Here is a 576,716-nt window from a genome sequence, read left to right on the forward strand (position 1 = left end):
GGGTCCTTGAAAGTCCCTTTTCCTTGCCAGTTTGCCTGCAACTCCCCAAAGCGACCCTTCCTGCACTTTGGGGCTTTTAGAGGAAGGGTGCTGGGCCACAATCCTATCCACACTTTCCTAGGAGTAAGCCTCATTGACTATAATGGGGCTTACTTCTGAGTAGGCATGCATAGGATTGGGCTTTTGGTTGCACTCTTTTTTTCTCAAATACACAAGCAGGCAATTGGCAGGCAATTCTCTCCTCAACATTTTTCAGTGTTTTCAATGACTTCAAAACATTTTTTCCTCCTTTTCAGAAATCACATATTCTTCCCTTTCCTAGCTTCTTGTGAATTTTTTTGTCATGTAATGATTTAATTGTATTAATTTTATTAATTTAAGATTAATTAATGTAGTAATTTAATGTAAGTAAAAAACTATAGTGTGCCTTGACAATTTTAGTGCCTTGTCAGTGTGCCCTGAGCTGAAAAAGGTTGAAAATGGCTGACCTAAACACACAATATTGGTACAGGTTGAGCCTCATTATTCATGTGGGTTCCATTCCAAGTACTCAGCATCCACTTTGTGGATGGCAAAAAACAAACTATAGCAAATCAATTTAAAAAACAAAGTTTCTTTGCTCTGTTGATTTAAAAACAGCCTTGCTGACCTTTGTGGTGTACGATAAGAGTCATTAAGAAGACAATCCATCAGTCCTCCTCCAAGCCCTTACAAAGGTGCTTCACTCAGTCCCTCCCTTCACCAATGCAAAGTTATCGCCTTTCTTTCACGTGCTCAAGGGGAAGTGAGGGGTTGCCTGGAGAGAGAAGGATTGATGGGTTGTCAGCCAGCTGCCACCCCCCCCCATTAAGGAGGCTATTGCTAAAGGACTGTTCAGTTTTTAAAACTGATTTTAAAGAGATGCATTTTTCCCCTTCTCCAGGGATCAGCACATTCCTTCTCATTTGCAGTGGTCATTTGTGTTGAGTCAAATCTGTGTATAAAAAACCCATGTATAACAAGGCTGGACCTGTATTATAATAGTCCAGATCTCCATGGACCTACACATTACCCCTGGCTGCGAGGTTCTCTCGGTTGCAAGTTGCAACCTGGTAACCTCACTTTGTTCTCACCCTTGGAGGTGGCATTTTACTTAGTTTTGTCTAATGTTCTTTTCAAGGATGAGCAAATTGCTCTGTCCCAGCCAGAGTGGCGAGGTAGTTCTTGCTGAACACTGAGAATACAGCACTGTCTAATATCCCATACAGATAACAAAGTTAACTCATCTTCATTTATTAAATATGCAAAGTAGACAAGGCAGCCAGTCTACTGGAAAATGATTAATTGCATGAAGGGCTATGATGAGCCTCGGGAAAATTGACAGTTATCTTCTGAGCTGCGCTGTGCTGTGCTGTTTTTCCCTTCCTGTGTCTGAATTGCATGGAAAACATTTGAACTGCTGTGACTAATAAAGCCTCTTTCTACAAGGACTGTTCTTGACATATTATCCTTTTGAAGGGAGATGTTGTTTTATATCTGCTCCGCTGCAAACTTGCTGGTGGACATTGGTGTAATATCCACTGTGCAGCAAAGCAGGCACCTTCCTGAAGGCTTCAGCCTGGCCTGGAGGCAACCATGTAACTGACCTCCCTACATCTCTTTGTGTTGTCCTGCCTTTACAAGTGGGGGTATCAGCAGCAGCAAGTCCTTTTGCTTCTCTTGCAGTAAAACAAATTGGCTGTGTATTGCCTAAAATAGTCAGATGACACAGAAAGTGATCTTTTATGGACAGTGCAATCCCCCTGTGCCAGGCTATGCCTGCATAAGCATAGCTTCCTTGCATCCTATCCTGCAGAAGAGTACGGAAGGAAATGACAGCAGCACAAAGGTAGCGTTTCTGACAGCCCCCGAATCCATGGCAACACTGCTGACTCCCATCAATCATACAGCAGCATGCCAATGATCTCCCCACTTCAGTCATGCATAGGAGAAGCCAATCTGCGCATGCCATTGGAGATATGCCCACATGATGTCATCCTACCCGCACAACTCACCCCCACTCAGAGCATCCTCAGCCGTGGCAACCTCTGTCATGTAGACTTGAAGACCACAGAATATCTCAGGCTGAGGCCTCCCTACACATGGGGGTTCAGATTCACTCACATTAGCTATCCCCAGGCAACAAATAGACTCCCATTTGACTGCAAGCCACAAGGGACACACAGAGAAAGAACAGCAAGCTATCTGAGATACAACCTAGATAGTTTCACAGCTCACTCCAAGTCTTAGAGTACTTAAAGCTTCCCTGGAGAGCAAACTAAGTGTAGTAGGTACAATAATTGAGTTTTAAAGAGGCATGCTTATTCCCAGAAGAGCTGTCTTTTTAACTGAAAGCAACTGCGATGGTGGGGAACAGGGCCTAGGAGAGGAAATTTGTACCCAGACCCAGGGTCAAAAAGGGGACCCAGGAGCCAAGGAGGGGGCCCAGAAATTTCCTGGGATCTTATGTTTTCCTATCTACTCAGAGTTGTTGCCTGCAGGCAGTGGCGTAGCTGGCGGGGGGCGGTCCACCCCAGGTACCACCCTAGGGGGGAGACACCACAAATGCCCCAACATCGCTAACATTGTGAAGGTTAGGAGTAACCCCATCATGCTATATACTGTTGGATGTGGAATGTCCAGCAGAATGCAATGCAAAAAGCCAGAGTTAAATATCTCCTTTCTATCAAACGTTATGGCCAAAAAAACAGAAACCCAAAAATGCATGGAGCCCTATGGATGGTGAAACCAAGCCATATTGTGTGTTTACTCGCGAGTAGGCAGACTTGCTTTAGTGTGTCAGAAAAGGGCAGGCTGAGAGGAATCCAACAACACCAGAATGGTTCCTGTCCAATGAATGCAGCCCCCAAAAAACACCCAAGAAGGAAGTCCCTCCCTCCAAGCTGAGGAATGTATTGAGCCCTATGGAAAGCGAAAGGAAGCCACATGGTCGCATTTACTCGCGAGTAGGCAAACGTGCCTTAGTTCCTGGTCAAGTTGGGCACAGGGGAGTGCAAGGCTAGCTTCATGGTCCCAATCTGATGAAAGTGGAGCTGAATAAATGTTCCAGAAGGCAGGCTGCCCCCCCCCCCAAATAATAAAACAGAGGCTTCAGCTGTAAGCTGAAAAATTCAGCTGAACTTTTACTTGTTTTTAGACTTGCAAAGCTGGGTGAGTTCTGATAGTGATATGCTTACTTCCCCCCCCCCCTCCAAGCCTGGATGCACCACAATCTCCCTTTCTCCCCCCTTCCAAGCCTGGATCTCCCCCCTCCAAGCCTGGATTCCCCACAATCTCCCTTTCTTCCCCCCTCCAAGCCTGGATTCCCCACAAACTCCCTTTCTCTCCCCTTCAAGCCTGGATCCCCCACAAACTCCCTTTCTCCCCCCCCTTCAAGCCTGGATCCCCCACAATCTTTCCCCCCCCTCCAAGCCTGGATGCCCCACAATCTCCCTTTCTCCCCCCTTTCAAGCCTGGATTCCCCACAATCTCCCTTTCTCCCCCCCCTTCAAGCCTGGATCCCCCACAATCTTTCCCCCCCTCCAAGCCTGGATTCCCCACAATCTCCCTTTCTCCCCCCTTTCAAGCCTGGATCCCCCACAATCCTTCCCCCCCCTCCAAGCCTGGATGCCCCACAATCTCCCTTTCTCCCCCCCTTCAAGCCTGGATCCCCCACAATCTGTCCCCCCCTCCAAGCCTGGATTCCCCACAATCTCCCTTTCTCCTCCCTTCCAAGCCTGGTTCTCCCACAATCTTCCTAGTGACCAAAATTCTGGAAATTGTGGCTTTTTGCAATAATACCATCATGTTATATACCATTTTATGCAGAATTTCATCCATTGCTTGTGGGGAAATATACACTACATTTATTTTCTGGCCATTATTATTATTCATTTCATGTCATGACTATTATTATCTCTGTCTCACCTACCTCACAGGGTTGTTGTGAGGACAAAATAAGGGGAGGAACCATGTACACCACCCTGAGCTGCTTAGAGAAAGGGTGGTATAAAAATGTGAATTAATTAAATAATTAATAAATAATATAATATGATATAATAAAATATAATTAATTACTTGATTACATCATATGGGGTGACAAAATTTTATGGGCCCCGGGTGTCAAATGACTTAGCTAGGTCTCTGCCTGCAGGGGATGCTGGGAACACTGCCACGAGCGTGTGGCTGCATATATTGGCAAGCCATATATGCTGGGCCAAGGAATGCATACATGACACTCCTTAACACAGTACCAAATCTGGGAGGAAACTGGCCTGCTACAGTAGGTCTTTGGCTTGTGGATCTGCTTACCATGAAGGAGTGTATAGGAGCTCAGGGACACAGCTGCAAGACTACAGCTGCTGCAGGAGCAAGTTTTGGCACGCACAGGATACTTTCCATTCTAATGTGAGCCTAAATATGATGCTAATATTCTGCATGATTTCCTATAAAGATGTGTGCCACTTAACAACCGTTTGTTTAACGACAGACTGCACTTATGTTGGTGGTCAAAGCATAACAAAGATGCTCTTAATGAGGCAATCACATCAACCATAGCCTGCAGCAGAGTATATGTTACACAACAGAGAGGCTCTTAATGCAAAGAGGCATCTATCTCTAGTAACCTGCCTGTGTGGCCAGCTAGTGTCTGGCAGGGAGTCTCTGTTTACACAACCAAGGCAATAGATTGACTGAATATTCACTTAATGACCTAATTGCATAACAACGGGAATAGGAGAATGTATCCCCGTCAGTAAGTACAGCACACCTGTATTTAAAAGATTTTAGAGATACTTAGGAGTGTGTTTGCTTTTCCTTATTACTATATCTAGCTGCCAGTGCCACATGGGTGGATAGACTTGGGCTCCAAAGACTTTTCCAGCTGTCTACACCCTCTCCCACCCTGTTTTGCCCCTCCCTGCCCCCATTCTGCTTGCTCGTCACCACCCTTCCCCCGCTCTGTTTCACCCCTCCCCTTTTGCAAAGGGAGGAAAAGAAACTTTGTACCCCCTAATAAAATTCCTCTCAGAGGCCCTGCACCCCACCCCAGGCACAAGCAATCCAAAGTCCAGGAAATTCTGCTGCATGTGCAAATGTGATCAAGTCGAGACTATTTTGCATTTTATTTTAGTCTTGGTTCAAAATTAGTTTTGCCAGAGGGTCAGCTTGACAAAGGAGTGTGGTGGGGGCTGTAGAAGACCAAGGCCTCATTTCTGTTCTGGGGTTGCTGCCCCATATGCTGCTTTTCCATGTCCATATTCTTTTTCATTCTTTATTGTTAATAATAATAATAATAATAAACTTTATTTGTATCCCGCCCTTCTCCCTGAAAGGGACCCAGACTTGTTACAGTCTTGAAAGTCAGAGGAAATCTGACTTTGCCTGATTGGGAGGTGACTGAGGCAGCTTGGAACAGAATTTAGAACCTTTTAACAATTTTTTTAATGTAAAAAAACTGTGAAGCAATATTATTGTCCTGCCAGGTTCCATTCTGCCCTGTCTTATCCCTGGCTCAGTGCAACAGTATTTTTCTGCACTGAGTGGCTGATGACAGACCTGTTTCCGAGGGGGCTCACCCCCCAAAAAGTGTGTGTGGGGGGGAGAATTCAAAATGGCCAACTGAACTGACCCTGTAAAGAAAAAAGAGCTCATCAGCCCCACTGTGCCCTGGAGCCATGCCATGATGTGTATGCGCAACCTCCTGATTTTAGAAATGGGTTATGTCAGAATGCCAGATGCAAGGGAGGGCACCAGGATGAGGTCTCTTGTTATCTGGTGTGCTCCCCGGGGGATTTGGTGGGCCGCTGTGAGATACAGGAAGCTGGACTAGATGGGCCTATGGCCTGATCCAGTGGGGCTGTTCTTATGTTCTTATGAGTGAGGAGCCTCCTTCTAATGGTGGAGAAGCTGGACTGGCTGGCTCTGATTGGTCTGTGCAAATCCTTGCCACAGGATGTAGTGATGATGGCCCCTGAAGGCCTAGATGCCTTTTGAAGGGGGTTGGACAGACAGGGGCTCTGGAAGGGAATGGGTGGACAGGGACTGGCTATTATTAGTCTGTGGAACTCCTTGCCACAGGATGTGGTGATGATGACATCTGAAGGCCTATTTTAAAGTGGGTTGGACAGACAGGGTGCTGAACAGGAAGGCTGGATGGGGTTGTCTGGCTCTGATTGGTCTGTGGAGCACCTTGCCACAGGATGTAGTGATGATGGTTCCTGAAGACCTAGATGCCTTTCAAAGGGGGGGGGGATTGGGAACAGAAAGGGGTGCTGGACAGGAATGGCTGGACACAGGCTGGTTGGTGGACTCTCTCTCTCTTCACCCTTGGAGCTCAGGGCCTGGGCGGGAGGCGGGGGCATTTCAGTGATGTTGCACAGGTTCTGTGAGCAGGTGGGCCTTCTTGTATGTTGAGTTGGGCTGCACTCCAGGTATACACTTTCCTGGGAGTAAGCCCCATTGAACAGAATGGAACTTATTGCAAAGAGTTCAGAGCCCCGCTTGCCCTGCTGGACGCCTCCCTGGGGGCCTACTTACACCAGCAGGCACAGGTCAGACCAGTTCTGCTTGCATGGCAGGCGGGGGTGGGTGGGTTGAGAGAGATGGGCCTCTTGGCTCTCTCCCTCTGGGGCACCCATTTTCCACCACTGTGCTGTGGCACACTGGTGTACTGCGAGTGGTCCACAGGTGTGCCACAGGAATTTGGGGGAAGGTCATTTATTAATAGGGCCAATGGGAGATGTGAGCCCCCCACTGGCAGCATGGTGTGCCTTGTCAATTGTCAAATACCTAGTGGTGTGCCTTGACCATTTTAGTGCCTTGTCAGTGTGTCATGAGATGAAAAAGGTTGAAAATCACTGCTCTGGGGGGCTCCTCTCCCAGGAGCAGGAGAGTCACCCAGCAGGAGAGGGGTCAGGAAGGGGAAAGGGGTCTAGGTGGGGATTCTGCAGCAGCACTCTCGAGGTAGGGGGCAAAGGAGCATCCCCCTCCTCTCCTGTCTGCCTGTGATGAGGGGCTGAATGGAGGGGGGTAGGTGGGGGACCCCTCCACTGATGTCACAGGGCCAGGTCAGGCCAGCCCAGGCAGCTGCACCTGGCGGAGGGTGGGGCTGGAGCTGTGCAGCAGTGACATCAGGAGAACCTTGTGGCGCCACAGCCTGGGGCTCCTCAAGGAGTAGCCTGTCTTTGGGGGTGGCGCATGGCGCAGTGGGTGTGTCTGCAGTGGGGATGTGCACCTCAGTTATATGTGCACCTCAGCTGGGGAGCCAGTGCCACCCAGGTGGGTGCCCAGAGGGAGTGTGCGCTCCTGGGGGTGGGCCGGGCAATTTCAGTAAAACAACCAGAATAAAATACAGTATAGATCAGAAACCAAAAACACAGATTTAAAATGAAATCATGAACATTAAAATTCAATTAAAATTCAATTAAAATTATGGATATTCCTTTGACCCCTAGTTTTAGAGAGTCAAGCCAAAAATAGATATTTAAAATGCATATGGCAAGGCAACCCCCCCCCCTCGGAGTAGCCACAAGGCTTCTGTCAGCCTATGGATTTGATTGAAGTTTGCTTACATATGAGGTTCTATTTTCCCTCTGGAACAAGAGCTGTTACAGGTGGGTTTGTGTTGGAGAAGAACGCCCTGGCTGAGCTAGAAGAATTGGCAAATTTAATCCTATCTATCTGATGCCATAACAAGCTAATAAGGGGAAAGCAGAGCCACAACTAATGAGAATTTTCAGTCTGGTATACAAGCCCAAATACTAGATACCTGCACCTATGAGTGAATGCTAGGGCCCAATCCTATCCAATTTTCCAACTCCGGTGTAGCCATACTGCAGCCCCAAGGCATGGGAACAAATGTTCCCATACCTTGAGGAGGCCTCTGTGACTGCCTTCCCACCATGGGATGCAGTGCAAGCCCCATTGGCTCAGCTGCACCGGCACTGGAAAACTGGATAGGATTTGGGTCATAACATGATACTGACCTTAGAAGCCACCGCCCCATTGTTTGGACTTCCCAACAACCCTGTCCCAGAACTTCAGACAAGGGGCAGCAAAAATCAAGGCAAGATGTTACTTTTATCTGTTTCCTCCAACTTCTAGGGCTGACTATCTTGCCACTGATGCTAAATGTTCTCAGAAATATGAATGCTTTACCTGGACTGCTGTTACGTCTTTCCAGCTGTAGGATCTTGCCAAGATTACCTACATCTCATTCCCTATTTGACTCCATAATATGTAGCGCCTGTTCCAAGTTCAGATTACTTGGACAAATCGGGTAACACTTCTGCTGCTCCATATTCTCTCACGTTATTGAGTAAAGGTAATTACTTAGCTCTGGAGAACCATACTTGCATCTGAATATGTACACCAACAACTTTTCTGAATGAATAATACATGTAACTGCCTCCTGGACAAAGCTGTGAATAGCAGCTGTGCAGATGTGGCTCTGAAGTTCACAGAACAGATTGGGAACCATTGGCAGAAACCGCTTGTGCACGGCCGGAATTTGCATGTGTAGTCCAGTATGAACCATCTAAGTAGGTTGCAGTTTGTTTGCATTGACATAAAATGATAAATGCTCTACTTCAAAATGAGACTGTGAGCCTGTGTGGGAAAATGTGGGGCTGCAATCCTGTGTACAGTTATGTATACTTAACCAGGGCCAGCCCAGTCATGTGGCAGACCAAAGTGGCTGCTTTGAGTGGTGGGCTAGGGGAGGCAGCAAACTGCCAAGGGGTGCCTCCACCCATGCCTGCCATCCACACAGCTGCTTCAATATGTGTTCCAATCCTCTTCTTGCTCACTGAGGGTGAATGAGAGGAGGATCAAGGCCCACCTTTTTCAGCACTGCTGCCACATGGTGATGGTACTAGAGAAAGAAGCAGCAGGGGCTTGCAGCAATCACGCTCTGATCACTCCCCTATCACCTAGGCCAGTGGTTCTCACACATTTAGCACTGTGACCCACTTTTTAGAATGAGAATCTGTCAGGACCCACAGGAAGTGATGTCATGACTGGAGGTAACATCATCAAGCAGGGAAATTTTTCACAATCCTAGGATGCAATCCTACCCACACTTACCCAGGAGTAAGTCCCATTTACTAGCCTTGTGAAAAGAATATACATAGTAGCTTATTAAAAGTACAGGTCTGTAACATTTCCCCAAATGCAACATTTCCCCAAATGCAGTCACATACTATGGTAGCAACAAGTCTAATGTATATTTTTAAATGTATATTAAAAATAAAATATTGAAATGAATGGGGAACTACCTGAAATTGGCTCGCGACCCACATAGTGGGTCCCGACCCACAGTTTGAGAAACACTGACCTAGGCTTAAGTGGGGAAGAGGCAGAGCAGAGGTGGAGCAACCCATCTTACTTTTACTTGTACTGCCTGCTGGTTCTCACCTGGCCCCTTCCTTGTTTAATATGCCAAATCACTGCCTCTCTGCATGTTATAGTTTATTTCTGAGAAGTCAGTCGATCCTTATAGGCAGCTTGATACTCCTGTTCCTCTCTCGTTTTGCACTTCCACTATCTGATATTTGGCCTTTTTGCCAGGGAGACAGGATGGCTCAGTCATTATTAGGCACCAAACAGCCATCCACCTTTTCTCACTTTCCTCTTCTATTTTTCCCTCTTCTTCCTCTTCAATTGTTCCTCTGATTCAGCAGCAAATCTTGTAGAATACACACCACATGACAGATTTAAATGTGGCACACAAAAGCTGGAGAGTCTGGAATGGTTTTGACTTCTTTATGAGAAGATCTATTCTATTGAGCCTGGTGAGCATTTCACAGACAGTAATCGCTCCTGACTCCAGTTAAGACAGAATATTGGATTCAAAATGTTTTCTTTTTGACCTATTGCTTGGGGTAACATTGTGCCATGTTCCATCAATGCACAGTCCATTACATTCTCTATGATATGGTGTACTGTGCTTTGAAACTTACTGTTTTCTTGAACAGAACAGTACTAAGGAAACTAGGGCTGCAATCCTACACTTTCCTTGAGCACAATGGGACTTACTTCTGAGTAGACATGCCTAGGCTTAAACCATTTCTGCCTAAGGTTGCATATACACAACTGAGACCAAATGTGTACAACTGTGGGCAAAAATGGGTTAAACTGTAGATTACTCCTTTTGATGCAACATAAAGGATGAGGAGGCAAATCTTAAATCTTCCTATTCAAGCTCCAGGATTAATCTGGACATGCTGTACATCTGGTAAGACTTGTTTAAATTTACAGGCGCTTTCAGCTGCAGTACCTTTTCCTGCACACACACCCTTGAAAAGGAGGGGGAAAGGAAAAAAACTGCTGTCCACTCAGAGTGGTGTACAACCACTCTGAGTGCCCATAAAGGTACTCTGTTTAATATCCTCAAGGTATGGTACCCGGGGCCTGTACCCTCTCGGCCCCACCTTAGCTCTACTGCTGAAAGAGAGGGCTGGCAATAGGTTTCAAGAGCCTGTAGCAGACCTTGAAATTCCACCATTTTGTCAGCCATTTTATATTAAGAGCCAGGATGAGATTTTAGTAATTAAAATACAGCACCAAGATCTCTTGGAGATGCCCAGACTCATAATGAAATCAGGTAGCTGTGTGTTTAACACCCAGCTCATGAATATGCTGCTTCCATGGTGGCTTGGTTGTTAGAAGATCTTGTTGCATGCAGGGCCAGCCCAAAAGCTCCTGATGCCTAAGGAGGCATGCCAATTGCAGTCCCCATTTACCCGATGGTGTGCCGGCCTCTATTCCTCCCACTCTTCAAAGTTCTAGCTCTGTGTTCTCTTCCCCTCCACATTTCCTCTTCTTCTCTGCCCCCTTTCCTTTTCCAATCCAGGGAGTGGGAGGAGGAGGAGAAGCAGTGAAGGTGAATAGATGAAAAGAGGTGGGTGTCCCCCACCAAGCCACTGCCTGAGGTGACTGCTTCAGTCGGCCTCATGGATGGACCAGCACTAGTTGTATGCTACCTTTCCACCTTGTGGTCTTTGCATAACATGTAGGCAGTATGGAAGGGGAATGGAGAAACTGACTTGCAGCCCAATCCTATCCACACTTTCCTGGGAGTAAGCCACATTGACTCTAATGGGACTTCTGAGTATACATGCATAGGATTGGGCTGTTGGTTAGCACTTGTAGGTCATTAATTTGACAACTGATATAAGAGTGATATGCACAGCAGGGCTACAAGTCATTAGGACTTGTAATGAATGAGCATGAACTACAGTTGAAGGCTGTTTTAAGTAAATCAGATATCTCTGTGTTGTATTAAAATAAATAACCTCTCCTTATAGATCAGCTGATTGTCTAAATAATATATTGTTATAGTGGCTCTAGTTCTGTGTGTGACTTATAGACATACAGAACAAGACAAAAGTGATAAAGAGCACAAAAATCGTAAAACAAAGCAGGAAGCATTATAACTGTGGGTAATTAGCATTTATCTCTAGCCTCCAGAACAAAGCTCAGTATCCTGTGACTTAATTGGGAAGTCAAGTAAAAACATGTTGCACAATATGTCTTGTGGTTTTGTGCAGTTGAGTAAGAATAAGACATTGTGTCATGTGTGCAAGAGATATAGAAACAATGAGATATACAGAGATATCAGAGAGATATGAGAGATATCAGAGATGTACATCAAGAGATGTAGAAACAATGAGAGATATAAGATTAACTACCTCTTAATGCAGGATTAATCTTCATGAAGATTAAGAATGGTTCTGTATTTGCTGGCCTTGCCTTGGTCTGGCAGACAAATGTGACAAAGCAACAAACTACTACAAGATGAAATAACTGATATATGCATCAAAAGTATTGGCTACGCATAGGAAGCACATCAACAAATAACTGATCATAAAGACATGATTTTTTTTTCAAAGAGTGAATTTGTGCCATGTTTGCACAAAGAGGGAAATGTGCTGCATATGTCCCTCTTTGTGCAAGAATGGTGCAAATTTACTCTTTGAAAAATCACATCTTTATTTTCAGTTATTTGTTATAATAATACTAATAATAATAACAACTTTATTTTTACCCCGCCTTTCTCCCCTAAGGGACTCAAGGCGGCTTACAAGAGGTTAAAACAGATTAAAAACATAAATTAAAAGACAGGTAAAAGCATATAACACAGATTATGCAGATTATTAGCTTCTTCTTGTATTTATTCTGGTGCAAGACTTGTGCATTGCCACTTGCATCATATTGCATGGGCATGGAACTAGAAATCTTATGGGGTATTAAATGACAGTGCCTATACAGGTAGTTAAATCCAACTGTCTGCAATGTTTTTGGCACATTGGAGCACAAGGTGTGATAAAGAGGTGGAGAACTGGAAAAGGCATTATAGCAAAGTTACTGTTGTGCACTGTTTGCCATCCTATACACACTATCCTCAGAATAATTTTTCCTTTGAACCATATAACCAATCCCCCTCCTTAATTAAGGCTGCAATCCTAACCACACTTTCCTGAGAGTAAGCCCCATTGAAGAACATAGGACTTACTTCTGAGTAGACTTGGTTAGGCTTGTGCCCTAAGGCTTCAATCCTATACACATTTACTTGTCAGTTAGTCCCATGGAACTCAATGGGCTTACTTTTAAGTAGACATGCATAGGATTATGCTGTAAGAGTCCTGTATCACCTTAGAGCAGCGTTGGCTAACTTTTCAACTTTAGGGCTTCTGGACCTTTAACAATTGTGTAGAAGAGGAAATGTCAGCAGGGTCAGCTTATCACCTCACAGATGACAAGCTGTACCTGCTGAAATTCCCTCCTCTACACAATTGTTAAAGGTCCAGGAGCCTAAAGGTGAAAGGTTGGCCACCCCTACCTTAGAGACTAATTTATTTCAGCATAAGCTTTTGCTACAGCCCACTCCATCAGATTCATGAAGTGAAATTCTTAGAAGGTATGCATGCACACACAGAGAGAGAGAGAAGAGCATGGAAAAATAGGAAAATAATAATAATAATAACTTTATTTTTATCCCGCCTTTCTCCCCAAAGGGACTCAAGGCAGCTTACAACATATAAAAACAGAATTTAAAAACAAATAAAAAACATATTAACACATCATAAAAAACAGCAGTCAGAGTAAAAAATAGGTAAAAAGAGCATAGAGCAGCAGCAAGTCATAAAAGAAACAGGCCTGTAAAAATATTAAAAGATGTTAAAAAGATGCACATTGTGGAAGGTGCATCAAGGAAAAAACATTGTGGAAGGTGGAGTGAAAGTGGAAATGTCATTTGTTGTTATTGTTATTGTTGTTATTATTATGTAAAATACCACAATTCATGGCAGTTTGACGAAATCATCTGGCTGCACCGAGATTGAGTTGGAAGAACAATGATGACTTTTTAGAGCCAAAACCTATGAAGGAAGGTTCAGTCAAAAGCAGTGGGTGCTGAGCTGATTGTTCAATGTGAAGCCAGATGTATCAGATCTGACTTGGCTAAGTTATTTAACCATGTAATGAGACAGGAAGCCTTCTTCATTATTCAAACCAAGTCAAATATGTTCACATTTCCTGAAAAAAATTCAGGTTCAGCAGTTTCTTACTGGAATCTCCTTTAGTAATTTTTTTATTGTAAAATGATGGTCAGCTGTGCAGTCTCCAGGGGGACCAACATGTTCACCCACTGGTTTCTGAATGTTGCCATTTTTTCTATCAGAACTGTGTCTAATTATTGTATTGCGCAGGACCTGTTTGTCCTATGGATATGTAGACAGCAGAGGGGAATTGTTGACAAGTTGACATGTATCACATTGCAGGGTCAGCAAGCAAATGAACCCCTAATGGTATGGTTGATGCTGTTTGGTCATGTGAAGATGTTGCCTGATTGGGTATGGGAACAGATTTGGCATCTAGGTTTGTTGCAGGGTTTGGTCTGTTTATGTCACTGTCATGTGGCCTATTGATTAGTAGTTGTTTCAGGTTGGAAGGCTGGCTGTAAGCATTGATAGGCCTATCAGACTGACTGCACCAAATTGCTAGGCCTTCTTAATTAGAAATTTGCATCAGCTGTGAGTTACCTGATGGGAGGGCTACTCTGGGACAGCTTGCATCATCCTTCTGGACCTTTTGATGAGCTTTGGGCTCTGATTGGTGATAATCTTTGAGAAAATGCCTTTCTACTGATTTGGCTGGGGAGGGATCAAATTCTCTTTTGGTTGTCTGATGGTCTGGTAGTTGGCTATGTTGATGGTAGGTTTTTTATTTGTGCTCTAACAATACCCAGAAATGGTGAGATTAAGTTCTGTATGCTAGGGGTTTGCTTGTTATTTGTTGCCTATTTCTGTTTAGTTCCCAAAAAGTATTCAGGGATCTTGAAACTTTTCTTCTAAGGCTAAATAAATATATAAGTTTTCCATGATGTGTGGTTGCTAAGTGGGGTAACTGGGTTCAACTAAGTCCTGTATTGACTATGAAATTGTTCTATTGTTTTTTGCCAGTGCTCAGGAGGAAAGGAAAATCTTGGGTTTGGAACTTTATCTCCCCACTGAGCTGCTGGTAAGCCTGTAAGCCTCTGGTTTCTCATGAACTGAGGACTGGCAATAAAAGAGAGGTGGTAGCTCCACTGTGTAAGGTTGGTTTCAGCCCTGTTGTGGTCCTTATTTCAAGTTGAACCTGGGTGGTCCTACTGGGCCTTGAAAGGGCCTGGTTTTGGGTTGGAGCCCCCAATTGGTGGTGCAGATAGAGAGCAGATGCTTGTGACATGCTCCAATATTGTTTGTCTTTAGTCAGGCAGTGAAAATGTTTCTGTTTAGTCTGGCTTTTTCTTAAGCTTTATGATAGTCACTTTTTACCTGCTCTGCTGGTTTTATACTTTGTAATTGTATAACTGTTGACTTCAGTTTGTAAGCCACCTTTGATAGTCCCTTGAATGGGACTAAAGGAATACATTCCTTTAGTAAATAAAAGGAATAACAGATGCATGACAACACATGTGAGGTAGATTATGGCAGGTCCAAGGTCACCCAGTGTACCTCATGGCTGAATGGACACTTGAGCTCAGATCTTCTTGATCCTAGTCTGACAATGTAAGCATTATTTTTTTCAGATATTCTGTAAATGTGGATATTGGGTGTTAGCAAGTCTCATTTCTACTGCTGATGTACTCCATAATCCTAGAAAGGGCTTAGCCCATGAGGTTTCAGTGTGTGTCATTGCAACATAATTCGTTTGTAGCCAAATTTGGAATTTTGCCAAGTTCTTGTGTTTCTAAGAAGCATGTAATTAAAAAATAACTTTGGAAACCATCCTAGGTCACACTTAATGGCACTGGCTTGTATAGTAATAATCTTTTGTTGGTTGATGTCTAGAATCAGCATGAGGAAGAAATTGCGTTAGCAACAGAAACAGAGAAAATCAAAAATAGTATTGTTGCTAAAGACAAATGTGTGCATCATGCTAGTCTTTTGGTTGAGAAACAAATTAACTATACAGTATAGCACTCAAATTTAAATGATCCCTCTCCTACCCAGTTCTACTTTTGACCATCTGTTCTCTAAATGCAACATTACCTATGCAAATAAATTAGAAGAAAAGAAAATACTTTTAGACAAAATACTTTTAGGTAGATAAAAATATGAAGCTCAAAAGCCAACAGAGCTGATATTGGTGTCTTATATGTGTATATTGGAAACTGGCAATAAAATAGCTGAAAAAGAGAAAACTCTTAGAGGTAAAAGTGGGAGGCAGGAAAATGATGCACTCTGTGGTAAACACCTAGGCTGTAATCCTAATCACACTTTCCTGAGAGTAAGCCGCATTGAACAAAATAGGACTTCTGAGTAGACCTGGTTAGGATTGTACTCCTAGTCTGTTAACACATTGCTTCATGGCAAGGTTGGTCATGAGTTTGCAGGACAGTATTTGGATAGGCCAATCCTAAATAAGGTGCAATCCTATGCATGTTGTTTGTAACTAGCTGATGCTTGCTGCTCTGATGCCCTTCATGTTGCTACATGGTACCTCTGGACTACTGGGTCATGTGTGCTGGGGAAAAATGGAATAACTGTGCATCTGTTTTGGGCATGTTGTCAGGGCGCATGATGTAAGCAACTTGCATAGATGACAGTGTTTTGGGAAGTGGATTAAGAAGTTTGGTGATTTTTTTTTTGTGAGCAGCAATATGCTTTAAGAACTTAAATCTTGTTAACATACTGTATATCCATTAGTCTATTGTAAAATTGGTTTCGTTTTAAGCTGTTTTGGTTAAAATTGCAGTTTCTGAGAATCTATTGACAACTTAAGTGGGGGCTTGCTGTAGTGCTTCCTCTTTAGGGAATGCACTAGGCATCGTAGTGACTGGCCCTGAAATGGGATGCCCCCTGAGAACCTGGAGATGGGGACTGGACCTAATACCCCATGCAGACAGCCCTGTCACAACCCACATGCTCTAGTCCCCTCCCACACCTGAACCCCCTAATTGCCTCTCCACCTCAGATTGTACCTTGGGTATGATCAGGTCCAGCAGGATGCTACCCAGATGAATATTCTAAATAATGATAGAACTTTAAGTGAAAGCCAAGAGGACCTGTATTTTACTGTAAATGTCGCAATGAAAGGGGATATGCATGGGATAGGCTGATAGTACATTTATTAGGACCGGGGATAAAGCGATAGGGTGTGGGCGATAGGTTCAATGGGTAATTGGTGCTGCCAGCAGGTAGCACATACAGTACCCTTTGAACCATAGGATGTTTGCCAGAGCAGGCTGCAGTGTTGCCTCAAGGTGCCATTCTGCCCAGGCAATGGGGCAACTCCCACGTCCTCCAAGATGTGATACAGGTTGAAGAGAGTCCATCCCAGCCAATGAGGCATTCCTCCACCAGTTAGTGCTACCTGCCATCCTAAGAGTTGAGAGTAAGACTAACCAAATGCAGTGGAGCTCATTGAGAGGGCCACACATAGGACTGAGGTGCACGCACAAGGTCTAATGGGAAAATTTGTGTAGTCTCCTCTTAAAATTTGGGGATAGAAATGATATAGGGCAAGTATTATTGCAGCAACCTTACCCTGCACATGCCCAATCTCGTCTGATCTTGGAAGCTAAGCAGGGTTAGGCCTGGTTAGTACTTAGATGGGAGACCGCCTGGGAATACTGGGTGCTGTAGACTTGCACCATAGTCTTTCGAGACTGAAGGTTGCCAACCAGGGCAAGTATTTCAATGGATATTCCAAATCTGTGCATTAAAAAAGAGGGACCTGAAACAAAATGTTGCATCTCCTCAATGGTAATATCCCAGTTGACTCGGGCAGACCAATTCCCTCTCTCAGCCGCCTCCCCCAGTTCTGTTGCAGGTTTCCCTCCTCCAACTGATGCCTCAATATTCATGGTTCCTGGGAAGTTCACTGAGCATGATCAGTCCACATCAAGTGGGTTTGGGGGCAGGGTGACCTGACATCTTTTTTCAGAACAAGTCCCATTTACTATCATGGTTAAAAGCATATACATAGTAGCCTGTTAAAAGTACAGGTCTGTAACATTTTCCCAAATGCATTTGCACACCATGGTGGCATCAAGTCTGATATATTAAAAATAAAATATTGAAATGAATGGGGACCCACACGAAATTGGCTCATGATCCACCTAGTGGGTCCCCACCCATCGTTTGAGAAACAATGTTTGTATTGTTCCTTGTATGTTACACTTTGAGGATGAGAACACACAGATGCCTGACTAGTGCATGTTCACTGGTGTCCCTGTCCCTCATCATCTGCTTACAGCCCAAGCCTATGCATGTCTACTCAGAAGTAAACCCCATTATAGCCAATGAGGCTTACTCCCAGGTAAGTGTGGGTAAGACTGTAGCTGTAGTCAGTCTTGCACATATGTTGAATGTGTCTTCCTGGTGTGTAAACAAGCGCATCGGTAAAGCAGCTACCACGTTTTCCAGACTCACAAAGAGAGTCTGGTCCAACAAGAAGCTGACGGAACATACCAAGATCCAGGTCTACAGAGCTTGCGTCCTGAGTACACTTCTGTACTGCAGCGAGTCATGGACTCTTCGCTCACAACAGGAGAGGAAATTGAGCGCTTTCCACATGCGCTGCCTCCGACGCATCCTCGGCATCACCTGGCAGGACAAAGTTCCAAACAACACAGTCCTGGAACGTGCTGGAATCCCTAGCATGTATTCACTGCTGAAACAGAGACGCCTGCGTTGGCTTGGTCATGTCGTGAGAATGGATGATGGCCGGATCCCAAAGGATCTCCTCTATGGAGAACTCGTGCAAGGAAAGCGCCCTACAGGTAGACCACAGCTGCGATACAAGGACATCTGCAAGAGGGATCTGAAGGCCTTAGGGATGGACCTCAACAAGTGGGAAACCCTGGCCTCTGAGCGGCCCGCTTGGAGGCAGGCTGTGCAGCATGGCCTTTCCCAGTTTGAAGAGACACTTTGCCAACAGTCTGAGGCTAAGAGGCAAAGAAGGAAGGCCCATAGCCAGGGAGACAGACCAAGGACAGACTGCACTTGCTCCCGGTGTGGAAGGGATTGTCACTCCCGGATTGGCCTTTTCAGCCACACTAGACGCTGTGCCAGAACCACCTTTCAGAGTGCGATACCATAGTCTTTCGAGACTGAAGGTTGCCAATACTATACTAGGTGTGTGAATGTGTCTTCCCTGTGGGGGGGGGCAGGGCACTCCAGCAGTGGGCTTCCACCCTTGTCCCTCCGATGGGGAATGGCATGTGCTTGGGAACCGGAAGTTCTGCTCTGTGTGCCAGCAGCCCCGTGGACAATAACAAACCGCCTTAGCCCTCGCGAGAGCATGCTTCCGATTGGCTTAGAGGGCTGCATGTAAACAGAGCCGCGTGCGTTGATTGGCTGGGCCTCGCCTTGGGGCGGGGGCTGAGGAGGGGGAGGGGACAGGCCGAGGGGTTATAAGAGCCCCAGAGCCCGTTAGTCTCAGAGCACGAGCGTTGCGGGGGGGGCGGGAGGTTGGCGCGAGCAGGGGAGGGTGGTCGGGAAAGCAGCCAGCCAGTGGTGGCGGTACAACCGGGACGCTTCGGGGTGCGCTTTGGCGACGAGGCAGAGGCCATGCTGTGCTATGTGACCAGGCCGGACGCGGTGGTGATGGAGGTGGAGGTGGAGGCCAAAGCCAACGGCGAGGACTGCCTCAACCAGGTGAAGAGACGTGCGCCCCTCCCCCTCCGGCTCCCTCAACTGCCGTTGAGGCGGCTCGCGCCGCGGCCAGGCTGGTGGCGCGCGCTGGCTCGAGAGACTCCACTCGCAGCCAGATGACAGCCTCCCCCTCCTCCTGCTCGCGCGCCGTTCACTCAGGCACCGCAGGGAAGGCTCGTTTGGCGCAGGGTGTGTGTGTGTGTGGGGGGAGCCTTCTCCTCCCCCCGTGTTAAATGGAAGGCGCCCTCGGGGGAGGGGCTGTCACGGCCTCCACCCAAGCCCGCAGCACGGTGGCTGCTCTTCCCGCCTCCCACGCGTGGCTGCTGAGCTCCCCCCCAGCCACCACCCCCGTGGAGACTCCCCCAACCCAGTTCCAGCAGCCTCAGCCTCCTGGCTCTGTACAGCTCGCCCGCAGCCCCTAAGACGTCCGCACCGTGTGGGGATGGGTGCTCAGCCAGGCGCACGGTGGATCCTCTCTGGGCGAGAGTGGCGATGAAACACATTGCTGCACCATATGGTGTCATGTACCTGAGGCGTGTGGAACTATCTGCCTTGGAGCCCAAGCCTGTGCATGTCTACTCAGAAGTGAGTGCTATTGTGACAAGGATTGTTGCCTTGGATCAGAGGTTCCCAGCCTGGGGTACTTGTACCCCCCAGGGGTACTTGTCAGGACCTTTAGGGTGCTTGAAATAGAATTGAATAATGGTGGGAAAGGACAGGTCTGCCTTAGAGTGCCTTGTGGGTCTGGCATTAGAATGTCTTACAGACTTAATATGAGGGGTACAATTTATGGAAATGGGCTGCCAAGGGGTACCCAAGTGAAAAAATGTTGGGAACCACTGCCTTAGATGCTTGGATGGCAAAGCTGCTGTTCTTAAGTTATGGCATAGCTGTATCCGTTGTTTGCACTCATTTATAGCCCAGTGTGCTGGGGCCAAATGCTAAAATCCTGGCCAGTGTGGGTGGGAGGAGACAGGTATCCCATGAATTTTTTTAGTGATGGCAAGATGGGATGAACTTTGTTCAATACCTAGGTTATTCATACCAAGCGGCTGAAGCACTGGAGTACTAGCCACCCTAACAGCAATCTGATCTGCTGTACCTTTTATCATGAGGTGTTTTTCAGGGCTACTTGTTCATTTTTGGGTGCATTTTTAGAATGTTGATGAAAATCATTATGCTTCCCATATCCAGTGAAAAATTAAGTAGGCTTCTTAGTTACTAACTTGTACTCTGATAGTCATATACTAATAAGTTATTATTATTATTTTATATACACTAATTTTTTTTATTGTGCTTCCATTTCTAATCAGGTTTGCAGACGATTGGGGATTATAGAAGTTGATTACTTTGGACTCCAGTTCACAGGCAGCAAAGGAGAAAATTTATGGCTGAATTTGAGAAACAGAATATCCCAGCAGATGGATGGTCTGCCTCCTTACAGACTGAAACTTCGTGTCAAGTTCTTTGTTGAACCTCATCTCATCTTGCAAGAACAGACAAGGTATGGGGGGGAGTGAAACTTGTTTCCTTTGCATAGTACTGTACTTTGAAATGGCACAGTAGAACTTTGGCTTGTGACACCAACTTGCCTATTGAGTTGAATATAAAGTGCCAGTCTCTTTGTGAAATAGTAATTATAGAAAGCAAACAACTGTAATTGACAACTCACAAAGAATCAAAGGCTCATCTAATTAAGGAAGACTTTCTACAAGTAGAAGAAACCTGGGAGTATTGACTGATGCCCGATAGTAACCTCTTAGCAGTGTTACTGCAGGTCATTCTAAAATGTTCATAGCAGGAAACTGCTCCTCCAGTGTTTCAACTTCTTGAACTCCTTTTTTCTGATATCGTATTACAGCAGTGCTTCTAACTGTAGTTCCTATTTCAAGCCACAAAGAGCCTCAACTCTCTTTCCTTCCTTCAATTATGTATTTTCCTAATATACTTACACTGCAATCCTATGCACATCTACTCAAAAGTAAACCCCATTGAGTTTAATCACAGGTATCTGATTGGCCTTGTTTTTCCTACATCCTAAGCTTGAAATCAAGCAGTCTCTTCTCTCCCCCCCCCCCCCAATGAAAAGATAGTTGAAAAATTAAACACTTCTTCATTGCAGTGACTAGGTAGTATTGTAGTGGAATACTTGAAATGAAACTGGCTGAAATCAAGGCTGGTGAGAACTTAAAAGCAGCTTTGCATTTTATGGAAAAATGCTGGTTTCAAAATTGTAGCCTACTTGATAATTGTATTCTGAAGGCATTGCTGCTTTAGTGCTTTGTACTTAATACATTATCATACAGTGCATTAATCAGCCTTGCAGTTAATTTGCCAGGCAAGTTGCTTGTATGACCCACTAGCTGTGTGTTGCCCTGTGGCATGTAGGTTCTTACCATGGAAGGGCTGCTGGCATCTTCTGGAGTGAAAGATGTGGATTCAAATGTGTTTGATGCTACTGTAGTTCTGCAAGATTTTTAATAGCTGGCAGGGCCTGCTAAATCCTTTCATTGATACAACATGTTAATTTTTGTGTTTTGCATTCTATAATTGTACAACGTAGGTTAAGAGTTATGTCTTGCTTAGTGTATTGCTAAACTGTCTGGCCTGCTGTGAATGCTAGGGTAGTCCCAATGCTCCTCCAGGTGAAGAGACATTTCTCTTGCACTTGGATAAGCTGATTGTTTCTCTTTGCAGGCAGAGCAATGATCCAGGATGGTTTGATACTCCTCACCTTTTTGAGGGATCATCACGTTTTTGAGGGATCATCTGCTATGGAAACATGTCTTATAAACAGTGTATATGTGTTAAGATTTCAAGGGCTGGTAGATATGGCGCCAAGGCCCAAGGATGCAAACCTAGGTAGTTCAGCATGTCACTCTATATTTTATTCAATTTTTAAGCAAACTTTTTTGTGATCCCATAATTTCTTTCCCCTTAGATGATATATGGTTAATGGTTTCCTATCTGGAATTGGGGAAAAATGAGCAATTATTTGACACTGGATAATATCCTAGGATTTTGCACTGCTCTGTCAGAAGCTCACACAAGGACCTTGTGGAGGAACTTCTGAAGAGAGAGCAGTGCCCTGTAAAGTGTTAAATTACAAATAATGCATCTTGTCTTTCCTCTAAGGAATTCAGGGCCACATTTGTATTGGATTTTAGATGAATAACCCCAGAATCCCGTAGTTCAGAAATGAGTTGTAACTAGAAAGCTAAATCTCAAAAGTTGTTCTAGTTGTCACTCTTTGAACTAGCTGGCATTCTCTGTCTCCAGTGAAGGATGTCTGGCTGCTGCTCCAGAGAAGCAACAACAATGTAACTATAGGTCATTGACTGAAAGTAACCCTTGTTAATTGCTGCTGCGCTGTTCTACCAAATCAGCAACTGCTGCTTTGGAAGAGAGCCGAGTTTCTGAAGAAATTGAATTGGTCTGCAACAGTTGACTCAGGGGCATAAAATTCTGCTTTTGTGAAGCATGTAACATATTTAAACTTTTGTCTGCTTTGGAATAGTGAGCAGTGTTGACATTGAGTAAACAAGCTCAAACCCTTGTATTTAAACTTTGTCCTGGAAGTAGCATTGAAACTCCATATTAAAATTAAGTATAGATACTTTTGTTTCAGAAGCAAAAGTAATTATCTTTTTGTATATCTGATTTTAGAATTAAGGCTGCAATCCTAACCACACTTTCCTGAGAGTAAGCCCCATTGAACAAAATAGGACTTAATTCTGAGCAGACCTGGTTAGGATTGTGCCCTAAATCTCTACCACGATTAAGATGACAAAAAACTATTACATTCCAATTTTGTATCATACCATTTATTAATAATTTTTTCTTGTTTTTATATTAATATCTGAATTGTGCCATATGAACTGTTCATCTTTAACTAGCAGGCCAGTTTTATCAGCACTGAGAGAGATGACATGTTTTTATCCTACTGTAGGAAAATCTGGTGACTGTTGCTGGGAAAAGTGCTGAATGCATCTGACTGCATGAAGCAAAGTTGAATAGCCAGCAGTAACCTTTCACCTAATTAACAGTGTGCTAGAATTATGACTGGGAATCTTGTATCCTCTGCTGATGTAGTGTTTGCTACGTAGCATTGTATTATAAACCACTATCAGCTCAGAATTTTGCACACTCACCTGGGTAAATCAGGGTTGCTTTTTATTGCTTTTGTACACAATTATTATTTTCTCCTTTTCCTTATACGGCTTATGCAGGCTACTGCTCAAATACAAAGGGCTGAGTTGCTTCACTGCTTAAGTATTAAATGCAGAGTGTCAAAGTACTTTACAGTATGTGCATTTTACTACATGGTAGTTAAGTAGCACTGGAATGTATGTGGGAGAGGAGCATGATTGAATGGAAGTGATCGTGTTCCTCCTCTCTCCAGGTTCAGGCTAAATGCCCGAGCAGGGATTCTTGCTAATGTAACAACTATGGTAAGTATTAGATTAAATCAGCCAATAGCAACTAATAGAAAGGTATAATCCTATAACATTAAGTAAGAAGAGATAAGTGATCATTATATGTAAAAATACAAATTTGTAGGGACCAAGCTGTTTCCTTGGAACTGAGGTTTTGCTAAGCTAACTGGAGATTGACATGTTGCAAGTTTGGCTGGGTCTCAGAGATATAGCAAAATTAGGTAATAAAATAGGTTCCACTTCTGAACTGAATTTATCTCCTCGTCACAGAATGCTCTTCCATATAAAAAGTCCTCTATTGAGTAGAGTGTCACGATGGAAATTCTAACCAGCTGTGCTGTTTTTCTTTTTGCAAGGAGTTTTAACATAGGAGAGGGTTCAAAAATGTGATCATCCACCTATAGTCTAAAAGTGATACAGTTCATTCTGTCACCTCATTCTGCTACATGTGTAGACCAAGTTTGTGCTGGTGGTTGTGTGGCAAAAGAATCATGTGCAGAAGTGGAAAGCACTATTGTGTATACAGTAGGAAACAGGCGACTTATCCCCTTGTCACTGTATCCTCTTACAGGTTACAAGATACTGTGGAGCAGAGGTGATAGAGCATGAGAAGCGTTGCTTGTTTTCACCTATATCCCTGCAGCCTCTCATGCTGCTGGACTGGCTTCCACTCCTAAATTTTACAGTGTCCTTACCTTGTTGCTCTAATACATCTCTATTCTCATCCCTTGGGGTGAATGGTCCCAAATGGATGCCACTTGGTTCCTGTTGGCTTTCTTCCAGGGTCATTGTAAAAGCTGCTTTGCTACTCTTTTAATGTTATGCACCAGCAGTCTGGTTCCTCTCTGTTCAGTGAAGCTTGTTCTCTTGTGCAGGTTTGGCTTGTCCTATAACTAGAGATGGTTTTTTGTTAAACACATAAACACAAAACACCATGTTTTTGTATTTAAGAGATTATTTTTCCAATAAGAAATAATACTGTGGCTGCATCTGATGACACTCTCACCTACTTAGTACACTATTCAAAATTAATAAAACTGAGAACTTGGAATAAAAACACACAACACTGCTTTCTGCCTTTCAAATGACAAAAGCTGCAAAAAAACTTTTTTTTTAAACACCCTGACCTATAGCATTGTTTAGTGCCTAACAGATCTAACCCCAAGCAGGGTGCCTAGATGATCATCACCACCTAAGGCTGCTGTCCCTCTGAACTGCCTTTGGAAAGGTGAGGAGATCTATTGTCCCTTTCCCCTACTTCCAACATTAGTTCTTCTGTTTCATTAGTACCGACTAATATGACACTGCTAGATCATGAGAGAGAGAGAATGTGGGGCGATTCGGTATATGCAAAAGAGCTAAGAACTCTCAATGTAGGTGCTGTTGAAGAAAAATGAAAGCTGCACTGTGATGCAAGTAAAGTTGAAGGCAAAAATTGTCATTTTCCAGTTACCATTACTAGTCACCCTTCCCTTTGTCTTCACTAATCCTTGGGCTCTTAAATCAGAGAAGCCAAATATTGAAGGAATTGGCCTTGTTCAGCTTAACTTGGGTGTAATCCTAGTCTGCGCTGGTAAAGCCTTGACACAGTGGCCTGCACCATTTCCTGCGCAGGTTAGGAGCAGGCTGGAGGTCACCTTGGGGTAAGGGAATATTTTTCCCCTTACCCTGTGCAACACCCCAGCCTGCTCTATGGGACTACTCAGATCTGTGCCAGATATTTAGTTGGCGTAAATCTGAGCTGCCTGTGCAGTGCTCTGAGGCCTAAGAGTGGGGGTTAGGATATGGCATGCACTGCCACCACAATCCTGCCCCCTCCCAGGCCCAATCCTCCCCCATTTGGCCTTCCCCACCCAGAAATGCCCCCTCCACGCTCTAGAACACCCTCCTGCCACTCTATCCCACCCTGTGTGCTTCCCAGTGCAAACTTGCCTTTTCTGGCCAGTGCAGGGTTAGGATCTGGCACTAACGGGCCAGCACACATTGTTGTGCCAGCATGGCAGACCCTCATTGCAAACATGCCTTATGGTGTAAACATGACACTCAAGAGCCAGTGCAGGGGGCCTGTGCCGGCTCACATGGCAGTTTGAATTAGGCTGTTACCTTTCAATGTTGCATTTGATTCATTATGAAAAATTAAGCCATGCATTTTAATTCCCCCTGGTGTTGTGTCATTTTTTAGTTCTTTCAAGTAGGAAAATAGAATAATCTTTAGTAACACAAAAATTAGTAAGTAGAAATGAAACTATTCCTGTCACAGATTAAGCAAGTTCTAAATTTTCCTAATTTCCCTTTTAGGCATATGTTTTTCTTGCACATAGAGGAGGACCTTTTGGCTGGTAATCTTCAGTGTTCCTCTGAGCATGCAATTGAACTTGGTGCACTCCTTGCCCAGTTGAAGTATGGTGATTATAATCAGAATACTGCCAAATATCACTATGAAGAGTTCTGTGCAAAGGAGCCTACCACTGCTGTTTTGGACAGGTAAGGGAGCTTATTTCTTAATATCAAATCAAGGTAGGAACACTTGTTCAAATGCAGTGATTTTGCTACCAATATGCAATTGCAAATTATACTATTTGTATTTGCAGACTATACTAGATAGTCCCAGATCTAATATTTCTTTCTGTCATAGTACTCATTTGAGCTTGTTCTTCTTTGAAGCCATTTGGTTCTGGTGTGTGATTAAATTATTCCAGACTGAACAGTGTGTAAAACTCATTCAAAATGTAGTGGACTTTAATGGGAGAATTAGCATGCACTTTGGGGTAATATCCTGTGTTATCCTTTTGCTTGTGATTGTGGAAGTCAATCACTTAAGTTCTTATGCACAGAAATTTAAATAGAATCTTGACTTGGCTTTGTGCAACATGTTACATTGAAAACTGTTGTTCAGCCACAAGCACAACAATGCAAAATGTCGTTTTTTCCCCTGTGTGCACTCCTTGGGATACATCACAATCTCTCCAGTTGAAATCAGTAGGACTTAGAAGTGCTGAACTTTTACTGAACTGTGCCACACATGTAAGATCGCTTTGTTTCAATTTTCTGAAATGGAATCTAATGATCTGATTAGTGATCAAATCTGATTAATAATCTGATTAGTTTCAGTTATCTGACAGCCTACAAAATTAACTAAATCAATGCATAAAACTGGTTATATTAAAATTAAGGCAAGAAATTATTGAACTCTGCATCATCTGTTTTTAAAAAGCCTAAATAGCTTGTTTCACATATGTTCATGTAATTTTAATGTACCTTTTTAAGATTTCTTAAAAGAACTAGATCTTGCTGCATTGTCTAAATTCTGACCTACTCTCAATGTCTTGCTATCTACAGTATAATTGCAAAGCATAAAGAACTTGAAGGCCTCAACCAAGCTTCAGCAGAGTATCAAGTTTTACAGATTGTGTCCACTCTGGAAAACTATGGAGTGGAGTGGCATTCTGTAAGAGACAGTGAAGGGCAAAAACTTTTTATTGGTGTTGGTCCTGATGGTATTTCCATATGTAAAGATGACCTCATTCCTATCAACAGGTAATTATTAGAAAAATATGCATGTAAAGCATATATGCATGAAAAGCATATATGTACAAGTCAGTTAAAAACTGCCAAAAGGGTTTTGAGTTGCATTTCTGGCCCATGTAAGAATGATGAACAAAGGAATTTTGCACTTAGCTGTAGACTTATGAAGCATGAACTGTAACTTTGGAATGTTAAGGAAATTTTTTTCACTCCAAACTATTAATGGAATTTTATGTTATAGAATTGTCAATGGTGTAGCTAGTTTTGTTTGCTTCTTGTACTGCATCATGTGGCATCAGATCTGTTTCAGTATTAACTTCCATTTTGCAGTAGCATCTAATTTACTAGTTCATTATAGGTATTATTTCTTAGCCTCTTTGCTTTTATTTTAGGATTGCATACCCAGTTGTTCAAATGGCAACACAGTCTGGGAAGAATGTGTACTTGACTGTTACTAAGGAGTCTGGTAACAGTATAGTTCACCTTTTCAAAATGATCAGCACTAGAGCAGCTAGTGGACTGTACAGAGCAATAACAGAAACACATGCATTTTACAGGTTTGTATTGCTGAAATATGAAAAAATGGGAATGGAATGCTTGAGTAATGTTTGTCTTTGTTTCCTACTTGGAATTGTTAGGACTCTGTGATGTATATATTAATGTAGTACAGGGGTGCTCATTATATCGATCGCGAGCTACCAGTTGATTTCGAGGCGAAATGAGTCGATCACAGGCTTCTCTCCTGTCCATGCATCCCTAGGAGTGAGCCCCTGGCAGGCTTGTGAGCCTAGGGAGGGAGCCCAGGGAGCCTAGGGAGGGAGCCCAGGGAGTGAGCACCTGGCAGGCTCCTCCCTGGGAGAGGAGCCGCTGGCAGGCTTTTCTCCTGTCCACGCATCCCTGGGAGTGAGCCCCATTGACTCTACTGGGGCTGACTTACCTTTCCCCTGTTTTTGCACTGGTATGTTTGGAGATCTTCCCCTCCCCCCCACTTCCATCTGTTGGTTCTGTGTGCAAGGGGTTTTGCACTGGTCTTGCTGTGATGTCTATATAGAGATCTTCCCTCCCCCACACCATTCCCCTGTTTTTGCACTGGTCTGTATAGAGATCTGCTCCCCCCCTCCCCACTTGTATTGGAATCGAGGAAGATCTTGTGAGGAGGTAGGTGTGGTGTCAGCAGTGGCCCCTTTAAGGGTAAGGCCTGGGCATCCAGCAGAGTGTGCTGCACAGCTGCAGCCACTTGAAGGCAATAGGGCCCTCAGGGATATAAGAGCACCTGAGGCAGGAAGGGCTCCACTTATTTACGTGAGTCAGCCTTTTCCTACATGAAGATCATTAAGTCCAAGTACCGTTCCACCATGACTGATGAACATTTGGAAGTGTGCTTGAGGCTGGCTGTCAGCAGCTACTGACCAGACTATGCATCCTTGGCTGATTCACTTCAGTGAAAGTCATCAAAGTAAACTCAAGTAATTACAAAAAAATGTTTATAGTTAATTATGTTTTGTTGTGCAGTATTGGCTCATGCGGTTATGCAAGGTACACCAACATACATTGTACACATAAATGTTATATGTTATGATGGCGCAAACATTGTAAAAAAACTGGTAGATCTCCGGGCCTTGCTGGGTTTCAAAGTAGCTCTCCAGCCAAAAAAGTGTGAGCACCCCTGATGCATTACCTTGTAATGTTAAACTTAGTTTTATTCTGCTTCAGTGTCTACCTGGCTGATTCTAATTTTATTTGAGATGGGAAGGAATGCTGAAGGATATTATTGTAGCAAAGCACAGAATGATAATGCTATCTAAAAATATCATTAATTCTGTTTGTCATGCAACTCTGAAAGAATTACTGCTTGAATAAGCCTGAAAACAAGCTTAAAAAGTGAAACTAAGCTGATAGCAATCATCCAGTTGAAGTGATGTTCTTCAAGGGGAAAAATTCCAGTTAAGCAATGGCACGTTTTCAGAATGCTGTATGTTCCCATTGTGGCTATGGTAGTAGAATTCTTTAAGCTTTTTGCTCACTTGACTGAATTTGTACTTTTTCCCCCCCCTGTAGATGCGATACTGTTACTAGTGCTGTTATGATGCAGTACAGTCGAGACCTAAAGGGCCACTTAGCATCCTTGTTTCTAAATGAGAATATAAATCTTGGCAAAAAGTATGTGTTTGATATTAAGCGGACATCAAAGGAGGCTTATGATCATGCAAGGCGGGCTCTTTACAATGCTGGTATTGTGGATCTCGTTTCAAGAAGTGACCAGAGTCCACCCAGTTCTCCCCTAAAGTCTTCAGAAAGTAGTATGAACTGTGACAGCTGTGAAGGTCTCAGCTGCCAGCAAACAAAAGCTCTTCAAGAAAAATTACGGAAGCTTAAAGAGTCTCTGCTGTGTATGGTATGCTGTGAAGAAGAAATAAATTCAACTTTTTGTCCATGTGGTCACACTGTATGCTGTGAGTCTTGTGCTGCCCAGTTACAGGTAAATACAAACTCAATCGGGATAACATAGCAAACACTAATTGAAATATTTATTACCTTTCCAAAAACTAAGGTTCTCCATATGTAAAATTTGCAGAACTATTGACAAAATAGAGTAGCTTCAAGGCTGTAGGGAAAAATAAGTTCATTGTATTTGCACATAGCGCATGCTATGTACTGTTTTAGGGACACTGTGGAGGAAAAGGGGGTCTGTCAACCTAGCCATGATCAACACACTACCTGCTAAAATCATGTGCCCGATGACAATGGCTGGACTCATGCCTAGCTGGATAAATAATCAGTTAGAGAAAATAATGGTACAAAAACACATTTCAGGGAAGTATTAAAACTTCTGTGTAAATTTGAGATTTTGAAATTTTGTATTTGTTTGGAATTTTATATTTCAGGTCGGTTTTATTTTGTGGCATTCCTAAAAGAAAATCCAAATAAAGTACACATACTGTTACACATATTGATTGTGACCCTTAGGTTCTGGAACATAGCAGATGCATAGTTTCATAGATAAGTAATAAATACACTTTATAAAGTTGTCAAGGTTTGAGTATTTTAAAAATAAAGCATACTTTAGTAGCATAAATTGAATATTTTTGGGTTCTGTAAACTCTTTTAACACCTGAGTTTGCTATATGCATTAATGCTGGTAAAGAAGTGTTCCAACCTCTGTCTTTTCCTTTCTAGTGTTGCCCAGTTTGCAGATCTCGAGTAGAGCATGTCCAGCATGTATATTTACCTACCCACACCAGTTTGCTTAATCTGACAGTAATATGACCTCCATGTTGCTGAAAGTTATACACCGTATAAGCTTCTAAACCGTCGTGTACTTCCACAATAATGCACTAATGTTCAGCTCCACTGATGGTGAAGGAAAGCCGTCACTTCAGCATCTGCCAGCAATTTACAGTGAGAATGGCCGCTACAAAACTTTGGGGTGTGTGTGTGTGTGTGTGTGTGTGTGTGCGAGAATGGAAACAGGTATGTTCAGAGTGTTCGAGAATGTTTTAGGGGTGTACTGTGAATGACTTGATTAGACAACCTCATATTACCTGAAATTTTTATAAAATGGCAATATTTTTAAAAATTCTGAAGGGGAGAGGTGGAAAATTACTTGGTATCCAGCAGGGGCAACTTGGCTTGTTATGCATTTTATGATGGTTGTGTTTAAAGTTTATTTTGCACGATCACTCCATTTACCTTTTTAGCAAAACTAGTTTTAATATCTTGTATCTGTTTTTAGTATGACAAGCTAGTTTTTGCTTTTAGTGTAACTGAAGTAAAGAACTTTTTATTTTTGTCAGTATATGTAAGAACCTAAGATTGCAAAGCTTTAAGCAAATATTTGTTTCAGCAAAATAGATATCCAGTAGCTCTCAAAATTGTCTTCAACTTTCGAGTAAACTTGCAACCTATTGGACTGCTTTTAAGAGACTGTTGGACATATGTACATGTTAAAAATTAACTTTGAACATCTGTAGAAACATTTTTTGCTTTTAAGATTTCGCTGTTGGCTTACAGTTATCTGCCTTGTCTTGAGAGAGACTTACCTTAAGACAGTACAATCTTAATATGGTTTTCTAGAATACAGTTGTGTTAAATTATTCTTGAACTGTCTTACTTTCTACCAAATGCCCTGACCTTGGACATTTTGGACTTGAGTTAACTAGCAAATACTCCAGAACATAGAAAACTAGATGACCATGTTTGGGTGCAATACTAGCTAAAATAAAAGCTAGAAAAGTCACTTTACTGAGACTTTCTGAATATACTTTTCATATTGCCTTAATGTAGCAGTAATATGTGTATGCATTTGTTTCTTTGCACAGACATTTTGTCAAAATATTAAAACTCTACTTTTTTATGGCACATTAGCATATAAACCTTACTCCAAGAGGTATTTATTTTTTCACTTTGTAAAAAGTTTTGTTTCCACATGAAGCAAGAACTGTTCTATATGGTAGACAACATTGTCTTTTTTTATATTTGGGTCAATAAAGGACTTTTTCAATACAATTCGACAGTTTCTCTTTATTTGCAAGTAAAGTCCTCCATATTGCCTTCAAAGTTCATTATTGTACAATTAAAGCAACAATTTTTAGGAAACCTTTGTAACTATTGATCAAGGCTAATCAGATCCTGCAAATTGGCAGCATTAAGAATAGTGCTTCCTTGAAGAATGAAAGGGACATTCACTTTTGTGTAAGGCCACTCACAAGAACTCTTACAGAATGAATGCTTAGGTTTGAGGTGTGCTTCACTTCATAGAAATGTAACTCTGGATGCTACTTTAAAGCTTCTGAATCTCAGTGTACAGGTTGACTCTCATCTGTGAGGGTTCCGTTTGTAGATACCGAATTTCGTGTGAAACAAAGTCATGCAAATTTTGAGCACCGCCAAGCTCTGAATGCAACCAGAGCCTTGCTCTGGTCCTGTCCAGAGCTGTTGTGAGGCCCAAGGAGGCCACATGCAGCCTCCATGGGTCTCAGAATGGCCTCTGGAAGTCTTGGAAGGGTACTTTAGGTTTTCAGGCAAAAACTGGAAGTTCCCTTCTAGGACCTTTCTGAGGTCTGTGGAGACTGCCCTCAGAAGAGCCTCCGTAGGCAACCAGAGCACAGCTAGATCTGCAAATGGAAATTCTGCAGATAAACCAACTCCACCTGTATTCCTTTTTTCAGATTACATTTTTGTAGCCTCATCCTGTTTTAGTTTATGCGTGCAGGAGTTCTGCATATTTGATCAAGTTTCTCCATTTATGATGTGTATATCTGTGGATCTGATCTGATATAGAAGGTACTGCAGAAGCCTGCTGTATTCCATATCAGAGATGATTCAGTTAGCCTTTGTAAATGCAAAGTTAAAAATCATGAACTGTAAAGTACTGAGAATTTTTATAGAAAAATCAGTCACAGTTCTGAGAAATGTTAGACCAGCACTTTTGTTAGCTATCTCAAAGACCTGAATAAAGCAACTAATGAACTTGGATCAGTTAACTCTAAATTGGTTTTCTTTTAAGAACTAAATATTTATCTTGCAAAATAACTGGTCTATTCATTAATGTTTAAAATACTGTAAGTGATAAGTTGATCTTTCATACAAAAGGAAACCTATATTCATTGTATAAGTCTGATCATAATCCAGTTTAGAGGGTATACTGATATGTGAATTTTGCCTTTTTACCCTACAGTGTGACTATCAGCCTAAGTCCAAGAATAGCAAGCTGGTTATATGGTGCACTGTATAGTACTAAACAGGGCCTAGGAGTGGGGGGTAAAGGGGGTAATTTGTATCCAGGCCTAGGGTCAAAAGGGGGGGCCCAGGAGCCAAAGGAGGAGGCCCAGAAATTTCCTGAGATCTTGTTTTCCAATCTACTCAGACTTGTTGCCCGCACGGGACGCTGGGGACACTACAATGACTGGGGATACTGGGGGCCCTACTGATGCCACATGGGTTAGTAGACCTGGGCTCCAGACTTTTCTAGCTGTCTTTACCTTCACCTCATCCTGTTTCACCCCTCCCTACCCCTATTCTGTTCACCCCTCAACACCCTCCCCCACTGTTTCACCCCTTCCCCTTCGCAAAGAGGCCCAAAAGAAACTTTGTACCCCCTGATAAAATTCCTCTCAGAGGCCCTGGTACTAAAGGCGAACTTTGTTCTATACTTCCAAAAGTTTGATTAGAATTTGCTGATGACGTTGTTTAACCTTTTGGTATGCATCTTTCTAAGGAACAGAATACTGTACGTCTGCAGAGTAGGGATACTTGACTTTTAATGTGACCACTTACAAAGCATTAATGGCCTTGTTAAGATGTACAAACTGTCCACATTTCTGATAGATGACAAATACAGATTGCAGCAGTTTAAAATATTTGGCTGTTGGAGTAATTTTTTTTTGGTTGGTTAATAGTAGACCAAATTCTCTTTTTGCAGAGTAATGGGATTTCCAAAATTCAAATGTCACTGATGGTGTTCTTGTAGGTTTGAAAATAACCTATGAAGTTAAAATGGTTCCATTCTCTCAATTAAGAGAACTGGGTATAGGTAGCTTATACAGTGCATGCTTCCTTGCACTAATGAAGTTGTCTCTGAACAGAATGAAACCTTCCATAAATGCAGGAGCTGTATTACTTGTCGCTAATTGTTAGAGCCTACTATTTAATATTTATGCTCCCTTTCTCCTACTGCCATGGGCATCAAAGGTGGCTTTCACAAAAACCAACAACATAAAAATAATGCAGCAATAAAGCAGCCAGATGCAGCAATCCAAAAGTCATAACATCAATAGTTAACACAATATAGGAACATAAAAATGTAACAGCACAGGAAAAATAAAAGTAATAAATGATAAAATGGTGAAAGCCATCAAAGATTGCAAAAAAGTCACAAAACATTAAACCAAAAACGATACAAAAAATCTGCACCACAAACCAACACTACATAAATGGTAATCTAAATAAAGTTTTAGCCTCTGTTGGAATGTTCCAAGGGAGGGGTCAGTTTGTAACTCATGAGAAAGTTCCATAACTGATGCCACAGCTGAGAAGGCCCTATCCCTTACTGCCACCCCTTCACTTTTGTTGGAGTGGCACATGCAAAAGAGTTTCCGCTAATTATTTTGGAGCAGGCCAGAATGTATAGGAGAAGGTGTTCTCTAAGGTCCTAGCAACTTGAATTGGGCCCAGAAGTGAACTGGCAGCTAGTAGAGTCACTGGAGTGTGGTCCAACAATCAAGTTGCTGGTTTCTGCACTAAGTGAGGTTCACTTAAAGCGCTGCCTCATGTAGAGTTCATGGCAGGGATCTAAATGTGATGTCACCAAGGTGTGGGCCACTACGGTCAGAACTGACTGCAGGTTCTGTTGCAGCTGATGCACCAGCTAAATCTGAGTAAAAGCCTCCCTGGCCTCAGCTGCCACTTGGCAATTCAGAAGGACTCCTATACTGCATCTGCCCCTACAGAGGGAGTGCTACCCCATTCAGGTTGATGGTCTAGATTCACTAGAACCTGTAGTTTGGATTACCGGACCAAGAGGACTGTGTGTTTTGTCCAGGTTTAATTTCAGTCTACTAAACTGCATCCAGTTCTCCACAGCCTCCAGGTAGGGATCCAATATTAGATATATATGCAACTAGTGTTTAAATAGAAATCAGAACTCGGGATTCTGACATGGTACTCAAAGTCAGAGTAACAAATTCAAAAGTTGCCCCTCTCCACCATAGGTATAAGAAGCACTAAAGTACCAGTTCCAATTTTTGAGAGATTTCCTGGTTACCATTAATAAGAAATGGACATAGCATCAAGGAAGTGATAATGTCAGCTGCTAATAGGGAACAGTTTACTGTGTCTCTCCACAGAGGGAAATTTAGGGGATTTTCTTTTAAAAAAAAAAATTTTTTTTTTAAATTCTAGTATCAAGAACCGGGGGCTTTAGCACATTCTCACTCACCTGCACTAAAAGGCATGGAAAATAAGATGCCTGCCTTATGTTTAATTATACATAAGCAGCAAAGAGCATCATACTGTTTCATGTTGTTCTCTTACAGCTACACTTTGTCTTTCAGCTCTGGTGATCTGCCTCTGCCAAGTTGGAAGTAATACTGAAGCTGAGTTTAATCAACATGAATGGTTAACACGGATATGCTTATACATTTTGAATCTGATAGCCAATTTCCTGCAAATCTTATCTTCAGTTATGCATACTGTATTTAACTGAAAGTCAAACCAGTAAAGCAGTGGTACTCAAACTTTTCCAGCCAGTGGCTCCCTTGACCCCTGTGGCTGTTGGCCATGACTCCCCATCATGTTCCGGAGGGCTGGAAGTGACATCTTTAAACAGGAAGTGGCCAGAAATATTAACTATATTAAATATAATATATTTATTATAATATAATAAATATTAATTATTAAATATATATTAACTATATTAATATTAATTATATTAATCATATCATTAATTAAATGCAGATCTTAAAAATATATTAATACGCAGCAATATACATGCTTTATAAATGATCAGCTGCTGATCACTGTTGGAGACAGGATGTTGGGGTAGGTAGATTTTGTCTGGTCCAGGAGGACTCATTTTTTAAAACTTTGTAAGCACACCAATAGAATTGTTTTATCAAATGAACTTGGTGAACAACCAGTCTGACCAACATTACACATATACACACCCCTGTGGGCCCCAATCCAACTAGTCATTTCTCCCATTCTCCTTGGATAGGATTGAACCCTTTATTAATTTAATGAAATTAAATTTTTCCAGCAGCTGGTGGGGAAAACAAAAATAGACCATGAAAATATATCAGAGCTGATAAGGGTTTGGTTAGGAAGCTGATTTGTCTCCTATACTAGGAGATGCACAGCTCAAGCCGATGCATGTCTACTCAGAAGTAAGTCCCATTACAGTCAACGGGGCTTACTCCCAGGAAAGTGTGGATAGGACTGGGCTGGCAATCACTTCATCAATGGCTGATAAGTATTCCCTTCAAATAGCAAGATTCATCACTTTAAAAATACAGCCTTTCCTCTTCAGTCAAACAACAAGATTAATAAATCACTTTAAAAACAGTACCCTTTTTCTGCTCCTGGCCAAGTAAAGTGTGTGCTTGTCTCTCCCCTCCCCCTTTGCCAACCGCATGGAAGCAACTTTAAGAGTCCTGATGACTGGTAAAATAGGAAGCGTGTTTATTTGGGGAGGGCGAGGAAAGTGGGAAGGTTTGGAGATCGAAAGGGGGCGTGGAAGAGGGTGGGGGTTGAAAAGAGATATTTCACTTTGATGAGAAGCGATCCCAGGCTGGGGACTAGGAACCAACCAGACAAGGATCAGCGAGGGTTAAGGACTGCAAGCTGAGCATGCTTGGTACTTGCCAGATGGGGGTTGGAGTCCAAGAGCTTTGGAAACAACATGCAACTAACACAGAAGGCGGCAGCCTCGGAGTGAAGGGAGAAGAGGGTGGGGTGCCAGCAGCCACTCTCAAAGCTGAGCAACTCCCGTTTCTTCTGCTTTAAAAAAAAGCACAGACAATGGGCAGAAGATGGGCTCGTATTCTGCCCAGGGGTGTGACTATATCTCTGTGAGAGGACATCCCGCACCTCCCCTTTGAGTTCCTGGTGCTGCCCTAAAGAGCCACGCCTCACTGTTTGAATAACACAGCAGTAAAGTAACTATTTGGGCATTATCAGAACATCAGATTTGCTCCATGCTGGTTGTAAATGCTAAAAAAAAACTAATCCCTTACAAAAAGTCCAAATTTAGTCATATTTACTTACAAATGCAGGTCTCCTTTCTTGCTAACCTGTAATCTCATGACCACTGATTATACAGAGGTACTTTCCTAATGACTGACAGTTATGGTCTTGACTTCCCCTTGTATCCTCCAGACAGCCTGATGTTGTTAATGTTGACCTTTCTCTCCAAAACAAGTTGGATACAGGGAAAGCAAGGGCACAACTGCGCAACTAGGCAGTCCACTGTGCTGTCAGTTTCAGTGTTGCCCTCAATTTGCACAGGAAGATGATTGGGGCTAAACAACTAAATTAGAAAGTGGGTCAGGAAACATAAACTGTAAGCAAGTATAAATTGTGAAAGTGTAGAATGTGCTTTTAGTTTACATGGTACAAAAATTAAGGCACAAACATAATTTCCATACTTTTTGGTGCACAAGTAAATTAGTAAGAACTATAATTCATTGCCAGTTTTAAAGAACCTGGCATTCGTGCTCAGTGGCAAACATTATTTACCTTCTATAAATGTTTAAATAAATCAGTGTCAAGAAAATAGAGCAAAGAACGTGAAGAAGTATTTTTAGAAAAAAGTAACTTCCCCAGTTTTTAAAAAAAACCCACCTAAAAACCTTAATTTTTAGTTTTAGTGGCTAAGTTTGCAGATGACACCAAACTTTTCCGAGTGGTAACGACCAGAAGTGATTGTGAGGAGCTCCAGAAGGATCTCTCCAGACTGGCAGAATGGGCAGCAAAATGGCAGATGCACTTCAATGTCAGTAAGTGTAAAGTCATGCACATTGGGGCAAAAAATCAACACTTTAGATATAGGCTGATGGGTTCTGAGCTGTCTGTGACAGATCAGGAGAGAGATCTTGGGGTGGTGGTGGACAGGTCGATGAAAGTGTCGACCCAATGTGCGGCGGCAGTGAAGAAGGCCAATTCTATGCTTGGGATCATTAGGAAGGGTATTGAGAACAAAACGGCTAGTATTATAATGCCGTTGTACAAATCGATGGTAAGGCCACACCTGGAGTATTGTGTCCAGTTCTGGTCGCCGCATCTTAAAAAAGACATAGTGGAAATGGAAAAGGTGCAAAAGAGAGCGACTAAGATGATTACGGGGCTGGGGCACCTTCCTTATGAGGAAAGGCTACTGCGTTTGGGCCTCTTCAGCCTAGAAAAGAGACGCCTGAGGGGGGACATGATTGAGACATACAAAATTATGCAGGGGATGGACAGAGTGGATAGGGAGATGCTCTTTACACTCTCACATAATACCAGAACCAGGGGACATCCACTAAAATTGAGTGTTGGGTAGGTTAGGACAGACAAAAGAAAATATTTCTTTACTCAGCGCGTGGTCGGTCTGTGGAACTCCTTGCCACAGGATGTGGTGCTGGCGTCTAGCCTAGACGCCTTTAAAAGGGGATTGGACAAGTTTCTGGAGGAAAAATCCATTATGGGGTACAAGCCATGATGTGTATGCGCAACCTCCTGATTTTAGGAATGGGTTAAGTCAGAATGCCAGATGTAGGGGAGGGCACCAGGATGAGGTCTCTTGTTATCTGTTGTGCTCCCTGGGGCATTTGGTGGGCCGCTGTGAGATACAGGAAGCTGGACTAGATGGGCCTATGGCCTGATCCAGTGGGGCTGTTCTTATGTTCTTATGTTCTTAACCTTACAAATCTGATATTTCAAATCGTCTTATTTTATGGGGTCATTCGTGTTTTTAATCTCGATGGTTCATCATATTAATGTAGGTAACGCATTGAATTTGCCACAGTTCATTTTCCTGTATTTGGTTCTGTCATGACTATTTTGAATACCTTCAGTTGTCAACAAATCTAGCTAAGATTAGTATAATGCGCCTTTTGATCAAATTCAAGCACCTCTTTTTAACCCATTTTTGCCCAACCCACGGTCCCTGTTGCGTATATGCAGTGTTGGGCAGAAATTGTTTAAACAGGTATTGATCTAAAAGTAGATCGTATAGTCCAACATGTATCTAGCATATGTGTGCAGAGCAGCCATACATGTGACACTGTCGTAAACACCTCACTGATTTCCACGTCTATAGACCTGAAAGAGGGGTGGCACACAGGATAGTGAGGCAGAAGCACAAGGTTGGTAAAGCCAGTGTCAGGTTGCATACCACAGGATGCTAGCTACTTGGTGCTAACACAGTAGGAGACTAGAGTTAGCTTGGTTCAATGTTAAATGTGTGCTAAATGTGTTAAATGTGTGCAGTGTGCTCTTTCTAATTATCCATGCTGTCCAGAAGCATGACTTACCTGTTTCATTAGTTACATAAAAGTGGAAATGCAACAAACATTTGAAATCCCTGAAATCATGCTGTAGTTATGACATTTTTCTACCAAGCACAGAAGCAGGAAGAGAATGCAAAGTGACTCGTGTTTCATGTTCCGCACTTCTGGCAAAGGGGGAACTGATACAGTGAAGCAATGTGTGGGTGCAGCTCTTGCATCTTGCCATGGAAAAGATTTCAATTCTGCATATCTTTAAGTCACTCTACAAAAGATGGCAAACTTGCTTTCCAAGTTACAGTTGGGATGCTGAACTAGAACCATTCCAAGGGAATTTCCTTTTGACACCTCTTCATTAGTCTGTGAACAATGTACTGTTTTCTGCCTGTTGTTCGTAGCATTTTGGGTATTTAACCTATATAGTGGAATAGAAGCTGGACTTTTGTCACTCTTTGTGATGTTGAGTTCCAAAAGTCTCATTTGCTGAAGTTCTTGTAGTATTACTTGACAGTTTAATCTCTTGTAGATAGAAAAGAACCATGTAAGTTAGTAATTACAGTTTTGCTTTCCCTAGTGTTGCATTTAGCAGTGTCAAGAATTAAGAGCATTTTAAAGTGAATAAGCTTCATGATATTTCATAAGATATTTATCCTGAAATAGTGTTGGGTCCTTTGTAAGTGTTTGGTTGAAAAAGCTTTTTTTCCTCAAGAGATCAGTTTTCAGTCATCATAGTTCTGAGCAATGCTTTGAGAAATTTGTTGTCAGCTGAGCCAACTGCACAATGAAGTGTAATGAATGTGCTGATGGTAGCCAAATATGTTCCCTCTACTGTCTTACCACACCCAAGAGAGCAATTCAACTAGAAGCCAAAACATGTAAATGATGGCCAGGAAATTATGAATATCTGAGATGAAACTTTACTGCTGCTCATTCTGAACAAGCAGTAAAAGTATATTCTCTGGAAAAAGAAAGGAAGCATTCCTCACCCTTTGGGAATGCCCCTCCCACCATCAGGAGGCCAAACCAGCTGATCACAAGGTTCTCCAGGGCAACTGGGCAGTGGTGCAAAGCTGAAGCTCAGTCAGTTCCAAGTTCAAACATTCCCTTGTTTTTTTCCCACTTGTGCTGACATTATGTTGAAGTTGACATATTTCTGTGTTAAAAAGGAAGACTGACCTCTGGACAGAAAATAGTCCTGATAGTCTTACAGATTCAGAAAAGGCACGTGCAAAATCCTCCAAAGACTGTACACTTTAGAATGCAGGTGGTACTTCCATGACTGACTGCTCCCCCCTCCCAAGCAAAAATTATCTGCTTGAGAAGAACTAGCGTGTCAGAGAGGAAGAGTCTTGTCAAGTCTTCTCTCAAAGGTGCTATCTTTCTATGTGCAGAGAGTGGGGGGAGGGTGAGGAACCATTCAGAACACAATCTTCTGCAACACAAAGTGCTACAGCTGTAGAATTGCTCCTGCCTGCAAGCTGCTTGTTACCATACATAAGCAAGCAACACAGAGCTAAGGACAGATGGCCTGTTAAACCAGCTGCATGTTTGTTTTTTTAATCTTGAATATTGTCATGTGGTACCATACACTTCATGCACAAATGTGGGAAACTTAAGCTGGCAACACTCACCTTCACATGACAGCAAGTTAAATATTGTTTTGATCTCTCCAGGCAATTAATAGCTGAAACATTGGCAGAGTGCTGACAAATAAGTCTCTATACAAATACGGCAGTTGAGGGACTGTCTGGTTTTTTGGTTGAGTTTTTTGGGGGAACATTCATTTTTTTCTATTGGTTCTTTTGGACTAAAATGGGAACAAAGTTTAGGCATTAAAAGCAAGGAAAGTATTCATTGTAACAAATGTTAATCTCAACCATGCCCACATTCAGACTAATCAGCACTAGCTCTTTTTCATGATCCCTGATCTAGACCTTGATGTCAATGGTTGTTCTTGATGACATCTAGAAAATGGGCAAATTTGTTTATCTCTTGTGTGGGTGATAATTTAAACCACATGTAAAAATGCTACTTTACCACACTATTTAGGAACAGTCTTTCATGATATCTTGAAATATGATCTTCTGGACCTCTGATCAGTCATTCCCAATTGTCTAGTTATCTTAGGATCTCTTCTTTCAACTTAAAATGGAAGGAGTTTAAATATTAGATCCCAGTGGTGGTGAACCCTTTCAGGGAAATTTTTTTTTGGATTTTGGTTATTTGTAACCTCTTGGCATGTCATCTGACTCCAGCACAGCTTGTCTTTGGTTCAGCCAGGTCACCAGGAGTGATCATTAATCTTTGTTTCTTACTGATTCTGGGATTCCTCTCAATCTAGAATTTAAACCTCCTGACCTAGAACAGCCCTGCTGGATCAGGCCATAGGCCCATCTAGTCCAGCTTCCTGTATCTCACAGTGGCCCACCAAATGCTCCAGGGAGCACACAAGACAACAAGAGACCTGCATCCTGGTGCACTCCCTTGCAAGGGAGTAACAGTGTGTGTTGTATTCTGCACATGTGGAAATATGGTGGCATGTTGTACTGCTACACAAGTGCATGCAGAAAGAAATTCTCCAACAATAAGGCACTGACAATGTTATGAGTGACATCTTGTACAAGGTGTTGTAAACTATTGAGCAGGTGTAAAGCCAAGTCACAATTCCATTAGGATTACTGTGTACAAGAACCATGCACTGTCACTTCTCTAAGCCACCTTCTATGGGTAAAAGGATTGTACAGGATAAAGTGCTCTTCTCTTGGCCCTCAATTTAATTCTAGAAGTTCCTGCTCAATTAACATGGTCTCTTTTTTTTCTTTTTTTTGGGGTTCAGACTTGAACCCTACCCCTGCACGTAATTGGCTTCCCCTTACCCAAGTTATGGGAAGTTCCCCATACCCATTTATGTGGTTTACTGGCAGCTGAAGGTCTCTCAACATTGTATTTACCGTATATCCCCAAAATAATTATGCAAGGATCCTAGAACTCTTGAAAAGTAAATACAGACAGATCATGAGCTTCTTAGGTTTCCCCAGGGACCAACAAGTGCCCAATGATATTTTTTGCTTTTGTTGATTAACTGCCTGCTGTACCATATCACAAAGTGCTTTTGAAAGTAGTGTTGAAAGGCATATGTCAAGCAGGATCTTCTTCTCCAGCAAAGAGTCTAACTTGATTTTGAAACAGGTGTAAATCATCTCCTCTGCAGGCAGGAAAACAAACATGGCACATACAATGCAGGTTGCCACCGTGGTTCACATTTTCCATTGTTGCTTGTAATTACAGACACACCAGCAGCAGCAATCTCTGATGTGTGAGACTCTCCCACACACTGCCCTGTGAAACTCCTATGCTTCCTGTCAGATGGCCTTGCTTGCAAGCTTTATTTGCAAGCTCATGACTGTATGACTCCTTATTCTGAAGATTTGAGATTGGCTCTTCTGATATATTTTTCTTATCTTACAAGAAGGAATTTGTAGCAACATAAATATCTATAATTATCCTATAGTTAACTGTTAGGTAGTTCTTTCTGACAATGACTGATCTCATTATTACTATTAAGAATTTTTAATAGTAGTATAATATACTTACCATATTTGGCTTTACAACAAAATAGTCCATGAAGCAATTTACACAGCTAAATAAACACTGTACAGGTAAATGTTTTCCTTCTCCAAAGAGCTCACAATGAAAAAAAAAAAAGTTACGGGGGTGGGGGGGGCAAAACAACCGCTGGCAAAAAGTAACTAGAAAAAATGCTATGCTAGATGAACACCGCCTAGAGCAGTTGTTCCCAAACTGTGGATTGAGACCCATTGGTGGGTCTTGACAAGATTTTTGGTGAGTTGCCAGAGGGCAATGGAAAGTTCAGATAAAAATCTGATACTGTTGCTGCTAATCACCCTGCAAAGACAGGTTGCAGGGTGCTCCTGCAGTTTGCAAGCAGGTGTAAATATAGAGAGATGAATGTGTGAAGGTCCTTTTTCTAGTTGTTTTTAATTATAAATAAATAAAACATTTCTTACTAGATTTCCCTTTTTAAAAGTCTGATAAACCTAGGTGGGTCCCAATAGAGTGTCATTTAAGAAAAGTGGGTCCCTTTGCTAAAAAGTTTGGGAACCACTGGACTAGAGCAGTGATTTTCAAACTTTTTGGTCTCTGGAGCCCTTTACACTCCTAACAGTCATGGGGAGCCCCTTGGACGCAGGCTGCCTCGGGGAGCTCCAGAGCACTGGCATGTATGGAGTGGCACAGTACTGAGCATCTGGTGGCTACTTAGGTTGTGCTCATGGACCCTGAAGGGGTCTTGGGGAGCCCCAGGGCTCCTAAGAGCACACACTGAGAAACACTGGCCTAGACAAAGGATGGATTTGTACATATCTTCTGTAGTTAATGTAGTTTTTGAACATTTAAACCACATATAAACTTCTGAAAATCTACACTGATTAGTCTTTCATAAGGTCTTGAAATACGATCTGTGACCCCTGATCAATCAGGTGCGGCTACGTAGTCTTCTTCTTTCAGTTGAAAATGGAAGGAACTGGGGGCTAGATCCCAGGATGGTGGGTTCCCCTTTCATGAAACATTCATTTAGAGTTGGTTATTTAGGGCCTATTGCCCATCCTTCATTCATCTACATCAGGGGTGCCCAAACCCCGGCCCTGGGGCCACTTGCGGCCCTCGAGGCCTCTCAATGCGGCCCTCAGGGAGCCCCCAGTCTCAAATGAGTCTCTGGCACTCTGGAGATTTGTTGGAGCCCACACTGGCCTGACGCAACTGGTCTCAGTGTGATGGCAACTGTTTGACGTCTCCCGTGAGCTGTGGATGGGGGCTCCCTCCATTGCTTGTTGTTTCTCGTCTGTGATGCAGTAGCGGCAGCAAAGGAAAAGCCAGCCTTGCTTTGTGCACGGCCTTTTATAGGCCTTGAGCAATTCAAGACCTTCAGTCATCCATATAAGTTCCATCTTTAATATATTCATTTATGTAAACTTATGTAAATTTATTCAAATTTTAAATGTAAATTAATTCTTTTTTTTCCCCAGCCCCCGACACAGTGTCAATGTGGCCCTCCTGCCAAAAACTATGGACACCCCTGATCTACATCACCAGCTGTGTCCTTTGGCCTTTATAACCCTCCGCCTTCCGGTTTCTGAGAGGAGAGTATTGTATATGTGGGACAACAGCATACAATAGACTTCGCCTAATAAGTCAAACAATGGTTTGCTTTCAAACAATTGTTAGCAAAATTCAGGGCATGAAACTTAGATTGGCTAAAAAAATAAATTTCAGAAATTATAGTCTAACCTAGGACTGACCCAGCAGGTTCAATCACTTCTGCAAAACTGTACCTGTTTTCCCTGTTCTCTCACATGGTCTGAAATAGCATTCCAAAGCTTTCCAGGGATACCTCTTCAAGAGGCAGTACACAACCGGAAGTTACTTTGTTACAGCTGAATCAGGCAGGCCAGTTAAAAAGGAGAGAGGCTGTGAAGATCCTATCATTTGGAGAGGCTGCTTAAAGGCTTTTACTACTGATATTGAATCAATTGTTAAGTGATCTGGCAGAAGCACCTAGTTTATCTTGTTTTTCTATCTCCAGCAGCACAATCCTTGGCATTTTCTTTCGGAAACAAGGCCAATTTCTTTGAGTTCTGGACAATATGTCACAGACAGTAGATGAGTTCCAAAATGCACTGTAATCCCATCTCCCTGCCCCCCAATTCCCCCTAATAATTCTACCAGTACTTTTGTTTTTATTCTGCAAATACAAAGTTTTAAACATATATGACACATGACCATCTGTCACCTTTCTAGAGCATTAGGGCATTAATGGCTCTTAAATATTAGCACAATGAAGAGGCTTTTATTTTATTTATGCTGGATTTTCTGCAACATTGTCTGCATTAATATTCTCTGGGAGCGCAATCCAAAGATCACGCTGGTCCGATGAAAGTCCCTTATGCCAGCATGGGAGTGTCGCAAATGTGCCATAAGACACATCTGCACCGCCACTCAAATCAGGGAGCCTGGTGCAAATAGGTGCGCTGGCCTCCCTGCACTGGAGCAAGACGCTGTAGAGGTGAATTTACACTGGCAGTAGGTCGACTTGCCTGTTCCAACACAGGTTAGGATTGGATCACCTGTCATTGAAAACATATTTCAAACACGATTAATGTTGCCAACATATCAGAAAGTAAGAATGTCTATATTAGTGCCTGATCCTGGCACTTTAATTGTAATGCCTATTATGCAAGAGAGAAACGGTGTGGTTTTATTCTTTGGAGAATGGCATGGAAGCAGAGTGCTTGTAAAGAAAGAAACTAATAAAAATGCTGGGAAGGGAATCTAATTCTTGTTGTTACTGTTTAGCTTAATTGAATTCTTTCTGACAATGGAATTGGTGCAATCAGTTTATGTGATTCGATTTGCCTGAATGAATCATTTGGACTTTTTCCTAGGCAATATCTTGTTTGCCTGAGGATAATCAAAGTGTGTTGTGATAGCATATTATTCAAACTGTCAGTAAGTAAAACCTTTCCTTACTATAATGTTCAAGAACTACATGTGAGTGTGGCATCTGAGAGGTGGAAGGGGCACACCTTTCCTTTGCTGGGCCTCTGAAAATAGGATTGTTCATGCTTTGCACAAAAAAATATTCTGTGGCCCCAAAACTGAATTCTACATTGCCTCATACTTTAAAGCAGCTATTTTTATACCATTGTGCCGAGGCACACTGGTGTACTGTGAATTGTCTGCAGGTGTGCTGCAGGAGTTTGGGGAAGGGTCAATTATTAGGGCCATTGGGGGATGTGAGCCCCTAGTCAACAGTGTGGTACGCATTCATCATATCCTAGCATGGGCATTGTAGCAACAGAGACATTGTGGAGTGTGTCTCAGGGCCACACAGTATGAGAAAGGGCCACGGTTCAGTGGCAAAACACCTGTTTTGCCTGCATGCCATCTTCAACCCCCAGCATCACCAGGTAGCGCTGAAAAAAGCCTCTTCTGAAATCCTAGAGAGTCTATTGTCTGCTACTGAGTGCAGACAGTACTGAGCTAGGTGGATCCAATGGTTTGACTGGCTCAGGAAAAAGCAGTTTCCTATGTTCTCTTAATTATCGTCTCTTCTCTATCCAGTTTATCACCACCACAATCTCCATATAACAATGCACAATGCTAAAATTTACAAGCCTTAGAATGATATGGGATTTTCAGTAAAGAAATTAACTCATTTCTTTCTTCATGTTTGGTCACAGGTTGCATTTGTAGAAATTAAAACTATTCATCTCTCATAAATGCATATTGAACTGAATGTGTATGTTTTTGATTAGAATCATGACCACATTTTTGCTTGTGGTAATCTCATGTGGTTCAGGGGGCAAGCAACACATAAGCCTTTTCCCCCTAATCTTTGCACCTCCACTCAATAAGGCCCGTTTTTGGTACATCATCTCTTTAAGGCAGCAGTTCCACATACTACTACTTTTTCTTATTTCTCTATTGCTTTTTTAGAATAATGCCCCATGGCAATTAGCAATTCAATATCTTGCAAATAGAACTAACCATGTACTATTCTCTTGCATTCCAAAGGAAACCTTTTGGGGTGTAACAGCAAAACGTGGTTAGTTTGGAAAAATAATGTTCCTCCTCTCTGTGATGTAGGGCTATCAAGCCATTTGCAGCATGGGTGGGCTCGGGGCTCTCAACATTAGTGTTCTTTCATTTTGAAGTTTGTCTCAAACAGTGATTTCTTTTTTTTTTCCTTGGAGAAAGGGGGTGAGCTGCTAAATCCCAGTATGCCTGAAGTGAGTTGAAACTGTGCCGTTTGACTCACTAAAGCCATTCTGTTGAGCTTATTCTCAAGCCCATTCAGCCTTATTTTCAAGAAGCTTTCTCAATGGAACACTTCAGTGAATTGTGTTGTGTATTGGACCCTATCCACAAGCCTCATTAGTAATGGTTTGTGTTCCAGCTTTGGTGTGTTATGAATGGTGTCTTACCTTTCTAGCATCTGGTATCAAATATTCCCTGCTTAGGCAACTGATACTTAGAGTAGCATACTGAATTCAGACAGGCTTTGAGAATTTTTCAGTAGCTCAGTTTGAAGTTTAAGCCTCTATTGTGTGATTAAAAAAACAACTATTCAAATGCTATTTAATATCAGTGCCAGCTTACACATTTCTTGGAAGGCTTCAAATGCAGATGAGCTGTCAAAGAGAGCTCTTTTTTTTGAATAAACAGTGTGACAAAAGGTGTTTTTAAAATACACAGAAAAAGGTTTCCAGTTTATTTCTTAACAGTGTAAGATTTGTCTCCAGTTCTCCAACACTCTTCCAAAAAATGGTACACAATAGTTAAAAGTATCTTTGCCATCAGTTACAGTCTTGACATGGGAAGAATGTGGTCTCGTTTAGTGTGGGGGCTGTTTACCATGCTAGTCACTCAAACCCTTGTTCATGTTATTTCACCTAGTTATTTCCCTGTATTTTGTAGATTTTTATCTTGCATGCCACAGATATTTTTTCCCCCTGGATGGTTGCACAATATATAGGATCCCCTTATAATTGAAGTTTTCAGTTGTGTCCCAGGGAACCCTGGAGTTTTGCAGAATCTTATCAGGGGTTCCTTAGTGCAAAGATCAGTAATAGTAGAGAAACTTCTCTGAAACATAGTGGGTTCCACATTAATCATTTAATGTGCACAGCCACCAAAGTGTATTGGTATGTTCTAGGCCACATGGTGAATTCTCACAGAACAACAGTGAGGCCAAGAGACTTGGACATAGGAACTGAGGATGTGCACTTGGAATACTGGAATCTTCTATAGCTCATAGTTATCTGGGAACTGGATGTGTCTGTTGTCTTGTGTGCTCCCTGGGGCATTTGGTGGGCTGCTGTGAGATACAGGAAGTTGGACTAGATGGGCCTTTGGCCTGATCCAGCAGGGCTCTTCTTATGTTCTTAACTGGAAATATTCAGACTCCATCTTGCTACTGATCTGTGTGAGCAGATTGTTGTAAATTTATTACTCTGCAGTTAGCAAATGCATCTGAAAATGCATTTATATTCACAATATGATTTTTTAGTTTTACCATTTACACTATGGCAAATAACATAGCATAATTATTGCCACTTAACTCTCAAGGCAATTTATTTCAAATAATACAATAACATCACATTAAAATACTTTTAAAACAGATTTTCATCAGGAACTTAAAGTGTACTACCTCATTTGAAGAACTGATGACGATCACTAAAAATATAAAGACCACACTTACTTACTTAGATACTTAGATGACCTGTTCCTTGTGATGTCAGCATTAACTTCCTCTGCGCAGGTTCCAACATTTCTTCCTTTCTTCGCGGCATCATGCTTTTGTCAACCAATGTTGGGTGACCTGATCTCTTGTGTCCCTCTTGTTGTGCTCGAGTGCAAATGTGTCCGCCCATCATGTCGGTGGTCGTCCAAGTGGTCTCTTCCAATGTCTCAGATACCACTCCAGTGTTGTCGTGATGAAGCACTGATGGGCGGGTCACATTGCGAGAAGAACCAATAAAGACCATATCACTCATATATGCATCATAGAACTATTTACTGGATAAGAAATTGGCATATATTAAGATGGGAAGACATGATTAGGCCAGTTAAACTCTCTGCAGTATATTTTTGGAATATATGTTCCTATCTGTTAATATCATGGAACATTATTATGAAGTTTTAACTGATGGTACAACACTAATTTGACATTTGAAGACAAATAATCATCCATGAAGACACACACAAAACTGACAGCCCAATCCTATCCACACTTTCCTGGGAGTAAGCCCCATTGAATCTAATGGATCTTACTTCTGAGTAGACGTGCATAGGATTGGGCTGTTAGACTCTTTGGATAAGAAATGTTCCATAAATGCTGAACAGTGATAATTCTACTATCTTAAATGTGGTTATGCTCAACACAGTGGATTCAACAGCAGATGTAAAACTGCCCTCTGCTGGCATGACTATTGTAATACCACCGGTCTTGTAGAAGAACTCCCAAGAGTGTATTAGGTAAGGGAGAAAAATGACAGTTCTTGTTTATTTGAATTTATATTCTGCATATTCCTAACAGACAGGGAAAAGCCATTATAAATATGAAATATACATAAAAAAACACTGTTTGGCAGTCTAACTACCCACCCAAATGGAAAAATTTCCTATGGTATTCAAAGGTTCCCTGGTTTGGGCTCTGGTGAATGATGTGAGTGAGGGAAGAACTATGAACATTGCTATTGAGAACACTTTTTCACACCCCCTCATTATTTAAAATTGGTACACAGATTAGAGATTGCAACAGTGTTGCATCAAGAAGTCTTCTTCAGGATTTTGTCTGAAGTCACTCAGGATTTTGTAAGAAATATTAGTAACTGGAAGGGTATTGAAAGGGAGCTGAGCACCTGGTATGCTATTATGATAAAGTTTAGTGTGCTATTATGATAAGGATAAGTTGGGCTATTGTCTACTGGCAGTGTAATCCTATGTAGGTCTACTTGGAAATAAGCCTCACCGAGTTTAATGAAACTTGCTCCCAGATGTGTATAAGATTCCAGTTTCAGCATCCAATCTGATGCTGGTTTGCCCTGCCCTGCAAGATACAGCAGTGCCAATGCAGCCTCCGCTGCATCCTGTGGGCCAGTGGTAGCTGAGAGGTAAGTAAAGATTTTTTTTTAACTTATCTACTCTCCTGCTCCCTTATAAACCTGCACAGATCTACATCGGCTCTTTTGCTGGTGTAAATTGGTAGGTCTAAGGGAGCATGTCATGCTGGGCCAAGAGCATAGGATCTTGGTGGCCACTGCTGCCACTGAGATCCTCTCCCTCCTACATTCAAACTGGCCCTGGCCCAGCCTGCTGCCTGCCCTATTCCATCCTTGATCCTCCCTCACCAACTTACCAGTGCAGAGGACAATCTGAGTCCACTGGTACCTAAGCAAGTCCTCTGGGTGTTGGCACTGGCACCAGTTTTCCAGAGTTGCTGCCACACCAGCAGCACACGAGGTATGATAATGGATCATGAGATTGTAATTTCATCCTGCCCATAGAATTGGGCTATGACACTTTCTAAAGACATTCCCCTCTGCCCCCATTAGGCCTTTAAACAGTTCTCATTGCTAAGAGACACAAGCTGCTCTTAAAAATTGGGTGAGATTAAAAAGTTCAACAGTTCTGTGGGGCCATAGCCTGATAATTTCCTACTCAGTAAAATCTGCTGCATGAAGTCCAGGACATTGTATCACTAATTAACACATCCACACTTCATATTGTGCAAAGATGAAGGATGTGTAGGAGGCATATAATTTTGCAACTGAAGGAGGTGTGAAGAGAAGTGATACCAGTCAACAGTACTAATAAATATTGGCAAGGCTTTCTGGTAGGTGGTAAGAATGATGGAACAGGCTAACTTAATATTACCTGCCAAGAGCAGTTCAAAGCCAAAGATGTTGTTTAAATGTCTTTTGTCTGCTATTAGCTGCTTTTTGGCTCAAGAGCACTATAATTTATGTATTTATTTTTATTCCATACTTCCTCCAAGGAGCTTAGGGCAGCATATATGGTTTCTCCCCACCTTGTCTCCAGTCCTGTGAGTTTAGGCCAAGATGTACTGACCACCAGGGATGTGTGTTGCAGGGGTGACAGTTGAGGAGGCTCTCCTTACTCTCAAGAAAGCAGGTGTAAGGAGAGCCTCTTCAGGAGTAAGAGGCAGGGTAGCTGCAGTGCTTTTCCATGGATTACAACAGGGCAGTCCTGCCTCACTTTCCACCCTCACACCACAGTGACCATGGTGACCACTAGCCCTGGTGACCACGAGCCCCGTGAATTTCTCTAGTCTTATGCTTTAACCAGGGCAGGTTCTGAACTGGTTTAAATCAGTCCTGTTTGCCTTGCCTATGACAACAATTTGACTCATATTTCTAATACCTAGCAAGATTAACCGTAATATTTTAACAACAAAGATCTGGGAGCATCTTGTCTAAAGCTACAAAGAATCTTGTGAAACCTTAAAGAATAATATCTTTTTAATGAGATCTACTGGCAGATTCAAGAAGTGGTTTCCTATGCTAGTTGGCATATTTATATATGAGTAGAATTCAAAACATGGTTTTGATGGGACCAGCTCATTCAAACATACCCTTCATTAACTTCTAGGCCTAAACCTAATTGCCCTTCCTTTGCCTGCTTTAAGAGCTCTCAACAGTTCATTTTTCCCCCTGTACACAAAAGGTAGTTAATATACCATATTTATACAATCCCCTCAATTCACATAAAGAGATTTTGAAGAGAGTGTTTGCAATATAAGAATTCAATGCCAATGGAAGCTGAGGAGTGGCGACTACTTTTCTGAGAAAGATTGGAAAAAGAGGAAAAGGCACAACTTCATGAGCTACTTGTTTGACTATTGGTGAAGATCAGAAGCTGTCAGTTCCTGAAATGTACAAAGCCGCCTACTCCTGGATTATAGTTCCAGAGCACATGTATATTGCCTCACTTGTGTGACACAAGAAACTCTTCCAAACTAATAGGTCTGTATCTGATTTACATCAAGCTTGTAAGATTATAAGCTAGGCATGGACTCAAACATAAAGGAATGTGTACGCTTATATTATTATTGTATTGTTACTGAATATAAATTAATTACGCTCTTTTGTACTCCTATAACTCAGCGTCACACTCCATATTCTTTCTTGTAATGCACAATATTTTGGAAGTTGTTACTGATTGGATTAGAATGGCTAGCACTGTATAGTGGAGGATAAAGGGAAGAATTTAGCAAGCTTAGCAATCGGCTTAGCAATCTGAGCAGATGACGTGCTCATTCATTCATTCACTTATACAAGATTTATACCCCACCTTCTCTCCCTACCAGGCACTCAAAGTGGCTTCCAAAAATAAACATATATAAATGTTAAAATACAATAAAAGAATAAACGATCTAAAAAACTCATAAAAGCCCAGAGTAAAATTAAAAAACTAGCAGCAAACGATAAAATGATGAAAAAGCTGCACACTAAACAGCATAAAACAACATAAAACCCTCATATTAAAAGCCCTAAACTCCAGAAGGCAAATGTAAAAAAAAAGAGGTGTCTTTAGGCCCCACCGGAAAGCCTCTAAGGAAGGAGCAGTTTGTAAGCTAAGGGAAAGGGAATTCCATAAAACCAGTGCCACTATGGAGAAGGCCCTACTCCTTGCCACCACCCCTCTCACCTCCATCAGTGGCAGCACCTGTAAAAGGGCCCTTCATGCAAGTCTTGCTCCTCTTTCCAACATGCTTTCCCCCTTTCTCCTGCGTGTGGGAAATGGTTCAGACAAAAGCTATCCCCACTATCCTGCGATTAGGAGAAGGCGAATGTATGCCAGGAGCAGCAGTAGGGTATGATTACACTCCTAATTGTGCAAAGAGGTATCATACCTCAACCTGATTGTGGTTGGAGTATCATAGGAATCCTGACACCTGAAACTCATTTAATTCTTAAAACTGCTAAAGAATTCACTGTTAGGTTGTCTCTTGTCAGGCATATTATCTAGGTCCCAGAGCTTTCTTACACTTTATTTTCTTTTAAAAAGCTGGTTGTGAATTCCTGGCAAGATCTTGGCTAAACCTAATCCTCAGATTGTGACTTAATGCTTTCCAACAGCTCCAAATGTTTTGGAGGCTTTTCAGACATTGAAGGCTCCAAATGAGAACAGGCTTTTCAGACAGTGTGGGTACACAGTTCAGTGTGCATAAAGCATATGTACACAACTCAGTGGGCTTCCCTAGCTCTAAAAAGCAAAACTCCAAAACTGATTTTTAACTGATAACCTTTCTGTCCTTGTTTCTAAAGAAACAAGACTTGCCTTCTCACTTTTTTGTAAGTGGAACAATTCATCCTGGGTCCCTTTAGGCCGCCCTGGGTCCCTTTAGGGAGAAGGCCGGGATATAAATAAAGTTTATTATTATTATTTATCCTGATGTTCATCCTTTCATTTGACCCTGGTTCCATGGGCAGCTGTGCCATACTGAGAAGTTTTCAGGACTGAGTGGGGGCAAGGAGTCAGGGATTACCTCTGAAGGTAATTGTTACCTGGAACATTTAAAGAAATGGGACAGACCCCCTATAGAATGGGGGACTATAGAATGTTGCCCTGTCACGTTTCCTATCCCGATTAGAGCATCCTGTGCACTGTTACACACATTTGACAGGCAATGAAACAACTTCCCCCCCCCCCACATATTATGCATGTGAAACATCAGAAAAGGTCAAGGAAAAGACCTAAACCTTCCCCAACACCCCATCATGGTTCCACCCCCTTTTAGACCCTTGCAGCCAATATTTAAAATAAATACTAAAAAACATCATTTTTGTTTACACAATCTGCAGAAGGTGTTGCTTGCTCTGTAGTGAGCATCTTGCATCAACCTAGGACTTGAGAAAAGTAGCACAACACTATTTTATTGTTCCTTAGTATAGTTGAGATCTTTGCCATGTTTGCTCAAAAGAGAATATTGTACTGCTTTATCTATCATATATCTCTGCAGTGGCTGATTAATCTAGTTCAGGGGTGTCCAAAGTTTTTGGCAAAGTTTTGTCCAAAGTTTTCTTTGCTTTAGAATTAATTTAAGCCCTCCCAATTTTCCCTCTTTTCTTATATTTACTCCTGGCATAGGTCTCAACACTAGCCATATCATCATGCACATTGGATGTATCTTGGGCTGAAATCCTATGTGGAATATTGGGGGTTAGGAAGATTATTACAAGTTATTTGCAATGGAAGGACCTATTATGGAGCAATGGAGTTAAATCCTGCAAAATTAAATAATGTTTTCTTAATTAAGTTCATTTATGGGCAAATGTATTTGCATATGTTTATACACAGCCAGCCAGTTATCTCTTTACGTATGGATTTAACAGATCTATACCCCACTTTTAACCATCTTTATGGCAGCATACCATTACTGAATAAAGAGTTTAGTTTCATCATAAGTGAACTTGCTCATGTAGATCTTCCACCCTACCAGCATACTCCCCTGCATGTCTACTCAGAAGTAAGTTCCATTCCTGGTGTGTATAGCAGGGGTGATCCACCTTTCAATATTAGAGCTCCTGGTCCTTTAACAATTCTATTTCTCAAGTTGAAAGATTGGCCACCCCTGGTACACAGGATTGCAGGCTGAATCAAAACAACACTCACTCCCTTCATGTGTTGATGTTTTACTCTGGAGGTTAATGCTGGATTGCTGACAGAAGTTGTCCTCCTCCTGTGTCACTATCAGTGATGGTGCCAGCTATCATGATCTCACCAATGAGGCAAAGTGAAAGGCCTCCCAGAAAGACCCCTTTCACACCAACCAAATCCAGGGAATGGAGCAGATAAGTGATTCAAGGGGAGTTCATACCTTTTCTCACACACTTGGCACCGGGACCCACTTTTCAGAATGAAAATCTGTCAGGACCTGTTACCAAAAGGGCTGTTGTGTTGAGGGGAATTATTACGCTGCCCTTATTGGAACATTAGGATCGTAGGCTGGATAACAAAACCGCGTAATGCAGAGAAATTCCCTTTTGCTTAAAGAGGAGACTGAGAGAAAGATAACTTTCAATAAAAGATTATGGTTTATTACAAAAGGTCAAAGGTAAAAATAATGCACATGGAGAAATATTTCTTGGTACCTAGTTTTCATGGTGGTTGCGTGTGAATAGTACGTGGTGCAACCGAGGAAAACAGATAAGGAAGGGGGATTGTAGGGAAGGATTTTAGGGGTTCCTGCTCTGCCAACCCCAGCTGCTAACTAAAGATGGGGAGAGAAGGGGAGAAAAAAGGGGGAGGTAGAAGGGAAAGAGTTCCAGGTGCAAGATAGTTACTTTTCCTGTAGAGCCAGTTGGGGGGGGGGAAGAGTCCTGTGGAGAGGACCCTCTGACACAACACAAATGTGTTGGGTCTTGGAGAGAGAGAGAAAGAGAGAGTGTGAAAGGAAGCGTTCTCTTATAAGGGGTTGGGAGACAGACTGAGCTGGGAAGTAGCTTAATTGCTAACACAAAGCTGGCTGCTTGGAGTATGCATACATTTGAATGGGGATCAGGATGTATGTATCAGTTATCAGCAAAATTCAGTGGGGTCAATGGCTGGTTTCCTAGAAGGGGGAGCTTAACAAAGACTGAGTGAAAACAATACAATGAATCAGCAACACAAGGCAGTTCAAGTTTGCATACAGTAATGTAGGACATGCTTAAACAGCAATTAGATTAAAACACAAGACTTCTTCCTATAATGTGTGACTGGGGGGGGGGGGAGTGGTTGGGTAACCATGAGCTTCTGTGTAGGTACAATACAATGAATCAGTAACACCAAAATCATTTGCATGCAGTAATGTAAGAGATGATTAAACAGTGATTGGATTAAGACATAAGACTTCCTCCCATAATGTGTGACTATGGGTGGTGGTGGTGGTTGTGTAACCATGAGCTTGTGGCTTGACCCAAGTCCTGGAAATGTGGCCTGTATGCTGGGAGAACAGTTTAGCTTGCATTATATTATAGTCCATAATAGCATAACCAGATATATAGAGAGAGAAAATCACAACTAAAAGGGGGATTTTCACGTAACAGACCCACCAGAAGTGATGTCATGACCAGAAATGACATCATCAAGCAGGAAAATTTTTAGCAATCCTAGGCTACAATCCTACCCACACTTATCCAGGAGTAAGTCCCATTGACTCTCATTGTTAAAAGAATATACTTGTTAAAAGCACAGGTCTGTCACATTTCCCCAAATGCAGTCACATATCATATTAAGTCTGACATATTAAAAATAAAATATTGAAATGAATGGGAACCCATCTGAAATTGGCTCGCAACCCATCTAGTGGGTCCTGACCCATAGTTTGAGAAACCCTGCTCTACTCTATTAAATTGAATTTTTTTTCACTGAGCTTAATTGGACTTACGTCCTTAATTATTTATTCAGCAGCATGTAACAGATACCTTTGTTCCGTTCTTGGAGAAGGTTGACTATTTCTGCACCAGCTGGAGTCATCACAGTTTCAGAGGTAATGGCAACACTCTGCATTTATTGGTTTCTGTGTACTAATAAAAGCATCTCTACCGTTTCATAAAGCTTACAGCTAACCTTTAAACTTATCTCTTAAGGCAGCCATTTTCAAACACTGTGCCGTGGCACAATGGTGTGCCGCGAGTGGTCCACAGGTGTGCCACAGGAATTTGGGGGAAGGTCATTTATTAATAGGGCCAATGGGAGCCCCCACTGGCAGCATGGTGTGCCTTGTCAATTGTCAAAAACCTGGTGGTGTGCCTTGATCATTTTAAGTGCCTTGTCAGTGTGCCGTGAGATGAAAAAGGCTGAAAATCAGTCTTAAGTTGTGACACTTAATCAGTGTTCCCTAACCACATTTCTGTGTTCTGTTCACACCTTCAGAATGGATCTTCTACATTAGCTTGCCTAGGGGCCCATAAGGCATATGGCTTGCCTCCTTCCCTTCAGCTGTGTTACGGTAAACGGTATTTACAATAAAGTGAGGTTAAGAAAAAGAGACTGAAGGGAAGAAATGAAGTTTCCGTGTTGCCAGCTTAATTATTCTCTTTCTCACAGGATATGGGTCACTGAACAAATTTGCCTTAGCTACTATTGGTTTACAAAGGGAAAGAATCGTTTCCTGGGCAGCCTGAAGAAGACTGTTACTTGCCATTCTTGCTTTTTGCCAATGTATCTTGGTGATTCTAATTCAGGAAAAATGAGATTTCAAATCTCAGGATAAGTGTATTTGCTGGCTGATGCTTTATGCTTGTATTTTAATCACATATACTTCTGTGATTCGTGTTCAAGATTTAGATACAATAGAGTTTAAAACCAACTTTTTGATGTGAAGCTGGAAAATTGGTACAAGCAAGCATTTGTTGTTGTTCTATACATATACAACATACAACAACATACATATAGAACATACAAATGTTCTATACATTTTTGATGTGTGCCATCAGAATCAAGTATCAGCACACAACCCTTGAGCACCTTCATCTATTAACAGATGGTCAATATGGCCAAGCTGTGTTGCTATGTATGTATTTCTTGACTATAATTATCTCTTCTGGGCACAGGCTACTAACATTGTTTGTTATTTAACAATGGACACAAAGTGCATAAACATGCAGAAACAAAGAAAAATGTAATTGTAGGGTCAGAGTTATATGTGCTAGTAATAGACTTTAGGCATCATTAAGGCCCCTCAAAATAATGTAGAACCTTTAAATCAGGGGTGGGCACACATTTTGGCAGGAGGGCCACATAATCTCTCTGACAGTGTGGAGAGGGCCGGGGAAAAAATTACATTTCAAATTTGAATAAATTTGCATAAATGAACATATTAACCAACTTATATGAATGAATGAATTTTACTGAGCTTTTTTATAATGCACATGAGAACTGTAATACAAGCATGTAGAACCACATAAGAACTATGAACTGTTTGCCATGCACCTCTTGCACAGTGAAAACATACCAAGCAAGCCAGAAACACATGGAGACATAAGTTGTTCAGAGGCAATGGGGGGGAGGTTAAAATAAAGCCCAGGGAAAAGCAGAAAGCACATGGAGACTATAAAAGGCCTTGCTCTAACTCGGTTCACAGCTTACATCTGGTGGTCACAAACGGTGGTTGCGGGCCAGTGCAGGTTCCAACAGTCTCCAATGGGCCAGATACTCATTGGTGACTGGGTGCTCCCTGTGGTTCAGTTTGGGGATCCCTAAGGGCTGCAAATGGCTCCTGGGCCATTGTTTGCCCACCCTGATCTATGTCATCCACTTCATCATTATCAGAAAGGTTGGACTAGGAATGCTGAACTACCTATTGAGCAACAGAAAGGCAATATATAAATCCTATAAACAAACAATAACTAAGCTGTGACAAATTATTGAAACAGTGGTTTCTCTTTTTGGTATGAACATGTGCTAAGATGAGGCTTGTGTTGCTGCAAAGACTGTGGGGATTGGTTTGCCAAGTGACAGCAATCTCTGGTTCAAAAGTTGGGGAGAAAGATAGAAAAGGATAAAAATGTTGACAGGATGTCTACTTGCTGTGTTTACTGTTCCAAAATAGCAAATCTGCTGCCTGATCTTGGTATTGGAGAAACTAAAACAATGCAATATTCCAGGGTGTTCTGAATTTTCAGATAAGGTTGTTAAAGAAGTGCTGTTAATTAATGGTGAAATGCTTGAGGTTTTGCTTAAACCTGCATGGTATACAAGTTGTGTACTTCAGCCCAAAGGCAGAGATCCTTTTTTGGACTCTCTTTTCAACTGAAAGTCAATAAAGGTGCTCTGCTTTCTCTGCTGTATCTGAGCATGTGAATAGTGTTTTCTTCAGTCAGACTTGGAAGTGTTGGACTTCCAATTTTATTTAAAGGGACAGAGTGCACACTCTGGAGGGGTAGTGAAAAACTTGGGGTAAAAGCACCCTGAATCTTCTGCCCCCTGGCTATCTGCAGCCGATGTAACCCAGCATCAGCTGGTCTCACCGATAAGCTGGACCTGGTGTCACCTTCTTTGCAAAGCAGAGACTGCACAATACCCATGTGTCAGAAACAGGATGTGCCTTTTTTGATACTCATAATATTAGGCCACAAAAATACTAACTAGGGTAGTGTAGCTGGTTAAGGGCTGCTTAACAAGCACTTGCATATGGCTGTCAACTGCACCTTTCTGGAGGATACTGTCAATATGTCAATTTGACTAGTATGTCCATTCTGTTGCCATCTCCTTATCACTTTTCACATAGTGTAGCTGAAGTCGCTCTCAATAGTTTTTATTTTCTGCATATTCTTCATGATAGCTCCCCTAATGTTCTTAAGAGGACTATGCAGTTGTACTCTCTGAGCAATTAACATGCCACAGCACAACACTACCATCCATAATCAATATTCCAGATTTGTACCTTACAGATGTGGGATTCTCAATTCATTCATTAGCTTGGCTTTGAACAGTACCGATTATGTCACCATATTAATCAAACAAGGTTCATGGTCTAGCTGAGAACACCTGCCCTAAGAGAGATACCCTAAGTCATATGCTAAAAGTATCAATGCCAATGCACAGACCATCTTGATGTTGTACCAGAAGTAATATCATCAAGGAAGAAAATTTTCTAACAATCTTAGACCGTAATCCTACCCATGTTTACCCAGGAATAAGTCCCATTTAATATAATTGTTAAAAGCATGTACATAGTAGTCTGTTAATAGTCCAGATCTGTAACATTTCCCCAAATGCAGTCACATACCATGGTAGCATCAAGTTCAATAGATTAAAAATAAAATATTGAAAAGAATAGGGATCCACCTAGTGGGTCCTGACCCGCAGTTTGAAGAACACTGATAAATTCTGTGTTATGGCCTTGATCAAAAAATTCCCCCAAGCAGCTACTTTCTGAAAAAGATGGGAAGAATTTAAATTATGGCTCCCCCCCTATTCTAATTTGGCCCTCAGACTTCATACATAACATGCGAGGCAAATATTTGCACTTAAGCAACTAAGAGCCCAATCCTGTGCTTGGCACTTCACTAGGGTGCCCTGGGCAGCTCAGGATTGGGCTGCAAGTAAGGATGAGGAGAATAAAGAGGCATTTCATAGAATAAAGAGTTAATTGCATATGCTGAACAGCCTTTCTCTTTATAAGACTGAACTAATATAGCAGTGATTATTAAACTGCCTTGAGCAAAGATTCATTTTATTATGGAGATTTATAATCTGGGGAATGCAAGATGAAAGCAGAGCTTATTAGTACTGTGTGTGCTGAGAAAAGCAAATGACTAATAGCTCAGACTGCTATCATGATTTTCATCCCTAAAAGTCCCAGTGAACTTTCTATATATGGTTTGCACATGTTACTTCAGATTTCATTTAAATGTGGCCACCTGTGGGGTGAGATATGGAACTAGTTTAATGTCAGAATACTTTCGTTTGGAAGAAGTAAACATTCCACAATGGGGGAATACAGGTTGAGTCTCATTATTCAGGAGGGTTCCCTTCCAAGAACTCAGTGGATGGCAAAATGCACCATAGCAAATCAATTTAAAAAACAAAGTTTCTTTGCTCTGGTGATTTAAAAACAGACTTGCTGACCTTTGCAATGCACACAGAGTCAATCAGTCTCTCTTCAGGAGCTTAGGCTTCACTAGAGGCAGTAATCCCTCCCTTCACCAGGAGAACCAGCAAGGGGGAAAGAATGGAGAAGGTGATAATCACTGCCATTTAGCCTTCTTTCAGGTACTCAGGGGAAGGGAGGAGTGAAGCCTGCAGAGAGAATGATTGATGGACTATCAGCTGGCTGCCCTCTCTGGCATTATTAAACAACTGTTTTTCTTTAATTTGAAGGGCCCTTCTCATTAGCTTTGAGATAGAAAAATCTGTAGATACTTAGGTTATACCTGTAACCACTTGCATGACTGTCTCTCTGCAACAGTAAAAAGCAGTTTTTTAAACTGTGATTTTAAAGGGATGCATTTTTCCCCTTCTCCAGGGATCAACACATTCCTTCTCATTTGCAGGGGCCATTCATGTTGAGTCAAATCCATGTATAACAAGGCTGGACCTGTAATCTATTATCAAACAATGGACACTCTGCCTGGAAAAATAAAACTATAAGCTGAATTTCCTAGAGACTTTTAGAAAAGGGGAACTGTATTTCAATGCAGACATCTAGCAGTCTTCCACATGCCCATACTAAGATCTTGGGTGGCGGTGGCAGCTCTCTTGCATGTTTCATTATTATCTGAAGCGTGGCTTCTGGAAATGTGTGAGATAATTTCTCAGTGGTAGGCCCTCTCACAGTGAAACTCTTTCTTGTAAGAGGTTTGTTTTCCTATTCATAATAAAGGAGGCAGGGTAGATAGATAGATACTTTATTAACGGTCATCCGACCAGCTAGTCACAAAACAACACAACAAAATACACAAAATTAAAACCAACATCCCTTTACACATATATAAAATAATAAAATCATCAATTTATACTCTCAATTTTCTTTCTTATCAACTGTGCAGCATGACAGAAACGGGCCACCCTGAGCGATATATCAGGATTTACTTCAGACAGCAGAAAGGCAAGCTGCTCCTCCACCTGCATCCCCGTTACAGCGCCAAAGATTGGGAAAATAAATTTAGATCGCAAATCATCATACTTTGGACACTGCAGAATAATGTGGGCAGTTGTCTCCACCACATTATTATGGCAGGGGCACAGTCTCTCTGAATAAGGATGCTTTGCGTAACGCCCCAAAAGAACTGCTGATAGGAGTGCATTGCACCTGGCTTTAGTAAAAGCAATCCTGAATTTTGGAATAACGATGTTATAAAAATACCTGGCAGGAGAAAGCGTAAGAGCTTGATCCCCAAGAAAAACATATGTAGAAAGTCTGGCTCTCGCAGATCTCATTTCAAGATCCACCAACCTCTGACGCAAAATTTCTTTTGCGTCTCCCAGGCTCATCATCGTTAAAGACTCAGGGGAAAGATTGCAAAAATTAAAGTAATCCAGGCACCTCTTTTCCCAGGAGCCTATAAAGGGATCCAAAAAGATCAAATGAGTAAAATTACCCTGTCTCGAGAGAATCTTCAAAAAATAATGCAAGGCATTTAGCCACATCGACATCTCTATACTTGGGGTACCAGATTCCAGCCTAACCACAGTATTTGGCACACATCGGGGGACATACATCAGTTGACGCAAAAATTTGGTCTGGATCACCTCTAAAGACCTGGTGTTTAAATATGGGGCGATCTCAGAACCATAAAGCAATTGAGCCCTAGTTTTAGCATTATGCAGCCTTAGAGCCGCAGGGAGAAATTTGGCGCCTTTAGATGAATAAAAACGATAAATGGCACCAGATGTTTTCTGTGCTGATTGACCGACATAGTTTTTATGGGCCAAACGGCCACCTTGATAGTGAAAAATCACCCCCAGGTATTTTATTAATTTAACCTGCTCGATGGGTTTCCCATTTAGGAGCCATCGATGGGCCTTATAGCGTCTGGCAAAAACCAACACCTTTGTTTTATCAGAATTAATTATCAATTTCTCCTGTGAGCTAACCAGGGCTAAATGGCGAAGGGCCCTCCTCATGCCGACCTGTGTTCTCGATAATATAAGTACATCGTCAGCATATGCCAGAACAGGGACGTGATGATCAGCAAGCTTTGGAGGATGTAAAGCCAGATCATCAAAGGAGGTAATCAGTGAATTTATATAAAAATTAAATAAAAGGGGGGCAAGAACACAGCCCTGTCTGACCCCTTTATTAACAAAAATTGGTTTCGTTAAATGACCTCTAGATGAACACCTAATCCTTATGCCCGAGTTGCTATATAAGCTAACCATAAGCAACAATAAACGACGATCAATAGATGAAGCTGCAAACTTATCCCATAGCCTTGATCTAGGGATTAGGTCAAAAGCAGCCTTAAAATCAACAAAGGCTGCAAAAAGTCTAGAGACCCTAGTGGCCAGATGTTTCTCGACAAGGAATTGCAGCACCAAAGTCTGATCAAGGGGTGATCTTCCAGGGCAAAAGGCTGCCTGAATATCAGCTATAATGTCTTGAGATTCCATCCAGGCTAATAGCTTATCTCTTAGATGTAAAGCATAGAGTTTGCTAATAACATTTAGCAGGCTAATAGGCCTGTAATTTGAGGGAATTTCATGACCTCCTTTCTTATAAATGGGAACTATAATTGCCCAACCCCAATTTGAAGGCATATTAGCAGTTTCATCGATATATGAAAATAAAGCAGCCAAAGTTGGAGCCCACCAATCCTGGTGTTCTTTAAGCAAATCACTCCTAATAAAATCTTCCCCTGGAGCTTTCCCACTTTTTACTCTCCTAATAAGAGAGACAACCTCCTCACTGGTTACAGGTTCCCAGGATGGAAGATCTTCAGCTAATAATTTTGATCTTAAATCTGGACAGGGGGGTTCCTCCGATGCATAGATCCCCTGAAAGTGTTCCACCCATTCTGATGCTGTAATATGATTAGAAGCTCCCGAGGGAGACACTTTCAGTAGTGGATTAATTGTATGCCAGAAAAGAGAAGTATTTTTCTAAATGGCCGCACTAATTAAAACTTCCCAATTTTTCTTTATGAAGATTTCCTTCTTAAGTTTGATGGTTTCCTTAAATTGCTTTTTTAAATTTTTTAGATGCACATAATGAGCCTCCAATTGAGATTCTCTTGCCATAATCAAAGCAGCAGTAACCTGCTTCTTCAGGATCCTACATTCAAAATCGTACCAATCATAAGATCTGCGTCTCAGACTGATATTGTTGCGCGTGTAACTAATTAAAAAAGGTTTTAAGGCAGCAACAACATTATTATAATGCGATAAAGGGTCACCCTCCTTAGCTATAATCGCATTGCTAAAGCCCATTACCCGCTCACAACTCAGAAGCCCCTGAATTTTAACACTGACATGACTGGTCCATTTCACGCATCTTGTCACAGGACCTGAATGATCAGTAGGGTGATGGATCTCTTTAGACTTAAACTGCCCAGCTGTTGAAAATTTGAGCGATAAAGGGAGGTGATCACTCTCTGGTCTACTAAGTACCCTGAAATCCAGCAAATCTGGGAGCAATGACCTAGAAATGGCCACATAATCTAGAAGTGACGGTTTAGCCCCACTCCAAAAGGAGCACACAGCTGGGTGATCCTCAGGCCATGAGCCATTAAGAATTATTAGATCTTGCTTTATGCAGCATTGGGCCAAAATTAAGCCCTGACGATTACACCTGCAGTCATTTGATACCCGTTTGCACAATGGAGAAGGGTCAGAAAAAGGTGGAGGAAAAGCTCCAAATTTTGTAAAGAGTTCAAAATCATTTCTGCCCATTTTTGCATTAAAATCCCCCCAAATGACCAGCTGAGCAGAAGGATGTACCTCTTGAATCTCTCCAAGATGCTTCTCAAAGTTGGTCCATATTTGCCTTATAGTGACTAAACCCACAAGTGGCGGGAAGTACACATTAACCAAAATTAGGGGACTTGGCTGTAAATTAAGTTTTACCACCAGAGTATAACGGTCAAAAGCAGGCAGGGATTCCACTGCAATAGACAAATTCGTAGAGATCAATGAGAGTAATCCCCCCTTAAGACTACCCCTTCCCAAACCAGGGACCGCTGGAGTTAAAAAGGCTCTAAAGCCATCTACTTGGGGGGGAGAGGAGAGCCAGACTTCCTGAAAACATAAAATATCCCATTTCTTGACAAAATCCAAAAAATCAGACTGCCCTAATTTCCCCGCCCAACCCGCCACGTTCCATGAAACAAGATGAAATACATTAGCTGCACTCGAGTCAAATACCCACTGAAGGGACCTGACTATTTGCAAAAGGAGAGATGGTAAAACTTATATCATCTGCCACACAGGGATTCAGTACAGGGGACTCAGCCCCCACATTTCTGTATGGAACCCCCTTGGAGACTCTTTGAATCCCAACTGGGCTTGAGCCCAACTTCACAGCTGGATACAAATTTGTAGTATTTGGAGAAGAATGAGTACACAGCGCTGGGCAATCCAAAATTGTCTGGTCATTACCAGACGAAGATTCAACAGCCTCCATAATGGTCAGTTCACTAGAAAGATAACTTTGTTGTGAAACATCAGTTACTGTTATTCCAGGGGTTTTACATCCACTTTGTGCAGACAAGAGCGCCCGACCATGGGCAACAGAAGCAGACTTTACTTCTTCCAAAGTACTCTTTCCAACCTGAGAAGGAAGCAGCAGAGAGGTTGAAGAAAGAGAAGGTGCCACTGACTGTTCTTTAAAGTCTATTAGACACTGTAGATCTGGATGAATGATCTTAGAAGCAGGTATTTGTTTCACAGCTACATCCATTTCCATCAAATCTGTAGGGGCAGCCTGCTTCTGGAGTAGAGTAGAAACTGATGTATCTTGTATGTTTTCAAAGTCTTGCACCAGTTCCTTCAAAGCTGAGATCAAACGCTCCTGTTCTAACAGAGCTAGCTCTGAAAATGACTCTTTCAGCTGAAGTTCGAATGTGGGGTCCAAAAGTTGAGAGTCCATATGCTCAGAGGTTCTAGGCCTGGTAAGGGAAGCCTCTGCCCTAACTGTATCGGGATGTCCAACTCCCCAAGATTGGGTAAAATCAATAATGGGAGGTTCATAATAGACTTTCTTAGGTCGTATTCCAAAACGATATAAAAGAGAAGATAACTTAAAAAGCATTTGAGGTATTATATCCTGGCGAAAAGACAGCAGAATATTTTGCCAGTTGGGAGGAGAACTTAACCTAGTCACATTCAGCAGGTCCACTTCATGCAAATCACAGCGTAGAAGACTGCTCAGAGAGGATTTTGCTCTGAATTTTGTATGCCACCTGCCATAATTTAACTGGCTTTGAAAAATGGAGAGGGAGATCTTGCAAGGTTGCAGTCTTCTTCTCATCCTTACTTCAGATGTTGAGGAAACAGCAGGAATGTCACCCCCACAGGGAGACCTGTCCCTCACTGTGAGTGCTTTCATCTGCCTACTCAAAGCCTCTAACTTGCAGGCCATAGACTGCTGGCCTCTAAAGATAGTATGCAGAGTTTGTGAAAAGAGAGCACATTGTTTACCAAACAAGGCTTTCAGTTCCTTGAGACCTATCAGTTCCAAATTGTCTGTATTAGTAGCTGCATTGCACGCTGAATTGGGTTTCACTGCCCCTTTAAGTACACAGGGGGATAATGGCGTCTCACTCCTTTCTCCAGGATGACTCGATGTTTGACTCCCTTCTTCTCTCTCCTCTACCCCCTCTGAAGTTAATTCCACAGTCTTACTCACTTTTACATGATTAAGTGGGCATTCAGATAGCAGCAGCTGTTTAGAAACCTTGAGACTGCGTTTCTTTTTCAGGACGGTTTCCCCGGAGGCAGCTGGGCTGGTTCTCTGTCGCTTGCTTCGTTTCTTCATACCAACATATAAACACTGATTTCTTATCCCCACCAAGGACATTTGCAAACCAAAACACTTGGCTTGCAGACCTACATTCAAAGGTGCCACAGAACAGGATATGTCATAATAAGGCACACATAAACAGGAGAGAATAAATTTTTTAGACGGAGCTCAGGTGAAACATGTCCTCCCTCTCTGAGACCGAAGCTCCTCCAAGGAGGCAGGGTATCTTCCTAGTACCAAAAGCCCAACTGAGTCTTAGACAATTCAGTCAGTATATCCAGGAGAACAGATATAACCATGCAAGGGCAAAGCACTGGCATCTGTGTAGAGAGGCTACTAGGGCCGCTATAAACTGTTGTAGATTAATCCATCATTTGACAGATTTCACCACAAATGAACGTTGATTGCATAGTACCACTGCAGCGCTAGTGTCTCTTGCATTTATCTATATTTACATCTTACAGTGCAATCCTAGGTGTATCTACTCAAAAGTAAGTTTCATTGGGTTCAATAACACTCCCAGGTGTGTATAGAATTTTAGCTCCTTCAGGTGTAGCTACCCTGGCTACGAAGCGGCTCTCCCAGCTTCCTCAACGCCAGCCCCTGTGAAAGGAGGTCAAGACAGCTGAATTGCTCTGCCTGCCTGCCTGGCCCCAGCACCAGAGGGTCACTAAGGCCAGCATTACAACCCAAGATTGAGGGTTTACCTACCTGTGTTCCTGTGCTGGACTGCCCTCGTCTGGATACTGTTACCTCACAACTCTTGCTTGCCTAAGGAGAGAACCATTTCCCTATCTCTCCTTCCTGCCCCTATTATCCCACCAGGCATGGCCTACCTAGCACTACCCTACCCTTCACCAAGACTGACGTAGGCAAGCAAACTGTACTCTTTATGCCAATGTGGAGCAGAGCAAAATAATTCCTACCTGTCCTCTCCCCCCCCCCCCCAAAAAAAAAGGATGACCAGCTAGCAAAGTTGGATTTAGACTTGGTGAAGCCCTAAGCTGTATAAAGCTTGGAGGCCCCTTGTTAAAAAAAATTACACCAAAATGTAAGCCGTTTAAAAAAATTAAGGTATATTCAGCATACATAACATTTTTAAATACTGAGGGGGGAGGGGGAGCTGGGCAAGTTTAAGCCCTGCCTCTGTAGTCATGATCAGTGGTGGGAGTAGTAATCGTGAGAGTAGGAGGTGGCAAGGCCTGCTGAGGCCAGCAGAAGTAGTGGGGTGGCCAGTGGGGCATGTACTGCACCCTGTGGTGGGGAGGCAGCCACAGGGCCCAGGCCTCTCCCATTTTCCAGGCTGGTGCAGCTGTGCCAGTGGGGAGGCCTCCTCAAGATAAGGGAACACTTGTGCCCTTGCCTCAGGGCTGCACTGGTGCTGGCAAGCTGGCTAGGATGGGGCCCTGCATCTCCCCACTGACCGGGAGGCGGAGCAGGAGGGCACGAGGAAAGGGGCCCCTGGAGAGCTCGCACGGGGCAGGCTGTGCGCAAAGGAGGCCTTCCAGGGGGTGACGCAGGCACGGCTGTCCCCTTCCTTTTGCCCTTGGGCTGGCCCAGCAAGGGCTCTGCCAGCTCCTCGCCTCCGCTCCCCAGGCCGGCTCGGCTCGAGCGCAGTCCATCACGCTGGCGCCTCCCGTGCTGCAGTACTGCTGGGCTGGGCTGGATTGCTGTAGCAGGGCGCAGGCAGCCACAGCAGAGGCTGCCCGGCCGGCCCGCTGCAGCCGAGCGCGCGCGTTCCAAAGCCAGCCCCGTTCCTAATAAAGCTCTGGGGCTCCGACACCGAATCCCGCCGCTCCTCTCCCTATAAATACTCGTCCTGCAACGACAGCCAGCTTTGGCCGCGCCTGCCCGGCACGGCACGGCACAGCAGCAGCAGACGGCGAGCGAGCGAGCCGGGAAACGCCACCCGACAGCGCGCCTCTCCTCTCCTCTCCAGCCCAGCGCGATGCCCCGCGTAGATGCGGATCTCAAGCTGGACTTTAAAGATGTCTTGGTTAGACCCAAGCGAAGCAGCCTTAAGAGCAGAGCACAGGTGGGGCCTTTCCAACCCAGCATGCGTCCTCCCCTCCTCCTTCGCCGGGAGTGGGTCACCTCTGTTTCCCCTGCAGCGGACCGACAGCCCAAGCCTGTGCATGTCTACTCAGAAGTCAGTCCCATGACAGTCAATGGTGCTTACTCCCAGGAAAGTGGGGCTAGGATTGCAGCCTTACAGCCCAATCCTGACCCTGTCTACTCAGAGGCAAGTCCCATTCTGGTCAGTGGGGCTTACTCCCAGGAAAGTGGGGCTGGGATTGCAGCCTGACCGATGGGGCTTGGGGAATCCTCTCCTTCCCGCCTCTTGTGTGTTTTCCTTCCTGCCCACAAAGCTTTCCATTGATGGACTCACAGGTGGGACTGGCCCTGGGTGCAGCCCACTGCAAGCCAAATGTGCATGTCTGTGCGCGCGCGCGCCCGCCCGCCCGCTTTCTTTCTGCACCGTGACTTTGCCTCTTTGCCAGGAGAACCCTGCAGAATTCCGGCTCCAAGCTGGCTTGCTCTCTCGCTTCCCTCTGCCTCAAGCGCCTGCTCTCCTGTGCTGGCAGGTGCAGCTGCCGCCTCCTCCTTTCATTGTGCAAGGACCGGGAAGAGATAGGGGGAGAAGGTGACCCGGAGCCGCTCACAGCCATTGTTCGAGGCTGCCCGTGAAGTGAGGAGCGCGCGTCAACACACGGCGTGACGCACCAGTGGCAGGGGGGAGGGGGCCCTGCAGGCGGCCCGCGACTCCCATTACAAACCATGCAGAGCAGGCCTGCTGTGTTCTGGTGCCAGCAGGGAAAGTGATCCCAGAAAGAAGCGGTCTTCTGAGGACAGGGCAGGGCAGGTGGACACACACCAAATAGTCTCCTTTGATTGATTGGCAGGCCACAGAAAATCATGACTGGTGTGTTGCATACACCTTGCAAAACCTTCAGTTCTAGAATGCATGTGGAATCTTTAAAATCCTGACACACACACACAAAATACTGCCTCTGCTCTTAATGACTGGCAAGCCAATGAAGACCAGGACTAGCAGAAAATTATGCCTTGTGTTTTGCGTATATGGTTGCAGAACCTTCATTTTTAGAATTCATGTGGAAGCTTTAAAATCCCCCCCCCTCTCTCTCACACACACACAAATTTTGAGAATTCCATATGAATTATACAAATACCAGCTTTAAAAGGTGCTTCGGGACATTCTGCCAGGCTAGACCTCTTAAGGACTGTTAGCAATGGTAGCTGAATGGAACCTTCATGTTCAGATGTAGTATATCTGAATACTGCTTGCTGCAGAGCAGCAGCAGGGGTGGGCAGTTATCTTCATGTTCTGCTGTGGGCTTCCCAAAAGATTCCCCAAAGCATGGTCCTTCCTCGGTCCACTATGTAAACAGCCAGGATGCTGGACTTCCTTAAGCCTTTGGTCTAATCCATCAGGGCTTTTCTTACATTACACTATATTCTTTCACTAAAGCCTCCTTAGGGCTGGCGGTGCTATGTGGCTCCAAACGGAGAGTCAACAGACAGGAATGGGTCTTATACAGCCGCTTATGATCCTCTTGGTTTCATTTAATCTGGCATCAATCTTGCTAGTATGACAACTGTTAAGCCATACTGGAGCACAGCATTCTGCTACAGAGTAGATCAATCCTAATGCTGATGTTCTGAGAGTAGTGGCTGAAGCTCCCCATTTTGTTCCTATTAATTTCTGAAGTATATTGTTCCTGGTATTGATTTTTGTGGGCATGTTCTTGAGGTGTGACTTATAAGAGAGAGTCAGACCATGGACCAGTATGAGTAAGTTACTCCAAGATCCAAAGAATATAGAAAAATCACCAGTAACCCACTTTTACCAGTACATGCCCATCTTCCTCATCTATCAATTGGTAGGCTTAAATCCAGGACCTTCTCTGGTGCTCGTACAACATCTGCATAACAGTTTTAACATCAGTGCCCAATGGAAAGCTAAATGGGCAGTTGCACCCAGAAACAGGTAGATGTATAGACGATCCTACACTTAAGGTGCCAGGTTTTGACTTGCCAGCACTGGAAAACTTTGAACAGGATCCGTACCCTACATGCTGTTAGTCAGGACTCAATGTTTAAATGGGGGCTAGTATCTACCCCACAGTATGATTGCGGGTTCTCCCGCTAAACTATATACCACACTGTGTCTGGCTGCAAACTGAGGGCATATACTGGCCCATGGTCTGACTTTTTCAATGAAGGTAACTCTGTCTTGAATGGCTGGATGAACTGGACAATGACATTTGATCTAATCTAATGGATATACATGTCCACATATTATATGCCATACGCTAAATAAATAAATAAATAAATAATATTACATTGAGTCAACAATCCTAGCCACATTTACCTGAGAGTAAGTCCTGTTGACTGTAATAGGATGTACTTTTGAGTAGACATGCATAGGATTGGGCTCTTAACTGACATAAGTGTTCCATGCTTGTCACAAGTAGACTCTTTTGGCTGCCAACAGAAATGTCCCTTACTTTTGTAAATTCCTTCAATTCCTTCAGTCTGGCTTGAATGATTTGCATATCATTAATTCTTGCTCAATGATTGCAGGCTATATGGACATTTATCCCCTAATTGGCCAGCCGCTCTGATTACTGGTAAAAACCTCTTACAAGTAAGCACTACAGGATTATGTCACTAACAGGAATACTGTTGTTGGAAATCTTTCTGGAATGTTGTTTTTTAATACCCATTAAGCCAACAGGCTTAGTGTAGCTGCTGGTATGCCAACCTACCACCTTGGGCATAGCATTCTAAAGATAAGGACCATGTTAGAATTTCAGTGCCTGGAGGTGAACTGTAAGGGCTACAGCATTTTTATCATCAGTCAAGTGTTTTATTGTAAGATTTGCTTTAGTTTAAACCTTGATCCTGAAAAGCTTTGTTTGGGCATAATTTACATACATTTCAGTGGCTCTGACAGCTGCCTTGCATGCTTTGTTTTAAGGTGTACCTTAAATGTTTTCCCCATGCCTAAATGCAGTGTGTGCCCATAGTTTCCGCTGGATCTACCATACAAGCTTGTTAGTTTAGAAACCAAGTTTAGCAGAGACTCTCTGTGAAATGATAACAAACACTTGATTGTTGTGGTGCAACAGTGATGACACCCAAGTCAGACAGGCATTTATACCTAGTTAGCTGTTATAAGTGCTCTATACAACTTATTTCTGAGTAATCATGTATGTGTGTTTAGGATCAATTTTAAATCCTTTCTTTTTTTGGTCTTTTCATGTCCTGTTCTGGAATAAGGGAGAATCTTACGAAAACCTGGCTGCCTCCTTTGTGAATACATAGTTAGACACAGATTGCTTTTCTCAAAAGAAAAAAAACACCCCAAAATACCGAGTGAAGTTAAGAAGTGAAGTGAGCATAGGAATTTGGCCAATGTGTCATGGAAAATATTCCATGAGTGTCCTACCTCTCTTAGGGTGAGTGTTCTGCCTCTTTTAGGGGAAAATGAACAGTAGCTATAGAATATTAGTGTGATGCTAGCCTGTCAACAATGCTGACTCTTAGTTGGGATTTAGAGATGTACAGGGTGTGAATTTGTCCTTTAGGTCAAGTTATTTTCAGCTGTGTCCAAGACTGCTACCTGTTTACTTCCTCCTGGTAACGCAATGGAAACTACAGAGAAATACCCTTGCAGCTTGGTTACAGTGGGTCAGTTTTTTATATTTTTGGACTAATCTGGCGTCCATGTGAGGCTGGCAAATTGAAAGTCAGCCTATGAGTATAAAATCCAACACACACAGACCTTAAACATGGGGTCAATTCTGTGTGTGTTTTCCAGGAAATTGATCATATGATTGAGACCCATGAACATTGAATTTTACATATGCAGACCATCTTTGGATATGCTGTCCCCGTAAGGACTTGTGGGGCAATCAGGCTGAACCGGTGGAGACAAGAAGGGCACCCTTGTTCTACTTGACATAATGGAACAGGTGAACCCAAAGATACATTTTAAGGCAGCCCATAGAATACCATGGAACTGAAGAGCCGGCTTTTATATAATTAAATAGCCAGCCTTTTAAGCACACATATTTTGGTATGACTGTTACTTTATTTACCTGAAGAATTTATATCCCATCATTTAGCCAAATGGTCCTCAAAGTGGCTTTCAATATGTGGCTCATATACACAAGGACAACTCTGAAGCCCCTTGGCCAGTGGTAGAGTCCTGAGGGTGTTTCCCTCTTTATTGACAGTTTCTGGGCAGCTGGCTGTTGGGGCAGAGCCTTGGCTACTAATGCTAGGCATACTTGGTGGGTTTCTTTTCTTCCCCTAAATAGTAGCTGCGAGGAGACCCAATTCAGATTGGGAATTATGCCTCAGCTACAGCCCTGATCACACCCCCCCATGGCCTATATTTTTAAAGCCAAAACATTGGTTTTTAACATGCTTTTAGATCAGCCTAGGGCTAGGCCCTAGACCAGTGTTTCTCAAACTGCGGGTCAGGACCCACTAGGTGGGTCGCGAGACAATTTCAGGTGGGTCCCCATTCTTTTCAATATTTTATTTTTAATATATTAGACGATGCTACCATGATATGTGACTGCATTTGGGGAAATGTTATAGACCTGTTCATTGAACAGGCTACTCTGTATAAGCTTTTAACAATGATAGTAAATGGGACTTACTCCTGGGTAAGTGTGGGTAGGATTGCAGCCTAGGATAATTAAAAATTTCCTGCTTGATGATGTCACTTCCAGTCATGACATCACTTCCAGTGTGTCCCAACAGATTCTCATTCTGTCCTGTTGGGTCCTGGTGCTAAATGTATGAGAACCACTGCCCTAGACAGTATAAGAGCTATTTGAAAAAAAAGAGTGGTTGATTTGAAATAGCTGTTTGCTAACACACAGACGCGCGCACACACACACACACACACACACACACACACCTTCCTGCAATCTTAAGGATTTATTTCTTACAGTGTCAGCATAGATTGTTTATGGGATTGGCTATGGAGATCTCTATGTGGAAAGAACAACTAAATTTGTATTACATTCCTTTTTAGCCTCTGCATTTTCCTAACCCTATGACTTCATTTAATGAAATGTTATTTGCCTTTGACTAGAACATTAAAGCTGTTATTCCTTTCTAGTACAAAGTAGCTATTGAAGTATGACTTTGTTTGTTTTGGGCCTTTTGCAGGTAGATCTTATGCGCACCTTCACATTCCGTAACTCTAAGCAAACCTACACAGGGATCCCCATTATAGTAGCAAACATGGACACTGTGGGCACTTTTGAAATGGCAAAGGTTATGACTAAAGTAAGTTTTTTAATTATTCTGTTCCTGCAAAAAAGAAATCATCTGTGTGGTTTAAAGCATAATCCAATTATTCTGAACTGTTCATTGTCTTTGATAAAACAAATCTGGTTTGCAGTTTTCTGGGTTGTCTACAGCTCAAATATATAGGTATAATTCAGTTAAAGTTAATTACCCTGATCTGTGACAGATCTAAACATATTCTTAACCTACACATTGAAATTAGTATGGTTTTAAAATGCTTCTCTTTGCCTGTATTCTTCTCAGATAATACAGAGAAGAGTAGCTCTATGAGGATAAGAATCTGTATGTGATTTCCTTGATAAATATATAGGACTGGATCCCAAGAACCATTGGTGGAAGGAAGTCTGTGCATGGAAACTTCTGTTGATGGTTGTTACAATCCAGCTGATAATTCCCAAGATCTTTTAGTGAAGCTATGCCAGTTAAAACAATTGGCTTAAGTTTCTACTACTTCATCAGAAAAATGGTCACAGATATGTCAAAATGCAGCTAGAAATCTGATTAATATTATAGGCAAATAAAAATTTTACTAAATACAATAGTATTTGTAGTTGAATTTTCTAAGAGCAAAACTCTCTCTTTCTCTCTCTTCCCCCCCCCCAATAACAGTTATCTGTGATTCTTATAAAATGCTAATTTCTACCATTTACTTCAGATATATCTTCTTATTGTGACTTTTTGGAAACAGATTTTTGAAATTGTAGATTATAACATTTGCATATTCCCAAAAGTAGGTTCCTATTCCAATGTGAATAATTTATATTGGTTTATTCGATCTTTGTAAACTGTTTGTGACTTTAAATGAAAAACAGAGTGTAAATTTAGAAAGCATACTATTTTGAATTACATGTTGTGGAGGATTGCAGCCTTACTCCCCAATCTTGAAGGAAAGTAAATTTTATTGAAACTGATGACTTCTTTGTACAGTGCCAAAAATTCAGGGTTCTGGTATCCACATGTGCCAGTCACATCACTTGTGCACAGGATTCATGTTTTTGGTTGGTTCCTTGTTCAGCAGTTCCCTTCAAACCCCTAAAAGTATAGCCTCTGTAGAGGTTTTGCTGAGGGAACTACTGAATTAAAAATTAAAAATCATGTCTGGAAATACAAATAGAATTTGTAAAAATACTATAAATATTTTTTATTGTAATATATTGTACAATATATTGTAAAAAAATAGTAAAAATACAAATAGGGAAAAGGAAATACAAAAATTTCCTTTTCCCTACTGCACTTTCTTGCATGTGTAGTGGAGGACATGTATGTATGGAGACCTGTTCCTATATGCAGATTGCCTCTCACTGAATCTGCATGCTTTGCTTTATTTATTTAAATTATTTACAAGGAACAGTTGTTATTATATTGTTGTAATAGGTCCTTCTTCTGTGCTACAGCATAAAATAATGTTGGTTTATTTGTTTTCTAGCATGCCATGTTCACTGCCATACATAAGCATTACTCTCTGGAAGAGTGGAAGCTGTTTGCAAGCAATCACCCAGAATGCCTTGAGGTATATTTTTGTATAGTTAATTATTAAATGTAATTACTGCTTTCTAAACTGTGCTTTCTTTATAATTTAGGGCAAGTGGTGGAAACCCCCCCCCCCCCAATCTATTGGTTACAAGAGAGAGTTTTGTAAGGGGAAAACGTTTTTGAAAGGATTGTGCTCAGTGGTTTATTCCACCCTGAATAGCGTACCTATGAGGAATGTAATATTTATAATAGAACATTAGCAAGAAAGCTTAGCTGTAGAAGATGTTGATAGAGGTCAGGAAGAAAAGATGAATGTTAACAAAGCATTCTGCAATAAAACACAAATCTCTCCCCCATGGAATATGATAATTCCAAGAAAGAAAAGCTACAGAATCTATTCACAGCCATAAGCGGTTTTTCTAGATTATCTGTTCAGAATCCTCAACATTCCCAAAGGAACAGGTGCAAAAGAAAACTCAACTGCCTGTCTCTTCCTGCACTTCCTCATATTTCTCCCACATCAACACCGTAAAGACTCCCGCTTCAGTGAGCTGGGATGCATCTGAAATCTCAAACTGCAGCATGAGATCCAAAAGCCCAGCTAGCCAGCAGATGTGAGCGAATAGCGACACTGCCACAGTTCCTCTTGCTTTCTTGCTGGAGGTAGCCAGTTAGTGTGTGCTTCTGTGTTGCTCTGCTCCTTCTTTCCTTCCCAGATAGTTGGAAGAAAAGAAGAGGCAAAGAGTGGCATGGCAACAGCATGCAAGAAATTCTGAAAGGAGGAAGTGAGGTGAGGCATGGAGCAGAGGGAGTGTTGTAGCAGTGGAGAGTGGGGGAGGTGGTGGAGATCAAGAAGATTGGGCGACTTGACCAAATTGCAGAGTGAAAGTCTCTGGGATTTACCTAATTTGGGACTGCGAGCCCTGACTCGTGTTCAAACTATGCAGATCTGAGACTCAAATCAAACTGACTGTAGTGGGACTGCTATAACCCACCTGAGGTTAGGCTATGACCCAGTTTTAGGTTCTTACCTAACTCTGGCTATAAACCACATAAGCCATTAAGCTAGTTCCCTTCAAGGAAGTGCCTTGGAGAAGCATGGCTGCCACATTTGTGTTATCTCCCCTCTAGCAGCAGAGATCCATTCCCAGGCATATTCCCCACACCTAACCTGTTTTACAGGAATTAAGGTTCTCTCCCCAGTTCTCTTACAAAAAACTTCATCTTTTTCCTGTCAGCTTTGGGAACCCTCTCTTTCACCCACAAAGTGTTGCTAGCAGGAGGAGATACACAACTGGAACTGCATAACAGATCACCCCTATCACTGAACAGCCCTCCCAGGAAGTGCTGGCAAAGAAGTTAGGGTAGCACTGAGCAAGCCTGATTTCTTGTAAATTCACATATGATGTGCTAAACTCCTGTTAATTTCAGTGAACCTAAGGACTGGCTCTCCAGTAGCCCTGGGTGTGGGGTGCTTGTATGACAGGTCGAAGCTGGTTGAGATGCTGGCTGACTGTTTCTTAACATTCATCACAGTGGCGTTGACAGATAGACCTGTCAGAATTTAAGCTCAGAATTTAAAAGACCACATGTTAGTGACTGACAGCCCATCCAAAGCACTGGAAAGCAGCCAGAGATCTCTTTGGGGGAAGGGGGCTTTCATCCCCTTCCCCTGGGGAAAGCCCCAAGCCCTGGAATGACACTTCTCAAGTCTGTGCTGGTTATTTTGCCAGCGCAGTCTTGAGAGACTCCTTGCTGGACCAGAAGATCTGACATGGAGTTCAGTATTCAGTGGAGCAGAGTGGTGTGTCAAGGGTGGGCTGAGGGTGGATATCAGCAGCAGAAGCACTGCCAATATCCTATGCCCCCAGCCCAGCCTAGACACATCTCCTTGGACCCACTTGGATTTATACTTGCCAAAGAACTAGCTCAGATCCGAGTAGGCCAATTGGGAACCATGGAATAGGTAAGTTAAAAAGTTTAGTGTTGGGGTTCCCCTCCTCCCACAAGTCCCCAACTTACCCAGGGAGAAGGCTTCTGGGCCAGAGGATCAGGAAGGAAGCCGGTGGAACATGGGGCCACCTCCCCATAGGCTGCCTGGGCACTCCTGTGGGCGGCAAGGCACAGCAGAGGAACCCTGCGTGCCAAACCCCCCCGCTTCACCCTCTGCCTTGGAGGAGGGAGGGGGAGACAGGACACAGGCCATTCGGCTGCTGGGCAACCACCCCTCCCCCGCCTTGGGGGGAAGGGTAACACTCCCTCACCCAACCAGCTGGGGCCTGCCTTGCCGGGCAGGGCACCTGCCTGTGACATCAGGAGCCCACAGCTGGACCTCCCTGAGTCGTCTGCAGAGCTACAGGACCCAGAGGGGTAGGGCCAGCCCACGCCCGAAAGGCAGAGACCAGAGCAGAGGCAGCAGCCTTCCCAGCCCTCTCAGGAGCAGGTGGCAGGGAAACAGAGAGAGGAAGGAGAGGAGTTGTGGTAACCCCAGGGGAGGGCAGTCCCAGAGACAGGCCCTTTTTGTACCATCCCTGTGAGGGAAGGGGAGGGGCCTGCCCTGCATAAACCTGGAGGCCAGGGATGACAAGGCAGTTGGGAGCTAGAAGAGCAGGGAGGATCTGCTGCTAGCAGCCCCTGCTCCTGACTGGCAAATGCTGCCAACCCAAAGAGGAGGAACCGGGTGACACAACCCCCTCTTCTTCTGGTGAACTGTTCTGAGGCCTCCACCAGGGGGTCCCCCTCAGAAAGGCTGGGCGGACCCCCCACCCCACAGGGAGGCCTCACATTTAGTTTTTTTCCTTTTCCTTTTTTAGCAAAAAGTAAGCTTTTTCTTTATCTCTCTGTTGTTGTCTGGTCCCCAGCTGGCTCATACTATGTGGCAGCGCAGGATAGGATTGGGCTGACAGAGTTCTAGCATCCTGGATGACTTCACTCAGCAGTTGTATGTGATGTTAAAAAGCATGGGAGACTAGATGGAATCCAGTGGGAATTTTTTTAACATAAAAGCTAATGGGGTCAAGCAGTAATGCCCTTGCATTGCTACTTGAGGTAAGAATGGGAGCAATGAAACACTGTCTCCAATTCCCAGTCAGCAATAGTTGTCAATCATCCTAGGATGAAGAGCACTTTGGCAAAACAGTGCTAAAGAAAACAGTGTTATCAAAGATAGTACCGTACATAAAAGTAAATTAGCATAAGAGCAATTTATAGAAAGTAAGTATATTTGTTATAGACAAAATATTAAAGGCTTGAATAGCTTATAAGATTTTACAAAAGCAGAAATGGAGATGCATAACAGAGCACACAGGATCCAACATTAACCTGTTTATTCAGAAAATAAAAAGAGCCCCGCTGGATCAGGCCAAAAGCCCATCTAACCCAGCTTCCTGTATCTCACAGTGGCCCACCAGATGCCTCGGGGAGCACACAAGACAACAAGAGACCTGCATCCTGGTGCCCTCCCTTGCACCTGGTGCCTTTACACTGTTATGCAACACAGTGCAGGAAAAAAAATGGGAATTTAAATTCTAAACCTGGAAAAGTTTGAAAAGGAATTGTTTCTTTGCAAATATAATTGAAAGAAATGGGAGTACTGTAGTTTATTTTTTAAAGTCCTAAATAGCAGTCGATATGCACTTTTGAATAATTGATTGACAGAGTATTATGTAGACCACCAGTATTATAATTATAATATTTCACTAGGGGAAATAATTCAGGCATAAGTTACCAGACTGCATAGCTGAGAATGGATGAATGTGCACTCATTCTCAAGTCAAAGTTCCAAGACACAGCCACAAGTTCCCAGCTTGTCTCCCACTGTACTTCATCTTCAAATATGGAAAATAGGCTCTATAATTTTTTTTGGGGTGGAGGCATATTCCCACGTTTTCCTGTCTTAGACAACTCCAGTTGGTTTTTTACCTTAACAGATGCCAAGAGTTTGCTTTTGACTTCATTGCAATAAAAATCACAGATCGTTCTCATCCTCTTTCCAGCATGTAGCGGTGAGCTCAGGCAGCGGAATGGCAGACTTTGAGAAGCTGACAAATATCATAGAGGCTATTCCACTTATCAAGTACATCTGTTTGGATGTGGCAAATGGTTATTCAGAACATTTTGTGGCATTTGTGAAAGCAGTTCGTGCCAGATTCCCAAATCACACTATCATGGTAAGTAGAATGACAGGAAATGGAGAGATGGATGGACTTGTAATTTGGTGATATAATTTTTTGACTCTAACAAGTGGGTTTCATGATGCCACATCAGCTGGTTTTTTTTTTATTTCTGCAGTTCTATGAGTTCTTGATTCATCCTTGCATCGAGTTCATTATTGTCATTCCCATTTTATAGATGGCAACCCAGTTTGCCAGTAGTCAGGATCCAGCAAGGTGGATCTTGAGCTGTTTTCTATTTAGCAATCCCCCCCTCTGTTTGTATTGCAAAGACTTTTTAAATGCAAGGGGGTTTGAAAATAGTTTCAAGGTTTGGCAGAAGAAATAATTGAAGAAAAAAATGGCACAGACGCCAAAATATGCACTATGAATCAAGAACAGTGATTTAACCAAGGTCAGCTAACAGTTTTGTGGCCGAGTTTGTGTTTAATTTTGAAAAAAATCTGTCTACTTCAGTGTGATCAGTAATCTCAAACTTCATTGTTTGCAACAGAAGCATTCAAAATCAGGCACAAATGCACACAATTTAATTTTCCTGTATTGGAGGCCATTTGATCTATGCCTGTCTGTAATTGTAGTTCTGCTTTCTTTTGTTTCAGTGTCGTCATATTTAATTCACAAGGGTAGTTCCTGTGCATTTATTTTATTGGAGACAGTGAGAGCTTTTTTCCTATATCAACAAGTGGGGGGGATGACGACGATGACCCAGATCATGACTACGCAGGGGCCAGAGGTTTAACCTCCCTCCCATAGTCCTGATCAGCCCTTCTCCACATGCATTACTTTACATAGGAAAAACAAGCACGTAGCTGCATACTTTGTGGTAGAAGAAAGGGCTGGTTTGATACATGCAGGTGTGTGATACAGAACAAATGAGATCTTTTCTCCTGAGCTGTTGATTCTACAGAAAAAAAAGAGGAAAAAGAAAGATCAATGAGTTCCTTTAATAACAACAGATCATCTTCTGCACTTAGTAGGCTGCCCTGTTGTGGTTTTCCAAACTGACCTTTCTTTCTGTAGTCAGTGGAGATCAGAAACCCAGTGCAAAACTGCAACTTGATCTGGAGCCTTGGGCAGTGTTTACTTCCTTAGATCATGTACTGTCCTCACCTCTGGGTCTGTGGAAAGAAGCTGCAATTTATACACACAACAGCACAGGGCTCCTAGACTGGAGAGGTCAAAGTTCTGGTGCTTAGGTGCCAGTCTGAAGCATAACGCCTAATGAATGTGAATATGATAAATAATTGTTCTTTATGCTTTCAAATGAAAAAAGGAGCTCTGAAAAAAGGAGCCTAGGAACTTCTTATCAGAACCTTCCTAATGAGTAGAGGCTAAAGTATTTTCCACATTTCTCTTTGGAAAAAAGGAAAATGTAGGGGGATGTAATACAACATTATAACTTTGTTGTATGAAGAGAGGGACGTCTTCAACAATCCTAGAACATCCCAGTCCTATTCGTGTTTGTTCAGGAGTCCCACTTATTTAAACTGAAACTACTCCTGGATAACTGCATAGAATTTCAGCCTTATATCACAATCCTGTACATGCTTACTTGGAAGTCATACCCATTTGTGTTCAGTGGGGCTTACTCCAAGATAAGTGTGAATAGGATTGAACCCTATTTTAAGCTTGATTACATTAAAGTCAGTAGGACTTACTTCTGAGTAGGCACGGATTGTGCTGTAAGTCACTCAACTCTCATATTTAAACTCTCTGTTTTTTTCTGCAAATTTTTCCTTTTTATTGCAAAACAGAGAGTGGGTTCCAGTGATACAATAAAATAGTGGTTTGCAAACTTTTTAGCACCGGGACCCACTTTTTAGAATGACAATCTGTTGGGACCCTGGAAGTGATGTCATTAACCTGAAAGTGATAAGTGACATCGTCAAACAGGAAAATTTTTAACACCCGCCCCCCATACAACAAAATCAAATCAACCAATTAAGTAAACTAAAAGTTTACAGTAAGTATAAGTTAAAAAAATATTTAAAATAAAGAAGAACCTTCCTAACCCCTACCAAGCAGCTGATTTGTTAAAAAAGAATTCCCCAAATATCCTAAAGGCAAGCCTATCCACACTTACCTGGAAGTAAGCCCCATTTACTATCATTATTAAAAGTATATACATAGTAGCCTGTTAAAAGTACAGATCTGTAACATTTCCCCATATGCAGTCCTATATCATGGTAGCATCAAGTCTAATACATTAAAAATAGTCTAATACATTAAAAAAAGTCTAATACATTAAAAATAAAATACACATTAAAATGAATGGGGACCCATCTGAAATTGGCTCACAACCCACCTAGTGAATCCCAACCCACAATTTCAGAAACACTGCACTAAAAAAAAAATTGTTCATGTGAGTGGTCCACTTGTATGAGCTGTAACATGCAAAGTTGTGCAAGATTGCGACTCTCTCTGTTCCCATGAAAACAAAAATCACAATTTGTAGTATCTTTTCAGTTTCTGCGCAGCCACCCTGGAAGCAGAACAGTAAGCAGTTATGAATCCCCGTTTACCCTGCTTTCTTCAGGGTACACACAAACACAAAGAGGGCTGAGTCTTGTATAGCAGTTACTATACTTCTTTATTGGCCATACAGTATTTGTTTGCAGCCTTTTAAATATGAATCAGAAGAGCATTTTAGGCTCACAACAAGCATGTGAAATTGGTTTAGCTAGAGATGTAGGCCACAATGCAGCATAGAGATAGGCATGCAAATGTGTGTGCTTCCTTATGATCATTGATTTTTTTTTTATTTAGCACTGTTGTGAAGGGGGAGCTTTTAAAATGTCCAACACTGCAGGCTAGAATAGAAGCTTCTCTTGGTTTTCAATATAATCTTAAAAAAATAAATAATGGGGTGGGTGGGTTAGAATGCAGTTGGGCCAGAATCTATTGCAGGGCTTAGCGCTAAAGCCTCTGTATTCCCTACCACAGTTTAAGGACAATTTGCGTGCCTCCCTTCCATGCTACTTAAGAAAGATCCAGATTCAAGGAAGTTACACTCCCACTTTCAATGAATGTCATAACTTTGGAAACAGATCCTGTTGTTCATACAGTGCTTTGAGAACAATACATCATATATGGAAGAATGTGATGATGATGATGATGATGATGATGATGATAGAAAACAAACCCAGTTATTAACATTTTGGATGTTCTGATCTGTGATGTTCCTGCCTGTGTTTTAGGCAGGTAATGTGGTAACAGGAGAGATGGTAGAAGAACTTCTTCTGTCTGGAGCAGACATTATCAAAGTGGGAATTGGGCCAGGTAAGCTGATTTGGGGTGAATTGTGAGGGTAAGCTCTTAGTTCTATATTTACACCCCTGAAAATGCAATGTTTACATTAGTGTTTAATTGTGTTCAATGAGGCTTACTCCCAGGAAAATAAGTATAAGATTGCAGCTTTGGGCTCAAACTACTGTACTTTAAACATGTACTTTGCAGCTTGTTTCTTCTGTGTAAAACAGTGTATGCATGAGGGCTTGATCTGGACTGAGCCTACTGCAGTGGGGAAGGTGGATTAAACTTGTTGTCCCTGCTGTGAGCCTGATCTGCTTGGTCCCTTGTGGGAGCTTTTCTTCCCAGGTCAATGGAAGAAATGGGAGCTTTTCTTCCCAGGTCAAACAGCACAAGCAGGAGTCCCTAGTCCCCAACCCTCTGCCCCACTATGGTTCCAATCCAGGTCAGGCTAGGGTGGTAAAATATGTTGCATCCTGAACTATAATGTAAGGTGGGGGGGGGGGTTTCTTTTCCAATCAGATATGGGGTGCAAAGCAAAGATGGTGTCTCTGTTAAGTTATCTCTGTTGTCAACCACCAGGATTCAGAAATTTGCTAAATGTCTGTGTCCAAATCACATCCTCTGGTTCAATTCTCCATTCTCTGTATGTGAAATGGGAATAACAGGGTCCTATCCTGCAGGATGAACAGAATCAGTAGTGTCAAGTACTGTGAACACTGAAAGTGCTTTTTGAAGGAATGAATCAACCTGTGTTATAGCTGCTTTCGAATTGTATAGAAAATGCATTATATTAAGAATATTTATATATTGCTTTTCAACAAAGTAGTTCACAAAGTGGTGGTTTACATGGAAAAAAAACTGATAAATGGTTCCCTGTCCCAAAAGGGCTCACACTCTAAAATCATGAAAGGAACTACCCCTCATTTAAAATGAAAACACTTTAAAGATGTACTGAGATTAATCAGTGGAAACAGAATGATAGCTCAGTCTTATTTTAGTTACCTTTCAGGGTTATTTTAACTCAGCCTTTCAACTGTAAAGGGCTTCAAGGCAGCTTACAAAGAAATCACATAGAATGAAATTACTGTCTGACTTCTCCCTCTGCTGCAGTTAGGTGGAATAGCTTTTACAGATAGTTTTTAGAAAGGAGGAGTCTGTTGGCCGTTGAACCCATAGTTAACAGACCCCATGGTCCTCACTAGTCAGTGCAGGTCTTTTTCTTGCTGCCCTTTCATTTTTAGATGGAAATTGGCAGCTCCCACCTTCATGCTCTTTCAGTCAAAAAAGCCGTTGACAAGCTATTATAACGACTTGCCTGCTTGCCTGGCAAAATAATTACAGTAAAAGCTGTATTAACCAGCACTTTAAGAAACCAGAAAACTTACTTAACTGGCAGGTGACATGGATGGCAATACGATTCTTCCTTCATCTAAGCAGAAAATTTCAAATAGCCATCTGACATCATTTTCTGGTGTGTGCGAAAGTTGTTTCGTGTGTTGAGCTTGTTCCTGCCATTCATGCTTTTTCACCGCTTTTTATTTTGTCCTTTTTTCATGTCCTGTGCATTTCTTTTGTGGTGTTCAGTCAATTAACCAGCACATTTGTTTAACCAGCAATCCCCATTCCCTGTGAGTACTGCATAACACAGCTTTTACTGTAATTATCCCAATTCCTTGAGCCAAGAAACAAGCTCTGAAGTCAGTAAAGCAAATACACCTTGGGTTGATGTAGGCTTAGTATTTCTAACCCATTAACTATGATTAAGCTATCAGGAGCAGGTTGATGGATGTGAAATGCAAGCACTGATGTTCAGTGCAGTTCATAGTTCCTCCTCACCCAGATGTGGTGACCCTGGTTTCAAAATCAGGTTAAGAGGTAATTCTGGTTGGCATTAACCACGCTTAGCATTGGTGCTGATGTAATTGCTCAGCTGTGGTAAAGGCTGGCAGGGGAAGGACTGAGGTATTTGTAGTGCTGGCCAAACCATGGGGGTTTGCTTCAGGCAGCGGATTGGTGAGAGGTGCCTCCCTCCCTGCCTCCCCTTCCTGCTCCTTGGATTCAGAAACAAAGAAGGGAAGGGAATGGAAGAGAAAGTGTGGAGGAGAGGGCTGGGCTGGAGCATTGGATGCTTTCTGAATCCAGAGAACAGGATGAAGAGAAGCAGTGGAAGCGGCCACTGGTGCACCACTGGGTAAGGGGGGGTGGTATTTGGCGGGCTGTCTCAGACTGCAGGAGATCTTGGGCCAGTCCTGGGTATTTGGCACAGGAAAAGAGTGGGGAGGGAGCGTGGAACTATTGGAGACTGAAACACTGATCTACTGTAAGGAAAACAAGTGTCAAGCAGAGATCCTGAATTGTTTCCTCAGCAGTTCAGCATGTGGTTGGTCTGTGGAACACCAATCAGTGTGTGGTTGGTCTGTGGAACTCCTTGCCACAGGATGTGGTGATGGCATCTGGCCTAGATGCCTTTAAAAGGGAATTGGACAAATTTCTGGAGGAAAAATCCATTACGGGTTACAAGACATGATGTGTATGTGCAACCTCCTGATTTTAGAAATTGGCTATGTCGGATGCAAGGGAGGGCACCAGGATGCAGGTCTCTTGTTATCAGGTGTGCTTCCTGGGGCTTTTGGTGGGCCACTGTGAGATACAGGAACCTGGACTAGATGGGCCTATAGCCTGATCCAGCGGGGCTGTTCTTATGTTCAGAAAGAAATGATAGTGGAGCATTGGACAGAATTGTTGAAAGGCTCACAGTTTTGCTGCTCATCTCCTCCCATCTTTGTGGGCCATATGAGGTGCCATTTGATGTTGGATGCTTTTCCTGTTGGAGAAAATTTGCCCATAATATCAGAAAGATCTGCACAATCTTTCCCATGAATATGGCTTTAAAATTCACATGCAACCCTCAGGTTTGTGGAATCACAATCTGGAGACGTGCTTTGCATGGAGCTGTTAGTGTGATTCAGTCATCTCACTTGTTTTTATCCACAGATGTGGTCGCTCAAGTTTAATCTTGTTCGCTTTTAATGTCTAGGATCTGTGTGTACCACTCGGATAAAAACTGGTGTGGGCTATCCACAGCTGAGTGCAGTGATTGAGTGTGCAGATTCCGCCCATGGGCTGAAGGGACATATCATTTCAGTAAGTATGTTCTCCTGTAAACTATACAATCGAGCACAGTAACGAAATGAAAATCCCAACAAGCAGAAGTCAAGTAAAACTTCTCTGTGATCATCTCTGGGTTCTGGTTGCAGTTCGTAAAGACTCAGAAGATTTTCATGCATAAATCAAAATCTTCCACCTGACTTTGGTGACTTGGAAATAGCCCCTTGAATTGTACCTGGGAGAAGCTATAGGCAGCTGCCTTAGAATACTGATTTAGAACACCTAGAATATTGGTTTATCCTAGAATACTGGTTTGCAGCAGCTCCTGACTGCTTTAGCACAGTCTGAAGAGCAGTCTCAGGTACATCACATTGCAATAGGCAAGTGCTCACTATATAATCTATTCTTACAATACTGAACTTGGGCCTTGGTGCTGGTAGATCCTTAGCAAAGATAGGACCACTCACAGACAGATGGTTCCTCGATGCTGGTCATTAGTAAGAGCTTTGCAGAATTTCAAAACTTCTCAAAAAATAAAAAATCGGGGACAATCTCCCCAACACAAAACAGTTGCTCATGCATGCCTCACTCTGTTCCATTGGCTGCCTCAGGAACACAAAGGTTAGAGAGAGACCAGCCTGCCTTTTTTGAGAGGTGACAACCTCTGTTATGCTTCTACCACTAGATAATCCCCCTGCATTGTTGGAAAAGCACAATTCCATACTACCTCTGCTGTGGCAAATCCTGTACTCCCACTTCCCTCAAAGTTACTGCCAAGAAAAAGAAGAGAAGAAACTGCAGTAATAGGTTACCTTCACCAGGCCACCCCATCCATGAGGCCAACTGAAGCAGTCACCTCAGGCAGGAGATTGGTGGGGGGGCACCACTCTCTGACCACTGACCTGCCTCCACTGCCTTTCCTTCTCCTCCCAATCCCTGGGTTGGGAAAGGAAGGAGGGGCAGAGAGGAACCGGAAATGTGGGGGGGGGAGGAGAGTGTTGAGTGAGAACATTGGGGGGTGGGACAAGGAGAGGCTGGCACAGCATGGGGCAACATTTAGCATGCCATATCAGGAGGCTTTGGGCTGGCCTTGACCTTAACCTGTCTGCTAGCTTCTTTAAGAATGGCCGGTCAACAAACACACTACAAAAAGGAGGCCAAAATCAACTGCAAATCATGTCAAAGGGAAGCATCTAGCAGGAAGGATGGCTCATGTCATAGAAGGTAAGAAATAGGATGGGAGACGTGGCCAAAGAAGCAGGTGTGAAAAAGGTTTGCATAGAGGAAGGATTGCAGAAGAACATAGAGGGTGAAAAGGGAAATATTGGCAAGATAAATATAAAGTATGAAAGAAGGTGGAGGAAAAAGTGAAAAATACAGAAGAGAGGAAAAATATTGCACAATAAAAGGGAACAAAAACATAGCAAAGCAGGAAACATTTGCCTGCATGTCCTATTAATAAACAGGCGAAATCATTTCAGGGGCTGCTGATACACTGCAACATTTTGTTGCAGGCCCAACTTGTACCTGTCTAATAAGGAAATGTTAATAACTGGACTTAGAGGCCAACAGCTGTCCCTGGGTAAGATATGTCACCTGGACAGGAACAAAGCATTGCCTGTCATTCGTGATTAAACACCAGAGAATCCCTTGCAGTAGGTTCTGCTTGGGGAAAACAGGTGCTTCAAGAGTCTCTTGCCTGACAAAGCACCACCAGAAAACTGCAGTGTTTATTCCAGCAAAGGGACTACTGTACAAGGTTTTCTATGCTAGCAGAATGAAAAACCACAGTTTTTCTCCAAAGTTTCATGGTGTGGAATATAATGTGCTGTGTTTTGACAAGAATGGTTTCAGTGTGGGATGTAAAAGGATTCCAGGGATCCTCTTTAGTAACTCAGGCCATTTAACTAAGCCCTCTTTATTCTTCTTTAGTAACTCAGCCCACTGAACCCTAATAAAGCCAGATTTATACTGTAAGACATAGGACCAAAGTAGATGAGACACCAAAAGCTGAGTGATCACTTTCCTGGTTGCCTTTTTAATGAAATTCAACTGCAGGGTTGACTTATCATTCGACAGAGCATTTGACAGCTGTGTTCATGTGCAGAAATAGGATGCGGATATTCGATCCTGTTGTTATTCTCTGTATATTTGTACCATAAACAATACCTTCAATAACATTTCAGAAATTTATTTATAAATGCTATACTCAAAACAGAAAAAAAACCTGTTTCACTAAAATAACAAGACTGCTTAATTGGCACAGGCTCATAATGCATTGTTATTCTGTATGGGCTTGCCGTGGATATTGAAGTGCTTGTGACGTCTGGATAAAATTTTTAACTGAGGCAGCAACAAATATGAATATAGTCACTGACTTACTTTGTTCTCCTTTGAGTAGGATGGGGGATGTAGCTGCCCAGGAGATGTTGCCAAAGCTTTTGGTGAGTACTGTGTACTGCTTGAATCTGACCAGAACTGGATCTTACAATACACTTACTTACAGTCTTACAATATTGACTTTCTAGCATAAAATGTTGACTCCAAATTAATAAACTTCCAATAAGAAACAGGTCACAAATTAGTTTGCATTAGTTTGTTAAGCAGTTTGTTTCTGGGAAAAGCCTTACTCTAATACCTTTGTTTGGTGGCAACCTTCAGTCTCGAAAGACTATGGTATCGCGCTCTGAAAGGTGGTTCTGGAACAGCGTCTGGTGTGGCTGAAAAGGCCAATTCAGGAGTGACAATCCCTTCCACACTCGGAGCAAGTGCAGTCTGTCCCTGGTCTGTCTCCCTGGCTATGGGCCTTGCTTCTTTGCCTCTTAGCCTCAGACTGTTGGCCAAGTGTCTCTTCAAACTGGGAAAGGCCATGCTGCACAGCCTGCCTCCAAGCGGGCTGCTCAGAGGCCAGGGTTTCCCACTTGTTGAGGTCCACTAATCTAATTAGGTATCTAATACCTAATATTTATTTATTTATTTATTTATTTATATGCCACCTTTCTCTGTTGTTACAAGGCGTTCAAGGCAGTTTACATAAGCAGGCAAAGCTTAAACCACAATTTTTCAATTTGGTTTTTACAATATTTGTTCTGTGAGAGGAACTCACAGAACCCTCTGTCACCAGATGTTTCCGTTGTGGTGTGGTTAACTCTTCTGGGTATGTACCACTGAGCTTCCATAGGCAACTGTAAATCAAACCCAGGCAGGTTCTCAGGGTCTGACCACAACCCACGCACCCACCAAATAAAACGACAGACTAGAGCATTGGGGGATAACTGGGACACTTAATTTGAACTTCAGCATGGAAAATGGAGTAAGCATATAATTAACCCCACCTCCAAACAGGCAGGGACCTATGAAGGGGTAAACAATCCTGGTTGTCTACCTCCTCCTGAGTTTCTGAAGGGCAAACCACCAGACTCGAGGCTGCCTTTAGTTGTCAGACTGAGACAGCCTGTTAGCATTGCCCCAAAGGGTCAAGGCAGCTGAATGGCTCAGCTCACAGGATGTACCTTGTCAAGCCTTATGGGTCCAGCCAGGGGGCTAGCCAGCCTGCCTCTTCAAGCTGGCTAGTAATTGCATGAGCAGTTCTTCTTAACCTCCGGACCTTGCTGCCTTGGATGCATACTGAGATGTACCTACCTAACCATACTCGCGCGCTTCACGCCACAAGGAAGGACAGCCTATTGCTTGTCCTTCCTATCCCCATCAAACACAAAATTACTTAAACTCTGCTGCAGATCAGCCAAAACAGTTTGTAGTCTCTTGGTGAAAGCTGCACGCCATTGTTATGAAACAGGGCAGGGCAACCCCAGCAAATCTCTGGATGAAGGATCACTGCCCTGCCCAAGTTAGCAATGACTCTCCTCAGGTAAGTGTTGACCCTATGCCTGGTGACATCTATCCTGCAGATGCTTCTGGCCCTGTGCCATACCTTGAGGGGAAGAAGATTGGACCATAGGATGTGTATCCCAGAGAACCAATTAGCTAGGATGGAGAAGTCCCTGTGGGCCTGAAGCCTCAAGGATATGGATGTCCTCTGGCCAAGGTTGTTCTCCCCTAGGTTACTATGATTACCTGGGGAAGGGAGTGAGAACTGGTGTATTCCAGACCCATGGGCAGGAATCGTCTCCAGCGCATGCCTTTTTGTGCTTTCCAGCTGGTGCTGGCAATGCCTCCCAGTCCTAGCTGAGAGCTGTAGCTGGTAGACATGGTGTGCTTCCTAGCTCAGTAAACAAATGTATGGTTGCAGATGAGAACCTGGTAAGGCTTCATACCCTATGGACCTTTTGCCACAATAGACTGGCATTTGGATCTCAACTTTGGTAGTACTTGGTTATTACTAGGACTTTTATAGCTCTAAAAGTTGTGGTTCACTTTTCAGCTGCCCAGTCCCTCTCTGAATAATAATTCAGTCAGCAGTGATAAATTTCCCAACTAGTGACCATTTACTAGGTAATATTTTATTCCCTTTGGTTAAAACCTTCTGAGAAAACCTGTCCCCAGTATTGCTTCTTGCAATGGCAGACATATCACAGCACTGAAGGACTGGAAATTTCCATCACCACGGAACAAGGGCCAATTTAGTCTTCATGTCTGTAGTATACTGTTCAGCTCATGTAGTGCAAAATAAGTTCTACATAAGCTGCACACTTTGAGAAAGGAGTCTGAATATTGTTGCTATAACTTGCCAAGAAATACTCCTGTGAAAATCCCATTACAATGAATGGTGTGCACAAGAGCACTGCAATGTGCAGAAGTGCTTGGGGGATGCAGCAGAAGACTGATAAAATAATGACTGTGCCACCATTCAACCCAAACTCTAAGAGACGTTTAGAATCAGGAGCAAAGTGGTTTTCAGGGTAGCAGGTATTCAGTTGACTGGCACAAAGTCAAATACTTTTTTCCTTAAGCAGCATTTGAAACCAAACCATCCTCCCAAGGCTGATGACAATGGATAGAACCTGCATGGATTTTTGTGAAAATGGAATGATGGCACACAGATTGCTCAGCTTTGGATCTCGCGAATGTGGGCCACTGAGTACTGATTTTCTACCCAACCTCACTTGGTTAAAATACTCCACTTTGCATTTCCTTTGTGTTGCCTGTGGCAGTGGTTCTCAAACTTTGAGGGAGCTTTACTCCCTCAGTAAGTTCTTGCGGGGGGGGGGGAAGGGCTAGGGCAGCTAGTTGCTAAGCCAAAGCTAAGCAACTGTTCCAGCCTCCGACTGCATTCTAAGCAAGCGAGGATGATATGTGGCTACTAGGAAAAGGCTTTTTTTTGCAACAGGAGCCTTTTTCCAGGAATTAGACAAACAGGAAACTACTTCAAAGGGTTCCACTGTTGTTCTTTCTAATGCTTTGCTTGCCTGGAGGATCTCTTTAATCTCCTTTGGTCTACATGCAGTGAAATGGTGCAGTCCTCATATCTGTATTTCCACACACTTCAGAGATCTTGGCACCCAACGAGTCAGGATTTGGATATTTTAGAAAAATCTTTCATCTAAGATCAAAGTTTGCCCTTGAAGAAGTCTGGCTGCAAAATATGAGAGGAGAAATGCCAGAATTTAAATGACAGCCAGTGTCTTCCATTGGCAGAAGAACTCTAGTTTAACAAAGGAGCTTTTTTCCTAACCTTAATACCTTCTTTGTGATGATGATATGAAAGTGCTTTCTAAGCAGGAACGCACACCAAATAGCTTGCAAGATAGGAGACACCCCTGATTTATCCTTTGGATCTGGAGAAGCCCAGTTGTCTCCTTTTCTTGCTTTCATGGGGTTATGTGTACTTTCCCATCATGTCACTTCTTCTAGCACTGTGTGTTTTCAGAGTGTGCGGAAGACTTTCCTTAAGACGATGTGGACAGTTGGTAGAGGGCACACAAGTTCTTTCAGACCTCATTTCCACAGGCATCTCTTATGTCTCCTCCTGTCTGTAATGTAACATACTTGCTTAAATTATAGTATGTGTGTTGATATGTAGTGACTAGTGGGGTCAAAAGTGCAGTATCCTATATCTTATTATCATCCTTATCTATTATCTCTCCCTTTCACTTTGATGCACCGCAGACGCTCAGCTATAAGTTGATCTCACAGTTAAGTCGGGCAGGTTTTGAGCCAAAATTGAATTGAATTTCCTATGACCCTCAGATAAGTTGGGGGTTAAACTTAGTGGGGGTATCCGACAATAGTTTTGTCTAATTTTACCTGAGGTCAGATCCTGAAAAATAACCTACCAATAATTGTAACCTAAGAACTGTACAGTCTCTAATGTATTTAAAACATAGAATAAAAATGTATCTTATGATTTTTTACTATTTAAATTCTGGTCTTCACCACCTTTTTGTAAACACTATCAGAGTAAGTGCACTGTAAACAACATACCAGTAAAACAGTGGTTCCCAACCTGGGGTTCATGTACTCCCAGGGACAGTTGACAGGCACTTAAAAAAGAATGGAATAATGGCAGAAAAAGGCAGGTAGTGCTCCAGAATGCCTTACAGGGCCAGCAAGGCAGGAAGAGAGGTAGCTAGTTGGCAGTGAAAGCCCCACCAATAGCTAGTTTTTGGTCATCGATTCATGGTTGAAAACCAGCACAGTACAAAAGCTGAAATGTAATATGGAAAGTGATCAAGCACCCAGAATTTCTCAGGACACTTCTGGTGCAAAACAGTGCAAAGGCAGAGTCTTCTGTTCTTCAAACAGATAAAAAGAGAAAATACTGTGATGAATACACGAAGTATGGGTTTTCATATAAAGGAGATGAGGGCTTGTATTATTAATTACAAATATTTTGCTAATATGAAGGGTACAATTTATGGAAATGGGCTGCCAAGGCATACGCAAGTGAAAAAGGTTGAGAAACCACTGCAGGAGAACCATGAATCAAATTCTTCTTTAAGGTGCCTGGCGTGTTAAGCCTAAAGCTCTACCTATAACACATAACTGGAAGTGTGCAAATCAATTCACAGCAGAGAGATAAGAAAGTGCAGCTGCATATAGTTGCAACCCTTTCGTACTTAGAAGTAGACCCATTGCTTTCCATGTTATCTGGTGGCCATCACTCTTTATAGCCTTCATAGATCTCACGAAGGCTTTCGACCTGGTCAGCAGGGACAGCCTCTTCAAGATTCTCCCCAAGATCAGATGTCCACCCAGGCTCCTCAGCATCATCAGATCCTTCCACAAGGACATGAAGGGCACTGTTGTCTTCGATGGCTCCACATCAGACCCCTTTGACATCCAAAGCGGCGTGAAGCAGGGCTGTGTTCTTGCACCAACCTTGTTTGGGATTTTCTTTGCTGTCCTGCTGAAGCATGCCTTTGGAACTGCAACAGAAGGCATCTATCTCCGGACCAGATCAGACGGAAAGCTCTTCAACCTCTCCAGACTGAGAGCAAAGTCCAAAGTCCAGCTGAAATGTCTGCGTGACTTCCTCTTTGCCGACGATGCAGCTATCACTACCCACTCTGCCAAAGATCTCCAGCAGCTCATGGATCGTTTTAGCAAGGCCTGCCAAGATTTTGGACTGACGATCAGCCTGAAGAAAACACAGGACATGGTTCAGGATGTGGACTCACCTCCCTGCATTACAATCTCTGCGCATGAACTGGAGGTTGTCCATGACCTTGTGTACCTTGGCTCAACTATCTCCGACACTCTTTCTCTTGATACTGAGCTAAACAAATGCATCGGTAAAGCAGCTACCACGTTTTCCAGACTCACAAAAAGAGTCTGGTCCAACAAGAAGCTGACGGAACATACCAAGATCCAGGTCTACAGAGCTTGCGTCCTGAGTACACTTCTGTACTGCAGCAAGTCATGGACTCTCCGCTCACAACAGGAGAGGAAACTGAACGCTTTCCACATGCGCTGCCTCCGACGCATTCTCGGCATCACCTGGCAGGACAAAGTTCCTAACAACACAGTCCTGGAACGTGCTGGAATCCCTAGCATGTATGCACTGCTGAAACAGAGACGCCTGCATTGGCTCGTTCATGTCGTGAGAATGGATGATGGGCGGATCCCAAAGGATCTCCTCTATGGAGAACTTGTGCAAGGAAAGCGCCCTACAGGTAGACTACCGCTGCAATGCAAGGACATCTGCAAGGGATCTGAAGGCCTTAGGAATGGACCTCAACAAGTGGGAAACCCTGGCCTCTGAGTGGCCTGCTTGGAGGCAGGCTGTGCAGCATGGCCTTTCCCAGTTTGAAGAGACACTTTGCCAACAGTCTGAGGCAAAGAAGGAAGGCCCATAGACAGGGAGACAGACTGGGGACAGACTGCACTGCTCCCGGTGTGGAAGGGATTGTCACTCCCGGATTGGCCTTTTCAGCCACACTAGACGCTGTGCCAGAACCACCTTTCAGAGCGCGATACCATAGTCTTTCGAGACTGAAGGTTGACAATACCTAAGGTGGCCATCACCACACTTTGTGGTAGGAAAATTCCTTAATGATGCACTGAGTAAAGAAGACATTCTTTTTTTTGTCGTGACTCACCTGCAAGTTTCATTGGCTAACTCCCTGGTTCTTTGTTCTGAAAGAGGGAGAAAAATTTCTATCCATTTTTCTCCACATTAGGCATAATTTTATAAACCTGACTCCTCTTTCTTCTTAGCTGCCTTTTTTCTAAACTAAAAAGCCCCAAATGTTGCAGTGTTTCCTCATAGGAAGGTCTGCAAGCCCTCATCATTTTGGGTGCCCGTTTCTGCACCCTTTCCCAGCTCTGCAGTATCTTTTAGCAGTTTCATTTTCAATCCCTTTCCTATTGATTCTGAACATGGAAGGCATCTCTGATCCGTAGCACAGAATGTTCCTTAGCATAGGATTCCTTTGCTGCACGCTTACTCTAATATTTTCTGTCTTCCTCTGGGCCAATGATAGGAGCTGGTGCTGATTTTGTGATGCTTGGGGGAATGTTTGCCGGACATGATCAGTGTGCTGGAGAGGTCATAGAAAAAAATGGCAAGAAAGTGAAACTTTTCTATGGGATGAGCTCTGACACAGCTATGAAGAAGCATGCAGGAGGTGTTGCTGAATACAGGTAACAGCTATATTTAGTCTTTGGCATAGAACTCAGTTCCATTCCTCCAAACTTCTTAGTTTTAATGTTGTTGATGGCAGCAAATGGTATAGATATGAGTGCAACCTGTTATTGTCAACGGATGTCATGACTGTCCCTACTTTCCCCAGTAAGTACAAATATCATGGATCCTCATGGATAGTCACTCTGGAATTCAAAACAGAATATCCAGAGTACGAGAATAATTTTTGAGTATAGTACAAGTACGAGTATAGTAGAGTATGAGTATATTAAAGTACAAGTATAAATAAACAGGCATTTGGGAAATATGATGAATGCACAGAGGCCACAATCCAACATAGAACAAGGAGTTCTTAAACCAATTGCTTTCAGGGGGTTTAAATGCACCTTTCTTGAAGTAGGATTGTGGCTCCTGACTTGCTAACTTCTTAGAGGCCAAAGGTATATCCTACTATATGTTGGGACCCTTTCCTCTCTTGTTATATGCAAAGATGTCATTAGCAAAGTAGTAGCATAGTCTTTTCAAATTAACAAGTGCTAATGGGGCCATGAACCCAGATTTGCATCTCATATGGGAAGAGATTTATTAATTTCTGCCCAGCGTTGCCTATACGCAACAGGGATCAAATGTGTACACATGTGAGTTGGTCAGAAATGGGCTGAAGAAGGCAGATCCGTATTCAGGAGTGATTAAAAAAAACAAAGTTAAAACAGTAGATCCCCTTCCCTGGTTTCCAGATGAAAATGGAAAAGTAAGGGCCAACAACTTACGAAGTTCCACTTGGCCTATCAATCTCATCTGAACTATTATCAAAGCCTGTCTTTCAAACACTGAGTCAATAGATGGGTTCCAGCTATGAGTACAGGCAAAATTAACTGAAATTGGAGAGAGGTTGTGCTACTCAGGAGCCACCTTCAATGCATTTTGAGGATGGCATTCTTGATTAAAAGCTAGAGAATATATATTTGAATGTATTGAACAACCTCTAGCAATGCAAATAAATCCATCACATCATTTTCAGAGCTTCAGAGGGCAAAACGGTAGAAGTGCCTTACAGAGGAGATGTTGAAGATACCATCCGTGACATCCTGGGAGGTCTGCGATCCACCTGCACCTACGTGGGAGCTGCCAAACTTAAAGAGCTTAGTAGAAGGACAACATTTATTCGGGTAACTCAGCAACACAGCCAAGTCTTTTCTTAGTCAAAGAGGAAAAATCTTGCAGCTGTGAAATTTGGTTGGTTCCTTCTCCTTTTCTTTGCAATGCAACTTCCTGCTGGCATACTCCAAACCAAGAAAGAAAATTGCCACCCAGTATTTTTTGTACTGGTGGGGTTAAGCCTACGGAGGACAAGCCATAATTTCCATGGTTATTATTATTATTTTGTTCAATATACAATAGCACTGCCTTTTTATTGCCTTGCCTATTTAAATTCAAGTTCCATTTTAATCTTTTAATGATAATGTGTGAGTCACCCAGATTCATAGAACATTAGTCTGTTGAAACCATTGCTGTTACTATTATCATAAGCAAATTCACCCAAACTTTTACAATCAAATGGTCATTTTCCACGGCCCCTGCAACATGGTGTGGAAATCAGGAAAATGGGAGAACAACTTGGAAACATAATTTATTCATTTATTTATACAGGTATTTATATACCACCTTTCTTGGTCATCAGATTTCTCCTCAGACTTTAATCCAAGGTGGTTTACATAGGCAGGCTGTTCTAAACCCCGTAGGGATTTTTACAATTGGATAGTTCTAGTCTTTCATAGAAATCCTCGTTCCAGCTGGATTCCTTCCCGGTCTGGCCTCTCTCTGGCCCTTCGCTTCCCATGCTCCACTTCACGGCAACTCCTCTCTGCCACCGAGGGTCAGCTCATCAGTATATCTGCGTGTTGTCAGTTCTCGGGTACTTCCGGTTGTTTCGAACTGGCAGCCTCAAGGCGGCAGCTCTACCAACTGAGCCAGACCTTGCAGAGGTGTTTCCCCAGCATGCTAGGCATGAACTTCTGAAACAGAAAGCTGGTACTTTATTTTCACTGCAATGTTAAGTGCTCATCCCTGTGATGATATATACTCAAAATTGTTGATTAAATAGTTATATTCCCTTTATTGTAATGCTTTGCTGGGGGAGACATTCCACCATAGCAAATGACCATGCCCTTCATGTTCATACAGAATATTTTCAACAGGAAATATGTAAGAAAATAATGGTTGCTATGTTTCTTGAATCCCTTTTGGTAAGGATAGAAACATGCAGCTGCTTTGTATTTTTTCAGCACCTACTATAAAAGTCCAAATTGACAGCAAATTTGCTCATTACTTTAAATTCAATATTTGCTCTTGTCTTTGTTCATACGTCTTTTAAAATAGCAGGCATGGGGGTCACAGTTGGGACTGTGGTGCATGGAGAAAGAGGGGAGAAACCTTTTGCCCCTGTGCGTGGTTATGACAATAATCCCTCCCCAAGTTTTGTGCTCAGAGTAGGAAGCTGCTGATGGCAGCAAGGATGGCTTCTTCCAGAGACAAAAAGCAGCTTTGAGAGGCAATTTTCATCAGGGCTATGACATGGCATAAATCCTTCCTGCATACCACAGTTACCCTCCTGATTTCTGCCCCTCCTGTCCACAAGCTTTATTTTAAAAACTTGTGTAAGAATCAAAACTCCAGCTTAGCTGCAAAGAAACATGTTGAGCCACAAACCAGGAGCACCAGTTTTGCACTCCAGGGCCTTTACAACCAAGGCCTCCCAGATAAGGAGCTGTTGGCTTTCTGTCTTTAATTTACTGTTACAGGTTTTATGTGTGTGTTTTTTTTGGTTGTTTTTTTGCTGCCACAATCTACTGTAGCGTCTACTGAAAGCATGTGCTGAGACATTCAACTACCATTGTGGCTCCTCCCAAGAAGGAAGGAACAGAACTGTGGCAATAACTTAAAAATATAGTGATGATTTCTTTTTGAGAAATGTTATTAGACTGAACACCAGTCATATAAAAGTCACTTTCTTGGATATTTGTTGGTCATGCAGCCCATCTGATGTTCTGTGAACTGTAATCTGGAGGACACAAGTCTTGAGATGAGTTTATTGTAATGCATTATATGGATACTGAAACCTCTGGCTGATGAAAGCTGTGGGTCTCAGGCCCTCTAATCCTCTGGAGGCAACAGGAGCACAGCACAGCTCTGGAGGGCCCATGTCAGGCTGACTCAATGTGTTCAGGGGCCATGGATATTGACATGTGCTGGTCCTGAATCCACAGATACAGCAAGCCCACTGTATATGAGAACATCTCTGAGAATGTTTCAGGGGCTCTGTGTTAATATGGAACATGATGATGGACACCTTTTGATGTGTGTGGACACCAGAAGCTCACTACTGCTGAGTTCCCAAAGCTAGCGACTGGCCTCCTGTGATGTTTTGGTACAAGGCAAGCTACTTGTCTTTTAAACCACCTGGCACCTACATGTTGAACCACAACTGATTTTACCTAATGTTTGGGCTAAGTAGAAATTAAATAATTTTAAAATGAATAATATATTAAAGAATCATTTTCTTTCGTCGGGTTGAAATATAAAATGTGAACATTTACAAATGTTTTAAAATAGTTTATTTAAAAGTTAAAATGTGTTTAATTTAAATAACACATAATTTAAAATTTGTTGATTGGTTAATAGAAAACCAATTAACAGCCCATTCCTATCCCTTGCCAGCCCATAGCATGAAATGCCACTGTGAGAGTGCACACTGCATGCTATGGGGGATTCAACCAGACAGCCCTAGGGGGGTAAGTAAAACTTTTTCTTATTGGCCTCTCCCCATAGGACACCTGACCTCCAGTGGATCTCCTTGACTCTATGCCAAGGAGACTCAGAGGGTGTTTTGGGGTAGAGAAAAGTGGATAGGATCTCAGCGTACGTGACTGCTGCAGAGATCCTCCTACACCTCCCTGGCCCACTCCCTTCCCCAAACTGACACCACTGCCAACTTACCTGCTCTGGCGGGGAGTCTGGGAGCTGCTGTTGTGTGTGCAGGACCTCTAGCAGTTTGTGCTAACAGCCCTGAAGTGCACGGCAGAGGAACAGCTTTTACATCAACATCACAGACTTTACAGTGTTAGTTTGTGAAATCCACCATTATAAGATCCCTTAGGCCATTCAGAGCTGAATTTTCTGCTTGCTATTGCATGGCCATGCCATTGAACACTTGTGCCATTCTGACTCGTTGTTTATGCCACCTTGCTATAGGCATAAGCCTGAAAGACTGTAGAAGTACCTGATGTAGCAGTGCAAGTTAGGCGCACCCACCCAATAATCCTTCATGGCTGTGGCTGTACAGTTTTAAAACTAGTGTACCTGCTTGAGAATCTCCTATCTTCTGTTTCCACAGAGGGGGAGGCAACAGCAGCAGCATGAATCTGCTTTATTTAAAAACAAAAAAGAAACCCTCTAACTTGATGATGTGTTAATGTCCTGGATGTCCATCCAAGTACAGGATGTGTGAAGGATCTCTGCCTCTGGATCTGATCAAAATACTTATGAATAAAAATACCCATTTTCTGCCCCATGTTGATTTTTATGGCCAATTCATGCGTTACTTGCAGCACTGTGGGAGCCACTTTCCTTAACCGCTTCTCATACCACTCCATGAATATAGATTGGAAGCAGCAGCTGCTATAGGGGTTGGGGATTTAATTTATTTATTTAGCCATTCCTTCTTTCCCTTCCCAGTTCCAAAAGAAGCCAGTGGCCCAATCCTACTTGGGCCAGTGCTAGCCACTGCGGTATAGGAGCCCTGCTGCCACAAACCCAGGCTGTGTCAACCCTATTATAGGTTAGCAGGGTGTGTGTGCTGTGGATAGGGAGGGGAGGATTCAGGTGAAGGAGGGGGTGGATCCCAGCAGCACCAGAATCCTATTGCCTTCCCTTCACCCAGTCCCTCCCCTTTTTTATTGAACTTACACCAGCTGCTGGTGTAGGTCAGGGGAGAACCCTAGGCCATCAGGAAGCCTACAGAGAGGTAAGAGGAGAATATATTTCCTTACTGCTTGCTGGCTTCCTGATCTCTCCCCCATCCCACCACAGCATGTAAGATGCACTTCCATCCTGCAGTGTAGTGGGGGATAAGATTGGGCTGAGACAGCTAAACCTGCAGTTGTCCCTGCACAGGTTATTTGAACCATTGTGTATCTTTTCTATCTGCATTTTCCTTAGGATGACTGTTTGGGAAACAGCAGTTCAGTCACCAGCTAAGTCACCAAAGCATATAAGTGGAGGAGTTGTGTGGATGGGACCAATTATGCACTTTTTTTTTCCCTCCTGAACTCTGTCTGGTTCCTAAGGAGGACCACACACCCTCTCCTTACAGCAGTCCCAATCCTATCCAACTTTTCAGCACCGGTGCAGCTGCAATGCAACCCTGAGGTAAAGGAACAAATGTTACCATACCTTGGGGAGATCTCTGTGACTGCCTCCCCACCACAGGATGCAGTGCATGCCCCACTGGCACTGAAAAATTGCATAGGATTGGGCTCCAAGGGCCCTTGGAGCCCAATCCTAAGCTCTTGCTGCCAGTCCACCACCAGTACTGACTGTCACAAATGTGCCGTAAGGCAAATCTTCAGCCCTTGGTGCCAGCTGGCGATGGGTGGACAGCCGCTGCTCTGCAGCCGCCCAAACCTCCAGGCGGTAGAGAGGTAGGTGGGGGCATAGGGGGAGGTGGCGAGGAGGTGTTCTGAGGGGAGGGTAAGGACAGGGAAGAGGTGGGGAAGAGCTCTGCTCCTCCACTTCTAGAGCCTCCATGTCAGGTCTTGGACCCGACACAGAGGCTCTTGATTCTATGGGAGCCCAAGGGTTGCAGCAGAATTGAATAGCCCCATTGTGGGGGTACTTGCCTTACCCAGTGGAAGGAGATAAAAGTCCCTTTCTCCCAAGGAGCTGCCGGTAGCTGCCCTGTTGTGTGCAGGATGCCGTGGCAGCCGTTCCAGTGCTGTGGCAGTCCCAGCGCAACGGACAGCTCAGGATTGGGCTTCTTGACAGCACAAAATGGGTCAGTTTTTATCCTGCTATGATGCTCCAGGTTCTGGCATTGCCACTATAGCGGTGCTGTCTGAGCTATAAATTCTCAAGGAAATTAAACAATACCTCCTAACAACAATCTTTGTATCTCCTTCCTATTTCTATTCTGATATTCAAACTTCCTTTATTTTATGAAATACCCACGGTAAAGTTTGGTTATAGCAACTAAAGCCACACAGAACATTCAGGTATTATAGCAACTCACTGCAAGGTTTAAAAATGATCTGTACTGAATTATGGAAGTACCACCCTGACTATGGAAAGCAATGAGTTATAAGTAATTTCAAAACACATAGTCATGCATGAATCTTGCAGGGATAATACAACCACCTACATGTCTTCCTTTTAACTGCATGCAGGGGAAGAAGACTGAAACTATATGTACTGTATCAGAGTGGCTAGAGCAACCATTTTCAACCTTTTTCATCTCATGGCACACTGACAAGGCACTAAAATTGTCAAGGCACACTACTGGGTATTTGACAACTGACAAGGCACACCATGCTGTCAGTGGTGGTGGGGGGCTCACATCACCCATTGGCCCTACTAATAAATGATCTTCCCCCAAACTCTTGTGGCACACCTGTGAATCACTCGCAGCACACCAATATGCCACAGCACAGTAGCTGAAAATGGCTGGGCTACAGTTATAAGCCACAAACATGAATACATTGACTTCTGAGTATATTTTTATTACAGAGAAAAATAAAATATTTTAAATTCTGTAAACAATCCCTCCATATCATGAAGACAAACCTTAAAGGGAAACATTCATATGGACAAATACTCTTTCAAAGAAAAACTCCTTCCCATCTCTTCTTTAATTCATACACAACAAAGAACACTGATTTGCAATTGGCACTGTTATTTTATTAGTACGAGTATACTGAAACAATAAACTTGTACTGGTATACAGACAATTTCTTTAAAACAATTTTGTTCAAATTTTGAATCAAACATTGTTTTATTATAATAATGAAATAATTTCTACCTAGAAAACCTGCAAGCACCATCAAAGAAAGGGACCATAAAATTCAATAAACAGACGCGAGTGTATCCTACAAATAGACACACCACGATTAGAAAATAGAATATGAATTCTTCCATTTTTTTTAATATTTGTTTTAAAAAAGCTAGTGCAAGTACAATATTTTACACTGGAATTACAGAGAGTATGCACGCATATGGAAAAAGTTCTCCTGTCACAATAAAAGCTCTTACCTATGTCTGTATGCACTTAAAATTTCTCCGCTTTTCTATAAGGTGCAAAACATTATTCCCTCCCTATTTCTCCTTTGTACTGGCCATGACAGCCTAATTGGCCTCAGCATAAAGCTATAATACCCCTTTTCCTAGGCCAACACCAGGCAAAACATTGAAAGTGTAATTTAAACTGTCTGAATTGGAACAAGGGTGGGGGAGCCCAGTAAAAGCTATTTACTGACTTAGGACCAAATCCTAACCAACTTTCCAGCATGGACATAGCTGTGCCAATGGGGCATGTGTTGCATCCAGCAGTTGGGTGGCAGTCACAGAGGCCTCAAGGTAAGGAAATGTTTGTTCCATTACCTTGGAGCTGCATTGTTCTTAACTCACCGCTGGAAAGAATTCGTTAGGATTGTGCCCTTTGTGAATTTTCTTTCCTCAAGAACTTGCTGTTGACAAAACTGGTACAAACTGGTTGGAAGGTTCCTATTTAAATGCAACATGTATTCTGCAGTGTTATTTTAAAAAATGAATAGACTTTTTTTAGTTCTAGCTGGTAGATTGTCCCAAATTAAGCTTTATATCTTAATGGAGTAATAATGTATATAGCCAAGAGTTCTGAAAGACAAATATAAATGAATTAATACATGAATAGAACTACTGACCTGCATAATAAATGCAGATATTTATAATGCAGACAAAAAATATTCAGAGGCATTTCAAGCACTTAGGGTGCAATCCTAACCACTTATGTGGTTACTTTCCTGTACTGGCATAGCGGTGCCAGTGGGCCGTGTGGTGCATCCCGCAGTTGGGTGTCACTCATGGAGGCCTCCTCAAAGTAAGGGAATGTTTGTTCCCTTACCTCTGTGCTGCATTGTCCTTATGTCAGTGCTGGAAAGCACTGACATAAGGGGTTAGGATTGCATCCTTAAGGACCTATCTCCAAGGGATAGACACATGCCAACTTGCAAGTTAATCCAAACTAGATTCAACAATCCATTCTATTAGTATGTGGGCCCAAATCTTCTAGATTATCCATATCTTCTCATACCCATCATTATTGTCAATTAAGTGCTCAACATGTGGTGGAACTGTATCATTTGTCTGGGCAATAAATCTTTGCACCTACTGTGCTTCTCCTTTGGCTTTAGTTCTGGGAGATGAATTGGCAGCCATTTTGAAATTGAATTGCTCCCTTAATTACAGAGATAACAATCGCAAGAGGAGCTGAAATGTACAATGTACACTGAAAAGCCTCTAATTGCCATAGAACTTTCTTAGTGGACAGCTCCAACTAGTATAAATCTGTCTACCTCAACTCCAATACATCTTTATAACAAAACAAAATCATAATGTATAAAGAATGTTTTTACGCAATCTGGTGTTGAGGAATCCAATCAAGCATTTAATGCGCCAGACTTTTAGTGGCTTTACAACAATTTACTAATCACACCACACACAATTTTGTTGGCAAAGTGGCACTTCAGAAAGTGGCACATGCCTATGATCTGGACTTCTAGTGTCACTAGTGTCACTAGTGTCTTCTAGTGTCACTTCTAGTGTCACTAGTCACAGGCCTCTGTAGAACTAACTCTTACAGCTGTTCCAGCACCAGCCAGTTTATTGCAGATAACACCTCCAATGGTTGCCTATTGTATGGCTAAGAAAAGGGAACAAGAGCTTTAATCAAATGAAAGAAAATGAACAAACAGAAAGAAAAGCAACCTTGGAAAAAACCTCTGATTAATTCTCAGTGGTAGATTCGAGTCCTTTCCAATGAGAAAAACCACAGAATTCTTGCAATCACTACTATAAAAGCATTATGCATTGACCAAATGCACATCATTTTATTGTACGAGATGCCTTCTGTCTGCCCCTGAAAGAGTCATTATAACAGAAATTGCATCCCCTCCATATTAAATACCAGAACTGAAATGTGTATTATTACTATAGGCTGAAGGGGAGAAGGATTCAAACAATAATCACCCAGATCCCCACCCTCACTTTAAAGGCTTCCTATTGCCTAATTGATTTTGGACCCTCAGAAATACGTGTATTCCTAAATTCCCTTCATTTTTGGTGTGCCAGTAATATACATTTCCGAAACAAATGAAAAGTCACTTTCTCAGACTCTATGGACTACCACTAGAAATTATGTTACACATAATACCTCTGCACAAAAATGAGAGGTTTGTGTGTATGTGTTCTGTGAGGGAAGGAAGATGCAGACTGTATGAGACAATCTATATTTTTTCCTTTTTCTCCTTCATTGGTCACTCAGACTGCAATCCTATGCACTGTTACCCAAGTAGACATGCATAGGGCTGGGCCTTGAGATCCCTTGTAACAAACACTTCTTGTTCAGTTTTAAATTCTTTGGGTACTTTTTTTTTTCAAAGAACAGGAAGTGCAGGAAATGTAAAGCATCTTCTCTAGAAGGGGCAAAGACATTCCAATCAAGTTTAGAACCTAAATTAGACAGGGACAAATAGCAGTATCATGGTGAATCATTCTCCCCAACCCATCTGTGGGATTGATGGAATACGAATATAAATGTAAGCATAGTTGTACTTGAAAAACCTGTTCTTTAGCCATTCTTTCCAGCCAGAGCCAATACAATCAGATCATCTAGACATGAGAGTTTTCTATATACAAAAAACATGTAACTTTCACCCTTTCTCAGCTTTTGTACTTTTATTTCATTTTTACAAACAACACTCCATTTCAACATATCCATCTCTTTTCAAACACTGAATGAATCATTCCAACATTCATGTTTCTTTTGTGCAATTTTTTAAAAAACATTACCTGTACTCCTTTCAATGTGAGTGCTTCAAAAAAGTTTTTTTTAAGCTTCTCATCAAATTAGGTTCACATAAAAAAATATTCCCACAAGTTATAGTGCTACAAGTAAAGATCCTATCAGTAAGGTAACACGTCTGAAGCGAGGTCGTCTATGTAAAAGAAATTGAACTCTGGAGTAGAAGTGTGCAACTTGTTTGGAATTTCCCTATCAACAAAAAAAAAAACACAATACTGATTTTGGGAACTACAAAGGAAATCCATAGAGAACGTTCCTGTGCTCTCCACAAACAACAGTCACAATTTGGAACACTACTCAGTTCTCTTATTTTTCAGGTTACAAAACACATAAAAAAAGCAAAGCGCTAACCACATTCTTAAAACATACATTTAGAACTATTTCCCTTTTTTCACACCACCGCAGTTACCTGTCCTTTGGTTGGACAACACTATTATCTGTGGTGATGGGGGAAAGAGAATGTAGGTCACATATTGCCATTAACAGAGTTCATTTCATAGGAGATGTAACACAAAAGGGCCCAACGTTTTTGTGGATAAAAATACAGGGTTGAATCCAAAGAGCAGAAGAAAAACAGCCACTAGTGGTGTTCAGCAAACACTTGGGCCAGCGTTGGCAGAAGAGGATGCATGGGGTTGTAATTAGGAGGTCAAATACTAGTTCTCATGCTTCTGCTTGAAGATTTGTAAGAGAACCCTTCTGTGAGCAGATGACACTGTCCACATGTGGAAGGGCACTTTGGAATTCCAACCCATGAATCAATGCCTCTGAGCCAACAGTGTTCATCCAGATAGATACTAGTGTGGAACTCAAATCTGATAATATAGTGCTGCTTTAATTCTTCTGCTATTGGTGTATTCCTTGCTGCATTTGATATCCTCTGCATGCTGGCACCATAAGTGCTGCTTTGGTTGCACTCTCAGCCACTGGAATACGTGGGGTAGTCTCACATAGCCCATAAGCAACACTTCCCTTGATGTGTTCTGAAACTCCAGCGATGCTGCTGCTGTTCAGAGCATTGCCATTAAAGCTGAAATAATGTGTCCATGAGAATGTTAGAAGCCACAGACACCCAATGCCAACTTTACTGTTCATGGCAACGCCTTAAACAGCAATTGCATGAAAGCACCCCAAGTGATTATAACCCCAATGCTGCAAAGAGAAACACACACTAGATATAAGGCCTTCAACGGCCCTGGTCATATATTTAAGCATAGTTTTTGAAGGGGCTGGTCAATGTGTAGCTCTGATCTGGCAATGCACACATTTTTAAGCACAGCTATACCCCATGATTTCAAAAGGGATAAAGAAATCATGAAGAAAAAATAAATGATCTGGGAAATCATGACTATTCCCCTGTAGGACTGAGCCCTGAGGGTGTAAAGCTTTGCAACACTGTGGCCTGGATGTATATGGCATCTTTAAAAAAATTGTTTAGGAACCCATCTCTGAAAATAAGAAGAAACATGAAAATTTCCTATTCCAACAATATCATGGTTTGGTTTTGTTTTCCATTGCTTGGCAACATATCAAAGAAAAACAAGCCACTGTGCACAGAGCAAATTTCACCACAACCAAAAGCTACTGTTCATGCTGGATCTGCTCTTTTGTATTGCAATCTATCTGATAAATCCGGGAAGTTAATCCATGACCATACAGGAAATCCAAACATCTCCTTGGAATTGAACATCCCTACTCCAGAGCAGTAAAAGTGCTCCTTCTGGTCACATTAGTGTACCACACATACGCCAGCCCCATCCCTGAGTAAGAGGTGTGAAAGGTTTCTAAACGTTCCTTGATTTAGGGAAATAAGAGCAGTGATGTCACGTCCTGGCTCAAATCCACCCCCCACCCCCACAAATTTCAACAGTGACACCAGATTTAAAACAGAGAAAGGAAACATGCAAAGGAAGGAAGGAGAAGGATGCATGGAAGGGAATAAACACAAGAAAATAGTCCAGGTTTAACTTGCAGGATATGAGGTAAGTGACATCACACCCTGAAACCCCTGTGATGTGGCCCAGACAAACTGAAATGATGCCTAAGTTAAACACTATAAGGAACAGTCATTTTATATATATAATATAGATATATAGATATATTTATTTAGAAATTCCTATAAAGAGGTTCTGGTATTTTTTTTCTTTGCCCTGACTAATTTTATTGGTGAGTGTATGAGTTTCATTGTAAACTAAACAGGACTAGTACAAAAACAAAGGAAAAAGAAAAAAAGACTGGTGTCAGTTAATATTGCCATGTGGACACTGTACAGAGGCCTCTAATGAAAATAATCTTAAAATGTTATCTGCATCTGTCTATTACTATTTAATCCATGAGAAAGAAGTGTGGAGGGAGTGATTCTGTGAACCAGAGTTTACAGGAGCAATCCCAGAAACATGAATGGAGTTAAACTACTTTGCTTGAAATTAGGTGCCTTTTTCAAAAGAAATTAACAGTGCAATCAAATGCATGTTTACTTAGAAGCCAGTCCCACTGTACACAGTGGGGCTTACACTCCCAGCTAAGTGTGCATAGAATTGCAGCCTAAGGCACTTAGGAGCCCAAGGATTGAATCCAAATCCAATTGATGAGGACAAAGGACCCACCTCCCACTGAGGCCATCAACAGGACCAGAATTTGCCTTGGGAAATGGAATTTTGGGAAATGGATAATGTGGAAGATTTAAGAGGTCACAGAAGTGGACCACAAGTTGTCAGTACAACTCAGGATGCTCCAGAGGCCAAACAGGACTCACCCCCTGGACAGTACCCAGAAGTGACCTTTCCTTTCATGGAGGGAACCATCCGCCTCTCGAGAAAAGATCAGTCACAGGCAGTTAAGGGACAAAGAGTGTGGGTGCTGTGCTAATCTGCACAGGATTGAACTTAATCCACATTTCCCAAAGAAGTTGAAATTCTGTAACACAGGCATGAGACAATATGATGCTGGACACGCTGCATAAAACCACCTGCACTTATATATGGGTGATCAGCATTGACACAGATTCACAGAATCTCTTCTCCCCAGCAATCCTTTCTACCTTTAAAATTGAACAGAGGAATATTATGTAATCTTTTTTTCTCTGTGTGTGTTGTGTGTGTGGTTTTTGTTATTTAATTGTAGAGGCCAAGGGGGGGGTAGAACAGGAGCTTTATAGAGCCTTCGCTCCCCATGTGCCATAGATGTTGGCATCCAGAGAGGTTTTGCCCCTCCCATGGGCTGAGCGAGATATAAAGCCCTAGATTTAACAAAAAAAGGTGAGGGAGTGGCAAAAGGTCTAGCTTTCACCTTGTGGGCGAGTTCAAATTGGCACATAAAATATTGCACATGCTACAAAGCAAAAGCACAACAGAAGGGAACAATGCTTGGAAGGAAGAAACAATTGCAGGAGTCTACGTCTGCAACACAAGTAGGGAACAAATACATTCCTATTGCTCCAACCTTTTCTATTATTATTATTTTAACATGTTAGTGTTAGTTCTATAGATACGGTCAGTTTTATAATCCCCGCTTCCTTACATGTGTGATGCTCTCTGAGTACATGTGTATGATGAGACTAGTGGTACTAATGAGAACGAAACAAGTCATTCTGCCCCACGTCTTTCTATTCCTCTTGCCTTTAGAGGTTAAAATCAAAACAAAACAAAACAGAAAGCAAAAATAAAACTCCAATAAACAATAAATTGAAAGTGCCCTGAGCAGAGTTTATGGAAGATTAAGCAAGTTCTCCAAGCAGAATTGTTGAAAAAAAATTACAGCACTAAATAAGCAGTGTGATTGTGAGGAGGAACCTGCTCAGCTATTTGGTAAATTACTGAGAGGTTATAATAAAAATTCAAGACAGATTTCAAGCTATTTTAAAACTTAAAACATTTTTGGTGCACCCCAGAAAATGGTACAAAAATGATTAGTTCTGGTGTGAGCTAAGGTTCAAGTAACAAAGGAAGAGACATAAAAGTTGGGGAGGGGAGGATAAGGGTGGGAGTTATTTTTTTCCAAATGTATTGTATTTAGACAAGGGGAGGGGAAAATGAACATTTGGAGGAATTTGTTCATTTTAGGTCCAGTTCAGATTTTAAATGTTTTGATCTGAAAAGGGCCTCACATTCAGAGTCCCAATGCAACCATAGAGAGCCACATTCAGGATCAAAGTCTTGATCAAGAGAGATGAACTCCTGTTGCATAAAAGTCCCTCAGCTGAACATTACTTGAACCAAGACTAAGGTCAGTGTCACAATAGTAGCTCGCCCTTCACTTGAGTAGTAGGGGTGTGCGGATGTGTCCATTTTGGCTTCATTCATTTCCTGGACAAGGCCACTTTGTGGACAGTGGCGACAGTAAGGCATATAGAATGCTCTTGGAACAGAAATCAGGGTACATCACCTCTCCACACAGGCAATATGCCCTGCCCTCTGCCTGACTTGCCCTGTTTGCATCCAAATGCAACTGCATGTGGGGAAAGGAAAGAAACCATCCCCACTCACCCTGATAAGTAGGAGCAAGCACTGTTGTTAACAAGCCTTATGCTATTTTCACATGAGACACCATAAAGCATCTTAGAGCATCTCTTGTGTACTATACGTGAACACTGTTAATGTGGGATAGAACCCATTAACAATTCAGGAGGGGACCTGTATCCAGGGATCCATTATCTGTGGATTCACTTATCTGTGGATCGGGTCCACGGGCCCCCCCGCATGTGCCACCTCCAGAGGCGTCCGTCCATGGCCTCTGCCGGGTTCAGACTGACTCTTAGAGTCAAAGACATGTGACTTCCGTTTTTTTCTAAAAACTGAAGTGACATTTTTAATGCCTTATAAGGCATTGGGAAGCCTGGGGAAGCCAGGGAGGGCGTTCACCTGTATCCAGTTTCACTTAACTGCGGGGGGTTCTGAAATGGAACCTCCGCAGATATGGGGGCACGCCTGTAATTTTAGATTCACATTACAGATCAGTTCAAGGAGAACCCAAATTAAGTCTCAGGTGTGAAAATGTCTGTAGTATTTCACTAGGAGGTTCAAATCTAAAAGGCCATAAAATTATTCAGTATTTTAATTACCTGGGCCCTGAACTAGGCTGTCCATTTATTAACATGAATTTTTCACAGGTTGGCATTCCTAAACCATGCACCTGTGAGTAGCCACTAGGAATTTAATGTGGCTGCTTGTCAGGAACTAGTTTCAAGATGGAAGCCACAGAATCAGTAGGAGTTGGGATCTCTAGATCTGCTCTTAAATTTGTTTCAGATTTCTGGGAACAGTAACAACAACAAGAAGAAAGAGTTCAACAGGGTAAACCTTCTACCCATTGTCCTGTTTTGTACCAAACGTTGACATCTAAATTGTGTAACTAATGGAAAAGAAGTTATTCAAAGTAACAAATAGTAATATTCACAATAATACAATAACAATGGATTAATTTTTTTAAAAAAAGTCTCTTGCCTCTGTGTCAAAATGTCTCTTATGGAAAACTCAGCGAATCTGAAGAGAAATTCTCAGAATCTGTCCTGGTTCAGGGTGACAGATATGGTAGAAAGAAAATAAAAAGGTTGAAAGAAAACCTAACCCTATAAAAATGGCCTAGAGTTTAGGCAGGTTAGTAAGTAATTGCTACATTTGTTTAAGCTTTTTCAATCCCTCTCCCTTCCCCAAAAATTATTAGGTAAAAACTGCAGGAATACCACACAAATGATAAACTCAAGATGTGCAAATTGCAAGATTTTTTAAAGTCCATTTTTTTTCAAAAACACTGGACAAGAATGATTTTTTTTCTTCTCTTTATCCTCACTCTCTTATTCTTTATCTGTCAGCTCACATATGCCTTTAACTCTTTCTCAAGCATTAAAGTTTTGAAAGTGCCTCCTATTAAGTAGTCCTAGTGGACAATGACTGTCACATATCAGTTCATAATTCACATTCATCCCTTTGAAACCACATGAAAAACTTTCAACATCTTACTTGTGAAAAACTCTACATGGTTTGCATGTAGTTAACAGTGTTGAAGAAAATTCTTTTCTTTTTTTTGTTTTGTTTCTTTCTCATCAAAGAGATTAAAGTGAGATACAGTACTTGCTGAGTGTTAGGCCAGGATGCTCGGCAATGAAAATGTGAACAGCATTTTAAGTGCTTAAAGACATTCTATGTTCATTTGCAACATCCACTTCCTTGGGTCACACTGAAATCAGAAAAAGTGGCACTAGTTGTCCATTGTTAGGAACTAAAAACAGTACTAGAGTTAAAGACAAAGGTTTGCAACGTAAATGCAAACAACCTGGCATTCACTCTCCCAAAGGGGCAGTGCTTTTTTACCTCATGGAAGCAAATGTCAGTGGCAAAACTCAATGGATCTCTATATTTCTGCATGGAAGGAATCAAAGAATTCAGGGGCAGGAAGGGACCCCACAGGTCAAGCTTGCTAGGCCTAAAGCAATGGCGGCCTGCTATAAAAGAAATTCCCAGTGTTAGCCAAGCAGGAATCAGATGCTACTCCCTTGCTACATAACAGTACTAGCAAGCGGAAATGAAATCTCTGGGTGGCAGTTTCTAAGAATAACAACAATTTTAAAAAAATAGTGCAGTCAGACCCCCAATGAGGGGCAGGGAGTCAAGGGGAAGTGGAATATCTGGCAAACTCCAGAAAAAAAATCAAGTGGCTATATTGTGCAAAGCCCCAGAGACTGCTCCGTCCTCTGCAACTGCATCTGCTTTGGACTCCCGGCAGATGCTTATTGAGAGAACCATCAGACCACACTACCATGGAGCTTCCATTCCCACCCCCTCTTGCTGCATGAGGCAATAGTGTTAGTCTCTGCTACAGTTTCATTCCCGTCACCTCACCAGAGACAGCCAAGGCTTGTTCTGCTTGAAGTGCTGGGAAACAGTAGCCATGAAACATTTGCTTCCACGAAGGGTGGGGATGAAGCTGATACTGCCCCTTTCTGTAGCACTCAAAAGTAATCTCTGACAAACACCTGGGGGGGAAGTATGCACCAGTCTCCTGCATAATACCAGCTGCAACTATAACAACAAGGTTATAACATAAACCTAAAATAAGATGATAACATGTAAATACTGGGTTATTTTCGCCTACAGTACAGTAATCTGGATAAAAATGACAAGGGATAGCCTAATTTCCTTTCCCTAAACAGACTTCACTTGCCTACATTAGACCGCCCTTCGATGCAAATCTTAACCTCCTGAGGAATAAAAGAAGGTTTGGGAAGAGTCAACGGTGGCTCCTCTTCTGACTTCTCTAGTTTCCGTGTTTCAGGGGCTGACCACCTCCTCTTCCTCGTTGCTGTGGGCTTGCTGGGTTCTGTTTTGGTGAGCAGGGATGCTGCAGGCAATCCTATTTTGTCTGGAAACTTCAGTTCGCCATTCTCAGATGACATCTTTGCGCTTCCCTGATCAATCCCATTTTCCTGCTCTGCATACCTATGTCTACTCCCAGTGAGGCTGTCATTCTTAGAGTGCTTCAGCAAGATGCTAGCTGAATCCATGGGCTGGCCCTTTTTAATTGAGCCATTCTTCAGATTCTTGAGTGTGAGTGATATGCAGACATCCCCGACTGAGAGTTTGGAACATGGCAAATCAAAGAGCTGGCTTGTTCTCTCAGGGCAGCAGGATGACCAACCTTGTCCAAATACAAAAAATGGATACTCTACCAAGACTTCAACACTGACCTGCAAAGGGAGAAGAGACGAGAGAGAGAGAGAGAGAGAGAGGACATAAATTTGAAAATGTCTGTTAGCGTGTCCATTCTATTACAGAATTGCAAAAGCCTGCTGAATACTGTTTACTTCCCAGAGGTCACCCCTCTAGCAAAAGTTTAAATCCGTGGCTCTCAAACCTAAGAGAATATGCTGGTAGCTACTGGGAGAGAGGCAAACTCGCATTTCTCTGACATTGTGAATAACCCTGGACTTCCAAAAAAGTAAAAGGATAGTTTAAATCAGTGGTTCCCAACCTTTAGGAGCTCAGGGACCTCTAAGGTAAAATATGGAGATGCTGAGGACCACATGCAACCCACTACTGTCGCACACAAAAAATATAATTAAATTCATAATATGTAGAGAAGATAATTTAAGAATTAATGGTTGTGCTTGCATTTGCTTCACTAGCTGTGAGATTCTTGCATCTATACTGCTGCTCAAAACTATGTGCATGTTGTCCCTGGTGTCCAACCTATTCCAAGCCATCCCCTCTGCCATTAGTCTGTGTAACCCCTTGCCACAGGATATGGTGATGGTGTCTGCCCTAGATGCCTTTAAAAGGGGATTGGAGAAATTTCTGGAGGAAAAATTCATCACAGGTCCCAAGCTGTGATGAGCATGTGCACCCTCCTGATTTCAAACTAGGCTACCTCAGAAGGCCAGAGGTAAGGAAGGACACCAGGATATAGGTTTCTTGATTGCTCCTGGAAGCATCTGGTGGGCCATTGTGAGATGCAGGAAGCTGGACCAGACGGCCCTTTGGCCTGATCTTGTGGGGCTCTTCTTATGTTCTTAAGAGCAGAAGTGGTGGTGGCGGCAGCAGCAACAGAACAGACCATTGGCAGTCAGGAGGGGTATGGGGTGGAGCGCAGCTGTTGCAGGGGTTGACCAGGCTGCCCACATTCAGTCCTCTCTGGTTGAGCAAGCAGGAAGTTGCTCTGCTTGCCTTCTGTGGCTACTGGCCCTTTAAGAGCCTTTCCGGGAGATAAGCAGCAGACACACCAATTTAGAATGTGGGGAGGGGGCAATTACAGTTTGCCTTCTCAGCCCCCTTCACTGGCTGGGCTGTGAGCCTGGTCTTTCATCAACACATAGGAGCTCCTTTCCCACACCCCTGAATTATTTTCTACCCTTTGCACCCTCAGGATGTACTTTACCTTCCCCCACCCCCCACCCCCAAGCAGGCTGTGCACTCAACAGAGAGGCTGGAGATGAAGGAAGAGGTGGAGCAAGAAGTGGTTTCCCTACTCGTCCCTCTCCTACCCATCCCCATTTGCTCCTCTAAGAATCTGGAGCTGCTTTTTTAATTCTTGGAGTGCCTGCCAGTTTCGAGGAAGGACTCTTTGCAAAGGATCCAAGTCTGGATCCTGCAACTCCCAGGCAGGATGGGAGGTGCATCTCCACAAGCCAAGCAGCCTCTCCACCTCCTCCCTGATGCAGCCTGACCCGTCCCCAGGGGTTGATCGATTTCTCTCCCCCTCCCAGGCTGCAAGTGGCTGATATGGACTGCAGCTCACACCCTCCAGCTCAACCCCCCAGCCCCTGCTGCAGAACAAGGAGTGGAGAGTAGCCAAAGGCTCTCTGTTCCTTGCTAGACCACCTCGCCCCCAGCCTCCAACTATGTAAGCTTCCAAGTACCTCGCCACCTCCAAAACAGCCTCACTTCTGTTTTAATTTCTTTTCCAATATATGCAGGATATGCTGAATACATGTACATGCGTAAGCACCTGGTGTGTTTTCCTGTGCAAGTTCTGCTCTCCCACGTCTCTTCTAAATGTCCAAAGTGTCAATAAACAACTCTCTCTCTCACTCTGTATGGGCTGTGTGACATTTGGCATGTAGAAAGTGCCATGTGAGCATGGCCAGGTTTTTGACTGTTTCATTTTGCTTCTGATGAGACTTGTAAGCTTTCTTTTGGAATCTTAAAACACTTCATCCCTCTCATTTGCCTTAGCAGAACAGGGTCACATCTAACCAAGTGCAGCATCATGAAAACTCAGCCCATTTAAGTTGAAAACCAGCCATCCTCTGGACAAGTGGACCACTTCATCCCACAAGAGATAGTTACACAAGTTATACACATACGGCTGCTTCTGTATTTTTCCAGTGTGCATTCATGAAGAGCTAGACGAGTGACTTCATAAGCCTTTTCTCCCCACAGTGATTAACCCCAAGAATTCTTCTCTATTAGTTAATTAATAATAGCTGGGGTTAGGTTGAAAAGAAAGCCCAATTTTTTGCGTTGTCGTGGAAACTGCAGCATTTTGTCTTGTCTCAAAGTAACTGTGGGGCAATAGTTTTGGGAGCTCTGCAAGACCTCACTAGATTCTGCTCACTTTAATATGATCTTTCTGTTCTATGTGATCTTTATTTTGCCAACCAGTAATCTAGCATGTTCAAACTGTAAAGTGCATTATATTGAAACACACAGGGTGAAAAAAAAATGCCAACAAGGTTATTACTAGACTTGCTTATATGATCATGTGACCTGCTTCAGAAATAATACCCCAAACTGAGAAAACCTTATGGGAGGGGGTCTGCTACAGACTACAGGTACAGAATGGCTGTTTTAGCCACCCATACATAGTTTCTCTCTCTCTCTCTCTCTCTCTCACACACACACACACACACACACACACACACTCACCTGTTTGCCATCTTAGGATGCTGTATATTTATTAAGCTATTTCTACTTCTGCATATGGGATATAAAAGAAGCGTTATTACTTATGCAATAATTTGCGTTGAAGACAAACAGAAGTGACCCAGGAAGCCCTATTTACAGGAATTCTTTTATCATATTAGTTACTTCCTTGATTGTGTAAATAGTTGAGACTACTGCAAATTAAGGGGCTACTGTTTTCCAAGATCAGATCATACCACTAAACGTGTCCCAAACACTCCCATCTCTTTCTCCAGTCTAACTCTACTCGAAAAGCTACTTTCTCTATGATAGTATAATTTCTCTTGATAGTATAATTACTGTTTGTGAAAACAAAATACAGGTGGGGCCTCGGTATCCACAGGGGATCAATTCTCAGACCCCTCCCCCCCACGGATGCTGAACTTAGCGGATAATCAAATATGCAATTTTTGGCCCCTTTCTCCCTCCAAAGTGGACACACGCTGCCTCTGCTGGCTTCAGAAAGTCCTCCAGAGAGGACCAGAGCAGCGCCCTGGGCCCCTTTGGAGGGCTCAAGTGGAGTTGAATCTGGCTCAATGTGAGTCCGGGGGACCTGTGTTGAGCCAGATCAGCAGATGAAAAATCCGTGGATAAACAGATACCACCTATATATCCTGGAAAGACTGCCTAAAATAAAGGGTACTGCTAATGAGATTCATCAGGACTGGCTTTTGTTTGTGTATGAAGCTTCCAAACAGTATACGAGGGATGCCACCCATCCAGGGATTGGTCTAGGAACTAACCATGACCTCCAAGGGAGAGGGTCTCCTATGTTTAATGACATTACATCATTCTGGGAAAAAATCTCCAGGAATAGCTGTAGTAGGAGCTATTGTTTCTCAAACTGTGGGTCGGGACCTACTAGGTGGGTCGTAAGCTAATTTCAAGTGGGTCCCCATTCATTTCAATATTTTATTTTTAATATATTAGACTTGATGCTACTATGCATGTGACTGCGTTTGGGGAAATGTTACAGACCTGTACTTTAAACAAGCTACTATGTATATTCTTTTAACAATGTTAGTCAATGGAACTTACTCCTAGGTAAGTGTGGGTAGGATTGCAGCCTTGGAGTGTGAAAAATTTTCTTGCCTGAAGATATAACTTCCAGTCATGACATCACTTCTGGTGGGTCCTGACAGATTCTCATTCTAAAAAGTGGGTCCTGGTGCTAAATGTGTGAGAACAAGGGCTGTATACTAATGAAAAGGCAGTAGACGACTCCTCTACTTGATATGCAATGTTTGTGTACATAAGTGTGGATTTTATGTTCCGAAATTTGGTAACGTCAAAATTTATATGAAAATGTTGACAGTGCCAGATGAATGCTCTGAACATAAACGCTGACATACAAAGTGAATGTTGACAATCACTTAAATGAGATGTACACCAATGAATGTTAATATTCACAACATTCATCTTTGACTTAATTGATGAATATCAACATTCACAGCATTGTTTAGGCTTCTTGCTCAAAGAGCATGCTTCTATTTATAATTACTAATATAAATACAAATTGATTGCTTCCTGCTAGCTCATGTATGTAATTTTAATATATAACCTACAATTTGACTTGTGAGATACCTAGGATCTATGTCTGTAACAAAGGCGTAAATATTTTCACATTTATCATGAAAACATCTCTTTTTCATCCTCTAGGAATGCTCTGATCAAACTGACCAAAGTCATTTTATCACCTGGAGTTTCTGTCCAAATACTTGCCTTTGTGTGAACATCATTCCATTGTGATCAAATACTGTACCCCATTCCCACCACACACACACAAGGTAAGACTAGGAAAACTGTGCATGGTCATATTAGCACATGAAGGACAGTCAACACCTGAAATGAAAATATCAAAGAGCCAGGTTGCTGGGGAAAAAATTGATCAAAGCAAAGTCAGATGTTCTGCCTCAAGTGGTGCTAAACACCACGACAGTCTACCATATGATTTATTAATCCAGTGGCAGAAAATGTGAATATGTTTATATATACTTTTAAAATTCAGAAGATCAAAATGTTTCCAAACTAAATGAAAACTGGGAAAGGGGATATATCAATGGTTTACTAATGTAGTATTTGCTTCTCTTTAATGGATTCTGTTTATTCTCTTTTATACAGACTGGGCTATTTCTACCTTGTTAATTATTTAGCATACTGGTGGTCAGATACAATAAACTTTTGTCTAAGCACTGCTGTGGATCAGCCTCTATTCATTTCAATTGAGCTCTCATAAAGGTATCACTGAAATGACCTGAGTTTGCACAACATCCTATTTTGGTGGATGGCTGAATCAGAAATGCAGGGATTTAGACATTTAAGTTGTCCTTTCATTTTGCAAGTAGTATGTGATCTGTGAAGAAATTTGAGTGATGCAGGCCAGTGTTTCTAGTCTGTATATTGGTAATAGTCATAGAATTGGCTAAAAGCCCAATCCTATCCAGGCCCCTGCCCTGCAGTACAGCAGCACTGAACTGACTGCTGCTGTATCACAAAATTGAGTGTTGGGAGAGTTAGAACAGACAAAAGAAAATATTTCTTTACTCAGCGTGTGGTCGGTCTGTGGAACTCCTTGCCACAGGATGTGGTGATGCGTCTAGCCTGGATGCCTTTAAAAGGCAATTGGACAAGTTTCTGGAGGAAAAATCCATTACGGGGTACAAGCCATGATGTGTATGCGCAACCTCCTGATTTTAGAAATGGGTTATGTCAGAATGCCAGATGCAAGGGAGGGCACCAGGATGAGGTCTCTTGTTATCTGGTGTGCTCCCTGGGGCATTTGGTGGGCCGCTGTGAGATACAGGAAGCTGGACTAGATGGGCCTATGGCCTGATCCAGTGGGGCTGTTCTTATGTATCCTGTGGGGCCAGGGAAACAGCTAGAAGTCTCCTGAGGGTAAGGGAACTTTGGTTCCCTTACTCCATGTTGAGCCCTGACAACACCATGGGTCTACCTGGAGTTGCACCAGCTATTTAGCTGGCGCAGAATCAAGGAGACCAGAGTGGGTCTCTGAGGCTCAGATGGGTGAGGACAGGATTGGTGGCAGCCATGGCTGCAGTCCCAGGCCTAAGCCACCACTGGTTTGCCCTCCCTCTAGCCAGTTCTGCACCTTCCTGTCTCCTTCCCTCCATCCAGCAACACTCCCCACTGTTCAGCGAGAAATTTACTGCTCCTGGGTGCAGGTGGGCTGCTGAAAAGCTCAGAGGTCCAGTGCCAGCTGGCACTGGCCTGCCCACCAGTGCCCTTCCTCTCCAGGCTGCCACAATGTGATTATGGCATGTTTGTGACAGCCATTGCCAGGGCAGTGTGCAGGCTGCTGGTGCTGCCCAGCAGGAGGATCAAGTTGTAAATTCTTTTTCCAGAGGTGATCCAAGGGCTCTTAGGGAAAAATTACAGCCTCTAATGACAGCCTTTATAATGCCGATGGGATATTTATAAGCCGTCTTTCCCAAACTGCTACAATATTAGCAAGCCTGCTGCTTGATGAATTAAATGTATTGTCTCCTGTACACTGAGAATTTAAAACAAGAGAAGTGCTGAAAAATTATAATGTATTTCACTTCACTGTATAATGAAGTGATTCCCAACATCTATCCGCTGGCTAACTATGACACCAAATGATACTTTGGGTATGTTCAGTCAACAGTTTTTTCTCCTACAAACCATTACAAAACATTTGACAGATGCACTGGTGAATGCAACAAATGCTGATTCAATAGCCTTTCTGTTCTCCCATGCCTTAGGTGGGCTGTGAGAGTTTTTGTTTTGTAAAACTCTGCATGTATGTTTATTACCTTCCATCTTTTTAATTTTTTGAAAAACAAAACTGCACAAAAGTTTTCACTGTCGAAAACGTACTTCAGACAGGGGGTATAAAGGGGGCCAACAACCTCATTGGTTCTCAGCCAATCAGTACAGCATGTTCTACTGAAAAGAGGAAAAATGGGTCTGTTTGAACACACCACCCAGTTTGATCTGGTGAATGTGCTTTCATAATGTGCTCACAGTTAAAATTGTGTATAACAAGACACTCCCTAAAAGCTCGCAATTTCAGACAATGGTATAGTACAATCCATTTGATATGATCCCAGTTCAATGTTATTCACTATAATAGAAAATTACTTTTTGACCAGGAAATAGTGAAGTATGGAACTCAAGTAGGCAGTGGGGAGAGCCCTTTCTGGGTAAAGGAAGTTGATTTTTTTTAAAAATAATTATAAGTAATTTTTGACTCTGCTGCAGAGACAAGTGTCAAATAATGAAGAGCAAAAAGCTAAGCCACTATAAAATGCAAAGTGTTGATATGCTGAGCAAGAGACAGAAAATCAGACTGGATGAACTATTAGAGGGAGCGATACTAAACTGGATAAACTGAAAGATCTTTCCCATCGTTGTCTGATCACGTATTGCTAAAGCTCATGGAGACTAAACCATGACTCTTCTTTTCACTTTTAAAATTGCAGAGTATTATTTCTACTGGAAAAACTAAAACAAAGACATTTAAGAAATTGTTAAACATAGTCCTTTAACAGAGTTATGTTTCTTCTACTATATGTACTGATTTCATTTAAGTGCTGCACAAACAAATTACTTTAATCTTCTTTCTGCTTTTAAGGTTGTTCCAAGCAAGAAAGGCGAAGACAAGTAAAAATCAGAATCCAAATTCCACGATTTGAATTTCTTTTTTTCACCTGGGCTCAGGTAAGTCCTGCATAACTAATGGTCCAATCCTACAGAGTGCCTAAGGCAGCGGAACTCCAAATCCTAATGTCAATCTTCTAATGGCAGCAGAACTGTCACGCACTGTCTTGTGCATAGGGGCCACCAGTGAAAAAAGCCGGAAGACCTGTGTGCCTGCTGCATATGAGCCCAGTTCGTTTCAAAGCAGGTAAGGTGCTGGTGGGGGTGGGTTGAGGGCAATCTGAGGAAGGTTCAGAGGGGGGTGGGCAGGGGAAGTTTGGGGACTGGAGGGGGTGGATGTACTAAGATGCTATCTCTGTTTTTCCAGCTCAACATGCCTCCTGTCTCTCCTTGAGCTTGGTGGTGGCAGCATTACTCCCGTTCCAACCTTGCCCTGGCATGGACAATGCATAATCTAATAGATATCAGATTATTACTCCTACCCCAATGACCTTAAGCAGTTCAGTGCACATGAAGTGGACTTCCTGACCACCTTTATGTGCTCTTCTACTATCTACTTTGTCATCTCTTTCGGTTCATTTTTGAGCTGAATATACCCCAGGGCAGGAAGCCCTCTTATTTTAGGTACATAAAGAGCTACTGTGATATAAATGAGTTCTTATTAATGTGCTTTCCCTTCCCAACTGAAGAGGGAAGATTGTTTTCTAACATACGAGCTTCCAAGGCCTTTCCCCCCCCTCCCAAAACTATGTGAGTTTGAAAAAAAAATCTATGGGAGCAATTAGGACAGAAATTAATAAAAAAGTAAAGCAAGCATGCAAGGTTTTGCAAAACAGAGGCTAAGAGCCCAATCTTACCCAACATTTCACTGCCAATGCAACTGCAATGCAGTCCTGAGGTAAGGGAACAAACAGTCCCGTTCATGACTGCCCCCCCACCTCAGGAGGCAGTGCACACCCTGTTGGCATGGCTGCATCAGCACTGGAAAGTTGGATAGGATTGGACCATAAGATACTTAAAAGCTTCATTGGTAAACAAAACAAAAACAACTTTCTCTTGACTCCAGGAGCTGGTGCTTGAAGGATAACAGTCCGTATCACAGGTGTTGGCTGGAGTGCTAGTTAGTATCATAAACTCTGAGGTGCAAACATATTTGCATTGCCTGTAAGGTCTGTTACTATTCTGCACAGAAGTCTAATTTTAGTTTTCACAGTACAAATACTACCTAATTATCTTAATACTAAGCCCATTTTAAGTGTACAAAGTAATTAAAATACTTTGTCTCAGTAATCCTTACAACAGCCTTATGAAGCTGGTCTGTATTACCTTCCCCAAATTGCAGGTAGTGGGGGAAGACTGAAGCAACAGTGACCTGCCAAAGGCCACTAATGAGTCTGTGGCTGGGAAGAGCAGTAGCTAAGTGGCAGTCCATGTGCTTTGCATATAGAAGATCCTAGGTTCACTCCCCAGCACGTCCAGCTAGAGCAAACATTCCTACCTTAAACCCTGAAGTGGTTGTGTTTGTCCATGAATTCACAGTGCACTTTTTAAGATGTGAGAGACAAAAATAGTCATCTAGCTAGACAAGATTTAAAAAAATCCTTAGCAGCAGAGTAGCTGCTACTACAGGAGAACATGACTGATCTGGGAAGGGACCCAAGTCCTGGAATCTACAGGAAACCTAAATTAAACCCACATTTTAATCATAACTCTATGTGACTCTCTCTCTCTCTCTCTCTCTCTCTCTCTCTGAATTCTGGAAGCGTCCCTTGTGAGAAACACAGCTGGTGGAGTATTTTAAGAGCGATGATGTCAGCTAGATTTTGATAGGCTTCTGCATAAGGTGCTTTTCACCAGACGATGGCACTCTCTACCTCTGCAAGGGAAACTTTCTGACTATGTCACTTTTAGCTATACTACTGGTATCCATGAACAAAACAACAAAACACAAGAGCCACCTGCTTCTATTTAGACCTTTGCTACTGGTGCAGCAGACAATTATGAGGGTAGAAAGCCCCTCCCCCCCAAAGGAAACAGCATGTGAATTTGCAGCAGACTGCTGAGCAGACTTGCCAGGCAGTTCCAACCTATTGGGATGTGCACCCCAGAAGAAGCAGACACAGAAATTGATTCAGCCTAATTTTTTAATTAAATTCTATTTTCCTGTATCTTGGAGTTCATCACCTCTTTCTTTTGCTGATGATGTTAGGAAGGCCACACTGAAAGACAGGGGTGTGTGTGTGTGTACTTTAAAATGAGTTCTACTGTAGCAACTGACAAATAGGATTTCAGTTTTTATATTTTCTCTGCAGATGAAAACATACTTTACATTAAATATTCCCACTCGTAAGAAATAGCCAAAAAATTTAATCTGCTATCCATGTTGAGAGGGGTTGCCCCCCTTCTAGGCATCCCATTATTTTAAAACTGCATGGCCAGAAGAAGTTTTCTATAACTGAATCCTCATGAGCTATCAAGTTCTGTACCTCCTAAAACAGGGGTCGGCAACCCGCGGCTCTGGAGCCGCATGCGGCTCTTTCAGCTGTCTGCTGCGGCTCCTCCGGTGAAAGTGGCAAAGGGGGTGACAGGAGGCACCTGTGTTGGGAGGGCAGGCTGCTTCCATCCGCCCCCTGAGCTCACTGCCCTCCTCTCCCTTCACCCCCACCTGCCCCGCATTGGTTTCCCTTTTCAATTTTGCCCGCTCTGCAGGCTTCAGCTCCCTGTTTTTCCCTTCCCCAACTCTCCAGCAGGACGCCCTCCTCCTCAGCCACTGTGAGCCCTTGCAGCCCGCCTTTCCCTGAGCAGGTCCCCACTCAGTGCAAGGAGAGGCTTTTCCTCCACAGCAGAGACATCCTGTGTGTCTACTCAGTAGTAAGCCCCATTACAGCAGATGAAGCTTACTCCCAGGAAAGGGTGCCTGGGATGGCAGCCTTGGAGCCTGCTCCTATGCGTGTCTACTCAGTTGTAAGCCCCATTACATCGGATGAAGCTTACTCCCAGGAAAGGGTGCCTGGGATGGCAGCCTTGGAGCCTGCGCCTATGCATTTCTACTCAGTTGTAAGCCCCATTACAGCGGATGAAGCTTACCCCCAGGAAAGGGTGCCTGGGATGACAGCCTTGGAGCCTGTCAAGGCCAAGCGCAAGGACGGGTGAGTGGGAGCCCGAGCCCAGCAGGTCTGTTCACAAGCAAGCCCTGCTGTAGTCCCTGGGCTACTCCCAGGAAGGTGTGGAGGGCTGTAGCCTCAGCCCCCTCCTGTGCAGGTCTACTCACAAGTAAGCCCTGCTGTAGTCAGTGGGGCTTCCTCCCAGCAAGGTGTGGAGGGCTGCAGCCTCAGCCCCCTCCTATGCAGGTCTACTCACAAGTAGTCAGTGAGGCTTCCTCCCAGGAAAGTGTGGAGAGGACTGCAACCTGAGAGCTCCAACCAACTTGTCTGCTCAGAAGTCCCATTGTAGTCAATGGGGCTTACTCCCAGGATAGTGTGGAGAGGGTTGCAGCCTGAGGGAGGGCAGGCAGGCAGGCAGGGCAGAAGCTGGCCTGTGGCTGCCCCCCCCCAGCTCTGGCTTCTTCTCTTCCCCACCTCTGGAGTCTGTGTTTTTTCCTTCCAGCAGGGTGCCTCTGGAAGGTGGGGGGAGTTCTTTAGTATCCATGTAAGATAAGCAGATGTCATAACCACCATATGTATTGGAATCCTGGAAGATCTGGTGAGGAGGTAGATGTGGTGTCAGCAGGGGCCCCTTTAAGGGTAATGCCTGGGCATCCAGCACAGTGTGCTGCACAGCTGCAGCCACTTGAAGGCAATAGGGCCCTCAGGGATATAAGGAGCACCTGTAGAAGGAGTGCAGGCTGGAGACTGGGCTTATTGACTTGGATACTCTGATTTGACTGACTTACTTTGGAATCTGACCTTGGACTGTGACTTGGCTTATTAACTTTGGACTCTGCCCTGGATACTCTGACTGACTTTGTGACTAAGGGACTGCTGGAGACACTGGAGTTTGAAGTGTGGCTGCTGTGCCCAAGACCTGCACAGCACCAAGGGGCTGCTGTAGTGGTGGGAGGCTGCTGGCAGGAGAGAGGACCTCTGCAGGTTGAACAGGCGAGCTACCCTGGAGGTGGGGTCCAGCAGGACTACAGGGCAGAACCAGGGTCATTTGTTGGGGGAAAGAAGGGGAGCTAATTTGCTGAAAGTGGGCATAATTCTCCAGGCAGAGAATGGCCTTGGAATCAGGCAAAACACCATAGAGGACCAGGCGTCTGAAAACACAGGACAAGAATGTGTGACAAAACTAACTAAAAGCTACAAGAGGGGGGCTACATTATAAAAATGGGACCTATAAGAGCATAAAGGTAAAAAAAAACACCTATATATGCAGTGTTATCTTCATTTTAGATGTCAAAAGTGTTTTGTGGCTCCCGAGGTTTTTTTCCTCTGGAAAACGGGTCCAAATGGCTCTTTGAGTGTTTAAGGTTGCTGACCCCTGTCCTAAAAGACCAGGGAACCCATCAGGAGGCGGGGGGGGGGAAATCCTGGCAACCCTGGTCTACATTAGACCTTTCAGGCATTTGGGAATCTTGAACCTGGGTCCTTAAGGGAGCTAGGCAGGAGACATACTGACTCAGCAACAACCTCCTCTTTGCAGCATGTGTCCTTACTGGTCAAAGTACTCTCAGAATGATCTCTTCTTTTTGGTCTGTCCTCCCCTGTGTGACTGACCACTCTGCCACTATATATCTTCTTTCTGCTTGCAGTCACTGTCTGGAAACAGCCACACTTTGCATTTGCTTCCTGATCTTGTACCAGCTCATGCCTTACCAAGCCTCCCCTCTTGGACTCAACTGAGTTTCCTCCCCTGTCCTGCTTTTGTGGCTCCCTCAGTTAACCAAACAGACTGAACTCCTTGAACTAACTACTACCTACCTTTGGACTGCAATTATCTTGGCCCCTTAGTAAGTCACCTCAGTTGGTCTTCCAGATGACTCTATTAGGTTGCTACCTTTTTCCTAGCCTTTAACAGTAGCCTGAAACTGCTCTTCAGGAGATGACTTTAACTAACAGAAAAAAGTTTCATGCCAGGAAAAAATTCACAGAGATGTACTATTTTACATTTTATAACTGTTACTGATAGCTTCTTCATTGATCCACTAATAACCAGGAAAAACTATCTGATGGTAACTTGTGAGTTTATTACATCTTTTGAATACTATATTAGTATTCAATACTATATTAGAATATAGTATTAGAAGCTTTTGAATACTATATTAGAGATGCAAACGTATTTCTTTAATAAAACAATGTTGAGGGGGGAAGGTGATCTTACAAATACAGTTTGAAGAATAAATCTTATTCCAAGACCAATTGCACATTTCATTTGTATTCTTAGGACAACTTTGCACAAGGTGATTTTCCTACAAAGAAACATATATGATCTTCATATATGAACACACACAGATCCTTCTGTCTACCATATGCATGCAACATGGATCTGTTTCAACACAGTCAACATAAGGGATTCACACAAGTGACATTACTAATTTAAAAAATGCGATGCATGAAGAATCATTTGTCCATGAAATGTACACAGATGGAACAGGAACTGTATTGTTTAAAAAATGCTGGTTCTTAGTTCTTCAGCATTTCCACTTGTCTTCCTGTTGCAATCTGTTGTACTCAAACAACATGTCAAATTGGATTTGTGAGTGTGGGAACCCTTAAGTAAGCCACAAATCTCAGCCTCAGTGTTCATTGGTACAGTGAAGCTTCTCATAACCTGTTCCCACTGAATATAGGAATAACTGAAACGAAGTATTTCAAGTTTACAGTTAAGAGCTACACAGTATTGATAAGCAAAAAGTTTCTTTGATTAAAGTGGGCTGAGAGTGTTACTAATCCTTTTCTTCATTCTTCTCTTCCCTTTCTATCCTATCACTAGCTGATCTGCTTTAGTGTCTGCAGTGAAAAAGTTTTGTTGAATCAAAGAGTGTTGCAGAGGGCCGGAAGGGACCCTACAGGTCAAGCTTGCTAGGCCTAAAGCAATGGCGGTCTACTATAAAAGAAATTCCCAGTGTACAGGAATCAGATGCTACACCCTTGCTATGTAACAGTACTAACAAGTGGAAATGAGATCTCTGGGTGGCAGTTTCTAAGAATAACAACAATATTTGTTTTAAATACTGTAAGGAATTTATAAATTGAATCTGCATCCAATAAGGGCAAACGGATACAATGCATGCATGCAGTGACTTGTAAATATGTTCTGCTCAATCCTAGGAAATGCAGAAAGTACTATCATAACTCCTCCTTCAGCATGGAAATTACTTGTTTGAGCTGTTAGTCAAATGCAAAGGAACATCCTTTGAGAAAACATTTACACAACCCTTATCTTAATGGCTTATTCATACCACTGAAGTGGCAAACTCTGCAAGTCTAGATTTTAAAACATTATACAGTATACAGAACTTAACTCAAGAATTTCATTGGACTTGTTCATTTGTTTAGTGAATATATCAGCTTTCCTTTACCAAATGTTTCTATGGTGGGGTACAAGTTGAAATAATACAAAACCAAATGCTATAAAATTCAGAACAAAACAATATAATCACAGAAGCACCAGCCATCATTATCTAATAAAATCCAGCTGAACCATAAAACAACAGTCAAAACCAGCTATGTACAACATGCTGGAATGCCTGGCCAAGGCACAAAATCGTAGGTGGCTGTGTCGGTTCCATTAGAAGAAAAATCCACAAGATGTTACACTCTAGTAAATACTGCAATTGCCACTGCAAAAAAGACTTTTGAACTGAAGTGGTGGATGTTGTTACTACCAGACAATGAACTTTTGCTTCTGTGGGCTGAAAAGCCCTCCAGTACTAGGTATACTCCCAATTTGGCTTCAACTTTCAGCCTACTTTCACACCCTAACAACCCAATCCTATTGAAGATTGGGCTGTCATGAGGAGGTCATTATGACAGCAGAAGTGACTTCCACTCTTGTAATATGGCCACCAATGGAGCGCACAGTGCTTTGTCAGTGGCCATTTTTTGCACGCTGCAGCGGTTCTCCAACACAGTAGCCAGAGTCCACTGCGCCTGCCAGACCAAGTGGGGACAGGGAGTGCATAGGGAGGGAGTGAACAGGTGGTGAAACAGGTGGGAAGGGGTGAGGAATGGGGGTGGGGAGGCAGTGGAAGGGTGTGAATCCAATGGCAATGGCACATGCTGGATCCAATCCTCTCCATTTGGGGGCTCCCCACCTCTTTCTTCTCTGACATGCATCAGCTACAGAGACCCACTAACAAGCTGGAGGGGTAAGAGGAAATAATTATAAATAATTTCCTTTTCACCTCCCAAGTCTCCTATTCTCCCCCCCTTCCCCCGCTGGATACAGAGAATGCCTTTTTGGAGTGGTTGTATTGGTGGGGGAGAAGATAGGATTGAGCTGTTGACACCTTATTGCTTCTGGTTGGTCCTAATAAAGGCATTGCTCTACTTGGATTGTTGACGAATAATAAAGCTTCTGTCTGGTGCCAAAAAGACATCAGAGTTGGTGCCAAGCAAGCTTCTCTGCAAAGTACATCCCTAATACAAAGTGCCAAAACTGAGAAAGTTCTACTTACTTAAACTTGAATTATTAGTATAAATAAGTGGATTACAGGGTCAAAGAAGGTACTATCAATGCCCACCTAACTGCAAGAGCCTTGTTAACATTTGCTGATCCTAAACTGGCACATGAAAGTAGACCAGCTCTCAATAGCTGATTTGGTCAGAGCTACAGAAGACAGCCCCAACTTCCCTGGAGAAAAAAAGACAAAAATCTGGATGATAATTGGAGTATTTTGCTAGTGAGGAAGGTCAGACTTTGCCCAGTCCGTTGTGGAACTGCTATCTTCCAACTTACCATTTCCCTTTAGCTGAGAAAACTCTGAAATCTTAGAACCAGTTCAAAATAGTATCACTGTTGTGAAGTTAGAAAAGTAAGCAGAACTTTTTTCCTTGTTGGGACTTTTATAAGTTGATTGTTCTCTTTGATGCTTTTCTATCCTGCCCCTCTCCCTGTCTCCTAATTTCCAAGTGTTCTAGACTGAGTAATACTACAAGTTCAAAACATTCCATGTGCCTGACAGTTCTGAAATGTTATAGACATCAACAAGAGTGGGTATAAAGAAAGTAGGGAGGGTCCATGCATCTAGAGCAGTGGTTCTCAAACTTTTTACAGATCGCACCCAGGCTGCCGATTGATTTATAAATGCAAAAGGGGTATAAAAGACAGTGTCTTTTTAAGTGGTTGTTTAAGTGGTAGAAATTTAAGTGGTAGAAGTGGTTTAAGTGATAGAAGTCTGCCTTCTTTTAGATTGTGAGCCCTTTTAGGACAATGAGCCATTTAGGGCACAATCCTATCTTGCGCTGGAACAGGCAAGCCAGGAGGCTTGCACTGTATCCAGCATGTGATAGGGCACCACAGTGGCTCAGCCAGCGATAAGAGGAAACTCTTCCTCTTACCCCCCCTGGTATGCCACTGCAGCCCCTATGGGTCTCCTTGGACTTGCGCCACCTCCTGAGGTGGCACAAATCTGAGAAAAGTGGAATGGCTTGAAGATGCTCCATGCTGCTTGGGGAACGGGGTTGGGATCCGGGAACAGCCGGGTCTCAGCCCTGCCTGCCTGCCTGCCTTCCTCCGCCCCAGAATGCTTCCCTCCTGCTTCCTCCCTGCCCACCCCAGAGCCTTGTGTTGGCCGAGCTTGACTCAGTCCCTCTGCGGGCCAGCCTAACCAACTCACGAGGAGGCACAAACATGCCCAAGGGCGCCTCAGGATTGCGCACTTATTTAATTTTCTCTGTGAACTGCTTTGTGAACTGTGGCATATAAACATTCTGAAGAGTGGCATATAAGCATACTTAGTATTCACGATGATGATGCTTGTGCAGAAAGAAAGATTTCAGATGGTCAGGTTATTCCACAGTAATTGCACCTGACACCTGTGAAGCATGACTGCTAAATTCATCTTAAGGCATGCAATACAGGCATTAGCAAAGCTGGAATGAAACAGATATTTACCATGTTTCATTGGTGGCCCACATAAAACCGAGCCCAAACGAACAGATAGTGTCAAGCAAAGTGTTTGCAACTCATGTATTTAATATACCAGTCATAAAAAGACAGAAAGGTAATCCCTTCTTCATGTATAATAGGAACAACTAAAAAATTAAGCATGGGCACATTAAAACACAGGAATGATTTTGCTTAAATTTCTTGAAATGCAACTGGGTGCTGCTGTTTTGCTGAAAACTGAAACAAATTCAATGACATGCATACACAAGGAGAAGCATTCTAATTGTATATGGACCAGCATTTTTGTCACAGTTTGCTCAGGTTCAGTTTTGCTTCTGTTTCAGTACTATTTTTCATGTTTCCTGTATACATAGCATCCTTCAGACATGCAGAATTAGGATTTTAATGTTTTATAATCTTCAATTAGAGCTGAATTTGTGAAATTTAATCCAGGTACACTTTAATAGATTTAATGTGATGACCCTGGAAGAGAGTAGAGGGAACCCCAAGGAAGGATCACCAGGTTTCAGAATCATGAAGTGGTTAGTATTTTGCTTCTGCTAAAACAAAATTAGCAGAACAAATTAGCAAGGTGCCCATAATGCACAGGTGCAATAGTACAAATTCAACATTAAAGAACAGAGGGAGAAAAAGCTCAAATGGGGAAAGAGGAAGAATAGTTGGAAAGAAAAACAGCATTACCTGTCTATCGAGACCAACTGTGGCAAGGTCTGTATCTTTTTATAAGGAATCGAAAAATGGAGAGGCTAAACAAAAACAAAGGATGACAAACCACAGAAGACCGCATAGGCCAGCACTTCCCAAACTGTGTGTCGCAATACCCTGGGACATTGCAAGGCACTTGCTGGGATGCTGTGGGGCTCTTGCCAGCTGGCAGGGAGACCAGACTGTGCTGCTCCAAATAGCGGCTGGAGGCTCAGCATGGTGGGAAAATCTCCAGCATGCAGTTTTAGCATGCAGAGTAATGCCCTTACTTCTGTCCTATCCGCCTCACCACTGTCTGAAGCAGCATTTTGGGCCTCCAAACTTGGAAAAAGTGTCATCGCCAGTCACTTCTGGGAACCACGTATGGGTCTCAATGGTTTGGGAACTGCTGGCATTGGCTATTCCACCTCCTAATACTATTATCAATAGGGGATTGGGCAAACCCCGCCCCCACCAGTACATACACATGCATGGATGTCCAATACTGGTCCTTAAGAGCAGCCTAGGAGTTCAAGTCAAGTACAGCTTTATGGGTTTGTCCCTCTCCCTTGGCAGTTCATGTACGACTGGCTTTGCATGGATTCTATAATGGAAAATAGTCCTAACAGGAACTGCATTATTAGGTTTATTAGGGGAAAAAATCGGAAGGTTATACTAGGATAATACTTTTATTAGAATAAACTATAATGTTAGAAAGTACTGAGGAAGTTTTGAGTTCTCCAAACTACACACTGCAGAGGTTTTCCATTGTGCCCAGCAGTTGTTTTTTTTTGCCTAACATTCAGCCTGAAGAAGATTGCTTTGAAGAATGCAAAAGTTTGCTCACTATTTTGTGCCATTTTAGCTGGTGCCAATAAAGATATCACCCTTATGATACTTTTAAATTTTGTCCAAGGTAATACTTGTTAAGCACATTTAAGTCACACACACACACACACACACACACATTTCTGTACCACTGTATATGTTAACCTACCTTTGGCTTATGACGTAAGGATGAGGATTGTAGGAGAGTAATGATTTCATCAAAATAACCTTGCTCTACCACTAAGCTACTGATATACCCACATTCCTTTCTGTCCATTAGCCCTTCTGTGCATCTAAGGTCCCCTTCCCATAAATTCTTACATTCATTACCTGTGCTCGGTGCTCTCCAACTGCAAACTGTATCATGGCAATGCCTGGGTTATGGCTGTCATCAATCCTTTCCACTGTGCTGGAGTCTATTTTTAGGTCGCTGCTAATTTCTGCACTCTGAATAAAGTCTTCTGTTTTTAAATCTTCTACCTTCTTTAGCTCTCCATTGGCCAATTGAATAATCGACCCTTTCATAAAGTAAGGAGGCAGTGTAGGAGGAGCTGCTGCTGAAGAAGGTATGGACTGGACCAGGGGGAGGTGGATCTGGGCCTGCACCACTGCTGCCTGGTAAGCTGGCTGGCTTGCTAGTGACTCTGCATTGAAATTCTCACTCTTCGGAATGGTGGTTGTGACAAACGTATGAGGCACTGCAGCCAACTGGGGAGATGAAGTGGCTATAGCAGGTGGAACCCCTGATGAGTCGATGTCTGCACTACCAACTGGTATTAGTAGGGGTTGAGTGCCAGGGATCACTAGGTGCTGTGGTAGGCTTCCAGGGTAGCCAAATGCTTGCTGTTGACTGCTCAGATAGCCAATGACTGGTGGCTGAGTCCCAGTATAGAAGGCTGCAGCAGACAACCCAACAGAGAGCTGCTCTGAGGCGCTGTGGGTAGTCTGAATGACACTGTGAGGAGACAAAGCGGCAACTGCTTTCACCCCTTCGTGAGCCATAGTCTGTTGCGGAGATAGAGCATAGGATCGGTGAGCTGACTTTCCTAAATGCAAGCTTCCCTTTTCGTTGAGGGCTGAAGGAGGTGTTTCTCTGTGTGTGGTCTGCTGTACTTCCAGATCTGTAGTAGGTGTGTTGCTGTTGGGGACAACCATAACAGAAGACCGGGCACTGGAAGAATCCCGTGCAACATAATCAGCAGGACCCGAGTGGACCACCACATGCCTGGCCTCATAATGATGAGGAGATGGTTTATTGCCTGATTTGACTAAACTCACATCTGAGGATGGTGAGATGCCATACCGCCTGCTCTTCTCTATCTCACCATTCAGTATTTCTTTTGCTTGCATAGCCTGCAGCCTGCTGCTCTCAGACTTCTTGGTGGATTCCCTAGTGACAAAATGGCCTCCAGAATCTGTATATTGCACCACCACTTGGGAGGAGGGACCAAGAGTGAATGTGTGAGGAATCACTGTTTGGTGGGGATGCAAATGGACTGGGATGGCCGGAGGAGAGACATTTCTGACAGCACTCTGAGGAGAGCTAGAAATGTGGACATACTGGTTTTGCTGGTTAGGTGGAGGAGAGCCTGCTGTGATCAATCCAGGTGTCCTGACTAAATGCTGCTCGACTTTGTGCCCCTGCTGGTTTATGTTGCTCATGCTGGCCAGCAAAGTGGAATAAGCCTCCAGCTGGGAACGCTGGGATGGACTGGTTGCAACAGAAGTGGCAGATGCTGCTGTGCCAGTTGCAGAATTGGCTGTTGGGGAAATTAATGGGGAAGGGATGAATCCGGCGTATGGTCCACTATACTGAGGCCCAACGAACTGGAAAGTGTGTTGCAGGTGTGTGTACTGCACTGGGGATACAGGTGTCCCTGCCTGTGAGAGTGCAGGCGGGTACACTGTGGGAAGAGTGGTAGTGGCTGGAGCAGATCTAGGAGCACTAGGTGGGGAATAATCTATTCCTGTAGATAGTGATTTATGTAAACCCATTCCTTGTTGTGAACTAGCCTCCACCGAGGTTCCTCCAGGCCTGTTCCGGCTGCTCTGGTTGCTGGTTGTACTTGAGAGCCATGTTAAATTATCTGCACGGTGATTTTCATTGGCCAGAACTAATGGCTTCACCTCAGAAGGCAGGCTGGTGGCAGGTATCTCTCGTTTTTTGGGTGGCAGGCATTCATTGCTTCTCTCCTGGTTGGATTTCATTTTTCACTGGCTCCTGCCCTCCACTTCTGTGGCTTCACTGCCTGGCTGGCTCTGATTTCAGTCTGCTAAGTGGAAAGTCACATTTGATTTCTGAAGGGGCTCCAGAGACTTCATGAGGAATCATCTCCCTTTGAGCACAATCCTCCACAAGCTGTTCTAGAGAGAGAGAGAGAGAGAGAGAGAGAGAGAAAGAAGGAAAGAAAAAAAGAGAGAAGAGGAAATCAAAATACTAGCAGTGAGGAAAAAGAAAACAACTATAAAATCAAGAACAAACCTTTAGATCAGAATGCCAAGTGTTAGGCCTATAGCTGTGCCATAAACAAGAGGTATATAGGCTAATCAAAAATAATTCTGCCCTCAACAAAGTGCATTCCTCAGGCTACAATTCCATGCACATCACATGAAAACTATAATCTTAATGCACACAGTGGGGCTTTCTTCTAAGTAATCATTTCTTCTAAGTAATCAATACCAGAGTTATCTTTTCCATGTTTACCCACAGGATACTTATATATAGTTCCCAGCAAAGTATATATCCCAGATCTTTGGATTATTATAGCATTACTCATACTACCTAACAGGTACTTCTGGTGAATATGCACACAGTACATCAGCCTCTGTAGCTGTCAGTGGTATAAGACATATAGTCAGGCTGATTTGGCACAACTTTATATTGCGCTAAAGATATGATGAAGACAATATAGTAGTAAGAATAGATCAGGGCAAGAAGATAAATTAATACTTTGTTTTTAATATGAATCAGAACACTCACCCCTAAACTGATGAAAGGGATTCATAACCAACACAGAAAGGTTGCATGCTTTCAAAAGCTAAAACTAAGCCTAGGTCTTAATCAATGATTAAGACTCATTGTGAATTGTGTTTGACTCAGGGCCCAATCCTAACCCACTTTCCAGCACTGGCATAGCTATACCAGTGGGACATGTGCTGCACCCTGCAGTTGGGGGACAGTCATGGAGGCCTCCTCAAGGTAAGACAATGTTTGTTCCCTTACCTCAGAGTTGCATTGCCCTTATGTCAGTGCTGGACAGTGGGTTAGGATTGCGGCCTCAGTGTCAGAACTTGTCTTCTCCCTTTCCTTACATTATGCAGGTAACTGAAAATGTCTTTTAGCTATCAGCTAAGGATCCCCCAAATTTATTCTGGGATTTGGGAGTTCTGAATTCCTATATCTTGTTTGTGGAGTTGTACATTTTACCAACACCTAATAAAGGTTTTTGAAACTGAAAACTGAGTTGTACATTTTGTGTTCCAGACTTTGTTCAGATGCCTGTGTAAGTAAGTACAAGCTGCTGGAGTTTTCAATTTATGTCTCATTTTTCCTAACAAGTTATCAATTCCCTTGATAATCAATTTACCCCTGCTAATTGGGTAAGAGGCACTTTTTCAAGTGGGTGCTCCTTTTTTTAGCAGGGGGAGAGTAACTGGCCCACCTCACCCCAGCACTGTCTGTTCTAGTGGCTGTCTGCTGGTATTCATTTGCACCTTTTTAGATTGTGAGCCCTTTTGGGACAGGGAGCCATTTAGTTATTTGATTTTTCTCTGTAAACCGCTTTGTGAACTTTTAGTTGAAAAGCAGTATATAAATACTGTTAATTAATTAATTAATTAATTCACAGAACTGCATATGTGCATGGATGAAAATACTGAACATGAGGAAACGTAGTGTAATCATTTGACAGAAGCAAAATTCTTTTGTGCATGGTGTACTGAGGCAAATTGCCTACGTACCAATTTCAAACTTAATTTTGTTTTGTTAATTCATTTCACTTATTGCTTGCCTTTCTACCATCATGCAATTCAAGCCAGCATACATGGGTTTTCAGGCTGGGTCCCTTCCAGGCACTGACCAAAACTAGATCTGTTTAGTTACAGCTGGGATGTGTCATATGATTTCAGACCAAAACCTTGGGATAGCCAGGACCAATTTTATACATTCACAAAATTAAATCAGGAGGCAATAACTCTAGGACATAACCAGCCTATAGAACAGCAATTTTCAACCTTTCATCTCACAGCACACTGAGAAGGCATTAAAATTGTCAAGACACACCATTGGTATTCTGACAATGGACAAGGCACACCACACTGTTATCAGGAGGCTCACATTCCAAATGGCCCTACTATAATAAATTACTCTTCCCCAAACACCCATGACACACCTTTAGATCATTCGTAGCACAATAATGTGTTGTGGCTCAGTGGTTGAAATTTGCTGCTATAGAACAAAAACAAAATGGAGAATATTCACTCATCCTTGTTACCGTTTGCAAACATCTTGGCCAGGAGCACAAAGTCACACAAGGCTGTCTCTCAGTTAGGATTTCTAATGCCTTTACAGGTACTGTGAATCTTATACTGTATGCTGTTAAGAATATCTCTTCCCCATTCCCCTCCTCAGCAATGACGATCTATTCACTGTAGAAGTATCCATATAGAATTGACATTCTGATCCGAGCAACCTATATCTGTATGCACAGGTTAAACTCTACCTGCATGGTTAAAATTACAACTGTGATATCCCCATATGTAGCACCAATCATATCATGTTTCCTTGTTTCTTAGTAACCAATGTGAGCTGCAGCTCCTGAATGCTTTCTCCCTGTGCAAGAGCAGAGCACTTACAAATGACTGGAAGCTGTTCAGTATCAGGAACCAGGTTCAAAAAACTTCAGAGGGAAAATTCAGTTTATGACTTGATCAGATCTAAGCAGCACTTGTAAAATTTAGATTAGAATACCCACTGTTATCCTAGCATCCTCCCTTATAGGTGCTGCTTTCTATTATTCTACAGCAGAATACAGATTTCAAGTGCAGACCAGCAGAGAAAGAGCATCCATGACAGCATCAATATCGGTGTGCCTGTGGGAGTGCCCTGGGTCCCACAGTGATATATGGGTCAAAGATTCCAACATGCCACAGCACAAGTACCCCTTTCTTAAAAAGTCTCTCTCTCTGTTTGGAAAGCAAGATTTGTCCCAGACCTCAAAAAGGGGACAAGAGCACACAAAAAGGGGACAACAACACACAAAGGTTGCATTCCAGTAGTAGCTTTGGCAAATGTGAAGAAGCTCTGTCTAGAATCCAGACCAAAAATGAAAATAGGTTAATGTTCTTATAAAAGATAAAAATAATTTTAGATGTACTTTAAAAAATTATTTAGATGATTATGTCTGTGGTATATGCTTTAAGAATACAAGCTTCACTAATTTTCTTTCAGTAAAATATATTCTGGTCCTATGACATCCATATCTAGGGTCAGAAGACAGATTCCACATGGGGGTTGTTCTCATGATAACCTGTACCTGGGTTAGGTACTTCTGTGTACCCAGATACAATCATTGTTACTCTGCATATGCTACAGTTAGTTACATGTGTCATTCAATGAATGTACAATCTATGTAATAGATCAGTGGTTCTCAAAATTTTAGCACCACTTTTTAAATGAGAATCTGTCAGGACCCACTGGAAGTGATGTCATGACCAGAAGTGACATCATCAAGTAGAAATTTTTTTAACAATGCTAGGCTGCAATCCTACCCACACTTACCCAGGAGTAAGTCCCATTGACTGTAATTGTTAAAAGCATATACATAGTAGCCTGTTAAAAGTACAGATCTGTAACATTTCCCCAAATGCAGTCACGTACCATGGCAGCATCAGCTATTAAAAATAAGATATTGAAATGAATGGGGACCCATCTGAAATTGGTTTGCAACCCACCTATTAAATCGATAGCTGGTAAAAATGAACCTACAGCCCAATCTTCTGGGCATGCTGCACCACCAGAACTTGAATTTGGGTAGTGTAGTGTGCTTTAGGGCTGTCACAGATTTCAACACACTATTCTGTGCAGCTGGGCCACCACCACAAGGTGAGTGTGGTCATGTGCCAGTCGTCTTCCAATGAATCCTGGTACTGGTAAACCAGTGCGGGGGGGGGAGGAAGGAGTTGGCAGGAGGGGAGCAGGGAGTAACATGGCAGAGACGGGTGGGGAGGGCTGTGGATCAAGGCTGAGAAGAGAGTAGAATTGGCATAGCATTGTTGTCAATCTTACCCTCCTTATCCTTCTTGGCCTTAAATCACCTCAAGGCCATCTAGTCCAACCCTCCTGCTTGAACAATCTTTAGTTAAATGATCCCAGGTGGTTGGGGTGGAACACTGTTTGAGGCACTGGAGAGTTTCCACCAGTCACATAAGAACATAACATAAGAACAGCCCCACTGGATCAGGCCATAAGCCCATCTAGTCCAGCTTCCTTTATCTCACAGCGGCCCACCAAATGCCCCAGGGAGCACACCAGATAACAAGAGACCTCATTCTGGTGCCCTCCCCTGCATCTGGCATTCTGACATAACCCATTTCTAAAATCAGGAGGTTGCGCATACACATCATGGCTTGTACCCCATAATGGATTTTTCCTCCAGAAACTTGTCCAATCCCCTTTTAAAGGCGTCTAGGCTAGACGCTAGCACCACATCCTGTGGCAAAGAGTTCCACAGACCGACCACACGCTGAGTAAAGAAATATTTTCTTCTGTCTGTCCTAACCCGCCCAACACTCAATTTTAGTGGATGTCCCCTGGTTCTGGTATTCTGTGAGAGTGTAAAGAGCATCTCCCTATCCACTCTGTCCATCCCCTGCATAATTTTGTATGTCTCAATCATGTCCCCCCTCAAGCGTCTCTTTTCTAGGCTGAAGAGGCCCAAACGCCGTAGCCTTTCCTCATAAGGAAGGTGCCCCAGCCCCGTAATCATCTTAGTTGCTCTCTTTTGCACCTTTTCCATTTCCACTATGTCTTTTTTGAGATGCGGCGACCAGAACTGGACACAATACTCCAGGTGTGGCCTTACCATCGATTTGTACAACGGCATTATAATACTAGCCGTTTTGTTCTCAATACCCTTCCTAATGATCCCAAGCATAGAATTGGCCTTCTTCACTGCTGCCGCACATTGGGTCGACACTTTCATCGACCTGTCCACCACCACCCCAAGATCTCTCTCCTGATCTGTCACAGACAGCTCAGAACCCATCAGCCTATATCTAAAGTTTTGATTTTTTGCCCCAATGTGCATGACTTTACACTTACTGACATTGAAGCGCATCTGCCATTTTGCTGCCCATTCTGCCAGTCTGGAGAGATCCTTCTGGAGCTCCTCACAATCACTTCTGGTCTTTACCACTCGGAAAAGTTTGGTGTCATCTGCAAACTTAGCCACTTCACTGCTTAACCCTGTCTCCAGGTCATTTATGAAGAGGTTGAAAAGCACCGGTCCCAGGACAGATCCCTGGGGCACACCACTTTTCACCTCTCTCCATTGTGAAAATTGCCCATTGACACCCACTCTCTGCTTCCTGGCCTCCAACCAGGTTGTCACAATACTGGACAAGGTGCACAAAGGACTTTGTCATCAGATGTTTGAGTTCTGCAGTTATAATGGGACAGGTTTTATTTTACCAGCACAAGGGACCTATGCTATTTTCACACAGCTATGGCCAAAATATATGATAAGGCTTTAAGAGGAATGTTCTACGGGTATGCAGAGGAATGCTTATTACCAAAATCTGTTATTCAAAACTCACAGTTGGGGACACTGCATGACCATAACTGCATCATAAATCTTGGTATTTAAATCTATTTTGCCTCTTAAAATTGAGGTTTTTTTGAATATACTTGTTCATTCCTCTGACAGATCAGACGAGATTATTCATGGCAGTGCAACACCTGGCGTGTAAAAGTCAACTTGTAAAACTTATGCTATTCTGCTGGCTTCATGTGAAAGTACAAGACAGAAAGGCATCTTGCTTTCTGTGCCAAAATCTGATGCTAAGGATACAACGCTTATGGTGGTCTAAAGTTCACTAATTGTACATATTTAGTTCAGTGGCTTTTATTTTTAGCAGAAAACAAAAACAAAAACAATCAAATGCAATTCAAGACTGAATAGTCTAGTCCTGGTGATGATGATACCCAAAAATAGAAACCATGGGGAAGTGCTCTTCTGACACCTCTGTCGTTGTACTTTTTTTAAATAAAATAAAGTTCAACTGAGGAGGCAATCATAATAGATTCCCCTTGCCTACCAAAACTATCTTTTCTAGAGCAGAACACCAACTTGATGAAGTAAGCAAAAAATGGTCTGAAAAGCAAGTTCCAAAATTTATTTTTAGTTTGTTTTCGTCTTCTAACTGTTCACATTCATTTTGTCACCCTATTCCACTTTTATCAACTTTCTATACCGTTGATTACAACTGTTTTTTCTCCTTCCAGTTGTCTCTTTTCTTCCTGGTAGATTATCGTAATCATCTGCAGTTACACTATACAATCTTGTGAATGGTTTTACTGTTGTATAATGCTACAAAAGTCTTATCAGCATTACCCGACTCTTACAGACTGAGACACAATTTTCTGCATCAGCAGATAAGTGGTTCAGATGGAACTGACAATCCCTCACAGTGTTATATCCTATGAGCGGCAGTTCAGAGATTCTATGCGAGTTTTGCAGGCAAATATGCTCTGCAAACCTTTAGGACAAGGGAACTAGGGTTATACGGAATATCCTTCCTCAGATACACAGAATTGAACATTACCACGCCTGGATTATTTATGCCTCCATTTTTTTACTTTTATTAGATATGCTTTATTACAAAGCCCGAGAAGACCTTTCTGATCCCCCCCCCCCCAATACGTGTGCTCCACAGGCATGGTTGAATTGGCGGTGGTGGCTTTTCGGTTAGGATTGGGCTGTAAATTTCATAGTATTTTGGGGTAAGGGAGGTGAGCGAGTGGGTGGTTCAGGCCCAGGAGGGGAGTTGGACTGGTGGATCAGGCCTCCGCCATATTCTAACTTGGCCTGAAAGCCCTACACAGGGCTACTCAGTTGTGCCAGTGATCTAGCTGGCATGGATCCAAGCAGCCCCACTGCACAGACTGGGTTCAACATGGAGTAAGGAAACAAATATTCCCTTGCTCTGAAGAGACCTCCCACCTATACAAATCCAGCACTGGATTTAACTGACTCATGCTCAATGGAACTTACTTGCAAGTGACCGTGCACAGGAGTGCCATGTAGAAGACTTGCATCTTTTCCTACCGAAAGCTAATGAAAATTACACTGCAATTTCAGAGCTGGGCTGGGATAGAAGCAATCACCAGAAGAATTAAACATCTGCAGGTGCTCTTAAACTGGCTTGCACTTGAACCTAGATATGAAAGACTCTACAAATCTTAATGCCAATATTAAGCTTTATAACACATAAAGTTTTATTAAGATATGACCTTGGGAGATGCCGAGTAGTTGATAAAAAGGAATAAGTGTATTTGCTTAAAAAAAAACCTCTGTATCTTCAAGAGTTTGCCAGTTTCTTGCCACCCTTTTAACACGCTGAGTCTGCCAATGACATAGTAATTGTTTTAATTGCTACTGATTACATTAGATTTGCTATGCATGCAATTGAATTCCAGCCAACAATATCTCATAGGCTGTGGTCCAACGCTACCATGATTTCATAGTTTTCTGGCAACCTTCCCAGTAGGGCCAACTACAAGGTCACACGACATAAAAACAAATGCATTTCTGCATGTCTTTCCAGCACTAAAGGATTCCTAATGATCACTATGTGGATGAAACAGATACCCACTGAAGCTTGCCTGTTCTTAGTATACCTCTGAGAGCTTCCTCTTTCCTCTCCTCCAGAACAGACTGATGCAATTTGTTTGCAATGTTTCCAATTTTTAATTTATTTTTTGCCCAGGTGAAGAGCATTAGATCATGTTAGGAAACTTTGGCAGTGTGATTGTTTCTGAAACCTTTGAAGTGTGTGAGAATGTCCACATTTCAAGGCATGAAATAGACATATTTCCTGAAGGTTAAAAATGGGTATTCTGTACAGCCCACTAAGCATGGTTGTTAGCACACATGTCCTACTGGGCTGCCTTGCTGGCAGAACAAGTGTTCTGCCTGTGCCAATTGCCTTACAGCAGTCATAAAAATCACTCCAGCAGTGGAAAGGCTGGAACCTTACTGCACACACTGGACACACTTGGATCCGTTGAGGCAGATGAGTTGGTGGGGGAGGCAGGATGGAGTGAGTGGAAGGCGGAATGAGGTTGCAATGGGGCAGGGATGAGCAGATTGGCTCTAGGAAGGGGGCGAGCTATCCCCTTCCCAGACCTGATCCTGTGGCATGAGCTCACATTCTGCACCACTGAATTTGCTAGTGCAGGTCCAAGTTCTTCTGCCTCCCCCGCAGCAACTCAGAGTGGTTGCACACCATTCTGAGCTCCCACCCACTTCTTTTGCTTTTTTTTTTAAAGTGAAAGAAGCAGGTTGGCGGTTTCACTGGCTGTTCCAAGTGCCCACGAGGGGGCAGATGATGCCGTCCCCGCAGGTGTATTGCCTGGGGCCCTATACCCCTTGGGCCCCCCCAGTGATCCTGGCCCTGATGCTGTCTGGGGCCACGACTGCAAATTGTCACCCCCCCAGCGGGGCTACTGAGGGCATAAAAAATCACTCTCCCTTTCCCAAGAAACTGGAAGTGCCATTTTTCAGGCCTCCCTACAGGAGGACATGGGCGCGAGTGGGGGGTGGCATGGCTGGGGGGCAGCACTCCCAAGATGTGCCACCCAGGATCTTTGATTCCCTGGACCCGTCAAGTATGCCACTGCCCTTCAGGTATGCTAGTGCAGACAACGCCAAAACCCTAGTACAAGGCAGGAGGAAAGAGATGAGAGGATTTCACTGGCTCTAGTAAGACTTGGGGGGAAAAGAAGAAGCAATGCTACTTAAGAGAAGCAGAAGCGCCTGAACCTGGAGTGTAGGAATGTAGTCCTGGAGGGTCAAGGGGAATGTGGCCCCAGTAAGGAGGGATTAAACAGAGGTACGGAAAACAATGGCCTCATGTGTCAATGAGCAGACTGCACAGGTGTTGATGGAGGAGAGGAAGAGCACTGAGCAGGCCAAAGGGGAACATGACAGTTTGGCAAGGAACAGAGAGGTGTCTTGAACACTCAGATATATGTATCTGAAAATACTTCCACCATTAGAGAGTACATTTTCCAGGCTCCACCTAACTATGAAGATGTACTTGAAAATATGACAGCATGCCTAAAGGAATTAAAAATGGAGAATTCAGCTCAAAGTCATTACAGTTCTCTGTTATGCCGATTGCTTAAAAAAACTTATTTAGGGTGAATTCAAATATCATAGAATAAGTGCAATGTGCATGGGTAATTTTTTTTCATGTTGTTGCTCTCTGCTAATGGTAACATAATTCCATAAATTGCATGTAAAAAATGCTCAAAAGAATTATTTCATTAAACATTTTCATGTCTGCGCCAACTCTGATCTTGGTGCACAAACTCTTTTTTTTCTGCACGCAGAAGATGATCCCTCCTCCCTCCCCACACACTTCAAAAAAGCAGACACAAAACAGATGGTCATAGTTCCATTTGAGTGTGTTCTGAAAGTTATCTGTTGGCCTCTCTCAAAATCACGATACTATAGCTTTAGCCTTGACACAACTCTTGTATACAATGACAAATTTCAAATAAAAAAATCACAAGAATCTGCTAATCTGTATAACAAGATATTTATAAGTCCTCCAGTAAAGCCTAGCATAGTTCTGCTTTCACTTCCCTTAGAAATGGAAAACTCCTGTCTGACAGATACGAGAGAGAAGATTGGGGGCGGGGTGGCAAGAGAGACTGAAATAGAGAACGTGGGCTAATGGCACACTACCTCATAGTATGTGTCACTGGAAATTAAATGTTAGTATTGAGATTACCTGGTATATGAGTCACTCTTACCCGGAAAATGCTAATAAATGCATTAACATTCAGTGCACGAAACTGTTTTGAAACACATGACTCAAAATACACAGGCCAAGAGTAATCGTCTGCCAGAATGGCAGCTGCACAGGGTAGAATCAAGTGCACACTCTTGCACCTAAGAAACCTGCTGACTGAGCAGCCACCTGGAAGTGTCTGATACAAACAGCCCAATCCTAAGTGGACCTAATGACAATGAAACAGCAGTTCTGCTATTGTAAATGTTTATACAGTGGCAAGTGAAGTGTGCTTCCATTCCAGAACTGCCACCGCAAACAAATGGCAGTGTCAGAGGCCAGAAGAATGGGGGAGTATCTGGGTGGGGAAGGAGGGCAGGTGGGAGACTGAATGGTGGAGGGAGGGTGGATCCTGGCAGCACTGGTACGTGCCAGAATTCTAACCTTGTTCCTTCTCCCTTACTCTCCATAGTTCAGCAAAATAGCTGGCACAGATTCAAGAATTCCTAATGGGGTAATGCAGCTTTACCCCAAAGTAAGGTAACAAAAGTTTCCTGACCTTGAGGAGACCTTCAGACTGCCCCACCCCTGGATGTAGCACACACACCGTTGGCACGACTACATCAGCATGGGGGGGATTTAATTGGGATTGAGCTGAAAGTTCCACATTAACTTCAGCGTGCACACAGAATTCCTACAGAACAGGCTCCCCCTGCCAGGGACATCAAGACTAGGATTAAACTGATAGAAAGCCATTGTATATCTAGGGGCTCAATGAGCACATCAAAGCTCTTGTATACTACTACTACTACCACCACCACCACCACCACCACCACCACCTCCTCCTCCTCCTCCTCCTCTTGTATACACAGGGACCTCTGGGTGGGGCTGGAAATCTCTTAATACAATTCAAAATACTTAAGTCCTCAGACAAGTTAGTCAGAAATCTTTTTACGTGCAGCAGCACTCTGACCCATGAGCCCTATATCGGCTCAGTCTAATCTACTTCACAGAGTTAGTGTAAAACTAAGATGTGAAAAGGATATAGCGACCTTCTCACGGGGTGTGTGGGAAACAGTAAGCAACCCAGCAAGCATATAATGAAACAATGTATATAAATGTCTTTAACTAGTGGAACCTGCATAACCTGCAAAATACATGAGTGAGTATCCTCTGTCACTATGTGGAATGTTCCTGTTCAGGGCTTGATTCAGCCTGTTGTACAGGCACTAGGGGTATGGGGAAGTCTCAGATGAGGGAGGGAAAAAGAACACCTCTTGATACCATCTTGGAGAACGATCTTGCAAACCTAGTCAAATTGCTTCCAGATATTAATAAAATGGGCAAAGGAATGACTATTCACTTTCAGCTGAATCACTGAATGATTTACTACAGCCTTCACCTCTGGCTCATAAGCAGCACAGTGTGGATTTGTAAAGCATGAGGCAAATCTCATCAGCTGCCAAATCTCCCAGAGCTCTCAGCAGTGAAGTCATTCCTCCCACCAGTGGCCTAGCTTCATTAAATTAATCAGGTGTTCATTCATTCAGTCATTCATTGAAAAAAAAAAGACTTTTAAAAATACTCGTACTGGCTGCTAGCCAGGGAAAATGCACAAGCAGGGAGCATGCCAACCTTACATACACCAACTTGAGGCCAAAAGATGAAGCTGCTGAGCAGAACTTCTGAGGTTCTTGAGTATGAATCCAGATTTGCAAGGAGTTTATTTTGCTTGTGCACTTCCAGTCATGGCCTGTTGTACAGGCTGATGGAAAGGAGGTTTTTCTTTTCTTATTGAAAAGGTCAGCAGACAAGAGTTTGCTATCCAGCTCAATTGCAGCAGCAGGATAGGGACTGAAAGTTGGAACAGAACATTAGCATTAGCATTAGCATTTCATTTTAAAGGATTTATTGATGTAAAAGCCCCACCACTAGTCTGCCACAAGATGGCAATACAAGAAGAAAATGGAGGGAGAGAGAGAGAGAGAGAGAGAGAGAATTATTTTAAGGCTGCAGTACTTCACATATTTGGCAGCAAGCCCAATTGAATTCAGTGGGTCTTGCTTCCATGTAACAATGAATAAGATGAAGATTAAAGCTTGTAATTTTAACTAAACTACTGCTAACTAAAACTTGGTTGGTGGGAACCAATTTTAATTGGTGACTCTGAAAATCAACAACTATTTTTGAGGCTGTCTTGGTTCTGGAATGTCAGTGCAATAGAAATCAAAATAAATGTCAACTTTTGTTTATCAAAGTTCTCTCATTTCCTTCACCTTCTGAAAAAGGCACCTAAATAGAGCTTTTAGCAATGTGCATGTTTAACATATTGGTTATTATTTTTGGGAAGTCCTGACTAAAATTTACAAAGCAAGCACCACTATTTTCCTGAAAGGGGCTGACAGGAAGTCTGGAGCTACTATTTTTCTGCACATCACCAACTATTTAGATTGTTTTCCTTCACTATTCACTCAGCTGTGTTCATTTTGATTTCTGCCAAGGTTTTATCTTCTAAATCTATTTTTTTTAATTGGATGGTTTTAGTTGGTAGAGTTTTTAACCATTAGGGAAAGTAACATCATTGCTCTTCTTTTTTAGATTTGTGCATACCATACTTTTATAGTAAAGCAAGGGATTAACTGGGATGTACAGTATGCTATTTCTTTGGCACAACAGAAACATATAAGGACACCTGCAGTACAGTCATTATGGTACAAGCAGAGTGGATAAAACAACCACTAGGCTTCCTATAGTAGCCTCCATGAGTGCCCCCCAACTGCAGCATATAGCACATGCCCCACTGGTACAGTTATGCCAGTGCTGGAAAGCTGGTTAGGATTGTGCCCTTAGTATAACTACCCAATAATTTTAATTGCAAAAGATGACTTTACATCTAAACAGCATAACCTTAGACCTACAGGTCAAATAAGGCTGTCCATCTGGTTTGTTGAGATGAAACTTTTTTTCCATCTGGTTTTGAGATACAAATGAGTCCAAATGTAGAAAATATCCATGCACGTTATAAGCTCTCTAGTATATATTATACTCCTAATATCTATTGCTTGAACAACAGTCCACTTTTAACTTCCACTTTACACTCTAAAAAATTTAGGTTTTTGTCAGTTAGTCAATAGTTAGTCCATTAGTCAACAACAGTTAGACAATTAATAAGTTTGTCAACAATGCACATGACTGAAGGCCAGTCAGTCAGTCAGCAGGCAGTGGAACACGCATTCTGCTGCTAGATACTGTTGTGAAGTGCCCGTAATGTACACTCTGGCAGCACACCGAGTAGCGTGCTGTCAGGAAGGTTTAAGTCTTTCTGTGTGCTCTAGTGGATCCCTTGCTGCCTGCCAAAGGAGGCAAGGTGGCACAGTAGGTGGGGTAGGGGGCCTTCAGGGCAGGAAGGCTGTGGGAGAGAAGAGATGTGGTGGTGATGACAGGTGAAGATCCTATCCTCCTTTTCTGCAGCCTCCCTGTCCCCTTTCTCTCCTTGAACTTGTGCTAGGTTTGAGAAGACCCATTATGGAGTGGGAGGCTTACGCGAGGGTAAGGGGATTAAAATTCCCTTTCCCTGCTGAAACCTCGTGATCCACCCCTCCCCCACTGGATACAGTGTGTCTGTTTTTGGCACAGCTGGAGGATACAGTCTGTTTTTGGCACAGGGAGGATAGAACTGGGCTCTGGGTCCTGTTTGGGGCTCCTGCCAGGGTAAGATTTTAGAAAACCCTTGATACATACATGGAAAGTGCAGTTCATGGACTGGCAGTGGGCTGTGAGACAATAATGAAGAGAGAGAAATATGATGGAGGTAATTTCTAGAGCAGATACTGATGAATGTTGAATTCTAAGTTTCTTCTGCCCATTGACACAGAGGTAGTGAATATTCAAAGCAAAGGAAAAGGTGAAGCATTATTTAGTAGCAAGTAAGTGTTGTTAGGTTGCCTCATGCTCAATGCCACTGAGAAATCTGTCAGTTAAGACACCACTATTCAGAACTGCACGGCAGTAAAATGTTAGTGAAAGCCCAAACATAGTAAATACTTATAAATGCTTGAGCTGTATTCTGTGTATACATAGAAGATTAAATCTATGAATTGCCTTATTGAAGCTAAATCATTAAAGATTTAGCTCTCAAAGCAAATGGGCTAATCTTTTGCTAAATCAATATAAGAGATGTTTTCAGACAGAGTACCTTTTTATCATAGAAAAGATTTTACTTATTTTAAAAAAACTATGAACTTAATAAACATTCTGAAATCAAGGTAATTAAACAGTACATAATTTCAATCACATGCTTGTCCCCCCAAAACTATGCATTGTTTGTTTAAAGAGGGACCTTTTAAAAACGATATTCTCTTGTATTTAGTAGGGAGAAAACTGTCTCCATTCATGCATAGCATCTTCCCAATGGCTATCTGCTTCTGTCTACTTTCTGCCTTTGTATTAGGATGTTTAAGACTCAGGACTCCTCCTCCCTTAGAGAAATGGAACCACCTTCTTATTTCTTCTTTGTGTAAAGTACTTTCAGCCCAATTCTATCTAATCACCCCCCATGAAGCTCTGCCACCAAAGTGGGCACTGCATGGAAGGGAGGGTCCCTAGAGGTCTCCTTCCTGATAAGGCAACATTTGTTCCTTTGCCCCAGGGTAAGTCTCCACTGCCATAATGGGTTTACTTGAACCTCAACCAGCAATTTTTGTGGCCCAAGTCCAAAAGGACCCAGGAAGGTGGATCAAGGCCAGGAAGGAGGATAGATACCCACAGTCCTGCTGTCACCAACACTGCTCCCTTCCCAGCCTCAACACCCTTGCCTCAGCCTCCACCCCTCCCCCATTCTGCTTCCCACTTCCCTACAAACCAATTTACTGGCACAGAGGCTTTTCTTGAGACCCTAGTGTGCGGCTGCTTGCAGTGATGACCCAGCTGCACAGAACAGAGGTTGCATTTTGTGATTGCCCTAAAGCACTGTGCCACCAGAACATGAGTTTCAGCAGTGCGGTGGGCCCCATATGTAAACCTTTTGTTTAAAAGTGGTATATACATATTTTAATAATAAAAAACAAGCTAGAGAAAAAACTGAAATGTGTGTGGAGGGTTGTTTTACTGGAGGCATTTTGTGTTTTTTTTCTTTATATGTCAAATTTTGTATATTTATTATTGTATTTCTATATTTATTACAAATATTGTTAGCCACCTTGAATGCCACTGGGGAAAGGTGGGGTAGAAATCTTTTAAATACATAAATATATTCAGGAGTATCATCTGAAGAAATTAAAGCTGGCCTGACTCAATGATCTTTTCCCATCTCAGTAGCTTTTCAAAAACTCAACCTCAATTGTTAACACACAAGCTACAATTTTACGTTTACCAGTGAACGTACTGGCAAATGGAGAACAGCAGTGTTCCCCTAACCACCCCAGAATGGCTGCCAACCTTAGTGCATGAACACACTGATTAGAACACGAATGGAGTTTTCAAGAAGGACTGTATATATTTTTAGGAGATCACATCATCTCCTGCCAGAGTTAATCTGATAAAATACTGAGCTCTTTCAACATGCCATTGGAAGATGGAACACTGATGTATTAGCAAAGAGCTAGACCCAGGCTATAATGAGCACTTTACATTAGTATAAAAGCAAGATGATCTAACTGTTTCCTGGGAAACAGCTGAAGGCCTGCTTGATATATACTAGTAAACCTTCTGGGAATAGAACTACAGGTTTTCTTCAAGCGAATAGTTCCAACATTACTTATTCAGCACCACTTCACGCAACATCATTATTCCAGTTGCAATTCTCTCTCTATATATATACAGGGCTTTTTTGTAATAGAACGCACTGGAACAGCGTTCCGGCACCTTTTTTTCCTCCCTTTCACTGAGGGAGGGATTCAAACCTCTGACCTCGTGCTCCACCTTTTTTTTTTTTGGCACCCCTGGCTCTGACCTTGTGCTCCACCTTTTTTTTAAAATTGAGGGCTAGGGAGAGATTCAAACCTCTGACCTCATGCTCCACAGTCCAGCACTCTCTCCATTGGGCTATAGGAAAGCCTATAGTCAAAGTGCTCAGAACTAATATATAAGGTCTTGAGCCCAACTGGTGGCCATCAGCGCCTCAAGTATTAGTTCCAAACACTTTGAGTCTAAGAGTTCCTATGGCTCAATTGTTAAAGTGCTGGTCTGTGGAGCCAGAGGCCAGGGGTTCAAATCCCTATGAGGAATAAATTTTTTATTTTTTTTAAGGAGGGGAGGTGCTCCATGGCTGCAAAATATAAAGGTTGGTTGCCAGTTGCCAAAAGGGGGGCCAGTTGAGGCTGCAAAACTTCTCAAAGTTCAGTTTAAAAATAAATAAATAAATAAAAGATTAACAAGTTGTGAGTTCCTGCACCTTTTTTTTTTTTTTTAAACAAAACAAGCACTCTGTGTGTATAAAAGGTTACTGAGTGTATTCATGACTTTTTGACTCTTGTCGAAGAAGCATGAATTAGCAAGACTAATTGCATTGCCTTTGTGGACAGTCTTGCCAATCTGTAAAAATCTGAACTGAAAAAAATTGATGCGTTTACATAAAAAATGTCAACTCACTGAATGGGAGGAGAACAGACTTGAAAGACTATCTGCTTTAATAGTTTTTTCCAATACTTTAAATTCTAGAAAGCAATATGCTATGTGAAGCACTGAACAATCAAGTAGCCCCACAGGATAGACACGGCATACAGTAATACACAGATACATATGCTAAGCACATTGTCAACAGTACTTAAGCTTTCAACTCTATGCTCTGAACATATTTGGCACACGCCCAAGCATAGTGCTGCTTACTACCCCATCCCTACACAGTAGCTCTCAAGAACTGATGACCCCCAGCATTACCACATATAAAAGATAACAGCAACTCTTCCGTATTCATGTGTATGCAAGGACCTTTTGGTCTGCACTAACTGCTAGAAAAAAAGAAATGGGTTTTCTTCCTTCAGCTGCCCACCTCACTTACCATCTGGCCATGCCCTGTGCTTCAAACCAAGCAAGAACCAGAGCTTCAAACTGACCTGGAATACCAATACTTTGCCTAACTTTTTTTTTTTTAAGTAACTTGCTTAATACAGTAGCAGCTTTTCTCTTCTGAAGCTTGGATTGTCTGCTGGGGTACCCATACATGTATGCATGGGTACACACACTTTCCAAGTTTATAATTGCTCAGAAACAAACAACTCACTACTATAGGTAGAATTGTAGCGGTGGAATTGTAACAGTGCTTCTCAAAGTGTGGTCTGTGGACCAGTGCTGGTCCGTGAGTAATTGGCTGCTGGTCTGCGGTGTAGCTCATGTGGCTTCTGGCTTCACTGGCAGGTTAGCATATGAGAAAACTGGAGGTGTGAAGTCTCCCAAGTCTTGCCACAGGACTTGTATATTGCCTCTTGGGGTTGGAGAACCAAGCCTCGCAAGAAGCTATGAGAGAGTGAGGCTTGAAAAACAGGAAAAGAAGGGGAAGCGGGAGGCTTAAGAGCAACAGGGGTGTAGGGAACAGACAGACAAGAAGGGGAGGACTTACAGGAAGAAGGAGCAGAAGGCAGGAATATGACAAGGCTGGCCAGAACGGGAGAGCTGATATGATATGTGCCCAGGGTTTATGTGGGTTCTGCATCAGTGGATTTGAATACATGCAGATGCTGAGAGTCCAGCCTGGAAGGTCTCAAAAGAGCTCCTGGATATGACCAGAAGTGTCTTCTGAGGCGTGGGAAGGTCACATGCAGTCTCACCACACCTCAGAAGGCCTCTTTGTGCTTCTATTTATTTAATTTTATTTATTTAAGAAATTTATATCCCACCTTTTCCATGCCAAAGCAAATGCCCAAGGCAGCTTACACAGCTTTAAAATCAAGTACGAAGTATCACATCAGGTAAAAACATCAAATAAGGCATTAAAACATTAAATGTTAATATTATATAGTTTAATGTAAACCAAAACAGAGCAAAATCTAAATATATCATTGGGCCAAAATGGAAACAAATATGTACAGGGAGCAGTCACATCACAACAGTATTTCAGAGGCACAGAGGGCCAATATCCACTCAACAACCAAATGCCAGACAAAACAGGTATGTTTTGAGCCCTCGCTGGAAAGCCATGAGAGAAGGAGGGAATTCCAGAGTTGTGGCACAACTACAGAGAAGGCTTGCGCCTGAGCTGCCATCCCTCTCACTTGAGACAAAGGTGGCACTTGCAGAAGAACCCTCTCAGATCATCTAAGAGGGCAGGCTAGAATGTATGGAAGAAGACGATCTTTCAGATACCCTAGATCCATATCATGGAGGGCCTTGAAGGTTAGAAATAGCACCTTGAATTGGGACTGGAAGCGAATGGGAAGGCAGTATAGCTGCTGAAGCAGTGGTCCAGTCAAGTCAAATTGTCTGACCCCCGTAACCACCCGAGCCACTGCATTCTGCACTAATTGCAGTTTCCAAACTGTTTTAAAGGGTAGCCCCATGTAGAGCACATTGCAATAGTCCAGTCTTGAAGTTACTGAAGCATGGGTCAATGTAGCCAGGTCCAAATGGCTTAAGTATGGTCTCAGTGGGCACACCAGCCTAAGATGGGTCTTCTTGCAACTGTTGCCACCTGGCTCTCCAGAAAGAGCTGAGAGTCCAGGAGAATTCCCGACGTGTGCATCTGTTCTTGTAAGGGGAGTGCAAGCCTGTTGAACGTGGGTAGATGTTTCAATACCTGCATTGAAGATTTCTTGACCAGGAAAACCTCTTTTCTGGATTTAGTTTCAGCTTATTGGCTTTCATCCAGTCCCTAATGGCATCCAGACAGTGACCCAGGACTTTCACAGCTTCCACAGCAGGATGGCAAGGAGAGATAGAGTTGGGTGTCATTCGCATATTGGTGGCACCCCACTTCAAATCCCCAGAATATTTACCCTGGAAGTTTCATGTAGATGTTAAAAAGCACGGGGGATAGGATACACCCTTGAGGCACCCCATACTGTAAAGGCCAGGGTGCTGAACATGTGTCTTCCAGCATCACCATCTGGGACCTGTTAGACTGGGAGAAGTGGAACAATTGCAGAATAGTGCCCCCAAGCCCCATTTTGGCCAGTTGATCCAGGAGGATACAGGGATCAATGGTGATGAAAGCTTATGAAAAGTCCAGCAGGGAAGCACTACCGCATCTAATCCTTAGTCAAGGTCATCTATCAGAGTGATAGATGGCTGTCTCTGTTCTTAAACCCAGTCTGAAACTGGATTGGAAGGGGTCCTTCTCACCTAGGAGGCCCTGGAGCTGGATGCCACCACTCGCTCAATCACCTTCCCCAAGAAAGGAAGATTGGAAACTGGTTGATGGTTTTCTAATTGGAGTCCAGAGATGGTTTTTAAGGAGGGGGCACACAGTTGCAGTCTTCAGGATGTTGGGCATCACTCCCTCCCACAAGGATGAATTTCTAGTGGGTTCTATCCAATTGGCTAGCCCTGCCTGTGCATCTTGTATTAGCCAAGCAGGGCAAGGGTCAAGCCGGCAAGAAGGTGGTCGCAAACTCCTGAGGATCCTATCCACATTCTCAGACTGAATAAGTTGAAAAGAGTCCCTAATGGTGGCATTCACAGATGTTGTAGGGGCAGCTGTCGCAATAGCCAAGTCGGAGTCCAATTCGTGACGAATACGATCAAATTTTCTCCGCAAAGTGCTTTACAAATTTGTACCGCTTCTAAAAGGCACTTCTGGGTTGCCAGCGCCCCCACCTATATGGATTTCAGTATCCACAGAATTTGGTATCTGCGAGGCATCCTGGAATGGATCCCCCATGGATACTGAGGGCCCACTGTATATGGGACCAGTTGACAGATACATTGGGGGGAAAAATGCTGATCTGCCAAATCTGATAGCTTGAGAAGCACTGGCGTAGAGGACTAAATTTTACATGCTGAAATAAGTTAATTTTTTTCAGTTCAGTTAACACTGTACATCACGAGGGCACATCATTCAGAATCAATGTTTAATTTGTCACTTTAACTTGATAAAATGAACTTCTTGTGTTCAGGAACGGAAAGCTGACGTTACATCCCCTTTCCCAGTCCGACAAATCTCAGCACAGCTTCCAATACACCCTCAACCCTGAGACAGCTCTCACCTGTCCAACTGCCAAATATGATATAGGGCAGTGGTTCTCAAACATTTTCGAGGCCCTAGGCTGCTGCCTGATTTACAATGACAAGCTATAACGGTGATTGGGCAGCGGTGCTCCCCCTCCAGTAGCAGCTTGTTCAACCCTTGATGCAAATAGCCTAATCTGCCTTGTCAGTTTCGCAAACTATCAAAAATTGGGTCATGACCCACTGGTGGGACCCACTGGTGGGTCTCTCTGCAGAAGCGTGCGTGGCCTCTGGGAAACCAAGTGCCTTGGGAACGAAGTGCCAGGTAAGGCACCGTAAGTTTAGCATCTGTGTGAGAAGGAGAAGGCAAGTGGACTTCTGAGTTTTGGAGAAGGAGAGGGAAGACTCCATGAGTTGTGAAGAGGAGAGGAGGAAGAGAAGGAGAAGGTAAGTTAACTCTTTCTAACTCTTTGTCTTCTAACCTTAAATCAACCTTAGATCAACATTGAAATTTAGCTTTACCTTTAGCTTAGCTTTACCTAAGTTAGCACCTAATCTAACCTGAGGGAGGGATTCTAAGGTCCAGCAAGTTGGGGCACAGGAGCTAGGTGAGGGTAATAAAAATAAATACGTAAGTGCGTACAGAGGTCTACTCTGAGCAGGAGCAGAGTCCTACTTGTGAGTAAGAGCCCAAGGTACAGGCACTTGGAAAAATAAATAAAACAGAGGAGGATAAAGTGGAAAGCAAGTTTTTCTACTTGGTTTAAATTAACCCTATACTTAACCCAATTTAAACTTAATCTAAGTTAGAACATAATCTAAAGGTTCAGTAAATTAGGACACAGGATTTAGGTGAAAGCAATCAATCAATCAAATAAAGGTGCACACAATAAAAGGAGGATTTTAGTAGGGCTAAACAGGATTTAAACCTTAGTGTGTAAGTTCTGCCAAGTCAAAAAACTCTTAAACCAGTGCAGTTTAAACTCAAGTAAAAAACCAGCTTGAGGTTAAAAAACAGTCCAGCCTCAGAAAACTGAAGTAGGAGGGTAAGAACCTAGGAAGGGCCAGTTCCCACCCAGCCAGGGCAATTTAGCATAGTCATTGCCCTTTAGGTCATAGCAATTGACCTTTAGGAGTTGATAAGAGCCCCATTAGGCAAATCCAAGCACCCCATTCAGGTAAATCTCACCTGGGAAGACCAGCCCCTTTTCAATCAGCAAGGACGGAGGGAGGAGGAGCTAGCTAGGAGTATAAAGCTAGTGCCTGCCACCTTGTGAGCCTCTCTGCAGAAGCGCACGTGGCCTCTGGGAACCCAGTGTCTCAGGAACAAAGTGCCAGGTAAGGCACCACGAGTTTAGCATCTGTGCGAGTTCAGCAGCAGGGCGAGGAAGCCAGGGCCCCAGATAACACCATATCTCTTCCCTTGAGAAGAGGGCTGCTAACCAGTGTAGGGTTTTTAAGTACCCCTAAACAAAAACAAACAAAATAAAAAAGCTATGCAGTCAGACAGCCAGCAGCAGGGTGGGGGCTATCCAGTGTTTTGCAACGAGTGCAACATGTATGACTATATGCCTCTGGGGTATTCATGGGTGTGTCCACAGTGCAAGGAGCTCCAGGAACTCGGGAAACGCGTCCGCTCCCTTGAAGCCTTGGTGGCCGACCTGGAGAAGCAGAGGCAGGCAGAGAAGGACCATGGGGAAACCTCCGGGGACGATCAGGCTTCATCCAACCTCAGGTGTGCAGCTCCTCAGCTGCCCGGGTGGGAAGTCTCAGGGCTGGAGGACGTCATCCTGGAGAGGAGGGAAGCAATCCCCTAGGGGGGGGGACCCTTTTTCCAGGGGATGGGCCCACATCCGAACGCACTCAGGATACTCCTTGGTGGGAGGGGGGTCGAGGGCTTCTTGTAGTGGGGGGTTTGATTATTAGAAACATAGAGAGGGGGGATTGCGATGGATGTGAGGACCGCATGGCGACTTGCCTGCTTGGTGCGAAGGTTGCGGACATCACTTCTCATCTAGACAGGCTGGTAGATAGTGCTGGGGAGGAGGTAGTGGTTGTGGTGCATGTCGGCACCAACGACGTGGGCAAGTGCAGCCAGGAGGTCCTGGAGGTCAAATTTAGGCTATTAGGTAGGAAGTTGAAAGCCAGGACCTCAAAGGTAGCGTTCTCCAAAGTGCTACCTGTTCCACACGTAGGGCCAGCTAGGCAGGTGGAGATCAGCGGTCTCAATGCGTGGATGAGACGGTGGTGTAGGGAGGAGGGGTTTAGATTCGTTAGGCACTGGGGAACACTTTGGGAGAAGTGGGGCCTGTACAAGAGGGAGGGGCTTCACTTGAACCAGAATGGAACCAGACTGCTGGCGCATAACATTAAAAAAGTAGCAGAGCAGCTTTTAAACTGATGCTTGGGGGAAGGCCGACAGGAGCCGAGGGGCATCTGGTTCGGGACTCCTCATCCCTATGGGATGAGGATGGGAAGGTTAGAGAACAACAAGGCAAAGACAGAGTAGGAGAAGAAACTGGGAATGGTAGCATGATGGGATGTGACAGACGGTTTGGCACAATGAGAGGATTCAGGGATAAAGGAGCGAAGCAGCCCATCCTGGGGCATTCCATATACAAATGCTTTTATGCAAATGCCCAAAGTCTCCAAGCAAAGATGGGAGAACTGGAATGTCTGGTGACAAGGGAAAACATTGACATAGTGGGCATAACAGAAACCTGATGGAATGCGGAGAATCAGTGGGATACTGCAATCCCGGGCTATAAACTCTACAGGAGGGACAGGGAGGGGCATGTTGGAGGTGGGGTGGCCATTTATGTTAAGGAAGGGATAGAATTCAGCAGAGATTGAAGGTGGGTCCGACTCCATAGAATCTGTATGGGTTAAATTACCAGGCCTGAGGAGTGATGTAATACTAGGGGCATATTATCATCCTCCAGACCAGAAATCGGAAGGGGACCTTGAAATGAGGAAACAGATCAGGGAGGTGACAAGGAGGGACAGGGTTGTAATCATGGGGGACTTCAATTATCCTCATATTGACTGGATCAATTTGTGTTCTGGTAACGAAAAGGAAACCAGATTCCTTGACATGCTCAATGACTGTGCCTTAGAGCAGCTAGTCATGGAGCCCACCAGAGGACAGGTGACTCTGGATTTAATATTGTGCAGTACTCAGGACCTGGTTAGAGATGTCAATGTTACTGAGCCGTTGGGGGACAGTGATCATGCTGCGATCCGTTTCGACATGCACGTTGGGGGAAGAATACTGGGCAAATCTCTCACAAAAATCCTTGACTTTCGACGAGCAGACTTCCCTCAGATGAGGAGGCTGGTTAGAAGGAGGTTGAAAGGGAAGGTAAAAAGACTCCAATCTCTACAGAGTGCATAGAGGTTGCTCAAAGCAACAGTAATAGAGGCCCAGCGGAAGTGTATACCGCAAAGGAAGGAGGGTGCCCGCATGGCTAACCGTTAGAGAGGCCAAAAAGGGCAAGGAAGCTTCCTTCCATAAATGGAAGTCTTGCCCTAATGAGGAGAATAAAAAGGAACATAAACTTTGGCAAAAGAAATGTAAGCCAGTGATACGGGAGGCCAAGAGAGACTATGAGGAACACATGGCCAGCAGCATTAAGGGGAATAATAAAAGCTTCTTCAAATATGTTAGAAGCAGGAAACCCACCAGAGAAGCGGTTGGCCCTCTGGATGGTGAGGGAGGGAAAGGGGAGATAAAAGGAGACTTAGAGATGGCAGAGAAATTGAATGAGTTCTTTGCATCTGTCTTCACGGCAGAAGACCTACCGCTTCCCGAACGGCCCCTCCTGACCAAGGAATTAAGTCAGATAGAGGTTAAAAGAGAAGATGCTTCAGACCTCATTGATAAATGAAAGCTCAATAAGTCACTTGGCCCTGATGGCATCCACCCAAGACTTATTAAGGAATTGAAGAATGAAGTTGCTAATCTCTTGACTAAGGTATGCAACTTGTCCCTCAAAACAGCTGCAGTGCCAGAGGATTGGAGGATAGCAAATGTCACGCCGATCTTTAAAAAGGGAAAGAGGGGGGACCTGGGAAACTATAGGCCGGTCAGCCTAACATCTATACCAGGTAAGATGGTGGAATGCCTCATCAAAGATAGAATCTCAAAACACATAGATGAACAGGCCTTGCTGAGGGAGAATCAGCATGGCTTCTGTAAGGGTAAGTCTTGCCTCACAAACCTTTTAGAATTCTTTGAAAAGGTCAACAGGCATGAGGATGCAGGAGAACCCGTGGACATTACATATCTGGACTTTCAGAAGGCGTTCGACACGGTCACTCACCAAAGGCTACTGAAAAAACTCTGCAGTCAGGGAATGAGAGGGCAGGTTCTCTCCTGGATTGAGACCTGGTTGAAGACCAGGAAACAGAGAGTAGGTGTCAATGGGCAATTTTCACAAGGGTGTGCCCCAAGGATCTGTCCTGGGACCGGTGCTTTTCAACCTCTTCATAAACGACCTGGACACAGGGTTGAGCAGTGAGGTGGTTAGGTTTGCAGACGACACCAAACTTTTCCGAGTGGTGAAGAAGTGATTGTGAGGAGCTCCAGAAGGATCTCTCCAAACTGGCAGAATAGGTAGCAAAATGGCAGATGTGTTTCAATGTAAGTAAGTGTAAAGTCATGCACATTGGGGCACAAAAACCAAAACTTCACATATAGGCTAATGGGTTCTGAGCTGTCTGTGACAGATCAGGAGAGAGATCTTGGGGTGGTGGTGGACAAGTCGATGAAAGTGTCGACCCAGTGTGCGGCGGCAGTAAAGAAGGCCAATTCTGTGCTTGGGATCATTAGAAAAGGTATTGAGAACAAAACAGCTAATATTATAATGCCGTTGTACAAATCTATGGTGAGGCCACACCTGGAGTATTGTGTCCAGTTCTGGTTGCCACATCTCAAAAAAGACATAGTGGAAATGGAAAAGGTGCAAAAGAAAGCGACTAAGATGATTACTGGGCTGGGGCACCTTCCTTATGAGGAAAGGCATTTGGGCCTCTTCAGCCTAGAAAAGAGACGCCTGAGGGGGGGGCATGATTGAGACATACAAAATTATCCAGGGGATGTACAGAGTGGATAGGGAGATGCTCTTTACACTCACATAACACCAGAACCAGGCAACATCCACTAAAATTGAGCAGTGGGAGGGTTAGGACAGACAAAAGAAAATATTTCTTTACTCAGCGTGTGGTCGGTCTGTGGAACTCCTTGCTACAGGATGTGGTGACGGAATCTGGCCTGGATGCCTTTAAAAGGGGATTGGAAAGTTTCTGGAGGAAAAATTCATTATGGGTTACAAGTCATGGTGTGTATGTGCAACCTCCTGATTTTAGAAATGGGCTATGTCAGAATACCAATGCAAGGGAGGGCACTAGGATGCAGGTCTCTTGTTATCAGGTGTGCTCCCTGGGGCATTTGGTGGGCCGCTGTGAGATACAGGAAGCTGGACTAGATCGGCCTATGGCCTGATCCATTGGGACTGTTCTTATGTTTTTAGCTAATATAGGGGACTAAGACCCCCTTCACCTGCTTCCCTCACCCCTGCTCTCACTAGTGCTGTAAGGAGCATGAGGATGCACCCTCACCCACCTCCACAAACTTGCCCAGAGGAAATGCTACTACCCCAGATGTAATTCACTGGGGCAGGTCTCTGCCGCTAGGCAAATGCAAGATCCACCTGCTGCTGCAATTAACCCTATTGTCTGTTGCCAGCAATATTCCACTCCTTTCCTTCCCCCAGCCAGGTGAAGCAAAAGGGGGAGGGGGCTGGTATTATCATGGTATAGTTCAGGGGTCGACAATCTTAAACATTCAAAGAGCCATTTGGACCCATTTTCCAGAGAAAATAAAAACTTGGGAGCCACAAAACGCTTTTGACATCTAAAATGAAGATAACACTACATATATAGTTTTTTTTTTTTTACCTTTATGCTATGTATAAAAAAAAACTATAGTGTGTTGCATTTTTTTAATCCCACCAGACACCCCTCAAGCACCACTGGTGGTACCACTGGGTATACTGGTGGAGAAACCCAGGAAGGCTGCATGTGCTGATCACGACTTGGTGCCTCAGAAAGCACAGCCTTTGGGCCACCCAGGCACACAGACACCCCTGCCAAGGGCACTCACATGCAGTGGCGTAGCTGGAGGAGGGCGCAGCATTCAGCCTGGAGGGGAGGTGGGCGAGCTGTTGCAGGCATACCTCGAACGTCCCTTCGAGGATCCCGCCCGAAGGGGCTTGAGCGCTCAGCGGGTGCCGGGCTGGAAGGAGAGGAGAGGCTCTTCTTGCCCTCGTCCCGCAGCTCTCTGCCTCTCTCCTGCTGCCTCTGGCTGCAACCCGGGTGGGGCAGCATTCCTTGGCCAGTGAAGGGGGCAGCTCTGCTGGACGCGCATCTCTGGTCTGCAGCCCAGTGGAGCGGAGGATGGGGGTCCCGGAGGGAGTCCTGCCACTGCCCCTCTGCCTCCTGGCGCTCCTCACACTGCCCGGCGCCGCCCCATCACAGGTGATGTAAGTTCCATTGATTACAATGGGACTTACTTCTGAGTAGACAGGCATGGGACTGGGCTCTCACAGCCCAATCTTATACGCACTTTCCTGGGAGTAAGCCCCATTGACTCCAATGGAACTTACTTCCATTGGAGTCAATGGGGCTTACTCCCAGGAAAGTCTACACTTCTGTGTAGACAGGCATGGGGCTGGGCGCTCGGTTGCTAGCAAACCCACCAGCAGGGGACAGTGACGTCGCAGCCCCCCCCCGCAGAAGAGGCTCCCCTGCCCCCGCACCCTTGCGTGTGCGGGGGGGGGGATGATCTGAGGAAGGACCCACAGCGGCTGCCCAAGCCCCCCCTTTTAGGCTGCCCCACACAGCTCCAACCTGCTGCACCCCCCAACCCTCCGCCACAGCGATCCGCCTGAGGAGGAGAGGCTGGCCGCGATCCGGGCTGCTGGGGTTGCAATCCTATCTGCATTTTCCTGGGAGTAAGTTCCATTGATTACAATGGGACTTACTTCTGAGTAGACAGGCACGGGACTGGGAGTCAGAAGTATGTCCCGTTGTAATCAATGGAACTTACTCCCAGGAAAATGCAGACAGGATTGCAACCCCAGCAGCCCAGATCACAGCCAGCCTCTCCGCCTCAGGCTGCGATCCTGCACACTTTCCTGGGAGTAGGCCCTTTGGAACACAGTGGGACTTCCTTCTGAGTAGACCCGCACAGGCTTGTGCCCTCCTTCTCCTGAGAGAGGAGTTCTGCTGGACTGGGCAAGTCCTCCTGGGGCGGGGAGTGATGAACCACCCTCCAGCTGGGCTCTCCGCCCGTCCCTCCCCACCTGCAGTCTCTTCTGTTGGGAGGCGCCTTCTCCTTCGCTGCAGGGGCTCTCCGCCTCCAGCAAATGGCCGAGCCCCAGGAACAGCGAGTGCCGCCACTTTCACCCGGACTCTAGAGCCGCAGCAGATGGCTGAAAGAGCCGCTTGCGGCTCTAGAGCCGCAGGTTGCCTACCCCAGGTATAGTTGAAGCTTGCCCTTGGAGAGGAAGCATCCCAAACCACATGGAAACACCTTAAATGTATTTGACTGTGCCTTCTCAACACACGCTCAACAAATATGTTCGGTAGAATTTAGGAGATTAATAATACAATTCCATGTATGTATATTCCATGTTCGTATATTTACTTGGAAGAAAGTTCCACTGTGCTCAATGGGACTTGCTCATGAATAACTGTATTTAGGATTGAAGTGTAATTTTGACATAGCTTTTAAATGACAGCCATGGCTTCATTTAGATATGTAAAGAACAGAAATGAAAACAAATTGGATTTTTAAAATTCTACATCAATCTCTGTTGGTTTGGATATTCCTCAAAAGGTGTTTTAAATTATCGGTATAAAAATGAAGCTTGCAATTGTTAAATGGATTTGTGTCATAGTGTGTACAAGATGTGTGTCGTTTTTCTTCCCAAAAACTCCAATGAAGGATAATTAGTTCTGATAAAAAATGTTTTACTAGATTTATACAGGTATTTCAGGTATACAGGTAGATCAATCTTTGAACTATAAGTTTGCAATTTCCATGACTTGCCATATCCTGATAATCTAATACAGTGGTTCTCAAATTTTTCTTTCTCAGGAGCCCTATAGTAACAGAGTCTTGGGGAGCCCCAATGGCACACAGGTAGAGTCTCAGTGCATGCCCAGACCAGCACAGTGCTGAGCAGATGGTTACCACTTATGATGTACTCAAGGAGCCCTGAAGGGGTTTCAGGGAGCCCCAGGTTTCCTAGGAGCAAACTTTGAGGAACACTGATCTAGTAGATCACTGATATGTTTAACAGATTCAATTTTTATCTATTCCATTTTAGCGGCTATTACAACATGAACAACCAGTTCTAGAGTTATTTCAGAAACCTTCTTCATCAAAAAGCCCATTCATATTTCTTTTAAAAAATGTATTGAATATCCAATTGTAAAAATCATTCATAAACCTTTCATACATAATCAATAATATAGTTGTACTTCAAGAATTACCAACGAAAATATGTCCCACCAGTTTAACACCTTCCCCAACACACCACCTGAGATGAATTTGTCTCATTGCTGGGCCACGCCTGAACACACACAGAAACAAATTAATGAATTTATACACATTTCTACATGTACTATTTAAAATCAAACAAAATAGTAAAAAAAAAACCTGCTAAAAAATCTCAAATCTTGCTTGTTTTGAGAAACAGAACATCACACCAACACCAAACCATCACAATCATCAGCCGTTCTGCTAACCTCAAATGACCTTGACAGGTGGATTACTGCTGTGGAGAACACACACTTCTTTTTCTCTATTAATAAAGTGTAAGTGTGAACAGCATGCATGTGTATGTGTGAGAGAGCATTTGTTTTCAAGGAGCATAAATTACAGAGTTACTAGGTTTACAGCAATCATCCCTTGCAGCTATGACAAAATATTCAGGCAAAACAAGACTCTTTATCAAAGGACAAAAATCTTAAATATTGTGAAAACTTTGGCTCAGAAAGGCAATGGCCCTTATCAAGATGTGATCATTGTTATAGCAATCTCTGTAAATGAAGAGGCTCTCTTCTGAAAGTTTCAAAAGCTAGTGTGGTGCAGTGTTGGACTGGGATACAAGAAACAGAGGTTTAAATCTCTGCTCATTTATGAAGCTTACTAACAGTGACTTGCTTGTTTCACAAGCTAATTTACTCCACAGGTTGATTGTGACTCAGGTTAAACCACTGCACTGAGTTGTTTATTGGTTCTACTAACTTGTGTCTCCAGTATTTATTGTTCAATTTCTCTCTTTACTTCCAGCATTTATACACCACCATTCTATCACAATTATCAAGGCAGAAAACAACATTCTAATAAAAAATGCCAAAATAATCATCTGAGAATGTATCAAAAATTCAAGACCTGCAGCAAATTGATCTTATTTAAGAAACAGCCTGCTGAAACAGAAGACTCTTGAGGCCAGGTACACCTCCCCTTGGAAGTGTATTCCAAATTCTGAGTGCAACAGCAGAAAAGGCCTTGTTTCTTTTGCACCTTCCATACTTCTGACAGCAGGAGGACTTTGAGCAGGACTTTAGATGATGTACAGGGAATGCACTGGGATGGGAGAGGAATGCAATTTAGACTGTAGATCACCCTTCAACTGTATTGTTTGTCACCAGGAAATGTGACATGTTGGCATTACGTATACAGTGGAAAACATGAAAGGTGAACATAGTACTTTGAAAAAGACCAGGGATGGGAAAATTCAGCGGGGTTTGACTCTAGACGAGTCATCGCCCCGCCTCAACTCACAAAAGAGTCATAATGGTGGCACTTTCTGAGTCACTGAAAGCTGCCAGGCTTTCTCTCTCTGTGTGTGTGAGTTCACTTTAGAAACTCCCCTGCTGCCCTGTCCCATCTGAAAAGAGGACAGGAGGGACAGCGTGAGAGCGGGGCAGAAGCAGAAGCAGTAAGAGGAAGGAGGGTCACGTGTAGTAGCTACAAGGCTCACCACGATGACCTGATCCTTTGCAGCTCTACTCAGTAGTCGTCCCACTTTAGCCAGTCATTCAGTGAAGCTTCCTCCACCCAAGCAACAGCCATGCAGAGGCAAGCGTGATTGCTACAAACTGCCTCCCTCCCCCCAACTTCCCTGCCTTCTTTTTCTCCCTCCCTGAGGTTCTGCAGCCAATTGTAAGGCTAGAACCCCCTCGGGCTCCTCCTCCTGTGTCCAATGATCATCCCTTCCTTTCTTCCTATCACAGACAAGCCCGCTCTTGTTCATTGCAAGAGGAAAACATTAACCCATCCCTGCCTCCCAGCTAGAACTTTTCTGCTCCTCATCCAGTCTGAATGATGGCTCCACAAGGTTTTTCACAATGCAAAAACAGTTACTTTCTGAGGTGAAGCAGCTCTACGCTGCTAGGGTATGGGGCTAGGATCTGGCATAATAGCTGTCTCCCCGCCTCCCGCTCCCTGCCTGCCTGCCCCCAGGATCGCCCTCCACCCAACTTGGAACAACTTCCTGCCCTCCATAGAGCCTTACATTGGATGAGCTCAGCCAATGCAAGGCATGCTCCCTCCACTGGTGCGGAGGCTGAATTCAACCTCTGCAGGCTGGTGCACCTCCATGTGCCAGCCCAGTCAATTCTTGAGGAGGTGCAAACGTGACTTACAGCATGTTTGCAACCCTCCTGGGTCTGCACAAGGGACTTGCACCGACCCAAGTGGCAAGTCAGGATTGCGCCCTATGTTGCACATCCAGTGCCAGTGGAAGAGTAGGGAATGGGAAGAGAGTGAGTGCCTGGCGCTAGGTGGTAGTGTCCTAGATCAGTGGATGGTTGCTGGAAGCCCTCCTTCCTCTTTGTGACAAAGACATTACATCATTATTAAATATGAAAAGGCACACATTTCTATCATTTCAATTACTTTAGGAACTTTTCAAACAGTTCTGGTTAGATGGGGAGGAAGACTACAGAGACACACTGCTTTCAGAACTTGAAACAAAGTATTGTTATGTTCAGATAACACTCAGCCATTTTCCATTTAGGAAATGTTGGATATTAACAAAAGACAACGGTATTATTTATTTATTTTCACATTTTTATACCGCCCTTCCTCTACAGAGCTCAGGGAGGTGTAAAATAAGGGTCAAGGGACCCAACATAATAACGGGTCCCTTGGTTATTTATATTACTTGTGAAATATAGGAAGGGGGATTGGATAATCAAAGGAATAATTGACAAGTACTGTTCCTGAAAATGTATTTGAGACAGACTGGCTGGAGGCACAGGACCTCTAGAGTTACAAGGGAATGGGAGAAAGGGCTGGAGGCCCCACCCCTCTTGAGCCTGCCAGGGAGGAAGGAGTGGAGCAGGGTGGGGCAGCCAGGCTTCCTCAAAAGGGAGAGGGCTCATGATGACGGGGAGGAGAGGTGTGCTGGCAAAAGGGGGAAACCACCTGAGAGCTGGAAGCTCTATCCCAACACTGAGGAGGAACAGGGTGATGTGAATCCCCTCCCCCAGTGGCAGTCGGCCCTACTCTGCTGGACCTGCCCCAGGAGGGGAACCACAAAGACAACCCCACTCTGAACCCACCAAGCTCTACAGGTATTTGAATACCCTGCCAGCCGGGGCACTTGCTGCTAGCAGACCGGGGCATGACAGGGAAAAATGGCATTCTTTGCCCTGTGCCCAATGCTGCAGAATCCCTAATTCCTTATTATTAGTTTCAAAAAAGAAAAGGTAATTAATATGTCTCTTTGTATTATAACAGGAAATTATATTGATTAGTTTTTTTTAAATGAGGCATTAGGAATCTAACTGGCATTATCTTAAAACAGAACTAGCACAAGTTTATTTCACAATTCTGTACTGTATCATCCGAGTTGCATGACTTCCTGAAATTTTATTTTCCATTTATTTTATACATAAAATAAAAAGGAAAACAGTCACCAAAACTAAGAAAAGAAACCAAAGAGAAAATAAATGGGGAATACTAGAAACCAGGTAAGAGTAATTTTATTAGAAAGCTAAACACCAAAATACAAAGACAAAATAATTAAATATAGCATCACATAATTATAAGGAAGTGTAGATGTGAAGATTTTCCTGTGCGTGATGCTTCTGTGTGAAGATATCATTTGTTTGCTCTCTTACGGAGAATGCTCTGCATAGCGCATCCAAACGGTACATCTACCTGGTCTTACAAAATTATATACTGTTATTTCAAAAAAATGATAGTGCAGGCCTCCTGGTTCAGTGGACTGGAAAAGCATTAAAATAAATGTTATGTTCAATTCTCTGATCTTCTTTGTTAGCTGTTGAGGTGCCAAAAACAATGAGAATAGCCCAGAGCAGTGTTTCTCGAACTGTGGGTCGGGACCCACTAGGTGGGTCGTGACCCAATTTCAGGTGGGTCCCCATTCATTTCAATATTTTATTTTTAATATAGACTTTGATGCTACCATGGTATGTGACTGCATTTGGGGAAGTGTTACAGACCTGTACTTTTAACAAGCTACTAAAGAAATAAAGTTGCCACGGAGACGGCCCTACATCTTGCCACCACCCTGACTTCTGTCAAGTGTAGCACACTTTAGGGGGCCCCTACTCCAAGCCGCCTGCTGCTGTATGAAGATGTAGGGGAGAAGACTATCCCTTAGTTATCTTGGTCCTTAGCTATATAAAGTTTCAAAGGTCAACACCAGCACCTTGAACTGGGCCTGGAAACAAATTGGCAGCCAGGGCAGTTGCCACAGCAGCAGCCCAATGAAGTCAAACCACCAAGACTCAGTAACCACATGATCTGGCAATTCTCTTCAGTTGGGAACTACCTTAAAAGTGTGGTGGGATCCTTGCACCACTTTTCCTCTTAGAAATCTAGATTCCTGGTGAGTCTGGACTCATTGTTAATGGAAACAGTTTAAATAACGAACCTAACAGAAGACTTTAGTGTGATATTCAGTACACTCAACAAGTCCTTGAGAATTAGTTTGCAGTTTAAACCACAAACACAAAGCCAGCAAGTTTCTAGCCTTGTATATTTGGCGAGCATGGCCCCCCCCTTTTGCCACAGATAACTGGATATAGCTTCATTCCAATACTCTAGTCCAGGGGTGTCCAAAGTTTTTGGCAGAAGGGCCACATTGTCTCTCTGACACTGTGTCGGGGGCCAGGGGAAAAAAAAAAAGAATTAATTTACAGAGTTCTCACCTATCAAATGTTTATGCCAAATAAAGGTTTTGTTGACTGACTGACTGATTAACTGACTGAATTAATTTACATTTAAAATTTGAATAAATTTACATAAGTTTACATAAATGAATATATTAAAGATGAACTTGTATGAATGAATGAAGGTCTTGCAAAAGCTCAAGGCCTATAAAAGGCCTTGCACAAAGCAAGGCTGGCTTTTCCTTTGCTGCCACTACTGCATCAGAGATGTGAAACAACAAGCAGTGGAGGGAGCCTTCATCCCATTGCTCACGCAAGAGCTCAAACAGTTATCCTCATGCTGAGAGCTGTAGCATCAGGCCAGTGTGGGCTCCAGCAAATGTCTGGAGTGCCAGATGCTCATTGGAGACTGGGGGCTCCCTGAGGGCTGCACTGAGAGGCCTCAAGGGCCGCAAGTGGCCCCAGGGCTGGGGTTTGGGCACCCCTGCTCTAGTCTATCCTAAAGCAAAAAAGCTTACCAGGAAAGGTATAGTGAACATAGTCTAGCATTGTTAGGGGTGCTAGATTCTATTTCAATACTGTCGCAACTGCTTTACAGTGGAAGTTGCCAAGATGAGAGAGATAATGACCTGCCTCTTGGTGTTCTCAGCACTTTGTCCAGTGGGAAAAGCCCCCTCCAAGCTGCTCCCAGTCAGAAAATTGCCGAAGTCCATATCCCCAACACTGGAGGCTAAAGAGGAAGCTTCTTCTGCTGTTTATGGAGGTGGAAATGAAGTAAATGAAGACAGCCAGTTCCTCTGTTAATGTGATCACCACTATCCTCACCCTTCTCCCAACCTGAATAGAAGCATATCAACTTTTCTTTCTGATGGCGAAATAAAGCAAAGACTGAAGAGGGGATTATCTTTCCTTCCCCACACAAGGTCTTCAAATTCGCAGGATGCTGAATAAAAGGCTAGGGCAGTGGTACCCAATCTGTGAGGAATGGCTCCCAAGGGCAGAGTGACAAATGTGTAGGAGTGATGCAAGATGCCCACTGCAAGGCAGGGAGACCATGCCACAAAGCTTCAAACAGTGGCAGGAGGCTTGGGGTAGTGGGCAGAGAACCAGCACTCAAAAACTGTACAAAAGGAAAAGCCCTCCTGTCTGCCCTTAATGCTGTTTGAAGCAGTGTGCGATGACATCACCACCAGTCACTTATAAGAACTGCACTCTGATGCTGGAGCGTGCAGGTCTTTGTGGAGCTGGCAAGTTTGGGAAGCATGGGACTAGGTGCTGCCACCTTTCTCAGTTTCTCACTTCACCAATCTTTACTAGCACATCATCTGAGATAGAAACAAAACTGTACCTCTCTCTGTGTTGATGGAAAAGTAGAAGAGGAGATTAGCAGGAAGGCGGGGGAATCACTATCCTATTTATTGTGCAAGATCCTAAGAATCACAGGAGCAGGTAAATGGAAATGTCCTCTACGAGAATTGAAGCAAAGTTTACATAAGCTTACATAAAAAGCTCCTCTCTTCAGAAAAAGAACAATATGGTAATAAGGCCTTCCAATGTCTATTTTTCCCCTCATTGCCTCAAATTTATGTCAAGAATGGGGTGAAGCATGTAATGGGAAGTTAAGCTATTTAGCAAAACTAATGTAGGGAACTGCATTTGCATTTGCAGAAAATGGAGTTTATCTTGCTTTGATACAAGGCAAGTTCAACCCTCACTAAAACAGAAAAGTTCCTTATTGCTAGTGAATGGAGTGAGCCAATGTAAAATGGGCTCTACTGCCCAGCTCACACCAGTGAAGATTTTTGCAAATCAAAGCTATTCCTAGAGAACTGAACAAAGGCAGTCAGTAATGTTGTTCCTTTCAGTGGCTATGAAGCAGAAGAATAGGAAAGAAAGACGGCTCACTTAGCCTAAGATCTTTAGACAAAGGTTACTCAAATAAGTAATGTACTGAAACTCATTGAACAGCATTTCTGCACTGTAATTTGCAATAACATGACACCTCAGCTTGTGCAAAGGCACTGCAGTGTGTACTAATAGCACCCTTATTATTAGATTTTCTGCATGGTTACATAAGCCCGTAAAAAGAAAAAATGTAAATGATTCAAGAAGATACTCTTGCAGTTTTCATGAAATCTTTAATAATCTGAGGGCTGACAAAGATCCCTGCAGGCAATAAACTATCAATTTTAATACTTCATTAAAACAGTACTTTTGAGTATTTTAGAAAGAAAATGCTGACAGGCAAATGAAGCAAATACATTATTTTAAATAAGGTTTTTGGGTTAATTTTTAAGTGGCCTATTTTGCTCCATATAACAACAAATTGTATGTACCCTTGTCCCAACCCCCTCTCTGCCTCCAACATGTCCTCCTGCAATCCCATGCCTCTGTGCTGCCCAGCACAATCTTACCTACTTGGGCCAGCATGGTCTGGGATGTGGTGGTGTCAGGCCAGTACAAGCCTTTGTGCTAGTGCTGCTGGTTCCAGAGTAGCCACAAATGCGCCTTATGGAATGTTTGCGACACTCTGAGTGACAGCTGCGCTAGCTCAAGAAGAACTTAGGATTGTGCTGTTAAATATGTTCAGAAAATGAACTGTAGCCAAACTAACAGAAATGGAAGGAAGCTTGAAGAAATGGAGTGTCCCATTCCCTCCTCTCTACTGCAGACCCTGAAAGGTCACTTGGAGTGTTGGGGGATCCTTTGGACTAAGAATGCCATGCAGTGTGGCACTGACGATGGGAAGAGAGACTCTTCAGAAATTGGGTAGGGAATTGTACAAGAGAAACTACTCATGCACATTATTTCTGTCCAGTTTTCTTGCTTCTATTTATAATCTCATTTAACCTTAGTTTGTTCTCTTGGGGGGGGGGGTGGCAAGGTCAGGAGGGCAGGAGCTAGACAGAAGTCAGAATCTACAATACTGTTAAAAAAAAACGCTGTCACTATGTCCTCACCTTTTTTACTCTACTCCTGCTCAGTTTCTATAAAACCCCACAACTGATTCATTACTGAAACAAGAGTACTTAACACACACATTTAATTTGTGAAGGAACGTCAAGGAAGAGGAGAAAGGCAGTTCTGTGGCTTGATTTATGCAAAATTTCCCAGTATTCAAACTGATAATAAAACGGTGCTCCGGTATCTTATCAAGACTGAGTCAATACCAAGTGAAAATGAATTTAGAAAGACAACTGCTCAGAGTTATTCCTATGATAGGTGCTGAAGTGTATGCAAGCAAAAATAAAATCACTTTGCCAAAAAAAGAACAGTAGTTAAACATTTCAAAATGCTAAACTTGAAAGATTCGCAGAGCTATTTAGTAACAGGCACTAGCTCATTCCATCCTGAATGTAATCTGATGCTCAGTGTAAACAAAGATGAGTATCTTGCACACCCAGTTAATCTGTCTTGCAAGTACTCACAAAGACAGATCCAGTTTGCTTCATTATTATAAGCCTCCAGTGACATTTAATAGTGCTTTAGGCTGGATTCAGTTGGCATTTCTTGCAACCTGCCTACTCATGCTCTCTGGATCTTAGATGTGCAGAGACATTTTCTTTCAACTGCTCAAAACTGCTTCATACATAACTAATTTCCCAGATGTATATAATTTGCATGGCCCCATGTACACTATCATGTGATAGTATACTATACACCATCTAAAGTGGTAAACACAGTGTATACTATCTACAGTGTCCCAAACTTTTTAGAAGCCCTAGAGCAGGGATGTCAAACTTGTTTGACAAACTTTTCCGAATGGTGAAGACCAGAAGAGATTCTGAAGAGCTCCAGAAGGATCTCTCCAAATTGGGAGACTGGGCAGCAAAATTGCAGATGTGTTTCAATGTAAGTAAGCGTAAAGTCATGCACATTGGGGTAAAGACTCAAAACTTTACATATAGGCTAATGGGTTCTGAGCTGTCTGAGACAGATCAGGAGAGAGATCTTGGGGTCCTTGTGGACAGCTTGATGAAAATGTCGACCCAATGTGCGCGGCAGTGAAGAAGGCTAATTCCATGCTTGGGATCATTAGGAAAGGCATGGAGAATAAGACAGCTAATATTGTAATGCTGCTGTACAAATCGATGGGTAGGCCACACCTGGACTACGGAAATGGATGTGGTCTGAGGACTTCACAATGGGCCCTTCTGAAAGCCCTTGGCACCTGCTCAATGTTGCTGTCCCCAACACTCTCCCTAGTCACTACCAGTAAATGCAGAAGAAATTTATGACTTAACCTACAACTATGTATTCAGATACAAAGATAAAAATACATACTTCTTAATTTTGTAATTTGGTGGACTGGCGAAAAAGTGAAGACTTTTACTGCCTCTGCCACTTAAAAAAAAGTTGTGTATACTTTATCTTCCTCTTGTGCTAAAAATAAGTACCTTTGATTTCACAGGGTGTATTGTGAATACACACTTTAAAAAAAGAGATCTAATATCACCTAATAACCAGTTACAAAATATACTGATCCGTATCAGAGGGCACCAGGATGCAGGTGTCTTGCTATCTTGTGTGCTCCCTGGGGCATTTGGTGGGCCACTGTGAGATACTGGCAGTTGGGCTAGATGGCCCTATATCCAGTGGGGCTGTTCTTATGTTCTTATCCTTCAAACCTATTCCCTCTTTCAATTTCCCAGCACCGCTGACTTAAACTACATTAAAAAGAACTTCAAATCAATAGTAGTTATGTTATTTGGGAATATGAACTTATGTACAAATGTCCTACTATACAAAATAGCAAATTATGATATACCTTGACCTCTCTTAAGAACACATGAAGTTACTTGCTGTAAAGCCAAATTGTTCCCAGGAAGCCAATTTGAGAATCCATATAGCTCAGCTTACTCTTTTTATTCATTCAAATTGAAATAGCAGGTGAAGAGATTGGGTTCTTGAGATATTGTATTTGACTGTGGCAAAGAAATGCTTCCACAGAGAGTTCTGCAGCAAAACAGAATTGCTGCCTTTCATCAGACAAGTACACATTTCATACTTGCAGTACATCCAGCAAGATTTTTATGACTAAATCCTGGGAAAAATGTGAAGAATGCTTGTCTAGAAATATGCTTTCCTAGTGAAAACACAACATGGCTTATTAGTTGCAGGATTCAATGGAGGCTGTTCAATGCCAAGTACATTTATTTAAGCTCAAGACTGAGAACCAGTGTTTTGATATAAATTCCCTTTGACTTAACCTCCAAGTTAACAGATTCTGTGCAAGGGCTCCAAGCTCTAAAGCGTATAAGGCACTAGTCTATGAAACACAATTTGGCCTTGCATCTGAAGCTAGTGTTGAAGACCTTCTGACCTTTTATGAAATGTATTAACCAAGAAGATGAAACCACAAAGCTCACTGAGCTACCTTGTTAGGATTTTTGGGTTACCAACAAAACACCTTGATATGGAAACCCAATTCAGTATTCCTGCATCACAAATTAACTGCAGTGGTTGCAAGGTGGGAAAAAACTTATACCAAACAAGGTGATGATTACCATTAGCATTGGTGTAGGGACAGACCATGTAATTTTCGCTCTCTTGGTATCTGTAAGGTGATGTGTTTTATATGGTGTCTGCTTCCTAGCCTATATTTTTGTTTCCTTGGAAAGAACTTCCCTCTCTGACTTAAGCATGCATGTATTTATGTTTTGGAAAGATGAACTTATAATCAGATTTCTAAAATGGCTCACAATGCTATTCATGAAATCTATCTTGATAACTGGATACAGCATTTTTGAAATAAAACACGAATCATTTTAGTTTTGAGCACTGAAAGAACCTGTAGATACATCTCCCTGCTTCTGGATTAAAGGTTCACAATACTGATTCTGTGCCTGACACAATATGCAGAAGAAATACCTTAGATATTTACCTATAAGGCGAGAAATTTCTGCCAACAAATGAAGTGTGAATCACCTCCTTGCCTTATCTGTGAGGTTACTGGGGGATCAGGGCTGTTTCAGGCACATCATGCAGCAGAGATAATGACAGGGCAATCAATCTCCATGGCAACCAGGCTTCAAGGCAGTTCCAGCCAAAGTTAACCTTTCATTATCCTCCTGGGGAAAAAAAGGAAGCCAGGGCTTCCATTTAAGAAAAGCCTCTTTAGCAGACCCTTCTGCACCCTCGTTCCATTTGCAATTGTTTGGCAGAGGACTGGTTTTTTTAAATGTTTGGCAGAGATCAGGACGTAATCCTCATTTTCATCTGAAACGAGTGCCACACTACATTCAGTGTACCATTACTTAACAATGACACCCATGGAAAGCAATGGGTTTACTTCTGAATAAAACAGGTTGCAGCTATGCGTAGCTGCACTTACTTGCTCACAGTCATTCCTTGTTGCTTGTCTCTTCACTGTGCACACTCCCAGTTATGTGTTGTATGTTATATGCAGAGCTTCTGGCTTAACACACCAGGCACCTTAAAGAGGATTTGATTCATGGTTCTACTAGTATGTTGTTTTCAGTGTACTTTCTCTGATAGTGTTTACAAAAAGGTTGTGAATACCAGAAAAAAAGTTAATAAATAAAAACATATCTTATGAACTTTTACCATATTTTTTTAAAAATTAGAGACTATTCAGTTTTTAGGTAACAATCACTGGTAAGTTATTTTTCAGGATCTGGCCTCGGATAAAATCAGACAAAATTATAGTCAGACACTCCCCTAAGTTTAACCTCCTCCCAACTTCTCCGAGGGTCATATAAAATTTCATGATTTTTGGCTCAAAACCTGCCTTTGTCTTATCTGTGAGATTGACTTATAGGCAAGTGTCTATGGTGATTTCAGGCATACTGTGAGTCAGAATGACACCCTCTTCTCAGATTTAAATAGATCCTATGCTGCTGTTTTTCTTTTGCTTCTAATGTGTCAATAGTTCTGTGCTGAGAGAAATAAAATAGGACCCATGTGTACCTTCCTTCCTAACCAGCACATTGGAAAACAAAAGAAAAGCCACTTTGGAAGGACAGAAATTAAAAGTACTGTAAGCATTACTATGGCAATGAGAAGAGCATGCCACACAGGCGGCAAGATGCAGAAACACCTTGCATGGTCTCAGGGCAGGAAGGCACACATTCGAGAGGAGTCCCAAACTGCCTCAATTAACTGAGTGCACTGATAGGGAAGAAAATGAGATTATGCCTTGACAAGTATGAAGTTTTTGAGCAAATGAAGAGCCTTGATAGAGATGTTGGTGAAGACTAGAGCAGTTGTCGTCGATGTAAAAAATTCCATGTTGATGAAAGCAACTGGCCACAACTGCCATATATTCTGAAAAAGTCAAGGTGTTGAGGACAAACCAAAGGGAAGTGTACTGGGATGCATGGCCTGCTATGTAGGGAGGCTTGAGACCAATGGAGCAAAAGCACTTCTCTGTAAGAGTAATAAGGCATGCTCCTAGCCTTTATACTCAAATGAAGGCATTATCAATACATATTCTCTAACATTTGTCTCCAACTGGCCAGCCTTGAAAGATGCTACATAAGGCTGAACAGGGAGATAACGCCTCACAAATCCAGTGCCACCTTGCATTTTATCAGTATGACATTTGCAGTTCAAACCACTACTCACTGCCCTGCTGTCCATATATCACACACATTCTGCTGCTCATTTGCTCTGCTCTGAGCAAAGTCTGCAAGCAGATTCTTATAGTAAGCCCAGGCAACTCCCAGCATTAATTTCATTTCTCTCACACCCAAGTAAATGTGCCAAAGAACTAATTTCACAGCATGGTTTGTAAGGAAGCACTCTAAACACTTTTCCTACAAAACTATGACTTTCTTTGTTCCTCTGGGATGCTGTCATCTTAGCACTGAAAGACAATCGCCTGAATTAAATGCCTTGGTAATCAAAGCCTAAGCCAGCAGCATACTGCCTCGCCATGAATGGTCCACAGGTGTTCCATGGGAGTTTGGAGGAGGGTCATTTATTCATAGCACCATTGGGGGATGTGAGCCCCCCACCAACAGCACTGTCCACTTTGTCAATTGTCAAGAAACTGATGGTGTGCCTTGATAACTTCAGCGCCTTGTCACAGTGTGCCATGAGCTACAGACATCTGGGAACGACTTTCCAAAAAGATGTTTGGTTGTTGTTGTTGTTTTTAATATTGTGACCTCTTCTCACTGCATGGAATTGTCTCTTTGGCAATTATCAAAAGAGAGGGTGGAAGAAGGAAAAAGCCCCTACTCCAAATACAATGATTTTTATGCTTAAGTAAGAGGGAATGGGAAAAAGCGGGGAAAACGTTCAGCGGAGGAAAAAAGAGTACAGCAGGACTATAATTATGCTACTCCCCTGGATATGTCCCTCCAACATTCCCAGCCATCAAGCACTTTAAATAGTTTTCTTGTTCATTTGAAAGACTGTGTGTTTATACCAGGGTTGGAGAGCACTTCTTTTTAAAAAAACCAACAAGACACTCTAGAAGTGAAATTGATAAGAATACTTGGCTTGTATACAAGGCAATTTCTTTGCTTCTGAAGGCAGAGAACTGAATGGGTGGGCAAGCAAGAAGGCAGAAAGGTAGGGCTATACATCATATTATGGGACTATGCCTGAATCTACTCACAAGGTATACTGGGTCATCATTTGGCATAAGCAAGTGAAAGAGGATCATCTATAAAAACCCACTTTGTGGGAGAAGGGGGGACAAGACATTTAAACCAGGAAAAAAATAACCTATCATGATAAAGCAGTTGTGGTTCAATGTGGAGGATTTTCCCTCTAATTCTGAGGTGCTTCAGATTCCAAGGGAGCTAGCCAAGCAGAGAGCCAGTGGATGGTGATAAGGAAAAAGGTCACCCGGTCTGAAGAGATGCTCTCTTTCTCTTTCCTGTGCACTTCTGACTGAGAAAGACAGAGAGAACCTGCTCTCTGGGGATTAGAGTGGAAGACCGCCGGGCAGAGGTCCCAGTCACATAGACAGAGACTAAGTAATAGCCAGAGACCATTAGGTTACATTTATGTTAGTCTGTCCTCCCCTTCCAAATGTTAGGAGCTCTTGGTTACCTCAGCTCAGGCTAGGCTGTGTTGTGATCCAGGTTCTTGGCCTCGAGTTCAGCAGGGCCTGCATGTAGGAGACTTTTCTGCAGGGCCAGCACCTTTTAGTGGACATTTATATGTGAGCAACCAAGCCTGATTATATTGTTTTTTCTCAACTCATCTGTTAATAAAACCTCTTAGCTTAAAACCCTTGCCATGTTCTAGGCTCAGTGGATTTGTCAGCGTCCCTGTTCTGCAGGCACTACTGTCACAGTGGGTGCAATAAAAACCTGGAAAACTATTATTGGGGAGGGGTTTTGCCCAGGAAACCCCTCTGAGAACCAGATATCTTGGGCTGGTGGCAGAGGACTAAAACTACCGAGTCCTGTCTCGCTAAGCTGCACGTCCAAACCCAGTGGAAAAGTGGGGAATGGGAAGGGAGTGCGTGCCTGTTACTGTACTGCCCTAGATCAGCAGGTGGTCACTGGAAGCCACCCTTGCTCTTCATGACACCTGTGAACAGGGTCAGTTCTTTGTCAATAGCTGGAGAAAGATTCTCAAGGGTTCATTACAGTGTTTTACAGCCCAATCCAATGACTGCCCTGTGCTGTCAGAACTAATGATCCAGCAGTGCAGGCACTTTATGAGAGCACAAAACCTGAGCTGCTGTTACATACTGCCAGGCCACTGCCACAAATGAAGAGTGACGAGATGCATGTGGCAATGGCTTTTACAGACTCTGTTCCCTTGGTAAGTTGTCATGTTATGAGGACAGGAGGCAGGGAGTGGGCCAGAGGGGGTGAATCTCAGCAGCAAATGCACATACCAGATCATATCCCCCTTGTTTTGACCCACACTACCTCCTCTTCAGACTCTCTCTGAAGAGACCCATGGGCCATCAAGGGGCCTACCCTCCTGATTGCTTTCCCACCATTGGATGCAGCATGCACCTCAATGACGTGGCTGCATTGGCACCAATGGTGGGGGGATAGCATTGGGGCATTGCTACATGTGCAATTTTTACCAGAATTGTCATAAACTATGGACAAGTGGAATCAATAGTTGAAAATATAAATGGAGATGGGAGAGTCAGTAATATCTATCAAAAACTTCAATGGCCCATATTCTCACTTTCATGGAAATCAAAAGTTAAATTTCTAAGGGATAATAAGTAAAAACACAGGAATTTACCAAAAACAATAGCACAGCAGTTACAGTTCTGTTGAAAAGCAATTATCTTTCCCAGAAAATGCATGAGAAACTATGTTAATTGCTGAACATGCTCACTTGTAACACAGAGCTCTGCTCTACTTCCAGTTGTAAATGCACATATAATTACTTCACAGCAGTATGATTACTTCACAAATGCCATGGCAAGATTAGGGAAATCAAAGATGTGGGGTTTAACCAATCTTAAGAATAAACTATGCTGTTAATTAAGGCTGGAAACTTAATTTGCTTTTCAAAAGTAGGCTCTACAGAAATCAATGGACTCTACTTTCAAAGTCAAACATGACTAAAATAGAAGACTAGCAGCTCTCATTTGTTATTGATGAACTTTATAAAGCACAGTGATATAGGTTTCAGAAGAGGCAAAGACAGACTGCTTGAAATCTATATGTACAGAAAACATAGCAGATGCTTGCTAAAACCTTCCTTGATATGCATAAGGAACACAGCCAGAAAGCTCCCAACACAGATTCATACATAGAGAACTGCAAAATCTGAAATCAGATTACCTATTCCTGCAAATGCTTCCTTTGACTACACAGTTGATCTCTAAAGAGTACTGAATACAGTACTGTATACTTAATAGCACTGGTTACCCTTGCAGTTAATGAAATAAATGTGAAAGTTACAAATTCCCAGAAGAGACTTGTATTATCAGAAAAAAAATCTTTAGAAATGACTCAGTGAGTCTTGAGCAGGCTTCTCCCCCTGCTCTGCTCTGTACTGAATTTACCTGCTGCTGACTTTGTCAATCTACATAAACTATACAAGTGGCTTGTAGGTAGGAGAGGGGAAGTCTTGATAATGAATTTTGTGATCCTGTTCGAAGTGCCTCTGAATATATCAAGAACTAAGGGTACCAAGTGCAACTATTATTAATGTGGGGTAGAATGCAAACAGAAAATAGAGTGTGTGTTACAGGCAGTGTGTATTTTAAATTTGCTTTACATACCAGTTTAAACACAAACTCATGTAAAGTGCTGTGTGAAACCACCAAACAATGAATATTAACAATGCTGTCAATTACGAGCTGCAAACGAGCTACTCCTTCAGTCTCTGGTGAGCGCAATGCTATGCCAAGCAGAGGACAGAATATGCATGTGGCACTGATCAACACTCCTCTACAAAGGTAATTCAGGCAATGTGGTATCACTGCCTTCCTGCCAATACAGCATTTTATAAAACATGTTCTTGATTATGCAGAGCAGAGAAACAACCCTTTCTGCACAGGCTGATGTACCCAAATAGCGTCGTTTTGCATTCCTTGTAACTTTCTTCAAGAATGCAGAACTAAACCTTTTTACAATACTACCACACACATCCTGAACACTACAATAATATTATTATGGTGTTATGACTATGTAATGCTACATTAATACAGTAGATATTAATCTGGATATAGTAAAGTATATTTAATTTCAATACAGCACAACCACAAACATTTTCCTCTACAGTATTAATCTCACTTGTAGTACCTCACACACTTCCTGAGCATTACAGGAAAGCTATTATGACATTATTTATTACCCTGAAGCTTGTCAAGATTTGAACGCACTGCAGCAAGGTCTGTACAGGTCTGGCTGTCAGACCTGAAGAAATTATTAATTAGTTTGAAAGCAGGTGTCACAAGCTGCATGATGGCTTTATATTCCTTGTTGCAAGAGCAACAGGGAAAAAAGTGATCCATAAAAGTGAATTGGCAGGCATGCACTTGAATAAATGAGAATCATTGCAGATTATGTCTGTTTACAGTATTTTAAAATTTAATGCCATGAAAAGGGCAAAATCCTGAACACATGTGACCTCATTCTTTTAAAACAATTTCTATTTCATTTAATTGCCACATATCAAAATGTCTACTTTGGATGCAGCTTTTGCAAAATAGGCTATGCTTGATTGACTAATAATGAGGGAGATGCTTTACAAAATAAGAGCTTGTCCCTTTTGATTCTTACACAAAAACTAAGTGATACATGGCAGGTTTTGAACATTACAGTGGAGAGGACAAATGAACTAAATGTTCAAAATTATCATTATAATAACCATTTTGGACAAGTGTGCCCCCTTACCTACGGGGGTTCTGTTCCGGAACCCCCCATATAGCCAAAACCACGGATATGGGCAAACAATTGTCCCTGTGACCTGGACCCTCCGGAGGAGAGGGAGCCCGGCTTCCTGAGCTCAGCAGAGGCCGCGGATGTCCATTGTGGCCTCTGCTGGGCTCAGACTTAGCTAAGAGGTTGAAAAAACGCAACTTCTGGTTTCACGGAGAAACCAGAAGTGAGATTTTTAATGCCTTATAAGGCATTAGAAGACCCAGGGAAGCGCCCCCAGAGATGATACCTGGATTTGTGGATATGGGATCCACAGCTACGGCCCCTATGTAATAATCTTTGTTGCCAGTAATTCAACATATTCAACCAGTTAGAGTTATTATATCTTCAAATGAATTATTACAAAAGAGTCATTCCTTCAAATGCTGTTCCAGACTCCCCAACAGTTCAGCAGCATCTTGTAAATGCAGCTGGGGTGAACTGAAATGTCTCTTTTTCTTTTCCCTTTTTTAAACCTGAAATTCTTGGGGTGAATTCATTTCATTTTCTGAAATATTCAGCAATTTGATTCAGGTATTTGAAATTTTTTTCTACTTCAAATCTCTCAAAATTTTGAAGCCCTGACATTTTGCTGTAACATTTCACAAGAAGAGGCACAGCACTTGGGGGGGGGGGGCATACTTTTTGCAGTAAGCCAAGTTTTTGTGGTGACCTTTTAATGGGAAAGGTCAAGGCATGATGGGAATTGTTCTACCTGGAGAAATGACCTGGAGACAGGGTTGAGCAGTGAAGTGGCTAAGTTTGCAGACGACACCAAACTTTTCCGAGTGGTAAAGACCAGAAGTGATTGTGAGGAGCTCCAGAAGGATCTCTCCAGACTGGCAGAATGGGCAGCAAAATGGCAGATGCGCTTCAATGTCAGTAAGTATAAAGTCATGCACATTGGGGCAAAAAATCAAAACTTTAGATATAGGCTGATGGGTTCTGAGCTGTCTGTGACAGATCAGGAGAGAGATCTTGGGGTGGTGGTGGACAGGTCGATGAAAGTGTCGACCCAATGTGCGGCGGCAGTGAAGAAGGCCAATTCTATGCTTGGGATCATTAGGAAGGGTATTGAGAACAAAACGGCTAGTATTATAATGCCGTTGTACAAATCGATGGTAAGGCCACACCTGGAGTATTGTGTCCAGTTCTGGTCGCCGCATCTCAAAAAAGACATAGCGGAAATGGAAAAGGTGCAAAAGAGAGCGACTAAGATGATTACGGGGCTGGGGCACCTTCCTTATGAGGAAAGGCTACGGCGTTTGGGCCTCTTCAGCCTAGAAAAGAGACGCTTGAGGGGGGACATGATTGAGACATACAAAATTATGCAGGGGATGGACAGAGTGGATAGGGAGATGCTCTTTACACTCTCACATAATACCAGAACCAGGGGACATCCACTAAAATTGAGTGTTGGGCGGGTTAGGACAGACAAAAGAAAATATTTCTTTACTCAGCGCGTGGTCAGTCTGTGGAACTCCTTGCCACAGGATGTGGTGCTGGCGTCTAGCCTAGACGCCTTTAAAAGGGGATTGGACGAGTTTCTGGAGGAAAAATCCATTATGGGGTACAAGCCATGATGTGTATGCGCAACCTCCTGATTTTAGGAATGGGTTAAGTCAGAATGCCAGATGTAGGGGAGAGCACCAGGATGAGGTCTCTTGTTATCTGGTGTGCTCCCTGGTGCATTTGGTAGGCCGCTGTGAGATACAGGAAGCTGGACTAGATGGGCCTATGGCCTGATCCAGTGGGGCTGTTCTTATGTTCTTATGTTCTTACCTCAAGTAAGAGGGTAAAACTATACCCATTGAATCCCTTCTCAATCACATGAGATTATCCTGTCAATGCACTATGGGAATTGCAGTCAGCTGCTAACACTGAAACCTCAGTAAAGTTCAGGATTAGGAAAACAGTGTGCAACCAAGCCGTTCCCATGAGCCCTTATAACATCAGAAAAATAAGCAAGCGCTCTAAAGAAAAAAGCGTCTTCATCTGAAAGTCCCACAATGTGCTAATCACAAAAGTGACAATATTTGTTTCATGTCAAGAAAATGCAGAAATGCTTAAGGCTGCAATCCTATACAGGCTTACGTGGGAGTACGTTCCATTAAACTCAGAGATACTTACCTCTGAGTAGACATGCATAGGCTTGTGTTATTTCCTTCTTAGTGATTTTTGTTAGGCAGTACTGTTAGGAAGATTTCACAATTCACCCAGACAGTGGGAGGGAAACTATCTCATGAAACATCAGAAAGTACAACAACATACCAAACTAATGTTCCTTCTGTTCCTACTTACCAAAGGCCTTGGTGGTTCTAATGGTACTAAAAGGCATTGCTTACATAATGTGGCTATTTACCATATATAGTAAAGCATATCTCTCACCTGTTCCTGCAGGATCTTTCTCTGTATCCCTACCCCCAAAGCCCTTATCAGATAATGCACATGGTCTTTCAAAGGCACGAAGAGGCTAATATTTGCAGTCCCACTTTTGGTCCTCTTTCATTTTTTACTGTTAAAAAAGTAAAATCCTAGGCATGCCTACTCAGAAATCAGCCCCAATGAGTTTAATGGGACTAAAGGCCGAATCATATAGAACTTTCCAGCACTGACAGGCAACACAACTGCAAAGATACCAGGGAGTGGCAGCGACTTCTCAAGTACATTACATTAACATTTATTTCAGGCTTTATAGCTTTGTGTGATTTTACTGCTGCAGAGACAGCCATGCCCACGGAATGACAGGCCTATTCTATTCCTTACTGGCTGGACAATGTCATGGCATGACTTTTATGCAATGAGGTAGTGAGGTAGTCTGGCCAGCCCAGATTAACCTGTTTATTTTCATTCAACATTCCTAAAAAGCAAACACAATAGCAGGAAGAAATGAAGGAGGCCACTCCTGTGAAAGCAAAGAACGCACCATTGCACCACAGAGGCAACAGCGTTCTAACTAGGCATATGCTGCTGCTGGGGATGCTACTGCTATTTGTATACTATGCACTCATTCTACAAATACTATTCATGATCCAAGGCATCTTGAATACCTTGTGCCTCTATTCTACATTTGCTCTTTGTCTTCGCCAGTAGGTTATCTGACACCTGGGGCCCATTAATTTTTGTCATCCCATACAACATAATTAATTATTCACATTTTTATACCATCTTTCCTCTAAGAAGCTCAGGCTGATGTGCATGGTTCCTACCCTTATTCTGTCTTCACAACAACCCTGTGAGGTAGGTGAGACTGAGATAGTAATAGTCATATCATGAAATGAATAATAATAATGGCCAGAAAACAAATGCAGTGAATATTTCCCAACAAGCAATGGAGGAAATTCTGCATCAAATGGTATATAACATGATGGTATTGATTCTAAAAGTTACAATTACCTGGTCACTAGAGCCCCCCCCCCCACGAGGATGTCTCATTGGTCCATTTTGAGTTAAGGCAGTGGTTCTCAAATTTTTAGCACCAGGACCCACTTTTTAGAATGACAATCTGTCCGGGACCCACCAGAAGTGATGTCATGGCCAAAAGTTACATCATCAAGCAAATTAAAATAATAATCATAAATAATTAAAGAAAAACAAATAAGGGGAAGCCAGTTCTGTTCCACCAAGTGAATTTTCTCTGTAGCCTATAACACCCCCGGCACAAAAAAAATCAGTAAGATTTTCAGCTCTACCCAGTGCCCAGTCCAATTTAAGTTCTTATATTTAAACCAGATTATTGTCAGGACCAACCTGGTTTTACAAGTCTAAAATAGAAAAAATTTACCTTACCAGCTGAAGACTCTGTTTTGTTCTTTTTTGGGGGGGGGGGGGCTGTCTTCTCGAGCATCCACTTTAATCAGATTGGAACTATTCTGGTGGCCTCTTATTCTGACCACCAGCCAAGGCACGTTTGCTTACTCGCAAGTAAACGCAACGTGTAGCTTAGTTTCGATTTCTATAGGGCTCAACACATTCATCAGCTTAGAGGGAGGGACTTCCTTCTTGGGCGTTTTGGGGGGCTGCGTTCATCAGATCGGGACCATTCTGGTGTCATTGGATTCCTCTCAGCTTACCCTTTCCAATGGACTAAGGCTAGTTATGATTCAGACATAATTCTGGATATTTACTTGTTTCATATGTCTGTTGCTCATATAACAATAAACTAAGATCAGTATTTGAACCTCAGCTTTTAGTCCCACAATAATTCTGTGTGGCAGGTGATGTTAGTTTATGCCATGACCAGCTGCTTTTATACAACAGGCAGGCTTCTTGAAAATGTAAGATTCAAGAATGTACATTCTTGAAAATGTAAAATTCCAGGAAATTTCTGGGCCCTCTCCTATGGCCCCCCCCACCTCCCAGAGAGGTGCCCACAAATCCACAGTCCAGTCTGCCAGGCAAGGCCTCTGAGAGGAAATTTATCAGGGGGTACAAAGTTTCTTTTGGGCCCCATCCCAAAGAGGGAGGGGGTGAAACAGAGTGGGGGTGGCAATGAGGGTGGGCAGAATGGGGGCAAAGCAGGTTGGGGGAAAGTGGCAACAGCCGAAATAGTCTTTGGAGCCCAGGTCTACCAAACTTCCCAATGCAGAGCTCAGGTCTACCTGCCTGCCTGGCGTTGGCAGCTAGTTACAGACACATACTCCTAAGTCTCTCTAAAATCTTTCAAATATAGAAAATCATTGCAGGAGAGTAGTATCATTGTATTTAAGCTCACACTAGAACAGGGGTCTCCAAACTTCTCGGCCAGAGGGCCGCATCAAATATCTGGTATGGTGTTGGGGGCCATAAAAAAAATGTAAATATAAAGTTTAAATAAATAAATTAGAGATGAAACTTAGATGAGTGACTGAATGAATGACTAGGCCCTCAGAACACCATCCAGACACAACCAGAGCACAGCACTGGTCATGTTCAGTTGAGTGGGCCAGAGGCTTTCAGGAGACAATAAGCTGACTGCGGACTGAATAGAGGCTTGCCGTGGGCCGCATCTGGCCCCCAGGCCAGGGTTTGGAGACCCCTGCACTAGAATGTACGTGTACACCAAACTGACTGCAGTAGTCCCACAGCTGTGTCGCTGAATTTCTCTACACTCCTTCATAGTAAACAGATCCACAAACCAAAGAGCTATTTTAGGAGGTCAGTTTCTTTCCAGATGTGATACTGTTAAGGAATGTATGCATTCCTGGGCCTGGTATGTATGGCTTGTGGCAGTAGTCATTGCCATGTGTCCATGGTAATTCCCCCAGCATCCCACGTGGGCAGTGAGTATGGGTGAGACTGGAAAATGTATGATTCCGGGAAATTCCTGGGCCCTCTCCTTTGGCTCCTGGGCCCCCTTTCTGACTTTGGACCAGGGTACAAATTACCCCCTTTACCCCCCTCTCCTAGGCCCTGCTGCCAGGAGCAAATCTGCCACTCTCCTGGCTTATGGGTTATGGTTCAGAGAAGATAAGAAACAGGAAAGTCTTTCCTACTCTTTCTTCTCCATAGTGCAGCCAACAAGACAGAAAAACTTCTCCAAGCCTTCTGCATATGTCAGGGGACTTAGGGAAGGGAGGGGTTTCTCAGGCCTTGGGTAGCTCCCCTCCCTCCTTTCCCAAAATCATACAATCCCTTTCATGAAAGTCAGTCATATCATATCATGTGCATGCACATCCAGAGTCAGGACCAAAAGTAGCTCACCAGGACAGGGCAATTAAATTTAGCTCCACTATTGCCATCTGATTCAGGCAAAGATGAGTTTGGGGCAGAAGGGCAGGAGATGGGGTGGGAAGGAGAGCTGATCAGACCAGGGTTCAGTAGCAGTGGTGTCCACTGAATCCTAAACCCTCTTCCCAGGCTTGATTTACTTTCACAGGTCAATGTGGACTTGTGCCAGCTATAGAGCTGATCCATGGCAACAGCTGACACTTATCCCGGTGCAAGAGAATAAATGTTCCCTTGCCCCAAGAAGGTCTCAACATGCCAAAACTTCCCCACAGGATACAGCAGACACCATGCTGGCACCACTGCATCACTGCACGTGGAGTTAGGTAGGATTGGGCTGAAGGCTGCATTTATCAGTAGTGAGGGTGCAGGGCTTGAAAAAAGTGGAATTAAAACATATAGGCACTCTAACTCTAGGCCAAATAATTTTCCTTATCTTTAGTAAACAGGGTGAGGGAAAGGATGGTAGGAAGTCTGCTAAGCCTCCTGGCATGCTTCTGACTGCATTATCAGGAACGTGATGAGACTCAATCTGGAATGAGGGTTGAATTAAAAACAAGTTCTTTAAGAATTATTTCAAAATAATTCATTTAAATTGGACATATTCTGAATTAGAAATGGGGAGGTGCAAAATCAGTCATAACGTCTTATCAGTTACCTGAACGAGTGTGAAAAAGTTACAGAAAGATACAGTTGAGATCTTGGGATTGGGGTGGAGAATATTTTTGGTTCTGTCTCATGAAGCTAGCAGATGCCGCTTTAAGAGATTACTTTGAGAGTAACAAAGCCTTCTTATCCAGTCACTACTGAGATGCTACTCAGCCAACTACAATATTTTTGGTAATGACCCATATGCCCCTGCACAACTCTTAACACCACATCTAAAACAACATCCTTATCTAATTATAAATTTATGGTTACTTCAGAAAGAGAGAGACCCCAAGGAGCACAAAGATGCATGAACAACTGGGAACACAAACTCATAGTAAAGCAACAAGGAGATAACCTAATCAAGTCTCCAAAGTGTATGCCATAAAAATTGCACTAGGAACCAATCAAAACCAGTCAGGAAACCCCCTGCAGAGGACAGCAAAGGATGAGTATGCTGGGGTCTCTCTTCGCCCCCACTGTAGTGCCATTTAAGCAGGACAACCTGGGTGGATACTGGAGATGGTATGTGGCTCAGCACCCTAACCCATTCCCTTTTTCCAGAAGCCAGAAGGTTTGGGGGTTCTGGTTGATGATGCCAATGCAAATCATCAGGCAGTGCACTAGAATCACCATCTGTTCATGTTACTGGGATCTCCTGTGAGAGCAGAAGAGCAGTTGCTGCAGTTGTGCCTGAAGGGGGCACATGATTGAGACGTAGAAAATTATGCAGGGGATGGATAAAGTGAATAGGGGGATGTTCTTTTCCCTCTCAAACACCACAACCAGGGGACATCTGCTAAAATTGAGTGTTGGGAGAGTTAGGACAGACAAAAGAAAATATTTCTTTACCCAGCATGTAATTAGTCTGTGGAACTCCTTGCCACGGGATGCGGTGATGGTATCTGGCCTGGATGCCTATTAAAGGGGATTGGGCAAATTTCTGGAGGAAAAGTCCATCATGGATTACAAGCTGTGATGGATATGTGCAACCTCCTGATTTTAGAATTAGGCTACTTCAGATCGCCAGAAGCAAGGGAGGGCAACAGGGTGCAAGTCTCTTGTTGTCTTGTGTGCTCCCTGAGGCATCTAGTAGGCCACTGTGAGATACAGGAAGTTGGACCAGATGGGCCTTTGGCCTAACCCAGTGGTGCTTTTCTTATGTTCTTATGTAGCTAGAGAGAGAAGGGTTTTATAAGATGCCACAACTGTACCTCAGGAGGAGGAAAGAAAACCTCTGGATAAATTCAAAAACATGGAAGTTCAGAACAAAAGACACACAGTCAATTGGAAGTTTTCTCCACCCATTTCTTTAAAATGTTGCCTCCTGAAGGCCTTAAAGCCGGTTTTAAAGTTGTTGACTGCATGGTCAAAAGGGAGAAGTTCCCAGGCCCTCCTACTGGCTGTTTTGCAAACTTTCCAAATACAGGCACAGAAGCAGCAGTATAAGTGCAATTCCAGAGATTAGCCCCTCTAAATATTCTTGCCTCATATTGCCTACTTCTGGAAAGCATACAGTGGGAACCTGTGTAGACCCAGGAGTGGACAATGCAGTGGACTAGAGTGCAAGGAGACTAGCAGGGGATGGAGTCTTTGCAGATGCAGAAGCCTTGGGGTTCAAGGAGATTGGCGGAGGAGGCAGAGGTCTCCAAAGTGAGAAGATGGCCAAGAAGGTCTCTTGTTACTGAAATACAGGCCTCAGGTACAAGGTTAAGCAATTCTGTTGCTATAGATAGCAAAGCCTCAGGTACAAGGCCCAGCAATTCTCTTGCTCTAGAAATCGTGGCCTTGGGTACAAGGCTCAGCAATTTTATTGCTCTAAGACCAGTAATTTTCAACCCTTTTCATCTCACGGCACACTGACAAGGCACTAAAATGGTCAAGGCACATCACCAGGTTTTTGACAATTGACAAGGCACACCATGCTGCCAGTGGGGGCTCACATCTCCCATTGGCCCTTTTAATAAATGACCTTCCCCCAAATTCCTGTGGCACACCTGTGGACCACTTGCAGCACACCAGTGTGCCACAGCACAGTGGTTGAAAATAGCTGCTCTAGACAACCAAGCCTCAGGTACAAGACTCAACATTTCTCTTGCTCTAGAAACTGCCACCACAGGTGATAGGCCCAGCTGTCTCACTATAGAGATTAAAAAATTGGGTGTGAGCCAGAGGATCGTAGTACTGCAGATATAGAGGATAAAGTAAGGGCAGAAGGCTTTCTGCGGATGCCATGAGCAAAGCTGCTGCTGTTTGGCTGCGTGTCTAGGGACCAGGTTGTGTCCTGGGAGTAGTCAACAACATTGTCAAAATACATTTCACTTTTTGGGGGGGACGGACGGACCAGTTAGTGCAATTTCATGTTAAAAGTGAACAATATACTGATGGGTGACAATATATTACAGAGCCGGAGTCCCTGAGGCAGTTCACGGCTGAACACAGTCATGTTCTGGCAACTCCTGCGAAGCCATTGGAACCAACTGTATTGGCTTCTGCCTTTCCATTGGACCATTTCAGAGATGTGGAGAGGGGGGATTTGCTGCATGGGAAACAGTCTATCCTCCATACCTACTTTACCCAGGCTTCACGCACTGCAGAGGACACTGTTCCAGAACCACCATTCAGAGTGCGATACCATAGTCTTCCAAGACTGAAGGATGCCAACAACATACTGACGGGTTCAACAACATGCTCTCATTCAAACATTTCTATTCTCTGCAGCCCTTTTTATTGTTCTTGAAGTTCTTTCTTTTTAATTTTAATTTTTTTTGAACTTCCAATCTGAGGAAGAATTAGTACAGCTTGGAAGCTCACATAGTGCATTGTGAACACTGCTTAGTTGTAATAAAGGTATTATTTTACTGATCCCATTGAATGTGAAATCAACAGCCATTAGGCGCAATTCAAGCAAAGTATATTTCTAAATACACAAAACATGTCCTTTCTGGGCAGACTTCTGAAACAAGGGTGTTGCCTCATGCCAACAGATTAGCTTGTATAATTACAAGTTGTTAGTAAGAAGCTTGTCTGACAAATGACTAGGCAATAGGAGTATTCATTTCAAGAATGCTGTGATTTTCTGTGTGGGTAATTGTAACAGGGAAACACTTCCAATATCTCACCCAGTGATCCAGTTAAATTAAGAGCATAGTTTTACTCTCAAGATGAATGTAGAGGATCATCACTTAAGTCTGTGGCAACTACATATATATCTTCTCAAACCCATAATCTCACCAAAGCAAATGTATTCCACCCACACTTACAAATGTTAATTAAATTTGACTCAAACATTTTAACCTAGGATTAAAAAGGATAGTTTACCAGAGGATCAAAAAATACTGATGCAAAAACATGCATACAACTAGCTCCATAAACTTTCACACCAGAAAGGAGTGAAGAAAGGAGAATTTTGGAAGTCTCCTTTGGAAGAAAATATTCTGGTTTTTAGAAGGTTTGTACTATCACAGAAGTACAGATAGTAAGATCTTGAATACATACAATATCTGAATCAAATTACATACGTTCTCCCAAGATGCTGCCCTATTGTTTCCAATCCTAACCCACAAAGACTTATGGCAAAGAGGGACTTTGAAGCATCCTTGATGGCCCTTCACGCCTTGGCTGCCAACTCAGTTATGGCCTGTGCCATGTTAGGCTGGGTCAAGGAGCTGCCAAGATCCAAGCACTTCCACCTGGATCCTGCCAACTCCACTGGTGGAACAAATGTGCTGCCAGTGGCACTCAACGCGTAGGATTGGGCTGCCAGATGTGTAACAGAAATGAAACTATGAGAGCAACAACAATTCAACACCCTGCAAGCTATATTGGACTAATGAAATAAAGTAACTGATTGTCTGTTCATATCATCAATAATTTGAAAGCCTAAAAATATAGAGATGGTTGGGATTGCGCCCAAAGTTATTCACCTCTGACAGCATGAGAGATCTGAATAATATTTCCTTGGGTACTGAATATATTTTAGAAATTGATTTCCTCTGTCACTACTTATTGCTGTGTGCTGTGCAGTAATTCTGAGAAGCTGCTTGGAAAATCACAGTATTATACTTGTCAAATTGACCCTGTGAGTTGAGGTTACCAGAAGATAAACAATTTCAAGAGGTAGTTCTGCCAAAACCCATGTTCTCCATATACAGTGGTGCCTCGCATAACGAAATTAATTCGTTCTGCGAGTCCTTTCGTTATGCGAGTTTTTCGTTTTGCGAAGCGCGTTTTCCCATAGGAATGCACTGAAATTTAATTAATGCGTTCCTATGGGCAAGAAAAGTCAGAACAAAGTCAAATTTGGTTTACAAAGTGTTTATTAAGTGCTCTTTAAAGGCATACATACTGTACAGAGGATTTCAAAAAGGGGGGGGTGCTGAGTGGGGAGCTTGAAGGCTGTAATCCTGTGCACACTTTCCTGGGAGCAAGCACAATGGGACTTACTTCTGAGGAGACACGCACAGGATTGTGCTCTAAGCTGGGGAGGAGGACAGAGCAGCTGCACTCAATTGCTTGCTTTTGCCGTGATCATGGAGGAAAACGTGAAGGAAATGGGGCAGTGAGAGGGTGAATGAGCGATGGGGGGGATGCTGAGTGGGGAGTTTGAAGGCTGTAATCCTGTGCACACTTTCCTGGGAGCAAGCACAATGGGACTTACGTACTTACATAAACTGACATGAAGATCCTCCCCTTACTAGGGTGGACGGGATCATAAACTGGCATGAAGATCCCCCCTTAAAACAAACCAAAACCAAAAAAAAAATTCATCTTGCAAAGCACGGGTCATAAAAATTCGTTGTGCGAGTCACCAAAAATCGCAAAACGCTTTCGTTCTGCGAGTTTTTCGGTGCGCGAGGCATTCGTTATGCGAGGCACCACTGTAATCCTAAGCCCACAAACTAACAAAAATTTTGTTGCGCCATATTCTGTACAGTTTTTAGTTCACTGCATGCAGTCCTGTACAAAAAGTGTATTACTTTCCAGGAATCTACCACCACTACAAAATAAGATGGCTCTTTAAATAAAGTGAATTTCATAGTTAAAATCACAGAAGGCATGACTAACTGCTCTCTGAAAATGGGAGCATAGCTTTGCAACATTATTTTAAGTGTGGAACTTCACCTGGTATGTGGTGGGGAACTAAACATGAATAATTCCTTCTGTTTTCATTGTGCATACAGGCACACATACATCCCTTTCCCCAGATTCCATATAACTTGAAAAAGTTGAAGCCTTTGCTTATAAATGCTGCATGCCTTGATTCAAGTCAGTGTGTGTACATTTTACTCACATCGATAGGGGAGTGGAAGGCTGCCAGTTTAGTGTCTTGGCTGGCATTCAAGTATGCTGATTGTTGAGCTCTTTAGTTTCTGAGTTCCCAACCCAAAAAAACCAAAAAAAATTCCTCTCAAAATCACTTCTGTGAGAGGCTGGGTACCTTCTCTGTAAGCTCAGAATCAAAGTAGAAATGTATGCAAATAGTTTGAAGCTATACAAAAAAAAGGAAAGTCCTGGAATTTGTTTTTACCTGCAGATTTTACCTTGGATTTGCCTTTACCTGCAATACAGTGAGAATATTGCATTTTTTTTCAGCCAAGCTGTTTTCCCATGTATGGCTCCAACCAGAAAACGTTTTAACTTGTTACTTTTTTAAAAAGTGTTTTAAATCATAGAACCTGATTCCACTGCTATATAAAGTGAAATAGGGTTGCTGTATCTTTCACATAAAGCTTTCAATCTCAGAATACAGGCTAGTAAAATTCATCCCATTAAACCCAAGCCAAAAGGTCCTTAAAGTTCCACTACCCCCAGCTATCTCATTGCTGACAACATAATTAAAAGAAGCTTGCCATTGTGTGCATAATTTGCACATTTGCCATCAGGAAAAACAGATCTTGCAAGATAAAACTATCTGGAAAGTTAATTCATGTTCTTTTAGAGCCATTTTACAGCATAGTATACAATGTCTTTGTATAATATTTTTAATAAACTATATGCACTCCATAACTATAAATGCTTCATTCTGTCACATATGCAGTCAGCTCTGGCCATAAATGCACTGATTATTCGGACACAATGCTTTGAAAATTATGCATTCCATCCCCAGTCTGAAATTGCTGAGTTCAAGAAAAAAGCGATACTTCTCAATTCTTCTGCTAGTTACATACATTTCTCCTTAAAATTCATTTTATTGAATGGGGAAGAGGGAGGAGATGGAAATTCTCCCATACAACAAACAATACAGTGTACATTTGCTCTGGAAATGGTTCTACAGAAATGGTGAACAATGTTATTAACATACATGAAACCTAAGATACATTTTCTCTGTACTCATTTTTTGGTCCCTTTACTAATAAGAGCCGCTTAATCAAGTTTTAAAATAAATAAAAGGTTAAGTTTCTAACTTCTATAACTTTTAGTTTCTATAAGTTTCTAACTTGCATTCCCATAATTTTAGCCGGTAAAATGAAAACATGGTCTAGAAGTAACCTTAGATGGTCATCTGGAGAAGAATATTTTTCATGCATTCATTGCCATTGTACTGACTAATCACAACTATTCAGCCCAGTGGTTCTCACACATTTAGCACTGGGACCTACTTTTTAGAATGACAATCTGTTGGAACCCACTTCCAGACTGACCCAAATCATCTAGCTTTGTTATTAATCTTAATTAACGTAAGTCAGGAACATTTTTGTTACTTCAGACGAGTGCTTCATCTAGATAGGCATCCAGTACAAAATGCTGAGAAAGAAACATCCAGGAGCAAAAAGGTGTTAAGAGACACATCTCCCTTCTAAACTTCCCCAACATTAGATTAGGGGACAAGTTTAGCATAACGTATACCCTTGGCCAGGTAGCAGCTTAAATGTACTGCTGCATCATGTCTCAACAAGATACTCCTGATGTAGCTATACACGTCTGAGAATTCTGTTGCACATTACATAGAATAATCAATTTGGAAGCCAGTTTAAGAAGAAAGAAAAGCCCTAGAAGAAATAACTGCCAATGCTCTCTGTCAAGAGGCATCTTCTGCAAATAATAGGATTAAAGAGGATGTAAAAGAATAAATTAATAGGTTAGTTTCCCTTTCCGTATGTGACAAGACTCACATATTTAAAAAGCTTTTCAACAAATATACTGCTCTAATGCCCCTCTAGAAGTACTGTAGATAGCATTCCACATTTCAATTTTACAAAGCAAGAGAACTCTCACAGGTCACGCCTATCTTCCAAAATGTCTTGTGATGTTTAACATACATAATTAATGTGGGATAACTACCCAGCCATGTGAGGTCTGATCACACAATCTGTACATTTACACAAGCCCCTATGTTGTTATAATCAACACAAAATATGGACACATAGAGGGGACAGAGCTAGCAATCACAATCATGTCTTTCTCCCTCCCACCCCCCTTCCCTGCCAAGTTTTTCACTGCACAAGCTTATTACAGTGGTATCTTGCATAACGAATGCCTCGCGCACCGAAAAACTCACAGAACAAAAGCGTTTTGCGATTTTTGGTGACTCGCACAACAAATTTTTATGACCCGTGCTTCGCAAGACGAATTTTTTGTTTTGTTTTGTTTTGGTTTGTTTTAAGGGGGGGATCTTCATGTCGGTTTATGATCCCGACCACCCTAGTAAGGGGAGGATCTTCATGTCAGTTTATGATCCCGTCCACCCTAGTAAGGGGAGGATCTTCATGTCAGTTTATGTAAGTACGTAAGTCCCATTGTGCTTGCTCCCAGGAAAGTGTGCACAGGATTACAGCCTTCAAACTCCCCACTCAGCATCCCCCCCATCACTCATTCACCCTCTTACTGCCCCATTTCCTTCACGTTTCCCCCCATGATCACAGCAAAAGCAATCAATTGAGTGCAGCTGCTCTGTCCTCCTCCCCAGCTTAGAGCACAATCCTGTGCGTGTCTCCTCAGAAGTAAGTCCCATTGTGCTTGCTCCCAGGAAAGTGTGCACAGGATTACAGCCTTCAAGCTCCCCACTCAGCATCCCCCCGTTTTTGAAATCCTCTGTACAGTATGTATGTCTTTAAAGAGCACTTAATAAACACTTTGTAAACCAAATTTGATTTTGTTCTGACTTTTCTTGCCCATAGGAACGCATTAATTAAATTTCAGTGCATTCCTATGGGAAAACGCGCTTTGCAAAACAAAAAACTCGCATAACGAAAGGACTCGCGGAACGAATTAATTTCGTTATGCGAGGCACCACTGTATATAGAGCAGCAAACTTACAGAATTTTTGAGATTCACTTGTAACCATGCAGAGTGGCCACTAGATGTCTCTGCATTGTAGTCAGAACTTCAGAAAAGGCATTGATTCTAACTTATAAGACCAAACAAACAAGGAAGTTATTTCCTGGGGGTTTGCTGATGCTCAAAGAACAGTTCTCAAAACATTATGGAAACAGCTACTGTGATAGAGAAATACAAGAGGGGATATTCTTCCCATGGGAACAACTAGATTTGTCAGTTATCTTTAGAGCGAAATTTTTGCAGCAGACTTCAGCCTACAGACTTCTACTTTTAGGCCATATGGCCTAAAAACAAATTGTTGAAGACAAATCCTGTTGAACATTGCCATGAAGCTTGTTCCACCATATATTTTTAACACGAACAGAGGTGGCATCAGGGGACATCTGATTTTCAGGGTGTCAGGAGCTTGGTAGACGGTCCCTGAATTTTCAGCACCTGTGGCAGCACTGAATGCAATACCAGAAGGCAGCTGGTGAGGACTGCATGGGGGAGCCACTGCAGAACTCTGCCACAGGATATCCTCAACAACAGAACTCAACAACAGAAATAAATATGAACATTCCACACACTCTCCTATACTATACTAAGAATAAAGCCCAGTCAGAGCACTATCTCTACCTAATACCTTCACAGCTATAACCTGCTCTGTGTTATTGGTGTTATAACTGCAGCTGCCCAGATGTGCAAGTGTCTTGTGGATGTTGAGCCATCACTGTAATGTCCAAAGAAAAGATTTGCAAGCTGGATGTGCAGCCCAAATCTGAGGATCTTTCACATGCAAGTTCTCCCTCTGGACATTACAGCAACTTCACAACCACTGAAAGCAGAGTGCACTTGCATAGCCGAGGACTATAACACCCAAAGCCACTCTTGGAGACCTATTTCAGTGCTGTCTTATCTAGGATTACTTTATAAAAGCTCGTCATCGAGGTTTTTACATTAAAAGCTAAGAGTCCTGGGTCCTAACAACCAAAGGTATTCTTCTGTCTTCTGCAGAGTTGTCAGTTTCTTGGTCCTGCCAAAGTTGCATGAGCCAAGTAGGGCATTACATGGTTCTCTGGCTAACCTTAACTTTCAGTGCAGTCATTAGCTTTCTGGCTTGTTAGCCATACTTTCACAGTCTTTTCTTCCTGCTCTCAGACTGTATCTCTTGAAATCATTCTTATACTCCCATTCAAAAATCTGGGGATTTTCCACAGTTTTGCTGCTGCTTTTACTTGGCCTGGATATCTTCCATCCTAGCTGCTCCAGGACAAACAAAGTTAGTGAATGCTGGTGTGTCCATTGGTACATCAGGTGGGTCATCCCAGATATCAAAACATTAATATGCTATCTTGCTGCAAGCTTCCTTAAAGGGAAGAATCCAGGAATGCATCTCAGGGCTCACCATTTACTGCCTGGGGTCAGGCAGGGCTTGAGAGGAGGGAGAGTGACTTCAGGAGATTAAAAACATCTGTACTTTTTCTTTGACTGAGCTCACAAGGGATGTGACTGTTTAAATTAAATCAAGAGACAAAGCCCATCCCATTTACAGATTTGTTAGTGATGTGAAGTAAAACTAGAACTGATGAAAAAGATACTCTGGGAGAATACACACTAAATAGCACCATCAAAGATGCCTCATTACTATGTACTGCCCAAAAGACTAGATCTGAATATCTCAGAAATGTGAGAGAGTCTTGCCTGGAGTTTTGACAAGACCAGACCTGCAGGATTGCCTATACTGCAAAGATTTCTGAGGGATCCAAAGTAGAATTTTGTAGCATCTTTAGTTAGAAATAATAATTATCATAGCAACATAACATCTTGGTTTGCAACAATACGTACATATTTACATAAATGCCACTCAGAGCTGAACGCTGAACGTTCACATGACTAACAGGCAACGTAATTTTCAAAACATCCTGTGTGCCTAAGGCTGAGGTGCAGATTGAAAGTAAAGTCAGTGTTTTAGTAAGAAATGACTGAACTCTGAGAAACTGGAAATCCTCCAGGGATAAGATGGCTGATTATTTTATTAGTAGGAAGATTAACTTGTCCAGTCCACAGATTAGAGATTATTGTCAACAAGAAATATAACTCAGGATAGTTATAGCTGCTCAAAAGGGTGGAGCAACATGCAACAAGACAATGTTAAGATAACCAAGGAAAGATGGGGGAGGAGTTCTAGAACAAATATCAAATGCAATACAACAGTGGTTCTCACATATTTAGCACCAGGACCCACTTTTTAGAATGAGAATCTGTCAGGACCCACCAGAAGTGATGTCAAGACTGGAAGTGACATCATCAAGCAGGAAAATTTTTTAACAATCCTAGGCTGCAATCCTACCTGCACTTACCCAGGAGTAAGTCCCATTTACTATCATAGTTAAAAGAATATACATAGTAGCTTGCTAAAAGTACAGGTCTGTAACATTTCCCCAAATGCAGTCACATATTAAAAGTAAAATATTAAACGAATGAGGACCCACCTGAAATTGGCTCACGACCCACCTAGTGGGTCCTGATCCACAGTTTGAGAAACACTGCAATACAAGGTTTCATATATGAAGACATCTTTGAAGTACTATTTCAATTGACAGTGAGCAAAAATACGATAAGCATGAAATGACAATATGTTTTCATGAAGTCTAGCAATTCTTTCATGTTTGATCAAACACCTATGCTACTACATCTCAAGAAAATAGCTTTCGTTGAGATTCCAAATATCATTTCAGTCAAGTCACTAATAATGGACAAATAGGTGGGTTGGCATTGGGTAGCATTCAGTCTCTATTCTCTCATTTGGTTACCGACACAACAAGGTAAAGGATAGAGCACTAGTTTTCAAAATAAAGAGGGATTATTTGAGGGGTTATATCAGATAAAATAGTTGTTAAGATATTCTAAAAGAACTGATAAAAGAAAAGGTAACATGTCAGAATCCAGTTTCCCAATGACAAAACGAATTCTAAACAATTAGCCACTGATAAGGTGGCAGTGATTCATAGTGATTAGGAATCAACAGACTTCAGTTAGACTGAAGACTGGGAGATGGAAAACATAATAGGTCAGCAGTATTTGCAGAACCTCCACTCCCTGCAGACAATGGCAATCAGAACTTTCAGGCCCCTGTTAAAAACTAGAGGCATCCACCAGTGGTGTAGCTAGGTCATTTGACACCCGGGGTCAATAAATTTTTGTCACCCCAGACAACATAATTATTTAATTATTAATTAATTATTAATTCATTCAAATTTTTATACCACCCCTCCTCTAAGCAGCTCAGGGTAGTGTACATGGTTCTTCCTCTTCTTTTGTCCTCACAACAACCCTGTGAGGTAGGTGAGACAGAGATTATAATAGTCATGACATGAAATGAATAATAACAATGGCCAGAAAATAAATGCAGTAAGTATTTCCCCACAAGCAATGGATGAAATTCTGCATCAAATGGTATATAACAGGGGTGCCCAAACCCTAGCCCGGGGGCCACATGCAACCCTTGGGGGCTCCCAATCTGGCCCTCGGGGAGCCCCTAGTCTCCAATGAGCCTCTGATCCTCTGAAGCCTTGCTGCAGCCTGTGCTGGCCTGACGCAACTGCTCTCAGCATGAGGATGACTGTTCTACCTCTCAAAAGAACCATGGGATGAGGGCTCCCTCCACTACTTGCTGTTTCACATCTGTGATGCAGTACTGGCAGCAAAGGAAAGGCTGGTCTTGCTTTGTGCAAGGCCTTTTTAGGCCTTGAGCTACTGCAAGACCTTCACTCATTCATATAAGTTCCATCTCTAATAAATTCATTTATGTAAAGTTATTCAAATTTTAAATGTAAATTAATTTTTTTCCCCCAGCCCCCGACACTGTGTCAGAGAGATGATGTGGCCCTCCTGCCAAAATGTTTGGGCACCTCGATATATAACATGACAGTATTATTCCTAAAAGTCATGATTTCCAGAATTTTGATCACTAGGGTGTCACACCCCCCCCCCCCAGGATGTCTCATTTGCCTTTTGAGTTAAGGCAGTGGTTCTCAAACTTTTAACAGTGGGACCCACTTTTTAGAATGACAATCTGTCCGTGACCCACCAGAAGTGATGTCATGGCTGGAAGTGACATCATTAAGCAAAATAAAATAAGTAATTAAAACAATTAAATTAAAGAAAAACAAATATTTAAATAAGGGGAAGCCAGCCTGTTTCACCAAGTGAATTTCTCTGCAGCCTGCCTGCAATAACACTCCCCCCCCAAAAAAGAATAACAATCAGTGAGATTTTCAGCCCTCCCCAGTGCTCTGTTCAGTGTAAGTTCTTATATTTCAAGTATATCACTGTCAGGACCCACCTGGCTTTGCAAGTCTAAAAACAAATAAAAATTGACCTTACCAGTTGAAGCCTCTGTTTTATTCTTTGGGGGGGGGGGGAGTGCTGCCTTCTGGAGCATTTGCTGAGCTCCACTTTCATCAGATTGGAACCATGCAGCTAGCCTTGCATTCCCTTTTGCCTGACTTGACCAGGAGCCAAGTTACGTTTGCTTACTCACAAGTAAACATGACCATGTGGTTTACTTTCGCTTTCCATAGAGCTCAATACATTTGTCTGCTTGAAGAGGGAGACTTCCTTTTTGGGTGTTTTTTGGGGGCTGCTTTCATTGGATAGGAACCACTCAGGTGTCATTGGATTCCTCTCAGCCTGCCCTTTCTAACGGACTAAGGCAAGTTCACCTACTTGCAAGTAAACATGTGAAATGGCTTGGTTTCACTTTCCATAGGGTTCCATGCATTTTTTGATTTCTGGATTTTTGGCCGTAATGTTTGATGGAAAGGAGATATTTTACTCCGTTTTTTTTGCACTGCATTCAGCTGGAAATTCCACATCCAACGGTATACAGCATGCTGGGATTATTTGTAACCTCTGCAATGTTAGCGATGTTGGGTCATTTGTGGTGTCACCCCCCCAGGCTGGTACCGGGGTGGACCGTCCCCCTGCCCCTCACTAGCTACACCACTGGCATCTACCCTCCTACCTTTGAAACCTGCACATTAACTACATTTCCAAAGAATCTCCAGGAGCCCAGTTGTTTTGAAAAAGAATAAATATGCAATTGGGGGCTGAGCCACAACAGCTCTTCCGGTTGTATTAGTGCTTGAGCTAAGTCAGGCTCTAATCTCTCAGCAATTTATCATCTATAACTACACCTGCTATGTCCAACATACCATTTGCCATCACTCTCTGTTCCAAGACCTATTCTGCTAGCTACCAGCTTCTCTGCTGGGATTTCTTGCTGCAGTTAACAATTCCAGAGTATTGCAGTGAAACATGTGCACCAGCTGTGATTTGGCATCCTGTAAGCTCATGCAAAGGAAACAAAGGTATAGTCATGCCATCTAACTAAAACATGTAAGCTAGTTGCAAAAAGATGTTCCCTTTTACTAACATTTTCTTTTTAGACTACAGCTCAAACTTCACTCTGAATGAGTGCTTTTTTAACCAGTTATTGCATAACTATACTACAGTCTCTCCCATAAAGTAGTCAGAACAAATGCCTAAGAATGAAAGTAATAAGGATTAGTGAGTTCGAGATAAGAAGGACTTGAAAAATCAAGATGCCCCTCACACATGTTTTATGCTAACCAGCTCAATTCAGTGGCAAAGGCTGAAGCACAGTTTTTCTGGCATGAACCATGCTAAGTATTACACTTGACTAATGCTGCCCAGAACAATGTTTGGCTACAAACTTAATCTGAGAACCCGTATTGTAAGTGGACTCTAAATCCAAGAAATGTTCTAATCCAGGTTCAGGTTACCTGGCTGTGCCTCCCCCCCAATCAAGTTAACCCTGGTTAAGGGATTGGAGAAGACAGAGCTATGTGGGGTAGCACCTAGAGACTCTTTGAAAAACAGGTAGAATTAATTACAACATAGTGAGAGACATTGTGGCTCCCTTGTTGGCAAGCATAATAGTAACTTCGTTAAGAAAACATAATTGCATAAAAATTAAGCAAGTTTTTTTCTCTCTCTTTTGAATGAAGTCCTTTTCTTATACCCATCTCATAGCCCAATCCTATCATCAATACAGAAGCGCTACTGGAGTACATGCTGCATCCCTCCGGGTAAGGGAACACTTGTTCCCTTGCCTAGGGATAAGCTTCTGCTGCCTGAATAGGTCTACTTGACCTGTGTCAGTGATTTAGCTGGTACAAATCCAAGTGGACCTGGGAAGGCAGACTGATACTGGCAGCTCCGCAGCTGCTCATATCACCCCCTTCCTGGCCTCGATCCACCCTCTTAACCTCCCTGATCTCCGCCCCATTCTTCCTCCGTCATGTCTCGTTTCATCCACCCACCCCCACACTGACTTACTTGCACCAGGGCTCCTTTCCAGCCTGCTGGTGCATGGCTGCTCACTGTCTGCAGTGTTGCATTTTGCAACAGCCATAAAGAAACCTGGCTGCCGAAAAACTAGTTCTGGCAGAACAAGGCCCTCAAAGAATTGGACCATCAATCTCTTATCACATTACTCTCTTTGTTCATCCAATTTAAGTTGGCTTTCAGTACTACGTAGTTATAGCTTCCAAGGTTCCTTAAACTATATTACAAATCTTGAGATAATACTATTGCCACAAATAGCATTGTTATTGTTCTGTTGTCAACTGAATGTTGCAGCCCTAAAGAGCAGGAAAATTGTGCTAAACCAGTTTATTCTGAACCAAAAGGCTAACGATACAATGGAACAAGCTCACACAGTGCAGAACAATACAGTACAGAAATAGAGTTGTGGGTGGTGGTTATAATTGGAATGCCTCACAATATGTGGATGTAGGAAAGAGAATCAAGCAACTTTAGGTATGTCCATTGAAAGGTTAAATCCTGTGTGCTGGAAGTGTAGGAAGGTAGCTTAAAGACAAAAGTGGGTAGAAGAAATAAGAAAAAATTATTTCTCTGATAAAACACCAAATCCTATCCCACTTTCCAGCACCGATGTAGCTGCAATGCAGTCTTCAGGTAAGGGAACAAACAGTCACTTACCTTGAGGAGGCCTCCATGACTGCCCCCTCCACTGCAGGATACAGCACATGCTCCATTGCCATGGCTATATCAGTGCTGGAAAGTGGGATAGAATTGAGCCCCAAGACTGAGAATGAAAATAGAGACACACATACATGTCATGATGGAAAGAAACTTGAGCCTTGAGAAAAACCAATAGTTATCAATTCCACATGCCCCAATCTTGCACAAATTCCTAAAATTTCAAGTTACACTACTCTAAGTAACATCATTTGTTACAGGAAACCTGAGCTTCTTATAATTTCTAAACTTTGTACTTTTAGATGGAAAAATTCCCACCATTTACCTTCTCAAATCATAAGTAAGAGCAAACTGAAAAAAGGAGATGATTTCAGGTAGCAAAAAATAAAGATTATTTTATTTTGATTTGACTGGACGCTGCTGAGAAGTGGGAGGACAGAACCAAGAAATTTACAGTAATCAACAATGTGACAGAGCACTGAGTTGTGTTTACAACAGCAGAATTACAACAAACTTAATACTCACAGCAAGTAATATTACAGCACAAGCCTATGCATGAAGTCCCATTGTTTTTAAGGCTGCTTACTCCCAGGAAAGTATGTATAGGATTGCAGCCCAATTTATTTAGCGTATGGCTATAATATAAGCGTATGGACTTATATATCAGTTAGACTAGATCAAATGTCAATGTCCAGTTCATGCAGCCATTCAAGGACAGTTACCTTCAAAGAAAAAGTCAGACCATGGGCCAGTATACGCTCCCAGTTTGCAGCCAGACACAATGTGGTACATGGTTTGGTGGGAGAACCCGCAGCCACACTGAGGGGTAAATACTAGCCCCCATTTAAACACTGAGTCCTGACAAACACCATGTAGGGTACGGATCCTATTCAAAGTTTTCCAATGCTGGCGAGGTAAGTCAAAACCTGGCACCTTAAGTGTAGGATCGTCTATATATCTACCCGCTTCTCGGCGTTCATCTGCCCATTTAGCTTTCCAATGGGCATTGATGTTAAAATTGTTGTGCAGATGTTGTGCGAGTGCCAGAGAAGGCTTCCTGGATTTGAGCCTGCCGATTGATAGGTGAGGAAGATCGGTATGCACTGGTAAAAGTGGGTTGTTGGTGATTTTTCTGTGTTGGATGGAGGTGTTGGGTGTGCCTCCAACATGGAGGTGTTGGATGGCCTCCTCTCAGGAAAGATTCTTGGAAAATATTTGCTGACTGGAGGTTAACACCCAGTATCAGCAAAACAGTGACTACATGCTTCCACCTTAATAATAAACTAGCTAATGCAGCCCTGAAGGTCTGTCTAAATAACAACCTACTCCCTTACAATCCCCATCCAAAATATCTTGGAGTAACTTTGGACCGGACTCTCTCTTATAAGCCACACCTTGAGAACACGTCCGCAAAAATCAATACCAGGAACTGTTGGAGTTGATGCAACTCTGTCTGCTGTCCAGAGGGGGCAGGATGCTGTTCAGGAGGGGTCAAGCTATGGCCCAGTGACTCTGACCTTTCTACCTGTTCTCTCTGTGATCTATGTGGTGTGGCCTTTATCCTTCCCTTCTCCTCTGAGCACTTCCTCTTGTCCTCTGACCGCTGACCTGTTAAGATGGTGCACACCAGGGCTCTGATACCCAGGCCATCTTGAGCACAAGGCATGCAGGGCGAGGCAGCTCCAGGGCCTTGCTATCTAAGTGTTAGCTGAACCTCTGATCCTAATCAGATGCTGTAAATATAAATGGAACTGTAAGTAAATAACTTCTTTTTTGCAACTTTAACAAGCCATTGCCTTTTTGTCTTTTATATTGAATAGCAGTCAGCCGGGTGAGGGAGGTTCCCTTGGGTGATACCCAAAGGGGGGGTCCACTGCTTAAGCTACTCTGCTTCCCCCCCAAAGAGGAAACTATTTTTAATTTCCTCCAACAGGAACAACATACTCCAGGAATTAACAGGAACAAGATGAGAAGCTTCAGCCTCCACTCTCAGAACATCAGCATTAGGATTGATCTACTCTGCAGCAGAATACTGTACTCCAGTATGGCTTAACAGCTGTCATATTAGCAAGATTGATGCCAGATTAAACCAAGAGAATCATAAGTGGCTGTTTAAGACCCATTCCTGTCTGTTGGCTCCCCGTTTTGAGACACAGCACCACCAGCCCTACGGAGACAAGAGGCTTCAGTGAAAGAATACAGAAAAAATTGCAGCCCAAGCCTAGGCATGTCTACTCAGAAGTTCCATTGGTTTCAAGCAGGCTTACACCCAGGTAAATATGTATAGGATTGAAACCTTAGGGCCCAATCATATCCAAATTTCCAGCATCTATGCAGTCACAATGTAGCTCCAAAGAAAGGTAACAAAATGTTCCCTTACCTTGAAGAGGGCTACGAGACTGCTCTCACTGTCAAAGGGTGTGACGCATGCCCAATGGGCATGGCTGCATCAGCGCTGGAAAGTTGGATAGGATTGGGCCCTAAGATCCCAAGTAGCATATCATAAAGTATCTATGTTCATGAAACAGAATAAAGTGTTAGAAAAAAACTTTGGAATACCACCTGGTCTGTGCAAGTTTTTTGATATTAAAAACAAAATTTAGTTTGCTAAGAAGCAGAATTGTCAACTGAATACAAAATATGGTTTTAACCCCAGAAACTTGTGAAATATGACTGATTAAAATAAACCTTGCTTGCAATAGGGGAAGAAGTTGCTTTATTACTTAAAAGTAGCTTGAAGAATCGATTCTAGAAAACCAAGGAATAAAGGCATCTCCTTAAATTACTCCAGCTTGTCTCTCTTTTTCTACACATTAACCGAGAAAGGAACCAAGAGCAATCAAGGTTACTGTTTTCCTCCTTCTCTGCCTACCTCCTGACCTCTGTGCAATCAGATCCTTCTGAAACATTATCAGCACCTGTAATTCTGAGCACCATACCTGACACAACCAGAAATATAACCCTCATTCTGAAGAAATACAGAAAGCACCAACACCATCAAATGTGAATGGCATCATCTAACACAGGGGTGTCCAAACTTTTTGGCAGAGGGCCACATCATCTCTCTGACACTGTGTCAGGGGGCAGGGGGAAAAAGAATTAATTTACATATAAAATTTGAATGAATTTACATAAATAAATATATTAGAGATGGAACTTATATGAATTAATGAAGGTTTTGCAATAGCTTAAGGCCTACAGAAGGCCTTGCACAAAGCAAGGCTGGCCTTTCCTTCACTGCCACTGCTGTATCACAGATGTGAAACAGCAAGCAGCAGAGGGAGCCCTTGTCCCATAGCTCATGTGAGAGGTCAAACAGTCACCCTTACGCTGAGAATAGTCACATTGGGCCAGCATGGGCTCCAGCAAGTCTCTGGAGGGCCAGAGGCTCACTGGAGACTGGAGGCTCCCTAAGGGCCAGATTGGGGGTCCCCGAGGGCCACAAGTGGGGTTTGTGCACTCCTGATCTAACTACTTACCCAAAGCATATAGTATGCAGTCAGTTAGTCTAAAGGGAAGAAATAGGCCTGAAATTTATTGTAGCAAGCAAATTATTTGCTACAGACTGGCATTACTACAAGTAGGACTTCATGGACTATAAATCCTTCTCACTAGCACATCAATAGCATTAACCCCTTTTGGATAGATGGTCAGCATAGCAAGCTAAGAAATTAGGGTGTTTAGCTGATGTTGCATTCTACCTGAATATTTTCCTGTTGTTTCCATTTCAAATCCCCTGTGCTAACCCCTACGGCTTCATGGAAATACAGAACTCATGAGCACCCACATTTTCCCTAGCAGATCACCACATATAAATCAGAAGCAGATTAGAGTCCAGTTTCACTTTTATTTCTGCATTTCTTTTAAACGTTTTGTATCCTGCTCTCCTCAAAGCAGTTAACAAGAGAAAAATGTTCTAAAATCCATAAACAATGAAACTATAAAAAATAACCTATCACCTAGCAGCAGAGCAAACAGCAGAAACACCATAAAACAAATATAAAAACTAACAAAACTAAGTGCTGGGCAAATAAAAGGGGTCTTCACCTGGCACCCAAAGGATACTTAATTTGGCACCAAGTTAGCATCCCTAGGGAAAGATTACAGAGCAGGAACACCACAGCTGAAAAGGCTCTATCTCCTGTCACCATTCACATTCCCTCTGACACTGGAAGGAATTCCAGAAAAGAAACTCCAGCAGTTATCTTAGGACACAGCATCTGTGAAAGAAGGCAGTCTTCAAGGTACCCAAGGCTCCCAAGACATTTAGGGCTTTAAATGTTAAAACCAGCACTTTTAATTATGCTTAGGCAAGATCCAGGAGTGTGCAAAGTTGTTTTAAACCTGGTGGGAAGTATCCTATTCATCCAGTCCTCGTCAGGAAACTGGCTTTGAATTCTGAACTAACTGCAGTTTCCAGACATTGCAATATTTCCAATGAGATGCTACCTTAGCCTGGATAACATGGCCAAGCTCCCTCTGTCCCAAAGGCACTCCAGCTGGTGTGCCAGTCTCAATTAGTGAAAGGTATTTTGTGCCACAGAAGCCACTTGGGCCTTCAGAGGCCAAATCTAGTAGTAAGCCCAGAGTGAACACTCCATCCTTTAGGTGGAGGGCAACACCACAACTCAGAGAAGAGAAAGCATCCACCAAGAGAACTTTCATCTTATCTGGACTGAATTTCAACTTACTGGCCCTCATCCAGCCCATCACCGAGACCACTGATTGATTCAACACCCCCTCAGCATAACCCTCTGATGAAAGGATAAGTCGGATACTATCAGGATATTTACTTCCAAGTAATCATTATTATGATCAAACCACAAGTTTCATTACCTTCCATGGCACTTACTGCAAGACAACGACCTTAAGACTGTGGCCTGTTTTACTGATGTTTAGAAAACCAGGAAATTAACCTTGATTCACAGTCTTTTTCTAGTTACTTCTATGGTGGGGTGAACTGTTGCTTGGGGACCCAAAAGTTCCTTCTGCTAATCTCCCTATAAAGTTTACAATTTCATATTGGCCAAGAGGCAAAGTATGTTGCTACCACCTCACTCATATCCCAGATCTGTGTAATATGAACAGCTGTGTGTGTCCCTTCTTGTCTGTTGTGTTGATTGGTGGTGTTGGAGCAAACGGAGCAAAACAAGCAATCTTCTATCCTTCCCTTGTTCGTGCATTCACTTTGCCCCATATCTACACCTGAGAGGAAAAAGAATTCTTTGCAAGCTACATCATCTTTGTTGGGTCTTAGGTTATAGCTTTGGTAAGGCTCAGAACATTATCTTACGGAGACTCACTATCACAAAAACATGAGAATTTCTGCTCTATACTGGAAGCACACAAGAGAAAGCAACAATCAGGAAACAAGACATTCAGAGTAATCATTCATTTGGTGCTAAATACTTATTATTTTGGCAGATATATATTAGTCCCTTGAACCCTGATGTACAGCATGCCTACAGAGTTATGCCTATTTAAAGGAAAGCAGCAGCTGTCTGTGGCTCTTAATCAAAAATAATGCCTGGGAATAAATCATTGCCTTTTCAGAGACTGCGTTTTTCAAATAACTGCAATTCTTGCTCTTTCTGCCCCATCCCTAAAAATAAGAGGTGGTACACAGAAGGAGTTGCTTGCCTGAAGAGACATATGGATGTCTCTCCCTGTCAGCAGCCTGCAGTTTCTGTTTAAAAAAAAGAAAGCCATGAAGGGAGCTGTAAACAGATGCAAACAACTTTAGAAACAGACTAATTCAGAACTTTAAAACTGTGTCAAAACTTTCCATTCATCCTACAGCTTGCTGCTGTAAGGAGTCAACAGATCTCCCAAGAGACCTACAACATGCCACTCTCAAGGACCAAGACAGGAGTGCTGCCTACATTCAGAATGCTTCTGTAAAATGCTAATTAACACATTCTTTTCATGACTTGTTGCTGCATAAAGATTTTTGCCATACTCACTATGGGGATCTATTGTTGTTACACCGTAGCACCAATGAAATGCTGGGCATATGAAGAAGCGGGAATGCGCATGCAGTACTGTACAAGTCAGTCGAGGAAGGAGCAACATACCACAATGAATCACTCAGTGACCTGGTCTGCCAAAGATTAGGTTCATATCTATGCTACCAATTTATACAGGCATGTCCCCATATTTGTGGGGATCAGATCCATGCCCCCCAGCGGATAAGAAAACTGTGGATACAGGGGACGCTATAAAAATAGAAGCCCCTGTGCATTGTTAAAAAGTTTACCGGGTTTAAGTGTTCTTGTTTAACCCTTTTTGCCTGGCCCACAGGTGTACACATTTGGTCCCTGTTGCGTATATGCAACATTGGGCAGAAATGGCTCAAATAGGTTGCTATAAGTATTTAAGCTTATAGCACTATAGAGCAGGCTGCCAAAAGTCTGAATGCTGGAAGTGGTTTCTGTTTAGCATTAAAGTTAATTTCATTTAGCATTCATGCTTTTGGCAGCCTGCTCTGTACAGCTATAAGCTTGAATACTTACAGTGATCTGTTTAAACAAGAACACTAGTCTTTGGTAAGCTTTTTAACAATGTTAATGGGCATGGGCGATTGAGGATAACTGAATCTACAGATGCAGGATCAGTGGATAAACAGGCCCACCTGTATAATTCTATCCCACTTTACATATTATAGCTTCCCCCAAAGAATTCTGGGTATTCTAGATTTCAGCTGAGGTGCTGAAATTTTGTAAGAGATCCCAAGCCCACCTAGACTACCATTTGTGTGGCTCCCTGGGAAGATAACTGTTAAACCACTTTAAATCTACAATGGGGACATGCATCAAACTGAAAACAGTATCAGGCTATAAAGAATAAGCACCAATGAGGAAGAAACAAAGAGCAAGAATGGAAATGCTGAATGTCATTTAAAAAAACAAACTGTCATTAAATTCTTGTCCTGAGAGAGCAACAGATTCAATTTCACACTGTACCTCATTCATTCTAAACCAAATTCTGGAGCGTTAAAAATACCTTTAATCGTAATAGCTATTCTGCCAAACAGAAGGAATTCCTCTCTTTTAGCACACTGTACACTGCTTATGGAAACAATCCCAGAATGTTAAATTTACTGTCCCAAACACAGTAGTGAAATCTATTTTTAATTCCCACATGATGTGTGAAATATTTTCTATACTACTCTATACTACTCACAAAAGAAGCCAGTGGAACAGGCCATGGGGTGTTGGGTTTGGATTTGGGAAACCTGCATTTAAATCCCCATTCAACTGTTCACTGGATAACCTTGGACAAGTCACATTTTTTAGCCGAACTTACATTATGTGGTTGAAACATGGCTCAGCAGAGCCACTTCCAGATTGGCCTGAGGAAAGAGAGGAGTTGGGAACTTGTGCATATGCCCTGGGCATTCTCTCCTAGACTAACTTCTTTCTTTCCACCTCCTTCTTTCTATCCCCTCTCCTCTAATACCTTACAAAATCATAAACTCCCTCCCACTTGTTTTCAAAGGAGGCTACACTAGCCATAGTGGTTTAGTTCTGTAATGTAAATATCTTGCTCATATACGTTACGGACACAGTGACCATACCAGACCATGCAGACAAGGCTCCCATGCCAGCACCACAAAGCAACATCTGAAGCACTTTTACCATAATACAGGATGACGTCCTCTTTTTCCAGGACATGTCCTCATTATTATTCTTATTCTTATTAACAGTATTTATATACCGCTTTTCAACTAAAAGTTCACAAAGCGGTTTACAGAGAAAAATCAAATAACTAATGACTTTTTAGCCTTGTGTCCTGGAAAAGAACTTAAATGTCCTCCTTTACCCTGTGAGTGGACCCTTGAAGGCAGCACATAGCCTTCCTGTAATTAATAAATTATATGTAATATAGTTTTAAATTTAATGGTAAGTAAAAAGGTGTTTAAACACATGAAATCAATACACAAGTATTTTCAGCTTTTATTTTGCCATGCCATACATTTTTCTTGGATGCCCTACATTTTGGGGTACCTTGTCCTCTTTTGTGGTTTTGAAATCTGGTCACCCTGCCTTAATATTTATATATAATGTGTTGGCTTCTGGGTGGATGTTTCTTATTCTTAACCACTTCTGTTATTTCATGCATTATTTTATTTACAGACTAATCCTATTCCCTGCCAGTCCACAACATGGAGCTGTATGCTATGGTGGAGATTAGACAGCCAGTGAAAGGTAAGTAAAAATAACTTTCTTTTGCTTTCCTCCTGATAGCCTGCCTAATCACCAATGGTTCTCCTTGGATCCATGCCATCTATTTTCCTGGCATACGTCCAAGGACAGGAAGGCACTGGATCCAGGATGGGAAAGGGGGATAGGGTCCAGCATTCACAACTGCCACAGAGATTCTCCTCCTTCACAAGTTCCGCCATCATAAATGCCCAATACCTGACAACCCTTGCTAGCTGTTTTTGTAAAGCTTATTCTAGGACAAAGTACCTTATATCTTTGTGCGGATACCTATCTTACATTTGAGAAAAATATTGTATGTTTGTGTGAGACTCCCAGAATTCTCTACGATTTTGCTTTGCAGAGAGAATATAGTCACTCTCATGGTGGTGTATACAGAAAACTAGGGAAGGGATGGATAGTGCCACACTCTTCCAACTTTAGCAAGAACTAATAGCTCATGAGTAGGAATGAATTATTCTGGCCTTGGATTACAATTTCAGCTTTGGAGACAAGTGTCTGGAAAATAGACTACATTACAGTTAAACAAAGTTTTATCTCTTGGTCTAATTCCGACAGAAAACTAGCTTAGGAAGGACGAAAAAAGCTTATACCTTCCTCTTCAAAGCCATGGTACTATACTGGCCATTGGGAAAGTCAGGAGTCACTATCAAAGTATCCCTAAAAGCAACTAGAGACCACTGTCTACTTCAAAATACCTATTTGTTAACAGATAAATAAAAATAAACAATGGACAGCAATTATCCAAACTGCTATGACTTCCCAACATATTTTCCATAAGTTATGTAAAATAATTAAAACTGAATTAAGCATAATATAAACATATATTTCTAAACCAAAAAAGCAGATACTGAATAAATTTCAGCCAATTGTGTTTTCTTTCCCAGTTTTAAATTACTGAGATGCACAATTTGAAACAGGTAGAGTTTGGTCAGCGATAATAACGCTTAAAGCCTGATAACCATGATCCTGAAAAGTGCCATCACCTAACGAAAAAGAAGCTACAGATAAAATCTCTCTCATTCACCTGCATCCCTTCCTTTCACCACCTAACCTTGCTGCCATGCTACAAGTTGCTTGCACTTCTCACTGCAGGCAACTTTTGGGCTGCTCTTCAAGTTTTGGGGCTGCTGCAATACCTGGGGCAGCAGCAGGAGCCAACATCCAACAACAGTCCACAGTGCACTCGGTCTCTGCTGACTTAATGCCAGCCCACCCAAATGCTGGAGCGACATCCATGCACATACACACTTCTGCTGCAGTCCCTTTTCACTGACTTGCCCACAGCAGTAGCAGGACCAATGACCCACAGCTTTCAGAGAAGCTCGGGAGCTTTTCCATTTCCACATATGTGTGGCCTGTCAATCCAGTGATAGAAGGACCTCAACCAATGGCAAAAATAGAAGTAGCTGCTGATCGGAGATAAGGACTCTTTACAGAAGCCTTGGGGAACATCAGCAGGGGCTGTAAGCCTCCAAGACCTTGCAGGAAGTCAGCTCTGCCCCCAAGGTAAGAAATAAGTCCCTTGGCAGCGGCAGCGCTGTGATTGCTGCAACACTGTTGCTAACCCCCCCCCCCCACACACACACACAAATACTTATCTGGTTCCTAACTCCCCTGTAGGAGTTTGGGAACCACTGCACTAAGATATATACAACCAATAAGATAACTATTTGGCCACCACCTTACTCTGCAGTTTTTACCGCTGAAATGTACTGCAGTATTCTTCAACTCAAATGACATATATCATTTGAACAAAGTTTCAGCTGTGCTTCCATTATTCTGTTCTTAAGGGGATCATGAGATGTGAACAGATGAGCAAAAATATAAAGCCACTTCCAGTTACCCATTCTGCAGTTTTTAATTTTTAAAGAGTTCAACCTCTGAGAATTCATTCAGTAATGGGGAAAAAGTGTCCTCTCGCCTCCATAACTTGGTAGTGTCACAACATTGGCCAAACATAGATAGAAAAATCATTTCTATATATAAAATAATGAACACCAAAGGATTTTATCCCTTTACATAGTCAAGTTCTTGGCATTCAATAGGCATCGTGACTACTCTATAAGTAAATGAAATGCAGCACAGAACAAATTTTGCATATCAGTCAACCTTCCTTCTAATTGTGATTACTCAAAGACAAGACATTTTCAGAGAACATATTCAATAAATATGATTGTGTGGTATACTCACAACATTCACTGTCTTCTCTTGGGAGTTTCAGATTATTCTTCACCCTGGAGAATATGCAGATGTTGTTGGATTGCTCACAGACCCTCAGTGGTGTTTTCTTTCGAATAAAACGAAAAAATCTTTTTAAAAAATTAATGAGCGGAATGGTGTAGAAAAAAAATCCACATTATAGTTACCAAAGTGAAAATAGATTTGTGTATCCCAGTGGACCCAACTTAACAATAATTAGGAATTCTAATTCAAAATGTACATTGAGTCCTCTTCCTCAACTTAATTATTGGCTGTGGATACATTCAAACTGAGCCAAACAGATTTCTTTGAATTTACCTTATACCAGGAACACTGGTGAAAATGCTTCAAAAGTCATGTAACTACTATGTAGTTACTTTGATAGATTTCACTGGGTTTACCCAAATTAGCACTACATCATCGCATATAAAGAGATTTTAAATGAGTTCTTTGTAATCTAATACTTTTTAGGGGTATGGCGCGGTAGAGTGGGCAGCTATAGGATAAGGAGACATAGAGTAAAACAGAAAGGAATACTGAGAAAAGGATGATCTTTCAGTGTTCATTCCAACCAGCACCTATCAAAAAAATCTTGCTATGAGTGAAAGTTCTAACAGAATTGCCTATTTGGGAATATTTTGAAGAAATTCCTTCAATGGCAAAAAATGAAAAAAGTGACAAAATATAAACAGTGCAATAAAAGCAATGCTGGTTTCCAGAGTGAATCAACATTAAATTGTTATATTTTTAAGGTTATAGCTACATAAGATTGATATTTTGTATTTAAATCAGTTCTCTTTTTCTAGCTAATTTAAACTGTGACTCAAATCACTTACTGAAATTGTCTTCATTTAAATCAATCCACTCTGTTTAGAAAGGCTTGGAAAAGACATGTGTGCATAAAGGAATCCACAAGGGTGGGGTTTTATACCCTCTCTGTATCAGTTTTTCATTGAGTCCACAGTGGTTAAGGGTCCACCCACACATAAACCTGTGCATAGTCACAGCTGTTATTTGGAATACGTCACAAGATGTATTGTGACATCTTGTACATTTTGAAGCAAAAAGTGTACTGTACAATTTTGCAGTGCTGTGAAAATTTCCACTTGGCTATTATTAAGACCCACCCACTAAGAAAAACACTTACACATAGTATAAAGTGCAACAGCAGTTAAGGAGCATTCAATATGTTCATAAACAGATTCTCAGCTTCAGCCTCTAGTAAAGAGAATCTTCTCTACAGAGCATTTTTATATAAGGTCTGAGATAACACCATGCATGCATGAAACTCCCTTGAATCTAAGACACAGAATGGGAGGTTCAGAAACTTGTGTTAGTAGGTGTGAGGACATGCACCATGTGCAGTTCCAAATGCCACACTAGTTTCACCCTCAGGTAATTCCAAATTCTTTGTGACCTTTGTGACGTATATGATGTGTGAGGAAAGGTGTAAAACAGAAAGCTTTGCATTTGCAAAAGTTTCGGAACACACAAGTTTACAACTGGACATAGCAATTTGCCATAAAGTCAGAGGAACCTCTCCCTTTGTGCTCCCCCACCACAATGGAGTCAGATTGATAAATGATCTTCTACTGTCAGGTCACTGACCAATCAAATTCAATGCAATCTACTCAGATTGGCTCTCTATGGGCTTGCGGCCTGATCCAGAACTGTGCGCGGCAGCTCAGTGCCAGTAAGCAGTGTCGCAAACGTGCCATAAGGCATGCTTATAACACGTTCTGCTGGGCCACTGTGGATCAGCATGAGGCCATGTTGAGTCAGTACTGGGTTGAGGATGGGTGGCCACTGCCCGGAGCACTGGGCACACACTGGGCAGCAGAGAGGTAAATGGGGACATGGGGGGAGGAGTTCCGGGATGGGGGGAGGGTGGAGAGAAGGCAGGGCAGGGAGAATGGAACTAGCAGCTCTGCTGGATCCATAGCCCTGTGTCAGGCCTCCCCACCTGACATGAGTCTGCTTTATTCTGCGCCACAGAGTCGAGTAGCCCCTCTGCGGAACATTTTGCCCAGGGGGATGAATGTCCCCTTCCCCCCAAGGAGCCGCTGGCAGCTGCCTGGTGCATTCAGGATACCGTGGCAGCCATTTTGGCACTGCTGCAGCCCTGTTCGCTGGGCAGCTCAGGACTGAGCTGTCAACAATGGTAGTTCCTAGACCAATTCCCAACATCTTCGCTTAAAACTACAAAACACAGTAAAAGGTCAAAACTAAAGAGAAGCCTGAATTCTTCACATAAGTGGTTCAAGTTCTGAACATGTGATAGGATCAATTAGGTCAACAATGATATAAAGTATCATAAATGAACAATAAAAAAATTAAAAAACAATACGACATTGCATAAAAACATGTACTGAACAGAGAGACAGCAAATAACCAAACAAGCAATTAAAGATCCTAAACATACCTCTGGAAAGCCAAAGAAAGTAAATGAGTTTTCAGTGTATGATGGAACATAAAGAAGGAAAACATACAGTTGACGTACAGCAAGGAAGCGTATTCCACAGGGCAGGGTACGTAAGAGAAAGCCTTCCTAGGTGTCCCTTCTGATCTGACATGCAAGAGGGTGCACCCATGACCTCAGCATGTAAGGTAGATTCATATGGGAGAAGGCATATACTGTAAATGGTCCCAAACCACTTAGGTTTTTAAATATCATAACCAGCACCTTGAATTTCACCTGCAAATAAACTGGCAGCTAATACAGCCAGAATTAGTGTAACATCATCACAATATCTTGCTCCCTGTCAGCAACATAGCTGCTGCATTTTTTGCCAGTAGTAACTTCTATGTAGCCTTCAGTGGCAGTCCCATGTAGAGTTCGCTGCAGTAATCAAGACAGGAGATAACAAAGGCAGGGGTAACCAATATAAGGTTGGACTCTGCCAGGAACGGGCACAGCTGGTGCACTAGCGAAAGCAGGGCATGGCCTCCCTGAGCCACGGTAGACACCTGGGTGAAAGGGCAGGTCCAAGAGAATCCAAAGCTGTGAACCTGAATCTTTAAGAGAAGTGCTAGTCCCTCTACTGCAGGTGTATACACTGTTACCAGACAAGCAGGTTTCCCAGCTAAGAAGCCTTTTGTCTGGATTTAACTGCAACTTATTCATCTACATTCAGCCCCTCACTGACCAAGGTCACTGGGTTCAAGGTATCCACAGCCTCTTCAGCTAGGTGTAGTGCTGAGAGGTACAGCTGGGTGCCATCAGCACAGTGATAGAAAAGCCATTTTAGCCAAGAACAAACTTTGGCTGCAATACACATTTACCTGGAAGTAAGTTCCATAAACTCAATGGGGCTTACTTCTGAGTAGACACACAGAGGATTGGGCTGTAAGATCATAGGTAACCATCAATTCAAAGGACTGGCCATGAACTATGCAAGGACTAATGTGATGCTTCACCCTGGTGTAGGAGCTTTAGTGGCAGGATAAAGATTAAGGAGGCCCATCCAGAAAAGTCTTATTAAAGAAAGTGAAAAACAACAACAGTGATCCTCATCTTGCAGCAGAACAATTGATAGTTATTACAAAATATGCAGTGAAGAGATCAAGCGTACTCCCGATGGTAGATTCTAAAGAAGCAGACACTGAATGTGACAAGACCAAACCACGAAAAACAGCAAACATAAAAAGGACGCATTTTGCAAGGCAAAGAACTGACATAAGAGGTATGCTCTAGTGCTGGAAGAGAGATATTAGTTTACCATCTTTCTACAGGGTGATAAAGTAACGTGAACAGAACCTCTGATGGTGTCGAGATGCAGAAACAGGTTCTATTGCTCCTTTTAGTTGCTAGGTCTTTATGTAAGGGAGGGAACAACACTGTTGGCTTCTTGACTAAAATGCTAAAAAGTTTTGCAAAACCTCTGTGCAGGTGGCAGAACCCAATTTTGGTGCAGCACAGAGAACATAATCAGTGGGTATCTCATATGGGTTTCTCATATGAGAAACATATGGGTTTCTCATAAGAAAATACTCAAAGAAGCACAGCCATGATAATTCCGCAGAGTATTAAGATGACCACTAATGTGGATCCTTTTACTTTACACTGAGAACACATCTTCATGGTCATAGAGAACTATCTGAAAATGTTATGGTAGTTTCTGAAACTAGAAACGATTGACTATAAAGTACCTAAGGTAGAGCAACCGAGGCCAGAGGACCAGTCTATGGAACACTCAACATAAGAACATAAGAACGTAAGAACAGCCCCACTGGATCAGGCCATAGGCCCATCTAGTCCAGCTTCCTGTATCTCACAGCGGCCCACCAAATGCCCCAGGGAGCACACCAGATAACAAGAGACCTCATCCTGGTGCCCTCCCTTGCATCTGGCATTCTGACATAACCCATTTCTAAAATCAGGAGGTTGCGCATACACATCATGGCTTGTACCCCATAATGGATTTTTCCTCCAGAAACTTGTCCAATCCCCTTTTAAAGGCGTCTAGGCTAGACGCCAGCACCACATCCTGTGGCAAGGAGTTCCACAGACCGACCACACACTGAGTAAAGAAATATTTCCTTTTGTCTGTCCTAACCCGCCCAACACTCAATTTTAGTGGATGTCCCCTGGTTCTGGTATTCTGTGAGAGTGTAAAGAGCATCTCTCTATCCACTCTGTCCATCCCCTGCATAATTTTGTATGTCTCAATCATGTCCCCCCTCAGGCATCTCTTTTCTAGGCTGAAGAGGCCCAAACGCCGTAGCCTTTCCTCATAAGGAAGGTGCCCCAGCCCCGTAATCATCTTAGTTGCTCTCTTTTGCACCTTTTCCATTTCCACTATGTCTTTTTTGAGATGCAGCGACCAGAACTGGACACAATACTCCAGGTGTGGCCTTACCATAGATTTGTACAACGGCATTATAATACTAGCCGTTTTGTTCTCAATACCCTTCCTAATGATCCCAAGCATAGAATTGGCCTTCTTCACTGCCACCGCACATTGGGTCGATACTTTCATCAACCTGTCCACCACCACCCCAAGATCTCTCTCCTGATCTGTCACAGACAGCTCAGAACCCATCAGCCTATATCTAAAGTTTTGGTTTTTTGCCCCAATGTGCATGACTTTACACTTACTGACATTGAAGTGCATCTGCCATTTTGCTGCCCATTCTGCCAGTCTGGAGAGATCCTTCTGGAGCTCCTCACAATCACTTCTGGTCTTCACCACTCGGAAAAGTTTGGTGTCGTCTGCAAACTTAGCCACTTCACTGCTCAACCCTGTCTCCAGGTCATTTATGAAGAGGTTGAAAAGCACCGGTCCCAGGAGAGATCCTTGGGGCACACCGCTTTTCACCTCTCTCCATTGTGAAAATTGCCCATTGACACCCACTCTCTGCTTCCTGGCCTCCAACCAGTTCTCAATCCACGAGAGGACCTGTCCTCTAATTCCCTGACTGTGGAGTTTTTTCAGTAGCCTTTGGTGAGGGACCGTGTCAAATGCCTTCTGAAAGTCCAGATATATAATGTCCATGGGTTCTCCCGCATCCACATGCCTGTTGACCTTTTCAAAGAATTCTATAAGGTTTGTGAGGCAAGACTTACCCTTACAGAAGCCATGCTGACTCTCCCTCAGCAAGGCCTGTTCGTCTATGTGTTTTGAGATCCTATCTTTGATGAGGCATTCCACCATCTTACCCGGTATGGATGTTAGGCTGACCGGCCTATAGTTTCCCGGGTCCCCCCTCTTTCCCTTTTTAAAAATAGGCGTGACATTTGCTATCCTCCAATCTTCTGGCACCATGGCCATTTTGAGGGACAAGTTGCATATCTTAGTCAAGAGATCTGCAACTTCATTCTTCAATTCCTTAATAACTCTTGGGTGGATGCCATCAGGGCTCGGTGACTTATTGATCTTTAATCATCAATGGGGTCTGAAACATCTTCTCTTTTAACCTCTATCTGACTTAAGTCCTCGGTCAGGAGGGGCCGTTCGGGCAGCGGTAGCTGCCCGAGGTCTTCTGCCATGAAGACAGATGCAAAGAACTCATTTAATTTCTCTGCCATCTCTAAGTCTCCTTTTATCTCCCCTTTCCCTCCCTCACCATCCAGAGGGCCAACTGCTTCTCTGGCGGGTTTCCTGCTTCTAACATATTTGAAGAAGCTTTTATTATTCCCCTTAATGTTGCTGGCCATGCGTTCCTCATAGTCTCGCTTGGCCTCCCGTATCACCTTCTTACATTTCTTTTGCCACAGTTTATGTTCCTTTTTATTCTCCTCATTAGGGCAAGACTTCCATTTACGGAAGGAAGCTTCCTTGCCCTTCACAGCCTCTCTAACTTGGCTGGTTAGCCATGCGGGCACCCTCCTGGATTTAGTGGATGTAACTAAATCTTACAGTACAACCTACTGTCAAGTATCCCCATTCTCCCATTTTAGGTGCCAACTGGGAAAAATGAACGTTTTATATTCTAACTCAGAATAAATCAACAGTTGTCCAAATGGAAAAATTTGTAAGTTTTCATGCATACGTCTCATTTCAAAATTTGACTATTTTTACATCAGTTGATGTATTTTTTTAACACAGAAGTCAAGAATTTCTAGTAATAGAATCTGTCAACAATATATTATTATAAATCTTTATTGCAAGGAACATGATGGAGTTTTAGCAAACAAGTGAGCAACTAGAGGCCCTTCGGCCAAATTTGTGTCCTTGCAAGGTGCCACCTCTATCCCTCCCCCCAATGTTCGTTTTCATTATAAAGGTAAAAGTATTGCAAAGTAGTTTATGTGAAAACAACTTGCTGACAAACATTTTAGAGATGAGAATTGAAACCAGCCCTATTAGTTGCTGACTATCATGAGCCTTAGCAATTTCCTATATTGCAACAAAAGCAAAGTCATACAACTAAAAATGCAAACAAAATACCAATGGGACTGCAACTTTTGGTTTGTTTTTTAAACATAAATGACAGGTTTTCAGCATAGCTACATAAGTCAGTGGTGCAAATCATAGCATGGGAAACTGATGAGGATGTACCAGGCAGTTAAAAATATACAGTCTGTAGTCCTTTTGCAAGTGATATATTTCACAATAATTCTACCAAAAGAAGAAGGAAGTTCCAAGTTTTATCTGAAAGTCAGACAGTGCTAACAGATGCAGTAAATCCAGATCCAATAGCATACATTAAAGTTGCTACAGTTAATAAATGAGTAGTTGAATCTAGCGTTCAAGTTGGCAGTTCACCTGTCTCATATCCTGCTTCTGGAGCTCCCTTGAAACTCTTAACTGAGTGTCCTTGGGGTCTGGAGCATTTACCTTTACAAAATTAGCACAGTAGCTGTTCAAAACACATTGGGTTTGGACAGATAAATGCATACATCCCTGGAAGTCAGTGTCATGTAATACTCTGTACTCTCTTAGCGTTCAATGTTCACAATATTCCTCTTGCTTTCTTGTCAACTGCTCTGTAATTTGGGTGTTTCAATTCAAAATTAGTCATCACTAATAAAAACGTTATAAATGCCCACAACAATATTCCTTTTTCATTCTTCATTCCATTTTGCTCCTGTTTAAGCAGTAGTTCACTTCCTGTTCTCTGCCACATACAACAGTCTTGAACAGGTTCATTCATGTTCCACTTAAATGGCAAAGAGATGTTGCTAGACTTTTTTTTTTAAGTGCATGCCATTCAATCACTTAACATGCATGCATATTAAGTGCCATTTTAAACAGTTTTCAACAGGTTTATAAAAGAACATGACATAGAAGTTGGGAATTTACTTTTTCATTTAAACATCTTCTGTTTATCACCCATTTCTATTCCACTACAAATGCATACGCTGCTTACCATTAATGTCTTAAGCTGCACTAAACTTGTATAAAAGGCCTAAGTTTCACGCAATAGTCCATTGATGGCAATGGCAAAGTTCCCATGAATTTCAATGGGTTTGGACTTCACCTAAAGATTGTAAACATGTTTGTAGTAAAACACAAATCACTGTTGAAAAGGCAAGGTCACATAAGAGCCACAATTCAATACTGTGTTAAACTCAATTTCATGTACAGGTGTATGCCGCTTAACAACCTTCTGGCCAGCAACAGGATGCACATGCGACGGCCACCACTGGTCAGGAGGTTGCACAACCCAAGCCTCTGAAGCTGAGGGAAGCTGCACTCTCCTAGCCTCCGGAAGCTTTTCTGAGCCTTCCAGAGGCTCAGAATGCCCCAATCGCACAAGAGTTGCGATTTCTAGTTTCCTGGAGAAAAACTGAAGCCGCATCTCTCGTGTGATTACGGCATTCTGAGCCTTGCAGAGGCAGCGCACACATGCATGCTGCCTCTGGGAGACTCAGAAAAGCCTCCAGAGGCAAGGGAAGTGGAGCTTCCCCATGCCTTCAGAGGCTTCACATAGTATCAAGCCCTGCTTGATGACAGGGATGCCAGTCCACATCATTGGTATAGCCAGATCATTTTCCACCCATGGCTCAACAATTTTTGACACCCCCCATTCAACAAAATTAATTAATCTGGGCTTTAAGACCAGGTGGGAGCCCAGGTCTACCCACCCAGCAAACCTCTGTCACAGAGGCCAAAGTTCAACCAGGTGCCCATCTGGAAGAGATGGCTCCAGAGGGCAGTCAGAATGGGAGGCCAGTGTACCTTCCCAGCAAACCTCAGCTACACAGGTCGAAGTTCACCTGGGAGCCCAGGTCCACCTGCCTGGTGGACCTGGGCTCTGGAGTTAAAAGTGCTCATGCTCCCCCCCCCCACACACAGCCACAACACTGGATTCATCCCTGGCTCAGTGACATATTGCCCCTGCATCTGGAGGTTCAATGTAGCAATCATGGTTAATAACCACTGATAGACTATAGTCCACGATGAATGTTTAGAATCCACTTTAAAAGTCATCTAAGCCAGTGACCAACATCCAACCTTCCTACCAGTGGCATCACTAGGGTTGGTGTCATCCCCATTTATTTATTTTACAGGTTATACCTTGTTATCCACCGGGGTTCCAGAACCCCTAGCGAATAAAAAAATGTGGATAAAAAACAGGGGAAGAATAGATTTAAAGACCCAGTTCCAGGTTTCTTGCCCCTCCATTGCTCCTAATGGAATATACTGTGCCTTGACATCACAAGGGTTTAATTTTGGGACTCCCTGCTGATAGCATAAAATGTGTTAAATAAAAGCAGTTTAAAAAAATTAAAAAGTGCATCCCTAAAAGCTGGTTTAAAAACAGCTTTTCTTACTGTTGAGAGAGGAAGGCCGCAATCTTAACCAAATTTCCAGCACTGACATAAGGGCAATGCAATGCCGAGGTAAGGGAACAAACATTGCCTTACCTTGAGGAGGTCTCCATGACTGCCCCCCAACTGCAGGACGCAGCACATGCCCCACTGGCACAGCTATGCCAGTGCTGGAAAATTGGTTAGGATTGCGCCTGAAGTCAGCAATTAGAAACGCAAAGGACTCCCTGCCTTTGCCTGGCTCAGTTGAAGAATGGAATGATCGCTTGCATGAATGTCTCTCTACAACAGTAAGAAAAGCAGTTTTTAAAAACTGTGATTTTAAAGAGATGCATTTTTCCCCTTCTCCAGGGATTTTTACATCCCTTTTCATTTGCAGTGGCAATTCATGTTGAGTCAAATCTGTGTATAAAAAATCAGTATATAACAAGGCAGGACCTGTACTATAGAACAGTACAGGATACCAAACCAATCATAACCAACAAAAAAAGTGGCCAACTTGATGACACTCACACAACTGATCAAGAGTTTGAGTATTAGCTCTGATACATGCAAAAGGGAGCTGACTCATGATAACATCTTATTGGTTCCATGCTGTGTCATAACAACACCTTGTTAGCTCTCATACACTCAAGCTCATTGGTCAGTTTTGAGTTAATAAAATCCTCTTTTTTGACATAAGGAAATTGTGTTTCCTTTTCTGGTTATTTGGTTATAGCTTTTGATAGAACACATATTTCAATGCGGTTTGTTTCATTGCACATCTAATGGTATATAACATGATAGTATTATGGTATTATTCTAAAAACCACAATTTTGGTCACTAGTGGTGTCACCCCTCCCCAGGGTGTCACCTTATTAATAGGGTGTAACCTTATTGGTTCCATTCTGTGTCATAACAACATTTCTTTGGTTCTGATTTGAATAATCAGTCTCATTGGTCAGTTTTGAGTTAAGGAAATCTACATTTGGTTACATAAGACAGTTGTAGTTTTGTTTTCTGGTTTTTTGGTCATAACTTTTGACAGAATGGAGATATTTCACTCCATTTTAAAAATTGCATTCTGCTATAAATTACACACTGAATGGTATATAACATGATGTATTATTCCTAATAACTGCGATTTTGGTCACTAGATGTGTCACCCCCCTGCAGCTTGGTACCTGGGGCCCGTGGCCCCCTCAGCTCCTCTGTTTTGATGCCAATGGTCTGCATCCCTGTCATTAAGAGGCACACGACTGTATTTCAATGGGTTTAAATATCCTGAACATTGTGTTCTGCTGTGCCCAAGCAGTCCTATTCTCCAGCTCTTTGCATTGCCAGACAATGATCACCCAACGCATAGAATCAAAACATTTCCTTCTGTAACACTACAGCAGATGTTTGGCTTTCAACAGTCTGAGAAATAAAGGCTACAATCCTGAAACTCACATGGTGCTGCCTCACATATGAAATCATAGTATTCATATGTAACCTCCCTAACCAGGCTGTCCCTATGCTCAGTGTGTTGCCATCATGTTAAATATATGCATGTTAACAAGTCCATCCTTCCAAATCAAAGACTCGCAGTACTTCATCTTTAGGACATTCAAACCCCCTCCTCCACAAAGCCCTACTACATGGTTATTCCTAACAGAAGGAACAGCTGTATGCAGGAATCTGGACAAGAGCAGGCTGTTGAATACTCTAACCTAGTGTTTCTCAAACTGTGGGCTAGGACCCACTAAGTGGGTTGCGAGAAAATGTCAGGTGGGTCCCTATTCATTTCAATATTTTATTTTTAATATTTTAAAGTTGATACTACCATTGTATGTTGACTGCATTTGGGGAAACGTTACAGACCTGTACTTTTAACAGGCTATGTATATGCTTTTACATATGCTCTTACATTTAACAGCATATGTATATGCTTTTACAATGATAATAAATGGGACTTACTCCTGGGGTAAGTGTGGGTAGGACTGCAGCCTAGGATTGTTAAAAATTTTCCTGCTTGATGATCTAACTTTTGGTCAAGACATCACTTCTGGTGGGTCCTGAGAGATTCGCAATCTAAAAAGTGGTCCCAGTGCTAAGAGTTCAAGAACCATTGCCCTAACCTAATGTAACACACAGAGTGTCTTCTACTTGAAGGAATGGGCTGTGAAAACAGGCACTCAGCATGACAAGCAGCACAGTCAGCACATAAATGGCATGATATGAGAAGGCAAGGTGTGTTGAAATTACCTAGAAAAGGCTGCTCTTCGACACACTGCTCTTCTAATTCAGAGTGTGGGATTGCTACTAAACTAAAAGGAGCACAGCTTTCTAAGCTGTGGCATGGCAGCACTAGAACTTAACATACAAGAGTTCTGATGAGCCCAACATTGCATTCTTTTAAGATGTGCCATGCACGGACCAGAATGCATGAGACACAGAAGTGTGTGTGTGCAAGAAGACTGACAGAATCATGCCCTAAGATTGAAATTCTGCTCACCACTAGGCTGCTTAAATCCACTGAAAAGACTTCTGTGGGATCTTAAGTATGTGAGAAACTACAGCCTTAATGGCTCCTTCTCTGAATGCTGCGGTCAGCTGCTTTGTTGACACAACTAGCTGCTGATATTATAATATGAGAAGTCCCATTTGGGAAAAATTCTAAAATCTGAATTAGAAATAGGCCATTTTTGCATCCTCCTACTCACAGTACTTAGTACCTTTTATAAATGCAGACTTTCTGCTAGGTTAGATAATAGAAGCTGTCACTTTAGTTCCATAATGTGCACATTCCCAAGGGCACGTCATTGTTTTAGCAATATAATTTTTTTAAAGACCTCTTATTTTACCTAAATATGAAAGAAAAATGAACTTTTAAGTGCAAATTCTACAAAAAAAAGTTAGGAAAAGAAAGGCTCTTCCTTTTGAAGTAAATAGGATTAACAGTTTGCTTTCTGAATGACTTGGAGCGTCCACTAGTGCTCTGTGGATAGCATCTGGCCCGTGACAAGATTTTATCAACTGCTGCAACCACAACTGCAGAGAACACACACAGAGTTCACTGGGCTCCGAACAGCAAGGAGGAAGACAGAAGGGGATTGGTAGCCCGGGTCAACTATGCGCAGAAATGTCTCAGTTTCATCTCTCACCCTGATTCATGTTCTCCTCTGCTTCAAGTGTCCCATCAATGTATAGGGAACATTCCCTACTGCTCTGAACCAATTGGCTCATTTGTGTGCTTGTGAACCCACCCGGCCTACATCTGCCAAACCAGGAGAATATTTCACAAATGTCCATGTATAACACAATGCACAGAACACACAAAACACTACAGGTTCCAAAGGGCCCTTGAGCAAGAAGCATTCAGTTTGATCCCTTAGAAACTGAGATACAGGGTAAGAACAAGAGGGTCTCTCATTCTTTCCAGTCTTTTCCAAAATAAAAAGTCCACACCCATACTCAACTTGCTCTGCACTGGGTGGTCTTTTATTTATGTCAAGTTTTGGAAAGGGTGAGAAGGAGAGAACTTCTCTCTCTCATCACAAAAGACTCAGAGTGGAGTCCATTTTTCTCCCCATGCTGAATGCTACACAAAAACCTGGTCGTCTTCCAAAGTCTCTGTAGTGAGGACTTGGGGGAGGGGGGGGGACATCACTTCATACAAGTGCTGTAGTGGAATGTGAAGCCTTACCCTCATTCCTCTGAATCCCCAAACCCTCAATTTTCCCCAACCTTTAACATCAAACAAATTCAATTTGGTTATGTAACTGAGAGATTAAGAATACCAGAGAACTTTAACAACCAAAATTCTTTTTTCCTTAGAGAAACACACACTTCCTCCCCAGTAAGATATAACTTGCATGTTTGATAGGAATTAACTGTCATAATAAAGGTTGCCTAAAACAGGTCATTCCTACTTGTTTAAAAAATAAAATGCAGTTGTAACGATGGCTTTTCCAAATACAGAAAAATAAAAATAATTTTGATTCCAGTTTCTAAACAAATTTACTTGGGAGCAAATCTCATTGTATTTCAACACAATATCAGTATTATTGACCACAATGCCATTTTAATAAGCCCAGGTGGCTTTTGTCATACATCATATGAATCCACTAGAGCAGGGGTGCCCAAACCCCAGCCTGCGGGCCACTTGCAGCCCACTGTGGGTCTCCATCTGGCCCCCAGGGTGTCCCCCCCATCTCCAATGGGCACGCAGCCCTCACCCCAGCCCGTGCTGGCCCGCCGTGCGAGCTCCACGCCTTGCTTTCCCTCACTGCCGCTGAGCTCAGTGGCAGCGAAGGAAAGACAAGCCCAGCATGTGCGCAGGGCCTTTTATAGTGGGAAGGTAACGTGAGACTTGCAGGTCTCAAGTTACTTCCCACTATAAAAGACCCTGCACGCTTGCTGGTTGGTCCCTCCCTGCCTTGTCCATGGGCTGGGCTGGGCTGGGCTCCGCTCAGCTGGGCTCAGCTCCCCTCCCCTCCTGCAACCTGAGCCAGGAGAGTAAGAGAGATCCGGCGCAAGGGAGGGGAGCAGAGCCCAGCCCAGCTAGCACATGCTTCCTAGGGATCTCAGGGAGGGCTGGTTGGCCGGTCGGCCAGCCAGGAAGGCAGGCAGGCAGGCGGCAGCAGCACATGCTGCCCTAGCTAGCGAGGAAGTTAGGTGGGTGGGCAGGCAGGCAGGCAGCCAAGCGGCCAGGCAGGCAGCCAAGCGGGCGACCAGGCAGGAGCACATACCACCCAAGCAAATGAGGGAGGGAAGGAGGGAGGGTGAAGGGGCAGGCAAGCAGGCGGGTGTAAGTGTGTGAAAGTGTGGAAGATGCCCCATTCCGTTTGTGTGTATGAATGAGATCATAAACTGGCATGAAGATCTCCCCCCCATTAGGGTGAACAGAATCATAAACTGGCATGAAGATCTCCCCCCCCCCTTATTAGGGTGAATGATAAACTGGCATGAAGATCCCCCCCCCCAATTAGGGTGAACAGAATCATAAACCGGCATGAAGATCTCCCCCCTTGTTAGGGTGAATGAAATCATAAACTGGCTTGAAGATCCCCCCCCCTTATTAGCATGAATGGAATCATAAACTGGCTTGAATTCATTCATTCATTTTTGGTCTCTAATATATTCATTTATGTGAATTTATTCAAATTTTAAATGTAAATTAATGTTTTTTTTCCAGCCCCTGACACAGTGTCAGAGAGATGATGTGCCCTCCTGCCAAAAACTTTGAGCACCCCTGCACTAGAAACTCGAAAGGCTCTACAGCAGTGGTTCCCAACCTTTAGGAGCTCAGGGACCACTAAGGCAAAATTTTGAGATGGTGGGGACCACATACAAACCCCCCCCCCGCACACAAAAAATACAATTAAATTTGTAATACATAAGAAGATTATTTAATAATTAATGTGATGGTTCTGCTTGCATTTGCTTCATTAGCTGTGAAAGTCTTGGGTATACATGGAACATATAATAATTCCCCCCAACTCAGAGGTTTTCACACCCACCCAATTCAATCCAGTCTCTTTCCCCCCACACCAGACCACATTACGCACAACCCTTGCCTCTTTTAAGTGTGGAAAAACACCTCAAAAAGGGAGAGGGTAAGCACAAGGGGATTATAGACAAGTCATGCAAGGTAGTTAAATAAGCCAACAGAAAGTGCACACATCCCTCCACAGTTCCTTTTGTTACACAGCCCTGGCCCTGCTTCCCACACTTGTGAGTCCAGAGTCCTGAGGAAAGTGTTCAACACAATTTAGACGTGGTGCTTCACACGTCTCTTCTCCTTCAGGACCAACCTGCCTAAATTGTGTTGAACACTTTCCTGAGACCAGCTCAGAGCAAGATCTCAGAATGGCTGCTGCATGTCTCAGGAAAAAAAGTCCTTTTTGGGTGCACTGCAAGGTTTTTAGGGGGAAAAAAGCCTCTGTTCACTTCCTGTTCTAATTGCTGGCATGCTCTAACTGTGGACTACTTTGGTTGGAACTAAGAGAGTGTGAGCAAGCCTATAGGTAGGCTGCAGCCACAAAACAACAGCTGCCTACTCTGCCATTAGTCTGTGGAACTCCTTTCCCCAAGATGTGATGATGGTGTCTAGACCAGACACCTTTAAAAGGGGATTGGAGAAATTTCTGGAGAAGTCCATCACAGCCACAGTGTGACTAACAGTCCCATTCTAGGCAAGTCTACTCAGAAGTAAGTCCCATTATAGTCAATGGGGCTTACTCCAAGGTAAGCACGCATAGGATTGCAATCTGAGGAGATAGGGGAACTGGCCAAGTTGGGATGGGGGAGGGCTCCCCATGGACAAAGCTGCTGCTGCTGCTCTCTGAGGCTGAAAAGTCAAGGGTTGCACCTGCTGTACTTGGCTACGGTGGTGCCTGTTCTGCAACTTCTGGAATTGCTTCTCCCCAGGTGGGCAGCTTGCAGTAAGACAGCAGAGATGCTGCCTGTTTCCCTCTCCAAAAGGGGTGCAAAAACCTGGTTGCCTGGACCCCTTGCTCCACCCCAGGGCGTTAGAAGAGCACATTCAGGTGGCCCAATCCTGCCAACTGGGGAGGGGGTACCAGGGCTGGGGGTTGAGCATACTGTTTCTCCCCTCTCCTGCTGCCACACTGCCTCCAACTCTCTTCCTCTGGGTTCCCTGGCCAGCTGGAGTCTGGACTCCCAGGGAAGTCACATCCAGAGAAACCCACTCCCAGGGAAACCCCCCCCCCAGCCAGGCAGCCATTGATGCCTTTGGGAGCCTGCTCCTCCTCCTCCTTCTCCTGCTCCTCCTCTTCATTCCTCCCCCTTCTCAGGCCCCCCTCCTCCTTCTCCCCCCTCAGGCCCCCCTCCTCCTTCTCCCCCCTCCTCCAGCCCCCCCTCCAATGCCCCCCCGCCCGCCTGTCCGCCCGCAAAAGCGACTTCCCAGGCTGGCTGGAGTCCTGATCTGACTCCTGAGAAACCAGGCTGCCAGGGCTCACCTGAAGGCTCAGGGTCAAGGAATGGAGGCAGCAGGCTGGAGGCAGCGGGTGGCAGGGCACCTCTCCTCTGCATGCAGCTGAGCCACGAGGCTGCACAAATGCGCGCGCTCCTTACAAGGCGCCTGCGCTTCACTTTTTTGCTTGTCTGGGCACTAAAGGACAAGGAGGGAAGGGAGGTGGAGGGGGAGGCAGGAGACAGAGAAGGCTATGCTCTGATTGGCTCTGAGCTGCTCTGATTGGCTGCTGGCGCTGCAGAGGCTTTTTTTCTTCCTGGAAGGACATTTTTTTTCCTTTTTTCACCAGAGACGTCACGGACCACCGGGGGGGGGGGGTGCTGTGAACCACCAGTGGTTCGAGGACCACGGGTTGGGAACCTTAGCTCTACAGGAAATGTAATGCTTAATTCTATTTAATGTAAATCCCAAATGTGACATCATGATCATGTTTGTATCATGGTCAAAACAGTTTACACAGAAAGTGGTGGGATATGTAACAAGTGTTTTAGTTCTACTTCAAAGCAAAATGTAAACTAAAAGATTCTGGTGCCAATTTCCTACATGCAACAACATGAGTCAAACAATTACTCTGTGCAGAGTATTTCCTGCTGAACACCCCACCCAACAGTCAATGTCTCAAATTTAAATAGTAGGTTCACAGAAAAAAGGAAGATGTAATAACTGCACAATTGGCTTCCGTACTTAACAAACCCACATCAAACAGTGTTTGCCTGCAGTGCTTCAACAGGTAATCTTGGGATTTATTGTCAAATGCTGTTTCTGATTCATAGCACTCAGTTTAAAAAAAAACACCCTGACATTTTGGCTGAAAGTAAGAATAGTCAATACAGAGTTCATCAGAAAATGCTGCAATTACTTTACAGGGAACAATTAAGCATGCAAATAAATAAATGCATAGGGTTGTATACTAAATATAGTTATTCATGACTAAGAGCTCAATCCTAAACATGTCTACTCAGAAGTTAGTCCCATTATAATTAAAGGGACTTCCTCCCTCATAAGTGAGGATAGGATTGCAGCCTCAGTCCCACTGACTTCAATGGAACATAATCATGAATAACTAACAGCCCAAACCTGAGCTGCCCGGCGTGCGGGGCTGCAGCGGCGCCAAAAATGGCGACCGCTGCATCCAATACACTCCAGGCAGCCAGCACCTCCTCCTTGGGAGAAGGGGACTTTCATCCCCTTCCCCTGGGTAAAGCGAGTAGCCCTACAATGGGGCTACTCAATTCTATGATAACCCAACCGTCGGTGTAGAATGAAGACCCTCCATGTTGGATTTCCAGCCCGACACAGAGGCTATGGATCCAGTGAAGTGAAGCTCCACTAGTCCCGCCTCCCTCCTGCCCCACTCCCTCCTCCCCGGCATGCCACCTCCCTGTCCTTCCTCCACCTCCCCCGCCCGGAACACCTCCTCCCTGCCTTCCCTCACCTCCCTCTCTGCTGCTTGGCGCTCTGCGCAACCGCCAAGCTTCAGTGCTCCACCAGCACTAGCCCAGCGCTGGGCTAGCACCGGTGCTAGGGCCCACAAACATGCCGCCTTATGGCACATTTGCAACAGTGCATGCCGGCAGTGCGCCAGCATGCGCTGTGTAAGATTGGGCCCTAAATTTCATGTCTACTCAAACAAAATTTGTATTGAATTCAGTGGGACTTACTCCCAGGTAAGTGAGTATAGGATTTCAGCCTTAGGATACAATCTACAGATAACTAAAATGATATTAAAAAAATTAAAATGCAGAGTTATCAAATTATTTTTTGTGTGAGACTTTGATTTAAAAAAAAAGATTGCAAAATCATGCAAAGATTCTTTGGTCAACTGCTGTGGGTAACTTCTGAGAGAGATGACAAAGGCATTCTAGTAATTCATGATTATAATGATTCACTGTTTAATTACATGTTCTAGAATCTATAAATTGTGAAAAAGCTACTGGGGGTAGTAATTTTGAATGGAAAAGGTGAAAGCAAACTCACTCCCTCAGTCTGCCTAGGCTGACTTTGCTCTAAATCACACACACAGAAGAAAAACATGGAACTCCAGGTTTGAGTCTTATAGCCCAATCTAAACTTGAGGGTTCTGCTGACATAAATAGCCATATGGTGCTGCACACAGCTGGACACCATTTTGGAATTGCCACTGCAAATGGCAGCAGCCCACCACAGCTGCCAGCCACCTACAGGTATACTTAGGTAGGCTGGTGTGCGGGTGGATGGTGAGAGGAACAAAGCAGAGAGGGAGAAGAATGGGGGAGTATCTGAGTGGGGGGGGAACAGGGGAAGAAGGGAGTAGATCCTAGAGGAACTGGCGTGTACCAGGATCCTATCCCCTCTCCTTTCCCCCCCCCTTACTATCCTCAGTTCAGTGACAACAAAATGGCTGTTGCAAATCTGAGGAAACCCATTCGAGTGGCGGAGGCTTACCCCAGGTTAAGGGAATGAAAGTTCTTCTCCCATAGGAAACATCCATAACTGCCCCCCCCCCGGCATGGGACAGAGCGCACGCACCACTGGAGCAGCTACATCAGCAGGATGGCTTAGTTAGGATTGGGCTCTTAGTATGTCATTTATGCTAATGAACATTTAAGGCATCATCCCTTGAGAAATTCAAATGTCAAAGACAAGCATTGATTCTGAATTTTTCTTATTAAGATTTTTCTTCTTAAGGAAGCAATTTGCAACATACTCACTCTTGTATGGTGGCATTGAAATCAAGTTATCTGAATATAAATCCAGTGAGCAGCACTTTCACTTGTTAGAATCTGCCTGCAAATTAGGGGAAAGGGCTTGTGTGAGAAAAGAATGAGAAACTAGGAACATCTTGAAAATACATGTTATAGCATGTTGTGTATATTTGTCTCTGAAATGCTCTCATATTCACTCCCTACCCTTATACTGAGATAAAAACAATTGTATTAACACTGGCAGTTGGGTAATTTGGAACCCTGGAGCTTCCTGCCTAATGCCATTCTATATTTTATTTTAAAATACTTTTTAAAAGCAGTAAATGTCTGCAGCATCCATAGTACCATTAATATATGGTAGAAGGGTGGAGATAGAACCAATGTCTGGAGCAACAGAAGAGACAGGGGAAATTCCTAAGGCCCAGCTCCTATTTCGAGAGCTCATTCTACTCCTGTACTTACTGCTAGTTTGCAATCCATTAATAGATGTATCATGTATTTCATTATGCTCCATGCACTTTTATTATTCATTTACTGTTTGACATGATAAAATGCATGATACATCTGAAAGCAGGAAACTCAGTCTAAATTTTGGTCACAATATGGTTAGAATAGACTCCGCAACAGAAAATCCCCTAGTTCCTTGCCAAATTGATTAAAGAATTAATAACAACAACAACAACAACAGGTATTTATATACCGCCTTTCTTGGTCTTTATTCAAGACTTTATTCAAGGCGGTTTACATAGGCAGGCTTTATTTAAATCCCTTATTAAATAGGGATTTTTACAATTTGAAAGAAGGTTCTTTCTTTCAAGAACCACTACATTCAAGGTGTTTCATTCCGATCTGGCTTCACATTCTGGCCTCCATCCTCCCACACTCAGAGTAGATGGAATAGCTCGGCTTCAGCTTGTCAGCTGCTTCAAGGTCGCACAGTGCCGGTGGCCTTGAACTGGCGACCTTGTGGATGTTATCTTCAGGCAGACGGAGGCTCTACCCTCTAGACCAGACCTCCTGCCAAGTGATAAGGCACTTATCATCATTTCAAGGAACCCTAACACAGACGGACTTCAATGACTGGTCCTACCTCACACAGTCTGCTTAGATCTGCTTAGATCTGTCACTTTCCCCACCTATCCCAACTCTATCCATTAGCTCAGTGTTTCCCAAACTGTGGGTCATGTCCAGATGTATGGTGGGTTGCAACACAATGCTTAATGTTGTGCAACACAGCATTCTGGGAAGCCCCCGGAAGCTACTTCCAGGTCATGCCAGGTACTCCTGTGACCTACTCCACTGGCCTCCGCGAATCTCAGAATGCGTTGAGGAAGCAACCGGTAGTGAACTCCAGCTCCCCTCAGCTCTTGAAGTGGTGTGCGCAGTGATGTGCATGCTGGGGTTGGGCACAAACTGATCCATGGATAAGTGAATCCGTGGATACGGGATCCATGGATATGGAGGCCCCCTGTAATCTGGCTGGGCTGTAATTGTTTCAGATGGAAGACCAAATGTTTAAATGCTTCCCCGTATAAAAAAGTTCTCCCTGCACATACACACTGGTATGTCAGAGAGAATGCTCCAGGCTAGGCCTTATCACTAATATGCAGTTTTGAATGTGTAGGTTGTTTACTAAAGGAGGCGAGAGAGTAAGGAAATCAAACACTTAGTCCTGAGCTGAAGCTTAAGGTGGAACAGCCCACACAGTGCGAGTCTGCTCAACTTGTAGCTTGGCATACATTTGATAGGACATATTTGACCTAAAATGAGACTGTTTTCACAAAGGGAGTGAAATTACTCTTTACACTTTAGGTATCTCCACGATGACAAAAAACACACCTGCATTAGGAACCACCACACTTTCCTGCTTCCAATTCCCCACCACTTTTATCTTCAAGACTGGGAGGGACCATGTCCCCAGGGAGAAAGCCAGAAAGCTTCACATGCCCAATCTCGTCTGATCTTGGAAGCTAAGCAGGGTCAGGCCTGGTTAGTACTTGGATGGGAGACCGCCTGGGAATACTGGGTGCTGTAGGCTTATACCATAGTCTCTCGAGACTGAAGGTTGCCAACCATCTCATCTTCAATAATCATGTGCTAATGCATCGGTTCAAACCCACATCCATTCATGGTGATCAAAATAGCATACCAGGAATTATATGTAAATGTAAGCTTAGTTCCAGTTAATGCATCTAGTTAGTATAAAATCTCTAGTTAGTACACCACATACAACATTACAGGTATTCACAGTTCCATGAGAAGTTTAGAAACCTTCTTCACGTTACTTGTAAAAGGGCCTTAAATTTGCTTTTCGTTCAGTTTAGATGTGATGACAAACTCTGAAATTTTCACTCTCAGAATCTACTGGCAGTATGAACTAAATAAGCAGATCAGACAGAAAGCGAGCAGTGGACTTGCCATTAGCAGACATGGTTACCTTTCCAAATAAAATACAAATGGAATCCCAGCACTAAACATCAGTGATCTGCATGAAGAAAGGCACAAGGTCCAATAGATTAGGCCTCTAGTGTTTAAAAAATTGCCATGTTTTACAACTGTAGCATAATGAGACTTGGAGGGATCACTTTATCATGTCACATAAACACTGTGTGGGAAGAAGCAGTGATCCAATAATTTAACATTTCCAAGAAGGTTAATAACTTAAAATATTCTGATCTACAGATTTCAGGCATTTTTAATTAGAAAAGCATACAGGCTTTTAAATGACAGAGTGCTCTTCATTTACCACTCTGCCACCACTGGCAAGAGTTGCAGGCCAAAGCTCTGCAAACAATTGATGGTATTAAACTGTAACAATCCCAGCACAATATGGCAATGTATGGAAAATGTCATCAACCAGGAAGCAATTAGCAGTCTGAACAACACAGTCTGAACAACACAAGCAGAAGGGAGTGGCTTCCTAACAGAACTGGCCTTGAGGAAAAAACCAAGACTTTTTTTCTTTTACAAAATGCAGCTTTCTTTGTAACCTTATATTTTGGGTAATTTCAAAGATCCCCATGAAGGACTACTCTTAAGGAGGCAGACAGATCCCAATCTTGAGCTGCCTGGCATGGGGCTGCCGTGGCTGCAAAAATGGCTGCTGCGGCATCCTGAGCACAATTGGGCAGCCACAGCAGCTTCTCGGGGGAAGAGGACATTCATCCCCTTCTCCTGGATAAAGAAAATAGGTCCACAATGGAGCTACTCGATTCTGCAGCGGCTCTTTAGCTGGCACAGAAACAAGGAGTCCTGTGTGGGGCTGCATGGTCTGCTGGTCATGTCTCCTCCCGCCACACCTTCCCTGTCCTCCACCCACCCCAGAATGCCTCCTCCCCACCTTCCCCCAAGCCCCAACCTACCTTTCTGCCGCTAGGCACTTCGCAAGAAGTGCCTGGTGGCCGATCACCAGCCTCTGACTGGCGCTGTCCCAGTGCGGGCTTGTGCTGGGCCAGCTCCTGCGCTGGACCAGCGCTAATTCCTGCAGCAGTGTGACACACAGTGTGTGTCGGCAGTGAGCCAGGCGCATACAGTTCAGGATTGGACTCCTGTTCACATCTGTTCATACAGGGCATTACAATTATGTAATGTTACCAAGTAATTCCATTCAAAAATTTTCTTACATATCTGCACAAAAGTTGTTGGACAGGAAAGTGTCTGTGCTGTGGTGCGTGCCTGCTATATACTTAAGTATAGTATAGGGAACCTGTCAACTTTCTCTTCACGACTTTTCACTTCAAAATCATTCTCTATGTGCTGTGAACTGATGCACTTTAAAAGCTAACTACTTTTCAAAGCACTGTTTAAAAACTGACATCTTCAACCACATTTCAAGCTCAGAATAAACCCCAACTCTACAAAGTCTCATCAGTCTCTACAAAAGTGCTGCCTCTTTTTCTTATTACACTTGACAGCCAATCTCTCGGAAATGATTTCTGCTGAAATTTAGTTCAAATTACTTGATATCCAGGCATTTATGGGAAAATGCATTTTTCTTTGTTGTAAATGAAAAATCATACTCGTTTATCTCAGTTTTTTAAAAAGTGAAATAAGTTAGGGAACCATCTGCAATATTATAGCAAACCAAAGTCCAGTAACAGGATGGTCTCACAGTATGAATTTCACCTATATTCTCTCTTACATTCAGATTGTTTTCGGACTAGAAAGGACAATGCCATGACCTCTGCTATGCATTTGATGCAGTTTTCAGACATTGTAACAATATTTTCTTTCCCTACTGTGATTCACTAGTATTCTTGCTAAGTATGCAAACTAGTAAGGCAGTAGTTGCCAAACATATCATGGTCATGGTGCCCTGTCAGGGTGGCACCATCATCTGGCTCTCCCAGACACCTGTGTGAACCAATAAGAAGAGGCTGCTGGGGACATAGTGCACTTCTGTGAGTTTGCCACAGCACCCTTGGGCGCTGCTGTACACTATTTGGGAAAGACTGTAGTAAGGAAACAATCTTCATTTCACATTCCATGGCTAACTTTACTGTTGCATTATTATTTTCTTGGTGGATTTGTCTTGCTTCTTTATGCCAAGAAAAAATGGTAAACAAATGATAACAGAGAAAGCTCTTCAATCCCACTTTTTCAGAGGAGATGTTTTGTATTTCAAGAGTATTTGTTTTTCTACTGCTGCTATCAATGAATACAGCTTGTACAGCTAAAAGAGACTAGTACAGTATTAACTTTCCATGACTAAGGGCCCAATCCTATTACCCGCCAGTCCATATCATGCAGTGCCACCAATAGAGCATGTGTTCTGTGCATGCTATGGTGACTGAGTCAGCAAGATGGCCCAGGAGAGGTAAGTGAACATCATTTTTACTTACCTCCCCATAAGCTGCCTGGCTGACAATCGGTTTTCTCAGACCTATGCCAGCTCTTTAGTTGGCATAAGTCCAAGGAGACTCCTGGGGGCAGGTCCACGCTGGGAGAGGGGGGATAGGATCTGGCACACACCTGCTGGAAAGTGCTTAGGAATGCAACCCTAATGTACTAATTAAAAGGAAGCAAATCCTGACATTTTGCTAGCATTTGCATAAGCTCTTTCCAAACGCAAGGCATTCCTATTAACAAGCAACAAAGAGTTAACAGGGAAACAATCTTACTGTAACCTGTTTGATGCAAGAGTAAAGTCAATTGGCGAAGTACCAAAATAAATAAGGCAATGCGAAGTTCATTTTCTCTTTTGCTGTAACAAAAGAAAGTATTTGTCAACATGTAAAACTCTTCACAGTTTTAAAACTGAATTTTAGTTGTGCATAAAATACTTGGCGCTCTTAACTTTTTGTATTCATGCTCTGAAAAAGCTGACTGTCTATGTGACTGTGAGGGCCAATGTGCCCGAGGGAGCCAATGCTAACTGCACATTCAGCAGAGTCAAATGTTAGGATGATTCTTAAGAAACAAAGGTTGTACTCTGTTAGTCAATTCAGCAGATGAACAAAATGAGTCATAGCTGCACTTGGTAAACCTTTGCTGTGCTTTGGACACTGACTCACTAACCAGCCTGTCTGTAGTACATCCATTGTTCTAGTTGCTTAGAAACACACACATACACAGAGTAATTATAGTATATTGCTCTTTTCAGCATCCATTCTCTATACCAGGTATTTCTCTATACCAGTGCCCAATACCATTCTCTATACCATTCTCTATACCAGTGCCCAAACCCCGGCACTGGGGCCACTTGCGGCCCTCGAGGACTCCCAATTCAGCCCTCTGAGAGTCCCCAGTGATCTCTGGCCCTCTGGAGACTTGCTGGAGCTCACGCTGGCCTGATGCAACTGCTCTCAGTGTGACAGCCAACTGTTTGACCTCTCATGTGAGCTGTGGAATGAGGGCTCCCTCCACCGCTTGCTGTTTCAGTCTGTAATGCAGCAGTGGCAGCAAAGGAAAGGCCGATCCTACTTTGTGCAAGGCATTTTATGGGCCATGAGCTATTGTAAGAACCTTCATTCATTCATATAAGTTCCATCTGTAATGTATTCATTTATGTAAATTTATTCAAATTTAAAATGTTAATTAACTTTTTTTTCCTTGGCCCCTGACACAGTGTCAGATAGATGATGTGGCCCTCCTGCCAAAAAGTTAGGACACCCCTGCTCTATACTACAAATCAGAAATGGTGCTTCCAGAGCTTCAACTTCCTACTGTTGCTGTGTTAACAATACCAGCAGTTCTTATAGACCTGGTGATGAATAGTAGTAAAGTATGTGAGCTGAAAAATTCTGGATTCAAATGTCACCTCAGGTCATGAATTTATTACACAGCCTCCCACTCCCACCCTCAACAGCAATATGGGGACCATGATGTTGTTCTAGTTTACAAGATGATTGTACAGTTAAAATATAGTATCTTCATAAGCCTTACAACACCATGCTGCATTCATGGCCAGGCATTAGTTAGAGATGAGTGAATGTCCCCAACTCTGCTCCATTATTCTACTGCAAATTAACTCTACCCCACATTCTCCTAATTTTAGACAAAGGAATTGCATGAAGAATTTCTAATTAATTTTGGACTTTCTGCTGATAATTTTTTTCCAAGTAGTACATGCTCCAGTATTTTTTTTCTCCAGTAGTACAGGAGATTATTACAATTGAAATAGAACAATTTTTTTACTTTTTCGAATATAAAATTGTTTGCATGAATTTGATTTATTTTTGTTTAAAATGTGCCTGAATGCCAAACTAAAAGCCTAACATAGCAAAGAATTATGACACAGATAAGGATATACATTTGATTGCTATCTTCACAAGTATGCCAAATATGCATATATGTATTATGCCCCCACTCCTGAAAGTAAAGGAAAAAAAATTATGCTCCATATCAGTGTTTCTCAAACTATGGGTTGGGACTCACTAGGTGGGTCGCGAGCCAATTTCAGGTGGCACAGGTTTTCTGTTCCGTGCAGCAGCCTCCTATCTTTCTAGTTGATTTTATCAGAAACTCGTGCCAGGCAGCCGCTTCTGCTGCCCATTGCTCCAGCAAGCGCTATACAACAATTTCCAGGTGGAAGTGGCTGCCCAGCATGAGTGTCTGACAAGACTGACTGGAAAGATAGGAGGCTGTGGCACAGACTGGAAAGTGCTGCGCCCAGATTACTTTTTCCTAATGCTGGATTCGGCCTGCAGGCTGTGGTTTGGTGGCTACTGCTCTAGGAGAAAAGTAGCACTTACATACTCAAGGAATATGATTTATCATGTCATCACTATATCAAGAGTAGGAAAGGAAGCGCAAGAAAGATGCAAGACGTCCTGTCAAATTATCTATCCATCATGGTGGCGACTCAGCTTCAGTAGTTCCTGGATGAAACTGATTATCTGGACCTTTCTGAATCTGGCTTCCAACCAGATATAGCCCTGGGACAGAAATAGCCCTGGTTGTTGTGGTGGATGACCTATTCTAGAAACTGGATGGGGGTTCTGATGGATCTCTCAGAGGTTTTTGATATCACAGACTATGGGATCCTTCTGGATTGCTTTGACCAGGATGGGGCTTAGAGGCATTGTTTTGTGGGGTATATTTGGTTTCCTAAAAGAATCGCTCAAATCTGAACTAGCACCTTCCCCTGTCCTCACCCTCCCAAAACCTGGTGGAAATAGTGACCAAAAATACCTGCTTTCAGATTGACTTGTTTTAACTGGGGTGGGTAATAACCAATAGACTGGTTGTCCATGCATTTGGCTAATCCCTTTACAAAGTCATCTTAGCTAGCTAGGTTAAGTGTTACTTTGTATAGTACCAAATCCATAAATTGAGTGAGTACTTCTTTTTCTCTGTCCTGAATCTAAAACTAATCCACTAGATGCCAGGATGGTGTAGTGGTTTGGGAGCTGGGCTTCCAGTTAAAACCTGGAAGAGCAAGATTTAAATCCCCGCTTAGCCATGAAACTTCCAGGTTGACCTCAGGCCAGCCAGTATCAGCCTCACCTACCTCATAGGGTTGTCTTACATACACGCACTATCCATTCATGATGATGTAGTTTCTTTCTCTTTCATAATACTGTATAAGAACTTTGGATCACAATATTAAATTGATTAGCAGTAGAATCAGGAGGATCAAAAGGCAGCACATCTTCACCCATATAATTTACTGCCACAAAATATGGAGCTGATCACTAGCTTAGATGATTTTTCAATAAGGGTTAGACATTCTCAGTGTTGAGACTTATCAACTGCTGTAAGTCACAAACGCTATGTGGAATCTCTTTGTTCAAAGACAGCATACCATTAGGTACCCGTTGCTCGGAACAAACAGCAGAAGACAACTGTTGAATTCATGTCCTGCTTGTGAGCTTTCCAGAGGCATCTGGTTGGCTGCTATTGGAAACAGAGTTCTGGATTTAATGACCTGTTGGGTCAGACGACTATCTTTATGTTCATAACTTCAAAGTTAAGCAATAACAAAGGTTAATACACAATGATAGAAGAAGAATTGCACCAACGTCAATTGCGCTTCAGATTCAAGAGTGCAAGAGACAGGAAAAATTATGTCAATTAATGCTTCAGTGACTGCAGTTTAATACAGAACAAGAAACATTAATTGTTTAGAGATTACTTTACTCAGAAAATAAAGACTGCACTTAACATCCGTCGTGGCTTGCTTAAGAAGATTATTAGGAAGTGTTGATTGCTTTCTGCAAACACAAATATATATTGGGATCAGATGCTTGGTTTTCCATCATGGTCCTGGAACCAAAATTTTATTTGATCCGATTCAGAAAACTGGTAGTTTTGCACAGTGTTATATAATTGCAGAAAAAAAGATCTTTATATATATTCTTAGGGTTGGCTATGGTTTACTGCAGTAGACCTTACATGAAAGCTATGAACTCGTATAGAGGCATGAATAGGTACTTATAAAGTTCAAGCAATACGCCTCTTCAGAAAAACTGTAAACATAGACAAGCGTGTCTAGAGGCTGAAATACCTGAGTTAACTCTACTTCAGCCACTGATGGATTAGGCTTGCCTGTCTCTGTGTTGCTCCTTGCCTGCCTGCCACACCCCAGCGTCTGTCTGCCGCACTCCACTCTGGTCCAGCGCAGGTTAGGATTGGGAAACAGTCATTTTCAACCATTTTTTGCCACTCCCAGTTTACATAATCAAACAGAAGATATGTAAGCCAGCAGTATAAAGGTATACTTTACAGAAATTTCCACAAACACAAAAATGACTGTTGCAATCATGGGAATCACTGCAAGGTGGCCATATGGTACTTTCACAGCATCGTTGGTATAAATATGCCCAAGAATAATTAAGCAAACTGACTGAAAGAAACAAGGTCATTACACTGTGGCAGAGCAGTTACTTTGAATGCAGATGGTCTAGGTTTCAATTCCGAAGCAGGGTTTGGGAAGAGGTATCTTCCCAAGTATCTTGGAGTATCTCCAAGTAGGACTGGGAAGAGGACCCTACCTGATACCCTGGAGAGGTGCTGCCAGTCAGCATCAACAATACTAAGCTAGATCAACCAGCGGTCTCAGTTAGTATCAGGAAACTTCCTAAACATACCAGAAGTTGAGATTTGTTCTAGTGTGGCAGCCTTTTCCAAAATACCATTACTATGATTAATTTTTCTCTGTTTAACTGAATGGCACAACCCATCTTCACATAAAAGAACATGATTGCTAATGGATCTCAAAGAAATAAACTGATAGGTTGTGACACTTTTTTCAGATCTTCACGTCAACCTGTTCAGAACATGACATGGGGGAATGTTGTTAAAATGCTATTATTTCTTTAGTATTAACAGAGAGAGAACTTTTTAAAAATTCCCCGTAGCATACAAATACATTTCTTTGCTAGTAGTAAGTAGTACATTATTCCAATTCACTGAAGGGACCTGTCCTCTAGAATATTCATAGAAAACCTATGCATCTTTTCATTCCAAACCACTGAACTAGTAGAAAGGACTTTTGAAAGCATAGCATTTTGACTATTCCACTTACAGTTAGTTTACACAGATGGATCCTGTTTATTCACAGAATTTCTATCCACGAATCTGGCTCAACGTGGATCCCCAGGACCTATGTGGAGCCAGTCCTGGCCCCACCTGAGCCCTCCACAGGTAACTGGAGCTCTGCTCTGCTCCAGTTGCCTCCGGAAGCCCATGGAGGCCATGCGCAGTCTCCACAAGTCTCAGAAAGGCCTCCTGAGGTCCTAGAAATGCACTTCTGGTTTTCGGGGGAAAACTGGAAGTACCTCTCTAGGACCTGCAGAGGCCATTTTGAGGCCCATGGAGGCTGTGTGTGGCCTCCAAGGGTCTCAGAACAGCTCCAGATGTGACTGGAGGAAGGCTCCAGTCTTGCTTGGAGCTGGGTGGACCCTGAATTTTGTGTGACTTTGTTTCAGATGTAATTCGGTATTCACAAGGGTTCCCTTCCTGGAATAACGCGAATAACATGAGAAGAGCCCTGCTTAATCAGGACAAAGGCCCATCTAGTTCAGCTTTCTGTATATCACTGTGGTCCACCAGATGCCTCAGGGAGCACAGAAGAAAACCAGCTACCAGCATCCAGGTGCCACTCCACTGCACCTGCTTATACCCATCATGGCTTACAACGTGCGATGGACGTTTCCTCCAGAAATGTCAAATCCCCTTTGAAGGCATGTAGTCCAGACACCATTACCATATCCTGTGGCAAGGAGTTCCACATCACATGCTGGATAAAGAAATCTTTTCTTTTGTCTGTCCTAACTCTCCCAACACTCAATTTTAATGGATGTCCCCTGGTTCTGGTGCAGTGTGAGAGGGAAAAGAACATAACTCTAACAACACTATCCACTCCCTATGTAATGTTGTATGTCTCGATCATGTCCCCCTCAGACATCTTTCTTCTAGACTGAAGAGCTCCAAAAACTATAGCCTATCCTCCTAAGGGTGGTGCCCCAGTAAGCATACAATAGCAGCACCTAAAGATAACAAGGATCTAGTCCAGAACATCTTTCTATTGCATCAAGGTGTTGGTTACTGGATTTCTCAGTTTTAAGTCTTGGTCACTTCTTGGTGATGAAAGGAGAAGGAAAGAGCATGTCTACCTCATTCTCCTCCAACCATTTCTATTAAACAGGTGATCAGCACTGCAGCTGTTAACAGCACAATTCATTTAGTAATGCTCCCTCCTACCATATCTTCCCACAGTGCTATTCAGTTTTTGTTTTTCCACGCAGCACCATTTTGTACACACAGGATGTAATGGAAATGGATGTGTGGTGTCAACAGTGGCCCATTGCTCTGGTAGGCAAGCATGGGGATAGCATCAGGGTCTTAGATTACAGCTATGCGCTGCACAGCTGCAACCAGTAGAGGTAACAAGGTCCTCAAGGTTAAAAGCAGCACCTGCAGGAAGGGAAGGGGTGTGGGTAGTAGTAGTAGGAAAACTTGAAGGGAGAAACTGAACTGAGGGATTAATGAACTGAGGAACTAATGGCTGATGAACTCACTGACTAGATGGGTGAATGGACTTTGGAGACTGCTGGAAACACTGGAGATTCATGTGTGGCTGCCATGCTCAAGACCTGCTGAGGATCAAGGTGGCTGGAGAAGCTGCTGGCAGGAGAGGGGAGGAAGGAGGACCTCTGCAGTTTGAACAGGTGAGCTACCCTGGTGGTGCGGGTACAGCAGTGCAGAACTAGGGCCATTGTTGGGGAATGAAGGGGAGCTAATTAGTTTAAAAAGTTCTCTAAGGGAAGCTTGGACCAGGAATCTGGCAAAACACAGAACTGCAGCAGGCAGGGTAATCTGAGCACCCTTAGGATTTAATTGCTGGATTGGGATAAAGAATTTATCTTTGACATGATTTTTAGTATTTTCTCTTTCTGGAATATTTGTAATCTTCTCTACAAGATCTAAACACTTGTCACTCAGAGGAAAAAAAATGAATTTACTCACCATGTCAGCCTGAACAATCTTCTTTAGAATCTTCTACTTGGTTTGCAAGAATACAACATCTGCTTTCCTGACCTGCAGAAAGAAGACAATATTCTTCAAGTTCTCTGTAGGTTATCAGTTACAAAGCAGAACCTCATCTCATCAAGTGTACACTTATGGAATCTCTAGAGCTTCATAAAGCATTTATTTAAACAATGCATATTCCACTTTATAATTCTTTATTGAATTTCCAAGATGGGCCACAGTAGGAAAAATTATAAAATAGTGAAATAAACTCAAACATGACTGCAGCTTTTATTGTTTATGCTGTAAACAGTCAAACAGCAGATAAAATGGCAAGTAAACTTGGCAGCATTAACAGCAGCATAGTTTAAATGCATTAAAAGCATACACACAACCACCTTTGGAAAAAACTGTGACATCAGCTACCCAACCACAATATTTGCCTTTTCTCTTTTTTTCTGAAACAGTTATACTGTGGTGCATGGAAGAGACCATCTCTCTCTCTCTCTCTCTCTCTCTCTTACACACAGAGTGATATGCAGTGATATTTTAATGGATGCTTAAACTTTTAAACCATAGCTGTAAGTGGTGGTATTCCAAAGGACTTCTAAGTTCTGGCAGTAATGTATACATCACTAAGCACTACAGTAGTTAGCTACAGTTGTAAACTACTGTCATGCACAGAAGATGTAGACACAAGCAGTAAGTTATAGCATCAATTACACAATCAAATAGCATTGGTGTTACACCACCCTAAATATGCTCTCCTGCAAAATACAGTGTTCGTCAAAACCAATGCCTCAGAGTTCATTAGTGGTATACTATCAGTGACATATCATCAGATGGAATTATAATTTCCTTGATTCATTCCTTTGATAGCGCATGAACCAAGACAATAGCCTGTTCAGGCATTCATTCTCCCATGAGAAATGAACATCTGAGATAATTCACTGAAATGTATTATAGTGGCTGGTGCTCCATGACGCCCAATATACTGGATAGAGAACCCCTGATCAGCTTCCCCCAGTGGTGGTAAGGAACAGCTGACAAACAGTAAATTGGGGGCAAGAGGTGGGGCTGGCTTCAGGTGCTAAAACTGGGTCCTTCCAAAGTTTCTTGGATGTAGAGCTCCCCAGGGGGATAACAGGGTGGGGGTGGGGGAAATGATACACACATTAACTCCTTCACTCCCAAATCAGTTTTTGTCTGCAGTGACATTTTATGATTTTGGAAATACTAGAAGTACAATCCTGAAGATCTCTCCAAAAACCCAAGTATTCTGTTACATAATTTTCTAATGAAATGCTAATGAATTGCCTGACATTCATTATTCTATTAATTGTTATCACTGCAAGGACATTTCAGCACTGAAGAAGAATGTTTTGTTCCTAGTGATCAGCCATGATGTTCAGTCATCTGATCTCTCTCAAGGTCAACATCTTCAGTAACTTGATAAGGATTATATCATTCCCCTCTATCCATCTGCAGGACAATTACATCATTGATCAATAATAGTGGTCTGTGCCTACTATTACCATGATATTCGTCCATCATTTTTGAAGAAGACCTTGACATCTAACGGGTTGTGGACTGTCCACACGTGACTAATGAGGCCGATACAAGCATGGAATGTTCTGCCACATGTCGGGCAGACATGTGTAGGCACCACTGTTGCAGCATTTGCAGCTCTGGCTTTACGGAGTGCACACTTCTCTTTTACCATTTTCATATCTATTACCATATTCATATTAACAACAGAACACATAAAAACCCAGCTACTTCATCCACTAAAAGCAACATGTCTGGTTCACTAATGAAGCCATTTCTTTCTCTCTTTTTAATTTATTTTATCGCAAGGTAAAATTTATTTTACAATCTGTAAAGATATAGGTGCTAATGCCAAATAGAGTACAGCTCATGCAGAGCATAAATTGCTTAAGGGCTTGCTTAAATGATCCCAAAAATTATGAAGGTTGTTTATTTGGGTCTATTAACCAAACTCAACAACCTTAGAACAGATTTGTTTAAATCTCAGTCTTGTAGTTGCAGCCTCTTATTCTGTTCTTCTGATTACTATCAAAGTTTATTGTGAATTATAGAGCAAGTATCTAACCCAGCGGTTCCCAAGACCCACTTTTTCAAACGACACTCTATCAGGACCTGCCTAGCTTTACAAGACTAAGAAAAAGTTTCACTTTACCAGCCTCTGAGGACTTTGTTTTTATCTTTTTTTACACATTCTGGAGCATTTGTTGAGCTCCGCGTTCATTAGATTAGGACCATTCTGCTGGCCTTGTGTTTCCCTTTGCCTTACTTTCAGTAAGAGTGAAGGCACAGTTGCCTACTCGCAAGTAATGGACATGTGTGGTTCAGGCTCAAATCCCAATCAACTTGCAAGCACTGGCATATCTGTGCCAATGGGACATGTGCTGCATCCTGCAGTTGGGTGGTAGTCACAGAGGCCTCCTCAAAATAAAGGGATTTTTATTCCCTTACTTCGGAGCTGCATTGCTCTTACGTCGGTGCAGGAAAGTGGGTTAGGATTGTGCCCTCAGTCTCACGTTTCTTAGGGCTCAGTACATTTTCCTTGGCAGCTATAAGCCCGGCAGTTTCGCGACCCACCAGAAATTAGGTTGCAACCCACTGGTGGGTACCAACCCACAGTTTGGGAATCACTGATTCTAACCCTATTCGTACAAGAACTGCTACGAAATGATGCTGTGTCTGCAGTATATGTTGTTAGGCAGTCTAACCTAAGTAGGCAACTGTGTGTGAACCAGGCTTAACTATGAGGAATACCAAATGACTAGGCAGTTTATTGGTGTGCTTTTTTGTGTAATCCAGCACTTGCTCAGAACCATGGGTAGTTATCTTCAAACCATTTGCTAGAGCCATTTAAATCAAGCAGCTTGAGAACTGTGACCTTAGCAATTAAGCTATACTTGGACAATGACTAAAATTAGGCTAATTCTTCCCAGACAACATTTTGATTGATTCTTATTGATTCTCTAATGATAGTGTTAGAAAGGTCTTTCTTAATTTTATAAGAAAAATATTTTGGGGGTGGTGTTCTCCCATTCCCAACATAGCATACAGTTCTCAAACTCAACCAGGATTTTCTTCAACCTCTCCCAGACACTGGCCTATAACTCTTATTGGCATCTCTTACATCTTTCCCTACATCTGACCCTTTCTTTACACATGTACAGACACTGCAGACAAATTCTTTTTTCTGGGCTGAATAAATGCAAGTGAAGACTTGTTTTAACACATCAAGGAGAAGGCCAAGTTAAAAAAGATTAGGGGTGACACAAATTGATCGGGGAGTTTGAAATATCAAAATCCTCTAATAATTTCTCAAAAGTAAATGCAAGCAAATGAGCACGAGCAATCTAGGCTTGCTCATAAAGGTCTACCCTTCTTCAAGGTACTCCAAAACTTATGCTGGGACACCAGGAAGATGTCCATGATGGGGTGCTCCAGTATGGGGTGCTCCAGGTCCTGATGAAGCATCTTTGCTGAGGTTGGACAGGAACTATAGCTCCCAGCAGTCCCATAAGGAAAAAAAAACATTCTGTATGCCTATCTCTGCTAGAATTTATCCTTCTAAGGAAAGGTATACAAAACATCTTCCACCTGCAGCAGCAACTGAGACCTGACAGAAAAAAATGAAGCTTCCTGTGTCAGTTTTACCATAGACACACTCCCAAGTTTCAGCTGCCAAACTAAGCTTGGAAATCCCTTGGGACAGGGAGAGATGGAGGCAGTGGACATGGCTTGAAGTAACTGCCCCTTGTTGCCTGCACCACCACCACTGCCTTACCTCTGCCCCAAAGCAAGCCACAGTGACAGTGAAGGCAGCGAGAACTGGGTGCTGTTGGGAACTAGGTGAACAACTGATCCTGATGGCTGTTTCTACGTCTCTACAACAGTTGGTCTTGACACAGCAAATTTCCAAGTACGGGGAATTCCCTCACATGTAGTCTGAAACCATAGGAGTTCAGGAAGGACCAAACCACAAGTTGCTTCTGCATACTAAGATCAGTCCTCAGTAGTGGCTGGTCATGACTGCTATGTATTCCGACAATCTACTCATCCCCTCACATCTTCTCTAGTATTGCCCAAAACAGCCATCATCTGTAGGTCCAGCCTGTGGGTCATATACAAAGAACAAGCTTTTTAACACAAAAAATGGCAAGTTTTAAGAGGAGCCATGGTGGGGTCCTTGACTTTCAGAAGGTGTATCCTGAGAATTTGTCAGAAAACGATCAGAAAATTTCAAGTGGGTGTCCCATGCTCTTGAACTATTAGACCTTCAAGGTGGAAAGCATTTTGTGTGCACTAGTTCTACTGAAATAACAAAAGTGGATTTTAGAAATGAAGATTAATGTTCATACCAGAAAAATTAAATGTGAGATGTCTCCTTCAGAATTTTATTTTTTCCCACTACACTTGTTCTCTTAAGAACTATATCAAAGTGAAAAGCAAATTCCTTATACGTTATAACATATTATAATGCAATTTGCTCCTATCTGTCTGTGCAACATGCCATATATTTCATAAAAGCAGCCAAGTGAAGCTAAATAAGTTAAGTGCTACCTCCATTTCATGCCTACAAACTCTTGATCACTGTCTCAGAACCCAGCAGTAGTCTGTGGAGGAGGAAACATGTCAGCACAGCACATTTTAACTTTCATACAAAGTAATTTATTGTTCCTGCCTCTGAAAAGTAAATTGATATCATCCTCTTAAAGCACTGCCTTTTAAGGTCTAGTTGTATTTTCCCCCCTATATTTATGGAAAGGGAATAGTGTAATAACAATAAGTCAAAATCTGCATCTATATCAGAGAGGTAGTGCTAAAACATCAAGGTGCTAGGACTTAGGACACAAAATAAAGCAACAGGAAAGTTTTTTTGTTTGTTTTTTGTTCTTCCATGCCAAAAAGGCTATTCCCAGAATTTTGCAGGGATGTTTCTGATCTCTATTCCTCTGGAAGACACTTACTTGTCTGTCCTCCGAGCTCATTGTGTTTCATTTTCAAGAGTCTCTCAGAGAATTATACAATTCTGAGCCCATTAAAGAAACTCAATGCCTTGCAGCTGAACACTGAAAAGTATTGTCTGAGGTAATGTCAGATGATCTGAAAGTTGTATCTGTGGTGTTTGGTCTGTAATGGCTATTTCACACATGCAAGTCATCACAAGACATTGCAGTCAAGAAATGATGAATGTGCATGTCTAAACTCATCCAAAGGAACAATGACTCATGTAGGCTTGATGAATATCCCAAGACTTTCTGTGCTCAGCAGACTCGACCAAGGTAGCAGGGAGACAGTAAGGGATATATTTACTCATATTAACATCCTGAACCTATAATAGTCAATCATGGGTTTAATCTGGATTTCAAACTTCTCATATTATTGAACATTATTATGATTTATTTGGGTACCTATAACTCCTCTTCAAAGCAAAGCAATGGTGTATGGTGCCACCTATTCAGATTTCTAATGCATTTCACTACAAATGTTGTAAGTCAGCTGCTTGTGAAATTAATTTCCCTCTCAGACAAACCCATGAAAATAAATAACCAGAATGCTGATTTCTTTATGAAACATTTTATTCCCTATTGCATGGTGTTGCTCAAAGCATACCCCTGGTCATTACAATATATAGTATATGTGAGCCCTATGGCTGCAAGGTATACTGAAAAGTCCCTTTGACTATATTTTGAAGAGCATTTTTTAATGTCCAATCATTTTTCTCTCCCCCCCCCCAAACTACATAGCATTTAACTGAGAATCAAGCATCCACATTTACCATAGAAGGTGTATAACATATAATTCTCAATTTATTGCTGCATGGGTTCTTGTTAAAAACCCAAGAAGCTCAGTGTTACTTTTATCCAAGAGATAAAAGTTTACTGGAGCACCCATTTTAAAACACAAATATTGTAGAATGAATGCAACACACACAAATCATAGAGTTTGCAGTTTGGCATCCACCATGTTCATGAAAATGATATGTAAATTGCATCAATTATGTACAACTACCATTTGAAATACAGTTGTGCCCCCACTCCAACTCATGATATATTCTGAATAATCTGACCAAAACTCATACCACCGTCTAGGTCAGGGGTGCTCAATAGGTAGAATGAGTAGATCGCGGAGTGCCGATCCCCCCCCCTTTCAGGTGCCTCTGGGAGGAAACGCCAGGAGTAAGGCCCATTGTACTCAATGGGGCTTACTCCCAGGTAAGTATGGCTAGGATTGCAGCCTCACAGCCTAATCCTAGGCATGTCTACTCAGGAGTAAGTCCTGTTATACTCAGTGGGGCTCAAGGTACACCAACATACATTGTACACATAAATGTTATATGTTATGATGGCGAGAACATTGTAAAAAAAACTCTGGTAGATCTCCGGGCCTTGCTGGGTTTCAAAGTAGCTCTCGAGCCAAAAAAGTGTGAGCACCCCTGGTCTAGGTCCTTCCCACAAAATTGTACATGCATCCATTCTAGCCTTCAAATTTCCCACCCCCACCTGATTTGCAACCATTTGAGAAAGAACTAGATTTGAAATAGTTCAACCACCACTGGAGGTGAGCTTATCTTTAGTCCCACTTGAATAAGGAGTGCTCAGTATGAGCTATAAAGCATGTTAAAAGTTTGTCAACGGCATTTTTATGTGCATATAATTATGAGTGATTTGAAAGCACTCTTATTTGCACGCCTTTATTCTGCTTCCTAAGACTCAAATTAATGAGAGGCAGGATTCATTCAGAAAGCATTTTATCAGACTTTGAACAAAAAGGTGATTTTAATGTTGCTAATGAAATATTCAGGCCAAGAATTAGCTTTTACATTTTTGAGGGTGACAAGTGTTTCACAGACAAGTGAGATTAATGAAATACATTGTATGTGAGAAGCAGAACTGGTATTGCAAAGAAAAAAAGGGGGCTTTAAAAATGTAACACATACATAGGTTTCATGCTTTCAAATAAGTAGGCCATTACCTGTTTCAGGTATCTCAAGATTTCATGGCTTGGTGAAATCTGAAAATGCTAATCATATGCATATCAAGTCTCCTGGAACCAGCATCAATTCAGGTGACTATTAAAAGCAGTGCTAGAGTTTTTAACATAGCCTCCAGGAATACCCAACATTTTTATCATAGAGGAAAAAAAATTCCAGGAATCTCTAGGAATCACCAGGAAGAAGTCTTTATCTTAAGCAAAAGTTGGTAACCCAAACATCATGGAGAAAAGAACTGTTTGATTTGCTACCAAAAGTTGTTTTACAATTCCAAACAGGTTCACATTCCACAGACACTAATTACACATAGGGCCCAATCCTACCCAATTTTCCAGTGATGATGCAGCCATGCCAATGGAGCATACGCTGCATTCTGAGGTGGGGGAGCACTCACAGAGGCCTCTTCAAGGTAAGGAAACATTTATTCCCTTACTTCGGGATTGCATTGCAGCTGCATTGGTGCTGGAAAGTTGGATAGGATTAGGCCTTTCAAAAAAAAGTGGGTTTGCTTGGCACATTCTGATATACTACAAGTGAAACTTACAGAGCAGTCACATTGTGACTTTATCTATTTTGCTAAAGAACTGGTTTGAATTGGCTTTTGCTTCAAAACCAATACATTTAGGATTAAACCATTAGGCTTTGCTCAGTTATCAATCCAGATGCACTCTGATAATTATCTGTGGCCTATGTTTCTAAGGTTGCAATCCTATACATACTTTCCTGGGAACAACCCACAATGAGACTTACTTCTGAACAGATAAGCATATGATTACACCATGAAGCATATGCTATTTTCCATGTATAGAACACAATTCTAAGATATTTTCTTCTGCTGGAGATTTATCTTCAGAGGAGATTTATAAGAACCAGCTTTCAGATAACCATTTCATGCAGGGTTTACTATGGCTTAACCTTGATGCTTTTAGCCCAGGAGGATGCAGAGTAATAAAGAAGTGTGTCTTTTGCGTATGAACAGTTCACCTCTCATCAATATGGAATAAGCTTTGAACAATTTCCTCAAGGAAATGAAGTGCTTCTCATGAAAACAGTCCATAGGAAGAAGTTTTGAAATACTTAAAACCTGCTTTTCTGCATAACTCCTCCAACATGCTACATGCCTAGTGATCCTGAAACATATGCTCACATACTTGCACATCAAAGAACAGAAGAAGCTGCCTTATTAGACCACTGGTCCAGCTAGGTCCGTATTGCCAACACAGACTGGCAGCAACTTTCCAGAGTTTTAGACAGGCAATTTTCTTCACCCAACCTGCAAGTGCTAAGAACTGAACCTAGGATCTTCCACATGCAAAACAGATGCTCTACTACTGACACATGGACCATCCCCTGGCAACAAACACTAACAGAAGCTGCTAACAGACTTGCAGCCATCCTACCCTACCCCATCTTGTTTAATGTATAGTGAGCCCATCTACAATTAATAAAACTATATAGATACACTGAGCTAGTACAACACACACACTGTGTTGGTGTCTGCCCAGCACGCTCAGGATCCCACAACAGCCATTTTGGCACCACGGGAGCCCCGCACACTGGGAAGATCAGGATTGGGCTGACCCTTACTTACTTGACTGTATTTTTGGTCAGATTATTGTTTCTAAACATGATGCTGTTGGTTGCTTTGAACACTTCCCTAATGGGAGAGGAAAATGTAGATATAATTTCTTTTAAAAAATGAAATAAAATAAAGGAAGGTCAGAGCACTACAGCATTACAAATAGGTTTCAGAACTCTCAGCACCTAGGAGAAGTTATTCTCACAACAGAAGTTACTGGAGAAATAAGGAGAAGTTATTCTCACAACAATAAATAAACTCTCAGCACACAAATAAGGAGAAGTTATTCTCACAACAATAAATATAGGTTGAGTCTCGGTATGCACAAGGTTTCTGTTCCCAGAACCCATGTGGATGCCAAAAATCGTGTTAAAGGAAATCCATTTAAAAAACAATGTCACTTTGCTCAGTGATTTAAAAACAGCCTTGCTGACCTTTGTAATGCAGGACAGAGGAATCAGGCAGACAATCAATCATTCTCTCTCCAGATGCTTAGAAAGGCTTCACTCCGAAGAACCCCTCCCTCCACCAGGAATGCAAACATGAGGTGATGATCACTTCCTTTGCATTCTTTCATGCGCTCAGGGCGAAGGGAGAGGTCACTTGGACTGAAGCTGTTTTAAGTGCCTGGAGACAGAATGATTGATGGATCGTCTGCCAGCTGCCCTCTCCCGCATTAACAAGGCTACTGTTAAACAATCTTTCTCCCTTAATTTAAACGGCCTTTCTCATCGTGCTGAGATAAAACTGTGGGTGAAAAATCCATGGATAATTAGGTTACTCCTTTACTGTGTACCTAATGCAGAAGATAATAAGGACAACTTCCCCATTCCTTAGCATGTGTATATGCAAGCAAAACTGCCTAAAAAAACTGAAATTATATTATATTTTTCCTATATTTTTTCTTGCTAGCAGGTCCATCATATGCCCCCTTCCCCCCCCCCCGTTGATGCAGCTGCACCAAAACAGTTTGCACTGCATCCTGCTGAGGGTAGTCCTGGAGGACCCCTCTGGTTAAGGGAACATTTGTTTCCTTACCTGGGGGTTAGTCTGTGTGGCACAGAGGGATCTACTCATCCCTGTACCAGTTAAACTGCTGTTGCAGGTCCACATGATCTACCCAGGAAGGACACTTGGATTCAGCAGTCACTGCTGCAAGTTTACACTGGAATCTTCCTACTGGATTCCTAAACTAGGCTAAGATATTCTCTTCACTAAGGGACCAGCACGCATAGTTATTAATCATGAAATTTCTATGGATGGTTCCGCCATCATACCAAACTACAAATTAACTCTGGCTTCATGTGATGTTCCTTAGCCTAAGAAAATTGTGCTCCTCCCTCCCTCCCTCCTGAGCACAAGGAAGGAATAATTCTACTTCTGATCACTGTTTAGAAAATGCCAGGATCAGTCATGAATTCCAAACATATCAATCCTAGCACCTTACCCATGCCTGTCATGATACCTAGTGTAAGCCATGTAAGCCTAGTGTAAGCCATGGGGCCATGGAAAAAAATTTTTATAGAAGGGCTGATATTACCCAACACCATGAGCTGATCTGCAACATCCTCTTCTCCATCTACAACAGCATGAAGGGAACATGCCCTTTTGGTTTCTGATTTCACATACTATAAATCTCACATACATTTACCTTCCAGAGCCTATTACATTTACTAAATAAACATAAAAATGTCATCAGTTATTGAGTCTTCAAAAAATCCCACTTATGAAACATTTTCAGAGCTATTAGCTATGCAGACAGATTTTTAATGGCTGTGCAACAGAGTTAATTTGGTCAACCTGCCAAACTTATGCACATACATCACTTACCCACTGATGCAGCAAGTTACATAAATTCTGCCAAAAACCTCAGCTACCGGATATTTCCACCTGAGCTGAAAGCACTTATACTTTTACCTACGTAGGAAATGTCACATTCCAACCATTATGCCCAAACTAATAGCAGGTTTGGGATTTAGCTTATAATGTTCTTACTTTGCTCAACTTCAAATTTACAAAGAAAAGACCACCGAACAATTTCAGAATTCAAAAGTTAACTATTGCTACGAGCTCTTAAGGTTCATTTTGCGAAGGAACCACACTGAATAAGGATGAAGTAGAGATGGATGACTAGCCTGGTTCAGTACATAACAGATGCTTCTAGCTGCTTAGAGAGAAAGCAATGCTGAAATATAAAACCTGGAAAGAAGAAATAAGAACAGCTTCTGAAAGATGTTTTAAATCTTTATTAAACTGGTAACAAAGGTATGTAACAATATATTATGCTAATGACTATCGGTAGAGAACAAAAATTTGCCACTAGGAAAATTGTGTACATTGTTTAGCTGCTCACTCTCATCAATAGATGGGTAAGTTGGAGAGTTAAACTTATTGGGATGTCTGACTATAGTTTTGTCTGATTTTACCCAAGACCATATCCAGAAAAATAACTTACCAGTAATTGTTACCTAAGAACTATACAGTGTCTAATTTATTAAAAATATAATAGAAGATACATTTTATTAACTTTTTAAAATATAATAGAAAATACATTTTTATTAACTTTGTAAATTCTGGTCTTCACACCTTTTTTTGTAAACATTTTCAGAGTAAGTGCACTGTATACAACATACCAGTAGAACCATTAAACAAATCCTTCTTTAAGGTGCTTGGTGTGTTATGCCAAAGGTTCTACATATAACAAACACCATATAATGCATAACTGGGCATGTGCAATTCATAGTGGAGAGACAAGCAACAAGGACTAAGCATGAGCAAGCACAGTTACAAATAAGTGCAACTCTACTTACTCAAGAAATAGACCCCATTGCTTTCCATGAATTTTATTCTTAAGTAATGGTGCACTGAATTGTAGCCTTGGACTTTGTTTCAAAAGGAAATGAGGATTACATCCTGATGTTTAAAAAAACCAGACCTCTGCCAAACATTTGCAAAATGGAACAAGGTGCAGAAGGGTCTGCTAAAGAAAATGAGGCTTGCTTGATTTATATGGAAGACTTGAGCCCCGGCTTACTTTTTTTTCTCAGGAGACGAATAAAAGGTTAACTTTGGCTACAGCTTGCTCTGGAGGGGTTGCCGTGGAGACAAATACTCTCCAATTATCTCTGCCTTGTCCTCTTGCTTCTCCAGATGGGACAACTTGCCTGAACAGCCCTGACTGAGTGACCTCGAAGAAAAGGTGAGGAGATTATCTAAGCTTGATTTATTGGCATAAATGTCTCACCTTATAGTTGAGTATCTACAGTAATTGTTTGAGCTTTGGGAGTGGACACCAGCATGCATGGAATTCCTTATTCCATGACCCTTGGAAGTCTAGAACAAAACATCCTCAGATAAAGAGGGTCCACTCTACTTACAAGAAGTAGTGATAAAGCTATCACTTTATGAGTAGACAAGTGAGTAGTATGTGTGAGATTACTCACATAACTGTGAGTAAAGATTTTAATGTCTAATACAGTGATTTTCAACCTTTTTCTTCACATGGCACACTGGCAAGGCACTAAAATGGTCAAGGCACACCATCCGTTTTTTGACAATTGACTAGGCACACTGTGCTGTCAATGGGGGGCAAACATCTCCCAATGACCCTACTAATAAATGACCCACTCCCAAATTCCTGTAGCACACCTGGGGACCATTCACGGCACACCAGTGTGCCACGGCACAGTGGTTGAAAATGGTTGGTCTAATACGTAGCTTGGTCACAGGTAAAACTGCAAAACATAACCAAGATAATAAACCTAGAAGTAAGTGAAGAGAATCCCAAGCTAGCAACATATGGCTATAAGGTTCATTGGATGTACCTTTTAGCCGAAGACTTCAGTGCTCCAAAAATAAAGGCTACTGTTGAAATTGCAGTACTTCAACCACACGCGTGGCAGCAGCTACTCTGAAGTGGGAGGAAACAATTTAACTCTCCCACAATATGTGCAATGGAACTTAGTAGTGAATTGCTCTGAGCCCTACATCAGAATTTGGCGTAATTTGATGATAGTTTGTGGAAAAAAAAAATCATGAAAAAATACAAGGCACTATCACAGCCAAATGTCTCAGTACAATTGGGCTCAGGAGAAATGTGGAACACTGACTGACTATCCTAAAGCCTTTCCATAGCCTCGAACGAAGTGCACAAAAATGCCATTTTTATTGCCGATGCTGTTCAAATTTGGAAGGATCTGAATGAGATCATAAAAAAAGAAATACACAATGATAGAATTAAATTTCAGGTATTAAAATAATTCAGTGGAACAAGCATTATTCCCAGCAGATTCCCTTACAAATATTAATAAGTACCAGTGTCAGTACCCATTTCTGCCCACTTGTCCACAGGTGTACACATTTGAACCCTGTTGCATATATGCAATATTGGGCAGAAATGGCTTAACTGCTGAGGAAGAAGAGTTGGTTATGACATGGACATTCATAACTATCCCTCCATAATGACTACTATGTCTACTACAATAAATTTCAAAGTTAAAGGTGAACCATTCAAGAAATATGTTTGATGACAAAGTTTTAAAGTTGACAAGAAAGGTGGGGTTAAAATGTTTCAAAATAAACAGAATAAAACAAATTGTGAAAAGTTTTTTGTATTGCTAAAACTCTGGAAAGTAGAAGTTTTGTGAGAGACACGTAAGAAGCTCTCAGCAGAAGCAGAACAAAAATTGGGTTTTGACGAAGATTGACAGTTTGGAGGTTACCTCTATTATGAAAAACAATACAGACTATATGTACAAAGCACATATAGGTAAGCAAATATGTCATAATCTTGGCATTCATCCCCCACCTGTGTGTATTCCCTGTTACTTTTGCTTCCCATATCTTGCTTTTCATTCAATTGAAGCAGAAGACCTGTGTGATAGACACGCTAGAGGGGGGCGGCACACTAAGTTTTGCAGACAGCCTCCCTGAAGCGTGCAAGCGGCTCTACCCCCTCCCCTCGGGAGCCATTCGCCTCCGTTCTCCCCACCCAGATGGCTCCAAGGGAGGGGAGGAGCCACTTGCACACTTTGGTGAGGCTAAACGGAGGCAAATGGCTCCCCAGGGGAGAAGCCACTTGCACAGTGCAGCCAACTCACAAGGAGGCACAAACGCGCCTTACAGCATGTTTGCAACACTTCTGGGCCAGCGCAAGGGACTTGCAGCAGCTCAAAAAGCACCTAGGATTGCACTCTAAACAGTACAGAATTAACTAAATGCGCCTCATTTCCAAGGTTAGAAAAAGTGAATTTCAGCTATCACAGTTTCTCATTGGCCAATTAACCTGTTTCAGTTAATGTATTATATTGATCAAAATTTGCAAATAAACTTTGTCCTTTCTTCTAATAATAGGCCTGAAATTACTGGTAAATGCATAGTGCTCCAAATAGTTGTCCTGTCACCTACTGAATTCTGAAGAATTTTTTCAGCCACACAGTACACCTGCATTTAAAAGAAGGAGCAATGAAGGAGGGGCCATAATTCAGTGGCTGAGGACCTGGTTTGCATGAAGAGGTTTCAGGCACAATTTCTGGCATCCCCAGGTAGCAGGCCTCTGTGAGGAGTTTTATCAGGGGGTGCAAAGTTTCTTTTGGGTCCTTTTTCCAAAAAGTGAGGGGGGTGAAACAGAAGTGGGGGGTGGCAATGCGGGAGGGGGGGCAGAATGGAGGCAAAACAGACAGGGGTAAAGTGGCAACAGCCAGAACAGTCTTTGGAGCCCAGGTCTACCAGTCTTCCCAATGCTAAGCTCAGGTCTACCTGACTGCCCGGCAATGTCAGTAAGATATAGTGATATGGAAAACCAAACACACTCCTAAGTCTCTCTAAAATCTTTCAAATATAGAAAATCATTGCAGGAGATTAGTATCATTGTATTTAGGCTCACACCGGAATGAAGAGTGTCCTGTGTACACCAGAACTGACTTCTGCAGCAGCTGCATGCAGTCCCACAGTTTTGTCACTGAGCTCTCTATACTCCTTCATGATAAGCTGATCCACAAGCCAAAGAACTACTGTAGTAGGTCAGTTTCCTTCCAAATGTGTTAAGGAATGAAAGCAATCCTGTGCCTGGTGTGTACGGCTTGTGGCAGTAGTTGCTGCCATGTGCCCAAGGTAACACTCCCAGCATTCCGCATGGGCAGCGAATCTCTGGGTGAGATTGGAAAATGTAAGATCCCAAGAAATTTGTGGGCCTCCTCCTGTGGCTCCTGGGCCCCCTTTCTGACCCTGGGCCCTGGTCTGGTTCTGCTTGGCAACCTTCAGTCTTGAAAGACTATGGAATAAGCCTACAGCACCCAGTATTCCCAGGCAGTCTCCCATCCAAGTACTAACCAAGCCCGACCCTGCTTAGCTTCCAAGATCAGAAGAGATCGGGCAAAGTTACTTTATTCCCCTCTCCCTGGCCCTGCCAAGTAGGGCTAGGAAAGACCTGGCTGAAATCTTGGAGAACGTTGTCAGTGAAGGCAACACTGAGCCGAAAGAGCCAATGCTGACTCAGTAAAAGGCAGTTTCATACATTCAACAATTTTATAGTGAGCTGTTTCTCAAAAGAACTTGCATTCCTGCATTTATATGATTAAAGAAGTTACATAAATACCTGATACCTTTTCAAAATCGAAAGGCACACACTTTTCTTCACATACATATTCACATACCGCACTGAGCATTCCATTCCTAATAGTACTGTAGAGAAAAATTTTATTTTTATACTCTCATGCCACCCACTTCTAATTAACATCAATCTGTCTTCTGTGAACAGTACATGTTGCAAATATGTGTGGCCTTGTCTACACTAGGGTATTTTGGCAAAATGTTCCATAGTGTTGCTAAAAATTGAAGCTGTTTTACCCACTGCTGTACATACTAAATTAGGAAATGCATGAATCCTCATTCATTTTATGGCTTTTTGGAGGAATAATGATATGATTTTACCTTTCTGAGACTGCTTACACTTACTCATATAATCCTGTAGTAACATTTTTTGGTCAGCCCACTCAGCACAGCTGAATCTCTGCACTAGCCATCCAACTTTGGAAAAGGGCAAAAGCTACATTGCAACTGCTGTGCAGGAGACAGTAGCTATAAGTATCAAGAAGACCCTGACCTATAGGGCCTTCATAGAAGGGAAAAAGCAACAGTTAGATACTGGCACTGAATACTACTACGTTTGGTAACATTTCTTCTGTGAACTCTAAAACTATAATGTAAGAATTTACAACAGTGCTTCCCAAACAGTAGGTTGCGAGCTGATTTTTGGTGGGTTGTGAAATGTTTCTGAAATATATTTTTAAAAAAACTTTGCAAGCACCCTTGCCCAGTTTGCAGAAGAAAATTGCAGCAGCAGGCAATCTGGATGGAAACACTGCTCTCGTGGCTAGAATGCTAAACTGTGATATGAGGTCATCTTCATACACCCTCCCCCAATTAAAATGTCACATTTTTCAATTTTCTCTAGTAATTGGCATGCCACAGATCACCTGTGAACCCAGTTTCAGCCTTTTGTCTGAAGTCCCTAACTGCACATTTTGCTTTCCTTCTGGGTAACATTCAGAAGGCACATTCAGCCTTCTGGGTAACCTGGAATGACTGTAAAGGTTTGGGGGAACAGCACCTGAACTCCATTTTGACAGACAGTCTAGCAAATGCCTACACACACATACTATATGAAAGGTCTCCAGCAATCTTGAGAGCACAAGGCCCCGATTATTATTATTAATAAATACAAATAATTTTCTCTAGATCCTTGTCTAATAAAGCTATGTGGGTCACTGTAGATTGTTGTTTTAAAAAGTGGATTCTGGTGCTAAAAAGTTTGGAAGCACTGGTTTACAAATTTTGCCTAAGTTTTGCACGCCTTTGGGAAACACCATGGATGCTTACGGATGCTGATGAAATGTTGGTGCTGCTTTTTATTTTGATGCAATTTGCCAGGCATGCAGCGCCTTAATAATAATAATAATAAAACTTTATTTTTATCCCGCCCTTCTCCCTAACGGGACCCAGGGCGGCTAACAACATATTAAAAACAATAGAATTTAAAAAACATTAATACAAACAGATAAAAACATTTAAAAACACACTACAGGGCCATAAAAACAGTAGTCAGATTAAAAGAGTAAAAGAGCAGATCACCGAGGAATCAAGCCTGTAAAACTAAAAGATGTATAAAAAGTTAAGAAGGCCAGAAATCAGAAGGCTTGTTTAAACAACAGTGTTTTCAGGCCTCGCCGAAAGCTCTCAAGAGAGGGAGCCATTCTCAAGTCAAGGGGAAGGGAGTTCCATAATGTTGGTGCCACTACCGAGAAGGCCCTATTTCTTGCAGCCACCCCCCGGACCTCCTTGGGTGGCGGCACTTGCAAAAAGGCCTTCTCTGATGACCTGAGATGGCGAGCCGGATTGTGCGGGAGTAGGTGGTCTCTAAGATATCCTGGCCCAGAGCAGTATAGGGCTTTAAAGGTCAAAACCAGCACCTTGAATTGGGCCCGGAAACGAATGGGCAGCCAATGCAGCCCCCGGAGAAGCGGGCTGACAGAGTCAAACCGCCTGGCTCCGGTGACCACACGGGCCGCCGCATTCTGTACTAATTGTAGTTTCCGAACCGTCTTCAGGGGCAGCCCCACATAGAGCGCGTTACAGTAATCTAACCTCGATGTCACCGTGGCATGGATCACCGTGGCCAGGTCTGCACGATCCAAGTACGGTCGCAGCTGGTGCACCAGCCGAAGCTGAGCAAAGGCCCCCCTAGCCACAGCCGCCACCTGGGAATCCAGGAGCAGCTGCGAATCCAGGAGGACCCCCAAGCTGCGAACCTGCTCCTTCAGAGGGAGTGCAACCCCATTCAGAGCAAGTTGATAATCCAGCACCTGCATCGAGGATTTCCGAACCAGGAGAGCCTCTGTCTTATCCGGATTTAATTTCAGCTTGTTAGCCCCCATCCAGATCCTCACTGCTTCCAGACAGCGCTCCAGGCCCTCAACCGCCACCTTGGAGTCTGGAGGAAAGGAGAGATAGAGCTGGGTGTCATCAGCATATTGATGACACCTCACTCCAAACCCCCGGATGACCTCTCCCAGCGGTTTCATGTAGATATTAAATAGCATGGGGGACAGAATTGAACCCTGCGGCACCCCGCACCTCAAGGGCCAGGGTGTCGAACAGGCATCCCCCAGCACCACCATCTGGGACCGACCCTCCAAGTAGGAGCGGAACCACCGCAAAACAGTGCCTCCAACTCCCAACTCGGCCAATCGGCCCAGAAGGATACCATGGTCGATGGTATCGAAAGCCGCCGAGAGGTCCAGCAGGACCAACAGGGACGCACTCCCCCTGTCCAGTCCCCGGCGTAGGTCATCCACCAAGGCAACCAAGGCAGTTTCCGTCCCAAAGCCCGGCCTGAAACCAGATTGAAAAGGATCCAGATAATCCGCTTCATCCAAGACCCTCTGGAGTTGGGACGCCACTACCCGCTCAATTACCTTGCCCAGAAACGGAATGTTGGAGACTGGCCGATAGTTATCCAACACAGTGGAATCCAGGGAGGGCTTCTTCAGGAGGGGGCGAACCACCGCCTGCTTCAAGGCGAGCGGCAATGTCCCCTCCATCAAAGAAGAGTTGACCACCCTCCCCGTCCACTCAGCCAGTCCCCCCCGGGCCGCTCTAATCAGCCAAGCTGGGCAAGGGTCAAGCAGGCAGGCAGACGGCCTCACACTCCAAAGGAGTCTGTCCACATCCTCAGGCTGCACAAGCTGAAAAGAATCCCACAATACTGGACAAGCAGTTGCCAAGGGGACATCAACAGACATTGTCAATGTGGCATCCAAGTCGCGACGAATACGATCAATTTTATCTGCAAAGTGTTGGGCAAGCACGTCACAGCGGCTGACCGTGTATTCCTCCTGGTCCACTGGCGGGGCCTGATGGAGGAGGCCCCGCACCACACGGAACAGCTCTGCCGGACGGCTATCAGCAGACGCAATGGTAGCAGAGAAGAACGATCTCTTCGCTGCTACCACCGCCACGGAGTAGGCTCTATAATGAGCTCTACTCCGTGTCCGATCGGATTCATCATGAGTTTTCTGCCACCGTCGCTCTAGACGCCTGCCCTGCCGCTTCATCGTTCGCAGCTCCTCAGTGAACCAAGGAGCTGCTCTGAGTCTGCGGCGTGGCAGAGGTCGCTCCGGAGCAATCTCATCCACAGCCCTGGACATTTCCCCATTCCAGAGGTCGACCAGGGACACAGATGAGGCACCAGTCTTGGCAGTGGGAAAATCCCCCAGGGCCCTCAGGAAGCCTTCAGGATCCATTAGCCTCCGGGGGCGGACCATAGAAAACGGTCCCCCGCCTCTGCGGAGGTAGGAAGTCGCAACAAGCCTAAACCCTACCAGGAAATGATCTGTCCATGACAACGGAGTGATGTTGATCTCCTCTACCTCCAGATCATTGCCCCCATGCCCAGCTGTAAACACCAGGTCCAACACGTGTCCTGCTGTATGTGTCGGGGCCCAGATCTTCTGGGACAGGCCCATGGTTGTCATGGCAGCCATGAAATCCTGAGCTGCACCTGCCACAGGGGCCTCGGCATGAACATTGAAGTCCCCCAGCACTAACAGGCGGGGGGCCTTCAATGCCACCCCTGAGATCACTCCAGTCAGCTCAGGCAGGGAGACTGTTGGGCAGCAGGGCGGGCGGTACACCAACAGAATCCCAATCCTGTCCGGTCCTCTCAACACAAGCCTTGGCCAGTAATCTAGGAATAAATTATGCTGGGAAGGGCTGGTCTTAAAAAAACTGTTTAGCTCCTCTTCTGAATGTTCCCTCTTCTCCTTGAGAGACTCCAGGAATGCATCTGACATGGGAGAAGACTAGGTTCATGACAAATCCATCCACTTTCTGTTTACCCTCTCCCACCAAGGGCTGGAATCTTGGGGTTGGAAGGACTCCAGACTACTGTCTCCCCACCCAGCTGTCATGGAAATTCGGACAATGCCTAAAGAAAACACTAGGGGCTGGAACCTGCATGCTAGAATTAATATGGCCATCAGATCTCGATTCATTAGCCTGTTTGTGGAACACAGAAGCATAAGTAACTGTTTTGAGAGAAAAAGTAGGAATTTCTTACCTGAGAATTCCAGTTCTGGGAAAGGAAGGATGGCATTCCTACTGCTGGGATGCCCCTCCTCCTGGAAGGTAGGATTGGAATCTCTATGAACAAATACTCCTCCCATGTTGGGGGCGTCCCATGGTATTCCCCAGTCGACAAGCAGGAAAAGACCCGATGCTCCCCTGCTCCTCCACAGTGGCCTGGCCCTTGATTTGTGGCATGTCTGCCACGAGGGTTGACTATGGCGATACCTAGCCAACTGTAGGAGTAACTACAAACAAACCACAACATCCAACCAACCCCAACAACCGCACAAAGAATACCCGCTAGGGTTTCCTGCCCCCCTTGGGGAGGCCCGAAGTAGCAGTGCACCCTGCGAGCTAGAGAAGCGGCGGGTGGAATGCCGTCCTTCCTTTCCCAGAACTGGAATTCTCAGGTAAGAAATTCCTATTTTCTCTGGGAAGGAAGGCTGGCATTCCTACTGCTGGGATATACCAGAGCCAACCAGAAGGGTGGACCAGCGAGGGGTCGCTCATGGCCTCACCACCTGTTGCAACACCTTATGCCCCATAGCGGCGTCTGATGAAGCAGTTGTGGTTATCCAGTAGTGCTTGGCGAAAGTGTGGACCGAAGACCACGTCGCCGCCCTACAGATTTCAATGAGGGATGCATACCTGTCGAACGCCGCCAAGGTGGCAGCGCTCCTGAGGGAGTGGGCCGTGATCCCTTCTGGGGAAACTTCCCCTCTGGCCTCCAGTCGTATGTGCGCCTTTAACCAGCATGCTAGTGAGCTGGCTGAGGCCTTGTGGTCTTGGTTGGAGCCCTTGTAGGTTACAAACAGGGACTCTGACTTCCTAAAGTCTCTAGTGCGCCTGGTGTAATGACGTAAGGCCCTACGCATGTCCAGAGTGTGCCATGCCTTCTCCCTGGGGTGCACCAGCTTGGGGCAGAAGGATGGGAGAATCAGTTCCTGGGCCCTGTGAAATAGGGAGTTGACCTTTGGGACAGAAGTCGGATCCAGGCGGAGTACCACCTGGTCCTTATGAAAAATGCGCAGCTTGGTGTTGATGGACAAGGCCCCAAGCTCCGAGATCCTCCTGGCTGAGGTAATCGCCACCAGGAAGAGAACCTTGAACATGAGGCCAGAGGCTCAAAGGGTGCCTGAGTGAGGGCCTCCAGAACCTTGTTCAGGTCCCAGCTAGGGAACCTGCGTACCGTCAGAAGGTTCAGCAGTGCCACCCCCCTCAGGAACCTGCGGACGTGAGGATGGGATGACAGGAAATCCCTGAGCCCGCTCCCAGCATGCTGCCGAGGGCCGTCACCTGCCTCTTGAGTGTGTTGGTAGACAGACCCTTGTCCAGGCCCTCCTGCAGGAAGGCCAAGACGTGCTTTACCCTAGCCATGACTGCCCTGAACCCCCTAGCCTCTGCCCACCTAATAAAGGTGCGCCAGGTGGACTGGCACCTTCCTAGTGGAGGACTTACGTGAGGCCAGCAAGGTAGCTGTGACCCTGTCAGAACACCCCAGCCTGACTAGCATGCTCCGCTCAACCTCCATGCTGTCAGATTGAAGAAGTGTGGCTGAGGATGTGCCATCGGGCCCTGGAGCAGGAGGTCCTGCTGTAGCGGGAATGTCCAATGGTTCTGTGTTGACAGGCGTAGGAACTCTGGGAACCACGCACGTCTGGGCCACTTGGGAGCGATCAGAATGACTTCGGCCCGGAGCTGCTTGATTCTGTTGAGAAGACACTGGAGTAGCGGAACTGGTGGAAAGGCGTACAGAAGACCCTGAGGCCAGGGGTTGCTTAGAGCGTCTATGGCCTCCGCCCCCTCTTGTGGGACCCTTGTGAAGAATCTTTGGATTTGCGTGTTCTCTCGTGGCAAAGAGGTCTATGAGTGGGGTCCCAAACCTCTCACCAGGCTGAAGACCCGTGGGTTTAGCTGCCACTCTGTCTCCAGGACCCGCCGCCTGCTTAGCCAATCCACTGCGGTATTATCCACTCTGGCCACATGCTCCGCCTTTATGGCTACGAGATGGGCTTTGGCCCAAGTGATGATGGCTGCCGTCTCTTTGTGGAGGGCCGTGGTTCATAGGTCTCCTTGTTTGTTCACGTAAGCCTTGGCGGTTACGTTGTCTGCCCTCACTAGAACTTGCTGGTCTTGGATCAGGTGGGTGAATTTGCCCAGCGCTAGATGGATGGTTCTGAGTTCCAGCAGGTTGATGTGCATGCTGGACTCCTCTCTGAACCAGGTTCCCTGGGCGACCGCCCCCCCTTGTGTGGGTTCCCCACCCCAGAAGGCCGACGTCCGTGGTGATAACTGTCCACTTCGGGTTGCAGAGCAGTAAACCCTCTGCCAGTTTGGAGCGGCTCCTTCACCACGCCAGCTCCTTCCTGACCTTGGGAGGGACGGAGGTCTTGTAGTGGATGTTGTTCTCTATCTCTTGCTGAAAGCGCAGGAGGAATCTCTGAAACCCCCTGGCATGGAAGCGTGCCAGGCATGGTATAACGTCCTGGCAAGACACCATCATGCCCAACAACCTGACTAGCATCAACACATCCTGTTGCTGTGTCGCGAGCAGTGTCTCCAGAAGTTGCCACATCTTCTCTCGCCTCTCCGGGAACAGAGACCCTGTACTCGGTAGTGTCCAGGAGCAGGCCCACGTGCCCTCTTGCACGTACCCTCTTGCACGCTGCGAAGTGCAGGAGGCATTCTCCGATTTGGGGGCCCTCCGTCCGTGGTCTGGCATCGTGTGGAGTGGGTGGGCTTGGCGGCCCTGTGGGAAGAGGAAGAAAAATCTCCTCCCACAGGAGGGCAAGACTTAGGGAAAAATTTAGACTTGGCCCATCGGGATTTGTGGGGGGCGGAGTCCCTGAATGAGCCTCTAGGTCTGAATGTGGGGCGTTGTGAACAAAAGGGCCGGCCTGGCCTTGTTAACTTGCCTGCCTCCTTGTGTGCCAAGGTCAGCACCTCACGCTTGTCCCTGCTTTCTTGACCAGCAAGGGGTCAAGGGCCTGACCAAACAGTTTGGACCCTGTGAAGGGGAAAGCTACCAGATGTGCCTGGGAGGCCTGGTCTGCATCCCAGTGTCAGAGCCAGATGTTCCTCCTAGCCACTACATTTGCAGCCACCGCTCCAGCGCTGAACTACATGGCCTCCAGGGATGCATCTGCTGAGAAGGCTGCTGCTAGCAACAACTTCTTGAGGGTGTTACGTGTGGGCCTAGACAGGGACTTGTCTGAGGCCATCAGGTCCTCCACCCAGACAATAAGAGCCCTTGTCATAATGGAGGTGGCGGCTGATGCCCTTAAGGCTAAAGCAGAGTCCTCAAAGGTATCCCCCAAAGCAAGGATACCTGGGGCCCCTCTCCCCCTCTGAGGGCAGCATGGCTGAGAAAGATAGTGCTGCAACAGGGGAGTCTATGCCCGGGACCTTCAGCTGCTCCATAATATCAGCTGGCAGACAATAGAGTTTATCGCAGAGCGTGGGGTACGTCTCGACCTGGTGGGTGCCCCCCATTCAGCCTCTAGGGCCTGCCTGAAGGGGTCTGGGAAGGGAACCACAGCCTTGGTGGTGGCCTTCTGGGGACGGAGGAACTTGGAGCTGGGTCTGCGAGGTTCTGAAGCTTCACTTGCTTCAATTTCCCCTTCGTTACCTAAGTCCAGGATGCCTGCTGCCTTGGCCAGTAGGCATGGGTACAAGTCCAAAGGGAAAAGCTTGCCCCCACTTTCCTCTGGAGGCCCTTTGTTGTCCCTTACTGGTGACAGTAAGCTCCCCCTCCTTCCTGGAATCCTCAGACAGGTCAGGGGTGACTGACTCCCAGAGGTCTGAGGAGGCTGCCCTACTGGGTTCCTTGGTCCGCTTGTGGCAGTTGGGCTTGTCTGACTCGCCCTTTGCACCCTTGGCCTTATGCCGCTTGTGTGGGGGGGCTCCCTCTCGGGGCAGCTGGAATCAGAGCTGGATGATGATGGGGGGGTAAAACTTCCTCTTGCCCCCCGTGGGCCCAGGGCTGCTGGCTTCCCCCAGGATCCGTCACACCATGGCCTCAATTTGGACCTGGGGCAACACAGACATCCCCCCCTTGGACTGGCCCATACTGGTTTATGGTAGGCCCATGTCCCCCTGGGGTAACTGAGGTGCCAGGTGGGTCCTGGAACTCTTTCTGTCCACCTTGCGGCTGTGGCCCCAGGCGCTGCAGGTTCCCGTCCTCCAAGGGCGGGCCTGAGAAGCTGTAAAACTGGAAAAGGTGTGGGGGGATCAGCTCAGCCTGCCTGGGTGCTCACCCTTCCCTCCGCTGTACTTACCCCCTTTGCATAGCGGGCCTGTCCTGTGGGGTAGGGCAGGTAGCCTGCGTGGGAGGTGCTGCCTGGGGGGGCCTTCGCCATGACCCACCTGGGAGGGGTGCCTGCCCTGTGGTAATCGTACTGTGAGGGGTACGGTAGTGCCGCCCACCTGGCGCACTACCCGTTGGTATTCCTGCTCCCCCCCCCCGCGCTCGCCCACCGCTTCAGAGAAGGGGTGGCCGCGCTGTCTGGGGGCTTACTGGGTCCGCCACTGCTGCTGCCGTTGCCGGAGGTCTGCGGGAGGCCACGCCGGTTGAGGGGAGGACCCTGCCACCTGCCGCCTCCTCGCCACCACTGCCACACCGCTGCCGCTTGGGGGGGAGTGGCGACCGATGGGTGCTTTGCAGCCCCAGTGGGCCTCCTGCAGGGCACAGCGACGCTGGGGCCTGCAGAGCTGCCATTACCGGAGGTCTGCGGGGGGCGCACACCGGTTAAGGGGGGACCCTGCCGCCTCCTTGCCACTGCTCCCACTTGGGGGGGAGCAGCGACCAGTGGGTGCTTCGCCGTCCCGGCAAGCCTCTGTGGAGCGCACCACCACTGGGCTGCCACCGGCCTGAGTCCCTCCCGCAGGGAAGGGGGGGCCAAGATGGTGCCCACCACGTGGCTCCGGTGCTCCTTGCTGCTGGAGTTGGCGTGGGTCCGCTGCCAGCTCTGCGCCGGGGAGCGGGTCAGAAACCTCCCACACTGCCTCAACCCGCCGTTCCTGCCCGCTTGCAGTGAGGCAGCACTAAGTCCCACCAGCAGACAGGCTCTGGTTGCTGTTCAGAGCCTGGGAGGTGGGGGGGAGTTCATCCCCCCCCTTCCAAGGAAGAAAAAATTTAAAAAATAAAAGGAAAAAGGAAAAAATACTGATGTCGTACCAGAGCATGACAGAGGTCCGTACTCATTCCTAGAAGTTAGAACCGGAACTGGGGAATACCATGGGACGCCCCCAACGTGGGAGGAGTATTTGTTCATAGAGGTTCCAATCCTACCTCCCAGGAGGAGGGGCATCCCAGCAGTAGGAAAGCCAGCCTTCCTTCCCAGATAACAAAGAAAATCCTACTATACTTGCAGTAATGAACTTGGGCTTAATTCTATTATCCACGATACTCCTGCTGTGTGTCCTCCTCAGAAAGGTGAGCACAGTTTTATTTGGAATGGGGGAATGTACAAATTTAGTCATTAGGTCTGAGAAATTAATGACCTGGCAGAAGACGACTATTGGCAGGAATTCCCTAAAGTTGACTCATTCATTTTCCTTCCACCTGGGCAATGCTTTCTCAGTTTTACTCCTCAAAAACTGTTTCCAAGATGCCAACTGGGAGACGTGTTGATAATGATTTGTAGAGCCCATTGTGGATAACTTAATTTTTTTTTGCTTTGCAATTTTAAAAATGGACAAATGAAAGCACTCCTTATTTGAGATGAAGGTACACTTATTCAAAATGTTTGAACAAAATGCTTCAAGTACATCTGCAGACATAAGTGAACTGCTTGGCAAGTGGCAAGAGATTCTTAAACTCTTGCACATGCTTCCAAAAGTGCACTATAATGATAAAAAAAAACCCTGGGAAACATAAAGGCAGTCATGGGCGATTGAGTTAGCACTGTGACCATCTGCAGATGCACATCAACAGCTAATGTGTTACTGTACACTACTACACTAATTATTACAACACTAAGGTACACATCAAGAAAGTTAATTTCTTTTGGTACTTCCAAAATCTTTGACACTGCATATTCAGAAACCTCTGGATAGTAAAATAAGCATAACATACTGTGTATGATGTTTCTCTCCATGAACACCGTATACAAAGGCTCTATGTATACAATATAATATACAATACAATACCTTACTAAACTGCAAGGCACGAACAATGCAGCAACTTCCATCTTAGCATTCAAATCTTTCAAAAAACTATTGGGCAGAAGGAAAGGGACATGAATTATGAGTGGACATTTAGAACCTTTCTGTGGTCTTTTAAAGATTACAGTACCATTACATCTTTTTTATGTTCCTTCTCATTCCTAAGCCTTGGACTCATTCATATTTGTGCAGTAATTTTCTCAACAATGATTAAGGTTAGTACCTTTATTTGCATTATTATTTTTATTTCAAAAAGGGCACTAAACTGCAATAGGTTATATGTTTAACCTGTTATATATGTTATAAACTGCATCTGGGTTATATGTTTCACTTCCTTGGCAAAGAACACTTAACAGACAATATAAACCATTATCACTTTCCATCTACAGAGTATCAGCTTGAAATATCTGCAGTCATATAAAATCATGCTTTGGCCACAATCCTAACCAATTTTCCAGCACGGACATAAGGACAATGCAACTCCGAGGTAAGGGAACAAACATTGCCTTATCTTGAGGCGGACTCCATGAACAGCATGATGCAGCACATGTCCCATTGGCACAGCTACACCAGTGCTGTGCCCTTTGTTAGAAGAGAAATTGGATTAGGAGATATGTAATGATTTATTATTTAGTGACATATGATATCCTGCACCCCCAAATGTATGTGTAATGTTTGTAATGTCGATTGTATTATATTTTGTTTGTTGTGTTTTGTTCTTATATATTTGTTTTTGGAAGAAAAAAAAGGATTGTGCCCTTTGTTAAGTGGACATCAGTTGCAACTGAAAACTAAAAGCAAAACCAAGAGTCTCTCCCTCCAGCTCGTTTCATTCTTCACAATTTCTGTCTTTTCACAATTAATCAAGATTGCTTAATTTCAGAGCTAACTATAGAAGAATCCCTTATGAGGTTATTTCTGTCTGCCATCCAGTTGCAAATTAAGCAGTGGCACCCAAGAGTAATCAAGAACTGACATGTAATTGACTCAATCGCTCCTTTCTCTTTTCAGTCCAGATGAAAAATTCAGGGCAATATTCAACTATGCAAAAATATACAAATATGTTGAGCTAAGGATCACAGTAACAAATTCACTGAAAATGGAAACATGGACACATTTTTTCATTTTAATAGGAGTAAATGATATACAGATGAACATCCAAGAACATTCCTTGCACCTTGTCAAATTCTGAGATATTTTAGCTTCCATTGTTCCCAACCCTCACTGTTGAAGGAATAAGATTTGAAACTATGGGCCCAATTCTAAACAGTGCGTGCCAGCTTACCACCAGCGCATACTGTTGCAAACATGTCATAAGGCACATCTGCAGCCCTCAGTGCCGGTGCTAGCTCAGTGCCAGCCAGTGCTGGGCTAACGTCGATGGATCGCTGCTGCTCTGCCACTCGGCGGTCGCCCAAACCAATGGGCAGCAAAGAGGTAAATGGGGGTGTGGGGGAGGCAGGGAGGAGGTGTTCTGGGGTGAGGGAGGGCGGTGAAAGGTCGGGGAGGAAGCATGCTGGGGAGGGAGTGGAGCGGGAGGAATGCAGGACCGGTAGAGCTACACTCCACTGGATCCTGAGCCTCCATGACAGGCAACTGGCCCTTGGGTCACCACAGAATCAAGTAGCCCCACTGCGCAGCTACTTGCCTTACCCGGGAGAAGAGAACAAAAGTCCCCTCCTCCCGAGGAGCTGCCAGTGCTGCCCGGGTAGTGCTCAGGGTGCAGTGGCAGCCATTTTTTGTGCCACTGCAGTCCCACGTACTGGGAGCTCAGGATTTGGCTGCCTGACAGCAAAAATATTCAATAATTTTAGAAATGACAAATGAAAACAAAACCCCACTTCATTCTGAAGTCACATTTCAGAACTTCCACCAAACTAAGAATTTTCCTTCTGAGATAATTTCTCAATGAAAACTTTGCAGTGTTAGAGTAACTTATGATCCACTGTAGTTTTGTACTTGTCAATCTATCCAATTTAAACAATATGCAATTATGAATTTTGCTCATGATATACTTTTCATGCAAACTTCAGGGTGAAATAAATTGCACATACCTGAATTAAAAAGAATCTAAGTACAGATCAACAATTTTTAAGAGAAGGGAAATTTGATGGAGTATTTGAGGGGTTCAGGAATAAAGGATACATATTTTGAGCAAAAGAAATGCCGCATGACTAACAGAAAGAAGTGCTGGCAAGCTGCAGTATCCCTCCTCCCAATAATTTATCGATGATAATCCTCTCTTTTCCTGGATGCCACCTTCATGGAACAGATATGGATTTACGTCAATACAGGGAGGGGGGAAGGCAGTGTGAGAATAATTCTTTCATACTCAATCAGTAGATGATGAAACAGCCAACTCCCTAGCTTCATTTCCCAGACAAAATGGATGAGTCAGATGGAACCACAAGACAACTTATCAGCCAGATTCTCATACCATAAAACAACATATAAAGAAGATCGCCCTGGCAAACTACTCACCAGTTCAAGGCCAGACACATTGAGTAACACTGACAAAGCTTTTGAATATTTTAAACATTGTTACCAAGTTCTTCAAATATAAATCAAAGGAATGTGAGAGTTCGTTGGCAACCTTCAGTCTCGAAAGACTATGGTATCACTCTCTGAAAGGTGGTTCTGGAACAGCGTCTAGTGTGGCTGAAAAGGCCAATTCGGGAGTGACAATCCCTTCCACACTGGGAGCAAGTGCAGTCTGTCCCTGGTCTGTCTCCCTGGCTATGGGCCTTCCTTCTTTGCCTCTTAGCCTCAGACTATTGGCCAAGTGTCTCTTCAAACTGGGAAAGGCCATGCTGCACAGCCTGCCTCCAAGCGGGCCGCTCAGAGGCCAGGGTTTCCCACTTGTTGAGGTCCACTCCTAAGGTCATCAGATCCCTCTTGCAGATGAGAGTATACGCACACATTACAACTTCGTAAATAGGTAGTGCAGTGATTTCAATCTTTTTGTCTCATGGCACACTGATGAGGTACTAAATTGTCAAGGCACACCACCAGGTTTTTTTTTACAATTTACATCCCCCAATGGCACTACTAATAAATGACCCTTCCCCAAACGCCTGTGGCACACCTGTAGACCACTCGCAGCATGCCAGTGTGCCATGGCACAGTGGTTGAATATGGCTGAGCTAGTGGCTGGATTTTTGACAGTTCATGCGAACACGTAACTAGCACACACACTAATTTAACACATGCTACCATCTCCTTGCAGAAGGATGACAAATGTTGAAATGATCATTTCCTATTCTTAATGAGCACGCATATACCCAATGTAATACACACATAGATGAGAATAAGCCTTCTACATATTTTCCCCAATCCGGAAATCCAAACAGGTTCCACGCACTCAAAAGTCTCTTTCTTCAGGAATCAGCCACCCAACAACACACCCACAAAACCAAAGGTAACCCCAGTAGTGTGACTTTCAATTCACAGTAAGAAACGACTTGCGTGGGGGAAAGAAAGGGAGAAACCCTGGTGCAAATGACTAAAAAAAGTCTTTTTGGATTCCAGCCATATTCCTGTAACATCATAACCTAGTTTCTTTTTTATACATATTGAATGTTTCACCTTCCCAAAGCTTCCTTGGTTAAAATAGATAGCTAAAGCAATTCCTTAACTGAGTTTTAAATCAGTTAAGGGCCAGAACCTGCAGGAAGGAGTTTAATCCCTCTTCCATTGAAACTCTAACACAGCTCACTGTAGGCTCATGGCCAAAGCCAGTAAAGCTCTTTGTGGCTCTTTAGAATGAAAATAGCTACAGTTTAAGTCTATGCAAGGTATCCTGGCATTAGCTCTATCAGAGTACCAAATGAAAAGATATCAAGTGCATCTTTTCACAACCATCACCCCAAGGGTGATGGCTGTGACACATCTAAGTTTAATCACTGAGGAAAAACAAATAACTGAACCAAAACCTATTGCAAGGTTACCAATTTGTAAATTCACCTTGAGAAAAATATTTTTTAAACCTATCCTTCTGCTTTTCAGACTGTAGATAGAACACTGAGAACAACAGTTCAAAAAGGCATGGATTCTTGTCATGGATAATAATATAATGTCTTAGTAAGAGTTATGTGAATGAAATGTAGCCTATCAACATTTCCATTTTCTAGAACATGCTATACAAGAATACGGCCCGACCTTTGCAAATAAGTCTACAAACATTACTAGACCACAAAAATTCTCACTAGCCTGTATGAGCCTGTCATTTGTGGCCTAAAAGAAAATAATGACCACATTTTGAAAAGTTTTCCTACCTGGTTATTTGTAGACAATTTTCACTTGCCACAATCATTTCAGCAAACCTGTTATAAATGCATACCTTTGAAAACATTACTGAGCTAACAGAAACTTGTTGGCCAAAATTTCTCCTGTTACTACTACTGGAAGAAACTAAATCTGAAGGGAATAAATGTAAAAAGAAATGAGATGTAGGCAAAAGGTATGTACTACAGGTTTAGCTTTATATTCTCCTATATGGCAGCTTCTGAAAATATGGATCACATAAGCAGATTCCATTGCTTCTGGGCCTTTTAACACAGTAGGAATGCATTTTAAATCAGTACTGAAATATATGTTCTACCTGTTCAATAGCTGGTCATGCTGCTTGGTTGTCAGAAGGAGTACCATAAGAAATAAAATTTAGTACATATTAATGACTGCTAAAGAACACGGAACTACTCTTTAAGTGTATGTTTGTGTCAGTTATTTTTTCTAGCTTATGACCAGGGAATGGCTGGTGCAGTCCACACTCACTTCTGTAGTGTCCCTAATTAGGGTTCTACTTCCATTTTCTTTTCCGTTTGTAAAGTGAACACCTCCTTCCTTCCAGGAAGAAGCATTTTTAAACACCTCTCCCCCTCCTGCTCTCTGTACTTGCTATAACTTTTCCTTTTGCGGGGGGGGGGGGGTTTACATCAAGACACCTTATCAAATCACAGTGAGTTCAGTTACAGATTAAAATCAGTCACTGACTGAGTTTGGCTTGTACTTTTTAAATATACCAATGAATCAACTACAATACTGCCCCACGTGTTTGCAAGTTTGCCTGCCTTTTCTTCCTGAATCTTTTTGCAGAATGAATGCGAGTTGCCATCAAAGAGCTGAGGGAGACAGGTAACTGATACTGCTAGGTAAACTTGCAACCTTTAACCTGAGAAGGAGCCTATCATCACCCTCCCATCTCTTCCCTCTATGAATTGCATATGGGACTATCAGTGCTTTCTTCCATTTTAAGGAACCACATCAGAATTGTGACATCTATAGCTGTTACACCAATTTCCACACTCATCCCAGATCTTTGAATGCCTAGCAACCAATACACTTTGCAATCAGGAAACGGGCCAAGACGATCATCCAGGCCTGGTAGCAAAGCGTCAAGAATGTAGACATACAGGACTTGATTTAAGAGGCAGCAGAGTTAATGTCTGGAAAGATAGTGAAGTCTGCACACCTATACACTCTTACGTGGACATAAGTATCATTGGACTGTGTGGGGCTTATTTCAAAAGGAAACTGCACAGGGCTGCTCTGCAAGAGAGTGTGTAGAAATTAAAGAAGGGCATATCCTCCAAGATGTGTTCCAAATGAAAAACTAACTCATTATGCAATGAGTCACCCATCTTGAGGTCTTTTTTCTGTATATATATTTCCACCATTCAATGGACATTTCACTAAGATACAGAATAAAATATCAAAATTATGTAAAACAGCAGGTTTGTGGTATTGCTGATATTTTCCTTCTGTTGAAATGCCAAACTGACAGATTCTGTATATGTGAGAAACCCAAATCACACATCCTAATTAAGCAATATAAATTAAAAACTCAGAACTAAAACTGAGACAAATTTCCAAGTTCCAGTTTTGCATGTTCGATGAAGGACCACCTTCTGAACAGCTAACTGATCTAAGCAACTGGCAAGAAAATTAAACATGTTCCTCAACATTTTGTCCAAGTTATGGTCACTAAGTACAGATCATACCTGCATGACTGTGGCTTTGGGACTCACAGTTTTACTTCACTGTGGGTTTGGAACCCATGGATTTGCCCAACCTGTAATCCTCCAAAGGTGTCTGTAATCCTCCAAAGGTGTGCTCTGGTCATGTTCAGATGCCCTTCCGATGGCTGGGGAGGCAGTGCCTCCAAAAGGCCACACACATCCTCCCCAGCCCTCAGAAGGCCCTCCAAACATGACTGGAGCACAGCTCCATTCAGAGAGTTAGCATGCCCTGATTTGATTTTCCGCAGGTTTTAGCACCTATGGGGTTCCTGGAATAAAATCCCCATGGATGCTGAGGCATGACTGTACAGCCCAGAGAAAACTGTGCTAAAGGCCCCTCAGACTAATGTTTAAGGTTTCAAAGAACTGTGCATTCAGCCAGTTCACAGGACACAGCTCGGATAACCTCCATGTCTTGGAAACTATGCAGTCTTTGATTTCATAGATCCAACTGAAGTAAAGCATAGACAATCATTTTATAGACAGAGGTCTTCAACAGGTGAGATAGGACCGAGATATAGATTTCAAACCAACCTCAGGTGTTAGCAGCAATGCCTTCACCACCTCTTTGGGAATCTAAGGTTCATGTCTGCACAGTTTCAACATTAGCCAGGCCTGGATTCCTAGATGAATTGGAGACTTTAAAGGAGCTGTTTGGGGCAAATCCTCAAATCCTTAGTAAAACCCTTCCGTCTTTTACCCACTTATTTCCTCTGTCCATTGCAGTACTCCTCTGCATAACCTCTCTCTCCCTCTGTCTTTCAATACTCAGTGGACATGGTTGTCATGCCACTCTCTGTTCACCTCTCTTTCAATTGTCCTTGAAGGAAAGAAGGGGCAAAGCAATACAGAACAACACTGCAAGTCGATTCTACCAGGTGGAATAGAAACAACAACTGTGGCCACTCACCTGCCCACCCCTCACCTTCTGGGCTCTTAAAACTGGGTTCCTTATTTCAGGTTGAGTTTTGAAGTAAGTTCCACCACTTGGCAAGCTGAAGACCACCGCTCTATGCAATGTCTCTCCTCATTCCATGTGAGAAAAGCAGGGCTGAAGGGGAGGCTGAGGGTATAGCTCTTCTTATCACATGAGACCAGTTAGAAGTCTTATAGGGAGTTTAGAAAAGGGGACTGTCTAACCTATGTTTTAGTTTATTTCAGCCATTTTCAACCTTTTTCAGCTCACGGCATGAAAATTGTCAAGGCACACTACCAGTTTTTTATTTACATTAAATTACTACATTACAGTTAATCTGGAATTAATAAAATTAATACAATTAAACCATTACATGACAAAAAAAATTGACAAGAAGCATGGAGAGGGAAGTATATGTGGTTTCTGAAAAGGAAGAAAAATCCTATGTTCAAATTCTTATCAAAAGTGCCAGAAAGTGTTGGCAAGGGCAAGGCAAGTTGATCACATAGTGGGTGAGGGGTAGTGAGGAGAAATGATTGAAACAAGTGCAGGATTAAACTGGGGGTGGGGGAGAGAGAGAGAATGTGAGGCAATGATTCTGTATCTTTGGAAGGTGTGGACAAGTGAGGGGAGGGACAGTAAGAGAGTTGCTAACTGTGATTGTGAGATTTGGGGGGGGGGGAATATGCCTGGAGAAGGGGGTGGGGGAGAAGAGAAGAGAGAAGTGCCAATTGCCTGCTTGTGTATTTGAGAAAAAAAAGTGCAACCAAAAGCCCAATTCTATGCATGCCTGCTCAGAAGTAAGCCCCATTATAGTCTGCTAATTGGGTAACCCCTGCTAATTGGGTAAGAACGCCTGCTAATTGGGTAAGAGGCACTTTTTCAAGTGGGTGCTCCTTTTTTTAGCAGGGGGAGAGTAATTGGCCCACCTCACCCTAGCACTGTCTGTTCTAGTGGCTGTCTGCTGGTATTCCCTGGCATCTTTTTAGATTGTGAGCCCTTTTGGGACAGGGAGCCATTAGTTATTTGATTTTTTTCTGTAAACCGCTTTGTGAACTTTTAGTTGAAAAGCAGTATATAAATACTGTTAATAATAATAATAATAATAATAATAATAATAGTAGTAGTAGTAGTAGTAGTAGTAGTAGTAGTAGTAGTAGTAGTAGTAGTCAATGGGGCTTACTCCCAGGAAAGTGTGGATGGGATAGCACCCCAGAGCCCAATCATATCCATGCCTGCTCAGAAGAAAGTACCATTATAGTCAATGGGGCTTACTCCCAGGTAAGTGTGGATAGGATTGTGGCCCAGCACCCTTCCTCTAAAAGCCCCAAAGTGCAGGGAGGGTCGCTTTGGGGAATTGCAGGCAAACTGGCAAGGAAAAGGGACTTTCAGGAACCCTTTTCACTGCCAGCCTAAGGCAGCCTGACTGCCAGCTAGTCCTTAGGTTGGGGGCCTCAGCAGACTCGCTCACTATGTACCTTCGTGCCCACTTCTGGTTCCCTCTTCTCACTCACTCCACAGCTCCCACCTCCTGGCTCCTCCAGGTTTCTCTGGTTGGGCAATCAGCATGCAGGCAGGCAACAACCACCTTCATGCCCAACCCTATTCATGTCTACTCAGAAGTGAGCCCATAGTAGCCAAAGGGGCTTACTCCCAGGAAAGTGAGGATCAGGTTGCAGCTTGAGTCGTGCTCAGTAGCAGGAGCAAGCTCCAAGCAGACTATTCAGCTGCTATGTGGGATGCAAAGCAGCCGCGACCACCCCTTTCCCTGGCTGCTCCCTTGCTTGTTCTCCCTGCCGAGGGAGGCTCAAAGCAGCCACTTCTCCTGCAAGTGGGCGCGCAGCTGCTGCCTGCCTCCTCTGATCCTGCGGCACACCTGAGACAGCCTCGTGTCACAGCGGTTGAAAACCGCTGGTTTATTTGATTAGGGAACTTCCAGAAGCTTGTTCGGACAAAGGTTGCATAGCTTCCTTATTCCCAAGACATGAAAGCTTCGCTTTGCTGTGGTCTAGCTCAGGGAATTCATCCTGTAATAAAAGCATTCACTCATTCCATAGCTACATCATTTAGCTACTATTCTGTTTCACTTAGAGAACTATGCAACTCTAAAACTTGCAGTATCCCTCCCAAACATAAAATTATAAACATAAAAATAAAAATTTTATTCATTTTCTGCCTCTCATTCTCTTGGCCAACACAGCCATAATGCTAAACCAAGATTATTCTTTTGCCAAACTAAACCAGGCTTCCTTCCTAGGCTACCTCCCCCATCTTCTTATTATCAATCTCCATAAAGTAAGAGAGAGGACAGAGAGAAGAAAGTGAGTGTGGTTAGAGTCAGACTATGAGGGCACAACTTTTCAGAGTTGGGAGATGTACGCATTAGAACAGTGGTTCTCACACATTTAGCACCAGGACCCACTTTTTAGAATGAGAATCTGTCAGGGCCCACCAGAAGTGATGTCATTGCCAGATGTGACCTCATCAAGCAGGGAGAGTTTAACAATCCTAGGCTGCAATCCTACCCACACTTACCCAGGAGTAAGTTCCATTTACTATCATTGTTGAAAGAACATACATAGCAGTCTGTTAAAAGGACAGATCTGTAACATTTCCCCAAATGCAGGCACATACCATGGGAGCATCAAGTCTAATATATTAAAAATAAAATATTGCAATGAATGGGGACCCACCTGAAATTGGCTCACGACCCACCTAGTGAGTCCTGACCCACAGTTTGAGAAACACTGCATTAGAATATTTAAACATATATTGTAATGATAGCTAAGTGGAATGTTCATCCACTGAGTTTTCCAGGGCAAAAAGTGAGTTTGCAAGGGGCCAAAATGATTTATGAATACCCTTCCCACCCTCCATTGACTACCTGTCTTACTGCTCCTTTGGCACTTTATTTTTTAATTTGGTTGTCTTCTTCTTGGGATAATAATCCCAGTCATTGTAGTGAAAGCAATGATGTCACAATGTTATGTAATCAATCAGTAACACTGTCAACATAGCTAGATCTGAGGGTAACTGAAGTCAGTTCTGAGTGATACCAACGAGCTAATTCCTCATGGGTGAACTCTTGCACTTTGTTTCAAAGAAGTTCTCAAATATCAACAACAACAACAAGGTATTTCTATACTGCCTTGAGCTATAGAATGAGGGGGAACTTTTCTGCTTTTCTGTAGCTGCTAAACATTTTTTTTATAAAGTGCTTCCCTTTTAGTTCCATCATAATTGTAATCAGCATTAAAAAGGAATGTGGAAGTACTATGAATACACACACACACACACACACACACACACACACACACAATATTACTCTTTGAATAGTAAATCAGATAAATAACCATTCTGCATTTTTCATTTTACAGAACCATTGCTTTTTCTTTTAAATCAGATGTCTAGAACTTACAGTTGCAAAGAAAAGCTCTGAAACCAGAGAGCAAATTGTTGAGGTGTTCAGTAATCAAAGGCTCCTGACCTAAATGAATAAGCATTCCTATAACACTTTAAAATTCTCACATGGTTATGGTAACGCAGTCCTCTCAACACTTCTAGCTGCCCTCATTCTCCAAGCACTTTTCTCCTTCCCTTAACTTTTGTCAGAATAGTCTTTGACAAACATGTACCAAATGCTTTGAAAAAAACTAGATTTTGGATGCAGGTGTCATTTCTACCATTTCTTTTACCCACAGATTTAAATTAGATTCAAAAAATTTTTTTATTTTAATTTTTTGGTGCCGACTACCACAAGCCTAGATATACTACATCAGACCAATGACTCATCTAGTCTGGGATCTTGTTTCTGTCTAGGTACCAGATGCCTTAAATGTTATAGAAGAGTTAACCACATGATTTATTAACCACATTTTAAACACAGAGATTTCTCAACAAAGGAGTTTCAGGGACACAAGTTATTGGTACAACAACCACAAAGTTTGGGACCTCAGCCAATCTTTCAGCTGCCAGCTTCAGCTCAGTTTTGCTCTTATGATGGGCTGGAGTGGGTCAACCTAAAAATATATATCTTTTGTACAAAACTAAGGGCCCATTCCTTTTCTGGGGTAGCACTGGCAGCTGGCATGTTGCCCTGGCAACCAACACTGTGCCATGAGGCACACTGCTGTCAGCAAGGCCGCAGCAATAGTGGAGAGACCAGAGCCAGTCAGGGCTGGGCCTCAGCACTGGAAAGACACTGAACCAGAGCAGCTAGCGGTTAGTGCTCCCACAGGCTGGCAGCAAGGCTTTTGGGGGAAGGTGGAGAGAGGGCAGGGCAGACCAAGGGGAGGATCGGGCCCAGGTGGGAGATGGGGATGGCAGCAGTGTCTGCCACCAAATCCTATGCCCTCTTGTGAGCTGAGCCATCTGACACAGGCCTCCTTGGTTCTACACCCACTAAAAAACAGGCGCAGCTCCAAGGAGACCCATTGGCAGCAGTGAACTTTTACTTGGGGAGAAAGAACAAATGTTCCCTTTCCCCAAGACGACTTGGTGGCTGCTCTGGCCTCACAGGATACAGCAGCAGCCAATTCAGCACTGCTGGACCTCATGACACCAGAGCAACATAGAACTGGGCTGTTCAAATGTTTATAATAGTAGACAAGTATCAAAATATTTGCAGTTGTAGGCCCAATTTTTGTCTGTTTGCCTTTCTCAGCTACAAGAGCAACCCAGTCCAGAAGGTACTTCATCCAACAGGAGGAAGAAGGTGTGCGGTAATGGGGGGGGGGAGAGGAGTGGGGGTTGCATAGAAGTATAATGCAAAGGGCTCAGTCAGCTCAGCAAGACCAGTTAGTGGGCTGAATGTACCCTGACAACTTTTGTTTCGGACTCCTGACCTAAGCAGTGGTTGTCCTATGAACTTATCAAATTCTTTTTTTAAAAATCTGCATTTATACTAACAGTCTTTGGAAACAGCCAAATGCAATAAGTTTGAAAACTTAATTTTATGTCATTTCATTTATTAAGACCAACAGCGAATGAGGCAAAGGAGAAAAAGAAGGCAGCAGGCTAAGGCCCAACCTTACCACCTCCAGTTATTGTTGGCTCCCTCAGAGAGGACTGTGCCCCATCATAGTGGCTCTATTAACACCAATTGGCTTTAAAAAAAAAGATTGTGAGCCCCTTGGGGACAAGACTACTAACATGTAGAAAAATTACATACCACAGGCTGCATCCTAATATAGAAGGGAAAGGAAGGACATAAATATTTTTAAAATAAATATAAAAATAGCTGCCTGGAAATCATTTTGTGAAAAAGCAAACATCTCTCTCTCCCCTTCCCTGGTTGTGATTTTAATATTTCTGCCCCAAAATGCTAATTCTCAAGATGAACAGAACACTTTCAAGCTCTTCAACATAATTGGATCCTCCTAGCTTTTGTCTGTTTTTCTTTAATCACTGCAGGTAACGGAGGTGAAGTTTTCTGAAGTTGCAAGCTGTGTGCTACTGGGTGCAACACATGGAAGTTTCAGTTGGTACAGAATATAGTAGACAGCTTCTTAATTTTGGGGTAGGAAGGTGATTTTCCCAGACACACACTGCATTACAGATCTCCAGCATCTGCCTTTCAGGGTCAATTTAAGCTGCTTTTTTAAACCTGTGAGTCAAACAAACTACCTCTTTCTCTGCATCCACCATGAATTATATGGTCAACCAAATAGTGCTTCTATCCAGAAATAACAGTGATAGCATACAGAGAAGAATTCTCACTGTCTGCTCTCTGACTGTGGAATTCCCTTTGTTCAGAGATATGAAACTGTTTAAACCTATCATTATTTTGAAACAAAGTGCCCAATCCTATTCAACTTTCCATCGCTGATTAAACCAGGCCAACAAGGAATGGGGGGGCTGTCACTGAGGCCTCCTCAAGGTAAAAGAATGCTTGCTCCTTTACCTTGGGGGTGCATTGGAGCAGCATTGGCGCTGGAAAGTTGGGTAGGATTGCGTCCACAGACGTAAACAACAAAAAAAATCCAAAACGGACCATCTCTGCAACAACCCATCATCATAATCCTCAAGCCCCACCCTACCCACACTGTGCAAAAAGCCAGATTTTAACCAATCTCCTGAAGGAATGCAGGGGAGGGGCCAACCAAACAAGTGCTACCACTGAAAAACCTTTACTCCAAGTGGATATCCCTCGTGCCTCTGAGGACAAGGGAATATGAAGCAAGAACTGAATTAACAACTAGAGCAGGGTGGTCCAACACACAGCTGGTGGGCCACATGTGAACTGCAAGGCCCTTTTTGGTGGCCTTCAAAAGTCCCACCCACAGCCACCACCCACTGCCTCCTCCTGCTTCAGTAGCTTTTCAATCTCCCTGCCAAGCCGTTCCAGCTTCAGCTTTGAGCAGCTAGAGGCTGATTTGGTTTCTGCCTTTAGATTCCCTCCCCCCCCCCCCCGAGCAGGCCCAGGTCTACCTGGCATTCGAATGCTGGTTAGATAAGGCCTCCCCCTCAAGATTCCCAACAGAAGAGGCCAGGTCTACCTTGCATTCGAAGGGTCAGGCGTGCTTATAGGCACCCCCTTATAGTGTGCACACAGGGTATAGACTCCCCCCAACCTTGGTATGCAACTGGAAGGAGCAGCCCAGAGCCTTCCATGCACTTAACAAATCTCACTCTGGAAGCTCCTCTCAGGTTGAGAGGATGTGGAGAAGTTCATTTCCACACACACACACCCACACACACCCACCCACACACACACCCTTTAGGATACAACCCAGAAATTTCCTCCTGTAAGGGAGTGTGCTTTCTATCTAGTAAGCTAGGGAATAATTATTTAGAATGATTTTGCCAAATGTTATGGAGAAAGTGTTTTATTTTATTCTGTGAGAACCTGCAAATGGGTTGGTTACATTATTTAAGACTCTTATAATGAAATACCTTGCCCTAACTTCTAGCATTTTTATCTCCACATAAATCATAGTTTATTTATTTTCTTGTATGCCTGAATTCATATGTTCTATTTTGTTTTTCCTAAAACTGTTTTTCAAGAATTATTCAGGATGCTTTGGGTTCTTCCAAAAATATTTATCAACTAGTGATCCTTATTACTACATCCATATTGTCTGAGGAAGACGAACAGTGAGACTGCTAAGAACCTTGCTTTAAATTAAAAAAGAAGTGAATAGCTCTTATATCAATTATACTCCTGTTTGCCCTTACTATAACTCTTGAGCTACTGGGAGATAAATGTCTAAGGACACCTAGAGAAAATTCATGGCCGAGAGGAAATTCAAAGTAGAGAAGTCCTATGATCTCAGTCTCTCAGTCACTACGTGAACATCATGCCACACCACACTTCTCACAAACCACTGCTGACAAACACACATCAAATCACAGTCTCTGATTCTGGTTAGCCTAACTTACCTCAAGTCAGGTTTTATCCATTCCAACATTGCATCACACCATAGGTAAACTTCCTTACCTTAGTTTGGTGTGATGTCTGAACTGAGGCAATATTTCTTTGTTAATTCTTTTTGCCATTTAGGTACAAGGTTGTAGTTTGTTCTATTTCCTTTGTCTACTCTGTTCTAGATCCCCCTTTTTGAAGCTTTATCAGTGAAGACAAGAGGGAGGGATATCCAGCTGGGTACCCTATAGAACAACAGAAGGCTGACCCTGGTTTGTTCACTGTTACTGTGAAAGATATTTTAGTGCAGGAAATAAAAAGCCTCACTCAACAAAGAGCATGACCTAAAATGACTTTATCAGAATATGAAATGGCTTTCTATTCTACAGTATGATCCTACTCAGTTACCACAATTATCCCCCAGTTTACACACTGCTCTGCACAACAAGAGCATTTTTTAAAAAGAGAACTTGCCAGTTTGAGTTCATCAGATACTGTGTTAGAACACCCCTCCAAATTCCCTTATAATCTGTGCAAGTTTAAATTTAGTGTTTATTTTTCAAAAAGAATGCTTTTCTCTGATTCAATTAAACAGTAAACGTGGTAAGAGCTTACTGGTTTCATATGTCAGCACTAAGCTGGGAATGCAGGGAATAGCACATACAAAAATGAAGGGAAAAAGCAGGTACTATTGTGCATGATGCATAGCCTGAGTTGGACTATACCAGCTGTGCTGTTATCCCACCTGCTATTTGGACTGCTAGAGACCATGACACAGGGAATGGCACAGATCCACTATGAACATGAATAGGACATGAATCCTAAGCAAGTCTAATCAAAAGTCCCACTATAGTCAATGGGGCTTACTCCTAGGTAAGTGTGGATAGGTAAATATAGTTAGGATTACAGTTTATGTTTCAGATATAATGGAACCAATACACATACACAACCCCCCCCCCAAATCTTGATAATGTATCCACAATCAAAGGGTTTAAAACCATTATTACAATAAAGACAAGGCCTTGCCTGGACTTGCCACAGACAATTGCCTATAAGGCCATCTCATAGATAAGTCAAGGATAGTTTGAGTCAAAAATCAGAGAATTTGCCATGACCCATGGATAAGCTAGTGTAAAACATAGGGATTTATCATATTTACAGTGGTAGTTGCTGTTGGCTCATTGCTTCAGCTTCAGTTTCTTTTTACTGTTCACTTAACTCCCCAATGGAAGAATGCAACTTTCCCGCAACGGCTGCGCCTCACCACACCCAGAAGTGGCAGCTGCAGCACCTGCCAGATAGCACCCCAGAAAGCCTCATGCCAGGTCAGCTGCCAAGTGGCCCTCCTGGTTCTGCCCGCAGCATCTCTGCACACCCAGAAGCGGCAGCTGCAATGGTGGCTGGGTAGCACCACAGAAGACCCTGCACCAGGCCAGTTCAGTGCTGACTCAACAGCAGCAGTCTCTGTGTTCTGCCAAGGCTCCAACGTGATGTTGGGGGCCAGAATGCTTCTGGGAGGGGCTGTGAGATCCAACACTTTGCTCCGAAAGTCAGGACTCTGACATCCTTATCCCTAAATCCCACTGAAGTGAATGGGACTTAATTTCTGTAGATACTCATGGATAAGCTGACCCAGGTTTCCAGGATCAAATTTAAGCTCTAATATTTTGACTTACAGATGGGTACAAGATAGATGGGAATGTACAGTGACTGGCAATAACTAGTGAAACTAACCTGAAGCAACTGCATTGCCCAAAGGGTTTTTGCCACCATAATTACATTTCAATAAAGAAAACATGACAAAATTCACAATTGCCCACAATAGTTATTCCTCATGATCCAACAGATAAAGCCTCTGTCCATCTAGAACTGCTTGAGAATCAGTGTGATGAAGTGACTAAAGAGGAAAATTGAGTCATAAAGTTCATTGGGTGGGCTTGGACACTTTCACCACACCTACCTCACAGGTTCCTGCAAAGATGTCTCGTATAAATGAGACAGGCCTACATACAGTCCTGAGTTCTTTGGATATAGGGTGGAACACAAATATAAAAGTAAAGTAACTGGCAATGCCCAGGATTAACTGCACAAAACATTTACAGTTGTGCATCTGCCATTAAGATGTACAGAGAAAATAGTACACAGCGCATATACTTACGTTGTCTACTTTTTAAAAAGCTATTTAGAAGTTTGTATCATGCAGTCTCCATACCGGTTGCAGTGCCGAGCACTTCTACTCTCATAAGGACTGAAGTGCTCCATTCTCAACAGTGTGTAAATCTATAGTACTGCAGAAAACATGGGATCAGCATTCAGAATAAGCAACTGAACCCCTAGACTCATTTGCTTCCTATCAGATAAATGAAAATATAGACAGATTGGAAGTGTTGTTCTAAATTAAGTTTGTACTGCTATAATCGTATTAACTGGGTTTTTTTTTTAAAAAAAGCACCTCTATGGTTAAAAAAGAGTTTGCATTCAGTATTTAATGGAGTGCACTTTTATTCACTGACTGCATTATCCTTTCAAGAAAATTACCATACTTGACTAAAAGTATTTAATGAGGCACTAATTAGTACTTCTATTTTTCCCCCATTTAAAATTCCTTTGAGAAATAAGGTCAGGTACCTGTGATGCACCCCTCTGAGGTTTTGGGGGAAAGGTATTCAAGTGTTGTGTGTACTATTAATTCTGTTTGAAAAAGGAAAGTTTATGAGAAGTAATGCATGGCCCATGCAAGAATAAATCTGAAGGTGCCATTCCATGCTGGCAGGTGAAAAGGAAGTGAAGTGAATGCTGCAATTAACACACTGCAGAGCAGAAACTGAAGGCTCAGGTCCTAAGTGGTTCCCATCTAGACAGCCTGTGAATATCTCCTTTCCTTTCAAAGACTTCCATTTTGATGAGACTTTGGGGCTTGTTGACAAGTCTGCTTTTCAGAGTACTACTTGAAAGGATGCCTGTAAAGTGCACGACTTACTCGCAAAACAACTTACTCCCTGTCTTATTTCCATCAAATGCAGCAAGACAGGGGAGGCAACGCTTGACATTCTCCGGCAACAAAGTGCCTGACAGTTCTGTGGCTTCTCGCCATCTGCTTGAGTTCTTGCTGTTCTTTGAAAAAGGTGTGGCAAGCAAATTAGAGGTTATGAACACCTCCAACAGCAGGAAAAATTCCTTAATAGCTAACTCACTAAAAGAATTCTGCCAGGCAAAAAGAAAGAAAGCAAAATCAGTAGAGCGCAACTTTGTAAATGTCCCACAAGATAAAAGGACAGTTATGCAAAGTTACCCATGTTTCATTGTTGTACTTGCCCCCAGCACAAGGATGGTAATTATTTAGAAACTGCTCTGTAAAGAGATCAGAAGCAGGGAGGTGGTTTCTTTTTCTACACACTCTCTTAGGTTCAAAGGACACATATGACCTGCAGACACAGTTCAGGGAGTAATGTGGCATTACAGGGAGGGGAAACAGCTGACATTATTTAGGAGTCATTTATTTAGGAGTGTGGGTAATTTATTTCAGAGACAGACCATTTCAAGTCCATTTCTTAGGCTTAGTTTCCACTCAGGCAACAATCTTATGTTTGGCTATACCACTTCAGACCGAAGGGGAGGACTGACATGATTGAACGCTCTTCCATATTCAAAATTTCCTACAAGCAGAAAACTAGCATATCCGAGAGAGACATTCCCCTTCTCCCTGACCACCTAGTTTTCTACGTGGAAGAAATGTTGTAAATGAAGGAAGTTTCAGTTATATGAGCCCTCACTTGCAATCTTAAATGGTACAGTCCAGACATAGGTGCAGCATTTCAACAAGTACTAGACCAAAAGGGCATTTTAGTTCCAGGCAGAGGTGTAACTGGGGCACCTAAGGGGTACCTGCCCTTCACGTTACATCAAAGAGGGAACACAATTTCACACTTTAAAAATGTTTAAAAAGTAAAGAAAAAAAGCCAGGCACTTGTAGCTGCCAAGCCCAGAGCTACCTCAGTGCACTGGATTCCAAACTCCACTCCCTCCAGAGCTTCATGCCAGCATACAGGCCACAGCAACCAGGTTGGACTGCTGGTGAATGTGAGCCTTCCCACTTACTTAAAGGCACAGACTCGCAACAGTGTGGCACCCCCTCACAGAGGAGGAACAGGAAGGACCCCAGCAGCTGGCTCCCTGTTGAGGGTCCAGCTAGAAGGATTGGTCTCTTCTCACTACCATGTGAACCAAGCTGGGTAGTGCCCGAAGGCACAAGCTCAACTCTTGCCACAGCCAATGAGTTCCAGTGCAGCAGACAGGAAGCACAGCCCTGAAGAGACCCACATTCTCCCTGCCTACTCCAAATCAGCTGGCGACTGCATCAAGTGGCCCACGAATGCACAGGTGATTTAAAAAGAAAATGAGAGTATGAGAGTGTGGCTGGAGAAGGTGAAACTATGAGACAAAACTGGTATGCGCGGACAGGGTCATTATGGGTGCAGAGGCCAAGGGAAGGCATGCCATCTGGCAGGTGAAAGGTGGTGTGCTCTCCTCACTGTTCTTGGCAGCCTAAGCACTTCTACCATAAAGTGGTGTCAAAATAAAACACTGAAAATAGAAACATTGTTCTCAAATTGTTTGCTTGAAGGAAGTTTCTTAACACAAGGGAAGTATTCAAAAAAAGAATTCCCCCGTAAGCTCAAAGTGATGCAGCCTATTCTGTCACCTCCTTCTGCTGCATGTGTGGCACCCAACCTCCTCCAGGAGAACCCGGAAGTGATGTCACGACATTGTATGATGTCACTGGCCCAAGCACACCTCTGGTTCCAGACTAAATACAAGGAACAAGAAGCAAAATAGAAATATTTTGAGCTATAAGGCTGGAGAACAAAACCTGAATGGATAGAGAGGCACCCCAAAGATTAAGTAGCAGGTATAGAAGAAGCATTCATAAGATGAGCAGCTTTCTGATCCCTCACCTATAGATAACAGGTGATTGCTTAGTCATTCATTCTTTTGGTGAAAAAAGTGGAAAAAGCCACTAGCCACTTAGCCTAGTGCCCACGAAGGGGGCGGTGAAGACACTGCGGCAGCGAGGAGGCCTCCCCTTGCTATTGACCATTTGCAGTAGTTGTGAGCAGCAGCCAGTTTTTTTCCACTTTTTTCCACTGGGGGGAAAAAGGTAAAACAAGACTCACTGAGAGCAGCTCACAACCAAGCGAGCCATAAACCCAGAAGTAATTGGTGATGATGTCATCACGTAATCGCAATTACTTTCAAGTGAAACAGGAGGGTTGCATTCAACATCGCTGCTCCCAGGTATACCGCTAACTGGGCTATGACTGTAGAAGTTTCAGATGCTTTCTATTTTGTGTAGGAACAGCCATGACACCTGGTGTGGGGGAAACCCCATGCAGCTCTCCCTCTACAAGGATACAGATGATCAGCCATTTTGGCACTGTTGCTGGTATACAAAATATTAAACATTCAGTAGCAGATGCCTGAAATGTATTTGAATGCAACTTACAGCCCAGTCCACACACCCCCCCCCCACATGCTGGTGCAACCACATCCTTTCAGGCATGCACTGCATTGGGGAGGGAAGACACTGAGAGGCTTCCAAGGTATAAGGGGATTTAAATCCCCTTTCCCCTCTGTAAGCCTCCCATCCTGCAATGCATCTCCTGCTGCCCGTGATCTCACTTGTGCAAGTCCAAGGGACAGACACGGCTGCCGCTAGAGGAGATAACCTCTGGATCCACTCACTCTTACAACCTCCCTGCTCCCATTCTGCTTTCCGCACCCCCACTGGCTTATCTGTTCTGGTTGGTGGCCAGTGGTCCAGCAATGCATGGGGGAAAAAACACTTGCCTTCGCCACTGGTGTTCAGGCAGCATACCATTCAGCATGCTGCCAGAGCGTGCTATATGGTTACTTTTCAGTAGCCAGCACTGGCGGAACACACGTTCTGCCCAAATGGATTGGGCTGCCCATGTACATAATAAATGAATGAAAGATACAAAAAAAGTAAATACTTGACCCATGTGTGACACTAGTCTGTTGGCAACCTTCAGTCTCGGAAGACTATGGTATCGCTCTCTGGATGGTGGTTCTGGCACAGCGTCTAGTGTGGCTGAAAAGGCCGATTCGGAAGTGACAATCCCTTCCACACTGGGAGCAAGTGCAGTCTGTCCCTGGCCTGTCTCCCTGGCTATGGGCCTTCCTTCTTTGCCTCTTTGCCTCAGACTGTTGGCCAAGTGTCTCTTCAAACTGGGAAAGGCCATGTTGCACAGCCTGCCTCCAAGCGGGCTGCGCAGAGGCCAGGGTTTCCCACTTGTTGAGGTCCACTCCTAAGGCCTTCAGATCCCTCTTGCAGATGTCCTTGTATTGCAGCTGTGGTCTACCTGTAGAGCGCTTTCCTTGCACGAGTTCTCCATAGAGGAGATCCTTTGGGATCCGCCCATAATCCATTCTCACAACATGACCAAGCCAACGCAGGTGTCTCTGTTTCAGCAGTGCATACATGCTAGGGATTCCAGCTCGTTCCAGGACTGTTGTTTGGAACTTTGTCCTGCCAGGTGATGCCGAGAATACGTCGGAGGCAGCGCATGTGGAAAGCATTCAGTTTCTTCTCCTGCTATGAGTGAAGAGTCCATGACTCGCTGCAGTACAGAAGTGTACTCAGGACGCAAGCTCTGTAGACCTGGATCTTGGTATGTTCCGTCAGCTTCTTGTTGGACCAGACTCTCTTTGTGAGTCTGGAAAACGTGGTAGCTGCTTTACCGATGTGTTTGTTTAGCTCGGTATCGAGAGAAAGAGTGTCGGAGATTGTTGAGCCAAAGTACACAAAGTCATGGACAAACTCCAGTTCATGCGAAGAGATTGTAATGCAGGGAGGTGAGTCCACATATGAGTATACATATATAACAACCATTGAGTGTTTCCCAAACCACTATATATAACAACCATTATAACCACTGGTTTGGGAAACACTGGTTGACTCAGGACAACCACGAGGTTTTAAAGAGGACTATTGTAATTACTCATGCATCCCTATCATTTCTTGGTTCTCAAATGGTTATAATTCTTGGTTCTCAAAATATGATAAAGGAAATTTTATTGGATTGTTTAGTGTTCACCCATGTCCTAATAACTCTTTCATTCCTGGGACAGGCCTTCTGCCAATGGAACAGTGCATATAAGAGAGAAGGGGGATGGCTTGCGGTTCCAGAGTTCTCCATAGGCCACATTTGCGGCCTTCCTTGAACTCTATTTGGCTTAGAAGTCACCAATTCCTGGTCTCTTAACTATGACACTGATAGGCTGCACTTCACGTATCATGAAGAATTATATTTCATGTTACAATGCTTTATATGTTGTTGCTATATACTGAATGTGAACCACAGAATGGTTCCTGTGAACCATTCCGATTGCCAATCAGGATAACATAAGGACATCTCTCCACAAACATTTGAGTATTCTTATTCCACAAGACACCTCTACTTGAATGATTTTGGGTATAAGCCAAAGACTTCTTAAAGCTGGTTGTAAAATCAGCTTGAGTTATAATGGAAGTAAGTCATTCAAGATTCAGAAATAAGGACGTCCAAATAAGCAGCTAAAGTTCCAGCCCTCATACTACTCTGTTGGCACTAGCATCCAGCAGTTGGTCACCTCTGGCTTAGTCACACTTGCGAAAATTGCTTATAACAATGAGGTTTCAGAACTGACATCCTAGCCTTAAATATTTGCTCCCACGTATCTGCCTACAACATGAATGGAAACTGCTGTTGCTGAAAAAACCAATGAAATCTGGCTGTTTGCTTCACTGCAGTGTCAGTCAGTACTCCTCTCTCTCACCCAGGCATCTAATATTTGCTACCACAACAGGGTTAGCACTTGATAAACATCCTCTGAAATCATTTGTTGCTTTGAGAAATTGTTCCCTACATCCAAACACACACCCTTAGAATACATGCCTCTTTTATTTGTTTGTTTATTTAAATAAATTTGTCTCCCACCTTTTCCATGACAGAACAAATGCCCAAATGCTCTTCACCAATATTACAGCAAAATCAGCTTCATCTTTCGAAAATGTAAAAGGGAAAATATAAAGCAGAAGCATCCCAGGCATCCACAATATTTGTTATTTTTGTTGTCTATGACATTTATGTAAATTCAGTAGCCTATAAAATGACAAATGAATTCAGATGACAAAGCAGAGAATGTACAGAGCACAAGGTCATTAGATACCATTAGGAATGGCATCATGACACGTGCACCTAAGATAACCTAGAGGACTGTGTATAAATCATTTTCAGTCATCAGTCTATTGCCTTCACAGTTGCAAGCTTGTTGCACTGTTGCTCTTATGCTTATGCTGTCTGAGGGTAAGACAAGGATATTACATGAAAAAAATTGTTGCTTATTATAGTGTGAAGCATTATCATTTTTTCAGCTACAACTGAAAAATAGGGGGAGAAAAATTCAAACCTGAAACTATGTGGCAGTAATGGCTTATTCTGCTGCTTGTAAGGAAAGTGCATTCTAGTATCTTAAAATATAAATTTCCTGTGTGGGAAGAATGATGGGAGGGGAAATGTGACTAAAGGTATTAATGGACTATATCTAAAAATATTGAAAAGAGCAAAAACAAAAAAGGAAAAAAGAAGAGAGTGGAGAAATGTGTTGGCTAATAAACGACAAGCTTAAGAAAGCATGCATCTGACACCCACCGTAGTAGTTTATTAATACTTGTGGTCAACTGCGTTCTTATTTATTTGCCTTTTTCCATTGATACATTTCATGACTTAACTGTTTCTTTTCTTCTCAGAAAAAATGACCGCAGAGCCAAAAGCCAACTTAAACTCCACTTACTTAAGATATATAACACACACACACAAACCCACCTACTTACCTCATCTTAACTGGTATAAAGTAATCTTAGTTGTCACTAGTTGTATCAAATAAGCATTTCCATTCAGTAACGTCCAGTATAACCTGCTACCTATTGTAAGCGTGGACGCTGCAAAAATAAATGTGCATATACTGTGGGCCCAATCGTAACCTCTACCCCCCAAACCAAGGCAGCTGTGCCAAAAAGGTTTGTGCTGCATCCTGCAGGGGGTGGGGGCAGATAGGGAAAGGTAAGAGAACATATTTCTCCTTATCTCCCTGTAATCTTTCTGCAAACTAATGGGTCTCCTCTGATCTGTGCCAGTCCTTTTGCTGGTGCAAGTCTGAGGAAAGGGGTAGGAAGCCTCAAAAAGAAGGGGATAAAATCCCAGCATACACCATAGCAACCAGATCCGCCCCCTCCTCATCTGCCCCACCCCAAGAGAATCATAATGATATAATGACATAATTAACCCCTGCTAATTGGGTAAGAGGCACTTTTTCAAGTGGGTGCTCCTTTTTTTAGCAGGGGGAGAGTAACTGGCCCACCTCACCCCAGCACTGTCTGTTCTAGTGGCTGTCTGCTGGTATTCATTTGCATCTTTTAGATTGTGAGCCCTTTTGGGACAGGGAGCCATTTAGTTATTTGATTTTTCTCTGTAAACCGCTTTGTGAACTTTTAGTTGAAAAGCGGTATATAAATACTGTTAATAATAATAATAAATAATAAGTTATTAGAAGTCTATTTTCTTCCCAATAGTCTTCTATGTCACAAAATCACCTACCATAGATATTCACCTCTAGGGTGAGAAATTTCTGCCAATAAATCAAGCTTAGATCGTCACCTCACCTTACCTCTGAAGTTGCTCAGGGATCAGGGCTTTTCAAGCAACTGGCAGTAGAAGCAATGCAGATATAAAGGGCTATTAATCTCCAAAGCATCCCCTCTAGGGCAAAGCTCCAGAAAAAGTTAACCTTTTCTTCTTCTCCTGAGAAAAGGGCTAAAGGCTTCTATTGAAATCAAGCCTTGTTCAATTTTGCAAATACTTTTTGTATTTTTATCAATTCTTTTTCAAGAACCCTTAAAAATCCTGTCAAGTGCCCCTGAGGGTACATGTACTCCAGGTTGGGAACCACTGTTCTACTGGTATGTTGTTTACAATGCACTTATTCTGAAAGTGTTTACCAAAAGGTTGTGAAGATCAGAATTTTAAAAGTTAAAGAATAAAAATGCATCTTATGATCTTTTACTATATTTCTAATTAGAGTTGTACATTTCTTAGATAACAATTACTGGTAGGTTATTTTTCCAGATCTGGCTTTGGGTAAAATCAGATAAAAATATAGCCAGACACCCTCCTAAGTTTAACCCCCAACTTACTGAGGGTCATAGAAAATTCCATGATTTTTGGCTCAAAATCTGCCCTTGAATTATCTGTGAGATTGACATAGGTGATTACCTACAGTATTTTTCAAGGCTTAAAGGCTGTATCCTATGGTCTTCTTCCCTGAGCCCAAGGACTGCCCTTGCAACCATAAGGAAAAAAAGTTCAGGGATGCAGGGGGATGCAAAGGGAAGGAAAGTTCAATAAAAATCATTCCAACCCCCCCCCCCCATAGAGGTTTTCCAGTTTACAAAATATATGACTTTAGGATACAGTGTTGTTGTGGGGCTCAGCAACCTGAAGATTGTCGATAACTAAAGGGGGCTGCGGGTAGGGGGGTGCGAACCGCACTGGCTAATGTATAGAGTGGGGAGGGAGTTACACCACTACTGGCCAAAATTGTGAAATCTTGTAATTTTGAAGAATACCATCATGTTATATATCATTCGATAAGTAATTTAATGCAGAATGCAATGAAACAAACCATACTGAAAACGGTTGGGCCCAAGGGAGCATGTTTAGCCCAAGATGGAATCTCTGGATCTCATGGAGGCCATTCCCACTGAGTTCTGCCCCCAATCTGGCCTGACCTACCTGGCTGTGACCTCATCTGCCTGATATACCTGCTGCCCACCACAGCCATGATGGGACTTACTAGCTTCTGTTCTGTTGGCAGTGATTTGGACAATAGCAGTCTGCACATTACAATGGAACATTGCGAGATCCACTATCATATCGCAAGGACAGACTTGAGCTGTAAATAATGCAAACCAAAACCAGGCTATAGCTTGCAAAGTATAACAAGGTTTTATTAATATAAAAAAGATAATGTGCAGTTAGAACTTTCCTTCCTTTGCAAAGAATCTTGCCATGCACAGTATTCAATAGCAAATGACAGTTTAAGAGGTTTTCTAATTTTTTTTTTTTTATGGCTGTAGAACTGAATTAAAATGGACACAATTCAATCAAGGTCCCACTGATATCAACTGGAGTGTTTTCACCACATGCTCAACCCATCCATGAAAATCTATGGGATTTAAATATGCTTAGCTATGTCTGGATGGTGACCTGTTTCAGTGTTCAACATATTTCATTCTCCCCAATGCTCATGGGATATTCAAAACATTGGAATACCAGAGGCTCAGATAAATCAGGATTATATTCACCTGCAAGTGTGTGCTCATGCAATATGCTTTCAGATAATCAGACCTCAGCTAATGCAGAGACTGATATATCATACATAAATATTTGTAATTTCTCATTAAAGGCCATATCACATCCAATTTTCCAGTGCCGGTGTAGCTGTGCAAAAGAAGCATGCCCTGCATCCTGTGGTGGGGAGGCAGTCACAGAGGCCTCCTCCAGGTGCGGGAACATTTGTTCCCTTACCTCAGGGGCTGCACTGTGGCTGCACTGGTGCTGGAAAGTTGGATGGGATTGGGCCCCAAGACATCGTGGCTACAATGCTATACACACATTCCTGGAAGTAAGTCTCATTCAACATATTGGCACTTACTTCTCAGTAGACATGCATAAGAGTGGGCTGTGCATTAACTCCTCAAGTAAAGGTAGGGAAAAGCTTTTACTATGCAAATTAAATGCTGCTAGGTATAAAAAAAATCATATTCATTTGTCAAAGAACTGCATACTATTATTCTGAAATCACTACACATTCTGTCCACATGCTCTTAAAATGGCATTCAGCACTACTGCTATGCAATTATGCCATAGCATGACAGCCTCAATTATAACTTTAAGCAGCATAATTCAGATGAGTACTGAGAATTCCATGCAAAGCCCTCATTTTAGTATAAATGCAATTTGCTGCCAATTCACACACAATTTTGAATTGAGATGCCAAAGAGCCACTGAGAAGAAAAACTGTGTCTAGGAACAAGATTAAATGGAATCCAAATCATAAGGAAGATAACTTTCACATGCAATACTATCACACTGATCAATTAAAAATCAACTGTGTATATTAACCAAAGGAGTAATGCACATCTTTTAAAAAAGTGGATAGATGTAATATATGCAATTGTGAAATTATACATTTCATAAAAAACAGCAATCCACAAATAATGGGCAGCCCAATCCTGAGTTGCCCATTGTGCTGGGACTGCCAAGGCACCGAAATGGCTGCTGCACCCTATGTGCAAAAGGGCAGCCGGCGGCGGCTCCTCAGGAGAAGGGAGGTAGCCCTGCAATAGAGCTCCCATGGTCCAATATGGAGGCTCTGGAAGTGGCGGAGCAGGGTTCCGCCGGTCGCACCTCCCTCCTGCCTCACTCTCTCCCCCATCGCATCTTCTCCCCACCCTCCCCCTGACCGGGAACGCCTCCTTCCCGTCTCCCTTCACGCCACACTTCTCTGCCACCTAGTGGTCCACCTAACTATTGGGTGGCGCTGAGCTACCTCCTGCGCTGGGCTGGCATTGAGGGCCATAAACATGCTTTACAGCACATCTGCAACGCGCACTAGCAGTGGTATGAACTCAGGATTGGGCTCCTAGTCAGTTATCATCAAGATAATATAACTACAGGTTGAGTATCCTTTATCCGGACCACTTGGGATGGGAAGGTGTCTGCATTTCAGAATAATTGTGTAAATATTGATTGTGAAAGGGAATATTTATTCCTTTACCCAGAGGTAAACCTCTGGCACCAGAACAAGTCTAGCAGGACCTGCACTAGCAATTTAGCTGGGGGAAGTCCAAGTGGACCCAGGAAGGATATTGGTGGCACTGCTGCTTTCAATACCACAGATCTGGTGACCTATGGCCCCTACAAGATTGGGTTGTAATTCTATCTTTTAGTGGTCTGACTTGAAATGCTTTTGGGAATGTTTTAAAATTTATAAACCCTACAGTCGCATCCAAATATTACAAAAAAATAAATGCCTTTGACAGGACTAAAAAATATTTGATCCTGGCAGCTGGTTATTTTAATCTTTATACAAACATTATAAAAAAATAAAATAAAACCCTACTAAGCATATAGACAGCTGAACAATTATTTAAATTCCTCATTTTCCTAGCCACGTTTTTGGTGGGGATGGACGGACAACAAAGCACTTGGGAATTTTTCCAATCCTTGTCTTTAGCCATTTCCTGGCCCTCTACCTCCATACAATTTCCAAATGCACAAAGGAAAATGCAATACTTTCCAGGCAGGGATTTACTTGCACTTCTTATTCCACGTGACTAATGCAGAAACAGTCTGTAATCTCTGCTCCACCCTTGCTTTTTGAATTACAGAATACTAGGCAGTCGTGCCTGCTCACTTAGCTGCAAAAACCTACAAAAGGAAAACTGGATGATTGTGATGGGCTGTAGAAGACACAAATATATCAAGGGAATATACGTTAGAGCCTGGCAATTTAGACTATATTTACTGCTTTCTAGCCTTCTAAAACTTGGTGAAGCAGAACTGTAGTAAATTACAATTGTTTGATTACCTGCCAGCAAAAGGAAAAACATCAAAGTAAAGAGACTGGAAGGTTCAGAGCAGCCACTTACAAAAGCAATGTAGCAAAACAAGGAAAGCGACTGCTCCTCAGAGATTCTAGGGCACTTGAGAGCAACACATCCCAAGAAATCTGCAGGGAAAAGTCAGGGCCTCAGGTTAATGAAAACTCAGGAGAATTTCAGCTGACATCACCATCCATGGAAGCAAAGCTCACTATAAAGCACTTTGTTTAATTATGATCAAATCAAATTCTTGTCTTAAAAGTTAAGCTAATTTTTTCAATTCATATATGAGCCATTAAACATAATTCAAAGATATCACAGCAATTTGATAATAAAGATGAATTTTAAGATCTGAAAACACACTGCTGTATAAGTTCACACTTTTGACCCCATAGCAGTGGGTACAACTAAACCAGTACATCAGTGCACAAGTTCTGTACTCACAAACTTTAATGCAGATTAGAACCCCCACTCCATAATTCAGAAAATCTATCATATCACAGTTCTTTAATCACTGGCTCATTTCAGAGAAGACAAAACATGATCTCCAAATCATGGACTTAATTCCCCCTTCCATGGCCAGATTCCCCCTTACAATAACCAGAATTTGCCATGGCTTTCAAATTGGACAAGCTGCGATTAGCACCAGTGGGGTAGTGAAGCCATGCTGGGTTGGCCACCTCTAGTGCTGGTGGGGCAATGATAATGTCATCAAGCAAGGAACCCTTGACAGCAGAATCCATGCCTCTCCTCCCCATGACTGACTCACTACTGCCATTCCTTGCTCCTCCCTCCTATTGGGCCACTTGGTGTCTCTCTCCCCTACCACAGACACACACAATCTAATAAAACTACAAAGTGGCCTAAAATTTCTCCCTCAATCAACAGATTGCAGTAATGTCTCCTACAAATCAGACACAGGATAAGAAACATTTGGCATTAAGGCCGTGGCGTAGCCAGGTCATTTGACACCCGGGACCCAAAAATTTTTGCCACCCCATACAACAATTAATTCACATTTTTATACCACCTTTCTCTAAGCAGCTTCAGGTGGTATACATGGTTCCACCCCTTATTTTGTCCTCACAACAATCCTGTGAGGTAGGTGAGACAGATAGTAATAGTCATGACATGAAACGAATAATAATAATGGCCAGAAAATAAATGCAGTGAATATTTCCCCACAAGCATTGGATGAAATTCTGCATCAAATGGTACATAACATTATGGTATTATTCCTAAAAGCCATGATTTCCAGAAGTTTGGTCACTAGGGTGTCATCCCCCCACCAAGGATATCTCATTGGCCTGTTTTGAGTTAAGGCAGTGGTTCTCAAACTTTTAGCACTGGAACCCAAAAGAATGACAATCTGTCTGGGACACACTAGAAGTGATGCCACAGCTGGAAGAGACATCATTAAGCAAATTAAAATAAATAATTATAAATAATTAAATTTAAAAAAACAAATAAATAAGGGGAAGCCAGGCCTGTTTCACCAAGTGTATTTTTTCTGTAGCCTGCCTGCAATAATACCCCCTCCCCACAAAAAAATCAATGAGATTTTCAGCCCTCCCCAGTGCCCAGTTCAATGTAAGTTCTTATATTTCAAGCATATCACTATCAGGACTCAACTAGCTTGCCTCACTAAGGCAAGTCTAAAAACCAATAAAAATTCATCTTACCAGTTCAAGCTTTATTCTTTGGGGGGGAAGGACGTGCTGCCTTCTGGAGCATTTGTTGAGCTCCAGTTCCATCAGACTGGGACCATGCAGCTAGCTTTGCATTCCCCTTTGCCTGACTTGACCAGGAACCAAGGCACGTTTGCTTACTCGTGAGTAAATGCGACCATGTGGCATAGTTTCACTTTCCATAGAGTTCATCTTGGAGGGAAGGACTTCTTTCTTGGGTGTTTTTTGGGGGCTGCTTTCACTGGATAGGAACCATTCTGATGTCACTGGATTCCTCTTGGCCCGCCCTTTCCAACGGACTAAGGCACGTTCGCCTACTCACGAGTAGACATGTAACATGGCTCAGTTTCACTTTCCATAGGGCTCCGTGCATTTTTTGTTTCCCAGTGTTTTGGCCATAACTTTTGATGGAAAGGAGATTATTTCATTCTGTTTTTTCCCATTGCATTCCACTGGAAATTCTGCATCCAACGATATATAGCATGATGGTGTTATTCCTATAAATCGTGGTGTTAGGTTGCTTGTGGTGTCACCCCCGAAGGCTGGTACCTGGGATGAACCGCCCCCGCCCCTCACTAGTTACGCTACTGCATTAAGGGATACTCTGTCAGCTACAAATCCTGCACCCAAATAAGTTGTCACTATAACCTAAGGTAGATAATGGAGTAAATAACCCAACTAATTGTTCTTTCTAGGATTAGAATCAGGGCAATAGAACAAATAACAACTGAAGACAGAATTCCAATGTAGCTCCTTGCAGTGGATAGATAAATACTGCCTAATTAACCAAATTATTGTCTCCAACAGGTGAATTCCCAAATGCAGACAGCCAGGAAGACTATTAAGTTAGAGCACAGCCACTGAGGAGCCTGGCTGATACACAGAGAAGGGAAAATTCACTGCTGGCGCAGTTCCCAGCAGCTGGAAGGAACCAGTTGCAGGGGACGTGGATTGCACTGCTGTCTCCCAAGCGCCTAAATGCACAATGCCCAGGGCATTTGCATCCCTTGCCTCCCCTGGGTATGCCACTGGAGTGGGTCCTCAGTCACTCACCCTCAGTCACTCACTCTCAAGAAACACCTAATCAGAGATCACATCTGTTGCAGATGCTACCCGTTATACATCTCTATTTGTATCTTGATGTTTCAGTTGTCTCTCAACAAGCCAAGCAACAGACACACAGAACACCCTTGTTTAACTTAAAACCATGCAGGCCACAAATGAGGTCTAAAACAGCAACAGTGGGCTGTGGGAAATCAGCTGTTCATCTGTGGGGTTGGCACCATTTCTCTTCCAAGGCTCCTGTGCCATTCAAAAGTGCATGACAGCCAAAAGCATTACAGATGCAGCAGTGCTCAGCAGAGATCCAGCTTTAGGGGAAAATGTACCTACTACTCCTCTGTCTGATATACCTTCAAAGCTACAGGAGCCCTGCAAGAATAAAAAGGAATGTTTTGCATTTATGTGATGCTGTCAGAAATCACTCCACAACTGATACAGTTCAAAAAAGGCCATGAATATTGCAACTGTGCATCTGTTCTTACAATCGATAAAGACACCAACCCTTCCCCTACTGCAAGAGATGCAAGTACCTATCCTTCCTTGTGTTGCTGGCCTGTGTTTCAACTGTGGCTTACTGCAGCAGGTTTCAGTCACTACCTGCTCCCCCAGTAGCTATGGGTGGTTACTTCTCGGAGAATCACTTGTGTGGGTGAAGTGTGGATCAAGTTCCATGAAGGCTTCCTGATCATACTGCATATTGGTTTGTGCCACGGCTAATGGTGGGGCAGTACTAGTGAAGGACATTGTGACTGACAAAGTAACAGAGTCATCAGGGACCTTGTGGAAACATCCATGTAACTATGCTCACCTTTCTTTCTGGTGCTAAGCTTGTGCTTTCAACACTGCTGGAAGAGCATAGGGGCATGTCTTTGGTATACTGCCACACAAGTACGGGCACAGCAGGACCAGTCTGTCAATATTCTCCTGCTCAGCCCCCTTTAAAGTTATTCAAAAGGCTTATAGCATATGCATAAAAGGCTTCTAAATACTCCATAAATCATAGCCGAGCAATACACCACAGTTAGTAGGTTTGAAACAGACTTTGTGGCAGCAGAATAACGAACATATAACAAAACACAAAGGCTGTATACATACAAGTCATTAATCTCATCATAAAACGGCACAACCTAGAAGTGACAGATGATCTTATCAGTAAGATACAAGGTAGCCTGGCTTGAACAATTCTTAAATCCCTTTCTCAAACCTCACCTAAACAAAGTTTTAAAAAAAGGGTACAAAATCCTAAATGGCCCAGAAAATACAGTCTCATGAAAACATCTTTCTTGCCCTTAGCACGGTTAGTAAATGAAAGTTAAAATTGTGTTTTTAGATTTCTGTTAAGTGAGAAAAGCTTTTTTTTTCAGGAAAGGGGTCTTTCTCTTGCAGCACTCAAGCTCAAGGTTTTGTTTTTCTGCTGCCATCACTTATCATGATATGCACCCAAAATAATAAATGGATCTCAACAGCTTTTTGTAGCCCTTTAGGTATTTGTCATATTATCAAAGCTAGAAAAGGATACATAACACTTTGGCAGAGAGTCAGCTAAAGGAATAGTTTAACAATATTTTGCTTTCAAACATATTTGTCTGCAGGGCTTCCTAATTTTTTTCAGATGTATATAGTTAGTGAATTATGATTATGAGCCAAAATTAAAAACAAGAAAAGGTTGTATTCATTTTTCTCATGACATTCTCAAAAGTAAATCAATGTTTAAGTCTCATGACATTCTCAAAAGTAAACCAATGTTTAAACCCATGCTTATACTATGTAGACTAGTCTTCCAATAGTATAAGCTCTATCTGTAGTAGTTCTTAATGCTAGAACTAATTCCAAACAATGAATAAAGACTGTGTTATGCAGCAGAACACTGTCTCCAAGTTTTACTGGAAGCAGTTCTCCCACCAAGTCACTGGGAAGAGTTTTCTCTTTTGCCAAACTCAACCATTGCCCTTTTAAAGTTTTCTTTTTAAATTCCCAGAGAAAAATGCACTTACAAATCCCCACATTCTCAAGTTTTTAAACTGAGGCAAACAACGAAGAGTTTTTTGGCACCAAAAAGACGAACAAATTTACCAAAGCATAACTTTTCATGGACTACAATCTATGTCACCAGATGCATGAAGCATAATTCTCAGTGGGAAGGTGCATACACAGGTATAAAAATGCAGAAGGCCTAGTTTTGACACCAAGTATGCATAAGTATGGTGACAATTTGCAATAGATGAAATTGGTAGAAAGAACAATCTCCTACTAATGCTAAGTTAACTAATTCTACAACACCATTTTTTTAAAGCTCTATCTTGATGCAGGTCTAAGGTAATTTTAAATTGCACAATCTGGTGCTGCAGCTCTGTGACATTAAGTATTGAACAACAGAGGGGAAAACACTTGGATGTTAAGTAATCAAACTAGAGAAGCCACTGTCACTCACTTATGTTGGGTAGCAATTACCTCTTGGTGAGCTGCCAAGTGGCAAAGTGCACCCATTATCTCCCACCCACCCCCCATGGCTGCACTCTAGAAATATACTCTAGAAATACATTATATATCTGGACTTTCAGCAGGCGTTCAACACGGTTCCTCACCAAAGGCTACTGAAAAAACTCCACAGTCAGGGAATTAGAGGGCAGGTCCTCTCATGGATTGAGAACTGGTTGAAGATCAGAAAACAGAGAGCGGGTGTCAATGGGCAATTTTCACAGTTGAGAGAAGTGAAAAGTGGTGTGCCCCAAGGACCTATCCTGGGACCGGTGCTCTTCAACCTCTTCATAAATGACCTGGAGACAGGGTTGAGCAGTGAGGTGACTAAGTTTGCAGATGACACCAAACTTCTCCAAGTGGTGAAGACCAGAAGTGATTGTGAGAAGCTCCAGAAGAATCTCTCCAGACTGGCAGAATGGGCAGCAAAATGGCAGATGCATTTCAATGTAAGTAAGTGTAAAGTCATGCACATTGGGGCAAAAAATCAAAACTTCACATAGGCTAATGGGTTCTGAGCTGTCTGTGACAGATCAGGAGAGAGATCTTGGGGTGGTGGTAGACAGGTCGATGAAAGTGTCGACCCAATGTGCGGCGGGAGTGAAGAAGGTCAATTCTATGCATGGGATCATTAGAAAAGCTATTGAGAACAAAACGGCTAATATTATAATGCCGTTGTACAAATCTATGGTAAGGCCACACCTGGAGTATTGTGTCCAGTTCTGGTAGCCGCATCTCAAAAAGGACATAGTGGAAATGGAAAAGGTGCAAAAGAGGGCAACTAAGATGATTGCTGGGCTGGGGCACCTTCCTTATGAGTAAAGGCTATGGTGTTTAGGTCTCTTCAGCCTAGAAAAGAGGTGCCTGAGGGGGGACATGATTGAGACATGCAAAATTATGCATGGGAAGGATAAAGTGGATAAAGAGATGCTCTTTACACTCTCACATAACACCAGAACCAGGGGACATACACAAAAATTGAGTATTGGGAGAATCAGGACAGACAAAAGAAAATATTTCTTTACTCAGCATGTGGTCGGTCTGTGGAACTCCTTGCCACAGGATGTGGTGACGGCATCTGGCCTGAATGCCTTTAAAAGGGATTGAACAAGTTTCTGGAGTAAAAATCCATTACGGGTTACAAGACATGATGTGTATGTGCAACCTCCTGATTTTCGAAATGGGCTATGTCAAATGCAAGGGAGGGCATGAGGATGCAGGTCTCTTGTTATCTGGTGTGCTCCCTAGGGCATTTGGTGGGCCGCTGTGAGATACAGGAAACTGGACTAGATGGGCCTATGGCCTGATCCAGTGGAGCTGTTCTTATGTTCTTAACACTGTTTTGTGCTCATGTGCGCTCTCTCTCTCTCTCTCACACACACACACACACACACACACACACACTTTTTCAACTGGCAGCTCCTTTAACTACTGGCCATTGGCTGCGGCTCCCCATTAGGGCGACAATACATTAGGGCTCTATAAATTGTATAGAGCGGAGGATTTTCTGCAAGGATCCCATGGCTCCCAGGCTGCTTTCTACGGCTCCCCAGGGGACCATGGCTCACAGTTTGAGAACCAATGCTTTAGCCCCTTAAGGTCAGCAAACAGGAAAATATTCAGCAATGATGGGCGGCAGTATGCCCCCTCCTTCCCTCTTTGAAGAGCAAAAAAAAAATTGGGGATAAGTGCAGGAAGATCAGCAACAACAACAACATAGTGTTGTTTGTCCCAAGTTGGCTTGTTCTGCCCACACTGAGGAATTCTTAGGGATTTTTCTACTGAAATGAATGCTTTAGGAAAATGCAAGCTACCATCATCTAATGGCAAAAGCCAGTACTGCACCAATGCGGTAAGGGAAACCATGATGCCTTCGTGGAAAAGGAATATTATTTGCATATGGGATAGAGATGCATTACATATCTAGGATTACAATTCTACACACACTTAATCTGGAAGTAAGTCCTACTGAAACTCAATGGCATGTGCTTCCCAGTAAAAATGAATAGCATTTCACTGCAAATGTACAAATCTACAATCCATGATTAAACAACAAATGGGTGCTTGAGTTTTTTATAGCTATTTCTTCATCAGTTACTTTGCTCAGCTTCTGGGTTTGGGTCACTTGGCTTTGAAAGGGCCTCTCCAGTTAAGGGATCCAGGTCTTGGGGCAAGAAGTTGGCAATTGATTTTCCTACAGTTAATTGAATAATTGGTAGCTTTGGAAACTTGTTACAATGTCTACCAGAGCTGAACTACTGAACTAGGGTTTTAAAGTTTTGTTGCTCGAATCCAATCTGTAATTTTGTTTGGCTGAAGTGGTGGGTAGACCATTTCGTCTTCCTCACTGGCATCACTGTAGAGAAAGGAAGGTCCAGACCAACCTTAGGAACTGAGCTCCTGATACATAGTTCACCCTTATTAGCCAACTCAACAAAGAACAGAAACTACTGGGATTTGCTTGCTGTTGAACTTGTCTTCTGTTGCAACACTCTTAATTGCTTTGTTGTAGCTGAGCAAGCACAGAGAAACTGACCAACAGATTGCACCTCAGATCACCTGTGTCAGTAAGAGCCAGAGCACACAGACTTGCTTTAACATACCTAGACCTTGGAAGGGAAGACTTTTGAATTTAGATGATATCTTTGTGGGTTTTTTTATAGCACTGTTATCTTTGAATAAATATGGTTTTACCTGATCTCATGTGTGGTACTCAAGCCAAAAAAGAGTAACGGAAGGAAGGTAACCTCCGGACACTGAACTCAGCTCACAGACTCAACTCAAGGGTTACACTACACACTATCAGTTTTTAACACAATGAAATTTCAATTATCTATTTGTCATATGCAGTTTAGATTTGCTCCATCAATATTACATTTCTGTTGTAGGAATGTCACATTTTCATTGTTACATAATTTAGAGTTAGGAAAATGCCAACACTTCCTCTATACAGCTGATCCATTGCTACTCTACTTGCTAGCATCAAAGATACCCAAAGGATACTACCTGTGACACACGTGCTGACAATCAACACACTTTCCATGTCATTGGTGTCCGTCATTTTAAGAAACCTAACGATTTTACATCTTCAATATGGCAATTTTTTAAAAAATGCTTTAGAGGCTAAGTTTTTCTCTGCTTGTTTTGTTTTGTTTGTTTGGCTAAGTGGAGAGCAACGGTAATGCCTCAACATTGTACACACCTTTTGCTTTCAAGTTCTTTTGTTTTCTGTGGACTGCATTAGACATAATGGCAAACCACGGTTTGAGAGAGCCTCTGGCTTGCGTGTTTCCTTCCTCCTCCTCCAACACACATTGTCATTTTGTTTAACTAACAAATTATGGCTAACCTCAAACCAGGAAAAGCGAGAGGTAGTCACTGTGCTAGGAAAGAGGGAACACATAACCCTGAGGCTTCCTTGAGGGCTTGTTAAAATCTAAAACAACCTTACAAGAGCAGAATGCACACCTATGCAGATTTTATTCTGAAAGTGACAAAGAACTGTATCACAATCTTCCTCATAGCAAGATTATTTACTGTATGTGTAGACTGCTAATATACCTGTCTTTGAATACAGCAGCGGTTCCCAAACTGGTGGATAGCGACTCACCAAGGGAACCAGAAAAATGTCATTTTCCTAAGGGGAATGGCCCAAAAATCAGTAGCAACACAATCAGGACGATTGTGCTGCTGCCAGGGAGGGAAGGATTTTTTAAACTTATGGCTCTCCGGAGGGTCTGGGGAGCCTGTGATCTTCTCTGCAGACCTCCTGGCAACTCCAAACTGCCGTAAAACGGGGGGGGGGAACACTTTCTGTTTTGCAACGAAAACAGAAAGTTTTTTTTCCTTTTTCACAGTAGTTTGGAGCTACCAGGATGGGCTGCAGAAGAGGTTGCCCCCTCCCCTTCCCTGCCCCATCCCCTGCAAACATTTACAGGGTCCCCAAAGCTCAAACAGGAGTCATGTGAGCAGCAAGGGTCTTTGTACAAGTGGAACTCTCCTTCCATTCATGAAGGAAGCTGGTGGCCGCAGAGGGAACCTGTGCCAATGGTTAAGGTACAACTTAAGGCGCAGAATGTAGTCAGAATACAAATCTAACAGAAGGCTTAAATTGCACATATGTTATTAAGAGAGCACAGAGCTCCATTTTGGCTAGTACTATTGCTTGCGCCTCCACTAGAGTATCTTGAGTAGGTGCCTGCCTGACAGAAAAACTCCATCCAGTAGAAGCTCTACCTATTTTGTTTCCAATGCTGTAAAAGAAAGATTCAGTTCCAAAAGACTGCACCTGTCCTACAGTGACACTGAGCCACTCTTGCCCAAGTTCCCTACTATAATCAGTAGCCTTTACTAAGAGAAAGAAAGGTATCTGTTGACTTTGGTCTCATACACACCATTCTCTCTGATGAACTATACATGCAGTTTGAATAAATGTTTGGAAACCTTCCAGAGTTTTTGGAAGAACGTATGTCAAAACACTTCACGTTTTGCAGTTTCAAGTAAAGCAGACAAACGTTACTTCAAATTCCAAGTCAACTACAATGTAAGCTGAATACTAAGTAAAACACAGAGTTACGCCTTATTCAATGACATATCCTAAGCAAAAAAATACAGGCAGCTTTTGTGACCTCTGTTGCACATAATCAAATACAGACCGACACATAATCAGATACAGACAAACAAAAACAAAAACTATGTTTATGCTAGTGGTTTGCAGAACAGTTATTTCCCAACTTCAAGGGTAACAAGAGCAACCTTGCAGCTGCAGGAACTATACAACATCACATCATAATTATGTGACAACACACACGTAACTGAGCTTACTTTATAGTCAGTGTACTTGATGTATCAATGATGACATGGAATATAGTAAATGAAAATATGAGTAGATGCACTTGTAGACTTTGAAAATTCTCAGAGGAGTCCAGAGAATGAGACACAAAGAGCAAGCTGTTTTGGGGAGGGGACGTACCATGCTCGATAAAGAATGCATGTTTGACTTCCACATACACATTTCCCCACCACCTAGGAGTCATACATGTACACTGGAGACACTACTAACACCACTGCAGCATATTCAAAGAAGTTATAACTACAGTTGGCTGGTGTTATCCGTGGGGATCCGTTCCCGGATCTGTTTGGTATCTGCAGATACCAAAACTTGCAGATAAGCTAATCTTATGCCCAGAAGTGTTCTGAGGTGTGGGGGGAGGGCCCTGCACATGGCCTACCCGCTCCTCAAAAGGCCTGCCAGAGCAATCCGAGGTGCAGGGAGGTCACACGTGGCTTCCCTGCACTTCAGAACACCTCCTTTCCAAGGCAACGGGAAAACTCTTCCAGTTGCATCTGTAGGTACAGCGAGGCCCTCCTGACCCATGTTGGTTCAAATCTGCAGGTCCCAAAACACATGGATACATAGAGTCAACCTGTACTTTCCAAAGTGACTGTAAATATGAAACTTAGCTCACTGGAGCAACATGCTGCAACACCAAGTCCCTATTCCGTTTCCTCACCAACCAGATTCTTTTTAAGCAGCAGCTCAACACACACAGTTATGTAAACAAATGAACAATTATTACATGTTTGGAAGTCTGGTTATTCTCTTATTCACAAAACTGGCATCATGAGCATACAACAAAACTAGCATAGTTTTGCACACAACAAATCTCTTCTGCCTATTATCAAGGCCTCATTTCCCCTTACATTTATTTGGGAACCAGAATGCTTATGGAGACATGGCCTCCAGAAGGATCTCTCCAGACTGGCAGAATGGGCAGCAAAATGACAGATACGCTTCAATGTCAGTAAGTGTAAAGTCATGCACATTGGGGCAAAAAAACAAAACTTTAGATTTAGGCTGATGGGTTCTGAGCTGTCTGTGACAGATCAGGAGAGAGATCTTGGGGTGGTGGTGGACAGGTCGATGAAAGTGTCGACCCAATGTGCGGCGGCAGTGAAGAAGGCCAATTCTATGCTTGGGATCATTAGGAAGGGTATTGAGAACAAAACGGCTAGTATTATAATGCCGTTGTACAAATCGATGGTAAGGCCACACCTGGAGTATTGTGTCCAGTTCTGGTCGCCGCATCTCAAAAAAGACATAGTGGAAATGGAAAAGGTGCAAAAGAGAGCGACTAAGATGATTACGGGGCTGGGGCACCTTCCTTATGAGGACAGGCTACGGCGTTTGGGCCTCTTCAGCCTAGAAAAGAGACGCTTGAGGGGGGACATGATTGAGACATACAAAATTATGCAGGGAATGGACAGAGTGGATAGGGAGATGCTCTTTACACTCTCACATAATACCAGAACCAGGGGACATCCACTAAAATTGAGTGTTGGGCGGGTTAGGACAGACAAAAGAAAATATTTATTTACTCAGCGTGTGGTCGGTCTGTGGAACTCCTTGCCACAGGATGTGGTGCTGGCGTCTACCCTAGACGCCTTTAAAAGGGGATTGGACAAGTTTCTGGAGGAAAAATCCATTACGGGGTACAAGCCATGATGTGTATGCGCAACCTCCTGATTTTAGAAATGGGTTATGTCAGAATGCCAGATGCAAGGGAGGGCACCAGGATGAGGTCTCTTGTTATCTGGTATGCTCCCTGGGGCATTTGGTGGGTCGCTGTGAGATACAGGAAGCTGGACTAGATGGGCCTATGGCCTGATCCAGTGGGGCTGTTCTTATGTTCTTATGGCCTCCTTTGCCAATTGTTGAGAAAAATCAGGCTCCTCCACGAGCTATATGAAATAGTTTAGAAGAACTAGGAACTACGAGGTGGAAGTGCATTATGACGTCTTGGAAGAACAAGAAACCGATTATTAATTCTCAAAAGGTCAAAAATTTTCCCCTCATCTTGTCATGTAGAAAATTACACATAACAGAAACACAACTTGTGTGATCTTCAAATATTCATTCATCCAGAATATTTCTCACACACAAGAATTAAAAAACAAACAAACCAAAACCCTGTAATGAGAATCTAGAAATACTGCCCAATGTTACGAAGGCAGTATTTTGTTATCCTTTGCTGCCACAGTTTTTTCTTCTTGTTTTTCATACTACTCCCAAAGCATTTTGCCCTATTTGCATTAGAGAAGGTTAAAAAGGATATATTTCCCAAAACTGAAAAATGCTATTCAAATTAATAGTCTCTTAAATGTAGCAGTTATCTGGTACAATCAATTCATTTGTACACACCCTAGTTTGCAAGACAGAAACAAAAAGGGTAGTAGAGAAGGAAACTCTACAGAGGTCTTTTATTGATTCATTAGGCCTTACAAAGCACACAAAAGAGAGAGATCAGACTGACCTGAATTATGAAATCCAATAAATACTTAAGAACCCCCCCACTGGATCAGACCAAAGAATCCACTATATTGATTCCTACAATGGCCAACCAAATGCCTCTAGGAAGCACACAAACAGGCAAAAAGCCCTATCTTGCCATTGTTACTCAGACTCCTTGTCCTATATTTAGGGGAAAAGGCTGGATATAAGTCTTTACCAGTGTTTCTCAAACTGTAGGTTGGGACTCACTAGGTGGGTCATGGGCCAATTTCAGGTGGGTCCCCATTCATTTCAATATTTTGTTTTTAATATATTAGACTTGATGTTACCATGGTATGTGACTGCACTAGGGGAAACAAGACAGATTTGTACTTTCAGCAGGCTACTATGTATATTCCTTTAACGATGATAGTAAATGGGACTTACTCCTGGGTATGTGTGGGTAGGATTGCAGCCTAGGATTGTGAAAAATTTCCAGCTTGATGATGTCACTTTCGGTCATTACATCACTTCTGGTGGGTCTTGATAGATTCTCATTCTAAAAAGTGGGTCACGGTGCTAAATGTGTGAGAACCACTGCTTTATACAAATGAACAAGTCTTTAGAGGGATATTGCCTCTGATCTTGGAGGTAAAATAACAACATCACTACAATGGAATGATGGAAAACACAAGTGCCTTCATCTGAATGCAAAGGGTTCTCATCAAACATAATTTTATCAATTAGAATAACTTTAAGGCATTCACAACATAACCTAGCAGTAAAAGTGGTCTGATTAAACAGAATCACTTCTAGACAATTTTTAAAAAGCCAGGAAAACACTGATTGGGAACTACTGTATACCCGTTGATTTGAAATGATCTACAACATTTCTTCATTTTTAAAGACCGTTTTCATATGCCCACTATACCTTTTCCGCTATGATACAAATTAGATATTTTTATGTAATTGTAAAAATATGACAAGTAGGAAGGCTGTCGGTGGCCGCTGCCAAGGCCGAGTGTCAAGTTAGGGGTAAGAGTGAGTTCTGCAGGAGTCCTGGTGCGGGAAGGGGTAAGAGTCCCGCAGTAGCACCCACCTGTCCTGCAAGCCCCAGTGTGAGGCTGTGGGAGGCCATCACCAAGGCAGGGCAGTGATAAGGCAAGAGAGGGAGCGAGAGAGAGAGAAAACACTCTCCTGCACAGAGGGGTGAAGGGGCCCAGGGATGCTCAGTGGTGACTCTGCAGAACTTGATAGGGCAAGTTTTGTTCCCATTCTAAAATTGGATAGCAAATAATCCTGCTTCTCTCTCAAATACATGGGATGTTTTGGCTTCTTGAAATGTTGACTGTGCATCCTGCCCTGATAGAGGGGTGCAGTCTTGGTGTCTGTGCATGTAAATCCAGCTCCTCCATATGATGCCTGAAAGAGATTTTTTTTTTTAAAGGGGGGGGGGGTTCCCTGACCTATCTTCAGGTGTTTCTGGCTGGAACTGGATGAGAAGGATTTGCTGGGAATGATATGAAGGGGGATGTGGGGAATCTTTTATATTGTTGCGTAAGCTGCAAAGTGTCCAGTAAGGAGTATTATGTTGTCCCATGCTACAAGCCGTTTCTTTGTGTACCTTTTTATGTTACTGAAACTGCTCCAGGAGGGAGAGAAGGAAGGTGTGTGCACAGTAGGAAGCAAAAAGGGCTTGTAAACAAGGGTGTGTCTGCTATACTTAAACCAGGCAAGAGCAGTGGGCGGCTTTGAGCATAACCCAGCAGGAACAGTTCATTAGGGTTGCCAACCTTTTTACTGATCCCTTTTTTATTGACCCCTGTTCCACAGAGATTGGCCAAAATGTACTGGATGAGGATTCACATCAATCAGAGGGCCCATCTGCCTGAGAATCCCTTGAACCCTCACAATGCTGGTGGTTGTGCCCAACCCCATTAAGTGGCAAGCAAGGGCACCATGGAGGCACAATGCAGGGCTTATTAAGCTCCTAGATGTGAACAGTGACATTAACGTCCTGCTTGATGACATCAATTCTAGCCCTGACATCACAATGATGTTACTTCCTGCTTGATGATATCACTTCTGGCCATGATATCACAATATCACTTCCTGTGGCATCACTTCCAGTCCTAAACAGGAAGACTAGATGTCCTCTTCTCTAGTCTCGTGTCCTAGAAAAGGACTCAGATGTTCTCCTTTTCCCTGTGAGTGGGCAGCACATAGCCCTCTTGTAATTAATAAATTATATGTAATACAGTTTTAAATTTAATAATAAGTAATATAGTGTTTAACCACATGAAATTGTGTGGAAGAAACTGTCACTCCCGAATTGGCCTCTTCAGCCACACTAGACGCTGTTCCAGATCCACTTTTCAGAGTGTGATACCATAGTCTCCCGAGACTGAACGATGCCAATGATAACATGAAATCAATATATGAGTGTTTTTAGCTTTTAGTTTGTCAAGTCCTACATTTTAGGATGCCTTATCCTCTTTTGCAGTTATGACATCTGGTCACCCTCATCCTAGGTGGGCCCTGACAGACTCTCATTCTATGAAGTGGGTCCTGGTGCTAAAACGTTTGGGAAGCAAAATATCTTTCTTCAGCCATTTTCTTTACCTCCACATCAGTCTTGCAGCATGACTTTTGGGCACAAATGCTGAAAAGTGAATTACAAGTAGCTGCAGGCACCACAGTTCCATTGCATCCTTCATATGTTAAATATAAAAGTGCATTTTCATCTGATAACATGAGCCAAAGGACCAGGGATAACAACAGTGGATGTTCTGCTCAGGAAGAGCTTGCTACAGTCAGCTGAATTAATACCCACAAGGCAATGCCTTAAGGTTTTTCTAACTTTTCTTTAACAGCACAGAGACTGAGATAAACAATATGAGCTATAAACAGACTGAGCTAGTCTACACTCTTTCGAGGCAGAAAATTTTCATACGGCAAGCAGCACTGGAATGTCCCGAGCACTGCGAGGTTGATTCTGGGATTTCCTAGCAATACACATGATTTTCAGCTATGGTGAAACCAAAAACCAACTTTGTTCTATGGCTTTTCTTCTCTCCAATGGAAAAAAGTAGCAAATAGCACAAGGGCAAGGTTCTTTGCAATAATTTTTATCACTTTACACTGAATGGAAATAACAAGGCTCTATTTCTGCAACATCCACTGGTATTATTTGTTTCTATATTCATTATTTCCTACTGCAAGTTACAACTCAGTTTCCTTCCAGAACACATATCAAAAGAAAGGCCCAAAGGCCCTAGTTTTAAAATGTGCATAAGATAAAACTGAATAGAAACTGAAAAGCAGGGTGAAACAAATGCAGACCTTCTCTACAATTCATGGCGAATTGTCTTTTATCTTTTCTTTTTAATTACAAAACCATAATAGCATAATGCAAACATAGTACTCTTCAAACATATTGGTATCATTCACAGCGATGGTACAAGCCATTTCTGCCCAACACTGCATATACACAACAAGGATCAAATGTGAGCCAGGCAGCCCACAGGTGTATACATTTGGTCCCTGTTGTGTAAATGCAATGTTGGGCAGAAATGGCTTAAAGAAGACTTTCTTTTGTTTTAATCATGGCAGTTAAAAACCTATCTAACAAAGAGATTAGCACTACAGCAACCAAAAAATGAAAATCAACAAAAACTCAAAATTCCACAATAATTTTAATATTTCAATAAAATGATTTAAGGAGGAATATAATCACAAGAGAATATACATTTTAATCCACTCAATGTGTGTTGAAAACTCTACCAGTTTTTACACCTATGCATCTTTCCAGGGCCAATGCAACCACAATACAGCCCTGAGGTAAGGGTACAACATTCCCTTACCTTGAGGAGGCCTCTGTGACTGGCCCTCCCAACCACAGGATGCAGCGCATGCCCTTCTTGGGCCCTTATTCACATACACATTTACTACTGTAATAACTGTGCTAACAATGAGGCTCCTGTGGTTGGTGAAGTGGGATTCTAGTGCTAAACTGGTAGTATGCTACATAGGGTTTTGCAGAAACCCAGAGTCAGAGCCCAAGAATATGAGACGGTATGAGGGGTCCCACACAAAGCCTGAACACGATTCCTAATCCACAAAGACTGGTGCTTTCAGTGGACTTGGCAGGTCTGCAAAAGTGGTAGATTTTGATGTTCTCAGGTATTTGGGGTGTGATGGGGTAGGGGGCTGTAGGGCAATCTGCCTAAAGAGGTAGCATTGCAACCTACAATAATTGCACTGTCCCTCAAAGTGGCCTACTCTAAACTTCCTGGCTGCCTAACGCAAAGTAAAAAGACGCTGCTGCCCAGAGGTCTCTCCAAAGATTAAACTACTCTGGAAATTGCAGAATAGGAGACCTTAAACAGCGAGGGAATCTTGCCCCCTTGTTGTTAAGGGGAGGCTGCGAGTGGGCTCTTTCTTTGGCAACACCAAACCGGAAATTGGCTCTGTTTTTGCATGAGATGCTTTTGCATGAATATGCCATCCAGGTTGTGTTCCACTTCCACTCTCATCCCCATCTCCTGTATTAATTAGTAGGAAGCACCAGACACATTTACTGTTTGTAGAGATCAACGTATCCAAGTTGTGACAGAAAGAAGGCATGACAGAAAAAGAGCTCATAAATTGCAGGCACAAACAAAGTATTGACAGACACAAGGTGGACTCTCTCCCCCACGGGTCTGCCACTTACATAAGAATCAGAACTCAAATCAGCACATGATGCTGGCAAATCTATGCGTTAAGACCCCCAATCTATCCCAACTACACAGAAAAGGAGGGTGGATTCCAATGATAACAGCAAAAGGAGCACAAAAACAGGGGTCGAAAACCTTTCCCCCACTATTTATCTCCCAACAGATGCTCTCCCCAGGTGCTTTAAAACCAGTTGAGCTTATGTTCTATATTGAAGGTTAACTTAGGAGACACAACCCCAATGGGGACAGACCATGAGGAAATAAGCTGTAGGCAGAAAAGGTCTTTATACCCATTGCCTACATATTTCTTCTGCTTTTAAAATCAGATTCCCACCCCACACTCAAGTTTTCAGTGAATGTGGCAGATTTAAAAACACACACATCTGCTTTGGCCCTTATTACTTAAGCTAGCCCTCTGCATTCATTGTATAGATATATCAATGCATTTCTTGGAACACAAATGCAAATGCAGATGAATTGCAAGTTCTCTTATACCAAAACAGCTCCTATGACTTACTTCAAATGACAGGAGTGTTCCAAGGTGCCACCATAAGACCTCTTTGTTTTTTTCGTCCTTGCACCAATTGCTGCAGCACGTTTTTCTGAAGACTGTGCATTAAAATCCTTTCATTGTGCTCCAGGATGCTACAATTACAAACAAAACAGGAAATATTCAGAGCGGAAGTGTCACTTCAAGTGGTTGGTGGGGAAATCCCAAACCTGTCTGTAATGTATTTCTGATAACTTTAGGTAAGTTGGTTTAGCAACTTGAAAGAAGAGTAATTAAGTGGTCATTTCTGTGGGTTGTACTTTTTTGTTACCTCTGTAACCCAAACTGGTTTGTTTTTTTTAAAATGCATGTGATGGCTGTTACACTGGCTGTTCATGCTCTCTGATCATTAACTTGAAATTAGCTGCTGATTAATAGAATATGAACACAGAGAGAGTGAAACGATGTACCACAGAGAAATAAAAGGAATAATATCACTGAGATAAGCAGGAGGAATGTTGTGGATAGCAAAATCAAATGAGTTACAACGTTTTCATTGCCTAATCTAAAGAAATACATCCTAACTTTGGCTGTACCAGACACCTGCTTCATGGCAAAAGACAGCCCGCTTCGTATCAACCTGGATTTTATTTTATTTTATTTACATGACCTTCTTTGTGCTATCAAGGCTGGGAAAAGAGGAAACTTATTTAAGGACTCTTCCTGTGCTGCTAATTTAGCACTACCTATCACTGATCTATGGCATGCTAAAGAAATCAATGGACACTGCATGCTTAAGGCATTTTAATGCTCCCTTTATGAGGGTGAACGTCCTCACTGTGCTCAATCTGTTTTGCAGTCTACTTAGGCAATTTTGTGTGTGTTTTGAACGCACAGTGTTTTCTTAGGTGTTGTGGTGAATCCCAATAAAGTCCAACAAGGAAATACTACTGCAAGGAAATACCCTTTTCCCAGAGCTTAAAATGCAACCCACTGTTTGGAAAATGTGATTTTTCCTTCCTGTAAATATTCATTGTACTATTAAGTGCAGTGTAAGTTACTGGAGTATGGATATCATAGATATCGGATGTTTGTGACATGGGGCTGTGTGCTTTGCGTGAATGTTTTCAGCTGCACCAAAAGCACCCCTCCTTTGACAACTATTTTGGAGAATCACATCAAAGCAGGGCAGAAGAAGTGTTTGCTCATTCGGACTAAGAGCAATGCAATGCAGGAAGAATTGCCCTTAATCTTAATTGGCTTTGTTTATAATGTACTCAATGCTGTCATAATGCGGCCAAATAGTTTTTGCTATGCCAATGGCTATGCCAATCATAGCTTGTAGCTATGTAGCATAATGACATTATCATGTTTACTACACAATCTCTGATTAGCTGCAATCACTCCAGGAAAGAGAAAGGGGGGAGGGAATAATACTAAAGTAGCAGAGAGGAGAAGCAATGGCAGCAAATAGCCACAAAGAAACTCTTTTTAAAAAGCTTAAATTGTCTTAGCAGACAATTTTCATTTTTTTTTTAATGTATCAGTGAACTCTCCTCTTAACTAAAACAGTGGTGATGCCAGGATTTCCTTACTTTTTGAAGAGATAACTAACTGAGGGTGCAAACCTGATGCTCAGTTGGGCCAACGCAAGTCCTTTGTGCTGACCTGGGAGTGTTTCAAAAGTGCCATAAAGCACTTTTACACCACTCTTCTGGGATATAGCCCATGTTGGCCTCCCTGCACCAGCATGGGCCCTGGGGAGGTGAGTTGTGTCAGTCAAGTTCAGCCAACGCAGGGTCGGGGGGGGGGAGTGGGGAGGGCAGGGAAGAGGCAGGAGGAAGGCATTCCAGGGCGGGGGAGGGTAGGCAGTAGGCAGAACTGTGGGCGGGCAGATAGGGAGTGGGAGATGGTTATGCCGGATCCTGACCCCACTCCTGAGCAACCCAGGCTGCCTGGATTTGCGCCACTGTGTCAGTTAGCATAGATCCAAGTAGATTTATTGAGGCTGCTGCAGCGCAACACAGGGTAAACAGGAAAGGTTTCCCCTTGTCTCGGGCTGTGCTGCTTTTGGCCCCAAAATTGTGCTGGTTCCAGCACAGGCCCACTGGTCTGCCTGTTTCCAGCACAAGTTAGGACTGCGCCCTGAATTATATGAGCTGTCTAAGGATGTGGGGGGGGGGGAACACTGTGGCTCTACAATAGCATTCATGTTGCTTATAAGAAACTGATAGCACTTCATAAGTATTTCAGTGATCCACATGTTTTTTATTTTCCACATATTATTACTGTTCTATTAAAATGTTCATAATTTGTTCAATAGTTCAAAAAGTATATTACTCCAATTATTTTTATCCTTTCTGCAAACATGATAGAAGCAGTGCACAATTAAGGAATAGCAAATACATAAATAAATCACAATCATACAATTACCTGAATAAGAATAATGAAATGCATACATCAAACAGCAACATCAAATAATTTTAAAACACGGGATAAGAAGAGGAAGTGTGGGGTACAAATTTTTAAGATTAAAAATTAAAACAAAGAGCGGGCATTAAACATCAAATGACTGTTGGATTTTTTTAAGTGCTCAAAGCTTGTCTAAGGAAGAGAAGAAATGAAGCTTCTCAAATTTCTCCAAAGAAGGAATTTCACAACTGTGGTGCTACCACCAAAAAGGCTCTGGTGAGCATGAGCTGATCATCCAATAAAGATGGGACAGAGGTTCTGAAACCAATCTTAGGAATCTGGTATGTCCATACAGTTGAAGACAGTCCTTATGTAGCAGACATACAATACAATCCAATATTGTATAGCTCCAGTTAGAAGGGACAACTCAGGGAACATTAAAAGGAAGCTTCCTACTTCCTGTTAACATTCACCAAGTCATCTTCTCTAGCGTGCAGGCTTTCTGCCTGCTTGTCTTGTTATAAGCTTTCTGCTTATGGTGTCTGGGTAAAGCAAGATATTCAGACCTTTGCATGACTGTAAACAGCATAAACAAAGTTAACAGGATGGGGGCTCCAAAGACAGGAGTCCCCATATCAGTGGTTTCCTGTATCCACAGGAGGCCAGGAACACATTCCCCACAGATATAGTGGGATGCCTGTATTTCCCTATCTTGCTCACCTAAGTTATTTGCCATCTTTACAACTTCATCCCTGGGGGTCCCAGCACCCGATGCAAACCACCATTTTCTGCCCTCCCACAACCCCCCAACCATGACCCAGAAGTGATTGGTGACGTCATCGTCACCACAATTACTTCTGAGCGGCTACCTCCTCCATTCCCCCTGAAACAAAGGGGGAACAGAGGAGGCAGCTGAGGCCCCAACACAACCTTCTTTGCCGCTTGTAGGTGGGGATGAGGTCTCTAATGGAGCGGTTTGGGGCCACTGGAAGCAGCGGCCAAAGGAGGCACTCCCCTGCTGGGTGCTGCTTCCAGCAGCCCCAGACCACTGCAATGGAGACCTCCGCATCACTTACAAGCGGCGCAGAAGGCTCCATCAGGGCCTTCAAAGCGGAATGCATCTACTCCGAAATTGGAGAAGGTGCACACCATTTCCCCTCCGCCTCTGAGGGACGTCCTCAGATGTGAAGAAGGTGCGCCCAGGATTGCTGTGGAGAGGCAGCGATAGAACGCTGAACTGGGCCACCCCTTCTCTCCTCCTCCTTTATAGGAGGGCACCCTAGAGAGGCAGCATGTTGGGAGATGCAACTCTGGGTGCACTGATGCTCTAGGGCAGGGGTGTCAAACATAAGGCCCAGGGGTCGGATGCAGCCCGCGGAAGCTTTTTATCCAGCCCTCAGGCTCTCAGCTGCTGAGCAGTGCCGAGGTGTTACTGCTAAAAGGGCAGCCCCCACAAAAATTGGGCTTTCCCATATCTTGAAATATGAAAAAGATTTGCATGTTTTCTCTTCTGTCATTGAAGTTAATGAATTCCTAAGTGAGAAAACGTGCTAATTTTTGGTTATGAGTTGTTTAATGACATCACTTCCTGCCTAATGACATCACTTCCGGCCCTCAGCAGGCATCATGAATGCCATTCAGCCCTGGGTATGAAACGAGTTTGACACCCCTGATCTAGGGCGCCTGTTTCCTATCCTCCACAGGAGACAAGAGGGCGTCCTAGAGGCAGCGTGCTAGGAGCTGCGATGCTGCCTCTCTAGGTGCCCACTCCCCTCCTCCGGAGGAGAGGAAAGGGGTGCCCTAGAGCGTCTGTGCGCTGGGAGTTGCATCTCTCGACACGCTGTCTCTCCAGGGCGCCCCTTTCCTCTCTTCCTATAAAGGAGGAGGGGAGATTGGGTGGCCCAGTCTGGCGCTGAGTCGCTGCTGGAGAGGCAGCTTCTCACTGCCACTCCAGCAGCGATCCTGGGTGCACCTCCTCCGTCGGGAGGAGGCTTTTTTTTTTAAAAGGGACAGAAGCTGGAGGAGCTGCTGGCTTCTCTCCCTTTAAAGAAAAAAGCCAAACAGGCAGTGGGGGGCGAGACTCGAGGAGGCACCCCCAAAGGGTCGGTGCCCGAGGCTTTTGCCCCGCTTGCCCCCTCCAGGTACACCACTGCTTCTTCCCATCCAAACACACACAAATCATTCAATTTTATCCATTTACAATTCCTGGTCCTTTCTCTCTTATCCACATACCATTTCTTACCTGAATCAGGGCTGAATCATTATTTAACATTGTTGATCATAATCCAAAAAAAGAACTGGGAAAGAATGATTTAGGAAGTCAGAAAATAAAGTAACCATATGGTTTGGAGATTGTCCAGCAGGGTTATATTCTGCTCTTGCTCCAGACACATCCCACTTCCTCACCTAATTACACTAACCTAATTCCTAATTACACTAACCACCATCAGTGCACTGTCTTTCAGGCTTCCTTGTACTAATATTTTAGGGTTGTCAGCCAATCAAAAAATAGTTGCTCACTAGCCTGTTAATAATTAATCTGAAATTGATTAATGATTAAACAAATGTGGCTAATACTACAATATGAATATGGATGCTTATAGAAAATGGTGGAAAGTAAGAAAAAGCTATTTTCTTATTTTCCAATATACTATATCCACATATCAGGGCCAAAATGTTCTCAAAACCAAAGGTGTCCTTAACACTTTGTCCCCCTGCGGCTTAAAAGTGATCCTCACCAGCTAATAAACAAAACTTTTCATTTGATTAAACCTACTGATCAAAGTTTGTAGTTGTAACATTTCTTCTTACTCTTTTAAGGTGGCGGATTATTTATTGCTACTTCCTCTTGAGGAGTGCCATCACTGTGATTTTCATCACCCAGTGGGGGAGGCCAGCGCACCCCCCCATTATGCATCCTGCCATGCAGTGGGCGGGGCAACAACCCAGACAGTGGGCATGGTGATGTGCTATTGCCCTGTCCCCACAGTTTTTTGGCTATACCTTTTAATAGAACACGGATATTTCAACACAGTTTTTCATTGCATTCTGCTGTAAATTACACATCGAATGGTATATAACATGATGATATTATTCCTGCAAACCATGATTTTAGCAATTTTGGTCCATAGTGGTGTCACCCCCTCCAGTGCACGTCACTGGTGCGGTCTGCACCCCCCTAGTGACACCACTGCTCTTGAGCCCAGGAAAGTGAAAATACTAGTAGAGCACACTTTTATAGATTGTCCATATAAATTCTTGCCATAGGGTCCAATTGTGAATGTCACTGCATTAAGACTAGGATGACTGGCATTCTTTTAGAGAAAGGGGAAACCAAAACATTTTTGCATCATATATGGTCAAGATTTACTTATTGGGTTAAGAAAGCAGTGCCTGTCCAGCTCAGGAACCACTGCAATCATGCTGGATTTTTCAGTTAAGAATATTCGAGTCTTTTTTTTTTATCTTTATCTGACTGCACTAAGCCTTTTTTTCCTTTTTTCTATTTTTGGCTTAGTTATACAAGTCTTTGCTTTTCAGTGTGCTGCCTTTCTGTGGTATAGTGCCTGACACTTCATATTGTGAAGGCACGCAGTTTCATTTTCTTTCATATGATAGCTTCAACCACTTAGAGAAGTAATTTGACAGTTAGTACTGTCCTCTGCTTATTTATATATAGTTTTGCAATCACGCGTCAATTTAAATGACTCTCTCTATTTAACACATTTATAACCCATTTTTTCCCCACGCTGCAACTCAAAGATGTATAACCAAGGTGGTCTCCCATTCATGAACAGACCAGATGCAGGCCTGTTGTCTTGCTTCTGCAAAGTTGCTGCTTCACATGCCTTCACACCAGATCCTGTTGACATACCAACCACTCAGAACTCAAACAAATGCTAGTTGCTGCACATAACCTTAATAAATGTTAGCATGAGACCACATGGCTTTATTCAGGCTCAGTTACATTACCCTACTGCTTACACAAGCTCAAACCTACCAAACATCCCCCCCCCCATGCAGCCACACCACACCTGTAGGAGGAAGGAATTCCAAAAGTCTCCTCCAGGCAAAGAACATTTTCTTTGTTCCCTTGCCTGGGGGTAAGCCTCCACTGTCCGAATGGGTTTAATCAGACCTGCACCAGCAATTTAGCTGATGCATGTCCAAGTGCACCACAGAAGGTAGACTGAGGTCAGGAAGGTGGATAGGATCAGGCCCTAAGCTTACTACCTTCAACACTTGCGTATACTATTTTACATGCTATGAAAAGCAGGATATCAGTAAGAAGCTTAATTTTTTATTTCTTCATTTGGGTTGATCAATATTTCTTCACCCTACAATGTGGTCCTGGGTTAACTGATTGAAAGCACAATCCTAAGAGTGAGACAGGCTGGCACAGGCCCCTGCACCAGCTTCCAAGCATCACAGACATGCTGCAAAGCATGTTTGCAGTGACTCAAGGGCAGGCCACACTGGTGCAAGGACAGCACTGACCTGTTCCCACCAGATCTACACCGGCCCAAAGGGGTAAGTTTATATCAGCCCAGGACAGGCCAGTGCAGGAGGGTGGAAGAGGGCATAGGAGAGTGGAACAGGGGTAGGGAGGGAGCCTTTGGTTGAAAGTAGGGTGGTTCAGGAGGTGGATCAGGTCTGGGAGAGGGTGTATTCCTCTCATAATATTACATCAAACTCCTGTTTCCATTCTGCTGCTACTGAATACCCTGAAAGTTTGTTGCAGTTGCAAGATTTTTCAGTAGCATCAAGACATAAGATTTCCAACAAAAGAACTGAGACACTATGTTTTTGCAGGATGACATTACTTTTCTAAACAGGACTTAAAAAAGGTTTGTCTTTTAATCTACTTGAAAGATCTTTCTAGTTACAGAACAGCAGCACATTAACCAAGATTTCATTCTCATTCCAGACACAACCAATATTGATTTACATATTCTTTTTCCAGCGTTATCAAGAGACAGAAAGTAAAACAAAAAAGTCAAATTATATATTGGAACTGAAACACCAGAATAAAACATAGCCTCTCCAGTCAGAGGATTAAATATCTCTATATCTTGTCCAATATCACCTGAAAAATTAACTCCTGACACAGTCCAATTCTAATAATTCATACATGAAAGTCGGTGTTCCCCAAAACATTCCATATCTCAAATCCTGTCTTTCCAGATCTTTTTATAACTATGAAGAAGAAAATGACATTCCAAATTCTACACTTTCATCCTAGAAGGTGTCATCTTGTTTGTGATCACTCACAATCTGGGCATGAGTACACAACTATTTGCAGCCTTCTTTGCTCCAATAGCCAACATGTAAACAACCCGTGTAAACTGCCTTGAATACGGTCTAAACAACAGAGAAGGGCTATCAACCATAGAGAGCGCTGTAAGTGAATTTCCTTGTCAGTTGCTACAGCCGATATTGTATGAGTTACCCTTTCTCCTTTTAGTAAGAACTTCTGCTTCCCCATCAGCAGTATTATTTACTACAGTGTAGTTTTACAAAACAATATATACAGCGTTTCCAGTCCAGTGACTCAGTCAATGGAATAAATATGTGTCACCTGGTAGGGAAAAAATCACTAGAGGTGGTTTTGTGAAGACTTAAATAGCTGTAGTACACACAAAGAACTAAAAACTGAAACTAGTACATCTGTAAGAATTATAATTCTAGTAAAATGTACCCTTAGAAAAACAAAAAGGTTTTCACTGTGATATAAGACATGCGTCAAATGTTGCTTCTGGTTACCTGCTTGCGCATTGTGGATGGGGGATACATGTGCTGAGTTGAGTGATGTTATGGAGCTGATTATCCTTCACAATGTGTTGATTGGTACCATACATGCATGGTTATTATCAGTGCACATCATCAGTCCACAATGCTATGATTTGTGGGTGGGGGCATAGCTGCCAGGGTCATTGTACAAGTGTTTTATTGTTTGTTACATTTATTGTTGATCTATATACCCTTAGCTCACCTACCCCCATCATTTTTGGAACAATGATCTCCAATATGGGGTCCAGCCCTATCCAACTTTTCAGAGCCAATGCAGTTGTACCAATAGGGTGTGCACTGCATCTGGCAGTGGGCAGTCACAGAATCCTCCTCAAGGTGTTCCCTTACTCAAGGCTGAATTGGTGATGGACAGCTGGCTAGGGTTAGGCCCCAAGTTTTACCAAATTTAATAGCAGGAATTTCCAACTTCAAAAAACAGAAATATAAATGGATATTTAGGCTTTCCAAAAATTGAAAAATGTGTGGAATTGTTGTTTTCAGTAGCATTCACTGGTCTGTAGACTTTTCATTACCACTTACTAAATATGAACTTGTCCCTTCAATGGTAAGGAAATTTTGTGAGGACAGCATGTGCACAAAAATTATTAACTTCTCTTCAAAAGAGGGAAGAAAGATTACCAGTATAAAACAAAAGGTATTACAAATTGGAATAATCTCCGAGTGGCTTAATACTAGTTTCCAAAGTAAAAAAAAAAGTTGATATGGTACAGAACTTTTATTGGCATAAATAAAAAAAAGTTTTAAGAAATCCATTTGAGAAAAATAGTTCCACAGTTTAAAAATGTTTCAGTGCCTTGTGGCTAAATAAAATATATAAGCAGTAGTATACTTAAATGCACAAAACCCAACAGAAAATACTTCCTTACTTGAATTTGAAAACCACGGTTGACTGACCAAATACTTCATATTTTAATTAAGGTTATTATTATGGTTTTGCATGCTAAACTTGAACAAATGATTTTTCTAAGGAGTACTTTGCATGTGACTTTTTGCTGTATACAGATCGTCCCTGTATAGCAGGGGTGTCCAAACTTTTTGCAGGAGGGTCACATAATCTCTCTGACACTCTGTTGGGGGCTGGGGAAAAATAATTAAATTAAATTAAAATTTGAATTTACATAAATGAATATATTAGAGATGAAATTTATATGAATGAATGAAGGTCTCGTGATAGCTCAAGGCCTATAAAAGACCTTGCACAAAGCAAAGCCAACCTTTCATTTGATGCCGCTGCTGCTTCACAGGCAAGAAACAGCAAGCGGTGGAGGGAGCACTTGACCCGCACCTCGCGCAGGAGGTCAAACAACCAGCCCTTGTGCTGAGAGTAGTTGCATCAGGCCAGCACAGACTTCAGCGGGCCAGAGGCTCATTGGAGACTGAGGGCTCCCCGCAGGTCACATTGGGGGTTCCCAAGGGCCACAAATGGCCCCTGGACCAGGATTTGGGCACCCCTGTCATATAGGAAGACATAAATTCAATGATCCAGCAAATACCAAATTGCTGACACCATGAGCAGATATTTCTGTGGAGGCCTTGACCTTGGTGAGGCTAGAAACTTGTTCTACGGAAATTATGGCAGTTCCAAAACATCTCTTTTCCAAACACCTGCCCCCACCCCCACAAGACCAATGAATCTACCGAACTTAGGCATGCACACAAAGGTGGTCTGAATCTATTTTGTCCTTTCCCTCAATCCTTCGAATATCACCTAGGCCTTCAAACTTTCTAAGGTGCTGGGAAAGGGTACATATATAAGTACAGAAAAGATTACAATCTTGAATTAGATTATTAATTGGAAATTATTATACACGACCTGAATACATCAATGGCGGCGACCTGAATACATCAATGGCGGAAGGGGGGATGAATTTGCGTGAAGTAGGTATTCCAAAAATACTTCAACCAAGGAAAAACTACACTGGAACTAGCCCTAATTTAAACAGAAACACGTCATTCCTAAACATTGGTGAAAGTATACCAAGCTGCATACTAGCAAAGCAACTTTGCAACATCTCTATTAAAAAGGCCACAAAATGCAATGCCACACTGAAAGGAGAAATTAAACACGGGTATATGACAGTTTAGAAGAGGAAGGGCCTACATAAACTCAGTCTCTGAAGAGTTCATAAACTGTGATATATCAGATTTGTGTAAGATGATAGCTGGTTATGTCAAACAAGCCCAATATAAATGTGTGAATCACTTTTAGCATTTTTTTTAGGAATGCTGAAGATGTTTTTAAAAATACACCCAACCTGTTCACACTATTACCTAACTCAAATTATGATTAGTTATGATGGTCACTACTACACTTATGTTCAATGTATTATATTAGTCTGTAGCTGCAGTTTTAATGTAGTTTACTGTTGTAAGCCACCATGGGTCTTCTACAGATGAATTCTATCCACAGCCTGCAGGTGCACCAACAGAGGCTGTACTCCAAGCTATGGGGGGGACAGGCACCAGAAGGCAGTAAAGTAAACTTACGTTCAGGAAGGTCTTCCGGTGCCTATGGAGCTGGCATAACTACAAGGAGAGCCAGGAGGCATTGCAAGGTACAGTAACAGGGATGCAGTCAGGTGTGCTGATGGATTCACCCTTTTCCTCCCCTGACACACCCCTGGTTCAACTCCCAATATGCCCTGATTCTCTCCCTCCCTGCCAATGGATCACCCCTTCCACCACCTTGCAGCACCAGTGAAGTGCACAGCCAGGTCTGGCACGTGCATGGAGCCACTGAACGTTTCCGCCCGCGGTTCAGTCACAGGCATCAGTGACACAGCATTTCTGTTGTCACTAGGCCTTTGACATCAGTGAATCACAAGATCCACAGACACAGAAAGCCTATAGTATTAGACTGCTATTGTAAAAGGGAACGGCAGGATTAAATTATTTTAAAATAAAATAAATAACTCTGACATTTCTTTAACCTCAAATTTGACGACATGATCAAGGGCTACACACAAAGATTGAAATAAGTTCAAAGGAAAAAGAGGGATAATTTCTCTTGGAACATTTTTAAAGCATGAGAAGCAGTAAGACAGATCCACCTCTTTTACAGGCTCTCAAAATGGCAAGGGGAAGGGGGAAGATGCATCTTACATCAGGCATCTGTTGCTCTTGACTTGCCTATCATATTTGACATTTTAACAATACCATATGCACTATCAAGAGGTAAAAACACAATCCATAACTCACAGAAAGGATGCCGTGAACTTAGAACAGATTACATATAAATATTTGCAATATAATTGCAATACTGGGATATTGCTCTATATCCACAAATAAGCCTTAATGTAAGATATAGACTTATATAAAGTACAGTCTGTATGTAAAGTACAGTCTAAGCAAACATCAGAACCATCATGGTTATCTCTGCCCTCTGAAGAGCTGAATGTTGGCCAAATACCTCTCATCTTCCCATAGGAAGGACTTATGAAAAATATTCTGGAACTGAAAACATGAATATTTATTACTTACACAAATTTGTACATAAGAATTATTCTGAAAGCATTCCTGCAGAGAAACTGCCCTAAAATCCCAATGATACCCTGAAGTTCAACAGTCACTTCTTTTTAACTGTTTAAAACACATGTAACTTTTTGTTAAGTGAGGCTACAGTAGCTCCCAATTACTGCTAGATCTTGATGTGAAACAGCTTATATAAGCAAACAATATACATTATTGAAAGGGATTTGAACGCTCTACCTCATTGAAGAGGCAAATCAGCCATCTCCACCTTCTCCCCTAACACTTCATTCTTGTCTCCTGGAAGTAGCTTACTGGATCACCATCTCATGCTGAGTTGTTTATGTATTTTGGAAATACAAATTATGCCATTAGTCATTTTTATGTGACAGTAAACTGCAATTACATAACTTCTTATGTTCACTCCATATACTTGAGGCAAACACAGCTGAACAACTAACACTTGCACAACTGAGTTTATCCAATGGTAATTATTTAGAAGAGAAAGAAAATCAGTGGCTTTCTTACCCACTAACTTCTCTTTTTCTTGGGGTGAAAGAAAAGAAAGAAAGCTAGTGACTTTCTGAATTCATGGGGATCCCAGGAAATTTCTGGGCTCCCTTCTTTAGCTCCTGGGCCTGGGTAAAAATTACGCCCTTTAGCTGCTCACGGGCCCTGCCTATGGGCCCACTGCATGGTCAGAACTCATGTTCCTGCATGCTTCATGGCGGTCAAAAATTGCAACCTGCCATTCCATGCAGCTGAGCCACCATAATTTTCCCAAATTATGAAACAAGCAGTTGCAAGGTAATTATCACAGTTACCAAAGAGGAAGGAAAAGGATGTAACCAAGGGTTGTGTTTATGCATAAAGAACATTTATGTATACTTTTGCACAAATATAATTTCCAGAAATGCGCCTGCCAGCTCACTACTGGTGAGTGCATTTCCCCAGGGATCTTCTAGAGTGCATGCTGAGCTTCAAAGAGACTTGGAAAAGAGGCTCAGTGTGAGGACTTAAGAGAGATTCTCCAAGTTCTAAAAAACGACAGAGAGAATTTTAATCATCCTGACTTATGGAGAGAAGTGCACAGCAGTAAGACCAATGGTGTGCAATTCTGCTGCTTTGCAAGCCTCCCCATGACTTAATGCAACCTGTGGGAAATCTCCCTACCTATATTCTCAGCCAGGAGAATGACAGGGAGACTCTCTTTGACTTGCACTGGACTTCAGAGAGACCTGGAAAGCAGAGGAATGTCTTGCTGCACTGCAAGCCCCTAAAGGGCTCAGCTGCAGCAGCAGAAACAACTTATATCCTGTCTTTCTACACCAGGTATACTCAAGGTAAAATCCCCAGTTTGGGAAAAGGTAAGGATTCACCTCTGGAGTTCTGGTAGACCTTGGAGGTGTGTGCTCAGTACACAGGCAAGACCCCACTCCTTAACCTTCAAGGGAGAGGCAAGATGGGTGCAACTACAAATTTTGACTGGTTACCAAGCCCAGTTAAAATCTATGAACCCTATTTCCTATGTATGTACTTATATAGTTGGTACTGCTAGTACTACCTTCTGGGGACTGTTGGCCATAAGATCAGCGTACAATATTTCAAAATAAGTAAGGATGAATTGTGTCTGAAATTCCTTGCAGTCACCAATGAGACTCCCTTGTTATTTTTCTTTGTTAATGTGACTACACTACTAGTCATGCCTTGTTATCAGAGGAAAAATAAAGATCTACTTCCAGGTTTCTTGCTCCTCAATTGTCACCCCAGAATGCATTGGTAGAGGCACTAAACTGCATTCTTTATTTCAGAAATGAAATAATTTCATTCCATTGGATTCCATTATTCAACTCATCTAGTGGCTGAATGCAGAATATTGTTTATAGTATACCATTGCATTCTGGGGCAACAACAGAGGAGCAAGATAAAAAGGGGACCCCAGTAACAGTGGTGAGTCAAATCAGTGGATACTGATGTCTACCTCTATTTCTTACTTTACAAAAAAAGAAAAAAGGATTAAACACACCAAAGTCATCAATTTGTCTTCAGAAAGATAGGCAAGAGAAATCCTATGAATATTACTCAAATCCCAATTAAGCTGCAATTTACATGGATTCCTTGTGCCATCACCTTTGACCACAATGTATTTCATCCAGTGTTAAACATCATTTCTGAAACCTTGACACTATAGCAACCAGCACATTTTGTTTGGCCACCAACATAGAAATTGGAATTAAGGGATTTTCCCCACCTCCAAACGCTCTACAGTTCATGTAGCAAAAGCTCTCTACTGAGCACAAGACTGCATGACTGTCAGAAACCTGTAGAGGTGGGGGAAATCCCATAACCTGCTCAACATTTGTGGCTGCAAACTGGCATGGTTTCTGGAGCAGTCACAGAAACCAGAAAGCTATTGTGCCTAACAGAACAAAGATGCCCAGAGAAAATGTCAATGCACAGTTATTGCTTAGGATCTATCAACTGCAGGAAACACAATGAGACCAGGCTTAGTTCACCCAAATATAGATTCTAGGAACAAGTGCAGATGCAGACTGATTTTAAATACAGTTACTTAAGTTCCACTGAGTTGAATGGAATTTGTTCCAAGAATATTTCACCCTTCCAACTTCACATAGCTTTCCTCCCTCTTTTTAGTTTGATTATGCAGGTTTTCTCAAAGTCCTACTGTATTCCGAGGCTTACTCTGAGTTACACGTGCAAAGGACTGCAGTGTTTGATTTGGAATTAAGAGACGATTAATCCAGTAGTGAAACACTGACAGATAAAAAGAAAACTAGAGTGTTCTCCCTACATCATCTAGTTAATTAAAACCTCGCTGTAAATTAAGCATCCATTTCTTTCCCTAACCCTCCCCCCATGGCTTATTACAAGCTATAAGATTATCTGTTTTCCTTTAAAACCTCCAGGAATGATGTAAAATGAAGATTGGTTTTTACTTTTCCATTCAGCTCTCATTTCTGTTTGACATTCTTTCCCAGAACTTAAGTATCTTGGGAAGAATTATCTAACATAAACAAACATAAGAACATAAGAACAGCCCCACTGGATCAGGCCACAGGCCCATCTAGTCCAGCTTCCTGTATCTCACAGCGGCCCACCAAATGCCCCAGGGAGCACACCAGATAACAAGAGACCTCATCCTGGTGCCCTCCCTTGCATCTGGCATTCTGACATAACCCATTTCTAAAATCAGGAGGTTGCGCATACACATCAAGGCTTGTAACCCGTAATGGATTTTTCCTCCAGAAACTTGTCCAATCCCCTTTTAAAGGCGTCTAGGGTAGACGCCAGCACCACATCCTGTGGCAAGGAGTTCCACAGACCGACCACACGCTGAGTAAATAAATATTTTCTTCTGTCTGTCCTAACCCGCCCAACACTCAATTTTAGTGGATGTCCCCTGGTTCTGGTATTATGTGAGAGTGTAAAGAGCATCTCCCTATCCACTCTGTCCATTCCCTGCATAATTTTGTATGTCTCAATCATGTCCCCCCTCAAGCGTCTCTTTTCTAGGCTGAAGAGGCCCAAACGCCGTAGCCTTTCCTCATAAGGAAGGTGCCCCAGCCACGTAATCATCTTAGTCGCTCTCTTTTGCACCTTTTCCATTTCCACTATGTCTTTTTTGAGATGCGGCGACCAGAACTGGACACAATACTCCAGGTGTGGCCTTACCATCGATTTGTACAACGGCATTATAATACTAACCGTTTTGTTCTCAATACCCTTCCTAATGATCCCAAGCATAGAATTGGCCTTCTTCACTGCTGCCGCACATTGGGTCGACACTTTCATCGACCTGTCCACCACCACCCCAAGATCTCTCTCCTGATCTGTCACAGACAGCTCAGAATCCATCAGCCTATATCTAAAGTTTTGATTTTTTGCCCCAATGTGCATGACTTTACACTTACTGACATTGAAGCGCATCTGCCATTTTGCTGCCCATTCTGCCAGTCTGGAGAGATCCTTCTGGAGCTCCTCACAATCACTTCTGGTCTTCACCACTCGGAAAAGTTTGGTGTCGTCTGCAAACTTAGCCACTTCACTGCTCAACCCTGTCTCCAGGTCTTTTATGAAGAGGTTGAAAAGCACCGGTCCCAGGATAGATCCTTGGGGCACACCACTTTTCACCTCTCTCCATTGTGAAAATTGCCCACTGACACCCACTACATCTACATCACTATAAGGAACTTTGAGGCCCAATCCTATGGAGCCCAGTGTCAGTAGTATGCTCATACTGCCAGCGCCAGTCATTGCAAAAATGTCATAAAACATTTTACTGCCAGAACCCAACACACAGTGCCAGTGCTGAGGCCAGTGCCAGTCAGCACTGGTAGGATGCACTGTGGGAGCCGGTATGCAGGGGATGGACAGAGTGGATAGAGAGATGCTCTTTACACTCTCACATAACACCAGAACCAGGGGACATCCACTAAAATTGAGTGTTGGGAGAGTTAGAACAGACAAAAGAAAATATTTCTTTACTCAGCGTTTGGTTGGTCTGTGGAACTCCTTGCCACAGGATGTGGTGATGGCATCTGGCCTAGAAGCCTTTAAAAGGGGATTGGACAAGTTTCTGGATGAAAAATCCATTACTGGTTACAAGCCATGATGTGTATGTGCAACCTCCTAATTTTAGAAATGGGCTATGTCAGAATGCCAGATGCAAGGGAGGGCACCAGGATGAGGTCTCTTGTTATCTGGTGTGCTCCCTGGGGTATTTGGTGGGCCACTGTGAGATGCAGGAAGCTGGACTAGATGGGCCTATGGCCTGATCCAGTGGGGCTGTTCTTATGTTCTCCTCCAGCTAGTGGAGGGGCTTTTCAGGGCTGGAGGAGGACGGCAGACTCTCCCACCATATCCTATGTCCTCTCCTGATCCTGAAGACCCTACACGGGCCTTCTCAGTTCTGTGCCAGCAAAATAGCTGGCACAGCTCTGAGGAGACCCATGGGCCACCAGAGCTTTATTTGTGATAAGGGAACAAATGTTCCCTTCCCCAGAACTCAAGTCTCTTGGCAGAATGATCAATATCAGTGGTTCTCAAACTTTTTAGCAACTGGACCCACTTTTTACAATGCAATCTGTCTGGGACTCACCAGAAGTGATATCTTGGCTGGAAGTGACATCATCAAGCAAACTAAAATAAATAAGTAATTAAAGTAAACAAATAAATAAGGGGAGATGAGATGGTGAAGCCAGCCCTCTTCCACTAAGTGAATTTTCTCTGTAGCCTTCCTGCAATAACCTTAACCCATCCCACCCCCAAAAAAGAATCAGTAAGATTTTCAGCTCTATTCAATACCCAGTTCAAATTAAGTTCTTATATTTAAACCATATCACTATCAGGACCCATCTAGCTTTACAAGTCCAAAAAGGAATAAAAATTCACTTTACTGGCTCAAGCCTCTGTTTTTATTCTTTTTATGGTGGGAGGTTGCCTTCTGGAGCATTTGTTGAGCTCCACTTTGATCAGATGGGGACCATTCTAGTGGTCATGTATTCCCCTATGCCTGACCTTCAACACAAGCCAAGACACACTTGCTTACTCATGAGTAAATGCAAATGTGTAGGGTAGTTTTGCTTTCCACAGGACTCAATACCTTTGTGAGCTTGAAAGGTGGGACTTACTTCTCAAATGTTTTTTGGGGACTGCATTTATCGGATTGGAACCATTCTGGTGGCATTGGATTCCTCTCGGCCTACCCCTTGGAATGGACTAAAGCATGTTCACCTACTCATGACTAAACACTTAATGTGGCTCAGTTTCACCTTCCATGTATTTTCCTTCTCAGCTATCTGCTTGTCAGTTTCAGCTTTGCAATCCTTCCACAATCAGATCATGACCCACAGTTTGAGAAACTATACATAACTATAAAGAACTTTACAGGAACTATATAGAACCACTTTGTGAACTTTTTGTTGAAAAGTGGTACAGGTGGAGCCTTGTTATTCACGAGGGTTCCATTCATGGAACCCACACAAATACCAAATTTTGCGCGAAACCAAGTGATGCGAAATTCGGGCTCCACCAAGCTCCAAACATGACCGGAGCCTTGCTCTGGTCACGTCTGGAGCTATTCTGAGGCCTGTGGAGGCCAATCACAGCCTCCACGGGCATGAGAAAGGCCTACAGAGGAACTAGAAGGGCACTTCAAAAACCGGAAATGCCACTCTAGGACCTCTGGAGGCCATTGTGATGCTCGTGGAGACTGCGCTTGGCCTCCACAGTCATCAGAAGTGCCTCTGGAGGTGACTGAAGCACAGCTACAGTCGCCTCCGGAGGGCTCAGGTGGGACCAAGTCTGGTTCCACGCAGGTCCTGGGGACCCAAGTTCAGTCAAATTTGCAAATAAAAATTTCACGAATAAAGAGTCTCCATCTGTATATAAATACTGTTGTTGTTGTTGTTGTTGTTGTTAACTATAAGGAACTATACATTACTATAAGGAGCAAATGTTCCCTTATCCGAAGGAGACCCCAGTGACTGTCCTGGACCCACAGGATACAGTGGCAGACATTTTGGTGCCACTGCTCCTCTAAGAGCCAGGGCAGCATAGGATTAGACTGCACATGTCTTTCGCTCATCCTTCTTTTTCTCAAAGAAACCACAGGGCTTGACATTTTTGCAGTGCACTTTTGTGCACTGGTCAGATCTACAGTATGCCTGGGATGGTGACATACATTAGAAAAAAATTATTTTGTACCTAAGAGGTTGTCTGCCTATTCAGGAAATTTTGTACATTTTTTTTTCAGTAGCGGAAGGCAAACAAGTTGTTGCCACTTGTCACTTCGTTGCCTTGGTCTGCCACCACTACTCTTAACCTAAGGAACTAATGGAGGCCTTAGGCAGTAAAATGTCTCCTGCCGACGGCCACATGTTTAATAGCCACATGAATGACACAAATAATTCTGGCCTTAGTTTCACTTTCAAAGTTTCATAGTCAATGAAGCACAGTTGTCAAGTAATTCGTCTAAACCCTGTGGAATCTGGAATTGTGTCAGAAATGGCCAGGTCTAACTGAGGGCCTACACCTATCAGGGACCCAACCTGGCTGGGTGAACCCCTGAACCTTCAGTACGAGTGGCAGCACTCAATGCGCCATTATGGAGCAGACGGGATGTCACTGGGGATCAAATGCAGGACTTCATCCCAGGTCCCCAGCAACTTGGCACCACATATTATGGAATCATAAAGAAAATACCCTATTTATCCTGAACAGGCCTGCCTGTGTAATAGTTTAACACAGTGGGCCTTTGGTCTCCACAGGGGATCCATTCCATGACCTCTGGAGGACACCAATTTCTACTGATACTGGAAAGCCCTCAAAGGACCACCCAGATGTGACTGGAAACACCTTCCAGTTTCATCAGGGAGGTGTTCTGAGGCTCTTCAGATGAGAGGTTGGCATCTGCGGAGAGTTAAATCTGCGGGTGCTGAAACTGTGGATGAAAAGACCAATGTTATCTGTGGATTCTAAAGCCATATCATTATATCCTTGTCCACTGAATTCTATTCTAAACCACATTACCTACTATATTCAGCTATTTTGTAATGTTCAGTTTTGTTTCAAAAACCTTTACAAAACTACCTATGTTAAGTGATATCACTTCCAAATATAATTTACTGACTGTATCGCACTGCTGGTAAAATCTGATACTTTGTGTGGTTTGGAAATGACAGTAATGTCTTATGATTTACAAAAGGTGTTATATCAATACAAAACATTCATTTTGCAACCACAGTTGAACTCTCAAACATTTATCTGCTTGATCTTTAATGAACACATTTTTTTCTAGTTAAATAATGAACACACATTTAAGGCGATTTGCTAGATCAGAAAACTTGAGAATCAATGTTTTCTTATCCAAATCAGTCATAATACAATTTTTTGGTCAGAAACATTATCCTTTCCTCAAAGTAGTCTTGTCATCCGCAAAAAATGGTCTTGAAGCTTAAATTTCTGCCCAACGTTGCATATATGCAACAGGGATCATATGCATACACCTGTGGGCTGGGCAGAAATGGGTTAACCAGTCTTATTGCATAAAGAATAATTTGTATGGCTTTCAAAAAAGTAAACATTAAAATCACAAATATGGCACAAGTAAGATATTTTCTGTACCCATTTTACTGACAGGAAATTTAAAACACTACTTTAAGAAATTGTGTTTTTTTTAAATGGATTGGTTCTGTCATAATAAACACATGCAAAAACAACTGAGACCTTTTTAAAAAATTAAATCAAGGCATAATGAATACAACCACAAATGTTCAAGTACAAATCCATGATCATGTCAGTGGTTCTCAAACTTTTTACACTGGGACACACTTTTTTAGAATTATAATCTGTTGGGACCCACCGGAGGTGATGTCATTTACCTGGAAGGGATATCATGGCGGGAAGTGGCATCATCAAGCAGGAAAATTTTTAACTTCCCCATTTGACAAAATCAAATCAATTAAGTAAGTAAAGTAAACGTTTACACTAAGTTTAAGCCATTTCTGTCCAACGTTGCATATTCACAACAGGGATCAAATGAGTACAACTGTGGGCTAAGCAGAAATGGGTTAAACCAGGGGTTTACAAACTGGGGCGTTGCAACACCCCAGCCTAAGGGCCCTGGTCTCTGCCCCCTTAAAGGGCAGGGGCAGTGAGGAGGAAGCGATGCAATCCTGGGGATTGCATCACTCCCTTGCCCCTGCCCCCGCAAGGACTAAGAGCGGCTCAAACTCCCTGAGAGTTTGAAAAATGCTGGGTTCAACATTTATTTTAAAAAAATAATACTCCTAACCCTCCCAAGCAGTTGCTGATCTGTTTAAAAAAATTCCCCAAACATTCCAAGGCCGAAATCCTATTTACACCTGGTAGTAAGTCCCATTTACTATCATTGTTAAAAGCATATACATAGTAGTGTGTTAAAAGTACAGATCTGTACCATTACCTCAAATGCAGTCACATACCATGGTAGCATCAAGTCTAATATATTCAAAATAAAATACATCTTTAAATGAATGGGGACCCACCTGAAATTGGCTCACAACCCACGGTTTGAGAAACACTGTCCTAAATAATTCACACATAGTAGCAGACTACCTACTAATTGTTGTAAGGAAGAAGACTTTCTTCCCTGTCTCTCTACCTCCCACAACTGTTTCTGGTGACAGTGCCAACAGCTGGTTGAGAACAAACTAAAAGATGCCTGGACATTGCGTGGTTCAGGATGACAGTTTTGTAGGCTCGATATGTCCCATTCTCAGCAGCAACATTTGCACACCTAATGCATACATACTCTCTAAAAATAGTGACTCTACTATAGTGACAATATTATAATGAGCAGGAAGCAGGAGGGATACAATCCACCTTATAAATCTGTCACAAACAGAAAGCATGAAATAAGAAGAATGCATGCAAAGCAGGTAATTCCAGTTGACCAAAGCAGGTGAGTCAAATCACAGGACAAGTAAAATGCAATATACTGTACAGGTATGTGAAACATTTTTAATTAATTAGGCATGAAACAATTTAGTTATTGAAAATACTTGACCTTTCCAGTCCCAAAGGTGGTTTACAATACAATTTAAAAACAATATATATCACATCTCATCTTAGGCACAGTTAACTGGCATGAATTCAACTACGCATGCCTGGAAACCACCACCACCACCACCACCCCCCATTTCAAAAAAAAGGGAGAAAAAAATTGCAGTTTAAATAGTCAGGTAAATTCCACCCACCATTTCACTTACTAAATACACATCTAAAAGTGAGCCCTAGATTATTGAAGCTGCTATTTCCTCAGTCGGTCTCAGTTCCTATTTGCCTCTTGTAATTTTTAAAGAGAGAGTATGTATTTTTCAGATCTAGGAGTTTTTCCAAGATGATTTTGATTATATGCAATTTTAGCTTTAAGTGCTGACTCTAGAATGTAACCTTTGCATAAGATATGGGCAACTGTACTGCACTCCTATTTTTGTTCTCCTTTCAGCCATTCATTAGTCATATGCAAATGTGTATTATTGAAGATCATTAAAAATCTTCATTCTTCTTTGCTCATTGCTGAGTGTACAGTTCTGATAAGTTTTATGAGCTTTCCTGACACTAGAAAACCTGGCAGTGTTTTTTTCAGATTTATTCAGTAAAGCCTGCTTTTTTATTTGTTGATCATTATCATTCTGTACATATTTATCAGTTAAAATATAAAATTCAATTTTGGTTGCTGTCTCATTTCTCTATATCTGTCTATCATCTGCAGTTTGATCCTGTGCTTGTTACTCAACAGTATGGTATGTTTCATGGAGTTCAGCGGGATTTAACCCTAAGTAACTGTTTTTAGGATTGCAACTTTAGGCAAGGATTGCTAAGACTATTTGTAAATCTAATTGAAATCTGTAGAATTTAGAGGTCAACATGATTAAAATTAAGTTAGTGAAAATAGCTTCCCAATTCATATAACAGTACCATATGGAATAATAAGTACTTGGGCAGCCCCCAAGGCAACCTATAGTTCTGATTTAAAAAAAAAAAATCAAAATACCAACAAGAGAAGGGATTGTGTGGATTTTATCCACATCTGTATGTTCTCAGTGATGGATTTGGCATTTCCTCGGTGTTTGCTGGTTTTAAAACAGGAGAAATACATTCTGCAATATTTTATTTATAGTGTTATTATTCTGCTTTTCCCCTACTGTCCTAGGAGCTCAAGATGGCTAACATGAAATATACGTAATAGGACAATTATACAAAAAACAGCCAATTAAGGAGCAGAAGGCAATCTTAAAACAATATACAAATGTAAAAAACAGAAAAACATAGCATCAGTAAAAACAGCAGCAATAAGAACAATCAGATAACAAAGGATCAGAAAACAATACACAGTATTAACAGCAGCAAAAGACTAAATAATAATAATAAAATATCTAAATATTGATGGTACTGTCGTCCCTTGTCTTATGCAAGTTATGTTCCTAAAGCTAAAATCACCTTGAAAATCCCTTACACTGGAGAAATATTTAGTAGGTATTTACTTATTATGTGGAATGGCAGATGGAAACGTCTGCACTATTTAAACTATTGTTTTTTCGGGGGGGGGGGGGCGAGGACCAAGTGCACACAGTTAAGTTCACGCAAGTGTGCCTAAGATGTTGGCTGAGTGGCTGGCTGTACTTTAGAAACCCAAGACCTCAAACTCAAACAAAATTGTAGATATGTCTAAAGTATATTCTTAAACTTCAGTGAATTAAGCAGATTTTCGCTTAAGACAGCCATTTTCAACCACTGTGCCATGGCACACTGGTGTGCCACAAGTGGTCCACAGGTGTGCCACAGGAATGTGGGAGAAGGTCATTTATTAGTAGGGTCAATGGGGGATGTGAGCCCTCCACTGGCAGCATGGTGTGCCTTGTCAATTTCCAAAAATCTGATGGTGTGCCTTGACAATTTTTGTGCCTTTTCAGTGTGCCATGAGATGAAAAAGGTTGAAAATCTCTGGTTTAAGATGTTGACTCAGTATAAGGCTGCTACAGAAAGCATTTTTTACCTGGATAGTAAACGGAATACCTTCCGTTTCTAAAGAATGGGGATACCATGGATTCAAAAATAAAAGCATTTCAATATACCCACAACTGTCATCACTACTTCTAGGAATTCTAGCAGTAAGAAAGACACTTGAATTAAATTACCTAAATTAAAGTTGCAATTTCATCTTCAGTCTATGATGATACCAAACACCCTGGTTGAAATTTCAGACTTATTATGAACTGGGATACACTGTAGAGAGACAGAAAGTAATGAACTGTTAAGTTCATTGCTAAATTAATGCACACAGGTAAAAGCAGGATTTCAGCTATTCCTACTTTTACAGTGCAATAATATGCAAAAGTAAGCCCCACCAAGTTCAATCTAATTAAGTTCAATGGGACTCACTCCCAAGTAATTATGAATAGGAGTGCAGTTTTGAAGAGTGTTTATAGTAACCTAACAGAAAACAATCACATTTGAATACAAAGTTGTCATACATTCCAAAGTGATACTCTTTCTGTCATTTGTTAGTAAAAATCACATAAATTTATCAGAACCTGATTGAAGATTAAACCATGGTATTGCAGCTGAATGGTACACAAAAGAAAGAGACAGTCAATCCTTGCTACCCACAGATTTGAGACCCACAAATTCGCTTATCTGGAGGGGAGCAGGATTTCCCCTTACCTTGCTGTATTTGTGGTGTGTTCTCAGTTATCTGCGGCATTGTGAAGGCCGCTGCTGATTCAGAATTATTATTATTAGATTTCTTTACCACTTTTCTAAAAACTCAAAGCAGTGTACCATAAACACATAAATATAAAACATGAGAATCAACTGTAAAAAATAAAAATCATAAAAAACATTAAAACAATTTAGAAGATGACAATAAAAGAGCAGATTAAAATGCAACAGCATAAAAGTGTACAGCAGCATAAAAGTTAAGGAGTGCCTCCCTTCCCAAAAAACCAGGCAAAACAGATGGGTCTTCAAACCCTGCTGGAAACCATATACTGAAGAAGCTGCCCTCAGATCTTCTGGCAGCTGATTCCAGAGGTGTGGTGCCACAACCAAGGCCCTACACCTCACTGCCATCCTCCTGGCTTCAGATGGCAGAAGTACCCCAGGAAGGGCCCTCTCTGATGACTGCAGGGGATGTGCTGGAATATATGGGGGAAGGCAGCGAGCGGAGACTCTCAGAACACCCAGAATGCTAGACTCTCAGAACACAGCAGAGACCTTCAAAATGGAATGGATAGCTTCAGAATGCCAGTGGAGACCTTCAGAAGCTTCCCACAGCTATTTTAAGGCTTTCTGCGCTATCCGAGGCACCAGTTTTAAGCTCTTTGCTGGCATCCTGAGGGTCTAGGCTACTGGCAGATTAACTACCCCTCCCCCAATACTATTGATCCCATAGAATGACTCACTCCCTATCTGCTGGGGTTTCCAGGAACCTAACCCCAGCAGATAACAACAATGGACTGTATAAAGGCTGTTTGGAAACTGATCTGCCAAGTTCCAATCATGGCTCACCAGTGCTTTGCTAACAGCAGACGGAGTGAAATCTGGCTGCTGTCAGAAATATGAAGCAGCCCTTAGACATTTTATCAGCTATTATCAATGTCTGCAACGGAGTTGTGGATCACATGACTAATGGTTATAGAAATTCTATCTGCATTAGAGCAGAGAGAATTTACGGTTAAGAAAGAACAGATAACCCCAAGCAATCTGATAAACACACAGCATAAAGTTAGTTAACTTGTAAACACAGTTGTCACAGCAAGAATAAAATTAGGTTTGGAAGAGTATTCTCTTTAGTACAACTTATGCACACTTCTTCTGAAGCATATACAAAGCATATTTTATTAGCAAGGCAAAGAGAGCTTGTTCACTGATTGATGGAACAATGCAAATCAACATGCACGCAATAAACACAGGCTGAGAGCCTGAGTGATGAGTCTCTGCCCCCATGACTCAACTTGAAAAAGAGTCCTAATGGGGGACTGTCTGAGTCGCCCAGAGCATTTTCGCAACTCAAAAGGACTCAAGTCACCAGTCTTTCCCTTTAAAAAGCCAGCTGTGGCTCTGTGGGGAAAAAACAGGGCTGCTTCTGGGGTTTGGGGGGGGGGGCAGGAGTTCTCTAGAACACTCCCCTGCTGTCCCCATTCCATCTCTAAACAATGTGGGAGGAGATGGGACAGACTGCACAAGAGCAAGGACAGAAGCAGCAAGAGGGAGGAGGAACGCATGCTGCAGCTGGGAGACTTACCAGTATGACCCAATACTTTGCAGCTGTAGTCAGAAATACTCCGATTTGCACACGTCATTCAATGAGACTTCCTCCTCCCAAGTAACAATGGAGCCATGAGGAGCCATGAGGTTGGAAAGGGTGATCCCTATGACCTGCCTCCCCCTCCCTGGGTTTCTCCAGCCAATTCTAAGGCAAGAACCCCCTTGGACTCCTCCTTCTGCCCTACCTCATCCAAAGAAACAAATTAGACTGCCCATCTTTCATCCAAAGATCACCAGTTCCTTCAGAGATGGACAAGAGAGCCTGTTCCTGCCTCCCCCTCGATGCAAAAGCAAAACATTAACTCTTCCCTGCCTCCTGGCTTGAACTTCCTGGTCTGCTTGCCTGGTCTGAATGGCCCCACGAGGTCTTTCACACCATGAAAAAAGTAAGCAAGCACACCCAGACAGATGCCTGGGAATCGAGTGACAAGTCAGCGATCTCTGACTTGAGTCAATGCCCAGGTCATTTACATAGGTAACTCAAGTGTAAATGAGTCAGCAAAAAACACGTTTTTGCAATTCAGACTTGAGTCACCCGACTCAAGTACCCATATCTGCTGATAGCCCAACCTTAAGTTGACAATCTGCCAGACACAGCAGTCCCTGCACAAGCGGAGGGTGTCAAAAATGTGCCATAAGAGTAGGCAGCACGAGCAGACAGGCATGCACCACCCCATCAACACTACATCTAGCTCAACCACTGCGGGGAGGCAGTGTTTGGGGACGGGGTGATGGTGGAACAGGGGGATAGCAGGATAGGCAGAATGGGCCTTCGCCATATCCTAAATTCCTTTCTAGGCCAGCTGGCATTACACTGGGTTGCTTGGACTGCTGCCAGCTAAATAGCTGGTGGAGATCCAAGTAGCTCCACAGGGCAGGCTGGGGTAATACTTGGGGAAGGGAAAAATATCCCCTTACCCTGAGACAACCTGCAACCTGCCCCAAGCTGTGTTGGATGCAGTGGAAGCCATGCAGCTCTGCTGAGCCAGTGCAGTTTAGGACTGGGCTGCCCATAACAAAACAGTTAGTTCCTGTTCTGCACAAGTTATGTAGAATAAGCATGTCTGAATCCACAATTTATTTTTTAAAATTTTTATTATAAAGTTTGAAGGCCATAGGAGACTAGTACTGTTAGCATAAACTGAATGCCAACATAACTACTTAGGGTGCAAAAAGGTTCTTGCTTTTACAGGTCACTACAAGCATTCAAGGTTACAGCAACCCACAAGCAGGTTACTGGCAGCCTGAATGCTTGAAGTTCTACACTAACAGAAAGCAGTTAACTTCCTGTTAGTGTCGATTTAGTTCAAGGGTGTCAAACACATTTCTTATGTTCTTAGGTTCATACAGAGGGCCAAACAGTATTCATGATGCCTGCTGCGGGCCAGAAGTAATGTCATTAAGCAGGAAGTGATGTCATAAAGCAGGTCACTTTTATCTCACTTAGAAACTCGGCTGCAAATGACAGAAGAGAAAATACACAAATCTTGATCGTATTTTCAAGATAAGGGAGAGTCCAATTATTGTGTGGGCTGTCCTTTCAGCAGTGACGCCTCAGCACAGCTTGGCAGCTGATAGCAGCTAATGGTGGTGCTAGGAGAGCCTGAGGGCCGGATAAAGAGGTTCTGTGGGCCACATCTGGACCCTGGGTCTTATGTTTGACACTCCTGATCTAGTTGATCTAGTCTTTTCAAGCATTCGGGCTGCCGGCAGCCTGACCATACATCGCTATAAGCTTGAATGTTTTTACCTGTAAAAGCAAGAACATTTTCGCTCCTGGTAAGCCTTTCAACAAGGTTAATGTGCACACACACCCCGGACCTAACTAAATCCATGGATATGGGGCCCGCCTCTATTTGCAACTTTTTAAAAAAATCAGCCCATCCAAGTGAAGCATAAGAAATCATGCATTAATTACTGTACTAAAACTGATGAAGAAGCTAATTTATCAGTTACACAGGGAGAGGTGGGATGGTCAGAGCAGTGGCATAGCTAAGGGGGTTCAGAGGGTAGCAGTTGCACTGGGCATCAAGCTTGGGGAGGGCAACAAGCTGAGCTTGACACTAGTGACCAAAATTGTAAAAATCTTGGTATGTATGAGTAATACCATCACGTTATATATCACTGGAAAGGTAATTTAATGAAGAATGGGATGTAACAACTGTTTTGGAATATCTGTACTCTATCAAAAGTTAAGGCCAATTAACCAGAAAATGAGAACACAAATGCCTTATGGAACAAAAAGTGCTTTTTTCTTAACTCAAAACTGACCTATGGGACTGATGTTCTAAGAGCCAATGACATGTTGTTATAATATTGACATGTTGCAATGACATGTTATCATGATATACAGCATCAAACCAATAAGGTATTAATATGATTCAGCTCTCTTTCCATGTATTATAATACAGTTACCCCTGCTAACTGAGTAAAAGGCACTTTTTCAAGTGGTGCCCCTCTTATATTTAGCAGGGTGAGAACAGCCATTCCTCTTCACCCCAGCAGTGTCTCAAACCAATTGAGGGTACACTTTTTCTTATTTCACTTTGTTGGAGGGGTTAACATCTGGTCAACAGCCTAAACCCCATTGGGCATGTTACTCTCCGCTTAGAAATAGGGGTTAAAACATGCCAAGTAATAGCAATTAGTAAAATGTTTCATTGAAACACCATGTGCCAGGAGGCAAGGTGACTCAATCTCTACACATTACTACTGGGTAATTTTTATTGCCAGAAAAAAACAATGGTAGCTTGTACTGAATAGAGAAACATGGAACGTTAAGGGGAAAAAATTATCATTTTATTTTTATTTATTTAAGAAATTTATATCCCACCTTTCTATCCAATGAAGGACACTCAAGGCAGCTCACAATTAAAAGCAAATTGAAATATATAAAAGACATTAAAAACATCATTGCTTTATCACTCTTCATTTCCATAGCAGAACATCACAGAACAGATTCAGGGCCAAATCTTATCCAACTTTCCAGCACTGGTACAGCTATGCTAATGAGGCAGGCTCTGCATTCTGTGGTGGGGGGGCAGCCATCAAAGACATCCTCCAGTTAAGGGAAAATTTGTTTCCTTTCCTCAGAGCTGTATTGCAGCTGCACCGGTACAAGTAAGCTGGATAGGACTAGGTCCTCAGTTATTTATCTGACATTCAGGAGTATGATATACATTATGGATCTGCAGGTAGTAAATATTAAATTACCAGGTTACTATAAATATTGCTTCATGATTTAAAAAAGCATAAAACAAAAAAATCTTTCAGAAGCTTTTTTACAATACATAAAAGCCATGATCTCTAACAGAGAGAGAAAATGAATCCTAAGTATACAGCTGATTCACGCACTAAAAAGTCAAAAGGTAGACAGAAACATTTCAAATGAACAACAGTCTTTGACTAATATATACATGTGACTACTTCAAATGTATGCTGCCTAAAGTTGTGAAAGAGAATTTAATCTCTCTTTCAGTTTGGGTTCCTTAACTGAATTGAAATTAATGGGATTACTTCAAATTAAAAAACAAGAGTAGAGATGCTTATTAGGTTCTATAGTACTGCTTTTGTTGCTGAATTACAGCTAAGAGTAAAACAAATAAGTTTCCACTAGCAAAAAACCCTAAAGACAGCTCTTTATCTGAAGAGTCTTTCAAACTTCACTGGAATGCTGCTAAGGAAACCTATTAGCAAGAGTAGTCAGACACTGGACTTACTCCCAAGAGTAAATCATACAGAAAAATAGAAACTGATGTGCAGCAGAGCCATAAGACATTTTCTTTCACATAAACACAATTCTGGAGTAAACTCATAGTACTCTGGAAACCCCGTATGGGGATCAAGAGAAAAATAAAATGAGATGTCACCTGGGCCCAGCCCGGGAGGCCAAAAGCTCCCCAGGAGCAGGGATCTCCTCTAGGGTAGAGGCCTCCTCGGGGGTAAGACCCAAGTGCCATCAGGACTGGGGTCCCTGGCAGAACACCTACCTGGGAGTAGGGGCAAGGACCACCTGGGAACAACAAGCAGACAGTGGTCAGAAGGGGTGGGGCTGGCTGAACCCAGGGGTTGGCCTCATAAGAAGCCTGGAGAGGGAAGAGAGAGGAGGCTCTTCTCCAGAGAGAGGGAAACCCACCCCTGCCTAAGGGGAAAGAGAGAGGCCTCCATAGGGAGAGGACTGAGGTTCACACTGGAGAGAGGAGGCTGGGGCAGAGATCTCCCTGACCCCGGACCAGCCTGGACCCAGAGGGCAACCCCTGGAGAGCCAGGGTAATCAGGACAAAGGCCCGCAGCCAACTATACCCTGTGGTGGCCAGCTGCCCGAGGGACAAGCACGGAGGTATCGGGGAGTCCCCCTAAGGCCAGCTAGCCTGACCCTGACCAGCAGGGTTGCAGCCCTCAAGAACCCTGACCCCTGGCCCAGAGAGGCTGGGCTAAAAGCTCGGGCTAAGACCGTCACAGAATGGGCAGGGTTGGGTCCGGAGCCTACCAGCCAATGACAGCACATGTCAGCGTGATGTACGGTGGGCTGTAACGTAACAGTCCACATGAATGTAAAACGGCTGGCGCAATTAAACCGCCTGTGTCGAGCAACTATACCTGCCTCCCGTCCCTTAATCCACCGCCAACCTCTGTTCATCGACCGGGTAAGCCCCTCGCATTTGGTGGCAACCCCAGGGAAGGGGCCTCCTCCCGCTATGAACATTACATGAGAACATCAAAAACATTTATTTTGGCCACAATCCTACCAGTACTTATTTGGACATAAGACCCATCAACTTCAGTGGGACTTGCTTCCAAGCAAACATACAGAGGATCAAGTTGTAAGATGTAGAAATACAAATGAAATTAGAAGAGCCTACAAAAACAGTGTGGAATAGCTGAAAAAATGCCAGTACCTTGCCCTTGTTAGCCTGTGCATCTTACCTCACTATTTTCAACAATGAAAGAGTATATAACTGCTTTTGACAGGAAAGGACCTGTCCATTCAAAATATTGGCCTAAGGAGTGCCAGTACAACTGTATTTGTATACAGTATTGCATTCTACAGGTAATGGTAAGCCGTTTCTGTGCAAACTCTGATGCAGAAAACCAACAAAGCTGGGGCTTGGGCAGTCAGTTTCTGTTGTTTTATGCCTTGGTTGCTGTTCCAAGAGTTACCTGTTGCATTCATCACTATGTAACTGATAGGCAACAGGTTATATTCCCTTGAGAGGAGGAGGAGAATTTATGTAGTGCATTTTAACTGGACAAAACACCTCACAAATGATCAATGTCAACATGACCGCTATAATTGCCTGCTGAATCTATAAAGTATGTTTAGAAAAGGTTTCTCAAGTATATAGTTGTAGAAACTAGAACACACAGGCTCACACAGTTTCAGTACTTTAACACATGACACAAGTCACACAATTGAGACAAACTACACAGATTTAAACTAATCCAGAGTAATAGAGAAATAAAGGTTCATCACTAACAGTGGTTTTAGTCACAGTATTTTTCATTGTTCCCCAGCTGGGGACTCATAAGGGCCTGTACATTTATCAGGGAAGAAACTGCAAGGAAAATTCAGTGTGCATCAATCCTATCCCCCTTCCTGGACCTGATCCCACAGCAGATGCAGGTCCACACAGACCCTTGCCAACTATTTAGCTAGCACAGGTCCGAGTAGACCCTTCCACAGCCTGGAGGTTTAAGTACCAAGTAAGGGAACAAATGTTCCCTTACCCAGTGGAGACCTCCACAACCGCCATAGGATGCAGAGATTTCCATTTTAGCACTGCTGCATTGGCAGAGCGGGATATGATAGAGCCATCAGATACATACAAATTTGTTACATATGAGATCAGCCTACAAATGCTGGAATTTGCACACAGATTATATTCATTTGAACTTTCATCTTATGAAAAACAATCACTATTAAATGTTGTCTTCCATCATTAATCACATTAAACTAAACATCTCTGGACACATTCACTTCTCACAGAGGCTTCTCTTTCCAACTTACTAGCAAGGCCCTTCACATACACAGTTTATGGTCCCCTTCCACGAGTCTGAATGCTGACATAAAACTAGGCATCCAAGTGAGAATTGGGAGGTGGCAGAAAGATCTTCTAAATAGATTCTCTTCCATCCCAACGCAGTCTGGATACAAACATTTTTCATGTATGATGATGATGAGTTTAAAAAATGTTCTTTCACATTTTTACTTTTACCTCTGTGTTACTGCTTTGTATGCTTACACAAGCACATGACCTTTAGCAAAGGAAATGGCACTGTGAAAAATAGCTGGCAAGAACCCTGAGCACTGACTGACTATCTAATCTATCTTCCTTACTTACAGGCATTAGTGGACAAAGGGAAATATCTTCTCAAATGAAAACACTATGGTGCACAGCTACAGAATCCCTTAAAACAGTTTCTCAAACTGTGGGTCAGGACCCACTAGATGGGTTACAAGCCAATTTCAGGTGAGTCCCCATTCATTTATATGTCAATTTTATTTTTAATATATTACACATGGTGCTACCATGGTATGTGATAGCATGTGGGGAATGTTACAGATCAGTACTTTTAACAGGTTACTATGTATATGCTTTTAACAATGATAGTCAACAGGGCTTACTCCTGGGTAAGAGTGGATAGGAGTTCAGTCTTTGGGATGTTTGGGAAAAAATTATTTTAACAGATCAACTGCTTGGGAAGGTTAGGAGCATTCTTCTTCAATTAAATTTTTGAACTTATACTTAGTGTAAACTTTTGATTGATTTAATTGATTTCCTGCTTGATCATGTCATTTCCAGCCATGACATCACTTCCAGGTTATTGACATCAATTCCAGTGGGTTCAGGACAGACTGACATCCTTACAAGTGGGTCCCAATGCTAAAAGGTTTGAAAACCACTGCTTAAAACTAAGCTTCCTTGAGGAAGTAACACAATTTGATACATAATCATTTTAATGAAAATGTTTTCTAAATAGTATTTCACAAGCAATCTGTGGTTGGATTCTCAAACTGCTAGCCATGAGTGATGGGGTAGTACAACAGACTTAAGAAAACAGACTGGCTTTACCCTTTGAGTGAAGGGGAGTGGGAAATAGTAGAAAATACTATTTACTATGCGGAACAATAAATTTGTGAAACCATGCAAATACCATATTACAGACTGGACCAAAGAGATATTCGGCCTTCTTGCATCTGATCTTATCAAGACATCTGTTACATCTCTCCACTCAGATAGCTGAACTAGCATTCATGCACAGAAATTAAAGGCTGGGTTATGTTTATGACTTCAACAAATGCTAAGAGGTCATCTTTTCCATTTGTCTAGAAAATAATCATACTCTGTCCTTGTTCCCAATACTACCTATAGCATCAAAAGCTTGTAGCCTTCATGCATGTTTCCCTTCTCCCGTCACAAAGACTAAAATAACATGAATGCATTTATCTCAAACGTGAGATAAGGAAATAATACTTCTTAAATGCATACTGATATTAATAAAAGTGAGGCAGATGGGGTAAGGTGCAGTGGAGAAAAGTGCAAGCATTATGATTCATCTGACAGCATCAGCATTATGACATTATGCGAGTCCCTACTTAGATACTGCATCTGAAAATGACTATGAACCTCTCCATTCATTTATGGCATTTATGGTGTGTGAAATAGGATGGAACACAACGGCTGATAATGACCTGCTCCATGTCATTCCATGTCATTCACTTCATCCCTGGTTGCAATGTTTAGGAAAAGACTGAGTGGATACTTGGGTGTCAGAGCTGTCTTGCCACAATTCCAGGATACAGCCAAACCTGACCGTTCTCTTGGCATGGTCTCACATAACTACCAAAGTATTCAGGCACAAATACACAAAATACTCATATACCATGTAGTTGTGCAGTGTACACATAATGTAAATCACTATGATCTCCTTTAAAATCAAAGATCCAGGGACAGCTTGAACTAGCAAAATATTGTAGGTCTGGTTCCTGGCAAAAATGTTGGGCAAGATAAACCATATCTAACACATCACAGTAGAACAGTGCAGAAGTTGCACATCACATTAAAGATTTTTTTTTTACATCTTTTTCTTTTGGTTTCTTGACCTTTTAAGGTCTGCTGCTGTTATATTTTCCATGGGTCTCCTCCAACATGGGAGCTAAAAATATATAGTCTGATACCCTGATATTCTGTTGGTTCAAGTCTTAAGATAGCAGCCCAACTTGAAAATTAAAAAGAAATGTGTGATTCCAGCATGGATCTGAATATCTAATTTAATAATTAACAGATTTGCTCTCTCTTGAATATCTAAAGAAATAATCATTTTCAGTTCTGTCACCATGCAGCTTAAGAACCCATGTAACACTCCATCTGCTCCAGTTTAGGTGTGGTTAAAATCACAGAAAATTAGAGTTGGGAGGGACTAGAGTCATGTAGTCCAACCTCCTGCTCGGTATGAGTGACTATAGCATCTCTGACAGTTAGCCATCTAGCCTCTGTTTGAAAACCTTCAGGGAACCCACAATTGTACAAAACAGACTGTTCCAGTACTTACAAAATCTTACAGTTTCTTCCTCTTGTCTAGCCTATATCTACTTCCCTGTAGTTTCAACCATGGGTGGCACAACCTGGAAAACCATTCAGTGTTGCCTCAAATCTTACCATGCACCTGGCACTGATTCTTCAAATGAGGAAAAAGACTTTCCAGTCTGATTTAAAGAGATCACACAAATGAAGGAAGAGCTTCTTCATTTTCATGGCCCCTGCAAATCAAACCAGGAGTCCTGCACTTCTGTGTACAGAAACTGCACTAGGATCAAGGAGGCAGATGATCCAACTTCTGTTTGCTTTTAGTGGGCAGAAAATTGATTGTGTGGACTGTGCCTATGCTGGGCACTCCAAATCTGCTGACCTTTCACTCCCCCCCCCCAAATCCACCACTGATCCATCTGACATCACCTCACCTAATGGATGGGCTGCCCCTGGTTTCAACCCATTGATTCTAGCCTTGTCCTCAAGCGTAAGAGAGATCAAGTCCTCCGCTTCTTCTGCATGACAGTGTCCAGAGCCAACAGGATTGGGAATTAGCCTGTCACACCCATTTTTAATCCTGATTTGGTCTTCCAGAATGTTAACTATTTCCTCCCATCCTCAGCTTCAGGTCAACTGCAAATTTGATATTCATCCCCTCTACCCCTCATCCGGGTTACTCATAAAAATACTGAACAGCACAGAGTCCAAGAAGCAGCCCTGTGGCACTCTACCCAATATCTCCCTCTAGTTTGATGTAGTGCCCTTTAATACCACTCAATAGAATGATGGTTCAACTAGTCTGAATCCACCAGACAGTAGTACCATCTAGTCCACATTTAACCATTTTATCCATAAAGATTTCACATAAGACTTTGGCAAATGCTTTGCTCAAATCTAGGTACACCATGTCCACAGTGGTCCCACAGTTTCAAACTAATCACACTGTTAAAAAAAGGAGATGAGATTAGTCTGGCACAGCTTGGTCCCTGACAAACCCATACTGGCTCCTACAAATCACCCCATTATTTTCTAAGTGCTCACAGTTATTCTTCTTAATAATCAGTTCCAAGATCTTTCCAGGTATTGATGTCAAGCTGTAGTTTCCCAGATATTCATTTTCCCTTTTTTTAAAGATAGAAGCCACCTGGTCATCCAGCACCTACTCACTCTCCAAAAGATCTCAAAGCTTACAGTCAGTGGCTCCGAAATAACATCTGCATGGTCATTAAGAAACTCATCTGGCTCTGGAAACTTAAACTCATTTAAAGTACCTAGATGTTCCCATACCATCTCTTTATCTGTCTTGAGGCATGATGCTCCTAAGTTCCTTGTTAACACAACTGTCAGGTCACTTTTCTCTTGTGGGAGGCAAGTGCAAACAAGGCCAGCCTTAGGAGCTGCAAGGCCAAACGCAACACATTTTTGTGGGAGCCCCCACCCGTGCGTGTTCTCCCTATTCACCATGATGAGAGACAGTGGTGAGGCACCCACTAGTGGCATCACAACTAACTGCTTTGGGAGGAAGGGTAATTTGAAGCCAATTAGACCTGGGGGAGAAAGAGAGCTGTCCAGTGGTACTGCTCAATTTGCCACACTCTCCTCGTGACGTCTTAGCATGAAAGTCACCTACAGAGCAAAGTGCTGGCTGCAGATGCTCCACTCTTACCACCCCAGAGCGTGGGCACTCCCGGTGTGGGACCCAATTTGGCTATATTGTCGTAAGGCAGGCCTTGGGTGCAAAATTAGTATTAAGCAGTTCTGCCTTCTCTCTGTCATCTACCACCACGTCTCCATTTTCTTCACATGGAATGCAACGCCAGTAAATAAAAGGATTTTTAAAAATCAGAACCTCTCTGTTGAGAGCTCTGCATCATAAGCAAAATTCTCAAGGAAAAAAGTCATGACTGAAGACCTAAAAAGTTCCCAAAAGAAAACCAAGACCTGTTTTGGTTGGCCAAATGATAGCATGAGTCATGGCTATAATCTGAAATGCAATGAAGATATTAGAGAGGACCAATTCCATGTAGGAGTAATCAACATAATATGCTACAGTAGATGCCCCAGAGCTCTTGCATACAGTATGGGCCTGTCTGTGGTATTGTAAAAAGACAATTTTTTTAAAAAAATCTCACCAACAAATTTTCAGTTTCTTTGAAAAATTGGTAGGGGGAAAGCAAAAGTCACAAAAATTCATTCAAAGATTTGTACAATTCAATGTGGACATGAGAAAGAAGAAATACTGGACTGCAAATGTCACATTCTTTAAATTCTGGGGGGGGGGGGGAAATTCTACAGACAAATTCATGGCCCATCACTTTACAGAGAAATGCCTCAAATTGGCTAACAGCCAACTGAACAGCAATTTTTCCTTGAATGCACTCTACCACAAATGTAGTTCCTAAGACCTGGACACTCATAAAAAGGCTAAGATTTTAAATTTATTTTGTTCATTGCATGGTAAGGTTTACAAAATGAGACAGGAGAAATAAACAAAAGAACAAAAACTCAAATTACTTTCATGTTAACATTGCTTCAATTTCCTTCAGTCAAAGAAACTTGTCTGCAATAAAGACTTTCTGCAAGACAGAGCCAACATTTTTCTAACCAAGGAGTTAAGTCAGATAGAGGTTAAAAGAGAAGATGTTTCAGACCTCATTGATAAATTAAAGATCAATAAGTCACCGGGCCCTGATGGCATACACCCAAGGGTTATTAAGGAATTGAAGAATGAAGTTGCAGATCTCTTGACTAAGGTATGCAACTTGTCCCTCAAAACGGCCACGGTACCAGAAGATTGGAGGATAGCAAATGTCACGCCTATTTTTAAAAAGGGAAAGAGGGGGGACCCGGGAAACTATAGGCCGGTCAGCCTAACATCCATACCGGGTAAGATGGTGGACTGCCTCATCAAAGATAGGATCTCAAAACACATAGACGAACAGGCCTTGCTGAGGGAGAGTCAGCATGGCTTCTGTACGGGTAAGTCTTGCCTCACAAACCTTATAGAATTCTTTGAAAAGGTCAGCAGGCATGTGGATGCAGGAGAACCCGTGGACATTATATATCTGGACTTTCAGAAGGCATTTGACACGGTCCCTCAGCAAAGGCTACTGAAAAAACTCCACAGTCAGGGAATTAGAGGACAGATCCTCTCGTGGATTGAGAACTGGTTGGAGGCCAGGAAGCACAGAGTGGGTGTCAATGGGCAATTTTCACAATGGAGAGAGGTGAAAAGCGGTGTGCCCCAAGGATCTGTCCTGGGACCGGTGCTTTTCAACCTCTTCATAAATGACCTGGAGACAGGGTTGAGCAGTGAAGTGGCTAAGTTTGCAGACGACACCAAACTTTTCCGAGTGGTAAAGACCAGAAGTGATTGTGAGGAGCTCCAGAAGGATCTCTCCAGACTGGCAGAATGGGCAGCAAAATGGCAGATGCGCTTCAATGTCAGTAAGTGTAAAGTCATGCACATTGGGGCAAAAAATCAAAACTTTAGATATAGGCTGATGGGTTCTGAGCTGTCTGTGACAGATCAGGAGAGAGATCTTGGGGTGGTGGTGGACAGGTCGATGAAAGTGTCGACCCAATGTGCGGCGGCAGTGAAGAAGGCCAATTCTATGCTTGGGATCATTAGGAAGGGTATTGAGAACAAAACGGCTAATATTATAATGCCGTTGTACAAATCGATGGTAAGGCCACACCTGGAGTATTGTGTCCAGTTCTGGTCGCCGCATCTCAAAAAAGACATAGTGGAAATGGAAAAGGTGCAAAAGAGAGCGACTAAGCTGATTACGGGGCTGGGGCACCTTCCTTATGAGGAAAGGCTACGGCGTTTGGGCCTCTTCAGCCTAGAAAAGAGACGCCTGAGGGGGGACATGATTGAGACATACAAAATTATGCAGGGGATGGACAGAGTGGATAGGGAGATGCTCTTTACACTCTCACATAATACCAGAACCAGGGGACATCCACTAAAATTGAGTGTTGGGCGGGTTAGGACAGACAAAAGAAAATATTTCTTTACTCAGCGCGTGGTCAGTCTGTGGAACTCCTTGCCACAGGATGTGGTGCTGGCGTCTACCCTAGACGCCTTTAAAAGGGGATTGGACGAGTTTCTGGAGGAAAAATCCATTATGGGGTACAAGCCATGATGTGTATGCGCAACCTCCTGATTTTAGGAATGGGTTAAGTCAGAATGCCAGATGTAGGGGAGAGCACCAGGATGAGGTCTCTTGTTATCTGGTGTGCTCCCTGGGGCATTTGGTGGGCCGCTGTGAGATACAGGAAGCTGGACTAGATGGGCCTATGGCCTGATCCAGTGGGGCTGTTCTTATGTTCTTATGTTCAGTGATCCATATAACAAGTGAGGGAAGTCTCAGCAATTCAGAGAAATGAATTCTGTTCAGGAATCTGTAAGACTGCAGTGCATGTTATCTAGCCACATGGAACTTGAAATTCCCAATTCTTACAATAGAATCCTATATTTATTGCTGACATATAGGTTATTTTATAAGATTTTATTCCAATAACAGTTTTGTCCAAGTACTGCTGTTGGTACACAAACGCAGTGAGCCTCAATACTAGGTGCAGTACAACTTACTGCTTTTGTACATATTGCTCCTCCCAGCTCTGAAAGTTTACAGTAGCTTTTGGACCTCTGATAGAACCCCATGACAAGCATGAGAAGAACCTTCTGTTCCTTCTGGCTCAGCCCCATAAGACAACACCATGGTTAAGGGAAGGAAGGAGAAGAAGGGACAAGGGGACAACCAAGTCTGTTATCCATTCCCAATCTGATAGTCACAGTTGGTAATATTACAGCTCTGTCGAATGATGTCTGAAGATCACCTTCTCCTGAATGAGCTGCCTGCCCATTGCTATTTTCATCCAAGGCCTTGCTTTGTATCCTACTGCTGTTGGATATTGGGACACTGAAAACACATTTGTCAGAAGCAGTACTGAGATTATGAAATTTCCTCTTCACAAGGCCAGGTTGGCCCCCTCATTGCTGGTGTTCAGGTAGATGGTAAAAACATATCTGTTCTGCTTGTTTTTTTAGGTTTTTTCAGTTGACAGTACTGATACTGTTTTATAATTAGATTGGCTGCCTCATTTGACATTTATTTGATTTTTTGTTGGGACTGAGTTTCAGAATTTGTTTTGTAAACTGCTTTAGGGGATCCTTAACTGGAACCAAAAGGTAGAATGTAAGTATTTTAAAAACAAACAAAAATTACATCTGTGCTAAACTATGGCAGCTAAGATGAGACAAATTGTTTTAAAATAATTTGATCATGAAATAACTTAATTGAAATGGGAGTGTGAAAAAGAAGGCGGCTGGATTTAGCATTCTTTAAGACTTCAGTAATTTTCAGTAGGATTTTTTGTTTTTGTTCTTGTTCTAATAGACCAACGCAGCCAACTCCTATTTTAAGATTTCAGTGGTAGTCACAGAAGCAAGAAGTTCACTTGGAAAAGGGTCAATTTGTACAATGTTCTTTCTGGTCCTTTTTAAATTCAGGTCCCAAGTTCTTCCAGGTCCTTTTAAGATACTGATGTACAATCAGTATCTGAGTGTAAGCAAAACTGCTTGGCCCATACTTATGTCAACTTTTCCTATTGAGAAGAGGCAACCACTAAACTTCAGCTATTTTATTTTTTTCATTTTCCTCATCATTATTGCCAAAATAAGCTAACTGTTCAAAATATTTCAACAGCATTAGGAGGTGTGTCTTATTTTTCTTCCAAAACCTCTTTATTTATAGATTAAAATGTTGGCAGGTGTGCCTGGGAAGAGAAGCTGCGGGGCTTAACACACTGCAATAAAGCAACAGATTTGTTCTAACAGATTAACAGGCAGAAAGTTGTACTTTCCTTCCTTACTTATGGTTCTTGTTTGTCAAAATGCAGTGACAACAACGAAGTGCATAAAACAAAAACCAAGTTAATCTGCTAAAAGCAGTAGGCTAAGGTTACAAATGATACTGAGTCTTAGAATCCCACAAAAGTCCAAATAAAATATCTCAAGAAGAAACGAATGCTTTTCTAAAGACTTTACATTAGGATAGAAAGATGCCAGAGTTTACGGAAGCAAAGACATTTCTGACTTCCTATTTCTTTTAGTCTTGACTCTAGTCTGATAGCTTCCTCTTTCTGTCTTAATAGTGGGGAAATTTCTTCTGAAATTTTGAATGATGCTTCTTTAGCAAAATGTATTGGGTTCAAACTCCTGCTACACCTCACCCTACCCCACAGCACAGAAGGATGCATTTTACAGAATCAGTAGCAGCGGCCACAAACCACTATGCAACCCACTCTTTTAGTATCTGGAGCTAGTCATATGTACTATATGTATCCACCCCTTTTCTGCTCAATTCAGGGAATATGATTTCTCAATCTATCCACACATCATCATCAGCATGTGAAGATACTGGCGTTGTAATCCAAGTCTTAATATTTTCAGCTCATTTCACCTGATGCTCCCTCCTGCTCCCTCCCTTCTTAAAAACTCAAACCACACTATTATGCATCCCCCACAAACAATGTGCGATAGACAGTGTCAAAAATGTTTGCATATGGTGGCCCAAGTGGCACAAAACAACAATTTGAGCTGTTTACACCTGTATGAAAAGCTAGGTGTGGCAGTTGGTCTCTCAAGAAATATAACATGTGAATGCCAACAGGATGATGATGGCGTATACCAATAAGATCACAAAAATAAAAGGCCCATTGACAGCCATTCTGCCTTTAGTTTAAATATTTATTGATATTCATCAGAAGAAAAGGATACACTGGAGTGACTACTTAGGGATTATAAATGAAGCATCCCTCCATGTTTATCAAGGAATATTTGCTTGAAAAGCGGTATATAAATACTGTTGTTGTTGTTGTTGTTGTTGTTGTTGTTGTTGCTTTCATGCATGACAGAAATGACCTGGGGTAACTCCACATTCAGAGGGAAAACAGTATCAAAAGAGAGGCAAACCTGATTCTTATGTCCAGCATATGGCTCTCATCAACAACAAATTTTACTGGAACATTGCAGAAGTCCTCATACGCAAAGCACACTATCAACCAGGCCCATAGCCACATTTACAATACACTCTACTTTGGACTGGCAACTGAAAGACTGACTGTTGGGCTACTGGTAGCCAATCCTAGCCTATGTAAAATAACGTATACAGATCCTGCTATATGCTTACCATCACACTCTAATGGTTAGAGATTACAGATTAAACAACAAACATGATCAAAGTGACAAAATATTTGATAGAACAGAGGTGAAAAGAGACAAACTACTGTATTCAAATACCAGACTTAATTTAAAGCAGTAATTTCCATACTTGATCAAGTTCAGTCTAGGAAAATAAGAACTACAATAGCAATGAGTTGTTGATAAAAGGTCAAGCCAGTACCTTTCAAAGACATTGCCACAATTGGACGTTTTCAAACACATGAAAGACTTTCAGTCTTACAGGAAGCAAATTGTCACCCTGCAGTAACCCATCTTTTTCTGTAATGTGCAAAAGTCTCCCTTTTCTGTGAGGAATATATAAACTGGAATATAATTGCAACCTACCCAGGGAAACATCATGTACCCCTCCAGAAACATTTATGAGGTCAAGTTACTTCCACAGCAAGTACTGTACAACAAAAGAAACAACTAAGAGAAAAACTATCCACGACATTAGAGGGTTTCATATTGTTTTTACTTGTATTTGTAAGCCACAGTGAGTGCACTTATTTTTAATACTTTTATTTTGTCATTTCATGGATATATAGAATGTCAAACAATTACAAAAAAAAGAAAAACTATAAAGTTGAACACTAACAGTTCTTATCAACTATGGCAAATATCTGACAGAGTTCTACAAGATATAACTATTGTGCTTTTCTTGAAGGAGGACAAGATAAAAACCTCTGTAATAAACACCAAATATAACAATCCATCAAACAGCTGACTAACAACTGGTTACCGAATACAACTGACTGCCCAAAGGCAATGGGATAGAAACAGAGTCAGTATTTTACAGTTTCTTCAAGATTTTCCTATTAGAAAATGGTTTATACAGGAATGAAAAAGTGTACACTATGATCTTACTAAGCATCTGGTTTTGATGTTTGCTCAGATCCACCCACTTTAGAAAATGGCTAGCACTGGTAGATACGATATACGATATACCAAGCTTTTCAACTCCTTACAGGCAAATACACAAGATATTGCAACAAACCAGACTATAGTATTCTGCAAAATTACTTAATTTTGCATATGTGGGCTTACTTAGAAATCAGCAAGTACATAATTTCAGCAAACACATGTGATCAACATTTCTATTTAATACTTTATTTATAGCCATTGTGTTTCTGAACTATTCCAGTAAGATTGATTGCTACTGAAATTAATCAAAGGCATAACAAAGGAAAGGATATCATTTGTGCACAAGTCAGCTACTTATGTTGCCAATGACAAAGAACATAGCTGAGGTATCAGTATCACTCACATTCAGTGCTGTATTGCAAGAGCCCATGGCTATTTTAAATACTCTGAACGTCTGCTAACCAAACCCCCCCCCCACCCGGCTGGGTGGAATTAGTCAAAAATTATTTGCAATTAACTCAGGTTAAAAACACTGGAGCTCAACTGGTGCTTCCGTTGAAATATTCCAACCGAGTTACAGTTCGCAGATCAACTTGAGAACATTTTTAGTACAATTCATCAGACATAAAAAGCAGGAATACAATAGTCCAACCTAACAATATTGGTTCTTCCTCATCTCCTCCTTGCTGCCTAGTCACATGGAAACTGCGTGCCAAATTCTTGCCTCCAGGGAGTGACACAAAAAAGATCTGCAGCAGGTGGTGTTGCAGTGCCTTGGCTGTTTCCTAGAACAGTTTGCAATGCAGGCCAGAGAGCTACGCCAGTTTCTGTGGAACAAACTGTAAGTCTATTACCACTCTGAACTTTTCCAAAATTAATCCTGAGACCAGTCTAAGATTTTAAAATGCGCCAAAATGAAGTTAGAAACAGATGGAAGAAATAACTATACAGGAATAACTATACAACTATACTATGTTGTAGATAAACATATGCGGGAAGGGAGAATTACAGCAAAAGAAGAGGAGCAGATGATCTAACTACCACTCTCCACTTGCCCACACTTCTTCCACTTTGTCCCCCACTTCCTTCTCCAATTCAGGGACTAGGAGGAGTCAAACCAACACTGGAGATAGATGAGTGAACAACAGAGGTAGCTCCTCACCCCCACCGATCTCCTGCCTGAGCATCACTTAGCCTCATAGACAGGCCAGTCCTGAGCAGATGGGTGCCCTGTTTACACTGCCTTAAGTTTTATTCCAAGGAATAAAAGTTGGGTATAAATATAATAGATAAATTTAAAAAATTGAGAAACAAAGCTGTGGGATAAAATGTATAGTATTTTCTGAATGTGCAAAGCTCTTTACATCTAAACATTATCCTGATGTTGTCCTTACAATAATCCTCTATTATTATTATTAACAGTATTTATATACTGCTTTTCAACTAAAAGTTCACAAAGCGGTTTACAGAGAAAAATCAAATAACTAAATGGTTATTTAGTTAACTACTAAATAACCATTTATTTATTACCATAATAATAACCATGGTTATTTAGTTTACTACTAAATAGTTTACTACTATTATGGTTAACCATAATAACCATGGTTATTTAGTTTACTACTCTAAGGTAGTAAAGCATCATTAACACCATAATGGAGCTGGGAAGCCAAGGCCACTCCCTCAAAGGGAGTGGTTAAGCTACCTAGTGAACTCATGACAGAGGTGAAATTTGAACCAGGGAAGACCTGATTTACAGATCAGTCTCTTAGCTACTATGCCACAGGCTCTCATATCATTATCACTCCAAATTCAGGATAATTATTTATGGGTTAGATTACCTTATGTGCCCTCTACACAAATTACTTCACCTTTCTGTCCCATCACAATTTAGATCAGCGATTTTCAACCACTGTGCCGCAGCGAGGCTGCCTCAGGTATGCTGCGGGGCCAAGGAGTCAGGTAGCGGCGGCAGCAGCAGTAGCAGCTGCGTGCGCGAGAAGTGGCCGCTCAGAGCCTCGCGCTGCAGCAGGAGAAAAAGGGGCAGCCGCAAAGTACCTGCTGTTGCTGGTGCCTGCCCCAAGCACTGATTGGACAGCCAGCCAGGCAGCCAGAGAAGCCTGGAAGAGCTGCCAGCAGCAAGAGCGTGGAGGGAGTGAGAGCGAGCCAGAACATGGGAAGCAGGTACGGAGCCAGAAGCAGCTGGCTAGAAAGGATCCTTAAGAGACCCTTTTCCTTACCTGCAAAGCCCCAAAGTGACCCTCCCTGCGTTGCCCCCACTGGCAAGGCTTTGCCTTTGCCATCAAGATCGCTGGGCCACAATCCTATCCACACTTACCTAGGAGTAAGCCCCATTGACTATAATGCGGCTTACTTCTGAGTAGACGCACAGAGGCTTGGTCGCACTCTTTCTTGAATACATGAGCAGAAGTGATGCTTTTCTTCCCCCCCACCCACCTCCTCCCCTCCTGCACACACATCCCCCCATCATAACTGCAGTTAACCCCTCTCTTTCTGCCCCGCCCCTCCCTCTTCCCCACCGTCCAAAGTCCAGAATCAGGTGCCTGCATTCTCTCTCCCCCCCACCCCAGTGAATCTTGCACTTGTTTTAGCCACACCTCCTCACTGCCCCTCACCCCCCCCATTTCTTCAGTATGCTCAGTCTCATCTCTCTTTACCAGCCCCTCCTGGCATATCAGAGCATATCAATTAATAACAGTTTGAACAGACCTACTTCAATACCTTTCCAGAAAACACATACACCTCCCTCTCCAAGCTTCTTGGGAATTTCTTTCATTGTCATGTAATGATCTAAGGCTGCAATCCTAACCACACTTTCCTGAGAGTAAGCCCCACTGAACAAAATAGGACTTACTTCTGAGTAGACCTGGTTAGGCTTGTACCCTCAATGTATTAGTTATATTATTAATTTAATATTTAATAATTTAAATATTAATTACATTAATTGTAACATAATAATGTAATTAAAAACCAGTAGTGTGCCTTGACAAATTTAGTGCCTTGTCAGTGTGCCATGAGCTGAAAAAGGTTGAGAATGGCTGATTTAGATTATCTATGATCACTTGGCAGAAGCAGCAAACCCCAATCATATGTTTATACAGACATAAATAAAAGTTTTAAGTGTCACTAGCTTTCCTCCTCCTCACATTACTGCCACAGCCTCATTATGCTAATTTAATGTGACCTAAAGTAAGAAAGAGGAGGTAAACGGGGTAAAGGCGCCAAAATAATAGATTAACAGTGTTTTTCCTTATTCATGCTGTTCCAAAGTCCATATCTCAGTTTGCCTAACAAGTAAAAAGAGTTCCAAAAAGGAATAATCACCCTTATTTTGCATCTTCTGGAAAATGTAGACCATTACGCTGAACCAGGGCTTCAGTGAATTTATCACATTTCTGCGATACATTTTGCCTCATCAGTGTTTCCATAATGGAAAAACCCCACAGGGGTAGTACAACTGCATATAGAGGAAAAGCAGAGAGATAGTGATTTATGCCCTAATTTTTACTGGGTCAATAAAATATCATATTCTTCATCCACGATAAACAGCAGTAGGCTAGAAATTTCTGTCAATAATTGTGAAGATATTATTGATGGGTGCATTAAAATTAAAATGTAGGTTAATAAAATAATTCAAAGAGCTTTGGTGAGAAAACCCACATTCTCTATATGCTAAAAATGTGCAAGTTTGAGCTATTATTAAGAATATTTATATGCTGCTTTTCAACAAAAATGTTCACAAAAGTGGTTTACATAGAAAAAAGAAGATGGTTTCTTGTCCCACAAGGTGCCTTTCTATCAAATGTTATGGCCAAAAAAACAGAGAACAAAAAATGTAAGGAGCCCTATGAAAAGTGAAACTGAGCTGTATCACACTTTTACTCGCAAGTAAGCGACCTTGCCTTCATCCAGGCTGAGAAGAATCCAACAACACCAGAATGGTCCTGATCCAATGAATGCAGTCTCCAAAAACACCTGAGAAGGAAATCCCTCTCTCCAAGCCAACGAATGTATTGAGCCCTATGGAAAGCGAAACTAAGCCTCACCATCGCATTTACTTGTGAGTAAGCAAACGTGCCTTGGCTGGTGGTCAGGCCAGGCAAAGGGGAATGTGAAGCCACCAGAATGGTCCTGATCTGATGGAACTGGAGCTCAACAAATGCTCCAGAAGGCAGCCTCTCCCCCCCCCCCCAAAGGATCAAAACAGAGGCTTCAGCTGTTAAGGTGAACTTTTTTGAGACTTGCAAAGCCAGGTGGATCCTGACAGTGATCTGGTTTAAACAGAAGTTCTTAAATTGCACTGGACAGGGCTGCAAAGCTTCCTGATTGTGGAGGAGGGGTGTTATTGCAGGAAAGCTACAGAGGAAATTCACTTGGAGGACCAGGCTGGTTTCTGCTTATTTAATTATTTGTTTTACTTATTTATACTTATTTATTTTGATTTGCCTGATGTCACTTTCATCATGACATCACTTCTGGTGGGTCTTGGACAGATTTTCATTCTAAAAAGTGGGTCCCAGTGCTAAAGGTTTGAGAACTGCTGCAATAAGCTGTTAGTAAGTTGACACCCTGGGGTGTGTGTGACACCACTAGTGAACAAAATCATAGTTTGGAGGAATAATACCATCATGTTATATATCAATTAATGCGTAATTTCATGCAGAATGTGTTCTGTCTTTGTTCTATCAAAAGGTATAGCCAAAAAACCAGCGGGGTGGAGTGATGGTACATCACCATGCCCACCACCGGGGGTGTTGCGTTGTTCACTGCATGGGGGGCGGGTGATGCGCTGGCATCCCGCACCAGGTGACGCGAACCCTAGCAACACCACTGCTTACAACTAGTCACTTACTTTGTCAGAAGGGCTAATAACCTAGCTAGCCTTGAAAATCCAAAGCTTTTGTCTGCTATATCAAACATTTTTCAGACTGCTGAAGTTCATGTGTGAATAAACAGCTCTCTTTTATCATAACAAGGAACAACATGAAGTGTATAAAGCAAATCAAACAAATTTCTCCTCTTTGATCTAAGGGCAAGTTTCCACACATTTTTGACAGAAACAAGTCACCACATTGTGTCTTGCCCCTATCAACCTCCTGTGACAAAGCTTTCTTGGGCAGGAACCCATGTACACTAAAGTTTTATATCTAAACACTATTTGGAGTCTGATTCATGAATGTTTCTTCCAAAGAAAGGTTACACATAGGAAAATGCAGTGAACAGTAATCATTGGAAGATTTTCTTTTCTTTCCATAAAAGAAGATAGTTCAAAGAAATCTACAGTGATGCAGTATCAAGCTAACTAAATGGTTACAAGACTACCTCCAACTAATTATCTCAAGACTGTGATAAAAGACAGATGGAGCAGATTCCTGCACCTGTATATAAGTAACTTCATACAATTCAAGGCAGTTACTCACATTGATCTATTGAGCCTTGAAGTGCAGCTTTTCGATATACTTGGGAGGAAAAATACTCAATTATGTACTGCACACATCAGATGCAATCTTTTGTTCCTTCTTAGTCGTATGTACAATTCACCAGTAGTGCAATTCTATGCATGTCTACTCAGAAGTAAGTCTAATTTAAATAAATGCTACTTACTTCCAGGTAAATGTGCATAGAATTGCAGTGTAAGGCATTAACAGCACACAGAGCTGCAAAAACAGAAGCCTGAATAAAAAGTTTTACTTACTGTAAAAAGACTCAAGTCCAAAGGCCTTTTCCTACTTGCTTTAATGTAAAAATCCTGAGTCTTGAAATATCCACCCAGCATGCTATGGTTTTCTGCTGAGAAATAACAGACATCTTAATAAAATAAGGAAGTTCCAAAATGACATGTCCAACCACCATTGAATAACTGCCATGCAATTTAAAAAGATTCAGGGAGTGGCCACTCATTCCTTCTATTCAAAATTATTTTTATCATCATGCCTTCCAACACTAACGATATCCTGAAAGCTATATACAGTAATATATTTATATATTTGATGTATATGTATTTGTTTATATATTTGATGTAATGTGTACATTTTTATGTAGGATTTATTTCTCTATTCAGTTTTCTTAACATAGTTTTTGTTGTTTCTCCTGGTATACTTGAAGAAAGCACACACCAAAAATGTTGTACTTATTACATCTTTAAAATTATTTCAGTATTATTTTGGCTTCTGCTCAAATGCCTGAACTCTGCCCTTCCCTCCCCTCCTCTGTTACCTTCTTCTCTTAACACCAGAGGACAGGGAGAGGAGCCAGAACTGTCATTAGTAATGTGTTATATTTGCTGCTACTTTACTTGAACTGAGGAACTCAAGAAAAGCAACAGCACCAATCTGCATATTACCATTCTGCTGGCATAACTGTAAAGATGAGCACAAGGACCAACTTCCATTGCCTCTCATCTCATAGGCTCTCAGATTCACAAGGTTGTCAAGTCAAACCAAGTGTATGAATCTGACCCATCTGGTTTAAGTGCTACTGGCCCCTTAAGGGCAGAAGAAAAAGAGCTGGGTCTTTCATTGAACACACTACTCTCCTGGTTGTGTTTCCTCTACTCATAATCTTTCTACACATACTATGATGATTAAGAGATAATGCACTAGATGTGGTGAGATTTACTACTCTGATAGACTTTTCCTTTATAATGATGCAAATGAACATGACCTCTTCACCAGTTTTGTTCTTTGTTGATTTGGTTGATAGTGCCTGGGAATCAAGAGTAAAGTGGATCATAGTTTCATACTGAGTGCTGTTAATCTTCCCTTTGCATAATGCTGGTACACTCTGGCCCAAATTCCACAGATTGAAAATGTGTGCACATCAAATAAGAACCTAGTAAACAAGCTGCACTCTATTATGAAAGAACAGTTCTGTGGATCTTTTCATGCACTATATTTATGTATTGTCATTTGTTTCCATTTGCATCTCTACAAAACATTTTTTTTTGCTCCACATAAAGAAAATCCCCCAGCGAATCCATTTATTTTGTCTGCAAAAAGGCACATTGGACTAATGCCTGGATTCAAAATAGTATTATAGCTAAATGTGTAAAAATGTAAACATTATTTAATTATTTTATTAACTTAGACTTATAATCCATTCTTTTCACAGAGAACAGGCCACCTTATATAAACCAGATAATGAGTAATTTTGAAAACATCAGGCAATTTAAAACACATCTCCTCCTTACTTGTCCCCAGTTGCCAAAACACAGAAAGGTCTCACAGTGCCTTCAAAAGGCACTCAGGCTTAGCCTTTGGCAAGCCTCAAGAGGAAAAAAATTCCAAAGCTACAGAGCAACCACTGAACACCTCCCTGCATGCTGTTGTCCTAACTCACTGCATAAACAGTATATTTAAGAGATTTTCTAGTTTCTGGCAGAATGCTGGAGTGGGGATTGGACCCTATGGTATGTAGGGATTGGATGGAGGAAAACTGAAACTTACAGCCCAATCCTATGCAGCACTAGTACACCAAGGTCACCAGGCCCATGCTGTAACCAGTGCTGCAACTGAGCAGTCAGGAGGTCTCCTCCTTTATTCCCTTACCTCATGTCAAGCTCCAGCCTGCCCAATTTGCCTCCTTGGATCCAGACTAGCTATTTAGCTGGTGCAGAAGCGAGTCGCCCTGTGTAAGGCTAGTAAGGCCTGGGATGGAAGTTAGGATGCGGCACAGACCTGCTCCGCAATCTCCACCCCCTTCCAGGCCCAACTCACCTTTCCTTCCACTCCCCCTCCACACTGAAACACCCCTCCTCCCCAAAATACTCACCTGCCCTTTTGGCCAGAGGGTGGGATATGGTGCATTCATGGTGGCGCAGGCCTTCCTGCCAGTGCCACTTACTCTCTGGGTGTTAAAAAGCACCTTACAGTGCTTTTATAACACCTAGTGCTGGCACTCCGACTGCAGCACTGACACTTACAGTCCATAGGATTGGCTCTCAATCCAATTAACACAGAAGTACTGTTCTCTAGCTGATTGCCTGAACTAGGAGTAGGCATACATGAATCAAATTAACAGCTTCAGGATACTCCTAGATCAAGTGCTGCTTTGAAAATCTCAGGTAGCAGCAGTGACTGGTGGGAGAGTTAGAACAGATAAAAAGAAATACAGTTCTACCAGCACATAATCTGTGGAACTCATTGTCATCTAATGTTGCAGTGGCACCTGGCCCTGATGCCTTTAAAAGGTGACTGGACACATTTACAGAGGAAAAGTCCATCACAGGTTACAACCTTTGGGCATTTGCTTCAACGTGGGAAAAGCAGGATATAAATCTTTTAAATAAATAAAGATACAGATTGAATCTCATTATTCACAAGGGTTCTGTTCCCAGGACTCACTTGGATGGCAAAACACACACTAAAGCAAATCAATTTAAAAAACAAAGTCCCTTTGCTCCAGTGATTAAAAATCAGCCTTGCTGAGCTTTTGAAATGCACACAAGAGGCACTCAGTCTCTCTCCAGGCACTTAGGCTTCACAAGGAGGCAGCAATCCCTCCCTTCACCAAGAGCTCCATCAAGGGGGAAAGAATGGAGAAGGCGCTAATCACTGCCATTTAGCTTTCCTTCACATGCTCAGGGGGAAGAGAGGGGTTTGCCTTCTGCCTGTAGAGAGAGAATGATTGATGGAGTGTCAGCCAGCTGCCCTCTCTCACATTAATGAGGCTACTGTTAAAGGACTGTTTTCCTTTAATTTAAAGGGTACTTCTCATCATGATGAGATAGAAAAATCTGTGGATAATTAGGTTATACCTGTAATCATTTGCATGACTGTCTCTCTACAAAGTAAAAAGCAGTTTTTTAAACTGCTTTTAAAGGGATGCATTTTTCCCCTTCTCCAGGGATCAGCACATTCCCTCTCATTTGCAGTGGCCATTCGTATTGAGTCAAATCCGTGTATAGGTTAGACCTGTATGCAACCTCCAGGTTTTAGAGTTATATCTGAATGCTGAATGCAGTGGAGTGACAATAAGATATAGGTATCATGTTGTCTTGAGTGCTCTCTGAGCCATCTGGTGAGCCACTGTGAGACAGAGGAAGCTGAACTAGATGGGCCCTTTGTCTGATCCAACAGGGCTTTTCTTATGTTCGAAGTGACTAGGTGCACCTTGGCTGGTATACAGGCTGCTTCCTTACCTGAAAATGCCAAACCTGGGCATGGTTAGCATTTCATGGTCATGCTCAGTATCCACCAGACTTAATGAACATGTCTGTGTGGGGCTGCCCTTGCAAAGCACCCAGAAACTTCAGCAAGTGAAAAATGGCACTACCAGGTGTTATGTAATCTGCACTGTTTGTTTCCGAGTTTAATTCAAGATGCTATTACTTACCTTTAAGGTCCTAAATGGCTTGGGATCTGGATGTTTTAAAGACCACCTTCTTCCATATGTCCCTCATTGTGCACGGCCTTAGTATTTCAAGTGGGTCCCCATTCATTTCAATATTTTATTTTTAATATATTAATCTTGATGCTACCTTGATATGTGACTGCATTTGGGGAAATGTTACAGAACTTTTAACAAGCTAATTTGCATATTCTTTTAACAATGATAGTCAATGGGACTTACTCCTGGGTAAGTGTGGGTAGGATTGCAGCCTTGGATTATTAAAATTTTCTTGCTTGATGATGTCACTTCTGGTCATGACATCACTTCCGGAGGGTCCTGACAGATTCTTATTCTAAAAAGTGGGTCCCAGTGCTAAATGTGTGACAACCACTGAATTAAACTCAATATTGCACTGTATCCAAACCCTCTTGCACTGTCTGGTACAAAAGAAGAGGGGCACAATGTGAAGCAATTTCCCCCTGCAACCCCCTACCTCCCTGAAAAATCACTCCTGGGAGCTGGAGCATTTTCAGGAACAAAACGACATGTAGCACATGTGGCTGAACCACGAAGTGGGAATTGCAGAATAATGCAACCCTCCCTCTCTTTAGCACAAGCTGGAAATGGTCCTTATGCGAGAGGGTTTGAAAACAACCTGTATATGCTGTCAGGTGTCCAGTTAAAATCTAGCTTTTAGGAAGACCTTTGAGTCAGTTGATCCTGTTGGCCCCACCACCCTGTTGCTGGGTTATTACATGGCACAGTGACTGAAAATCATTGATGTAGGTCTCCTGAGCCCCTTGAAGGGATGAATAAAAGCATAATTCAGAAACAAGATTAAGGCCATTGTCATGCAAAATACAAAGCAGTAACCTAGCCTCAGTTTTATGAAGGTATGAATGTTGGTTGCTAGGTCTGAAACTGAACAACTAAGCCACATCCTTCTTAATAGACAATACACTATTATTAAATGCACACCTGGCAGGAGCAGGCATCATCATGTTGCACAATAAATCCTTGGTAAAATTACTGGACTTAGTGACAGACACTGGTCAATAGTTTAATCTCTGAATAACTTCTTTAAAAACACATTTTAAAAGCTGATGAAATGATGTGGAAATGTGATGGGAATTGCATAATTCATCAATAATTTGCTACAGTCATCAGGCACTAGCTAACAGTGTACATGACATTTGCATAATCACATTCTACAATGTACTCACTACACTATACAACTAGGAATTATATTTTCCTTGCAAAAAAGAATTTTTGGTTAGAGTATTGTCCACATCTATCTGCAAAGAAGAAGGAAGACTGGGAGAAGTTGCCAGTCAGCATAGACAATACAATTGTCTGACTCCACAGATGACAACTTCATCTGCGCACTAGAACTGCTATAACACTTCCAAGCTTTCACAGCTCTTTGCACATGTTATTCTCCCTGGGTTAGCATGCTCCTTCCTCCCCCCCCCCACCCACTGCTTCTTCACTTAGGTGTCTTTGGGCAATGGCTGACTGGCTTTTTCCTCCCTTCCCTTCTGGGTTGGCTCTTTCTTACTGGGTGCTGGTAACATCTGCAACTGCTATATTTTCTTCTGCTTGGCTCTTTCTCCTTCCCATGATTTTGAAAAAGCAAGGCAAATAGGCATGGGAATGGAGAAGGAAATGATGTAGAACAGTAGAAACTAAACTAGTCTCTAGTGCTCGCTCTCCCCATTTTCTTCTTCTGCCCTGAGACTAGCTGTGGCCTTTCCAGCAAGCAGGATAGAGGAAGAGATAGCTAGAGTGGTAGGGGGGACTAGAGTGCTCCCCTTGTTGACACCATGGACTTCCAATTATTTTTAGCATGAATATTAGTGTCCATGAATGAACACAATGCTGACCACTGACACCAGGCCACCTGGACACAACAATGACTCTGAAATATACATAGCCTAAACAACAAGGGGTAGCAAAGTCTCATCTGTTATGCGAGTTGCCATACCTAACTGTCATGCATTACTTTTTCAATTCACTTTAGCAAGGCAAGACACACAATAAGTACAAAGACAGATGTATATGAGAGATGGTTGGGTGACATCTGTGTTCTGAGCACAGCAAAATCTTGACCAAGCCATTTGATATCTGTCTTATAATTACTGCTTTTACAGTCATGAAACTACGGGGGGGGGCCCTATCCATGGATCCCATACCCGCAGTTTCACATATTAGTGATTCTGCAGATGCAGGAGCCCCCACACACCCTCCATGCACCTGCTGGAAGCTCTTCTGAGCCTGCAGGGCTCAGAATGACTGTTAGAAGAAAAAAATACAACTTCCAGTTTTTCAGCAAAACCAGAAGTGACATTTTTATGCCTTTAGAAAGCATTATAAGGGCTGGGGAAGCCCTGGCTTCTGAACCCCACAAATACTGTGGGCAAACACGTGTGGCCTCTGCAGAGCTCAGAAAAACCTTTAACGGACCAGGGCACAGGGGTGGGTGGCTGTCCCATGTATCCATGGTTTGTAGTACATGTGGGTTCCAGAACAGAGCCCCCGCAAATTCTGGGGCACAACTGTAGTCCTAGGAACCCACGACACTGGACTGGTTCTTGAAAACTATGAAGGCAACAATGTTGATGTCCAGGACTGAAGCATAGCTGTAATTCCTGGGGTTAAAATGTATTTGTACAACCACTGAAGTTACATAGGTTGATTTTTCCCAGTGAATTTTACAGCATAAAACTGTGCATGCCTACCCAGAAGTAAGTCTCACTCTTTTCAATGAGACTTAATACCATTAAAATACCATATATACTCACCTATAAGTCAAAAAAATTCATGCCTAAAAATTGAGCCTGAAACCCTGGGTCGACTTATACCCCAGTCAACACAGCAAATAAAGCAGGAGCCTCTGGGGGGCTTAGCAGCTGTCTGGTGAAGTGGGGGGTGAGACTGGGCTGAGAAGTTTTTTCTCCACACAGGGGGTAGAGAAAAAGGAGAAATTTTGCTAGTAATTACCGTATTCAGAGGCAGCCATTTAAGCTTCTTCTCCAAACTGGAAGGAAAGTGAAGGTGCTTATGGGAATTGTAGTCTGTAAGGGGCTGCTGCTATGGAAGTGCAGCACTTACTCCTCACAAAGTCTCTTCACAACTCCCATAAACCCCTTCATCCCCCTTCCAGATTGGAGAAGAAGGGAAAATGCCTCCTTGGTGTTCTTTCTGCTGCTGCCTCAGAACATTCCTGGCAAGTCATTTTCAAAATATTTCACACACCCCTCGGTTTAGGAGTCTGGTTTTTAAAACACCAGGATGCAATCCTCATTTCCATTTGGAACAGTCCCAGGTGGCAATTCAATGCACCATTACTTAAGAATAACACCCATGGAAAGCAATGGGGTCTACTTCTGAGTAAATAGGGTTGCAACTATGTGCAGCTGCACTCATGCTCAGTCCTTGTTGCTTGCCTCTTGACTGTGCACACTCCCAGTTATGTGTTATAAATTGTATGTTACATGTTGAACCTCTGGCTTAACACACCAGGGACTTTAAAGAAGCATTTGATTAATGGTTCTCCTGGCATATTGTTTACAGTGCACTTACTCTGATGGTGTTTACAAAAAGGTGGTGAAGACCAGAATTTTAAAAGTAAATGAATAAAAATGTATCTTAGGATCTTTTACTATATTTTTAATAGAGACTGTACAGTTCTTAGATAACAATTACTGGCAAGTTATTTTTCAGGATCTGGCCTCAGGTAAAATCAGACAAAACTATAGTCAGACACCCCTCTAGGTTTAAACCCCACCTTATCCGAGGGTCATAGAAAATTCCATGATTTTGGCTTTAAACCTGCCCTCGACTTATCTGTGGGGTCGACTTATGGGCCGGTGTTTCCGGTGGATGACAACAGTTTCCAAAAGTGTGCATCACAGCCCCTACAGAGCCACAGCACACTCCCAGGGGCACCACAGGATGTCTCAGGACCCCCAGCTCTCCTGGGTGCTGCCATCTTCAATTGCATGATCCAAGGTGGCAGTGCCCAAATATTGTAAAATTTAGTCACCGCCATCTTGGATCACACAAGATCTCATGCGACTTGGGAGGCACCACCTTGTATCACACAATCCAAGAGGGCAGCACCCAGGACAGCCAATAGGAGGGGCCACCGGCGACATCCCGTGGCACACCTGTAAGTGACCCTTGGGACTCAATACCCACAGCTGAGCCGGGCAAACGAGGCTGCAGGGGTGCTATGACCCTGGTAAGTTTGAGAATAACTGGGTTTAACCCATTTCTGCCCATCCCACAGGTGTACACATTTGATCCCGATGTGTATATGCAACATTGGGCAGAAATGGCTTAAAGCTATCATGGAGATGTTTTAACAAATGCTAGAATGCAACAATAGGAATCTATACATTTTTTATTTTTACCCCTTAATATGACAAATAGAGATATGGTTATGCATTTGAATATCCCGGGACTGGTGGAGCTCAGCTCTGCTGCATGCATAATCCCGGATCAGACCTCCCGACCGGACACAGGGCTGCTTTACTCTGCACCAGCTAAACAGCTGGCTTAATGTCAAGTAGCCCACTATGGGGCTTCCTACCTTGTCCAGGGGATGGGGACAAATGTCCCCTTCCCCCAAGGAGCCACTGGGAGCCACAGGTGGTTGACCAGTGTCAATAGGATACTGCAGCATCCATCTTGGCATTGCTGCAGCCCTGGACACCAGGTAGCTCAGGATTGGGCTGTAAGTGTCCTTGAATGCTGGAAACTGTACAATTGCTGACTTGCTCAGAAAAACTACTGTGCTTGAAAATAACTATAACTAGCATTGCAAACCCAATGTTTCAGTGTCTTAACTACATATGATACATAATGGCATAATAAATGCAGAATAAAGTTAACACACAGCAGCAGAATATTTTCAAAATTACACAGAATAAGGTACTTTATATCATAACGTATGAAGGCAGTTTTCTACTGAACACCTTTAAAGATAGAACACTATAATGTTACTGAAAATGTAAATCATATACAAGATGCAAAACAAGAAAATTTACTCCCATTCATTTGAGCAATATTTTGCTATAATACATCAAAATGGAAAGCTTCGGCGCTTACTTTTTATTCAAAGGTGAAAGACACATTGTTTTTTATTAGCAGCCAATAAAATAGTTTCTTCTCTTATGCTATCTTTCTCCCCCTCCCAATTCTACTCCCACCACAGTTTCAGTATGACTTTAGTTCCGTTAACATTTACACACTTCAGCTAACATTCAACCACCCCTGTTTTTGCACCAATTTGACCTCAATGCTTGCTGTGCGTTGAGAAAAATGATACTCCTTTGCAATGCATGAGAACAGCGCGTAGGAAATGATGCTTTTATAAAGACACCCTAAACAACTAGAAAGCTACAAGCCTTTAATGGTGTTTACCCTAGGATACAGAAGACTATAGCTAGAGCCTCCAAAAGTAATTTAGTCTGAGATTGCACAGTAATTTTTACAGAGAAATGTCACCATGATGTGACAAATTCTTGAAATTCTTCCAAGGATACTTGGTCTTATAAATGTAATCCCCATGTGGGGGGAAAAAACATAACCACTGAAAAATCTTTATTTAATAATTTTGCAAAGCTCTAAACATGTGTTACCAAAATGCAGTAGCAATTTTCTGCCCAGGGCAAAAGAAAAAAAATATTCCCAAGAATAAAATTGATTAGATCCCAAGTCAACAGATTTGAACACTTAGGAAAACAATACCTACCATAGCAACATTTTGAGACAAGCTGAGGCAATGAAAGTCTTATACTCTGCAAGTTTGAATTATAGGTTGTAAAAATAGACAAGATGGGGACAGAAAATGCTGGTAAAGTACTGCTGACTTGAAACAAGTAATAACAGAGGTGTGTGGGCACATGCACATGCTCACGGAGACACAGAAAAAATCTACAACATGTTCTTTAAATGAGAGCATTGAAAAAAATACACACTTGGACATGCATTTTAAAAAATCATATAAATGTCTACTACACTAGACTGTAGCTAAAGTAGTAATTCAAAGTTTAAAACATTTTGTTTGTGCATGTATTGTAACTGTTATGACAACCAGTGTCAGTGACCTATAAGCTAAACAGGCTGATGGCTCTCCTACATCCATTTTCATTCATTATAGCTACCATCTGTGAGTCAGAGCAATGTCACAGGCCCCATTCACGTTTTCTCTTAATTTGATCATCTTTGGCATAAAAGTGGATTTTCTGTTTTGTGCAGAGAGTACCCTGCATGCTCTAATGGAACCAACACAGTGTTTTGCAAACTGGTGGATGAATTCATTCACCATTCTTAACCAGTAGAATTCCATAATACTTTATGCAAATCCTGTTTAATGTGCCAATTTCCAAAATTTTCAGTAGGACTGCATATTACTTTGAGGCTATGGACTACAATACTCTGCACCAACAGCATTTAGTCATAGGAACAATTGCCTATCCTAGATAGACAATGGATAATCCATTACTCAAAACCTTCAAATCAAGTATAGTACTGGAACATATACTTTCACTTAACAGAAGTTACGAGCACAATATAAGCATTACTAGCAAAGCTTAGTTTGTATCAGTGGTTCTCACATATTTAGCACCGAGACCCACTTTCTAGAATGACAATCTATCTGGAATCCACCGGAAGTGTGCGATTTTCCCTGTAAAGGTAGGCAAAAAATAATTAAAGTGTATAATTAGAAATAATTTAATTAAAGAAAGGGGAGATGAGATGGGGAAGCCAGCCCTGTTCCACCATTCTCTCTGTAGCCTGCCTCCAAAAACCTCAAACCTCCCCCTCCCCCCCCCAAAAGGACACCATAAGATTTTCAGCCCTATCCAATTTAAATTCTTATATTTAAGCCAGTTTAGTGTGATTTGGGACAAAATCAATTTTAAATTCAACATATTTTCTGTATGGGCTGGATTGAGATTCAAAGCTTCCCTCTTAACACCATTAAAACCCCAGAATGATGAGGAGAGGAAATGAGATTCCATGGGGGGAGGAGGGCTGTAAAAGACAACAACTGTTTCCAATCAAGAAGTGGTTCCAAACCTATTAGAACTGCAACCCACATTTTAAAATTAAACACCATCAAGATTCACCTAGCTTTACAAAACCAAAAAAGAAAAAAGTCTTACCAGCTCAAGCCTCTTTTTACAGTACCACGGTGGGGGGGGGGGCTGCCTTCTGGCGCACAGATTCTCCATAGAATCAGGACTCCACAGGAGCCAAGGCACGTTTGCTTACTCATGAGTAAATGAGAATGTGTGGCTTAGTTTTGCTTCCCATAGGGCTCGATACATTTGTCAGCTTGGAGGGAGGGACTTCCTTCTCAGGTGTTTAGGGGGGACTGCGTTCATTGGAACAGGATCATTCTGGTGGTGCTGGATTCCTCTCAGTCTGCCCTTCACAATGGACCAAGGCACATTCATCTACTTATGAGTAAACATGCAGTATCGCTCACTTTCACTTTCCATATGGTTCAATCAGCCGCAGACCTCCCCAACCCCTTACCGGGGCAAAGGTCTGTGATGGTGCCCTCCCACTGGCACTATCGCTGCCACCCCCCATGCAAAAGTCCACCCCCCTCACCTGAGGCTCACAGAGCCTCGCATGACCCAGGACTGCGTCGGAGAAGTCTCTATGAGGTTCTCTGATGCTATAAACTGTTCTTCCGGGAAACTGGAAGCACAGTTTCCACCCCCGTCGGGAGCCTCAGAGAGGCTTCCGCGGGGTCAGAGAGGCTCGCACCAGGGGCATTTGCCCTATTACCCTACCTAATGGTAGGTCCACAACTGGGTTCAATGCATTTTGTTCATCTGCTATCAACTTGTCAGTTGCAGCTTCATGACCCCCTCACAATCAGGTCGGGACCCACCAAGTGGTTCACAACCCACAGTTTGAGAAGCCCTGATCTAGAATAAGCTAGCAGTTAACTACCTTATGACCAAGGGTTATTAGTGCACTGGAATTCACAAAAGTGCTAATTACTAAAAGTAACTGCATAAATGCTAACGAATTAGACTGTCTAGCAACTCACATCTTTCGTAACAATTTGCACCTACATTTCTCCAAGCATAGGACAATAATGAAGAATCAAATCTGTGTCCAACAGAAATTTTCAGAGTGCCAGTGGAATAGAATTGCTTCAACAAGTTAAAATTCCATAAATATTTTTATCAAGACATTAGGACAGTAGAAAGAACCATATTCGTGAAATAACACCATCGAGCAATATCTAGCATTTCATATGGAAAGAAGACTCCTTGTCAAATTACATCTGTTCATCATTTGACTAAGTACAAGGAAGAAATACAAGTGTAATTTTTTACTCAAGACCAAGGGCTTGAAGTTGCTTTTAATCAGAATAATTACTTATAATCCAATAAATGAATCATATTTTAATTCTTAACAAATAAGAAACTACCACTTGCCTCAATGTGCACTACCAATGCTTTGTCCTAAACACACAAGAATCCCATGTCAGGCATTCTGCCCCATGTCAGGGCAGGAGGTCTGGTCTAGAGGGCAGGAGGTCTGGTCTAGAGGGTTGAGCCTCCATTTGCCTGAAGATAACATCCGAAGGTCGCCAGTTCGAGGCCACCGGCACCGTGCGACCTTGAAGCAACTGACAAGCTGAGCTGAGTTATTCCATCTGCTCTGAGCATGGGAGGATGGAGGCCAGAATGTGCGACCAGATCAAGAAAGAAACATCTGAATGTTGTGGTTTCTTGAAAGATAGAACCTTCTTTCAAATTGTAAAAATCCCTACGGGGATTTAAATTGCCTGCCTATGTAAAACGCCTTGAATAAAGTCTGAGGAGAAATCTGAGGACCAAGAAAGGCAGTATAGAAAAACCTGTATTATTATTATTATTATTATGTCCTACTAGAGAGTATTGGGGCAAGGGGGTTGGGTATCCATGGAGAGGTAGAGTTGAATAAATGAAGTTGGGAATACCACAATGAAAGCCAAATGTCTCAATTCACGCCACATTTCCAGAAAAATAAAATGTTTATGCCTGAATTCGCTCATTCTTCTCAGGAGAACTTCTGAGGTATTCCACTAAATTAGAACACAACAGAGAAATCTTAATGGAATAAACATTTTATCCCCTTGTCAGGACATCCAGTTTCAGTTCCTGAACTAAATAAATTAACTGTTCAAGAGGTGAATACTTGTGACTTACAGAATACTCCCAAAAAGAAAATGGCTAAACCTACATATACAGGTGTTCTAGGAAATTTATGTTAATTGAATATACATACTGCTAAGGTAATTTGCACAGCAAGCAATTTCTGCAGGGACAAATGCCATGTTGTTATAGATACCATAAACCTGAACTAGAACTATACAGATACTTGCATGCTGAAGATAAAAATGAGCATTAATCATGTCTAGAACTGGGTTAAAGAAGAGAAGGGAAGTCTCAAAAGTGCAAGAAGTATTGCTGCAAGCAAAACTCCTTCCACCATACATTCTTCCTTTTCCACTTAAAAAAACCTTCCAGTAAGGATGTGTAATGTTAACTGGATAGAACAGAGTTAGACATCATAACATATACAACTGGGCTCACTCCTGAGGGCTCCAACATGGTTTGATAAATCCTACTCTGTTCAATTCAAGTTGTTTTCAACAACTTGTTACAATCTCTGCCCATTGGCTTTATGGTAAGCACCTGTATTTATTAATTAATGGCATCTCTAGGTAGATTTTCAATTACCAAAAAGTAAAAGAAAGGTATGCTAACCCAAGAGCAGACCAAGAGGAAAAGAAAAGCTGAACAAGGTGTTAGGATGGGTGGAACACATATTGCAACTGACATAGGAATACCATAAAACCACAGTCCACTGCCTCAGACATAACAAATGAAACTATGATCTCCTCTGTCAGGTTGCCAGTTCCAACTACAGTCAGAAATGTGAAACAGAAGCATGCAAATTGGACTCAGTACATTATGGCAGAGATGTGTGCAGTAAATAGTTCTATAGTTTGGGAATTAAATTGTAGGCTCCTTTAACAGAAGTATAGTAACAAGGTTGTGAATAATTATGGTACTGCTGGCTTCTGCTTTAGTCAGACCCTACCTGAATTACTATGTCCAGTTTTGGGTGCTGAAGTTTAAGAGAGATATTGACAAATTGGAGTGGGTCCAGAGGATGGCAACTAAGATGGTGAGGTGTCATGTTATAGAAGGAAGATTTCAATTAAACTTTAGGAAGAACTTCTTGATGGTACAAACTATACAGCAATAGCCTGCCTTGAACTCAATGGTCTTGCAAGTTCCTTCCAACTCTATGATTCTTTACATTATGTCTGGAGCAAAGAACACTCACCAAGACTAGGCCATTTCAGTGCCACCTTAATGACAACTAGCCTGTGTGCCCCAGTCTTAAATTTGCCACACATCACATTGGAAAATAGTTGTGGTTCCATAATGTACTTATGATGCACTTTAAAAGGGTGAAAAATCTTTCAGCAATATCCCCAGAATATTCTAGTAGTCAGTGAAACTAAAGGCTCCTTGATGGCCTTGCTTCCTGAGTTTGCATCTGATGAAGTAGGCTCTAGCTCAGGGGTGCCCAAACCCCGGCCCTGGGGCCACTTGTGGTCCTCAAGGACTCCCAATCCAGCCCACAGGGAACCCCCAGTCTCCAATGGACCTCTGGCCCTCCGGAGACTTGCTGGAGCCCGCACTTGCCTGACACAACTGCTCTCAGCGTGAAGGCCAAGTTTGACCTCTAGCGTGAGCTGTGAGACGAGGGCTCCTTCACTGCTTGCTGTTTCACGTCTGTGATGCAGTAGTGGCAGCAAAGGAAAGGCCAGTCTTGCTTTGCACAAGGCCTTTTATAGGCCTTGAGCTATTGCAAGACCTTCATTCATTCATACGTTCTATCTCTAATATATTCATTTGTGTAAATTTATTCAAATTTGAAATGTAAATAAATTCCCCCCCCGGCCCCCCAACTTAGTGTCAGAGAGATGATGTGGCCCTCCTGCCAAAAACTTTAGACACCCCTGCTCTAGCTCATGAAAGCTTATGCTAAAATAATGGCTCAATCCTATCCTCTCAGTATGCCAAGCATACCATAAGGTCTGCCAACATACTGTGAGAATCACCACTGTGGCAGCTGCTCTACCAGTCTGTGCAGCACTGCCATCAGCAGCACAGACCAGCTGCCAGCATGGGTTCTGCCACTGGAAGGTTGGGAATCAGGGCAGGCCAGAGGTGGATCTCAGCACTGGCATCCACCATACCTAGAAATTCCAACAAGCTCCTCAGAGCTATGACAGCTACAGAACTGGAGCATACTGAGGAATCCCATTGGGGACCATGCAGCAGTCCGAAGATAAGTAAAGTTGTTCTTTTCTAACCTCTGCCAGTCAGCCTGGTCCCCAATCGCCATGCAAGATTCAGTGAATGCTGCAGTGGTGACCCTACATTGTGTGCACCAGTGGAAGATAGGATTGTATATAAATTAGTAAAGCTGCAATTCTATACACGGTCACCTGGGAGTAAGTTCCACTGAACACAGTGGGACTTACTGCTGAGTAAACATGCATAAGGTTGCACTGTAAGACAATCTGTTTTAATCTCAGAAAGGTATTTGAGGTCTACAAATGTTTTAGTGGCCCATTAAAGATTTAAAACAAATGGAAGACATGGGATGGGACATCCATTGTTTATGACTTTTCTCAAAGGAGGATATCTATAGAACACAGAAACAGATTTCTCTATGATCAGATGATTAAACATACAGTTTAAGTTTTAAGCAAGTCTATTTATACTTCACCTAATCAAAAAGTCTCCTTTCCAAAGCTAGTTCTAGCATTTCTTTGTGGTCAAAAGGTTTTGATATCAATATTAATATTTAATGCCAAGAATGTGAAAACACATTTCCCATGCTATCTAAGGTACTGGGAGCAATTTTCAGTGAAGCATTAACATTGTTACTAGTTTGCAATTTCAAACAGCACTGACTGGAAAAAAACAGCACTTAAAACATCTATTTAAAAAATTCAGACCCATTTGTTTGTGCTCTATAATAGTGCTGCTGTTCTCACCTGAAGCACTGTAGTTTCCAATTACAATACAGATTTATTTTTTATGAAGTGCTTTGCAAACTGATACAGCAATTGAATTTACAGTGTTTCATGTGACATTTCATATGCACACTATATTCATTAGTCCCATAAATATACTGTGAATCATATAATGTTATGTATTTTAAGGGAAAGTGGTTCTTTGCATTTTCTGTATTAGTTTTTTTAATTAACACCACTCTCAATTTTGACATTATCCTGTTAATACACACCAGGTCTGATTATCTGTGTAGTTCTTTAAATGAAGAACTCATGCTTAGTCAGAGATTTTTTTATTACATGTGGGTGTCTTAATAGTAACATGTGCTAATATTCTAGAGTTGAGAACATAGATCCTCCTACAAATCTGAGCAACATTTCTGCATGCTTCCAGCACTGTAGCATACATTAGGTGTGCTAGATCAAATGGGCATAAATGAACTCCAGAAATACATTTCCTTTTATAGAAACAGTTATTTTGTACATTTTAAACAGAAATGTAAATTTTCCTCAATTTAGCAAAGTATTTGCTAAAAGATCAGAAAAACTATTGCCAATGGCACATTTCACATTAAATTTGTCTCTAAGAAATAGTTCGTCATGAAACAGGTATAACCTTTCTCACAAGCATCAGATGAGGACGATCAGAGGAACTGGAGAATAAGCTCTACGAGGAAAGGTTGAGGGATCGCAGTAGGTTCAGCATGGAGAAGAGAAGGTTGAGAGGGGACATGACAGTGCTCTTCAAATATATGAAGGGCTGTCATATGGAAGAAGGAACAAATTTGTTCTCAACTGCCTCTCAAAGTAGAACTAGTTCCAATGGGTACAAACTGCAAGAGAAAAGATTCCAATTGAATTTCTTGATGCTAAGGGCAGTTCGGCAGTGGAACAGATTGCCAAGGGAGAGGGTAGATTCTCCCTCACTGGAAATCTTCTAGCAGAAGCTCAACAAACACCTGCTGGAGATGCTCTAGGAGGATTTTCTGCTACGGCCAGGGGGGTTGGACTAGATGACCTTCAAGGTTGCTTATAACTCTATTCTGCATTCTGAAATTCTGCATTCAAGATACCACCCTAGAATATACTGAAAAATGGCAAACAGATGACTATAAGCAAAAGGTAACTGCAGACAAGACTATGGAATTTTTTATCACTTCTCTCTATGATCTAGTTGATAATGCATCTGAACAAATACTGTAGCTAACAGCCATACATTGCAAAATATATGGTTTGCAAAAAACACAGTTTTTTGTATTTTCTCCTGAACAAAATGACATACTAGCAAAATATGTAAATACATGTATTCATGCAATTACAAACAGTACACATGTGGAGAGAAGTTTATATTCTTACCAAAAAAAACCAAAATTGTCCAAAGCCAACATGGAGGGGGGAAACAAAAAAAACTGATTGTTGCACATTAAAGTTGACCACATAAATTAGATTAGTGGCAGCAACCTGCTATATGCTTAGTCAAATAAAGGACATCAGTTTCAAATCAGCCATGTACAGGTAAGGTCCTCCTTGTCTGAGGATTTGGGACCTGTGGATCTGACCCACTGCAGATTCCGAACCAGCGGCTGAGGACCCACTGAGGACCCAATCCTATGCAGTATATGCCAGCTCACCACTGGCATGCACTGTTGCAAATGTGTCATATGGCACCAGCCAAGCACCGAAGCTAGCCCAGCATCAGCAGACGCTAGACTAGTGCTGGGAGATAACTTGGTGGTCCACCACTTGGTGGTCCCCTGAACGATTGGGCAGCAGAGAAGTAGGTGGGGCTGTGGGAGGAGGCAAGGAGGAAGTGTTCCGGGGGAAGGAAAGGTAGACAGAGGTCAGGGAGTGGAGCAGGTGGAGGGTGGGATCGGTGGAGCTCAGCTCTACCAGATCCTGATCTCCATCTCAAGCCGCGTGGCCAAACATGGAGCTCTTTGATTCTGTACCAGCCCAAGGGTTGCCGCAGAATCAAGTAGCCCCATTGGGGGGCTGCTTTCCTTATTTGGAGGGGATGAGCCACTGGCAGCTGCCTGGTTGCACGATGGATGCTGCAGCAGCCATTTTCAGCGCCGTGACAGCCGTGTGCTCCAGGCAGCTCTGGACTGGGCTGTAAGTCTCCCACACATGACCGAAACCACATCCAAGAGCCTTTTGAAGGCCTGCAGAGGCCATGCACAACCTCCCCAGGCCTCAAAAACCCTCTGGACGCAACCAGACACAGCTCCAGTTGTATTTGGAAGTTTGGGTGCCCTGAATTTCATTATTCACAGGTTTAGGCATCTGTAGGGGTTCCAGGAACGGAACCCCCGTGGATGTGAGGCACCACCTGTATGTACCTTGTTACTGCTCTGCTTGCCTATGGCACACAGTAGTTGTCCATGAACGAGCAACTAAGAGTCTAAGAACATACAAATATGCAGGAGACCGGCATGATGAACAAAATGTCTCTCCCAGCTCTGTAATGTGTAACAAACTTTCTCAAACCTTTATAATCCTTGCCAGAAACTTTTGAAAGACAAACTAAACAGATAATCAGAATATCATATAAGGGATTAAAAAGCTATTTAAATATTGTGAAGCACTTTGATAGCCATACACAGGTAAAAATGCAAACACTTTTGTCAGAAACCTTCTTCAAAAACTTTGTTCTAATTTTTATTTTAATAAGACAACAAAGACTTGTTTGATTAATAAGAGGACGCTGACATGCGCAATATCATCAGCATAATAGCTAACTGAATTTTTAAGTAGAAGCATTTTCCAGCATTAGTCTGTTTGAGAGTTCCTGAAAGTCAATATTTCTGGTTGAAAATGTTTTTTCTTTCTTCTCTCTGGAGGAAATTGATAATGCAGATGATAAGTGAAACTAACTGCAAAGTGCTGTCAAATTCAGAATGCAAACAAACTGAGAAGGGATTTTTCCTACAATAATTTCCAATTGTGTGCAGTTTATTGTCATAACCAATTTTCAGAATGACCTTTAAAGAGTCTAATACATCCTTTATTGTATAAAATATCAATTTAAAAGTCAAGTGCTTCATAGACCTAGTTTTCCCCTCTCTCAGCATGACCCTGAGAATCAGTACACTATGAGTTTCAAGAGCCTAAACTCCCAACTAGTTCTAATCCCAATCTTTGTTCTAACAGAGGTTCACCACTCCAAAACCCTATTTCTCTTCACAAGCACATGGTCTTGTAACAATAATACACACATACACCCAGTGCTTTTTTTGTAAAAGAAAAGGTGCAGGAACTCACAACTTAATACTTTATTTATTTATTTATTCAATCAATCAATCAATCAAACCTTTATTAGGCATAAATATTTATTTTTAAACCATTTTTTATTGGAGAAATAAAATATTTTTTATGTGCTTCCCCCCTAAAGATGAACTTACTTCTGAGTAGACATGCATAGGATTGGGCTGTCAATCTCCACATCCCCTTCCCCCTAGCTACTTTTTCTACACATGGGGAAAAATACTGTACAGGTGCACTTGTAGCGGGTAGTATGTAGGGTGGCACTACTTCGAGGAAAGGAAGCAATGAATGGATTCCGAAAAATGGTTTACATGAGTTCCATGTAGTAAAATTACTCTAAGCAACTGTGGGAGTAAGAACAAAAAAGGAATTCTTACACGAGAGGGGTCCTTAGGTGCACATAGAAACAGCTATGTTTGCAAACAAGCTATTAAATATGGTTTAATTCAGGTATCAGAATACTCTGTGTCTTTGGGGAGGCGACTGGCATGCAATTGTATGTTCTCTGCTGCCCTGAGCAGCTGCTGTGCATTGCAGGAGAGGAGCTGCAAACGCTGGCTGTCGGAGGGCATGCTTGTGGGGGAAGGAGGAGGAGGATCTCTGGCAAGGCTGGACAGCACGTTGTACACACGTAGAATCCCTTTTCACCTGCCCTTAGCATGTGAAAACGGATGCAGATATATATCTCTGCCAAGATTAAGAGTCCAATCCTAGGTATGTCTACTCTGAAGTAAGTCTTGTTCTAGTCAATGGAGCTTACTCCCAGGAAAGTGCCTAGGATTGCAGCCTAAGAGCCCAATCCTATGCATGTCTACTCAGAAGTCCACTTTAGTGAATGGGGCTTACTGTGGATAGGATGGCAGCCTCAGGGCCCAATCCTGTGCCTGTCTATTCAGCAGTCCCATTAGAGTCAGTGGGGCTTCCTCCCAGGAAAGTGGAGTGAACTGCAGCCTCAGAGCCCTTCCTCTGCCTGTCTCCTCAGAAAGTCCCAGTAGAGGCAGTGGGGCTTCCTCCCAGGAAAGTGTGGACAGGACTGCAGCCTCAGAGCCCTTCCTCTGCCTGTCTCCTCAGAAAGTCCCAGTAGAGGCAGTGGGGCTTCCTCCCAGGAAAGTGTGAACAGGACTGCAGCCACAGAGCCCCTCCTGTGCCTGTCTACTCAGAAGTCAGTCCCACTAGAGGCAGTGGGGCTTCCTCCCAGGAAAGTGTGGAGAGGACTGCAGCCTCAGAGCCCTTCCTCTGCCTGTCTCCTCAGGCTGCAAGGCTATGACACTTTCCCAGGAGTAAGCCCCATTGAACACAATGGAACTTACTTCTGAGTAGACATGCATAGGCTTGGGATCTCAGGCTGCAAGGCTATGCACCCTTTCCCAGGAGCAAGCCCCATTGAGCACAATGAGACTTACTTCTGAGTAGACACGCCTAGGCTCGTGCTGCAGATTGGCACGGGGGCTGCACCAGCCAGCTTCCTTCCCCTCCTCCTCTGCCAAGCCAGTACCTGGGCGTTCTGTGGGTGCCGCAGCCCGTCTCCCTGGCTGGCTGGCTATCCGTCCTCCTCCTCTGCGTCGGCGCGTGCCCCCACGCCCTCCACTGGCTGGGAAGCAGAGCGCAGGGGGAGGGGAGGCGGGCTGGGCTCAGGCAAGAGCTTGGAGATGGGGGCAGGAGGGGGTCGTTGTGCGGTCAGGCAAGGGCCAGGCGCCCGCCCACCCTGCACCCCCCAGCACCCACCCAGCGAATGCCTCTGTTTTTCTCCCCCCCGGAATGCCTCCGAAGGGGAGGGGCCCCTGCAAAAAGGTGCCGGAACTCCATCCCCCTGCGTTCCATTAGAAAAAAAGCCCTGCATACACCAATAAACCCATCTTCTGGTTTTGAATTGCTGTCTATAAGCTTATTATCTTAAGTGATATATGAAATGTACCCCACATAAAGTAAATAAGGAACATAAGGTTTTGTTAGATACTACATATGCAATACAGAACTATTTGTTAACTTTTGCTTTGCAAGAGTATCCTATTTAAAAAGAACTAAGCACTTTCCAGTATGTCTGGCTGTTATAAATATTGGTGAAGTGTCACTTGGTTTGCATTTCTCCCATTCCTTTTCTCCTAAATAACATTCCAAACAAGTTGAACTCCTGACAAGGGAGTACATTGTCTGGTTCTGTTTAATACAAGTAAAGTGCTTTTTTCAATGTCTTATTTCTGTTATTGAAAACATATTTGTAACTTTGAGTTAATATACATAGTAAAATCTGCTGAGAAATGTAATATAAGCCAACTATTTGGGCTTCACTTACCCAGCATTTTTTTCCTGAAACACACTTGAAGTTTTATAGCTTATCCACAAGAGAACAGAAATACAAAATAAGTAAAATGTGCTTGTTCTATTCAAGAAGCTTCAGAATTCCTCTGCAGGGCTCCACAGAACCCTAAGTGGCCTCCCCATTCCTTCAAAATTAGGGAATTATTTTTGTGCAAATCAATGCATGAAATTTCTATTCATAGTCTTTATGTTTCAATGAATCCTCTCTGGTTAGCATTTCTCACCAGCTTTTGAAACAAACAGGCCTCATACCTAGAGGTGTTGGTTTCTGGTGAGTACTACAGTCAAGTCTTACTGAATACAAGTCAAGTCTTTCTGTGTAAATTAAACAACATTTTCAAACACCTCTACTTATACCCTTGATTTCTGACAGTATATCTAACGTTACTGACACATATCATCTGACAAGCGGATACACACAACCAAGCAACATAGTCCCAAACTGTCCATATAGCACTTATGCTAAGGAAACGGCTGAAGTCTAGAGTTGCCTCATGAGAAATAATGTGTGTTAGAGTAGGAAATCTACCAATCTGCTTGACTAAAAGCACATATACAGCGAATGAAAAATAAAGCAACAACAAACTATGTTCCATTACCACTTTGGTCACACACACACACAGAGCAACAGATTCTTCAGAGAGCACGGCTGCACAGAGCAAAAATTAACATGAAATGTTTTATGTTCTTATGCAGCCAGACTTGGTGGCATATCAGTGATTACTCAAAAAATGAAGACAGCTTAAGAGGAAGCTAGTTGGGTTTCAGTTTATGAACTTGATAAGAGAACGTGGCTCCTGAGGCCACATGGCTGTATTTTCCCTGTGCTCTTAAAATACTCCAGCTTCCATTTAGAATACATAGAACCTTGTAAAACAGAAACAATGTAGTCTAGGAAAAACACATGCATTACGCTAACCTATGATCCTTATCAATGCCACATTTCTACTACACAAAATGTTTAAATACATTCATTCTCACAACAATCCTATGAGACCTGTATTATTTCCATTTTTATGAGCAGGGAACTGGATTGATATTGATTTGCCCATTGTAATTTGGCTGCAAGCACCACAGCTATACAGGTTGCATCAGGAAATGAAGTAAAGTGCTGCATGGTATGTTGTACTTGTAAACGTTGTAGATATCCTAACATGATGCTACTACTAATCCTACAGACACCAACATAACAACTGCTTTAGTCTGGTTTCATGGCCAAGTTGTACATCAGAACACAAATTAAATAAAACCCAAACACAATCTATATCTGTCCAAATAATATTCCAAATCAAACACCAGCTGAACACTGAACTGAAGTCACCATGATTCAATGACGTTCTATGAAACACAATCACTTCATTTTAATCCTATGTTTTCTGTTGATAGAGAAACCTCTATAAAATGTTCTACTATACACTTTGAGGACAATGCATTCAAAAGCAAAACAGGCACCCTAGTTCATCTTTAACCCTACAGACACTTCATGGAGGTGAACCATATGAACTGCTCATAAAAGCAGCTGAAGAGAACTGGGACAACAAGGCATTTTAATTTTATTCATTTAAAAAAATATTATACCCTTCTTGTCCAATAATTTTTAGCATAAAGCAACTTACATTATCTGAAAAAACCAAAAAATTGTAAAAGCAATATATTGGAAAACGAAAACAAAACAGCATAGCAGCTTCAAAACCAGCATTTTCAAAAGTAATCAAAAGCTAAAACCAAAAACCAGAAATATTCTCCTCAACCTAAATGCCTTATAGAAGAGCCATGACTTCACTAAACCCTGGAAAAAGTGTGGAGTAGGGTCAACCAGATCTCCAGAGGGAGGGAGTTCCAGAGCATGGAGACCACCACAGAAAACGCCCTCTAGAGGATGCCCAACTCAACTCAGTTGAAACCATCAACCAAAGAAAGCCCCCACATGTAGCTCAGAATGCATAAGAGGAAATATGAAGAGGAAGGTAGCTCTTCAGATTCCCAGGGTTCAAACTGCAGAACTTTAACAGCCCAATCCTATGCAGGGCAGCACCAGTGGCTTGTGTGCTGCCCTGGCAACAGCTGTTGCAAAAGTGCCATAAGGTACTTCACCGCCAGTTGGCAATGTATGGTACCGCTAGAGAGGTCTGCACCAGTTCACTGTCATACCTGGAGGAGGGCAAACAGGGTAAAAGCCCCGGCGCCAACCCTCCGGAGGAGCCTTCTCACCTTGCCCCCCAGCCAGAGGAGTGTCATGGAGGAAGAGAGAGAGAGGTTCAAAGCACGCACATCATGGAGTGCAGAGAACCAGAGCAATCCGCAGAGGCACAACATGCCAAGTTCGGCTGCCAGCAGGTCTGCTCTCAAATTTCAACAAGCGTTGGAGTGGACGGATGAAAGTGATGCAGAAAGTGATGAGGATCCTTGGATGTTGCCATGCGGAGGCTCATGGCAAGGAACTGCTGTAAAAGGACAAAAGGATGAGTGGACTGCCGTGCAAAAGCCAGCATCGCGCTCCACAGTAAGAGCACAGCCTCCTTTACAACCGACATCTGAGCCTGCTTTTGTGAACCCAGTGTTGCCGGCTGCAGTGCAAACGGCTTCCACACCTCCTCCACCCACTCCTGCACCAACAGCCCCACTGCCAGCACAAGTAGCGGGGGATGGGAATGCTGCCGGAACTTCCCCAGGAGCTGCAATGCCCTCAGCAGGAGACTGGGCTGCGACCATCGCCATGAAGCAGCGCCTCATAGAAATGCAGATGGAGGATCGACGAGGACAAAGAAAGCGCCTCACAGAAATTCAACATCTCTCAGGTTCTAAGAATGTTTTAGCTGATGCTTTGTCTCCCATGTGGTATAGTGAAAATCAGCAAAGCACTAGTTCATAAGTAGTAACCAAACTGTAATAGTAAAAAGTCTGTGAAGTACTCCCCATGTAACCTCACTGTATCTAATGCTGCTAATACAAACTGCCTTATAGCTTTCACTGCTTTATAACCTGTTAGTAAACCCTGCTATGTATTGCTTAGTAACTGTAGAGTAAGCTCATTATAAGAAGTGCCCTGACTTGTGTGTTAGCAAAGAGTGGCTGAAGGTGTTGAAACTCTGAGCCTCTCGTCCCAAAAGGGAGTGTGTCATGAACATGTACAGTTTAGGCCTAGGTTAGCATGTGAAGCCTGAACCAAACTAAGTCAGTAACGGAGATGTGGCTAGCAGTTCCTAGCTGCAAGAATGTGAGTAAACAAACAAAAAGATTGTTGTCTCTCCTTTGCTGGCCAGAAAGGACAGACAACAAGAATTACAACCCATTGGAATGTTTAACACCTCAGTAGACTGAGGGGCGCCGGAACGGAATGCAGATATGGATCTCCAGTCGGAAGGGATAAGAACTAGGAAGACTAGCAACCAGACCCACTCCGAGAAGATTCTGTCCTCAAAGGTTTCTGACTGGACAGTCTAATATGAAGTCACCTCACTACTATTAGCATAACAGTGTGCCACAATGAGTGCCCCCAGAGGTGTGTCCGGTTCTTCTTGGGCAGAGTTTTTGGGTGCAACATCCTGCACGCCGTGAGCTCCATTGTCCACCATGGGCATCTGGCCTCAGAGGTAGCCTGGAGCTAAGAGATCTACAAGAGTAACTGACCCAGGTGAGAGATAGAGATTAAAAGAGATAGCCAGCTAGCTTTATTATTTTATTGCTGATATGTTTCCTAGATGTTTATGCCTCTAGCATTTGCTGGATTACTGTAACTTTATGTAAACTTATGTACTTAATAAACTAAAATCTCTTTTACCAAGTTGTTTCATTGTCTGTTGGGGGCAAAGGTTCAGAATCCAGCCTAGCTGTTCAGCAAGCTACCAAGTGCTCATTGAGGTCTAGTAACTTGAGGACTGAAGTCTTAATTGGAGAAAGAGCTCAGTGCCTGCAAGGGATAGAGTTAAGTCTAGAGGGTCTCAGTGTCCCTGGACTGAGGCACTGGCACATACAGGGTGGTGACAGTACTACTGGATGGGGGGGGCCTTGAGGGCTTTAAGGTTTGAGAACCAAGAACTCTGAGCACCCCAAACCTCCCTAAGTTTGCAACAAAGAGGAGCGCCCAGGAGTGCTGTGAAGAGGCAGCGAGAAGCTGCCTTTCCAGCACCTCAGCACCGGACTTGGCCGCACCCTCTCCCCTCCTCATTTATAGGAGGAGAGGAAAGGGGCACCCTAGAGTGGCAGCTCTAGGGTGCCCATCTCCTCTCCTCCAGAGACGCAGCACAACAGGAGACGCGATTCCCATTTTGCTGACGCTCTAGGGCGCTCATCTCTTCTCCTCCTATAAAGGAGGAGGGCAGCCCAGTCCAGTACGGAGGAGCTGCCGGAGTGGCAGCCTCTTGCTGCTGCTCCACAGCGCTGCTGGGCGCCCGTCCTCCGTCTCTGAGGGAAGCATGCCACTTCCCTGGCCCCGACTGAGCCTTCTGCACTGCTTGTAACCAGCACGGAGATCTCCACTGCAGCAGTCTGGGGCTGCTTCTAGCGGCCCCAAACAGCTCCAGTGGAGACCTCTGTGCCGCTCACAAGCAGCACAGAAGGCTCCATCGGAGCCTCAGCTGCCCCCCCCCATAAAGGGGGGAACAAAGGAGGCAGCTGCACGGAAGTAACTGCAGTGACAATGACGTCACCACAATTCCTTCCAGGACAGGGGACGGAAAAGGGGGAGTGGAAAATGGGGGGTTGCCCCAGGCTCTGGGACCCCCAGGAACGCCACTGCACCAGTTGACGCAATCCTATGTGTCTCTCTTTAGAAGTAACTCCTATTATATTTAATGAGGTTTACTTCCAGGAAAATGTGTATAGAAATGCAGCCTGAATCGTGCTTCTGCCATAGGGGCCTCAGGCAAACCACTCAGCTTCAGTCTCACCCTGCCTCTCTGGGAATATGGGGATTCTGTGGTTTTGGTAAAAACATTTATAACCTGCCTTCTGATCTCAAGAGGTCCTAAGGTGCTACTACTATTGATAATAATAATGCTGACATGACTTACAGCGTTGGTGAAACCCTGGTTGATTGCAAGATGATAATATATGAGAAGTGCTTTGAATACTCTAACATGCTATATAAATGGTAATTACAATTAGAAAACGGAGTAGCAAATAAAGTAGACAGTGACGGCCAAGCCTTTTCAGCCAAGTGGCTTGGGAGCCAGAGTCCCTGGCCACAAAATGAGCCACTTGGCTACAGAATATCTGTCCCTCTGCAGTTGAGGAATTTGGCAGGTGCCCTCCCACAATAGGGATGCAAAGAGACTAAAAAAAGAATGGCTGGGACAGGTTTTGCTTTTGCCAAAATAAACACAGAGCAAGGCCACCCCCCCCAATGAGCTTTTTTGTTTGAGCTGTATATCTTAGATGCATATTCTGCTTTTGTGCCAGGTTTTGAAAAACTGCCAAAACAAGCCAGAAAATGTTGGATAAAACATCCTGACCCGGAAGGCTAACCCCAAATCTTACCGAGGCACTAACACTTTTAATTTTAAGAGTTGACAGCCTTAGAGGAAAGCAAGTCCTTCAAGTCAAAGGAAGTTTTGAAACTGAGTTTCTTATATTGCTGCTCCGTTGCTGGAACACATATTCCAGAAACACACTTTCCAGTCATCACAAAATGTGACGTGCCATACAGCCTGGTCACCACTGCGAATGGTGAGTGGCAACAGCCAGACAACAGTGGCCACCATGGGAGCCCTGGCACCAGTAAGTTTGCATGGGAGGTGTTCAGGAAGTGGGTGAAATGGGGCAGGGAGGAGGAAGAACAGGGCAGGGACCAGGGCAGGGCAGCAATTCCACAAATATCCAAACCCTATTTCCAGACTAAATTCAACTACCAGGGTCTATTCAGTCATGAACCAGAAAAATAACTGGCATAGCTCTGACCAAACCCATCAGGCAGTGGAGATTTAGCCAATGGTAAGGGAACAAATGTTCCCTTAACCTGGTGAAACAACCCCCACCCCCCACCCCCCGCAGGATGCAGCATATGCTCTGATGGCATGGCTGCATAAGTGGAGGGGATGTATTTTGATAGGATTGGGCTGTCAGGTAGAAGCACTGCCCCAATGAAAAGCTGGCCAAAAAGTTTGATAGCTGGTCCAGCAACAGGCCTCCCAGCATAAAGGAAGAACTGTCCCTCTTCACCCTAGCATGGCATTTTTTCCACTGGCTGCTGCATGTGTCCCTTCTGCATCTCTTTTTAGACGGTGAGTTTCTTGGAGACAGGGAACCATTTACGTAAACCACTATGTGAACTTTTTGTTGAAAAACAGTATATAAATATAGTATTATTAATCCCAGAGGCCTGTTCACCCTTCCATAAACTTCTGGAAAGGTCCCTCTTTTGTGCAGAAAGGGGTACCTGCCAGTCAGAAAAGGTGCAAGAGGCTCACATGTCATTTCTGCTCTGGAAAGAGGCAGGAAATTCAGAAAAAATAGTGATCACAACAGATTACTGTACATCCCATAAGTTCTCAGTTCAAGACTCCTGTGCTAAAAATACAAATAAAGGATTCAAGGATAAAAGTTTCAGTTAAAAGTACAGGTTGAGTCTCATTCTCGAAGAGTTCTGTTTGGAGAACTCAGGTGGATGGCAAAAAATGCACTAAAGCTAATCAATTTGAAAAACAAAGTCCCTTTGGCCTGGTGATTTAAAAACAGCCTTGCTGACTTTTCTAATACACATCGAGGCAATCGGTCTCTCTCCAGGCGCTTAGGCTTCACTAGGAGGCAACAATCCCTCCCTTCACCAGGAGCCACAGTGAAGGGGAAAAGAATGGAGGTGATAATCACTACCATTTAGCCTTCCTTCACATGATCAGGGTGAAGGGAGGGGTTTGCCTTGTGCCTAGAGAGAGAATGATTGATGGAGTGTCAGCCAGCTGCCCTCTCTAGCAACACATTGAGATAGAAAAATCTGTGAATAATTGGGTTATACCTGAGATTGCTTTCATGACTGTCTCTCTACAACAGTAAAAAACAGTTTTTTAAGCTGATTTTAAAAGGGATGTATTTTTCCCCTTCTCCAGGGATCAGCACCTTCCTTCTCATTTGCAGTGGTCACTCCTGACAAGTCAAATCCGTGTATACAAAAATCCATGTATAACAAGGTTGGACCTGTATAACCAAAATGTATTATATTTTCCAAAATCCATTACTTCTAAGTCCATCGTAAGTCTATTTGATATTCAGTGTAACAATTTGTAAGAAAGTGTAGAAGGTCCACCCCTGAATTTTGACATCTGCCATGCCCATTAATTACTTGCAAATTTATATTTAACTATATGCAACTAAACCCTACAAATTAACTGCAGGCCTTCCACATCATAATCTATTTCTGACATAACCTTCAGTGCTGAATAAGTTGTCTACTCCTGGGACAGAAGTCTCAGGCCAAGAAACAGAGTATTTCAGCATGCCAGCTACAACTCTGCTCAAGAGACAAATCGAACTGGTGAATGGAAAGCACCGTGAGACACTTTCCTACCCCCATGAGAATATCGGGCTTTAAAAAGAGACCTCCCTAAATGTAAAAGGTTTGTTTATTTTCCTGAATAGAAAGAGAACACACACATTTCACAACTGCCATTAAAATGTGGGAAAATGTTTATTAGCATTTCTCTGATTGATAGAGTAATGTTCAACTAATATCATTAATAAATAGTGTGTATTAAATTTGTGACTCAACTCCAACATAACTTTTCAGAGAAGGAAGGGAGGAAACCACAGACAACAGGGAGTTGACAGTTAAAGGAGCTTTTCATTTTTAATGTTCACTTATCATAACTGTGCCTACAATAATAATCATGGCAGCTTCACAGTCAGATGATGCAACATAAGCTAACAAAATGCTCCATTCTGGAAGAACTGAATAATCATTTACAAACAAAAGAAAGGAAAAACCACATCAAATAAAAATAGACCTTCAACAAGTACACTATTTTTTTTGTCACAGGAACGCATTACAAACATGCTCCAGTGTAACAAAAATGACCAAGGAAGATTTTATCAAAGTAGCAAGAGACAGCAGAGAAAATAAAACAATAACAGGCAAACAAAAGTAATCTTTCACAAAATTATAATAAAGAAACACTACTTTGACCTAGATGCAAAATTCTGTAAATTTACCAGGTTAGGAGTTATCGTGGGGGGGAGGGAGTAAGAAGGATCAGAGTACATATAAAGGTGCATATAAAACTACACACAGGTGCATATAAAACTACAATTATAAAGTCTTTTTTACAAATACAAGTAATATGCCTGCTTTTATAATTTACCTATTGTGAAACATTTAAAAAATAAATATTGCTTTAAGTCAATTTACAGTTTGTGCAATATATTTAAAATGCAAATGGAACAGAAAGAAGTTAAAACACACAACTTTGATTTAAAAGGTTTAACAACCATTTGCCTTCCTGAAGTCTGAGTTCTTACAGTAAGACTAAACAGCATTCACACTCACACACTGATATCACACAGAAGCTTCTGAAGCTCAGATTAAATGCAGTCTGCTCAACAATCCCATCACTGTTAAGTAACTCATCAGAAAATAAAGAGGGAATTATCAAATGGGAATTGCCAAGTAATTATTTCTCCAAAGCCGATGACATGCAACTGCTAAAAGGAGGGGTTCCCTCTTAGTCATATGTCAGAACTAGAGCCTTCTAATCTGCAAATAAAACACTGCATACAATTAGAACAGCATTTTTTTTTACCACTAGTGACACACTGATAGAAAAACAAATAAATTAGTACACTATTTGTCATTGTCTCTTTTTACTCTTTCATAGAAGATTGGATCTCTTTTGTTTCTCAACTTCATATTACCAGGAGAGCCAGGATGTTGTAGTGGTTGGCCATAAATCTTCCTGGACGACTGTGGGTTAATCACTATCTCTCAGCCTCACCTACCTCAGAGTGCTGTTGAGAGGACAAAAAGAGGGGAGGAACAATGTATACCACCCCAAGGTCCTTGGAAGAAGGGTGGCATTAATTAATTGAATAATTAAATCAATCAGCTAAGGTCTAGAAACAGAACATATTTCCTAAGGTCACCTTAGGAAGGGAGGTGGTGTGGGGGTGGTCAGAACAGAGCAGTGACAGGAAAATCACCTAATTGGGCTTGAAATGGGGGTGAGTTTGGCGGTGGCGCACACTGAATCCCAACTCCCCTCACGGGCCTGATCTGCCTGCACGGGTCAAAACAGACTTGCACGCCAGAGATAGCACTGGCACAGGTCCAAACCGACCCATTGCTGCTGCTTGGACTTACCCAAGACAAAGGGACAAAACGACCCCTTACCCTGAGGCAACTTCCAGCAGCCAAAACTCCCCCACACCAGTGCCACTGTACAAGGATTTAGGTAGGTTTGGGTTCTCACTGCCTACCTCCCTCGCCAGCTGGCACTGCCATCTAGGATTTTATAGTATTCATCACTTCTTAGAGCAGGGGTGCTCAATAGGTAGATCGCGATCTACCGGTAGATCGCGAGGCAAAATGAGTAGATCGCGGAGCCCTGTCTCTCCAAACTGTTAATATGTCAGTTTCGTCTAGTGACTAGACGAAACTGACATATTTAGCTGACACTAAATTGACACTGAAACTGACACTTTAGCTGCTCTTCAGACATGCAGCAACAAAACTGACGAAACTGACTAGACTCTAGTCAGTTTCATCAGTTTCCTGGCGGCTGCATGCCTGTGGGCGGTGGTGGGAGGGGGAGCTGGGCTGCACTGGACTGAGGCGCTTCCTGGGGCTCCGTAGCGGAAGGGGGGAGGGGCAGGAGTTCGAGATGGAGTCGCTCTGATGGCAGTTGCCGCGGGAGGCCCCGAGTGACCCTCCCCTTTCCTTCCAGTCAGGTCCGGCCCGGCCCAACCCAGCCCAGCCATGCCCGGCCCAGCCACCCCTGTAGGAGCCCAGAGGTAAGTGCTGCGGCCGCTGCCGCGCTCGGTCGGGGCTGACAGGTGAGACTACCCCCCTGGCCGACCCCCGCCGCTTAGGAGGAGGGCCGGTGGGAGCAGTGTCTCCCCCGTCTGCCGCCTGCACACGCAGCCCCTCTCCATGGAAACGGGGAAGCCCCCCGCCCCTTCTGAGGAGGACCTGCGATGCCTCCCTCTCCCTGCTGGTCTCGGGGCGCAGCCACCCCCGTAGTGCAGCAAGGCTGGGCATGTGCCTCTTGGGGGACCTGTGGCTGCCCCCAGTATGTGGGGTGGGGAGAGAGGAGAGGCCTCCTGTGTGCTTCCTGAAGCATCTGGTGGGCCACTGTGGGGCACAGGAAGCTGGACTTGGTGGGCCTCCTCTGACCTGGTCCAGCAGGGGCTCCATACATCAAAGGGGGTGTCTGTCAGACGCTTCCTTCCCCCCCCCCGGTAGATCTCCGGGCCTTGCTGGGTTTCAAAGTAGCTCTCGAGTCAAAAAAGCGTGAGCACCCCTGTCTTAGAGCATAACAGATTTTGTGGAACTATCACAGCAGTCTTTTTGTTAATGAAAATAGTATACATGATCAAATTATAGACGAAAAAATACACATCATAACATTAATTAGACCTAGGTTGAAGCCTTTAACGCAGTAGTTCTCAAACATTTTAGCACCAGGACCAATGTTTTAGAATGACAATCTACCATTCAGATAGTCAATGACAATCTGAACCCAGCAGAAGTGATGACATTAACTTGGAAGTGATGTCATGGCCAGAAGTGACATCATCTAGCAAGAAAATTTTTAATGCCCTCCCATACTACAAAATCAAATTAAATTATTTTAATTAAAAGTTTACAATAAGCTTAAAAAATTTAAAATAAAGAACATTTCCTAAGCAGTTGCTGATCTGTTATAAAAGAATCCCCCAAACATCCCAAAGGCTGCAAACCTATTCACATATACCCATCAACTTTCATTGTTAAAAGTATATACATAGTAGCCTGTTAAAAATACAGATCTGTCTAATATATTAAAAATAAAATACACCTTGAAATGAATGGGAACCCACCTGAAACTGGCTCGCAACCCACCTAATGGATCCTGATCCACAGCTTGACAAACTCTGCTATAGCATATTGCTCAAAATGTGATGAATGTCTCATTTCCTGCATCTGAAACTAATGATGCAATATTCAGAAAATGTTTTGAAGAAATAGTTTTAACACATTCGGAAAACCCAACACCAGTAGTTCTCAAACCTTTCTGGCCTGCGGCTCCCCTGATCCTTGTGGCCATTGGCCATGGCTTCCCAATACATCACCCCACCTCAGTTACCCCCAAAACGGGGGTGAAGGTGTTATAATTATACAGTAGAAACAAAAAAACAGCTGCCTGTACTCTGAGGCTGCAATCCTAACCACACTTACATGAGAGTAAGCCCCATTGAGCACACAATAGGACTTACTTCTGAGTAGACTTAGCTAGGATATTGTGCCTTATAATAGCAGTCAACCTGGGAAGTATGCCCCCCCCCAAAGGAGGCAGGTGGAAAAAGGGGGATGGCTGAAAAGGAATGGGTATTTTTATTTTTTAATCAATTTTTGGAGACAAAGTTTGACGGATCAAGAGTGGCTTTTTTTCTTTTTTGAAGGGGGATTAAAAGAGAAAGGTGAGGATCCTTGGTTAAGCTGACACAGACCCCAAGCCTAGGTAGGTCTACTCAGAAGAAAGTTCCATTTGAGTCAATGGGGCTTACTCCCAGGAAAGTGTGGATAGGATTGCAGCCACACAGAGCAAGATTACAACTCACCCCAAAGTAGATGGGGGCTTCTCACACACATACACCCCAACATGCAGATGCCACCCCTATTCCCCCCAGGCAAGATGGAGGGATGCAGACTGGGCTCCCTCTTTTCCAAGTGGAGGAAAGCGCTTAGCTGCTCTCTCTAGGTCAGGCTTCCCTCCCAGTTTGAAGCCTGCCAGGAACATGCCCTGTACTAAGGAGATGCAGCACCTCTGCCGCTGCCCACCCAGCCTTCTCTCCCACCTCCCCCCACCATGTTTCACACGCCCTCTCCACCTCACACTGCCCCACCCACCTCGTTCACAGCCACAGAAAAGCAGCACATGCAGCTGAGTTGAGTTAAGCTGAATAGCTATGGCCACCTCTCTCCCTGAGATGCCTCACCATGCCCCTGGGAGCTAGTCCCTAGGGAGCCCAGACTCACAGATTGAATACCTCAGCCCAACACTGTTCAGGATGGAAGGTGTGACTTTTCTAGGGAGATGTGGGTGGAACAGTGATTGCTTTCATACGCACACTCATGTATGTTTCTGTTAATTCTTGCACACAAGTGTGACAATTACTGCCTTGAACACTTCTGCATAGTTTAATTATCATTATCGCTATTAATCCTATCTATCCCAGTGGTTCTCAAACATTTTAGCACCAGGATCCACGTTTTAGAATGAAAATCTGTTGGGACCCACTGGAAGTGATGTCATTAACCTAGAAGTGATGCCATGGCCAGAAGTGACAAGCAGGAAACTTTAAATGCCTCCACATGACAAAATTAAGTTAATTTAATTAAAAGTTTTCAATTAAGTTTAAAAATTTATTTAAAAAAAAGAACCACCCTCTTAACCCTCCCAAGCACTTGCTGAAGTGTTTAAAAAAAAATTCCCCAAACATCCCAAGAGCTACAATCCTATCTATATTTACCTGGAGTAAGCCCCATTGACTATCACTGTTAAAAGCATAAACATTAAAGAGCACAATCCAAACCTGTGTTGGAACAGGCAAGCCAGGAGGCTTGCACTATATCCAGCGCAGGATTGTGGCCAGAAGCCGCCTCCAGAAGTGGCACAAATCCGAGGAGAGCAGAGTGGCTTGAAGCCGCTCTGTTCTCCCCAGGGACGGGGGTTGGGATCCGGCATGACTATTAGTGAAGGGAGTGGGTTGTTGTTCAGGAGGGGGGATTTGTGTAATATCTGAGAGCTGAGAGGAAGCTATTGTACAGATTATGGAGGTAGTATAGTGTGTTCAGAGTAATGAGAGAGGTGAATGATTCTGGCAGTAGAATGTGGATGAAGGTGAGAGGACTGAGGTGAGGCAGTATAATAGAAGATAAAAGTAGTAGTATTGCAGTAGTAAAGAAGACATAAACAGAGAATGAACTAAAGTTTTCACCGAGGTGGAAAAGCAAAAGGGGCCATATTTTTGTGATGTTGTAAAGGGAGAAGCAACATGACTTGGTGAAAGACTGAGTATAGGGAATAAAAGAACAAGAAGAGTCAAGTTAAAACCAAGAAACTGAGCATTTTCAACATGAAGGATGGTGATATTGGGCTTTGGAGGAAAGATGAGAAGTTCAATGTTGGACACATTTTAGTTTGAAACAATAATGAAGCGTTAAAAAGTGGACATGGACAGTGCCAGAGATGAGGCCTACTCAGGCACGTGCTGAGGGGTTCACATTCCAGAAAGCAACCATACCCATGTTTCACCATATTCCACCTATCTCCAGTGTCAAGCCTACTGCTTCCACTGCTACCCTCCCCATCACTTGAAAAGCGTTACCTTTTACATCAAGCATTGCTTGAGGAGGCCTGGGCTGACATTTTAATCAGTGAGATCTAAAAGTGTTTTTGTTGGATTGAGTGCAACGTGCCAATATATTTTATATGTTCTGTTGTGGTGTCACAGCGCAGAATGCAATTCTACCTTTCTGCCTTCCCTTCTGAGTACTTCCTACTGCCCTGGAATTCAAGTTAACTACTTTTAGAATCCAACTACAGAAGCTTTTCTATAGGTTCTAGGGCTGTTCTGTAGCATATAGTCCCCAGGACAAGTAGTTACACATATGGAAAACAACGTTGCCATTTCCTATAGGAGTACTAGTCTCTGATGAAGTGGGCAGGTTGTTACCTCCCACACTCTTCAGGTCCATGTACGACACTGGAGCCATCAAGGGTTTGTCTAGTACCTTGACCATATGAACTGCATTCTGACATGGTCACAATTGCACCAAGTTGAGGTCATATGATTGTGTTACTTGTAATTAATGTCAAGTGCAGGGAAGCATGTGGAAGGGAGCTTCCACACCACACTGAAAAATATCACTCACACAGTCCCGTCCCCACCGAAAAACATCACTCGCACAAGATGCAGTCTCTCATGCCCAACCCTCAGGTCAGGCTTTTCAGGGACTCAGGCGCTGCTGTGAGGAGGAAGGAGTGGAGAAGCTGCCTTTTGCAAGCTTTCTTGAGTTTGATGTTCTTTGGATACAAGCCTAGATTTAACTGGGAAGGTATCCATGATGGACAAAAAGTTAGAAGACAGACTGCAATTCTACACACATTTACCTAGAAGTAAATTAAAATCAGTGAGGTTTACATCTGTGTAGGCATGCATAGGACGCCTGCGTGGGCTTACCCACTCTGGCGGTTCTCCTGACATCCGTCAGCGCAAGTGGCTTCGGCCTTCCCGTCAGCACACCAGCAGTTTGTGCTACCACAAAGAGCTTTACAGTGCTTTTGCAGCAGCCAGTACTGGCAGACACATGCTCTGCTTGTGTTACCTTTAGATAGGATTGGGCCATTAATCATAACACCATTTATATAGTGCTTTGTGCATGTGCAGAGCCTTTCATATGCATTTTCTTGATGCTGCCCTTTCAACAACATTATAAGGAAAGTACTATTATCCCCATGTTACAGCTAAAGAGCTGAGGCTAAAGGGGAGTGACTTGTCCAGAGCCCCCTAGTGAGCTGATGAGAGAGGCAAGACAAGGAAGCTCACTCTTAGCCACTAAGCTGTACCACAGAGTTTCATCAAATTTGCAAAGAAACCTACGTAAGTCTGTGCCAGTGTAAAGCAATGACAACGTCATATCATACAGATCCAAATATGCCTCTACACAGTTACAATATGGTAATACATGCACTATGCAAACAGGTGATCACCACACATTTTCCACTGCATCCAAGTGCAGTGTACATCATGCACGTACCGCTGCTGCCTTCAAATAATGTAACTGCAACACAACTTATCCCACTTGATTTAGGAGTCTTTATGAACTTTTAGTTCCCAAAACAAAGTTGTAAATGCCCAAGTATAAAAGTATTGGCATTAATCATTCAGAAAGAGCAATACTCCTAAATGACAGACTAAAACACAACTCCTCCATTCTAACTAAATACTGTGGACCATTAATGGCATTTCTTTACATGCAGGCACGTTGTTGAGACTTCTCTCCTTTAAAGTGTAACACCTCGGTGTGTGAATGAGTAGAGAGGGAGGTGGCTAGCAGAGAGTTCCAGGGTCAGTGAGGATGTCTCTCAGGAAGGCAGAGGAAGACCAGAGAGACTCAATGTTCTCCCATCTCAGGATGCCCAAGACATTACTGGGAGAGGGGCTACTCCAGGGGTTGTGACCACGTGAGACAGAACACCCTCTTTACTTTGCCCTGTTGGTCTCAGAAAAGACCCCTTCCTAACAAAGACCAAATGAGGGAACAAAGACGGGGGGTGCCAAAGATCCCTGTGCCACAAAATGATTCATGAACAACTATTTTGTGGATAGAAATGCACTTTACCCTATATCAACATGTGAATTAAACAGATACAACATGCATCTCAGAATAATATATTGTAACTTGTAGAAAAGGTTAACTGGAGTGAATGAAAGTTTTAAATCTTACCTTGTTTACAGAGCACCTCCCAAAGGTGAAGAGAAAAACTGGTCTTGGGGATCTTAGAGGGATCAAGAAGAAACTCACTGCTTGGATGTTCTTTTAGGTTGTGACTGTTGATTGAAAATCTGAAGAAAAGAAATGCAAAACAAAACAAAGTTCTTAATTTATCACTAACTTCTACAGTGCAAGAGCATTCTTAGCAAAAATATGAAGTCTATTTTGACAGATTAACTTGAATAGACAGGATCTATCAGGCTGTGGCGAACTTTAGTTACAAAAAGCAACCCAAAAATATTTTCGGAGAACTTGTATTTTTCCTCACATAAACTTCACTGTGTTCAGTAACACTGTATTATACTAACCCCAGCAGATTTTATTTTTTGCAGACAGTAGCAGAAAAATAGTTTGGAAGTCTGACTGCACTGTAATCTTTATGATTCAACCCCCCTTAAGCTGAATGAAACTTAAAATATATGAAAAGTAGAACTGTAGATTTTTTTTGTTTCCTAACTTTTACATCAAACTTGTTTCTGTAAGCACTGCAGACCCTTTCTTGCACTTTTTTTAGCCTGACTAATGGACTACTACAAAGATCACTACTACAAAGGACACTCAGTCACTCTATGATGTAGCGCCATAAACCAAAGTGACATGTAAGTCAAAATACGTACAATACAGTGTCAAACTGCACCTACACTCTTCCCGCTTCTGAGCCACACAACCTGTCCGTTGTGTTTGTAGAAAATAATGCAGCAAAGTACTGAGGAAACTGCATATGAGCATTAATGCCGAGTTATTATTATTGTCTGAGTCAGTTCAAACTCCAGCCGTAACGCCTTATCTTACGAACTATTGCAAAGTGAACGTTTCAGATGTGCATCACCACACAAGAGCCCAAGTTATGTTCGAATGACACAGAAGCAACCAACTTTAGCAGATGTCACAGAGCAGCATCACGTACAAACAATGAAGAATCAGAGAGAGGAACTCAGCAAATGCTACAGTACACACAATATTTTAAAAGAGATTTTAGCCACCACAAAATTTGCTATATTGATACAAATCTATCCACTTAGCACCGGGAAGTGACTTTTTATGATGGGCTTGCAAGTGGTAAAAAGCATTAAAGGAACGACTTATATCAGTTACAAGATACTATAAAGACGCGTAGCTACAGTATTATCAGGATGGCAGTGTCATGCCTTACAGTACATTACAAGGAATATTGGGAAAGCTTCCCCTTTACAATAAATTGTCAGAAAATATATTTCAAAGCTGTAGCATATTATTCAGATAACATACATCATTAAAAAAACTCCTGTAAGTAATTAGCATTAGTTTTTAAATATACCTTTCAGAGGTATATTCTGCCTCTGAAGAACATAAGAAGAGCCCTGCTGGATCAGGCCTAAGGCCCATCTAGTCCAGTTTCCTGTATCTCACAGAGGCCCACCAAATGCTTCAGGGAGCATACAAGACAGCAGGACACAACCTGCATCCTGGAGCCCTGCCCTGCATCTGGCATTTTGAGGTAGCCTACTTCTAAAATCAGGAGATTGCACATACTAATCATAACCCATGATGGACTTTTCCTCCAGAAATTTGTCCAATCCCCTCTTAAAGGCATCCAGGCGAGATGCTATCACCACTTCTTGTGGCAAGGAGTTCCATAGACTAATTACATGCTAGGTAAAGAAATATTTTCTTTTGTCTGTCCTAACTCTCCCAACACTCAATTTTAGCAGATGTCCCCTGGTTATGGTGTTATGTGAGAGGGAAAAGAGCATCTCTTTAATAATAATAATAACAGCAGCAGCAGCAACAACTTTATTTTTACCCCTCCTTTCTCCCCGAAGGGACTCAATGCGGCTTACAACAGGTTAAAACAGATTAAAAACATAGTTTAAAAACAGATAAAAGCATATTAACACATATAATAAAAAACAGTAGTCAGATAAAAAGTAATAAAAAGGTAAAAAGAGCATAGAGCAGCAAGTCATAAAAGAATCAGGCCTGTAAAAAATTAAAAGATGTTGAAAAGGCCAAGAACTCAGAAGGCTTGTTTAAACAGAAGGGTCTTCAGGATTCGCCGAAAAGTCTCAAGAAAGGGAGCCATTCTTAAGTCAAGGGGAAGGGAGTTCCATAGCGTTGGTGCCACTACTGAGAAGGCCCTATTTCTAGTTGCCACCCCACGTACCTCCCTAGGCGGTGGCACTTGTAAAAAGGCCTTCTCTGATTACCTAAGAGGACGAGCCAGATTGTACGGAAGTAGGTGATCACTAAGATACCCTGGCCCAGAGCAGAATAGGGTTTTAAAGGTCAAAACCAGCACCTTGAATTGGGCCCGAAAACAAATGGGCAGCCAATGTAGCTGCTGGAGAAGCGGACTGACAGAGTCAAACCACCTACCTCCAGTAACTACACGGGCCGCGGCATTCTGCACTAGTTGCAGTTTCCGGCCTGTCTTCAAGGGCAGCCCCACATAGAGCATGTTACAATAATCTAACCTCGATGTCACCGTGGCATGGATCAACGTGGCCAGGTCTGCACAATCCAAGTACGGCCGCAGCTGGTGCACCAGCCGAAGCTGACCAAAGGGCCCCCTAGCCACAGCCGCCACTGCCTCCAGACAGCGCTCCAGGACCTCAACCGCCACCCTGGAGTCTGGAGGAAAGGAGAGAAAGAGCTGGGTGTCATCGGCATATTGATGGCACCCCACTCCAAACAACCGGATGACCTCTCCCAGCGGTTTAATGTAGATGTTAAATAGCACGGGGGACAGAACTGAACCCTGTGGCACCCCGCACCTCAAGGGCCAGGGTGTTGAACAGGCATCCCCCAGCACCACCATCTGGGACTGATCCTCCAAGTAGGAGCGGAACCACGGCAAAACATTGCCTCCAACTCCCTACTCGGCCAATCGGCCCAGAAGGATAACATGGTCGATGGTATTGAAAGCCGCTGAGAGGTCCAGCAGGACCAACAGGGACACACTCCCCCTGTCCAGTCCCCAGCGTAGGTCAACTACCATGGCAACCAAGGCAGTTTCCGTCCCAAAGCCCAGCCTGAAACCAGCTTGAAAAGGATCCAGATAATCTGCTTCATCCAAAACCCTCTGGAGTTGAGATACCACCACCCGCTCAATTACCTTGCCCAGAAACAGGATGTTGGAGACTGGCCGGTAGTTGTCTAACACAGTGGAATCCACTTTATCCCAGTGGTTCTCACACATTTAGCACCAAAACACACTTTTTAGAACGAGAATCTGTCAAGACCCACCAGAAGTTAGGTCATGACTAGAAGTGACATCATCAAGCAAGTAAATTTTGAACAATCCTAGACTGCAATCCTATCCACACTTACCTAGGAGTAAGCCCCATTAAAAGTATATAAACAGTATCCTGTTAAAAGTACAGGTCTGTAACATTTCTGCAAATGCAGTCACATACCATGGTAGCATCAAGTCTAATATATTAAAAATAAAATATTGAAATTAATGGAGACCCACCTGAAATTGGCTTGTGACCCACCAAGTGGGTCCTGACCCACAGTTTGAGAAACACTGCACTATCCCCTACATTATTTTGTATGTCTCAGTCCCCACTCAGGAGCCTCTTTTCTAGACTGAAGACCCTCAAACACTGTAGCCTTTCCTTTTAAGGGAGGTGCCCCAGCCTAGTAATCATTTTGGTTGCTCTCTTCTGCACTTTTTCCATTATATCCTTTTTAAGATGTAGCAACCAGAACTGGACACAGTACTCCAGGTGTGGCCTTACCATCAATTTGTACAATGGCATAATAGTAGTAGTAGTAGTAGTAGTAGTAGTAGTAGTAGTTGTCGTTGTCGTCGTCCCTTTATTGGCACAGAACAACAGCATTATAATATTTAGCTGCTTTATTCTCAATACCTTTTCAATAATCCCAAGCATGGAATTACCCTTTTTCACCGCTGCCACACATGGGGTCAACACTTTCATTGAGCTATCTGCAAGGACCCCAAGATCTCTCTTCTGATCTGTCACAGACAGCTCAAAACCCAATAGCCTATATGTAAGTTTTGACTCTTTGCCCCAATGCGCATTACTTTCCACTTACACTGAAACGCATCTGCTATTTTGCTGCCCATTCTCCCAGTCTGGAGAGATCCTTCATCTCACAATATCATTAAAACAACCTATAACAGAATGATTCTTAAATTATAAGATACTATAACAAGTTAAAATACACGTACTTCTATTTTAGGATATACTATTTACTAATTTTTCAGTTAAAACCCTCTAACTGAAACAGCAATGCAACAGGAAAATATATTTTGCAAGATGAGCGTAAGGAAAAGCTGAAGAACTTTATCATCCCTTTTCCCATAGTTACAATTTACGATGTTATTCTTGACATTACACCTGCAATAAAAAAAAACTCTCAGACTGTAAATGAGTATGCTATATTGTTCCTTCTTTTCTGTCACACTATTTTAGAATACACCCACACCAATCATGATATCATAAGCTTGAAAGAAAAACAGCTAAATTTTTCTGCTTTGAAATATGTATTCATCTTCAAATTTTCTGCTTAATTTGAATTCATCACACAGAGCACAGTCCACCTGTAAGTTCTCTCCTGCAAACTAAACTAAAATGAAGCTTGTGCAGGAGAAGCTCCCTGAAGGATTGTGCCTATATTTACTGATTGTCTCATAGTAATAATAATAGAACTGAAAAAGATCCAATATGATCATTAGGTTGCACTATCACCTGCAAAAAAGTGAAGTACATTACCCATACTGCATTAATTTAGATAGATTCTGACAGTATAAAACCTTACATTTCATGATATTTCCATCAACAGTTTTCCCTCCAAACTCTGTAACTATAAAGTGTATAAGTTAAAAAAAAATCTAGTTCTTAATATCTCAGATTTTTTTAAAAAAATTGAATTTCGAATGAATAAATAATTTCCTGGTCCCATATATTTAGTTTAATGTGGATATAGTATGTTTATAAGTTCTTGCAATGAAAATGTCTAAAGATAAATATTTACAGCATTTCTCAAACTATGGGTCAGGACCCACTATATGGGTCGCGAGCCAATTTCGGGTGGGTCCCCATTCATGTCAGTGTGTATTTTATTTTAATATATTAGACTTGATGCTACCATGGTATATGATTGCATCTGGGGAAATGTGACATATCTGTACTTTTTAACAGGTTACTATGTACACGCTTTTAGCAATGATAGTCAATTGGGCTTATTCCTGGGTAAGTGTGGATAGGATTGCCACCTTTATGATGTTTGGGGATTTTTTATAAACAGATCAGCAACTGCTTGGGAGGATTCAGAGGGTTCTTTATTTTAAATGAATTTTTAAACTTATACTTACTGTAAACTTTTGTGTTACTTAATTTATCTGATTTGATTTTGTTGTCTGAGGGGTGTTAAAAATTTCCTGCTTGATGATGTCACTTCTGGCCATGATGTCACTTCCAAGATAATGATATCACTTCCAGTGGGTACTGACTAATTGTCATTCTAAAAAGTGGATCCCGGTGCTAAAAGGTTTGAGAACCACTGTTCAAACACATATGTTAAAGAAGCCTCAAAAATATGCCCCAAGTAACTGGCAAAGGTTTGGAGTTCCTTTTTGGGAGGGGGGACACGACTGTAAAATCATAAAACATCCCCCTTCAGTAGGTATACTTCCCACCTACTGCCACTGTCATAATTTGGTGATGGAACCTGCATACAATTTACTCTTGATGTAATTCTCTCATATTACTACATCAGTCCCAACAATAGGCCCAGTTTGATTGTACCTAAACAGCTAACTGTTCAATAGCTAGAGGGTCAACTTACAGCTTTCAAGGATTCTTTGAACACATGTCTAAAAGAAACCACCGCTTACTGAATTAAACTTAAAACCAGTAAACATTTCAGACAACATTCATTATTATGGCAGCAAAAAAGAAAAGAAAAGTAAGGCCTGTTTTTGCTTCCACAGACATCAATGTAAGTAAGTAATGCCTCGGGCTGTCAGTGAGCAAAGAACTGGATCATGTGCTTTATTGCACAAAATAGTTTATTCTACTGTAAAATGCTGAAATAAAGAACATTTTTTTTTTTTACAAAAAAAATCATAATTTAGAAAGCTGTTTTACAACATTTTCTTTTAAGTAAAAAGCCCTTTTGCTAAGTTTTGCAAAATGTACTCCAGAGGGAAACATGCAATTGGTTCTTCAGACATCTCAATCACACATCTGAAGAATTCCTGGGAACACACAAATCTCACACTGTGAACAAGTCAACATACAACAATCTGTACCAAGACCATAATGCAACACCAAGTCTCACAATCTGTATGCTTACTTATGCATGGCTATTTCACTTTCTCTCTGTTCCTATCTGCCTTCTGTTTTCAGACTTACAGCTTGGACACCTTGGCTCAAAACAAAAGCTGAATGAATGTGGTGCAGACTGGAAACTAGCAACAGGTTTCCAGAACAGCACTGCCCAAGCTGGCTCATGGCACGAAAAAGTTGAGCTTTCTCAGTGTGAGAAACTGCTCCCAAAGTCCATCAGAAGAGAAGGTCTGAGGCTTGGCAGACATAGAGAAACCTGTCAGTTCAGTTACATAGCATCTGGAACTATGAGCATTCTTGCAGTGCACAACCCAAAATATTAAAAGAGGTACCCTGCCATACACATTTTGAGCCTCACTTCTGTTAACGGTTGGTGAGAGGGTTTTTTTAAAAGTTTTGAAGAATTTGTTTGAAAATAAGATACTTGGCCTTTGAGCCTATTGACCTAAGTCACCTTGGGTCCCTTTGAGGAGGAAGGCAGGATATAAATGCAGCAAATAAATAAAATGACTGTTAAAAATATGCTGGAAATGGCAATATAGTATGCAAATATGAGCCATTTGCAATATCAAATTGCTTTTATTTTACATTAAAAGTGCATTAATGTAATAGTAAAAGGCCTTTGCTGTTCTTTCTGCTTAATGTTGGGATTAAAAATAGTGAAACCAAATGAGAAGTAAAACTAATGACTAATTATCTGAACCATTACTGAGAAAATAACTGTTGGAGTTCCAGTTGGTTTTATTTTCTTTAAAGCTTTTTTTCTCCCAAGATAACAATGGCAATATTCACCATAAAACAAAAGTGCATTAGTGCCACAAAACATTTAACTTGAAACTTGATGATTAAGTTCTGTCACTATCAGTCATGATGGTTGACAGTGTTAAGGTTAAATTTGTGTAAAATTTAAAACTGATATTTATCAGACATTTAAGGTTCTGAGTCCTTTGCAGTTTCATATACAATACTTGGCTTCATATGGTTAAAATCCAACCATAAGCAGCAGATTGGAAAAGAAATTTTCTAACAAACTCTGAAGAAGATTTAAAAAGCAACAGATGTTTGCAGGCTCATTAACAATACACACCCATGTTATCTGTATGCAGATTTCTCTATCTATACAACATCTATTTGAGAAAAAAAATCTGACATTTCATAGTCCAGGATTAACTTCCTAAAAATTTCAATGATCAGAAATCAAAAGCAGAAGCACATTAACAAAGGTACAAGTTGCTTACAAGCCTCTATACTACTTTCAATGAAAACTGGAGAAATAGAGATGTACAAGTCAGTCATTAAAGACAAGTCAGGCAAAAGACTCCTTCAGGAAAGCAGCAAGCTCCTAACTCTGCCGATTGGAACCCTTAAATTCCTGCGGTATGTGGATCCTTTCAATATTTTAGACACAGTTGCAACACAAAGGCATGTAACTTTTTATAGACACACACAACCCAAGTGGGGAACATATATCCACAGAAACCTCCTGGAGCACTATTGTATACAATCTTCTTAAAATCAAAATAATTTCATGTTTTAATTTGAGGGAAAGAGTAGTCTTCAAGATGAAAAAGAAAAACTTGAAAGCATGATTCATGAATAATGCTAAAAAAATCAAAGGAAAAAAAGGATTGGTTATTGTTTTCAGGTCTCATAATATTAAACATTGTTATTCTGAATAGTATGAAATTGTTGTCATTTTGAGTATCTGAGGCGACCCCATTAAGAAAATGCTAGCAAAAAAGGGCTCCCAACACCTCAAAAGATACCATGAAGGCTTATTAAAAGTAAAATGACAAATGCAACTGCACAGCAACTGTAGAATTGTGGCTAGAATTAAAAAGAAGATTCTCCACATTTAGAAAGACAACAGGCAACATAGATTTTATTTACAAATTCCTTAGCCACATATCCATAGTGGCAAAGCAAACCAATGGACCCACACTTCAAACAAAGCTGAAAGAAAAAACATCAATTCCCTTGAAATTTTCTCAATCTCTTAAAAAGAAATCAAAATAAGGAAAGAGGAGCAAGAAGCTTAACCTAATTTTCCTCTCTGGCACTGTGTCCACTGCCAAAGCAGTGTAAATAGAAATCTCAAACAAATGCTAGTATCTACAGAAAATCTTTAAAAGACTGAAACTTCTAGGTTCAAAGTGGAAACTGTAAATACTGACAACACAGTATTATATACAGCAGCCAGGGACTTGTGCTTTCCATTTCAAATTACATGCAAATTATGTTAATCATATGCAAACAAGCTGCAGCACACAATACATAATGCTTAACAAGTTGCCCATCCTTGCAGTACATGCACCATTTGAGGTATCCCGGTCACAAGAAAAATGCACCTGAATGGACGATGAATACTGTCTGTTACCATGGCAGCCCGATCTAATTACATGACTGATCAGGGCTAGAGTGAGTGCACTGAAAATCTACACCACTGACATGTCTCTACATGAACACTTGCGCACACACACCATGCAAACAGAACGACGCACAACCCATCAGTGTCTTGCCTTTCATTACAAGCTATGAAATTCAAGCCATCTATTCAACAGAACTACAGGTATGTCCTGTAAAATATTGCGTGCATATGTATATAAAAAACTCAACCTTTTAGAATTACAACCCAATATTAAAAAGTAAGCTCTAGAGTCTAAGAATAACTCTAGCAATAGACTCTCTCTTGTCTTTCAATTATGACTTCCTCATTCATAAACCCTGTTCCTGAGAGCAATAAAACTAGGCTGTCCTCAACAGTCAGACAAACAAATCCATATTCACAAATGAAATCTGAATTTGCTGGTGGTAACTGAAGGGTTTTATCAGAAACTGACATAATATCAGCAAATAATTGGCTATAGTCAAACACAGGTAACTAACCATTAACTGCTTATGATAGATGAGGGACCATCCAGCATTTAATCACCTGCATCAGGAAAAATTTCTTATCCATATGTAGGGATGAGAAAAGGACTCACAAACTCCAGGCATGTATCTGCACAATTATGTGAGTGTGCACACAAACAGATAATTATTCAAAGCAATCTCATGCATAATGAGCAACTTGTGGGTTTCCTTGCCCCCCTCTCCCCTCATTGCATTTAGGGTCTTCGAACACTGGGGAGAAATATTATTTTAGAGGAGTCCCTATTGCATACCATATGGTAAACAAAATAAAAATAGCTTGTTCCTGTTATCCACATAGTGTGACATTATGTAACAAGCTTTCAATTTGCTCTCTTTTCTATCACTGCTTTCTGATCATTTCTTCTGCTCTTTTCACAGAATTGCAACCACTTCCAGTAGTGCCTTTTTACAGAGATGACGTTGTTCTTATTATTTAGTGTTATTATTACTATTGCTATAGCATATCAGCAGAAGCCAGCATACGTAGAGCATACCTTCGTTCCTTCTAGTATTCCTGGAAGCTATGCAATTATCTCTTATATCCAAATTGTTCAGGCTTTGGAAACATAAAAACAGAGGGTGATTTTGCACCCCATGGTGTGGCAGGAGAGCAGTGAAGGCATGCAGCAGAAATTAAGAGCAGTGTCAGAATTCCCCCCCCCCCCCGCCTGGAGTCTGCAGAGCTCAGCCCTGCACACCCAAAGGCTCCTGCAGCCCCTAGACGGGCTGGTGTTGTCGCGGAAGGTGCAAAGCAGAAGCTGGCTGGGGGGGGATGGTGTCAAGGTGAAGGGAAGGGGGAGCGCAGGCCACCCCCTGGAAGGGACCCTACCTCCGCTGCTGTCCTGGCGCCAGCACCGGCCTTCACTCACTCACTCACTGCCTCCTTGCTGAAGTGCCCGAGGAGTCACCAGCCGACCTGGGCCCTGACTGGGGGAGCATAGTAGAGCTGGAGCTGCTGCCGCTGCCGGGCACGTCCCAGTCCCAGCGCCGCCTCCTCCTCCTCCTGCGCCGCCGCCTTCTCCCCGCTTCATTCACCCCTCCGGCAGCCACCCAGCCCCGTACTACACAGTGCAGCGAGGACTGGCCCTCCCTACTATGAGCTGGAGGAGGGAGGGGAGGGCGCGCGCGCCGCTCTGCTCCGCTCGCCCACAGCAGCAGCTGAGCCGGCCCTCCGGAGGAGTCGCAGCCAGAAGGACGCGGCGCAAGCCAGACGACGGCAGCGCAGCCGGGGGAGGGCGTTGCTTCGGGACACACAAAAACCCGGGCCTGCTGCTGCTGCGGTGCAAACTCGACAGCCGGCCTTCGCCCGGGCTCTTTCTACCCGGGCGCACAGAGAGAGACAAGAAGGCACTGCGCCTCTCCAGCCAGCCCTCCTGTGCTCGGGCGCGTAACTACGCAGCAGCCAGCGGGGCCTCCAGCTCTTCACTGGACACTCCTTTCAGCAGCCGGGAGGGCATTTCTTGCCTGCACAAAGTGCAAGGGGCAAAGCTCCCCAGCAGCAGCGCGCAGCTTCCTGGCCTCTTCCCCCTTCCTGCTTCACCTCCAGCCTCCCCGGCTGAGGAGCGATGCGACGACTGTACCTTCTAGTCAAGGCCACTCGCGAGCCTTGAGATGCCCGCGGCTCGCACGACCCTCCCTGCCCCCCCCCTTCCTGAATGTGTTTTGCCAGCTGGAGCTTCTCCGCCTGGACCGGAGGGGGGCAGAGGAAGAGAAGCGGAGCAGGAGCCTTTCTGGAAAGCCACTTACTGTACGGGGGGGCGGGGGGGAAACTCCCACACAGGCTCTTGCCAGCTGATCGCCAGGCTGGCGCTTTGTTTGGGTTTTATTTCTCTCCCCCCCCCCCCCCGGCAGTGAAACGGGCTCTGGACGTCTCCTCACCCGCTGGAGTAGGAAGGATGCCTGCGGTAGAGACGCTCCAGCTCGCTCCTCTCTTCTCCAGTGTGTAAATGGGTGCTAGAAGCCAAATATGGAGCAGTTGGCTGCCTCTGCATCAGCCCAAGGAGCCTACTTCATGCAGAGGGGAGGGGAGGAGGAGGAGAAGGAGGCAACACTTTGTCAGGCGGCCAAGAGAGCCACACAGATTATTGCATACGCACAACAGAGCCTGGCCAAACCAGCCTTAACCCTTTCTAGGGTTTCTTCTCAGCTCGCAGCCAGGCATATGGGGGGGGGCTTTATTTTCATGTGCCCCTTCCAGGCTCTGTCCTCCCATTTGTCATCCTGCCTCATCCCAAATTAAACACCGACCCACACCCCAATCGAGGTTGAGCCACTCTGAAAATGCTGCTGCCTTGGATGTGAGGAAAACATCAGGTTCTGCTCCATGTCAAAGAAACTGGGTTTTATCTGACAGCCTGACCCCATGCACATTTACTCTGGAGTCACCTTGCACCCTCTAAAAGCAGAAAACTACAATCCTAGCCGGTTTTGCAGGAGTAAGCCCCACTGACTATCATGAGACTTAATTCTGAGTAGAAATGCAAAGGATTGGGCTCTCAGAGGGCGACCCATTGTCTCAGAGGGCGACCCATAAAACACTCATGAGTGTTTTACTCCAGGCACACTCTCTATTCACCCTCTTCAAGCAGTAAAACAGAACACTTCTTAAAAACTCATACAATAGCAAGGCTTGGGAGAATGTTTGTTACATTATTAGGAAGATCAAAGTCACCCAGCAGTGGCATACAAAGAGAGTGGCTGAAGGGCTCCCCTGTCCCGGGTGCCAGCCTGCAGGGATGTGTCTGAGAGGCCACCCCAAGATGCTTCAACTTTTTCAAGAAGAAAACATTTCTTTTAAACTTATTTTTAATTGTTCATTGTAGCCTTTCTCAGTACTTCTCCCCCAGCATATCACTTGCTGCCACACTGTCCTCAGAGGTACCACCGGAAATAACTGGTGATGACATAATCACCAGTTACTTCCAGATTTTGAGACCATAATGAAAGCTTCCAAGGTCAATAAGAGGCTCAGGGCCAGAGGGTAGCTCAAGAAAGAGCTCAAAAACTACACACTAGAGCTCTACCCGCCAGCTCGAACTTCCTATCACCGTTAGAAGCTCCCATTGCAGTCTTATTGTCAGGTGGTGGGTGCTGCATGTACCACCCAGTAGTAGTAGTAGTAATAGTAGTAGTAGTAGTAACTTTATTGTCATTGTGCTACTGCACAACGAAATTTATGCACCTTTGAGATACAAGCATAAATATATACTACAATTCCAACAATCACACTCTACACACTCATCCACACATTCTATATGACATGCATCATAATATAAAAACAGTATAACAGTATAACAATACCACCCAGCATACCACCGGTGGTGTGTGTACCACCACTTGAGAACCCCTGGTTTATTGGTATGATCATATATATAAAGTTACATATAATTATACAAATATAGACAAACTTTAAAAGTTAGTACAAAATTCATAAGTACGTTCAAAGTTCAATTAAGAAAATGTTCACTGTCTGTGCTTCTTTACTATTATTCATTTCATGTCATGACTATTACAGAAAATAATTTTGTTAAGTGGGGTGCCAATAATTTATGGGCCCCAGGTGCCAAATGACTTGGTACGCCACTGTCACCCAATCCATGCCCACACTGTGCATGCACCCAACCTTATTTTACACTGTGTAAAATACATATACAAACTGTATTTTACACTATGACTGACATACTTCACAAGGAGAAGAATCAGATTTTCTCAACAAAATATTTGTTTGAGCAAGTCCAAGCATGGGCAGGAGCGCAATTTTCCCTGGGCATGAAGATTTGGGGGCCCACACTCCAACATTCTAGCCCAGCACACTCCTCCCATTCACATTTCTTCTTCCTCTATGTTTCTTTCCTCCTTTTCCAATCCAGGGAGTAGAAAAAGGAGGAAGATCAGTGGAAGCATGTAGGTAGAAAGAGAAGGGTGCCTCCCCAGCAATCTACAGCCTGAAGCAACTGCTTCAGTTGGCCTCATCGATGGGCTGGCCCTGGATAACAGGTGCTTAAGTATTATGTTACTATCTGGGGATGGCATGTTGGATTCAGGACGACAGGCATGGTGGCTATTGCATCCAGTGGCATGGCTTGGACTATCTGACATGACCTGGACACTTCTGACTCATTGGCGGAGGGTCCAGAAGCACAGACCACAGAGGCATTGAATAGGGATCCTACAACAAGGCCAGCAACTGAAGAACTCCACAGCCAAATCCCTGAGCTGTAAGTTGTGAACTGGATATCAAAGAGGCACCACTGTCATCACAACCAAGGGGTTCACAATTTAGTAATCCACTCACCATCACTGATAGTTTATCTGGTAGAAGAGGAGGAAGAGCAATGGAGTTCCAGGCACAGAAGATTATAAGAACAAAACAAGGAGAGAGTACAAAATCATTCATAAAAAATTTACAGGAATCAGTATCATTGCAGCCTACTATATTGTTGGGTTCTTAACTGATGTATATATTAAATGACCAACGGCCCAATCCTGTCCAACTTTCCAGTGCTGGTGCAACACAGTGCAGTCCTGAAGAAAAGGAAAAAATGTTCCCTTCCCTGGAGGAGGCCTCCGTGACAGTTCCCCTACTGCAGGATGTAACGCATGCCTTGTTGGCATGGCTGCACCAGCACTGGAAAATTGGATAGGATTTGGCCCTGAGAGCCCAATCCTATCCCGCAGCAGACCATAGCATGCAGTGTTGCTGACAAAGTGCACACATCATGCTATGGGGGTGACCAGACAGCCCAGGGAAGGTAAGTAATGGGTCTCCTTGGACCTACACCACCTATTTAGCTGGCATAGGTCCAAGAAGTTTGGGGCAAGGAAAGGGGGATAAGATCTTGGTGAGTGTGGCTGCCACTGAGATTCTCCCACTCCTTTCCCTGGCTTGGTCCACTCCCTGCCCCCTAATCTTTCCCCAAATCACCCTTGCTGCCAACCTATCTGCTCTGGCAGGGCACCTGGCTGTCACATGTACAGGACTTCTGGACATTTGTGCTGGTGGCCCAAGCATGCATGACAACCATATAACTTTCAAACCGTTGGTCCAGGATTTACGCTGGCAGATTGCAAAATCCACCACCGTTAATCCAACACCCAGATAAAATTGGACTGCCCGTAACTTGACTTGCAACTTATTTAAGCAAGAAATTGTATAACATCACGTAGTAACCTGCTTATAATCACATTCTCGATATAGATGATTTATTTTTTTAATGTTTTGAAGGAAATAGAATTTATTAGAATTTACCACTTATTAGAAGGCAGGACCATTTCCTTGTTTTCTTTTTCATTCTCTGTTATGGAAGCAACAACAAAAATAGTCTCAACCAAAAAAATGTAAACCACAAGATAAAGATAAACCACCAGTTAAAATTAGCCTTTATTGACTAATCAACATAACCTTTATTGATCTTCTAATTAACACCACAATCTAGCCATGTCTACTCAGAAATAAGTCCCATTGCGTATTGACTTACCCTCAGGAAAGTGTGAATAGGAGTGCAGCTTAACAGCCCAATCCTATGTTGCCCAGAGCACGGGGGTGCCTCTGTGCCAAAAATGACAGCTGTGGCATCCTGAGTGCTAACAGGGCAGCGCTGGTGGCACCTTGGGAGAAGGGGACTTTCATTCCATTCCCCCAGGTAAGGCAAGTAGCCCCACAATGGGGCTACTCAATTCTGTGGCAACTCTTGGGCTGCCATAGAATCAAGAGCCTCCATATCAGGCCCGTGGCCCATCACAGAGGCTCTAGATGTGGTGGAGCTCAGCTCCACCAGTCCTGCCTCCCTCCACCCTACTCTCTCCCCTAGCATGCCTCCTCTCCACCCTCTCCCCGCCTCCCCCACCCGGGAACACCTCATCCCTGCCTCCCCCCACACCTCCACCCATCTTTCCACTGCCCAGCAGTCTGCACGACTGCCAAGCAGCAGAGCACTGGTGATCCACCAGTGCTAGCCCAGCCCAGCGCCTATCCAATTTTCCAGTGCTGGTGCAGCCATGCCAATGGGGCATGCATTGCATCCTGTGGTGGAGAGGCCATCACAGAGGTCTCATTAAGGTACGGGAACATTTGTTGCCTTACCTTGGGACTGCATTGTGGCTGCACTGGTGTTGGAAAAATGGATAGGATTGGGCCCTAAGTCACTTAAAAATTGCAGCCCTAATGTGTGTGTATATATGCTTTTTCCATGGCCTGTACCATAGGTTTAGGTTAGTTTTAAAAGATAAGCATTAAGTGACATGAAATTTTTAATTGTTATAAGTAATCATATGTGTATGTGATAGATCAAGGAGCAAATTTCTTAATATTTCTGGGAGGGAATTGCCTATTCCCCCCCCCCCCCGATAATCAAAGTAATCTCAAAGCTACTATCTTTTTCTGGGAAACAGGTGAAAAGAAAAGTCTTCTTCCTCACTGGGATGGGGAAAGGGGTGTCATAAAACAATGATTTTATCTGAAATTGACTATTTGATCCAAGCAAGGATTATATTTTGCTGGAATCTACTATCCAAGCACCATAGAGTTAGCAAACTAGTGTGATCCATCTGCTGCGGTATTGCAAATATATGTATCGAACCACTAAAATTATATAATCCACTGAAAGAATTAAATGTGTTGAATATTATGCTGCATTCCTGTTCTCAAGCAAATATTTGCAATACAAAAATGAAAATAAATCATGTTTCTCAAAGCAAAAAACACTTGAGGCTAGTCCCTCTTTCTGCTTTGAGTGCAAACTTACACACCCACCTGGGCTTTTGTTCTCTTTATGTCCCAAATGAAGCCAATCACTTTCCAGGGTATTTCAGTAGTTGCCCAGAGCCCTTAAGGAATACTGTGTATTTTGGAGCCTCTGCTGCAGCTGGAGGGGTATAAGTGAGGCACATAAAGTGACCTCTATATTAATTGATTAACCTACACAATTCAAGAGCTCAGAAAGGCTAATGCATTTAGAACCAGTAACCCACCGGTTGTGACCCCTCGGTTCTTGTGTATGGGTCACTGCAGTATCAGCCAATGAGCTAGGCAAAACTGCCAGTGACCACTGCATGGTAAATGGGGGAGACAGGGAATACCTTTTGGAACCAGGAGGTGGCAGCAGAGATGCAGAGGAGCAAAGCAGCAGTGTGCAAGAGCACAGCTGGAGACTGGCTAAGGTGCCCTGACATAGGCGCAGACGGCTGACGTCAATAGGAGTGCCTCTGATCAACAAACATACCCTTGCACACTACTGGCTGCAGTGCCCCCTGCTTCTGTCACAGCTTCCTGGTGCCAAAAGGTGAGGGTAGGGATTTTCCACATAGTGGCCAATAATGGTTTGGCCTAGCACACTGACCCACTGCCAGCTAGGACCACTCAGGTACTGTGCTGGCCTGCCGGAACTTACCACACTCGCCCTGAAAGAAATTCTTTGTGAACGTGCCCGAGGATTACAGATACCCACCTGAAACTGTGGGGAAATGTAAAATAATAGAAGTGTAAACAAGAGTAGAATGGCTATATGTGTTCCACGGAAAAGTTTAGTAGTGCTCGAAGTTGCCCTGGGATTGCAAGTCTTGTGAGAGTACCAGCAAAGGAAAATATGTAGCTTCTGTGTCTGAGACTGCAAGTTCCATAGCACAGGGCCCACAAATCTTTTAACAAAGGCCCTACTAACTTCAAGAGCCTTCATTCTAGCAAAATTCTTACTTTTTGCAGGATGCTGACAGAGTGCAAAATGAAAGTGTTAGGAGAGGAACTGTGACTTTAAAAGACACATCCACTTTGGTTAGTTCATTTGCTGTTGGAGATGTAGTGCATACTATTCCCTTCTGCATTAATTCTCAGCATAAGATATGACTCAGTTTGACATTGTGGGAACACACACACACACACACACACACACACACACACACACAGAGTCCAGAAGAGGCTCTGGAGTGACACATAGGGTTGTTACGTGTCATCCACTATATATGGATTGCACCATTTCTGTGACAAAGAAAAGTCATAAGAGAGCTTTTTAAATTCAAATATGCTGCATAAACAAAACATCAGGTCATTGAAAAGGAATATTTGGCCAACCTCTATCCACAGCCTTCAACAATTTTACTGAAGAGTAACTGATGACAGTCTCAATTTCAGGTCTGTCATAAAAATAGAATTGTTGGTCTCACTACAGCCTCTAGTGGACAAGAGTCACCCATTTCTCAAAGCAACCACACATGATTCTGTCTTTGTGTACAGGAAGCTCAAATCAGTCCCTTTGGAAGCCAGCCAATTACCTATGGAATGGTTCTACTTGTAGTAATTCAGACAGCCATTACTGTGTTCCAGGCCCCCACCTTGAGATTTAGGGAGGGCAGGCCACACAGCCAGCAAACGAGCTCTTACTTTGCTGTGGGGAAACAACATTTCTCTTTCCATCTTCAGCCAGAACAGGCCTTCTCTCAAAGTACTGGTCATTCCAGAGTTCTTTTGTGCTCATAATTTAACCACCTTCAGAAGATTCCACTCACAGCAAAAACAAATAAAATTAAATGTGTTCCATATTTTTCTTAATCTGAACTTTCATTAGAGGAAAGGATATTTAGTCTGGATCTATACATTTCTTGAATATTTATGATCTGTTTTACTAACAATCATGAATGTTATTCTGACTATTCTGACTGGAAAGACAATAACAAAAAGAAAACACTTACTGTAAACTTGAAAGTGGCTCAAACTCAACAGGTCACGCTTGGTGGTTGTATTGTCTTTTTGTTATGACATTTAGGGCGCAATCCTAAACGTCACTTGGGCCGACAGAAGTCCCTTGTGCTGGCCTGAAAGTGTCGCAAAAGTGCCATAATGGGGTGGGGGGAGGGCAGGCGGTGGGTGTTCCTGGGAGTGAGTGGATGAGTGGAGAGCAGGAGGTGGGGCCAGGATCCAGCGGTTATGCTGGATCCTGACCCCGTTTCCAGGCAGCATGGCACAGTTCCGGGCTGCTCAGATCTGCGCCACCTCGTCTGGTGGTGCAGATCTGAGTAGACCCAGTGGAGCCACTGCAGTGTGACACAGAGTAAGGGGAAAGGCTTCCCATTGCCTCAGGCTGTGCTGCTTTTGGCCCCAAACTTGCATAAGATGCAGCGCAGGCTCACTGGCCTGCCTGCTTCCAGCACTAGTTAGGACTGTGCCCTTATTGAAGTTAAAAAAATCAAAAATATTTTTGAAAGAGTTCAAAGTCTGGGCTTAAATTTAAACTTTCTTACTTAAACGCAAACCGCTGCACATGCTTCTGAAGTCAAGCACAACTGCAGAAGGCTTGGCTGTGACAATAACTTGCCACAATTCAAGCTGGAAAGACATGACTGACATGTGTCTGAAAGCAGATTTTACTCATCACACACATGCATGCTCATGCACACAAACATCCTGTTGAGTAAGAAATTGCACACACCAATGCATGCTCCAACCATGTATAGCTCCTGGTTGCACCCACCATCTGGGACTATGCATGGTTCTCAGAGGTGGATCAAGAATCACAAGTGCAATGCTAAGAAGGCTGGTATCATCAGCTCTTAAATTGCTCATCACTTAATCAGAGGCAGTGGGGATTGAATCTAGATCTCATGCCATAAGTAATTTATGGCCCAATCCTATTCAAGGCCAGCACACACTCTGCAGGGCCACCAACACAGCAACTGTTGTATCCAGCACACTAATCAAGGACCAGGCTGGTCAGGAGAGGCAAGGCATGAAAAACCTTACTTACCTTCCCCATGGTCCCCAACTATGTATGAAACTTTTTAAATAAAAATCTATATTCCCCCCCCCCAAATCTATATTTCCCAACTATGCCAGCTCTTTTGAAGCCACCAACTGTGACTTCATGACAATTATCTTTGAGATATGTTTGATACTAAAACAAGGCTGTGCCATCAAATCCTAAGGAATGAAGAGAAGAAAGAAGACAAAGATCACCTCTGTCAAAAGCTGAAGGAAGATAAAAGAGAATAAGAATGGAAAACATTGCTTTGTGGTTTAGCATACACAAGATTATTACAGATTGTTCAAAGAGCAATCTCAGTAGAATGTTGAGGTCAAAAGCCAGACTGAAAGGAGTCAACAGAAAAAGGCACTGAGAATAGACCAGTTCAGTTGTTTGGAGATGAAAAGGACTGGTGAAACAATAGCATGTTTTGAGCAAGAAGGGACAGTACCAAGTGAAAGAGATTAAAGATAAGAGGAAGAAAGGAGAGAACAGGGCAATAGTTACCAAAAAGCAAAAGGAAACTTGATGAAGAGGACAAATGGTGGATTTAGCTGAAGAGAAGCATCACCAGAGGCATGGAGAAAATGAAGAAATAAAGAGTACACAAGGGAATCTGGTAGATTGGAAAAAGCAAAGTTTTCAGAAGAAATGTATGAAGAGATGGGCAGAGGTAGCTGAAAAAGAGAATGGAAAGTAACACATTTAACATTAAGGTCATTGTAAAAGATGAATCAATAGGATAAGGTAAGAACTAAGTTTGCTTGAGAGAAATCAGAGCAGATGAATATGAAAGAAGCATGACTATATTATCAAATCAGAGCACAGGATTTCTAAAAGAGAAGTTCAGTGGCTCTGATGGACGAATGAAAATAGTGTAAGAAAAGAGACAACCAAGGCTGCAGAGCACTGGGATTGGGAAAACAGAACAAAAAGAGGCAACTGCAAAGTTCAGGGCCTTTGCCTGCAGGAATGAAAAATGGTTTAGGGAAAAGGAAAGCAGAGAACTGATCAGGGTCTAAATAATTAAGATCTTGTAAGGGCTTAAAAGAGGCAGAGGAGACAAAATGGAATGTATGAGTTTTACAGTCAGAGACAGATTCAGATGTAATTGCACCAGGTTGCATCCAAAACCACTTCTAAAGCTTCCAACAGGCCTTCTGAGGCCCAGGAAGGCTGTGCGCAAGTTTCTTTTGATATAAAAGTAGAACCTCACACACCCCTATTTCATGGGTGAACAAGGCAAGTACAAGATTAATAAATACATACTTGCTCCAGATGTTTAGTTTGGCCCTTTCCTAACATGAGCAGCAGTTTATGACAGTGGAACTCTGTTCCACTGTGTAAAATGGCTGTTGGCAGTGCGCACAGTGTATCTCCGATGGCCATTTTGAGTCCACTGCAACAATCAGCAGCAACATGGAAGGCCAGCCACAGGACCAGCACAGGTAAATGCAATGGAGGAGAAACCAGAATGGGACCAGGGAGGGAGAACATAAGAACAGCCCCACTGGATCAGGCCATAGGCCCATCTAGTCCAGCTTCCTGTATCTCACAGCAGCCCACCAAATGCCCCAAGGAGCATACCAGATAACAAGAGACCTGCATCCTGGTGCCCTCCCTTGCATCTGGCATTCTGACATAACCCATTTCTAAAATCAGGAGGTTGCGCATACACATCATGGCTTGTATCCCGTAATGGATTTTTCCTCCAGAAACTTGTCCAATCCCCTTTTAAAGGTGTCCAGGCCAGTCACCATCACCACATCCTGTGGCAAGGAGTTCCACAGACCGACCACACGCTGAGTAAAGAAATATTTTCTTTTGTCTGTCCTAACCCGCCCAACACTCAATTTTAGTGGATGTCCCCTGGTTCTGGTATTATGTGAGAGTGTAAAGAGCATCTCCCTATCCACTCTGTCCATCCCCTGCATAATTTTGTATGTCTCAATCATATCCCCCCTCAGGCGTCTCTTTTCTAGGCTGAAGAGGCCCAAACACCGTAGCCTTTCCTCATAAGGAAGGTGCCCCAGCCCCGTAATCATCTTAGTCGCTCTCTTCTGCACCTTTTTCATTTCCACTATGTCATCCTAGGTAGGTCCTAGGAGGTCATCCTAGGTAGGGCAGAGGAGGGGGAAGGGGAGAGGGAGTGGATCAGGGGCAGTTTTGGTGCTAAACAGCAAGTGTAGCTCCAAGGAGACTCATGATCACAGTGACTTTTCCCAGGGAAAGCAAACAAAAGTTCACTTACACCAAAGAGACCTTTCTAACTGCCTCCCTCCTGTGAATACATCATGTACTCTGCTGACACAGCTGCATTGGCAGGGGGATTTGGGTAGGATTGGGCTGCTAGTATACTCAGAAGCATCACTAGGATTTATGTCACCTGGTACAAGAGCTCACTGTGTCAACCCCGTGATGGACCTCCTCCCATACCAGATCATACAGAATAAATTACAATATCATACACACAGCCTAAATTTAGTGGTATCACTAGGGTATCACTCCTTTATTTATTTTAATATATAACAGCACAGGTCACTCAACAAACCAGTAACCAACAAAAAACCAGTGACCAACATGATGACATTCATACTGCTGAATAAGAGCCCAATCCTGAGATCCCAGGGCGCATCCTATATGCCCAAGACAGCCGCAGACTTTCGTCCCCTTAATCCGGGTAAAGGGAGTATCCCCGCAATGGGGCTACTTGATTCACCACCGACCAAAAGGTCGGTGGTGAGGTAAGAGCCTTCATGTCAGGCGCCGAGCCTGATGCGAAGGCTCAGGATCCAGTGGAGCATTGCCTTCCCCCACACTCTCCCTGCCCCCGCCTCCCCATCACGCCTCTTCCCCACCCTCTCCCCGCCCCCACTTTCCTTTCTGCCACATGGGTACTTGCCCAACGTTAGGGGTAAGCTGTCAGCGGTAAGCGGTAAGCTGGCGCACAGAGCTCAGGATTGGGCTCTAAGAGTTCTAGTATTAGATCTGATACATGGAAATGAGAGCTGATTCATACTAACATGGTATTGGTTCTCTGCTGTGTCATAATAACAGCTCATTAGCTCTTGGAACAATCAGTCTCATTGATCAGATTTGAATTAAGGAAATCCACTTTTTGTTGCATAAGTAGAGGTGGGTGAAAACTATTTTTTGTGGGTTTTGGTATTTTTCAAAGTTAGAAGTGCAGAAAGTGTGTTGTGTGTTTTTATTCCAAGGGTGTATTTTTATAAATTATAATCACTTTTAAAGTGTACTAGGTATGTGGTATAGTGTCAGCAGATGCAGCCACACGCATGTAGAAGTGTTAAAGAATGAGGTTCTTTTTCAGATTTTGGTTTTCTGTGGTTTGTTTTACAAAAGTTAGAAGTGCAGAAAGCAATGTTATGCGTTTTTATTTTGTTATCACAGAAAACCCCATCTCTATACAGAAGGCTGTTGTGTTTTCCTTTTCTGGTTATTTGGCTATAACATTTGATAGAATACAGATATTTAAATGCAGTTTGTTTCATTGCTTTATACAGTAAATTATGCAGCAATGAAATACAACATGATGGAATTCAGAAATACCAAAATTTTGGCCAGTAGTGGTGTGTGTGTCCCCCTGAGCGTTTCACCCAGTGCACTCCCTAGCAACGCCACTGATACTAGGGCCTTCTGATTGGTAAAACTTCAGTGCCTCTAGTTCTCTTTTTCCAGTTGGGTATTTACACCAACACCAAATACACACCCAAATACTCACACTATAGAACATGGCCTGCCTCAGGTACAGAGCTTCATTTCCAACTTCACATAGGCTTAAATGATGTCTTTTCATAAAAGCCAATTGTTAGTACAATGTATCTCACTCCAGAAGTGGTTTATTTTGCTTTACTTATGTAAGCCATAAAATCTTTTATTTAAATACCAATCTGAGGAACTTCTTCAATTTCAGGCTACAGCATACAGCACGGTGACATAAATACCAAAAAGCACAGACCACTCTTGCAAAATTTTTCTCACATTCTCTGGAAACTGTCCAATCTTCACAGCAACAACACTCAAGTCATTTGCTGTTAGCACCACTGCTCATGATAAACTTAAATTTAAACAAATATAATTACAGTTGAACTGAGTGAATAAAAGAAATGAATACACCAATCCTATCTGGCCTAGTAGCAGTGGGATCCACATTCTGCTGGTGATGACTGCCTTATGGCAGTCATGAAACACACTCTGGCAGCATGTTGAGTTGTGCACTGCAATGGCACAAGTGGGAAGACCAGAGTCTTCCTGTGCCCACCAGAGGATCGCCAGCAACCACTGAAGCATGTAGGATGGGGGGGCAGGGCAGGGTGAGGAGTGGGCAGAACAGGCAGGGGAGGGTGGAATGAGGTGGCAACAGGGGTGGGAGAGGGTAGAACAGGGCATCAGTGGGACAGGGTTAAGGCGGATCAGGTCCAGGAAGGGGGCGGGTACAGCAGCGGCCACCAAATCTTAGCTCTCTTTCCAGACCTGATCCCACAGCACGGGTCCATGTAGACTTGTACCAGCAAATGCAGAATGCCAAAACGGGTACCACAGCATTCAGTGGAAGGGCAGTTGTGGATGCTTCCTCTGGGTAATACCCTCTCTGAGTAATAGCACAGGGAGGAGTCAGAGTTGCGGCACAAGATATTGATGCCGTATCATTGGATTCACTTAAGTAGCTGAAAAATATCACTGGATCCAGAAGAAATTTTGACAATGGCAGCCAGACAGCTTCCATTTCCATTTTCCATTTCTGTAGATTGCTTCAAGTGACAGTGAACCACACTAATCTGTGGGTTCAGTACCCATGGCTTTCACTCAGTGCAGATGCCAACCCCATATTGGAAGGTTCTCAAGGACCTCCCAAACATGACCAGAAGGCATTCTGAGGCCCAGTGAGGCTGTGTGTGGCTTCCCCAGTTCTCCAAAAGCCTCCAAAAGGCACTACCTTCAAGTACCTTCCAGACACCTCCAGAAAACCTTCTGGGGCCTAGGGAGGTGGTGTGCTGCCTCCAAGGGGCTCAGAACACCTCCTGGATGTAACTGGAAGGCGCTTCCAGTCGTATCCGGAAGGTTCTTTGGAGGGTTTTGCCACGGATTTAATTATCATTGGAAATTAGTATCTGGGAACAGATCCCCCACAGATACTGAAGGCCCACTGTATACTAGTTGTGCAGTCAAGAAAAACTCTTGGCAACCCATTTCTGCCCAAGGTTGCATATATGCAACAGGGACCAAATGTGTACACCTGTGGGCTGGGCAGAAATGGGTTAACATTAACAGTGCCGTTTCTTTGTGTAGCAGTTTATAGAACTCCTGCAGCCCCCTTTTAATGTACTTTTCCCCCCTGCCATACCAAAAGTCCTCCCTCTGTCTTTTCCCCACTTTCATGCTCCATCTTCCTGCTACTGCTGCTGCTGATTCTGGATAATGCACATATTGTTATAGACACAACAGGTGATAGGTTAAATAAGTGGATGTTTTTAAGGCAGACTGGGAGAATGATGAAGCTGCAACTGGCTTAGATGGCAAAGATACAAGTTCTGTCTCCAGTCATTGCAGTCAAATTTGATGATGATTCTACATTACAAGAAGAGGCCCTCATTACACAAGTGGCACACTAGAGTTGCTACATTATTATCTGTGACAGGAAGGGAAAGTCACATGCTTCAGCATCAGTAGACAGAGGATCTCTGCTGCAAAAGCATTTTAAAGCTCCACAAATTGTCATGTTATTTGATTTCTCTGTAGAAACGGCTTTGTCAACATTTTTGTCAAAAAGCAGTATATAAATATTCTTCATCATCATCATCAGTCCCAGAGACCCCAGCAACTTGGCACCAGTACTGCAAGAATAAGCAAGCAAATAAAGTGGGATCCATCACATAACAGTCCCCCATCTATTGAGATTAAAGTTGTTCAGGATATGGTAATGTGTCTTGCCTTTTCCCCAGGCTAGCAAATGCAGAGAGGATGGCAGGCTGTGTGCAATGCTTGTGGGCCAGGTACAGGCGCAGAGAGGACCATGCTTGACAGGGTCAATGTGGCCCACTCAGACTGCACTAGAACAATCTTAATGGAGAATTTCCTCAGCATACTCATAATGACTACAATCATATTCAAGTCCAAATAAATTCTACAGCTTGAATTCAGTTTGAAGAAGTGACTGAACTGATGAAATTCCAGGAGGTTTAGACTCCAAGACTAACTTCAACTCCAACTTCCACTCCAACTTCGCCATACGGCGTCGGCACAACACGGGAAGCAGCAGTTTACCGGTTATAAGTCTTTGCTCGATTGGCGTAGAGCATGACGCCAGGGGCTGCTTCCGACGGTGGGAGAGATCATTGCATCTCATTGGGCAGCTACCGCCCGCCTTAAGCTGGGCAGTCCCCAGCCAGTAAGGTGTTGCCTCGCCACGGTCCGTTAACCTCATGGGGTGCGTGGGGTTTAGGGTGAAAACCGACAAGCGGATCGACAACTCTGCACCATGCAACAGAAAACAGAAAACTACTGCCCTAAAGCTGGGCACCTGGAACGTTAGGACAATGACACCTGGCTTCTCTGATGACCTGCAAGAAATAGACGACGCACGCAAAACAGTTGTCATCGACATGGAGCTGAGCAGACTGCAGATGGACATCGTCGCCCTTCAAGAGACTAGGCTGCCAGATTCCGGATCTGTCAAGGAGAGAAATTTCTCATTTTTCTGGCAGGGAAAACCACCAAACGAAACCAGGGAACATGGCGTTGGCTTTGCGGTCAGAAATACCCTGCTGAAATCCATCATCCCACCTACTGTGGGAAGTGAAAGAATTTTGTCCCTGCAGCTCCAGTCATCAGCAGGACCTATCACTCTCATCAGTGCTTATGCACCGACTCTGTCGTCTCCAGCAGAAGCCAAAGACAAATTCTATGATGACCTGGCCACCACTGTCAAGAAAATCCCTGTAAAAGAGCCATTGTTCATCCTCGGCGATTTCAATGCTAGAGTTGGTGCTGATAACAGTTCATGGCCCACTTGCTTAGGTCAGTTTGGCACTGGGAGGATGAACAAAAATGGCCAACGCCTGCTAGAGTTTTGCTGTCATCACGGTCTCTGTGTCAGCAACACATTCTTCAACACAAAGCCCCAACATAGAGTCTCTTGGAGACATCCAAGATCAAAGCACTGGCACCAGCTCGACCTGATCCTCACCAGACGCTCCAGCCTTCCCAGCATCAAGATCACACGCAGTTATCATGGTGCTGCCTGCGACACTGACCACTCCCTGGTGTGCAGCAGAGTGAAACTGCAAACAAAGCGACTGTATCACACGAAAAAGGAAGGAAGACCTCGCATTGATACCAGCAAGACCCGGGATCAGAGAAAAGTGGAGGAATTTGCACAAGCGCTTGAGGAATCTCTTCCAGGCCCGGCCGACGCAAACGCATCCAGCAGATGGGAACATTTCAAGAATACCGTTTACAACACCGCCTTGTCCATATTCGGCAAGAAGACCAACAAGGCGGCAGACTGGTTTGAAGCCCACTCTGAGGAGTTGACACCAGTCATTGAGGAAAAGAGGAGAGCTCAAGCAGCATACAAGGTCTGTCCCAGTGAGCGCAACCTGCAGGTCCTCCGAACTGCTCGCAGCAAAGTCCAACAGACTGCCAGGAGATGTGCTAACGACTACTGGCTCCAGCTCTGTTCCGAGATACAGATAGCAGCTGACACGGGCAACATCAAGGGGATGTATGATGGTATCAAGCAGGCCCTAGGTCCAACACAGAAGAAAATTGCCCCTCTGAAGTCTGCCACAGGCGAGGTCATCCAGGATCGGGCGCAGCAAATGGAACGCTGGGTGCAGCACTACTCTGAGCTATATTCCAGAGAAAATGTAGTCACCGAAGAAGCACTGAACAACATTGAGTGCCTGCCTGTGCTGGAAGAGCTTGACAGTGAACCAACCCTAGAAGAACTTCACGTGGCCCTGGACTCCCTTGCCTTTGGCAAGGCACCTGGAAAAGACAGCATCCCTGCTGAAGTCCTAAAATGCTGCAAAGAGATCATCGTCACTGAGCTGCATGAAATCCTCTGTCTCTGCTGGAGAGAAGGTGGAGTACCTCAAGACATGAGGGATGCAAACATCATCACGCTGTACAAGAACAAAGGTGACAGGGGTGACTGCAACAACTACCGCGGCATCTCTCTCCTTAGCGTTGTAGGAAAGCTGTTTGCCCGAGTTGTACTAAAGAGGCTCCAGGTACTTGCAGAGAGCGTCTATCCAGAATCGCAGTGTGGATTCCGAGCCAACAGGTCCACCACTGATATGGTATTCTCCCTTAGACAACTGCAGGAGAAATGCAGGGAACAACGACAGCCACTCTTTATAGCCTTCATAGATCTCACAAAGGCTTTCGACCTGGTCAGCAGAGACGGCCTCTTCAAGATTCTCCCCAAGATTGGATGTCCACCCAGGCTCCTCAGCATCATCAGATCCTTCCACAAGGACATGAAGGGCACTGTTGTCTTCGATGGCTCCACATCAGACCCTTTTGACATCCGAAGCGGAGTGAAGCAGGGCTGTGTTCTTGCACCAACCTTGTTTGGGATTTTCTTCGCTGTCCTGCTGAAGCAGGCCTTTGGAACTGCAACAGAAGGCATCTATCTCCGGACCAGATCAGACGGAAAGCTCTTCAACCTCTCCAGACTGAGAGCAAAATCCAAAGTCCAGCTGAAATGTCTGCGTGACTTCCTCTTTGCCGACGATGCAGCTGTCACTACCCACTCTGCCAAAGATCTCCAGCAGCTCATGGATCGTTTTAGCAAGGCCTGCCAAGATTTTGGACTGACAATCAGCCTGAAGAAAACACAGGTCATGGTTCAGGATGTGGACTCACCTCCCTGCATTACAATCTCTGAGCATGAACTGGAGGTTGTCCATGACTTTGTGTACCTTGGCTCAACGATCTCCGACACTCATTCTCTCGATGCCGAGCTAAACAGGCGCATCGGTAAAGCAGCTACCACGTTTTCCAGACTCACAAAGAGAGTCTGGTCCAACAAGAAGCTGACGGAACATACCAAGATCCAGGTCTACAGAGCTTGCGTCCTGAGTACACTTCTGTACTGCAGCGAGTCATGGACTCTTCGCCCACAACAGGAGAGGAAACTGAGCGCTTTCCACATGCGCTGCCTCCGACGCATCCTCGGCATCACCTGGCAGGACAAAGTTCCAAACAACACAGTCCTGGAACGTGCTGGAATCCCTAGCATGTATTCACTGCTGAAACAGAGACGCCTGCGTTGGCTTGGTCATGTCGTGAGAATGGATGATGGCCGGATCCCAAAGGATCTCCTCTATGGAGAACTCATGCAAGGAAAGCGCCCTACAGGTAGACCACAGCTGCGATACAAGGACATCTGCAAGAGGGATCTGAAGGCCTTAGGGATGGACCTCAACAAGTGGGAAACCCTGGCCTCTGAGCGGCCCGCTTGGAGGCAGGCTGTGCAGCATGGCCTTTCCCAGTTTGAAGAGACACTTTGCCAACAGTCTGAGGCTAAGAGGCAAAGAAGGAAGGCCCATAGCCAGGGAGACAGACCAGGGACAGACTGCACTTGCTCCCGGTGTGGAAGGGATTGTCACTCCCGGATTGGCCTTTTCAGCCACACTAGACGCTGTGCCAGAACCACCTTTCAGAGCGCGATACCATAGTCTTTCGAGACTGAAGGTTGCCAATGGTAGACTCCAAGAACTGATTGGGTAACTGAGCTTTTTATTGTATAGAGGTTGACAATGCAGAGTCATTCTACACTGTGAATGTTTTTTTCTGCACTTGAATGTCCTTTGAATACTCATTGGCCTTTCAAATCCTGGCCACCTGGCATCATCTCCACAATTCATTTGTCCAACCAAGATCTTTCCATGATCACTAATGAAAATGCAAAACAAAGCCATCACTGTTTTTTTTTTTAAATCCTGATTCCTCTCCCTCCTCAAGGTCATTGCTGTTTACCTTAACTCTTAAAAGACATTTTGTTGAAAAGTATTAAACTTTTAAAAGAAATTTCAAAAGTATTGTGAGACCTACGCACTGTGCCTACTGTGCCTAATGGATAAGTCAGCCCTGTTTATACCGTGTTGTAAAAAACAATCTCCAGGAATCACTACAGTCAGAGCTGACAACCTTAGGTGCAATCAAATGGACAAGGAGTGGAGAAAGAGGGGGTCAAAGAGCAGGGCCAAGCAGATCAAAGTACTACCAGCCACACCTAATATCAGGCTTCCACAGAACGGCCTAACACTGTGGTTCCCAAATTGGTGGGTCACGACCCACCAGAGGAACCAGAAATGGGCCATTCCCCCTTAAGGGGATTGGCCCAGGAATGGGTGCCCCAATGCCGCCATAGTGCTCTCAGCGCTGCAGAGACCTAGGGGTTTTTTACATACCTGGGGGGTTGCACTGGCCACCTCTGTGAGCTACCCTGCAACTCCACAGGGCTCCAATTGGCGATTGGCAGAGGAGGCTGCAAGCCTCTTAAACCCTCCTGGAGGCCAGCATGACCCCCCAGGTATGTAAAAAGCCCCTGGGTCTCCACAGCACCAAGATTGCTGCAACACCATCAGGGCAACCCTAACGTACCGGGGGGGGGGTTGCACTAGCCTCCAGGAGGGTCTGGGAAGCTTGCAGTCCCCTCTGTGAGCCTCCCCACAGGGTGCCTGTGCATCAGTGCTGGGGGGGACAGAATTGGGGCATCAGTGTGATGAACATATGTGACAAGATGGTCACTAGGTTGTGGATGAATATGCATACTGCTTCATATTTGCTGAAAGGCTCGGTTCTAAGCCATACCCAAATGCCCCTCAAGGATGTACTCTCTTGATCTCAGAAACAGATTCAGTTTAGATTCTCTCTAAGGCTGCAGTACTGTTACACACATGCTTGGAAGAAAGTCCCATTAAATTTCACTGGAGCTTACTTCTGAGCAGGCATGCCTAGGATTGCCCTGTAGGTCCTGTTACAGACTTGCCTTAAACTTGTATGCTATGCCTGCTCAGAGCCTGAGACTTAATGAAAGAATGCTGGTGGCCCTTCATAGCCAGCTGATGTTTCTAAAATGGGAGCCTTGATACGTAGAATATGGTCTCTGGGTACAGAGAGCTCTCTGGAATGTTTAGAATGGGGAAAGTCACTGGCATTTGGGGGAAGGGAGTGCATAACAGTTTTGTATCTTGAGTTGGATCTCTATATGCAGATGTCTAAAATCCTCTCTGCACAAACATCCTGTGATCGGGGTACCAGGATCCAACACTTTCTCTTCCACACTAATTCATAACAGATGCTTCTTCTAGTCTCCAGTTCTCCAAATCATACACAAAGGATTTTCACCTTTCCTAGTTCCATGTCACAATGCTGCTTGCTGGCAGTAGAAATGCTTCTGCTACACAGACCTCTCTTCTTCTTCTTCTTCCTCTTCCTCTTCCTCTTCCTCTTCTTCCTCTTCTTCTTCACTTGACTATCTCCTATCAATTAATGTGTTCATAGATATTAAAACCCCTGTTACAGAAGCAGTTCATCCTCTCTCAGTAATAGCCACTGGATAAATAATAACCTTCCTCATTCAGTAATACTACTCCTGGCCTATTTCCCACACTCACTTTTCTTATTCTTTCACTGTTACAGGAAAAAAAAAATGACCCTGCTTTGGCTGCTGAAAGGACATGCCATTAATACTAATTAATTTTATTTACTGCAAGTTGGTAAAGGAATTTGCTCCTAGGCTGAACACAGGGAGTGCCAGATTTCCTGCCTGCAATTTGCTAGAGCTCAGTAGCAAGTCCCTGAAAATAAGAATTTCAAATGGAAACACTGGCAGGCCTTTCAGCTGAGCTATAATAAGACGGGTGTTTTCTTCTACATACTATATGTTGTTACACAACAGCAGCACACCAGAATGTGCGTGGAAAACAAACGGCAGTCCTTTCTAAAACTGGGCAGACACAAGATGGAATGCAAAGTAGAAAATCCAACAGCCTAAGATCAACACTCTAAATCAGTGGTTCCCAAACTGTGGGTTAGGATCCACTAGTGGGTCATGACCTGATTTTTGGTGGGTTGCAAAACTGACAAGCTGATAGCTAATAACTAATAAGGAAGAGATGGAAATCAAAACAGAGCCACATGTGAGCATTTACTCATGAGAAGGTAACTGTGCCTCTGCTCTTATCAAAGGCCAAATGAAGGGGAACGCAAGGCCACCAGAATGGTCCCAATTCAATGAATGTGGAGCTCAACAAATGCTCCAGAAGGTTCCCTCCCACAATGGTAAAAGGATAAAAACAGAAGCTTGAGAGCTGCTAAAGTGACACTTTTTTTTAGTTTCAGAAAGCTAGGTGGGTCCTGATAAAGTGTTATTTTAAAAAGTGGATCCTGGTGTTAAAAAGGTTGGGAACCACTGCTCTAAATCAATTTAAGACCATTCTATTAAATATTTAGGCAGGATGCTTAAAAACAACATGTCTTTGAATCATTTTTGTTAGATCAACTCTTTGTAATAAATGGATGCAGAATGTTAATTTTAATTGCTGTAAACAGAATATTTCTGTGCTTATACAGTAGATCCTATTTATTTATAAGCATGATGAAATTCCAACAGTAGAAATATCACTTTTGGGGTACACCTATCTGATCAGTTATTACTCACTACTATGGTTATCAGGCATGTGCTTAGTAGTCAAGCTGGTCTGAATCTGATTTAGTGGAGATGTGCTTCCATTATGGAGTTATTTTCTTTGGAGTCTGCAGGAATGTTGAGATGGTAGCCATGCAACCTGTAAACCAGATCTTCAAATATCCTCATCCTCCTTGAGAGAAATGTAAGATCTTGACAGAAACAATGCTTGCTTACAACTGTCCCAGAAATCTCCTGCACCTCATTTTTTTCACACAGCAACTGAGAGCTCCCATCCCTTTTCCATCAGTTCTAACAAAAACTTCAATAAATCATAAACAAATGTTTCAGTCCTACATTCTTCTCATCTACTCTTTCATTTACTTGCTGGTGTTACCTGCCTTTTTTTTCCCCAGCTCATCCACATTGACTGAAGCTAAAACTGGGAGAGAAGGTGGTTTCTCTGAAACAAGAAATACTCTCTAAGCTACATCTTCTGTGTAAGCTACTTCTTTTATTTCATACTCATGTGGAAGCTAGCAAGATGTCATTCAAAGACATTCCATCTTAAGTACAGCTCTTAACACAAAGGACTAAGAACCAAGTAGCATGGTCAGAAGAATTATGGGGTAAACTTGGCACCAAAATGCAAATAGGGACTACATGATTGATGGTTTTTGCCATAAGCATTTAATCTCCACCTGCATTCTGGATTAATAGTTCTTAAATACTTAAATAAACAACAATGGTTTGAGTGATATGGACTGCAGCCTACAGTGATTAATTTTTAGAGTACTGAACCCACAATCGTAATACCATATTAGTGCTGAAAATGCTTCTTTTGGGGTAGATTCTTATGTTACTGCTATTATATGACAAGCTGTTGGAAATTCATCTGGATGGCAGTGGCTCCAAGTTGGCTGCACTATTCAGAAGTTGCCTTCCATGTTTCCCCAACCATATAGAGCAGGGGTGTCAAACATAAGGCCTGTGGGCTAAACGGCCCATGGACCAGATCCAACTCACGGAAACTCTTAATCTAGCCAACAAGATAATTGTATCGCCAAATTCCTGTTCTAAACTTGGCCTAGAGAACTTATGCCCACTTTAGAGCTAATTAGTTCCCCCAGCTTAACCACAGCTAGCTCTAGCAGTATGCCGAAACTACCACTGTACCCCAGCAGCAGTAAAAAAGGTAGCTTGCTGTGGGGCTGCAGGGTCCCTCCTCCCAGTTCCTATGGCAGCAGCACCCCCTCAGTTCTTCACTACCTGGCACTCTCTATTTAGCTAGCTTGCCAGGCTGTCAGTTCGTTATTCAGTTGGGTAGTCAGCTAGTCTGTGAGTCAGTTCCTTGGTTTGTTGTATGTCTGCCAGCCCATTGGTCAGGTCGCCAGTCAATCAATCTACAGGTTCATTAAACAGTTAGCCAGTTCATTAACAGCTCCATGAGTCAATCAGTTAGTAGTAGGTCAGTAAGCCAGAAAGTCAGTCCAATAAGCTAGCAAGTCTCCACTATCTCTCCAACTACAACCCACAAGCTCCCACTGCTTCAGGTGCTGCTTTTATCCCTAAAATGACCTGGCTGCCTCTAATGGCTGCAGCTGTGCAGCACACCAACTGCTAATTAGAGCCCTGGGGTTAACCCTAGGTTTCCTGGCGGATCTGGACTAAGGGGCCATTGCTAGCACCACACTATCTCCTTGAAGATCTTCCGCGATTCCAATACAATAATTGGACTTTCCCAGCATTCCCATCAGCTGCTCAGCAGCAAAGTGATGCATTGGCAAAGCAGCTAAAACAGCAGCATGGGCAAGTCAAATTATTATGCCACCCTTTCAGCAGCACCACTTCCACAGAGGAGTCACTTTGCAGAGCACCTCTCAGCTGCTGAGCTGCAGTGACACCTCGGGAGCATCAGTGCTGCTGACAGGGTGGCCTGTGTGAAAACTGAGTTCTCCGTGTGCCTTGGCATTGTCTCCCTTTTCCCTTTCTCAACCTTCTTGGTCTGTCCCTTCCTCTATACCAATCCTTGCCTTCTGAGGCCTCCTTGTGTCTCTCCCTCGCAGAGCCTCAGCAGCTGCGGTGCCGCTAAAAGGGTGGCCCATATGCCCTTGCCACCCTTTCAGCAACACCATTTTCACAAATGCACCACTTTGCAGCTGAGCTAATGGTGATGCTGGGAGAGCCCACTTATCTCGTGGGCTGGATAAAGAGTTTCTGTGGGTCACATATGGTCCATAGCCTACAGCTCAGTTGGTATGGCTGCATGCTACAACATGGGGGGGGGGGTAGGATTGGGCTGTTATTACCTTTTGAGCAAGCTTTGGTGCTGATCAATTGGGCTACTAATGTTGCCAGTTGGATTTTTTTCCAGTCTGTACATGAAAGAGACAGCTATTGCAACAGATGCTTTTTGACAGTATAAAATAACGCCAACTTAAACTGTAAATTACAAATACTCCTCTAAATTGAAAATGAATGCACAGAATGGGAGCCTCTTTAGCCAGGAATGTCTGTAAATCAAACCAAGGAAAACAAATTACTGTCTGAGCAGAAGAGTAGGTGCTGGTTGCAGCATCAGTTCCCACCCTAAGCACAAAAATGCTCATTTCCCCCCTCCCTGGAGCTCATATCCTGCAGATATTTAAGCACTTTCTAATATGAATAAAATATTAATTACTATTTAGAGTCACAGAACGGTCCTGTGCTTAGATAGTGGGCAACCAGCTACTCTGTCTCAAAGATATTGAATGCACATTTGCAACAGTTCTAGCATAAATCACAAGCCCAGTTGAGCAGTTCTCATGATGATTGTAATAGTGCATTATGGTAATAAGGAATAATGGTCAGTACTGTGTAATAGTTCATGTGTTAGACCCATGGCCCAATCCTATACTTACTGACGGATGTCTGAGCACCTCTTCCACTAGCGCTGACTGTCGTAAAGCAGTTGGTGCCATCATAAAAGAACTCCGGCAGTGCACCTAGGTGCCAGCAAAAAGGCTGGCACATGCCCACCTGCATCATCAGCAATCCTGCCACCCACTGGAACAGGTAAGTCAGCAGGAGAGGTGGGAAGTGTTGGAGAGGGCATAACAAGGGTGTGGAGAAGGTGAAACTGGGTGGGGAGGGTGCATAGGAGCAGGAAGGCTGTAAGAGGGGGTGTAAGAGTGATGGCATATGCCAGATTCTATCCCCATTTCCTCCACCCTCCCCAGCCCCTTTCTTTCCTTGGACATGTGCTAGCAAAATTGCTAGTACAGGTCAGAGGAGACCCACTGAAGGTCAGGAGCCTTACAGAGATGCAAGAGGATTTAAATCTCCTTTTGCCTCTGAAACATCCCAATCCATCACCACCTCACTGGATACAGTGTGCCTGTTTTGGCATGGCTGCATCAGTGAGGGGGGGAGGATAGGATTGGGCTCTTACATTGGGAAGAGCTGGGTTCAAATTCCTGTTCAGGCCTCAGAGTTCACCAAATGACCTTGAGCCACTTATTCTCCTTCTCAGGTTATCTCAGAAGGTTGCTGTGGGGATAAACTGGAGAGGAATTCATCTCTGTTTACCCCCTGGAACTTGCTGGAGGAAGACTGGTATATAAATGTGAGATACAAATAATTATCATTTATGTAGTATTTTCAACAGATCTTTAAAGCAATTTAAAATGTACAAAATGCTTCACATAAAGTCAGCTAGTATTATCCCCATATTGCAGATGGAGATGCTGAGTCAGAGAAAAAGTATGGCTTACCTAAAATCATTATGCAGTGCAATCCTGAGCTGCACATGGGCTGGCACAAGTCCAGGAGGGTCGCAAACGTGCCATAAGGTACATGTACACCTCCTCAAGAGTTGGCAAGGCTGGTGAGCAGAGTCGTGCCGGCCTGTGGAGGCTAGCAGAAGCCTCCGCGACAACAGAGGGAGAGAGCCTTGCATTAGCCCAGCTGGGCCGATGCAAGGCTCTAGGGTGGGTGGGGAGGAAGCAGGAAGGAGGGAGGCGTTCCTGGGCAGGGAGAGGGTGGGTGGTGAGCACTCCAGGGGCGGGCAGGCAGGGAGCAGGAGGCAGGGCTGGGATCCGCAGTTAGGCTGGATCCCAACCCCCATTCCTGGGAAGTTTGGAGTGGCTTCAAGCCGCTCTGTTCTCCTTGGACTTGTGCCACCTCAGAAGGTGGTACAAGTCCAAAGAGACCCATAAGGGCCAGGGTGCCTTACCCAGGGGTAAGGGGGAAAGTTTCCCGTTGCCTCTGGCTGATCCAATTCTGGCACCTATCCTGCGCTGGATACAGCACAAGCCTCTTGGCTTGCGTGTTTCAGCGCAGGATAGGATTGCGCCCTAAAATCAGGAGCTTCCTGATTCATAGCTCAGCCTTGAAGCCACTATGCTACATCAGCTTTCTATGAAAACCTAGCAAAATGCAACTGTTTTAAATTCCAAGCATGTAGACAGTGTAAGTCTAAAAAGGGAGCATGTAAGACTTGATCCTGACTTCCTGCTCTGTTGGAGGAACTATTCGATAGCTGAAGCACTGGTTTATATTATTGTCAGAGAATGAGATCCAAAAATAGTTAAAGACTTTTTAATAGGCCAACATTTGCCAGGGAAATAATATGCAAACTTTGAAAACTCTTTTTAGAGAAGGAAAAAAACTACTGCCATTAATCTGAAAGATGGTTAAAGAATCTTCAGAGGGTTAATGTGATTACTATGGCATGTTTGATTTAGTGTGTGACCTTAGTAAATGTTTCATAATATGATTTTGCAGGAATACAGCCTGCCACTGTATTATTATGCTGTACGTTCTTTGTCTGTGGTGCAAGATTGATGATTGGAATCTTGACATGAGGCTTACTGAAAAGTAGCCACGAAAATTAATAGGGTGCAGTGCTGGAATGATATCCTCATGAAAAAAGGACTGTCTTTTCTGGAGTGTGAACAATGCTGCAGTAAGGAGGCTATGGGTTGCTTTCCTTCCCTGATTCACATTTTTTAACCATCTGATGTCACCAGGGAGATGTGAAAGCTTTATAATTACAGTTCAAGGCAGAGAAAGAGAGAGAGAGAGAGAGAGAGAGAGAGAGAGAGAGAGAGAGAGAAATTAGGTTTCGTGAATTAATTCAGAGCTACCTGGGATGACTTTATGGCTGGATAGTTTTCTTTTGCCCATTGGAACACTGAATGAATTCTGTATCCAGACCTGGTTTTATGAGTGGCATCTTAATTAATTTTCCATAGTTTTTGAAAAAGAAAGATAATAACAAAATGCCCTTTGTTGCAAACAATTGCTCCTTGCAGTCCTGCCGAGTAAGATGTAAAGAAGGCAAGGAGCCTTGGCTACAGTACCCAATGTCCTACTAAGTAGTGAAGCTGGTTTCTTTCATCTTCCCTTGGAGAAAGAATTCAGGTTACGCTCTGCACAAAATTAAAAGTGTTCTGTTCAGTTATGTACATGAACAGCTTTGTAACTGTTCCTTGCTTCTAGGTCAAGGGCTCTCCCTATGGCGGGGTGCCAGCTTTATCCCTGGGCTCTCATAATCCCCTGAAATAAATCAACTTTCCATTGAAATCCTCTGCAGTTCTGCTTCAAATTGCTGCCTCTAGCATGATGCTCTTTTATACTTTTGTGGAATTAAAAATAACCAGGAGGAGGAGAAGGAGGGAAGGAAACAATACAGTCATTGTAGGCTGGCTACAGAGTTCCAAATATAATCCAAATTGTATGTATTAAAGGGTATCTTTCTATGTTGCCTTAACTCCAGATTTCAGTATTTATTATTAGAACGAAGGAAAGTGCCTTGGATTAGAGATATGATCTGATTGGCTGGCAGAGTTACTAGCCTATGGGTATCTATCCTTACAACTCAACTTCTGCACGAATAGGCTGAAAAGCCACCGTCCTACTTCTTGGATACAAGCTGAGTTCTAAGATAACTTAAGGCCATCCCAAACACAGGTAGCATTTGTGAACACAAATGGTCTACTCTTTTACTCTGCTCACTTAAAATATTTAATTTAATGCAAATGTGCAAACATATGCTTACATTCTTTGAAGGAATTCAGTTTGGAAATGATTTAAGAAAACAGAAGCTTTTTCAGTGAAATACTGATAAGAAGTTTTGTCCATAAACTAAACATAAATCTGAAAATTCAGTGTAGGTGGCTGATATTTCTGAATTTTGCTGCAAGCTTCAATAGCCAAGCTTTAGTTCCTCAGGCTGAAACTTTGGTTTTGCCCTTTCATTGCCACAAGAGGGACCCAAAGAAAAGGTACATTGTGGTATTTAAAATTGCATATTTTTAACACCCAAATCAAATTTGACCTGTCTTCAGATGGGATCCTGTGTGTCAGCTGTTCCTTATTAGGAGGGATGTCTCACTTACTTTCCAAGTATTTGGTAGTGGAAGCAGATGAGAGGAAAAAGACAAAGAGGAACACTGGAGAGGAGAAATCTTGGCAACCTTGGTGGAAAACAAAATCTACACTTTTGCTTCTGAAGTGTTTTCAAATATCCCACCTTTGCATCATGTAGCATTTCAGTGACAACAATTTACTCAGGAAGCTGCCCCATTTATTTATTTATTAGCTTTTTCCCAGTGAAAACTCAAAGCAGCTAATAAAATCAAAGCAGCAGTGACAAGCAAGCTCTTGAACAGGTATACAAATGTTGCAATTTTTTAGCCAGGAAATTTTGATTCATTCCGGAATAACTAGAGCTGCTATTTTCAAACTTTTTCAGCTCACAGCACACTGTCAAGGCACTAAAATTGTCAAGGCACACTCCCAGTTTTTTACTTACCTTAAATTACTATATTACAATTAATTTTTAATTAATATAATTAATACAATTAAATCATTACATGACAAAGGGCACAATCCTAACCAGGTCTATTCAGAAGTAAGTCCTATTTTGCTCAATGGGGCTTCCTTTCAGGAAAGTGTGGTTAGGATTGCAGCCAAAGACTTGGGGGCAGGGGAATGTGCCTGTGGGACTTACTTCTGAGCAGACATGCCTAGGATTGGGCTTTTGGTTGCACTCTTTTTTTTCTCAAATACATGAGCAGGCAATTGGCACTTCTCTTTCCTCCTCTCCCCCACCCACCCCCTCACACAGGGACATTCCCCCCTCATCTCATAATTGCAGTTAGCACCTCTCCAACGATCCCTCCCCTCACTGGTCCACACCTTCCAAAGGTCCAGAATCACTTGCCTCACATCCCCCCCAATTGCCTGCTCCTGTATTTCAGAAAAACATGACTAGTAGACACTTTGCCCAATCCTAGGCATGTCTACTCAGAAGTAAGTCCCATTATAGTCAATGGGGCTTACTCCCAGGTAAAGCAGGATCGGGTTGCAGCCTTCCTCTCGCTCACAGCAGGAGATACATAGCAGCCGCAGCTGCCACGTGAGGGTCAAAGCAGCTGCTTTTCCCGCCCGTGGCTGCTGCCTGCCTCCTCTGGCCCCACGGCACATTTGAGGCTGCCTCGCGGCACACTAGTGTGCCACGGCACAGCAGTTGAAAACCACTGAACTAGAGGATAACTAGAGGATGCCCCAGAATGCATTTTTCTCAAAATGACCAAATCAAAACATAAACCAAGGCTGTAGTCTTATGCACACTTATCTAAGAGTGCACCCTGTTGAATACACTTATGGTCCAATCCTATTGGGCCTTGTAGTCAGCAGAACTGGTGTTCCTCTGGTGACAAGTGCCAAAAAACAGCCATAAAGCGCACTCCAGCAGTGCAATGAGCAGCATGCTGCCAGGGTGCCAGTGGGAGGCTGGAACCTTCCCACATGTGTCAATGGAATGCCAGCTGTCTGCTGAGGAAGATACAGTGGTAGGGTGGTGGGGAGGGGATGGGGAGGCTGAACAGGGGAATAAGAGTTGAGAAGCTGTGGGAGGGTGGATACAGTGGCAATAGCATGTGCTGGATCCTATCACCCTTTCCTGCAGCCTCCCTGCCCCCTTTCTCTCCTCGGACAGCAAAATAGCTGGTGTAGGTCCAAGGAGACCCATTGCAGGATGGTAGGCTTATGGAGGGGGAAGGGGATTTCAATCCCATTTGCCTTTAGAAGCCTCCTGGTCCAGCCCCCCGCTAGACACAGTACATGTATTTTCTGCACGGCTGCACCAGTGGTGGGGCGGGAGGAAGGACTGGATTGGGCTGTTGGATATATTTCTGAGAAAATGTGCCTGTAACAAATTTTAACAGCTCTTTTCACTTCTTTGCTGATGAAAAATTAACAGAGGTTAAAACATACCACAAATTTTGCAGCTACCAGGCAATGGAAATCTAACGTTAAAAAGACAATGTGATATTTTTAAGGGTAAACCTGTGCCACAAGGTTCTGCACTAGACTTTGTTAAGATGTTCAATCCATTCAAATATTTTAGCCTACTGAACGATTTGCAGGCAAGGTAAAACTAACCGGTTGTTGAAAAAAGTGCATAAAGGTATGTTCCTGGCTTTAAAGTCAAGATAGCAAGGTGACTATAAGAGCCACCAAGGTCAAAGCTTTGTAACTTCAAAGGGATTTCAAATAGAAACCGAGAGATCAGTGTATTAAAAATATATATATAACTGTACATACACAACACACAATTTGGCTTGCTGCCACCTAGAGACCAAACTGAGTAATGCGGTTGATTTCCATTGGAGACACATTTCTCATTGTATGGTTTGTAAGTGGCCACAACTTGCTGCAGTAATGGCTTCTAGATGCTTTCATGGATAACTGATGGGTTTTTAATATTGGCGATTAAGGTAGTAGCAGCTGGTCATTAGGGGCTGGGGTGTGATGAGCTGGCAAATGCTGCTCTTGCATCCCAAGAACTAAATAGTCTTGCATTAATGGGACAACCTCCTGTTCTTGCCCAGAAAATGCTCTCTTGCTATTTGTTTGGAGGGGGGGGGGAAGCAATAATGTAGATGAAATGAAGTGATTATTTAAAATCTTGCCCAGATATCATATGGTACTTTAGAATTAGCTGCTGGAAAAAAAATCCAATAACTTTGCACCGACACCATCTGCTTCTCTTTCCCAAAAGCTGACTTTGTACCACACCCTGGTACCCATGTTTCCAATACTGTAGAATCAAACAAAGACAGAGATGGTGGCCAAAAACCATGAAAACTGTTGCTATGCAAAACAAAAGGAATAGGTAACACCACTAAACATGCATACTGTACTGTAGTTCCTCCAAGGGAACTCCACCTGCTTCTGAGCTTTGTCTCTTCCCTGCTCTTCGTTTCCCATATTCAGGGCACAATCCTAACCAGGTCTACTCAGAATTCCTATTTTGTTCAATGGGGCTTACTCTCAGGAAACTGTGGTTAGGACTGCAACCTTAGAGCCCACTCCTGAGCTCCTGTGGTATGCAGCTGTGGCACCACCAAAAATGGCTGCCGTCACATCCTGTGCACCAACGGCAGCCATGGGTGGCACCTCAGGAGAAGGGGACTTTTGTGCCCTTCTCCCATGTAAGGGAACTAGCCCTGCAATGGGGCTACTCAATTCACCACTGACCAAAAGGTCGGCGGTGAAGTAAGAACATTCGTGTCAGGTGTTGAGCCCCACACGATTGCTCTGGATCTGGTGGAGTGGAGCTCCACCAGACCCGCCTCCCTCCCCCTGGCACACCTCCCACCTCCCGGTCACACCTCCTCCCCACCCTCTCCCTGCTTCCCCCTTCCCTGGAACGCCTCCTCCCAGCCTCCCCCCGCCCCCGCTTTCCTCTCTGCGGCTTAGCGGTCCAAGCAACTGCCAAGCAGCGGGGGCCAGGCATTCGCCCAGTGCTAGCCCAGGGCTAGCACAGGTGTTCGCTGGGTGGTAAGCCTCACAAACGTGCCTTATGGCACGTTTAAAACAGTGCACGCCGGCGGCAAGCTGGCACGTCGAGCCCAGGATTGGGCTCTTAGTCTATCAAGTCATGTCACTTCTCCCTTTACAATACTGCAAAACTTCAGCCTTTTTTCTCTCTGCTTAGCCAATCTCAGGTGTATTTCTTGCCCTCATAATCCCTTGCCTTGACTATTGCAACTTTCTGATCTCTGGACTTCCATTGTCTCACTCTGGTTTCTTTACCCGCATCTAGTGCTCTTCTGCCAAAATAATAGCTCTAATCACATCACATCCATCCTTAACACTACACTGTTCACTTCCAGATGCAATACTTTGTCCTTATCTTGAGAGTTCTCCAAGGCCCTGTCCGTATTTCTCCTCTCTCTGATCCCGTTAAATGTCTCCTATAAGCCTCTCTTCTCCAGCCTCAGCGATCTGAAAGTCTGTTGCTTCCCCCATAACTCAGCCCTTTTTGCCCTGACCTGCCTCTCAGAATACTGCTGGATGCCTCCCATTACTTTCCCCAAACTCACCTTTTCCATGAAGCTTTTGGCACAACCCTTAGTCCTCACCACCTGTTGTAACTGAGGGCCCAATCCCATCCAACTTTCCAGCACTGATGCAGCCATGACAAGGGGGGGCTGCATGGGGGGGGTCAGCCATGGAGGCCTTCTCAAGGTAATGTTTGTTCCATTACCCCAGGGCTGCATTGTGGCTAGTTTGTGCCTGGCAAGTTGGATAGAATTGGGCCCTAAGGCTAACTACGTGCAAGTGCATGCATATGAAATAATGCATATTTATCCCTGTTTGCCCAGCCATCACTTCCCTCCCCTTCCCTGGCTCTTTCTTGGGATGCTTTCTAAATTGTAGACTCTAGAACAGCATTTCTCAACCAGGGGTACTTGAGGTCATGTCCATTGGTGCATGCAGGATCCCCAGACCCCTGCCACCTGGTGGCGAGACCAGCAATGCAACACGACAAGCAGCAGTAGGAGGCTTGGCTTGGCAGGCAGAGCTTCAGTGTGTGCTTTTTGCACGCTTGAAAAAGTCTCCCTGAGTCTCTTACTGATGCTTGTCATGTGTCTGGCCTTACAATTCGGAAGTACAAATGACATCATTGTCAGTTACTTCCGTTGGTACTTCCAGTAATGGTATAGCAGGGGACAAATATTGAGAAATGCTCCTCTAGAAGGTCTCCTGACTTTAAAAAATAGAATAGGAAGCTTATGGGAATCTAGTGAAAAAGAAGAACTTTAAGAAACTCTCAACTGTGGTTCTTTGAGATTTTTTTTAAAAACTTTATATCAGCTGCCACTTAGATCAGGGCAGACATCTAGAGCGACAGTGGCGAAAGACTTGTGCAGAGTCTGTCCACAGAGAGGCAAAAGCCCATCTTAGAGCCTACTCTATGGCAATGGCAGCAGCAAAAAGATCTTACTTCTCCACCGCCATCATGTCTGCATAGAATCATCGAGCTGAGCTCTTCCATGTGGTTCGTAGTCTACTCCATCTTGCCCCCCCTACTGATGGGGAGGAGCACACGAAGGCTCACTGTGACGAATTTGCTAAGCACTTCATGGACAAAGTCGATCAGATCTGGCACAACTTGGACACCACATTAGCAGTACCTAGTGATATCCCTGGGGCATCTGTCTATCCTTTCTTGTGGGATTCTTCCCAGCTTGTAGAACCTGAGGATGCGGACAGGATTCTCTGGAGCGTGAGGCCATCTTTTTGCCCGCTCAACCCTTGCCTGGTGTGGCTAATTAGATCTGCCCGAAGGGGGGCTTGCCGAGTGGACAGGGAGAGTGGTGAATTCTTCTCTGAGGGAGGGGGCACTGCCACTGACCTTGAAGCAGGTTCGCCCTCTCCTGAAGAAACCCTCCCTGGATCCTACTAATTTGAACTTCCGGCCAGTCTCAAATATTCCATTTCTGGGCAAGGTGATTGAGCGGGTGGTGGTGTCCCAACTCCAGAAGGTCCTGGACAAAGCTGATTATTTGGATCCTTTTCAGTCTGGCTTCAGGCTGGGGTCTGGGACAAAGACTGCCTTGGTAGATGACCTGCGCCAGGGAATGGACAGAGGGAGTGCGTCCCTGTTAGTCCTGCTGGACCTCTCAGCGGCCTTCGACACCATCGACCATGGTGTCCTTCTGGGTCAGTTGGCTGAGTTGGGGCTTGGAGGCACTGTCCTACAGTGGTTCCACTCCTTCCTGGCTGACAGATCCCAGAAAGTGGTGCTGGGGAATGCTTGTTCAGCATCCTGGCTTCATAGGTTTGGGGTGCCGCAAGGTTCCATTCTGTCCCCCGTGCTGTTTAACATCTACATGAAGCCGCTGGGAGAGGTCATCCAGAGATTCAGGGCAGGGTGCCATCAATATGCTGATGACACCCAGCTCTTTCTCTCCTTTCCACCTGATTCCAAGGAGGCAGTCAAAGTTCTGGACAACTGTCTGGAGGCTGTTGGGAGCTTGATGTGGGCGAACAAGCTGAAATTGAATCCTGATAAGACAGAGGTTCTCCTGATCCAGAAGTCTGACTCGGGTATTGGACTATCGTCCTACTCTGAATGGGGTTGCACTCCCTCTGAAGGAGCAGGTTTGCAGCTTGGGGGTGATCCTGGATCCACCGCTGCTCCTGGATTCCCAGGTAGCGGTGGTGGCCAGGGGAGCCTTTGCTCAGCTTTGGCTGATTTGCCAGCTGCGACCATACCTGGGTCGCTCAGACCTGACCACGGTGACCCATGCCCTAGTGACATCCAGATTAGATTACTGCAACACGCTCTACTTGGGGCTGCCTCTGAAGACAGTCCGGAAACTGCAGCTAGTGCAGAACACGGCGGCCCGTGTGGTTACTGGGGCTCGTTGGTTCGACTTAGTTGGGATGCTGCTTCAGCTGCTACACTGGCTGCCAGTTCGTTTCCGGGCTGCATTCAAAGTGCTTGTTTTGACTTTTAAAGCCCTATACGGTCCAGGGTATTTGAGGGATTGCCTTTTTCCATATAATCCGTCCTCTCGGGTCATCAGAGGGGGCCTTTCTGACTGTGCTGCCACTAGCAGAGGGGAGGGGGGTGGCGGCAAGAAAGAGGGCCTTCTCTGTGGTGGCTCCCCATTTGTGGAACTCCCTCCCCCTGGAACTGAGCTCCCTCTTTAGAGTCCTTTTGGCGGGGGCTTAAGACCTTTTTATTTAGGGAAGCCTTTTATGCTGACACCAGGGGGCATGGCACTTTTTGAATGCATTTTAATTTGGGATCCATGTTTTTATTGTGTTTTATTGTTTGAATGTCTTTTATATATGTATATTTTATGTTTTTAATATGTTTTTAATTGTGAGCCGCCATGAATGTCCTTCATTGGATAGAAAGTCGGGATATAAATCTCTTAAATAAATAAATAAATAAATAAATATGAAACCTGGTGGCAGAGGAAAAGCCCTCCCCCTCCTTCAATATCTGCTACCAGGTTTTCCTAGTGGCTCTTATAATGCAGGCTATTTATATCAGGGTGACAACAACTTTCAGAGCCACCACCAGAATATTTTATCATTTTTGGTTGTAACTATATGTAAATCTCTTCGAGAGGCCTTGTCTTGAAAAACAGTATACAAATAACTCAATCAATCGATCAATCAATCAATCAATCAATCAATCAATCAATCAATCAATCAATCAATCAATCAATCAAATGAAATAAATAACTATGAGATCAATTTGGTGCTTGAATGCTCCGCAGCTTGCTTGTTTCTGAGCAGTGACAATTAGGAAAGTATATGGAATGAGTTTCAGGAAATAACTTTTTCAGTACTCTAGAGGAAATCAGAATGGCCTTCTCTGGTATTAAAAATTCATGCAAGCCATTGTGGAGAAAAAAAATCTATTAAGTCAGGGCACAATTTAATTTCTTCTGAAATGGGTTTGGAATAGAAAATCAGATTTCTTTAAATGGACATGTCTATTAAGGCTGGCTTCCCTTTCCAACTGAGTAACATAAACTGGTCTGCCAGTTCAATCAGCATATCTTGCTGTGGTGTTTCCAATTTTTCTGACAATATTTATAATAATTAATAACTGGGTATTTATATACCGCCTTTCTGGTCATCGGATTACTCCTCTGACTTTATTCAAGGCAGTTTACATAGGCAGGCGTTTCTAAATCCCTCAAGGGGATTTTTACAATCACAGAGGTTCTCTCTTTCAAGAACCAACAACGTTTCAGAATGGATCTTCCTAGTTTGGTCTCAGTTCTGGCCTCCAGTTCTCCCACGCAGGTTGACAAGCAGCTCCATCTCTCACATGGAGGGCAGCATAGACACTTCTTGCTCACACCAACAGCTTGTCAGCTGCTTCAAGGTCTCACCATTCTCAGCCGTTCAGGGAGCTGCCAGTGTCCTCGAACTGGCGACCTTCTGATGTTATCTTTGGGCTAACGGAGGCTCTACCCTATGGCGCAGACCTCCTCCTCATATAAACTTTATATGGGTATCCCATATAAACTTATGGGATACCCAGAGTCTTAGAGCTGATGGTATACAGTCCCAGAAGTATACTGAAGACACCATACAACATTTCCAAAGAATATTTAGCAAACCAAAATAGGCTATTTTGAGGGAAGCTTAATGTTGCATGGTTTTATTTTAAACAACTGTAGTATGGTGAGATCCTATGTTCATATTTTTTTCATGAATATGAAAAAAATATGAACATAGAAAATATGTCAAGGAAATAACTATGTTTACAAAATAATGGACTAGACTTTGTCAGAAAAACAGACAGAACCTAAATAGCATTGACTTCATTTCCAGCAAAATCCCTAAAATTGAAAGACGATCAGCTGGGCTAATGATAAATATGACCAGAGAAACTGAAATGTCACAAAAAATAAAATAAAAACTGCCTCTTAATGGGAATCTAGTTACAATGAACTCCATAATACCCTCAACATTTTAAAACTGTTTTGCATGAAATTGGGGAAGGCCCACAGCCTCTGACACCCTAGAGAGCTGGCACAAAATAAGTTGGAAGCCTGGAGATCACTTCTCCTTAGTAAAACATGGAAATCCAAGGTTATCTTTCAGTGGTTTTTCATAACCAAATTCTGTGAGACCCTTTTTAATTATGTCTGAAGTTAGATTTGTTCTGGGAAAAAAGACTTTCCTCACTATAACTATAATAATTATAAGACCCAACACATCGTCATGTGTTTGCTGTGTGTTGAGCCGTGAAGCAGAGACATGTTATGAATACCTAGTGATACAGTGGCGGACCTCCCAAGCCCCATGATGGTGCCCCCCATGGGATGTCGCCCCCCCATGCAAATCTCCCCCCTCCCACTTACCTGGAGCTCACAGAGCCTCGCATGACTCCAGGATGTGTCAGGGAAGCATTCAGGGTTCCCGAATGCTTTAAACTGGGTTTCTGGAAAACCGGAAGCATAGTTTTCAATCCTGCTGGGAGCCTCAGAGAGGCTTCCACAGGGTCCTAAAGGCACACAAGGCTCCACGCCCAGGACATTTGCCCGATCGACTGAATGGGAGGTCCGCCACTGAGTAGATATGTGTCATCATGGCATCACAGGCAATTCAGGCTCTTGTGCATATTCACCACATATCCCCATGTGTTCAAAGCATGTATCTCCCAGGATTTATCATATAACTTGTGCATATGATAAAGACCTGTCCATCAAGAGCTATCCTTCTTAGCAGCTGCCATTCTATTTCTTTCTTACCTGAAGGATTTATATCCTGCCTTTTCTGTTCAAAACAAACCCATTAAGGCTAACAAACCAAAAAGCATATTGCCATCTAAATAAAAATAAAATCACAAATACAATAAATTACAATAATAAATCAATCTAAAAGAAAATTTAAAAGAAAAAAATCATAGCCTAACTCAGTGTTTCTTTGTGGGGGGGGGGGGGCAGAGGCAGCAAAGTGATCCCCAGGATTGCACTCCTACAGGGGAAGGGGGGGCTATTTTTCAACTAACCTTACATGCTCCCAGGGTCCAGGGGGTGTGGGGAGCCCTGCGGAGTGCTTTCAGGGTTCCCCACGGCTTCTAAACAGTGAAAGTTCCAAGCACGATTAAACTTGAAGTGGAATTTCCGGTTTCATCGCACTTGGAACTTTCACTGTTTAGAAGCTGCAGGGAACCCTGAAAGCACTCCGCAGGGATCACCACACCCCTTGGACCTTGGGCGCACGTAAGGTTAGTTGAAAAATAGCCCCCCCTTCCCCCACAGGGGCGTGATCCTGGGGATCGCTTTGCTGCCTTTGCCCCCTGCCCCCGCCCCTTAAAAGGAATGGGGCATTGTTACACTAACTGGTGGGTTTCCATCATTGGCACAGTGGTGCCAATGGGACATGTGCTGCATCCTGCAGTTGGGTGTCACTCACGGAAGACTCCTCAAAGTAAGGGAATGTTTGCTGGAAAGCACTGACATAAGGGGTTAGGCTTGTGCCCTAAAGCATATTAAAAGCACATATTGAAAGGGCTTACATAATAGAAACATTTTCAATGACCATTTAAAAATAGCAAGAGAGGGAGTCTGATGTATCTCCTTGGGAAGGGAATTCCACAGTTGTGGTGCCTCGGTTGAAAAGGCCCCATTCCTGGCACTTGACAGTTGGATTTCAGTTAAATGTGGTCCAGAGGCTCTGGCATCAATCTCACAGCTTGGGCAGGTTGATATGGGTAATCTGTTTCTGGACTGTAGAGCTATCCATTTTCTTTCTAACAGTCTGTGTCCAGTTGTGGTTAGCTCAGTACTGAAATGTGATTTATGGAGAAACGATTTTGGAAGCCACAAAATCACTGCAATCATAAGTAATAAAGCTGAACTCATCACTCTCATGCATAAGTATATAAGCACTGAATAACTCTATATAATACCATTTTCAAGCATCAGAATGATAATGGTCCTGCAGAGAACGTTGGCAGCACACTGAATTCCAAGCATCCCCACATTCTGTATCCATATAATTCTGTAGGAGGAAAGAAAGTAGCCTCCAGGTACTGGGGTCCTCAGGTTTTCCTTCCTTTTCACCTCTAAAAACGCGCAATGACCCATCAAAACTTCCTCTCTTTGCCTATCTAGTACTTTTTTTCCTCCATGCCATCCTGGTTCTGTGTTTATTTTCTCAGGTGTAGAACAATAATGTTCTTACAGTTAATAACACAGTTACAGTTAATAATAATTAATAATAATAATGTGTTTTGGTTGTAACTGGAGAGACAATACAGACATTTAAGATATCAGGCAGATGGCTGCCCTGTCAAAATCAATGAACAGTTCAATAGTAATCTCAGCTCTGGTCCATTTTTCTGGATACTAAAATGCAACCTTGTGCCCATTCTCTCTTCATGGCACCTCTGAGTCCATGCCTGGATCCAGATACCCTGTCAATCCATTCCTGGTTCCGAGTCCCCCAGTTTAGTTGCTCTTTTCTCACTGTCACGTTCCTCTTTCTATTCTCTCTGATCTCATCATTCCTCTCTATTTCTTGTGCTCAGCTCTCTTCCAAGATTTGGCTGCAATCCAGAGAACACATGTTCATCTTTTCTGGCAAAATGTTGATAGTCTTGTTCACCGAAGTTAATTCTTATGGCTCCTTGTTTCCCCGCGAAGCCAACTTTCTGCCAAACTGAACTGCCAGGATTTCCCAAAGGATCCTCGTTTGTCAATCATACAGCTCCAATATTAAAAGAATGTCTCTGGCTCGCTTTGAACAGTGCAGTGATTACAAAGCTCTTTTACTTACTTAGGGACAGGTTCAATAAAAAAAATCCCATCCTGCTTCCTCAGCACAGGGGAATGCTTCACAGCTGTAAAATATTTGCTTTTTAAGCTTGTGTGAACTTTTGTGACTTGGAAATCAAGCAACGTTTTCATTAAGGCTGGGCCTAATAAAGCTGTTAATGGCATTGCTCCATATAGACTACTTGTTTCCTTAAAACAAAAACAGCTTTACGGTCTACTGACAGGAAGATCCCTGGTTGCTTAGGATCCCAGGATTCCATACCTCCAGCTATGAGCTAAGTTCTGGGGACCTCAATCTGTCAGCCTTTTTGCTGTAGAAACAATCTTCTTCTTTGAACTGGTAAAATTCTTTTTAATGAAAGCTAGCTATGTATTTTTCATGCAGTGTGTCTGGTTGGATGAGTTGGTCCTATTGTTTTGGATTCTTTCCAGCTTGTGCAACCTGAAGATGTGGACAGGATCCTTTGAGCTGTGAGTCTTTCTACCCGCCTGTTTTTCCCAGTCTAGCTTTTAATAACTGCATGGGAGAAGGTTGGCCAAGTGGGTGGGGATGGTGGAAAATTCATTGTTGATGGAGAGGGTACTGCCTGTGGTATTGAAGGTGGCAATGGTCTGCCCCCTTCTGAAGAAGCCTTCCCTAGATCCCCCTCCCATATTGGAATATTTGGCCAATCTGAAACCTTCTGTTTCTTGGCAAGGTGATTGAGTCAGTGGTGGTGTCTCAAATCCAAAGGGTCCTGGATGCAGAAGATTACCTGGATCCCTTTCAGTGTGGCTTCAGGCTGGGTTTGGGGACAGAGACAGCCTTGGTGAGTGACATCAGAGACTGAACAGACAGAATATATCCATATTGGTCCTGCTGGACCTTTCAGCAGTTCAGCACGATCAAACATGGTGTAATGGACAGGTTTGCTGAGTTGGGACTTGGAAGCAAAGTTTTGCAATGGTACCACTCCTTCTTGGCTGACAAGTTCCAGAAGGTGATGCTATTCAGCAACCTGGCCATTGCTGTGTGGGGTGCTGCAGAGTTCTATTTCATCCCCCATGCTGTTTAAGATCTCCATGATACAGCTGGAAGAGGTTATCCAGGAATTTGGAGTTAGATACCATCAATACTCTGATAACACCCAACTCTATCTTTCCTTTCCATCAAATGCTGAGAAGGCTACTGAGGTCTTGGAGTGCAGCCTGGAGGCAATTTGGAGCTGGATTGGGGTTAACATTGCATTGGCATCTTTCAGTCTCAGAAGACTATGGTATCGCGCTCCGAATGGTGGTTCTGGAACATAATGTCCTCTCCAGAGCGCAAAGACTGGGTAAAGTAGATATGGAGGATAGACTGTTTCCCATGCAGCAAATCCCCCCTCTCCATGTCGCTGAAATGGTCCAATGGAAAGGCAGAAGCCAGTACGGTTTGTTCCAGCGGCGTCGCAGGAGTTGCCAGAACATGACTCTGTTCAGCCATGAACTGCCTCAGGGACTCCAGCTCCGGATTTTGCCTCGAGGTTGACTCCTGAAGCCTTTTCCATAACTGGATGTAGCCACAAGGCAGTGGAGGTTTGGGATCAGAGTTTTCCTTCTCTCAGATGAGCTGCGTTCCCAGGCTGAGTCCCACCTACCTGGTGGCTATTTAGTCGCCTCTTACAACAAGTACAGCCACACCTATTCTTATCCCTAGCACCCAGGGTGATTGGGGTTAACATGCTGACATATATTCAGGTACACAGCTTGGGAGTGGATTCTCAACTACTTCTGGATCGCCAGGTGCTGGCTGTGGCCAGAGGGCCATTGTTTTTTTTAAGCTGCTGTTACCTCCTTTTTTATTATACTGACTGTGAATGAATTACAGTTTTTTATATTGTTGGCTTGTAATTCAGGATTTTTCTGCTGTTGCCATGTTGACTGATTTTATGTGCTCTGGAGGATGTCTTTGGGCTGTGTTCTATTTTCAGCAACAGTTTTGTGCTGTTAATTTTGGGATGAGTACATTTTATATGTTTGTAGTTTTATATTTTAATACTGATGTTTTGATTAATACTGATTATCATTATCATTAGTAGTAGTAATTGTAAGTTGCCTTGAGCACTCCACTTTTAAGGAGAAAGGCAGGTAAGATATCTATTAAATAAATGGATAAATATTATACAGCCTACAAACTAACACTACTGTTCAGATATTCTCCCATGATTCTGTGGGGTGTTATTGATGAGAAAAGTATGTGAAACACAGGAGGGGGGGAGAGACATACCCTTCATTTTTGGGATGTGTGCCAGAAGGGGGCCGTGATGAGGCTAAAGATGGAGGAGTCAGGGGTGGGCTGTGGATTCATGAAAGACCCCCTATGTTTTCCACCATAGTTTGAACACATAATTTGCTTGAGACCTTCCTTTTTAAACTGCTTGTAACAGGTCACTTCCAATGACTTTGGAAGTGACTCAAGGTACTAGGAGCTAAGCAAAATGGAGGTCACCTGGGTGTTGGGCTCAGGTTTAAGGGAGCAGCTTTAGAATGCTCTGCCCTATTGATCAATGCCTGCTCTTCTCTTTGCTTGCCAAGCAGGAACCAATGTTGGCTGCCTCTATTTTCTCTGGTTTGGTACAGAGAAGCAGCCAAAGTCCTTCTCTGGCTTCAATACTTCAGATGTCTTTTTAACAGGTCCTGATATCACATTATGTTCACAGATAAATTGATACTGCACTGACCACACTGAAGTTGAGTGGCATATTGACACAGACCTCTTTTTTTTCCAATGACCTCTGCAAGGCTTGTAGCTATTTAGCAATTGGCAAAGGCACTGTCCCTGACATGGTAGTGTCAATACTGTCTGAAAGAGATAACCTTCCAATTGCAGAATTATTAAAGGTCTTCTGTTACAGCTTCCTTATTTTTAAACCATCATAGCCTGTCTTCAAATGCTTACTACAGGGGTGCTCAATAGGTGGATCGCGATCTACCAGTAGATCACGAGGCAAAATGAGTAGATCGTGGAGTGCCGACCCCCCCTTCAGGTGCCTCTGGGAGGAAACGCCGGGAGTAAGGCCCATTGTACTCAATGGGGCTTACTCCCAGGTAAGTGTGGCTAGGATTGCAGCCTCACAGCCTAATCCTAGGCATGTCTACTCAGGAGTAAGTCCTGTTATACTCAGTGGGGCTCAAGGCACACCAACATACATTGTACACATAAATGTTATATGTTATGATGGCGCGAACATTGTAAAAAAAACTCTGGTAGATCTCCGGGCCTTGCTGGGTTTCAAAGTAGCTCTCGAGCCAAAAAAGTGTGAGCATCCCTGGCTTACTACTATAGATGTGCTTCAAACATATCATTACAGTACATTGATTATCACAATTGTCACTGGCCTCCAAATGATATTTTAAGGCTGTTGAGTTATGATCTTTTGGTAAAGTTGATTACTTGTTTATGGTCAGGGTTGATCAGGTGATATTTTCTCAAACGAAGCTAATGACTGGGATCATTTTCTGGAATGGGCAACTGATAGCTGATTGAGGTCCGAAACCAGTCTGTGTGAAATACATTTAGATTTGATGTGGCTGGGAGTGAATACCAAAAAATCATAAATCACTGAAAAATCATAAATGAAAAAATCATAAATACAAAAAAATCTGAAATAAAATAATAAATTTATGATTTCATAAATTTGTAAATACTGAATATGTATAATATAGTTTTAGTATAGTACATATTCTACACACTGAATATGTATACTTTTATTTTCATGATTTATTTATTTTAAATATTTTTGTCCCGCTTTTTCACAATTCAAAGTGGCATACAACATAATACAAACATAATTTAAAATAGCTAAAAACAAGATATACAAATACTGGTGTGCTCACCCAACAGTGGATGGGAGATCTGGTATCTACCCGACAGTCCTGATTAGGGGTCAAGCATATACACTGGCTTCTTAAGTTTTGTGGAGGCACAGTACATCCTTTGTGGTGCTTTTGTGCAAGCACAGTCATGCTGGGACAGGAAGAGCCAGCTGTTTCTGAGCTATGTATGTTCTGACTCCAGTATAGACCTCCAGAAAAGGCCAGAGAGGACATGTGTCATAGGGGACCAGTGCACATAGGGAACATAAGGTGCAATCCTAACCAACTTTCCAGCACTGAGGTAAGGGCATTTCAGCCCCAAGGTAAGGGACCAAACATTCCCTTATCTTCAGGAGGCCTCTGTGACTGCCACTCAACTGTAGGATGCAGCACATGCTCCATTGGCACAGCTGTGTCAGTGCGGGAAAGTTGGTTAGGATTTGGGCTTTAGAGTAATGAGAGCATGATTTCTTAGATGTATGAAAGTGTGTATTAATTACAAATTAATATTACAAAAAATGTTAGAGTGGGGCATACCGCTAGATATCATGGAAGTGATGCATTTGACTTTCATATTATGGGTGTCCTGCTCTTTTCAAAGTCTATCTCTTTTGCTACACTGTTAGTTGAGTTACCAACTTTTGATTTAAAAAACTTGGTAGTTGAATGAAAGCAAGACATGGAGACTGGGGCAGATCAGGGGAGTAAAGCAAAAGTTTGCTCCTGTTTGCTCCTTTGGCAAGGGCTGGCAGTTGCGGTGGGTTGAGCTTGTGCTTGTGGTCTAGTGCAAGTGTGAAGCAACCTTCAATGCTGCCTCTACCCACTGGCGTCGCTAGGAAAGTGCGGGGGGTGCAGGCCGCACCAGGTGACGCGCCGAGGGGGTGACGCACTGGGGGGGAGGTGACGTGCTGAAATCGCAGCATTAGGAGCTAGCCCATCATGCCATACACCACTGGATGCAGAATAGCCAGTGGAGTGCAATGCAAAAATCAGAATTGAAATAGCTCCTTTCCTTCAAAAGTTATGGCCAAGAAACCGGAAAGCTAAAATGCATGGAGCCCTATGGAAAGTGAAAGTGAGCTGTATCGCATGTTTATTAGACCCTCCTGCAATCTATTGAGCTCTATGGAAAGCAAACTCAGCCACGTGGTTGTGTTTACTCATGAGTAGGCAGACATGACTTGCCTTTTGGTCAGGCCAGGCAAAGGGGAATGTGATGCCACCAGAAGGGTCCCGATCCGATGAAACTGGAGCACAACAAATGCTCCAGAAGGCAGCCCCCAACACTAAGAAGGACAAAGAAAAGAGGCTTCAACTGGTAAGGGGAAAGTTTTCTATTTTGCACTTGCAAAGCCAAGTGGGTCCTTATCTTGATGTGCTTGAAACAGAAGAACTTTAAACTGGGCACTGGGGAGGGCTGGAAATCTCACTGATTCTTTTTTGGGGGGGTGTTATTGCAAGCAGTCTACAGAGTAAGCTGCATTAACCACTATGGGACACCTCTGAGTAGACATGCATAGGATTGGGCTCACAGGCTGCAATCCTACCCACACTTTCCTGAGAGTAAGCCTATTGTATTGACCACAATAGGACTTACTTCAGAGTAGACTCACTTGGTGGAACATAAGAACAGACCTACTGGATCAGGCCATAGGCCCATCTAGTCCAGCTTCCTGTATCTCACAGCGGCCCACCAGATGCCCCAGGGAGCACACCTGGTAACAAGAGACCTGCATCCTGGTGCCCTCCCTTGCATCTGACATAGCCCATTTCTAAAATCAGGAGGTTGCACATACACATCATAGCTTGTAACCCATAATGGATTTTTCCTCCAGAAACTTGTCCAATCCCCTTTTAAAGGCATCCAGCCCAGATGCCGTCACCACATCCTGTGGCAAGGAGTTCCACAGACCGACCACACGCTGAATAAAGAAATATTTTCTTTTGTCTGTTCTAACCCTCCCAACACTCAATTTTAGTGGATGTTGCCTGGTTCTGATGTCATGTGAGAGTGTAAAGAGCATCTCTCTATCCACTTTATCCTTCCCATGCATAATTTTGTATGTCTCAATCATGTTCCCCTCAGGCGTCTCTTTTCTAGGCTGAAGAGGCCCAAATGCCGTAGCCTTTCCTCATAAGGAAGGTTCTTTTATTTTAATTATTTATAATTATTTATTTTAATTTGCTTGATGATGTCACTTCTGGCCATGACATCACTTCCAATGGGTCCTGGACAAATTGTCATTCTAAAAAGTGGGTCCCAGAGCTAAAAGTTTGAGAACTGTTGCAATAAGGTGTTAGTAAGTTGACGTGGGTGTGTGTGTGACTCTACAAGTTTTCAAAATCACTAAAATCAGAGTTTGGAGGAATAAGACCATCATGTTATATATCAATCAATGTGTAATTTCATGTAGAATGCAGTGAAACAAACCACATTGAAATATCTGTGTTCTATCAAAAGGTACAGCCAAAAAAACAGTGGGGGCGGGACAATGGTACATCACAACGCCCATCACCTGGGGCATTGCCCCGCCCACTGCATGGAGTGACACGCCGGCCTCCCACACCAGGTGACACAAATCCTAGTGACACCACTGCCTCTACCAAATCACTGCATTGCTCTGCCACGTTCCATCTTGCCTCCCTCAGCTCAACAGCACCTGTGTGAATGGCACAGACACTGTGCTGTCTCTCATGTGGCAATTTGTAAAGTGGTACTCTGGGGTGAAGTTCAACAACCTAGCTCCTTAAAGCACATGTGTGGGCCTACACCACTCAGACAAGTGCACTAAGAGAAGTTGCTGAGTTTTATTCAGAAATGCCAACTTTTGAGTCTCTTCAGAAAGATAGGCAAGGTAAAAATACTGTAAATAAATAATTTTGTTTTTGAAAAAATTCTAACTTCCTCCACAACCAGCAACCAGATCCAGATTCTGGCTTTTATTCAAAACATTCTGGCAATTGACCCAGAGGTCAAAAATCTGTGTGGGATTTTCTTTTCCTCCTCCGTTGACAACTCTAACTAGTGTGGTATAGTAGCTAAGAATGTGATAAGTAAACAGGTAAGATCACATCAGCCATAAACCTACCACTGTCTCTCAACCTCAGTGCTACTGCTCCCCCCAACCCAGTTTATAATACTGGGAATATAAACTTAAGCTACTTTACAGGGTTGTTGTAAGGATTATTAAGCTTGGTACATGAAGAACTTTGAATATTTAAAGAATGCAACATAAATTCTAGCTAAATAATAAATGTACTGGATGTACTAAATAAACTCATACTAGACTGTATAAAATGCATGCATTAAAAAATCTCATTTCATTTATTCCTAGAAGAAAATATGCAGAAAGATGCAAAATGCCATTAAATACTTTTGCATTAAAAGGATATAAATTAAAGCAAATTTGCATTTCTAATTCATTAAAGAGCTTTTTGGCCAAAAGACAAGAAGCCTTTTCTATGAGAAGCTGCCTGATAAGCAAGCTCTTTAATTCTATTGATGTTCAGCAGCCATGCCCTTTACAAATACAACTACTTTACCTTGTAGCTGATGCTAATTATCTGATCAGATAGCAACACAAATGTTGCTCTGTTCTGTATGAAATCTGTTAGCCTAAAAAGAAGCAGCCTCTTCTTTAAAGCTGATCTATAGCTCCAAGGAAATGCTGTCTGCCCTTGAATTTAATGAAAACCTTCTGTAGCAGCACAATAAATGCACAAAAAAGGAAAAATGCAATATTGACCAGTAGAATTACAGACAATTGCTTTTTGCTTTTTTTTTTTTTTAAACTGCAGTTGTATTTTGGAGTGACTGAGATTTCCAAGTGTTTTGTTTTTCTGATAGAGAGGAAAGCCTCAGAAAAACAAAACCAAGGCATACAATTTAGAAATCAGATGAACTGTGTAACTAATATTGATTCTAGCAAAGACAGCACAGATCCTTGAGACTACCACTCTGACCACAGACAGATAGCTCAACCTGAAACCCTGTACAGTACTCATTTTCACTACTACTTTGTATCTCCTGAGAGCAGAAAAGCAGGCAGGACCCGTCCTCTAATTGGCCAGAGGCTGTCTAACTTTGCAGGCTGCTCAGTCAATCAGTGTAGAGCACTCATGGAGAACACAAAGATAAACTGCTCAGCCAAGGTCCCGTGAAAAAGAATGTACACATTGCATCTGGAAGGACACAGAGCAAGATACTGTGTGTGCATGTGTTGTTTGGTTCTGGCAAAAGCCTCCTGGATGACTTTGCACACCAGCTCCATGGCACCCTTCCAAGGTAATTTGTGAACCTTGGTTCACACCATTTTCAAAGTAGGTCATGCACAGTAATCTCAGCTGAGGAGAGATACCCTGTCAGCAGCCCTCACTAGAGGATGCAGGGAGGATGGCAGCCTCAGCCAATCACAGAGCTGGTAGAAATAAATAGCATGAGAGCTGTGGAACTGCACACGCTTCAAGGCCAGCAGCAGCAAGGTGCTGGCCTTGTTCAAACAGCTGACAGACATGCTCTAACAGACCCAGGCTCGCTCACTCTCTCTCTCCCTCTGCCATTTATAGCTGTACAAGGACCAACTGTTCTTCAGAACAGAGCAGCAGCAGGGCTTAAACATTAACCTTAATGAAAACACAGAATAAAGAGAAATCTAACCTTTACTCAGAGCAGAGCTATTGCTGACATATAGAATTTCCAAGAAAAAGAATTGACTATGGGCTTTTAGATTCTTGCTCCTCAGTATGCCTCACTCAAGCAGGCATATCATTTGAATATGCATAACTGTGCATGCTATGTTTTGCAATTAGAAATGCAGAATTAGAAAATAGGTCAGGAGGAACGATTAGAGAATCTCAAACAGGCTCTAAAAATACATTTGATTTATCCATTGGGGGCAGTTTAGACATCTGAGATTCAGGCTATAGAAAAACATGGCAGTGATGTTCAATGTATTGTTCTTGGTCTTCCCTTGCAGCTGCATTGTCAAATGTTCAACCTGGCAAATCTGTGTCTGTACAGTATCACTCTGGACTGCAGGTAGCGACTTGCACAATGGAATGCTTCCTAATGAAGAAAAGGCTCCTACACAGAGGAAACTAGCCTGTAGAGCACTGTTATTCAAACGGTGAGACGCGGCTTTGTTAGGGAGGCGCCAGGAACTCAGAAGGGAGGCATGGGATGTCCTCTCACAGCATACAGTCACACCCCTGGGCAGAATAGGAGCCCGTCTCCGTCAGCTCTCCCTCTCCCTCAGCTGCAAGAGTGGCTGCTGCTGCCGCCCCACCCTCTTCTCTCTCCACTCCGAGGCTGCCGCCTTCTGTGTTCGCTGCATGTTGTTTGCAAAGCTCGATCCTTGTCTGATTGGTTCCTAGTTCCCAGCCTGGGATTGCTTCTCATCAAAGTGAAATCTCTCTTTTCAACCCCCTCCCTCTTCTACTCCCCCCTTTCAATCTCTAAACCTTCCCGCTTTCCTCCCCCTCCCCTTAAAGTTGTCTCCATGCAGTTGGCAAAGGGGGAGGGGAGAGACAAGCACACAGTTTACTAGGCCAGGAGCAGAAAAAGGGTACTGTTTTTAAAGTGAATTAATCTTGTTGTTTGACTGAAGAGGAAAGGCTGTATTTTTAAAGTGATAAATCTTGCTATTTGAAGGGAATACTTATCAGCCATTGAAGAAGTGATTGCCAGCCCAATCCTATCCACACTTTCCTGGGAGTAAGCCCCATTGACTGTAATGGAACTTACTTCTGAGTAGATATGCATAGGCTTGAGTTGTGCATCTCCTAATATAGGAGACAAATCAGCTTCCTAACCAAACCCTTATCAGCTCTGATATATTTTCATGGTCTATTTTTGTTTTCCCCACCAGTTGCTGGAAAAATTTAATTAAATTAAATTAATAAAGGGTTCAATCCTATCCAAGGAGAATGGGAGAAATGACTAGTTGGACTGGGGTCCACAGGGGTGTGTGTGTGTGTGTGTGTAATGTTGGTCAGACTGGTTGTTCACAAAGTTCATTTGATAAAACAATTCTATTGGTATGCTTACAAAGTTTAAAAAAATGAGTCCTCCTGGACCAGACAAAATCTACCTACCCCAGCATCCTGACTCCAACAGTGATCAGCAGCTGATCATTTATAAAGCATGTATATTGCTGTGCATTAATAATATATTTTAAGATCTGCATTTAATTAATGATATGATTAATATAATTAATATTAAAATAGTTAATATTTCTGACCACTTCCTGTTTAATGATGTCACTTCCAGCCCTCAGGAACATGATGGGGAGTCATGGTCAACAGCCACGGGGGTCAAGGGAGCCACGGCCGGAAAAGTTTGATTACCACTGCTGTAGAGGGAGAGCTTGGCTAGGGTGGAGCTGAACAAGTGTCTGAAACAGCTCCAAAGTTTTTGACCCCTCTTTACCCTCTCCTCCCCACTTCTGCCTCTTGGTCCTCGTGCCCCTCTGATCCTTTTCCCAGCCCTCTTCTTTCTAGTAGAGTGGATGGGCAGAACCTGGGGAGAAGTCTTCCTCTGCCATTCTCTCCCCAAGCTCTGCCTGCGCAGTCTACTTGGAAGCAAAGAACTAGGGAGAGTATCAGCAGGGCAGAAGATGAGGTAGACTGCTGTGTGTGCCTCTACTGCTCACCTTGTTCTCCTTCCCATAAAGAAAGGACAGTGAGCAAGAAAGGGACATGAAGGTGGTGGCGGCAGCCTGCCTTCTCCTATTCCTCCAGGATTTATGCCACAATCCCTAATGGACTCAATTTTCTTTCCTTATGGACAGGAGAGCGAGGGCCCAATCCTATCCAATTTTCCACTGCCAGTGCAGCTGTGCCAATGGGGTGTGCGCTGCATTCTGTGGTGGGGAGGCAGTCACACAGGCCTCCTCAAGGTATGAGAACATTTGTTCCCTTACCTTGGGGCTGCATTGCAGCTGCACCGGTGCTGGAAAGTTGGATAGGATTGGGCCCTGAGGTAAGCAGGAGAGGCATTGCAATGGCAGCACTGAAGGTGGAGGAGACAGTGTACTGTGGCCATGATCCTCCTCTGATTTGTGTTTCTTCCCTTGTGGAAAGGAGAGTGGATGGGAAGAGGACTGCAATGGCTGCAGGGCTGGTAGATGTTAAAAGTACAGATCTGTAACATTTCCCAAAATCCAGTCACATACCATGGAAGCATCAAGTATAATATATTGAAATGAATGGGGACCCACCTGAAATGGACTCATGACCCACCTAGTGGGTCACAACCCACAGTCTGAGAAACACTGTTGTACTGGAAAAGAAAGAACGATTTTAAGTCAGCAGAGGGCATTGCTTCAATCTTGGAAATGGCAGCCTGTCACGTCTGAACTGAGTGGTAGCAAAAGAGTTCGTGGTGGCATCAGCATCACAGCTGTGCTTCCTGGGTAGAGACAGACAGAAAGAGGCTTCTCTACAGAACATGACTGAGCACCATTTCCATTGTATGCTCTGCAAGACCAACAGACCTGTCAATTCTGAGACAGTTTGATGGCCCTATAATCACAGAACATACATAGTGCAGAGATATACTTTCAGGGATGCTTTGTACAGGGATACTTAGCTAGTCAGCCAAGCAAAGCTGATTCAGTAGAAGAGCAACACAAGGGAAGTAAGATTACAGTGACAGACACTTTGCTGTGTACAGACTGGATGATGGCAGACCACCACCTATATAAGCCCATGAGAGCTGCAGGTGACACTCTAGTCATGGAAGAGATCTTACAAAACAGAGGAAGAGACTTTTTTCCAGCATTGGCCCCCAGTCTCACCACCTTGCAGGGATACAGTTTCACACTAGTAGAGACCATAGCAGAGTATTCCTACTAGTGATCTATGTGTCCAAATGTACAAGAATATGCTTGTGTGGGTGGTGAGAGTAAAGGGCCTAACCTTGATGGGCGAAATTGGCTACAAGAAAGGAGTCTGAACTGGCAGAGCAATTGTTTGCTCTACTTGGGGTCACTGGAGGAAGTGTTGGAGCAAGCAACAAAGATCTTTACCCTAGTGCTTGGAACACTAGATTGGGTGCAGCCAAAATCCACATGAGTACAGATATAAACCCTCTTTATTCAAATCCCACTCTGTGCCACATGATCAACACAATGCAAGGGAAGCAGAGATCATGTGCCTGGAGAAATAAGGTATTTTGAGGTCAGTCCAGTTTACACACTGTGACACCCTGGTTGTGCTGATAGTTATGACAGATGGATTTGTGAGGATTTGCAGGGAATTACAAAATGACTGTCAATAGGATCCCTTGCCCAAAACAGGTTTATTTGCATCCTTAGCTTAGGGGACCATATTATTTGGATTTAACAACCCAATCCTATCCCTTGCCACACTGTAGCATATAGACATGCCATGAAGGTATGTAGTACCTGCTATGGGGTGGGGGTGGGGGAACAGGAAAGAAATCTGGAGGCAAGTAAAAAGCTTACCTCCACATAAACCAACAGGCTGCCTGTGGGTCTCTACCAACCTACACCAGCTATATAGCTGATGTAAGGAGAGAAAGGGGGAGGAGTGGGGTGAAAAATGGGGAAATAGGATCTGGTATGTATATTTGCCTCTGAGATCCACTCCTTCCAACCCATTCCCCACCCCCTGCCCTCCCTTCAATCCACCCAGAAATTTCTCTGCCCTCCCTCACCCATGAAACACCCCCCCAACTTACCTCCCTTGGCAGGGTCCGTTGGCTGCAGCATTACTGCTGCCAGAGCCAATATTGCTCTGATACTGTACTAACATATGAGTTGCACCACTGCTATGTGCTGTTGCACACTCCCCGCTTCCTGAGTAGCAAGGAGTCATGGGGCAGTGTGCCTCAGGATTGGTTCCCTTAGGAGGAATAATCAGTGGGGATATATGACGTTTTTGTAATAAAATATTTGCCTCATTTACAAATATACAAGCAGAGCATAGGGGAAGGCAAACAGCATGCGCTCCTTCAAGGCAGCAGATCCACATAAGATCCCCAGAAAGAGGCCCTGAACCCCAAAGGTGTTTTCAGGCTTCATCTAATTCAGGGATCTTCAAACTTTTCAGCACAAGGGCCACATCATATATCTGGGTCGAGGGTCAGAAAATAATAATAAATACATGGAGAACCAATGATCGAATGCAACAAGTTGGTGGGGGTGGAAGAAGGAGGGGAGCAGAGGGCAAAATTGACTTGCACAGGAAGGGGGAAATGGATTTTGAAAAAGCGTCAAGCAATCTACAACACCCTTCACTAAAGCCAGGTGTAATGTAGTCTTATCAGCAGTTCTTTTGGGACGTTATGTAAGGCGTCCCTATTTAGAGAGACTGTGCCCCTGCCATTATAATGTGGTGGAGACAACTGCCCACATTATTCTGCAATGTCCAAATTATGACGATTTGCGATCCAAATTTGTTTCCTTGATTTTTGGTGCTGTAACGGGGATGCAGGTGGAGGAGCAGCTTGCTTTTCTGCTATCCGATGTAAATTCTGATATATCGCTCAGGGTGGCCTGTTTCTGTCATGCTGCACAGTTGGCAAGAAAGAAAACTGAGAGTATAAATCGATGATTTTATGATTTTTTATATGTGTAAAGGGATGTTGGTTTTAATTTTGTGTATTTTGTTTTGTTGTTTTGTGAGTAGCTGGTCGGATGACCGTTAATAAAGTAAGTATCTAAGTATCTACAACACAGATCACAAACTTTTTTTGTCTCCGTTTCTGCTGCATTTTATGTTTAACAAACTTTAATTTATATTCCAGGTCTTCCAGCATTAATATTTATCTCATTCTGCCACTAGAGATGCTGAATGTATGCAATGTAAAGGAATAATTTCTTTCCATTACACTACATTACAATCAGCACCTCTAGTGGCTGAATGAGGTATATAATGGAAGTGTATCTTTTTGAGTTATTTTTAGCCCTGAGAGGGTTGGATAACATCCTCTGGAGGGCCGGAAGTGGCCATGGACTGGGATTTGGAGACCCCTGATCTAATTCAATAGCTTTCTCTATATTTCTGTCTCACTGTTCTAAAAACGGACAATCTGCTGTTTCATACTTTTAGCTGGGGTTGGGGTATTACCTCCTCAAAGTCTGACAGCCAAACTCAGGAAAGAGCTCTAAATAACAAAAGACATATTTTAACAATTCTTTCCCACTGACCAATCATCAACCACCATCTAGAGCCATATACAAGAAATCACCTAAACAAGAAAAGGTTGCCCAACAGCCCAAATATCATCACTGGTGGCACCACTCAGTAAGGAAAAATCCCACTGTTTCTCACCCCCCCCCTTCCCACTGATGCAGCAGTGCCAAAAAGGCTTACACTGCATCCTGAGGTGGGGCGATTGGAAGGCTTGGTAGAGGTTAGGAAAAATATTTTCCCTTACCTCTGGGTAAGCCTCCTGCTTACCAATGGTTTTCTTTGGACCTGCATCAGCTCTTGAGTTGGTGCAAGTCCAAGGAAAGGAAGTGGGCTTGTCAGGAGGTAAGGAGTGGTGTAGCATACTGGCACATGTCGCGCATGCTAGAAAAAGAGGTGGTGTGGGTCTGAGGAAGCTCAAATTTCCCTGGACAGGGGGGCGAACCCATTGTATTTTCTTTGTTCATACTGCTAAAAAAAATCTACAATCATTACCTCAAAAATGTAATGTTGTTGAAGTTCACTACAAATACATCACAACCTATAACCAGGGGAATTTGAGACTTTTCTTGTAACTGCATCAATGGAGATTCAACCGAACCACCCCTCCACACACACAGATGATCCTACTTTATAAAGTGCTCTACCATATGATTTCAGGAAATACCCCCAAATTCACCCAGATGCAAGGGGAGAGGCCAGGACTATGTGTGCTCTGTAAGTATGAACATATCTTATTGCATGGTGTCATTTCAGGTGATAAAGTATCACCTAAAGTGCACAGAGCTTTGAATGAATCAGAGTTCCTTCTATGGGGTGTAGTAAGGCACTTTAAATGACTATGGAGGAGGCAGTGATGTCTCTTTCACCCTTGGAGTATAGGGAAAGACAAAAGGTGTGGAGGATTGTCAATCCACCGCTTTCAGACATTTATCAGAACAATAAACAACTTGTACCTGAAGCAAGGACATGTGAAAGTATGCTCTACTGCCAGCAGTTAAGATAAGGAATCTTAATTATTTTTATGTGAAGATATAAAAATCCTTTAAGTGGAAAGTAGCTAATTTGCTCCACTGTCAAGGTAGGAATTTAGTCTGACATAAAACATGATGCTTTTCTGAGAATATGAAGTCACAATACACATTTGAACAACACTGAAGTTTTGTTTTCCTGCAGCCTTAATGGAGTGTGGCTATAGGGCATGTTTCCTGTAAAATGTACCACTATTCAATGAGGCTTACGCTGAAGTAGACGTGCATAAGATGTGCTGTTAGAATTGGTGAACTTCTCATTACAAATAGAAGCTTTTATATCCGTATTGCTGTATATTAGTCATGAACTGTGAGCATCAGAAATTTAACCACTGTCTGAGAACAGTTCTTAAGTTCAAAAGCTCTCATCTACTTGCAATGAACACCACTTACATAAACACCTCATAAGAAAAAGATGGATTAACGAATGAATTTCTGCAATGATAATGAAAAATTAATTACAAGCACCTTGAATTAAAGGGAGGGTGATTCATTTCACAAGAATTAATGGTATTAAGGGTATACAATGAACAAAGAGTCCTACAAGATGTAAAATAAAGAAAAAAGGTTTCAATATTCACCTTTTAAAAAAATAATTTAAAGTTATATCACATATCAATAGAAAATACAGGTCAGGAGCAAGGAATTTGGCTGCAATCCTATCCACATTTACCTGGGAGTAAGTATAGTCCCACTGACTCTAATGGGAATTACTTCTGAGTAGGCATGTATAGGATTGGGCTGTCAGTCCAGCCAAAATGAAGCACTTTCAGGCCAGATTGTTGCCATTTTCCATTGAAATTCATGAGCCATTTTTCCCAGCTGCCAGTCAGATGTTTCTTTTCAGCAGTGCCAAAAGAGCTTCATGCTGCTGTGTGCACTTTCTGGATGATAATTAGTGACGATAGGGCAAGTGGTGCATCTCAGGAGGGCTTAGCTTCCTTCATTTTGACACGCACAGTCTCTACGCCCTCCCTCAATTTTGCTTGACTGATGCTACTGAATAAAAGTACTATCTTTTTTTCTGGCTGGGTTTGTTCATTTTCACACCTTTGAGGATCCCAACATGGCAGTTAGAAGAACTGTGGAATTCTACAGGCCTTGAGGAACCTTCTCTCACTTTCAATTTTGTACTTTTCTTCTTTAAAATGTGCAGGTTTTTATAGAGAGTAAAAAAAAAACCTCTAGCAGGTTCAGAATATTTGCGATATTTGCACTTTTGCTTTTGACTGAGTCAGCAGGTAAATCTGTTTCCTTTTAAAGTTTCATAAATATCTAAGAAAGCCTACTGAGAGTAAAGTGTAAGGGGGAAGATGTAAATGCCTCTTTTTAGAAAAGCACTCTCAATCATAGTAATTATACTAGGGATATGTTTTTAAAGCACAGGTTCCATTTAATAATGTACAAAACACAAAGATTCATGTTGAGGAAGAAATTGCCTTTCACTTTGAAAAAAACACACACACAAAACTAGATTACATGGCAGGGGACAGCAGATGTACTTTAGGGTAGATGTATGAAGCAGTAAGATATACTGTTGTTTTTGTACTGATGAAATGAAAATATAAATAGCATTCATTTTCTATGGTTAAAAAAGTATGTTTCATGCTGGATCACGTAATGGTTGAGGAGAAAAGCTTTCCTTCAAGGAGACAGCCATTTGCCACTTTAAAAAGAAACAGAAGAAAACCAGAACACGTGCATTCTAGGGCTGGAGAGGTGGGGTGTACTACTGCCAAAGAACTATAAAAAGACTCTGAAAAGAAGCATAAGCTGGCTGAAACAGTGGTGCACAGCTTCAGGAGGAAGTGGTTGCATTGCAGAGCTTGGCACATTGGGAAAAGGCTGAACAAGTTACTACAATGGAGTGGTGCAGTAAGAAAGTACTTAGGGCCCAATCCTATCCAACTTTCCAGCAATGATGTAGCTGTGCCAATGAGACATGCACTGCATTCTGTGGTGGTGGGGCAGTCATGGAGTCCTCCTCAAGGTAAGGAAACATTTGCTCCCTTACTGCAGGGTTTCATTGCATCTGCATTGGCACTGGAAAGTCAGATAGGATTGGACCCTCAGTCTCTAAGCCAATTTTAAAAGGCCACATGATGGTGTAGATGCAGGGGTAAGAGTTGTATCACTCATCACTTGTGGCGACAATGTTACTATATACAATGATGCTGATGACACTCAAGTAGCCAACAGTGCATACAGCAATTGCAAAACAAAGAAAGAAGCACATTTTCCCAGCAACAACATGACTAAGAACTGGAAAAATGTCATATCCCTGAAAAAATGTGCATTTATTGTCCCAAATGTTTGTAATGGAAATACGCAAGACCCCTCGAGGAGATGGGGTGTGGTGTCAACAGTGGCCCCTTTCTCTGGCAGATCTGGGAAGCATGGCCTTAGATTTCAGGGCCTTAGACTGGGTCTTAGATTACAGTGAGTGTGCTGTACAGCTCCAGCCACTTGGAGGCAACAAGGTCCTCAGGGTTAAAAGCATCACCTGGAGGAAGGAAAGGTTGTGAGTAGTAGAAGAAGAGCTTGAAGGAAGGAAGGAAGGAAGGATGAATGAATGGACGGACTGACGGACTAAAACTGGCTGGCTGATGGACCAACGGATTGGTGGATGGACTCATGGACCAGCTAACTGACTAACGAACTAACTGCCTAGAAAACAAGCTGAATGGAGACTGCTGAGTGGTGGAGAGCTGAGAGGGTGCTGCTATTCCCAGAAGAGCTGCTGCTTTGAGGACTGAGAAGAGGGCCTGCAGCCCCATAGGCAATGTACCTACTAGTTACTTTCCTGTTGGTACTGGGATACAGCGGTAGTTTTGTATGCTGCTAGAGCTAGCTGTGTTTAAGCCAGGGGAACTAATTAGCTTAAAGTGGGCATAATTTCTCTACAACAAGCCTGAAGAGGGAATTTGGCAAAAAGATGTACAAACTGAGAAAATTATCAGATACTTTGCACTTGCTCAAATGCATTCTCTTTTCTGAAAATCCCAGGGCTGGCTGTGCATTGACCATAGATTCAACTTAAACAAGAGAGTATAGCAATATAGTTGTGATGACTGAGCTCCACTTCCTTCCTTAGATCCATATGTCTCCCTTAAGGAAAGCATCAGTATAAGGTTCAGGAGGATAGAGGCTTCCATGAGTCACATTGAAATCAGTTTCATTGCAGAAAGTGCATTTGGACAAGCAGTTTGTGGATTGCTTGTGCCATCTGAGACCACCAGGAATGACAGCCCCTAGCCAGGCTACTTGCTGACTAGGTATCCAAGCCAACCTGACCAGGTCAGAGGGCAGATAGAATTGCCCAGATATTCATAAACCATACCGATGGACCTGAAACCTCATTGAACTGGGCAGCCCAATCCCTGGGACAGGCGGGTGGGGAGTGGAAGGCACTATGCTGGATCTGAACTCCCCATTCCCGGGAAGTTTGGAGCGGCTTCAAGCCACTCCACTCTCCTTGGACTTGCGCCACCTCAGGAGGTGGTGCAAGTCCAAGGAGACCTATGGGGGCAAAGGCGCCTTACCTGGAGGTAAGGGGAAAAGTTTCCCCTTGCCTCTGCTTGAGCCACTTTGGACCCCTATCCTGCGCTGGATACAGCACAAGCCTCTTGGGCAGGGTAGGATTGCACCCTATGTTAATCAGTGTGAATATTTGGAATGACTGGTTTGAATATGACATACTTCCCTGCGTTGCTTGCAACAACTTGAGAACGTTATTTCTCCAGCATGCATAAACACCAGGAGCTAGTGAATATTGCTGTATAGACTGTTCATGCAACACATTCCCTTGCTTTTTAAAATACAGCTGCTTTCTTCATTAGAAGAACTAAATATAGTTCTGCTCCTGGCAGACCAGTTTCCTTTAAAAATGTCTGCGTATTCCAGTCAATTTGCTTTCATGAGAGTTCTTCACCTTTCAATATTTTTCAGGATCTATTAAAAATAACTTCCCAAATAGCAAATATTGGCAAGTGGATGTAGTGAATTTTCCAGAAAGCTGCTAGAATGACGATCTCATGTAATAGCCTTGCCTTAACTCATGTATCCAAACCCACGACTTTGATAACTAGTTGGATAACTTGCTGTATCTCCTCCCTATCTGGTTACATGTTCCATTCAAGCATTTGCAGCCTATATTTAGAGTCATCATAGAACTGCCAGAGTTATTCAGCATATGTAACTACAGCATGCTGGAAAGTACACTGTCAGCCCAATCCTATGATAAAGCTGCGCTGCTGGAACTAGTCACAGAATGCAACACTGTATAGCATGCCACCTGGCCACTGCCAGAAACACCAAGCAGTGCTTACCATGCAGAAGGCGTCCACCTGGAACCCCTGGCACTGATAAGTGAGTGGCGGCGGGATTGGGCTGTGGGCAGGAAGAGGGAGGGGAGTGGGAGGATTGGGGGTGTATGTGGGCAGGGAGGGAGAGGAACAGGATGGAGAGAAGGTGGAAGGGGAATTTGGAGGTAATGGCACATGCTGGAACTTATCCCCTCTATTTTATATCTCCCTATCCCTTTTCTTTCCTTGGACATACCCCACCAAAAGAGGTGGCATATGACTGAGAAGTCCCATAGGCACCCCAGGGCATGGAGGTAAGTAAAAATAATCTTTACTTACCTCTCTTTTGCTCTTGGGTCGCCCCTCCACCACTACTGGATGCAACATGTGCCTTTTTCACGAGGATGCATCAGTGCTGCTGGTGGGGTATAGTATTTGGGCCTGTAGTTGATGAATCAGTTCTACAACAGCAGAGCTGTCCAACTGGCAGGAATGAGCTATATGCTTCTCAAATATTGTGGCTGGCAGGTGGTTTTGCAATTTTAGGTGGGCTAAAAAAACAGGGAGTTTCTTAAGAAGCTGATGGTCACAATGCCAATGCATTGTGTATACCCAGAGGCAAGAAGTCTGAAAGGTTTGAACTACAGTAACATAATGCTAATTAAAATTCAGTATACTAGACATAATCGGCATGATTGTATGTCTGCAAATGTTTATGTGAATTAGGTCTGAAATCATATACAATAATAAAAATTTTGCTGAATCTTCCACTATTACTGCTATTTAATGGGCTGGTCTACAGAAGTCCAGAAGATGAAACAAATCATGAGTCATCACTCCCAGCACAGAAAACAAGTCATTTTTTTTACCCTTTTTTCCTAACAGACATTGAAATTATGTTAATTGCATGGTAAGATGTTAATTTCTGAGCTTTTTTCACTAGTTCTATCAATTTAACATTGCTATAACATTGAAGTCTACATGCTCGAAGCACAAATGATGTGTCTACCTTGTTGATGGTTTCCATTTGGCAACTTTTATTCTATCAAATGGCAGTGGTGAATCTACTTAAAGAGGTGATCTACTTAAAGGTGAATCAGTTTGTAGCTCCATTTCTAACACTGGTTACACTTGTAATTATTGTTTGACTAAAAACTAAAAAGATGTACAGGTCCATCCTCCTTATCTGTGCGTTCAGAACCCACGGATTTGACCCAATTAGGATCAGGAGGGCCAACCTGTACCTCCCAGAGGTGACCGGAACTGTCATGTCAAGAGGGAGGCCTTCTGAAGCTTGCTAGAACTGCCAGAACTTTTTAAAGTGCACTTCCGATTTAGCAGGCCTTCCATCAGAACAACTGCATAGCGTAAAATGGTGGGGAATAGTATCATTTTGTTAGTGATGTTTTATTTATGTACTGTTGCAGACACGTTTGATGGTCCCAAAGATGTGAAGCCCTATTTTATTCCCATAGGCTTTGGTTTGTGGGTTTCAAATCATGATGCATCTCTGGGTTTTCAGCAGTTGGCAAAATGTGGTAGAATAAAAACATGAAAATTTTGAGAAGGGACATAAAGTGTTCAAAACCCAGTTCAAGACAGGAAATAGTAGAATCACCACCGGGAAAACTGGTATGCCTGTAATTTCCACTCCAAAGGCAATTGAATAAACATTAGAGCTGACATGAACTACTGAACTTTTACTAGATATATATGGCTACAACTTGTTTTTTGCAAATGCCAGATAAAGTATCTGATGAATTTAAATGAGTGACTCTTCATGAAAATAAACACACACCAGCTTAGCTGCAACTTTACTAGGCTCATGAAAGTAATTAAAATGAAAATAAATTATTCTAAGGATGCAAACTGGAGCACATTTATTTGAAAGTAATCCTAGTAAATTAAATGGAATTCAGTTCCAAGGAATGGTTTTTAGGAGCAGTGTCAAGTATAAACTTTTTAAAAAAATGTGAAGCATTGCTTAAATATAGATAAGAAAAATGCTCCGATCTGATTGGGGCTCTTCTGTGCCTCAAAGATTCCACTTGCTACATGTACACAGTAGAATTTCTGCTACTAATCCCACTCAATCTACACCAGAGATATGCACTTGACTCAGGATGACTCTACTAGAGTCACACACAGATGCTGTTTTTAACAACTCAAGGTGACTCGAATCATGGATTTCACAGACTCTGATTCAACTCACAATGCAGGGTCAGTGACTCTAAAAAAGAGTTGGGAATCAACTACCAACTCTCTTCTGTGTGTGAGTGTGTTCTCTTGCTTACTTTTTTCCAACGCTTCTCCACTGCACTGAAGACCATGTGGGTGATCTGAAACCAGGCATTCTGAGGGATGGCAGCAGATGTGGTGGGAGAGTAGGTTCCAGGAGGCTAGGGGGTTGAGGCAAGGAGGAAGGTTTAAGGTTTGTTTGTTTTTCTCCATCCTTTTTTGCCATCGACTCTACTATTTTCTGAAAATGACTTGTGATCTACTGCAAATGACTCTCAATTTCTCGCGGGCGGAGTCGCAACAGTCGTGTGCTATGACTCATGAGTTGAGTTAAGTTGCAGGGTCACTGACTCGGGACTCGACATGACTCAGGTTCTGTGCCTTGAGCCCATCCCTGGTCAATGCCCATCATGGCCTCACTCTTACTCTCACAAGATTACTGTTACATCCAGATAGGTTTCTGAAAAAATAATGATCTCTGAAACAGTAAAGGGAGTTCTTGTACTAGTGCAACTTACTAGTGCATCTTGAGCTCTGGTAGAATGAGTTCCGCAAGGACGAAGGAACTGAAAGCAAATATGGTTTCAGTTGAGGAAGACAATTTTGAAGTTCAAAATAATTTGTAAAAATATTCATTTCTCTACAATAGTTGTGTTTATGTGCCATATGCTAACAGCACAGAGGTAATAGATGAAGCAAATGGAGTAATCTCAATGTTTAATCCCAAAATATTGGAACATAAGTAATTTTAATATTAATAATCAGTAGAAAATCATGCTGAAGGTATTATCTATACTTTGCTTGGCCCTTGGGCTTGACAAAAAAAAGGGGAGAGACACAGCAAACTCCACAATTGTTGCACAACACACAGATCAGTGTGTACTGTACTGTACAGTGTACTGTGTACTGTGTACTGTACTTGTACTGATTACTTTCTGACTAGCTTCTCAGGTGAACTGCATCAGAGGGACAGCGAGAGCACTCCTAAGCCTTTCTAACCTGAACCACATGACCTTAAATATTCTGTTTGTGAGCCCAATCTTATGTGCTTGAGCGCTGGTGGTAGCTCAAGCTCTGGCAAAATAGCTGGCACAATCTTAAGTAGCCCCATTGCAGGGGCTGTGTCTTTACTTGGAGTAAGGGGACAAAAGTCCCCTTCCTCCCAAGGAGACCTCTGGCAGCCTCCCTGGTCCTGTTGGATACAGCGGTAGCCATTTCAGCACCACTGTACCTGGTGCTGACAGGGAGGATAGGATTGGGCTGCCCATCTTTCTTTCCATATATTTCCCCGTCTGTGAGACTCCCTGCACCTTCCAGGGAGTCTCACAAATGTCTTGATATCATGAGATCTCACCAGTTACTCTGCAATTAGGTCTTGTAGCAATTTCTGTCTTTCAGTAAATTTAAAATCTCCTTTAGTGATTTATATTATCTGTTTGTTATTTGTATCCCATCCATCCTTGAAGGCCTCAGAGTTGCATTTTAACCCAGTCACAACAGTGTTGGGCTAAGAAAAGCTGATGTACTCCAAGCCGTGATTTGTACTCATTATTTCATAAAAAGGGTACTTTATTCTCAAGTAATCAACTAAACTTTAATATACATACATATTGCTTGTCTACATTTACCAGTGTACTAAGGATGGAGTGGGGGACCGCCTGCCCCAGGTGCATACTGTAAGCATGCATGTCCCTTCAAATGCTGGGTAGAACTGGCCCTCTCTGTGGGGAATCTTGAGGCAGAGACCTGGTCTATCTGGCATTCAAATGTCAGATAGACCAGGTCCTCAGGCAGAAGCCAAATCTACCAACTGCTTCAAATTCCAGGTGCACCTGGTCTTCCCTGGGGGTGGGGGAATCTCAAGGCAGAGGCCAGGTCTCCTTATGGCTTTGATCAGCCAAGGATGGAGCAGTGGGAGCAGTCTACCCTAGGTACCAGTGGTGCTAGGTATGCTACTGTCTACCTATGATACCAGGATAAGCTCTGAAGATTTATTTAGTATAAGTCTACGTGGTGTAAACATATACAAGTTTATATTGTGTTAATTTATGGAATGCAGTACAGAAGGCTGAGAGTGAGTTGCACTGCATTTCTTCCCACATATCTGCTGAAATATTCATCTCTAGGTTTTTCCCACTTCTTATTCCCATGTTTTCTTTCGCATTGCCACAGATGTTTGGGCAGCTTGCACTAGAAGAAGCAATGTCTTATTATTAGAAATATATTTATGGAATGCAGGTGATCAGAATACCAACTTAATGAGTGGCTGTCTCTGAAGACAATTAATGGCCTTTGTGAGAGTATTCATTTAAAATTCACCCCATGCATGTTGATCAATAAGCCTTCATCACACACTGCACTTTCAGAAGATTTCTGTCTGAAAGATTGCCAGTCTCATGCACTTTGCTAGCAATACAGTCCTGCTAAATGATGGATGGAACAGACAAACTGTAATGTATTAGTAGCATCAGAGGCCTTCTCCAGGAAACAGGTATGTGGCTTTTGAAAAAGAGGACTGTGCAACAGCTAGCCAGCTCTTTGTATCTAGCATTCAAAAGAACCACAAACCATTATGTGATGTCTTGGTCATACAGATCTTTTGCCTTTAACAGCAGCACTGAGCACTGTTCATTCTATTTGGGCATCATGTTTCCTTTATCAACAGTAACTCTGAGGAAATATCCCTGAGAAAAATACACTTTACTTCTGCATTATCCTTATGCCTATGGAGGATGCTAAGTATAGTCCCAGCTGAAACATATGAAACAGTGAAAGCACCTGAAAAAGTGCTCAAATTTCACGGTTCCCTCTTTTTTTGCGCCCTCATCACCATCGGGGCTGCTACAACCTCCACTTCCCTACTTCCCAAGATCCTCTACACCCATTCTGATCTGAAAAACACAGGCTTTGTCCTTTTACTTTGAAGAACTGAACACCCCATAATGTGTTCTTTTTGAGAGAAGAACATCACAGGTTTTACTTGTGGTCAAAAGTGTTTCCTAGGTGACATAAGAACAATGAATGGATAACCTTCATAAAGAATGTCATACTTGGCTCAACTTTAGCTAAGAATTTGCAAATACTACTGTACTACTATGAGAGTCAAGAAGCTGCTATGGATTAATCTGGAACTCAGTATACAAGTTGACAAAAAGGAGAGGCATTTCTTGAAGCCATACAAAAGTGTTTCCTCTGGGTGAATTTTCTCTACTTTTTCTCTATTTTTTCTCATGGTGTACGTGACAAGAAGTAAAACAAAACAAGATTACAATGAAATGTACTTTCTTGTTAACTTATTCAGGAGACAATGTGTGAAGCCACACATGCAACAGAATGAAAACAGAATTTATCAAAATGTGAGATTAAACTACAGCATTTGGAGACATGTGGCATGCCTCTCAAAAAAGTTAGTCATGTCGCACATTTTTCCCCTACTGAGGCATGTCACAACCTACAGAACAAGTCACCGCCAAAACCCAAGCTTCTCTCATGCCTTTGCTAAATCAAGGCATAAAAAATATGCCAAAAAGCAATTCTTCAATCCTTATACATTAAGACTATTCCAAACTTTATTGGCTAAGCTTGTACGTAACCAAGGGATTCTAGAACTGAAGAACGCAACAATATGCCGTGAGATATAATTGGCATCTGGAATGGCTAATTAACAACTTGGATCTTCCAAGAGCTCAAATAACAAGAGACCTCTGATCTAGCAGCAAGATGCAACATCTTCTTTTTAAAATAGGACGCCTCTTTGGGATCACTCATGCATATTAATAGAATGCCATCTGCATGGGGCAATTTGCCTGCATTTCACCCTTCCCAACTCCATCACCAGATGGCATTTGGGTCACTGTGATGAAGCTGCATTTTACACAGATTAGAAGGTATTTAAAAAGATTAGCTTTTTTGGCAAAAATTATATTCAAATATCAAAATAATTTAACACAGCATTTAGCAGGAGGATTGTTATTTGTATAGAAGCAAGTGCATGATCTCTTTGCTAAGGCGGGACTCAGACTGGGGCAAGTCAGTTACATGCCTGACCCACTTCAGTAGATCATGCCTTGATCACTACCTTCCCCTTTCTGTCCCAGTGGATTAGTAAAGACTTCCCCTCCTCTGCAGTGATGATGAAGGTGGCATACCTAGGGTAAAGGCATTTTTTACAAAAAGGAAAAACTCCATTACTGTATTTTCATAACAAATCTGCAGCACAATTCTATGCAAGTCCTATTGTGTTCAGGGGGGCTTACTTCCAGGAAAGTGTGTAAAGGATTGTGACCTTACTGAGTAGCTGTCTACTTATCAAGTAGAATCAGACCTTTAGAGGGTCGAGCAATTATGGATACTTCAAACATTATAGAGTGGGTTTAACGTGAGACTAGTGCTTAGCCCCAAAAGTGTTCAATGCCAAGATTTAATCTTGAACATGAAAAATAATGTGCATCTCTTTTATGACATTTATAACCCACCTTTTCTTCAACAGGTGGTACACAGAGTTGGCACCCAGAGGTGTCCCTATCCATGCATTCTTCAGACTCAAAGGGAGATAGCTTCACCCCAGTTCATAATAATGAATGCCATTAACATGTACAAAGTGCTCTTCTCTAAGCTGAATATGAGCAAAGGCCAAAGGTCAGAACCGACTTTAAATGTCTGGCTCAAATCCTAGAGCATGTGAAATGAAGGAATTGCACTGAGCAGTTTGAAATGTACTTTCCTCACTACTGTGCAAATTACACCCAGATAACATATTTCAGCTCATATTGCATCTCACTGCATATGTTGCATCCCATTCTTTTTTCAAATGTAGCCCCATACGGAGTGGGCCTTCACACATTTAGTAAGGGGAAAAGAGGGAAACCACACATCAGATGATGTGACTTCAAATCATGCATGACATGTCTTATCTCTAGCACATCTCATTTTTGGTATTAAATTAACCATTATTATAAGCAAATTTCTACATTATGAAGGGCTCATTGCTTCAGAAAAATGGTCCAGATGTCATTTTCTGACCTCTTTCACAGTTCACCAGAAACAGTGCTGTAATCGTTTAAAGGTTGTTAGAAGGTGTGTGCAAATTTACCTAGCACTTTTCTTAGTCATCAGCTTCTTTATTCTAAGGTTAGATGTTTGATTTGTCTTCTGTTTCAAAGTACAACAATATCCTGTTCATTTTTTTAAAGCTATTTAATTTAAGCTCCCATTATTAGAAAATTGAGATCTTTCCTTTTAACTGTATTTGTATGTCAAGAATGTTAATAGCTAACTCTTATTTGAGATGTGACAAGCATAGGATTCTTTCTTGATAAGCTCACACGTGAGTGCTACTTTGTAGCCTTAGTATGTCTGTTGCACATTAAGCTATCACCACCACACAGTAACCAAGGATAGGGGAGGGACTGAGAATACACCAGCATTTTACAGATAGTGCATCTGTGTGAGCATTTTTAACCCAAGAGGCCTCATCTTGTTCATATAGTGTAAGAATATGCACAACATGAGCAGAGCACTCAGCACCAAGCATAGGCTCTGAAGGTTTCCTCCATCATTCGTCACATGTCCTAATGCCTTTAAGAAACCATTTCATGTGAATTCTGAAACAGAAATTCAGCATGGAATGTTGAAGGCACTTCTTTTGTGACCTTGAGTCTTGTTTACCTCAAAGTCACAAAGCTAGCAGGAAATGGCATTGTTTACAAGTCTTAGAGCCCAATCCTGAGCTCTTAGCGCTGGTCCACTGCCAGCGCTGAATGTCACAAAAGTGCCCTAAGGCACATCTGGAACCCTCTGTGCCGGTCCAGCACCGGTCCAGTCCTGGTGCTAGCTCAGTGCCGGCTGGCACTGGACTAGCACTGGTGGACTGCCGCTGCTGCACCGCTCCATGGCCACCTGAACTGCTGGCAGCTGAGAGGTAGGTAGGGGCATGGGGTGAGGTGGGAGGAGGTGTTCTGAGGCTAGGAGAGGGTGGGGAGTGGATGGGGGAAGTGGGGCGAGAAGGAGGTGGGAGTGGAGGAGCTCTGCTCCTCTGCATCCAGAGCCTCTGTGTCGGGCCACCGGCCCAACATGTAGGCTCTTTATTTTATGATTCTATGCAGCCCCAAAATTATGCAGAATCAAGTAGCCCCATTGCGGGGCTATTTCCCTTCCCCCAAGGAGTCACTGGTGACCCACAGGGAGTCACTGTTGCACGCAGGGTATTGTGGCAGCTGTTTTGGCACCGCGGCAATCCTGGCACAATGGGCAGCTCAGGATTGGGCTGCCAATTGGCAGAGCAGGCCATTATGGCTTTCAATGGAATTTTCCAAGGTAAGGCTTCTCACAGGCCAGACAGTGAGTAGTGGGAGTTGCTTCAACAACCAAAGTTTGGCCTTTCATCCAAAGACCTGTGGGACCTGATGCATCCTGGCCATCCGACCCAAAAATCAACCCAAAACTGGCCTGGGTCATGTTCATCTGATATGCACCCAGCACCATGTATATGCATGTATAAACAGGTCAGGCAATAGGACCATGTGGCTAGTACTCTAGTAACCATTCAAACATCCTTTATTGCTTTTGTGTTACAATAGGGAGCATGTGACTAATTGTCTAGCAATCGAAAATGTGATTCCCTCTACTTTCTTGCTTCTATAAATTTGTATCATGCCAGGACAAAGGCAGTCATCATCAGGATAGGTCAGATGGCATCTAATTCTTTCCATGCTGAATTTCTGTTTCAGAACATTGCTAGTAGTGTAGTGAAAACCCATAACCAGAAGCACTGCTCTTCTGCATACAAAACTTTACAGCGGATTATAAGATCCATCCAAAAACATCTTTGGCTTTCCAGTCCTGGGCTAGGGCTGGTAAAATAATTATTCCATGCTCTCTATGCCATATTCCTTCCCATGTTTTTTTCATATAGCTGAAGACAGTTTCCTCCAGTGAAAATGGGAAAATTCTTCTTTGCAGTGAATGACATAGAGCCAGACAACCACACACTTCTGACACAAACTGAGAGCCCTCCCCCTTTCTGTTTGGGGTTTCCATGGCAAATGCTTACAGTCATCTGGAGGTCCTGCTAGTATTTTAATCAGCCTGAATGTGTGTTTTGATGTGCACTTTCCTCATTACACTTTTTTTCATAATGTAAGCACAGGAATAGCAAATGCTCCTCTATCACGTCTATCTTTGGAAGAGACTGACAGGCCCTAAGTGCCGTGGGATTTTTATGACTGGTATGATTGACAGATTTCAAGTAGACAGCAGTTCATGCAACTTTCAAGTATTATCTACATGAATAATATGAAAAGCCTGCTTTTTGTACCTGCCTAATGGCATTTTTTTTTCTTGTATTAGTGACAGCTCTGAAACTTCAATACTTTAGAAAAAGTGACATTCACAGAGTTTGTAAACTCTAAAGTTTCCAAAGTGACAAAGAAAGGAATGCACACTTTACTCCTCAAGGTCACTGTTTTTGTGTTAGTCAAGTAGGAAGGCAGCTGCCTAAAGCACACACAATACGTTAAAACATTGCTTGTGTGCAGTGTCACTTCAAGCCAATTGACTCCTTTTGGCAGTAATTACCATTGCACCACTGCTAATTCCTGTCAAAGGATGACACATGACTACTTCAACAGCTACTATTTGTGGAGATAACTATTGGGAGTTAGGCAGGGTTACTCTTTATGGTTGAAAGTGAAACACTTACCACCAGGGAACAGGCTGTAGTGCCACTTTAAGGGGTCTACATAATTACACAATTGCAATAAGCTCCCAAATAGTATTAGTCCACCAGAGAGATGAAAGAGTAATCCAAAATATGGACCACAGGGGAGGTCATCCTTGCCCTGTGAACTCCCATAACCATTCCACAGGTCAACCAACTTTCTATAAGTCCAAGTAAGTGTCCTCTCCTTTCCCATCCCCACCGAGTCATATCCTGGTCCATCTGTTCCTTCCACTGAGCAGGGTGACCAGATGTCATAACCACAAGAGAGAACAAGGCATGCCAAAATGTAGGGCAGCCAAGAAAAATGTAGGGCATGACAAAACAAAAGCTAAAAACACTTGTATATTGATTTCATGTGGTTAATGTAAACACTATATTATTATTAAATTTAAAACTATATTGCATATAACTTATTACACAGAATTTATTTCTTACAAGAAGGCTATGCCCTGCATCCAGGAGCCCGTTTGCAGGGAAAAAGAGGGCATTTAAGTTCTTTTCCAGGACACAAGGCTAAAAAAGAGGACATGTCCTAGAAAATGAGGATGTCTGGTCATCCTGCTTCTGAGATCCTGTGTACAGCTTAGGCCTGCCTTGTTTCATACCCTGGGTAAAATGTGCTACTCATATACAGGTTGAGTCTCATTATTCTCCAGGGTTCCATTCCCAGAACTCACTTGGATGGCAAAAATCACACTATAGCAAATCAATTTAAAAAAACAAAGTCCCTTTGTGATTTAAAAACAGCCTTGCTGACCTTTGTGATATTAAGATAGAGTCATTAAGATGACAATCCAACAATCAGTCTCTCTCCAGGTGCTTAGAAAGGATTATCTTTCTTCCTATGTTCAGGCGGAAGTGAGGGGGTAGCTCAGAGAGAGAATGACTGATGCATTTTCAGCTGACTGCCCTCTCTCTCTCTATTGTAAAGGACTGTTTTCCTTTAATTTAAAAGGCCCTTCTCATCATGTTGAGATAAAAATCTCTACAACAGTAAGAAAAGCATTTTAAAGGGATGCATTTTTCCCCTTCTCCAGGGATCAGCACATTCCTTTTCATTTGCAGTGGCCATTCGTGTTGAGTCAAATCCCTGTATAAAAAATCTATAACAAGGTTGGACCTGTAACCTTTTTTTATTGCTGTTCAGCCAGGGTGAAAAGTGGTCCATGTTATGGTGGTAGATGTTTTATGTGCCATTTCTGGAAAGATGTGGGACAGTTCCCTTTGTTTCACCTGTTCCACCAGAGACATTAAGGGCACAAGCAAATATTGCATTTCTACTGACTGGAGTAGCGTAAAATTTGGCATCAGACTCTTACACCAGTGGATCTCAGAGAAACACCACCACTCCGAACACTATGCCATTGTAAGTGCTATGCCATACAGAAGTGCTAGTGAAATCTCAGTGACTGTGTATCTTCCCAATCAGGAGGAGAGAGGCTGAGGCAAAGGAAACAGAGGAAGACCTACACTGCCAAACCCCATCTTTCATTACCTAACTCACAAACACCCACTGACCAGTCCAGGGATTATGTGTTGCAGCTGCAGACCATGACTCATTACTGTCTCTATGTTCTAGGGCTCAGCAGGATCAGAGGTCAGAGGGTCAGGTTCTCAAGCAGATAGACAAGGAGCCAACAAGGAGCAAATATTTACCCAACTGTCAAGGAAAAGTGAACCACTGCAGCCATTTCCTTACCAGTATTGGTATTTTCGATTGTATATATGGGCCCTAAAATGTCGGCTTTCTGCTGAGGAGGCAGAGGGTGTGTGTACATTCTCTCTCTCTCTCTCTCTCTCTCTCTCTCTCTCTCTCAACATCAATAATCCCTCCACAACACAATTACTTGGTCTGCATTAAGTGTTCTCTGGAATACTATCTCCATTGTAGGAGAGTGATCATGTGCACAAAATGAGTTATATTGTTCCAGATTCTTTAATCTGTAAAAACACACAAAAATGTAGGAAGATGGCGGCTGAGTAACCCTCTCTGCCGGCAGCTCTTGCCCAAGGTTGGTTCTAATCTTATTGTAAACATAATAAATAGGAACCGAATGCCTGGCAAAGGGAAGAAAAGATTGTGGAGAAGCCCTTGCACAGAATGCTGTTAAGAGGAGGGAAGTTTGAGAAAGAAGGGAAAAGAAACAACAGAGAATCGCAAGCTTCTCCTCCTCCCCCATCATTGGCCCTGAGCATGTTAGTCAATCTTACAGTGGGGACAAACAGCTCTGTGAATCAACCCTGTGGTGCCATTTTTTCCAAGAAGCCCATTCAAAACAACTTTTTATACTTGTTAAGAACTATTTGGCCTGATTAGGCCACGGCATGGTAGAAAAGACACGATCTCCAATTGGGAAGAAACCTGCGGAGAAGCCCTTGTACAGGCAGCTGTGAGGTAGAAGGAACGGTCAAAAAAAGGAGAAAGCAGAAACAGCTGAAATTTGAAAGCTTCCCCTCGCCACCCTCTCCAGAGAACTTGAAAGGTGCTGTGAGTACTAAAAATAAATCTAGTTCACCTGCTAGAGGGGCTGTAAGAGAACCTGTTGATAAAACAATTATGCAAGAGCATAAAAGCACCTTACCCGCAGTAAATCGGCCTAAAGGGAGAAAGCTTCGTTCTCTAAAGAGGAAGGCAGACAACCAAAAGGAGCGTTGTGCCCTTCCAACACAACCTGAATTTAACCTTGTGCTCCAACAACTTAGTGAAATATGTGTTATCTCAGCTGAGACCCTGCTGTTGATACTGGGAAGACTGAATGGCGTGGAGAAACAACTTGGATCTGTAATACAAGCTTTTGCTCAATTAGATATTAAGTGGCAGCCTTGGACCAAAAAAACTGAGGATGCCATGACTGAGACATCATCTTCTTTACCACAAGTCCATAATCATGATATTCAGCCCAAGGTGCCACAGAAAATTCAAAGCGTACTGCAAACTAACCAGGTTTTAATAAATCTGCCTAAAGACCATATTTTTCGCTGGTCTAATAAGGAAAAGATCCTAACTTCCCTCACCAAACTTTTGAACTGTTCCATAAGTCCATCAGAATTAAAGCACTGTCTGCCAACACAGCTGGATCGGAAGAGATTGTTTTTGGATTTCAAAACAGCAAATATACCTTCTCAATTACTTCACATGGTACAGCGTTTGAGCAAACTTGATATTATCCCTCAACGTGACTTTAAGGAGTTTGGAAAAAAGAAGTTATTTAAAAGTAAAGGATGTAGCCAAGATGATGTTAGGAAAACTGAGGCCTGGAAGGCCAAGAGGGCATCCAACTCTACAAGGCATGGTAAGCTCTCACCAGCCCAATGCAAAAAATTGGAAAGTTTTCAAACCACTGAAAAGGAAGGGCTGGCAACTTTGATAAATAAACTGGATAAATTTCTGGATGATAGCAGAAATAAATTGGACAGAACCAAACTAAAATTAAGGAAAGAAAGTGATATCATAGATTTGGAAAGCCCCACGCAACAAGCTCCATCTTTTAGAACTTACATAAATGCTAACCTAGATGCTCCAGATCTGGGCAGTGAAATAAATAAAGAGATTGGAAGGGTAGTTGAATTTCTTACCGAGCCCTCTCCCTCTCAGGTGTTTAGAGAGGAAGTAATGGTCAGACAGTGGTCATGCGCCCTGGGTCTGTGTTGGCAGCTGATCCACACTTCGACACCATTACTGCCATACTTGCCCCAGATCTGCTGCACTCACCTTGTCCCTCTCAGTCTGATTTGGATTCTACCAAGGAAATGATGATGGAGATACTAGTAGAGTCAGAACAGATGAATAAGACTCCACCTAGACTTCATCAAGTGCTCACAAATTTACCACATGGCCATATGGACACAAATCAGAATTCACTTACAGATCCTGAACAGACACCTGACTCTGCCTCATTCCAGATGGCACAGATTCACCAACCAAAAGTTGATGAGCACCTGGATGTTTCTTTAAACCCAACAGGACTTCTGACCTCTACTGCCATTGTGGCATCTCCTGGAGCTGACCATCAGACCAACGCTGGTGCCCAGGTCGATGGCCCCACTGTAATAGTAAATCCTAATGGTTCAATTTATGTTTTGGAACCAAACTTACAGGGAGATCAATCGATAAATAAGAACACTCAGAGCTCTCCTGTTCTGCCATCTGAGACAAGTATAGATTCAACAATTAAGGAGATGGAAGTGAGTGAGAACATCCAGCTACCCAAGACTGCACCTATAAATTCTCAATGACATTCAATAGGCCAGCGTAAAAGTAAGGCTGAATTCATAACATGGAATGTGAATGGTTGGCTTGGTTCTTCCTGGGACCCTTCCATAAGAGAATTTTTAGCTAGCAAGGATGTTATAATGCTACAAGAAACTTGGATTGTTGGAGAGTTGTCATATAATGGTTTTCATGCATACTCTGAGGGGGCTTTGCCCAGTTCTAGGTGTGGCAGGAATAAAGGGGGACTGTGTGTGCTGATTGCAACCTCATTATGTGCTTCGGTTAAGAAGTTGCATTCGTATAAGAACTATGCTATGGCCATTTTGATTCAATTTTTTCAGTATGGTTAATAATCAATGCATATCTGCCCCCGCAAAGAGAGAAAATTCAGACCAGGGAAATGTGGCTTGATTTTGAAGAATACATAGCAAATCTGATCCTTCTGTATCCTAATGCGCACATGGTTCTGGGGGCTGACTTAAATGCTAGAATGGGCACAAATGACTGTACGTTATATGCCCAACAAAGGGCTTGCTTACCTTCAGAAGGAGAAATAGGTCTCCCCTTGGTACGTAGCTCTAAAGATCCAAAATCCAATTATGTAGGCTTACTTCTGAATCAAATGACCTTAAGAACCAATTTATATATTCTGAGTGGCTCTTTTGGGATAGACTACCCAGCAGAATTTACTTTTGTGGCTGGAACCAAGATGAGTCAGATAGATTATTTTATAGTCTCATCTAGTTTGCTCCCAAGATTGGAAGAATTAGAGGTTATACCTAAATTTACTAGCGATCATCTTCCAATTTTATTGTCTCTGAACCTTCCTATACATCATTCACGAAGCGTAGATTTATATATTCCGCTACAGTCTTTAGAGGGGGGAATATTCTCACGGCATAGATGGTCTCCACGATTGAGTCAAGAATTAAGCAAACTGTTGGCATCAGAATCTTTGCAATCTATCCAGGTCGCTTTTTTACTTGGAGATCATAAATTAGAGGTATTAGACTTTTACCAAGATTTAGTTAGCAAGCTGAAGCAACTTTTTACTAGAAGCATTACTAGATCCCCGCCCCAGGCTTGCCTCTCCTCTAAGCATTGGTTTGATCAGGAATGTGTTGACGCTAAAAAAGGCCTGCTCAACTTGTATCAAGCTTATAAGTTCAGTGCTGATCCAAAGATTGCTCAGAACCTGATTTTGCAGAAAAAAACAATACAAAAAGCTACTGGCAGATAAAAAAAGAAAGGCCATGAAAGAATCTTGGTTAGGCCTGATACAGGCTGCTAAAACAAAGGACACAAGCTGCTTTTGGCAGCTTATAAAGAGCTCTCCAAAATGTGGACCTTCTCTCTCTGTTTGCCACATCCATTCTGAGATATGGGAGAAGCATTTCTATGATTTGTACAAAGATGAAGGGGAAGCTGATAGCAGTATCAGAGTTGAATTAGGACATACCCCGCAATGGCCACCTGTATCTGTTTCCAAAGTTCATGCACTTGTGGCTCAACTGAAGCTGGGCAAAGCCCCAGGAGGAGATATGATCCCACCTGAGGCAATTAAGAATAATTTAGACTGGTGGGCCCCAATTTTGGTGTTGTTATTCTCCTATATTGATAGAACTGGTCATATTCCTGCCAATTGGGGATCGGCAATTGTTAGCCCTAATTTTAAAAAAGGCTAGAGAGATGACCCTTTTAATTATAGGCCCATTAGCTTTCTCAACATCATCAGTAAGTTGTATGCAAGACATATCTATGGAAAACTTAAAGATTGGCTTGAGGAAGGTAATGTATTGGCTGAAGAACAAGCAGGTTTTAGGGAAGGAAGGTCTACCATTGATCAATGTTCAATCCTTCAACACCTTATCGAGAAATACACCACACAGAAGACAAGCTCCTTATATGCTGCCTTAATATAGACCTTAAAACAGCATTTGATTCCATTTCAAGCAAGAAACTGTGGGAGAAGGTCGGAAATTCCAATATAGATCAGTACCTGTTATTTCTTATTCAGGCTCTTTACAGAGGAACGTCTCTAAAGATGCAGTCTGCAGGTGCAGTCTGCAGGGTCACCTTACAAAGAGTATACGCAGAAGGGAGTTAAACAGGGGTGTATCTTGGCTCCACTGTTACTTAATTATTACATCAACTCTATGGTGAGCTATCTAAATAACAGCGACTTTCATTCCCCTAAAATGGCAGGGAGGCATATAGCTACTTTGCTATATGCTGATGAAGCTGCACTACTCTCTAGAACCCCAGTTGGTCTCAGACGAGCTCTGAGGGCCTTGGCTTTATATTGTAAAGAGAACTCTCTGATAATCAATTTTCATAAAACCAAAATTATGTCCTTTTCTAAAAGACCAAAGATCCACTCTTGGTGGATTAATAAACACAAAATAGAGCAAGTAACTCATTTTAAATATTTGGGTATAACAATTCAGTCGAATGGCTCGAGGAGACCTCATGGGGAACAGGTAGCATTAAGTGCACAGAGAAGTTCCTCAGCAATTCTACAATTTATGTATACCAAAGGAGAACAATATTTTCCTGCAGCCCTCAAGCTTTTTCAAGCTAAAGTGTTACCCCAATTACTCTATGCTGCGCAATTGGGGCCTCTACCTAATATTAGAACCCTAGAATGTGTTCAATCCAAGTTTCTTCGGGCAGCGTTGGGGATGCCTAGGGGTATCTCAAACTCTATGTTGTGACTTGAGACAGGACAAATTAAGATAGAGGCCAGAGTATGGCTAACGATCTTTTCATACTGGTTAAGGCTTCGTTCAATATCCAGTGGACTTGCCCAACTAATTCTCCAGGATAGTTTTCAATCTAAATGGATCTAATTACTTGAGTCAAAATTGACCTCCTTCGGACTTTCTCAGATGTCCTTACTTAGCCTGGGTATGGTGCAAGCCAAAAGAATTATTAGTCAAAGGGTTATAGATAATGAACGCCAAAGTGACCTGACTAGGGTAACAGGATTTTATATTTCTGAGAACCTCAGGTACCTAGCTATTCCAGTATCCTATCTTACATCATTAGAAATACCAAAATACAGACGGGCTTTTACATTAGCTCGCTGTCGGGGGTTACCTTCAGCGGTATTGGAGGGCCGCTATAAGAAAATTACATATTCTGAGCGATTCTGCCCATGTGCAGAGCAAATAGAGACTGTAGAACATGTCTTATTGAGATGCTCCTTTTATAAAGACATCCGTGCTGAGCTTATCTCCCCACTATTGAACAGATTACCAGGCCACACGAATCATTACTATACCTCTTTGCTTCTACCAGATACCAATCAAACCACCACATACATGGTTGCAAAATTCCTCATGACAGCAATAAATATCTGATGGTTAAAAATGATGCCTCCCTTATTTAGCCCAGGAGTTATTGGCATTTTCTATCTATCAGATTTGATAAATGGGATGAATGTCTTATAATGTTTATAGTTTTAGTTTATTAAGTTAGCATTACAGGGTTTTACTAACCAACAGCAAGTCTTAGTTCATTTTTAAGTGTATTCTGATGAAATATCTAATCAATTTTTTCTTTTTAAACTGCCCTTGAGATTGGTTCTGTTATGTTACGATATGTCCGTAAAGCTGTATTGCTACTTTTATGCTGGTCTGAGACCGTTAAATAAACTACTTACTTACTTACACAAAAATGTAACCTTGTGTGCTTTGAGAACCTTTTCCCATCTCCAGAATTCCCCATCCAAACTATATACATAGTAATAAAAAGCTCCTGTTTAGGGCTGGTGCCAGCATGAAACCTAACCCTCTTGCATTATATACCATAGCCAGGGAAGGTCTGAAGGGAGTGGGAAAGAAGATAGATCACACAAAATCATAGGGAAGAAAAATTCACTGGTTAATTTCAGAGTGAAACAGGCTTCTCCAGCATGTACCGAATTCAAATATCCTGTGTTTTGTGTATTAAGATCCATTCTGAGTTAATTTGGAACTGTTGCCAAGTGAAAAAATATTCCTGACAGCAATGCTAATTTTGTCTTCAGTAATGGCCACAGTTTTTGTGTTGGGTAGCTGCCATCAGTTTCAGTGGTAGCTGCAATTACCCTCTGGCATATTTCATTTACCCTTAGTGAAATACTTCTAGCCACAACTTCCAGGTAGAGTTGCAGCTACCTAGAAAGAAAGACAGCTGTTAGTGCCATCCGGGGTGTAATCTAATTAATGCCCCAAAAGCTATGGGCCAAAGAAACCAAACTATAAAAACAGTAAAGCCAAGATCAGAAAAATGGGGAAACTCAGGTATGTTTCAAACATTTGTTCCTTTGTGCGGGCATAATTTTGTGAACAAAACAGGTGTGCCCACCATATGGCATGCTTGCTGCAAGGCACTTTTTTCTGGCCAACAATCTCATGATAAAAAGGTTTATTTTGAACTAAGTCAGGCTTGAGCTGTGATGGCTATGAAAGGAATCATGTAAACATGACCTCAGTGTTTGCGCTAAAGTCTCTGGAACCAAACAACAAACACACACAATTCTGATTAGACAACACTGCATTTACACAGCATTATGGAATATGAAATTGTTTGAGCCAGCTTTAAGCAGGCATAAAGACAAGTTGCTTACCGGTAAATGTATCATTATTTGAGCGTTTGTTTGTACAGGCATAGTGGAATTGTACTGTTAGATTGGTTGTATTTCTGGCTCAGCGTTAGCGACACCAATCTGTGAGAAATGATTTATGTCAGAGAATGAATGTTGCAATGCTTTGACAATTTCCCCTTCAGAGATAGACCACAACAAAGTCTAGTTCAGGGGAAGGATCCTGCTGTGGTGTCTCAAAAATTGAGCTTTATGGAGAGTGAGATCATTCCAGGACCAGCTAACTTATAGGGACGATGGACAAGTCCTGAGCCTTTGTTCATATTTATGCATGAGCCATCAAGGTGGAAGGCAATGATGTTGAAACCCCTGAAGGCTCTTCTCCAAATCAGGTTCCAAAGCTCCCTTCTTTTTAAGGGAATCCCTGGTACTGGCAGCTTGCCCAAAGAAGCATTACAGTGTTTGGCACACCCCTTGTGAGCATTGCCTTGATCTCAATGTCTCTCTGAAGAGTGTGCAGACTGTCAGTTCTCCTGCGGTAGAAAAGAAAATGAGGTACAAGAGGTGCTGACATCGCTGCAGTGGAAATGAAGGTTGACCCCTAGAATGCTGACTTGAAGTAAAGTTCCCTTTTCTTCCTCATCTGCCTGGAACATTTTTTTTTTTTTACAGTGGACACAATACAGCTCTCTCCTAAACAGAGGAGACAAGTGTTGTACTTGTCAGCATAGGGGAATTTTACCCTACAGAAGTAGCATGCCACATGATACTGCTTCAGCAATTATCACAGAGAGACTGTATATCCTTCCTGCCCTCAAAGCACATGATACACACATAACTTCCCCCAATCAGAACCAGATGCAGAGCACATGAAACTCTTGAAGCTTCTGAGGTTGGCTCTGAGCGCATGCAAAACTCCACCATGTGTGACTGCACAGAGACCATGAAGAAGAAATGGGGAATAAAACTACACCTTGGCAACACAGCTTGTGACTTATCAAGCCACACACTGCTCAATAAACCTCCTGCTGAGGCAACCGGCCTCGTGGATGAGCTGACCCTGGGGGAGAACATAAACTGTGGCAAAAAAAATGTAAGAAGGTGATACAGAAGGCCATGAAAGACTTTGAGGAACACATAGCCAGCAACATTAATAGCACAATCCTAACTTGTGCTGGAACAGGCAGTGGGCCTGTGCTGTATCCACTGTGGAACAGTGGGCCTGTGCTGTATCCAGCGCTAAAGCTTGGCCCGAGGCAAGGGGAAACTTTCCAAGTGGCCACAATGGGTCTACTTGGATCTCCACCACCTGATGAGGTGGAACAGATCCAAGCAGAGCGGAACTACCAGGAGCTGCTCTGCACTGCCTGGGAATGGGGGCTAGGATCCAGCATAACTGCTGGGTCCTGGCTCTGCCTCCCACTCCCTGCCCACCTGTCCGTGGGCCCACCTGCCTTCTCCCTGAAACACCTCCTCCCCACTCTCCGTTCGCCTCCCCCAGACCCTTGTGCTGGCCAAGTTTGGCCAACGCGAACTCACCTACTGCTGCTGCTGCAAAGACTGGATCTGGCCTCAGCGAGCAGGGCACCTCTGTGTGCCAGCGTGGCTTACTCAGAGGGAGGCGCAAATGTGCTTTATGGCACTTTTGCAACCCTCCCAGGCCGGTGCAAAGAACTTAACACTGGCCCAAGGTGCACTTAGGGTTGCACTCTAAGGGGAATAATAAAAGCTTCTTCAAATATGTTAGAAGCAGGAAACCTGCCAGAGAAGCGGTTGGTCCTCTGGATGGTGAGGGAGGGAAAGGGGAAATAAAAGGAGACTTGGAGATGGCAGAAAAATTGAATGAGTTCTTTGCATCTGTCTTCATGGCAGAAGAACTTGGGCAGATACTGCTGCTTAAATGGCCCCTGCTGACCAAGAAATTAAGTCCAATAGAGGTTAAAAGACAAGGTGTTTCAGACCTAATTGACTAATTAAAGATCAATAAGTCATCAGAATGCCAGATGCAAGGGAGGGCACCGGTATGCAAGCCTCTTGCTGTCTTGTGTGCACCCTGAGGCATCTGGTGTGCCTCTCTGAGATACAGGACTAGATGGGCCTTTGGACTGATCCAGTGGGGCTCTTCTTATGTTATGTTGCAGGTCAGATGGCTGCCACAGTTAACAGTTCTTCCTCCCACCTTCCCTCCCCCCCCAAAAAACACAAATTTTCAATGCAACTGTTCAATTTACAGCCACCCGCCTGGTGTCAGCTACCTGCCCCCTCTAGGCTGGCCATTACAGAGCAGAAGCTGCAGGTCAGGTAACATGCCACTTGTTTTTCTGGCTTTAGTTCAGTTGGGCATTTCTGGCTTTAGTTCAGTTGGGCATTTATCTTCCTGTCTTAGGATCAAATTGGTGGCATGGAATACATTTTTCTGAATTGAGACTACATGGAGAGCATCACATTTCTGGCTTGAGGGCATATTGATGAGCAGTTTTTAAAAGTTGCTTTGAATTTCTTTGTTCTCTCCCCCTTCTTCCTTACAGTGAGCTCTCTGCAAATCTATCTGGAGGTAAAACCTACAGCTTTCATTTTTTTTCTTTTTAAATCTCTTAGGAGGTCACTTAGCTTTTATTACTCAACAGAGGTTTGGATACAAGAAAAGCTTTATTCTTGGACTGTGTGGAGGGTAAATCAAAAAAGCAAAGATCCTTAGGAGGATTTTGATGCCTCAAAAACTTGGCTGTGTTTCTAGCACTTCTATCCTGTAGTTCTAGCATTACAATTACACAAGAGCACAGAACTGGGCACCGAACACCCATGAGATTTTGTCATTTGAAAAACTTTAGCTCAGATGATACAAGTATCTTGAAAGAAGTGTACCAAAACAGATGCGTCACAGGTTTTGGGTTTCAGGTAGTTTTAACCTATTTTTGTATTTATACCATAAAATGAGCCTTACGTCAAAGTGAGTGATAACAACAGTTGAGCTGAGTCTACTAATCCAGTTTCTATAGTGCTTGCTGTTTGGGGTATGACTTGTACTTTTTCACACACTCCTCAACATGTTTGTTCATGTTCATTTAAAATGGATCTTCATAATCCAGATCCATAAAATGGATCTTCATAATATGAATCCTTCATAATCCAATCCACTCAAATCGTGTGACATCAGAACATGGTTGCATCATTATACCATGCTCATATGTTCCACAACTGACTGCCATGACCCATGTGACTTAGGCTGCAATCCTATACACACTTACCTGGGAGTAAGTTCCTCTGAGCTCAGTGGAACTTATTTTGGAGTATTCATAGGATTAGACTGTTAGGGTGCAATTCAGAGGCGCCCTTGGGCCGGCACAAGTCCCTTGTGCTCACCCAGGAGGGTCACAAATTGCTATAAGCCATGTTTGTGCCTCTTTGGGAGTTGGCAAGGCCGGCGCACAGAGGCATTGCGGCCTGCAGAGGCTGACACAAGCCTCTGCGCTGACAAAGGCACCGAGCCTTGTGTCAGCCAAGCTGAGCCAATGCAAGGCTCTGGGGTGGGCGGGGAGGAGGCGGGAGAGAGGTGCTCCAGAGCGGGGGGAGTTCAGGCAGTGGGTGGCCCCAGAGGCAAGCGGGTGCAGAGCAAGGGGCGGGGCTGGGATCCAGCAGTTATGCTGGATCCCAACCCACATTCCCAGGGAGTTCGGAGTGGCTTCAATCAGCTCTGCTCTCCTTGAACTTGTGTCACCTCCTGAGGTGCCCCTATCCGGCACTTGATACAGCACAAGCCTCTTGGTTTGCCTGTCCCACCACAGGATAGGATTGCACCCTTAATTTAGTACACATCCCTGACATTCCTATATTGGGCATCAGTGCAAAATATCAGGCCATTTTCAATGTGGCACCTTATTAACTCCATAATATTATATGGCAGTGGTTCTCAAACTGTGAGTCCAGGACCCACCAGTGGGTTGTAACCCAGTTTTTGGTGGTTTGCAAAACTGACTGGGCAGATTGTAGATTATATGCATTAAGGGTTAAACAAGATGCTATGGGAAGAGAGCACTGCTGCCCAATCACGATTATAGATTTATAATAATGATTTATAATAATAATAATAGATTTACCCCTTTTCAGCCACACTAGACGCTGTGCCAGAACCACCTTTCAGAGCGCGATACCATAGTCTTTCGAGACTGAAGGTTGCCAATACAAATACCCATTGGCATTTATAAATCAGACAGCAGTGTCCAAGGCCTTTAAAAAGTTTGAGAACCACTGTCATATGGAATTATTTAAAGTTCAAATTAGTGCCATAGACTTCTGAATGGAGAAGGTGGCAGCAGCAGAGATGGCTCTCTTGGCAGTAGTGTGGCCACTACAGCAGCACAAAAAGCAGTTATGAAAACTGTGCCCTAACTTGTGAGATGCTACTCTAAGGTGTCTAATGATTTCTTTTTTAAATAAAGGGCCAGGATGTTTAACAACGTATCTTCCCCTTTAAATCTTTTTTTTTAAAGATGAATTTTGCAACACTTGGCATGCAATAATTTAATATTTGAAGCATTGAATTCCCTTGCAGCATAGTTGTAAAAAATAAGACAATGTTCTCAGAGTACATATGCTCTTCTTAGAAGGGATAAACAAGCCCGTTTGAATCAAGGAATGAGTATGGCTCTTTTAAATAGATATAACTCCTATCAGTGTTTGTTAAGAGTTCCTAGATAGAGCCTCTACTCTGTTTCTTGGTAGAATACACATTTCTGAGAGAAGGTTGGCATTGTGAAACCATTCTAAAAGCACTGAAGTTCTGGAAAAACAAGTAAGGACATGTCTGAGATTCTTAAAAAGCTGAAGTACAAGGATCCCAGAGATGTGGGAACTTTTGACACCACTCCAGTTGTAACAAACTTTCAAGAAACTCTTGAGAGTTTCATTCAATGGCATGAGCTTACCAAGAAAATAGCCATTCTTGGCTAGGTCTCCAGCACTAGCAACAGCTGTGAATCTGACTGGTAAACAGTTTTGTTTTCTGCTTGTCAGTGAGCTGTGAGAACAGATGTGAAACTCATCAAAAATAGGTCACAGAAACATGAAAGGGAATGCACCAGGCTGAAAACTGATCATGGTGGGATATTGCTATAATATTCATACAATCACACTGTATATACTGTAGGATATTGTTGCACTGCACATCAGACTGTGTTCATAGTATGGGATTTCCTAGAGACCATATCAAAAACAGAAGTAAAGTAGTGATGTTATCAGTCGAAGAAATAGGTAAGAATAGGAGCAGTGTGGTTGACACTCCTCAGAGTTCAGGTCCACTCTGCTTTGATAATGTTGAAGGTCTAATGCAGAAGGGACCAACATAGTACTTCCTTCTCCATGCTAGTGTTACCCATCCACCCCCAGACTTGGGGCATGCTGAGTAACCAGTTCATCAGCCTCGCCTACATTATCTGCCCTGTTCTAACACAATTGGAACAAAGTGGGATGGAGATACAGGGTAACAACAGCCAAGCCAAAGAACCAGCTTTGAATTTACAAGTGTTGCAGAGTTGAGCAAAAGTGACTACTTTTTCAAAGTTTTGGGTTTTTACTTGAGGGTTGCTTTCATTGTGAACATGCTGTAAGACATGCTTGCAATAACTTGAGAACTTGATCACAAATTCGCAAGCAGATTTGTGCAACATACACAATTCCAATGAGAAATTAACTAGTAAAGCTACCTAAAACATGGCCATAAGATTTTACCTGTGAAATATGAGCACAGAGAAAAAAGGTGGAAGATCAATGAATTGGTGAACCATTAAAAATGGCAGAAGGTAGGCAGAAGAGAGACTTGTAACATGCCTGGCAGTAATATCACAGGACCATCCAAGAGCTGCCTATGACACTAAGGGCACAATCCTAGGTCACCCTTGGCCAGCGCAAGTCCCTTGTGCCAGCCCAGGAGGGTTGTAAACGTGCCATAAAGCATGTTTGCACCTCCTCTAGAGTCAGCTGGGCCAGCGCAAGGATGTGCGCCTGCTTGCGGAGGTTGAATCCAGCCTCTGCACCGACTCTGACAGGGAACCTTGCATCAGCCAGGTTCAGCCGACGCAAGGCTCGAGAGGGCGGGGGGAGGTGGGCATTCTGGGGCAGGGGGAGGGTGGGCAAAGGGTGGTCCTGGGGGCGGGTGGGTAGGGAGCTGGAGGCGGGGCTGGGACCCAGCAGATATACCGGATTCTAAACCCCGCTCTCCTCGGACTTATGCCAGCTCCAGAGGTAGCACAAGTCCAAGGAGACCCATTGAGGCTGCAGTGGCTTACCCAGGGGTAAGGGGAAGAGTTTCCCCTTACCTCCAGCTGAGCCACTTTGGGCCCCTGTCTTGCGCTGGATACAGTACAAGTCTCCTGGCCTGCCTGTTCCAGTGCAAGATAGGATTGTGCTGGAAGGCAACTTTCATATGCATAGATAAATACATGCAACAGCTAGGGTTGTTGGGGCAATAATCACAATTTTCCAGCAAGAGTACTCTAAGTATGAGGAACCAGTGACTTTTGAATGACTGAAGTGCTTCCCAGGGTGACATCTTCTGGGTGGATCATTGATGGCTGCACAGTCTGAAAAAGAACAGTGCCTGGAAAGGGCCTAATGCCATCTCTATAAGTTCTTTTTTGGAAAAAGACAATGAGGTGAATAAGATTCAGCATTAAGTGTATAACTTCAGTTAGAGAGAGCCCCTGCTTCACACCTCAGCAAGCACACCCACACAGGTTGGGGATGCATCATGGAGCTGTTGGTGTCAGGCAAAAGAAGTTATTACTCTTCTACCCAGGCTGCTTGCAAACCAAGGCACAAAAACTCAGACCCAAAAATTTAAGACCAAAGGCAGTTTACTCAGAATCTGATGCAGACTTATACAGACATTTTTCTCACATCAAGATTCTTGAAACTGGAAGACCAGGAGCCCTAAATGGCTGCCCCTGGATGCATGTAAGTATGATAAAAAAAAATAGTTAAAAACAGAGATTAACATACACTCTCCTGTACTGCAAAAGTCAGCAAACAAGAAGCTATATATACATAGGGAGGAATCAGCAAAGGACACACCCTTTAGAAAGACCATTAAAGTGACCACATACAATTTCATTTTTAAAGAACTCGATACTTTTAACTCAACTGATGAATACTACTCAGTGTTGTTATTCCCCAACAAGAGCCCCTAATAGCCTGAATTTAAAACTACAATCCGGTAATAAAATATTATTACACTACATTAAAAAGCAGGTTGTCAAATAAAATGCTCACTAAAACTATTGGGAACGCAATCTGTACATGAAATTGGACTAGGTACATTAACCCCTCAAAAGAGGAAATATTGTTCACTTTTCAGCTTTCCATTTTCTCCATTGTCACTAAAGGGAAAGAGCTCCACCTGCTGGCAGAAGGTAGACAGCTCCTCATCCTTTACATCATGTTGTTGGCAACCTTCAGTCTCGAAAGACTATGGTATCGCGCTCTGAATGGTGGTTCTGGAACAGTGTCTAGTGTGGCTGAAAAGGCCAATTCAGGAGTGACAATCCCTTCCACACTGGGAGCAAGTGCAGTCTGTCCCTGGTTTGTCTCCCTGGCTATGGGCCTTCCTTCTTTGCCTCTTTGCCTCAGACTGTTGGCCAAGTGTCTCTTCAAACTGGGAAAGGCCATGCTGCACAGCCTGCCTCCAAGCGGGCCGCTCAGAGGCCAGGGTTTCCCACTTGTTGAGGCCCACTCCTAAGGCCTTCAGATCCCTCTTGCAGATGTCTATTTACAATTGCAGATTGCCTATTTACATTGCTTATGTAAAGGATGTCCTTGCGATACAAGGACATCCTTTACATAAGCAATGTAAATAGGTACACGTACAGTGTATCCTCAAAAAAGCCATAGTTAACCCCTTCCCTTTTAAAGTGTGTGTGTGGGGGGGGGATGCTTTATGAAATGGTTATTGTGAGATTAGCTAGCTTGTAGCATTTTCCACAGTTAATGCAGTGGAACTGACCTGTTTAAATGGACCAGGCTGCTCAGAGCCTCCTCACACACCGCATTTCTGCAGGTGGCAGGCAAGAGAAACCTGCAGCTGGCAGGCTGCTGCATCACAAGAACTTTTGGTACACGGTGACAACATGCAAACACTGAACGCTTGTGTTGGTTGAGGGGAGGTGTTTCCCTTCAACCAGTACAATACCCCTCCCCAGCATGTGAGCCCAGAAACTGTGGGGAATGCACATGCAGTCCTCAGTCTGAGGCATTTCTTGAGAAGCAAACAGGAGGTTTTTTTGTCCCTTGATATTTTTCTGCAAATGTGCAGACAGAAAATTTCATTCCTCTTCCACCTTGCCTAACCCCCTCAATTTGCCTCCTTGAGCACCTGAGTACAGATGCCTGAGATGACAGATTCTCAGGAGTTCACAAAAATTTGTAAGGGACTTACAGCAGTACTAACCTGTGAATATTGACATTAGCGAACCAATTTTTTGCCATTCCATAACACCCATATATTTCCACAGGCTACCAAAAAAAATTCTTGCAGTGATATTCAGGAGCACATGAAAGAGCTAAGATGTGCCTGAAACTTTCAATCATTAACGGAGTGAACTGTTCACCTCGCCTTGTCTCAAGTGCAGTTAAGGCAGATTGGGTTGTGCTGCCTCCCAAGTATTTGAATCTCAGGAATGTTCCCATTATCCAAATCTTAGCTCTGTAACCTCTTTTTCCTCCAGATATTTTATTTTTACAAAGAACACTTGTCAGAACTCTGAACAACGTGCATGCTCCATTTGAAAGGTAACATTCCATGTCAGCACTCTGTCTGACATGCCTCTAAGTCTAAACATGCTGAATGAAGGTCAGGAAGGGCATAGGATGTTTTTTTAAAAAAGAGTGAAGGTAATTCTTTTTTCTTTTTCACATCATACTTATGCCATATGCCTGTTTCTGGACATGACTATATAACAGATGACCCTTTCAAAGAAGGCATTTGGAACATTTATTTATTCAGAACATTAAAAAAAAGACTAAAATGTTGTTTAGCATATTAAAAACTACATCTGTTCTGACAAGTATTTACTCCTCACACAACAGCTTATAAAATCCCAGCAGGCATGGCTGTGTCCAAATAGCCTGTTTTAAAATTGTTATTGGCACAAACCCTTGTCATCTGAGGTGCTCATGTAGACAAACCACTTGCACTGGCAATTCTGGAAAGAACCAGCACAAGTTTCTATGACATCAATGAAGTATGTGTACATAGAAGGTGATGGTTAGAAGAAAATAGCTTTGAAAAAGGAAGTGGCCTGGGGAGGGAAGCCTGCTGGAGAGGTGCAGAAAGAACCAGTTCGGTGTATAGAGTTGTACTTAGACTGGAGAATTCAAGCCCAAACCAAGCATGCACTTGTTCCATGGGAAAATAGATCCATTAGTCACATCTGTGGGTTTCAACCCAAAAGATTTGGGACCATATGTTCACCACAATCCAGGGTTTTCTTAATGGCACAAGCCATGCCAGTCCCTCCTCCAATGCTGCCAATCATCCTTTGGCAGACTTCTTGGGTTGCAGAAATCCCAGCAGCACTTGCCTGCTGAAAAGGGGCTGGAGTTTCCCCCTGAAGCTTTGCCCTTCTCAAGGAAGGATCCACTCTGGTTCAGGCATATTCTGTACTGTGATTCCTAACCCCAACTTTCAAAGGGGACTTTTCCCCACAATTCTTTCTCACATTTTCTTCAGCTCTTCAGTCAAAGGGTTCCCCACAAAGGGAAACCCTTTTTGAGAAAATGGAAGTTTCTCAAGCAGGAAGTTTCCTGTATGCTCAATAAAAGTTCACTTTTTGATGACTGATCAGGTGGTTTTCCACGACAACCTTCCCATTCAGAACTAGGAAAGGGAGTTTTTAGGATACAAGTAATCTATCACCCTATCACAATTCATTTGAGCCCAGTGGAGGCCGGTCAAGTATGCCTCTGCCTCACTCTTCCACTCTATAACTTCTGGAGCTGTAACAAGAGTGAGGACTGCATACTTCTCAATGGAGAACATGGCCTAAGGAAGGAAAACCTTGTGAAAACTGCACCTTAGACACTCAGTCTCTAGACCAGGAGGTGTGCTGGTGCAACCATGACAGGTCCTCCCAGGTGAAAAGCAATGGATCTGAGGTTGGCCCAGGTGTATGAGGTGTTTGAAAATGGTATTATTTACCTTTATTCAGAAGTAAACCCATTGTGTTCAGTAAGGCTGTAATCCTATTTTAGGGCCCAATCCTATCCAATTTTGCAGCGGCGGTGCAGCCGTGTCACTGGGGCATGCACTGTAATGCTATGGAGGGGAGGCAATCACAGAGGCCTCCTCAAGATATGGGAACATTTGTTCCTTTACCTCGGGGCTCCATGGCAGTTGCACCACTGCTGGAAAGTTGGATAGGATTGGGCCCTTACTCACTCTCAATTAGGTTTCATAGTGGGACAGATCCTGTTAGCCTCAGCTTGTTCATCCCTTGAGGCTCGCCTTGCTTCTTCTATTAACCACTTCCTGGCTTCTTTAAACAACTTGCTTCTTTCTTTTCCCTTCCAACAAGGTCCTGGCCAGCTGCTGCATATCTGACCTGGTAGGGAGATATATTCTCCTACCAATTCAATCATTGGCCTAGGGTCTTCAGGGAATGGAATAGTGCATGCCTTCCAATACATAGATATAAAGGGCACATAGGAAAAAGTCACTGTGCCAGCTTGGGCATGCCCTTGGTCATTCAGGGTTGGTGGATCCTACACCTGCTGAAGCAGGGTTAGAAGGTAGGTGTTGGGCTTGCAGATGTAAGCTTCTGTAAGCCGCAGGGCAGTGGCAGTAGTGCACTGGCATGAGGGTTCTGCCTGTTCATCTCTTTCCTCCTTTCCTTCAGGACTTCTTTGGAATGGAATAGCCTCTCTGGTCCTAGGTTGATTCTAGTGCTCAAGGGCTGGTGGGTGTCCCTGGGGTGGCAAGCACTGGGGTGGGGGGTGGAGGGACCACTAGCACGTAAGAAGGTGGGTACATGCCCTTGTCTCAATTTTTCTTTGGCTCTGTCTGTAACAGACTATAACAGGGCAATTTCTTTGACATACATCTAGCCAGCATGAGATGTAGGGGAAACGATCGGGGCATTCCTGGGTCATCTGTGACTTTACATAAACTCTCTAGATTATATTTATTTACATCAAAACTACTCTGGGATGGCCAAAGTTTATAACCTCCAGACCTTTGCCTAAATTTTGCATGATGCCGTCCAGTGGACTGCAAGATGCCTGTTACTCCCCCATAGTGAACAAACAAGACAGACATAGGTCAAAAGGGAAGGAAGTGACTGCAGGTAAGGGATCCTTTGGTCGAGACAAGTAGGATTACACAATTGCTTCCCCAATGATGAACTGGCCTCTTGTGAGGACGCAGGAACTGCTATATGCCAAAGGGTTAATCAAACAACGTAAACTGGACATACAGGACAGACACCATTCATCATACTCACACTAGACAAACGTCCTCACCTTTGGCTAAAGAGGGCGGTGCCCCTTCTGCCTGGCAAGAGGAGAGAGGACTTCACGCTCTATCCTGGCGTTCAAACCCGTTTCCTCCGCCCCAACCTTTTTACCCTAGAGAGAGACTAAGGATATGTGCTGTGCCTGGTGCCCTATAGTCTCCTCTGGGGGGCTCATCAGGCCCCCCCTTCCCTCATAAATAAGAGGGGCAATAACCCTATTTATACTTTACCAAGGATGTCTTCTCCAGTTCCACCAGCTCTTCTTCTACAGTTGTGCACGGTACCTCTTGCCTTGAACTCAATCACCCTTTTATGAGCTTCTGCCCTGTCGGTCACCACGGGTAAATGGGGCTAATTCCTAACAGGATATAGATAAGATACCATTTACACAAAAGATAGAAAATAGGTGGGCAATAAGTGGGCAAAACCGTTGATTGGCTCTGATTTACATACAGGTAGGTTTTCACTTTAAAACTTAGCCAAAATTACACAATTTCCAAAAGTTTTCAAAAACCAGTAGGGGTTGCTATAATATCATTTTATCCAGTACTGACCCATTGCTGACCCTTATACATATCCATCAATCCAATTAGGGACTTCCTTGACAGGTCTCCATACCATCCTCATTAAAGAGATGACACAATGTGCTTCGACTGGTATCGTTATCTTTCTCTGCATGCCTTTCCCCTATGCTAATGTCAACATAGAAACACCTGTGAAGCCTTCCTGCAATGTTAAAGCTTTTGTCTGTTCTTAAGACTTTTCTAAAATCAAGCAGCAAAGGTTGCTTAAGACTTACTTCTAATGACTACTATGTCCTCATATATGTTGGTTACACTTTAGAGCAAAGACTACTTTACCTATATGTGTCTTTTCCTTTGAAAGCATGAAAGTATAGTTTTTCTGGGGGACACAGGTGTGTTTAACTTCTGCCAAGGCTTACATCTCCAGCCATTGCTTGATACTGTTATCTAAACTAAATTCCAAAGTGTACAACACAGCCTTTGAGGCCCCAAAGTCCCAGCTTCTGTTAAACTTCTGTGAAACCAATATGATTGTTTCAAGCAGCTTTTCTGTCACCATTGTGTGTGTTGCTCCAGTGGCCTTTACATGTGGGTTACAATCTGGGGTCACCGTGCCTCACCACCACTGGCACCAATGCAGCTCTGCTGACAGAGCAGATGCTGCATCCAAGGGTGGGGACCAATTGGACAGCCAGCAGGAGGTAAGTAAAAGTATTTTAAGTAAAAATAAGTTTAAAATAATTTTTTTTCATTTGCCCCCAAGCTCCCCCTGCTTGGTCTACTAGGGGTCTTCTAGGGTCTATGCCATCCATTTTGCTCATTTAAGTCCAAGGAGAGAAAAGGGGTGGGGCAGCTTGGGAAAGATGATATAGGATCTGGTGCCACTGAGATTCACCTCTTTCCTCCTACTCCTCCCCCCCCCATCTGCCCTGAAACTCCCCTGACCTTCCCCTCCATGCCCATGCTATGCCCTCACGGCTAACTTACTGGTGCTGGCAGAGACTTCAGGAGACACTGCTGTATGCACTGTATGACTACCCATTTGTGATAGAAGCTTGGAAGAGGGTGGTGATGGCCTGGCTTCTGAGCTAAGAACATAAGAACAGAGCTGCCAGAAAGTACCCTGTGCTGCTGGAAAATGAGTTCTGGCAGCACAAAGTGACCATAGGATTGAGTCCTTAGTTTATTAGCCTTGTAGCAGCACCAGCTATACATATTAGTGGATTGATAAGTGGATCAGCGAAAGACAGTAAAAACATTCATATTTCAGAAATATGACTTAAAACAAGAGGCCAATCCTGCAGTTATGCATCTGTGCAGTCTGGGCTGCTTTAGTAGCATCTGAAAAAGGCTTTGTCAGTTTTCCAAGTGGTGGTGAACAGGAATTATCACCTCAAATAGCCATCAAAATCCAACCTAAGAATCTAGAATCAGTCTTCTACTGTGGAAATGTAGGCTCCTCTCAGGCTCGGGAAACCATGTGTAGGGCTGACAGTGGGAAGAAAGTTCCAGGGGCCAAGAACCCCAGAAATAAATAAGAGCTGTGGTTCTCAAACTTTTAGCACTGGGACCCACTTTTTAGAATCAGAATCCGTTGGGACCCACCCAAAGTGATGTCATGACCAGAAGTGACATCATCAAACAGGAAGAGTTTAACAATCCTAGGCTGCAATCCTATTCACAGTTACCCAGGAGTAAGTCCCATTTAATATCATTGTTAAAAGCATATACATAGTAGTCTTTTAAAAGTAAGGAACTGTAACATTTCCCCAAATGCAGTCACATACCATGGTAGCATGAAGTCTAATAAAATTTAAATATTGAAATGAATGGGGATCCACCTGAAATTGTTTCGCGACCCATCTAGTTGGTCCCAACTCACAGTTTGAGAAACACTGAATAAGAGGGTTTAATTTTAATATATTTCCAAGTTCACCAAGGGCACAATCCTAACCCCTTATGTCAGTGCTTTTCAGCACTGGCATAGCAGTGCCAATGGAACATGTGCTGCATCCTGCAGTTGGGTGTCACTCACAGAGTCCTCTTCAAAGTAAGGAAATGTTTGTTCCCTTACCTTGGAGCTGCATTGCCCTTATGTCAGTGCTGGAAAGCACTGACATAAGGGGTTAGGATTGCGCCCCAAAAGTGCTAAGAATGATCTTTGTGGTCTAAGGAATGTCTTCACTGAAGCAACTGCTAAGTGGTGTATGCCATCTCATCTCTACATCCGCTTGCACTGAAATAAAGTTGCCTCACCTAGAAAACTCTGGGCAGTTCTTGGTTTCTTTTTCTGTTACTGAGCTCAATGGGGATTTCAGTTTTGCGATTGCTTGTGCTCTAGGGAGGGAAGTCGGTGTTTTTTTATTTATCTGTTTGGCTCTTTGATGATCTGATGGCATTCTGCTTTATTGGCTTGCAATTCTGTTTCTAGTTATGTTCATTTAATTATTTCCCAAGGGGTTTTCAGAAATGAGCCTACAAATTAACGTTTACTATCAGTAGCAGCATCTTATACTAAATGTGCATAGTGTTTCTCAATTTATGCAAAATAAACATGGTGAAATTTGCTATGGCACAAAAGTCAATGAGAACAGGGGTGCATTTAACAACAAATGGATTATATGGGTAGCCCATATGTCTTAGGCTTTGATCAATAATTTCATTTGCTAATGTGCAGCTGCCTAGAAGAAAAAATTTCATGCTTGTTCAAACATCAGAGTTGGATAAATCTTAGAACTGGTCCTTTTTCTTAGGAAGCATGCTAACTTTTATATCTAATTTTCCTCATTTTTCTCATCTAATTTTGATAATTTTTCTTTTGCCTCATATGTTCTCTGCCTTACAAGGCTTCTGTGAAGTCCAAATGGGACTGAAGAAATGCATTACAATCTAATTGTACTGCACTGTCTTGTATTATTTCACTACATTGGCTCTGGAGACTTGGATAACCTGAACTACTGTAAGCGGAGTCAATTTCTGTAATCTAATTACAATGCCACTGTGCTTGAGCATGAGACAAAGCCAAGTCTCAAGCAGCCTTGACATGTACCATCTTTATTTTTCCATCTTTGCTCTAAATGCCAAAGGCTGTGATCCTATAGAAACACATACTGTAGATATTCGCCTATAAAGGTGAAGAATTTCTGCTAATAAATCAAGCCTGATCATCTCCTCGCCTAATCTTTGTGGTCGCTCAGGGTTCAGTGCTGTTCCTGCAGCAAAGATGATGGCAGGGCAATCAATCTCCATGGTGATAGGATCCAGGGAAAGTTGCAGCCAAAGTTCACCTTTCTACTGCTCCTGAGGCTTCAATTTAAATCAAGCAAGCCTCATTCTCTTTACCAGACCCTTCTGCACCCTTGTTCTATTTTGCAAATGCTTGGCAGCAAATGCTTTCTAAATCACCAGGATGTACAGGTGCAGCCTATTTATGTGCGTCAGTTCCCTTCAGTGACTCCACGAGATTAAGAAAGAAAAAATTGTTCTGCTAAATTGCATATAGTTATGCAAATACGCTGCAGCTTGACACTTGGGGCTGGAAGGAAACTAAGGCAGCTATTATCAATCACCTCCCCTGTGAGTGAGCGCGAGCACATGCTCCACCTTGCTGCTTGTGCTCTGGCTACAGAGGTTTTCTGCCCCCCTTCCCCTCTTCAGCCTCTTTGATGGCTCAGGGGCTCCAGGAGTCTTACTGTTCCTTCGCAAGGGAAACCTCTTCCAGGGCTCCAGGGCTATTTTCCTGCCTGTTCGAGGCGGAGCCTTTTTGCAGTGTTTTGGGCTGCTTGAAATGCCAAGGGCAAGGAGCCAAGGGCAAAGGGGGCAAAGGTGTGTTCGACTTTCAGTCCCCCCCCCACCCCATTCACTGTGAGACAAATCTGAAGATAAAAAAAATCCATGGATAAATAGGTTGCACCTGTAATCCTTATTTCCATTTGAAACAAAGTCCAAAGCTACAATTCAGTGCACCATTACATAAGAATAACACCCACGGAAAGCAATGGGGTCACTGCTGAGTAAATCAGGTTGCAACTATGTGTAGCTGCACTTGCTCACAGTCATTCCTTATTGCTTGTCTCTCCACTGTGCACGCTGCCAGTTGTGTGTTATATGTTGTGTGTTATACATGTAGAGCCTTTGGCTTAACACACCAGGCACCTTTAAGAAGGATTTGATTAATGGTTCTACTGGTATGTTGCTTAGAGTGCACTTACTTTGATAGTGTTTACAAAAAGGTTATGAAGACCAGAATTTTAAAAGTTAATTAATAAAAATGTATCTTATGATCTTTTACTGTTTTTAATAAATTAGAGTCTGTTTAGTTCTTAGGTAACAATTACTGGTAGGTTATTTTTCAGGATCTGGCCTCAGGTAAAATCAGACAAAACTATAGTCAGATTTCCCCCCCCCCCCCAGTTTAAACCCCAAGTCATTCAAGGGTCATAGAAAATTCTATGATTTTGGTTCAAAACCTCCCCTTCAACTTATCTGTGAGATCTGTACTCGAGTATCTGTGGTATTTGGGAGGAGATGCCAATGGGACTTGCTTTTGTAAGTAGTCATACATAGGATTGTGCTGAGAGTCTGGTAAAGGAAGTTTAACTGGAAAACTTGTTTTTATTTTGAGGATTGATTTGTTCACTAAGATATACTTTCTCATTCTAGTTTTCTCATTTTGTGACATCAATATAAACTTTCATAAAGTTGCCAAAAGCTCTTTAAATTAAGAAAAAGTCCTAGTTCTCAAGGATTAGTACATATTCCAAAATAATATAGTAGATAATCACAGATGCCCATTACTTCAGAAATTACAACTCCAGAATAATCTGTTTTTTTTAATTTAATTTGAAAACTTTAATACATCCAAAAGTACATGTGAGACTGTAGAATGTCTAACATAATACAGAAGTTAAGGTGGGAGCCATAATTTACAATTTTTACATATGTTGATACACACATGAATTTGTAAGAACCTGAATTTTCTCTTAACCTTTCTCACACTTCTCACACTTTTCTCAAAAGTGTGTTTGATCCTGTAATTCTATCGCATCAAAAACAGTTCATCCTGCTCTGTAAGCATTACTATGTTGCTTTTTCTACAGAACATTTATACATGCACTTCAGCTGGGTAAAAATAACCCTTAATTAAGGAAAAGTTGTTTAAATAACATTTTATTGAGGCATGAGTGAGACATTGGTGTATGATGACATACCAGAATTACATAAAAGGACTGCAATGATGTCAGTCAATTATTCATATTTGTAGGAGCTTACTATGAATATTCATGAACACATGCCTAATATGAATCATAGTCAGATTAATACTATACAATATGCAGGTTTTCTACATAGTCACGTACTCGAATTTTTCCAAAGTAAAGCATGTTTTGTAATTCACTAATGATTGCTATATTTATCTAAGCCATATTCAGAACCAGAAAATGTGTCCTTCAAAGGAACTGTTTGACTTTCTGCACTTCCAGCCTACAGTGTCAGGAGCTTGTTCAAAATGCACCTGGTGTGATTCTGAGTGACAAGTTTTAGTTGTAGTACCAGGGGTTGATGAATAGCTTTAGTATTACAACCTGCTCAGCATTGTTTCTCTCTGACATACTAATGCAATAATTTGAGGCTCTGGATTCATTTAGGTGAATTAGTTAATATATGAGAAACATCTGCTGGCTGCCATCTAAGTTCCTTAGATGTTTGATGCTGCTTCCTTTGAACCAGAGGTTCTCAAACTTTGAGGGAGCTTTACTCCCTCAGTAAGTTCTTGCAGGGGAGGGGCTAGGGCAGTGACATGATCCCCAAGATGATCCCCAGGATTGCGTCGCTAAGAGGGGATGAGAAGGGGTGCTTTGCACTCACGTTATGTAGGCAGGGTTGCAACAGGCTGCAGGAGGTGCAGGGAGCCCTGCACAGGCCTGCACAGAGCTCCCCGAGGCTTGGAACATTTGCTAAAAACTGGTGCAAAGCACCTCCTGCAAAACGGAAGTGCTTTGCACCTGCTTTTAGCAAATGTTCCAAGCTTTGGGGAGCGCTGTGCAGGGCTGCGCAGGGCTCCCCACACCTCCTGCAGCCTGCTGCAGCCCTGCCTTCTTGAAGTACGTGCAAAGCACTCCCCCTCGCACCCCTTAGCGACACGATCCTGGGGATCACGTCGCTGCCTCCCTCCCCTGCCCCTGCCCCTTAATGGGACTGGGGATGGGAGAAACGTTACACGAACTGGTGGGTCGCAACCCACCAGTTTGAGAATCACTGCTCTGAACAGTTCAAAAACGAAGGATGATAAAGGCATAGGCAGGAAAACAGTAGTAGTAGTAGTAGTAGTAGTAGTAGATTTGTATTGGCAACCTTCAGTCTCGAAAGACTATGGTATCGCGCTCTGAAAGGTGGTTCTGGCACAGCGTCTAGTGTGGCTAAAAAGGCCAATCCGGGAGTGAGTAGTAGTAGTAGTAATATTAATATATCACTTCTCAACAAAAAGTAGTTCACAAAGTGGTTTACATAGCTAAATAAAGGGTGCCCTGTCCCCAAAGGGTTCACAATCTAAAAGACAACAATAGATTGCATCCACTGCCCAAGTGGTTACACAGTAACCACAGGGACTAATCAATGCCTGCATTTTGGAGGGCAGGAATATATTTATCTAATGTCACATGCATCTTTCATGGTCATACTTTATAACTGTGTGACATAGCAGCAAGGACCTTACAGTAATGAAACACACAAACATGAAGTTATTATTGAAAGAAAAAAAACACATCACAAAAAGATTAAAATATGGAGTCTTTTCCATACACCCATACAACTTTTGAAAACAGCTGTCACTTAATACTTTGATTAAAACCAGGTGTGATTGCTGGAAGTCAAACAAGATTGCTTCATGGGCCAGATTTGACCAGTACACCACTAGTTGACAATCTCTAGTATACAAGAGAGAGGTGGACATAGAAGCAGGGACACTAACACAGACACCATGTTCTTTGCCACAAATGTATACAGGTTGTGCCTCGTTATTCACTGGGGTTCAATTCCAGAACACTCCATGGATTAAAAAAGAAAATCAGTGGATACCAAATCAGTGAAAAAATAGCTTTAAAGAAAGATTCACTTCTAGGTTTCTTGCTCCTCCATTGTCGCCCCAGAATGCGTTGGCAGGGTCTATGAGAGAAATTTTATCAGGGGGTATAAAGTGTCTTCTGGGCCCCTTCCCAAAGGGGGAGAGGGCAATGGGGGGCAGAACAGGGGGCAAAATAAGGCGGGTACTGATAGCCACAATAGTCTTTGGAGCCCAGGTCTACTTGGCTTCTTGATGCAGAACCCAGGTCTACCTGACCATGCGGCATTGACAGCTAGATAAAGTAATATGGAAAACTGAACACACTCCTAAGTCTCTCTAAAATCTTTGAAATATAGAAAATCTATTGAATAAAATTAGCCTCATTGTATTTAGACTCACACTAGAATGGACCAAAATGAACCTCTGCAGCAGCAGTAGCCCTGCACTTGGGTCCCTGAGCTTCTATACACTCCTTCATGGTTATGGGATCCAAAGCCAAGGAGCTACTGTAGCAAGCCGGTTTCCTCCCAGATTTAACTCTGTGTTCAGAAGGGACATGGATGCATTCCTGAGCCCAGTGCGTATGGCTTGCAGCAGCTGTTAACACTGCATGCATGTGGTTGTACCCAAGCATCATGTGCAGGCAGCGAGTTCAGGTGAGATTAAAATAATGTCAGATCCCAGGAACTTTCTGGGCCCCCTCCTTTGGCTCCTGGGCCCCCTTTCTGACCCTGGACCTGGGTACAAATTACCCCCTTTACCCCCCTCTCCTAGGCCCTGTGCATTGGTATAGACACTACACTACATTCAGTCACGAGATGGGGTAAATTTTGGAATCAACTGGAATGAAATTATTCCATTAGATTCTATTATTCACCCATCTAGTTGCTGAAAGAGGTATAGTGTCTATACCAGTGCATTCTGGTGTGACAATGGAGGAGCAAGAAACCTGGAAGTGGGTCTTTAAAGCTATCTTCAACCCTGAGAAGCTTGCAACCAACAAAGTTTAACAGTGCAAAAGTAGGAAATTGGATTTTGGTGCTTTTTTCCTTGTTACAAGGCATGTAAAGATGGACCCTGGTACCAGTGGTTGAATCAAATCAGTGGATGCCAAATCAGTGGATAAGGAGGCACGACCTGTAACTCATGTTTTACATTACTGAAGTGACAGCTCAGCTGCTAGTTTCAAGAACTACTACATGCTTCCTTAAATGTGTAATTAACAGATGTGCTTAAACCTAATAGGTCTTGTTGTTTAAGAAAAAGCAGCTGTGCAGGGGGACACAGGGAATCTCTGTTGCCAGACTGAAACTATGGTGCATGCGGAGGGAAAATCAACTCTTTCTCCTCACACCATTTCCCCTCCAAAAATCACCCCACCAAACTGTTATATGCCATCCTAAGTGGCTCTTTTGCAATTTAGATGGAAATGTAGGAAAGCATTAACTCACCTCTCCCACAGAGGCTTAAAAGAAAGAAAAAAAAGAGACGTTACCAGGTTTAATAATGTCTGCTCATGATGTGAAGCTGTAGTCATGTAGGAAGGTGAACTACCTGAGGAAGCAATTCCCATTCTTTTGAACCCCAAAGATTATAATAACTCAGGCTTATATGAACAAGCCCCCACATAGAAGGAGACATTCCAGGGCTCACAGGCCTTAGAGCAGGGGTGCTCACACTTTTTTGGCTCGAGAGCTACTTTGAAACCCAGCAAGGCCCGGAGATCTACCAGAGTTTTTTTTACAATGTTCGCGCCATCATAACATATAACATTTATGTGTACAATGTATGTTGGTGTACCTTGAGCCCCACTGAGTATAACAGGACTTGCTCCTGAATAGACATGCCTAGGATTAGGCTGTGAGGCTGCAATCCTAGCCACACTTACCTGGGAGTAAGCCCCATTGAGTACAATGGGCCTTACTCCCGGCGTTTCCTTCCAGAGGCACCTGAAGGGGGGGTCGGCACTCCGCGATCTACTCATTTTGCCTCGTGATCTACCGGTAGATCGCGATCCATCTATTGAGCACCCCTGCCTTAGAGGGATCTATGACAAATTAGTTTAGAAAGAGGGTGGCCAACTGAATTCTATTTGTAATTGTCTTGGAATCTACCTAGGCCCTAGCTAATCCCCTCATGAATCCTATGGAATACTGTCAAACAGCATTCCCTATAAGAATGTATGTTATAGCAAATTACAATTGCAAGATCCCTGTAGGACAGTGGTTTTCAAACTCTCAAAAGTTTTCAAACTCTCAAAACTGTCAAAACTTTCAAAAGGGAGAATCTGAGCCATTCTAAGTTCTTGCAGGAGCAGGGGGAAGGCAGCAGTTCAATCCCCAGGATTGCTGCTCAAGGGGGCTGCAGGGGCTTGGCTGCACGATCACCAGAATTGTGCCGCTCAGGGGGGCTGCAGGGCTTGGCTGCATGTACCTGAGCCTCCTACAGCCTCCTGGGAGTGCGGGGAGCCCTGCGCGACCTTCTGCAGGGCTCTCCACAACTTCAGAAGTTAAAGTGGAGCAATCACCCTCCACTTCCGCTTTAACGGAGGTGGGGTGCGATTGCTCCGCTTTTGCTTTCAAAGCTGCGGGGAGCCCTGCTGAAGGTCGTGCAGGGCTCCCTGCACTCCCGGAAGGCTGCAGGAGACTCAGGTACATGCAGCCAAGCACCTGCAGCCCCCTTGAGCAGCGCAATCCTGGGGATCATGCCGCTGCCTCCTCCCTGCCTCCAGGCTTCCCCCACCCCTTAAGGTGAAAGTGGCCAGGGCCCACAAGCTGGAGCATTGCAACGCCCCAGTTTGAAAAGCCCTTCTGTAAGATGTCAGTAAATAACCAGAACATCTTAAGTTGACAGAAGAACAGTTCTGTGTCCTCAAATATCTAGTCTTCAGGGCATGCTCAATAATCATTACTGTCAAATCCTTATACATTTATCCACATATATTGGATACATTTATCACTGATATATTTGTCATTCACATTAATCATGTGCTATAAAAATTTTTGCTACTTCTTTCTCCACCCACTCTATCACAAACACACACAAAAGCGTGTGTGTGTGATAGCAAAAAGTTTTCATCACTCTTAGTTTGGGGTGAGGGAACTGTTCAACCTCTTGTTTTTCTTGGCACATTTTGCCAAAATTCTTTTGTGACAGGGTGATAAAGTTGAAATTGGAATTAAGACACCATGAGGTGGATGGGGTTGAATAATATGGGTTTTCAGTTCCCATTGTGGACTTGATTTTGAAACAGTTCTGCTATCATTTTACCCAGGGTTGCCTTTTTGCCCTGTCACCTCCTGCAAGCTTGGAGGAGTTGCATCTCCTATTGAGATGCACATCTATTGAGTGCAGAGTTGTCCACTGCTTTAGGGTTGCCACATTTTCCCAAGCAGAGACTCTGTAACAAACAACCATGACAGTCATATGACAGCCTGTGGCTGTGGTACATGTGCCAACCATTTGCACTCAATTGACCTGGCATTGCCCTAAGTCAACTGCTGTGAAACATGGTGATGATGTCACCTCTGAGCACCAACCTGCTATGGGAAAGGGACAGGTGGGAGGATCTGGTGAAACAGTAGTTGCCAGCTCTCTTGTTAACAAGGAGGTGGGCTGCTGGTACATGCCCTTACAGAGAGCCCAGGGAAGAAGAGCGGGGGTGGAGGAAAGCAGGAAAGACAAAGAGACACAGCCTCAGAAAAGAGGAGGCAAGGAGAGGGGGAAAGGACAACAGGGAGATGGAAACAGGAAAGGAGGACCTGGTGACAGAGGGGGATGCAGAGATGGGGTGGAGAAGAAGAGAGAAGTGATACCAAAGGAAGGTGCAGGAAGGGCAAAAGGAGGGATGAAGACAAGCTGGTACGAGAAGCCCTGAACAGGTTGGACCAAGCACAGCCCCCTTACAAGCTGCAGGAATAGGGAGGCCTGTGAGAGACACTCACCTCAACTACAGCCCCCCAGAACTGTCAAGGATATCATCCTGCCCTCAGGGCCAGGGCATCTGGGCACCCTCTGCCCACCAATTGAGAGGATCCTGTGCTGCATGACCCTGCCCTACGCTTACAGTGGAATCCTGGCTGGGCCCTGTAGCACCCAAAGCATCCCCTCCTCCAAAGAAAGTGCTAAATATCTACACAGTCTGGAGTCCAAAGACTATCATAGGTGAAGAGATTCATCAGGGTTGGTAGACTACCCTGCTTTCTGTTGAGGGGATCAAGCCCTCCACTCTTTATAATTTGTCTGTCAACAAAGCCAGTCTACAAGCATCACCTTGAATCCTGCCAACTTGTTCCTTTCTGAACTAGAGCCATGTCCCACCATAACTCCTTTTGGACTGAGCTGCCCCCCCCCAGGGCAAGGAGGAAGAGACTCCTATGGTCACACAGCTATATGAAAGGCAATGATCTGCCTTTTCCGTAACATGGAGATGCAGTCTTGGGAAACCCCCTGATGAATTTCTGCCCATCATACAGTTGTTAATATCAGAAAAAAGTGGTAGCCATATCACCTATGAAAAGCAGAAATTCAGGAACATAATTCCTTCTGCACACTTAAGAATTACTATCAACATGCAACTTTTTAAATTAGCAATTGGAATACATGAAGTAGATATAATATTTGAACTGTATGTTTGCCTTCTACTTATTTTCATTTGCAACAGTAACAAGCTGTTCTCTCACACACATGGCTTTACCAGTAGTGCATCTGCAATATGCAAAAGCTGTAGTGCAGACAAACGTGATGGTCACATTATTGTTACACAAGTACAGAATTAATTCAGAAACCTAAGTACATTTCAAGTCTTACATAATCCTCTTTGTGCTTCTAGAAACTATTTTTAATAACATATTTTTATTTCAAGGTTTCAAAAGAGCAATACAGGTTGAGTCTCATTATTCACCAGAGGGTTCTGTTCCCAGAACTCATGTGAATGGCAAAAATCGCATTAAAGCAAATTCATTTAAAAAACAATGACCCTTTGCAAGGCGATTTAAATACAGCCTTTCTGACCTTTGTGATGTGAAACAAAGACATTAGGCAGACAATTAATCAATCAGTCTCTCTTCACTTCAAGCCATCGACCCCTCCCTTCACCAATACAAATGATTATCTTTCTTTCAGTGCTCAGGGGGAAGTGAGGGGTCCATACCCTGGAGTGAAGCTGCCTGGAGAGAGAATGATTGATGAATTGTCACCAGGCTACCCTCTATCTCAGGGGTCTCCAAACCCCGGCCAAGGGGCCAGATGCGGCCCACGGTGAGCCTCTATCCAGCCAGTGGCCAGCCTCTTGTCCCCTGAAAGCCCCTGGCCCACTTTGCCAAGCATGACTGGAACTGTGCTCTGGTTGCATCTGGAGGGTGTTCTAAGGGCCAGAGAGGTTGAATGAATGAGCCCATTCATTCATTTATCCACACATCTAAATTCCATTTCTAATTTATTTATATAAATTTTTTATTTAAATTTTATTTTCAGCCCTCCAAATCGTGCCAGACATTTGATGCGGCCCTCTGGTCAAAAAGTTTGGTGATCCCTGCTCTGTCTCATTAAGGAGTCTATAGTTAAACTGTTTTCCTTTAATATAAAGGGCCCTTCTCATCGCATTGAGATAGAAAAATTCGTAGATAATAAGATTATAGCTGTAATCACTTGCATGACTGTCTCTCTACAACAGTAAGGAAAGCAGTTTTTTTATACTGTGATTTTGAAGGGATGCATTTTACCCCTTCTCCAGGGATCAGCACATTCCTTCTCATTTGCAGTGGCCATTCGTGTTGAGTCAAATCCTTGTATTAAAAAATCTGTGTATAATAAGGTTGGACCTGTACTAGAAAAATAAAGCACATAATTCTTCTAAGTCTGACTGGATGAGTTTGTAATTGTGCACTGTTAGAAATTCTAGTTTCAAAATAGCTGGCACCAGACAAATATGTGATGTCAGAGACAAACAAACATTATTGATATAGACCTTTGATTTAAACTGGACCTGGATCAATGAAACCAACTAAGCATCAGGATAGGCCAGATGACATAACTGAACAATCTTCCATTTCTCTTTTTCAGGGGATATATGAGAGGAAAACCCCAGAACAATGTATATGTATATTGAGGGATATAGGGAGTTGGCAAAGCTAAGAAACTGAAAGGGGGAAAAGTTTCAGTTATTGACCTTCTAGACCAGGGGTGTCAAACTTGTTTCATACCGAAGGCCAGATAGTATTCATGATGCCTGCTGAGGGCCGGAAGTGATGCCATCAGGGAGAAAGTGATGTCATTAAACAGGTCATAACCAAAAACAAGCACTTTTTCTCACTTAGGAACTCATTAGCTACAAATGACAGAAAATATGCAAATCTTGATCATATTTCAAGATATGGGAGAGCCCAATTTTCATGTGGGCTGCCCTTTCAGCAGTAACACCTCAGCACTGCTCAGCAGCTGAGAGCCTGAGGGCCGGATAAAATGCTTCTGCGGGCCGCATCAGGCCCCCGGGCCTTATGTTTCACACCCCTGTCCTAGACCAATGTTTTTTATCACCTGCATACCCCTTGGCAACCCATTTCCATAAATTGTACCCCTCATACAAGCAGAATGTTTGTAATTAATATAGTTGATGTTATTTCAAATTTATATACTTTAAACTACTGATCCATATCTGGTAATACTCAGAGTGATGACCAGAAACTAACAGTTGGTGGGGCTTTCACAGCCAGCTACCGTAGTTGCCTTCCTTCCTGCCTTGCCAGCCCTGTAAGGCATTCTAATACAACCTTCCTCCCCCCTCCCCCCATTATTCAGTTCCTTTTTGAGTACCCCAAAGGTCCTGGCAAGTATCACTGGGGGTACATGTATGGGAAACCACTGTTCTAGACTTATTAAGGGCCAAATCAGACATTACCACAAGTGTATATAACATGGCCCTTTGGATTTTGTCCTAAATAGAGCACTAGCTGGGGGATGACATGGTGTAAAACAGCTAAAATGGGAGGGCTTCAGCTCCTTAATCCCGCTGTGGTTCCTACCCCAATTGTGTGCCCCAGGCACTACAGGTGGGGCCTCTGTATCCAAGGGGATCCGTTCTCAAACCCCTGCCCCACAGATACCAAAAATAATGGATAATCAAATCCACGATTATCAGTTTCATAAGCCCTCTGAAGGGAACCGGAGCTATATGGTCGCCTCCAGAAGGCTTTCTGAAACCGTCAGAGGCAGCACACATCTGCCCACCACCTCTGCGGGCTTCAGAATGGCCTTTTAGGCCAAAAAACCTCACATTTTTATGCCATATAAGGCATTCTGAAACCCTTCAGGGAAAGCCCATGAGGGACTTCCCTGAACCTCAGAATGCATTATATCAGTGTTTCTCAAACTGTGGATTGGGACCCACTAGGTGGGTCATGGGCCAATTTCAGGTGGATCCCCATTCATTTCCATATTCTATTTTTAATATATTAGACTTGATGCTACCAAAGTATGTGACTGCATCTGGGGCAGTGTTACAGCTCTGTACTTTCAACAGGCTACTATGTATATACTTTTAACAATGACAGTAAATGGGACTTACTCCTGGGTAAGTATGGGTAGGATTGCAGCCTAAGACTGTTAAAAAATTTTCCTGCTTGATGATGTCACTTCTGGTGGGTCCTGACAGATTCTCATCCTAAAAAAGTGGGACCCAGTGCTAAACATCTGAGAACCAATGTCTTACATGGTACAAAAACATAACTCGGGGAAACCAGAAATGGCGTTTTTTGGCCGAAAAGGCTATTATGAAGCCCGCAAAGGCAGCGTGCGGACAAGTACTGCCTCTTCAGGCTTCAGAAAGCTCAACTTTGGTTGCCTCTGGAGGGTTCAGCTGGGACACGTGCTGAGCCAGATCTGCAGATACCCAATCCACTGAAACAGAGGCCCCATCTGTATCTCCATTGGGAAAAACCCTTCCACTGGCTTTCAATGGAAAGTTCATTTTTAATAAAAATAGAATGGGGGGGCAAGATCAGGGTGGGAACCATGGTAGGGGCAAAGAGCTAAAGCTCTACTGTACTTTTATGGTGTTTCAGGCCCTTTCTGGTATGCTATTTTAGAAAAAAAAACAAAAAACCAAAATACAAAGGGCCATATCACAGGTTTGTGTTCATGTCTGATTTGGCCCTCAGACTCACTCAGGTGGCAACACCCCACTTTTCTTCAAAATGACTGAAGTTAGTATAATCAGAAACCTAGAAAAATAGTTTTTTAAAAAAGCAAAAAAGCAAAGCAATGGGAACAGAACAACAGCAGAAAACAACCAATCCCAAATGGAAAAAAAGGACCATGAGAGCAATCAATTGGTAAGAAAAGTCAAATTACAGTCACAGGAGACTGGAGAACAGTGGTGGTCTTGGGGGAGCAGAAGGCTAAAGCCCGCCTGTAAGCTTTGTGGGGGTGGCAGTGCCATGTCTGCCGCTGCTGCCTCTGCCTGCCCTTTGGAGCCATTCCAGGGGCAGGTGAGGCCCCGCGCTATATCCACTGGTGCTCTGAAAACCTTCTGAGGCCTTCAGATTGCCCTTAAACAGTACTTCTGGTTTCAAACCGGAAGTATAGTTAAACGGCACTCCAGAGGCCTTAGAAGGCTTTTGGAGCGTTTGGGAATGTTGCATGAGGCTTCATTACCACTGGGTAAGTATTCTCAGAGAGGTGGCACGCTAAAGGGGGAAGGCATGCTGTGGTCCTGTGCTCCGGGGCCAGGTCCACAACTGCTGGAGAAGATCTGCTGAAACAAACCTGTCCAATCTATGCCACAATACTGGCAAGAAGGGCACCATGGAGTTCCACAAGGAGATGGCCACCACAAAGAAGACCATCTCACGTACAGTATAACCAATAGGCATACTGCAGGCAGCAAACAGACATGCAAGACAGATGTTCTCATGGTACTTGGCCACTATCAAATAGCCAAATACTGGCTGCACAGAAAGAGTCCAAGTATAAAACAAATGCCTCTCCCCCAGGACACTCTTCCTCTTATAGCCAACAGAGGAAACCAGCCATACTCACTGAATAGCTTGCACTGGCCTTATGAGACATGTAAACCTCTAGGACACCAGTTGGCCAGAGGCAACCTGCCCGTATTTGTAGCAAAGATTGGTTGTGCTAGAATAAACTGGAGCCCATGGAGATTTCCCTTAACTTTTACTTTGGGAGATGTTTATCATGCAGGGGTTCTGTTATTTGTATCTGTTGTTTTTTTCCCCCTGACCATTATTCAGCAAAATCTCTTTTGTCTCAAATTTCAGGATGATTCAGATTCCTATTACAGTTTTTCATCTGATCCTCAACTACTCTGACCAGTCATTTGAAAACTTGGTTTCAGATCAGATTCAGTTGCTGTGAAACGTTGCAGTGGGATTTAAAAATAGCTTCCGCCTTCCACTCTAGAAGCAAATGCCTTTCAGAGAAAAGCAAAGTGATTTCTCTTCTCTCTATGTATAGAACAGCCTTGCACAATTGCACCTACCTATTCAGGCTGGTTGAAATTCATATCTGGGCACAAAGGCAATCTGTGACTTAAATGTTTGTTCTTTCATATATATATTTTATTTTGGAATTTCCATGGTGCTTTATATGCAGTCTCATTTTTTTCTTCCACCACATGTGCCTCTTTTATTTAAAAATATATAAATGAAGGAAACCTGGGGCAGGCTCTGATCTCAGCTATTTATTACAATTAATTTTTCATATCCAAGTATCTTGTAGCTGTATACATTTGGGTTATCTTATTTTATCCTATCTTACCCTGTATCCTATCTTTTTATCCTATCTTACCCTGTAAGGCAGATTGGATTGAGAAGAGAGGGATGATGCAGGTCTCCCAGTGATAAAAGGCATCATGAACTGACGCCTTCTCAGAAATATAATGACAACTGACTACACCATAGAGCAAGCAGAAGCCATATAACAACTGGGAATGCAGAAAACAGACTTTCAATGCAATTCAATGCAATTCTTGCAATTCAATTTCAATGCAATTCAATGCAATAGAATTGCAATGCAATTCTATTTATGTAAGCCCCAATTAATTCAATGCAAGAATTAATTGATTGATTGATTGATTGATTGATTAATTCCCAGGTATGTGTACATAGGATTGTAGCCTTTGTTCCTTAAGTCAGAGGGTTGTATCCTTCCATTTGGGACTATAGGAACATATTTTTGGGGGGTGTGGGCCACTAGAGACAAAAGGAGAGATCAGTGAAAATTGTCCATCCCTGATTGCACAAACAGAGCTTTATTTATAAATAGGAAAATTTTGTTTGCGTCAAAACAAGGATAGAATCCTCTGGAACCTTCCAGGGGACATAGAGTCCCCTAGGACCACCTTCTAGATCCTGCCCTTGATAAATGAGTGGAGCCACATATATGGTGTCACCAACAGGCATTCACATCAGAGGGTCCAGAAGATACCATGGCTGATGGTATCCAAATCTATGAAAATTATTAGGGTTGCATTCCTCCCCAACCCTATCTCTCTCCTTAGCGTTGTAGGAAAGTTGTTTGCCCGAGTTGCACTAAAGAGGCTCCAGGTACTTGCAGAGAGCGTTTATCCAGAATCACAGTGCGGATTCCGAGCCAACAGGTCCACCACTGATATGGTATTCTTCCTTAGACAACTGCAGGAGAAATGCAGGGAACAACGACAGCCACTCTTTATAGCCTTCATAGATCTCACAAAGGCTTTCGACCTGGTCAGCAGGGATGGCCTCTTCAAGATTCTCCCCAAGATTGGATGTCCACCCAGGCTCCTCAGCATCATCAGATCCTTCCACAAGGACATGAAGGGCACTGTTGTCTTCGATGGCTCCACATCAGACCCCTTTGACATCCGAAGCGGTGTGAAGCAGGGCTGTGTTCTTGCACCAACCTTGTTTGGGATCTTCTTCGCTGTCCTGCTGAAGCAGGCCTTTGGAACTACAACAGAAGGCATCTATCTCCGGACCAGATCAGATGGAAAGCTCTTCAACCTCTCCAGACTGAGAGCAAAGTCCAAAGTCCAGATGAAATGTCTGCGTGACTTCCTCTTTGCCGACGATGCAGCTATCACTACCCACTCTGCCAAAGATCTCCAGCAGCTCATGGATCGTTTTAGCAAGGCCTGCCAAGATTTTGTACTGACAATCAGCCTGAAGAAAACACAGGTCATGGTTCAGGATGTGGACTCACCTCCCTGCATTACAATCTCTGCACATGAACTGGAGGTTGTCCATGACTTTGTGTACCTTGGCTCAACGATCTCCGACACTCTTTCTCTCGATACCGAGCTAAACAAACGCATCGGTAAAGCAGCTACCACGTTTTCCAGACTCACAAAGAGAGTCTGGTCCAACAAGAAGCTGACGGAACATACCAAGATCCAGGTCTACAGAGCTTGCGTCCTGAGTACACTTCTGTACTGCAGCGAGTCATGGACTCTTCACTCACAACAGGAGAGGAAACTGAATGCTTTCCACATGCGCTGCCTCCGACGTATTCTCGGCATCACCTGGCAGGACAAAATTCCAAACAACACAGTCCTGGAACGTGCTGGAATCCCTAGCATGTATGTACTACTGAAACAGAGACGCCTGCGTTGGCTCGGTCATGTCGTGAGAATGGATGATGGCCGGATCCCAAAGGATCTCCTCTATGGAGAACTCGTGCAAGGAAAGCGCCCTACAGGTAGACCATAGCTGCGATACAAGGACATCTGCAAGAGGGATCTGAAGGCCTTAGGAGTGGACCTCTACGTGGGAAACCCTGGCCTCTGAGCGGCCCGCTTGGAGGCAGGCTGTGCAACATGGCCTTTCCCAGTTTGAAGAGACACTTGGCCAAAAAAAATATGAACCTGTACTTGACTGCAGAACTTTAAAAGGTACTTCAGAAACCAAGAATCCATCACTGAAGTGCTCGGCCAGCGAATATCTCTGGATGAATCTTGCATGTCTTTGAAGATGAGACTAAGGACGCAATCCTGAGGCACCCATGGGCTGGCGCAAGGCCCTTGCGCCAGCCCAGGAGGGATGCAAACATGCTGTAAGGCACATTTGCACCTCCTTGGGAGGAAGCCAGGCCAGCACTCAGAGGTGTGCTGGCCTGCAGGGGCTGACACAAGCCTCCAAGCTGGCTTCCTTGGCTTGGCATGCATCGGCCCACCTGGGCCAATGCAAGCTTCTGGGGTGGGTGGGGAGGAGGTGGGGAGGAGGTGGGAGGGAGATGTTCCTGGGCTGGGGGAGGGCAGGCGGTGGGCAGCCTCAGGGGCAGGTAAGGGGGAGCAGGAGGCAGGGTTGGGATCTAGCACTTATGCTGGATCCCAACCCCTGTTCCTGGGTAGCTCAGAGCGGCTTCAAGCCACTGCACTCTTCTTGGACTTGTGCCACCTCAGGAGGTGGTGCAAGTGCAAGGTGACCCATTGCGACAAAGGCACCTTACCCAGAGATTAGGGGAAAAGTTTCCCCTTGCTTCTGATTGAGCCGCCTTGGGTCCCTATTCTGCACTGGATACAGCGCAAGCCTCTTGGCTTGCATGTTCCAATGCAGGGTAGGATTGCGCCCTAAATGTTTATTTCTGAATGGGAATGTGCTGGAATATGCTGTTAAATATGCAGCGGGGCCTGTGCTGCACATATTAAAAACCCAATATGTGCAGTCAAGGTTGTTTAACAATCTTTTAAATATTACGCTTATCCTAATCCTATGATAGAAAATATCATGTGATAGGAGCAATATACTGTAGTCTTGTAATTGTAGCTAAAAGTTAGCATAACTGCAGCATTATCCTTGTTACTTTTTCACTAGATATTGTTGCCCTCTGCTGGTTTGTATTATGCTTGCACACATTGTTTAAATAATAATGAAAATGACTGATGTCCAGCAAAAGACCTGGAATTATTATCTCAGCACCGTATGTATTTAATTGACTATCCATAAATAATCCTCCCTCTTAGCTTTTTCCTACTGCTACTGTTCCACAAGATGCCAATACTGTTGTGGTGATCCTAAAGGAGGCACAGTGAAGGAAACCTCAGTGACTCAGTCCTTGCTCCACACTCTCTGGTCACTTATAAGAACATACCACACGCCACTTCATACTTATAATCATATGTCACTGCCACCAGTAGTGTGAATCTAGGCCCTACTCCAAAGTTAGCTAACAGCCCTCCATATAACCTGTGGGGGGTGGGGGGGTGGCATTGCATCTGAGATGTCCCTTCCCACACACCACACGGGGTAGCTTGGGGTTGAGATGCCTAAAGAAAGCAATTGCTCTTTACAAATTAACAGCACGATCCTAATCTTCCCTAGTGCCCAGGGCTACAGCAGTGCCAAAATGGTGACCGCTGTATCCTATGGGGCCAGGGGAGCAGTGCCAAGTCTCCTCAGGGTTAAGAAACAAATGCTGAGCTGGAGCTGAACCAAGGAGACCTGTGTCAGGTTTCTTCGCCTGGGAAGAGGGTTCGGATATGGCAGTAGAGCTTTCTACTGTCTCTGCCCCCCTCACAGGTCTGCTCCTCCTCTCCCCTGACCTCCTCCAACCAGTTCTGCCCCCTTCCCACCCCTCCCATCCTGAAAAGCCCTGCCACCGACTGGCAGCCGTACCTACTGCTGGGAGCTCTCTGCATCCATCTTTGGGTGCTGAGGCCCAGTGCTGATGGCACATTCTGAGTGCTTGCGCAAAAGTGCCTTATGGCACTTTTTGCAACAGCCTGGGTCAGCTGTGTCGGCAGAGCGCTGACACTGTGGCTCATAGGATTGGGCCCTAACTCAGCAGGCAGGTGGTTTGCTCAAGACAAGGGAAATTGGAATAAGAACAAAGAAGAAAAGGGGAAAGCAAAAAACAATCAGGTTCTATACAGGTATCCCCCACTCATTGGACAGATTAGGGCAGTGATTTTCAACCTTTTTCATCTCACAGTACACTGAGAAGAAGCTACAATGGTCAAGGCACACCATCTGTTTTCTGACAATTGACAAGACACACTGCACTGCCAGCAGAGGCTCGCATCCCCTAGTGACCCTACTAACAAATGACCCTCCCCCAAACTCCTGTGGCACAACCTGCCATGGCAAAGTGGTTGAAAATGGCTGGGTCAGGGACTGGAGTAGTGGTGAAAAGCGGAACCCAGTCTTTCTTTAGTTTACAAATGTTGCTTCCAATGCTTTATTACCTGGCAAACTGCAAATGCCTTTTTTATACTGCAAATTCCCGCTGTCACACAAAGGTTTCTGCAAATGGACTCTCATTAATGCCTTCAGGAATGGGAATAGACCCCAAGTTAAAGTTAGCATGCATGCTCCCTCCCTCCCTCTTTCACACACACACACACACACACACCAAAACAGTTTGAATCACCATGTCATATGCAAATCAACATGGGGGAGGGCAATTTTAGCCTTTAGAACAGCAGAGAGAGGTTGAAAGAGCGGAGCATGTATTGAATGAATGACTTCCAGGTATAACTGAATAATAATAATAAGTTTTTTTTTCTTTTTCTTAATTTTTACGAACTTTATTATTTACATTACAATATTGAACTAACACAAAATTTTAAAAGACTTTTAAAAGAATTTTAAAAGAGTAATACAGGGTCACAAACATAAATAATAATAATATCTATCTCTACAATATTTAATACAATAAAGACTAAACTTAATATTAGATCTCCTTTATATCCATCTCCTCCATTCAGTCTCCAAACCCACAGGTATATAATTCATTACCATCCAAGCTCTGCAGGAAAATCACAAATGGCCTCCACTCAGTCAAAAATGAATCCACTCTCTTTTCTCTAATCAAAATGTCAACTTTTCCATCACTGCCAACTCCAGCATCTTTGCCAGCCACTCCTCTACTGTTGGTATACTGGACCACTTCCATTTCTGTGCATAGAGTATCCTTACTGCCGTTATCATGTACAGCAATAATACACCATGCTCTCTTTGCAATTGTTTGTCCACAAAACCCAACATGAAAAACTCTGGCTTCCACTGTATATTAATCTTTAAAATTTTCTGCATCTGCAAATGAATTTGTGTCCAAATTTTTTTTGCAAATTTGCAGGACCACCACATATGAAAGAATTATCCCTCCTGATGTTCACATTTCCAACAACGTCCCGTTGTGTTATACATTATAGCCAATTTCATGGGAGACAAATACCAATGGTACATCATCTTATAGAAATTTTTCTTAAGATTAATATTTAAAGTAAACTTCAAACCTCTTGTCCACAAACCCATCCACTGATCCATTGAAATATTGTCACCAAAATTCTGAGCCCATTTTATCATGCAGTCTTTTACCTGTTCTTCTTCCATTTCAAGTTTTAGTAAGAGTTTATAAATTTTAGCAATAATTTGTTTATCGTTTAAACATAATTCCCTTTTAAATTCTGATTTGTGTTGTTCAATACCAAAGGTTCTTTTGTCTAATCTAAACCTTTCCTGAATCTGGAAGTAATGAAACCACTGACACACATATCCTTCATCTAATATTTCCTCTCTTGATTTTAACATACTACTTTCTCCCTGAGAAAATTTTAACACGATAAATCAACCAATTATGCGTAGTTATCATTTCTTTTCTATGCAAAGCCTTTTGTGGTGATAACCACAATTGAGTTTTTGGGCAAAATCTAACTTTATATTTATTCCAAATTCTCAAAATGGCATGCCTAACAGAGTGATTATTAAACTCTGCATTAATCTTAGCTTTGACATACCATATATATACCCAGCCAAATCTCAAACCATGTCCTTCTAATTCCCGTAATCTTCTGTTTCTCAATGTTAACCGTTCCTTCATCCAAGTCAGATGACAAGCAGCAAAATATAATTTTAAATCAGGTAATCCCAACCCTCCTCTCTCTTTAGCATCCTGTAGAATTTTATATTTAACTCGTGGCTTTTTCCCTTGCCAGATGAATTTGGATAAATCTTTTTGCCATTGTTTAAATGGTATATCAGATGTTAAAACAGGAATTGTCTGGAAGAATTCCAGTAATTGCAATTGTCTGATAGCATTCTTGGTAGAACATTCATCTTAATTGTTGCTATTCTTCCCATAATCGAGAGTTGAACTTTATCCCATCTTTCTAAATCTTTTTTTATTTCACTCCATAGCTTAAAATAATTATCTTGGAACAGCCTACAATTCTTGTTTGTCAAAATGATACCCAAATACTTTACCTTCTTTTCAATCTTAAAACCTGTTTTATTTGACAATTTTAATTGATCTTGTATTGGCATATTTTTAGTTATAATAATGAATGTTGAAAGAGCAGATCATCAAAAAACGAGCCGTCAGAAAGCGGAGGATACCTGTACTTGAGATCAAAGTTCACTTTTAGGAAAAGGAGTCAATTTTTGGCTAAACAACCCCTCCTGGCAAGTGTAATCATATAAACACTGTTTGTGCTTCTGGTTTGCTATGCCTGTGCTATGGTTATTGGTACACATGTAGTGAGATTTACATGCCTAGACCCTGCTGATAAAAAGAACAATTTTTCTCATTCTCAAACAGATGCGAACTGCTGAATGAATTTGATTCTGCCAATGATATTGCATACCACCATGAAGCATAAAACTATTACAGATGCCTTAATATTTTTAAAATAAAGCTTCATGAATTATGTTTAGCCAACAACCTGAAATCTAACACCTACACTGATTATCTGATTTTCCCAGGTTGCTGACATTAATTCCTAACTTTCTTTGTGCTATTTTGGGTGTTGAGAAAAGTAGATGTGCAGTGGTTTATTGACAAGATTGTTTATGAGTTTTAATGAACGTTCTATGCAACAGTATAGCCTTTGCATGATGCCTAATTACAAAAACAAACAAGAAAGCTTGCATATCATTTTACTTAATGAACTAATGAGAACTGTGATTAACAGCCCAGTCCTACCTAAATCCCTGTAAGGAGATGCAGTGGTGCCAGCATGGTTACTACTGTACCCCATGGCAGAATTTTGGCTGCTGGAAGTCTCCACAGTGTAAGGGATATTTATTCCCTTGCCTCAGGGTAAGCCCCAGCATCCTTTATGGGTCAATTCAGACTTCTGCCAGCTCAAACATTGGTGCAAGTTCATGTTGACCCAGAAAAGTGGACCAGGAAAGGACTTGAGATTCGATATATACCACCACCACTGATCCTGCTCCCCTCCTGGGCCTGATCCTCCCTCCTTCCACCCTGTCACCACCTTGTTCTGCTCACCACATCCTGTGGCAAGGAGTTCCACAGACTAATTACATTCTGGCTAAAGAAATATTTTTTCACACTCCCATTCAACCCCTTCCCTGCCTCCCTCCAATCTCCTGCACAGGCTTACCTACTTTGATAGGTCTTTGTGGATCCGCTGGCACCCAGGAGGTTATTCTGGCCTCCCTGCCAGTAGGCTTGCAGCATGTGATGCTAGAGGTTCTTTTGCAACCACTGTAAAGCAACTTCCACTGGTGCAACGGAAGTTATGCCATTGGGATATTGGGAGATACGAAGGTAACTTTGATTATGACCATGACCATTTAATAAACAGTTGTTGCAGAAAGTTATGGATACTGCATGCTCCCTTTCGTGTAGCATGGATACTGCATGCTCCCTTTTTTGTAGCCCAACACACCCCCAATCCCTCTCCTCTCAGCTTAGGCCAACAAAATAGATGGTATGGATCTGAGGAGATTCATAGGTGACCAGGAGGCCAACTAGGTGGTAAGCAAGTAAAGTGTTTTACTTATTTCCTGCTGGCCATCTAGTCTCCCCCCCCCACACACACACACACACCATAGCAGGCCGCACATACTGTGTTGTTATGGCTGCTTGCTATGGACTGGCGGAGGATAGGTTTGACTTTTAATTACAATCAGGAAACAGGAGCAGCAGCACAATCCAATCCTAGAAAGGATGCTCAAAGTAGCTTACATTAAAAATAAAGCAACATTCAAGCTGTTAAAAGAGCAAAAAACAACATATAACATGAGCACAACACAGAGAAAAATTAATCAAAGATCAGTTGAAATGAAAAGCTATTCACTCAGCAGCCATAAAAATGCCAGCAGCCATTCTTATCTCCACCAAGAGGGCATTCCAGACACTTCCCAGCAAGCCATCTTATTGCCAATGCAATGGGACACTGCTGCTGAGATCACCTTGAACTACCCTACCCTAAAACTCCCCTGAAAAGCCCACAACCCACCCCTGCCAGCACCTTACCTGCTCCAGTGTGGACCAGGTCCATATGTGGTGGGTGCACGGAGCTGCCACGCATGATCTGCTGCCCCATAGGTTTGGGATGTGAAAGACGTAGAGATGGAGAGAAGGAAGCAGTTGCTGCAGGGGATAAAATGAAGTCTGCATCCAGTATTTTGGCATTAGGTTCTTCTTAAGAAACTGTAAAAAGATAAAATGGAAACTGCTAGTGGTATGAAATATATAAGTGGTGGCTCAAGAACTTTTTACAAGCTGCTGCAAAGGAAGTGTGGTACTAAAAAATACATCAGATAAAGCAGTGGTTCCCAACCTTTAGGAGCTCAGGGACCACTAAGGCAAAATTTGGAGACAGCAGGGACCACATGCAACCCCCCCACCCCCGCACACAAAAAATACAATTAAATTTGTAATACATAAGATTATTTCACAATTAATGTGATGGTTGTGCTTGCATTTGCTTCACTAGTTGTGAAATTCTTGGGTTTATACTGCTGCTCAAAGCTACATGCATGTCATCACTAGGCTCCAACCGATTCCTTTGCTTATTTCTCATCATTAGCAGACTAGAAAATCCCTGTTCATACAAAAAAGTTTGGTTAGGACTAAGAGAGCATGAGCAAGCCTATAGGTAGGCTGCGGCCACAAAACAACTGCCCACTCTGCCATTAGTCTGTGGAACTCCTTGTTCCAGGATATGTTGAGGGTGTCTAGACTAGATGCCTTTAAAAGGGGATTGGAGAAATTTCTGGAGAAGTCCATCACAGCCACAGTGTGACTAACAGCCCCATTCTAGGCATGTTTACTCAGAAGTAAGTTCCATTATAGTCAATGGGGGCTTACTCCAAGGTAAGCATGCGTAGGATTGCAATCTGAGGAGATAGGGGAACTGGCCAAGTATGAAGTGGGGCAGGGCTCCCCATGGACAAAGCTGCTGCTGCTCTCTGAGGCTGAAAAGTCAAGAGTTACACCTGCTGTACTTGGCTACGGTGGTGCCTGTTCTGCAACTTCTGGAATTGCTTCTCCCCAGGTGGGCAGCTTGCAGTAAAACAGCAGAGGTGTTGCCTGTTTCCCTCTCCAAAAGGGGTACCAAAACCTGGTTGCCTGGATCCCTTGCTCCACCCCTGGGTGTTAGAAGAGCACATCCAGGGGACCCAATCCTGCTGAATGGGGAGGGGGTACCAGGGCTGGGGGTTGAGCATACTGTTTCTCCCCTCTCCTGCTGCCACACTGCCTCCAACTCCCTTTCTCTGTGTTCCCTGGCCAGCTGGAGTCCGGACTCCCAGGGAAATCACATCCAGAGAAACCCACTCCCAGGGAAACCCCCCAGCCAGCCAGCCAGCTAGCGATGCCTTTGGGAGCCTGCTCCTTCTCGTCCTCCTCCTCATTACTCCCATTCCTCCCCCTCCTCAGGCCCCTCTCCTGCCCCTCCTCAGGTCCTCCCTCCTCCCCCTCAGGCCCCCCCACCTCCTCCTCCTCCGGCCCCCCCTCCTCAGGCCCCCCCGCCCGCCTGCCCACTCGCCCACCCGCAAAAGGGACTTCCCAGGCTGGCTGGAGTCCTGATCTGACTCCTGAGAAACCAGGCTGCCACAGCTCACCTCAACGCACAGGGTCAAGGAATGGAGGCAGCAGGCTGGAGGCAGCGGGCGGCAGGGCACCTCTCCTCTGCATGCAGCTGAGCCATGAGGCTGCACAAATGCACGCGCTCTTTACAAGGCACCTGCACTTCACTTTTTTGCTTGTCTGGGCACTCACAGACAAGGAGGGAAGGGAGGTGGAGGGGAGGCAGGAGACAGAGAAAGGCTATGCTCTGATTGGCTCTGAGCTGCTCTGATTGGCTGCTGGTGCTGCAGAGGCTTTTTTTCTTCCTGGAAGGGCTTTGTTTTTTTCTTTTTTCACCAGAGACGTCACGGACCACCTGGGGGGGGCTGCGGACCACCAGTCCATGGACCACAGGTTGGGAACCCCAGAGATAAAGCAATGTAAGGGTTTATTCTTTAATGGGGAAGAGCATTCCACTTTGCAGGGCGATTTCAGAATACATTATCAGACTGAGGGTCCAAGCCTATCCAACTTTCCAGCACTCAATGCAGCGTCAGTGCAGCTCTGAGGGAAAGGAACAAATGCTCCCTTACTTTAAGCAGGCTTCCGTGACTGTCCCCTCCATTGCAATATACAGCTCCAACCCCATTGGCATGGCTGCATTGGCACTGGTAAGTTGGATACGATTGCACTCAAAGGCATTCTTTGACATATATCTGCTAATATTATCTGTAATGCCTCACACCAGACCTCTCTGACAGCAATAAGAGTTGATCCATGTGCCATGCCTGTTGGGGGGGCAGTAGCAGTGTCCTTGAGAACTCCCTACTATTTACAGTGGAGGACAGAAATTACACACATAGCTGGCACAGCACAATGAAAGAAGAGCGAGATTTGGAATTCAGCCCAGTCATGCACACCCTGCATGAGGCCTCCTCTACTTTGCAATATATGCCTCAGAGAGTGCTACTTTAACACTGGGGTTGCTAAGCTGCAGCCCAGGAAGCATTCCTGTCTGTCTAACAGCCACAAAGAAGGATGCAGTCATGGTTTCTTCTTCCCTTCATTCCATCACTCATCCCCCTCTTTTGCCTACTATAATGCAGAAGGGGAAGTATATGAGGAGATGGCAAGAGAACCCATGGCTGCATTCCTCCTTGGCAGCTGCAAACCTATTAAAGCAGGGGTGCTCAATAGGTGGATCGCGATCTACCGGTAGATCACGAGGCAAAATGAGTAGATCGCAGAGCCCTGTCTCTCCAACCTGTTAATATGTCAGTTTCGTCTAGTGACTAAACTGACATATTTAGCTGACACTAAACTGACACTGAAACTGACACTTTAGCTGCTCTTCAGGCATGCAGCAATAAACTCTAGTCGGTTTCATCAGTTTCGTGGCGCTGCATGCCGGAAGAGCAGGAGCTAAAGTGGGCGGCAGCGGGAGGGGGAGCTGGGCTGCACTGGACTGAGGCACTTGCTAGGGCTCCGTAGCGGAAGGGGGGAGGGGCGGGAGTTTGAGATGGAGTCGTTCTGATGGCGGTTGCCGCGGGAGGCCACGAGTGACCCTCCCCTTCCCTTCCAGTCAGGTCCGGCCCAACCCAGCCCAGCCATGCCCAGCCCAGCTGCCCCTGTAGGAGCCCAGAGGTAAGTGCTGCGGCCACTGCCACTCTCGGTCGGGGCTGACAAGTGAGACGATCCCCCTAGCCACCCCGCCGCTGCAGGAGGAGGGCCGGTGGGAGCAGTGTCTCCCCCGCCTGCCACCTGCATGCGCAGCCCCTCTCCATGGAAACGGGGAAGCCCCCCGCCCCTTCTGAGGAGGACCTGCGACGCCTCCCTCTCCCTGCAGGTCTCGGGGCGCAGCCACAAAGAGTTTGGGGGGCGGGGAGTGGGGAGCTCCTCCCCCCCGTAGTGCAGCAAGGCTGGGCATGTGCCTCTTGGGGGACCTGTGGCTGCCCCCAGTATGTGGGGTGGGGAGAGAGGAGAGGCCTCCTGTGTGCTTCCTGAAGCATCTGGTGGGCCACTGTGGGGCACAGGAAGCTGGACTTGGTGGGCCTCCTCTGACCTGGTCCAGCAGGGGCTCCATACATCAAAGGGGGTGTCTGTCAGACACTTCCTTCCCCCCTGGTAGATCTCCGGGCCTTGCTAGGTTTCAAAGTAGCTCTCGAGCCAAAAAAGTGTGAGCACCCCTGTGTTAAAGATACAGAAGATTCTTCAAGGTGTGACCTGGCAACACAATTTAACACAATTTGCCAGCAAGGACAGGAGTTGACATGTTATAGACCCTACAATGATATGCACAGTAAGGGAAATAATAGTACCCTAATATACATACTGCAGGTACCTGCCTATAAGTCGATTTCACATATAAGTCGGGGATAGGTTTTGAACCAAAAGCCATGGAATTTTCTATGACCCTCTGCGAAGTTGGTGGGGGGTGTTGGGGGGGAGTCTGACTATAGTTTTGTCTGATTTTACCTGAGGCCAAATCCTGAAAAATAACCTACCAGTAATTGTTACCTAAGAACTGTACAGTCTCTAATTTATAAAAAATATAGTAAAAGATCCTAAGATATATTTCTATTTATTAACTTTTTAAATTCTAGTCTTCACCACCTTTTTGTAAACACAATCAGAGTAAGTGCACAGTAAATTACCCCTGCTCATTGGGTAAGAGGCACTTTTTCAAGTGGGTGCTCCTTTTTTTAGCAGGGGGAGAGTAACTGGCCCACCTCACCCCAGCACTGTCTGTTCTAGTGGCTGTCTGCTGGTATTCTTTTGCATCTTTTTAGATTGTGAGCCCTTTTGGGACAGGGAGCCATTTAGTTATTTGATTTTTCTCTGTAAACCGCTTTGTGAACTTTTAGTTGAAAAGCGGTATATAAATACTGTTTAATAATAATAATAATAATAATAATAATAATAATAATAATAATAATAATAATAATAATAAAAAACATACCAGTGGAACCATTAATCAAATTCTTCTTTAAGGTGCCTGGTATGCTCAGAGGCTCCACATATAACATACAACTTATAACACATAACCGGGAGTGTGCAATTCAATTCACAGCAGAGAGACAAGCAATGAGCATGAGGTAGCTCAGCTACACATAGGGCATAATCCTAACCCCTTATGTCAGCACTGACATAAGGGTAATGCAGCTCTGAGGTAAGGGAACAAACATTCCCTTTCTTTGAGGAGGCCTCCGTGAGTGACACCCAACTGCAGGATGCAGCACATGCCCCATTGGCACCGCTATGCCAGTGCTGGAAAGCACTGACATAAGGGGTTAGGATTGCACCCACAGTTGCCAACTCTATTTATTCAGAAGTAGAACCATTGCTTTCTTTGCAATGATTCTTAAGTAATGGTGCACTGAATGGTAGCCTGGAACTTTGTTTCAGGTGGAGATGAGAATGACATCCTGGTGTTTTAAAAGCCAGACCCCTAAACTGAGGGTGTGTGTGTGTGACAATCTTTGAAAATGACTTGCCAGGAACTGTTCTGAGGCAGCAGCAAAAAGAAAAAAAGGAGGCATTTTACCTTCTTCTCCAAACTGGAAGAGAGTGAAAGGTGCTTATGGGAGTTGTGAGGAGGCTCTGTGAGGAGTACATGCTGCACTTCCATAGCAGCAACCCTCATATAGACTACAATTTCCATAAGTGCCTTCCCTCTTTCTCCTGTTTGAAGAAGCTAAAATGGCTGCTTCTGAAGACCATATTTACTAGTAAGATTTCTCCTTTTTCTCCACTGCCTGTATCCTGCTTCTTAGCCCAGTTCCACCCCCCCCACTTCTCCAGACAGCTGCTAAGCTTCCCAGAAACTTCTCAGAAACTCCTATAAATTTCAGCTTTATCTACTATATCGACCCGTGTATAAGTTGACCCATGTTTTCAGGGTCAGTTTTAGTCATAACATTTTCAGCTTATACATGTGTATATACTGTAAGCTGCCATGGCGCATACACATACACCAATTCACATTTCCTATACATTCAAAATACAGATGAATAATGTTTGGCCAATGAGAAACTAAGTAATGGATCGTATTTAGAGATAACTTAAGTCGTTTTGCAGGCTTTGAGTTCTTTTTTTAAAAAAAACCAGTTATCTAAACATTGCATAGCCATGGCACCAAAATGCCTTGCTTCCTTTTTATTCATCTCCTATAGTTAGTGTTTTTATGATTCATATGACAAAACTTCTGAAGCAAGGTTTCAGCTTTATTTTTAGTCTGGAAAACCATTTGCAAACTGTGAATTAATAGAAATAAATGTACACAGTGCATTTTAAAAGGTTTCCCTGTAAGCAGATATTCTCAGATCTTATTCTTTATTAGGATTTCTGTCTCTGCTATTAATATAAGCCCTAACAGCCATTTTCCCCAGAATATTCTATTTATCACTGCTAGTGCAAAGTATATGGAAGCAAACCGATGTAGGAGAGCGTAAACATATGACTTTTTCTTCCTTAATTGAGCTCTCTAAGGGCTCAATCCTATTCAGTTTTTCAGTGCCAGTGCAGCCATGCCACTGGGACATGCACTGCATCCTGTGGTGGGAAGGCAGTCACAAAGGCCTTCTCAACGTATGGGAACATTTGTTCCCTTACCTTGAGATTGTGTTGTGGGTGCACTGGTGCTGGAAAATTGGATAGGATTGGGCCCTAAGATTCTTAGATAATCCACCACAACTTGTTGCTGTTGCTTACTAATACTGTCCATATCAGATCCAAGAAAACTACTCATGCTAAGCAAAGAGGGTCACCTAGGTTGAGATGTTTTATGCTACAGTGTGTTAGACACTAGACAAAAGCTATTTCCTGGATATGATCTATTGTAGCAACGGGCCCTGGCAACAGCTTAAGTCCATAGTGATTGTGCAATGCCCACACAGTTCCTAAGAAAGACATGAAACAGAGCTGTCTTTTCTGCTTCCATTGAAGCATTGTCACACCATGGGCTGCAGCACATCCAGCAGGGTAATTGCTGAGCAACAATCGCCCAAGAATCAACATCATGGCAAAGAAGTCGAGGGACTGGTAATATATTAAATATTTTCAGGGGTGGTCTAACCATGTAGTTGATTGAACACCTCACTTCAAGAGGCAGACTGGCAGGAGACGTCCTCAGCAGAGAGGCTCCACTTCCATGATTGTCACCCCCAAGCCGCTTCACAGAAAGCAGTGGCAGAGTTGGAGCAGATGGTAGAAGATGGTGAGGTGCATACTGATGGCAGAGAGGGTGGTGTGGAGTGCATACTAGTGTTTCCATGCTGGCAGGGGTAAGGAGTGGGTTACAACATGTGCAAGGGTGTGCAGCAGAATTTGGGGGTGGGCTCAGCTGATGGATCAGCTTGGACCACTCCTGAGTATTCTCTACTCCCAGACACTGCAAGAAATACCAACTACAGTGCCGCAGGGTTTAGTTTTGCTTTAATCAGAGTGCAGTGGTGACTGTCTTTGTAATGTCTTTGATTATAAAAAGGAGCATAACGGAATAGTCTCCTGAAGCAGGTAGCAAACTGACTGATCAGATTTCCGATAGCAACAACATGGGTCCTTATAAGATTTGTTTACAGCTCAGCTAACAACTCTCAGCTTTCTCAGCCTCTACACTCCATTGGAAGGGAAAGTAAGGAGAAGGATCCAATACTTTAAATAATATCCAAAGTCTGTTTCTAGTTTCTCTCTGACCTCCCAAGTTCTGATGGATGTCCCATTCCCAAAACTAGAGGGAGATAGATGTCAGGACTTTAAGGTCAACTATAACCCTTTTGTTACTGATCACCATTCAAATTTCTCAGGCAAAATCAGAGCTAATAAAGACATCCAAACTCATAACAGTATATTTCCCAGGAAGTTACGGAATGCTTTTATTCACTACATACCAATAACTGTAACTATGTGAACAAACAAAACAGATTTGGATCTGTGGAAATAGTTGATGAAAAATGATGTGCCCAGAACAGCTTGTTCTGGTTATCCCTGTCAATTTCCAGTACTGTGGATAACGTAGATATGCAGATTTGCTTGTTCATCACAGACATGCCAAACATTATTACAGAAGATGATCACTAAAATGCTGGAGAATATAATAGATTTACAGAGAAATTCTAACTTGCACTTGAACAGGGAGGTTGGCAGGCCTGCCCCATATCCAAGTTTGGGACTGAAAGTGGCTCAGCCTGAGGCAAGGGGAATTGTTTCTCCTTACCCCGGGGAGAGCCATAGCAGTCCCAATGGGTCTATTTGGATCTGTACCACCTAAAGAGGTGGTGCAGATCCAAGCAGCCGTGAGCTGCTCTGGGCTGCTCAGGAATGGGGTCAGGATCTGGCATAAGTGCTAGGTCCTGGCCCAACCCCCACTCTCCCACCACCTGTCCATGGGTCTGCCCTCCCCTGCCCTAGAACGCCTTCTTCCTGCCCTTCCCACACCCCTCCAGATTCCCACGCCGGCCAACCTTGGCTGGCATGGACCTACCTCTGTCCGTCACTGCAAAAGCTGCATGCAGCCTCCACGGGCCAGGTCACATCCTTGTGCTGGCCTGGCTATCACTCAAGAAGGTACAAACATGCTTTACAGCACGTTTGCGACCCTCCCAGGCCAGCGCAAAGCACTTGCACTGGCCCAGCACAGGATTGTGCTCTTAGATACCTGGGCTAATAACATCAACAAACTGATGAACTCTGTGTGTGTGTGTGTGTGTGTGTGTGTGTGTGTGTGTGTGTGCGTGTGTGCGCGCGCGCGCGCGTGCGCACACACATGCCATTGGAATGATGTACACATAAATGTCATTTATCTTTCAGAATAAAAAAGATGCATCTCTTGGAACTGTTGCCAATAAGTCTCAAGGTTGGTCAGTAGCTGAAGGAGGTTCAGAAGGCAACACAGAAAGGATGCCATCAGCTAATGAAGAAATTAATGAACTAGACATAGGTATGTATTCCTAGATTCCTCTGTCACAAAAGCAGTACAAGGTTGACCTGCTCATGAAGTGGATTGAAAGTCTCACTTTGAGTTGGGGGAGTGGTGAATTGATGAGCAGGAGTAACCTGTACCCCACATCGGTCCACCGTCTCCCTCTTGTCTGCCACCCACTAAGCTCCAAACTTCAGGAAAAGGATAACGTCAGTGGCAGCCTATCTCTTCCCCCATCAGCACTGAAGGAAGGGGGGGAGCTGCCACTGCACTCCCTCCTTATTCCACCTGGCTTCTTAAGTAGCCAGGTGAGCAAGGAGAGGAAGAACAGGACAGCCCAGAGCCTGTATCCATGCCTGTGCCCCTTACTTGCAGCTCTGGTGTAGTCTCCCTTCCTCCGCACTGGTCTTGTTTAAAAAATATATACATACATAAGCATACCTGGGGACAGGAATGCATTGCTCTGTACTGTTTATTTTAAACAAGATCGGTACAGAGGAAGGGATACCACACTGGAGCTACATGTAAGAGGGTACAGGGTGCAGGCCCTGCCTTCCACTCTGGGTATGTGTGGTGGTGGCAGCAGGTAGGGAAGGGTGGCAAAATTTGCTGTTGTCCCTAGGCAGTACCAAAGCTTCAACCAGCCCTCATTTCATGGTTGATAGCAGAAAGAGAAGTACTTCAAGTGCCATTTTAAAAATATTATTTAGAATATATATGCAACACTTTTCAACAACAACAATATGAAAAGGTTTCAGGAACATTATATAGCAAAAAGAATAAGATGGTTGCTGTCTTTGAGGCGCTCTTAGAAAGAAACATGAAAAAGACACCAGCAAAAAGACACTGGGAGTGACACTGTGCAGGGGTGAACAGGAAGAGCTGCACCCCCCCTTGCTAAACACAGAGAGATCCATCATTTTTAAAAGTGTCTATTTGCCCAGAAAGGAGAGGAATTTTATGGGTTGCTGTGCTCAAGGTGCAATGCATAGCTTTGGAACAGGAATTGATACAGTAAATATTTTTGGCTATTGAAATATATTGTAATGGATGCTCATTTGTGACAGTTATAATGGAGTTGCCTTCAAGTTTCTAGAGATTAGGAAATAATTATTAAAATAATTTATGACACGACAGTTTATAGGCTTAGAACAAGATTTTAAAAAGATTTTGCTGAGTTTAGTTCCAGATGTCATAAGAACATAAGAACAGCCCCACTGGATTAGGCCATAGGCCCATCTAGTCCAGCTTCCTGTATCTCACAGTGGCCCACCAAATGCCCCAGGGAGCACGCCAGATAACAAGAGACCTGCATCCTGGTGCCCTTGCATCTGACATAGCCCATTTCGAAAATCAGGAGGTTGCACATACACATCATGGCTTGTAACCCATAATGGATTTTTCCTCCAGAAACTTGTCCAATCCCCTTTTAAAGGCATCCAGGCCAGATGCCATCACCACATCCTGTGGCAATGAGTTCCACAGACCAACCAAATGCTGAGTAAAGAAATATTTTCTTTTGTCTGTCCTAACTCTCCCAACGCTCAATTTTAGTGGCTGTCCCCTGGTTCTGGTGTTATGTGAGAGTGTAAAGAGCATCTCTCTATCCACTCTATCCTTCCCATGCATAATTTGTCAGTGCATGTCAGTGCAAAGGAAAGGATGTTTTTAATTAGCACAGGCCAATCCTATCTGGGATAGGGCTGTCATAGACAGCCATTTGCAACAGTGGGACAGAGTTCTGCTGCCGTAAAATGGCTGCGAGCAGAACACGCAGTGCTTAGTTCGTAGCCATTCTGGGAGTGCTGTTGCAAGAGGTGGCAGCATTCCCCGGACACTGGCAGATCTCCGTGGACCCGCTGGAGCAGGTAAGGCAACAGCAGGGTCGGGGAAGGTGCAGGGAAGGGGGAAATGGGGCAGGGGAGGAAAAGGGGGTAGGGAGGCCACAGAAGGGGATGAATCAGACTATGATGACATGCACCAGATCCTACCCTCCCATTTCACAGCCTCCCTGCCCCCTTTCTTTTTTCTCCTTCAGCTAAAGAGCTGACACAGGTCAGAGGAGACCCCTTGCAGAGTAGAAGGGTTACATAGCGGTAAGGGGATTTAAATCCACTTTCCCCTTTGAAGCTTCCTGATCCTCTGGATACAGGGTGTGCCTTTTCAACAAAGCAGCACCAGCAGGGAGGGGTGGAGGATAGGAGTGGGCCATCAGTCTATCAAAGGGGGTATGCATGGTCCCGGAAATTAAGCACTGGGCCAAAATAGAGAAAGTTTGGGAACAGTTTGATAAATTGTGACAGCAGAAAAATAGATCCACTTTAAGCATGCTCAGGAAAGGGATATACAATTTAATGGCGTTGACAGCATATTGGCTAAAGTTTATAACTTAGCATATTTACCATTATAGATATGGACAGCCTTGACATCTTAAGTTTAATATTTTGTACACGTTGATGAAAATAGTCACTAAAAAAGAAAATAAGAAGATCTACACAAAAGCACCACAGCATATATTGATTTCTAGCTCTGGATATTTCTGGTAAATTGTGTACTAAGTGTTTAATGACCGCCAATTTAAATTCATTTGTGAGTAGGGGGCCTGTCTGAGGTCCATATGATTTCTATGTTTAAGCCTCAGTGGAGACATTGATTGGTACATAACTTTTTTATTCATTTTCACGTTCAGTATTCTGCATAAATAAAAACAACCTTCCAGAACCAAAAAACTGGTTGTGAAGTCAAAGTGATCAATTCCTTTATCCCTAATAAGAAAAGATTATAATTTTAAACATTCTCATTGTGAAGATATCAAAGGTGAATTGGCCAAGAAACCAGTGACCTTAAGCAGTAGGAACAGACAGACATCATCAGATATCTTGGAGGAGCTTAGGATGCAAGGAATAATCAAGACCCCGAATACAACTTCTCAAAACAGAAAAGCAGGTGACACCACAGTAAGTAACTTCTAAAACCACTTGCAAATTTGAATTAATGCTTTCTACTGTGACCTATGAGTAGAGGTGTTTGAAAACATTTATTTTACTCAGAAGCCCATTGTGTTCAGTAGAACTTATGCTGTAATCCTATCTTACTCACTGGAAACAATCTAATTTAAACTTATATTAGTAAGTGTTGCTGTGTAATTTTATCATTTTCTGTCTACTTGGTTATTCTTTCATATTTTTTTCAAGTTTACTACGTACGGGGAGGGCCGTATCTGCAGAGCCTGTATCTGCAGATGGGGTCCGTGGGGCCCCTCATGCACTCCCCCTTGCCTCGCCTCTGGAGGGTCCTCTGAGCCCAGCAGAGGCCACAGACATCCATCTGCAGCCTCTACTAGGCTCAGACTGAATTCAGCAGCTCAAAACACATGACTTCCGGTTTCATGGAGAAATCCTGGGCCACCTAATGCCTTACAAGGAATTAAAAATATCACTTCTTGTTTCTCTGTGAAACTGGAAGTCACATGTTTTGAGCTGGGTTCAAAGGACCCTCTGGAGACAGGGAAGCAGAGCTCCCTTCACCTCCAGAGGGTGGGGGTGCAGGCGTTGGCCTGTATCCATGGTCTCAGGTAACCACGGGAGATTCCTCAACAAAACCCTGCAGATACAGGGACACACTTGTATTTAAATTCCTCACATGGGTGAGCAGAGTAGAATAGGCTATTCCCCTTCCTTGCTGATGTCCTTCACATACAGAGATACAGACATTTTCCATATCTATATTCACAGTTGGTAACTACAGAAAGGACACTGCAGAAACCACCAGCCAAACTGGAAAAGCTTGAAATCAAAAGGAAGAAAGCAAACAATTTAACAATAGAGGACACTGAAAACAAGGCAACTTTTCTTAAAAAGAGATTAAATTCACCTTTCTGACCCCATTCAGTATACAATCTGAATAACCAATAATCAATAATGTATGTATCATCACAACATATATTCAAATTAGAGAAATTTCTATTCCCTTTTTGAACCAAATTTACCTCTCACTACTATGGATGGGATAATTTTCAACAATCAAAATGGTAGAAGCTTGCAAAATATCTCATAACCAAAATACTCTCTTTTTTCTTCCTATAAACTGGGTAAATTCTGTGTCATTTGCACCAATAGACCCAATTAACTCGAATAGAAAAATCAAAGTAGCAAAAAACACAGTAGTCATTTTCAGGCATCCTCAGACCCAGTCTACATATTGCACAGGACGAGGCGGTAAGCCAAGACAGTAGAATTCTAGACTGTTCCACTTCAGAGTGCTGGTGGGACTCGTATTTTAGAATGCCTCTCCATGCAAGAAAACTCTCACTGAATGTAACAAATCAGCTTACTGGAGAAAAGATTTTGCACAGATTTCTCCCTGCTTTTCTGTACACTATGTGCAAGACAATTTTTGCATGGGGATGGATTCTAGCATATGGTTGTTGCCCCCCCCCCCATATGAACTGGGACAGAATTCTACTGGCTCAGCTGACTCACATACGCTGCAAGATGTTTTGATTGGGTCTTGGTGTACATTATAATCAATGTAAGGAGGAGTGCGGAAATTGGGATTGTTTCAGTAGGCCCCATCTTGATCATTCCTTTGAGCAGAGCTTGCATGCAGACAGGCAGGACATGAAATTGATCTCTCTGAACCATGATACAAAATACAAATTACCATATTACACACCCAAAGCCTCAACATATGCAACTAGAATGCACATTGGAGCTATGCACAGAGAAACAATCAAAATAGGGCCTCCCATTGTGAACTTGCTCATCCCTCCATGTGTTATTTCTTCACATCAAGAATGTCTTAGTTGGGCTACTGCATGTATCAAAAAATGTTTTAAATTTACATCATCTAAAGAGTCATCTCTTTTCAGGCAAGAGACAAGCAACAGCAAAAAGAATTCCTGATTGACAGACCTGAACCAATAATCTCCCAGGAAAGCAGTACTACTGGGAATGAGATACACTGTTCAACTTCTGAAGTTCCAAAGACTTCAAATTCTTTTCAGCTGCTATTCCCCTTAAATCTGGGGGAAGGCAGTTGGCTGGAGAACGAAGAAGTTGATGATAAATTAAAGAGCTGCTTTCAAAACTTTAATATGGTGGAGTCAGATATGACTTATAATACAATATATGAAGCATTCTGACAAACAAAATTTCTCTCAGACTTGCTGAATGATTGAAGTCTTCATTTTTGAGGATTTACTTACATTGGAAAAAGCAGAGCATAACTTTCTAATTGATTGGTTAGTTAGTTAGGGCCCAATCCTAAAGAGTGCGCACCTGCTTATAGAGGGCGCACACTGCTGCAAGTGTGCCATAAGGCACGTTTGCAGCCCTAGCACTAGCGGAGCATGGGTACTAGCCTAGTGCTGGCTGGTGTTGGGCTAGCACCAGTGGAGCACCGAAGCTCCGCTGCTTGGTGGTCGTGTGGACCTCAGGGCAATGGAGAGGTAAGTGAGCGTGTGGATGGAGATGGGGAGGAGGTGTTCCAGGGTGGGGGAAGGCAGAGTGAAGGTGGAGAGGAGGCATGCCGGGTGGAGGGAGTGGGGCGGAAGGGAGGTGGAACTGGTGGAGTTTTGCCCCACTGAATCCTGAGCCTATGTGTTGGGCCGCTGTATTGGAATTTCGGAAGATCTGGCAAGGCGATAGATGTTGTATCAGCAGTGGCCCCTTTAAGGGTAAGGCCTGGGCTTTCAGGGAGTGTGCTGCACAGCTGCAGCCACTTGAAGGCACTAGGGCCCTCAGGGGTATAAGGAGCACCTGAGGCAGGAAGGGTTTGTGGGTAGCAGGAAAGTTTGAGGCAGGGGAGACTGCATTAATGGACTAAGGAATTGATGGCTAATGGACTGCTAGAACTGATGTGTGAATGGACTTTGAAAGCTGCTGGAGCAGAAACTACTGGAGAGACTAAGACTGGTGTTTGGCTGCTATGCCCAAGACCTGCTGAGGACCAAGGGGAGGCTGCTGGCAGGAAGGAGGACCTCTGTAGGTTAAACAGGCAAGCTACCCTAGTGGTGGGGTCTAGCAGTACTGCAGGGCAGAACCAGGGTCATTTTTGAGGAAAGAAGTGGAGCTAATTAGCTAAAAGTGGGCATAATTCTCCAGGTGGAGCTTGGACTGGGAATCTGGCAGAACACCCACCTGCCCAAATTGGAGGCTCTTCATTCTATGCTGACCTTTGAGCCCCACAATGGGGTTACTCACTTCACCCAGGGGAAGGGGACTAAAGTCCCTGGGGTATGCTGGATGCAGCGGCAGACATTATTCACACAGCTTCAGCCCTATGTGCCAGGCAGCTCAGGATTGGGCTGCCCATTAGTTAGACAGACAGACTCCACAACAAAGTGTTTATCACATCAACCCTAAATGCCCTCTCCACGGTATAGAATAAGTTTGTAAAGGCTCAAGTAGGCCAGTTTCCTTTTCTCCCCTCATATCCCCAGGTTTGTTGGTTTTCCCATGGCTCCTTGGGAAAACCAAGCATGCTTAATCCATGTAAGGTGGTTTTCTTTAAAAGTTTCCTTTTAATTTGAAACTTGTGTACTTTTCTATACCTTAGGAGTCTCCCAAGTGTGTAGAAAGCAGTGCCTTTTCCTCATTTCACATATAAACTGACATTCAAACACCTGAGTTTTCTTAATATATGTAGATAAATTTTATATTCTCATGTCTGCGTTGTCACTTGTATTAAAAGACACCTAACACCCCTCCATTAGATTAACTTTTACATTGTAAAGGTAATTTTGGTTTCTTCTAGGGACAGATAAGAACATGATACATATAATTTCAGCACTATGGCCTTTAATGCAAGTTCACAGAGGAGAATAATGCATAGGCAGTTCAATTCTTTAGAGTGCAAATAACAATAGGAAGAATGTAGTTAACACAGCTTTAGCAGTAAGAAGGGCAGAGCTGAACAGATAAGGACAGAATGCTGCTTTAACAATTCTGGGTGGAAGGATGAAACACTTTGTCCTAATCTATTTGCATTCTTGGCATCCAGTTATTTATATAATGGCTGTGATTGGATGCATCTTAAAGGTGTGGAATTGGGATTGAATGGTAGGTATGGGTGAGCCTCTGTTAAAATGTATTACTATTGATAATTATACTGCTTTCAACCAGTTCATAAAATGGCTTACAGTCCAATCCTATGCATGTCTACTCAGAAGTAAGTCCCATTAGAGTCAATGGGGCTTGCTCCTAGGAAAGTGTGGATAGGATTGGGCTGTTACATAGCAGAACAAATGAAAGGATATGTCCTAGAAGGGCTCATGATCTATAAAAAAAAATTAGCCAATGAAACACTAGCCAATAGTCACTGTTTGCACAGAGAGATCCTATGCTAGGATGAAAAAGAATGGTTGCTTTCCCTCTGAACATAAGAGCCAGGTGCTTCTCAGCCCCTACTAGCTCTATTTCTTCCTTAATTTACGTACCATAAACTACCCACAGAGAAACAATGGCAACAAGCCTTTATATTGACCCTGCAACTTTAACTGAAACCATTATAGTTAGAGGTGGGAGAGTTGTTTTTTTTCCAGTGGATTTCAGTGTTTTCCAAGAGTTAGAAGTGCAGGAAGCACTGTTAGGTGTTTTTATTCAAAATTATACTATAATTGTAAATTATAATCATTTTAAAAGTGTGATATAAAAGGTGATATAGGTGATAATCATTGCCCATACACCCCCAATAAATAAAACTTAATAAATAATAAACCAAATAAAACAGTTTTTGTAAAGATTTTTGGTTGGGTTTCTTTTCTTTTTTTAATGAGAAAAAGCTGTGTTTTTATTTTATCACCATATTCTCCCACCTCTAGTTATAGTTTATTGCTGATTTATATTATATGGAACCACTTTAACAAAAATATCCATGGTATCTTGCATTTTGTATTTGCATTTTAGTGGGGATCATCACAGATGGAGGGGCATAGGGTCCACATGCAAAGTACTGCAGTGCAGGAGGCAAATCATCATAAGCGTTTTCATGCAGTTACTTTCTGAGAACAGTAGATGGCGCATTGGTGAACTTCAGCACTGAAAAACTTTACAGCTGAAATTGGAGTGCCACAGGCAGCAGGGATGGGCAGGCATCTTTCTGTACCGCATTCCACTCTCAAGTTGCACTGTCTAGCTTCAGGTTTTGTGAGGGCTGAACAGCAGGAGTCTGTTTCCAAAGTGCTTGGAGTGTGTGTTTCATCTCCACTGCCAAATGACTTGAGCCTCACCTCCTTGCCCAAAATAATAAACATTTAAATGTAACAGTTACTAAACCCTGTTTTTCATCCTTTTGGCCCTCATTAAACTCCAGAGCACAATACCAAGGACATATGGATCAAAAAGTATGTCACTACTTCTGGCTCAAGCCAGAAGCCCTGCAGGTTAAGCACCGATTCCTTGAATCACTGGGACTGCTAATCAGAGGATGGAAATGCAGCCAGTTCAAATCAGAACCCCATCAGTCCAGAATCTTCCTGACCTGGGAAAAATCGACAACAGAGAGCTAATTCTGTGCTGCTTCCTCCTATAAACCTCCCATTTCTCATGTTTTCCCTCAGTCATGACAGCTGTTGCTCAGCAAGGCCACCATATTTTCCTTCTGTGTAGCCAGCCAATGCTAGGTATTTGCCAGCCCTTGGATCCAAATTCCTGGCAAGATAGCAATGATTTAAAAACAAAACAAAAAAACACATTTGTCTCCCAAATTATCTAATCTTTTCCCATTACTGTTCACATATTTGACAGATGTGCCCTGACTGTGATTGCTAGATGCCAGCCCTACTCAGAATGGGCAAGACCTGTGGGTGTGAGGCTTAGAAAGGAATTTTTGTAGATCAGTTCCTTGAATTCTGACATTTCAATTCTATATACAACTGCAAGTGGAGAAGCAACAATTAGCTGCCGCTGCAAGGAGCCCACCTGGAAATGCCCTTTACATCAGAAAAACAAGTATTCCATAACATGAAATGGCAGTGTCTTTTTGGCTGTGTATACCCACATAAGGTTAGATACTTTAAGGAATTATTCCTTTTTCGATCTATTCTTTATGCCTCTGCGCTTAACAGCTCAGCTGAAGTAAATTCCTGGTTCTCTGATGCTTCTTCTTAAAGACTGTGGGCCCAATCCTATCCAATTTTCCAGTGCCAGTGCAGCTGTGATAATGGGGCATGCTCTGCATCCTGTGGTGGGGAGGCAGTTATAGAGGCCTCCTGGAGGTATGGGTACATTTGTTCGCTTACCTTGGGGCTTCGTTGTGGCTGCACTGGTGCTAGAAAGTTGGATAGGATTGGGCCCTGTGTAATGTTATCGCTTTTATATACTGCTTAGATATTACAGCCATAGTTCTGACATTGTTAGAAACACACAAATATGTTCACTATCTCATATATCTAAACTATAAACATACTACATGGGTAGTATTCAAACTAGCAAAAGAAGTAGACGTTTTATCATTACACTACATTAGGAAACAGAAACTAGAAATATTTTAATGGTTTGAGTTATAATATTTGTTGTAATTTCAGTTTACAAAACTTTAGCTGATACAAAATGCAATTGCTTCAGTGCTGACTGTGCAAAATGAATCTATGATGACTTGTCACTGGCATTTCAGCAGCATTAGTTACCAGTTTGTTTCAGGGAATGATTCAAGATATGATTCAAGTTACTCGATATGACTCTTGTGGCCCAATCCTTGTCATGTGATTTATGGGAGCAGGACAGTGACTAGCAGCCCAGTCCTAGGCATGTTTACTTAAAAGTCCTCTTGTTATCAATGGAACCTACTCTCCAGTAATTGTGTATAGGATTTTAACCTGAGGGTACTCCCCCATCTTTATGAAAAGTAAATTCAAACTATATTTTTATGCCATATTGTTAAAATTGCTCTCAGTAAACTATTTTCATACCATTTATCATATCCTTGAGCATTATAGATCATGTAATTGCCAACAGGAGGATGAAACTGGCTGTGATTTCCTGGGGAAATAATATTTAAGAGCCAGGTGAAGCTATTGGGCTCTCTGAAATAGCCCAGTAGTGCTGTCTTCTGTAGTGCCACTGCCACCACCCTCCCCAAAACTAGGCTTTTTCCTCCACATTGGCTCTTTAAACATAGAAGGAAGTGCCAAGCTCACTAGGACCAGAAAATCACACCCAGTTTTGTGCTCCTGTGGGCAATTACATGATGTATAATGCTCACAGGTTTGTATACCCTGGCTAGCTGGGCAATGAGGTTCCTTGTAAAGTGATGTCCTCTTATATGTAGCGGGGGGAGATCAAATGTCCTTCTCCCTAGCTTGGTCTCTTTTCTTATGCTGCTGGAACCTTTTTGGGGGGTTGTTTTAGATTGTGAAGCTTTTGGGGACAAGCAACAATGCATTTATTTATTTTGCTATGTAAAATGCTTTGTGATGTCCTGCTTTTGGTTGAAAAGCGAGATACAAATATTATTAGCAGCAACCATAGACCAAATAAATGGTATGAAAGGAAGATGGTTTTGGGCCAAATCCTATCCAACTTTCCAACCCTGGTGTAGCTGTGTCCTGTGGTGAGAGGGTAGTTAGGGAGGCCTCCACAAGGTGAGGGAACATTTGTTCCCTTGCCTAGGAGCTGCATTGCAGCTGCACCAGGGCACCAGGGCTGGAAAGTTGGATAGGATAGGAGTCTGCTTTTCACTAACCCCCAGTATGCTGCTCAGTGCAACAGCATTGTTCACTTCATGGATAGACCAGCCATGCTGCTATCTCTAATTTTTTTTTTAATGCATGTTTTTTAAATTCGGTATGAACCTTCCTTCTGTTAATGAAAAGAAGAGAAGCAAATCGTGGCAGAAGTCCCACTTAGTTTGTATACCTAGTGATACACAAAGGTTTCCAGACACACCATTTAGTTGATGTTAATCCTGTACATTGTACACTTGGCTTACGTAGAACTGTTCTAAGAATTCCCGCAGTCAAGCATCATGAAAAAACATGAATTTATTATATAACAATCAGGTTTAGAGAGTCACTAGACAAGTCAAGCTGACCCCAGCTAACAAAACATTGTTTAGAAAGGGAATACTGGTTCAAAATTTAGAACTAATGGGGTGGTTTGGGAGTTGGAATGAAAGAAAAATAAATGCCATGTGTTGCACATCAGGTGAGAATTTTGCTACCTGAACATACAGTGTAACAACTTTGCGTGTACTTTAAATGTGCTTGGAATACAGGTCAAGCTTAGATTAGCTGCATGAGGAACAATCAAAAAGCACAACATCTAATTCTGAAGAGAGGGAAAGGTGGCACTCTGAAATAACATTTTCCAACAGCTGTCATAACAACATGCCCACTGCCAGACAACTGCAGAATGCTGGCTGCAGGACTGTCAATTTTTAGTATCAAATCTAACTACTGTGTATGAAATATCAAAGCATATAATATTTCTCCGTCACCACACCAGTCACTACAACATGTCCTTCTCTGGCTCTCCCTCAAAGCAGTGAAGGGGCAAACACCCCATTCAAAATAACAGCTTGCCTCCACACTATTTCTGGCTCCGGTGGTTTCTTGAAGGACAAGCACATTTCACATGCACAGAGTACTTCTTATTATCAACAGTTCCCCATTGGCCCACATCTGTCCATCAGGGGCAAAACCAGGGTGGGAAATAGAACTTTGGAGCTGGATGATAGCTGATAGGTTTCTTTCCAGCCACTGGCATTTGGATGCTCCCCATAGCTTCCTCTCCCCTCTTTTGTCTGGAAGGATCTATAGCATTTTCCCCACAGCACATGCCTTTGGCTCTCATCTCTTCCCCCTCTCTTTTTGGAAGATGAGTCTTTCCAGGCACACAGGAGACTTCCACCATGGTCTACACTCCTTAATTGCAACATCTATCCCCCAGCCTGTAAGTTCCTGGGGAGTTGAAGGGAAGGAGACCGTTCAGGATTGAGGAACATTTTTATAAATGTACTAATGTTGCATAGCTTAATGAGAGTTTATAGTTCAATTATTAAAATACACAGATATTATACAGAGAGGGTCAAGGTAAAGGTGTGAGACACTAAGGTCACTCAGGGGTTCATGGCTGAACTGGGAATTGATGAGACATTTCCTTCTAGTAGATTTGCATTAGAATCCCTAATGAAACTTTAAGCCTCCTGTGGGAAAATACCCTTAAACCCCAATCCTATTCTCCACCCTCTCCAAACTGGTGCAGCTGAGTCAAAAACAGCATGCTGCATCCAGAGGTGGGGAGGGGGTGGATTGGGAGGCTTCAGCAGGGAAAGGGGATTTAAACTCCCCTGATCCCAGCATAAGCCTCCTGACTCACAACAGGCCTCCTCGGACCTGAGCCAGGGATTTTGCTAAAGCAAGACGGGGGGAGGGGATGGGGGGCAGCAAAAATGGGGGATAGGATCTGGCATGTACCACTGCAGCCAGATCCACCCCCTCCTGCAACCTCCCCAGCCCGTCACACCCTCTTCCCCACTGGGTTTCACACCCCCACCCTCTCTTGCTGTCTTACCTACCCTAGCAGGTAGCAGAAGAGCCAACAATGCAGACAGGAAGGCTTTGGCCTTTCTGCTGATGTCCCAGCAGTGTGCTACTCAGTGCATTACCAGTAAGCGCTTTACAACTGCTTTTCAGCAGTCTCCAGCAGCAGAATGCTTGTTCTGTTGCTGATCACACTTCATAGGAAAGGGCTATTAGTTACAATGTCATTCCTTCCCCATAGCCAATATTTAGTTCATACCAATATTCATACCAATATTTAGTTCAAAATGGGACTTTCTACATGTCAAATCTTAAATAATTTACTCCTTGTTTTATAATAATTGAATGTATAACTTTTGCTTGAATAAAATATGGAAACACAGAAATGCCAAAAAGTTTATAAAGAAAGAAGAGAAAAATAACAATATGAATTCAGTTGTCACAAAATACAAATGCTGTACTTGGGAACTAAACAAGTCTCCAGTTCTTTCCTAAAATCTAGTATTCATAAAGAAGCCATCAATAAGTAAACACCATCCAGTATAAAGTTGCTTTTGTTCAGTTTATTCCTGTTGATTTATTCATGGTTGTATCTTATTTCCCTATTCAGTTTCACAAGTGAAATTTTAGAATGAAAGAATATAAAACAAAAAGGAGAGTTTAAGGCTGTAATCCTGTGCACACTTATCTGAGAATAAGTCCCATTGAACACAGTGGAACTTAATTCCAAGTAATTAATTCCAAGTCATGCATAGGATCGAGCTGCACATTTGAAAAACACCTAAGCCAAGGCACAGATGTCTTTCCCATGCTAAAAAAAATGTTGAACTATTCACACCTGTTTAGGATTCCACGTGTGTTCAAGCTCTAAATGAACTGCCTTCAAATCAGATGTGCTTTTATATGTCAGGTTGAAATTATCCAATTATAAACAAGTGCCTGTGAACTACAGTTCTTATGTTTTACTATGTTGATAGCATTTCCTTTGGGGTGACTTTCAAGTATCCATAGTGGACACTGTATTTTTGTCATATGCCAAGCAGAACATCTGTGCATTATCATGTTACGCTTGCTATCTCAGACTTAGTTGTGTCAGAGAGGATCTGTTTTCCTGAGGCCTGGAGGAATCTTTCTCAGAATAAAACCAATCTAGGTGATACTACAGTCTACTCATGAAGCCTGCAATGTATTTTCTGAGGCACTTAACTCTTTGTGTACTCAAGTCTCACAAAAGTTTGCCAAAAAGGGAGGCAGGCACATTGTACAATCACCAAAGCATGATAAGGACTGTGATAAGGGTGTGTGTGTGTGAACTGAATGGATACCCACTTCTGGGAAAAATTGTGACAGGAAACTGAATTCCAACTACCGCAGATACCCGCCTATAAGCCGACTCCACAGATAAGTCGAGGGCAAGTTCTGAGCCAACAATCATGGAATTTTCTATGCCCCTCGGATAAGTTGGGGGTTAAACTTAGGGGGGGGTGTCTGACTATAGTTTTGTCTGATTAATTTATTAAAAACACAGTAAAAGATCATAAGATACATTTTTATTCTTTTTAAATTCTGGTCTTCACCACCTTTTTGTAAACACTATCAGAGTAAGTGCACTGTAAACAACATACCAGTAGTTCCCAACCTGGAATTCATATACTCCCAGGGACACTCAACAGGACCTTTAGGGGTACTTGAAAAAGAATGGAATAATGGCAGAAAAAGGCAGGCCATGCTCCAGAATGCACGACCTAGAAAGGAGGTAGCTAGTTGGCTGTGAAAGTTCCACCAATAGTTACTTTTTGGTCAACAATTCATGTATGAACCAGTGATTGAAAACCAGCACAGTAAAAAAGCTGAAACATAATATGGAAATTGATCAATCACCCAGAATTTCTCAGCACACTTCTGGCGCAAAACAGTGCAAAGGCAGAGTCTTCTGTTCTTCAAACAGATAAAAAGAGAAAATATGTGATGAATACATGAAGTCTGGGCTTTCATATGGAGGAGATGAGGGCTTGTCTTACTAATTACAAACATTTTGCTAATAGGAAGGGTACAATTTATGGAAATGGGCTGCCAAGGGATATGCCAGTGAAGAAGGTTGAACCATGAATCAAATCCACCTTTGAGGTGTCTGGTGTGTTAAGCCAGAAGCTGTACATACAGCATATAGCACATAACTGGGAGTGTGCAATTCAATTCGCAGCCGAGAGATGCAGCTGCATATATTTGCAGCCCTTTTTACTCAGAAGTAGACCCACTGCTTTCCATGGATGTTATTCTGAAGTAAGGGTGCACTGAATTGTAGCCTGGGCAGGAGGGTCCCATCCTGGTGTTTCAAGAAACAGACCTGCTTTGCAAGCATTTGCCAAGCAGAACCAGAACCAGGCTGCAGCAGAAGGAAGGAGATGAAAAGGTAAACTTTGGCTGGAATTTCCCAGTTGCCATAGAAAGGATCTCTGTCCTGCCTGCCTGGTGCCTGCCTGCTGCTTGAGAGACTTGGTGCCTGCCTGCCTGCCTGCCACTTGAGAAAGGAAACTGTTCAGAGTGGAAAGGCTCTGCCCTCTGATTGACCCGGAGATCAGGCCAAGTGAGAACTGGAGCTGGATTACTTGGCAAAAATTTCACGTACTATAGGCGGGTATCTACGGTACTACTGCTGTAACTCATGACTCCAAATATCTTGCCAATTTCTCAGTGATGATAAATGGCACTCCAGTTCCCTACAGACAAACCTCACCTATCCTAGTAAAAGACTGATAATTGTTTACATAAATGAACAATCATTAAGGTTACTGGCATGCTCTCATAATGTGTAAATGAGTTTTCATCAATTTGATTGAGCAGCAAATGGAATAATGTGAAAAATGGCTACTGTATTTTATCCCCCAAACCCTTTTTCTGTATTTTAGGATATTATCCAATACAAGCTGAATAATTCATGTCATAGAGAGGAATGTATTAGAGAAGGAAATAACTCACTTTTAAATCATGAGCCTAATCATGATTTGGCCTAAAATCTTAAAAGATCACATAGTAGTTTCATTTAAAGAGCAAGGAAACAAAAACAAAGTCAGCTAAATAGAAAATACAAATTAGGTATTTTTTTCCTCCATATTGGCTCTTTGGAATATAATGTGAATGAAATTCACATGAATGAATGAAATTGAATGAAATTGAAAATAGTTTAAGAAACTTAAGAAGATAGGAAGAGCCTTGCTAAATCAGGTCAAGGGCCCACTTAGTCCAACTTCTTGTATCTCACAATGGCCCACAAAGTGCATTTGGAAGCACATAAGACAACAAGATACCTGTAGCCTGTTGCCACTCCCCTAAATCTAGCATTCAAAAACAGGCTACCTCTAAAACCCAGATGTTGAATATGGTCATTATGACTTGTAACCTGTGATGGATGTTTTCTCCATAAATCTATCCAATTCCCTTTTAAAGAGGCCAGGTGCCTCTGTAATATCTTGTAGCAAGGAATTCTACAGATTATGTGCTAGGTAAAGAAATACTTCTTTTTCTCAGTTCTAACTCTTCTACCTGTCAATTTTAGTGGATGTCCCCTGGTTCTGGTGATGTGCGAGAAAGAAAAGAACTTCCCTCTACCCACTCTATCCATCCCCTGCATAATTTTATATGTCTCATAGCCTGATCCTAACCAGCGCTGGAACAGGCAGGCCAAGTGGCCTGCCCCATATCCAGTGCAAAGCCGGCTGCGGCACAAGTTGGAGTAAGGGGAATGAACTCCCCTTAGCCTGTGTTGTGCTGCAGTCAGCCCTATGGGGCTACCTGGAATTATGCCAGTGAAATCGTTGATGCAAATCCAAGCAGCCTGGGTTGGGTGGACCCACCGGGTACAGGAGTTGGGATCCAGCCTAAGTGCCAGAGTCTGGTTCCACACCCCCTTGGTCCACCCTGCCCACTGCCCCGCCCACCATCTTCCCTGAAATACCCCCATTATACCGTCCCCCGCCCTCCTCAATCTCCTGCGCTGGCCGCTCTTGGCTGACCCTTCCTTACTGGGTCCGGGTAGTGCGGGGCCTGGATTTGGCCTCACTGAGACAGTGCATGTCTGTGTGCTGGCTCTGTTTCCTCCTGAGTTGTTGCAGACGTGCCTTATGGCATGTCTGCGACACCCCCAGGGCAGCACAAAGGATTTGCGCCAGCCCAAGTGTGAGCCAGGGTTGCGCCCTCAATTCATGTCTCCCCACAGGCACCCTCTTTCTAGACTAGGACCTTCATTACGCACAAGAGCTCCAAAATTATGTCCTTACTTTAGTTTTATCACATTTCTGCATCCTTAAATCATTATGGGATCCAGAGCTGGGCAGGGGTCCCCAAACTTGTGGGGTCTGAGGGCTCCTGGGTCCCATCCAGCCCCTGAAAAAGCCATAAGGAGCTCAGGTGAATAGCCACAGTAAGTTTGTTGCTGCACCAATGATGTCATTGCTGTGCACCTAGAAACAATGAGAAGCCATCAGCACAGCAAATGACAGTGATCTCTACAGGGCAGGGGTAAACCTGGTGCAGGAGCCTTTTAAGAGGCCGAACTAAGGAGGATACAGGAAGGAGAGGAGAGGGAGGAAAAGGAGAAGAGATAGCATAGAGTGGGCACAAGGAGAGAACTCACTCTCATACTTCACCCTCTCCTTGCTCTGGTCCCCAACAAAGAACCAACATCTGACCAACAACAGACCTGAGGGGTAGACTGCAAAATCTAGCGGACATTAAAAAATATTGGGGCAAATACCCTATTATAGTTCTCTGTTTCCTATAAGAGACCATAAACCCCTTGGTTTATTGATCTCCAAATGCTGTCTGTGAGGTAAACCTTAAATGTTCTCCTCTACCCCTTATGAAGAGGAACTGCCCCCTTTGGATGATCCATAATGCCACAGAAACTCTGTGGGCAACACAGTGCCAAAGAAACTCTGAGAAGGGTTGATGGGCACTACTGCAAAATTACTGTTGAGCAATGCGGGCAGGCAAAAAATAAATGCTCACTCGTTTGCTCCCTCCCTCCACCCCCCACACACACCTTCCATTCACCCATCCATACACACATATCTTCCACCCACACCCCAATATACTGTACATGCCAGCACTTGCACCACACCACTCTATCCAAAAAGAAAAAGTTGGAATAGGACCAGGGAGACACATTCAAATCCCTTCTGAGCCACCAAACTCACAGACATTGGAACAATCACCATCTATTGGTCTACTGATCTCAGACGGATGGATAGATATTTGGATCAATTTAGGGCCCAATGTTATCCAACTTTCCAGCACCTGTACAACAGCGATGCAGACCCATGGTAAGGAAGCAAATGTTCCCATACCTTGAGGAGGCATCTGTAACTGCCGCCCCACCAAAGGAGGCAGTATGTATGCCCCATTGGCACAGCTGCTCCAGCACTGAAAAACTGAATAGGATTGGGCCCTTAGGGTGGGGAAAGTGATAAGCACCCTCCTATCCTGTCAATCATCAAAAATAAACATTTTCTTGAAACTGCTTTCAATTAAAAAAAACAAAAATAGCATTGTGGTTCAGTTACACACATTTGTGTGTAAATTGTACATATAACTGAAACTATGCTGTCTGCATGGTACTTGCACATTTAGCACATTTTTGCCCAGCCCACAGGTGTACACATCTGATCCCTGTTGCGTATACGCAACGTTGGGCAGATGTGTATGCCTGTGGACTGGGCAGAAATGGGTTAAATACAGAGCATATATATCATGTGAAGGAAAAGTATATTAACAACATGGTCCTATACATGTTTACTCAGAAGTAAATTCCAATGTGTCAATGGAGCTTACTCTCAGGGAACTAAGGCAGCAATCCTAACCCACTGTCCAGCACTGACATAAGGGCAATGCAACTCCAAGGTAAGGGAACAAACATTGCCCTACCTTGATGAGGCCCCCATGACTGCCCCCCAACTGCAGGATGCAGCACATGCCCAGCTGGCACAGCTATGCCAGTGCAGGAAAGTGGGTTAGGATTGCACCCTATGGTTTGTAGCCTAATTCTTGTTCTGCTGACATAACACAATTTAAGATCTCCTGCCAAATGACTATAATATTAAAATTTTGACTGTCTCCATTTTAAACATTTCAGTCCTAATTACAAATATATTTATAAGAATTCATTGAGGACATGTCTCCCCAACATGTGCAATATAATGTTCACATACCTTTCTTCCATACTATAGCAGCAAATCAGATGATAACCTGTATAATAAGTTACCTGTCTAATATGTTACCTGTAATAGGTAACCTGTTCAGTATATATTTGTAAATTAATAAAATTTACTATTGTATTGTATTGTAATTATGGCCAGGATGCAATAATTAGACAATAACACTTTCTATAATATTAGCTGCTCTCAGCTTTGGGCCTTCATCAGAAGGACTACATCATTCAGGATACCTCAGAAATTCAGAACTCCGAAGCTGAAAGTACGTTTTACTAGACAAATAGAAGATGGATTATTTTAACATATTTGTTCCTTTTTAACTCTGTATGTGAACTGAAAGAACTTTCTGATGACTTCATTGGTCTCAGATATCAAAAGAATCCTCTGTTTAGTTAAGTTATAATGACCAGTTCCAAATGCCCTTGTAGGTCATTATCGTCTGCTGCAATAAACCACTGGTAGGAATAAATAGAGTGGAATTTAATCAGAGACCCTTTGTTGCCTTCAGTAGCCTACAGTATGACTACATGACATCCACTGCTCTCTGACATGATAGGCATCTGGTGCATATAAATAAATAAAAAGCCTGACAATGCAGCTAACGTTAATACAGCTGCATTCAGCACCCATTCGTAAGCTAGCAAGCTGTCTGCTTACAGCTACCCTGTCAGTAAGACTATAATAAAATGTATCAGTTAAAACTATTCATTGTAAGTGATAGCCTTTAGGGCTGCTTCAGCGAAGTCATATTATTATATTCCCCAAAGACACACTAGACAGTTCTCTAACTTCTACTGGATGCTTGCTGATAATTTATTTAAATTGCTCTAGAAAGTAATCATTAACCTTATATTGGAGTATTAATATTAAAGTAATTGACAACAGCCTCATAATTCAAATGGGCTACAGTATTTAAAAGACTTCAGACAAACATGACATTTCAGGAGGTGTTCTCTGGACATTGTTAGGAAACTAAAATATCAAGATTTCTTTCAGACTTGAGTTTTAATTCTACTTATGGCTGTTCAATAACTAATGCACCTCTACTGGTAGCTGCACAACTTCTGCCAAATAAGATATGTAGATATTACTTATATATTATATCTTCAAAGAACAAACTACAGCAGAGATAGGATAAAACTCTGAACTGTGGAAATTCCTCTGTCATACACTTGAGGCAACCTCAGTATGGAGAAAGATTGATCAGGACAGCCAGTAATGGAAATATGAAAGTGTGACACATTTGTGGGACCTTCTCCTCCACAAGCTTAAAAATTCTCAGACAAGGAGAAAGGTAATTTCAAGTGGGAGCCTAGAATATATGTATGCTTACAGGATGCAAACTATCAATATTAATGCAAGGCCTATGATATACCCATATGTCTCTAGATTAGGGATGGACAACTAGCAGAGTGTGGATAGTTAAAATAAATTAGTCTGGAGAAGAGATGAATAAGGGGAGATAACAATAGCTACCTTTAAGTGTCGGAAGGGCTGTCATATGGAAGAAGAGGCGGACTTACTTTCTGTGGTTGCTAAGGCAGCACTAATGGGCTGAAACTACAGAGGAGGTTTAGGCTAGAAACGGAGATAAATGTCTGACAGCCCAATCCTGAGCTGCCAAGGCCGTGAGGCTGCAGTGGCGCAGAGAACGGCTGCTGCAGCATCCTGCACACCTCAGCCTGCCGCGGGTGGCACCTCAGGAGAATCGGACTTTTGTCTCCTTCCCCCGGGTAAGCAGACCTGCAGTTGGGCTACTCACTTTACCGCCAACCAAAAGGTCGGCGGTAAAGTAAAGGTGTTCACGTAGGGCACCAAGCCCTGCATGAACAGACAGGCCAGCGCTGGGCTAGCACGGGCACTAGCCCGGCTGTAAGCCTTGCAGATGTGCCTTACAGCACGTTTGCAACACTGCCCTCCAGCAGAAAGCCAGAGCGCCGAGCTCAGGATTAGGCTCTTAACTGTAAGAGCTGCCTGACGCTGGAACAGTGTCAGCAACACTGTCTCTGCAGATGTAGCTGTCTCTCATTGGAGGTTTTCAAAAAGAGCTGAATGATTACCAGTCAGGAATGCTGTGGTCATCTACTGAGCAGGCAATTGGACTAGAAAGATAACCTCCAAAGTCCCTTCCAACTCTAATATTCCGTGATTCTATGAGATAATCCAAAAAGAGAGTGTAAGTTATGCATCTAGTGTCCTCGTTATTGCAGCTGATCTAGGATTTTGTATGTATGCTTGGTATCCTAATTTGACTGATAAAAATATAACCTCTCTCTACTTTTAGAAATGTTGTTGGTATTGTTAGGGACCAATCCTAACTCGCCTTTTTGCTAGCAGAACACAGGTTCTGCCAGTGGAAGTGCCACTGCAATGGTACGTGCGACAAGGCTGCCAATACACACGGTTGGCAGCCATATGTGAACAGCAATAGAAGAGCCACACACTGGCAGCAAGTCAGTGGCAGGAAGAGCAGGGAGGGGGTGGAACATGTCTGGATGGGGAGAGGGCAGGCAGGAAGCAGAATGGGGGATGGAGAAGGTGAATCCCTGCAGCACTGATGTGCACCAGGATCCTATCCCTGTTCCTTCCCCTGTTCCCTCTCCCTTACTCTCCTTGATTCTGCACCAACAAAATGGCAGGCACAGATCTGAGAAGACCCACTGGGAACCAATGATGAGACCTCTGTGATTCCCCTTGCAGGATGCAGTGCATGCTCCATTGACATGGCTGCATCAGAGGGTGGCGTGTTAAGTAGGATTGGGCTGTTAGTTGCATTCATGCCCTCCTTTCTGACCTGGCTTATTACACAACAATACAATAAAAATGACAAAAACGATCAAATTCAATAATCAACTCAAACTCTCAAACATTCAGCTTTTGACTGAAAGCAGTGTAATAATAAACATGTAACTGTAAAAAAACTTCCACATTTTCCCATCTTTTCCCCTTCCTGATCACTCTTCAGAACCCTCCTCTGTCACTCCTTCTGTTACCTTCCTCCAGCAGGTAACATGCCCATTAGGTAAAGGTTAGCCAAAAAAATTGTCCATGAGAGGCTGATTGGGATCAGCCATCCCTAAGGGGGCTTGGTTGTTTTCAGACCTATGGCCCTGAAGTTTATCCTTGGGCCCCTCCTGCTACTGCTGAAACCCATTCTCAATCACTTGGCGCTGATGGGATAGGCCCATGGTTAGACAAGTTTCTGGAGGAAAAATCCATTACAAGCCATGATGTGTATGCACAACCTCCTGATTTTACAAATGGGTTATGTCAGAATGCCAGATGCAAGGGAGGGCACCAGGATGAGGTCTCTTGGTATCTGGTGTGCTCCCTGGGGCATTTGGTGCGCCGCTGTGAGATACAGGAAGCTGGACTAGATGGGCCTATGGCCTGATCCAGTGGGCTGTTCTTATGTTCTTATCTGATCGCTCACTGCATTCATGGTAGAGGCCACACTGGACAGAGATGAACTAACAAGATGAAACAGACAAAGGGGGCAAGGTGCAGCAAAGGCGCCGCAAACTACCTGCGTTTTCTACCATGTTCTTGTCCACCCTTCTGCTAGCCAGGGAGTGGGGCCAAATCCTAGCCAACTTTCCAGTGCCAATTCACTTGCAATGCAGCCCTAAGGTAAGGGAACATTTGCCTTGAAGAAGTCTCTGTGACTGCTCCTACCACCATATGATGTAGTGCATGCCCCATTGGCACAGCTGCTTCAATGCTGGAAAGCTGCTTAGGATGGGTTACTTCTGCCTGGGCTACACAATGTTCCTTCCACCACAATTTGCTGCAGGAAGGAAGCTCAGGTCAGCACCCACCTAGTGCCAGGGGACTAGTGCCTCCAGAGGGCGGGTTGCTCTCCCTGAGATACAGTCTTACTAGCTGTTTTGTAGATCTGCTGGAGCTCCTCTGCCGCCTCCCCTTCCTGCTCCGCCCTCCCCGCCCCCTGCAAGCGTGCAACGCCTCCCGCCCGGCATGCTGCAATCCGGGCAGTCCGTGGGCCCGCCCGCCCTGGGGTGCAAGGTCGCTTTAGCCTCAGACAGCCCAGCTCGGAGCCCTCGCAGCTGAGAGGGAAGTTCCTTCTCCAACTAGCAGCCCGCGGAATCCACCCCCAGATTCTGCTACCCGCCCAGCGCATCCTGTACTCACCCCCTGGCACTTCTTGTAAGGGGACTGATGGGGAAAGTGCAAGAGGGAGCGGAAGGCTGAACACTCTCGCTCTGCAAGAAGCAGCGGCGAAGAAGCAAAGCCCCCGTTCCTCTCGCCTTGTGCGGAGGCTGGAGCTCCACCGCTCTTTCTGGCGGAAACGAGCGGGCGCCGCAGCACCTTACAGGATGCAGCAGGGAAGGAGATAAGCCACTCAGGCTGCAATCCTAATCACACTTACCTGGGAGTAAGCCCCATTGACTATCATGGAACTTACTTCTGAGTAGACATGCATAGACTTGGGCTTACTTCTGAACTTTTGCATAGGATTGGGCTCCCAGGCTGCAATCTTATCCATACTTACCCAGGAGTAAGCCCCAGTGATTATCATGGGATTTACTTCTGAGTGGACAGGCATAGGATTGTGCCTTCAGGCTGCAATCCTATCCACACTGACTATAGTGGGACTTACTTCTGAGTAGATATGCATAGGATTGGGCTGGGAGGCTGCAATCCTATTACTCTCCACACTTTCCTGAGAGTAAGCTCCATCAAACAGAACAGGACCTCCTTTTGAGTAGACGTGCCTAGGCTTGTGCCCCGAGAGAGCGCAACAAGGAAGGGGCAGGTGATGGGAGCAACTGAGCAAGTGGCGGGTGTGGGCTGGGCAGCCTTCTGCCCGAGAGGCAAAGGGTTCAGGAGCCGCGTGGCGGGCGGCTGGGCTGACGCTGCCCATGCTTAGTGGCCACAAAACGCTCCGTGCTGCCCTTTGCATTTCAGCCACGTGGCCAGGAAGGGTACGCAGGAGCACTCACGTGAGGCTGCAGTCCTGTGCACTGACCTGGGAGTAAGTGCCATTAGATTCAATGGCACTTACTTCTGAGTAGTCATGCATAGGCTTGCACTGTGAAAACCTGCGGCTGCACTCCTGTGCACACCTTCCTGGGAGTAAGACCCATGGGACTGACTGCCCTGCGAGACCCTCGTGGTCCCCGCAGACAAAGGCGACACCCCCAGCCCTCCGGCGCGCACGTGGACGGGGTTCTCGCCAGGCCGGCCCTCCGCGCTCTCCCCCCTCCCGTGCGCGCTCTCCAGGCCCGCTGCAGCTGTTCCTAACGGCTGGGTGACAGCGGCGGCCGATCGGCCAATAGCCCGAGCGGCTCCGCCCGGCTTCCCTCCCCCTGGCTGGCGGGAGGCGGAGCGGCGGGCGCGGGGTGGCCCTGGTGGCTTTTAGAGAAAGCCCACACGGGTGCGGGCACTGAGTTGCCTGAGGCCGGCCCGGCGCTCTCCCCTTGGCGGCCGGTGCCAGCCTCCCTTTCTGCCTGCGACAGCCCGTGTCCGCGGAACTCCTCGAGCCCTTTCTCCGCACCAGCCCAGGAGGCGCGTCCCGGACCCGGGAAGATGCACACGACCCAGAAGGACACCACGTACACCAAGATCTTCGTCGGGGGGCTGCCCTACCACACCACCGACTCCAGCCTGCGCAAGTACTTCGAGGTGTTCGGGGAGATCGAGGAGGCGGTGGTCATCACCGACAGGCAGACGGGCAAGTCTCGAGGATACGGATTTGTAAGTCGCAGGGACGGGAGCCCGTGCCCGAGGGGGGACTCCTGCTCCCCAGGCAGTGACGGCAGTGGGGTCCAGCTCCCCACAAGGGGATGGCGGTCTAGTCAGGGACATGCGTAACAGCCCAACCCTAGGCACGTCTACTCCGAAGTAAGTCCCATTATAGTCAATGGGGCTTACTCCCAGGGAAGTGTGGATCGGATTGCAGCCTGACAGCCCAATCCTATGCATGTCTACTCAGAAGTAAGTCCCATTATCAATGGGGCTTAGTTGATTGAAAGCCTGAAACTTCCAGGAAGTTTTGATAAGCAACTGACTAGAAAAGCTGCCTGCCAGCTGGAAAGATCTCTTTCTGGAGATCTCTCACCCATGAGTAGAGCTCTAAGTTAAACTCCCGGGTGCTCTCTTTTCCCTCTCAAAGGCACTGATCCTTCTGAGGGCTTCTTTCCTCTTTCTGGGCTGTACAGTGCCCTTCAGAGGAGATTCGCATCATACTGACATATATGAAAAGTTGCTAGTGAAATTTTGGCTTTGGATGTAGCCAGCTGGTTACAGGCTGATATGGCATATTAGTATTTTTATCTGTTGCAGCACATGCTCTGGAGTGTAAGTGGGTGTTCATTGCCTCAAAAATTCCAGTGTCATGGTGCAGTAAATTGAAAAAGGCTTTTTAAGAAAAAGAAAGCTGATATCTGGGATTAGTCTCTGCTTCATTGTCAAACTAAAGTTACGGTGTTGTACAATTGGGTGAGGAGAATTGAAAGAATCTGTTGGAAAGGTTTGGGTTCAGTTCAATTGCATATCACAATATTTTACTACACAACATATGCTGAAGCACAACTTTGGGATCTGTGAATTCCTTTGAATATAACAAGTTTTAATAACTTTCATTGTTTGTTTATTGTCAAGGTGACCATGGCTGACCGAGCAGCTGCCGAAAGAGCCTGCAAAGATCCTAATCCAATCATTGATGGCAGAAAGGCTAATGTGAACCTAGCGTACCTAGGAGCAAAACCAAGAATAATGCAGCCAGGTAAGAAAAACTCCGTCAACTCCCTGGCCAATTCAGCCAGCTCAACAGGCTCACTCAAAGCACAAAATGAAAATGTAAATTGAATCTCTATCAGTGGATAGAGATTTGTAATAAGCAGGTGGAGGACTGAGATTGTGACCAAACATTTCTGAAAGAAACATAATTCTATCAAAACAAAACAAAATTAAGGCTGCAATCCTGTACACACTGTCCTGGGAGTAAACCCTATCAAACACAATGGTACTTACTTCTGAGTAGTCATGCTTAGTATTGTACTGTGAATTTCCAAGTTCTAAGATTCATATGCTAGCCAGTACTTGTCCAAGGGGGTGTGTGCCAAAATATCACTATAAGAATCTACTACAGGCATGCGCCACTTAACAACAGACCGCATATATGACAGTGGTCAAACCACAACATAGAGGTTATTAATGAGGCAATCAGGTCCCCCATAGCCTGTAGCAGAGTGCCTGTTTACACAACAAGGAGGCTCTTAATACAAAGAAGAATACAGTCTATTTCCAGTAGCCTGTGCAGCCAGCAAGTGTCTGGCAGGAAGTGTTTGTTTACACATCAAAGGCACTAGGCTGGGTGGAATGTCTGCTTAACAACCTAATCGATGGGGAGAACATATCCCCATCATTAAATGGCGCAAACCTGTATTATGGTAGCACTTTAGAGAGATCCACCAGCATGAATGTGTATGATTGGCTTGTCAGAGTGACACTGCTGCCCTCTAAGCCTACAGCTATATACTCAAGAAGGTTTTCGGGTTGAGGGGGATCAGATACTTGCCAGAAGGTCATCTGTTGGAACAAGTGGAATGATCCACAACCAGGAGATGAAGAACAGTTGGGGGTTACTCCCTCTCAGGTGTATGGTTGCATTCACTCTGCAAGCAGTAGCTGGAAGAAGGGGCTGCCAAAAGTGAGGGGAAACTGCTCCTTGTTAAAAGTCTTGAATATCTCCACCTTGAGCCACAGATTCTGCACAACAGCAGAGTGCACACAGCCAAATTGTCTGAGGAGTTTTGGTAGCTCCTCCCCTCACCAATCAGATGATTGGTAAAAAGTATCCCAGAAAAGGATGGGAGCAAGCTGAAAAACCATGCTATCTTGTATTAGTGTGCGCCATAGCATTTTTCTCAAAACTTATTTTCAAGTAAGCTCTAATAACTTAATAGGACATATCCCAAATAAGTATGTATAGAACTGAAGGTGTAATAAGTTTATGAATAGTGGGCACAAAGGGATGTGTACGTAGAGGAGGTTTTTTTCTGTGTATCCTGTGTTGTACATTGATTTAAATTCAGCAATGTCTTCCTTTGCCCTCCTTTTAGTAACAGATAACAAAAATAGTTCTGTGCTGTATCTCATAAGCCAAAAGCTCTACTTGAACTGAAGTTGGTTGAAGATTCATTCTACTTTCTTTTATGTCTATAAGTGCCTAGTCTCACACACACGCCTGGTTTTCAAGCTGACTTCTTTGCAGAGGGCTTGCTGAATGGCAGATCGCTTGTACAATGTACTTCTGTGATATTGGACACATCAGTGCAAACACACAGTATCTGCTGAAGAAAGATGACTGTGGGCCCAATCCTGTTCAGTTTTCCAGCACTGGTGCAGCCAAATAAAGCCGCAAGATAAGGGAACGAATGTTCCCATACCTTAATGTGACTGCCTCCCCACAAGATGCAGTGCATACCCCATTGGCACAGCTGCACTGGAAAATTGGATAGGATTGGGCCCTGTATCAGCAACTTGCTTGTTCACTCACTGCCATCTATGCAGATGGCTACCAGCTTTTTTGTCTGGTATACGCTGCAGTGGTCATGTGGAATAGTAGCCATGTTCAATTTCTTTGAGATAATAAAGTTCCATTTTACAGAATATATTTTGTTAGGTTGAGAAGAAGAACAGTGCATATTCTTGACTGTGTGGTCTTGCTAAACTCAATATGATGATGATGATGTTAACATGTGACTGCATGCTAATTGTGGTTGTTTTGAAAGGATGCAAACTATGAATGCTCTAACTTGAATTAGAGTTTAGCCCTAGGGGCGGAACCTCTTTTTAGTGCCAGAGGTCAGCCTTTGAACATGTGTGGCATGCATTTTCCTTGCAACTAACCACAACCTGCCTGCTTGCGCTTAGTGCACCAAATCCAACATTTCCATATTTAATTTCTAAAATCAAGGTGATTGTTGTTTTAGGACTATTACTGTGCTATCTTTTAAACATGTTTGCTCAGAAATACATCCCACTGGATCAGTAGAGCTTACTCCCTAGTCATGGCCCAATTCAATCACATGCTGCTATGCAGGACTGCTGACACAGCATTCACTGCATCCTGCACACCAGCCAGGGCAGGGCCGGTCAAAAAAGTTAAGTAAAGAAAAACACTACCCTTCTGTCTATATCTGGACAGTTTCCTATGTGAGACTCCTCAGATCTACACCGGCAAAAGATCTGAAGCATTGCAGTGAACGTGTCATTTTCTGAACAGTGGCTCAGGATACATAAGCTGCCTCTACTGCCGAGATCCCTCCCCTTGATTCCGCCAACTAATCCCTGCTCTGATCCACCACCAGGAGAAACCTACTGGTGGCAGGTCACTGGGGCACTGCTGGCAGTGCAAGGCCGTCCAGACCTTGTACTGGCAACAGTGCTCCATAGACCAACAGAGAGGCTGTTGCGCCGGCATACCACATGGATAGGAGTGGGCTGTTAGGGTGTTTAAAATTGCAGCCTTATTGCAAGAGAGAATGCACAGTTTGTAGAGTCACTAGCAGTGTGACTAAAATCAAATGGCTGTACAGCACAAAATTTCAACAGAAAGTAAACCATATGTCAAAAGCCCTGCTCCTTCTTGTCCACCAGCCTATAGAAAACACTTGTCTAACCTATTAAAATTATGGTCAACATGAATGTAGTGTTAGTGGTAATGGCTTATGTATTTTAAGTACTAAGAAACTGATTAAGGGCTAATCCTATCCAACTTTCCAGCACCAGTGCAGCTGCAATGCAGCCCAAAGGTAAGGGAACAAATGTTTCCATACCTTGAGGAGGTCTCTGTGAGTGCTGCCCCACTACAGGATGTAGTGCACGCCTCACAGACACAGTTGCACCAGCACTGGAAAACTGGATAGGACTGGGCCCTAATACTATTAGGTGGATCATCTTGCCAAACATCTGAACACCAGATTAGGGTAATACCTTTCTTTAAGAATTATAGAACTTGTATGTAGGATGAAGACAGTGGATTTTAGACAGTGGCTCAGTTCAGTCATGATGCCAAACTATGGTTAAGGAAGCTTAATTATGTACACACCATGGTTTATGATTGGCTGATAAACTAAAATCAGAAACTGTTATTTGAAATAGGTTTGCGAATCATGGTTTGTTCTAACTATGCTTTGGTATGGTGTTTGAAATGACAAACTGTAGTCATTATCATTGCTCTCACTTCTGGAAGCTACTGCACTGCGGAGACAGGAATGAAGCTAAAGGTAGAAAGTGAAAGCAGGCAAGCAACTGAAAAGTACAGTTTGGGTTCTAACAACTTGGTAACTTAAACTTTTATTTAACCTATAGTTAGGAGATCAGGTGCATGCTAAAGGTCTGAAAACTCTCTTGTTTTTGCTACTTTTCTGGAAGGATTTTTCTGTCCCATCCATGTTTTGCTTTACATGGCATTGTTTCTGCACCAGCAATGACTAATCAAATGAATGCTGAAATTACCTTGTAATTGAACTTTTTGCAAACTCACTTCAAGCTCTGATTAAGAATAAACCTGGTTAACATTAACATGGTTGGCTCTGATGAAAATATAACCCTATACTGAAGTTAATCAAAGCATGAAAAGTGGATGAATTTAACCCATGAGAGTGTGAAGAAGTGCACAAGCCTGCAGCTGTCAAGATTATAAGATTGTGAATGTTATATCTGCCTTGAGCTGTAGCAGTATACAAGAAGTAACACTGCTCAACATTATAAAATGAATGGGAGAAAAGATCACTGTACTGTGTATGGAGCTGGATTTATTAAACTATTCAAAACATGTGCTGTTGTATGACCCAAAATCAGTATTTACTAGAATGTATAAGTGAAGGTTTTTGCTGAGTAAGTATAAAAATGCAGTGGCAGAATGCACATATAGATAACATGATATGTTTGTTGGTAGGTTTTGCCTTTGGTGTACAGCAGCTCCATCCAGCATTAATACAGAGACCTTTTGGGTAAGTCTCCTTTAAATTAGTTTTCATGGGGGAAAGAGAACACATATATATTAATGGCCTCTAGTTTGTCTATTGGCAATAAAATTGTATTTTTTTTAATTTCCAGCTTTAAAATGCCATCACTGTCCTCACTTCACTGATAACTCCCGTAATCACTACTGTAACTGAGTCAAGTGGTGTAAGAGGCATGTTGTCCTTGTACTCAAGCAGTTCATAAGATCATGTGGTAAAACATGAAGGTGTATCTTTTATAAACAAGCCACTGTGCCCCATTCAGTATTTTTCTTCAGCTTGACTCAATGTTATTTATCTCTTTCTAATCTGACAGGGATCGTTTACAGTTAAGATAACTGATGAGAAGGATATGATGATAAGAGGTGGAATAGTTCTGTTTGGAATTAAACTCTGTAACCAGTAGACTCAAACACACAAACAAGCTAAAATGGTGATTAACGATGCATGTATGTTTTTCTATATAGTCAGTAGATATCCGTGTGCTTTTTTTATTTATTACAGTAATGAAGTGGTGTTGATAGCTAAACTGTGTGCTTTTATTTAATGGAAAGAGCTGTAGTGAAAGTTTTTGGTGATCTTTTAATTTTGGGTTTTGTTGAAAAGTGTTGACTTTGCCATGGGGAGCAAAGGGACTTTTTTTCTTGCTTTCGAGCTGTAGCCTGTGACTTCTTTTTTTTTTTTTAACCATACTTTGTAGTGAGTGCTAAATTTGTGTGACTTTTAAAATTTCTTTTTAAAAAAAAAAAGAAAAATCAACATTGCTTGCATGTTACAGTTTTGGTTTTGTTCTGTGGGAAGGGTGTGGAGCTCCCTGTATTAACAATGTGCGTCCACTTGTGCTTTCCAGTTAGAAACTTCAAAAATATTCTCTTTTAGATTTAATATGTAATATTTCCTTAAAATCATATGCTACTCTTAAAGTTATTCTGCTTTCTTATTTTCTAAGTAAAAATAAAAGTAGGACGTGGTCTGCTTGCTTGAATTTCCTTTATGCTGTCACCTTTTTAACCCTTGCTGAAACACATTCCAAAATGTATTAGTAAAATACTTAAAAAGAAAGCATAGGATACAAAATTATTTTATAGTTTTTGAAATACAGTACTATATTTATTATCAAGAGACACCTGCAGCAGCACTGTTGATTGGCTGACTAAATGTCAAGTTTTTGGACAGTTACAAAAATGGCAAATTTTAAACAGAGGAATAGCATAAAAGGCTGCTTTTCCCTTTGGCCATTTATTCACTCAATCCCCCCCTTCTTTTCCATGGAGGAAAAGATAAGTGTACCTATAGCTTCTCCCACAGGGGGAGAGATGTTGGCGGGGGGGGGCGTATTTTGAGGGATACATGGCCGGAAGGAGAAGGCTTCTGTTCCCTGTCTTATCTACTGTTCAGGTTAAAATGAAAGCAGCCCCAGAAGGCAGCAGTTCTTTTTAACAGCCCAATCCTATGCATGTCTACTCAGAAATAAGTCCCATTATAGTCGATCGGGCTTTCTCCCAGGAAAGTGTGGATAGGATTGGGCTGTAAGTCACGAGTGCTATGTAACTACCTATTTGGTAGCTTGAAATTGTGTTAATGATTCCTTCTAAACTATATCATGCTTTCTTTTGGCAGAGAACTTCAAATAAGGCTTACCATCTGTTTGAATAGGTTTATTTTAATTTTCCCAGCCTATGAATAATTAGGAACAGCCTGAATTTTCTTTCTATGTTTAAAGAAAATTCCCCTGTACTCTTACTATTATTTTTAACCAACAAGTAATCATAATCTTCATACAATGACTAGTTTATAGCAATAAAATGGTTGAGATGACGAAAAAAATAACTCTTTTTTTATGGTAGGAGGAACTTAGCCAGTCTACTGAGGTGGGAGAAGGAGAGTACAGTGTTCAGAACTCCCTCGCGCCATGGAGAATGGCAGCAAATTGGGGCTTCTGTGTTGCCAGCTTGCCCTTGACGTCACTGCTCAGAGACAGAGTCTCATGAGACCCAGCCAGCACCTTAGCTGGCTATGATTTCACTGATTGGGAGCACAGCTGGGAGTGGAGAAATTTAAGGCTAAGCCAGTAGGGAAAGCGAGGGGAGGAGAAGTGTGGTGGAAGATGATGATGAGAACAAGAGAAAGATTAGGAGATAAGGGAAAAGGATGGACAGCAGAAATGGTGGATCAGAGGAGAGAAGGTACTGCAAAAGAAGAAGCAGGGAGGAGAAACGGAAGGAGGCGGAAGAGGGTGGGAAGCGGAAGAGGGCAGGCAGGCTTGGAAGGAGGCTTTAGAAATGGCAGGATTGGAAACAAGGTGAAGTCTGTACAGCAGGAGAAAGAAGTGTAGGACAGAGAAGGGTGAGGGCTGTATGCATGCATCCCAGAAGTCAGTGGCCTATCCCCTGGAACCAGAAACAACCCTCTTTTGTGCTAATTAATGGAGGGAAGGGGTGTCTGTTAATGCTGAAAATCCAAACTTTTGTGGAGCCTTAGCTAGGCAGTGCCCTAGATTAGAGGTCCCCAAACTTTCAGTAGAAGGCCACATCATATATTTTACATAATTTTGTGGGCCAAAAAAAAACCAGCTTTATAAAGGGTAGAGGAGAGCAATGCATGGCACACCGTCTCTGCCTGAACTGTTGCAGAAACCCAGTTTGTTACGATTTGTTTGCGCATGTGCAAAAATGCTGTTTCTTCACTGCAATCGTTTTATGGCATTGTTGAAAAGTCAATATGCAGAAACCTGATTTGTTTTGTTAGCATGAATGAGGTTAACCATAATTGAATAATTATGGTTTTAGGGTCTTGAAGCATATGGCCCAGGTGACTGGAAATGAGGATTAGATTGACTGATCCCACTCTGGCCATACGGAAAGGAGTGTGGCAGACAGAACTGCACGTGTTAAATGTCCCACTGCATGGTTAAGAAAACAAATCTTTTTAGTTGCTGAGGGCCAAGTAAAATCTTGTGGAGGGCCAGATGTGGCCCCCAGGCCATAGTTTGGAGACCCCTGCCCTAGAGCAGTGGTTTCCACACTATGCTGTGGTGCACTCACTGGAATACAATGGGATGTTTACAGTGGGTGCCACCATCTTGGCCAACCAGATGGGTGCCACCATCTTGGCCAACCAGGATTGCATGAGATCTTGGGGGAGCACATCACAGCACTGCCGTGACCGAGTGCTGTGGAAGAAGGCGTTATGACCAAGGTAAGTTCAGGAACCGCTGCCCTAGTTTCCTAAACAAACTGTCCTTATGCACATAGAGAACCTCCCTGTAGGCAGATAAACATATGGCCCCTGCATGGTGTGAAGATGGAACATCAGTGAGAGGTGAAAGGGTGAGAGAGACTGTGAGAGGAGCTGGTAAAGAAACTGTAAGGGAATCCCTTAATAAACAGTAGAGCATTGAAAGGACAATCTTTTATACCCCACTATGTTTTTCCCCAACCTATATGAAATTAGGAGGCATGGGGGGCATGGAAGTTACAGAGACAAAATAGTCAGAGATTAATGAAAGCTCAACCCACAAACACAGAAAACGTTGATATTTTGTCCATTCGTATATTGACCGAAGGTTTGCAGAATTAGCACATGAGAGCTTAGGAGGGTTTTTACCAGTTACAAGAGTAGCACAATGGGATGGGTCATAATAACATGTTGATGTCACAATAAAAATCATCAAATTGAGAGCAAATGTGCTCTATCAGTTTCTTAACTGGATAGGGTAGTTCCCTGTGTGTGGTGGTTTGTGCTTACAAACCTACTTCATCACCAAAGTGAGTAAGAATGCATTTCTTGGTTTCTTTGGTGGTTTTGGGAAACACCACAGGCGTATTAGCATTCTGATGGTCAAAAGGATTTGCTGAATTGAAGCGAATGACACCAGCACAAAAACTTCAGGATCAGGGTTCTGCGGCGTTTAAGGTACCCAGTATACAATTATGATTTCGGTGGAACATGAGTCCAGGGAAACTTGCATAAGAACACACCTTATCACCTGATCATGGCTGCTTAGATGTACTTTGAAATTGAGTCCAGGGAAACTTGCATAAGAACACACCTGATCATGGCTGCTTAGATGTACTTTGAAATTGTGACATACAGTGAACACTCAGTTTAACAGACTGGTGGAAGGAATGCTGAATGCTGTTAATGCTTTAACAGCCCGATCCTAACCTGCCTCAGAGTAGGCAGGCCAGCAGGCCTGCACTGCATCCGAGGCAGGATTGGGGCTGAAACCAGCTCAGCCCGAGACAGGAGAATCGCTTCCCCTTACCCTGGGTATAGCCACAGCAGCCTCAATGGGGCTACTTGGATCTGCGCCACCTCAAGAGGTAGCGCAAATCCAAGCAGCCTGGGGCTGCCCTGGGCCACCCGGGAACGGGGTTAGGTTCCAGCAGAACTACTGGATCCTGGCCCTTCTCCCCCATCTGCCCCGAAATGCCTCCCTTCTGCTTCCTCCCTGCCCTCCCCAGACCCCTGCATTGGCTGAGCTCGGCCAACGCAACTCGCCCGTCCTCTGGGGCCCAGGATGGCGTGGGGAGGCCAGCACATGTCCATGTGCCAGCCTAACTCCATTTCAAGTGGCAGAAAAGTGCTGTATGGCACTTTTACTACACTTGGGCCGGCGCAAGTCCAAGTATGGGTCTGGATTGCACTCTTAAGTCCATTAAATCAGAATTAGGGTGCAATCCTAACCAACTTTCCAGTACTTGCATAGCTGTGCCAGTGGGGCATGTGCTGCATTCTGCAGTTGGGGGGCAGTCATGGAGGCCTCCTCAAGGTGTGAGGTTATGTTTGTTCCCTTACCTTGGAGTTGCATTGCCCTTATGTCAGTGCTGGATAGTTCATTAGGATTGCGACCTTAGTTTTTAAAGAAACAGATAATGCCCAAAGTCTGTTAAATTGAGGGTTTGTTTTACTTGAAATTGAATTACCAGTAGCTTATTTTTATTTTAGATTTATATCCTGCCACTGTGTTGGGCATTTATAATTCTAGACAGTTGTCATTTGTCTTCAGTTCTAATATTCCATTTTAACTAGTTTTAAAACCACTGATTTTTCTGTTTGCCTCTGACTTCTTCACTCTTAACTGAACCAACTTTAAGCCATCTATTGGAGTGCCAGGGGTGGTGTAGTGGTTTGGGAGGTGGACTTGGAAGATCCAGGTTCAAATCCCCCCCCCCCAGCCACGGAACTTCTGGGTGACCTTGCTCCAGTCACTTTCTCTCAGCCTTACCTACCTCACACGGTTGTGAGGATAAAAGGACGGGAGCAGCTGTGTACACCGCCCTGAGCTCTTTGGAGGAAGGGCAGTATAAAAAATGTGGAAAATGAAATGTTACTGGGTGAATGAGGTCTTCTTTTGTCATATTAATTCTATGCTATAAAATGATCAGAACATGCGACGCTGCCCATGAACTTCTGTTGCCACTCTTTCTGTGATACGCAGTGTCAGAAGAAAAGTTAAAAAGTCTTTCTTCAGCAACCTGCACCTTCCCGTAATAATTACAAGAAAGTTACTAAGATTTTAGAACAAACTAAGGGCGCAATCCTTATGTCAGTGCTTTCCAACACTGACATAAGGGCAATGCAGCTCTGAAGTAAGGGAACAATCATTCCCTTACTTTGAGGAGGCCTCCATGAGTGGCACCCAACTGCAGGATGCAGCACATGTCCCATTGGCACCGCTATGCCAGTGCTGGAAATCACTGACATAAGGGGTTAGGATTGCACCCTAAGTTGGGAATGCCTTACAAATGTATGAGGTACTGAGGTCATGAATACTGGGAAATGCTCTTAAAATCATTTCAAAATGATTTACTGTTTTTCTGATGCCAAAGGTTTAGTAATACTGTATTTCACCCCTGTGAGAAGCATCTGTTTCAGACTAATTCGTTTTTAAATAGTATCTGTCCTGTAGTATATGAATAAATACCTTTGCATAACATGCCAGTGTGGGCCTCATTACCATGCTTTTTGCTAATAAGAGTTGAGAATGCGCTCTTTCTTAATGCCTTGCTATTTCTAGAGTGCAGGAGGTTGGTATTAGTAGAAAAGGGAGCATCTGCTGTATTTTGTCCTCAGCAGCTGTTGTCTGCTGTGGACCCACTCATCTGACAAGACACTTTTAAATTAATAGTTTACGTTACCTTGGGTATAGTGAAAGGACCTGCTTATACTTCCCATAGAATTGCTTCACCGGAAAGCCAGATATTAGTGCCTTCTGAACTGTCCTTACAGTCAGGTTGAGAAGAAACTATATTTAACCCATTTCTGCCCAGCCCACAGGTGTAAACATTTGATCCCTGTTGCATATATGCAATATTGGACAGAAATGACTTACGGTAATTCAAAAACTATTGCTTAATTCTGTGGTCCCTAAACTGTGTGCCACAACGCCCTGGGGCACTGCAGAGAACTCACAGGGGTGCTGCAGGATATTTTAATTTTCCAAGAGAAATCCAACTGCAGAACTGTAGGGGCTCTGTGAAAAATTACCAATACACTAAGGGCGCCATGTACAGAAAACATTTAAGAACCTCTGGCTTACTTCACGCCTTGGAAATCATTGCGTAGCCATCAGAATTTTAGTTCATGTTCATGTAATTTTTAATGCTAGGTATCCATTTTAAAATGAGAGAGTCATTTCTGAAAAGAGTTTTGTACTGTCTTGTGAGCTGTGCTTCACCCCGCAGCTGACTGGTTTGGAATAGGGGAACTTGGTCAAGAGCCAGATGCCATGGTGCAAGGCAGTGATATCACTGCTGAGCGCCAGCCAATCGGGAAATGGGAGAGAGGGGAAGCAAACCGGTGAAGCTCCCCATGCCTTTGTTTGGGGTAATGAAGGACAGAGGTACAGATAACAACCCATAAGAGGGGCAGGGCCAGTAGTTGAGGTGGAGAGAGCAAAAGGATGCAATGAGAGAGATGCAGAGACTAGAGGGAAACAGTTAGAATAAAAGTGGAGAGATGAAAGAGAACGAAGGACCAGGAGGTAAAAGGGGAGTGCTGAGTCCACAGGATAAAGATGAAGAAGAAAGGAATTCTGCAAGGTAAAAGAAGCAAGGAGCCAGGGGTCACTAACTCAGGTACATGGGGGTAAAGAATTCCCAACCTAGAGTGACTTCTTGGGTGGAAGCCTGGATTGGGACCATTGACATTCAGTGACACCCCCCAAGGAAGGGCCAAGCCTGCAGCAAACCACTGCCCCTTGACTTGGTAGATCTTGCAGAGGGAAATCCAGCTGTCCTCCATCGGCGAGTGAGTTGGGCCCTCCACCCCTCCCCATCAGTGCTGCCAAAGAGCATGACAAGCCCTGCTTTCAGGGTGAGAAGGTACTGGACTCAGGGATGAAAGAAACCTAAAGGGTGACAGTAACCCTTCTTTCTGTTTGTTAACCTGACCCCTAGAAGGGGCAAAATAAATATCAGTTGAGTGTCATTCTCTGCCTCTCTACCTTCTTTGTCCCAGAACATAACAAATTTGAAAAATGTTTTCATATTTTTCATATATTTCAGAAAATAACCTGTTTTAGGTCCTGCAGTCTCCCTAGGGTGCAGAAGACAAGATGGCCATGAATATATGCTTGTATTTCATTCCTTTCCACCATATTTATCTACTTCTATTGACATTGCATATCCTGCTATCCAATGTGCTCCCTCATTTCTTGGGTGCTTTTTACATTCTGTTGTCCTTTTGCTAAGAAAATAGGGTGGTTGTAGGATTCAGTGTACCCAATGCAAATTCCACTGTGTGTGTTTTCTGCTCCTTCTCGCTTTATCTTTGGTCATATGTGTCTGCTAAAATCTGCTACTAAATCCTTGTCCATCCCACCTTCCTTGTAAATTGGGGTCAGCAGTGCACAAGGCTGACTCAGTTAACCTTTTGTTATTTCCTGGAATGTCCTTGTGCAAAGGGAGCATAACATAAGGGAATCCAAACAGCATCTTTTTAACTAGATACTTTGGTGTTTTGTAAAAAATTGAAAGCCTTTTTTTGTAATACACTTTAAAAAGTGAAATGAATTGGTGATAGTGGGACAACACAGAGTCAAGAGTATTAGGAAATCATCTGAAAGAAAAAACAGCTACTATGTTGCACAAAAGTGCCATGTTTGGAAAAATGTTCAATCATTTGCCCACATTTTATACTTTATTCTTTAAAAAGTCTAAAAAATACCAGGTGATTGAACTCCTTTTCCCTGCATGTAAGACTGGCTTCAGTGCTTCCACTGTTCTCATAGGGACTGAAAACATTTCTGGTCTCCTTTGCCTTTGGGGCCTTTGCTTTTGTTTGATCTGTTCTGTTTTTCTTAGTTAATGTTTTGATTTTTTCCCCTGATGTGATTACTGTTTACTATGGCAGTTTTCTTTGTTTCTTGCTTTAATTATTGATTTTCCTTTTATTTTGTATTCTAATATGTTGTCAGCAGCCTTGAGTGCCTCCTTTGTGACAGAGGAAGATGGAATACAATAATTTTAAATAACTGACTGATTGACACTAAAGCTGCTAGTGAAGTAATTTTAAATTCAAGAAAAATGACTTTCAACCTTCTTGTGGCTTGTTTTTCTCTCTCTGCATGCCACTCATTCTTCACTTAATATCAGTGGTGAAATGTTTCTTTGTGTATGCTTTAATGTATAACTCTCCATGACTTATCAGAAATCCATTTGTCTGAGACCTGATTGTGTTTCCACCGGAAATGCTCCCATTGTGTTCAGTAACGGAAAAAATTGGACCCAAGATTAGCCAACTAACAAAATGATACTAGTAACTGAGCTCACACTAAGAGCCCAATCCTTTTCTCTCCCAGTGCTGGTGCTGAGCTCCAGTACCAGTGCTGGATGCCATAAAGTATGCTTATGGCAGTAGGAGAGCATGGAGCATCAGCTCTGTGCCCAGCGCCAGGAGGCCAACGCTGGGGAAGTGCCAGTGGTAAGGCGCCAGGTGGTGGTGGTGCAGGGTCTTGGGTGGGAGGGGAAGCATTCCAGGTCAGGGGCAGAGTGAGGGAAGGGACCGGGGCGGGGTGGGGTAGGACCTACAGAACCCTGCTCTGCTGTACCCTATCCTCCATGTTGGCCTAGAAAGCTCCTTCAGTTTGCACCAGCAAAATAGATGAGGATACCCATTGTGGCCCCTATACCTCTACTCAGGTGAAGGGGATGATTTTGGTACCACTGCACCCTAACAGGAGGCTGCCTGCCTGCCTCCTAACAGTGTTAGAACCCAATCCTATCCCCTGCCATGCAGCTGTGCCAAAAAGGTGCACATTGCATGCTACTGTGGGGCAGGGGAAAACTGGAGGCAAGTAAAAAACACTTACTTACTTCCATGTAAACCCTCAGGCCACCTAAGGATTTCCTTGAACATACGCCACCTATTTTGGTGGCATGTATCGGAGAGGGGTAAAGGGGTGGGGAAGTTTTCAAAAGAGGGAATGAAATCTGGTATGCATGACTACTACCAGATCCATCTCCTTCCCACCCACAATCCATTGCCCACATCAGCTTACCTGCACCAGAGCAGGTTTCTACCTGCAGCAGTGGGCTGTTGATGCTACCACCCCTCTGTGGCTGCAGCTCAAAAATGGCAGCCTCTGACATGCTCTGCACATTGTCAGCAACCAATTTACTGCATTGTCCTTCTGCCATAAATCACATGATAGGATTGAGCTATCAAGCAATTGTTGTGGTGGTAGACACACATGACGTGTTGAAAAACAGATCTAGTATTGTGATTAAAAACATCTAGTTAATAGACCCAAATCCTGGAATGATGTAGAAAGAAAGTGTAATTATTTTTTTAAAATGCAAATTATACTTTTTTTTTTGCAGTGAGAATGCAAGTTAAAATATTTTCTTTGTGTGCACTCAGTCTTTGAAGGGGATTATTTACATTCAGTCCTAAATAAAATACAGTATGCCGGCTACTAGAAAAGGCCATAATTAAGAATTTGTTTTTTATAAAACCAAGAATATTTATACTTTTTAACATTTGTACTGTGCTTTAGGTTCTATTTCTGTGTTCAGTATTCCTTATGTTATGCAGATTTTGTCAACAATATATGTGATGTTTATTCTCACCATATAGAAATAGATTAATGCTTAAATTAATGCAATCATATAAAATTGGGACAAGTATACAATGTTCATTTACCAGGAATAATCTCCACCAAATTCAGTGCAATTTCTCAGTATATAAGCAAGTAATTGGGCTACACTTTAGATTCCATAACACATTTAAAAGTAAGCACCATTGAAATGAATGGACTTAATCCCATAGAAAAACATTTCATGGTCACAATGGTTTTTCATGCTCTTCTGACAGACCAAAGAAAAACTTCCTTCTTTCTTTAAAGAATCACAGTTTGTGTATAATTCTAATGCTACTATTGCCATATGCTAAAGAATACCTTAGCTTAGAAGAACACCCCTCAAACTGTTGAATAAAAATGCCTCCACAGTATAATGGGAAACTGCTCTTTAACCTTTTGACCTTACTGAGCATAAAAGGAGCTAGTATTTTAGTATCATGGCAATCTCTGCATGTTGGCCTTTCCAGCAGATGGAAGTTTACTTTGGCCTTATAAAGTCATTTTACTCAGCTGGAAGCTCTTGTCGCATGACAGATGATCAAAAATAGACCCACTGCAGCTTGTCCTGTCAATCACCACGTGTGAAATGGCATAATGGTGGGGCGCCTGCAAAGAGTTCATGCATATTGTAGACTAAGAGGTTCTAAAGGGATAAAGTTTCATAATTCAGCACCTGTTAGTTCCTTGGCTTAAAAGAAACAAATCACAAGAGCTTAAGTAGGGGCACATTCATATATTTGTCTAGAAGTTCTTTTTTGTAAAAGGATGTAAGTATCCTAAAATTAATAGTGATAGCACTTCTGTTGGCATGAGAGAGAGAGAGAGAGTGCACAAGAAAAAGCTGGAGAGTAGCTTGGTTGTTTCTCTTCCCAGATACTATGATAAGCTCACCTTCACATGATGCATAAAAAGACCTTTTCAGATTTGGCAGAAGCAAACCTCAGAATTTATACATTTTTAAGTTAATAATAGAATCAAATGATCTAGGAACTGTTTGTACAGCTTAAAAGCATTCTAACCAAACGTACAAGTTTATTATTGAGATGGGCATCAGAAATCTAAAGTGGTTTTAAAGTGATGGATTATTATTCACTGTATATTAAAAGAAAGCTATAAAGGCCCTTGATTACTAAATAAGATTCACTTTTTGTTACTCTGTCCCTCCCTTTCCACCATGTATCACTCTTACTCTTTATAGTTCTCCCATCCTGGACAATGCAAGATGGATAATGTAAATATTAATCTTAAATGCTTAATAGTTCAACACTTGAGCTGCAGAGATTGAACAGGGAGTGATTAATTGCTATACAAATGAATCTTGGCTTTTGAAATGCTGAAAGAGTCCTCTTCAAGTTGACAGCCTTCTTCAACTGAAAATATTTTCCTGCTCTGTAACTTTAACTGAATAATGCAAGTAACTCTTATTTAAGCACATTTTTAATAAACCTTAACTATATTTATATAGGGTGAACAGGTGGAGCTGATCTGTGCAACAGCTGGAAAGGAAAACTTTGACATTGCATGAGAAGTTGAAAGCTTTCATTCTGCATCTGGAGCTCTGTGTGTGTGCGCGTGTGTTTGTGTGTATGTTGGATCTCTTTAGAGTTGCACTTCATGTGGGTGAGGTGCTCTATTCCCCCATACAGTTTCAGCAGCAGGTCAAGCTCTGAATGTGGTACTTATCTGGAAATCATACATCTTGGTTCTAGATGGAATGATGGTTTAATCCATGTGCATATTTTTGAGTGAGGAACTGATGTAGCTTAGCAGCTAAAGAGTGGGAGCAGGAAGTTCCTGATTCAGATTTCATCTAGTCCATATTCAAACTCGGAGGCCTCAGGCCATTAGTGCTTTGGCCATCACCATTCCTGTCCATCTATAATAGTGCTGATATGCCTTAAAGAGTTTTTGTATTGAAATAATGTATATGAAGATACTGAGATAATGTATATAAAGTACCGGAGCACTCAAAGCACTATACAAATGCTGTATTAATATTTTGTGATGTGACAGCATTGCTGCCAATATCAAAATTAGTCTGCTTGTGCTACTAAGTGCACAAAAAGCCAACATTTAATGATGTGGAAAATATTTAAGTATTTATTTTAAAATGGTGTGTTTTCTTCAAAATATGTTTCTGCTTTTATTAAACATTAGATCTACCTGAACATAATCCTGTCCCAGCTCTCCCCACCCCTTCCAAAGCTATGTATAGAAATAAACAAGGTGGCACAAAGCAGGACACCAGTGGCCTGATATGTCACAGCAGGTTTGACTTTCATGGCCTTAACCTCTTTAGCAGTGTGACGCACATGTACCTAGTGATCACTGTTATGAATTTTAATGGCATCTATGTAGCTTCCCCTCAGTGGCCTCTTGTGACGGAGTGAATTGCACTATAGTTCGTTTGAAAAGTGTGATTCTTGCTGTGTTTACCACACTTGTGAATTTCTATTTTAAACTCCTTTTGTCGCCTGTGTTTTAAATTTTTTTTAATAAGGGTGACTGAGGTTGCAGAGGAATTAATGTGTGCTGAGTCTGCATAGCAAATGAAGTAGGGTTGCCACGATACAAAACTTCTTTATTTCACTAGAACAGTATATTTGTGTAAAATGAGTAACCGGGTCAAACAAATATGAACGTCCTAAGAAGCTTTCTGAAATGCACAGCTAAACTTGGTATGTAGTTTAAAGACTGTACTGTGACCAGTGGAACTAAGAATTTGTAAATGCTCAGTAGATTAGCAAAAATGGGGGTGGAAAGCAAGGAGAAACCATCATTTATATCTGATTTTTAAATTTTGTATTGTCCAGCCTGGTAATTAAAAATCTCATTTGCTCCTCCTTTTGACAATCCATTCAAGATTCCTCTAAATAGTTTAAAGTGAACAATGATGCGGTTGTATGGTGTTTTAGATCAGTGCTGTTAAGTCAGCACTAACACTATTTTATTTTCTAGTCATGACTCGCCCTCTGGCTTCTAAAATGAAAGATTTGTCTACTGAAACGAGTTATTGTGGCAACCCTATGCACATAACAACAACTAAATTTGAGTTTGATTTTTAGTTCTGAATCTGGAAGTGAGACTGACTTGTGAGCTCTAACTGTGCCTTTTGTTTTTCAACAGGATCCCTGCTCATTATGTCTATCCACAGGCTTTTGTACAGCCAGGAGTAGTTATTCCACATGTCCAGCCTACAGCAGCTGCTGCCTCCACCACACCTTACCTTGACTACACTGGAGCTGCCTATGCTCAGTATTCAGCTGCTGCTGCTGCCGCTGCAGCTGCAGCCTATGACCAGTATCCCTATGCAGCATCCCCAGCTGCTGCAGGGTATGTCACTGCTGGGGGTTATGGCTACGCAGTTCAGCAGCCAATCACTGCAGCAGCACCTGGGACAGCTGCAGCTGCTGCTGCCGCCGCCGCCTTTGGTCAATACCAGCCACAGCAGCTGCAAACAGACCGTATGCAATAGCAAATGGACTTCTGAATAAAGTTCTTCCTCTATTCTTACCTTCTAGCCTTCCAGTAGAAATAGTTTTAAAAGAGGCAATTAACCATAACTAATCCAGCTTTAAGGAAAGCTACAATGCAATAATTACAAAAACAAATGCCACTCTGTCTTTTTACAGTATGCATCCATATCATGGGTAGTATTATGGGGTGGGTATTGTAAGAGTTTTAAGTATCAATACAAGCGTCATTCTATCATGAAAGGATGACCAAAGTAACAATAGAAGCTTATATTTAAAAATAAAAGCATTTTACAATATCAGGGAAAAAGTCCAGGTGAGCAATATGTAGCCTGTATCAAGCTGAAGATTACTATTATTTAAATGTTGAAAGCACTGACTGTCATTGCTACTTCATAGCTACTTTCATTATGGCCTACATAACTTTGTTTTGAAGAAGTAAAAAATGTTTTTGGACAATCTCATAATGGGCATCGAAAGGACTAAAGAACATGGCCTTTTGGGAAATGGGTGGACAGACACCAAAGTTATTTTCTCATCTGTCCTTGGTATGAATGGGACTATGGAGCAAGTGGTGTGGAATTAATGGGTGCAACAGCTGTACAGACAATCAGTAACACAGACCCTTCTGGAAAGAACACATCACTTGTGCTCGTTTCATGAGCTTGTCACATTCTAATCCCTCTCCCCATCCTGTTTCACTTTTAGGAAACTTTGACTGCTAGTGTCAGCTATTCCGATTCTGAAATAGGATCAGCTCTTTATTACAATGGCCTTCTCTTTTTATTTATTGTATCTATTCACAGCTTGCAGATAAAGGCAGGAAAAATTTGCTGAATTTAAACCTTTAAGAACTGTGTTAAGGGAATTTTTTTTGAAATGATTTATGTACAATTTAATACCTATTTAAAATATTTATTTGAAAAACACAGGTTATTCATGAGACAACTTGTTGAGTGCAGTTCTTCAAGAGTTAATCCTATGTGGGTTATATTGTGCCTTAATTGTAATGCTATTTAAAGATATTTATTTTGAAAGTTGTACTATGCTGCACTCTAAAGAAAACAAATTTAGATGTGAAACTGTAAAATTATGTATTCATCTCATGGTATAAGTTATTTAGTATGTTTAGCTGTAGTATATAAAATATTAACCTAATGAACTAAAGATGCTGACAAGCGTTTATTTAAATTCAGTATGTATACTTTTTAAGAGTAGTAGTAACACTTTTTTGTTGAAAGGTTTTGATCGTAAAAATGCTAGTTTCATGCTTTTCCCTTTGTCACCTTGACCCTAAACCTATTTACTTGGAAGAAAGCTCTTTGATTTCAGTAGAACTTGCATCCAAGGAAAAGTGAGAACTGGTAAAGGATTTGGGCATAAAGCTCTACTACTCCACACACTTGCTCAGGAGCAAAGCCCAACTAATGCACCACTGTTATGGAATGGGAGTGTGATCTGGTCACATGCCTCCAAGGTGCAGTCATGCAAATGGAAACTGAGTTGACTAGATGATGTGGGAAGTAACTACATTTGTCCAGTCCAAATGTTTCTAATTTACAGATACGACTAGTGCCACATGGAACTGGATCACACAAACAGTGCTTGTGATACAACAGTAATGTGTAATTGGGCAAAAGTCCCAATGGGACTTTCATGGGACCTAGTCCCAATCAGGCATATGGGAGATTGGTAGCCCCAGTCTTAAACACACTATGTGGAAATAAGCTCCCATAAAATAATCCACATAATGTGTTTAGGGTGGTTTGTCAGTATTTTCTCTTACAAAAAACATGGTAGTTTTCATTTTCATCTCTGTGTAGCTCAACTATTATTCCTTGCTAGGAAATGCTGCTTTACATTGTCCTGTGAAACTGCAATAACTTGCAATTTTTATTCTTGACCTAAAGAGGAATTTAATATTTTACACTGTATTGGAATCTTTTTATACTTGAACAATTTCATACAAGGGAAGACAGGATAGCATTTTTATGGACTTCATCCAATGTCACTGGATTTATTTTAAGTATTTTGAATACTAGCCAGTGTTATAAAAGTAGATAACATGACTGATGTGCATGTTATTTGTGTATATTGCTTTATAATGTTTAAGATCTTCAAATCTATACACTTGTATTAAAAAAAATAAAAATATTGTTGAATCCAATCTACTTTGCCAAAAACATGTTCTTCATGTATCAGATTGTCTTAAATAATTTTTTGACGTTCCTTTATTGTGAGAATAATAATTTTGCCAGTGGTTTCAAAGATGCAAGTTAGGACAAGTGAAGGATTGTGTCATATACAGCAAATTGGGCAATACTGTATTATCAATTTAAAGTTTTTAGACTCTAGTATCTCCTTGTACAATGAATAATGAACTTGTGGAATTTACTATTACAAATTGATTACTATTGGCTACTAAATATGAACAACTTAGGTTTGTTTTTAGAGCCATCTATTTCCTCATGAAGGCTAAAATAGAACCGGTATTCAGACAGATGTATACTAGTAAGACATAAGATATTGACATACACTAGTAGACAAAGAATGGCCTTTATGCATTACTTGTCAATTTCCAAAGGCATCTGGCTGGCTGCTGCTGGAAACAGAATGCAGGCTGCCCTGAGAACCCTTTGGGGTTAGGTGAAGAGATGAATCTCAATTAATAATAGATAGAGCTTGGTTTATTCCAGCAAGGCAGTGGTTGCTAATTCATTTATGCTCTGCCTTTTATTTATACCCTCCCTTTTCTACAGAAGCTAAAACAGCTTTCCAACAGGATTAATAATAATTCAATAAAACCAATTGCATACAAAGGATTATTGGATAGCAGATTTTAAAAAGTAACACACCTGGGAAGAACCAAGTATTATAACCTCAGTCAGGCCAAAGTTCTGCTAGAGTAGAAAGACCTCATTCAGATAGTGAAATGTCATCAAGAAAGAGCTAAAAGCTTAATCCTACCTAAATTCCCGCACAGCAATGCAGTGGCGCCAGCATAGCTTCTGATGCATCCTGTGGTGGATCTTCAGCTGCTGGAGGTCTCCTTGGGGTATTTGACCCCTTGCTCCAGGGTAAGCTCCAGCAGCCGCTATGGGGCAACTTGGACCTGTGCCGACTCAGGGTCCAATCCTATCCAACTCTCCAGCATCGGTGCAGCACAAATGTTGTCATATCTTG

The 576,716-nt window shown here is 43.1% G+C and overlaps 4 protein-coding genes and 1 pseudogene across 14 annotated transcripts; 4 read left to right on the forward strand and 1 right to left on the reverse strand.

Moving 5' to 3' along the window:
- The first annotated feature begins 17,031 nt into the window (after nucleotides 1-17,031).
- Nucleotides 17,032-17,150, forward strand: LOC136650775 (5S ribosomal RNA; annotated as a pseudogene).
- Nucleotides 17,151-18,990: 1,840 nt separating this feature from the next.
- Nucleotides 18,991-31,627, forward strand: MYLIP (myosin regulatory light chain interacting protein). Of its 2 annotated transcripts, none has more exons than XM_066624211.1 (7): nucleotides 18,991-19,163; nucleotides 20,474-20,664; nucleotides 25,895-26,080; nucleotides 26,936-27,133; nucleotides 27,514-27,678; nucleotides 29,180-29,600; nucleotides 30,299-31,627. In XM_066624211.1, the coding sequence occupies exons 1-7, from the start codon at nucleotides 19,077-19,079 to the stop codon at nucleotides 30,386-30,388; spliced, it is 1,338 nt and encodes a 445-aa protein (XP_066480308.1). In that variant the 5' UTR covers nucleotides 18,991-19,076; the 3' UTR covers nucleotides 30,389-31,627. The 2 variants fall into 2 exon arrangements, with proteins under 2 accessions (XP_066480308.1, XP_066480307.1); XM_066624210.1 differs by lacking the exon at nucleotides 18,991-19,163 and adding an exon at nucleotides 19,590-19,745.
- A 36,037-nt stretch (nucleotides 31,628-67,664) lies between these two features.
- GMPR (guanosine monophosphate reductase) lies at nucleotides 67,665-98,038 on the forward strand. 5 transcript variants are annotated; one of them, XM_066623488.1, is made up of 10 exons: nucleotides 67,665-68,129; nucleotides 70,700-70,763; nucleotides 73,307-73,426; nucleotides 74,874-74,957; nucleotides 78,916-79,089; nucleotides 82,290-82,371; nucleotides 85,382-85,488; nucleotides 87,854-87,896; nucleotides 94,338-94,497; nucleotides 95,520-98,038. In XM_066623488.1, exons 1-10 carry the CDS (start codon nucleotides 68,056-68,058, stop codon nucleotides 95,698-95,700), a joined length of 1,089 nt encoding a protein of 362 aa, XP_066479585.1. In that variant the 5' UTR covers nucleotides 67,665-68,055; the 3' UTR covers nucleotides 95,701-98,038. The 5 variants fall into 5 exon arrangements, with proteins under 5 accessions (XP_066479585.1, XP_066479586.1, XP_066479587.1 ...); XM_066623490.1 differs by lacking the exon at nucleotides 70,700-70,763 and adding an exon at nucleotides 71,399-71,577 and having other exon boundaries at nucleotides 68,045-68,129; XM_066623492.1 differs by lacking the exon at nucleotides 67,665-68,129 and adding an exon at nucleotides 71,399-71,577 and having other exon boundaries at nucleotides 70,719-70,763.
- A 3,271-nt stretch (nucleotides 98,039-101,309) lies between these two features.
- Nucleotides 101,310-408,390, reverse strand: ATXN1 (ataxin 1). 6 transcript variants are annotated; one of them, XM_066626679.1, is made up of 9 exons: nucleotides 407,282-407,462; nucleotides 397,193-397,311; nucleotides 360,217-360,311; nucleotides 312,381-312,508; nucleotides 240,725-240,796; nucleotides 228,821-228,896; nucleotides 209,946-210,042; nucleotides 130,559-132,592; nucleotides 101,310-112,290 (listed from the first exon to the last, which is right to left on the reverse strand). In XM_066626679.1, exons 8-9 carry the CDS (start codon nucleotides 132,434-132,436, stop codon nucleotides 111,760-111,762), a joined length of 2,409 nt encoding a protein of 802 aa, XP_066482776.1. In that variant the 5' UTR covers nucleotides 132,437-132,592; nucleotides 209,946-210,042; nucleotides 228,821-228,896; nucleotides 240,725-240,796; nucleotides 312,381-312,508; nucleotides 360,217-360,311; nucleotides 397,193-397,311; nucleotides 407,282-407,462; the 3' UTR covers nucleotides 101,310-111,759. The 6 variants fall into 6 exon arrangements, with proteins under 6 accessions (XP_066482776.1, XP_066482777.1, XP_066482775.1 ...); XM_066626680.1 differs by lacking the exons at nucleotides 228,821-228,896; nucleotides 407,282-407,462 and adding an exon at nucleotides 408,331-408,390; XM_066626678.1 differs by lacking the exon at nucleotides 228,821-228,896 and having other exon boundaries at nucleotides 360,217-360,308.
- Nucleotides 408,391-554,327: 145,937 nt separating this feature from the next.
- RBM24 (RNA binding motif protein 24) lies at nucleotides 554,328-575,700 on the forward strand. The gene is made up of 4 exons (XM_066622788.1): nucleotides 554,328-554,694; nucleotides 555,601-555,724; nucleotides 559,907-559,961; nucleotides 573,187-575,700. Exons 1-4 carry the CDS (start codon nucleotides 554,527-554,529, stop codon nucleotides 573,533-573,535), a joined length of 696 nt encoding a protein of 231 aa, XP_066478885.1. The 5' UTR covers nucleotides 554,328-554,526; the 3' UTR covers nucleotides 573,536-575,700.
- Nucleotides 575,701-576,716: the final 1,016 nt, after the last annotated feature.

The sequence above is a fragment of the Tiliqua scincoides genome, chromosome 4, assembly GCF_035046505.1.
Source record: "Tiliqua scincoides isolate rTilSci1 chromosome 4, rTilSci1.hap2, whole genome shotgun sequence".
NCBI lineage: Eukaryota > Metazoa > Chordata > Lepidosauria > Squamata > Scincidae > Tiliqua > Tiliqua scincoides.

What these genes read in the sequence shown, in the direction of transcription:
- MYLIP (XM_066624210.1), top strand. Translation starts at nt 19,653, where the DNA reads ATGAAACACATTGCTGCACCATATGGTGTCATGTACCTGAGGCGTGTG. An exon ending in ACCACTGCTGTTTTGGACAG is followed by an intron (nt 26,081 to 26,935) that starts GTAAGGGAGCTT and finishes TGCTATCTACAG; the next exon opens with TATAATTGCAAAGCATAAAG. An exon ending in GACCTCATTCCTATCAACAG is followed by an intron (nt 27,134 to 27,513) that starts GTAATTATTAGA and finishes CTTTTATTTTAG; the next exon opens with GATTGCATACCCAGTTGTTC.
- GMPR (XM_066623488.1), top strand. Translation starts at nt 68,056, where the DNA reads ATGCGGATCTCAAGCTGGACTTTAAAGATGTCTTGGTTAGACCCAAGC. An exon ending in GCCTTAAGAGCAGAGCACAG is followed by an intron (nt 68,130 to 70,699) that starts GTGGGGCCTTTC and finishes CAATGATTGCAG; the next exon opens with GCTATATGGACATTTATCCC. An exon ending in TCCCAAATCACACTATCATG is followed by an intron (nt 79,090 to 82,289) that starts GTAAGTAGAATG and finishes CCTGTGTTTTAG; the next exon opens with GCAGGTAATGTGGTAACAGG.
- ATXN1 (XM_066626680.1), bottom strand. Translation starts at nt 132,436, where the DNA reads ATGAAATCCAACCAGGAGAGAAGCAATGAATGCCTGCCACCCAAAAAA. An exon ending in TTGGAGAGCACCGAGCACAG is followed by an intron (nt 112,291 to 130,558) that starts GTAATGAATGTA and finishes CTCCCTTTGCAG; the next exon opens with GTCAGTGTTGAAGTCTTGGT.
- RBM24 (XM_066622788.1), top strand. Translation starts at nt 554,527, where the DNA reads ATGCACACGACCCAGAAGGACACCACGTACACCAAGATCTTCGTCGGG. An exon ending in AGTCTCGAGGATACGGATTT is followed by an intron (nt 554,695 to 555,600) that starts GTAAGTCGCAGG and finishes TTTATTGTCAAG; the next exon opens with GTGACCATGGCTGACCGAGC. An exon ending in TTAATACAGAGACCTTTTGG is followed by an intron (nt 559,962 to 573,186) that starts GTAAGTCTCCTT and finishes GTTTTTCAACAG; the next exon opens with GATCCCTGCTCATTATGTCT.